This window comes from Marmota monax, unplaced genomic scaffold (assembly GCF_021218885.2).
Source record: "Marmota monax isolate L192 unplaced genomic scaffold, Marmota_monax_Labrador192_F-V1.1 WCK01_AAM20220418_F8-fsc00220, whole genome shotgun sequence".
Classification (NCBI taxonomy): Eukaryota; Metazoa; Chordata; class Mammalia; order Rodentia; family Sciuridae; genus Marmota; species Marmota monax.
Genome location: NW_026693909.1, coordinates 158,919 through 714,491, shown reverse-complemented (window position 1 = coordinate 714,491; position 555,573 = coordinate 158,919). Strand labels below are relative to the sequence as shown.

Below are 555,573 nucleotides of genomic sequence, written 5' to 3'. Positions count from 1 at the left end.
GCTGGGCAGAGGGGCAGAGGACACCCTCTTGGCAGGAACAATGGCAGGGATGCCTGGAGGCCCTCAGCTCCACAGCGCCATGGGGTCTGGGCAGCTCTGGGGGCCAGCACCAGGGGCTGTGGGGCCCATGGGGCCAGGCTGCCCACAGCAGCCTCTCCACACCCGGCACCAGGGGAGGCTGTCGCTGGGCTTCCTTCCTGCAGCTACGCCGCCCAGCCGCCCGCCCTGGCTCCACGTCCCTCCTGAGTCCCACCGACACAGCTGGAGGCCACTGTCCTCTCTCCCCTGAACCTCTCTTCAATGCTGTGCCTCGGTTTCCCCCACCACTCGCAGCACCAGAGCCTGTGGCTCTGTGGAGGGGGCACATTCCGGCTTGTCCATGGGACCTTCAGAGACCAGCCTGTCTGACCGGCCCAGGTCCAGTGGTGCCCAGCTTCCCAGCGTAGACACAGACCGTTCACCGTGCCCTAGATCTGGCTGCCCAGAAAGCCAGGAGCTGTGCTGCGTGTTTGCACGAGGTGCTGCCCGCCAACCTGGCTCCCACCTCCACACGTGTGCACCTGACTGCAAGGCTCCCCGCGGTCTTCTTTAGAAGGACACCAGGGACAAAGTCCTCCTGATGACCAAGGCTGCACTGCTAATTGCAGAGAAGGAGGTCCCTGGCATTACCTCAGGGAAAACAGAAAATCCTACAACCCTGCTGCCCAGACTCAGCCCTGGCTACAACCCTGTTCCTGACATGGGCACTGAGTGTGTCCAGGGAGGGGCGGGAAAGGAGGGGCGGGAAGGCACTTACCTTGGGCAGCCAGGGTCCCAGACAGGGCACTAGCCAGCAGGAGCAGCAGAGCCATGCTGCCTAAGCCCCCTGGCCAATCAGCACTGGGCCTGGCCGAGGCCTCCTCGCTGCTGGGGAGGCCGCACCCGGGGAACCTGGCGCAGGAGGCACCTCGGCTCAGCAGTGGTGACCGGCTGGGGCGCTCAGGGGTGGTTCCTGGGAGGAGGCAGGAGCTGCCACAGAAGGGCGGAGCCTCCCCTCACTCCTCCCACAGCTCCCGGCCAGCCTGGTTGCCGCCTCCCAGAACTTGTGCACCCGGGACACCTGGCGGGGAAAGAGAAGGGCCAGGCTCTGGGGCTGGGAAAGATAGGGCCCCAGGAGGGGCTGGGAGTTGGGAGCTACAGGCATGAGGCACTGGGATCGATCCTCAGCACTACATAGAAATAAATAAAGATGTTGTGTCCATCTACAAATATATATATATATATAAGAAATTCTGCCTTCTGTCCCTATGTTGGAGGAAAACACCAAAACTACTGCTGTGGTTTGGATGGGAGATGCTCCCTGAAGGCACCTGTGCTCACCTCTGTGCGGATCTTCAGAGGTGAAGTGGCTTCCTCAGTCCATCCAGCTGGAACGGGCTGGCTGGTGGTAACTGTGCCAGGTGGGCGTGGAGGCCAGGCCTGGAGGAGTGTGGCTGCAAGGGTGCATCTTCCCGCAATACCTTCTCGCCCCTTCCTCTCTCTGCTTCATGAGCTGAGCAGATTCCCTCTGTCACACCTTTCTGCCATGATGTTCTGCCTCACCTGGGCCCAGAGCAACAGCTTGGCCGGTCATGGACTAAACCTCTGAAACCGTGGGCCCCAAGTGGTTCTCTGTGGGTACTTTGGTCACAGCCATGAAAAACTGACTAACACAGAAACTAGTACTGAGAAGTGGGCTGTGGGTGTGACCAACCGGCACACGTGGTTCAGAAAGACTTTGGAGCTGTTCGGCAGGAGGAGCTTGGGAAAGGTTGGAGATGCAGGCTGGAGAACCTTAGAAAGTCCTAAGTCGAGCTTAATGGGTGACCCTGTGGGAGCTCAGAAGACCATATTTCAAAATGATGTGCTGATTGACCTGGTGGAGGAGATGTCAAGGCAGCACTGTATTCACTCAGTGGCATGGATTTTGCTGTCGGCTTTTAGTCATATTTACTGTGAGAAATCAGGATCAAAAAGCAGAGAAGGAAGATTTTATTCATTTTTATTTTCTTCAGGTGCTGGAAGGAGGATTTCAAAAACTTGCTGTTGGGCCAAAAAAGGGCATGTAAAACTGGGGCCAAAGAAGGTGCGATTGTTGGATCACAGCCACTGAAGAGGTGCTGAGTACTTTGTACACAGACACTGGGAAAGATGGCTTGAGGGCATCTGAGGAGTTTGCAAGAGCCCACCCACTGCAGGGTCAGGGGTGTGAGAGTGAAAGCTGCTTCAAGAGGAAATGGGACCTTCTACTTGCACAGGGGTGCCCGGAAAATCGTTTTCCCATTCACTGTGCTCACTACCCAAGCACTGATAGACCCTGGCGTCTCCCACATGGTGCTGGTTCTGCAGGAAGGCAGGATGCCGGAGTTCAGGGGTCGTGGAGCACTCAAAGGAAGACCTGGGAGGCCAGGCAAAGTGTAGCAGGGTCAGAATCTCCGCGGGCTGCCCGAGTGCGCGACGCATGAAACTGTGAAGGTGGAGCCGAAGCTGGAATGGAAACCCTAGGAATTAAGCGATGCTGGTAATGTGGACTGTCTGCCACAGAACCTGCTGGCTGTGGAGAGAGCCAGGCTAAGGGAGGCCACGAGGGCCACAACCACTAAGGCCAAAGAGGTGGGGCAGCCCCACCCCTGCAGAGCATGTCCTGCAGCCACGTGTCCTAGATGCTGTACCAGGAGTCTGCCCAGACGGGTTCAGTCTTGTTTTGGTCTCATCCCTTCTTTCTGCACCCTTATCACTGTGATTTGGAATGGGAATGTGTACTCTGTGCCACTCCATATTGCACAGACGTAACTTGCTTTTGATAAGTGCTCAAAGCCAAGAATTTATCTTGAGTCTCAGATGAGATTCTGGACTTGGACTTTGGGCAAAGCTGTGCTGGGACTACGGGACTCTTGGAGAAGGGCTAAATGCATTTCGCACTGTGAGATGGACATAAGCTCTTGAGGCCAGAGATGGAATGTTGTGGTTTGGATGTGAGGTGTCTCCTCCAACCTCCTACATGAACACAGAAGTATTCGCAGGTGAAATGATTAGATCACCAGAGCCGTGACCTAACCAGTCCATCCTAGTTTGAATGGACCAAGTGGGAGGTAGCCGTGGGAAGGTGGGATGTGGCTGGAGGAGGTGGGTCCCTGGTGTGCCTGAGGGGTGTGTCTTTTCTGCAGTACTTCTCGCCCCCCTCCTTTCTCCGCTTCCTGGCTGCCACGAGCCGAGCCGCTTCCCTGGTCACATCCTTCCACCATGGTGTTCTGCCGGGGTCCTGCCCTGGTGTCCTGTCCAGGGAGTCCTGAAGGATGAGGGGCGTCGGCGAAAAGATGAGACAGGAGTCGTTCCATTGGAGCCATCTCCAGAGAGAGAGCGCTAATGCAGCTTTCTCTGGGTCATCTTTTATTACAATTTTTCTCATCATTATAGATTCAGAACACGTCATCGATTACACGATTTAAAACTTTGCCAAGACATGACATTTCCTTAACCATGATTGGGGGTACAAAAAATGTAACATTAATTTACATTTTTCCAGGATATGAACTTCAGTTATGTAATTATTAAAAGTACAGAATCATTGATAAAATACGTCACTAATTTACATTTTTCAGGTTTTCCCAAGATTTACTATTTTTCCCAAGATATGTTATTTTCTTATTAACTAATGCCAAACTACGTAACCAGACTCTAAGTCTCCTAACCAATCATTAACCTAAAGTACACTTGTACTTTATTTCTAATCTAAAATACCCATCTACAAAAGTCCCCTTAAATCTTATATTTAAAACATCCTAAAGTTTATGAATCATTCTTAAAACATATCAGAAACCTATACAACTAAAAACTTAAGAATTTCTAAACTTAAGAATCTAAATAAAATAATATTTCTAACATTATTCTAAAACTGTGTCTTATAAAGCTGTTTTAATTAATTCCTAAATTTATTCTCATAAAACTGGTTGAGCTGCTTTCTCAAAGAGTTTCTTTGTTTCTCAGTCAAGGTGCACTAGTTCTCATATCTTTATAATCTTTCTCAAAAGAAAGTAAGTTCTAAACATCAATCCACTTTCCACCAATATTAACTATGCTCGTCATATATGCCTATGTAAAGTAAGAAAGGGTTTATAAAAAGAGAAGAATATATCTTTATATGTTTTAACTTTCCTAAGTGTATAATATAACTTTCCTTAATCAAAAATGAAACTGCATGTGGTGAACTTTGTGAAATAAGCATACTGATTAGGTTTTCTAAGAGGCCGGAAATATGGGCTTGGGTTCTAGTTGATATAATCAATGTGGTGCCTAAAATTCTCATGACCTTTCAAAGGATGATTGTTGTCCGTTATCAGGTTTGTCCACAATGTACTGAGATAGAAGAACAGCCTTCTACTTTGTCCTTGATATGCTGAGGGGTAGTAGAACAGCCTCCAAGGCATGAACTACCTGTTATATTCTAGCCATCTGAAATTTAATTTGTTTGGCATTTAACATACTCATGACTCCTGTCAGGAACATAAGCATGAAAATGAAAAGTCCCAATTACATAAAAAGGGTCTCAAGGTTTCGGTTTCCCACCAACCAGCGTGGCTTTGCCAGCATTCATCCTCACTGTGACCCTGTCAAGACAGTGGGAGAGCGGCTTGGCCAGCACTTTTTCTCACTGTGACCCTGTCAAGACAGTGAGTGGGGGATCGCCTTCACCAGTGTTCTGTCTCGCTTGGGTCTAGAGCCATGGACTTGGCTGACCACAGACTAAACCCCTGAAATTGTGAGCCAGAATGAACTCATCCTCCTTGAAGTGGTTCTTGTCAGGTATTTTGGTCACAGCAAGGCAACCTGACTAACACAGTTACAATTGCAATAAAGAAAACACGTGCACATGTGAGCCCAAGAAGAAAAGTGGGGTGTGGTGGTTGGGATGGGCCTGAGTGGGGAGCCAGGGGGATCCCCCAGGAGAGGTCTGGGGTCTGAGGGGCCTGTCTGTCCTGTCTGGGGAAGCAGCTCCCTCCAGCCAGCACCTGTGATGCTCCCACTTTCTTTCCCTGAGGGCCTCTGCGGCTGGGTTGCGTCACCCCCTGGTGGTGGGCATGGGGTGATGCGTCATTTCAGACCCAGAGCCCCCCATCTTGGTCCCTGGAGCCCTGGCAGCAGGGTCCACAAAACTTGTTTCTGTTCTTGGTCAAGACAGGCGTGTGCCCACGGTCCACTTAAGCCAAGGCTGGAGGTCCCCTGGCTTGCTCTGGGGTCTCTCAGGGAGTGGGGAGCCCCTGGAGCACAGGGGTTTCAGCAGTAGGAGAGGAGCATGGGCCCCCCTTGATAAGCAGCAGAGGCAGGGCAGATCCTGTCAATCAAGGGCTGTGAAGTTTGAGATTTTCCATGTTTGGACAGAGTTGAGGCAGCAGAAAGGAGCTGGAGACCACAGGGGCGGGTCTCCCTGTCCTGGTGTGAGTGATGGACAGAAACCCAGGCAGGATGCTGCCCAGCTTCCAGGGGCTTCCCCAGTGAGCTGCTGCACAGAGCCCAAGAGATCCACCACCTACATCCAGGCACAGGAGCAGGCTCTCCTGTGCCCAGCAAAAGCTCTCAGGATCCTCCTTTGCTCAGCCAAGAAGATGGTGACAGCTCCATGGGCCTTGGGATGCCGGGTGATATGGGCTTGCAAGGGCTGCAGGTGCAGGGAGGGTGGCACCCTGTGTCAGCCTCACTGTGGGAGTGTGGGGTTGGGATCCACGCTCCAGGTAGACTCTGATCCCACTGGACTCTGGTTCACAGGGCTCAGAACCTCTGCAGCTGGGGAGAGAGGCAGAGTGAGGGCCTGGCACAGACCCTGGTGCCATGCAGACACTCAGGCATGGCACAGGCACACTCCAGCCACACAGCGCTGCATCTGCAGGCGTGCATGCCCCTGCACACACGTGCACATGTGTACACACACACCCACACACACCCACACACACACAGCCCAGTCTGGGTTCTGAGTCCAGCAGAGTTGAAGTCACTTCCTGCTGGGCTCAGAGAACAGGTCTGTCCGGGAAACAGATTCCCAGGAGTCTTGAAAGAAGCAGGGAGACCACCCCTATGCTGCTCTCCTGGGGACAAGTGAGGCCTTGGGGACAGAGGGGCCCCTCTGCGCCTGCACAAGTCAGGCCTGTGGTTTGGCTACAGCCAGCTGGGGTCTTAGGAAAATGTGGCCTGGGAGCCCCACTGTGTCCCTGAGCCACTGGGGGTGCAGGACCCAGGGGCCCACTGCCCAGTACAGGACGCAGGGAAACCTCCACCCTGCCCTGGACCACATGGAGGCCTCTTACCTGCACCAACTTCAGAGAACGTCGGTGCCAACACCAGCCAAGGGAGCCCACCACCAGGATCAAGAGAAGGACAGCAACCAGCGCCCCTACCATGGCCTGGGGCGTGGCCTGGGACCTGGCTTGCAGCCTCTCTGAGCCTGGGACCTGGCTTGCAGTGCCTGGGAAGGACAGGTGGGCAGAGTCACCTGCATCGCTGGTCACTCCACGCATCACTCACTGACTCACTGGCCACAGTGGTGTCCCCACCGCCTCCTGCCTGCCCAGCCCACCCTCCTGGGCAGGGACATCACTGGGATGAGGGAGGCTGGTAGGTGGCACAGTGGCCCTGGGGTGGGCCAAGCACTGAGGAGCCAGGGGAGGGGTGGCACCTCAGGGACAGGGATGCAGCACCTACCCCAGGGAGGTGTGGACGGCCTCAGGCCTGCTGCCTCCTCCTGGTCTTGAGACTCTGCTGGGGAGACACTGTCACGTTGGCACAGAGCCCTGGTGTCCCTCTACCTCTGGGGCAGCATGAGCAGGGGTAGGGCTCCCTGGGTCCCCTCCAGGGGCCAGATCACAGACACTGCCAGCTGGGCTCAGGTGACAGGGGTGGATTAGACCAGTGGGGGGCATGGGGACCTTGGATCTTGTAGGGAAGGATGAGGTGGACAGTGGGTTTAGGCTGGGAGGGGCCTGACTGGGCACGGAAGCGATGGCACCCAGGACACCTGCGGGCCCTGTGAGGCCTGGGGGCACAGAGCCGCAGGAGAGGGGGACGTTTGCTGTGGCCCCTTCTATTTGTGGACAACTGGGGGAGCAGGTGGGGGAAGGGAGGAAGGTGGGGGAATGGAGCAGGTGCTGGGCGGGTGTGTCTGGGTGAGGACGGGAGGGCAATGGGGGGGGTGGTCTGAGGAGAAACTGCCCTTGTTATGGGGACGGGGTTCAGGGTGAAGCTGTGCGGCGGGCACGCTGGGCGGGCAGGTCTGGAGAGGGTGGGACAGCGCACGGGAGCTGGGGGCCAGGGACTCTTTTGCTTGCTGTGTCTGGTCAGGACTCAGGCCTGCGCTGTGGGTCTTGCCCTGGACTCTGCCCTCTGCTCTGCTCCTGCTCCTTGGCCGCTGCCCCTCCCAGTGGGGAGCCCCCTGCTGCCCCCAGCCCCTCCCCATGCTCCGCCCCTGGCCCGCCCTCCCGCTTGGCCCTGGCTCTGGCCGCGCCCCGGGCGCGCCTCACCTGAGACGTTCAGATACGTGGCTCTGTTGGTTCTCTGGAGCCCTCGCAGATGCCACACGTATTGTCCCGCGTGGGCGTCCTGGGCGGCTGTGATCACCAGCCGGGCCCGGCCTCCGTGCACCTGGAGCTTCCAGCCACCCCTGGAGAAGCGTCCCGGGGGCCGCTCCTCGAAGATGGTCACGGTCTTTCCGTGGGCGCGCAGCCGGATGGTGATGCGGGAGAAGGTGTTGGAGATGTTGCAGGCCATCGCCGCCGGCTGGCCCCTGGGCACGGACACCACGCCCTCTGTGCAAGAGGGCCTGTCCCAGCCTGTGTGGAGGGGAGGGTCACACTGTGGGCAGGGCGGGGCCTGGGCGGGGCAGGGGTGGTGTCAGCGCCTCCAGGGACTCTACATGTGACTCACGCCAGGATAGGGTCCATCAAAGCCCACAGAGCTGGGGTGGCAGTCAGACACACACCGCAGGGAGGGAGGCCGTGTGCCAGGCGTGTGTGCCACCAGCTGGTCACTGGGCAGGAGGCAGCTGGTCAGCCAGATGTCCCTGCAGCTCCCTGCCCTGTGCCGTGCCACCACATGGGCCCCAGGGAGGTCTTTGTGGTGTTAGGGTCTCCAGTTGCACCTCCTGGGGGATCTGACCCAAATTCTTGCTGTCCCCATTGGCTATCAGAGTGGCCAGGACACTGGTGCCTTGGGTGGCCCTGGGGGCATTTCTCTGCACAGCCAACCTGGATCTGGAGAGCTGCACGGGGACTCACTGGGGACCCTGTGCCTTGCACCTTCCCTTCTAGTGCTCTGAGTGTCTGCTTGTCTAAGGCCCAGTGATGCTGAGGCTGCTGACCAGGGTGGATCAGGGACCTTGCTGGGAGGAACTCGGTCCCGTGGAGCCTCTCGTTCCCTGGCCATGGCACCCGCCCCAACTCTCAGGGATCCTGTTTGCCTTGGAGCCTGGACGTGGTCTTGGGCACCCCCTGATGCTCCGGCAGTGGCCAGCAGGCATTGCTGGGGTGCCTGCCCTGCTGTCCTGGGTACACGGGGCTTGCCCCTTCAAGACCCAGGGTCTCCAGCTGGCTTCTCACCCATGGGCCTGGGTCTGCAGGGTCACAGTCGTCACTTGGGGTGGGTCAGTTCTGGGCCTGACCTTGGTCTGCCCTTCCCACCCCTGTGTCCCCAGCCCTTCTCTGGCAGAGGGGCAGAGTCCCAATACCTACTTGTGTTCTGAGCACTCAGGGAGGCCACCAGGAGCAGGAGGATCCCGAGCATGCTGGGAATGCAGGGCTGGGGGATGCGTCTGGGGGACACAGAGGGCCAGGTCCGCATGGCTGGCTGATGGGGGAGGCCTCAGGGGTCCCTTGTCCTGGATACCGGTTTCTGGGACACTCCCTGTGGAAGGGAGGGAGGGAGACCCGGGGGTCAGAAGTCCCCAGGTGGTCCCAGGCTGCCGGGAGCGGCCTCCACCTGGCCAGGGGCTGGGCAGCCCAGGGGCCAAGCTTCCCCTGGACGAGCTGTGTCCTCCATGCTTGAGCCTCCTCCCAGTGTCTGGGTCCCCAGCAGCCACCCTCCTTCCTGTCCCTGTGCTTCATAATGTGTGAGGCCCCGGCCACAGGAACCAAGGGAATCACAGGAAGACAGGAGAAGGTCTGTCCCCTGGACAGGCGGAACTGGGTGGTCCCCTGCAGCTGGCCTGGAGTTGCACACCACTCAGAGGGACCACCCACCTGCGTGTCCTAGAGGGATGGCCGAGCCACAGCTGCTGGCGGGGGCTGCCCTGAGAGCTCCTCCTGGTCTGTAGGGCGCCCTGAGTCCCCAGGTCCTTCTGCCTCTGCTCCCGGGAGGAGGCAGGGTGCTCCCCGACTGCTGCCCAGTTGGGATTGGGCCCCAGCCAGGGTGTCCTCCAGCTGGCCTGCCGCCCAGCACGGCTCACAGCCCCTGTCCTGGCTATGCCCCGACTTAAGCAGAGCCTGCTTCCTGCCTCGAGGGGGATGTTCCTGGGAGTCTCCTTCAGAGGCACAGCTCGTGTGTGTCCCAGACCCCAGTGAGAGGCCATGAGAAATCACAGCAGAAGGTGCCACCACCATCCACCAGGGCGTCCGCTGTCCCCAGTAGAAAACTGGCCCTGACAGCCCACGACATCGTCCCCAGGAGGCCAGAGTCCTGGCTGGCTGAGGGCACTGGTCAGCGTCCAAGCCACATTGCCCAAGTCAGCAGGGTCCGTGAATCTAGCCCTGGACATCCACAGGCCACCTCTCCTCATGCTCTCCTGTGCTCCGCCTCCATGGAAGCCCCAGAAGGCTTCAGAATCCACATAGGAGGACCCTGAGTGTGCCCCTGCCTTTGCCCCTCAGGCTGCCTCTGCTTTGGGCTGATGTGATGGCCTCTGTCACAGCCCCTGTGTTGCTGACCAGGCACCAGAGAGTCTGTAGGATGACCGAAACTCAGTGTGTTCACAGACCTCTTCTGAAGTCTGCACTTTGACGGGCTCTGGGGCCACCCAGGCCATCAGGTAGGACTGTGGGATCTGGGGGCAGCTTCACAACCAGGGGCCCAGCTGGTGCTGGGCAGGTGTCCCTGGCCTGGAGGTGGGGACTGAGCTGCCCTGGGGACCGGGACTGAGGTCAGCCATGGGAGGGAGGGCGTGCCTCCTGGCTCCCACGCTGGGTGAGTTCTCCCTGTTCAGAGCTGAAGGTACCCTGCGTCCTTCTCCCAGGAGCCCCTGCTTTGCCTCCCTCCAGGCCTCCAGGCCAGCAGCGGGGAGGCCAGGTCTGCCAGAGCACTGGGTCTCCCTTACTGCCCCGCCCGGGGAACCCCTTCTTCTGCAGGAAGCTGGGCTGTGTCTGTGTTGATCTTCCTTCCAGGGACTCTGAACCTTCAGGAGTGAGTCACAGGTCAGCACTCTGGCCACCCAACTAAAGGCCACCATGGATCTTTATGGCTCAGAGCTGGAAATCCCCTAGAACACTCTGCCTACACTTCCCCACCTCCCTGTGGGGTGCTGGTCCTGCCTGGGTTCCATTCTCGTGGAGGGACAGACCTGGTCTGGCCATCTCAGAGAGCTGCACCTGGCTGTGTCCTGAGTGGACCATGGAACCACAGATCTCAGTGGCCAGGTCCTGGAGGCTCTGTGGGCCAGCCACACACACCAGACAGCACCCAGCTCCTCCTGCCTGGGCAGTGGCCGTGTCCACCTTCCTCACCTGACCGACTTGGCACTGGCCCTGTTCTGCCCTGGAGCTCAGGAGAGCCTGGCCTGGCTCCTGCTTCTGCAGAGCACGGGCTCAGCATCTGCCTCCCTCAGCCTCCTGCTTCCAGCCGGGCCGGGGCTGGGGCAGCAGGGAGAGAAGCACTCTCCTCTCTTTGGGGCCTGTGCCTCCTCCAGGGTCCCAGCTCCCAGCCACCTGGACTCCTGGGCTCTGGGAACTTCCCCGCGTCCCTCCAGCCACATGGGTGCTTCCCGCCTCTCACCTGAGGACTCAGTGCCCCTCTGGCCTTCCTTACTCCAACACCTTGACCACTGACCCTCTCGTGGCATCTCCTGCGGCACCTAGGCCCTGACCCTTGTCCAGCAGGGGTGGAGGGTGGCTGGACCAGCACTGGGCTGGAGAGATCCCAGGAGCTGGTTGAATTCCCTGCCTTGAGACTCCTCCCAGGCCACACACCAACACCTGGCAGGTGCAGAGAAAGCCCCGGGACAGGCCAGCCGAGGTCACTCTGGCAGTGGCAAGGACAAGCTTTCTGCTGCATTTTGGAATTTTCCTATGCTAGCAGGAAGCCCCAGGGACAGGCCTGAAAATGACCTTTAGGGACTCAGGGTCGGGGCATAGACACGGGAAGGACCGCGGTGGGTCTCCTTCTTCCCGAGGCTTCACACTGAGAGGCCCAGCTCCTCGGAGCAGTGACACTCAGTGGCGACCTGGAATCTGCAATGTTTCTTTGGGTGGAAACGCGCCTGGTGCCACAGCCCTCCCCACGTTCGGGATGCCCCGTTACGGCTGAGATCAGATAGGCCCTCGTTTTGCAGCAAGTACAATATCTGGGACATACCTGAACTAAGAAGCAACTCTCTACCTGCGTTCAGCCGTGTGGGCGCCACACTGAGGGCCCATCCACCCCACTCCAGAGCCCTCTCGCTTCTCTGACCGGCCACCTCCCTTCCCACGCTCCCTTCCTCCTGCCCGGCTGCCCCTTGCTCTCCATCCCCCGTAGCCCCACTTGGGGGATGCCCTGCACTTGAGGGTGCCTGCCCTGGGAGGGGAAGGTGGCTGGACTCCTGCTGTGGGCCCAGGTGGCCTGGCCAAGTGGGAGGCCAGAAGGTGGGAGGACCCCAGCTCACTGTGGAGGGCAGGGACAGCAGAGCATGCAAACGCCCACCTCTAGTCAGAAGAGGGCGAGAAGCACAGCTCTCTCCAGCACCCACCAGATGCTGGCCACAAGACAGGGGCCAGGCAGCAACCTGACCAAGCATGACACACAGATTTAAGTTCTCGGCCACTCAGCCCACTCCTCGGAGCCCTGCATGCCCTGCCCCCTAGGCGACATCAGTGAGCTGGTTTGTGGGTGCCTGGGAGTCCTGGGGTCTGGGTGCACTGGGGACCAGCGAGGCCCCTGGGGGTCTCCCCTTCCACCACACCTGAGGGAGCCGCACTCATGTCCTGCATGCTGCAGGAGCTCGAGAAAGCCGCATGCTTCCTTGTCTACACAGAGAGGCCTCTGTCAGCATTGACCAGCTGTACTGCTGGCCAGCACTGCAAGGAACTGACCACAATTCTCAGAAAAGAGAAAGTGAAGCCTGCAAAACCACGGCCCGCGGGGCACAGGCAACGGGGGGGCACAGGCAGCCGGGGGCACAGTCAGCCGGGGGCACAGGCAGCCGGGGGCACAGGCAGCCGGGGCACAGTCATCCGGGGCACAGTCAGCCGGGGGGCACAGTCAGCCGGGGCACAGGCAGCGGGGGGCACAGTCAGCCGGGGCACAGGCAGCCGGGGCACAGTCAGCCAGGGCACACTCAGCCAGGGGCACAGGCAGCAGGGGGCACAGTCAGCCAGGGCACAGGCAGCCAGGGCACAGTCAGCCGGGGCTCCTGTCTTGGTTGCTGCTGAGGCAGGCCGGGAGGGGACCCAGGGGCCACAGAGTCCCTGAGCCAGACAGCCCTTCCCGCCTCAGGCTGGTCACTCTGTGTCTCCGCCTGGCTGCCCTGTCCTCCTCCCTCAGGGCTCACTGGCCTCCTCCACACCTGCAGCCAGGCTCATGCTGGGAAGCCCTGAGCCTCCCAGCCAGCTCCGCCTCCAGGCAACCTGGGGTGAAGTGGGCAGGGTGCAGTGTGTCCTGCACAGGTCCTGCTGAGCCCTGGAGCACAGCTCCGCAGTGACATAAGGTGGGAAGTGGGGGACCCACAGAGGACCCCCAGAGCCCACCTGGGGATCCAGGAGAGGCGGGGTCCTGTCCCCCCAGCCTGCCCATCCCCCTGCACCCCTGTGCCCTGCAGACCTGGCCAGACCCCAGCCCTGAGCAACCCAGGCCCATCTGAGCAGGAGGCGGCCAGGGGCTGAGTGTCCTGGAGGGGCTGCAGCCAGGACAGGAGGCCCCATCCCCACAGTCCTGCCCACGGTGCTGCAGATCCCGCAGTGTCCAGGTGCCAGCTGTGGTCCTCTGCCCGCCCACGCCAGCCCCTCACCTGCTGCCTCCTGCTCCTGCGCCTCCTTCTGCTCCCCTGGGGCCTCCCGCCAGGGCTTTCTCTGCTCTGCCCAGAGGGAGGGCCAGGGGAGGAGGCAGGTCTCGTGCGAGCCAGGGGACGTCCTAAGCAGGGAGGAGACCGTTCTGGGAAGCCACCGGGTTCCTGGAACTATGCCGTTTCCTCAGAACGTGCCACCTTCTTGGTAGCGCTCTTGCCAAGGCTGATTGTCAGAGCCGTGCACTGCAAAGCCTGTGGGGGGCAGGGGAGACTCCCTCCAGCAGAGCCGGGCGGGAAGTCCCTTGCCCAGGGCTCAGGGCTGCTCCTCTGGGGAGCCGGTGGGCTCCCTGCTCTGCAGGCATCAGGGCCAGCGGGGTCCCCCAGTGCCCTGGGCGAGCTGTGTGGCTGCTCAGGATCCACCAGGCGCCTCAGGGCTGAGGCTGGGGGAAAGGCAGGCGGGTGGCTGTCAGGCAGTGCTGGGGGGTGGCAGGGCAGGCAGCTGGGTGGACTAGGCGGCAGGAGAGCCCCAGGGTTAACTGACATTTTTTTTTTTTTGTACTGGGGTTGAACCCAGGGGTGTGTTGGAGACCAGCTCCAACAGGGGGTCTCAGGAGACAACAGATGGTGGGCGAAAAGGGGTGGAGAAACAACACAGACACAAAAGTGAAGGTGCGAGTCCCCATCTTTACTTGTGAGGTTTCATATATACTTTTCATTTTGGCAGGCTCACAGTACTTTGTGGTTACAAAACAGGAATCATTATTCAAAGAAACAAAACATTACGTAGCTACAATTAGATAAGAAGAGTGTATCTTGGCTTATACATAGGCAAGCATTTTTACTTTCAGTTTGCGTTTTGCCTTGAGCTGTTTCTGCTGAGTTAACTTTTAATAATAGTCAGAAACGTCCCAGACTATTGGCCTATACCTTGACTATTGTTTCTTGACTTACTGACTAGAATCGTGCCATGGTTACAGCAAGTGGTTAACTTGAAAAGAGAGGCTACTAATTTTAATCAAACAAGAGCAAGAGCACAAACCACTGTGCACAGGAACAAGAACAAGTTGCCAGTGCCAAGCACCAATCTGTCTTCTTAACATGAATTCTTCTTCTCTAGACTTTAATTTAATTTCTCAAAAACTTCCTTGATTGTTTTTCCTACAGGGGGTTTTTCATTAAACATTAACAATTTACGTTCCACAGCTGAATCATTGCATTTAGAGCAAACAGATCTATTCTTTAGAAGTAGTTGCATTAATTGGGAAAGTCATGTTTTTTCCTTCATACTTAATGGTCATATGAGAAGTCGCAACTATACTTACTAAAGGAATACAGAAACAAACCAGCCCATTCCCAGAAACATACTGCGCTCCTCCAGAGGATGGACGCCTTGCGCCATCCACCTCAGTAGGGCCTTGCCGTTGCCTGAGTCAGGGGAGGGGCGCAGCAGGGGTGAGCCACATCCCCAGACTATTTTATATTTTATTTTAAGACAAGGTCTTGCTATTTGATTAGGGCCTTGCTAAATTACGGAGACTGGCTTGAATTCACCATCTTCCTGTCTCAGGCTCTCCAGCCACTGGGATTACAGGCGTGTGCCACCGTACAAGGCATTAATTGCCCTTTTTGACCACAAAATAAAGTGCCTGTTTCAGAAGGAGCCTTGCTTTGTGGACACACCGGCCCCTGCTCTGTGGACACAACCTTGAGAGCCCTGGCCCACCTGGGAGAGGCCCAGGAGGGCCCAGTTCACAGGGATTTGTGACCCACTCCTGCACAAGGGCTCTGGTACCTCTTGGGAGGAGCCGTCACCAAGCAGGGAAGGCAGAGGGAGGCTGGGACGCCTGGAGTTCCTGGCAGGAGCTGGCAGATGCTGGCCCAGGTCCAGCCTCTCAGCCTCAGGCTGCCTCAGCTGCACACCTCAGCGCAAGTCAGGAGTGGCTTCTGGGCCTCGTCCACTCGTCCTTCCTGGTGGTCACACTGCTCAGTCCTCCAAGCCCAGCTTCCCTCTGAGTTGGGGGTATGTGGGTCCAGCCCAGTCCCTGACCCTGAGATGACCCCTGGGGCAGGGAGGGAGGCCTCAGGTGGTCCCAGGAATCACAGGTGAGACCCCGGGATGCAGCTGGGGGCTGGCCTGGCAGGTGGAGGCAGGAAAAGGCTAAGGTGACCTGGAAAAGGAGTCGCCTCCATCCTGAGTGGCCTGGGGGCCACTGGGCAGCAACGTGACCTGCACTTCTAAGAGCCAGGAAAGGGGTGGGGACGGTGTGGAGGGGCAGGTCTCTAGGCCTGCTGGGGACTCTGGGGGTCTGTGGCCTGTCCCTGAGGGCTAAGTGCAGATGGCGTGCTGGGCCGCATGTGGGGTGGGGAACCCTGGAGGTCACCGGGCCTCTGCTCTGTGGACCCTAAGGAGACATGCTGGCAGGGAGGGCCTAGGGTCAGGGATGGCAGGGGACCTTTGGGACAGCAAGGAGGGGCCCCATGGACTGCAGACACATAGGGGTTCTTGCCAAAGAAGGTGACAGAGAGATGTGGTGACCCCATTTTCACGAGGACAGGAGGAAGTAGAAGGAACCCTATTCTGAGAGCCCTCAGCTTCTGGGAGGTGACAGGTCATTCGTCCCAGTCACCTTGCATGCAGAGCTTCGGGGACCTTCCAGGTGACCCGAGTTGGGATGGGCCACTTACCTGGGTCATGGAGCCTGAGAGTTGGCTGGCAGCCTGGAGCCCGAGCTGGGCAGCAGACAGCCAGTCTGTCTGGGTCATTCGAAGCAGCGGCCTGCTCCCAGTGGGCACAGGAAGCCCGCAGTCCACAGCTTCGGAATGAGCACCAGGGTCAGTGAGGAAGCAGCCCCATGCCAGGGCACAGAGGCCAGAGGCTGGTCCACCCAGTGAAGCCCCCTGACAACCAGAATGTCAGCAGGTGCTTGATACCCAGAGACCCCTACAAGACCACCCTGTGTGGGGACTGGAGGGTCACCGACCCCCAGGTCCTGCCCAATGCCAAAGAGAGGGACCAGGCCTCATCACAAGTCAGCAGTGGCTTCTGGGCCTCATCCCCTGGACACTCCCAGGTTAAGAGGCAGGTGTCTCCGTGGTGAGGGGCTTCGGGCTGGGGAGGCAGGTGTCCCCCTGGTGAGGGTCCCAGGGCAGCTCGCCATCTCCCATTTCCCCCTCGGAGATGCCTTTGTAGTCTCTTGCTTGCAAGGTCTTGTGAAGCTTTGCACGTGGTAAAACCAGAACCATTTGTGTGTGTTGAAGAGAAGGGACCAGGACAGCCGTAGCAGCCCTTCTGATGACCCCACCCAGGGTTCCCGGAGGTGGCTTCTGTTTGTTCCTCACTCAGCCTCGGAGACTCCATGTGCCCAGGCACATTCACCCTGCCCAGCACAGGTCCCTTCCCCGTTTGCACAGCCCAGAGATGGCACTGCCCAGTGGACAGCTGCTTAGCTCTTGTCCACCTCTGCCCCAGGCGGTGCTGGAGTCTCAGTGCCTTTCTTTCCCAGGTGTTTGGAGGCTTGGTTATGGTTTCCTAGTTTACCTAGTTCCTCATTCAGCAGGAATGGCCGAGCGCAGTGCCACGGCCCTGTTCCCACTCTGTGGCTCCTGCTCCCGGCTCCTCCTGCGGTTGTGCAGGACTCCACCGTCATTCTCAGGGCCAGCGGTAGGTGTGCCATGGGTCCCTGAGGCCCGGAGTCTTTTCTGGCTGTGAAGCAGAGCTCTGTGGTGTCCCACACATCAGGTGGCCCTGGGTCTGTTACAGTTTCTAGACATGAGTGCTTTGGCCGGCATGGTTGCTTGACGCCAAGCCAGGGAACCTGCCGGGATCCTCTGGCTTCCTCTGGCTACCTGCTCCCTTAACAAACAGGAAAGGTGAGCAGGATGAGCACTGTCTCCGGGGCAAAGCCACTGGACGTGTCCCCCCAGATCCTGCAGGGGAGGACATGCTCCACAGACACAAGGCCGGGGCAGGATGGATCTTGATTTAGCCAAGCTGTGCTAGCGGAGGGCGGTTTCAGCTGGGTCAGTGGATAAAGTTGCAGTTTCCATTCTCAGGAAGTTGGGGATGCCGAGAAGCAGGCACCAGGAAGTGGCCGTTTCAATTCCCCAGTCAGTGTAGCCCTCAGCACGTGGTTCCTGGGGAACCACCTGAAGGCTTGTCTCTGCAGGTGAAGGACTGGGGCGTGGTTTGTAGAAGAGCTCCCTGCAGCTGCTGGGACTGTTTGGGTGGGGTTTGAAAAGTGTCTCCTTTGAAGACTACGTGCTGCAGATTATCTGCCAAGAGGTAATAATTCATAGATATGGGAGCCAGGTGACAGACATGCAGATTTAACCAGGCCAGAGAGCATGCGGGCTCCAGCCTCCTGGGCTCTCAGGGCCTGTGGGGAGTGTTTCTGTCTCCATTCTCAGCAGGAGGAAGTTTGGGATGCAGAAAAAACACTCACCAGGAAGTTGCTTTTAATTTTGAAGCCATTTCAGCTTGAGCTCTCAAAAATGAAGTGAGGTGGGCCAGGGAGGCCTGCAGGCCGGGACCCAAGGAAGGAAGGACAGGACCTCTGGTGGGGGCTGGGGCTGAGCCTGAGCTGGCAGCACCCCAGTCCTCTGGGTCACTTCTGCTGGGACCTGATTTGTGCCATCACCTTTGGAGTGTCACAGGTCACCTGAGCACACCTGGGAGCCTACGTGTGCTCAGGTGACCTGTGACACTCCAAAGGTGATGGCACAAATTGACAGAGTCCACCTGGTGTCACCAGGGCCCCAGTGGAGAGTCCAAGGATCTGGCACCCCTGAAGGCTCCAGGTGCTGCTTCCTGTGGGAGCAGGACAGTCAGCTGAGCCAAAGTTCTGCTTTAGACCCCAGAGCATCCCCATCCCAGGTCCCCACATGCAAGGAAGACCCCTGCCTGGCCCCTGGCCCCCGGGGCAGCCAGGGGGTGTGCTTCTCTATCCTGGGTCTCCTACCCTAACAGACACTGGTGCCCAGGGTCAATGTGTGCAGGCACGCATGGACCTGTGGCTGAGAGCTGTTTCCTTCCTGGGGGTTCCACCCTCAGTGGTGGGCACACTCCCTGTACTTGGGGGTTCTGTTGGAATTACTGGGGTGCTGCAATAAAAAACATGCTCAAGTTACTCAGCAAGGCAAATGACCTGCAGAAGGGCTGCGACACCCTGGCTAGCAAGCACACCTGGGTGGAAATCCACCTGCTTTTATCCCTGATGCAGCCCGGGCTCTTGCCCTGATAGGAGGGGCTTGGGGTCACAGTCCACGAGATTGGCTAATTTTAAAACTGGGGCGGGCAAAGGGAAGGGCTGTAGTTCAAGTGGCTACAATTGGATCTTACATCCCAGTTAAGGCTAAATGCTATATTCTGAAAATGGACCACTGGCTTCTATTTCTCACAAGTCCCCCTTTTTATATCTTTTGGTCTCATTTTCAGTTTTGTTCTCGTATCCTTTGGTACTGACATCTGTCCTGAACGGGTTAACTTTTTGAGGAGGAAACTGCCCATGGTAATGAGTTCTGCCCTCTGGGCAGTTCAGATAGCCGACCAGTGATCAGGAGGCTTGCTGAGGTCCTTCCCAGCTCAGTTAAAGCTTGTCTTCTTTCCAGGTCTTGATTAAAATCAAGCTGCCAGGCTGGAAGTGACGAGTTGCAAACTCCAAAAGAGGACTCCGAGCAGCAGCTCATAATAATCATATCAGCCAACGAAGCACAGATAGGTCTCAAATTGACTCAGAACAAACCGTGACTCTGACAGAGCTTTTGTGATATTCATCAGGCCCTCCTGCATAAAACCCTTCCTTTATAAACTCACAGTTGAACTTACTTTTAGGAGGACTGAAAATGTACCTCTCAAGTAAAGAACCATTGTCTTATCTTTTAAATGTCCATGTGTGTCTGTGCTTTGGTTATACTCTCCTGCCAGTGTCTAAGACCTGGTCAAAATTGGTCAAAATTGACCTCTTTTCTATTGACTGTAAGAGTCAGCTGAGATTTGTCAGGGGTCACTCTTGGGAACTTGTGACAAGCTTCTTGGCTCCTTTGGCTTTTCCTCTACCAGTGGTGCCATCTGCCAGGATGGGTCAGGGTCTTACTGACCGTGTGTGGCTTCCCTTGGAACCATCAGGGACATTTTCCTCTCCTGTGACAATCCTCTTTGCAGAATGTGCACTGGTTGGCTTCCTGTTCTCCAGGGTCCTCTTGATCTCCCTGATCAGGAGGTCAGGTGAGTCACCAGAGTCGTAGGGCCAGCCCTTAGAGGGCTCCTGTCGTTCCCTGGGCCCTGGCTGACCTTAGAGGGCAAGGGCCAAAATATTGGCTACTCTTTCCTTGGTCCTTTTACTGCCTTAACTTTGGTCTCCAGGATTTGGTCTTAACAGGCCAGTTTCACCAATCTTGAAGTGGGAGTACTGGGCTTAACTTCAATGTCTATAGTCTTATGGTTCCATTTAATTGGGGTCAGCATTAGCACTGGAAGTCAGCTTCATATTCTGTCTGTCCTGTAGGTGGTGGCTTATTATCTCAAATTAACTCAGGTTGCTCCATTAGAAGCAGCACTTCTGCAAAACATTAACAGCAACAGTTCTGTAAGGAAAATACAAAACACAAACATTCAGTCCTTGCTATCTGAAGGGGAATGCTTTGATTACGATCAAGGTCTGTAGAGAATCAAATGTAACTGCATTACTATTACTGTCCTTGATGGAATCTACCTGCAAACAGGATATTCTGTCAAGGTATAGATAGGTAACAGCGGACATGCTTGAAAACGAGGTGTCTACTGTCCTTGGGAGGGCCTACTTGCAAACGAGAGGCTCCTTCAAGGTTTAGATAAGGTAACTGCGGACATGCTTGAAAACAAGGTGTCTGCTGTCCCTGGGAGGACTTGCCTGCAAACGGGATGTTCTGCCAAGTGGGCTAGGAGGGCGCTGAGAAAAATTTTATTATCTGTTCTTAACAAAGAGCAGAGCTCAACATACTCCGGGCCAAGAATAGATTAGCCATGAGAAGCGGGTCACTTCTGATCAGAAAGTAAAACTTCTGTGTGCTATGTTTAATTAGCTGAAAGACCTGGTTCATTGCTGTTGGAAGGCTGCCTTCTTTGTTCACAATACTATAAAAAGATGGCTGTATACAATAAAGGGCTTTTTTTCTGCTGCTGCTTAGCTTGCTCTGCTTCTTCCTTCTTTTCCCATGCTGACCTGCAAGTGAATTACTGCAACAAAGGTCTATACCAGAGGTCATAGTAAATCTGAATCAGTACAAAGATTATACCATCTGGGGGATGGACGTCCTATGAGAAAAACAAGAAGACATATGTTGTAGAGACAGACAAGGCCAGACACCAGAGAGATAACAGGAAGCAGGTTTATTGGCTACAGCCAGGTTCAGAGGGAAAACCTTTTGCCATTATCAATACCCCTGAACCCCGAGTTCAGGAAGTTTTAGAACTTTATACGCAGTGTGCAAGGGGAGGGCTCAGAAGTTCACAGTCTGCAGAAGTTCACATAACAGCAGTTTTTTTTTTTTCTCTCTCTCTCTTCTGGGCTCCCAACTCAGGCCATACTTTTACAAAAATAACCTCAAGGATGACCGTGGGGAGCCACTCCAAATGCACACACCTTTAAGTCCTGATGCACCACGGGGACCTCAAAGATCACTGTAGAGTGGCTGGTAGTGCTGTGACTCGGGACTCCGGCTTTTCCCTTGCTTGGATATCAAGGCATGGCCCTAGGAGCAGGGGGCGCTCAGAGGGGTTGAGCTGCACTCACCTGTCCCCTTGTAACCCTAACCCTTGCCTCATTTGAATGGCCTCTCCCCAATAAAAGGGTTCAGTGCGAGCTCCTCTTTGTCTCTTTCCATGGACCCCTAAGGTCAGAGGGGCCATCACAGGACCCAAAGATAAAGGTACTTCTCTGTCTCTGAGTGGTTATTTCATGCAGCCCAGTTCACTGGGGTGACCCTGAGTGTCTAGTCGTGGAATGCAGAGACACTCTCAGTGAAAATCAGTGCTGGGAAAGGGTTCCCCTTCCTCCCACCAGCTGCCTTTCAAGGACCTAACTGAAAGGTCAGGGTTAGTCTTCCCCATCCCACGGTGTTTCTGCAGGCATAGCCCTGCCTGAAAATTCTATTACAGAAATTTTGCTGAGAGTCTAAGAATAATTACGGTGAGGGCTGTGGAGAAGCTTAACTAAGATTTTCTGTGAAGAAGGGGGTGCCACTGCAGCAACTGTCAGGAGAGATGAGTGCCGCACGGAAACCCAGACACTCCAGCAAGTCTGAGAACGGCACCGCAGTGCCCATCGCCGTGGGAGTGCACATCTGTGGGGACCTGGTCACACTGTCAGGGCCCTCAGGAATGTGGGCAGCACAAGCTCTGCTCCGGGCTTGGCGAGGCAACCAGGGCCACTGGGTGCTGTGAGACTCCTTTCTCAGGAGTGCCCCCTGTGCTAGGGAGAGGCACCTTTTGCAATGGCAGTAAGAGCTCCTCGGGTGTAGCTGGCCAGAGGGTCCTTGGGCCTATTACATCCTCTGTCCCCACCTGGGGGACCGACCGGGAAGCTAAATGGCCGTACAGTGTAAATGGATCTCCCTGCCTCTGCTTGAGATTGGGAGGTCTGCAGCAGTCCTGGTTTCTGTGCCCACCGCCCATGGGTACCCTATAGTACATCTTCTCCCCAGCCCGGAGGAAGCCAGGGCCATAAGTCGGTCCCACGTAACCATTATGTCCAGTTGGGTGCTGGCCATCTAATTCCAGGCTCAAAGAACCAGTTAGCCCCAACTGACCATCAACCTTTAAATATCAACCTGTTGACCTTGAGGTCCTAGGGTCCATCCTGTCTCCTGGGTGGGGTTAGGTCATTTATCCTAAGTGTGGTCACACTTTTCCCAACAGTTGGGGGCTCTCTGCTTGCGATGTCCTTGGTGGGTGGAAACCATGTGTATTCATCCCAAGTTTGGTGAGGACCATCCTGTCTCTGACATCCTGGCTGTAGTCGTGGGAGATGAGGGGCAGAGGGGCTCAGTGGGGCTGGTGCCTGCGGAAGCCTGCATTTTGGCTGCTCTGATGAGAAGCTTGACCCTGAACTGGGCATAGCAGGTCTTGTTTCTGGGCTGCAGGTAGCATCAGCAAGAAGAGGTCCCCAAGGAGTGCATCTCCCCTTCTGTTCTCGCATTAAAGACTGGACCTTCATCCAGTCGCTCCCTGGTAAGGGAGACGCCCACCAGGTGGCCGAGCCGTGCTGGAAAGAGGCAATAATTTGCCATCCAGCCGAATTCCTTAGGAAACCCGGCTGGGATCGGGGCGCCCAGTCTGACAGTTGGTCTCAGAGGATTTATGTAAAATAACAGAGAAATGAAGAAAGTCTAGCATCGCTGTTGTCTTCACGGGAGATACTTCAGGTCCTTGAGATGGGGAGCTCCCTGGGAGTCCACTCAGGACACCGAGGTGTCACCAGATGGTGTGTCCAGCTGTAGAGTGAAGGAAGCACTCGGGCAGGTGAGGAGATGCTGGAGGTCCCCGTAACTCTGTATCAGCACTGAGTTCCAGGTCCTCATAAGGGACATGGATTTTGCCCCAAATGTGGTAGAACCTTGAGCCCACACTCCTCGGCTGCCGCTGGTGGACCCATGGCCTTCACAGGCTTCGTAGGATCAGAGCTCTCCTCGCACCGTCAGGTCAGCCGGAAGGAGAGGTGCCCACAGAAAGCCCCGTGGGGCCCAGTCGAGGAAGCAGACCAAGGGAGGGGCTCTTCAGGAAAGGTGCCTCCTGCAACGTGGCTCCGATGATGGGGAGTTGGACTTTCCCCCAAGACCGGGGTCTCCTTGAGAGTGAGGAGACAGCGAAGGCCCGACGCCTCAGCTCATCGTTGGGTGATTTCCAAAATGAAAGTGGGTTGGCGATCCCTTCAGATGGATGATGGGAGACTGAATGTGGAGTGGCTTCCTCTGACCGGGCTTCGGTCACCTCTGCAGCCTCTGTGGGGAGCCACAATGCATGACCGCGCTCTTCCCGTCCTGATGCCTCAGATTCTGACCAACCACTGCAATCGCTCTGGTTAGGGCAGAGTCTAGCTCGGATAGTAAGATGGTCTTCCTGTGGGTTGTGTCCCCAGGGTTGAGTCACAGTCACCTGTCCGTGGTCACCCTGCCCCTCCTGACCTTTTTTGGATGGAACTTTCTAAAGAACAAGAGTCCCCCCAGTAAAAGCCCACTTCCGAACGTGCTCGCTCTCGCCAGCCTCTCGGGACTTTCTCTTGCTCTCCGTCTTGGGGGGCCTGAGGCCGAGAGCGGAGAAGCCGCCCTGAAGCTTGTGTAAAGGTAAAGTGTGTCTCTTTTATTTGGTGTCCCTGCAGATTCACAGAGCGACCTTAAGTTCAGCTGCCCACACTGGTCAGGGCCGGCAGCCTCTTCTGTCCAGTGGCAAGGCCTCGAGCCCTCCTGGTAGGTACCAACAAACAGCAGCAGACGTGTAAAGGCCTGGCAAGCAGGGGGACGAGTACAGCCCGCCTGCCAGTCAGGTGAGGAGACCGCAGGGTGGTGGCCATTTAGCTTCGATTGCCATCGCTAAGGACGCGCGCGCAGTGCGTGTCGTGTTCGGCTGAGCGTGAGAAAGTGCCCATCAGCCCACAGACACTAGCGGGGCTGTCCAGGGCTCTTCCTTTAGACCTCTGCTGGCCTGGGATAGAGATGGAATAGCCACACACTCGGGAGGAGGAGGGTCACCTGCTGAGAAACAAGAGTGGCAGGATTCAGAGGGTCACCACTAGGGGTTTGAGGTCTGGATCTCCGGGAGGAAGGTTTGATATCATGTGGTCCTATTAAGAGGAAACCAGTTCAAGCCCTTCAGTTCTGGGTTTTTTGTTTTTTTGGTTTTTTTTGGTACCAGGCCTTGACCCAAGAATGCTTAACCACTAAGCCGTGTCCTCAGCCCTTTTTATTTTATTTTTTTTATTTTGAGACAGGGTCTTGCTAAGTTGCTGAGGCTGGCCTTGAACGTGCAATCCTCCTGCCTCAGCCTCCTGAGCCTCTGGAATCACAGGCGTGCACCAGCCACACCCAGCTTGCCCTTTAGTTCTGATGGCGGAGCCACTAGAAGGGAAGGGAACCCTTCTAAGGGTGCAAGCACTGTTGGTTTTTTTAGCTTCTGGAACCAGAGGAGATGTGGCAGCCAGTCCCAGCCTCTGGCCCCCAGATGGGTTTGTTTAGAGAAATACCCAGCAGTCCTCTCAGGAGGCCCAAAGGCTGAGTCACTACTCCCAGGGCTGCCCTTGTTCCTCAGTCACATCTAAGGCAACCCCAGTCCAGGGCCTGAAAGAGCGAATCCGTGAGCCCCTGAACACCCCCTTCCCTGTAGTGTCCAAGAGGATCTGATCAGAAGGCCCCGGGCATCCCCATACCCCAATCCAGAGTTGACAAGACCCTGAGAGGTCTAGAAATGCCCTCGGCTGCTTGTTTGTGTTGGGAGTAGACGCTGGTGGTCCAGGTCTTACACATCAGGATCTCCCAGAGCAAGGAGCCCTTCCCTGTGGGCAAGACGCCTCCCAGCTGGGCTGCCTCCTGCTCATGCATCTGAACCTTCCTCCCGGAAGCTTCATGTGTCTCCACAGCTAGGAAGTGTCCAGTCTGCACCTGTGGTTTGTGCCCAGGTCATCTGTGTACTGCAGGACAGTCCCCGACTCTGACTTTAGGGTTCCCAAGCCAGCATCAAAGGCTTGTGCTAAAAGACAAGGAATGTCCTTGAGGCAGCACTGTCCAGGTCAGCTACGGGGACCTTCCCAGAGAGCATGCTGTTCAAAGGTAGACGAGAGGGCATGATGGCTTCGTTGAGCACCCTTGAGTCTTGCACACCAAGTCCCCTGAGGGCTTCCTGAGGGCAGGACGAGGGGTGCTACAGGCTGAGTGCAGGGATTTGCTCAGCCCAAACCTTCATCAACATCCGAGTCCCTCAGTGGCATCTCCCCCAGTGATATGGTCTCTGGTGAGGAAAGTTGGCAGCCTGGAACTTGATCTGTGCTGGCCGGGCCTCTGCTGCTGGACCAGGACTCCTGGCTCCCATGGGGTACAGCTCTGTTGGTGGGACCCACCTTTGGCCTTGGCCAGCTCTTCTGAGTGTTCCACTGCTGAGGACATCAAAGTGAGGACCTCGGTGCCCCGTGTGGAAAAGTGCACGTGTCCTGACTGTGGGAAGACACCATGACCCCGAGATGGAGTTGGGCCTTCAGTCGCCCCCAAAGAAGATGGAGTGAGATCCACCCTGCCAGCGCAGCCCGCGGGAGCGTGAAGGGCTCGTCTGCTGTCCCCCCGACTCCCATCACCAGCAGGACCAGCAGAAAGGTGTCCAGGGAACAAGGCTTTTCCTACCCAGCCACCCGGGTCCAGCCCCACTGATGCCAGCTGACTCCAAAGGCCTCCTCGTTCCTGGGCTACCTGGAGAACGTCTGACCGGAGTCCCTATCGTCCCTGGGGAGGCCAGCTCTCTAGCAGCCTCTCCTGACACTGAGGACGAGGGGTCTTTGGAGGCCTGTCCCTGTTGGACAATCTTCCTTCCTTGTCTTGGTTGTTCACGATGACAGACGTCTTCAGGGGCTTGAGGGTCCTGTGGAGGAGGAAAGGGGAGGCCCCTGGGAGCCACCTGTCTCTTGCCCCTCTTTTCTCCTTTCTCTGGTCCCTAAAGTCCCCTCCTGGGCTCAGTTACAGGAGACCTGGAGGGCACCCAGAGCAGGTCAGCAAGAGCAGTCCCAGGACCCGCAGCCAAGTTTTGTGAGTTTTTTCCAAGTGTCTGTAGTGGATTATAATGAATTTATCTTTTAAAATAAGAGCTCCTCCACCTTCAGGAGACGTAGGATGTGAGGGGGTATGATTCACTAAAGCTCTGGAAAAGCCGGGGGATTTCCCTCAGCCCCTCATCAGCAGTCGCCAACTTCATGTAATTGACTTGTTTTCTGTTTGTTTAGTTGGTTGGTTGGTTTGGGTACGAGGGATTGAACCCAGCAGTGCTCTACCACCGAGCGACATCCCAGCCCTTTTTTATTTTCTGAGACAGGGTCTTGCTAACTTGCTGAGGCTGGCCTCAAATTTGCAATCCTCCTGCCTCGGCTTCCTGAGTCACTGGGGATCCCAGGCAGCGCCAGCGGGGCCTGCGCCTTCTGCTGTGTAAGTCCTGCTATGGAACAAATGACGGTGTGGTCCTGTGCCACCTGCTGGTGGCTGGTCAGAGTTCCATGGAGGACTGGCCTAGGGGACCTCCTGAACTACAAAGGGGCCTCAGAATTCCCCGGAGGACAGCAGGGACAGCTGAAGGACCTCAGAATTCCCCGGAGGACAGCAGGGACAGCTGAAGGACCACAGGTGAAGTGTCAGTGACCTGCACATCATTCCCGAGAGCCTAGCAGCTCCTGCCACCCAGTGTTGCTCTGGGTCAGCTAGGGTGTGACTCAACGCTCCTGGGCTCCCTCCAGGCTGGTCACAAGCCTGGGCTCAGTGCGGGAACCCTCAGTATGTTTACCAGGGCCATCAGAAAACACCCCCGAAGCCTGTTTATTTTAGGTCTCGCACAGAAACAGACACCTGCTCTCCAACTGGCCCGAGTTCTCCTCTGACTCTAGCAAGGGGCGTAAGTGGGCAACAGACCTGGGGAGCTGGCCCCACAACGGCGGGGACATGACAGATGGCTATGAGTTGGGGTCAAAAGACCCTTTTGTGGGGCTATGGCTGGGGCTGAGCGGTAGTGCACTTGCCTGGCATGTGTGGGGCACTGGGTTTGATTCTCAGCACTCCATGTAAATAAATAAAATAAAGTCCAATCAATAACTGAAAACTATTTTAAAAGACCCTTTTGTAGCCAAATTTAAACAATAAAAGAGGTTTACAAATAGTGGTTCTTAAGCTAGGCTTACCTGAGTCCAGGTCACCTTCAATAGGCAGCAGCTCGCAGATTTTCCCTTTGAATTCATCCTCACCTTTTCTGCCCCAGGCCCAGAATAACCCCAGGGCAAGAATCACCCAAGCACCTTGAAAGGGTCATCAGTGCATCAGTGAAGGCCCAGCAATCTTGAACCACCGACATTTCTATTAGCAGAGAAAAAAAAAGTGTGTGGGGGGGTGGTGTCAAAATCTTTTGATCAGACAAAACAAAACATATGTATAATTAAGTGTGTGGACCAAAACGGTGGGTGCACAGAGGGAACCCCTGGGCTCAGGGAGCGGCCAGGGAATCTTGGCCTTGCTTCTGGGAGGGGTTCAGGGCAGCCTGCCAGCTTCCCTGAGGGAGGCTTGTCTGGTGGCTGGAGCAAGGATGGGTGCCCAAGGAGATGGGGTGAAAGGATGTGCTTGTGGGACTCCTTCCCAGAGTGTCACCTGTGGGCCAGGGACCCCGTCCTGTATGTCTGGGACAGTCCCAGACACCCTGGGTGCTGGAGGTGTGGGGCGAGCACAAGTTCACGAGCCCTCCTGGTGTCCTGTGGGGAGTGCTTCTAACAGAAAAGGGTGTTCTTCAGCTGTGGGCCCCCATCCCTACCCTGGCACCTCCTCTAGGTCCCCAGTCACCTCTAGGGTCCCCCAGTCTGGGCCCTCGGGAGCATTTGTCTCTTACCTTTGAAGTCAGGTAAGAGGTAGGGGATATTTTAGACTTCGATACAGTCCTGGTGGCTGTGGCTTGAGGTGGGTGCAGAGGGAAGAAACTCGACATCGTCATGGGTGATTCCTTTGTTGTGGGGCTCAGGAGAGTCACGTTGTAAGTGAAGGAGGAGGTCCTTTGAAGTCAGGATCTCTCAGATGGGGATTTCTTCAGCCTTGTTGAGCCAACTGCCAGGTTGAGGGGGACCCCGGGAAGCAGCTGTCCTGTTTAGGCAGCTTTTCCTGCTGTGACTTCAAGACCCAAACAGAACAATTGTGGAGGAGGAAAAGTGTATTGGAAGATAATGGTTTCAGAGATCTCAATCCATAGACAGTAGGCTCCACTTCTCCAGGCTCAAGTGAGGCTGAACATCATGACAGAGGAGTGCGCCAGAGGGAAGCAGCCTACATGGTGATCAGAAAGCATAGAGAGAGACTCCACTGACTGATATAAAACATATACCATAGCCACGCCCCCAATGCCCACCTCCTCCAGGCACATCCCACCCGTCTCCCGCCACCACCCAGTTAATCCCATCAGGGATTAACTCACTGATTGGGTTAAGGCTATAACCCAATCATTTCTCCTCCCAAACTTGCATTGTTTCACACATGAAATTTTGGGGCATACCACATCTAAACCATAAAATGTGCTAAGCCAGAGTTGGAAGCAAATGAAAGAGCACACAAAAAGAAAAAGAAAGGAGACAGACCTCAACAATCAGCAACGCTTTATTAAGCAATGGAGGGGCACATTTTCAAGCGGAAAATGGTGACAGGCTACAACAAGGCCTGAGTTTTATAAGTTTATAGGGTTATAGTTTTATAGGGTTATAAAGTTTATAGGGTTATAGAGTTTTATAGGTTAGCAAAGCCAGGTAGGAGGAGGGTGGGTAGGGGAACAGCTGTAGAAAAGGAAGTTCTCTGGGGCCTATTGTTCTCCTTTTCTCCCTGGGGGCTGTTATTTTCCATATCCTTTATTCCAGACTCTGAAGGGGGTGTAACGAGTTGGGGTGATCCATATCCTTTATTCCAGACTCTGAAGGGGGTGTAACGAGTTGGGGTGATGTCATCATATCTGGCTATTTTCTCCTGAGAAGGGGCATAGTAGGGGACCCCCTCTCTGAGATCTGGAAGAGAATAAGGAGGTGAGGGATATTTTAGACTTCGATACAGTCCTGGTGGCTATGGCTTGAGGCAGATGGAGAGGGAAGAAACTCAACATCGTCATGGGTGATTCCTTTGTTATGGGGCTCAGGAGAGTCACGTTGTAAATGAAGGAGGAGGATGGCTTTGGCATGTTCTTGGGAGGTGTCTGGGATAGATGGGTCACTTGTCAATAATTTGTTTCTGTATAAAGTTAACAAAGCAGGGGAAAATGTTATTACAAGAAAAATGAGTATTAAAAGTGTTAAGAGAGGGAGAAGCCAGGAAGTCTATCATTTTAGGACTCCCAATAAGGCCCCCCAGAAATTGGCTAGTTCTTGTCTCTGCTGTTCCAATTGGTCCTGTAGTTGTTTAACCTTATCCCTTTCTAGTCCTGATATAGAAGAAACATTCTTCCTAGTGGAAGAGGCAGAGGCCACCTCGTTCATCAGTAAGGACATCTAGGCCAGTGGTTTTGTAAGATGACAGGTGCCAGGGAATACAATTGATTTTGTAAAGTCAGTACTGGATTGGTGACCTGTTGATTATCATCAATAAGCTAAACTGACAATTTTTTACAGTAGTGAATAGATGTTCCTAATCCTACTGCTCCTCTGCCAATCCCAGTGGAATCTCTAGCCCTATGAGTAAGAGAATAAACAGTCCTCTTGTGTCTGGTGTGTGTCATTATCAGGAGATGCAAACTTTGGTTGTTAGGTAAAATATCAATTTGAGGAGTAGGGAAGACTAAGGTACAGAGGCCAGTCCAATTTGGGGTGGGCATGGGTAAATAAGAGCCTTGCAAAAGAAAAAATGTCTCAGAATTTGGGGGCATCCAAATTCTGACACAAGTGTACATCTTAAGTTCCATTAAAAGAATTATTATCTTTTTTTAAATGCCCAAGTATGGTTGGACTTTGGTTTAAATTGTTTTTGCTAGGTGTTCAAGACCAAGATGGTCAAATTGACCATGCTCCTCTCTATTGTTAAGAGTTGGCTGAGTTCCCATAGGGAATCACTCTTGGGAACTTGTGAGCATCCTCTTAGCTCCTTTAGTGCCATCTGCTAGGATGGGTCAGGGTCTCCTTGACCATGTGGCTTCCCCTGGAAGCATCAGGGTTATCTCCTTCTCCAATGACCCTCCTCTCTGCAGCATGTGCACTGGTCAGCTTTCTGTTCTCCAGGGTCTCATTGATCTCCCTGATTGGGATGTCACTTGGCCCAGAGTTTCATAGCCCTTAGAAAAATCCCCTTATTTCCTGGGTTCAAGCTGACTCAGAGGGCAAGAGCCAAATATTGGCTATTTTCTCTTTTTTGGCCCTTGTATTTCCTTAACTTTACTCTCTAAGCTTTGGTCTTAAACATCCACCAAGCCAGTTTCACCAGTTTTAAAGTAAGAGTACTGGGTTTTACCTTTAGTGTCTGTAACTTTACTGTTATTTGTCCCTTTTATTTAATTGGAGTACTGGAAGTTAGCCTTACATCCTGTCTATATTGGACATTATAATTCTGTAAGGCACAAACGGATAAAAGTTTACAAAGTTTACAAGGAAAATACAAAAAAAAATTAACAAGAGTAAAAACATATTGAGTTTGTATATTAGCTATGAAACTAGAAACACTATTTTAAAATCTTAAGGTTTGGGATGATAAACTTATGTTTCTTGATTCATAGCTATTATACAAACTCAGTTTGAAGAGTACCAGCTTGGTAAAATGCTCTTATAAACCTTATACTTTAAAGACTTATATGCTTGGAAGATATGACAAAGAAGCCAGTAACAGTCCTGTGATTACACTGATGTTCTTATATTAACCAAGTTTAACTTTTTAAAGAAAAGTTTAGATTCTGTGTGATAATGTAATACTCTAAAACAACAGTTGTTATTTAACCAGAGTTGTACAAACCCTAATTCCTTCAAGACTAGTTTCTCTAAAAAATAAAACTTAACAGACACGGGAGATTATCTTGATAGATAAGAACAGATTAATGTTTTGAGAAATCTTTGAAACTTCAACCCATAGAGGATTAAACTTTGGCTTATATTAGTACATTAATATTTGACATTAGGAAAAAACCTTGAATAATTTGACTGATTGTGCAACTTATATACAACCAACTTAGTTACACACCAACTTTTTTTAATGGATCTTTTATTTTATTTATTTATATACAATGCTGAAGATCAAACCAAGGGCCTCACACATGCCAGGCAAGTGCTCTACCACTGAGCCACAAGTCCAGCCCCACATACAAACTTTTTGACATTTGACAAACCTTCTGCAACTTTCTTAAACATTGTACAACTTTACTTTACCACAAAGTTTTTCTCATCCAGAAACATTTTTTTCCTTCTACTTTCCACACTAAAATATATTTCCATACTGAGAACCTTCTTATCTCTTTCCTAGCTGTTGAACTCTTTTTAAAATTTACATTCTGAAACAACCTTATAAAATTTCTGAATTTAGAAAAAATTACTCCACTTTAATCAGATGGAATACTTTAATTATTTTTAGTACTTTAATTGAAGCCCAACTGAATATTTTATATTCTGTGCATATAAATTACACCTGATAGGATCTTAACTCTTAGTAACCTTGTTTTAGTGAAGACACAGACACAAAGTAATCTCAAGCCTTTTCATTTACCTGTTTTTGAAAACACACATAATGGTTAAATATATTACCTTATGGAATTTAAGAAGTCAAGAGTACTTGATTTTATATTTAGCAGTTGATGTTTTAGCACTTTAATTTTGTAAATTAATCAGATGTCTCCTTAACAAACACTTTCTTGATTAATTCCATTGATGTTAAATCTATTCATTCATTTTAACTGCAAAAACAAGATATCAGACAAGTATAGTGAATAGTACTAGCCATGTCTTTCTCACTGAAGAAAAATCCTAGAAGCAATAGATATTATATTTTAGACCTTTTATAGAGACCAACACTCTATTAATTATCTGATCACCTAGAGAAACTTGTGTTAGTTTAAAGACATCTTTATTTTCATGTTTTTAAAATTGAACCTCTTTTTAAAGTCATGTGAACTAAATGTATTTGGATCTATTTCTCATTTAAATTTTAATTTATGAGTGCTTGTTTATCTATATGACAAGTTTGATTAATTTTGATAAATGTACATGATATATGGACACATGCACATATATAGACATATCAACACAATACACAGGTGTACACACATACACAAAACAGACATGAAACAGAGATCTTGTAGCTATTTGTTGCAGGACAAAATTTTCCCAATGTATTTGAGAGCTAACCCTTGAAAGTTGACCCCTGAACATAGACAAGTGAAAAACCTCAATAGTTAGATAAAATAATACTGATCAGAAAAAGAGTTTAATTCAAGTGTGCGGGATCAAATGTGAATTCAACATAAAACCATGAGTTCAGAAATATAGAATTTTGAAAAAAAAAAGAGTTCTAAAAAAAGACACAGCCATTAATTACTCTAGTAAAGCAGCATGCAGAACATCGTTATCATGTCAGAGTTTACTTTTTGGCTCAGATTAGAGTCAGTTCAGATATTGAAAGAATGAGAGAGCCCTGAAATCCTTAGGTAAAGATGCTCAAGGTAAAGAAGGCTTGACCATTCCATTTTCCCTCTCTGTGACACAGTGCTTAGGGAGGAACTTGTGAAGAAATCAGGGTGGTCAGATAGCCAGCCACAAGTGACTTGGATTTAAAAGTGACACTTTTTTTTCTTCAGTCCCAAATCAGTTCTCTGCAAGCCCTGCAGGCCTCTGCAGGTTAAACCTCAGTGCAAGCCTGGGCAGGATAAGGATCTGCCAGAAGCTAAGAGAGGGGAGGTGCTGTTCTGAGCTAGACAGGCAAAACCTCATGCATAAGACATTTTGACCATTTTTCCTTTTGTAGAATCATTCTCTTAAGGTGTGGTCCTACCTTTTGCATTTCCTTCGGAGACACTTTTTCATCTCCCCAGTTGGTAATCAGGCCAGGTTGGATGCAGACAATTATTAGGCGTCTCCTTTATCTCAACTGTGAGAAAACTCTTTGGCTAGGGGACAGCTCCCCTCTCCCAGAGCATCTAGGGGTCAGCTGCCGCGTCCGGCCAAGGGAGCCGAGTCCGGCGAGGGACGGCGAGGTTAAAAGACACACAGGACACCAAGGTTCTTCATCCAGGAGTCAATAATCTTTATTGCTAACACATCTTTTTTTATACCCCAAGCAGCAGAAGTGGAAAACTACCCAAAAGCAGGAGGGAGGGGGGAGAAATTTAGTTTCAACATCTATTATTGTCAGGTACCAAAACCTCCCTTAACAATAAGTCCATCAGACCAGAAAAGGTCAAGGCATTCCCGTGGGATACATATGTCTCAGACGGATAAGCAGGAACAGAAAAACCGCAAGTTCGCCATGGCCTTGTGAGCTGGCCACACTGGCATGCAGAACAAACTAGTGGAGGTAGGGCTCCAGGGGCCAAGGTGGACCTGTTGCCAACAAGTCCCCCTCTTTTGTTTTTTGCATGCCAGTGGGAATCAAGTAGCCCCTGTCTTAGGTCGTTCACAGCCCTTGCGATGCTTACCCGTCTCTGGGAAGGCCCCGATTCCCTGGCTTAGGTCGCACAGCAAGCGTGAAAGTTGCCCGTCACTGGGTACTACAAGATCAGCTCAAGGTGTTATGACCTATCAAGACACTATTGCGGTAAACGCTTAATCGTCTCCACCTACGGGACCCATGACCGTCACCGCCGAATGGCAGATGTGATTGGACCGAGAGATTAGACAGCAAAGATCCTAGTACAGGAAAGCAAGAGGGAGAGGTATGCATAGAGAAAAGATATGGCAGGAGTTCTTCTTTTAAGGAGGACACTCATCTTCGGATCGGTCTGAAGTATATCTCAGAGGGGCGATCATCCATCTTTAAGCGTTGATAGTGAACCTGTATTGGCTTAGAGGCTAAGATATTAATTTGATCCTTAATGAATTGTACTATCTTATTTACAATGCAGGGTCCTATTGCCACTACTAGAAGGAGGCCTAACAATGGTCCCAATAAGGGAAGAAGATAAGGCAAAAATCCATTAAGTCCAGTCCAGAGAGGGTTCTCAAATAATTCCCTCCTCCTTTTTTCTAGGTCTTCTTGGAGTTGTTTAATTTTTGTGCGAACTATGCCAGATTTGTTAGCATAAAAACAGCACCTCTCCCCAAGGGCTAAACAAATTCCCCCTTGATTGGCAGTAAGCAAGTCTAAACCCCGCCTGTTCTGAAGAACTACTTCTGCTAGGGAGTCTATCTGGTCTTGTAAGTCTTTAATGGTTCCCGACAGGGTTTGCACATCATCTATAAGCTGTTGAGATAGGCGGCGGTAAGAATGTATAGCCGTACCCAATCCTGCCGTGCCTGTACCCACAGCAGCTGTTATTCCAAGGCCAACAAGGAGTGGTAAGGCCTGCACAGCTCTCTTGTGTCTTCTAACTAAGATGTCTAGGCTAGGAATGGGTAGGGGTTCATCTCCTGAGATAATCGTGATATCAGGAAGCAGTAATGCCAGAACGCAACCACCAGTCCAATTTGTTGGGAGCCTGGGAAAAGCTAAATTTCCACCACACATAAAGACTGTACCATTAGGGGGACAAATGGGTGGAGTAGGTGAGGAGTAATTCTTTATTAATGAGCAGTTTCCAAAGGAAGAGACTCCAACATCAACATCATAGGTATTATTTTGCATCATGCCTAGAAGGCATGACATAAAACCACCTAGAGGCTGCACCTTAAAGGGCAGCCCAGATTGACATGTGTTGTCATCATCAATGGTATAATTGATGGGAACCGCCAATGGCATGACTGCACCTGCCGTCATGCAGAGCCAGCAATCACCAGCAAGGGTAGGGTTGGAACTGTTAAGTAAAGAAAAGGTAGTTTCTAGGATATCTAATGTATTGGCATCTAAATCAGGAAACTGGGATTTGGGCAATATCAAGGGGTGGTATGTAGGCTTAGGGATCTCCGGCTTTAAAAGCTTAATCACCTGAAGGTGTTTGATAGCATCAGTGGGTCCCCCTCCATCAGAGACTCCGATGGGGGCCTGCATGGGCCAGCAGGAAGGTTTACCCACGACGCCCTCACATCCCGCCTCCGTTAACCGAGTCGTGATGCCTTCCCCTCCCCGGTCACCAAGAAAAGGAATATAATTATAAGTGGTCCCCCATTCTCCACGGGTGTTAGTTAGGATGGCCTCAAAATATTGTTTTCCTTGATTATTAACACAAATTGAGGCCGATGTATAACAGGAGATGTGCATTGCCGGGGTGTAATGACAAGTGGCGGGACAGCTTCCAAGAGTCTCGGTCGGATTAGGGACAACAAGTCCGGGCTTATTAACACACACCCATTTTGGTTGCTTAAATCCTCCAATGTTTTCATTGAGTTCAGCCGCCATGTAGGCTACTTTAGTCCCACAATCAATGCTCTGGATATAACCAGAGGGGGCCGAGTGCCGGGGCCCTCCCTTACACTCACAAGGGGCTCCAAAAAGATATTCATGAATATTCCCAGGTGGGGGGTCAAGCCCTCCTTCAGCAAACCTGTCCAGAAGGAATGCCACAAGAGGGGTCCAGCTCATGAGGTGTGTCTGGGCACTCACTTGAAGGGGTGAGAACAACAGCGGCAGGATCAGCCATCTTGGGAACTTCATTTTGTCTTGAATTTTCATTCACTGGTTTGGTGCAGCGCTCCGGGATCCAAATGGGCTTCTCAGTTCCTGGGGGAAAAACACATACAGCTCCCCTCACTCTAGCTAAGAGTGGAGCCGGGGGTTGCCACTTTCCGGTGGATAAATCTTTCCACCTTATTTGAGCATCTTGTACAGTGGGAGGGGAAAAGTGGCGTTGTGCAGCCGTGCGCCCTCCAGTGTCAGTGAGTAAAAAATTTAAAGTAAATAAGGTTATGCTTAGAAGTGCTTGTGGTCCCTGACAATTCCGGTATATCTTCCCCTCTTTTGTTTTTTGTAAATAAGTTTTTAAATGTTGATGGGCTCGTTCCACGATAGCTTGTCCCTGTGGATTATAAGGGATTCCAGTCTTATGATTAATTTCCCATTGGGTGCAAAACCGTTGAACCGCCTGGCTTACATATGCGGGACCATTATCGGTTTTGAGGCATCGTGGGGTGCCCATGGAGGAAAAGGCTTTTAGAAGATGACTGATTACATCCTTAGCCTTTTCTCCAGTATGTAAGGTGGCAAAAATGAAGCCAGAATATGTGTCAGTGGAAACATGTATAAAGGAGAGCTTACCAAAGCTAGGGAAATGTGTAACATCAGTTTGCCAGACATCATTAGGTTGTAGTCCTCTTGGATTAACTCCAAGGGAAGGAGAATGAATAAATGGTGCACAGGTTGGACATAATGAGACAATCTGTAAAGCTTGGTCTCGTGAACATCCTGTGTGGAAGCGTAAAGACTGTGCATTTAAATGAAATTTGTTATGGAATTGTAAGGCCTTATCATATTCGGTGGTCACACAGGAAAGGCCAACAGCATGAGTAGCAGCGTCTGCTTTTGCGTTGCCCTCTGACAAAGGTCCAGGGAGCCCTGAATGGCTTCGGATGTGGCCAATGTATAAAGGATCTCGTCTAGCCCAAATGAGAAGCTGTACTACCTGTAGTTGTTCTGTGATGGTGGATTGCTTTCCAATATATGATGCTGTTTCTATGACTAGAGCCAGATTGGCTACATATAAGCTGTCAGTATATACATTAAGAGGAATAGAGCTATAGACTTTGAGAGCTATGATTAAAGCTTCAACTTCTGCCTTTTGGGCCGACTGACCTGACACAGGTTGTCGGAGAATTTGAGATCCATCAAAAACGACAGCAAATCCATTTTTGGCCCCATCTGTATATACAGTTTGGGCCTTTGGAATAGGTTCCCTTTTCATAATCTTTGGGAAGATAATGGGACACCTTTTAAAGCCCTCCAAAAGTCTATGTTTAGGGAAGTGATTATCAATCTGACCCTTGAAGCTGCACAGGAAAAGACACCAAAGGTCATGTTCTTGTTGTAACTTGTGTATCATATCTTGAGTGTAAGGTTGAATAAGTATGTCAAAGGTTTTTCCAAACAATGCATCACCCAAATATTTAGCCTTCCAAATTAAGTTAATAACTAGCTCATAAAAGGGAGTCAGTACCCGGGGGTTAGAAGCCGGCAAGTGGACCCAATAAATGGGACCCGTTTGCCAGAACACTCCTGTGGGGGTAATTTTAGAAGGTAGAACTATAAATGACAAGGGCAGAGAATAATCTATCTGCGTAATCTGCATGTCCTGCAGAGCCTCTTCTATTAGCCTCAGTGCTCGTAAGGCTTCTGGTGTAGGTACTCTACACGACGTAGGAGAAGGATCTCCTCGCAAGAGGTCATACAGGGGTTTGAGCTCTCCAGTTGGAATATGAAAGGACGGGCGCAGCCACTGTATTTCTCCGAGGAATGTCTGCCACTGATGTAAAGTTTTGAGCTGATTTATTTGGAACTGGGGTCTCTGGGGAAAGATTCCTATGTTATTAATGATGTATCCCAAATAATTGTAAGGGTGTTGAAACTGCACCTTTTCGGGTGCTATGACCAGCCCTGCCCCTTTTAGAAGGGATTGGAGGACTTCATAAGATTGAAGAAGTCTTTCTTTCTTGGGCCCTGCCAGTAAGATGTCATCCATATAATGAATGAGGTAGAGCTGTGGGAACTGCTGTCGAAAGGGTCGCAAAACCTCAGCTACAAAATATTGGCACATTGTAGGACTATTAGTCATCCCTTGAGGTAGGACAGTCCATTCATACCGTTGGTAAGGTTCCCTAAAGTTTGTGGAAGGCAAGGAAAAAGCGAAACGCTTTCGGTCTCGTGGGTCTAAGGGGATAGAGAAGAAACAATCTTTTAAATCTATGACAATAAGATGCCAATCCTTTGGGATTGCAGTAGGAAAGGGTAGCCCTGGCTGTAAGGGTCCCATGGGTTGCATAGTTTTATTAATAGCTCGTAGGTCCTGAAGAAGTCTCCACTTCCCAGACCCCTTTTGTATAACAAAAATAGGGGTATTCCAAGGGGAGGTAGAGGGCACCACATGTCCTAACTTAAGCTGGTCTTGAACTAATAGGGAAGCGGCCTGTAATTTGTCCTTAGTTAGGGGCCACTGTTCTACCCACACAGGGTCATCTGATAACCAAGTAATGGACAGTGGAGGTGGCCGCACTTCAGTGGCCCCTAGGATAAATTTTCCAGTCCTCTCCGGTCTCTTCCCCACCGGGTAACCTGTTTTGCTGGATCCATGGGTGATATTTTGCCCTCATGTCTCTTTCCTAGTCCCCTTCCAGGGATCCATCCCATGTCTAGCATTGCATCATTAACAAAGTCATTATTTCCTTTCAAAGTCTGGGTAGTGAGAATAGCCCCCATTTGATGAAGCAAGTCCCTCCCCCAAAGGTTTGTGGGGAGTCCAGTCACTACATAGGGCTGGAAATGGCCACTATGTCCTTTACCATCTCTCCATTTTAAAAAGGAGGCACTTCTTTTTGGTCGGGTCTGTCCTATCCCCTGTAATATGGCCGAGGGACTCTGGAGGGGCCAGGCAGGTGGCCATTGTTTTTCAGAAATGACAGAGACATCCGCCCCCGTATCTAGTATTCCCTTGAAAGCCTTGTCCTGTATCTCAATGGTCAGGTTGGGACGCGAATCCAAATGAGCTACCCAAAAGGCCTGGGGAGTTCCAGTGAAGCCAAAGCTGCCGTCGCCCCGGGACCCACGGAGGGCATGCCCAGGAATGGAAGCTAAAGGTAGCAGCAGCAATTGAGCTATACGCTCCCCGGGGGGAAGAATAACAATTCCTTGGGTAGCTTCTACTACTATTTTTATTTCTCCCTGATAATCAGCATCAACAACCCCCGTAAGAATCTTCAAGCCCCACTGAGTTGCGCTACCTCGTCCCAACACTAGTCCCACCGTCCTCTCTGGCAGGGGTCCAAAAACCCCAGTAGGCAGCGTCTGAGGTCCCATTTGGGGAGTTAATACCGCTCGGGAGGTGGAACTGAGGTCCAGTCCTGCGCTTCCTGGTGTTCCCCTGGGGAGTTCCCAGATAGAAAGGGGTTGGTCAGTGGGAGGCGGCGGAGACGCCCACTCCCTGGGGCACTGTTCTGTCCCTGCATTGCCCCGTACACTTTGGCTTCCGGGGCCCGGGGCGGGCCCCTGCTCCCGTTTCCCAACGGTATTGGGTTACCCTGGATGTCAAATTTTGACCTGCACTCACTGCTCCAATGATTTCCTTTATGACATCTAGGACAAAGTCCAGGCATCCCTCTGCCAGCACCCTCGCTCCTTTCCGGGCAGTTTCTCTTTATATGTCCCTCTTTCCCACACTTAAAACACCCCTTAGAGCGGGTTCCCCTGTTATCAGCTTTTTGCATTCCAGTCTTAAGGGCAGCAGCCAAAACCTGACCAGTAATATGAGGCCCATCTATATCTTTGCATGCTCGAATCATGTCATCTATACTTTTGGCCCGGGAGGACTTAATAGCATTTTGGCAGTAAGTGTTAGCGTTTTCATATGCCAGTTGTCTAATAAGTGGCATAGCCTGTTCTAGATTAGGGAATATTTTTCCTGCAGCCTGCATTAGGCGGGCTATAAAGTCTGAATAAGGTTCAGAGGGTCCTTGAGAGATCTTGGAAATTTTTGCTTCAGTCTTAGAAATGGGCAGGGCTTTCCAGGCATGAACTGCAGCTGAGGCTATTTGAGCATAAACACCTGGGTCGTAATTAATTTGTTGGCCTATGGTGGCATACTGCCCAGTTCCTGTCAACATTTCAGCATTTCGCCGTTGATGGCCCGCATTCAGGTTAATCTGAGCCAGCTCGCGGCACCTTTCATGATATTCACTTTTCCACAATAAGAAATCCCCTCCAGATAACACAGCCCTGCAAAGTTGCTGCCAATCATTAGGTATTAGTTGACTGGCTGAGAAGGACTCGAAGAGGGTCAATGTGAAAGGGGCATGAGGTCCATAATTAATGACCGCCTCCTTAAGCTGTTTTATGTCCTTGAAGGCTAGGGGGACATGGGCTCTGGCCGGCTGTCCATCAGCATCGGCGTTTTCAATCATTGGAAAAACCTGAGCCGCTCTAGAACCCCAGTGGACCCCCGCCCGTCTAGTAGGGGCGTCCTCATTCCAATCAGGATTATAGGGAGGAGGTGCGGCAACTGAGGGGGCCCTAGGCACCCTCACATTTGCCCTTTTAAGGCGATGTTCTAATTCCTCTATCTCCCTTTCTAATCCCTCCTCTTCCTCAGAGAGAGAACTGAGGTCCTCAGGATCATTTTTGGGCTTAGAAATCTGGAGGCGTTTCCTACCCCCCCCCCCCCCGGCCCGAGTCCTCAAGGGGACCCTCATCCTTTAAGGATTCTGCCATTTGCTCTTCCTGCACCTGATTAAGGGCCTGTTCACATTCAGCAAGCTGATCCTTGATCTTTACTTTATCTGTTAATAAAGCATCCTTTACCAACCTCCATAAGGAAAAGGTGGCAACTGGGACACTGTCCGAGCCCCGGTCCCTCAATAATTTCTGAAGGTCATGCCTCACCAGGTCCCAGTCACTATTATTAAGAAATCCTCCTGTCAGAAACCAAGGACAAGCCTGGGCAATAATTTCAACGAATTCGGTTGCAGTCTTAGTTTTTATTCCTGTTCCTTGTGTATTTAACAGCTCTTTCAGTTCGTTGGCCAGACGAACCTTCGCTGTTGAGTTACCCATGGTACGTACCCTGTCTCTTTAAATTATCTTTAAACCAATCCTCCCCCTTCTTTCTTAGAAGGTGAGCCCCGTCCGCTTACCCCTGCTTTCCGGATCTCGGTGGGAGCCTCCAATTGCCGCGTCCGGCCAAGGGAGCCGAGTCCGGCGAGGGACGGCGAGGTTAAAAGACACACAGGACACCAAGGTTCTTCATCCAGGAGTCAATAATCTTTATTGCTAACACATCTTTTTTTATACCCCAAGCAGCAGAAGTGGCAAACTACCCAAAAGCAGGAGGGAGGGGGGAGAAATTTAGTTTCAACATCTATTATTGTCAGGTACCAAAACCTCCCTTAACAATAAGTCCATCAGACCAGAAAAGGTCAAGGCATTCCCGTGGGATACATATGTCTCAGACGGATAAGCAGGAACAGAAAAACCGCAAGTTCGCCATGGCCTTGTGAGCTGGCCACACTGGCATGCAGAACAAACTAGTGGAGGTAGGGCTCCAGGGGCCAAGGTGGACCTGTTGCCAACAGTCAGCAGTTTCTGCCTTTCCTTCCATGACCTCTGACTGGGACCTCACTCAGAAAGGAGGAGCCTCATAACTTCTTGGTAACTATTTTAATTTAAGGGAGGACATTTGTCAGCTAGTTGTGCACTTAAAATTCCTTACATGTTCCTTTTGTCCTTTGGGGTCCTCACACTCACAGGACCACGATTTCATATTATGCTCCTTAATTTGAAGAGGGAGGCTAGCCTGCTAGTGCCCTGGGTGACATCTCCACTAGAGAAAATAAATAATTTGGATTCCTGAACTAGGAGAGATGAGGGGCAGTTTTACTCTGATTAACTGAGACAGATTTTTCTGCTCTTTTTCCTGCGAGATGAGGGGAGTATAGGAGAAAATGCGTCCCGTGAGAGTCTAGAGAAGGAATTCTAATTTCAAAGCTAGGGGAGCTCTATCTTGAGAATCTCTCGTGATGGGTCCCTGTTTAGGAGGCAGACAGTGTGGGCAGAATGGGGGAGAAGCCTTTCCACCGAGGGAGAGATTGCTTGGCTCATGCTCTGGGGGTTAATGAGTCACCTCTTTTCCAAAGACCTCAGATCAGACAGAGATTTCATCTCAGGATTCAAACTCATTGGGTGAGGGTCTCTCCACCATCAGGCCAAGTCAGTCAGAAACACAGGGACCGATAGTGGTCAATATTCTGTACCCCTGAGGGCTGTCAGGGTCAGACTCGGGACATGAGACTGTCCTGCCACACCAGGGAGTGGCCCCAGCCTGCTGCCCTCATTGGCCCCACACACAACATTCCTCCCACAGATAAGGAACTGAAGCAAGTCAGGACTGACATTCCCAGCCCCTGGTGAAGGAGGATCAACCCACCTCTTGATGTCTGACCACAGGATGACATCAGACTTTCAAGTCCCCACTGTCATGGCAACCCATGATGATGGGTTCTAATTGGATTCCCAACCATATATTGCTGAGAGCCATAGCCAAGTAGGAATGACATGGCATTTTTGGTTAAGGTGACCCTGCTCAGGGATTAGGGTGGCTCCAGGTTTAGGGTGGATCCTGCTGGGAATAGGGTGTATCCTGCTGCCTCAGGCGCCCGCTCCTTGAGTTCCCGTTGAGTTCTCGCGGGGTTCTGAGAGCCCGGTGAAGGGAGGGCATTTTCCCAGAACGTGCGTGTAGAGCCGGTGAGAGTCGGGAATAAAGAGTTGCTGTTTGAATCTACAAGGCGGTGTGGTGGCTCGGTTATTTTGTGCCCAGCCAGACTGCGGCATTACTGTTCTGGTTAGGAGGAGCTATCCTTATCTCCCACAGTTTCAGGATCTGGTCACAAGTCTCCTCCTTCAGGGAAACCTGGGCTCCTCTTATCAACATGATTTTGGGCTGTGTTTCTCCTGTAGTAAAGAGGTGGTTTGCTGAGGAAGGTGACATATCCTGTACAAAGAGACCAGGCAGGGATGCAGGTCAATTGCTTCTTGGAAAAGAAAGCCTGTGGGGGTCAGCATATTGGGCCCATGTGATAGATTTATTGTTTTTGTTTTTTTCGGGGGGGGGGTACCAGGGATGGAATTCAGGGGCACTGGACCACTGAGCCACCACGTCCACAGCCCTATTTTGTATTTTATTAGAGACAGGGTCTCACTGAGTTGCTTAGTGCCTCTCTTTTGCTGAGGCTGGCTTTGAACTCTTGATTCTCCTGCCTCCATCTCCCAAGCCACAGGGACTACAGGCGTGGCCACTGTGCCTGGCTTGATAGTCTTATTATACACAACATTTAGCTTTGATAGTGTCACAGATGTCCTCATGAGCTGTAGTTAAGATGTCTAATACCATTTGATTTTTGTAAAATACCCATCTTCTGGCATCACCTCTGTGTTTAGTAGAGATCCCTTTATCTGTGTCTGTGAGGGCTTTCTTGGTAAAGTTAGTTAGGACTTTTGTGTGCCACAGTACATTTTTTAGCCTGATCAAAGGGATAGATATTGGGGCTAGATAATCATACTTGCAGACACAGATTGCCTATGTAGCAGTTTAGGAAGATTTGCAGGTTTCAAATTGACTCAGAAAAAAAGCTGTGACTCTGAGAGTCTGAATGTTGCAGGCTCTCCTGTGAGACCTTCCTGTACGGCTTCCAGCTTTGTGGACTTCTGGTGGGAGTTCTTCCACTATTTCCGGAGCGATAAATGAAGAAGAGGGATGGGGGTCAGGACCTGGATCTAGGGGGCTTATGGAGCAGGGAGTCATCGAGAATCAACTGTAGAGCAGAACAAGGTTGGCATAATGAGGGCCTTGAGCGAAAGTGGAAGAAAGCTTGGAGATAAGGAACCTCAGGTCATCTGCCATTTCGTTGGAGGAAATCGTCTAAGTCTTGGGTCAAAGTTCCCAATTCCAAATTCAGGCCGTTGACTAGGTTGTCTAATTTAGATGTGGTCAGATCTATGTACCCGGCCTAATAAGGCATTTGCTTTTGAGTTCAGATTGGAGGTGGAGGATTTCGAAATTTTTAAAAATATTTTTAATGTATTTATTTTCATGTGGTGCTGAGGATTGAACCTCACATGTGCAAGGCAAGTGCTCTACCACAGAGCTACGATTCCAGCCCCAATTTTGAAATTTTTAATGAGACAGCCTAGGAGGGAGTCCTGTGGGATGGCTGTAGCCCCCAAGTTGGAGAGGTTTGACCAGGGTGGCGGTTGAGATCCAAGTGTTCCTTGATGTCGCCAGACAGAGTCCACTGGAGAATGAGAGGGTGTCCCCTCCTGCAATCCCAGTGGTGGAAGACCCACGGGGTCTAGATGATTCAAAAGGCAAAGGTCTCAGGCAGGGCATCCTCTGCAAGAGACCAGAAGGTATCTTACCTCTCTGAAGAAGGGGAAGGCCGGTGTTGCCTGCGGGGACAGAATTTCAGAAAGTGGCCTCTGATCCTGAGGCCTGAATACATAGGGGAAGGAAGGGCCTTCAGTAGGTAAGGTGGAAGGAGCATGTTCCCACCAGCAACTAGAGACCCAACACAGGTCCCTGCTCCATCCACGTGGCAGAGACGGAGCAAACATGCAGCCCAGGACCAGGGCTGATTTCAAATCATGTGTGGGTTGCCGTTGCGCTAGAGTGGAGAGTGGGAAGGGGCCTTCCCTGAGTATCAATAAGGTGGAGGGAGGGAGGGAGAGAGGGAGAGAGAGAGAGAGAGAACCATAGAGGGGGGGGGCCAGAGAGAGAGAGAACCATAGAGAGAGAGAGAGAGAGAGAGCCAGAGAGAGAGAGAGAGAGAACCAGAGAGAGAGAACCATAGAGAGAGAGAGAGAGAGAGAGAGAGAGAGAGAGAGAGAGAGAGAGGGGCCAGAGAGAGAGAGAGAACCATAGAGAGAGAGACAGAGGGCCAGAGAGAGAGAGAGAGAGAGAGAGAACCATAGAGAGAGAGAGAGAGAGAGAGAGAGAGAACCATAGAGAGAGAGAGAGAGAGAGGGCCAGAGAGAGAGAGAGAGAGAGAGAACCATAGAGAGAGAGAGAGAACCAGAGAGAGAGAGAGAGAACCATAGAGAGAGAGAGAACCATAGAGAGAGAGAGAGAGAGAACCATAGAGAGAGAGAGAGAGAGAGAGAACCATAGAGAGAGAGAGAGAGAGAACCATAGAGAGAGAGAGAGAGAGAGAACCATAGAGAGAGAGAGAGAGAACCATAGAGAGAGAGAGAGAGAGAGAGAACCATAGAGAGAGAGAGAGAGAGAGAGAGAACCATAGAGAGAGAGAGAGAGAACCATAGAGAGAGAGAGAGAACCATAGAGAGAGAGAGAGAGAGAGAGAGAGGGCCAGAGAGAGAGAGAGAACCAGAGAGAGAGAGAGAGAGAGAACCTGTCACGAGCAGCTTCTCAGCCTTGTCTGGTTTTTGGTGATTGTAAAGCCAAAATTTTATTTATCATTGCATCCGGAACCTTAGGTCCTTCTGTAGTCCATATCACCCCCAGATACTTAACTGACGTGGCTGGACCCTGGATTTTATCAGGATTGATGGACCATCCTTTTGACTTCAATAATGTAATTACCTCGTCCTTTACCTTATTTAACTCGGTCATATCTTTCCCAGCAATTAATATATCATCTACATATGACCATAACTTAGTAGTTCCTTTATCTTGAAAATCCTTTAACGTTTCTTGTAAGGTTACATGTGCTATAATTGGGCTATTTTTATACCCTTGTGGTAACCTCTTAAACCTATATTGTACTGACTCCCAAGTGAATGTAGTCAATTCTCTACTCTTAATATCTAATGGGATAGCGAAAAACATATCACTCAAATCTATAGCACAAAAACAAGTAGGTGAAAAATTTCTAATTTGAGCATAAATGGACTCTACATCTGGGAGAGTACCTGGCATAGAGGGGGTTACTTTATTTATATTCCTATAGTCTACCGTCAATTTCCACTTGCCATTAGGTTTCATAACAGGCCATACTGGACTGTTATATTTAAATGATGATGCCTTTTCTATTATATCTTTTTCCAACATTTCCTTTATTGTGGTGCTAATCTCTTCATGTCCTCCTTTAATAGGATATTGTTTAGTAAATACTGGTGGAGTATGGGGCAATTTTACTGGATCAATCTTTACTTGACTTAAAATTTTTGTTTCAAAACACTTCAATCTCTTCAAAGGTAACCATTCACCATATAATAACCTGAGTTCCTGAATTCCTAATACTCCATGTGGAACTTTGCCTACCAATACTTGTATTGTATAATCCAAATCATATATTTTAAATGTTACCCATTCTTTTCTCATTTCTGCACTATGTCCAGATACTCCTTGTACTATAACTTTTTCCTTAGCTGGTTTATTATTTACAAAATCATCTCTGACTATTGTTACTTCGCTTCCCGTATCTATCAGGAAGGAGTCTGTATATTCTTGATTATCAACTATAAATTTTAATTGTATGAATGGCCGGGTGTCTGGCCGTTTTGCCATCTGGGTGTTTCAAACCTCTGCATTGTTAAACCAAACCTTCTTCTTTGGCCTTGCACCTGACTTCCTCGCGGTACCGGCCTTTGTGGGTTCATTCTCCTTCCTATCTGTCTGTTGTTTACAGCAATATTTCCTTGTGTCCAGGCTTGTCCTGGTCGCACCTTTCTTTAGTCTTTGCCATTTCCCAACATATTTCTGTTTCTTGGGAGGCTCCGCTGGCCAGGCGGGCCTCCCAAACGGAAGTTTTTTGTCTGGTAACATTTAATATTTCCGTTACCATTTGTTGGAAAACAGACTGGGTTTCGGGCTTTAGCTTGAAATGACATTGCAGCTTGAAATGACATTTTGTGCTCTTGTTGTAATTCTCGATGTTGCTTTAAGAACTCAACTACATCCCATAGGGTGTTGGCTCCAGCTAGCATGGTTGCCAACATCATTCTATGCTGTTTTGGTGCCCCTTTTATAATTATTCTCCTAAGCGCGGCTGTTAAGTGAGCACTTAAAGGGGATCCTTGAAACTGATTATAAATTTTGCTAAAAATAGTTAACTTCTTTACTATCTTAATCCCTTCACTGGGATTCTTCCACTGTACCTGGCCTTCAAAGACACCCCAATCTATATGTGGGATGGCCTCTGCCCAGGCTATTGCAATTTAATCCCAAAGTGTGTGTACCCTGTTAGGTTCCTCTTGTATAATCTTTGCTAAAGTGTCCGCAACACTCGGATTGTCTATCTGGATATTAACCATTTGTATCTCCTTGCCTGCGAGTCTTATAGATTTGCCTCCCTTATTATGAATTGTAAATAAAAAGTCTCCGTCGGTTTGACCTTTCTGTGAAAAATCTTGCCTTAACTGAACCATTTTAGGTTTAGTTAAGTTCCTAGTTTCAATAACTTGTTTTAACCCATCTGGGTGTCCCCGTCCGGGTGTGGATGTTTTAATTATTGAAACTGGCATGCTGGCTTTATCAGGAGCTTCCAGTTGGTTCAATATATCTTTCAAAAATGGGTTATTACTTCCATTTTTAAGGGCTTCTTTTATTAACTTTTTGCCTCTTAGCCTGTCATCATCTATATCATCTATAATTTTACATAATATTCCCGGGATCTCTTTCTTGTCAGCCCGTTCCATTATGGGTTTGACGGTCTGAGGATTACTTAATGTTACCTCAACTGTGGTTCCTTTCTGGAATTCAGGCATCTTTGCCTGAATAATTCTTTCAATACCTCGCCATGGCGATTGAGATTTTAATTCCTTTTGCTCGAGCTTTAGTTCTCCTATTCTACATTTCTGCCTAAATCTTTTTATTACTTCCTTGAAGCCCATGTTGCTATTTTTAAGAGGATCCTCAGTTTAGCTATATGAATTTTCCAAGCAATAAACCCGTTTGTTTCTATCTTATAAGGTATCTGACTTATTCCCTGATGCTAGCTATATAGTGTCCAATTTTCTATCCTTTCCTTAAGTCACCCCATGCACAGGGACCATCGTCCTCCTAAGGATTTTGGTGGGGGCACTCCCCTTTCATTCCATCTTCAGCCTAGACGCCGGACTGCCGCAGTCTGGCTGGGCACAAATGCCGCAGTCTGGCTGGGCACACAATCACGAGCCACCACACAGCTTGTAGATTCAAACAGCAACTCTTTATTCCAGAACTCACACCAGCCGTCTACAATCACGTTCTGGGGAAATCCACGTTCTCTGCCCAAATCCACGTTCTCTGCCCAAATCCACCTCCACTGGGCTTCTATCTCCAAAATATACTGTCTGAATCCCGTGAGAACTCAAGGGGAACTCAGGCAGCAGGATACGCCCTATTCCCAGCAGGAATAATCTTAAACCTTAAACCTGGAACCTAAACTGGGAACGCCCTAAACAAGATTATCTTAAAACCGGGAACACCCTAATCTGCCTTGGTCCTTGAGCAAGGTTAAGTACATTCAATGTCACTGCAACATGGGGTACGCTGGCAAGGAAATTGTCATACTTACTTGGCTAATGGCTCCCAGCATCTCCCCCCTTCTGATTAATTAAACAACAAGCAATGTGGCTTAAGGACCGTGCCTGGTAGGTTGTCCAATTCAACATATGGTTCTTACCCGTCATGGGAAAAACTGACCTTTAGGCGTTAGCCTCCTGTCTTAGGTTGATACCACTGCAATTGAATCATACCCGTCACTGACTACCGGTCCAGCATACAGCCATACTTGTGGATAGGTCTATGCACCAGTGGGGGGGTGAGGTTCTTTGCCTCACCTCTGTTGGCCCCCAAATTTTAGACCATCACTAGCAGAAGGGAGGAGGATACAGAAATGCCACGACACCAAGCCAATTGACGGCTCCTTGGGAAAAATTGCATCACTGGTGACACCATCAGCAAAGATATGTCAGCACTACCACAATTAACATGGGGTGCGCTGGCAAGGAAATAAAAATTGCATCACTAGTGACACCATCAGCAAAGATATGCCAGCATTACCACAATTCGCTGCACCAAACGATAGTTACATAGTCCAGGCAAGTTCTGCAAGCAGTTCAAAGCAGAGGAATCTATCAATATGTCCATTTCCTCCCAAAATCCGTTTCCTCCCAAAGTAAGTTGACTCTTTGATTGAGCATTACTTGTTGAGTTCTTCACCGGCACTGAGATGGAGATAGGAATTCTGGCAATGATGCTAAAGAGACATTATCCTGAAAAGAATTATTAAATATAATGAAAAGGAAAGGTGAAAGTAAACAAACAGATCTGTTAACCTACTTTAAAAACAATCCTTAACAGCTTTTTACCTAATTTAAATTAGTAAACAAACATCTGTTAACCACCTTTAAAAACAATCCTTAACAGCTGTTTACATAATTTAAATTAAACGATTTAAATCACGTGAATAAAAAAATAATAATAATTCGGATCCATTTTTTCATGAGCGCTCCTCATATAAGAAATATGGACATACGCACATACAGACATACAACACAAAACACAAGAGTGTACACAAACGTACAACACATAAGAAAATAGTAAAGGCCTTGTAGCTTTACCTAGGTGAAATCTCCATTGCAATGTTTAAAAACTCCACAGTCAAAAAATAAAACTGATCAGAAAAACATTAACCTAGGTTTGTATGAGCTCAAAAAATAAAAATAGAACCTTATGATGTGGAAAAATGCAATAATAAAATAGCTATTGAAAAAAGCATCCTGGTTAATCACTGTCGCAGATGTAAGAATGGCCAAGCTGGAGTTCTGGATATCAGCTGTTATGGATTTGAGTCAAATCATCTTCTTTTCGATCTGTAGAAACTGTTTTAGTTAATCTCTCTGGAATCCAAATGGGCTGCTGTTCTCCCTGTGGAAAAACACAAACAGACCCCCGACTCCAGACAATCACTGGGTCAGGACCTTTCCATTGTCCTGTTAGAATATCTTTCCAAAGTACTTTAGGCTTATGTACATTTTTTGGATACATATGCCTTTCCGCAGCACTAAGTCCTGATGAATCCAAATTTAAAAAGTTTAGAGTAAAAAGCGTTATTTTAAGTTTATCTTTGGGGGATATATACCCCCTTCCAATTCCCTCTTTTTGCTTTAATAAGTATGTTTTAATAGTTTGATGAGCTCTTTCAACTACGCCTTGTCCCTGTGGATTGTATGGGATTCCTGTTATATGAGTAATACCAAATGATGAGCAAAATTGTTTAAAAGAGGTAGAGGTATAGCCAGGACCATTATCGGTTTTTAACTGTTTAGGAACGCCCACAGTGGCAAAATTTTGTAAGCAATGAGCTATAACATCTTTAGTTTTTTCTCCGGCATGAAGGGAGCCCATCAAAAATCCAGAAGAAGTATCGACTGTAACATGTAAATATTTTAATTTTCCAAATTCTGGCAAGTGTGTGACGTCCATCTGCCAAATATGGTTAGGTATCAGTCCTCTAGGATTGACTCCAAGATTAACTTGTGGTAAAAATGTCACACAATTTTGACATTGTTTTATTATATGTCTGGCTTGTTCCTTAGTTATTTTAAAACGCTTTTGTAAAGTATTAGCATTAACATGAAACCTTTTATGAAAATTTGTAGCTTCTTCAAATGTAGAGAAAATATGTATGTCATGTGTAGTTTTATCTGCTAAATCATTGCCTAAACTAAGGGCTCCAGGCAATCCTGTATGTGCCCTAATATGTCCTATAAAGAATGGATCTTTTCTGTCCCAGATTAGACTTTGTATAGTGGAAAACAAAGAGAAAACAGTAGAAGAAGGGGAAATCCTACCAGCATCTTCAAGAGATACTATAGCATTAACTACATACTGACTATCAGAAAATAAATTAAATACAGAATTTTTAAACATCACAAAAGCTTGTAAAACTGCATTAAGCTCTACCTTTTGAGCTGATTGTTTGGGTACTAAAAATGTAAAAGTTTGATCAGGGGTAACTACTGCTGCTGTACCATTATTTGACCCATCAGTGAATATATTTGGAGCATTCATGATAGGTGTTTTTCTTGTCATTTTAGGAAAAACTACAGGATGCTTAGACCAAAAAGACAACAAAGGATTAGATGGTAAATGATTATCAAATGAAACATTAGATTTACACATGATTATTGCCCAAGTATTTAACTCATTAGCTAACTCATCAATTTGATCCATAGTATATGGAGTAATAATTTTATTGGGAGAAATTCCAAACACTCCCTTCGCTGCTTTTATTCCTTTGAGTATTAATTGTCCTACAGCCTCAGGATACCTAGTAAGAATAGTGTTAGGAGAATAAGATAAATGTATCCACAATAATGGACCTTCTTGCCAAAATACTCCTGTAGGAATATTTTTTGTTGGTAGTACAATAAATAATAAAGGCAAACTTATATCAATTCTATCCAAATGTATGTTTTCCATATATGTTTCAATAATTTTTAATGCCTTTCTTGCTTTAGGAGTTAACATGCGGGGTGAATTTGGATCTGATGGACCTTTTAGAATATCAAATAAAGGTCCCAATTCTCCTGTTGGTATACCTAGATAAGGCCTTATCCAATTTATGTCTCCCAATAACTTTTGAAAGTCGTTAAGTGATTTGAGTTGATCTACTCGTATTTGAATTTTTGGTGGACGGACCATGGTTGAGGATAGTAGAACTCCTAAATAATTAATTGGAAAATTTAATTGTACTTTATCTATTGCTATCTCTAGATTATAATTTTTTAATAAGTTTGTAAGTGTGGCATAACATTCCAGCAATATGTTTTTATCTTTATGTGCCAATAATACATCATCCATATAGTGAAATATTTGTAGTTCAGGATTTTGATTTCTAAGTGGCTGGATTGCTTTGTTAACATATATTTGACACATAGTTGGACTGTTAGCCATCCCTTGAGGGAGTACTTTCCATTCATATCTCTGATCAGGACCTTCATGATTTAATGCAGGGATAGTAAATGCAAAACGTGGACTATCCTCGGGATGAATTGGAATTGAAAAAAAACAATCTTTAATATCTATAGCTAAAACATGCCAGGTTTTTGGCAAAGCAGACAATTGAGGAATCCCTGATTGAGCAGGTCCCATAACAACCATCTCATTATTAATTGCTCTTAAATCTTGCAATAATCTCCATTTACCAGATTTCTTTTTGATGACAAAAATGGGAGTATTATGGGGAGATATGGAAGGTTGTATATGTCCTTCCGTTAATTGTTGTTTGACCAGATCATGGGCTACTTGTATCTTTTCTTTAGTCAGGGGCCACTGAGGAACCCACACTGGTCTTTCTGATTTCCAAGTAATTTTGATTGTCTCAGTGGCCCTTTCTGAAAATCCAACCCATGTCTGTCTGTTCCTTGATCTATTTGTACTGGTGCTGTTATACCTTGCCCTTGTTTTCCTAATCTTTTTTCTTTCCTAAAGCCTTGTCTAGCTCTAGTAGTGGGCACATTAGGATTGATATTATTTGTTAACGTCAAACCTAATTGATCTAGGACATCTCGTCCCCACAAATTTATAGGAAGATGATCCAATACATATGGCTGTATAGTTCCTTCACATCCTTCAGGATCCTTCCAATCTAATACCATTGCACTTCTATGGGGATTAGTCGCCACTCCTAGGCCTCGAAGCGTTTGAGTGGCTTGTTGTAATGGCCAATGTTTTGGCCATTCTTGACGAGATATGATGCTAAGGTCAGCTCCTGTGTCCAGTAGCCCATTGAACTCATGACCTTGAATATTTAGTTTTAGCATTGGGCGAGAATCTAAATTTAAAGACAACATAGCCCAATCTACACCTGTGGAGCCTAATCCCCTGGAACCTCTTTCTACACTATGACTAGGAAATTTATTATGTAGGCTGGGTATTATTAACAACTGTGCTATTCTATCTCCAGGTGAAATTACTGATATACCTCTTGGAGAACTAGCTATAATTTTTATTTCACCTACATAATCGGGATCAATTACCCCAGGACTTATCATAAGTCCTTTTAATGTAGATGAACTACGTCCCAATAATAAACCTACTGTTCCTTGGGGAAGAGGTCCTTTTACTCCTGTGGGAATGATTTGAACTCCCATCTCTGGAGTTAATACTGCTCTGGCAGAGGCACAGATGTCCAACCCTGCGCTCCCTCGGGTTTGTCTGATGAGGGATTTAATGGACAATGTGTCCTGGGCACTACCCTGATGGTGTTGCTGGGATCCTCCACTGCCCCGTATATTTGTGGTTGTGGGCCCCGGAGCATTGGGCCCCCCTGTCCGTTTTTTGGCAATGGAGCCTGATGCCTTTCTCCACGATATCTTGGATAAATACCTGGTCTTTGTCCGTTTTTTGATAAGGGAGTACCTTCTATGGTGGTTTGAGAACGGCATTCATTAGCCCAATGTCTCCCTCTACGGCATCGTGGGCAAATACCTGGTATTCTATTCCTTTGATACCTACTTTTGTTAAACCCTCCTCCTATGGGGCAATTCCTTTTAAAATGTCCTGTTTGTTCACAATCATAGCATGTTTTTGGCCTGGCATCTAAAGCCTGTTGTACTGCAGCTGCCAAGACTTGCCCTTGTTCATTAATATCTCTACATAATTTAATATATGTGTTTAAATCTTCATGTCTCCATGGTCTAATAACCTCTCTGCAGCAACGATTTGCTTGGTCATAAGCCAGTTGTTTTATTAATGGCATTGCTTGTTCTGTATCCCCAAAAATTTTGGCAGCCGTTTGAATTAGCCTATCTACAAAGTCAGCGTAAGGTTCATTAGCTCTCTGTATTACCTTAGATAGCTGACCTTGTAAATCTCCATGTCCTTGTAAAGTCTTCCATGCCCTAACTGCGTCTGCAGCAATTTGTGCATATATAGCAGGATCATATTCAATTTGTTGCCGTTGACCCTCATAAGGTCCTTTTCCTAACAACATATCTAGATTTCTTTGAGGATAACCGGCTGCTGCATTTCGCCTAGCTGTCTCCGTGCAAAATTCCTCATTGGCAACCTTCCATAACAAATATTGTCCTCCATTTAGTACAGATTTACACATGCTAGCCCAATCTGCTGGCGTCATGTCCAAGTTAGTAATGGACTCGACCATGCTTACCGTGAAGGGAGCTTGTGGCCCGTAGGTTGTTACAGCCTCCTTTAACTGCTTCACTGTTTTAAAATCTAAAGCACGGTGAATTCGCTGCCCTCCTGCCTGTTCAAGTACAGGGCATGCTAATCTTTGAGGTCCTGTCTCAGGATCCCATTTATCAACTACGGGGTTTGAGGGCCACTCAGCTGTCTCCATCGGTGGGGCTGTTGGTTGAATTATGCCCTCTTGTGATAAAATGGAGTTAGTAACAGCCTCCTGTTGTGGCCTTTTTCCTAACAACCCCTTTTCCTTTAAATTTTCTTCCTCTGTCTGACTAGCTCGAGAGACCTTCTCTTTTGCTTGATCTAAAATGTCTTTCTCCATGGTCTGAACCTCTAACAATTTACTTAACATCTTTTCGGTTTGTTTTTTACTAATTTCTAATCTACTATAAAGATAACGCAACCCAATAAGATAGCACAAAACAAAGCCGAAACTGAATGAAACAAAAACGGAATAAAAAATCGTTGTATCAATTTTCTCTTCCTCAGGGCCGACAAACTTCAAACCTTTAGTCAACCATTTTTTCCAGTTTGCCTGAGAAATTTCTAGGGATAGGCAGCTTGAAACAAAAACAAGATAAATCAAAACAATAACACATTGTTTTTTGAATTGGTCACCCATTCTTTCGCTCTTCCTCAGGGGCAAGCAATTTCACTTACCTCCAAGCTTCAGAAGTTCCCCGCACTGGCCACCAAATGCCGCAGTCTGGCTGGGCACAAATGCCGCAGTCTGGCTGGGCACACAATCACGAGCCACCACACAGCTTGTAGATTCAAACAGCAACTCTTTATTCCAGAACTCACACCAGCCGTCTACAATCACGTTCTGGGGAAATCCACGTTCTCTGCCCAAATCCACGTTCTCTGCCCAAATCCACCTCCACTGGGCTTCTATCTCCAAAATATACTGTCTGAATCCCGTGAGAACTCAAGGGGAACTCAGGCAGCAGGATACGCCCTATTCCCAGCAGGAATAATCTTAAACCTTAAACCTGGAACCTAAACTGGGAACGCCCTAAACAAGATTATCTTAAAACCGGGAACACCCTAATCTGCCTTGGTCCTTGAGCAAGGTTAAGTACATTCAATGTCACTGCAACATGGGGTACGCTGGCAAGGAAATTGTCATACTTACTTGGCTAATGGCTCCCAGCACCGGACGATCACGGTCATTCTAGGTTTTCAGTAGAAGAAATTGTGCATTGTCATGTGGGTTATATTTACCTGCTCCGGAGCTCTTCTTCCGTATCCTGCCGACTACGCCAACTGTCACGAGCAGCTTCTCAGCCTTGTCTGGTTACCAGGAGTTCCCTTCCGGATATCTGCACTGGACCCCGGACCGCGACGTACGCGAACACCAAGCACGAACTCGATTGCCTTTTGAAATGCTGGTTTATTCGCACACCACACAAAGCAATACACGAGGTGACTGGCTCACACTGCACGATCTCACTCTCAGGCGATGAGAGTTGATTGTGAGCAAATACATGGAGTTTCCCTCGCGCTTATATACTCTATATGTTTACAACAAACTTGTTTATGTCTAACTTATCTAACATAAGCACACTACCTAGTTACATCATCAACTTATCTAACATGGGCATACTATCTAGTCATCCTATAACCAAAACATGTTTACAACTAAAAAGTCACTTAGTCACTGCAAAGTCCAAAACAAGTCCAAAACAAGTCCTTTTGCTGATTCATGTTGTTTATTCATCCTTGATGTTTACTCCTGTCAGAACCATAGAGAGAGAGAGAGAGAGAGAGAGAGGGCCAGAGAGAGAGAGAACCATAGAGAGAGAGAGAGAGAGAAAACCAGAGAGAGAGAGAGAGAACCACAGAGAGAGAGAGAGAGAGAGAGAGAACCATAGAGAGAGAGAGGGCCAGAGAGAGAGAAATGGGAGGGAAACGTGAAGCAGTGGGTAGAGGTTGTTAGGACAGGGAGGGGTAGAGCATCCCAAACTCCGTCCTGGGTTTCGCCACCAAATGAAAGACTTTTTTTTTTTACGTACGAGAGATTGAACTCAGGAGCACTCAACCACTGAGCCGCATCCCCAGCCCTATTTAGAGACAGGGTCTCACTGAGTTGCTCAGCATCTCACTTTGAGCTCATTATCCTCCTGCCTCAGCCTCCCAGGTCACTGGGATTACAGGCGTGTGCCACCATGCCCGGCTCAAATGAAAGAAATTAAGGAGAATAAAAAAAGAAGGAGTGGGGAGGCAGAATTGAACGGATCGGGGAAGCTTTATTATGCATCGGAGGGTCACATTTTCTTTTTTTTTTTTTAAATATATTTTTTTAATATTTATTTTTTAGTATTTGGCGGACACAACATCTTTGTTTGTATGTGGTGTTGAGGATCGAACCCGGGCCGCACACATGCCAGGCGAGCGCGCTACGGCTTGAGCCACATCCCCAGCCCAGGAGGGTCACATTTTCAAGGGGAAGTTGGCTAAGGGCTGCAAGGGTCTGAGTTTCATAGGTTTGGCAGGGCCAGGTCACGGGAGGGATGCTGTTGGCAGCTGGTGGCTGGCTCATTTAGGGTGGGGCAGAAGGGCAGGTAGGGGAACTGTAGATAAGGGAAGTTCCCTGGGGCCTGTTCCCCTTTTCTCCCTGGGGATAGTTATTTCCGAATCCTTGAGAGTGCTTGAGAAACACAGGGGACTCCTGTCCCAGAGGCTGTGAATCTGCCCCTCAGGGAGAACGAGGCCCTGTAATGTCAGATCCAGGTTCTCTTTCCTGGTCTGTGTCCCAACATGTAACAAAAACCTATTTCCTATGATCGACTGTGACATCTCACACTGTGTGGTCAGGTGGGGCCGTGCAGCGCCCCCCTCACGTACAGCCCATGTCCGCAGGATGCAGACCCTGGTGCCTGCCGCAACCCCCGCCCAAATCTCCCTTTGTCCTGCATCTTCCAATGACAGGCGCACGGTGTCCCCAGTGAGCCTCTTTACGTTAGCCAGTGGCGCAGACTGTGGCCCGAGCGCCTCTGTCGGAGCCGGAGCAGGGCAGTGCTGTGCTGGGGTAAAAGCAGGACTGCCGTCCAGGTGGGCTTGCTGGCCAGACGCTGGTCGGGGGCAGCCCTTCTGCAGAGGTGGCATTCGCCTTGCCCCGTGACTGCTGAGTGCCCGCCTGATCTCCAGCGTCACCGGTGTTTCAGACAGCAATTCCTGGTTGATTTGGGAGGCAGCCATTTCTTAGTTCTCCCGGTGCCATCCCTAAGAGCACCCTGGACCACCAAGAGAAACACCCCTCACCGAGTCCATGAAAGGAGAGCCCCCAACACTGGACACAGAAGAGCAGCGACCCTGTCACTTGTCACTCCTGGTCACGAGCCTCGCCTGGGAAATCTGGCCTCCTCTGATCCTCTGATCCTGGTTTCTCATACTGGGGTGCATGGCGGCCTCCAAAGTAAACTCAGACTCTGCCAGGCATTTGGGCCCTGGTCTAGAATTAGGGACACAGGCTGTTATCCCAGTGACTCAGGAGGCTGAGGCAGGACGTTGCATTTTTGATTCTAACCCATCTCAAAAAATCAAAAGGGGAGGTGTCTCTGGGGATCCTTGGGTTTGAGATAGGAATTTGGGAATAAAGGGAGAGACACTGAGCCTCGGAGGAAGCACTCACGGGCCACTGAAACGCAGGGAGCACCAGGCACAGCTGGAACTCCTGAGCAAGGGCCTGGCGTGGTGCCCTTGGCCCGTGCCCCATCCACCAAAGTAACACGGGGCAGCGCGGAGGGCAGGGAAGCTCACAGAAGTGGGCCTGGGCCCTGGCTCCAGCGCTGGTCCAGCCCTGCGCCCCTGTCCTCTGCACAGGCAGCACCTACACCAGCCGGCTGCCCTCTCTCCCCCCTGGAGATGCCTGCTCCTCCCTGGAACATGCCTCTACTTCCCTAAATAAACCCTTCTCTGCCTCTGGCTGGTGGAGCTGAGGTTCTCCTGTCACAACAGCCAGGAACCTGGCCTCGGCTTCTGCTCTCTGGGGGCTCCTAAGACCTTCCTTAGAGACACCTCTTTCCCATGACAGTACCTCTTTCCACCCAGTACCACAAAAAATACAGAGATATGGAGAGAAGGAAGATTTCAGAGAGAAGGGGACCTGGTGTCCCTGGAAGCCTGGGGAGACTGTGGAGACTGAGGAGACTGTGGAGACTGAGGAGACTGAGGAGACTGTGGAGACTGTGGAGACTGAGGAGACTGAGGAGACTGTGGAGACTGTGGAGACTGTGGAGACTGAGGAGACTGTGGAGACTGTGGAGACTGAGGAGACTGTGGAGACTGAGGAGACTGAGGAGACTGAGGAGACTGTGGAGACTGAGGAGACTGAGGAGACTGTGGAGACTGTGGAGACTGTGGAGACTGGGGAGACTGGGGAGACTGAGGAGACTGTGGAGACTGAGGAGACTGAGGAGACTGTGGAGACTGTGGAGACTGTGGAGACTGTGGAGACTGAGGAGACTGTGGAGACTGTGGAGACTGAGGAGACTGAGGAGACTGTGGAGACTGAGGAGACTGTGGAGACTGTGGAGACTGTGGAGACTGTGGAGACTGAGGAGACTGTGGAGACTGAGGAGACTGAGGAGACTGTGGAGACTGAGGAGACTGAGGAGACTGAGGAGACTGTGGAGACTGTGGAGACTGTGGAGACTGTGGAGACTGAGGAGACTGTGGAGACTGTGGAGACTGAGGAGACTGAGGAGACTGTGGAGACTGAGGAGACTGGGGAGTCTGGGTTGTCTGGGGAGACTGTGGAGACTGGGGAGTCTGGGTCGTCTGGGGAACCCGGGGAACCTGGGGACCCTTGGGAGACTGGGATCCCCACAGGTGCAGTGTCCTACAGGGCCGGATCCTGGAGCCTGCTGGCTCTGTCCCTCTGTGCCCATGGCTTGCAGCATCAGCCTCCGCCCCTCAGGTTCCCAGTCTCTTGGCTGGCTGGGTGGAGGAGTCTGGAACAGGATGCTGGTGAGCAAACAGATTGTTCTTTGGGCCCAAGAGGACATTCCCCATGATGACTAGTCCAAGGGCAGAAACCTAAATAAGTTCAGAGTTTAGCCCCAAAGACAGGGTCCAGTTTCCCTAGCAGACAAACAGCTGAGAACCCCTAAGAGTCCTAGAAGAACCCTGAATGGCTTCAAGGCCCACAGCCAAGGAAGAGAGGAGCCTGCGGGTGCCCTGCAGAGGATGTGCCAGCGGTGGAACAGACTTTGAGTCCGAGCATCCCCTACAAATTCCTTTTCTGTTTACCAGGAGTGGCAGAGCAGTGGAGACTTGTGTTCAGGGTAGAAGACAAAACACCTGGGCTTGGAGTCTGCAGGGAGGGGGACAGTCCCCCCAGGTCCCTCCATATAGGGTGCACTCGTGAAGACCTGGGCGCCGTGCAGCCAACACACCAGCAGGGGGCACTGGCCCACCAGAATCCTGGTGCTGCTTCCTGTGCAGGTGGAAATGAGAGCCCCCGCCGCCGCCCCCCGCCCCCCAGCGTGTGCTTAGCATGTTCAAGGCCCTGGGTTCCACCCTCAGCACTGGAGAAGAAAATGAAAGAAGAGAGAACGATGTAAAAAGGGAAAATGAATTTAATCACAATTTGGCCCAAACTGGGAAGACAACTCATTTGCTGGCCCTGTCCTAGAGAAATGTCACCATTATAAGAACAGAAAGCCAGCAAATACCCATTTGTAGATGTAGCCGGCTGGGCTGGCCAAGGAGCAGTTGCAATTCCAGTTTTCACTGGGACTGTGGCTGCTGGCTCTGGGGGCCAGGCCCCAGGCAGGGTCCCCCTGAGGACCCTGGGGAGACTGGGAGAGCAAGGCCTGGCCATGACAGCCTTCGCAGCCCAACCACTCCTGGCAGGTCTGTGTGGTTGTCAAGAGAACACCGGGACTTCCCAGTGGGTTGGTGCTTCTCAGTTAGTTTATTATATTTGTTTAAGGATTACCGTGTGGGAGATTTTTAAAAGCAGTAGGTGTGGTAGACTTGAGCCAGGGATGCCCCCAGGCACAACCATCCTCCCCAGGGGGTCAGCGCTGGCCAGCAGACACCTGTCCCACCTCCCACCTCCTTCCCAAGGACTCCTGCAGCAGGTCCAGGTATGGGGCCACATGGCATCTCACATCTGGAGCCCCCCCATCTTGATCCTTGGGCCCCTGGCAGCAGGGTCCACAAAACTTATTTCTGTTCTTGGTCAAGACAGGCGTGTGCCCACGGTCCACTTAGCCAAGGCTGGAGGTCCCCTGGCTTGCTCTGGGGTCTCTCAGGGAGTGGGGAGCCCCTGGAGCACAGGGGCTCAGCAGCAGGAGAGGAGCCAGGGCCCCCCTTGATAAGCAGCAGAGGCAGGGCAGATCCTGTCAATCAAAGGCCGTGCAGTTTGAGATTTCCCATTTATGGACAGAGGTGAGGCAGCAGAGAGGCGCTGGAGACCACAGGGGCGGGTCTCTGTCTGGGTGGGAGGGATGGAGAGGACTGTGCAGGGCATGCTCCTCTCACTGTGCGGCTGGAGGACCTGAGCTCCTGATCTAGGTGAGCTCTGCTGGGCTCCAGCTGGCCCCTCTCATCTGGGGAGAGAGGCAGAGTGAGGTCCGGGCAAGACCCTGGTGCCATGCAGACACTCAGGGATGACACAGGCACACTCCAGCCACACAGCACTGCATCTGCAGGCGTGCATGCCCCTGCACACAGGTGCACACAAGCACACACACACAGGCACACGCATGCATGCACACACAGAGCCCAGGCCGGGTTCTGAGCCCAGCAGAGTTGAACCCACTTCCCCCTGGGCTCAGAGAACAGGTCTGTCCTGGAGTCTTGGGAGGAGCAGGGAGACCACCCCCATGCTGCTTTCCTGGGTGTCCAGAGGACAAGTAAGGGCCTGGGGAAATGTGGCCTGGGAGCCCCACTGTGTCCCTGAGCCACTGGGGGTGCAGGACCCAGGGGCCCACTGCCCAGTACAGGACGCAGGGAAACCTCCACCCTGCCCTGGACCACATGGAGGCCTCTTACCTGCACCAACTTCAGAGAACGTCGGTGCCAACACCAGCCAAGGGAGCCCACCACCAGGATCAAGAGAAGGACAGCAACCGGCGCCCCTACCATGGCCTGGGGCGTGGCCTGGGACCTGGCTTGCAGCCTCTCTGAGCCTGGGACCTGGCTTGCAGTGCCTGGGAAGGACAGGTGGGCAGAGTCACCTGCATCGCTGGTCACTCCACGCATCACTCACTGACTCACTGGCCACAGTGGTGTCCCCACCGCCTCCTGCCTGCCCAGCCCACCCTCCTGGGCAGGGACATCACTGGGATGAGGGAGGCTGGTAGGTGGCACAGTGGCCCTGGGGTGGGCCAAGCACTGAGGAGCCAGGGGAGGGGTGGCACCTCAGGGACAGGGATGCAGCACCTACCCCAGGGAGGTGTGGACGGCCTCAGGCCTGCTGCCTCCTCCTGGTCTTGAGACTCTGCTGGGGAGACACTGTCACGTTGGCACAGAGCCCTGGTGTCCCTCTACCTCTGGGGCAGCATGAGCAGGGGTAGGGCTCCCTGGGTCCCCTCCAGGGGCCAGATCACAGACACTGCCAGCTGGGCTCAGGTGACAGGGGTGGATTAGACCAGTGGGGGGCATGGGGACCTTGGATCTTGTAGGGAAGGATGAGGTGGGCAGTGGGTTTAGGCTGGGAGGGGCCTGACTGGGCACGGAAGCGATGGCACCCAGGACACCTGCGGGCCCTGTGAGGCCTGGGGGCACAGAGCCGCAGGAGAGGGGGACGTTTGCTGTGGCCCCTTCTATTTGTGGACAACTGGGGGAGCAGGTGGGGGAAGGGAGGAAGGTGGGGGAATGGAGCAGGTGCTGGGCGGGTGTGTCTGGGTGAGGACGGGAGGGCAATGGGGGGGGTGGTCTGAGGAGAAACTGCCCTTGTTATGGGGACGGGGTTCAGGGTGAAGCTGTGCGGCGGGCACGCTGGGCGGGCAGGTCTGGAGAGGGTGGGACAGCGCACGGGAGCTGGGGGCCAGGGACTCTTTTGCTTGCTGTGTCTGGTCAGGACTCAGGCCTGCGCTGTGGGTCTTGCCCTGGACTCTGCCCTCTGCTCTGCTCCTGCTCCTTGGCCGCTGCCCCTCCCAGTGGGGAGCCCCCTGCTGCCCCCAGCCCCTCCCCATGCTCCGCCCCTGGCCCGCCCTCCCGCTTGGCCCTGGCTCTGGCCGCGCCCCGGGCGCGCCTCACCTGAGACGTTCAGATACGTGGCTCTGTTGGTTCTCTGGAGCCCTCGCAGATGCCACACGTATTGTCCCGCGTGGGCGTCCTGGGCGGCTGTGATCACCAGCCGGGCCCGGCCTCCGTGCACCTGGAGCTTCCAGCCACCCCTGGAGAAGCGTCCCGGGGGCCGCTCCTCGAAGATGGTCACGGTCTTTCCGTGGGCGCGCAGCCGGATGGTGATGCGGGAGAAGGTGTTGGAGATGTTGCAGGCCATCGCCGCCGGCTGGCCCCTGGGCACGGACACCACGCCCTCTGTGCAAGAGGGCCTGTCCCAGCCTGTGTGGAGGGGAGGGTCACACTGTGGGCAGGGCGGGGCCTGGGCGGGGCAGGGGTGGTGTCAGCGCCTCCAGGGACTCTACATGTGACTCACGCCAGGATAGGGTCCATCAAAGCCCACAGAGCTGGGGTGGCAGTCAGACACACACCGCAGGGAGGGAGGCCGTGTGCCAGGCGTGTGTGCCACCAGCTGGTCACTGGGCAGGAGGCAGCTGGTCAGCCAGATGTCCCTGCAGCTCCCTGCCCTGTGCCGTGCCACCACGTGGGCCCCAGGGAGGTCTTTGTGGTGTTAGGGTCTCCAGTTGCACCTCCTGGGGGATCTGACCCAAATTCTTGCTGTCCCCATTGGCTATCAGAGTGGCCAGGACACTGGTGCCTTGGGTGGCCCTGGGGGCATTTCTCTGCACAGCCAACCTGGATCTGGAGAGCTGCACGGGGACTCACTGGGGACCCTGTGCCTTGCACCTTCCCTTCTAGTGCTCTGAGTGTCTGCTTGTCTAAGGCCCAGTGATGCTGAGGCTGCTGACCAGGGTGGATCAGGGACCTTGCTGGGAGGAACTCGGTCCCGTGGAGCCTCTCGTCCCCTGGCCATGGCACCCGCCCCAACTCTCAGGGATCCTGTTTGCCTTGGAGCCTGGACGTGGTCTTGGGCACCCCCTGATGCTCCAGCAGTGGCCAGCAGGCATTGCTGGGGTGCCTGCCCTGCTGTCCTGGGTGCACGGGGCTTGCCCCTTCAAGACCCAGGGTCTCCAGCTGGCTTCTCACCCATGGGCCTGGGTCTGCAGGGTCACAGTCGTCACTTGGGGTGGGTCAGTTCTGGGCCTGACCTTGGTCTGCCCTTCCCACCCCTGTGTCCCCAGCCCTTCTCTGGCAGAGGGGCAGAGTCCCAATACCTACTTGTGTTCTGAGCACTCAGGGAGGCCACCAGGAGCAGGAGGATCCCGAGCATGCTGGGAACGCAGGGCTGGGGGATGCGTCTGGGGGACACAGAGGGCCAGGTCCGCATGGCTGGCTGATGGGGGAGGCCTCAGGGGTCCCTTGTCCTGGATACCGGTTTCTGGGACACTCCCTGTGGAAGGGAGGGAGGGAGACCCGGGGGTCAGAAGTCCCCAGGTGGTCCCAGGCTGCCGGGAGCGGCCTCCACCTGGCCAGGGGCTGGGCAGCCCAGGGGCCAAGCTTCCCCTGGACGAGCTGTGTCCTCCATGCTTGAGCCTCCTCCCAGTGTCTGGGTCCCCAGCAGCCACCCTCCTTCCTGTCCCTGTGCTTCATAATGTGTGAGGCCCCGGCCACAGGAACCAAGGGAATCACAGGAAGACAGGGGAAGGTCTGTCCCCTGGACAGGCGGAACTGGGTGGTCCCCTGCAGCTGGCCTGGAGTTGCACACCACTCAGAGGGACCACCCACCTGCGTGTCCTAGAGGGGCACAGGGAGCAGCTCACAGCCACTTGACTGATGCTATCCTGAGAGCTCCTGCACACCCAGCCAGTGTCCACAGCTGTGTGATGGGCCAGAGTCTGGACCTCCGTGGACACATGTCCTGCTGGCCAGATTTGTTACTATCAGCACCTTCCAGGGGGGCTCCCTGTATGAACTGGAAAATTGTTTTTATTATTCTTTTTTCTTTATTACTCTTTTTTCTTTGGGTTGAACCCAGGGGCACTTTACCACTGAACTATTTCCACCCCCTTTTTATATGTTTTTAGTTGTAGATGACCACACGTTGTCTTTTCTATCTTATGTGGTGCTGAGGATCAGACCCAGTGCCTCCCACCTGCGAGGCGAGAGCTTTACTCCTGAGACACAGCCCAGTCCACTTCCCCAGCCCTTTTTATTGGTTATTCTGCAACAGGGCCTCTCTACGTTGCTGAGGCTGGCCTGGAACTTGGGATCCTTCTGCCTCAGCCTCCTGAGTTGCTGGGATCACAGGCCTGTGCCATGGCTCCTGAAATGAGACCCACCAACACAACTTGCAGGGTTCAGTGGGGTCAGAGGCCAGTTGGCCTGAGTATGAGTTTGTTCTGATCAGTTTGGAGCAGTGAAAGGTGATTTTCCCCAGTGAAAAGCGCCTTTGTGTGGGCTGGGCTGCAGCTCAGAGGTAGCGCTCTCACCTGGCATGCGCGGGGCACTGGGTTCGATCCTCAACACCACATAAAAATGAAAAATAAATATATTGTGTCCACCTAAAAATACTAAAAAATAAATATTAAAAAAAGAAGAAGAAGAAGAAGGGCAGAGAAGCTGTGTCTTGCCAAACATTCTAATGCACCTGGAAGTCACTCACAAAGGGCAAGTGGCAAGTTCACTCCTGCCCTCTCCCTGAATGTGCTGAGGCTCAGCGGGGGCTTCTGCCAGCGCCTCGTCCCAGCGAGCAGCTTGTCATCTGCCTTAGCCCCTGCAAGCGAGGCCCTGTCCCCTTGGCCTGCCTTAGGTCATCCACACGATCCTGAACCCGTTTTCTCTGAGATCCAGGAGTTTGGCGATGGGCTGCCCGTCCTGAGTGTGAGAGCGCCTGATCCATTTGTGGCTCCCTGTGCCGTCGGTGAGGATGGGCAGGAGCAGCCCACAGTGTCAGTGTTGGGAACCCCACGAGGCTCCAGGAAGGGGCGTGGCAACGCCCCAGCACCTGAGATCAGAGCTGCTGTCCCTGGGATAGTTTCACAAACACTCTCCCCACCTTGGCAGGCTCAGCCAGGACCCAGGTGCCCAGGTGGCGTGCAGACTGGTCAGGGGTTCAGCCCCCACAGCCTCCTTGCTGCCCCGGTGGCTCCTGCTCAGCTGCCGAGTCCTGCTTCAACCAGAACGTGCAGGGGGCCTCCTGGGAGGAGTCTGCAGAGCTGTGCCCTTGCCCAGGGCCTGCCCTCCCCTCCAGCTCTGGAAGGACCTGGGTTGGCCTGATGCCCTTCTTGCCATCTCTGGCTCCTCACCTGGCCCCTCCCCAGACACCTTGGGCTGGAGGTTGATGGTGAGGGAGGAGCCCCTGGGCTCTTGCTGTCCGTGCCACGGCATGATGTGGGTGCTGGGCTCTTCACAAGCCTTGGGCACAGCCTGCCGTCTCCCCTGGGGCCCTGGTGGGTCCTTTGGAAGTCCACCTACTGGGCACCCCAGGGCCACCCCTTATCATGGGGCCGGTCCTCGGGAAGCCTGGGCTTCTTCCAGGTCTTGCCTTCCTTCTGGGTGGACCCTTGGTGACTAGTGGACCTGCACCTCCCCCAGGCCACAGGCCCTGGGCTCTGCCTCCTGCAGGTGCTGCATGGCCTCCTTCTGCTACATGGCCTCCTTCTACACAGCCTCCTTCTGCTGCACGGCCTCCTTCTGCTGCCCGGCTTCCTTCTGGTAACTGCCTCCTTCTGCTGCCCGGCCTCCTTCTACACAGCCTCCTTCTGCTGCACGGCCTCCTTCTGCTGCCTGGCTTCCTTCTGGTAACTGCCTCCTTCTGCTGCACGGCCTCCTTCTTCTACACGGCCTCCTTCTGCTGCACGGCCTCCTTCTGCAGACACCCCTGCACATCAGGGGTAGCCTTCCCCCACTGTCTTCAGGTAAGGGGCAGAGGGCAAGCCAAGGTCCCTGCTGGCCGTGTGAGGAGGACACACTCCTGAGGGCCCAGCCTCAGGCTCTGCCCCACTGCAGGCTGCCTCCACCCCAGGCCCACAGGCTGATTCCAGGACTCAGGGGAGGTGAAGGCCCAGCTGGGTACGTGGGCAGTGTCCTCCAGCACAGTGGAGCACTAGCCCCTCAGAACCAGGCAAGAGGCTGGCTGGGGAGCCGCTTCCTGCAGTGTCCAGTCACTGTCCCGTGCACAGTGGCCCTGGCTCACTGACTCCCGGGGTGGCTGGTGCCTCTTTCCTGCCTCTGGCCCTGTGGTTGTGTCCACTCTAACACCAAGCCCCACAGCCACAGCGGGCATGTGGACCCCGCGCCCAGGGAGCATCTTGTCCACCCGGAGTAGCCAGGAAGGGCGACTGCCTCCGAAAACCCCCACTCTTGTTGGGAGTGTGCCACTTTCACCCCTGGGAACAGCATGGGAGAGTGTGGGATGACCCTGGCCACCTCCGGCCTCCCTTCCTGAGATGCCTGCCCAGCTGCCCTAGAGGAGCGCCAGCCCTGACCCTGATTCCTTGGCAGGGAAGTGATGGGCCCTGGGGGAGTAGGTGGAGAGTGAAGGAAGAGTTGTGGGGAGGGCGGCGGCCCTGCTGGAAACCCCCAGAGTGCCGGTCATGAGTGTGTGTGTGCCACACCATGCGTGTGTCATGAGTGTGTAGGGTGTGTGCAAACACCATGCACCAGTGTGAGTGTGTGTGTGCACATCTGTGCACGAGTGTCAGTGTGTGTGGTGTGTGCACATGCTGAGCACCAGTGGGGTGTGTGTCCTGCACAGGTCCTGCTCAGCCCTGGAGCATAGCTCCGCAGTGACATAAGGTGGGAAGTGGGGGACCCACAGAGGACCCTCAGAGCCCACCTGGGGATCCAGGAGAGGCGGGGTCCTGTCCCCCCAGCCTGCCCATCCCCCTGCACCCCTGTGCCCTGCAGACCTGGCCAGACCCCAGCCCTGAGCGACCCAGGCCCATCTGAGCAGGAGGCGGCCAGGGGCTGAGTGTCCTGGAGGGGCTGCAGCCAGGACAGGAGGCTCCATCCCCACAGTCCTGCCCAGGGTGCTGCAGATCCCGCAGTGTTCAGGTGCCAGCTGTGGTCCTCTGCCCGCCCATGCCAGCCCCTCACCTGCTGCCTGCTGCTCCTTCGCCTCCTTCTGCTCCCCTGGGGCCTCCCGCCAGGGCTTTCTCTGCTCCGCCCAGAGGGAGGGCCAGGGGAGGAGGCAGGTCTCGGGCGAGCCAGGGGACTGTCCTAAGCAGGGAGGAGACCGTTCTGGGAAGCCACCGGGTTCCTGGAACTATGCTGTGTCCTCAGAACGTGCCACCTTCTTGGTAGCGCTCTTGCCAAGGCTGATTGTCAGAGCCGTGCACTGCAAAGCCTGTGGGGGGCAGGGGAGACTCCCTCCAGCAGAGCCGGGCGGGAAGTCCCTTGCCCAGGGCTCAGGGCTGCTCCTCTGGGGAGCCCGTGGGCTCCCTGCTCTGCAGGCATCAGGGCCAGCGGGGTCCCCCAGTGCCCTGGGCGAGCTGTGTGGCTGCTCAGGATCCACCAGGCGCCTCAGGGCTGAGGCTGGGGGAAAGGCAGGCGGGTGGCTGTCAGGCAGTGCTGGGGGGTGGCAGGGCAGGCAGCTGGGTAGACAGCAGGGGTGGTGTGTGGCATGACGGTCACATGATCGAGATTCTCGTCCATAATTGTATTTGTGTGTGAATCACATTTATTGTTCTTTTTTTTTTTATGTTGAACCCACCTTGCATCCCTGGGATGAAGCCCACTTGATCATGGTGTGTTATCTTCTTGAAGTTTTTTTTTTCAGTTGTAGATGGACACAATACCTTGATTTTATTTATTTCTATGCGGTGCTGAGGATGGAACCCAGGGCCTCCCACGTGCTAGGCGAGCGCGTTACCGCTGAGCCACAAGCTGAGCCCAGCCCAGCCCTGACGTGTTTGGAATGCGGCTTGCCAACCTCCGATCCGTGAGCTCATTCACATCTGCCTTCACTGGTCCACTGCAGTTCTGGTTCCTAGGGCCTTTGTCTGGTTCTGCTGTCAGGTGGTACTGGCTCCATAGAATGCTTTGGGAGCGTCCCTTCCTGCCTGTTTCATGGAGTGATTTGAGGACTGGTGTTAGTTCTTTGAAGGTCTGGTAGAACTCAGCTGAGAATCCATCTGGGCCTGGCTTTTCTTTGTTGGAAGGATTTAATTGCCTTTTTAGTTTCATTACTAAATATTAATTCGTTTTTTATATCTTCCTGGTTCAATTTGGGCAGATAATGTGTGTCTAGAAATTTGTCGATATCTTCTACGTTTTCCAGCTTATTGGGGTATGAATTTTCAAAACAGTCTCTAATTCTCTGGATTTCAGAAGTATCTGGTGATATCTCCTTTTCCACCTTTAATTTTGTTGGTTTGGGTCTTTTTTCTCTGTAGGTTAGTTTGGCTAAGAGTTTATCAAACTTGTTTATCCTTTCAAAGAACCAATTCTTTGTTTCTTTGATCCTTTGTGTTTTTTATTCTCAAGTTCTTTCATTTAGATTCTGATCTTTAATTACTTCCTGACGTCTACAGACTTGTTCTTGCTTTGCTAGGACCTTGTTTTATGATGAATACGACAACTAATTTCCAGATAAAAATGAGCCTCTTTAAAACATTACATTATTTATTTGGGAACATTTTTTTATGTAGGCTCTCAATGCTATAAACTTGCCTCTTAACACTGCCTTCCCACTGTCACCAAGGTTTTTATATGTTGTGTCTCTGTTCTCATTGGTTTCTGAGAATTTTTTTTGTGTTGAATCTATTCCTAATTTAAAAGAGTATTGTTCAATCTCCATGTTTTTACATGGTTTCTATAATTTATCTTGCTGTCGATTTCAAGTTTAATCCCATTATGATGAGATGAATGGAATTATATCAGTTTTTTTGCATTGGCTAAAGCTCATGTTGTGACCTAGAATATGGTCTATTTTGGAAAAGTTTCCATGAATTGCTGAGAAGATAGTGAATTCAACTGGCTTTGGGTGAAATATTCTATAGATGTCTATTACATCTATTTGATTTATAGTTTTATTTAGGTCAGAAATATCTTTACTGGTTCTGTGTTTGGATATGACCTGTATCTCTATTGGTGATGCAGGCATGTTGAAATCACCCAGTATCATTGTATTGAGGTCTGTCTGGAATTTAATGTCAATGAGTATTTTTAAATGAAATTAGGCAAACTGACACTTGGTGCATAAATATTTACTATCATTATATCTTCTTGCTGAATGTTCCCTTTACCAATATGGAGTGGCCTGCTTTGTCTCTCCTGATTAATTTTGCTTGAAATCTGCTTTTTCGGATATGAGAATAGCTTCTCCTGCTTGTTTGGGGCTCTGTGTGCATGGAAGGCTTCCCTCCCTTTCACCTGTAGCCTGTTCATGGCTCTCCTATGAGTGCCTTGCAAGTGGCATATTAGTTGGATCTTGTTTTTAATCCACTTTGTCAATCTAGGTATTTTTTTTAAGGAGTGGAGATCATTTACATTCAGTGCTATTATGGACAGGTGTTTGTGGTTACCTGCCACTTCGTTTGGTTGCTGTATCTAATCTAGCCTTGATTTTTCACTTAGTTAATTGCTCTTCTAAAGCACTTCGCCTCCTGGGAGATCTGCAGCTACCCTCCACCTCTGCCCAGGCAGGGCGAGGAGCCACACAGTGAGGGTCTGGGGTCTTCTCTGAGAGCCACTGCTCAGAACAGCAGTCCTCTGGAGGTCAGCGGGCTGGATTTGGGAGCTGGACATGGGCGGGGCCATGAATGCCTCTGGGTCTTTGGGCCCAGACAGTTCCTCCACTGGGCTGCAGAGCATCCCCCAGTCTTTTGATTTAAAAAATGAGAAAAAGAAAAACAACTACTTTTTAAAGATAAGTTTATGGGGTTTTTGTCTTGATTTTCTGGAACCTGGCTTCTGCTCTAGCCAGAAAAGTGAATTGGTGAACTGAACGTGTGAACAGGGTTCTGCCCTGGACCACCCCAGCAGCTTCTCGAGCCCTCGAGTGCAGGGCTTCCCACACCCTGCAGGCCTGGGGCTGGCCCCGGGGCTCTGTGTGCTGTCTCCTGAGAGCTGTGAGCGGGACAGTTTCTCAGCAGTTCTGGAACCTTCATAGTTCTGCCTCCCCGCTGCCCCCTTCCCGTCCTAGGCGCGCACTGGGCCTCTGCAGGCCCATGTGAAGCAGCTTCTCCACCTCCCTGCTCCATCCTGGCTGACATGGCCCCCGGGGTGCTCCTGCTGCCCTCCATGACATCCCTGAGCTCTGCTCAGGAGGGAGCTGTAGGGCCCGCCTCCAAAGGCACTCAGGAGCACAGCTGGGGACCCCACGTGCCCAGGGCTCGCTGGCATCCTGGAGGCCCCTGCTTCTGCCTTGTGGTAGCAGGCCAGAGGCGTGGGGGCCTCACCAGCCCAGCTTCTCCAGGGGTTCCGGGGGACAGGAGCAGGTGAGCGTCTGCAGAGCCTGAGAGAGAAGAGAGGGCACCAGCTGTCACTCCACCCCACCGGGATTTGAGGCTACCAGGTCCATGCTCCGTTTTGGGAGGCCCCAGAGGGGCTCTGTGTTGGGTCCCTGTGGCTGTGGCCCTTGGCTGTGGTGCAGAGCCCCTGCAGGACCGGAGTATGCTGCTGAGTGTCACCTTCCTAAAACACTCAGGGTCACTCCAGGTGAACTGGGTGCACAGAATAACCACACAGAGACAGAGAGACCTCTTCCTGTGATGGCTCCTCTGAACTTAGGGGTCTGTGGGGAGAGAGAGAGAGAGAGAGAGACACGTGCTGAACCCTTTTATTGGGGAGAAGCCATTCAAATGAGGCGGGGGTCAGGTTTTGGGGGGTGAGTCTAGCTTCCTGATGTCTGCTGTCAGCAGGTTGACTGACATCTAGGAAGGCCACACCCAAGGGCAGAGCAAGAGAAGGGGACACACAAAGGGAGTTTCCATGGAACATTCTATCCCAAACAGGGCAAAGGGGTAGGATTACGAAAGAACAGGTGAGTGTAGCTCTACCCCAGGGTGTGTGCCTCCGAGTAGGGGAGAAGACCGAGTCCCCAGTCACGGCACTAATGGCACTACCGCGCCAGACTGTAGTGATCTTTCAGATCCCTGGTGCATCAGGACTGGAAGGTGTGGTCAGTCAGTGTGGCCCCCACAGCTGAGCACTGGCCACTGGACTGAGGCCATCGCTTGGCTCTCACGAAGGACGTTGGAGTTTTTTCCTTTTGTTTTGTCTTTACCAGGATGGCTTTGAGGACCAGCAGAGCGATCCCTGGCCGCAGTCCCCAGTGTGGGTGGGTGTGTCCTGGAGCGCCCGCCCCACCCCACACAGGGATGAGTGGCGGCTGCCAGAGCTGCCGTGGGAAGCCTTCCTGTCTGGTGCCCCTTGGGCTCTTACTGGCCCAGCAGGACCATGGCAGGTAGCCCTGCTCCCCTGGGGACCCCGACTCTGGACCTGCCCTCTACCTACCCCTCACAGTGCCTCCTGACTTTCCCACGCAGGGAGGGAACTCCCAAAGTCCTGGGCCTCAGGGGAAGCCCAGGATGCCTCAAACCCAAGCCGTCGGTGCTGGACGTTCTGAATATTTCAGGGTTCTGGTTTTTTCAAAATGTGTTAAGTGGTTCGGAGACCAAGGGTCTGAATGGCCTCTGTTGGAAGAGGGTGTCTTCCTACCTGCAGTGGCTCCCTTCCTGGGCCCTGCAGACCTTCTGCACGCAAATAAAAGCAAAGAACTACATGTGCTCCGTCCACCGTGCCCCAGCTGCCTGTCCACACCTTCCTCACAGGACCTGCTCTATGGCCACCGGCCCTGTGTTTCCTCTCTGGCTGTGCTGCAGATCCCGTGAGGCCATCCTCCATCCCTAGCCCTCCTGTGCTGGGTTGTTCCGACCTCCACCACGGGATCCTGCAAAGGGCACTCCCAGTGTGGGAGTGCGTCCTTGGGACCTGCCCCAGGAGGGTTGCCGATCTCACTGGGGGACACAGCAGGGGGGCTGTCCATTGCTTGGTCCTGGTGATGCGGCTCTGGCCTGTCTGCTCTTGCTGCTGCTGCAGGGACACGTGTCCAAACCCAGTGCTGTCTCTCCTGCAAGGTGGGTGCCATGGGACAGTGAAGCTGCCTTTTCTGCCTCAGGTTTGGGACCCAGCCCTGAGTCGGACCGAGGCTAAGCACGCCTCTCGGGGACCCCTCTTCACGACTCGGCCTGCTGGGGCCCTTCCTTCACACTGGATCTGTGGAGGCCCCTGGAGCCTCAGACGCGTGGAAGGGACCTACACCTCGCTCTGAATCTCGTGGTAGCACTGCCAAGGAGCTTCCGGGTGCCTGAGCTCCAGCAAGACCCGTCCTGGCTTGTCACTGCGGAGTGACTGGCAGCCAGTACCCTGGGACGCCAAGCTGGGCCGGGCCCTCCTGAGGCTGCCAGCCCAGGTGAGCAGAGTCACCCCACCCTGCTCTGGGACAGAGTTTTATTCCAGAAAAGTCCAGACTCAGCACAACGGAGAAGCAGACCCTAAACCCAGATTCCCCACTGCCTGGACCCAGCCCTTGTCCACACGGCCCCTTCCGTTTCCGCCTCTTCCGCTGCGCCTTTCCAGCAGCGTAATCAGCAGTCAGGCCTTGCCGGGCGCTCACGTTCCGGCCCTGGCTGGCTTCCTGGTGGCACACGCTTGCTTCCTGATCTGCATGCGGCTCAGATTTGTAGATGACACACATCAGATCAATCTTCCTGGAGACTTCCCTGATCACAAAGCTCTCACACTTCAGCTCCGTCTCCCCAAACTCTCAACGCCAGGGAGTCTTGACTTTTCAGCCACATGTGACGGAGCCCGTCCTGCGTCAGCTGGGTGGAGGACGAGCTCTCAGGCCAGGCCCTGGATCCCAGCTCCAACCAGGGGGACACTGGCACACATGCCGCCCCGCCCTCAGAGGCCCACGGGCTGCAGGGACACTTCCCCACATATCACTTGGGCCTTGGGGACTTGCTTCAAGTGGTGCCAGATGACTCTGGGGTCAGCTATTTGAACATGACACAAGCATGATGTCCGTGTCCACAGGCCACTAGCTGCACGGATTGCGTCCCTGGCCTCTCTGTGGGTCCTCGCCACACTGAATACACAGCCAGTTTTCAGGATGAGGAGATGCCCAGGTGGGAGCTAGCTGACCTCGGGGCCCAGCCTGGCTGCACAGAGGGCTCAGCAGGATAAGGTGGCCTCTGGCCAGCCACCGGGGGATGTAGCGGGCTGACACAGCATCCGTGTTCTTCCAGGCCCAGGCTCGGCACAGGGTGAGCCCAGATGTATGTGACCAGGCGTGGACAGGCTTGTTACAAATGTCAGCTGCTGGGACAGGCAGGGCACCTTCCACACCAGCTGGGAGCTTGTGTGGCCACCGCTGCCAGACACTGTCCTGTTTGGGGGAGAGAGTTTCATTTGCCACAGAAAGAGGTAAAGCAGGAAGTAAGCTGGCCAGGGGCTGCTGATGGTGGTGCAGGAGCCAGGAGTGGCTGGGTGGCCTGGGCCTGGCCTGATGACTATGAGATGCCCTGCGTGATGCCCCTCATGGGATGGAGTCTGGGACACACCAGGTGCCACCCACAGGGCCCATGCCTAGCCCTGTTTGTGCATTGGCCACTTTGGGTTGGATGGGCCACCTCCTTGGCCGTCCTCGATGCTCTCGATGGCTGCAAAAAGAATGAGAAGGCGCCCTCGTTGGCTTCTGATTTCCACAGCAATGCAGGTGCAACTTAGAAGCTGTGGAAGTCAAAGTCGAGCAGAAGACATGAACGTCCAGTTTCACCGCCCCCAGCCGTGGACTTGGCCAACAGCTGGCCCTCCTGTCTCTGCATGGCTGGTGGCCACCCTCCCTGCTTGCCTCATGTCACCAAGCACATGGACAGAAGCAGCCACACCAGCTGGGACCCGAGACCAAGGAGCCCCCGAGGTGTGCCTGCCCAAGGTGCACACGCTCACAGGTGCGAGCTGCACACACACCCCTGCACACACACAGGCGCTGTCACAGGAGGCACACGCACAGCTGGCCTCCAGAGCGCGGGCAGGCAGTGGAGAGGGAGGGAACATGCTGGGGTGCCTCAGCCCCCTGCCACGGTCTCTGCCAAGAGGGGGCTCAGGACATGCAGGGATGCAATCAACTTCACCAAAAATGGGGGCAGAGGTTGGGGAGGCGGCGAGTCTCCACAATGTCTTCTGTGGGTGTGGGTGTGCAGTAATGGGGACTGAACCAAGGGCGCTGAACCCCAGAGCCACATCCCCAGCCCTTTTTTTTTTGTTTGTTTTGATACAGGGTCTTGCTAAATTGTAGAAACTGACCTTGAACTTGCGATCCTCCTGCCTGAAACTCCCAAACTTCAGGGATAACAGGTGCACATCGCTGCACCCAGCTGTCGGGGGAATTTTTCAGGAATCAGCATTCATTCCCAGTTTTCCCAGGAACCAGGCAGGGGATGGGGTCTCGGGGGTTGGGGGCCTCTGTCGCAGGTCTGGAAGATTTGGGGTGCACAGGCTGTGCACAGACTGAAACAGCCACTGGAGACAATATGTTGGTGCTGACCCGGCCTGGACATGGGCCCTGGTGCCCTGCACTGCCCAGCCCTGTGCTCAGGATGCCCAGGGCCAGGAGGTGCTTTCCTGGCCACCAAGGCCCCAATCTCCAGAATCGCCTCTCTGCTAGGGATTCGTGGGCTTGGCCCAGTCTTTCCTTCCGGCCCCTGGTTTCCCCAGCTGTGGATCTTCAAGCTCTGGATCACAGCAGGATGCAGGAGAGGGCCCCTGGGCTCAAGGCACGTCTCTGTCTGTACTGAGAAGGGACGCAGCTGGACGGGACCCCAGGCTCCCCACCTCTCCTGGAGCAGGTGTCTGCTAGTGGGTAAGGAAGGGTCTGTGCTGGCCCAGGAGCCCTAGGTGCCCTCATGATGGCCTCCGAGTCCTCAAGTGTCCCCAGGTGGGGTCCATGGCGAAGGCAGCTGGCACATCTGGAACCAGAGATGCGAGGTCTGATTCAGAGCAGCCTAGAGCTGCAGAGGGTCCTTGGGGCGGAGCTGATCGGGCAGCTTTGACCAGCCCACTCCCCCACCCCCAGCACCCTGGGCAGCTTTGGTTTGTTCTCACATCAGAGCAAACACATTAAACTGGAATGAATATTTAACACTGCCTTCAACAACAACAACAAAGTGTGATTCATAGTGTGCAGTTCTCGGTGTGGAGGACTGATGGGCCATGAGCTGGTTCCCACAGGCAGGAGGCCATGGCGGGCCAGGCTGGTGGGCTGTGGGCCCAGAGTGTGTCCTTCTTGGCCCCTGGCTTCCTGTGCTGCTCTCCTCCTTGTCTTAGCTTCTGTCTCTTCCCTTCGCAGTCCTGGGGTTGAACCCAGGGCTTTACCTCTGATCCGCACCCCCAGCCCTTTTTATGTTTCATTCCGAGACAGGGTCTTGCTCCATTGCCCAGGCTGGCCTTGAACTTGCCATCCTCCTGCCTCAGCCTCCTGAGTTGCGGGGAGTACCGGCGTGGGCCCTGCACCCGGCCACCTTTAGTCTTCTTAAGGCCATGCTGCTGGGGGCTGGGATGGGGAAGAAAAGCTTTGTCTTTACACTTGGCTTATAAGCAGGGTCTCCAGCTACCAGGCTCACAGCACGGAGCCCGCCTGTTTCCTAGTTGGGGCCCGGGTGAGGGAGCTCCCGCCAGGTCAGCACAGCTCAGACCCTGAGAGCTGGGCAGCCCCTCAGACTCTGGATCAGCTGCAGAGGCAGGGGCAGGGGGCAGGCCTACAGCTGATGGAGGCCGGGGCAGACCCCCAGGCCCACATCAGCACCTGCTCCTCAGGCTCAGGGGCGTGGGACACATAGAGGCCAGGAGGCCACTGGGAGCATGGAGGCCGGGTCCGCCTCCATCCACCTCCTCGACTTGTATGATTTGGGAAGACAGAGGGAGAGTATGGGGAGGCGTCCAAAGCCCAGGAGCCCTGGAATGTTCCAGAGCCCAATCCCAAGGTACCTGGATTCCCAGGTACTCTGGAAAAGGCCAGCAGCCAGGGGGAAGAGCCTCCTCTCTAGGCTGGGTGGACAGAGGGCTTGCAGGGCCTCAAGGGCAGCATTTCCAAAGGCTGTACTTGTTGCCCCCTTCCCTCCCAGCCACCTGACACCCATCCCCATCCTGCCCCAAGGTGTTGCTCAGAGTTGTGTCCACTGGGTCTCCATGCTGACCTCACCAGGTAGCCACCTTTTGGCCCTTTTTGATGAAGAGAATCCCCCAGGGCTCATGGGGCTCCTTGGGTCTTTCATGGCCCCCGCCAGCCCCTTACGTGGTCCCCAGCGGGCTGGAAGCCGACCCACTGTGGTCCCCAGTTATCTGCAGACGTGTTTGCCAGAAGAGCGAGGACAGGTGCTCGGGTCCTTCCCGACCCTCCCAAGGAAGGGCCCCTGGAGAACCCAGGCCACTTGCCTGCTTCCTGCTCAGGGGTGGTGCTCTGCACGGCCCCCCGGGTCTGTCAGAGGTGAAAGCACCTGCCGCATGGAGAGCCCCCAGAGGGCCGGGCACCAAGCCAGCTGTGGCAGGACATGGTGCCCGGCCCCCGCCTGCTCCTCCTGCAGCCACTTTTCCTAGTAGGAGTGATACACAGAAACTCACCTTTTAAAAATCTCTCTTTTAAAACAAAACATTTTAAATTTGTAAATACCCATAGGAAAAATAGGCAAATGCACATCAAATGCAAGCAGCGGACTCTGGAGAAGTGAGCTGGCCACGCTGGCCTCTCTAGCCCACCTCTCTGGGTTTCTGATGATGAAAATGCAGCTCGTGTTGTTTGTGAAAGGAGGTTCTCTAAGTGTCCGATGACCCATCTTCCAGAGGGGAGGGCAGGGAGGCCTGGGAGCAGCACTGACCACGTGATATCGTCCTGTCCTGGGCAGGTATGATAGGTATCAGCAAATCCCACTGTTATTTATGCTCGACGTAAGGTCTGATTGTCACACAGCGCTAGTGGGAGTCTCGGCCAGGGCACACACATGAGCTACCACACAGTGGCCTCCTGATCCCCTGGACGGACAGAGCCACCTACAGGTTGTGGGTCCCAGAAGGCAGGCACTGCAGGGAGTGAGGGAGGAGGGTGGACCCCCCTGCTTTCCATCGTTCTCCAGATCAGCGCAGAGGGAGCACAGAACAGGCACCACTGCCATGCTGTTCCGGGAACCCTCACCCTCACCCAGGGGCCAAGCCCTGGCCTCCCAAGAACTGATGAAGAAAAGGCCCAGACGTGGCCACCAACCTGGACACTGTACTTTCTTTGGTGCCCTTGTCTTGGGGGCCCAGGGGAGCTGGTGTCTCCAGGACTAATCTGTCCTAAGCAGCAGGGGAGCAGGGGCTACGCCACCAACAGAGCTCTGAGAAAGAGCCGAAAGGCTCTCACAACCTCACTTAATCAACAGCACGTGAAGCAACCAGAACGGAACTTCACAAATGGCCCCCTGAAGCCAGGTCTCCCACTGCAGGCCAGAGCACAGGGTGGCCCCGAGGCCACACCAGCACAGGGGAGCACACGCCAGTGCTGCCCAGATCCGGGCGCTCTGCGGTTTCCCCAGCTGACTCCCCTCTGCATGGCCAGGCCACAGCAGTGATGCTTCTGAGCCTGTTCCCCCTCAACAGCACAGCCTGACATCCAGGTCACATCACCTTCTAGACCACGGGACTCTCAACCGACTTGGACGAAACTGCCACTGTGACCTTTCCATCACCACCACCGTGATCATCAACTTCACGAGCATCCCTATATCTTCATTACCATGACCACCACCATCACCATGACCCTCACCCAAACCCTCACCCTCACCCTCACCCTCACCCTCACCCTCACCATCACCCTCACCCTCACCATAACCATCACCCTCACCCTCACCCTCACCCTCACCCTCACCATCACCATCACCCTCACCATCACCCTCACCCTCACCATCACATAACCCTCACCCTCACCCTCACCATAACCATCACCCTCACCATAACCCTCACCATCACATAACCCTCACCATCACCCTCACCCTCACCATCACCCTCACCATAACCATCACCATCACATAACCCTCACCCTCACCCTCACCATAACCCTCACCATCACCATCACCCTCACCCTCACCATCACCCTCACCATCACCCTCACCTTCACCATCACCATCACCATCACCCTCACCCTCACCCTCACCATCACCCTCACCCTCACATAACCCTCACCTTCACCCTCACCATCACCCTCACCCTCACCATCACCCTCACCTTCACCATCACCATCACCATCACCATCACCCTCACCTTCACCATCACCCTCACCCTCACCCTCACCCTCACCCTCACCATCACCATCACCATCACCCTCACCATCACCCTCACCATCACCCTCACCTTCACCATCACCATCACCATGACCCTCACCATAACCATCACCATCACCCTCACCCTCACCCTCACCATCACCATCACCCTCACCATAACCCTCACCATCACATAACCCTCACCATCACCCTCACCCTCACCATCACCCTCACCATAACCATCACCATCACATAACCCTCACCCTCACCCTCACCATAACCCTCACCATCACCCTCACCCTCACCCTCACCATCACCCTCACCATCACCCTCACCTTCACCATCACCCTCACCATCACCCTCACCCTCACCATCACCCTCACCCTCACCATCACCATCACCATCACATAACCCTCACCTTCACCCTCACCATCACCCTCACCCTCACCATCACCCTCACCTTCACCATCACCATCACCATCACCCTCACCTTCACCATCACCCTCACCCTCACCCTCACCCTCACCTTCACCATCACCATCACCATCACCATCACCCTCACCATCACCCTCACCCTCACCATCACCCTCACCTTCACCATCACCATGACCCTCACCCAAACCCTCACCCTCACCCTCACCCTCACCATCACCCTCACCCTCACCATAACCATCACCCTCACCCTCACCATCACCATCACCCTCACCCTCACCATCACCATCACCCTCACCCTCACCCTCACCCTCACCCTCACCCTCACCCTCACCATCACCCTCACCCTCACCCTCACCCTCACCCTCACCATCACCATCACCCTCACCATCACCATCACCATAACCATCACCCTCACCATCACCCTCACCATAACCCTCACCATCACATAACCCTCACCATCACCCTCACCCTCACCATCACCCTCACCATAACCATCACCATCACATAACCCTCACCCTCACCCTCACCATAACCCTCACCATCACCATCACCCTCACCCTCACCATCACCCTCACCATCACCCCCACCTTCACCACCACCATCACCATCACCCTCACCCTCACCCTCACCATCACCCTCACCCTCACATAACCCTCACCTTCACCCTCACCATCACCCTCACCCTCACCATCACCCTCACCTTCACCATCACCATCACCATCACCATCACCCTCACCTTCACCATCACCCTCACCCTCACCCTCACCCTCACCTTCACCATCACCATCACCATCACCCTCACCATCACCCTCACCATCACCCTCACCTTCACCATCACCATCACCATGACCCTCACCATAACCATCACCATCACCCTCACCCTCACCCTCACCATCACCATCACCCTCACCATAACCCTCACCATCACATAACCCTCACCATCACCCTCACCATAACCATCACCATCACATAACCCTCACCCTCACCCTCACCATAACCCTCACCATCACCCTCACCCTCACCCTCACCATCACCCTCACCCTCACCCTCACCTTCACCATCACCCTCACCATCACCCTCACCCTCACCATCACCCTCACCCTCACCATCACCATCACCATCACATAACCCTCACCTTCACCCTCACCATCACCCTCACCCTCACCATCACCCTCACCTTCACCATCACCATCACCATCACCCTCACCTTCACCATCACCCTCACCCTCACCCTCACCCTCACCTTCACCATCACCATCACCATCACCATCACCCTCACCATCACCCTCACCCTCACCATCACCCTCACCTTCACCATCACCATGACCCTCACCCAAACCCTCACCCTCACCCTCACCCTCACCATCACCCTCACCCTCACCATAACCATCACCCTCACCCTCACCATCACCATCACCCTCACCCTCACCATCACCATCACCCTCACCCTCACCCTCACCCTCACCCTCACCCTCACCCTCACCATCACCCTCACCCTCACCCTCACCCTCACCCTCACCATCACCATCACCCTCACCATCACCATCACCATAACCATCACCCTCACCATCACCCTCACCATAACCCTCACCATCACATAACCCTCACCATCACCCTCACCCTCACCATCACCCTCACCATAACCATCACCATCACATAACCCTCACCCTCACCCTCACCATAACCCTCACCATCACCATCACCCTCACCCTCACCATCACCCTCACCATCACCCTCACCTTCACCCTCACCATCACCATCACCCTCACCCTCACCCTCACCATCACCCTCACCCTCACATAACCCTCACCTTCACCCTCACCATCACCCTCACCCTCACCATCACCCTCACCTTCACCATCACCATCACCATCACCATCACCCTCACCTTCACCATCACCCTCACCCTCACCCTCACCCTCACCTTCACCATCACCATCACCATCACCCTCACCATCACCCTCACCATCACCCTCACCTTCACCATCACCATCACCATGACCCTCACCATAACCATCACCATCACCCTCACCCTCACCCTCACCATCACCATCACCCTCACCATAACCCTCACCATCACATAACCCTCACCATCACCCTCACCCTCACCATCACCCTCACCATAACCATCACCATCACATAACCCTCACCCTCACCCTCACCATAACCCTCACCATCACCCTCACCCTCACCCTCACCATCACCCTCACCATCACCCTCACCTTCACCATCACCCTCACCATCACCCTCACCCTCACCATCACCCTCACCCTCACCATCACCATCACCATCACATAACCCTCACCTTCACCCTCACCATCACCCTCACCCTCACCATCACCCTCACCTTCACCATCACCATCACCATCACCCTCACCTTCACCATCACCCTCACCCTCACCCTCACCTTCACCATCACCATCACCATCACCCTCACCATCACCCTCACCCTCACCATCACCCTCACCTTCACCATCACCATGACCCTCACCCAAACCCTCACCCTCACCCTCACCCTCACCCTCACCATCACCCTCACCCTCACCATAACCATCACCCTCACCCTCACCATCACCATCACCCTCACCCTCACCATCACCATCACCCTCACCCTCACCCTCACCCTCACCCTCACCCTCACACTCACCATCACCCTCACCCTCACCCTCACCCTCACCATCACCATCACCCTCACCATCACCATCACCATAACCATCACCCTCACCATCACCCTCACCATCACCATCACCATCACCATCACCATCACATAACCCTCACCTTCACCCTCACCATCACCCTCACCCTCACCATCACCCTCACCTTCACCATCACCATCACCATCACATAACCCTCACCTTCACCCTCACCCTCACCCTCACCATCACCCTCACCATCACCATCACCATCACCATCACCCTCACCTTCACCATCACCCTCACCCTCACCCTCACCCTCACCTTCACCATCACCATCACCATCACCATCACCCTCACCCTCACCATCACCCTCACCCTCACCCTCACCATCACCCTCACCATCACCATCACCATCACCATCACATAACCCTCACCTTCACCCTCACCATCACCCTCACCCTCACCATCACCCTCACCCTCACCCTCACCTTCACCCTCACCCTCACCCTCACCCTCACCATCACCATCACCATCACATAACCCTCACCTTCACCCTCACCATCACCCTCACCATCACCCTCACCTTCACCATCACCATCACCATCACCCTCACCCTCACCATCACCCTCACCTTCACCATCACCATCACCATCACCATCACATAACCCTCACCTTCACCCTCACCCTCACCCTCACCATCACCCTCACCATCACCATCACCATCACCATCACCCTCACCTTCACCATCACCATCACCCTCACCATCACCCTCACCTTCACCATCACCATCACCATCACCCTCACCCTCACCCTCACCATCACCCTCACCCTCACCATCACCATCACCATCACATAACCCTCACCCTCACCTTCACCCTCACCCTCACCCTCACCCTCACCATCACCATCACCCTCACCCTCACCCTCACCATCACCCTCACCCTCACCCTCACCATCACCCTCACCCTCACCATCACCATCACCATCACATAACCCTCACCCTCACCCTCACCATCACCATCACCCTCACCATAACCATCACCTTCACCATCACCATCACCATCACATAACCCTCACCCTCACCCAAATCCTCACCCTCACCATCACCATCACCACCACCACCATCCTCACCCCCATCATTATCACCACTACACCCACCACAATCACCATCAACTTCATGAGCATCCCCATATCTTCATTACCACAACCATCACAATCACCATGACCCTTACTCTCACCCTCACCATAACCACCACCACCACCACCACCACCATCCTCATCACTAACACTATCCACCACACTCACCATCACCACCATCACCACCACCATCCCTATTCCTATCCCCATCACCACCACCACCACCACATCCACCATCATCTTCATCATCACCACACTACACCACCATCTTCCTCACTACCACCATCACCGTCACCATGATCCACCACCACCACATCACCATCCCCATGGTCTCCACCATCCTCATCATCACCACCATCACTTCAGGACCAGGTCTGAGCACCCCACCTAGATCAGTGACAGTACTTTCCCACAGCTGCCTCAGTTGCCCTATAGAGCACTCGCTGCCCCTTGGCATTGCCGACTTCCTCTTTCTGTCCCCTGCTGCTCTGAGTGCAGAGTGTCAGCTGAGCCTTTGGGTCTGCTTGGGTGACCTGTCCTCTCCAAGGGTGGTTAAAACTCTCCTTTAATTTCTCACACCTGGCACCCTAGACGACCTAGCCTTCTGAACTTTCTCTTTTCTCTCAGCTGATGGACCAGAGCTCATTTGTCCCTCTGAACAGCTCTGCCGTCCTCTGCCGCGCACCCCTGGGAAGTTGACTGAACTCCACCCCTCCCCAGGACTCGTGCAGCCCAGTCAGAGCTCTGGGCTGGACTGCAGCTGCCCAGCGTGGTCTGGGTGCTCACCCCTGTCAGCCCGAGGGGAGCGGCCCCTCCTGGTGCCTCGGTTTCCCCACCTGTGAAATGCAAATGGAAGTAGACCCTGCCTCTGTGGAGGCTGTGAGACTAGTGAGTTCACACTGTTGAGGGCTGGTGGGGGCGGGGAGGCCGTGGCACGTGGCAAGCACGGGCTCTGTGCCCAGGGCCAGCGAGAGCTGTGTCTGTGCAGCCTTGGCTTATGGCCAAGGGAGAGGGAGAGAGGGACATTGCCTCAGATCACAGCTGCTGGGAGGGCATCCAGGGGGACAGGCTACCAGGCTGCGCTGCTGTGGGATGTGGCAGGAAGACATGATTATGCTAGATCTCAAGGGTCCACAGTGTGCCACCGGCCCCAACCAGTTACCTGGACTCTGCCCCTTGCTGCAGTGTCCCAGGAAGGGCAGGGGCAGCTGCAGTAGCTGCAGACGCAAGACCCTGAGACAGCAGGTCCAGCTTCAGAGGGTACCTGAGCCTGCTTGGGGCCTGCAGGACCCTCGTGGGGAAGGTCACAGAAGACTCAGCGTCACTGCCTCGTGTTCTGCCAGTGGCTGCAGCCCGGCCCTCAGTGGGCACTCCATGAACTGTCCCCCAGCAGAGCACCTGCTCCCTGCTGCCACCCTGTGGTGGGGGGATGACCCGGAGCCAGCCACAGAGCTCTCAGGGCAGGACAGGGAGTCTCCCCCAGGTGTACTCCCTGCTGAGGATCCAGGTTCTAAGAACCCAGGAATGTGCAGGTGGCCTGACACTCACTGGGTCCCTCCCCTGAGCAGCAGCCTCCACCAGGTGGCCCCAGCAAAGTGATCCCCCTGTAGGGGAGTGTGTGGGACACTGCACTTCCTTTGGTGCCTCCACCTCCAGGCAGGCAGTCAGTGCACCTGCTGGGCGAGGCCACCAGAGGGTAGCAGCTGCGACCACCTTCTGCAGCCCTGAGCCTGGTTTTGAGGAAGTCACACAGATTCCAGAGATGACTGGAGAGTTGGTGGGGGCAGCTGGAGGAGGGGAGTCCCTGAAGGGAACCAGTGACCAGGGAGCATCCAGGAGGGTGGGCCAGCCAGCTCACTGACCAATATGAGGAGACACCTACTCCTGAGGGCAGTATCTGCTTTCTTTGGGCCAACGGAAGAGAACACCACCCCATGATGGGTGAAGCTAGGATTCTGAGATCAGCAACACCGCAGATCTGGGCTTGCAGGGAGGGCTATGGTGCACAGGCACCAGGGGGCTGGGATGGGGATAATACAGACACAGCAGCCCTCGCCACTCACCCCCCCACACCTGCTCCACATGCTCTGCCTAACACTCAGGGAGATCTGGCCAGTGGGCGTCTCTTCCCTCTTCCAGCTCCATCAGCCCAAGAGATTAGAGCCCACAGGCCCAAGTTCCCCAGGCTTCAGGGTGGGATGGCGGGAGGCCTCCGGACAAAACCATGCCTTGCAAGACATGGAATGGGGACATACCCTCTGATCCCAGGCCTAATACTGAGGACACAAGACCCTGCCCGACAGGCAGGAGCTACTGCTGTAACTGAAGGAGCCACGGTGGGTGAGAGCACACAGAGTCCCGTGGCCTGCAGTGCCCACCTCCGCCTTTCCCAGGGCCAGGAGCTCTCTGTAGATCTTTCTGGAATGGGCCTGGGGATGGACTCTGCACACCCTCGGCATCTCTCATGCTTCTTTGCCCCGCCCCAGCACCCCCCCCCCCCGCCCTGTCTGTCCCTCACTTGTCCAGACCCGGGACCTGGTCCCTTACAGGCCCACTCCAGGTCTGCCTTCACGGGGCGAGCAGCAGCCCCCCTGATGAGACACGGGGCTCCCGGTGGACCTGTGACAAGCTGCAGGGGTTCTAGTGCTATTTAGAGCCTCCCCCTGAGCGGCCTGCCCAGACCGAGATGCAAAGGAGCTTGATCCTCTGTGGCAGCTTCAGAGTGGAGAGCAGGTGGCCCTGCGCTGGGGTGTGGCCGGGTGGCAGTGGCTGCTTTGCCCTGGAGGGGAGGCCCTCCAGCGGGGTCTCAGCGCAGCGCTCTGTGAAGGGAGCCAGGTGTGCCTGCTCTGGGCCCCTGCGCTAGAACCTTTGCAGCTGATTGTTTAAAATTCAGGTGAATTTCAAGTAACAACCATTTGAAGTGAAGTGCAGTGGCACTTAGTGAATCCACAGGCGTGCCACCGAGCTGGCTACCTGGCTTCTGATTGCTTCCTTCACCCAGGAGGGAGGCCCAAGCCCTGTCCAGCCCCCGGGAGCCGCCCCCTGCTCTGGATTTGCCCATTCTGAGTCTTGCACCCCAACGGCTCAGGTACTCCTTCTCTGGTGATGGGCTCCTTGCGGCAGCGTGCCGTGGAGGTGGGTCTGTGTGGCCCGGGCCCTTCTCCCTTCCTCCTGTGGCTGAGTACTCTTCTGAGGCCAGGGCCGCCACGCTGGCCACCCATTCCTGGATGGCAGAGAGCGGCTTCCCCCTCGGGCCGGTCAGCACGGACGGTGCTGCTGTGAGCTCGCCCGTAGTGTCTCCAGCTCTTTAGGGTCTAGGCTTAGGAGTGGGATTGCTGGTCACAGGGCAGTCCTGTCACTTTGGGAAATGCGTTGGATTTGATCTCCCTCACCCTAACTTGTGACGTGGTGTTTAAGAAGAGCTGGGGGCGGCTCAGGGGCAGGGCTGCCCCTCCTGATCCGAGAGCTGCCGCAGCACCACTCGAGCAGAGGCTCCGAGACCCTGCTGAGGCTGCCTGGGAGCAGGACCAGGTGCAGGTGGCCCACGGGCTCCCAGTCACCGAGAGCTCCTAGGGTGGCGGGGCGCCTCAGAGGGAGTGGCGGCCTCTTCTCCAGCACTGGCATCAGAAACCTTCCCGATCCAAGACCCAGACGCTGCCGGAAGGGGCATGAGAGGCGGCCCTGGACGCTGGACGCCAGGCCCCACTGCTGCCTTGACTGACCCGGCAGGAAGCCCTGGGGTCATGCCCCGCTGACCATCCAGCCTGGGACAGCCAGCAGAGGAGCTGGGACGCTCCAGACCGTCCCCTGCAGGAGGAGGCAGCCACACCCCCAAAGTCCCCCGCACCAGGCTCCTGACCCCCGGGCTGCCACCTCACCTGCGCAGAGCCCCCAGGGCGGAAGCGTGTGCCCATCTCACCCCTACACCCTTCACACCTGGTCTGCCCCAAGGTTGGTGTACCTTCTGGGGCACGTAGTTGTGAGACACGCTCACGTCAAACTCAGGGCCTCCTGGTTTAGGTGGCCATCTGCACGTGGGCTTGACTCACAGCATGGCTGAACCCCTGTGGCACGAACTGCCCTCGTGAGGCTGAGCCAGCGCCCTGAGCTGTGTCCCCTCCTGGCCCTGGGCGGGGTGGGGCCTGGCTCGGACACTGGGGACTCCTTGGGCCCGTAAGGACTGCCGAGGGGAGACCACGCAGGGCGCAAAGCAGAGCTCTGTGACTTTATTGAAACCAAACAACACGCAGAGGAACAGGAATCGGCACGCCAAAGGCCCCGGTGCCCAGCATTCACCACCCGATCTCCTCCCACGGCAGACTAGACCCCAGTGCTGCAGTCAGGGCCCCGCAGGACGTCCAGGACCCCTCCCACGCGATCCAAGACATGTCCTGGTCGCCCGCGTCTCTGGGGGTCTCACCCCTGGCGTCCCTCCTCACAGCCAGGCACGGTTCTGGGACCTGCTCCCGCATCAGGGGCAGTTGACCTTTCTCCCGGGAACGACGATGGTCAGCGCGGCGTTCCGAAGGCAGGTGATGGTGACAGTCAACTGACAGGCAGGTAACTGCTGCGATGAGTCCGTGAACGTCCCTGACCTTCCCTTGGGGCCCCCGCGGCCCGGCCCCCCAGGTGAGCAGCCAGGACAAGGGCCCCAGCCCCTCAGTTCTGGGGCCCAGGCCTGAAGGGCTGGAAGCAGGGCAGCTCCCCCAGGACAGAGGCTCCCACCACAGCCAGGCTCTCCCCGGGCCTCTCGGGCACGCCGCTCCAGGGCTCGGCAGGGCTGGCGTCCTGTCCTTGGGGGCAGGACCGTGGCTTCGCGGCCGAGGCCCCCTCCTCCGCCTCCCTCTGGCTGCAGGGTGAGCAGGAGACGATGGTGAAGCCCCTCTTCTGCAGGGCACAGTCTGCGGGCACCAGCTCCGCGCCTGGCCCCGCCCCCTCCAGGACGCTCAGCTCCCAGCGGTGCAGGTCCTGCTGCTGGGACGGGTGCTGGAGCCGCACCACCCACACCTCCCCGGGCTCCAGCAGCAGTTTCCAGCGCTGGCCCGGGGTCTGCAGGGCCCAGCCCGGAACCATCCTCCGAAGGTAGACAGCATCCTGGCAGCCCACCATGGACACAACCTGCAGGCCCAGGAGCCAGGCCTCGGCCGCCTCGGGCTCCACGGGCTCCACGGGCCGGCTGGTACCCAGCTCCAGCACCATGGGCTCCCCGGGGGGCAGGTCTGCACCCAGGAAGTTCTGCCACGGAGAAGGGGGGCGTGGCCAGTGTGAGCATGGGGGCAGCCCCTCGAACCTCCAGGGCAGGGCCTGGGTCCAGTCGGCGTCCTCGGGGCCCAGGCCCAGGGGCACCGCGTTCTGGGGCCCCAGCTCAGTGGGCACAAACAGGGGGTCCAGGCCCACCTCTTCTGACCCCGCTGGTGCTGACGCCAGGGCCCCAGGCCCCCAGGGCTCGGCGCCCCCCTGCCCAGGCTGCCCCGGGAACCCCTCCTGCTCAGGCCCTGCCTCCAGGAGCTCCGCGGTCTCGGGGTCCCAGTCCTCATCTTCCCAGTCTTCCGACTCCAGCATGTCTTTGAGGTCCAGGAAGGCGACCTTGAAGCAGGCAAAGCAGACGCTCAGCTCGTCTCCGTGCTGTATCTGGTACAGCCAGGATGCGTAGAGGCAGGACATGCCCTCCCTCCCTTGGCGCACGCTGACCGGGGGGCACATGGCCACACCGCCCGCCTTCTGCAGGTGGGCAGCAGGGGCCCTCCCTGGGCTCTCGGGGGAGCAGGCCCACAGGCTGGGGGCCAGGGAGGTGCTGGGGCAGGCAGGAGGGGCTGGGGGGAGGGAGGCAGAGCGAGAGGAGGAGTTGGGGGTGTGGCGTGGGTGGAAGATCCGGGTCCCAATTCAGCTGGCAGTTGCAGAGACTGGGGTCAGAACTTCTAGAAGCTTCTGCAGCTGAACCCTGTGTGGTGTCTGGAGCTGGGAAGGCAAGGCAGGTGGGGTCAGGCAACCCTGGGGCAGAAAGCTGGGGCCCGCAGGCCTAGGGGGTGTCGGGGTTCAGGCAGGCCCCCAGACCACCTCCGCTCGGCCTGCCCAACACGGGACTGGGGTCCCTTGGCCACCCCGTCCCCTCAGGGGTCCCTTCGGGGCCCCCCTCAGCCCCATCGGCCTGGCCTACAAAATGGGAGGGAGCCCAGGGGAGGCAGAGGCCCGGACCCTCCGGGATGGTTGCCCCGAGGACCGATGGCCCCGGTGGCCCTCAGCACCCAGCCCCGCCCCGCTCCGCTCCCACCCTGGCTTTGGGACCCACCCTCCCTCCCCGGGGTGCCCTCACCAAGGTGCCTCCCCTGCAGCCAGCCAGGGAAAGGAGGAGCAGGCCGGCCGGGGCCTATAAAGGCCGGGGCTCATCTGCATATCTCCCAGCAGCCCCCGAGCAGGGAAAGTGCTGAGTCGCCCTGGCCCAGGCCAGCCACGTGCAGCCCGGCGCCCCCCGCAGGGCCCGGCCGGCGCTGCTGCCCCACCTGCCCACAGCCAGCCCCGCGCTCCCCGGACTGGCCTGGCGTCGGCGGGGCCTGTGGCTCCGTGCCTGCGGGGGACGCCCAGTCCTGGGCCCACGGCCTCGGGTGGGTGGCGTTTGGAAGCCGCCGATTCCAGTTCCTTGTGGATCTGGGAAAGGCCCCGCGACAGTTGGCTGCAGTCGAGGCGAGTTTCCCCTTCCGGGTCGTCTGTGGCGTTCTCCCACGGGCTCTCTGAACGCATGCCTGGGGTGCAGTGCCCAGGTCAGTGTCGGGGTCACGGCAGACCCGGCCAGCAGTGCGGGGCGTCCACGGGCCGCCTCCTCCCCACGCACAGATGCCCAGATCCAGGCCTCACAGTTACCGTGGAACCCGCCAGACACGCGACCATCGCCCAGGCCTCGGGGTCCTCCTCGGGGTCCACTGTGGTGTGGACGTGATGACGGGGACCCAGCTCCGCGCAGCGCTGGCCCTGGGCGTGCCATCCTCGCGGCCCCGGCCCACCCTTCGGGCCCCTCACCCTTGATGCCTGTGGCACTTCTGCCCTCTCCAGAGAGTCTGGCCGGGCTCGGGCTCGGGCAGGCTGTGGCCTTTGCCGCTCCCTTAATTAGTAACGCCCCTCTGTCTCCTCCAGCCCTGGCGGCTCCAGGCTCCTTTCACGATCAGCCAAGGGACACCTCGGTGACGGGAGGGACCACCCCTCACGTGCACAGACAGCCCCTCTCAGCTGCCCAGGCTGCCCAGGCACCTCAGAGCCGCTGGGCGCAAACTCTGCAGGTGTGTGGACGCGCCTTCCTCTCGGTTGGGCCCACAGCAAGGGCTCCACTGCTGGGTCACCTGCTGAGAGGCCCCTGGTGTCGGCCAGGCGTGGGGTGTGCCGATGCCCCGAGGTTCAGGGGTGCCCAGCTTCTCAGGACGGCTCTCCCTCACCGCAGCACCTGATGCCTGTCGACCTCAGTAGGTGTGCTCGGCTCTGGAGCCAAGGTCAGGCAGGCGGTCGGGCAGACCCTTGCTGGTCAGGCCTGCTCCTCAGATGGTGGTGTGGCCACAACCTCCCAAGGCGGCCAGCCAGGGTGCGGACCCCCAGGGGGCCTCTGTCTAAGGTCGCTGGGTCCGGGCTGCAGCTGGGCGGCTGGGGGCGCGAGCTGTACCTCTCTCGGGTGCGGTGTGCCTTCGGGCCTTCGCTGGTCTCTGCGCTGGGTCATTTGCTTTCCTGTGCTGGGTTTTAAGGGCTCTGTGTGTGTGTTCGTGTGTGTGTGTGTGTGTGTGTGTGTGTGTGAGTGTGAGCAGAGCCCTTCCCTCCCCATCCTCCCCTGCAATGCTTCCTCATCCGTTCTGAGCAGCATCTTTCACAGGGCAGCGATGCTTAGACGGACCCAAGTCCAGCTCATCCAGCACCTCCCTCGGGATCCGGGCCTCGGGTTGCATCTAAGCCCCGTGGCCGCCCCCAGGGCCATGTGGTGTCCTGCCTCCTCTCCTGCCTCCGAGGTCCCAGTCACGTCGCGGACATTTGGAGTGAGGGTCTGCGTCCAGATTTCCCGTTCACAGGTGGATGTCCAGTTGCTCCGGCACCAGGTGGTGAGACCGTCCTCTCTGCCTTGCGCTCCTTTGCCAAAGCTCAGTGGGCTCTGCTCATGGGACCACCGACGCCTTCTAAAACCCGAGTTGGGTCTGCGGCTAAGACCAAACGTGCAACCTCGTCTTTAAAACAAAGCACTTCCGGCGTCTCACCTCACGCCCAGCAGCCTCGTGGCCGCGTCCCTCCCGTGTATCCTGCTTACTCTTGAATAGGCTCTTTGGCTGCTCCTGTCTTCGTCTGCTCGGCCGCTGAGATAAACTGTCACACTGGGTGTCTTGGGCCACGGGGTGCCAGATGGGTCGGGCCTTCCTCCGGCTTGTCCACGGCCATCCTTGCTGAGTCCTCAGGTGCTGGACAGAGAGGGGCAGCTCCCCCTCCCCGTGTTGGACCAGAGTCCACCCTGTGACGTTGAACTCAACCTCCCGAAGACCGTCCGCACTCAGGGTCATCCTGGGAGTCCTGCTCCAAGGCGTTGATGGGGGGGGCAGGGTCCTCCTGCCTGCGGCGCTTCTCTTTGCACCCTACACATCTCGAGGGGCCGCCCGTGTGGCTCTGCTGGGAGAAAGCGGGTGGACAGCTCCTCAGGCACTCAGTCCTCCTCTCCATACTTCTGACCCTGGCCCCTGGGAGGTCAGAAGTATGGAGGTCTCCCCAGCACACCCAAGGTCCAACCTGAGGGAGCAAGTCTGTGTCTGGGCTGCTGGTCATCACTGGCATGGCCTTGATGGTGATTGCAGGAAGAGACTCCCTCGGCTTCTGCATCAGTGACCACAAAGGTTCTGGATCAGTCTCCAGATTTCTGCAGCACCTGGACATCTTCTCGGGAGCTTTTAAAAGCCCCAGTGCGCCAGCCATGGGCCCACATGTTTGGACAAAGAGCTGGGACTGCCACACACAGCCCGGGCACCGTTAGCCATTAGTATCTCTGCAGTGTGGCGTGTTCTCTGCTTCCCCCCGCACCCCCATCCTGTCACCAGGCCCATTAGGTGATCCTGGGGATTGAACTCAAGGGCACTTCACCATGGAGCCACATCCCCAGCCTGTTATTTTTTATTTTGAGACAGGGTCTTGCTACATTGCCCAAACTGACCTTGGACTTGAGATCTTCCTCTGTCAGCCTCCGGAGTCCCCGCAGACCCAACTCGGGTTTTAGAAGGCGTCGGTGGTCCCATGAGCAGAGCCCACTGAGCTTTGGCAAAGGAGCGCAGGTCTCACCACCTGGTGCCGGAGCAACTGGACATCCACCTGTGAACGGGAAATCTGGACGCAGACCCTCACTCCAAATGTCCGCGACGTGACTGGGACCTCGGAGGCAGGAGAGGAGGCAGGACACCACATGGCCCTGGGGGCGGCCACGGGGCTTAGATGCAACCCGAGGCCCGGATCCCGAGGGAGGTGCTGGATGAGCTGGACTTGGGTCCGTCTAAGCATCGCTGCCCTGTGAAAGATGCTGCTCAGAACGGATGAGGAAGCATTGCAGGGGAGGATGGGGAGGGAAGGGCTCTGCTCACACTCACACACACACACACACACACACACACACACGAACACACACACAGAGCCCTTAAAACCCAGCACAGGAAAGCAAATGACCCAGCGCAGAGACCAGCGAAGGCCCGAAGGCACACCGCACCCGAGAGAGGTACAGCTCGCGCCCCCAGCCGCCCAGCTGCAGCCCGGACCCAGCGACCTTAGACAGAGGCCCCCTGGGGGTCCGCACCCTGGCTGGCCGCCTTGGGAGGTTGTGGCCACACCACCATCTGAGGAGCAGGCCTGACCAGCAAGGGTCTGCCCGACCGCCTGCCTGACCTTGGCTCCAGAGCCGAGCACACCTACTGAGGTCGACAGGCATCAGGTGCTGCGGTGAGGGAGAGCCGTCCTGAGAAGCTGGGCACCCCTGAACCTCGGGGCATCGGCACACCCCACGCCTGGCCGACACCAGGGGCCTCTCAGCAGGTGACCCAGCAGTGGAGCCCTTGCTGTGGGCCCAACCGAGAGGAAGGCGCGTCCACACACCTGCAGAGTTTGCGCCCAGCGGCTCTGAGGTGCCTGGGCAGCCTGGGCAGCTGAGAGGGGCTGTCTGTGCACGTGAGGGGTGGTCCCTCCCGTCACCGAGGTGTCCCTTGGCTGATCGTGAAAGGAGCCTGGAGCCGCCAGGGCTGGAGGAGACAGAGGGGCGTTACTAATTAAGGGAGCGGCAAAGGCCACAGCCTGCCCGAGCCCGAGCCCGGCCAGACTCTCTGGAGAGGGCAGAAGTGCCACAGGCATCAAGGGTGAGGGGCCCGAAGGGTGGGCCGGGGCCGCGAGGATGGCACGCCCAGGGCCAGCGCTGCGCGGAGTTGGGTCCCCGTCATCACGTCCACACCACAGTGGACCCCGAGGAGGACCCCGAGGCCTGGGCGATGGTCGCGTGTCTGGCGGGTTCCACGGTAACTGTGAGGCCTGGATCTGGGCATCTGTGCGTGGGGAGGAGGCGGCCCGTGGACGCCCCGCACTGCTGGCCGGGTCTGCCGTGACCCCGACACTGACCTGGGCACTGCACCCCAGGCATGCGTTCAGAGAGCCCGTGGGAGAACGCCACAGACGACCCGGAAGGGGAAACTCGCCTCGACTGCAGCCAACTGTCGCGGGGCCTTTCCCAGATCCACAAGGAACTGGAATCGGCGGCTTCCAAACGCCACCCACCCGAGGCCGTGGGCCCAGGACTGGGCGTCCCCCGCAGGCACGGAGCCACAGGCCCCGCCGACGCCAGGCCAGTCCGGGGAGCGCGGGGCTGGCTGTGGGCAGGTGGGGCAGCAGCGCCGGCCGGGCCCTGCGGGGGGCGCCGGGCTGCACGTGGCTGGCCTGGGCCAGGGCGACTCAGCACTTTCCCTGCTCGGGGGCTGCTGGGAGATATGCAGATGAGCCCCGGCCTTTATAGGCCCCGGCCGGCCTGCTCCTCCTTTCCCTGGCTGGCTGCAGGGGAGGCACCTTGGTGAGGGCACCCCGGGGAGGGAGGGTGGGTCCCAAAGCCAGGGTGGGAGCGGAGCGGGGCGGGGCTGGGTGCTGAGGGCCACCGGGGCCATCGGTCCTCGGGGCAACCATCCCGGAGGGTCCGGGCCTCTGCCTCCCCTGGGCTCCCTCCCATTTTGTAGGCCAGGCCGATGGGGCTGAGGGGGGCCCCGAAGGGACCCCTGAGGGGACGGGGTGGCCAAGGGACCCCAGTCCCGTGTTGGGCAGGCCGAGCGGAGGTGGTCTGGGGGCCTGCCTGAACCCCGACACCCCCTAGGCCTGCGGGCCCCAGCTTTCTGCCCCAGGGTTGCCTGACCCCACCTGCCTTGCCTTCCCAGCTCCAGACACCACACAGGGTTCAGCTGCAGAAGCTTCTAGAAGTTCTGACCCCAGTCTCTGCAACTGCCAGCTGAATTGGGACCCGGATCTTCCACCCACGCCACACCCCCAACTCCTCCTCTCGCTCTGCCTCCCTCCCCCCAGCCCCTCCTGCCTGCCCCAGCACCTCCCTGGCCCCCAGCCTGTGGGCCTGCTCCCCCGAGAGCCCAGGGAGGGCCCCTGCTGCCCACCTGCAGAAGGCGGGCGGTGTGGCCATGTGCCCCCCGGTCAGCGTGCGCCAAGGGAGGGAGGGCATGTCCTGCCTCTACGCATCCTGGCTGTACCAGATACAGCACGGAGACGAGCTGAGCGTCTGCTTTGCCTGCTTCAAGGTCGCCTTCCTGGACCTCAAAGACATGCTGGAGTCGGAAGACTGGGAAGATGAGGACTGGGACCCCGAGACCGCGGAGCTCCTGGAGGCAGGGCCTGAGCAGGAGGGGTTCCCGGGGCAGCCTGGGCAGGGGGGCGCCGAGCCCTGGGGGCCTGGGGCCCTGGCGTCAGCACCAGCGGGGTCAGAAGAGGTGGGCCTGGACCCCCTGTTTGTGCCCACTGAGCTGGGGCCCCAGAACGCGGTGCCCCTGGGCCTGGGCCCCGAGGACGCCGACTGGACCCAGGCCCTGCCCTGGAGGTTCGAGGGGCTGCCCCCATGCTCACACTGGCCACGCCCCCCTTCTCCGTGGCAGAACTTCCTGGGTGCAGACCTGCCCCCCGGGGAGCCCATGGTGCTGGAGCTGGGTACCAGCCGGCCCGTGGAGCCCGTGGAGCCCGAGGCGGCCGAGGCCTGGCTCCTGGGCCTGCAGGTTGTGTCCATGGTGGGCTGCCAGGATGCTGTCTACCTTCGGAGGATGGTTCCGGGCTGGGCCCTGCAGACCCCGGGCCAGCGCTGGAAACTGCTGCTGGAGCCCGGGGAGGTGTGGGTGGTGCGGCTCCAGCACCCGTCCCAGCAGCAGGACCTGCACCGCTGGGAGCTGAGCGTCCTGGAGGGGGCGGGGCCAGGCGCGGAGCTGGTGCCCGCAGACTGTGCCCTGCAGAAGAGGGGCTTCACCATCGTCTCCTGCTCACCCTGCAGCCAGAGGGAGGCGGAGGAGGGGGCCTCGGCCGCGAAGCCACGGTCCTGCCCCCAAGGACAGGACGCCAGCCCTGCCGAGCCCTGGAGCGGCGTGCCCGAGAGGCCCGGGGAGAGCCTGGCTGTGGTGGGAGCCTCTGTCCTGGGGGAGCTGCCCTGCTTCCAGCCCTTCAGGCCTGGGCCCCAGAACTGAGGGGCTGGGGCCCTTGTCCTGGCTGCTCACCTGGGGGGCCGGGCCGCGGGGGCCCCAAGGGAAGGTCAGGGACGTTCACGGACTCATCGCAGCAGTTACCTGCCTGTCAGTTGACTGTCACCATCACCTGCCTTCGGAACGCCGCGCTGACCATCGTCGTTCCCGGGAGAAAGGTCAACTGCCCCTGATGCGGGAGCAGGTCCCAGAACCGTGCCTGGCTGTGAGGAGGGACGCCAGGGGTGAGACCCCCAGAGACGCGGGCGACCAGGACATGTCTTGGATCGCGTGGGAGGGGTCCTGGACGTCCTGCGGGGCCCTGACTGCAGCACTGGGGTCTAGTCTGCCGTGGGAGGAGATCGGGTGGTGAATGCTGGGCACCGGGGCCTTTGGCGTGCCGATTCCTGTTCCTCTGCGTGTTGTTTGGTTTCAATAAAGTCACAGAGCTCTGCTTTGCGCCCTGCGTGGTCTCCCCTCGGCAGTCCTTACGGGCCCAAGGAGTCCCCAGTGTCCGAGCCAGGCCCCACCCCGCCCAGGGCCAGGAGGGGACACAGCTCAGGGCGCTGGCTCAGCCTCACGAGGGCAGTTCGTGCCACAGGGGTTCAGCCATGCTGTGAGTCAAGCCCACGTGCAGATGGCCACCTAAACCAGGAGGCCCTGAGTTTGACGTGAGCGTGTCTCACAACTACGTGCCCCAGAAGGTACACCAACCTTGGGGCAGACCAGGTGTGAAGGGTGTAGGGGTGAGATGGGCACACGCTTCCGCCCTGGGGGCTCTGCGCAGGTGAGGTGGCAGCCCGGGGGTCAGGAGCCTGGTGCGGGGGACTTTGGGGGTGTGGCTGCCTCCTCCTGCAGGGGACGGTCTGGAGCGTCCCAGCTCCTCTGCTGGCTGTCCCAGGCTGGATGGTCAGCGGGGCATGACCCCAGGGCTTCCTGCCGGGTCAGTCAAGGCAGCAGTGGGGCCTGGCGTCCAGCGTCCAGGGCCGCCTCTCATGCCCCTTCCGGCAGCGTCTGGGTCTTGGATCGGGAAGGTTTCTGATGCCAGTGCTGGAGAAGAGGCCGCCACTCCCTCTGAGGCGCCCCGCCACCCTAGGAGCTCTCGGTGACTGGGAGCCCGTGGGCCACCTGCACCTGGTCCTGCTCCCAGGCAGCCTCAGCAGGGTCTCGGAGCCTCTGCTCGAGTGGTGCTGCGGCAGCTCTCGGATCAGGAGGGGCAGCCCTGCCCCTGAGCCGCCCCCAGCTCTTCTTAAACACCACGTCACAAGTTAGGGTGAGGGAGATCAAATCCAACGCATTTCCCAAAGTGACAGGACTGCCCTGTGACCAGCAATCCCACTCCTAAGCCTAGACCCTAAAGAGCTGGAGACACTACGGGCGAGCTCACAGCAGCACCGTCCGTGCTGACCGGCCCGAGGGGGAAGCCGCTCTCTGCCGTCCAGGAATGGGTGGCCAGCGTGGCGGCCCTGGCCTCAGAAGAGTACTCAGCCACAGGAGGAAGGGAGAAGGGCCCGGGCCACACAGACCCACCTCCACGGCACGCTGCCGCAAGGAGCCCATCACCAGAGAAGGAGTACCTGAGCCGTTGGGGTGCAAGACTCAGAATGGGCAAATCCAGAGCAGGGGGCGGCTCCCGGGGGCTGGACAGGGCTTGGGCCTCCCTCCTGGGTGAAGGAAGCAATCAGAAGCCAGGTAGCCAGCTCGGTGGCACGCCTGTGGATTCACTAAGTGCCACTGCACTTCACTTCAAATGGTTGTTACTTGAAATTCACCTGAATTTTAAACAATCAGCTGCAAAGGTTCTAGCGCAGGGGCCCAGAGCAGGCACACCTGGCTCCCTTCACAGAGCGCTGCGCTGAGACCCCGCTGGAGGGCCTCCCCTCCAGGGCAAAGCAGCCACTGCCACCCGGCCACACCCCAGCGCAGGGCCACCTGCTCTCCACTCTGAAGCTGCCACAGAGGATCAAGCTCCTTTGCATCTCGGTCTGGGCAGGCCGCTCAGGGGGAGGCTCTAAATAGCACTAGAACCCCTGCAGCTTGTCACAGGTCCACCGGGAGCCCCGTGTCTCATCAGGGGGGCTGCTGCTCGCCCCGTGAAGGCAGACCTGGAGTGGGCCTGTAAGGGACCAGGTCCCGGGTCTGGACAAGTGAGGGACAGACAGGGCGGGGGGGGGGTGCTGGGGCGGGGCGAAGAAGCATGAGAGATGCCGAGGGTGTGCAGAGTCCATCCCCAGGCCCATTCCAGAAAGATCTACAGAGAGCTCCTGGCCCTGGGAAAGGCGGAGGTGGGCACTGCAGGCCACGGGACTCTGTGTGCTCTCACCCACCGTGGCTCCTTCAGTTGCAGCAGTAGCTCCTGCCTGTCGGGCAGGTTCCTGTGTCCTATGGTCCAGTTGTCTCCGGGAGCCTGGAGGTTGGTCCTGGACACCTCTTTCTTGCTCGAGTGGATCAGAGCCGGTGATCAGCATCAGCCTTGGCTCCCATGTTGCCAGCCACAGTCTGGCCTGATGCTCCTGCTGGCCACAGAGGCCAGCCCTGGCTGTCCTGCTCCAGGAGGACTGCTGAGCTGCAGCCTCCTTCCCAGGGCCTGGGGGATCCTCTGTGGTTGAGCTTTCAGTTCTGCGATGGCACTTGGACTCTGAGACACAGACCCAGGGCACATGGTCACCCTTAGATTCCAGGTCTGACACTTCAAAGGAGGCCAGCCCAGGAGGACTGGGGTCCACACTCAGACCATCTCCCTGGGGCATGGTCACAGCTCAGCTGACCAAGCAGGTGTGAAAGGGTCACTTTTCCACACATCTTTGAACTACGTATCCCAGGTCAGAGTCAGGTGCAGTGACACGTCTGTAATCCCAGCAACTCGGGAGGCTGAAGCAGGAGGATTTCCTAGTACAAGGCCAGCCTCAGCAACTTGAGATGTGAAGTTGTGTGATCCTGAACTGAGGCCTTTTTCTAAGGTCATTCAGCCTTCACGTGACCCGGGTGACTAGGGAGGCTTCAGTGTTGGACTCCTGGCACCTCCCTCCCAGGTTGGAGGCTCCCCGAGGTCCATCTTGAGAGAAGTCTGTAGTCCTGGGTAGTTGTGTCCCCTGCATCTCAGAAGTCCAGAGCTCAGACCTCCTGGGTCGGGAGCACACCGAATCCGTCTGCTCCCGCCAGCTTCAGCGCCTGGCTCCGCTGGGGCCGCCCCGGTGTCTGAGACTGTCCTCTGCTTGATTTCCCCTCCCCATCTGGAAAGCTGTTTGATTGATGTCATTGTCTGTCCAGCTGCCTCTCAGACCTGGGGGCTTTGGGGAACAGGATTGGGGAAGTTCTACAACCTGGACCCAGAGACGGGAACATTCGCCACAGCACCAAGAGCAGCATCTCCTGGAGGAGCAGAGTGGACTTGGCTCTGGCCAGCACGTCCTCCCCACCTCCTTCCCTCAGGCTGTGGGAGGGCCCCCAGGCGGCCGACACCAGTAGGCTGGCCATTTCTGCACAAGGTGGTCCCTGCTCTGCGGTCTGTCGTGGGCAGTGCAGCCGAGCTGTCCCCTCAGTCTTGCTCTCACTGGTCATCTTTCCCAATGTCCACCACAGACCATTCTGTGCACCTGCCCCCGTGCCCAGCAGCTGGGTGGACTCCAGTCTCTGAGCACCAGCAGAGGCAGGTCCTGGACAAGGTGTCCTCTGTGACAAAGCCGAAGGCTGGATGGGCCCCTCCAAAGCCGCCCAGGAACCAGCCTCTACCTGCAGCTCTCTTTAAGGATCCAGTAGCCCAGGTGGAAAGAGTCCTTGGAGACAGCTTATCTTCCCAAACGTGAGGAGTCCGTTAGGCTCAGAGCAGAGCTTCCGGAGCCGCGTTTGTGGAAACGGGCCTCACGGTGATGACTTAGGATTGAGTGGGACACAAGCGGATCAGGTGTGCCAGGTGACTTGTGCAGAGCACAGTGGGTGTGGGGGGTCCTACGGGTACAGTCCAAGCCAACGTTCCCCAGCCAGCCTCTCGGGCACCACTGGCCATGTCTGGGCACACGCAGGTCCAGGCCAAGGTCATCTCATAGGCAAGGCTTCCCAGCTGACCCTCTGCACCAGCACCTTCAGGCCTGAGCTCCTTTGTCCCTCCCTGTCCCTCCCTGTCCCTCCCTTCCCTGCCCTGGCTCTCAGGGCAGCCCACATCCCCCACGGCCATAGGGTCTGTTCAGCATCCACCCTGAATGGATGTCCATCCTTCCTGTGGGATACAAATTGACAGACATGGCCCTGTGGCTGATGGCTCTGTGGGATGTCATGAACAAGGGACAAGGGACCACGGCCACACCAGAAGCACAGGGCATGGCCAGTTGCCTTGGGCCAGTGTTGTCCTGGACCACATGTGTCCAGTCCATGACTCTTTGGGCTCCTGTCAGGCTTGGATGACTAAGTGCTGGCCCTGGGCAGGCCGGGCCCCTGGAGGCTTCTGTGTGTGACCTGAGACTCTCCAGGATAGCAAGCTGAACAGGGAGGTCAGGGAGGGACAGGTCTCTGTGGTGGGTACAGCAGGGCTTCCTGCTGTGCGGGAGACGGACCCTCCTGCACCAAGAGCCCGGGGGGCAGTGGGATCCGGGGGTCTCAGGTTCCCTGTGGCTGGCCCAGACCAGAAGCCCTCTGCTCCCTGCTGACTGAGGGCAGAGTCTAGCTGGGGCCTTGAGGAGTTGTAGGGGGGCATGGATTTCCAGGGTGCTTGGGAGGTCAGATGGCTCCGTGCAGAGGCAGGGGTGGCACAGAGGAGGCAGGGGTGGCACACAGGAGGAGGTGAGAGGTGGGCAGGGAAGCCACTCCGGCCAGGCTAAGTTGGGTGGGGCCTGGGGCTGAGGGTCTGAGCAGAAGGGAGCTCCTGGGTCACCTTCCTGCTCTGAGGCGCAGGGACTGCAGGCCTCTAGGGTGTCAGGAGGGATGGGTCAGCACCTCCCCAAGGTCCTTCCCCTGGACATTGGGATTCCCTTCTCCTGCTCACACCAACCGGGCCATTAGCATGGGCCACGTGGTTCACCTGACCAGGAATCATGCACCTCTAGGCGGGTAGGTGAGACATGGAGGGGCTGAGCCCCACTAAGGTCCCACACATGGTGCAGAACAGCCCAAAGATTGGTCCCCCTCGCCTGTCTCCATGCCTGGCATCCCGCCAAGAGCAGCACCGTGAAGACCAGGAAGGGCCACCAAGGAGACCCAGAGCTGGACACTCTGCTGTCTTTGGCGTTGTACTTCTTCCCTGAACTGTGGGTGGAGCCGCAATGCACCCGGGGTCCTGATAGGGTGGGAGGCTGCCTTACCCAGCAAGAACAATTATTTTTAATTTTCATTTGCTCTTTTTAGACATGCCTGACAATAGAGTGTTTCTCGACATGTTACACGTACGTGCCGTGTGACTCACTCTAGTGGGATCCGTTCTGGCAGTTGTGCGTGACGTGCTGTCTCAGTGGTCATGTATTCACATTCGGGCATGGGAAAGTGAGGTCCGTTCATTCTACTGTCTCTCCTGTTCCCACCCCTCTCCCTTCCCTTCATTCCCCTTTTGTGTAATCAAGGAATGGCTCCATTCCTTGGGGCTGGAGGTGAGGCAGGACATCATGGTGGAAGATTGTGATGGAGGAAACCAGTTGGGAACATGGCACCAAGGAGCTAAACTCAGCTCCAAAACACAAACTCCCCTCTCTGCCTTACTGTGTATTAACATCTGCGCATCAGAACATTCAGCCTCTGATTCTGGGGGGTTGGCTTATTTCACTTAGCATCGATGTAGGACAGGTGAAGTTGGACACCTGAGGAATTAGCAGGAAGCAGGCTTACTGGCTGCATCGGCTTGTCCAGAGTATAGCTTGTGCCGGAAATTCTCCTCTGGATCCTGAATCTAGAAATTCTTTGAACTTTATACTGGGGGGGGGGTTACATTTTTGCAGAACTCTACATAAAAGTAATTTTCCCCCTGAAAACTTGGCATTTGCAAACAAAGAGGAAGCTATAAACCACAATACCCTCTGCAGAAGATTTTGCTGATAGCTTTAAGTATGGTAAGGGTCTTCTGGCAGGGGGGTGGGTCTCTGGTCTGCTTCAGCATGATGGTCTTCAGTTCCACCCATTTACCGGCAAATGCCATAGTTTTATTCTTCCCTATGGCTGAGTAATATTCCATTGTGTACCTGTACCACATTTTCTTTATCCATTTATCTATTAAAGGCCTTTGAGGTTGGTTCCATAGTTTAGCTATGGAATATATGAATTGAGCTGCTATAAACATTGATGTGGCTGCGTCACTGTGGTATGCTGATTTTAAGTCTTTTGGGTATATGCTGAGGAGTGGGATAGCTGGGTCAAATGGTGGTTCCATTTTAAGTTTTCTGAGGAATCTCCATACTGCTTTCCAGAGTAGTTGTACCAATTTGCAGTCCCACCAGCAATGTGTGAGTGTGCCTTCTTCCCCACATCCTCACCAACATTTATTGTTATTTGTATTCTTGATAATTGCCATTCTGACTGGTGTGAGATGAAATCTCAGTATAGTTTTTTTAAAATATTTATTTTTTTAGTTGTAGGTGGAAAATACCTTAATTTCATTTTTTATGAGGTGCTTAGGATCGAACCCAGTGCCCCACATATGATAGGCGAGACTCTACCATGGAGCCACAACCCTAGCCCCCTCAGTGTAGTTTTAATTTGCATTTCTCTAATTGATAGAGATATTTAACATTTTTTCATATATTTGTGGACTGATTGTATTTCTTCTTCTGTGAAGTGTCTGTTTGGATCCTTCGCCCATTTATTGATTTGGTTATTTGGGTTTTTGTTGTTGTTGTTGTGTTTGTGGGTTTGTTTTGCTATTAAGCTTTTTGAGTTCTTTATATATCCTGGAGATCAATGCTCTATCTGAGGTGCAAATAGCAAAGGTTTTTTTTTTTCCATTCTGTGGGCTCTCTTCACATTCTTGTTTCCTTTGCTGTGAAGAAGCTTTTTAGTTTGATTCCATCCCATTTATTGATTCTTGATTTTGCTTCTTGCGCTTTAGGAGTCTTGTTGAGGAAGTCAGTTCCTAAGCCAACACGGTGGAGAGTGGGGCCTACTTTTTGTTCTAGTAGGCACAGGGTCTCTGGCCTAATGCCTGGGTTCTTAATCCACTTTGAACTGAATTTGGGGTGAGAGAGGGGAGTTAAATTTCATTCTGCTATACATGGATCTCCAGTTTTCCCAGCACCATTTGTTGAAGAGGCTATCTTTTCTCCAAGTATGTTTTTGGCGCCTTTGTCTAGTATGAGATAACTGTACTTATGTGGGCTTGTATGTGTGTCTTCTATTCTGTACCATTGGTCTTCACGTCTGTTTTGGTGCCAATACCACGCAGTTTTTGTCACTATAGCTCTGTAGTATGATTTAAGGCCTGGCATTGTGATGCCTCCTGCTTCACTTTCCTCGCTAAGGGTTGCTTTGCTATTCTGGACCTTTTATTTTTCCAAATGAATTTCATAACTGCTTTTTCTCTTTCTACGAAGAATGTCACTGGACTTTTAATAAGAATCACATTAAAATCTGTATAGCACTTTTAGTAGTATGGCCATTGTGACAATATTAATTCTTCCTATTCAAGAACATGGGAGACCTTTTCATCTTCTAAGGACTTCTTCAATTTCTTTCTTTAGTGTTCTGTATTTTTCATTGTAGAGGCCTTTCACCTTTTTTGTTAGATTGATCCCCAAATGTTTATTATTTTTAGGTTATTTTGAAAGGGATGGTTTTTGTAATTTCTCTTTCAGTTGATTCATCACTGACGTAAAGGAATGCAATTGATTTATGGATGTTGATCTTACATCCTGCTAAGGAAAAGTTCATTTGGGAGCTCACAACTTCAGAAGTCTCAGTCCGTAGAAGGCTGGCTCCATTCCTTGGGGCTGGAGGTGAGGCAGGACATCATGGTGGAAGAATGTGATGGAGGAAACCAGTTGGGAACATGGCACCAAGAAGCTAAACTCAGCTCCAACACACAAACTCCAAGGGCCTACCCGAGGAACCCAGCTCCACCAGCCACACCCCTCCTGCCTTCAGTCACCACCCGTCACTCCCCATCAGGGAGTTAATGCACAGAGTGGTCACGGCTCTCTTGACCCAGTCATCTCACCTCTAGACTTTCTTTCATTGTCTCACACATGGGCTTTTGGGGGAGGCCTCACATTCAAACCCTAACAGAGGCCAAGCCGTGACCCTCTCTGCTCCAACCACAGAAGAGGGATGAATACACGGGACAAGGCAGAGTTCATCCCCAGAAGCAGGCCCAGAAATAGCCTGGGGACCGTGGCTGTGCACACGGAGCTCTCCTGGGGCCTGGCAGAGGGGACTTGCAATCTCCTCCCAGGAGAGGACACTGAGCACACACCTGAGCCCAAAGCCCAGTGTCTGGGAGCCACAGCGATAGGCAGAGCCGCTCCCACCCTCACCCCGATCCACGGGAGTGTGGATTCACAAAATGATGGAGAAGGAGTCATGGAGATATCTGATGTCAAGGATGCTTTGGAGTGTTGGGAAAGAGGAAGAAGAACTGCACGCTCACTGGGGATGGAAAACATGAAGCAGAAAGCGGCGTCCCCAGCATGAGTCCCCAATCCAGCCCAGCCCCAGCTGGGCCACCCCCAGCGACGTCCCTCCTGCACGTGCTCTGAGCCAGGTCGGAAGTCCCTGGAGCTCCCCGGAGAGCTGTCGGCCGACCTCTGCAGGTCTCCACGGTTTCTGGAGAGAATCCCGCTGTCGTTGGTTCCTTGTCCCGCTTGTTTAGTTCTGTTTTAACCCGACGGCTTTGCTACCACTTCTGTCTTCAGGTCTCTGCTGAGGAGCAGACGGGTGGTTCTCCTGCCTGCGACTTGCTCAGGTTCTCGACTTGTTCACAGTTCTGAGAAGCTCCCAGCCGCACTTCAGATACTGCTTCTGCCCCCTTTCTCTCCTCTTCTCTGGGGCTCCCCTGCAAGGCAGCCGGACGACGGGGCCCCATCTCCCTGCTTGCCTGTGTCTCTGTTCTTCTCCTTGTCTCTCGGAGCTCGCATCGTTCTATTGACCAACCTTTGAGTCAACTGATTCTTCTGTTCGGTTTCTTAATCTTAGACATTGTGTTTTTAAAGTTATAGAAAGACTCTTGGGCTCTTTTATTAGAAAATCCCGTCCTCTTTGACCCGGTGTGGAGCACCTGCCTCTGAAGAACCAGGGGCTGAAGCCAAGGCCGGGCCTCGGGCCTGCCAGGGGGTCCACCACTGGGCGGCACCCCGCTGGGCCGTGTTCCTTAGGTTGAGCTCGTTTCTGTGAAGGTCCTAGAGATGACATGTCAGGGCAAGGGGCCAGTCCGAGACAGGAGCACAGCCAGGACACCTGAAAAGGGACATTGGAGGGACAGGGCAGGGCACATGACAGTCCCCTTGGGGCCAACACTACTGGCTGCAGAGTGATCATGGCCCCTTGGTGATCCATTTTAGGCCCGAGGAGATGGCGTGAGTCCTAAGAACATGTGGTCTTCTCCCAGGACAGATGGGGACTCTCAGCTCCTTTAGGGCAGGGGAAGGAGTCTGGGACTTGGAGTCTATGCAGATACTCTGTGTCCACTCTCAGAAGCAGGCGCCAGCCTTCTCTAAGTCCAGCGAGGATGACTGCATGGACTTCCCCAGGCCCTCTACATCCAGCTGAGAACAGGAAAGCCAGGTCCACATGCTCCTGTGGGCTGGGACAGTGTGGTGTGGCCCTCCACCCAAATGTTCAGCCATAATGTTCCCCTCCCTTGTCCCTTCAACCCAGCATGAGTACCACCTTGCCTTCCCTCGACCTTGGTCGCAACCCCCCCTTGAGCCCTCCAGGATGCTGCCCCCAGAGGTGCTCTTGGTTTATGGCTCCAGGTGAAGGATGACAAGGCTTGAGGGTCCCACCCTCACCCTCTGCCCCTCCTGCCCCCACCCCACAGTCCACTCCTCAAGCCTCCTCCTGGGCAGTGTGCCACCTGCATATCGATGACACAGAGGGACAGTGGTACCGCTTAGCTCTGCAGGCAGTGGAAGTGACAGCCCCAGAGGAGAGAGCACATTCAGGATGCACCTGGAGAAGAGAGCTAAGAAGAGAGGGAGGGGCTAGGTGGCCAGGGAAGACTGCTGTGGCAGAGAGGCACTGGAGGCCCACAGGCAGCAACTGACCATCGACTGCCCACACCCTGGCAGCCGGCCTGCAGTCAGAGGTGGAGTCCCAGGAGGATAGAGAGTGGGCGCCAGCGGTTGGCCCAGGGCAAAGGGGCCTCATTTCAACGTGACATCCTCCCACTTCCAAGGCCTTGCCGCTTCCCAGTGTGTCACCTTCGTGGGTTCTGCTAAAGTGTGAAAGGCTGTGAACAAAGACCCTAGAGTCAGGAGGGCCAGGTAGAGGACTAGATCAGGTCAGATGCAGGCAGACCCCCTGAATCCCCAGAAGCCCGCAAACCTGACACCTGGGGCTGCACCGGCCCTGCAAGCTCCCCGGGCAGCGCCTGGGCTGGACCACCCCACAATCCCCACCCCACGCCTGCCTCTTTCAAGACCCTGGCTTTCTGGGAAGGGGCTGAGGGTTCCTGGGGTGGCAGGTTGCTTCGCCCCCAGAGCCTGATTGACAGCGGAGAATCCGAGGTCACGAAGACTCAGCGGGAGGCTGCAAGTGGAGGCTGTGAGTGGCTGCTGCGTCCTGGCTTCTCCAACCCGCACAGATCCAGGGCGGCCGGACCTGCCCATGCCCCCGGGTTGAGCCCAGCCACACCCGACCTGGCCGTGACCTTCGCGCACAGGAGCCTCCCGGAACATGGCCCTCCCTGAGGCCTTAGCGCCACCCGCCCGCGGTCCGCGTCTCCGGTCCCCCAGAGTCCCCGCCGACGCGCTGGGTTATTAATACCCGCGAGCTGGCGCTCGGCCACGGCGCATTCCCAGCTGGCGACCGGGCAGGTGGCGGCGGCCAGGGGCCGGGCGCGGCGCCGCTCTCCCCGTGGAGAGGGCGGGCACCTCCCTCCTTTGCCTGGAAGCCCAGGAGGCCGCGGACCCTCCGCCCCTCCGCGCCCCCCAAGGGGACAGCGCAGAAGTTCCCGGAGCCCACTTTTCGGCGAAGTGGTTGGAGACTGTGGGGAGCGACCAGACGCCAGGCGAGGTGGCTGTCCCGAGCGACCGCAGGCTGGGTGGACAGATCTGATGGCTCCGTGACCACCCGAGGGCCGCGGCAGGTGGGTGCAGCGCGGGAGGCCGGGGTGCACGGTGCTCCTGGCGCGCTCCGAGAGCTCCTGCTGCCCTGGGGCTGGATTGGTGGCGCCCAGAGGGACGGCCAGGTCCCTGGAGACGCAGGTCTTGATCCTCAAGGGACCGATGGAAGACCCTGAGCCCGTGCAAGCCCCCGACTTGGTGCGGGCTTCCTGGCGGTCCTGTCCCTGGGCCCTAGGCCCGGGTTCTGCCAGGCCACCGCCCCTCCCAGACCGCCAAAGACCCTCCAGCTGCACCAGTTACTTGGGGACTGTCAGGCTGGGGGTCTTGCTCCCTTCTCGCCTTCTTTTAACAGTCCCAGGGGGGAAGGTGGGCGACCCCCAGAGGGCTTGGGCACTGGCCAAGAGGTGGGGCAGCTGAGCCAGGGGGCCTGGGCGATTTCCGGGGGGTTAGTTGTCCAGCTGTGGGAGAGGACATCGTGGCCAGCTTCACCAGACCAGAGGCAGCTGCGAGAAGGAAGGTGGGAGGGACTTGGACATGTCTGGTCCCCTTCTGCAGCAGGAGCTCAGGGTCGCTCGGAGTAGGACCAGGCAGAATTTATCCTTAATATCATCAGCCTGGACGGGAAGAGGGAAGCCATCTAGAGGCAACACAGGGCTGGATATGGGGGAGGACAGCCTTCAGGGTCTTCTCTCCTTTAAAAAATATGTATATATTTTAGTTGTAGTTGGATACAATACCTTTATTTTATGTAGTGCCGAATATTGAACCCAGAGCCTTGCATTTGCTAGGTGAGCGCTCTACCGCTGAGCCACAACCCCAATCTCCCTCTTAATGTTCTAAATGAATTTTATTTTTTAAAAATCTTTTCTCACCAAAGGTCATGGAGATATTCTCCTATTTTCTTCCAGAAGCCCAACTGATAGATCTATTTAACCTTTTACACATAGATCTGCCATCCAAAGCTGTGCATGTGGTGTGAGGGTCCAGGTTCAGTCTGCCATCCGTGGCTCAGCGTGTGGCGTGAGGGTCCAGGCTCAGTCTGCCATCCATGGCTCAGCATGTGGCTTGAGGGTCCAGGTTCAGTCTGCCATCCGTGGCTCAGCGTGTGGTGTGAGGATCCAGGCTCAGTCTGCCATCCGTGGCTCTGCGTGTGGCGTGAGGGTCCAGGCTCAGTCTGCCATCCGTGGCTCTGCGTGTGGCGTGAGGGTCCAGGCTCAGTCTGCCATCCGTGGCTCTGCGTGTGGCGTGAGGGTCCAGGCTTGTTTTCCGCCTTTGATAAATGGAGATTGCAAAGGTCTTCTCCCTTTACCTCACTTTCAATTTGGACTTTTAAAGTCAGCAGATATTGCTTTTGTAGTTAGAAGAAAACACATTTTTTAAAAATGTACAAGTGAAGTGAAATGAGGGAGAGGTGTCTCAGGCTGGACCCCAGGACCCCCAGCTCCTCCCGCGCTGGCCTTGACCCTGAGGGCTGGACTGCTGTGCTCTGCTTTCAGAAAAGCTCAGTTGGCCCTGGAGGCCTTGGCTGGCATTGAGGCCTGGGCTGGGGTCCTTCTGGGGAATTCCCTGGGGACAGCTGGTCACATAGTTCCCAGGTCCCCCTGGGCAGTGAGACAGATGAAACAGAAGGGCTCTTCTATAGAGTCCCTGTCCCTCTGCGACTGAGTGGCCTGTGGAGGCTGTCCGTCTCGGGCGTGTGGGCGTGGAAGGGAGTGCTGCCTTGCACCTTGACGGGCACTTCTCCCACAGGACGGCGTTTGCCCACAGACACACCCCACCCCGTCCTCAAGGAACAGCCGTCCCAGCCGGAGCCCAGTGTGAAGGCAGAGATGGCGCTGAGCCCAGAGTCCCCAACCACGTTCCTTGCGCTGGCTGTGTCAGGCAGTGCCACGCCCAAGCCACCTGGTGGCCCCAATGTGTCCCTCAACAGCTCCTGGACCAGCCCGACGGAGCCTGGCTCCTTGCAGGACCTGGTGGCCATGGGGGCCCTCGGGGCAGTGCTCTCAGCCATGGGTCTGGTGGGCATGGTGGGCAATGTGTACACGCTGGTGGTCACATGCCGCTTCCTGCGCACCTCGGCCTCCATGTACGCCTACGTGGTGAACCTGGCTCTGGCAGACCTGCTGTACCTGCTCAGCATCCCCTTCATTGTGGCCACCTACATCACCAAGGACTGGCACTTTGGTGATGTGGGCTGCCGCGTCCTCTTCAGCCTGGATTTCCTGACCATGCATGCCAGCATCTTCACCCTGACCGTCATGAGCAGTGAGCGCCATGCTGCAGTGTTGAGGCCCCTGGACACCGCGCAGCGCTCCAAGGGCTACCGCAAGCTGCTGGTGCTGGGCACCTGGCTGCTGGCACTGCTACTGACCCTGCCCATGATGCTCGCCATCCGGCTGGTCCACAGGGGCCCCAAGAGTCTCTGCCTGCCGGCCTGGGGCCCACGTGCACACCGAGCCTACCTGACACTGCTCTTTGGGACCAGCATCGTGGGGCCCGGCCTGGTCATCGGGCTGCTCTACGCCCGCCTGGCCCGGGCCTACTGGCTGTCACAGCTGGCCTCCTGCAGGCAGACACGGCGGCTGCCCAACCCCAGGGTGCTCCGCCTCATCCTCAGCGTTGTCCTGCTCTTCTGGGCCTGCTTCCTGCCCTTCTGGCTGTGGCAGCTGCTCTCCCAGTACCACGAGGCCCTGCCGCTGGCGCCCCGGACAGCGCGCCTCGTCAACTACCTGACCACCTGCCTCACCTACGGCAACAGCTGCCTCAACCCCTTCCTCTACACGCTGCTCACCAAGAACTACCGCGAGCACGTGCGGGGACGCCCACGCTCCAGGGGCAGCAGTGGCCATGGGGGCACCAGCAGCTTCCTGCCCAGTCACGTCCACTTCCAGAGGGACTCAGGACACTCACTGTCCTCCAGCAGCCAACAGGCCACGGAGACCCTCATACTGTCCCCTGTGGCCGCTGGTGGGGCCTGTGTCTGAGTCCCCTGTGTGAGCCTACTGGTCAGGGAGTCCAGGCAGGGAAGGCCCCAGAGCCCAGGTCATGCCCTGCGGCCCTTCCCAAGCGCCCACTCCCAGCTGGCCTCTGCTGCTCTTCCTCCACCTTCTTCTGTTTCTTGCTGCTGCCCTCAGCGAGCTGGCCACGTCCCCACCATGTGCAGATGCTCCTCCCGCACACGTCTCTGGAGCCAGGCCTGCCTCCCAGGCCCACGGGGGTCTGATGCCCAGCCTTGTGGTCCCAGAGCAGCCCTTCTGCCCTCTTGGCTGGGAAGGCCGTGGGCACCTCTTCCCTGTCCCCTGCCCCAGCCCTCCTGGCCTCTGCTCTTCCCTGCTTGGCCCTGGGCACAATAAAGCCGGAGCTCTGCAGCCTCTGCCTCAGCACAATGGCTGAGGAGGGTCAGGGAGGAGGGTCCTGCCCCCGGGACCACGGCACGGGGGGGGGGCAGCTGCCTGGCTGCTGGGGGATGCTTGTCAGGGGCTGGAACACACACATGTGGCTAAAAGGACTGTCCCGCAGTGCCAGGGATGACGTGTACCGGTGGCCTCCCGGGCCGCAGGGAGGGGCAGGACGCGCTCTCCTCTGGCTGGAAGTGGGGGGGGCCGGGCCAGGGAGGCTGGGCCACCTCGTGAACCAGCCCCAGGCGCCACAGCACCACACAACAGTGAACCACGAGGAGGAACCACAGGTGGCAGGAAGACCGCAGGAACACGGCTCTGTGGGCAGGCGGGCCAGGAGGGCCCCTGTTCTGGACCCCACTTCTCTGGGAACCCTCCTGCCCTCCAGAGCCAAGGTGCCCCAGAGGGGGGACTTTCTGGAGCCACGGGGCTGTCCATGGCCCCTGACCCCCTGAGGTGGACATGACCAAAATGTTGGGTCTCTTGGGGGCACGGGTGGCCTCACGGCCCAGGGAGAGAGTCACAGCACCTCAACATGCCTGACCCCACCTGGAAGCTCTTCTGGAGCGGAGAGCAGGGGACCACAGGGATGAGCCTGAGATGTGGCCTGGCCTGGTCCCTCCCAGCCAAGGTCAGGGAAGGGAACGTGCATGGGTCTCTGAGCACCTGAGACGTCCCAGATGTCCCCACAGGCCCGACAGGAGTAGAGTCCTAGAGAAAGACACATGTGCACATGTCTGTGAGTGTGCACACATCCAGGGCTCCCTCGGTGTGGAGAGGGCGGGAGGGAGACCCAGGAGTGGAGAGGGCAGGTGAGCACTAGGCAGCATCCTTGCAGAAACTGAGGTGGCGGCTGGTCAGCTGAGCACCAACGTTCCACCCCAGGGAGAGTCGGGCAGGTGTACAGGGTCCTGCTGAGACAAAGCACTCTGCAGGCCGCAGGGTGCAATGCAGCCCACAGGGGGCACCTGGCCCTCACCTGGCTTCTCTCCTGGCCCTCACCTGGCCTTCACCTGGTCCTCACCTGGCCTTCACCTGGCCCTCACCTGACCTTCACCTGGCCTTCACCTGGCCTCACCTGGCTCCTCTCCTGACCCTCACCTGGCTTCTCTCCTGGTCCTCACCTGACCCTCACCTGGCCCTTCACCTGGCCTTCACCTGGCCCTCACCTGGCTCCTCTCCTGGTCCTCACCTGGCTCCTCACCTGACCCTCACCTGGCCTTTACCTGGCCCTCACCTGGCTCCTCTCCTGGCCCTTCACCTGACCCTTACCTGGCCTTTACCTGGCCCTCACCTGGCTCCTCTCCTGGTCCTCACCTGGCCTTCACCTGGTCCTCACCTGACCCTTACCTGGCCTTTACCTGGCCCTCACCTGGCCTCACCTGGCTCCTCTCCTGGCCCTTTACCTGGCCTTCACCTGACCCTCACCTGGCCCTCACCTGGCCCTCACCTGGCCGTCTTCTCATACCTCCCACAAGGCACACACAGACACACAAAGACCCTACACAACTTGCTGCGGCTCAGTACCCCCTGACCCCACCCTCGGTCACTCCCTTTCCACCTCATTCCTGGCACCCAAGTCCCAGTGAGCTGCCAGAATCCAGCTCCCAGGGGCAGTAGGTGCCATCAAAGCCAGGAAGGTGATCTATGCAGGCTCCTCCAGCTCAGGAGTGTGTGGAGCCCAGCAGGCACTGTGCAGGCCCCTGGCCCCACCTCTGCTCTGAGGCTGCCCAGGGTTCATGGTCTGAGGCAGACAGGAGAGGGTCAGGACGAGGGAGCACGCAGGTCCGTGTGCACAGATGGACTGAGCATCAGGCCTCCTGTCTCCTTGTTGGTCTGAAGCCCACCTCCCCTGTGTGAAGTGTGCTGCAGTGATCAGGCCATCCACAGAGGGGCGCCACTCTCACCACAAACCAGCCCAGGACCCGCGTCTCCTGCAGGATACACACACAGCAAAGGCAGGCTCTGGAGACTGTGGGCTGGCAGCCTCGAGGCAGAATCTTCTCTCCTGTCTGAAGGTCTGGGAGCTAGCGGCTTTCAGACTCGCCCGCGTGGTGTGGCGCAGCTCTGCTACCTAGAGGTGGATGCCTGGTTCTGGTGTGGGGCTGCCTCAGAACCGGCAAATCCCAGCCGTGGGGCTGGGTGGGTGCAGGCTCATGCGTCCTCAGTAGAGACCCACTGTGCCCTGGGCACTCACCCCTGAGGCAGGACCCTTCCTGTCCTGGCCTGCACTCGGACCTCTTGTAATTTGGGTGCATCTAGGGGAAGGGATTTCTCTGCACAGAAGCTACTTGGGAATCCCCTTGTGAGACGCTCAGCTGGGATGGAAAGGGTGGTAGGTTTGGGCTGGAGCCGGGTGAATGGTGGGGATCCTGGCTGTGGGGGGCACACAAGGCTCCCAGGAAGACCTCGAACAGCGGCCAGCATGGGGACTGGCTGGACTGAAGGGAGGTGACATGCTGCCAGGCCATGGGATACAGCCCTCTCTCCACTGACCCCACCCAACTGCCTCAGAGCAGAGCAGAATCAGGAAGGGGAAGGTGCCTGATAGGCTGTGGCCCACAGTGGTGGTGAATGAACAAATGTGTCACTGGGTCCCTTGGCTGGCAGGGGACACCCAGTACATGATCAGTTTTCTGGGTGTGTGGCTTTTCTGGCCAGCCGTCTCCAGGCAGGTCTGCAGGGGCTGGATGACCTCTGCCCTGGCAGAGGGGTGACACCATTCTCCCAGGCTGTCCAGGGGGCCCCATGGAACTTTTTCAAGTACCCTGAGCTCCCAGGGGAGTGGCCCAGCCCAGTCCAAGGGCTACAGAGCCGAGGCTGTGACTGCCCCAGGCCCCACCCTCTCTCCCCAAGAGCAAGCTTTGAGATGTCGCTCAAGTGGGTCCACAGGGGGAGAACAGCAGGTGCCCAGCTGAGTGGGGACACACCAGGCCAAGGAGGTACAGCTCTCACTACCCAGGCACCTGCCCAGGCCTGTGAGTCCTGTCACATAAGTTACCAACAAGAAACACACACACCTAAGTCCCCTGTACTTCTAACTTTTCCAGGAATAAAGCTCTTGGGAAGTACCACCTACGACAAGTAGATACCACTGTTTACTTGTCCACAGAGCTCTCTGCTTTGGGACATTGTCTCCATCAAAAGGAATTTGAGGGGACACCTACTGGATTGTGGGTGACTACGGCAATAGCATTTATGGGTGAGAGGTGGCCCTGGCCTGGGAGGGTGGCAGGGTGGATGACTGTGATTCATTTGCAAAAGCCTGAGCTCCTCCTGCCCAGAGCATACACCTGCCTGCCAGGTGGGTCCTGCCTGGCTACCTGAAGGGCCACCCGGGGAAGGCCCTGGGCTCTGTCATCCTCTGGGCGCGGAGCAGGCACTGGGGAGGTTGTCCCAAGCAGTACAGGCGCCTTCCCCCTCCCCATGTGCCAAGACAGGTTTTTCCATTTACATTCCAGACAGATGATGGTACCAGCAGGAAGGCAGCTTGTGGCCAGTGGGCAGCCCAACTCAGGCCTTTTCCAGGCTAGCTCAGGCCCCAGAGGAGCCCCGTCCCGCAAGCCATCAGGGGCAGGTGCCAGGTTGGCACTGGCCCTGGCTGGACAGTACCGTCCTGTGACTTTGCTCTCCTGGACTCCAAGTCTGGTGGACCGGGTGGTGAGTGCAGTAAGAGTGGGAAGGCAGCCTTGCGTGCCCAGCAGCCTGAGGACTCTGTCCAGCGCTCTGGCCCCTCTGCCTCCCCTGCCAGCCCAGCCAGGACACCTCCCAGTGTCTCAGGCCGCCCAGAGGTCACCGCCTGGGAGGTCCCTCCCCTCTCCATCCTGCCCCCATCTGGCCTCTGCTGCATCTTTCATGGGGCCCATGTGAGCCCCCTTCACTGAGGGACTGGAGGCTTGAGGGGCTGCCAGGCCACGTCAGGACCTGCAGGTGGGGGCCATGGTATGCATGTGACCGGGGAAGTGCTGGACAGACTCCAGTGCCTGGAACTGATGTGTCCTTGCCGGGTATGGGCTGGCAACTGTCCACCCCGACCAGGTGCCAGGAGTGCTGCCCCTCTACTTGGCCACCCTGAGCCCTCCATAGCCTCTGGCTCTCTGTAATGTGATTGACAGTCCAGAGCTGTGTCTCACCCCAGAACTATGCATCAGCATGAAATCCAGAGACGGTGCAGCTGCCCAGGGTGGTGGCCCTATGAGCTGGCGGTCAGTGCCAGCCACCCCGTTCCAGGATTCCTCCTGGGGGCTGGGGGCCTGATGAGGGGGCACACATACAACCTGAAATAAACACTCGGGTCATCCCATGTTGGCTGGGGCCTCCATGAGGGGTCCCAGGGGCCCAACGGGCTGGGTGGGGCCTGGGGGAGGGTGAGCCCTCAGGAGCATCTGCAAAATGCCTCCAAGGTTGTGCCCAGGGATTGGCCTCCTCATCAGACAGAGATGGGAGTGATCACTGGGCTACCCCAGCTCAGCACTGTGTCCCTTGCCCACGAGCCCCAGCTGGGCCCAGGGATTGGGGTTGGGCAGGAGGGGCCCTGGGGAGAGGCAGGAGGTGTTGAGGGGTGGCCACATATCTACCCTGAGAGGTGCCCTGTGGTGCCCCTGCCCTCCCCAAGCACCTCATCTGCCAGCTTTGTCCTTTGTCAACGTCACAGGAGGGGACAGAGGATGGCCGTGACCCCACACTGTGCAGTGACCCTCATCAGCCTCCTCAGGAATGGAAGTCAGCCCCAGCTCAATCTCCCCTCAATCTTCTAGACCTCGAAATGGGTTAAGAGGGAAGGAAAGCAGGCATGGGAGGCACGCCTGTGACCCCAGGAGGGTGCCAAGGTAAGGCCAGCCTGAGCAGCTCAATGAGACCCTGTCAAAGCCAAAAAGAAGAGGGCTGGAGATGTAGCTGGTAGAGCACCCCTGGGTTCAACCCCCAGGACCCCGCCAAGAAAAGGACCTGGAGGTGGAAGAGAAGGTAAGGGGAGGGGGAGGGGAGAGGAGGGGAGGGGAGGGGAGGGGAGGGAACCAGGGACCTGATTCCCTCTGTGGGAGGCTCAGGCATAGACCTCCCCTGCCCTCTGGCAGACAGGGCCAGTGCAGCTGCCACTGGGATCGGGTGCTGCCCTCTGCTGGCGGGGACCTGCCCCAGGGCTGGGATGGGACCAGAAAGAACCCCAGATCCACTGGGACAAAGAGCAAGAGGGAGGTTGGGGAGAGTCCCCTTCCTGTCTCAGTGACAAGCAGAAGTGCCCCCAACCCTGAGCCCCAGAGCCCTGCTGAAGGCGTGGGAAAGAGATGTCTGGTGACTGAGATGTCTCGCCAGAGGCCAGCAGCACCATAGAGATCCTCATGCAGGGTGGCCCCCCAGGCCACGTCCCTGGGTCCCTCAGCTCCTCCTGAACAGCTCTAGGTGTAAAAGCAGAACCTCACACCTGACCCTGCAAGTGCCCATCCTCCCCAGGCTCCTGTCCCCTGGCTTCCGTGTGATGTGTTTGTGGAGACCTTAAAACAAAGCACTCCAGGGTCACACAGGACATCAGACGCTTGGTGTTTACCAGGAATTGGTCTTCTGGGCTGCTAACTGCCCAGTGGTGAAGCCCAAAGAGGAGGGAGCCAGCTGGCAGGGCCTGTGTCCGTCCTGCCCTTCCAGGGAAGCTGGGGGTCTGTGAAGCATGGGTTGGAGCCCTGTCTGATGCGGGGTCACCCAGGTGATGACTGCTCAGATCTAGTCCTCTGACGCCCTCCCCTGGCCACAGGGACACCCTGCAGGCTCAGGTCTGGCCCTCTGACGCCCTCCCCTGGCCACGAGGACATCCTGCAGGCTCCCCCCACAGCCCGAGAGCTCTGCCTGTGGCTGATGCACAGGCCTGGCTTTGGCCCCAGCTATGAGGATAGAGATTCAGGGTCTGCTGTTGGTCAAGTGTCCCTTGAGAAGCCTCTGAGGCCTTGTCCAGCCCCATGGCCTGGCGCCACCCAGATGGCTGGCTTTCTCTCCAGGTCTGGCCCGCCTGAGCCACCACGGAGCTCTCCAGCAGTACGAGGCAGCAGCTTCAAGGACAGAAGTGCCCAGCCCCATGCAGGACCCCGGGGCTGGGACCAGACAGCGCGACCGTGGGGTTCCACAGTAGGGACCTGGCATGTCCCAAGCGCAACCTTGGGAAGCCCAGAGGCATAAATAAAGGAAAGCCCACGCGTGGGGGAGGACGCAGCTTTCTCAGCCAGGCCTGGGAACCGTAGCCTAACTGGACAGGCCCACACAGCTGCCATCCCCGAGAAGCCAGCACACCCAGCAGCAGAGCTGGACCCTCCGCCTTCCCACATCCACCAACTCCCCCTTAACAACATGGCCCTTGCCCCAGTGTCCCCCAGGGTAGGCATGGGAGGGACTGCAGGGGCCCAGTACTTCTGCCCACTGCCCAGGGCTTGCAGCTCTGGCCCCTGCCCGCACCAGAGCTCCTCCCTGTGCCCGGTGGAACCTGCCAGAACAAGCACACTCCAGCTGTCCTGTGTACAGCAGAGAGGCCCACTGCCCAAGCCAGGCATGTGGTGCAGGAGGGCCTGCCAAACCACGGGCAGAGCTGACCTCAGCTCCCAGACTCCTGGGTTCAGGTCCCTTCACTCCCAGGGGGCTAGAAGTGCTCCCCTTGCTTACAAGCCCCAGACAGCCCTGCACCTGGTCTCTTGAGGGCCTGAGGGCCAAGGGTAGCAGCCTCCTCCAGCATCAGGGTGCTGGGTTTCTGTTCTCGCGACTAAAAGGGTCAGGGGTCACTCCAGGTAAACTGGGCTCACTGGGCTGCACAAAATAACCACACAAGAGACACACGTACCTTTTTCATTGGGGTCGCTGTGACGGCTCCTCTGACCTTAAGGATCCACAGAAAGAGAGAGAGAGAGCACAGGTAGGAGAAGCTATTCAAATGAGGCAAGGGGTCAGGTTTCAGGAGGCTGAGTCTATCTTCATGATGTCCACTGTCAGCAGGTTGACTGACACCTGGGTAGGCCACACCCAAGGGCACAGTAAGAGAAGGGGACCCACACAAGGCACTTCCATAGGAGATTCTACCCTAAACAGGGCAAGGGGTTATATTACAAAGGAACAGGTGAGCGTAGCTTCACCCATGGGGCTGTAGCAAGACACACCCATGCCCAAGACACTGACCTTCGAACCCAAGAAGGGTGGGGAAAGCTCTGCCACATTTCTGTGACTGAGCGCCTCAGCACCCGGCCGGGGAGTATGACTAAGTCACGTGTGAGGTTGGTCTCCCACATTGGGGCACCTGCTCCAGGGACACGGGGCCACACAGCCACACTGCTCAGCATACTAGGTAGGGGTGATTGGGAGAGTCTGGCTCCCAGGGGTACTCAGTAAGAGGTCAACCCTTGCCCTGGGGAAGGTGCCCAAGCCCAGGACTAGCCACATGGAACAACATGGGACCACCTGACCCTGGATACACTGATGGGTGTGCTTCTCAGGCACAGGCTCCCTCCACAGCTGAGCTATGTTTTGGTTCCTCTGACCACTGATGCTCTATCAGGAAAGGCCGAGACAGCACTTGGACAAGAAAGGGATGGGACAGGCAGCCTGCCCAGGCAGGAGGCCCTGGGAGAGAGCCTCCTTGGTGGGGACACACTGGGCCTGGTGCTGACAGGCACAAGATCAGGGCCATCTGGATCATCAGACACCCACTCGGGAAGCCGCTGCTCACCAGAACCTTCTGCAAGTTGCCATTTCTGCTTCTGCCTCTGGGGAAACTGCGGACCCTGCAGGTGTTCCCATCAAATCTGCCCACACTTCAGTGGGTCTTCAACGGGCCAACTGGTGTTTAAACTGGACCAGGCCAAGGTGAACAAATCCGCCTGTCCACAGACAGGACTTCCTCCCCAGGCCCCTAACCTCTCCTGAGGAAGGAGGGCCCTTGAGCTCGCTGCAAACACAGCACCACAGCAAACACACAGAGCCTATGAGGCGAAACCTGCTCCTTCATTTACAGACAGATGAAAAATTAAAACAGCGCAAATCAAAATCAAGGATGATCCATAAGGCACTCTGTGCAGAGGGAATGGGCTGGACCCAGAGGGGCAGGGCGCACACTCAGGTGGCCCAGGAGTGCCACCCGCCCGTGGCTGCTTCCCCAGAGGAGGGTGTGTGGACAGGCCCCAGGCATGATCCCAGGGCCCCACCGGCTACGTAAATGCTGGGTCTTCGATGCTGTGGTCGGGGTTGCAGGTGAAGGCGATGGTGATGGCGTACCGGGTGCCCCAGTGGACCTTCTCCACCCGGTGCAGGTTCTCAGACCCCGAGGTGAAGAAGGAGACTCGCCCTGGGAGAAAAGAGGGGAGAGGTGACCAGAGACCACAAGCGTGGCCAGCAGGTTTTTCACACAACACAGCAGCATGACCAGTAAACCTGGCTGGACATGGGACAAGGTGGAGACACCTCCAGCTCCATACAGGGAAGGGGCTACAGGGGCCTCTGTGGCCGGGCAGACTGCAGAAAAGGCTGCGTCCCAGGTGCCCCAGAAGCCAGTCCACCTCCAGGCCCCTACAGCCTGCCCACCTCCAGGTCCCCCTGCAGCCTGCCCACCTCCAGGCCCCTACAGCCTGCCCACCTCCAGGCCCCCCGCAGCCTGCCCACCTCCAGGCCCCTACAGCCTGCCCACCTCCAGGGCCCCCTGCAGCCTGCCCACCTCCAGCCCCCCGCAGCCTGCCCACCTCCAGGCCCCTACAGCCTGCCCACCTCCAGGCCCCTACAGCCTGCCCACCTCCAGGCCCCTACAGCCTGCCCACCTCCAGGCCCCCCGCAGCCTGCCCACCTCCAGGCCCCTACAGCCTGCCCACCTCCAGGCCCCTACAGCCTGCCCACCTCCAGGCCCCTACAGCCTGCCCACCTCCAGGGCCCCCCGCAGCCTGCCCACCTCCAGGCCCCTACAGCCTGCCCACCTCCAGGGCCCCCCGCAGCCTGCCCACCTCCAGGGCCCCCCGCAGCCTGCCCACCTCCAGGGCCCCCCGCAGCCTGCCCACCTCCAGGCCCCTACAGCCTGCCTACCTCCAGGCCCCTACAGCCTGCCCACCTCCAGGGCCCCCCGCAGCCTGCCCACCTCCAGGCCCCTACAGCCTGCCCACCTCCAGGCCCCTACAGCCTGCCCACCTCCAGGGCCCCCCGCAGCCTGCCCACCTCCAGGCCCTCCCGCAGCCTGCCCACCTCCAGGCCCCTACAGCCTGCCCACCTCCAGGCCCCTACAGCCTGCCCACCTCCAGGCCCTCCACAGCCTGCCCACCTCCAGGGCCCCGCAGCCCCCAGCTGGCAGTCCAAGACCTGGTTTCTCATCACATGTGGAGAATAGAGACCAAGTACAGAGGAGAAGCCAGAGAGGCTGCTCACCGCCACCTCCGGCCCCCTTTAGGTGGAGACCCAATGGCAGCCCAGACACAGCCCAGCTGGGTGTCCTCCCAGAGAACCCTGTGCACATCACTTGTGTGCTGAGACGGCCTGCGGCACGCCTTCACAGTAAGCCTGGGCTCTGGTGTCGGGAAGCCCTCAGAGGTTCCCAGACGTGGTCCGCCACGGGCCTGGCTCCAGGCTTCCCTCAGAGGCCACTGCCTCCCGTCTCTTCCTCTCCTGCGTGCGACTTGGCCAAGTCTGAAGAGGGGAGGAAAGTCCCCTGGATGTGCCCCGCACCCTGGTGGCCGATGCAGTCAGACTGCTTAGAACTGCAGACAGAGCTGGAGAAACCCTGTGCAGGGCAGGCCCGGCTCCTGCGGGCTGTTGATCCAGACCCCTTCACCGTGGAGACTGACTGTTCTAATGCCTTGCTGAGTTCCGAGCCTTGCAGTGAGTGGCCTGGAGACCCACGTCCGGCCTCTGGTCCTTGGTCTATAAGGTTTCTCTACACAAACCTGTTTGCACTCATGCAGAGAACTGCTGACATGCTGACCTGTGTGCCCTCGCCCAGGTTTCATAAAATGCAATCACATAAGCCCAGTGGGGGTGGCACACGTCTGTCATCCCAGCATCTCGGGAGGCGGAGGCAGGAGGAGCACAAGTTCAAAGCCAGCCCCAGCAACCTAGTGAGGCCCTAGGCAACTCAGCGAGACTCTGTCTCTAAGTGAAATATAAAAAACGGCTGGGAAACGTGGCTCAGTGGTTAAGTGTACATGAGTTCAATCCCTAAAGAACCCCCCAAAAATTAAAAAACAAGGGCTGGAGATGTAGCTCAGTAATAAAGTACCCTGAATTCAGTCTATGTCTCTCTGTCTTTCTACTCACCCTTCTCATACTGGCGATGGACCCAGGGACACTTGAAAAACTGAGCCACATCCCCAGCCCTTTCTTATTTTTTATTTTGAGACAGGGCCTCACTAAGCTGCCCAGGCTGGCCTGGAACTTGCAGTCCTCCTGCCTCCGGGTCCTGAGTTGTTGAGATTACAGGCGTGACCACTGTACCTACCGGGTTCATGCTTAAAATGTCTAAAAGCAAGACCTGCTGAAGAGCTGCAGTCCACGGTCCTGTGCACCCTACACCCACCCCTTCACCTCAGGGACAGTCGCCCTACACTGCAGGAGTCCTGCGTTTTCCCACAGAAGTGCTGACTGAGCTTCTGGGGGAACAGGCCGGCTGCACTACTGCTGCGCAGCTGGACAGACATCTGGCCAAACTGGTGACAAAAGACCGAGTAAGGCCAGGACGGAGCCAGCTGAACCTCCCAGCTAGAGGGGGAGGCCTGCGAGGGGGACTGCGGCCACAGCACTGTGTCCAAGAGCAGGCCCCAGCCCAAGCCCACTGTGGGTGATGGCAGAAGTGCTCACAGGACCAGGAGCAAAGGCCCATCTACAGCCCCAGCAGCTCAGGAGGCTGAGAAAGGAGGATCGCAAGTTCCAGGACAGACTCACCAAATTACCAAGATCCTGTCTCAAGATAAAACAAAAGGCTGGGGACGTGGCTCAGTGGCAGAGAACCTGGGTTCAATGTTCAGTGCCAAAAAGGGGGAAAGTGCTCCCAGTGGGCCCCTTGGGGGGAGGGGCTTGGCAGGCCCCTGGCTGGGCCAGGCACTGTCCAGGCTGTGGCCAAGGACAGCCCAGGCTGCCCACCAGAGAGTAGGCAAGGGAGGAGGGAGGCAGCAAACGGATCAGGAGAGCAGGTACAGAGAAACGGTCCCTCACAAGGAGGCTGTGCCTGGCACTGAGAACACAGCGGGTACCAGAGAGCAGGATCCCACGGACAGGTGGGCACCCCAGAGGCAAGACACGGCAGGCCAGGATCTGCTCACTTGGCCTGGAAGCTTCCGCCATGACCCCTAGGCTGCAGGAAAAGCAGTGTGTGTCCAAACCCTCTACTCTGTCCCTGCGGTGTGGCCTCCTCATGAGACCTCCAGCACCCCCAGAATGAACCCCAGCACCTCCCGTGGCTTCCCCCCATGGTCGCCCCGATGCAGGCGCATCCCTGGACCTGCCTGCCTCCCACTGTGCTGGTGTCCAACACCCAACAGACCCAGGTGGACAGACCCAGCTGACCTTTCCAGGCTCAGCACAGGGCTGGCTTTAGGACTGGGGCTGCCAGCAGGGGTCCCAGGCACCCCCAGGACAGAGCACCAAGGCCAGCCGGGCCCGGACACCCCTCCGGCGTGCCCACCTGGTGCAGCACAGCAGGCAGGGGCACTGTGGACCAGGTGGCTGCGGGCCATGGACTCAGGGCCTTCGGCAGGTCAGGTGCAGGCCCACTGCAGGACACCTACTGCCTCCCACAAGAGGCCCCTAAGGGCAAAGGAGTCCGCCTGGTGCTCCTTGTCCTTCTCAGACAGCCCTGCCCTGCGTGCCGTGGTCCGCCTCTCTGCACGGGCACCAGGAGCCTCAAGGAGGAAAGAGGCCCCCGGGTCCCGGCTCCTAGAGCCCAAACGGCCTGGGGCCTTCGGGAGAGCAGAGGCGACCCCCCATGGCCTGCTGTCCGCCCCTGCAGGCTGCTTCTCCCCTCTGCACGTCACTCAGTGCCCAGAGCCCCCTCCAGATGGGAGGACCAAGGCAGGCACTGTGCTGCTCACCTCCCAAGGGTCACCCACTGAGCGTGGGTGGCAGCCTGGGGCATTCCAGCCACCCCTCACCCAGGGTTCTGAGGGAGGAGGTGGGTGGGGCCGGGCAGGTGACCGCTGAGGGGCCACGTGTGCCTCACGTCAGGCGGGAAGCCTCGCCGGACGTTTCCACTCACTCTCTTGGTGTTGGAGATGGACACAGAGCCCCACGCAGCCTTCACCTGACCCAGATCTCCATGTCTGAGAAGGGCACTGAGCAGGTTCACACCCCGGGGGGCCTGGGACTCTGTGTGCCACAGTGATGCCACCCGGTGCCCGGCTCTGCCACTGACCTGCAGTGACCTCAAGCCACAGACACTGGCTTCCTGGTGTCACAGCAGCAGGTGGACCTGGACACCCCCAGCATCAAGCCTAAAATACAGCAGGCGCTCTGCGAATGCAGCACTGCCCGAGTGTAGTTGCCCACCCATGGCCCACACACATGCACAGGGGTGAGGTGGTCACTGACTAGGCAAGGCTGACGTCCAGGCCCTGGCCTGCTGGCCAGCCTGTGTGTCCTACCTGCTCTTGGCTCCACTGTCTTGTTGGCCCCTTCCTCCATGAACACGAAGCGCCCTCCGCCGAAGTCCTCCAGGTAGTCGGAGAGATAGAGCAGCGAGGTGTAGTCGAAGGAGCCGTAGGTCACCTGCGGAGGAGGTGGGAAGGAGGCTCAGGAGGGAGCGCCCTTGGTGTCCCCAGTCCTGGCCCCAGGCCAGTTTCTCCGTCCAGCGTGGGAACCTGCAGAGTGCACAGGGTGGTGCCGAGCTGGGGCCTCCCAGGCACCAGGCACCTGAGCAGTGGGTTCCAGCAAAACACAAGCTGAGGCCTATCAAGGAGCTGGTGGGCGGCTCCCGCGGGAGGTGCGACCAAGCAGGAGGGCCGGGTCCAGAGGAGGCCACTTTGCTTCCCTCAGGTGGGGGCAGGCCCAGACTTTTTTCTTTTTTTTTTTGGTACTGGGGATTGAACCCAGGAGCTCTCAACCACTGAGCCACACCCCCAGTAACCCCCACTTTGTGTGTGTGTGTGTGTGTGGTGCTGGGGATCGAACCCAGGGCCTTGTGCATGTGATGCAAGCACTCCACCAACTGAGAGGCCAAGGAGAGACCCAGCCAGGGAGGTGGGCAGGGTGTGAATTCGTGAGCAAGGGGAGCAGGGGAGGTGGCCAGGAGGTAAATGTTGGGGACAGCACATCACCTCTCATCTCTGTCACTGACACCTGGGAAACTGTCCCTCCACTTAGGGTGTGCCCTGACGCCCTGGAGAAAAGGCCCAGAATGTCAGGACATAAACGCTGCAGAGCAGATGCCTGCGGCCGAGCCCAACAGCCACGCAGAAGGAAGCGGGCCAGGCTGGCAGCCCCCCGGGGCCCACCTTGTCCACGTGTGCATGCCAGTACTCATCGTGAGCTGTCCGGGCCTCCGAGCTGTTCATGCGGGAAAAGAAGGTGGGCTTCGTCAGGTACAGCGAGGACACGCTGATGCCAAAAGCCTTGGCGATGGTGAGCTGCACCTTCTGCCGCACGTCCCTGAGAGGACACAAGGTGGCCTTCAGGAACAGCTCGGCCAGTCCACGGGGATTCTCTGTGGCCCCAGAAGTGAGGAGATACCACAACACTGCTGGAGCCCACGGGCCAGTTCCCCCTCTTGCGGTCCCAGAGCAGGCCAGGCCTGGAGGAGGTGGGGTCCCGAAGGCAGGAGGAACCCTGCTGCCAGCCCACCCTGCAGCTGAAGACGCCACAGCAGCATCCAGGGGGACCCCAGGCCCCGAGGTGCATCTGACCAGCAACGAGGCTGCAGGCCGTGCAGACCCCAGGAGCCCAAGCTGGGAGAGCAGATAGGAGTGGGCTGGACAGGCTCACCCGTGACTCCAGTGTCCAGACACACCAGCCTACACCTCCACCTACACACCCACACACACCCTGCCGGCACACCTAGGCACACACACCCCGCCTGCACACCTACACACACACACCCCTGCCTGCACACCTAGGCACACACCACACACCCTGCCTGCACACCTACACACACACACCCTGCCTGCACACCTACACACACACACCCCTGCCTGCACACCTAGGCACACACCACACACCCTGCCTGCACACCTACACACACACACCCTGCCTGCACACCTACGCACACACACCCCGCCTGCACACCTACACACACACACCCCTGCCTGCACACCTAGGCACACACCACACACCCTGCCTGCACACCTACGCACACACACCCTGCCTGCACACCTACACACACACACCCTGCCTGCACACCTACATACCCACACACCCTGCCTGCACACCTACACACACACCCTGCCTGCACACCTACGCACCCACACACACCCTGCCTGCACACCTAGGCACACACACCCCGCCTGCACACCTACACACACACACCCCTGCCTGCACACCTAGGCACACACCACACACCCTGCCTGCACACCTAGGCACACACACCCCGCCTGCACACCTACACACACACACCCCTGCCTGCACACCTAGGCACACACCACACACCCTGCCTGCACACCTACGCACACACACCCTGCCTGCACACCTACGCACACACACCCCGCCTGCACACCTACACACACACACCCCTGCCTGCACACCTAGGCACACACACACACCCCTGCCTGCACACCTACACACACACACCCTGCCTGCACACCTACATACCCACACACACACCCTGCCTGCACACCTAGGCACACACCACACACCCCTGCCTGCACACCTAGGCATACACACACACCCCTGCCTGCACACCTAGGCACACACACACACACCCTGCCTGCACACCTACACACACACACACACCCTGCCTGCACACCTACACACACACACCCCTGCCTGCACACCTAGGCACACACCACACACCCTGCCTGCACACCTAGGCACACACACACACCCTGCCTGCACACCTAGGCACACACCACACACCCCTCCCTGTACACCTAGGCATACACACACACACCACTTTCTGCACACCTAGGCACACACCACACACCCTGCCTGCACACCTAGGCACACACCACACACCCCTCCCTGTACACCTAGGCATACACACACACCACTTTCTGCACACCTAGGCACACACCACACACCCTGCCTGCACACCTACACACACACACACCCCCTGCCTGCACACCTACACACACACACCCCTGCCTGCACACCTAGGCACACACCACACACCCTGCCTGCACACCTACATACACACACACACCCTGCCTGCACACCTAGGCACACACCACACACCCTGCCTGCACACCTAGGCACACACACACACCCTGCCTGCACACCTAGGCACACACCGCACACCCCTCCCTGTACACCTAGGCATACACACACACACCACTCTCTGCACACCTAGGCACACACCACACACCCTGCCTGCACACCTAGGCACACACCGCACACCCCTCCCTGTACACCTAGGCATACACACACACACCACTTTCTGCACACCTAGGCACACACCACACACCCTGCCTGCACACCTAGGCACACACCACACACCCCTCCCTGTACACCTAGGCATACACACACACACACCACTCTCTGCACACCTAGGCACACACCACACACCCTGCCTGCACACCTAGGCACACACACACACACCCCTCCCTGTACACCTAGGTATACACACACACCACTCTCTGCACACCTAGACAGGCACACACACCACTCCCTGCACATCTAGGCAGGCGCACACACACACACACCCCTGTCTGCATACCAGGCACACGCAAACACCCATGCATACATACCTAGGCACACACACACACCCCTGTCCATATACACATCACACACACACACCCCGTCTACATATACACAGCCTTCGTGAATATCACTCCCACCACAGGGATGAACATTTCTTTTCCAAGATGGCAACGTGCATACACACCTGTCTACATACACACCACACACACCCCTGCCTGCACACCTAGGTACACACATGCACAGGCCTACCTGAGCTCACAGTCACACACATATATATCTTTCTACTCACACCTACGCACTTCGTATAAACCTGTGTATAGCACATGCACACACACACGTGCACACCTTTGTGCACAGTACATGCAGAGGTACATGACACACACACCTGTTCTGTGCACACACAGCTGCATGTGCATATGCGGGTGCGCACATATGCATGCCAACCTACACGCCCACATGTGCTGCCCACATGCGCAGTCCTCACGCACACATAAAAGCACCTGCACTGCGTCCTGAACCTGCTCCAGGCATTTAGCCTAAGAGCAGCTGCACACAAGTCCTCGCACATTTCCAGACCCCCATGGCTCCTTCAACGTGGGTGCCACAGGCCAACAGTGCTCCTGGACACAGGCTCCCACCAGGGGGCCGCATCATGCCCCCATTGACTGGTCATCTTGGAAAACGAGTGTTCTTCCCCGAGGCGGGGGTGACATTCAAGGAGGCTGTGTGGACTGCCTGTCACATCAGGAATGCTTCCAGCCTCCATTGGGTGGGCAAGTGTGTACCAACATCTGTCACCAACCACGGCACAAGAAGGACTACAGGAATGTCGTGCTCGGCTGGCTTAACTTTCCTGATTCTTGTTCACCCTCAGGTACCAAAGCTTTGCAAACAGCATTTGACCAAAGTCTGGACTCAATGAAAGACCTAAAAGTCTGTGATATTCTCCAATCCCATCTTCACACCAACGTGTCTCCACGCAGCACTGACCAGCCAGCCGCTCCCCAGGACAGATGCTGCTCTTCCCCAGACGGCAGGTCCTGCTTCTCTCTGCAAGCCCTGGCCCTCTCCCTCTACCCGTCCCGTGGCCTCTGCAGGCACAGGCCATGTCACCCACCCCTTCCGTCTCAGAGCCCTGCTTCTCAGTGTCCATCATGGTGGCTGCTGGCCACACAAGGAGGACCCATGCTTCCGCCCTCAGTCCTCCTGGTTCTGCTCAGGGGACCACAAACCCCCTGATGTCCACCAGAGGAACAGCAGTGAGAAAACACTGGACTAACCTGGGGACCGTGCCCCCCCCGTCCCTGCCTGGCAGCCAGGTAAACTGGAGTACGGCAGGTGCCCTGAGGAGGACGTGTCCCTGGCAGGAACCTTGCCCAGCACCTGGCACAGCAGCCCAGGGGTGCTCTCGGGGACCGTCCTGCAGCTGCTGTCACACAAACAGCTTTCTCCTCTCCGCAGCTGTGCCAGGTTCTGCTTGGGACCCCGAGAACCCCCAGCAGCAGCCACCTTTACAGCTCTCCCTCCCTGCTCTCTGCAGGCCTGAGAGATGCACAGCCAAGGTGCAGCAGAACATGACACTCGGCCTGCTCCCCTCCCTCTGCATACTCATCTGCATACTCTGCATACTCACGTGATTTGAACTCAAGACATCAAAGTGCTACTGTACACTTCCTGTGTAAACAGGTTTATGCACACCAGCAAAAAGCACACTGCACAAAATAAACAAGTGAGGGCCAGTGGCCCAGCTGGTCATCTCAGAACAGTCACAGGCTGGGCCCTGGGTGGACCACACACAGGGCCCTCACACAGGAGCCACGCACCCACTGGTCACCTGAGGACAGCCACGGCCTGGGTCCTGGGTGGACCATGCACAGGGACCTCACACAGGAGCCACGCACCTGCTGGTCACCTGAGGACAGCCATGGCCTGGGCCCTGGGTGGACCATGCACAGGGACCACACACAGGAGCCACGCACCTGCTGGTCACCTGAGGACAGCCACGGCCTGGGTCCTGGGTGGACCATGCACAGGGACCTCACTCAGGAGCCACACACCTGCTGGTCACCTGAGGACTGTCACGGCCTGGGCCCTGGGTGGACCACGCACAGGCCCTCACAGAGGAGCCACACACCTGCTAGTCACCTGAGGACTGTCACGGTCTGGGCCCTGGGTAGACCACGCACAGGGACCTCACTCAGGAGCCACGCACCTGCTGCCCACAGGCTCTGGGATGGTGGGGTCTGCTAGACTGGCGTCTACTAGCTGTGCAGGCAACCAGGCCCTCCTCTTGCACCCTGGACCCCAGCCTGGGTTTCCCTGAGCAACCATTTCCCTGGAGATATGGAAGTGGAGGGTCGGCTGTCTCCAGGCATGGGCTGAAGTTGTAGGTGCCCCGTGTTCAGGGGCTGGAGCCATAAGGGCACAGAAGGGGCCTCACAAAGCCATGCAGGCGCGGGGGCCATACCCAGATCCATTCCAGGGAGCCACACTATGCCCCGTTGTGCCCCGCACACTGTTGGGCTAGCCGTGGAGAGGGCTGTGGGACCTGCCTGCAGCATTTCCTGCAGCCCAACGTGGGTCTTGACAATCCCCACACAAAGGCTCAGGTTTAGAAGCTGCAGGTGGATGAGCTGCCCCAGGATGACACTCAGGGGCGTCTACGGAGGAGGCCTCCCGCAGGACTGGGCCGCAGGGCCTGGGTTTGCTCCTCCCCCCACGCAGCCCACACCTGGGCAGAGTGCTCTCTTGCTCACCCAGCCCTTCCTCCACCTTTGCCCGAGGTCTCTGGGGCCTCCTCCTTACCTGTACAACTGGAAGTCCTCTTCAGAGAAGATATTTTGTATTTTATCTCCAAAGTATCTGTGAAAAAAATAGCAAATGTGACATCTACTAGACTTTTCCTGTGTCCTTTGAATTCAGTCTTCCCTCAAACTCAGTGGCCACTCCCTGGAGGAGAGCCTGGTTATCCTGCAGCGACTCCCATTCCTGAAGTGATAACTGACGTGAGAACTGAAGGGGACAGGAACGGAGCAGGGAAGCCGGCCGTTGGCAGATGGGGCACTGGTCGAGGCCAGGTGAGTCTCCTGGGGGCTCTGGCCTCACCTCAGCCCCCAGGCCCTTCTGCCTTGCCTCTCCCGCTCCCAGCGCCCTGATGGCTCTGATGTCTGCACACACCCATAACAGGATGGACTCAGACTGCTCTGTGGCTCCTGGACCAGGACCCGGACAGACCCCAACTCCCAGGGGCACCAAAGCAGCTCTGGCCCCTGCAGCATCCTGGGTGAACACACCAGGATCACGCCCAGGCACTCACCACCCTCCCTCTGCTTCTCACCTGTACAAGTTCACGAAGTGCTTCCCCACAGACAGGGCTCCTGAGTGCAGGTCCAGGATGGACGCCTAGAAGAGAAGCCATGGGGTGGGGGGCAGTGGCCACTTCCAAAGCTGCCAGACAAACCCACTCCCCGGGCCACCTCCGCGGGCCAGCTTCCTAACCCCGCCTCATGACAGTGCTCCCTGACCAACACATCACTCCCTGCTGCCTGACACTCTGGGGTCAGCCATGGACACGTTTCCCAGAAACCTCTGTGCACGCCTGTGTGGGTCCCAAAGCCACCGGCTCCTGCCCCGCTCCTCCTTCCTTCTCTCCCTCCTTCCGCTCTGCAGGGAAAACTGGGCGCGCATTCAACTGGGTATGTGTGAAACATAAGCACACAGATAAGATCTGACCTGCACACTCCATGGGACCCTCAGGACCAGACAGCAGACATGTCCTTCACCCCAAAGTGCCCTGCAGCCCTGGCGGGCACCTGCAATCAGTCTGAGGGGAGGCAGAGGCTGGGCTCCTGGTCTGTGCTCTTTCTCATCCTGGTACCAGTGGCATACCCTGCTGTTGCCATGCCAACAGCCTGCTCCCTCTTGCTGCTGTGGCGTCCACTGCATGGACGTGCCGTCCTCCCCTCAGTGGCCAGGGACTCTCTGGCCGGGCTGGCACACTGGAGCTCGGCACACACTGGCTTAGGTGCTCACTGCTCCTGGATGAGCACCTCACGGACTTGCTGGGCATGCCCCCGCTGCCTACTTCCGAGTCCTTCCCATTCTGGAGTGGCCACCAGTGCTGACCATTCTTACCTCACCTGTGTGCATCCCTCTCCTCAGGACTACAATGACTGGCCCAGGGTGTAAATGCAATGGGGGCTGAATAAATGCTCGCTGAACCTCCACGCAGCCACCTGACCAACTGGGTGCAAGATGAAGCCCACGGGAGGCCCAGGAAAGAGTAAAGCACCAGTCCACCCATACACGGAATTTAGTAAATCCCCAACTGGACTAAACTAAGGTGCAAGAAGAGAGCTACAGATGTGCCATCACAGAAGTACTCTGAAGTTCTAGAAAAGTCTGACAATTAATCTTCCCAGATGTCTCAGATGTGCCATGACCATAACTCAAGCTGTTACCCAACACACAGGAGGCCTGACCCCAGGACAGGGCCACACGCTGAGCACCAAGCACAGTGCCGAGGGCCAGGAGCTGCCTGTCCACAGGACGTGGCCTCGGGGCTGCAGCTGCAGCTGTGGAACCATGCTGGAGGCAGAGTCTGCACCTGGGAGGTCGCAGGGTGGTGCGTCCTTGGGACACTCGGGGGAAGGTCCTTCCTCGTCCTTCCAGCTCTGGGCCATGCAGCCCTTAGCTCAGTCCAGCTTCAGGCCTTTCTCCTCCTTCCCAGCCTCCCTCTGCCTCCCTCTGGGGAGGACACTATCCTTGGGTTTAGGGCCCACCCTGATAGTTCAGGATGACCTCATCTCCAGGTCCTTCATTACATCTGCAAAGAGCCTCTTTCCAAACCCGGTCACACACTCGGGCTCCAGGTGACACACCTCTGGGGGGTTGACGCCTGCGCAGCAGCTGACAGGCCCCGGGGGTCTACAGAGCCTCAGGCTTGAAGGCGGCAGAGTCCCCTGAGCACCCTCTGCTCATGGGCTCGGCCTCTCTGGGCAGCTCCACAGCTGTCCTGTCTGTGCTGCCTGTCACCAGCCCCGCACACTCCTGACTCTTCCCGTCCGCTCCCTGCCTTCCAACCTCCCCATCCCACCCCAGGATCTACAAGGCCAGTGAGTCCTGAGCCGGCTGTGGCACACCTTGAAAAGGCAGCAGCAAGGCCCAAGGACACTGTCCTCCCCACACATGGTGCCTCCAAGCACCCATCAGGAGCAGCTACCACAGTCAGTGCCAGGGACACTGTGGAGGACCCAGCCAGCCCACCTACTGGTGGTGTCACAGAGGGGTGCCTTCCCCCACCCCAGGGAGAGCAGAGTTAAAGGTCAAGAGAGAAGTGGGCAGGGGCTGCAGCCAACTCACCCCTCCGTCGGATCCTCCCAGGGAGAGGCCCTTCTCGGCTATACTGTGGGGAAAATGATTTAAACCAGAATTGAGTGACTGGAATCCTGTCTGAGGTATCCAGGAACACGAATCAGTGTGATCTGGACCATGTCCCCAGGCTCTGCTGTGATGTGTAAAACCCACGCAGACCAGAGCCCTCAGCCTTCAGAGCAAGTGAGGACACTGTCAGGTCCATGAAAGTGACTTAGGAACAAAGCACCAAGCAGCGACAGAAACATCCATCAGGCACCCACGGAACCGCCTGTCAATCAGCAGGGTCTCCTGGCCAATCCTGGATCTCAGCCAGTTCCCCAGACCAACTTCATTGGGACAAGGGACTCTAAAAATCTCTTTTCCTGTCCCAAGTCCTTCCCTTCCTGCCGTAAGCCCCATAAAATGCCAGTCCGCTCAAGCCCCCTCACGGTTTCTCCTCAGACCTCTTCCTATCTGCTCTGTCGGTCTGAGAGAGTTCCGCCCAGGGTGGGGGGAATCTCAATAAAGCCCTGCTCAGCGGCCCTTTTAAAACCTGCCTCCTTTTGGTTGCTGCCGTGGCCTGACCTTACAGACACTACCACCTCCTGCGCTCAGGACACAGGGCTTGGGCACAGGGGCTTGGCAAGAAGGAGGTCAGAGGGCCTCAGCAGCCTTGGTGGACCCAACTGACCTGCTCCCAGGCAGGTGGGGCTTGGGTGACCACAGCTCAGGAGGGGAAGAGGCCCTGCAGGGTGGGGAGGCAAAGACCTCCTGTCAGCACCTGGACCAGAGAAGACCCCCATCAAGAACCAGCAGCTCTGACAGACATTTCGAGGTCACCGGGGACTCTGACCCCTGAGTAAAACACCGGTCATCCCCACAGAGCAGGAGAACGTAGAAGAGGTGCGCTCCCTCCGGGGACTCGCAGCAGGACACTGCGGGGACCACTCCTCACACTGAGTCTGAACACTGACTGGACATCAAAGCTTCCTTCCAAGGTCTTCTTTAAAAGCAGGCGATTCCGAGAGGGACAGGCTCTGCGGAGATGAAGCCTGGCCAGATGACAGCAGACCCGGAAACAGGATCTGGGGACCTTCCCCAAAGCAGGGGGAGCAGTCTCCAGGCAGGATGGCCTGGGGCTCCCTGGACAGCTGTGGGCAAGCTGCCCTGAAGGGTAGGCTAAGCCTCTGGAATGTTCTGTCAGAAAGGACAGCAGGGCCATGGCTTTCACTTGTGGGAAGCAAGTAACTTGTCGTCTCCCCTTGAAAGCACTTGTCTGAAGTCTGCCACCTCCCACCCGTGGCTCAACCCTGACCGGGGTGCCTGGACAGAGCACTGCAGCATGGGGTACCTGCGAATCCGCTGTGCTTCCTCCCGGGTGATGACAATGTCGGTGACACCCCGGCCACACTTCCTGGGGGTGCAGCCTAGAGGGAAACAGGCAGGGTGAGGAGATGACTGCTAAAGCCACTGTCCCGGGACAATGGCTGGCAAGGCCCCTCTAGAGACCCAGGGGGGCCAGTGTGGCCAACGTTCCGCTTAAAGGGGAACTTCTGATGAGCAACATGCGGCTCAGTGAAGCACACCCTGCCCACAGCCTCAGCTCCGTCCAGGCCCGTCCTGGGCTTCCAGTGGCCCCGTGATGGACAGGTTGACCAGCCCCAGGAGGCCATTTGTGTCCCCAGACTCACACCACCTGCATTCCTGAGCTACGCTGACCACATGTCTGAGCACTCAGGCTCCCTCGGGAGGCCCTCCAAGACACCTGGCAGAACTCCTGATTCTAGCCATGCCCTTCCCCAGGGCCCTGACAATTCCCACCAAGTCCCTCTGCCTCTCCCTGTCCTGGTGACCTGCACTGCTGAGAGGGAGGCGACCGAGAACTCAGGGGAGCCAGGGTGAACAGAGGCAGGTGGTGGAGGGGGCCAGGGTAGACAGGGGCCAGGGAGGTAGGTGGGGCCCAGGTAGATGGCGAGCAGGAAGGTAGATGGGGACAGGGTTGTGGTGGACAGGGCTGGGGTGAACAGGGACGGGGCAGTGGTAGATGGGTCCAGGATGCAGAAGTGCATCAGGTGTGAGCCCAACAGGTGATCAGTCCTGTGTTCTGGCAGCAAAAGGCAGGGCCACGCCCTGGACCAAGGTGAGCAACCTAAGGATATATCAGGCTGGCTACAATTTGCTTTTTTTATCCCTTTTTCCTTCTTCCTACTCAGAAAGTGAACCTAGAACCTGGAAATGGAGCCACCATCCAGGAACCACATAAATAAGTAAAGGCCATACACCCAGCACCAGCACCAGGCTCGGGCCTGTGGGGCCTTCCTCTGCCCTTCACGTAACAAGAGCAGATTCTTATGTGAACCCAGGGGCACTTTACCACACACAGACCCACATCCCCAGCCCTTTTCATTTTTTATTTTGAGGCAGGATCTTGTTGAGTTGCCGAGGGTCTCACTAAATTGCTGAGGCTGGCCTCAGACTTGCAATCTTCCTGTCCTAGCTTCCTGAACAGCTGAGATTATAGACGTGTGCCACTTCTGGCCCCATGAGCTTTTAAAATTCAAAAGTGTGGCCAGGTGCAGTGGTACCAGGTACTTGGGAGGCTGAGGTGGGAGGATCACAAGTTCAAGGCCAGCCTTAGCAACTTAGCAAGACCCTGTCAGAAAATACAGATAACAAGGGTGGGCGTGTGGCTCAGTGGTAGAGCACCCCTGGTTCAACCCCTAGTGCTGGGAGGGGGGTGCCATATACACACATGGTGCTGGGGCACTTGCCTGGCTTGTGACCTGGGTTCAATCCCCAGCACACAAAACAAAATCATTGTTGAAACTGGGATGTCAGAGGGAAGAGTGCTAAGATTCAGAGCAACAGTGACGGGGGACCGTCACCCTACTGACCTCAGTGGTCATTTCACTGACCTTCTTCCAGGGCCACACCTGCCTCCTCTCATCCCACTGGGTGGCAGGAGTTCGGGTTCATGTGCATTTCAATGGACCCCTTTGTAGGAGAACTTGGCAATCTTTTCTTGGTTCAAGTCCAAGGCATTGAATTAAAAAAAACAAAAAAAAAAAACTAGTTTTTCCAGGCACTGTGGCACTGCCTGTAACCCCAGTGACTCAGAAGGCTGAGGCGAGGGGATTGTCAGGAGCTGCCATGGATGCAGCCATCTTTAAGCCCTGAAGTCCCAGGGCACTGACCAATCATTGCTTCAGTCTGGCAATAATTAATAGTGCCTGGTCAATAACTTGGGTGTTACCCCAGCTCGGACAGCAAGGCTTGGCTCCAGGTGTAGGCGTCACCCACAGGGGATGAGCTACACTCACCTGTTCCTTTGTAATCCTACCCCTTTGCCCTTTTTGGGATAGAATGTCCCATGGAACCTCCCTTTGTGTGTCCCCTATATAGGAATAAAGAATTCCGGCGGCTCACTCTTTCCACAGAGCCTCAAGGGCACAGAGCCATTTCTGGATTATTGAAAAAGGCATTTCTGTGTGTTTGCGTGCTTTCTTTGCCATTTTCTTGAGTTATTGGAATAGTCAGATTTTGTGAACCCAGCATTAGGTCCCCAGCTAGGACGGATGGCGACAGAGGATCACAGGTTGGAGGCCAGCCTCAGCAACTCAGTGAGACTTTGTCTCCAAACAGAAAATGAAAGGGCTGGGATGTGGCTCATGGGGGAGTGTGGCTCAGTTCAAAGTGTCCCTGAGTTCAATCTCCAGTACTGCAAAAATATCGTAATAAAAAATATCTAATTCTGTCCTGAAAAGCTAGTCGCGAGTGCTAGGTTTTAAAAACTGAGAACACATCTGGGTGGCAGAGAATGTTCAGGAACGTGCAGCAGTCAGGGAAGTGGCAGGCCCTGGTGTGGGCCAGCCCTGTAAGACGTGTGCTCTCCAGGGTGCTGACTGGCCCGCAGCAGCAGGCCTGGATCTGCTGGGGTTCCTCTGGGCCCCGCGCCTCTCCAGCCTCCCACCTGGGCTGGCTGCCCCTTCGGTGCTGGGTTGGGGCTGGGCGGTGTGCTGGGTGGGCCCTCTGCCAGGGGCCTTCTTGTTACCACAGCTTCTGTGTATTTTCTGGCTCACCTTTATCTTCCCCACCTTGCCACATCTGTGACTTCACCACAGGCACCACTGGAACAACCAGACCAGGGACACTGCCTCCGCTCCCAGGGCAGGCAGTTCCAGTGGACCAGGAGGGACAGTCGCCTGCTGCCTGGCAGCTTATAGCTTGAGCCATTATTGTCCAGCAATGGCCATGAAACAATGCACAGAGGCCTGTGGCTCTCAGAACTGCCGTTGGGCTGGGGGCACCATACCTTCAAACCTCCGGTGGCCATCATAGTCTTCAGAGCAGGGCACCTCGATGAACCTGCCTGCCAGGACCTCGCCACGATGGGCCAGGGCCTCAGTGACACCATCCTCGGTCCCCAGGCTGCTCCAGAGCAGGAAGGCAGCCAGCACGAGGCCAGCCCCCAGGCCCACGATCCTTAGCCACGTTTCCCTTGGCGTCTCCCGCGGTGCACGCTCCTTTTTGTTCCTGGGAACAGAAAACACAATCACTGTTACCGGACCACAGTTGCGTATGCTGAGAGTGCAGACGGGGGCAGCCTCCCACCTGTGCTGGTTGAACACGTCACATGGCTGTGTCCAGGCTAGCCTCTGGTCAAGAAGGGCCCGTCCCAACAAACAGATGGAAAAACGTTCAACAGCTCTTGCAATCAAGGAAATGCAAACCAAAACCAAACTGAGATTCCATCTCACTCCAGTCAGAATGGCAACAACCAAGAATAAAATAATAAATGCTGCACAACAATAAATGCTGGTGAGGTTGTGGGGAGAAGGAACACTCGTGTACTGCCAGTGGGGCTGCAAACTAGCACAACCACTCTGGGGTGGTTGGGACACTCCTCAAAACACTAGGGACAGAACCACCACATGATCCAGTATCCCACTCCTTAGTATCTTTCTAAAAGGTCTAAAACTGGCATACTATAGCGACAGACCCACCCCAATGTTTATGGCAGCACAATTCACAATAGCTAAATTATGGTGTCAACCCGGAGGCCCATCAATAGATGAATGGATTACAAAACTGTGGTATGTATACACAATAGCATTCTATTTGTCATTAAAAAAGGTCAATGTTTTCTCTCGTGTGCAGAAGCAAGAGTAAAATAAAAGGAAAGGGAGAGGGAGGGATAGACTATCATAAATATAAAAGGAAGGTCAGTACTGAAGAAGGAAATCAAGAGGTAGAGAGGAGGGATGGGGTAGGGGAGGCAATGCAGAATGAGTTCTTAAAAACTCATGTCATAGGCTGGGGCTGGGGCTCACTGGTAGAGCGCTCGCCTGGCATGTGTGACTCACTGGGTTCGATTCTTAGCACCACATATAAATAAAATAAAAGTCCACTGACAACTAAAAATTTTTTTAAAAAATACTGTCATGTGCATATGTAAATACATCACAGGAAATTTACCTTTATGCACAGGTGGAAAGCACAGATCAAATATAAATTAGCTGGGCACAGTGGCACATGCATGTAATCCCAGTAGCTCAGGAGGCTGAGGCAGGAGGATCTCAAGTTCAAAGCCAGCCTCAGCAACTTAGAGAGGCCCTAAGCAACTTGGTGAGACCCTGTCTCAAAAATAAATAAATAAAAAGGGCTGTGGATGTGGCTTAGTGGTTAAGTGACCCTGTGTTTAAACTCTGGTAACCTTATATCTATAACTTAACCCTAACCCTATGTACACACACACACACATAAATAGATGAGAGAAAGGAAGTCTTATAGAGCAGAGGAAGGAGAACAGGGGAGGGAGGAAGAATAGGAAGGAAAAGGGGAATCATGAAGTAAAATCAAATTCCATGCATGTATGACTTTGTGGGGATGAACACAATTACTATGTAAAACTATAAAGCTCTAAAAATAAAAAATAAAAAGATGGCCCATCAATCCTGAGCTGCTCTGGGCACTTTCCCAGGGTCAGGGAAGCCAGAGATGGGAATGGGAGGAAGCCCACCATGCCCCACTCCTAAAGAAGCAGCTGGGGCTGGGTATGGCCCCTGACCATCTGACCAGGCAGGACTGACCCTGTTTGGTGATGGGAGAGAAGATGGAGTGACCCCCAGTGGCACCCCTGGCCCACCCACAGAGCCCAGTGTGAGGGAGCACCCTGGAATTCGAGTCTCCAGTCTCCACAGGTGGCCAGGAGCACAGGGCACAGCACAAAGGTCTGCCAACAAGAAGCCTCCCCACAGCCCAGGGCTGACCATGGGGTTCAAGCAGTGCCAAGGTTGTATGCCAAGGTTGTGTGCATGTGTGACAGCCTTCATGGGCCAAGGCCTGGACAGACAGTGGGCAGGAGGGACAGCACTTGCTGCGACAGATACACCTGTTCCTGAAGGGAGGGGCCTCCCGCGTTCCCTCTTCCAGCTCTTCACAGTGTCACGTGAATGACTCGTGGATCCCAGTGAGAAGAGTTCCAAGGTGGAGCAGCAAAGTGAGTTGTGGGTACACATGGTTGTTTTAGAAAGGGCCACAGGTTCCTCCAGGGGTGTCTTCGGGGCTCATGAAGATTCCCCCATCCATGAGAACTGCCTCTGGATACCTGGCCTCTGCTGATTAGACCAGGCTGGACAGCTGACCCCCGCCAGGCCCATATGTCTCTGCCCCTGGAACTCTGTGCCTGGCAGGGAGACAGCCAGGCCATCCAACAGCAGGCAGCTGGATGCTTAGGCTGCAGACTCAGCAGCAGGGACCAAGTCACCCCAGGTGCAAGACAGACAGCTAGGAAGGAAGGGAGAGGCAAGGAAGCTAGGTCTGAATGCGCCACCACCCTGGGGTCTCCTGCTTGGGGTGAGGTGACTCAAGGTGCACCCCAGGGACCCTGCACAACATAGGAGGGAGACAAGCAAACAACACAGAGGGGCTGCTCTCCGGCTCCTGGCACAAGCTCCCCTGGCCCTGGGCTGCACAGCCTCACAAAGACCATCCTAGAGGGACAGGGCTTTGGAAGCCTTGGGCACACTCCCCCGAAGTCATGCAGGGGGACGTCCTCACTCCTTTCATTGGTCTGGCACAGAGCCCAGACCCCGCCGTCCACATGGCCCTGAGCAGAACAGGCAGGAAGAAGTGGGGGCCTGGGGGCCCACGGTCCAGAGCAACAGCCTGCAGCCCATGTAGAGGCTGGGCATGGGGTGGTTTGCAGGCAGGTGCCACAGGAACCCAGGGAAATGCAGCAAGAGACTCCAAGCAAAGGAAGGACCTCTCCTGCAGGGTGTGGAGGGGTGGCTCGGCACTGCTGGGATTAAGTCAAGGGGGCCGTGAGTGCAGGCAGGGGCAGGCACACCACAAACAGGGGGTGCAGCTGCACACCTCAGCCCTTTCCACTTTGGGTCACAACACCCTCACTGTCTCCTGAGTCACAGGTTTTAAGAAACACTGTAATAGAGGCCCACTCACAGGCTTCAGGCAGGGAAAAAGAGAGCAAGCATGCTCCCTAGAAAGGCTGCTTCAGTATGAGACGTTTCACAACACAAGAGGATTTTTAAACAAAGAGTATGGGCCAGGGTGGGGCCAGGGAGACCACCACTCTGGATGGGCTGCATAAGAGGAGGTTACCCAGGGACCTAAAAGACATGGCCAGGCGGGGAGGGCATTTCCAGGGCTAGTGGTGAGCTTTTCCAGAGCCCAGTTACCCTGCCAGACATAGGCCTCCTGACCCAGGAAAAAGGGCCAGGCCCACACCACACTGAGGGAGGAGTTTCAGGACACAGCTTCCTCCCATTCCCAAACTTGAATGTCTCCTTTAGAGTCAGGACATTTTTTTTTCTTTTTCGGGGGTACCAGGGATAGAATCCAAGAGTGCTGAACCACTGAGCCACATCCCCCATTTTTATATTTTATTTAGACAGGGTCTCACTAAGTTGCATTAGGGCCTCGCTAAGTTGCTGAAGCTGGCCTCGAACTTGTGATCCTCTGTTCTCAGCCTCCCAAGCGTTGAGATTACAGGTGTAATGCCACCAAGCCCAGCTGTCTGTTTTTTAATATATAGAGATGTGTTTATTCTTCTGGGAAAACAGTCAACAGTGAATGAGTCTGTTTCCCACTCAGACTTGTGAAATGCCTGTCCGCTTTCGGGGTAACTGGTAAACTGACATGTATGCCTAGCCACCCACATGCACCCTGAAGTCTCAGGGTACCTTTTAACTGGGCAGGGAATCCTTAGGGTGAAGTTCTGAGCAATGGATTAAATTTCAAGGTGCTTTTCTACCTGGGTCAATACAGCATTCTACACTCACCCTTCATTATGAACAGAAGTTGTTACTGTTTTAGACAGTTGACAAGTTAACCGGAATTTTAAAATTTATTAATTGAATAACTTCAATATTATCTCAGAAGGACAAAAACAGATGTATATTTGTACTTGAAATATTCTCTCGAGGAGATTTAATTTGGGGGGGATGGAGGATATGCCTACATAATCTGTATGTTATTCATGCTTAATAAAGTTACAGTTGCCAGCCAGCATGAGGCATTTGAGATCTTACTAGCAAAATCCAAGAGTATCTGAGGCAAAAAAAGAATAAAAATCTTTTCAAGAACAAACGATGGGTTTAAGTTACTGCAACCTAATCTAAGCCTTAGTAATCTTCCTGACGTTTTCTAACTGGTGGTTTCAATGTGCAACTTGTCAAAAGAAAGGAATCAGTTCCCAGAAGAGCAAAAACAAAAACAAACAAAATCGTCTCATGCATGTAAAAGCCCTCTCACCCTCATTACTAACCAGCTATCAACTCTAAGTTTAAGTCCTAAGACCACACCACTCGTTCCTCCATCACTAGGACAACCCTGAACTCCATGGGAAGGTGGACTTTATGGTTTACAGTGAAGATGTACAGACCAAACTTCCAAGGTTGTAAAGATGGTGTTCACCCTGAGAGGACAAAGCAGGTGGCCAACAGCTCAGCTGACAGGATGCTCCTCCTCCCTTTCTCCACCTCTCTAGGGGGTCTGTAATCCATACTGTCTCAATGCTGCTCCCCACTACTTTCTGGCTGCCCCCGCATGGCATCTTCTTGGGGGCCAACATGTGCAGTGCTCCCAGTTTGCCGCACAGGGGAAAGAACCCAGGGTGCGAACCCAGGGTGCTCTACACTGAGCTACAATCCTAGTCCTTTGTAACTTTCATTTTGCGGCAGGATCTTGCTAAGTTGCCCAGGTTGGCCTGGCACTTGAGATACTCCTGCTTCTGCCTCACAAGAGCGGCATGGAGAGCAGGGGTTTTTGTTGTTGTTGTTTGTTTGTTTTGTGGTGCTGGGGATTGAACCCAAGGCCTTGTGCATGTGAGGCAAGCGTTCTACCAACTATATCCCCAGACCTGGGGAGCAGTTTTGAGATGACGAGGACACACTCTCAGGCCTTGATGCCTCTCCCTATGGGATCCATCCCGAGCCAGGGACACAGGAACAAGGTTAAGGTTCTGGCAACCCACAAGCCATTTTTGCTGAAATGGGAATGGCTGGGGCATCAGGGTGAGGAAGCCAGTACCGCCGCCAGGAGGCCTGGCCTGCAAATCAGCGGTCAGTGGGGCTCAGAGACCTTGCTCAGTGAGAGCGAACCTGTTCCTGCGTTGCAGCGCCAACGGCGGTGCTCGGAGCCTCGGGCAGCAAGCGTGCTCGAGCCGGAGCACGCGGGACTGCAGCGGCCGGCCAGCAGGACGTCGCAGGCCACGCCCGGACACGCCCAGATGGGTTCCGCCTGGCTCACGCCCACCTCGCTCGGAGAGGCGCCGAGCTCGCCCTAGCAGGGCCCGCCCCTCGCCCCGTTAGGCCCCGCCCCTTCCCGGCCGGCCCCGCCCCCGTCCGTCAGGCCCCGCCCCTCCGCCCGCGGCCTGCTGCTTTCGCGGTCCGGGTACCTGCTCGGGCGCCGGCGCTCTGCGGCGCCGCTGTCCGCGGCCGCCCTGGGCGCGCTCCTCCGCTGAGGAGCCATCGGGCCAGGCTGCCGCGGAGTCAGGACCGACGAGGAGTCGCCAGCACGGGGCGAGCGCCTGGGCCGGGAGCGGAGCGGCGCGGAGAGGCGGGAGCGACGCGCTCGGCGGTCCTCCGGCTGCGGCCAGGCGCGAGCAATCGGCGGCCGAGCGGCGGGGCGGGGCCGGCTGGTCCGCGGCGCGGCGCACCTGGGGCTGCGGGAGTCCGGCCAGCGGGACGCTAAGTCGGGGCTGCGGGACCGCAGCGCGGTTCTCCAGATGCAGTGACTGCCGGCCCCCCAGGGTGGCCGCAGTGACCTGCCCTCCCCAGGGTCGCCAGGATGGCCTGCCCTGCCCAGGTGGCTGCAGTGACCTGCCCTCCCCTGGCCAGTACCCTCAGAGTGGCCAAGGTAAGTTTTGGGCCCCTCAGAGGGGTCCTCCCAAGCGCACCTGACACATAAGGCTGGTCAGACTCCTGCGTTAACCCCGCAGGGACAGCCCGCACCATCGCCGGGAGCACAGGGTCCTGGAGGCCGGCCTCCTTGGCCTCTGGAAGAACACGCTGGTGGGATCAGCAAACTGAACAGTGACTCCTGTGGAGTTTTCCTCCTTTTACCGTCTCACCCTTTGTGTTTCTATAATAGGCAGGGGAAAAATGAGTCTCTCTGTCTGTTTTCCTTGCTACTTCATTATCATCCAGACTCTTCTATTAGTCTAAACATATGCATGAGTCTCATTCCCCTTTCAAATTACCGTTGCTTCGTTTAAAATCCTAGCTGATTTTCTCAGTAGTAAAATTTGCAGTTTCTTCAGCCCTGCCACCAAGCTGACCTGAGTTCTAGAAATGGGAATTAATTTTAAGGTTATCCAAAATTAAATTGAAGGTAGATTTTCCACAGAAACATTGTATCAGGGACCTGATAAAAAGTGTCCAGAGACCTCTGCCTGACTACTTTCTCCCAGATGGCGTATCTAGAGAGACTTTGGCTAGGGTGCTGCTCAGGGTGGAATGCTTGACTAGCATGCACAAGGTCCTGGGTTTGATCCCCAGCACCAAAAAAAGAAAGAAAGGAAGGAAGAAAAAAGAGAGAGCCTTGAAAACAATTATTTTGCAGTTGTTTGATTTGATATAAATCAAATCACGAGGCAACCAAGCCTCTGCTATTTTAGGGACAAGTCACAATTAAATAGCAGAAGTCTATATTGTGAAGACTTCTCCATTGATTTTCATGTTAGTGCCAGGAGTTTCTTCTAAGGTAATAAAGGCTGATAACAAAAGTGAAACAGTGTGAGGGAAGGGTGGAGAAGCCTCTGCTCCTATTTATATCTCATCTTTCCTTCACCAGGAAGGCGTCCAGACACAAGGTCCTATTGTAGGAGCGCACACACGTTCTGAGATGTCAGGTCCCACACCCTTTAAGATGAGATTAGTGCATCTGGACCTCAAAGGAGCTCCGCCCAGGGTCTCCTACTTCTCAGAGGTAAGCACTCACTTTTACCTCTAGAAATGTTGGGAAAAGAATCCCAACGGTGCAAAAAGATTCAAAGAGACCATAAGGGCTCAGCAAGGCCACGAGGCCCTCAGATATATAATAGAACTTTTTTCAGAAGGACAGAACCACAGAGTAAGAACAAAATTTGGGGGAAAGAATCCCACTATATAGGGCAGCAAGGGTGAAGGAAAGAGAAGGCTCAGATCTGGGGAGGGGCCCAGAGCTGGCAGAGATGGAGTGGAGGAGGGGCCTGGGGATGGCAATCTCCATCCCAGTTGCAAGAACCTGCTCTTAAAACTGAGCAGCAGATGACCTGGGGCTGTGGCTCAGCAGTAGAGCACTCGCCTAGCATGTGCAGGGCCCTGGGTTTGTCCTCAGCACCACATAAAAATAAATAATTAAAACAAAGGTATTGTGTACAACCAAAAAAATAAAAATAAAATATTTTTTAAAAAAAATGAACAGCAGAGAAGGCCCAGTGAGGACATGAAGACTTGTAGAAAGGACAGCTGCCCAAGTAGCGTGACAGCCAATGCAAGACGTGCAGGGACCAGTATGTCTCAAAGCAAGGCAGACAGATTGGTGAGTGGTGGAGTCTGGGAAAGGATGGCGTGAATCAGACAGCCCAGAAATGCCACCGCCAGTCCAAAAGCACTGTGGAGAGTGTGTCTGTTAGGAGTGGATCGTGATGAGAACACGGGAGCACGGGAACAGCTGGGAGCAGAGCCACAGACAGTATGGCGCCTGGGAAAAAATGTCAGAAAAGAGAAAATCCAACACAAGACTGAGAGGCTGTGTGACAAAAGCAACAGGCTCAGGACAGAGGCCAGGAAAGTCAACTTGCTCACCCTTAGAGCTCTGGGGCAGGTCAAGGGCAACAGCCTGTGGCCCCCACATGTCCAAGGCAGCTGGGTGGTTCTGCCAGTCTGACGCTGGGCTTCCTCATGTGTTCGCAGTCCTGTGACAGCTAGAATCACCTGGGGACCTTGCTCACATGTCTGGACGTCTTTCAGCATGATGGTCTCAGGGTAGCGCTGCAAGAAGGCAGGCACAGATGCTGCCAGGCTCCGTTCCCCACCTCCCCACCCAGCATGCTTCCAACTGTCCCGTGCTTTGGGAGAGGAACCTGTCAGCAGTGACACCCCAGGTTGCAGGACACAGCAGCCATGGCCATGGTCCTCACCTGGAGACTGATGGCTGTCTAGACCTTGCAGGGCCCTTGGGGCAGGCTGAGAAGACTAGCTCTGCCCTTGGCTTGGAGACAAAGGTCTTAGAAGGGCCTCACCAGTACCAGGTGCTGACCAGTTCTTCAGAGCCTCAGTTCCTCTTGCTCTGGGTCCCCGGGCTTGGCTCCTCTGCTGCCTCTCTGCATGACATCTGTGCCTGTAGGCCCGAGCCCTGCTCCCCTGCTAAGCCCCCAGATTTAACTGCTGGTGGGTGGCAGCTCAGTCCATAGCACATCACCCTCCCTGTTCAAAATGGATGTGTCCCTAGTTGAGGGTTTCACTTGGCATAAGAACATGTTCCCAATTCAGTGTTTCCAGGAGAAGTGGAAGTATTAGCTACTCCCCCATCTGCAAGGCTGGAAAGGGAAGTGTCCGTGCAGCACTGCATTGAAAGTTGCCTTTCAATCAGATGGTCACTTCATACCCCCATCCCTGTCTCCCCCAGATCTTTCCTCTGTTCCACGCGCTTGGGGCAAATGGCCTCCTCATTGAGTATGAAGACATGTTTCCCTACGAGGGCCGCCTGAGGCTGCTGAGGGCCACGCATGCATACAGGTACCACCAAGCAGCCTGGGGGAAAGCCTGGGCTGGGCGGGATGGTCAAGAGTCCAACTATGTGGGCATGCTTTTTTTCTGTCTTTCTAAATGCATGTCCTTAATTATAAGAACTGATAATAAAATTAGCACATCATAAAAGTAAAACCTGAAGAGAATTTGAGGACATAAGCACCCACCATGGCCCTGGGGGGGGAAGAGCTGCGCTTGCAGATGGGTCCCCACTCTACCATCTGCCACCTGAGTGCTGAGCACCGTAGGCTGGTGGTGGGTCAGCCAGTGCCTTGGCTGGTCTTGGGCTGGGGTTGTAGATTAGGGGGAGAGGATAGAGATCAGTAGGATCAGACATGGTGGGCTTCAATGACAGGTCACAGGAAAACAGGCAAAGGACGTGAGCTGACAGAGTCAAAAGAGGGAAGAGAAGTGGCCAGTGGCATTCAAGGAAGTGTCAGACCCCTCACCAGGATCACAGGACAGCGGGGGAGGAGGAGCAGACCCCCACCCCAGGCAGCTTGGCTCTGGGCGTCTGGTTGTGCCGAGAGCTTCCAGGCTGCGGACGGGAGGCTGCAGAGGTGCGCGCGCCCTGCTGAGGCAGCAGGGTTCTGCGTGTTCTTTGCACTCTCATTTTTTCTTACGGTGAACATATTTTATATTTTCAGTGTTTGTATTTTTGGCACTAGGGACTGAACCCAGGGGTGCTAAGGTACTTCCCCAAGTTGCCTAGGTTGGCCTGAAACTTGCCATCCTCCACCTCAGTCTCCCAGTAGCTGGGGTGACAGGTGTGTCTCCACCCCCAGCTGTGAACATGTTTTCTCCCTTTCCCAGTAGGAAAGCACCAGGGTTTCTTTGACACTTGAAACAGGTGTATTATAGTAAAAACGTTATGTGATTAGTAAACTGCTTAACTCATAAGATGCTCTGAACACTCAAAAACTAGAGATAGCTTTGCCTGGTCTGGCGTGGTGGCACACACCTGTAATCCCAGCAGCTTGGAGGCTGAGGCAGGAGGATTGCAAATTCAAGGCCAGCCTCAGCAAAAGTGAGGCACTAAGCAACTCGGTGAGACTCTGTCTCTACATAAAATACAAAATAGGGCTGGGGATGTGGCTCAGTGGTCAAGTGCCCCTGAATTCAATCCCCAGTACCCCCCCCAAAAAAAAAAAAAAAAAAAAGTCGAGATAGCTTTCTTTCTGAGATCACTCCATAACTGACAACTCATATTGAAGCGGTTAGCGGGCCCTTTCCCGAGTGACCACCACATGCTTAGGTCAGGGGCTGAATATAGTACGATTCTGTGAAAAGCACAAACACCTCACTCTGTGGACTAGGCAGGACTGGCTGGGGGCCAGCTGTTCACTCTCCCATGCCCTGGCAAGCCTCCTTCCCCTGGACCTGGCGCTGTGGAGAGCTGGGACTCACTGTCCTCGAGGAGCCCGAGCCTGAGGAGGGATGAGCGGTGTGACCTCTCACGGTCTTTGTCCCCCCAGTCCCTCTGAAGTCACAGAGATCTTGCACCTGGCCAGGCTCAGCGAGCTGGAGGTGGTCCCCTTGGTGCAGACATTCGGACACATGGAGGTGAGTGCAGGGTGGGGGCTACCTGGGGCTGGGCTTGTCCCCGCGCAGGGACAGCAGCTCAGCACTTACTAAGAGGCCACTGCCTTGGAAGTGCTGGCCCTGTGAGCAGCAGAGAGCACAAACTCAGGCCAGGGCAGGAGGGGACCTTCCACTTTGTTTGTGTGTCTTTCTGCTGGGAAGCAGCCTTGGTCAGGTGGCTCTTGGGTTGTTTACTTCAGTGTCAGCCTTGACTCACACCCCAGGAAGGAGGGGCTCCTGCTCCCTTCCCTCAGGGCTCTGCAGCACTCCCAGGTCCCCCCACAGCTTTCCCAGGAGGTCCTCCTGCCTCCCTGCCCTGGGCTCTGAGCCTGACCTCGCCAGCTGCTGCCACCTGTCCACTGTGTTGCCACCTGAGTGACGGCTCTAGTCCTCTCCTGCTTAGCCCTTCCCTGGCCCTTGGGCATTGCTGACAGCCCCTCTCCTGTACCTGCCCCTTCCTGGCCTCCCTGCTCATGGCTGCTCCCCTGGGCCTCCATTCTGGGGTGCCTCTTCCAGATGGCATCCAGAAAGAATGGGGAGTGGGAAGGGGTGGGGCAGGGTTGACTCACCCTGTCAGTGTGTCCCCTCTGGCAGTAGAGGATCCTGCTGGAGGGTACAGGAAGCAGCCCTCACACAAGTGGCTGTTTGAGCAGCATTGTGCATCTGGGGGCTTGTTTGGGGACTCACCAACCTCTACCATGCCCAGCCAGCAGGTCTCAGCCTTTAGTTGGGAGGTGAGTAGAACCTGTCCCTTCAGTTCTGCCCTCCACTCAGGAGTGGCTGCTAAATAGCTGGAGGCTGGGCACCCAGCTGGGAGCAGGTCCAGAAGCCAGATTTGTGGGTTAGCACCCAAGACCCCCAGCTGGTTCCCGGGCAGATCACAGGAGCTGTCACAAGGCGCAGGGCTGGGAGCCCTTGCCGGGCCGAGGAGGCCTGCAGCAGCTCCCTCCTCGCCACAGTTTGTGCTGAAGCACGCGGCCTTTGCCCACCTCCGGGAAGTGGCGCCCTTCCCCAACACCCTGAACCCCCACGAGGCAGAGTCCCTGGCGCTCGTGGGAGCCATGATCGACCAGGTCCTGGAGCTGCACAGAGGTGCCCGATGGCTCCATGTCGGGTGTGATGAGGTAGGTGCCATCAGCCCCACATCCTTGGCCCTTCTCTCTTTGGGGCCGCCTTCTAGCATGCCATGGTTTCATTTAAATGGGAAAACTGGAGTAGAGACAGAGCTCGCGCAGGGAGATAGGCCCCAGGGGAGGATGAAGGTCGGTACAGGGGCAGTCCTGCAGAGCCTGCCTGGGACACCCCATGTGTCAGATGAGACCAGGACTCACTGGCCTGGGCAGGGGCCAGGATGTGCAGTGTCCCCTACCCCCCAGTAGGGGCACAGTCAGCCCCAGTCATGGGCAAATTCTTGCCCTCAGAACTTTGTTCCAAGCAAAGAAGTGCAGTACAGGGTGGCAGGGGGGTGCTACTTTTGGAGCCAGAAGCACTAGCTGGGAAACCTGGCTCCCGGAAGACCCTGGTGATGTGACCCCTAACTCATGCGGTGGCCGCTCCCTGCCCGTTTCACTGGTGGGACTCCAGATGTGTGGCAGGGCCTGGGGCAGCTCCGAGCCCTGAGGCCTCTGCAGGTCTGCAGCCCAGGAGAATCCTGAGCTAGGCGTACATTTGGGGACATTCAGCACTGAGGTTTCCCAGTTTCAAAGTGAATCTGCTTGCATTGAGTATGTGTGTATGTAAGTGCACACCTCAGCAGCTTGCAGTGCACCCTGGTGTTGTGTCGCCCTCACTCCGCCTCACTGCAGAGCCTGCCCTGACCCCAGAGAGCCTGCACTCCTGTCTCCCAGCCCTGCAGCCTCCAAGGTGCTTGCCTGGTCTGGACATTCCATATAATTGGAAGGAATCACAGGATAGGTGGCCTTCTGTGTCCAGCTTCTCATACTCAGTGTACAGGTCAGGGTGGCCAGGAACATCCTGTTGCAGGGTGTATGTTTAGCCGTTCCTTAACTGGACAGAGCCCCATCGGCTGTCTGCATAGGAGTGCTCTGAACATCCAAGGGGTCCCGAGTGAAGTTGAGTCTGTGCAGAGGCAGGGTTAACCTGCAGAGACCAGCGACTCACCCCTCCCCAGCTGCCTCCCCAAGGTCTGCCCTGAGACCCAGGACGCAGGGAGATAGGCCTCAGGGCAGTGCCAGGGCCAAGCGTGCTTTCTCCCTCAGGTCTACTACCTGGGTGAGGGGGAGGCCTCAAGACGGTGGCTGCAGCAGGAGCAGAACAGCCAGGCAAAACTCTGTCTGTCCCACATGCGGGCGGTGGCCAGCCACGTGCTGGCCCGACACCCCGGCACCACTCCCCTGGTGTGGGACGACATGCTGCGGGACATACCCCAGGACCAGCTCACAGGTGGGCCCCAGAGTCCTGGGATGGGGCTTCTGCAGGCCCCTCCCCCAAGACCTTTGACCTCAAGGTCTCAGAAGTGAGCTTCTGTGTTCCCCTGGGAGTACCAGGCTGAAGTCATTGCCCTGAAGTGGCTGTAGACTCTGCTGGAATGGGCTGCTGGGGGCAGGGGGCGTGGCGGGGGGGACTACAGGGCTTCCCACAGCCTCACAGTCCTCTGGGCAGCCTGTGGTTGCTGTTCCCTCTATCACAGGACTCCTCCAGCTCCTTCAGGGCTCAGGGTCCTGGCTCATCCTACCTGATCTTGGAGATGAGCTAGAGGAGTACCTCCCCAGCCAGGGAGGTGGCATTTAAGCACATCCCCCTGGCCCACCCAGAGCCTGAGGTTCAAGGAGTCCCAGGGCAGAGCAGGGATCCAGGGCTGGTTGCTGCCATGCTTCTGGGGGCTTCCTGGGTCCGGTAGCAGCCACTATCCATGCCTTTTTAGACGCAGATTAATTAGAGCACCTGGGTGTGGTGGTACACACCTTAATCCCAGTCATGTGGGAGGCTGAGGCAGGTGGACTGCAAATTCAAGACCAGCCTCAGCAACTGAGACGTTTCAAAAGTTAAGGGAAAAAAAATAGAAAGGACTACGGATGTGACTCAGTGGTAGAACTCCCGGTTCTATCCCCAATACCCCCCCCAAAAAAAGAAGCAGCACTCCAACTGGAGGTGTGCTGCCAGGGCAGCTGTGGGGCAGCAGCACGCACTCCAGGAAGAGCTCAGGAGCCCCGTTACTGCCAGGCAGGCAGCTTTGAGCAGCGTCATTTACGTCTAGAAACCTAGCACCATCCTGAGCCTGGGAAGATGACCTGGAGAGGTGTATGTTCCCATTTTAATACCAGAAGAGTGTGTCTCAGGAGCTGGAGTGTGGTCTGGGTAGTCCATCTGCCCTCACGGCTTCCCTCTGTCCCCAGCATCCGGGGTGCCGCAGCTGGTGGAGCCTGTACTCTGGGACTACGGGGCTGACCTGGACATCCACAGTAAGGGTCAGTACCAGGTTGCCTGGGATCTGCCCTCCATGGCCATGCAACAAGATGGACTGTTTCCCCATCCCCTGCAACCCCGTAACGTGGCCCGGTCTGAAGGGATGCAGGGCCCTGTCTGCTTGGCTGACTGGTTTGTGATAGAAGGGCCAGGCACTGCCCCTTGCCTGGGAACAGCCCCAGCACACCCAGACCTGTGTCCGTCCTCAGCCCTTCACGTATTCTTTCTCTCTACCCAGTTTTCTGACATCTCTTCCAGTAAACTAGAGTCTCCTCTGCTGAAATGAAAGCCGGGTCAGACCAGCGTGGGGTCTCAGGAAGCATGTCCTGGGCTTTGCGCAGGCTGCTTCTGGGGGAGCTGCTCACACTGTGGCTCTCTCACCCAGTCCTCCTCATGGAGAAGTACCGGGAGTGCGGCTTCCCACGGCTGTGGGCTGCCAGTGCCTTCAAGGGGGCCACAGGGGCCAGCCAGGCCCTGCCCCACATCGAGCACCACCTCAGGAACCATGCGCAGTGGCTGCAGGTGGCAGGCAGTGGGCCAGCGGACATGCTGCAGGGCATCATCCTGACTGGATGGCAGAGGTAAGCTCCAGGGAGGCCATCCTGGGGTGAGAGGTAGCCCTCCTGCCCCCACAGCTATCCCCCAAGCTGGGGCGCTCAAGGCTGGGAGCACAGCCCCCACTCCACACTTAGTAAGTAAGGCCACTTGGTAGGGGCGTGAGGTCACACTGGGGCACTTTGAGGACTTCACACCATTTGAAAAGTATACCTACAGAAAAAACCCTGGTCCTTGGACAGAGCCTAGCTCTGCTCCTGACCTGCAGGTTGAGAGGGCAGGACCATGGGGAGATGTGCTCTGAGTGGCCGGGCCCTCTGGCTGTCCATGTGTGGCTTATGGTCCAGTACCTATCCAGAAGCTGCCCATAGGGGGCCGGTCAGCTCCACAGAGCTGCTAGATGACTCCCACTGAGGCACTGTGAAGATTCCTCAGACACCTGCTGTGCGAATCCCGGGCACCAGGACTGCCCCCACAGAGCAGAGCCCCCTTGCGTGCATGGACAGTGCCAGCAACTCCATGAAATGCAGCATGTAGGTGCAGAGAGCCTGGTGAGAGTGTGAGGTCAACACCAGCAGCTGCCTGGCCCCTCCATCTTCCTCCACCTGGCTCCACCCCCACTACAGCCATGTAGCCACACAGCCTAGGAAATAGGCCTGGGCAGGTGGGGGCCTAGACGGCCACCCTGACCTGCCTGCCTCCTCATGGGGCCTAGGGGTGGAGGACAGGACCAGCTCAAAGGCTGCTGCAGAGGTCTCAGAGAAGGCACTGGGGCACAGCCCTAGGAGGCAGGAGGAAGGGCCTGGACAGCATCTCAGAGGCAGCCCCTACAGGCCCTCCCAGAAAGCAGCATGGCAACAGGTCCTGACAAAGGCTCCCACTGCACAGGAACCACTTAGAAACCCCTGGCCAGTGGTGGGAGGGACCCAGCTGCTCCCAGGGGGCCCTGCCTTGAGCCCTAGAACAAGCAAACGCTCCTCAGGTCAGGGTGGCTGTGGCCAGGTGGACTGGCTGAGGGCATGGGGCTGAGCCCTCATCTGGACATAGGTACGACCACTTCTCCGTGCTGTGCGAGCTGCTGCCTGTGGGGATCCCCTCGCTGGCTGCCTGTCTGCAGTTGCTGCTCCATGGTACGTCCTCTCCAGCAGCCCCAGCTCTGCCACTCCTCATTTGGGCTGGACTGTGGACTTCCATGCAGTGAAGGTTGAACACACAGGGTTGGGGGGCTGGGGAGGGCACTCGTAGCTGCCCTGTGATTGGCTCAGTTCTGCCAGTGCCTGGAAGGCAGGTGGGATGGGGAAGAAGGTCCCACCTTCACTACATAAGTGTCCTGAGGGCCATGAGGTAGGCTGTGCAGGACCCTGCTCTCTACACCTGACCCCTCTGAGGGAGCAGCTGGCCCAGACCACGGCAGGCAAGTGCAGCAACCTATGGAGACCCTGTCCCCAAATAAGGACTGGAGATATAGCTCAGGATGCTGGGTTCAGTCCCCAGTACCAGGAACACAGGCAGAGTCTGGGTAGCATTTTTCAGGTGCCTGGAGCCTGCTCTGGAACACACCACTGTTGAGCAAGCTGCAGGTGCTGGGGCTGCCAGCATCACCCTGCTTGCTGCTCTGTCTTGACCTTTAAAATAGCATCCAGCCAGATGCTGTGGCCATACCTGTAACCTCAGCAACTTAGAAGGCTGAGGCAGGAGAAAAAGGTGGGGCTGGGGCTGTAGCTCAGTGGTAGAGCACCCGTCTCGCACATGTGAGGTACTGGATTTGATCCTCAGCACCACATAAAAATATTGTGCCCATCTACAAAAAAAATAGTAAAAAAAAAAAAAAAAGGTGGGGTGCAGCCCAGTGGTAAAGCATCCCTGGATTCCCCAGTACTGGAATAACAATAATAGTAACAAACACCTCTCTTGTGTTGAATGAGTAACTGCCAGGTTGCCCATCCTGGGGAGACCTGGGTCAGCCTGTGCAGGTGGGGTCTGATGGGTTCCAGCACTGCTGTGCCTGCTATCCAGGGCCCAGGGGCCTGGAGACCCATATGCAGATGGCGAGCCTGGCAGGGAGGAGGCCCCTCTGAGCACTGTGCCTGTGGCTGGTTCCAGGAGGATTCACTGAGCACGTGAGACTGAGGGTGGAGAACCTCCTCGGGCTTCCCAGCCTGGAAGCAGCAGCTATCCCGAGGTACCCCCGCCCCGCCCCGCCCTCCCCTCCCCTCCCCTCCCTGCCCGTCCCTGGGGACCGCTGTCTCAGAGTGGCTCTCTGGCAGTGAGGGGACCGGCTCCTTCCCTGGCAGTGACATTCATGCCCTCGTCACTCAAGTCAGCTTCTACCTGCGCAGTTCTGTGGACGCACTGCTAGAGAGGAACAGGTGAGTGCCTCAGTGAGCAGACCCCACCAGTCTTGTCCCTCATAAAGGCTTTCTGGAAGGAAACATGACTTCCAATTTTCCCTGCCAGATTCTAGAGCTCTCCAGGGGTGTGTGACTGTGCAGCCCCAAGCTTGCCAGTTGGCACCCCTGAGAACACCCCTGTGTGGACTCACCCCAGGTACGTCACTGGCTGGTTCAGCCCCTACCATCGCAGGCGGAAGCTCATCCACCCGGTCATGGTCCAGCACATCCAGCCTGAGGTGCTCAGGTAACCACTGTGTAGCTAGCCAAGTGCCTGGCCCCAGAGCAGCTGTCCCCTATATGTGGCAGTGCCCACAGTAACCAGCGTTGAGCTGAGACAAGCTTTCCAGATGCTGCAGCCCTGGATCTTGGATGACTCACGTGTGCCGTCCTTCCCTAACATCTGGGCAAGGTGGTGCACACCTGTAATCCCAGTGGCTTGGGAAGCTGAGGCAGGATGATCTTCAGTTCAGAGCCAGCCTCAGCAACTTAGCAAGGCCCTGAGCAACTCAGTGAGACCCTGTCTCTAAATAAAGTGTAAAAAGGGTGGGGATGTGGCTCAGTGGTTAAGCATTAAGCATCCCTAGATTCATTCCCTGGTACAAAATAAAGCTAGGTTATCCCTAGCCTAAAAGCCTGGGCAGGACCATAGGTCATCTTTGGAAGTCAGGCCACCTTAGGTCCATCCTGGCCCTGGAGAGGGCCCTTGTGTCCAGAGTCCCCTCTGCCCTCCTGTCCTTCCCTGGCTCAAGGACGTGAGCAGAGCCTAACAGACCCTCCTACACTGCACAAGACGCTACCAGCTACACCACCTGGTCACATGCCATGGGAAAAACCATCAGCCAGCTGAACAGCAGGCTCCAGTTTCAGACGTTAAAATGTGGCCAATCTCTTATTTGTCTCTATGAATAAACAGACACGGGGCAGTGCACCCCTGGGGCGGTTGCAGAGGTCCTTGGCAGGCAAGCTCAGGGTCCGTCTTCCTCAGCCTCCTGGGCAGGTGGAGTGCCCTGGTGCAGCAGCTGGAGACAGCCCTGCAGCTCGCCTTCTACCCAGATGCTGTGGAGGAGTGGTTGGAGGAGAACGTGCGCCCAAGCATGCAGCAACTGCAGGACCTACTACAGGACCTCAGTGAGGCGGCCACCACTGGCCCCTGCCCACCAGCCCTGGCTGGGACGCTGGTGGGGACTGCCGAGGGGCAGGGTCCACGGGAGGGCTGAGGGCCCCTGCCACAGGCTAAGGCACTATGCTGTCACTGTGGCCTCCCTGTTTCCATACCCTGCTGAGCCCTGGGCAGCTGAGCAGACCAAGCACAGCTGTCTTTGGGGAAATCATGGACACCAAGGAAAAGCAGGGGGCTAGGGTAAGCACCCGCTGGAGCCCACCACATGCACGTGGAACTTTACCATTCTGAAATAAAAGGGCAGCAGGGGCCAGAGTCCCCTGACACATCTGAATCCAACTTTTTATCACCACTCTGGTTTACAGCTGGCTTTGTTCCTCCAACACTAAAGACGAGCCCCAGTTCTGGGTGCTTCTCATTTAGAAGCTTCACAAGCTGCCAGAAACATATTGCCGCACTTTGCATATTTCATTTTAGGGAAAATTTAAAACATCTCAGACTCAACCGCTGAAAACACCACCTTTGGCATAAAGGACCAAGACCCCCAGCTGGGGGCTGGTGGGCAGGAGCACCTGCCCTGCTTCCACTGGAGGTACTGGCATGACTGCCCTGTCTGGCCTAGGAGCCTCCGGCCCCAGCACCTGAGTGGTGCTGTGGCTTCCCCAACCTGATCACACCTAGGGGCACAGCCCCGTGGGGCTGACCAGAGCCCTGGAGGCCAAGCTGGGCACTTGGAAGGACCTGGGTCCACTCACAAGGTGGACAAAGCAGGGGCAGGTCAGTGGCAGCTGGCACTTGGCTTCTGTGGGGAACAGCTGATGCCATCCCGCAGGTCTTCAGGGCTTGACTGACTGGGATTTGGTCCCTGTGGAGCAGCTGTCAGTTTCCAAGTGCTGCAGGATGCTGTAAGAGGTGACCTCTGTTCTAGGCACATGGCTTCTGCCCAGGAGGTGAGGGCCCAGAGCGAGGACTGCTGTGATGGCTGACGACACTCTTGAGCCCTGCGAGGCGAAGGCAAGCACCCCACTGGAGCCCGTGCCTGTCCTGCCTCAGCTCTGGCCGCCAGGGCTGTCAGCCTCACTGTCGCTGCTCTGAGACCGTTCCGAAGGGCTCTCCAGGCGGTGCAGCTCCAGGAAGTTGGTGACGAGCCTGGCTACAGCTTCCACGTCACTGGGAGGCAGGTACCAAGAAAAGGCAGGTCACCGTGGCATATGCATCCTCAAGACCCTGCGCTGGCCTCATCCCCTACTATCCAAATACAGCAGCTCCCAAACTGGATCCCTCACCCTCCCCTGCCACATTCTGTGCTTTCCCTGCAGATGCCATGCAGGGCTCCCTTCAAACATGCACAGCCCCCCACAATTGTGCTTCCTCTGAAAACCTGTGTCCCACCCCCTGTGCCCCAAGACACTGGGTGGTAAATGAGAGATCAGTCTTGCCCAAAGCGGGCCCCACCCCGCATACCTGCGACGGCCCATGACTGCACTCTGGGTGAGGGGGTGGGAGAAGCCTGTGGCAAACCGGAGCACCACCACGTAGCCCTTCCCAAAATACCGGACCTTCTCCTCCTCCACATTCACATCCCGGATGTCATTTAGCAAGACCACCACTGGGGAGGTGCAAAGATCAGTGGTCATGTACCCCTCCCTACCCAACTCCACCTGCCTATGCTGTGGGCAAGGTTGCTTTGGAGCCATTAGCTCTGCTGAGAACAGTCACAGTGGCACTGGTGGCAGAAGTACCCTAGGCCTGATTCCAAAGCATCAGCTGCGTAAGAAAGACAAGCTCAAGCCAGGCATGGTGGTACTCGCCTGTAATACCAGCAACTCAGGAGTATGAGGCAAGAGGGTCTCAAGTTTGAGAGCAGCCTCAGCAACTTAGTGAGACCCTGTCTCAAAATAAAAAATAAAAAGGACTGGGAATGTGGCTCAGTGGTGGAGCACCTGGGCTCAATTTCTCGTATTGGGGGGTGGGGGGAGACAAGCTCAACAGACACATGCCATGAGCTACTGGGCCCAGTGTGAAAGCTGGCCTTCCCACAGTCTGACAGCAGAATCCCTAGCTAAGGTTTCAATTTCCCCCAAGGCTGAAAAACTGCTAGCCATCACAGTGCAGTGTCCCACCTGCAAGGAGTGGGACAGCTGTGCAAGGCTCCTAGCCACAATCCACCAAGAAGCCCAACAGCATACCACTACCCCAGCCTGCTAGCCAGGTCTGGTCCTCATCTGTCCAGCTTGGGGGCCACACACAGGCTAAAGTGCCACCCAAATCAGGAGAAGCCAGCAGCACCTAGGGCCTGACCCCTCACAAGGTACTCGCCAGCCAATGAACTCTTTTACATGCAACCACCTATTCATCGGTAGTGGGCAGCAGATGCACAGTGCACAGCACACTTAAGGGAACTCTTCACTAACCCACAATGGGAGCAGCTCCCAGACCCAGAAGTTCAAGGGTAAGCAACTCCCTGACTATCCAGACCCTCAACAGAGGCCTGGCAGAGCCAATGGGGAACTGAAATCAGGAGGCCCTCTGAGAGCAGAAAGGATCGTGTCAGCTGCAGAGCCACCTGCTCACTGGTACAGCTCAGCCTGCCTGCATCATGACCTACCCCCACTGCCCAAACTCACCTGGGAAGAGCCACTAAGGGGTGGCCATCCTCCCCAACAGTTCAAGCCTTGAGAACCCATGAGTCCTCAGAACACAGGGCCTGCCTGGGCCCCACACCCTGTGGGCCAGGGCATGGTTGGAGGACCCCAGCTGCAGAGTGAGGTGTGCTTGGCCCCTCAGGCCTGCGCATGCCCAACTCCCACGCCTCACCTTGGTCATGGCCTGCTCTGAGAAGAGTCAGCAGCTTCCTGTAGAGGCTGAATGTTTTCAGAACCACCTTCCCGGTGCTCTTGTTGAAGATGGCTTCCTGGAAACATATACCTTCACCACACAGACCTTCCGGGAGGGGCCAAATGGGCACTGGGGCACTATCCCACCCATACTGATGTGGATGCTCAAGAGGAGATCCTTGAGCAAAATCCAAACCCCAGATGCCTGAGCCCAGCATCTGTGGTCCACTCTCTGGACTCATGCCATGCAGGAGTCATAGTAGGAAAACAGCGGGGTGGAGCAGGCACCCATTCCAGGACAAGAGGACAGCATAGTAGCAGGGCCATCAAGAAGGCAGAGGTCAAGAGTAGCCTGGGTTGGGGTTTGTGGCTCAAGTGGCAGCGCGCTCGCTTAGCATGCGTGAGGCACTGAGTTCAATTCTCAGCACCACATAGAAACAAAATAAAGATATTGTGTTCACCTAAAACTAAAAAATAAATATTTAAAAAAAAAAGAGCATTCTGGGACCAAGTGGCTTTGAGGACCCCGGAGGGCTAAAGAGCAGGGGGTTCACACCCTCTGTGCCACAGCAACCCCAGAGGTAACGATTGTTTCCTTAGTGGAAACAGTCACTGGGAAGTTTCTAGAGACTTCCTGGCCCAGGGATGGTCACAAGCAACATCCAAGGCCTGTGTCCAGCTAAATGGACACCTTTAGGCCAGTCAAATATGCTCTCTCCAGAGAGGGGCACTCTGCCACCCTCACCCACATCTTACCTCCCAGTCTTCCAAGTTCTGCACAGCCACAAACAGGCAGCCTGTGACATAGAAGAGCTTCCAGCCCAGGCTATCTGTAGGCAGACACAGGACACCCACCATAAGTGATTGGTCAAAGCTACGCAACCAGGTGGGTACAGAGGCACACACCTGTAATCCCAGCAGCTCAGGAGGCAGAGGCAGGAGGATCCTGAGTTCAAAGCCAGCCTTAGCATTTAGCAAGGCGCTAAGCAACTCAGCGAGACCCTGTGTCTAAATAAAATGCAAAACAGGGCTGGAGATGTGGCTCAGTGGTCAAGTGTTCCTGAGTTTAATCCCTGATACCCCACCCCCCCACACAAAAAAGCTATGCAATCACAGGGAGCCCTGCCTGGCACGACCTTTCCCCAGACACTGACTGCCCTGTGAGAACCCAGGCAGCCAGATGTGCTGCTGGTTTTATCTTGGTTACTCGGGACTTGCACATGACAAGCCTTCTCAGCTCTGGGGAAGCATGCAGGGCCCAGCTCCTGTTCATCTTGGCAAACTTCTAAGAGTGGGAAGGTGGGAAACACAGATCCTCAATGAAGCAGCAGCACCTTGGGCAAATGCTAAAGAGCTCTTTGGAAGACTTTCTCTTTTTTTTTTTTGGTGTGTATGGGGGTATCGGGGATTGAACTCAGGGGCACTCGACCACTGAGCCACATCTCCAGTGTATTTTATTTAGGGACAGGGTCTCAATGAGTTGCTGAGTGCCTCACAGTTGCTAAGGCTGGCTTTGAACTTGCGATCCTCCTGCCTCAGCCTCCCGAGCTGCTGGGATTACAGGCGTGGGTCACAGTGCCTAGCTGGAAGACTATTTTATGACACAGGAAAATGCCTGAGGTTTGACATGCAAGATGCAGGCCACATGGGGTGCACACATCAGTGCAGGCAGGTAGCACAAGTAGCACTGCACAGGGTGAGGAGGCAGAGATGCTGGCCATGCCCAAGGCCACACCACAAATGCACACATGAAATTTTTTTCCCTCCTTATTTTCAAAACAGTTGAGGAAGTTACAAGGGATGGTGTACTTTACCTCCACTGTAGTAAGCAGCAGCCAGGCCAGTTGACAAGATTCCTGCAAAGAGGAACAAGGAGTACCTTACAATAGAGCCAGTGAGAGTGTCCCACTCTCTCTCCCAATGCTGCAGCCCCTGCCTGCCCAACCAGTGTGCCCTCTCCACTGCAGGACTGCTGTGCACTGGTACAGCAGGAAGGGTCCACCAAGTACAGAGTGGAGGAACAGCCCAATGTTCATCTAAAAACACAATATAGGCCAGGCACAGTGGCCGCATGCCTGCAATCCCAGCTTCCCAGGAAGGCTGAAGCAGGAGGATGGCAAATTCAAGGCCAGACTAGGCAACTTAGCAAGAATGTCCTAAAATTTTAAAGTGGGAAAGGATGGGGGTGTACTCAGAAGAATAACCCTAGGCTCAATTCCCCACTCCCCCCCCCAAAAAAAGAAGAGAAAAAAAAAAAAAGAAACACGAAAATATGGTGACTTAAGAAAAGCACTACCCAGCTGGGGCTGCAGTGACAGAACACCTGCACGGAAGACACACGGCACTAGGTTCCATCCCCAGCACCACCAAAGAAGACAGGGGACAGGGTAGAATTAGGAAGGAAGAACACAGTGCTAATGAAGCAGACGTGCACCTCCCAAAGGCGTTGTGGGCGGGAAAAACCTAACATGCAAAGACAGCTGGTACTTTTGAGGGCAGAAAAAAAGAGGAAATAGTTTTATATTCACCCTTTTTTTAGTCTTTCTGTTCTGGGGGAATTTATAAAGTCTTACCGACCAAGAGGGACCAGGACCGGATGCCCGGAGCCCTCTTCAGATGGAGGCAGGAGTTGGTGCGAGTCTCTACCTGCATGTACATCCCTGGAACACGGCTCCACGCCACAGGAGCGGGGCTGGGGAAGGGGAGTCATGAGGCTGCAACCGCCACAGCCGGGACCAGGCGGCCCACCAGCAAGGCCAGCTACCGGCCCGTGGGCACCGACCGCCGGATCCCGGGGGCTCCTCCTCCAGGAGCTGGCCTCCCGGCTCAATCCGCTCCAACACCACTGCCTGCCCACGCTGCCCAGGGCCCTGGCCTGGCGCGGGCAAAGCCCTGAGCCGCCGCACTCTCGGGCTCCCGGCAGCCCACCCGGACCCGCCCCGCGCCGGCCTCTGCCAGGAGAGGGAAGCGAGAGCGTGCCCACCGCGAGTCCCGATCCAGGGGCGGGGCGGCTCGGGCCGCAGGCCGACCGCGTCCGGGGAGCCGCCCCGCTGCCTCCCCGCGCGACCCAACCTCACGAAGCCTAGGGCAGCACGCGACGGCCCCCTCGGCCTCCGGGGCTCCACATGCGCCCGCGCCCACGCACCCGCTGGCCGTCTGCTCAGCACGCTGTCCGTCCCGGGTCCCGGTCAGCAGTGCCGGGTCAGGACGCTGCCCACCGCGAGGACCCCAGCTCCGGGAGGACCGCCGAGCACAGAGACACGGCGGGACCGCGCGGGGCGTGCCCACGGCACGGGAGACCAGCGGGCACCGCCTGCGCCTGGCCCCGCACCGGGGAAGGGGGCGAGGTCGGTCGCGCCGCCTTGCGGACCCTGAGGCCGGGCGGCCGGACGCGCGGACTGCGGGGTGGGGGCAGGGCCTCACAAACTTCCGGGGTTGGGGCGGGGGCTCTTCACTTCCGCGTTGGGGCGGGGGCTGCGCGCCTCCGGAGCTGGGGGGCGTGGCCTTGCTGACTTCTAGGAGGAAACGGGGTCTACCGACTCCGCGATGGGGCGGGGCCTGTGGACTTCCGGGTTGGGGAGGGGCCGTGGCTGCCGGGGTTTGGGTGGGGCGTGCTTACTTCCGGGCGAGAGCTGGTCTCGGTGGCCCGGCCGTTGGGAACCCGGCTGACCCGACCCCTCCAGTTGGCCCCAGGCGCGGAGGGACGGACCTCGTGCTGGGGCTGCGACACGGCAGGAAGCAGCGCGTGCGTGCAGCGCGTAGACTGTCCAGCCTGAGGGCAACGGCAGGCGGGCGCCCCCCGGGAAAGCTGCCCTGGAGCCCCTGGAGCTAGTGGCACCAGAGATGTTCAGGCCCAGTGCTGCGGGTTCAGTGGCTTTTGAGTCTAGGTGTCCGTGTGGTGCTGGGTCAACACCGCAGGGCCGGTATTCAGAATGTTCTTAATAGTTTAAGCAAGATATTAACAAGACTGTATGACGAGTTTATGAAAGTACAGGTACAACAGCATCCATGACCCTAGAAATTTTGCCCCTATAGGAATGTAACAGTGGTCCACGGTATGCTTTGAATATAACCCTGACTGCTGTGCTCTCCCTGTGCCTCTCTCATAATCTCAGGAGAAACAGGTTTACCTTTCTTCCCCAACCTAGAAAAATTTATCTGTCCCTGAGTACACAGCCACCATAGGAACAAGTCATCCAGACTTTGGGGATGGTACCAGAAGATCTCAGAAATGACTATCTCCCAAATTAACAAGTGAATTACAGCTCCAACACAGAACACCTGGAATGTAGCCTTTGAACCACCTGTTTAACTCTCCCCCTCGGGTTCATGATAATGGGCAGAATTACAGCTTCTGGGACAGGAGTCCCCAGAAACAAATCAATAAACCTTCATTTTCCTTTTTCTCAAAACCATGTCATTATTGGATTGGCATCAGGAACAAGGAGCAAGCTTTCAGCAACAGGCACATTATAAGAAAATGTGGATGGCTGGGGCATCCGTTGCTACTTGAAAATGGCAAGGTAGAGAAAAGTGTATTGTATTCTATATTTGTAAAAGGGCATGTAAAAGCCAGGCACACCTGCAGCCCAGCTACTTAGGTGACTGAGGCAGGAGGGTGGTGTTTGTTTACTTTCACCACCTTCTTTTTTGTTTACATATTAAAACAATCCTCAACAGTTGTTTACCCAATTTAAATTAAACCATATAAATCACGTGAAAAAAAAAATTTGGATCCATTTTATCATGAGCGCTCATCATATATGATATATGGACATACATATATTCAAACATATAACGCAAAACACAAGTGTGCACACATAATATAATACATACAACACATAACATTATAGTAAAGGCCTTATAACTTTTTATAGGTGAAATCTCCATTGCAATGTTTAAAAACTCTATAGTCAAAAAAAAAATAGAACTGATCAGCAAAACATTAACCTAGGTCTGTATGAGCTCAAAAAACAAAATAGAACTTCATGATGTGGGAAAGGGCAATAATAAAATAGATATTGAAAAAAGCATCCTGGTTCTGTTGCAGATGTAAGAATAGCCAAACTGGAGTTTTGGATATCAGTTGTTATGGATTTGAGCCAAATCATCTTCTTTTTGGTCTGTAGAAATCGCTTTAGTTAATCTTTCTGGAATCCAAATCGGCTGCTGTTCTCCCTGTGGAAACACATAAACAGACCCCCGACTCCAGACAATCACTGGGTCAGGACCTTGGTTAATCTCTCTGGAATCCAAATCGGCTGCTGTTCTCCCTGTGGAAACACACAAACAGACCCCCGATTCCAGACAATTACTGGGTCAGGACCTTTCCATTGTCCTGTTAGAATATCCTTCCAAAGTACCTTGGGCTTATGCACATTTTTTGGACACATATGCCTTTCCGCAGCACTAAGTCCTGATGAATCCAAATTTAAAAAGTTTAGAGTAAAAAGGGTTATTTTAAGTTTATCTTTGGGGAATATATACCCCTTCCCAATTCCTTCTTTTTGCTTTAATAAGTACATTTTAATAGTTTGATGAGCTCTTTCAACTATGCCTTGTCCCTGTGGATTGTATGGGATTCCTGTTATATGAGTAATGCCAAATGTTGAGCAAAATTGTTTAAAAGAGGTAGAAGTATAACCAGGGGCATTATCTGTTTTTAACTGTTTTGGAACACCCACAGTGGCAAAATTTTGTAAGAATGCGCTATAACATCTTTAGTTTTTTCTCCGGCATGAAGGGAGCCCATCAAAAATCCAGAAGAAGTATCAACTGTAACATGCAAATATTTTAATTTTCCAAATTCTGGCAAGTGTGTGACGTCCATCTGCCAAATATGGTTAGGTATCAATCCTTTAGGATTGACTCCAAGATTAACTTGTGGTAAAAAGGTCACACAATTTTGACATTGTTTTAATATTTGTCTAGCTTGTTCCTTAGTTATTTTAAAACGCTTTTGTAAAGTATTAGCATTGACATGGAACTTTTTATGAAAATTTATAGCTTCTTCTAGTGTAGAGAAAATATGTATGTCATGTGTAGTTTTTTTTTTTTTTTTTTTTTTTTTAAAGAGAGAGTGAGAGACAGAGAGAGAGGGGGAGAGAGAGAGAATTTTTAATATTTATTTTTTAGTTTTCGGCGGACACAACATCTTTGTATGTGGTGCTGAGGATCGAACCCGGGCCGCACGCATGCCAGGCAAGCGCGCTACCGCTTGAGCCACATCCCCAGCCCTGTCATGTGTAGTTTTATCTGCTAAATCATTGCCCAAACTAAGGGCTCCAGGCAATCCTGTATGTGCCCTGATATGTCCTATAAAGAATGGATCTTTTCTGTCCCAGATTAGACTTTGTATAGTGGAAAGCAAAGAGAAAACAGTAGAAGAAGGGGAAATCCTACCAGCATCTTCAAGAGATACTATAGCATTAACTACATACTGACTATCAGAAAATAAATTAAATACAGAATCTTTAAACATCACAAAAGCTTGTAAAACTGCATTAAGCTCTACCTTTTGATCTGATTGGTTGGGTACTAAAAATGTAAAAGTTTGGTCAGGGGTAACTACTGCTGCTGTACCATTATTTGACCCATCAGTGAATATATTTGGAGCATTCATGATAGGTGTTTTTCTTGTCATTTTTGGAAAAATTACAGGATGCAATGAACAAAAAGACAATAAAGGATTAGATGGTAAGTGGTTATCAAATGAAACATTAGATTTGCACATGATTATTGCCCAAGTATTTAACTCATTAGCTAACTCATCAATTTGATTCATAGTATATGGAGTAATAATTTTATTGGGAGAAATTCCAAACACTCCCTTTGCTGCTTTTATTCCTTTGAGTATTAATTGTCCTACAGCCTCAGGATACCTAGTAAGAATAGTGTTAGGAGAATAAGATAAATGTATCCATAATAATGGACCTTCTTGCCAAAATACTCCTGTAGGAATATTCTTTGTTGGTAGTACAATAAATAATAAACGCAAACTTATATCAATTCTATCCAAATGCATATTTTCCATATATGTTTCAATGATTTTTAATGCCTTTCTTGCTTCAGGCGTTAACATTCAGGGTGAATTTGGATCTGATGGACCTTTTAGGATATCAAATAAAGGTCCCAACTCTCCTGTTGGTATACCTAAATAAGGCCTTATCCAATTTATGTCTCCTAATAACTTTTGAAAGTCATTAAGTGATTTGAGTTGATCTACTCGTATTTGAATTTTTGGTGGACGGACCATGGTTGAGGATAATAGAACTCCTAAATAATTAATTGGAAAATTTAATTGTACTTTATCTATTGCTATCTCTAGGTTATAATTTTTTAATAAGTTTGTAAGTGTGGCATAACATTCTAGCAATGTGTTTTTATCTTTGTGTGCTAATAATACATCATCCATATAGTGAAATATTTGTAGTTCAGGATTTTGATTTCTAAGTGGTTGGATTACTTTGTTAACATAAATTTGACACATAGTTGGGCTGTTAGCCATCCCTTGAGGGAGTACTTTCCATTCATATCTCTGATCAGGACCTTCATGATTCAGTGCAGGGATAGTAAATGCAAAACGTGGACTATCCTCAGGATGAATTGGAATTGAAAAAAAACAATCTTTAATATCTATAACTAAAACATACCAGGTTTTTGGCAAAGCAGACAACTGAGGAATCCCTGATTGAGCAGGTCCCATAATAACCATCTCATTATTAATGGCTCTTAAATTTTGCAATAATCTCCATTTACCAGATTTCTTTTTGATGACAAAAATGGGAGTATTATGGGGAGATACAGAAGGTTGTATATGTCCTTCCGCTAATTGTTGTTTGACCAGGTCATGGGCTGCTTGTATCTTTTCTTTAGTCAGGGGCCACTGAGGAACCCATACTGGTCTTTCTGATTTCCAAGTAATTTTTATTGTCTCAGTGGCCCTTTCTGAAAATCCAACCCATGTCTGTCTGTTCCTTGATCTATTTGTATTGGTGCTGCTATACCTTGTTCTTGTTTTTCTAATCTTTTTCCTTTCCTAAAACCTTGTCTAGTCATAATAGTGGGTGCATTTTGGTTGATGTTATTTGTTAATGTCAAACCTAATTGATCTAGGACATCTCGTCCCCATAAATTTACGGGAAGATGATCCAATACATATGGCTGTATAGTTCCTTCACATCCTTCAGGATCCTTCCAATCTAATACCATTGCACTTCTATGGGGATTAGTTGCCACTCCTAGGCCTCGAAGCGTTTGAGTGGCTTGTTGTAATGGCCAATGTTTTGGCCATTCTTGACGAGAGATGATGCTAAGGTCTGCACCTGTATCCAGTAGCCCATTAAATTCATGTCCTTGAATATTTAGTTTTAGCATGGGGCAAGAATCTAAATTTAAAGAAAGCATAGCCCAATCTACACCTGTGGAGCCTAATCCCTTGGAACCTCTTTCTACAGTACGACTGGAAAATTTATCATGTAGGCTGGGTATTATTAGTAACTGTGCTATTCTATCTCCTGGTGAAATTACTGATATACCCTTTGGAGAACTGGCTATAATTTTTATTTCACCTTCATAATCGGGATCAATTACCCCAGGACTTATCATAAGTCCTTTTAGAGTAGAAGAGCTGCGTCCCAATAATAAGCCTACTGTTCCTTTGGGAAGAGGTCCTTTCACCCCTGTGGGAATGATTTGAACTCCCATCTCTGGAGTTAGTACTGCTCTGGCGGAGGCGCAGATGTCCAACCCTGCGCTCCCTCTGGTTTGTCTGATGAGGGATCTGATGGACAATGTGTCCTGGGCACTACCCTGATGGGGTTGCTGGGTTCCTCCAGTGCTCCGTATATTTGTGGTTTTGGGCCCCGGAGCATTGGGCCCCCCTGTCCATTTTTTGGCAATGGAGCCCGGTGCCTTTCTCCACGATATCGTGGATAAACACCTGGTCCTTGTTCGTTTTTTGATAATGGAGTACCCTCTATGGTGGTTTGAGAACGGCATTCATTAGCCCAATGTCTCCCTCTACGGCATCGTGGGCAAATACCTGGTATTCTACTCCTTTGATACCTAGTTTTGTTAAACCCTCCTCCAATGGGGCAATTCCTTTTAAAATGTCCTGTTTGTTCACAATTGTTAGATGCCAGGCCAATTGTTCTTGGCCTGGCATCTAAAGCCTGTTTTACTGCAGCTGCCACGACTTGCTCTTGTTCATTAATGTCTCTACATAATTTAATATATGTGTTTAAATCTTCATGTTTCCATGGTCTAATGATATCTCTGCACCGATTCGCTTGCTCATAAGCCAGGTGTTTTAGTAATGGCATTGCTTGTTCTGTATTCCCAAAAACTCTGGTAGCTGTTTGAATAAGCCTATCTACAAATTCAGCATAAGGTTCATTAGCTCCTTGTATTACCTTAGATAATTGACCTTGTAAACCTCCATGTCCTTGTGAAGTCTTCCATGCCTTAATTGCATCTACAGCAATTTGTGCATATACACCAGGATCATATGCAATTTGTTGCTGCTGATCCTCATAAGGTCCCTTTCCTAACAACATATCTAGATTTCTCTGAGGATAACCAGCTGCTGCATTTCGCCTAGCCGTCTCCTTGCAAAATTCCTCATTGGCAACCTTCCATGACAGGTATTGTCCTCCATTTAGCACAGCTTTACACATATTAGCCCAATCCGCTGGCGTCATGTTCAAGTTGTTAATGGATTCGACCATGCTTACAGTGAAGGGTGCTTGAGGACCATAGGTTGTTACAGCCTCTTTTAGCTGCTTCACTGTTTTGAAATTTAAAACTTGGTAAAATCGCTGCCCTCCTGCCTCAAATACAGGGCATGTTAATATTTGAGATCTTGTCTCAGGATCCCAACTATCAACTGCGGGGGTTGGGGGCCTCCCAGCATATGGAGGTGGCGCTGTTGGTTGGACACTTACATCCTCTGGTGATAGAAAGGTGTTAGTAGCAGTCTCCTGTAGAGGTGGTGCTGTTGGTTGGACACTTACGCCCTCTGGTGATAGAAAGGTGTTAGTAGCAGTCTCCTGTAGAGGTGGTGCTGTTGTTTGGACACTTACACCCTCTGGTGATAGAAAGGTGTTAGTAGCAGTCTCCTGTTGTAACTTTCCCCCTGATGGCTTTTTCTGTTTTACACTTTCTTTCTCTGTCTGACTAGCTTGAGAGGCCTTCTCTTTTACTTGAATCTTTTCCTCTGTCTGACTAACTTGAGAGACCTTCTCTTTTACTTGAATCATTATGTCTTCTCCTTCCTCTACCATTGTCTGAACTGAAGGCTTTGGACTAAGCAAACAAGATACGAACGTCCACAATGGCAATGTGCCAACTGGCAGAGTCCCTGGGCTTTTCTTTTCTATTCTTTTTAAATCTTCACCATGATGGTTCCATTGTGATATATTTAACAACTCCTCCTTAAAAAGCCATGGGCTACATTTTTGTATTGTATCAACGTATGCCCTGACTGCTCTTGATTTTACTGGGATGCCTCCTTCCTCTAACAATTTACTTAACACTCTTTCAGTTTGTTTTTTACTAATTTCTGATCCCGTATTTCTACTATAATACAACCCAACAAGATGACGCCAAACAAAACCGAGACAGAATGAAATAAAAAGGGAACAACAAAAAGTCATTATAGCCTTTCTATCCTCCTGACATGTGCATCCGTCCTTTCTCCCTATCTGTTCCTCAGACGTAAATAGTTTTTCCTCAGATGTGAGCGGTTTTTCTTCCGTCTCACTCATCTCCAGGGACAGGCAACTTAAAACAAAAGTGAAGCAAAATAAAAGAGGAATCTTAAAATGGCTACCCATCCTCTCGCCCTGCCCTCAGGGGTGAGCAGTTTCACTTACCCTCAGTCGCTCCCCATGCGAGCCACCAAATGCCGCAGTCTGGCTGGGCACAATCAGGAGCCACTTGTCAAAAGAAACTAACTTTATTTTTAGAACCACACACGCCAAACAAAATAGCCTCTCAGGAAAAACCCTCAGAGCCTCAACTGCCACCACCGGCTTTCCACAAGCCTCTCTCTCCCACCCAAGCTTCTCTCCACCTCCCACAATCCTCCTGCTCTTGAGGCCGATTGGCTGGGTCACGTGGGCGGAGCCAAAAGAGTCCCCCAATGAGCAGCTCCGTGGTCTGAAAGGGCAGGGAAACAGCCCAATGAGCATCACCGCAGAGGAGCCAATCAGCTAGATGTTGCTGGGGCCGCTGTGAGCCAATCATCAGCCGGCAGCTGGAAGTTTGCTGGGGCCCCTTCGGCTGTGGCTCTCAACAGGGTGGCTCCATTCTAGGAGTACCAACCCTGTCTCCAAAAAAAAAAAAAAAAAAAGGACATGAAAATATTGCAAATATGATCCAGGCGCGGTGGCACACACCTGTAATCCCAGCAGCTCCAGAGCGTGACAGGAGGATCATAAGTATAAAGCCAGCCTCAGCAACAGAGAAGCGCTAAGCAACTCAGTGAGACCCTGTTTCTAAGTTTCTAAATAAAAATTACAAAATAGGGCTGAGGATGTGGCTCAGTGCCCCTGAGTTCAATCCCCAGTTCTGGAAAAAAAAAAAAAAAAGGATAGTGTTCTACCACAGGGTTTCTTGTCATTGAAGGGATTAAAATATGCTCTTCTGTCTGAAGGGTACTTAGGCCAAAGTAACTCCATTTTGAAAATCAGCACCTGCCACCCATGCAGGCATGACCTTCTCGTTAAGGCCCACCCTGAAAGAGTCCCTAACTACCAAAACCACAGCAAAGATGCCACATAATAATCACAGGACCAGATGGGTTATTTTTAAACTACTCTGTTGTACTTGACTATGTAGTTGAGAAGTTTTTTCCGGCAGGCTGCTGCGCCTTGCAGAAGGGCAGCCTAGCAGATATTCTCTGTCAACAAACCTTTGCTTGAACTCAGAGATGTGTCCTTCGTGGATATTTGCGCCAGCTACCCTAACATTGGCATGTTGACCATTTGAATTAAAGGCTCTTGAAAAATGACAAAATCCAAATGCACTGTAGCTCAGTCTGTTTCTTTTTTTTTGCAATACAGGGGATGGATTCCATGAGCACTTTACCACTGAGATACATCCTTATCCCTTTTTATTTTGACAGAGCCTTGCTAAATTTTCCTTGAACTTAGGATTCTCCTCCTCAGCCTCTTGAATGGCTCAGATTAAAGGCCTAGGCAACTGGGCCAGGCCCCTTACCGTTTCTTAAAAGAAGGAGACTGGATCCTTCTATCAAAGATTCCTCCCTGCACTAGAAACAAAAGAAGTGTCCTTATCCTCAAGGAGAAGAGGAGAGGCAGGGATACCCTACTGACTGATAAAATAGCTTTTTTTTTTTTTTAAATCTCCCCACATTTCTGCCCCTCTAATGTTCTTCATCCACCCCAGTGTATAAGTAACTGCCTTCTAACTGCTGCCTCAAGGCCTTATTTCTTCACAAGACTCCTGTGCCATTAAAACTTGTAAATATATTTGTATTTTTTCTCAAGCTAATCTGTCTTATTTAATTCTCAGACCCATCTACAAGGATGTAGGTGGGTCTACCCTTCACCATACTAAGATATTTTTTCTCTTTGGTTCACTATGCTTAAAAAGGGAGCGAACATCAGATGATTTGCACAGGAACCCACCCAATAAGTGAAGTTCATTAACAGAATAGTAAGTTCCAAAAGACAAAAAATCTAGTTGCTTAGAATGAAGATCCTGTGTAAGGATGGCCGTAGGCCTTAGCCTAAGCAACTCCATTTTAAAACTCCAGTTTGAGGGCTGGGGATGTGGCTCAAGTGGTAGCATGCATGCCTCAGCACCACATACAAACAAAGATGTTGTGTCCGCCGAAAACTAAAAAATAAATATTAAAAATTCTCTCTCTTAAAAAAAAAAATTAAAAAAAAAAAAAAACCCTCCAGTTTGAAACCTGTAGTTTCACCAGGCACACCCAGGGAGCCCTCGTGTGGTCCTCAGGCACAAACAAGTCACAGTCACTTCTCCCCACCCTGACAAACTCAAGAGTGAAGTCTCTGGCATGCAAGAAAATCAGGGTGGGGACCACCAGACCAGATGCTTTTACCTCAGGACGAATGATGTCACTAAGAAATTAGCAGCTGATAGGGATTGAAGGGACAGTCAGAAGCCTCACGATTTAGCATAAATGATGGAGCAAATGAACAGACATTCAGCCAGCCGACAATGATGCCCACATGCCAGAGAGCCTGATGAGGATCTGGACTGACACCCCAACTCTTTTCATAGTTTCCTGCTCCTCTGCATCGTCCTCACCGCTCTCAAACTCTACAGCCACATCTTGACCCTGGTGACAACAGCAACTTCTCCTCAGGACCCTCTCCTCAGCTGGCCGCCAGCTCCACCCCAGGAGAAGCCTGCCTTGGTTCCTGACCTGATCACTGTGGTCAGAGTGAATGTGCATCTGCTGGACTTAGAGCCCAAGGCTTGAGACTTTTGATCTGATACTTGAACTGGCATGCAGTGGGAATGTCTGTCATTAGCCTGTCATGATTAAGTGTGTTTGCAGTGCTTAGAATTAATCAAGGATCATCATTTTCTTGATTAACCTGTAGAGTGAAATTGTATTGATTTGAGTGAATAAAGCATTGAAAAGGGCAGAAGCACATGGACATTCTTTATTTCTCCTCGACTGCATAAGTCGAACCTTTTGCCCATCACGACAACCTGTAGAAGGTGAAGTCCAATTTAGAGTGGTTCTAGGTGAACTTGGCTTTTTCCAAAAGCTCAGGCCTTGTCCCTAATGCCAACCCAATAACAAGGACGCGGTTTTGAGAAAAAGGAGACGTTTTATTGCTTTGCAAGTGAGAAACTGATGTGACTCCATTTTTAAAAATAAATAATAGCAGCTTCTACCTCAAGACCTATCCTAAGGAAGGAGGCATGACCCTTGTCCTTGGAAAAACCCACAGAGCACTCCTAAGCACATATCCACCCTGCTGAGTTGTCTACAAATAACAGGAGAGATCTGGGGTGCCAGGTATCCCTGACTCAGGCTAGATGAGGACCCATAGCAACCCCCCTAGCAACCTCCAATCAGCATGAGACAGGGAAAATACCTGGAATGCCAGATGACCCCCCAGTAGTTTATGGTGTTTGATCACATGTTGGGACACCATGTAGTTTAGCACGTGAACCCCTCATGGCCTAAACCAATCAGTTCAAAGAAATACCCTTCTTGTACTAACCAATCACCCCTACCCAACTTGTTCCCGCCATTGAATGTGCTAACCAATGTTAAGAGTTGTTTGACTTTCCCGTGGTATGGAATGATTTGCTGTGTGGTTATGACACATAGAGTATCCCCCCAAAACCTATAAAATCTCACTGGACAAAGGACCGGGACTCACTCCCTGGGACTGCTGCATCGGGAACGGTTGTGAGTTCAGGCTCAAGCTTGCAATAAAGACTCTTGTGTGATTGCATCGGATTTGGCTCCTGGAGGTCTTTTGGGGTCCCACGAATCTGGGATAACACTAGCAAGGGAGAAACAGGGGAACTCATATCCCAGATGCTGTAATTCTACCCATCAGGGGAAGCAGGGGCTTTTAAAGACCATAGTCCACTTTTTTTTTTTTTTTCCTGCTGTCTGGAGTTGTAATTCACTTGTTAATTTGGGAGATAGTAATTTCTGAGCTCTTCTGGTACCATCCCCAAGTCTGAATTACTTAGTTCCTGTCATGGATGCATGCTCAAGGACAGATAACTCTGCCCAGGATGGAAAAGGAAGGCAATCCTGTTTTCTGAAGATTAGGGAGGGGGAGAGGTTAGGTAGGAGGAGAATGGGGGCTGTTAGAGAATAAGACAAGTCCCTTTAAAAAATAAGTTGCAGGCTGGGATTGTGGCTCAGTGACAGGAAACTTGCCTCTCAGGTATGAGACATTGGGTCCAATCCTCAGGACCACATAAAAATAAATAAATAAAATAAAGATATTGCGTCCATCTACAACTAAAAAAATATTTAAAAAAAGTTTCTAAGTTGCAGCGGTAGAGTGGCAAGGGCTATATTCAAAGCATAAAGTGTACCATGGTTACAAGACCTGGAAGGAGGGGCCTTCGGAGCTCCAGGGTTTTCCCAGCCTGAGCCTTCAGAATATGCATATGAAAGTCCGGTGTTGGGGTCAGTAACTCGTATATGGCGTACAAGGATAAGGTTTGTTGTAACATTCCTGCCGGGTAGAAGGAGGTCATGAAGTTCTCAGTGGGTCTGAACTGAGGCCACTCTCTCCAAGGGAACAGAGAATGCGCTCCCAATTCTTATTACAGCAAAAATATTCACAAGGTAAACGGTGTGCTTGTACCATTTCAAAGCTACATAACCAACAGTAGAGCTTTGGCTGTTCCTAGGAGGCTTGTGTACCTCATGTGATACCAAGCACTTACCACGTGAAAGGAAGATTTGTGTAAAGCGAGCCCAAGGCGGCTGGCTACACTACTAAGCTACATCCTCAGCCCTTTTTATTTTGATACAGAATTTAGATAAGTTATTGAGGTTGGTCTCGAGCTTGCAATTCTCCGGCTTGCGTGTCACCGTGCCTGACTAGGTTTTTCATTTCTTATTCTGTACCCAGCATGTTTGTTTCCACGTAGCCCTGCACATTATAAGTACAAGTGAGTTTTGCTCCGCAGGAACCAATTTCTTGGAGGAACAAAAACTGTTCTTAGTTACGCGAAGCCTAAGGGCTGGATACCAATACCAATACCCTTGGAAAGGGCTGGTTAGGCACTCCTGGGTTCACTCTCTGATAGCAAAAACAAAACTCCCTGCAGTGACCCGGGGACCAACGGCCTCCTTTGAACACCGACTTTCAGTTTCCAGACCCCGCCCACGTGGTCCAACCCGCGGCGCAGGCGCACCACGCCCTCGCAAGGTCTACGTGACGAACTGCAGGGTGGCCATGGCGGTCCCGTCTCCGCCCAAAAGGAGCGGGGGGGGGGGGGAGCATCCGAAGCTGAGCTGATGGAGCCGGAGGGTCCCGGAACTGCCCAGTCTCGCCTTCCTCCGGACCGCCCTCGCGCTATCCTCTCGCCCTCATAAACGTGGCTTAGTCATTGCCCCACGCCCAGCACGAAACACAAGCTCCAAGGAGACTCGACCAGGGCCCCTGAGGATCGGAAGGGGCGACCATGCCCCTTTCTACACTCTGATTGGCTCTGTGAAAGGGCCCGCCCCTTTCTGCCGCTCTGATTGGCCTAGGCCGCGCAATAGGTGTGGGGCGCCGAACCGTCCTCCTCACGCTCCTAATTGGCCGAGGGGTGTGGCTCTCTCTGTCTCGGTGCTCTCATTGGCCGCACGCAGCCCTTAGGGGTGTGGCCTTGCCAGAGCAAAGACAACAAAGGGCTGCGGGTGGCGGGCGGAGGTGTCTGTGTCGATCGGTGCTACGCTTTGCCTGGGCGCCCAGCCTCTCTCCTGTCAAGCTCCAGATGAAGTGTGAGCACTGCACGCGGAAGGTGGGCGCCGCACCCGGCGTGGTCAAAGCTGGGGTCGGAGGTCCGGGACAGATCTGGGATGTAGGCGGGGTCTGAGGGTCGCGAATTGATGTCGAGGCTGGAGGTCGGAGGTCAAGGCCCGGCAGGGTCCGGCTCGCCGGGTGCGGCTTGCTGACACCTGTCAGCTCTGGTAGTCCGCGGGTGTCTGTGTGGCTGAGCCCGGCGGGTCGCTGGTGGAGGTCGCTGCAGGCGAGCGCATCGCGGGTCTGGCGGTGGTGGCTGAACTGGGGCTCTGAGTCCTTGTGCCAGTCGCGGTTCTGCCCGAGAGCAGTTTGCAATAATCACAAATGCTACGGCTGGCTCATAAACTTTTAAACAGTTCGGAAGTGGGGAGAGAGGGGCTGAAGTCGTAACTCAGTGGTGGAGCACTTGCCTAGCACATGTGAGGCACAGGGTTCGGTCCTCAGCACCACATAAAAATCACTTTAAAATAGATTTTTTTTTTTTTTAAAGTGGAGAGGGAAACAAGGGCGGGCACTCCTCTCTGCTCTGTAATTTGACAGTGGCCCTTGCATCCCCTGTAACAACCACGCAGTGCGTGTGCAAGGGGTTTTTTTTTTTTTTTCTTTTTTTTTTTAATAAATCAGATTTTTTTGATACTTTTATTTTATTTGTTTATTTTTTTATGTGGTGCTGAGGATCGAACCCAGGGCCTCACACATGCAAGGCGAGCGCTCTACCGCTGAGCCATTACCCCAGCCCCGTTGTTTGCTTAAAAATTATATCACATCATAAATACTAGGTATAACTTTCTTTTTAATGCTTTGTGGGAGACATTCTCTCACAGAATTGAGAGAGGTTCTTTGTAATGGTTACATCACATCCTAAGTGCATCTGTTCCAGGTAAGGCAGCCTGGAAGGCCACCTCATTTGTAGTGCCTAGTTATTGCAGACAGTGTTGTTGAAGGACTGAGAGAGTGTGTGTGTGTGTGTGTGGGGGGGCATCCTGAAGAACAGTTGCTTTTCTTCTCTAAAAAAGATTTCTGGATATGAGGTTAGTTGGTCAGGTATGTGTTTTTTTTTTTTTTTTTAATGGAGAGAATCAGGTTAAAAGTTTTTCTTTAACAATATTCTTGGGCTGGGGTTGTAGCACAGTGGTAGAGCACTTGCCTAGCAGGTGTGAGGCACTGGGTTCAATTCTCAGACCACATATAAATAAATAAAGGTCTATTGACAACTAAAAAAAAAAATTAAAAAAAAAAACAAAAAAAAATATTCTTTTGCGTTTTTTTAAGGAATGTAGTAAAAAAACAAAAACAGATGACCAAGAGAATGTGTCAGTTGATGCACCAAGTCCAGCCCGGGAGAATGGAGAAGTAAGTATAGACTTTTTAGTTTTGTATCAGCCTAAAGTAAGTGGCTGGTGCTGTTTTTCTCTGTTTGAGGTTCATATCACCATGCACATCATTTCTCTAAGAAAGACTGAAGTAAAGTTGAAGGTGCTAACAGCCTTGTGCAGGAAAGTCTCTCTTTCCACACAGCCTATCTTCTCAAACATACCAAGCCAAAACACTGCACTAGGAACAAAGAAATAGTGCTCTGATATTTAAATCTCAACTCTTTTTTAACGGAAATTTTCATTAAAATGAGAATTGAGCTGTGGGCACTGAGGTTAAGGTAGGAGGATCTCAAGTTTGAGAACAGCCTCAGCAACTTAGGGAGAACCTTGTCTCAAAATAAAAAGGCCTGGGGGATATAGGTCAGTGGTAAAGTGCCTCTGGGTTAAATCCCCAATGCATACCCCAAGTAAATAAATAAATAAAATGGAGTGGGGATGTGGTTTAGTGGTAGAGCACTCCTGGGTTCAATCCCCAGGATCCTCCCCCACCAAAATTTTTTTTTTAAAAAAACAATAGTTGAGATAGGACATTTATAAGGTAACCCAAATTTCATGATGATTATATAGATTTAATTTTTACATGGTTTCTTTTCTAATTTAGTTCCTAGTTTTTAATTCTCTTTAGTCATGTTTATTTGATACACCCCCTGAGCTGGGCTCTTTTTTTTTCTCCTTCAGTACTGGGATTGAATCCACTTTTACTCTATCACTGAGCTACATCCCCACCTTGCTGGCAGCTGGAAGTTTGCTGGGGCCCCTTTGGCTGTGGCTCTCAACATTTGGTGCTGATAACGCCAAGGTCGCGGGTTCCCCGTACGGGCCACCAAATGCTGCAGTCTGGCTGGGCACAATCAGGAGCCACTTGTCAAAAGAAACTAACTTTATTTTTAGAACCACACACGCCAAACAAAACAGCCTCTCAGGAAAAACCCTCAGAGCCTCAACTGCCACCACCGGCTTTCCACAAGCCTCTCTCTCCCACCCAAGCTTCTCTCCACCTCCCACAATCCTCCTGCTCTTGAGGCCGATTGGCTGGGTCACGTGGGCGGAGCCAAAAAAGTCCCCCAATGAGCAGCTCCGTGGTCTGAAAGGGCAGGGAAACAGCCCAATGAGCATCACCGCAGAGGAGCCAATCAGCTAGATGTTGCTGGGGCCGAGGAGCCAATCAGCTAGATGTTGCTGGGGCCACTGTGAGCCAATCATCAGCCAGCAGCTGGAAGTTTGCTGGCAGCTGGAAGTTTGCTGGGGCCCCTTTGGCTGTGGCTCTCAACACCACCTCTTTTTTTTTGAGACAAGGTCTCAAAATTTTCTGGGCTGGCCTCAAACTTGTGATCCTCCTGCCTCAGCCTCCCAAGTTCGAGGATTATAGGCAAGTGCCATATACCCAGCCTGAGATGAGCTTTATATGTCATTTCATGCTCAGAATGAGCATTTCAAGTAAGTCCTACCAATGTTCCTGGGTCACAGGGAAGGACATGATGCCGGTAGATTAAGGTCATGTCTTTTATAGGAAAATACTGGAACCAATGGGCATGATGGTGCACACCTATAATCCCAGCTACTCTGGAGGCTGGGGCTGGAGTATCACAAATTCAAGGGCCGCCTCTGCAACTTAGCAAAACCCTGTCATGCAATTCAGTGACATAAAGTTCCCCTCAATTCAATCCCAAGTACTGCAAAAAAAAAAAAGAAAAGAAAAGAAAAACCAGAATACTGGAGCCTATTTTGTAAGTGGAGAACTGGCAACATGGGAAGAATGGGAAGAGCAGGTGGAGGATCTTTCTTGTTAGGTTCACTAGTTCTGATATGCTGTTGGTCTGATGGTCATTAATTTGGCTCGCCTGTGTGCTGGTGCTATGCAGTGGAGGCTAGGCATAGGGAGCAGCGGGGCAGAAAACAGGCAGTGAGCACCTGGAGCCTTGGGCCAGTTGGGGCCAGAGCTCGGAACAGCCAGGCCTGGGGCCTTCTCCCAGGCCTGCCCTTCTGTTGCATCACCCTACACAAAAACCTAACCCCCGTGAGGCCCCGTTCTTTATCTAGTTGTGGCGACTTGGGTTACTGGCTTCCCAGGGCTCCGGTGAGGGTGAGATAACACATGTGCCTACCAGCTCAGCAATGGGCACACTGTAGGATGAGAGGAGCTGGTAAGAGTGTTGGGAGCATGAACAGGAGAGGTCTGAGCAGGGGCAGGGGCCCCCCTTGTTCAGGTTGATGGCCGTGAAGAAGCCACTGGGGTTCTTCAAGTAAGGGGGAAGTCTCAGGTTGTTTTTAGGGCAGGTAATGCATGCAGCAGCCACAGGAAATGATGGAAGCCACGTAGGCAGCTTTGCAGGCCTGAGTGAGCCATGCAAAGTGGCAGAGGAACCAGAGGACCCCAATCTAGGCTTGGGAGTGGGTGCCTGCTGGAGGTGAAGTTGCAGCATTGTCCGTGATGAGATAAATGGAAGACGGCTCTTGCAATTCCACAGCTACAGAAGGAGGGGGCAAAGAGGAAGGAAGGTGACGGGCATCTCCTTGGATGACCTGGGGGCAGTGCAGGTAGAACTCAGTGCTCTCCACAGGATCATGTAGGTGCCAGACTCTTGCTGTGAGTCGCAGGCTCCATCTGGTACCTTGTTAAAATACCAGTTCCTGATTCCATTTGACCTCCTGGATCTGCATCTGCAAGAGCAAAACCCCAGGATGAGCAGGCTGCACAGGGACACTTGGCCACCACCTGAGCTCCCTTAGAGGGTGTGCCGTCAAAGGAGGGGTGCAGCACCGAAGCCTGTCAAATCATGTTTTAAGGAAAAAACTTCATAGGACTGGGGCTATAGCTCAGCAGTAGAGCGCTTGCCTAGCATGTGGGACGCACTGGGTTCCATACTCAGCACCACATGAAAATAAATAAAATAAAGACATTCTGTCCATCTACAACAGCAAAAAAAAAAAAAAAAAAGAATGGCTAGATGCCCTCCAGAGCTTTTATTACTGACTAAAATGATTCTGTTGGCTCAGCATTTTCATATATTCACCCACCAAATATTTACTGAGCACCTTCTGTATGCAGTAGAGGTGCAGGGAACAGAAGGATCAAGACAAAGCTACACCTTCACAAAGCTCACCGAGGTGGGATAAACATTAATGCTTGTAGTTGGTGCAAAGAAAACAGGTGTGGGAACACCCTCTCTGTGAGGGGAACTTGTTAGGTGAGCCTGTAGTTCTCCAGGAGCATTTGCATAGGGACACAAGAACAGCCAGGGCCAGCGTGGCAGGGACCAGGGAAAAGGAGGGCTGATGTAGCCTTCCATGTGAGGGTCTATGGTTGGGGGCTCCAAGCAGAGTGAAGACATGCTTTATGTTCTAACAGATCTCTCTGGAGGCTGCAGAGGGCCAGGGGGAGGTATAGAGGCCAGTCAGGAAGGAGAGGACAAAGGGGTCGCATGGGTTGAAGTTCTGTCTACACTCTCTGCATCCAGGTGAGCAGTCACTGGGGAGGTGGGGATGGGGCAGGTCTGCACACCAGCAGCCCAGTCCAGGATGGTTTGAGGACCCAGAGACCCAGAACTAGAAGTGAGTTGTGCAAATTATGAGCCTGGAGATAAGCCAGGGCACCCATGGGAGCCATGGGACAGGTGAACTCAGGAGGCATGGAGCGGGGGAGCCAGGCAGGGAAGCCAGTGGCTGGGACACAGGTGCTGCAGAGGAAGGGTATGGGGGAAGGACCCACTTGGCCAGCTCACAGCACATAGGAGTATCATCTTCTTTCCACATGTGACAGTCCTGGGGTTGGTTCCATCTGTGACTGTCATCGTGGGCTTGCTGCCAATTACTGGCCTTGCCCTGCCATTGTCTCCCTGCCTAGCTTGAGTTCTGGGTATTGTGTTTATGCCATTACCCTCCCTAAATAAGCACATGTTAATGCAAAACTGACGCTTTCCTTCACAGAAGGGAGAGTTCCATAGGTTAGCTGATGCCAAGATATTTCTGAGTGATTGCCTGGCGTGCGACAGCTGCTTGACTGTAGAGGAAGGAGCCCAGCTGTCTCAGCAGAGCACCAAGGAATTCTTCCGCGTTCTGAACCTTAATAAGGTATGATGTTCAGAGCGCATGCTGTCACTGTGCCTGTGGAGCTGACCTGGGGATGGTGGGTCAAGGGGGAGGTGAAGTCTGTTCTCCGTGTACGTGGAACCCTTTGCTGGGACATCGATGCATGTCTCTGCCTTTCCTGGTGTCATGAAGTTCCTGTTCCCTGCTGTAGTCTGCCTTGCCCTAAGCCCTTCCATGGGGAATAAAACCCCTGCCCAGACTCCTCTGCCGACTCTGGGAGAGTGGCTGGCAGCACACATTCATCTCCTGGCTGGAAGGGCGGCCACAGCCTAGTGAGGTCCAGCAGACAGGTCTGAGTTTCCGAGACAGGCTTGGGTGATAATGGTCTTGTGCGACTTGGGCAGGCTGGGACTCCAGGGACGGTGATGGATCCCAAATCCTCCTTCAGCATGTCCCTTGGACCTCCTGTACAGAACTACCAGGCGCCACTATCTTTCAACAAGATGAATAAAAGAGAAAGAGAAATGAGGTGTGGTGGGGTTGTTGGGGTCTTGATTTACAGCACCCAGAGAGTTGGCATACTCTGTCACAGAGGTGTGTGTGTGTCCCACCTTGCCCAGGTATCGTGCCCTGACCCACATGTCAGAGTAGGGTAGGTCTTTTCTCTGATGTAGTCAGTAGTCAGTGTGCTTAAGAGCCTTGAAAATCTTTAGGTTTTTGTTTACTTTTGAGGGGTTCTAGGGATGGAATCCGGGGCCTTTCGCGTGGTAGGCAAGTGATCTGCCACAGAGTGCCCCACCCAGAATGCTGGCTCACGTGAGTGCTCGTGCAGGGCAGCACCAGGATACCTCAGGTGCTCTGCCTCACACTCTGGCATTTTTCTGGACAAGTCATCCACCCTTTTAGGTTCCAGTTTTGGGTGTTGTCAGCATTAGCTGCGCCCTGTGTCCCCTTCCTGGTGTGCAGTCTCCCAGGGGTCCAAGGCAAGCTGCTGGTGCCCAGCTGGGGTGTTCTGAATAGCACCCGCATGCTGCCCACCACACTCTGTAAGCTGATTCCACCTGCTCAGCCTCATCCTGTCAGGGAACAGAGTGGCGTTAGCCATTCCATGGCGCTGAATTAGAGTCAGGGATGCCTGCGTTCTCTCCTGGCACGCTCCACAGTACGGTTAGACTTCTAATTCTGTGGCATCTGTAGTTTTTGCAAATGTCCTTACAAGTGCCTGTATCCCTGGTACTCCCACACATGATGCAGAGGGATAACTGTGGTGTCAAGGGTGCAGTTCACCCTGAGGAGCAGAAGGTGTCCCTGTTTTCTCCTGATTATTCAGCTGGAGATATTTGGAATGTTTATTGGCAAGTCACAGTTGTATTGCTTGTTTATGTTCTATAATACTTCAAAACTGCACCCAGCTGCTGTGACAAATCCTGACATTGGGGTTCCGAAGTCCAGAGGCGAGCCAGTTCCAGGTGCCTGGGGGCTATGTGAAGCGCGTGCGGGCTGGGCTCTGCTGTGCTCGGTGTGTGGCCAGCACTCACACTTGGTGACACGCTGCAGACGCTTCCAGGGCTGTTGCAGGCTGTGCTCAGTCTGATGGCTCTGGTGGTTCCCCAGGGATTTCCCTGAACTGCTTATGCCAATCTGTTTCTTACTATTTTAATTTGCATTTTGAAGAAAGCCATTCTTACTAAGGAATGCACGTATATAGTTAGTTTACTTATTTATTTGGTGCCAGGGTTTGAATCCAGGGGCACTTAACCACTAAGCCCCAGCCCCAGCTTATTTTAACTTTTATTTTGGGACAGTATCTCAATGAGTTGCTTAGGGTCTTACTAAGTTGCTGAGGCTGGCCTTGAGTTCGTGATCCTTCTGCCTCAGCTTCCCGAATCACTGGGATTATTGGTGTGGCCACAAAGCCCAGCTAGTCAAAATTTTCTAGAAGAGTTTGTAAAGGACAATTTGTCAGTTCTTTCCAGACTTAAAATTTTTAGTGGCTAAAGTGTGCCACTGAATGACCTAGCCTGATGGTTTCTAGGAGACTGACCTTTGGACAGTCATTTAAGTTTATATACATTTTTATTGTTACCTGGTGACTTCTGTGACTTAAGGGCCAGTGTTGTGAATTGTCTTGTTTCAGTCCTGATGCCTTTCTCCGAGTCACGCTTGCCAGCGCTTGTCTAGTTTACAGTCTTTGCATGGAACGTGTATTGCATTCTGTTTGTGCTGAGTCTTTCCTTAAGGTGTCTAGCTTGCCCTTCATGGAGGTGACACCACTCTTTTCTCTTGTAGAGATGCGATACCTCAAAGCACAGAGTGCTGGTAGTGTCTGTGTGTCCTCAGTCTTTGCCTTATTTTGCTGCTAAATTCAACCTCAGTGTCACTGATGCATCCAGAAGACTCTGTGGCTTCCTCAAAAGTCTTGGTGAGTCACCTTTGGTAATACTGTGATTTAAAACTGGAGGTCATGAAGGGCCCCTTTATCTCAAGGGCACAGGAGAAATGAGATACTTCCAGGAGCACCTCATGGAATGTAAAGCGACCCTGCCCTGTATGCCAACCTCGACTGATGGCTGGCGGTGCTTCTTAACCCCTAGTCTGCATGGACAGGTGTTTGTTGCAGGAAGGGCTGATCCCTCTGGAGCTAGAGGCGAGTGCCTGCTGGCACTGTGGACAGGGGTGTATGGGAGGCCTCCACCCTTGGCAGCAGCCTCCATGCCGCCAGCTCATGGAAGGCGTTTGGATAGAGAAGCGTCTGAAATGATGAGTGCCCGATTTCCCAAGAAAGGAGTAGGCAGGTGTTCTTTTTTTCTTAGTTGCAGATGGACACAATACCTTTATTGTATTTATTTATGTGGTGCTGAGGGTCGAACCCGGTGCCTCAGACATGCTAGGCTGGCTCTCTACCACTGAGCTACCATCCCACCCCTAGGCAGGTATTCTTTATGTGAGGAGTGATAGGTGGTAGTTTAAGAATATAATCAAGCCAGCTCAGGGGCCATGCTTGCAATCCCAGCTCCTCTGGACGCTGAGGCAGGAGGGTCTCAAGTTCAAGGCCAAACTGGACAACTTAGCCAGCCCATCTCAAAATGAAAAACAGTAAAGAGACTGTGGGTATAAATTTTAAAAAGTGAAAGGTAGCTGGGCATGGTGGCACATGCCTGTAATCCCAGTGGCTTCAGAGGCTGAGCAGGAGAAAAATTGTAAGTTCAAAGTCAGCCTCAGCAACCCCAAGATACTAAGCAACTCAGCAAGACCTGACTCTAAATAAAATACAAAATAGGGCTGGGGATGTGACTCAGTGGTTGAGTGCCCCTGAGTTTAATTCCCGATACCAGAAAAAAAAAATTTAGAAGGGACTGGGAATGTAGCTCATGGTAAAGCAGCCCTCAGTACCAAAAAAGAGAGTACAGTCAAGATGGAGAATGTCAAAAGGGAACTAAGACTGCTGAGACTTGGAGCTGCTCCTGGCACGGCCACAGGGCTCCCGAGTGGTCTGTTTGCCCGGTCCTTGAGTGGTGGTGTCACAGAGCCCTTGAGCATCCTCTTGGCATGGCAGCCAGCAGGCGGGCAGAGAGGACAGAGGAGAGCTGAGTCATTGGCCAGACAGGGCTTTGTAAAGAGTAAGCGTAGTGTGGGACAGTTGTCACAAGACCCTTGGAATAGCATCCGCAGGCAGGCCCGAGGGCTGAGCAGCAGCTTCTGGCCCCATTCCTCCTTGGTGTTCTTGGTGAGTGGTGGTTTCTGCTGGCAGGTGATTTAGGGCCTTAAGAGCTGCAGCCGAGACCCAGCAGCCACGTGTGAACTCATCCAGGTGCTCCTATATCCGGCCAGTCCCCGGGAGCTCAGGCTGGCCTTGCCCACCAGACGAAACAAAAGCAGAGCAGTCGGTGCTCTGGAGTGTGGTGTGGAGGCTTGTCAGTGTGTAATTGTTAGATCTTAACAAAGAAAACTGGTTTCTTCTAAAGTAAAAAATTTGAATTTCATAATATTTATGTATTTTTGGGGTACTGGGGATTGAACTCAGGGGCACTCAACCACTAAGCCACATCCCCAGCCCAATTTTTGTATTTTATTAGACACAGGGTCTCACTGAGTTTCTTAGTGCCTCACCATTGCTGAAACTGGCTTTGAACTCGAGATCTTCCTGCCTCAGCTTCCCGAGCTGCTGGGATTACAGGCATGAGCCACTGTGCCTGGCCAGACTGAAATTTTAATGTGCCACTGAGTTAGAAGAGAATGCTTTACATATCTTATGATGCCCCATTGGCTTACACATGGAGTGCTGTAAGATAGTTCTACTAACATAGACGTACAGAAAGGGAGACGCAGGAGACAGAGTGTATGTATTGTATTGTAAAAGTGATATATGCTTATTTAAAAAAAAAAAAATTAAAATCCTCGGTCCTGAACTGGCCCTTAGTTAGAGTCGAGCCAAGACTTGTGGCCCCTTGGGCTCAGGCAGACCCTGGTCCCCATGGGTGGAGACAGCGCCCCTCTCTCCTACAGGGGTGCACTACGTGTTTGACACCTCGATAGCTGCAGACCTGAGCATCCTGGAGAGCCAGAAAGAGTTTGTGCGTCGGTTCCATCAGCACAACGAGGAACAGCGTGCGCTGCCCATGCTGACCTCTGCCTGCCCAGGTCAGTCCCTGGGCTGGGGTAGGCGTGGGCACTCGGCAGGTGGGTGGGTGGTGGGTTTGGCATTCGTCCCTCGCGGCCTCGCAGAGTGGGGGTGTCCAGCCCAGTGCTGTCTACGTGAGCAACGTTTATCAGCTGGGTAGTTCAGAGGTAGTTCAGGGATAGCCTGTGGCTGTGCTATGTTTTTTTTTTTTTTTTTTTTTTTTAAAGAGAGAGAGAGAGAGAGAGAAAGAGAGAATTTTTAATATTTATTTTTTAGTTCTCGGCGGACACAACATCTTTGTTTGTATGTGGTGCTGAGGATCGAACCCGGGCCGCACGCATGCCAGGCGAGCACACTACCGCTTGAGCCACATCCCCAGCCCCCCTGTGCTATGTTTTTGACTTTTGTTCTACACTGGGGATTGAACCCAGGGCCTGACATGCGCAAGGCAAGTGCTACATCCCAGCCCTTAATTTCATTTCTTTTTTTTCTTTTTTTAAAGAGAGAGAGAGAATATTTTAATATTCATTTTTTAGTTTTCGGCGGACACAACATCTTTGTTTGTATGTGGTGCTGAGGATCGAACCCGGGCCTCACGCATGCCAGGTGAGCGCGCTACCGCTTGAGCCACATCCCCAGCCCCTCCTTAATTTATTTTCATTTATACATTTGTAAGATTTGTGGGGCAAGAATACTGTGATTTATTTATTTTTTTTTTTAGAGAGAGAATTTTTAATATTTATTTTTTGGCGGATACAACATTTTTATTTGTATGTGGTGCTGAGGATCGAACCCGGGCCTCATGCATGCCAGGCGAGCGCGCTACCGCTTGAGCCACATCCCCAGCCCCAATACTGTGTTTTAATAAAAATCAATTATATTCTTAAAATTATTTCAGATAATCTCATTATCAAACAATTACAGATGACATGACATTTATCTTTTCCCAGCTTTAAAGAAGATCGTAGGATAAAACAGTTCCTGACACTGATACTCAGGTTCTGTTGGGGAGCACTTTCAGCTATTGTTCCATTAGTTGAGCGTGGAGTCAACACCTAGGTACTGTCTTGGCCCACTCCCTGCTATAGTCACTGACGCTGGGGCTCAGGAGCAGGCCCTGCATGGGGAGATCTTGCCCTGTCAGGTAGGAGGAGAGGGGCAGCTCCAAGCCCAGGGCCCCCTCCAGACACCAGGTGGACACAGTTGACCTGTCTTGATACCCCATGGTGGGTTGGCTTCAGCCTGATTTTTGATGGGGACATGCAAACCACGGCAGGTAACATTTATCACAGTTTTTCAATTCTGGACAAAATGAGCATTTTCTCCACCCCTTTTAAATTTTCACCATTAGCAGGGATGAAGCCCTGGTAGGAGCAGTGGCCAGCGACCTTCAGGCGAACGTGCTCCACGCCCATGGGTCTGCCAGCATGGCAGCCTGCTGTCTACCTGGGCGTGGGCAGTGCCATTTCAGAAGTGGCCAAGTGTGGGGCCTAGCTGGCCTCTCGTTGTGCGGGGTCTTCTGGCAGTGGGCACCCTCAGGGCTGTGATTTGGTAAAGCAGGTGGGGATGGCCTGGAGTTTGCTCAGAGTGTGGAGGGGCATCTGCCTCTGCTAAAGCCGGGAAGAGGAAGTCCCCCACCCAGGAAGCTGCACTGGAGACTCAGCCGCTGACCACCCATAAACCTGAGGTGCCATGTCTCCTCGGTGTGTGGGTCAGTTCTACCCTAATCAGAGAAGGAGACGCCGGGATGGCCCTTGGTTCCTGTCAGCAGGGCAGACAGCTTCCTGCTCTTTGCCAGCCCCAAGCCAACAGATGCCTCTTGATTCCTTGTGTGGAGGCCTGGGGAAGAGCCTGGGATGACTCCCTGGAAAAGCTCCTGATAGGTGCAGAGGCCACAAGCCCTGTGCGTCCTCAGCTGGCAGTGCTGGATGAGGCACCAGGCTCTCCTCAAGCAGTGTCCTTGAGCCCTTTCTCTGCTTGGGTCACCTGCTGCAGACCAACCCTTGGCTACCCATCTTAGCTTGAGGTTTGCTGTGTTTAATGAATCCGACTGTTGATTTCCTAGTCTGGATTCTGGAATGCTCTTCCTGGTTAATGACGGTTTTTCTCATGTGTCAGAACTGTGACCATCATGGCTAAGGTTTACAGCACCTCCACAGTCCAAGGAGATGATTTGGTGTGCTCTGCTTCAAAACCAGAACTTTTCTGTGATTTGTTGCTGACAGGGAGGCTGAAGCAACGCCAAGATTGCTGGCTTTGCTTCTCCCTAGAATTGGGCCTTGGCTGGCCAAGGGCTGTTCCCGAAATGTTTCCTGACTTAAGTCCCCAGTGGCTAGACCCCCACGTGTGGAGACTCAGGGCCAGAGGTGACGGGTGGGACCCACAGCTTTGCCCTCATGGTGATGGGCAGGGCCTCCATCCGTGGCAGGTGCTCAGCAGCAGTGCTTCACACATGAGGGGTGCCTCTGAGGATCTGCTGCTCCTAACAGCCTGTCTCCCCTGCCACCTCTCGCGTGGTGGTCAGGAAACCTCCTCTGGGGGCCCGACCTCCTGGGGCTTTGCTTGGTCCTGTTTAGTGTCTGAGGCCTGTAAAGCTTCACCCAGCAACACGAGTGCAGGAGTGCTGAGAGCTTGCGTCCTGGGCATGTGCCTCTCTGCTGGGGTCCAGGGGTGGCCCTCGGGCCTGCCAAACACTGCCCTGCAGGTGGTTCTTTTTCAGGACGATTGTTGTATGCACCTGTCGCGGATTGGAGGGCGTCGAGGCTGCGTCGTGGGGGCACCTGAGGTTTGAGTTTGATGGCTCTCGCTCACCTTGGCAGGCCTGCCCAGGGGCCTGCCTGCCCTTTTCTGCATGGGGGCAGTGGATGTCCTGGGCCTCAGTGCCCTCCAGCAGTGCTCATGCTCTTGTGTGCATACTGGGTACGTGTCCATGGGGTCGGGCCCTCTTGCCAGGCTGCACCCAGTGTTGGGGGAGCAAGCCTTGGCTCCTGCAGGCAGAACTGTAGGCCGGGTGGTCAGCTGACCTCCCTGGCCTGTGCCCACTCCTGGAGACCACCACAGCAGCCATGGTCCATGGGGGGGGTAGAAGTTCATTGAACTGAAGAAGAAATGATCACAGTGCCTGCTTTGCTATTGATGATTCATTCAGGGGCTTAAGTTTCTTGTTTTGTTGATTTAAACAGTGGACAGTCTTTGGGCTTATTTCCAGCAGGGTCAGCACAGAGTGCTGGGCTTCTCCCACCTGTGCGTGGCCACTTGCCTCAGGTGCAAGAACTCCACGCCTGGCACGGCAAACCTCGCAGGCTTGGTCCAGTGGCTGTTCTGAGTTGCTCCTCAGAGCGTCTCCTTCTCACTCCTGGCGGGGCCTGCTGCCCCCGCTCTGCCTTCTCCTGACTGTTGCTCTCAGTTTGAGGCCCACAGGGTGCTTCCCACTTCTCAGCACCCTTAAACCTTGAGGACTCCCAGCCCACTGCCTGAGCTGTGGAGGGCAGGTCGTGGTGGGCAGTCTGTGTGAACCCCTGACGAGGCTGCAGCTGACCTTGTGGACTCTCCTCCCCAGGCTGGGTCCGATACGCTGAGCGGGTGCTGGGACACCCTGTTACTCCCCACCTGTGTGCTGCCAAGTCCCCTCAGCAGGTCATGGGCTCCTTGGTGAAGGATTACTTTGCCAAACAGCAGGTAAGCTGATCCTTTCAGAGGGCAGCGTGTTGGTTGGGAGGTGACCCTTATGTCCAGGTGAACTCCTGGGAGCTGTGGCTTCTGGTGAGGATCCCGTGTCACCCTTTCTGCCAATGCCCACCTCTGCCTCTCTCTTGTTATAATCTCTTCCTTTCTTCTTATTCTTTTTCTCCTGGGCCCATTTTGGCCCTCATAGAAACACTTTAGGTGATGCCTCCTTACTTCTGGGCCAGGCTCACCATGGAGGCCTGGTGGGGATTGTGCCTGGAGGCTGAGGACTACTGTCACTCAGGAAACCAGCCTCCTTTCTGTCCTGGCTGCCCCTCAGACCATGGGTGCCACGTGACTCCTTGTGAGATTCAGCCATGGCCTTGACCTTGTCCTCCATGAGGCAGCCCGAGTCCCAGCCTGGGGCTCCTTCACCCCTGCCTCCCCTGGTGTCTGGAGGCAGCCATGGATCACTGTGCTGCGTGCCACTGCTCCTGCTCTGTTGTCCTCCTTGGGGGCACTGTCCCACCGGTGTCATGGCAACTGAAGAGGACAATAACAGGGTCTTCCAGACCCTGGAAGCCAGCTGTGAAAAGCCACTCTCCTGGCAGCCTTGTGGTTTCAGCCACAGGGGACCTTTGCTTCATAAGGTCACCATAGTTGACAGGTGTCAGGGGCACAGAACAGCACACCCTGGGCCATTCTGCCTTGCCCTTGCCCTGCCCCTGTTTGTCTCTCCTGCTGCCAGCCCTGCCCTCCCCTGGCTGGATCCCAAAGCTGTGGATCCCTTGCAGGTCCTGCTGGGGAACCGGCCTGCAGCCACCTCTCCCCTCACCTCTTGGTGAGCTGTGATCAAGGCAGGCTTCCTCTCAGGCTCCGCCCCTGCCTCCAGCAGGGCCTTTGAACTGGGCCTCATCAGCATTGCCCCAGTTCTGGTCCAGCCTTGGGTACCTGCTCCTCACACCAAGGCCCCAGGGGACAGCCTCAGGAGACGGAGCACACGCCTGTTCTTCCTGTCCTGCCCTGTGTGCACAGTGCTGGAGGCAGGCTCTGCCCTCCTGGTTCTGGAGGGCCGCTCCCAGGGCTGCTGGGCCTGCAGGTTCCCTCTGTGAGCCAGCCCCTTTCAGGTGAGGCAGCAGAGGTGCAGGCGCAGTGCTGGAGCAGACCAGGAGGGGGTGAGAGCGAGCTGGAGCCGGGGGTCAGACCCAGAGCCAGCACCCCCGTGCCACACGTGGAGGGGGGCAGTGAGCAGCTTCCGCCAGCCCTCAGCATGAGGCACTCTCCTCCACAGAACCTGGCCCCAGAGAAGATTTTCCACGTAGTTGTGGCCCCTTGCTACGACAAGAAGCTGGAGGCTCTGCGAGAGGGGCTCTCTGCTGCGCACGGTGCCCAGGGTGCTGACTGTGTGCTGACATCAGGTGAGAGGCGGGCAGGGCTGTGCCGGGACACTGGCTGGCTCTTTGATTGGCCAGTGCTGAGGGCCCTCGGGTTGAGAAGGGAGAGCTGGCGCTGGTACAACCTTGCTTCCTCCATGTCTTCAGTACTCGAGTCTCTAGGAGAACCCCGGGGGCAGTGTGGCTGTGGCCTGTGTCACCTGCTGCCCTTTAGGGAGTCCTGCCTGACCACAGGAGGCCTGCTAAGTCTGCCCTAGGCACAGTGGAGCTCTCATGGAGAAAACAGCAGGGCCCTGCCCAGGGGTCCTGCCTGCCCACTAGCCCAGGGGTGCTGCTGTACACACCAGCAGAGCAGGCAGGTACTCAACCTGGGGATAGGAATTATCTCCCAAACCAGTGGACTGCTAGGCCTGCAGGTTCTCTAGGCGAACCAGCTGCTTTCCTTTTTCCCGGCTGGAAGAAAGCCCGCTGAGGTCACTGGGGAAGCTAGAAGAAGGCTGGAATCCCATGCTGGAAACTGATCTCCAGGTGTGAGACCAGTTGTGGTCAGGCAGAGTGGCAGGCTCTTAGGAAAAACTTGGAGTGTAGGTATTCCCCTCTTGGCGTGGCCAGGAAGTCTAGCAAGCCAATCCCTACAGGAAGGTCTCCACCTTTGGGGTGCACCCTGTGGGAGTGACGTGGCAGAAGGGACTCAGGGTCACTGTGGTGCTGTCCTCTACTTCCTTAGCAAATGGCCAGTGGCCATGTGCTCATGCTGGAAAGGTACAGCCTGCACAGAGAACACATCGAGCAATTTTTATTTTGGTGCTGGGATGGAACCCTGGGCCTCAAGCATGAAGGCAGGCAGGCACTCCACCACTAAGCTCTCAGCCCTGTTGGTGTGTGTGTGTGTACAGACGGGGTTGAACCTGGGATGTGCTAGCACTGAGCTACATCCCCAGTCCTTTTGATTTTCTTCCTTTCTTTCTTTCACTTTCTTACTTGCAGGGACCTGTTAAGTTGTCTAGGCTGGCCTTGAACTTGTGGTCCTCCTGCCTCAGCCTCCGAGTACAGCTGGGTTTACTGCACTGCACGCAGCTGCACCACATTTGCGGTCTTCACGCTGCATACTGTGTCCCTGACACCTTGGCAGCCGTTTAAGGGGCTCTGTTTCCACCAGACACCTCGTGAGGAGGTCACATAGAGCGGGGTGTGGTGGCGCACACCTATAATCCCAGCAACTCAGAAGACTGAGGCGAGAGGATTGCAAGTTTGAGGCCAGCCTCACTAACTTAGTGAGGCCCTATCTCAAAACAAAAATAGAAACGGGGCTGGGGATGTGGCTTGGTGGTAAAGCACTCCTTGCTCAATCCCCCCGCACCAAAAAGACAAGAGCGAGTGAGCTGGTTTGAGGTACCTCAGTGCATGCTGGCTGTGCGCAGAAGCATGCCACCTGGAGATGACTTGGAGCCACCCCTAAGCCCTCGGTGCCAAGGCTTAGGGAGGCTCAGACCCTGGCCTGTTGTTTGTGTTTTTCCCCCGAGTCTGCTGCTGCTCTGTGCTGAGGGGTCCAGGGTCACTAGTCCAGACTCCCCCAGAGGAGGAACAGCACAAGGGCCTGGACCCTCTGTCCTCGTAGTATCTCAGGCTTCTTGTTTGTCTGCAGGTGAAGTTGCTCAGATAATGGAGCAAAGTGACCTTTCTGTGAAAGATGCTGCAGTGGATACCCTGTAAGTGGCTTCTGGGGGGGGTCTCTGGGCAGGGCCACCTGCAAACTCTCAAGCCGCCCCTGCTAGCCCCAGGCTTTACTGCTCTGTGACTAGAGCGCCTGAGCCCTGAGATGGGGCTGCCCATGGCCCTGTCAAAACCCACAGCCATCCTCCTGGCTTGAACTGGAGTGGTCAGGACTCTGGGCTGCCAGGGTTGGCGTCTGTGTGGGATGGGCACACCAAGCCCTCAAGGAAGGGGCGGGCTGGATGCAGGGCGGCAAGACCTACCTCTGCATTGCTGCTTCTGCTCCTCAGGGCCATTGGAGCCAAGGACGCAGCAGCTGGTCTCCACCTGGTGGCCAGCCAGGGTCGCAAGGCTGTCTGCTTGCCCTCTTCCCAGCTGTTGTCTGTTATGGGAGATGGGACTGAGGCTCATGGAATTTCACCCTGAGTGCCAGGCAGGGTCTGCACCTAGGCCGGGGATGACCCAGCATTCTCGCTGTGGCTCAGCACAGGCAGATGTGCTCTTGTGTCACTTGGGTGCTTGGTCCTCGTCCCTCCTATTGCTCATGCAACTGGAGAAGGAAGTGAATGAATGGTCCAGCAACAAGCACAGCCCTCCTGCAGCTTCAGACCAGGCGCAGGAGGAGACTTTGTGCCAACTGTTAGCACTCCTTAAGAATGTGACTCCCCAAATCTAAGTTTCCAGAGGCTGTGGTTGGTTTCAGTGGCGCCCTTCGGCCTGGGACCCTGGGGTGTCGGGTTGGCTTGCACTGTGGCTTCCCATCATCATTAAGGAGGACTTCTCTCCCTCTGCCTGGTGAGGTTTGGAGACATGAAGGAGGCCACAGTGAGGCGCCACGAGGGAGCCGGCTCTGACGGGCACCTGGCCCACGTCTTCAGACACGCGGCTAAGGAGCTGTTCAACGAGCACGTGGAGGAGATCACCTACCGTGCCCTGAGGTGCGGGTGGGCTGTCTGCAGCAGGCCTCCTGCGGGCAGCAGGGCAGTTGGGCACAGCATGGGTGGCGTGGGAGAGGCTTTGCCAGTCCACCAAAAGGCCTTTTGTGTGTTGACCCAGACTTCATCTGGCTGACATTCCCAACTCAGATTGGAAAAGGACCCTCAAGTCACAGAAAGACAATTCTGCAGTCAAAATCCATGTCATTTGTTTTATAGAAACAAAGACTTCCAGGAGGTCACCCTGGAAAAGGACGGGGAGGTTCTGTTACGCTTCGCTGCTGCTTACGGCTTTAGGAATATCCAGAACATGATCCTAAAGCTCAAGAAGGGCAAGTTCCCGTACCACTTCGTGGAGGTCCTCGCATGTCCCAGAGGTGAGCTGCGGAGCAGAGCCCGCCCAGACAGCCCCCCAGCCCCCCAGCTCTGTGCTTGCCCCATGATGGCCTTGGCTGTGCTCGCTCTCTCGTCCTCACTCCCTGTCATGTAGGGAAGCTGGGCACGTGGCATACCCAAACCTGTGCTCCCAAGGACTCTGGAACCTGAAGCAGGAGGAGCTCAAGTTCAGGGCCAGCCTGGACAGCTTGGCTGTCTCAACATAAAATAAAAAAGGCTGAGTGTGCGCCTCAGTGGTGCAGTACCCCTGGGTTCAGTCCCCAGTACCAGGGGGAAAGGAGTGGGCAGTTACACATGGCCTTCAGAGCTCCCTGGGGGAGGTGTGTGTACCAGGTCAGAGCAGCTCACGTGGTGGCCTGTGTACTGCCAGGCTCTGGGGACCAAGGCTTCCCGGAGCTGAGGAGAGCCATATCTGAGGGCTCATGAGAGCCCTGTGTTTGAGGAGCTTCCTGACGTGCAGAGGGGTAACACAGGCAGGTGATGACAGGGTCCCAGTGAGGGGACAGAGCAGACCAGAGCCAGATGGACAGGGGTCCCTGATGCAGGTGTGGCTGTCAGGAGGACAAAGAGCCCCTGGCCCATGATGGCCCACCTACTCTGCAGGGTGCTGACTTGGAAACTAGGGATGTCTGTGTCCCCAGGGTGAAGTAACATGGGTGCATGAGAGCAGGGTTCCTAGAGAGACCCAGGGTGAGCCAACGAGGACTACAGACGCTAGGGAAGGCCAGGCAGGAGACAGCGGTGTACTGTTCCGTGACCCGGAGGAGCCAGGAGGGACACCAGCTCGAGTTAGGGGAGGGTGGAGGGTAGAGAGCTGGTGTGGGGGGTCAGGTGCAGAGCTCACAAAGCTTGCCAGGGGCAGGAGTGGGGACAGGTGGCCAGTGAGGCAGGGCCTTTGGGAGTGTGTGTCCACGTGTGCCGACGGTGGAGACCACAAGTTGGGCTGCCTGCTGCCCTGGCTTCATGGAGAGTGAGGTTTAGGCCTGTGGAAGTTTGCTTCTGATTTGCTGTGCTGGAGGTGGTGCTGGGGATGGGCCCAGGGCCTTGTGCACGTGAGGCAAGTGCTCTACCATAGAGCTGCACCCTGGCCACTACTGGTTCTTTTGGGGTGGGTGGGTGGGAAGGGAGTACCAGGGATTGAGTACTTAGCCTCTGAGCCACATCTCCAGCCCTATTTGTATTATATTTAGAGACAGGATCTCACTTTTGCTTAGTGCCTCAATGTTGCTGAAGCTGGCTTTGAACTTGCAATCCTCCTGTTTCAGTCTCCTGAGCTGCTGGCATTACAAGCATGAGCCACTGCTGGTTCATTAAGTGAATTTTGCTACTATTGATGAAGACATCGTATACAGGCTAGAGAGTAAGCAGCACTGATAGCAGGAGCCAGGTGCTTGTGCAGACAGTGTGTGGGTGTGCAGCTGCTCTGCCCCCCGCTCCTCGCCTGCCCCAGACTGTCTCCCAGTGCCTCCCAGAGACTGACTTTCCCATAGGAAGCAGCAGTTGCCTGTGTGTGCCTTTCAGGGTGCTTGAGTGGCAGAGGCCAAGCGCAGACTGAGGACGGGCACTCAGACAAGACCCTGCTGCGGCAGATGGAGAGCATCTACGCTGACATCCCTGTGCAGCCCCCAGAGACCAGTGCACACCTGCAGGAGATGTACCAAGCGTGGCTGGGCTCCCCTGGTGCTCAGGAAGTGCCTCACGCCACACACCTGAGCCCAGTGCGCTGCTTGGGCAGCCTGGACATTAGGTGGTGAAAGAAGCTGGGACAGCCCCTCCACAGGAGGGCTGCTCTGTGCTGGAGGGTGGGTCTCCAAGAAACAGCTTGCTGAGTCTGGCTGGCTGTGAGAGTCCTCTGCTGCCCGACACAGCGTGGGGGGAGGCGGTGTCCTTTTATCCTAAGGTTGTATGAAAAATCCAAAGAGCGAGAACCAAGATGGTGCACTGTCTTTTAGGGTTAAAAAAAAATCTAAGCGGTGTCTTGTGAAGAGTCAAGGCCAGGTATGCAGTCTGCATTCCTTGGCGATGGCCGCTGCAGAAGTGGCAGCAGCAGGGCCACTGGGGCAGGCAGCACAGTCCCAGCCTCCTGGCCTGGTTTGGCTCCTGCTTTCGCTTATAGACATTTCTAACAATGACCGAGAGTTCTGGCACCAGTGGGCCATGTTCCTGGGCCACCAAAGTGCAGCACCACCACCCTGCTGGGGCCACACGTGGCCAGCTGGGGGCCTGTGCACTGGCCCCTCAGACCCGGCCTGACCTTGTGCATTCAGTCTGAGTTGGACTTGCTGCAGGGGGAGAGGCCTGATGAGGGTGATTGTCATCGGGAGCAGAGTTGGGGGGTGGGAGGGAGGACATGGGAGCATCCCCAAAACATCAGTACCATCACAGGGCCAGGGGGAGAGCCAGAGGCCCACCCAGCCCTACAGCAGGTGGGACAGCGAAGCCCTCTGCTTGTTGATGGTCCCTTTCAGCCCTGGCTGAACTGCCCCGTGAGCTCGCCTTAAGGACAAGGAGAAAGCAGTGTCTCCAAATAGGACTGCTCTCAGAATCCCGGATGCTGCGCTGGGCTCATCCTGGAGGTGGAGGTGCTGAGGCCCACAGATGGCCTTATGCAGCACTTGAGTTTCCTTAATGTGTGTGACGCTTCCACACGTTAGGCTGCCTTCATCCTGTGTTGTGTTGTGCCGTGTGCCTGTCTAGGTGGGTGACTGACACATGTTAAACTGTATATTTTTTGCTTTCAATCTCTATACAGTCGAGTGTCCATCCCCTGAAGTAACTGATGTGGAATAAACAGTTGAAAAGGGCCTGAGTGTGGAGCCCCCACTTGGCTGGGCTGCAGCATGGGTCCCCTCCCTTTCCACACCTGAACCTGGGCAGCCTCCTGGTGCAGGTTCAGTGGGGAGTCCTGCCTCCCTCCAGAAGGAGGCTGAGCAGGGAACTTCCTAGTACCATCACAGTGCAGCCAACAGCTGCCACGGAGGGACTGGCCTCTAAGATGGGGGCCTTTCTGGGGATGATGGAGGATTGTGGCTCTATGCATTTTTAAAAGCCTGTTTTCAGAGAGGGATTACATGGTTCCCCCAAGAACTCCCAGAAGTGAGTCACCTGGGGAACAATTTAAGCTTGCACTGGATCTCTGTGTAACAGACAGTGGGATTTGGGTAGCATCTCTGGCACATCCCAAACTTCTCCATCAAACTTCAGTTTGACTGGGAGGGTCAAAGGGAACAGCTGCCTCTAGTTTCATGATTTTCATCTTTACTCATTTCTTGGTGCTGGTTGCTGGAACCCAGGGCCTGGCACACGCCGAGCACCTGCTGTACTTCTGGGCCACAACCCCCAGTCCTTAAGGAGCAGTTCTGTGGGTGAGGTTAAGGACAGCTATGGGGTGGCCAGTTCCCGGCGCAGAGCCACGGCCTGGCAGTATCCTGAGGCCAGAGAGGTAAGGGACCCTTGGAGAGGAAGCAGATGCTTTGCCTCGCAGGGTCCCAGGTGAGGCTTGTGTGGGAGGTTCTGGGCCAACGGGCAGATGGTGGCAGGTGGGCCAGAGATGGCCACCTGCAGGAGTCTGGTGTTGGCAGGGTGTCCCCAGGCTGCTGCACACAGCAACTCCAGGCCTGTTCTCCATCTACACCTTCCTGGGGCTAGTGGGCAGGCAGGACCCCTGTGGGGCAACCTCTGCTGGGGGGCTTCACCAGCTGATGATAGCCAGACCAGACGTGCTCCCCACACGCCCTCCAGTGTGTCCAGCCCCACTCCAGCACTGCCCCAGGAGGGATCTGTGGCGGGGCTCAGACCTTCCTAGGCAGCCTGCCTTGGCGACCCAGCCCTGTCATGTAGGCCAGCACCAGCCTCCACTTGCCCTCCGCAGAGTGAGAGGTGGTCACCGACTTCACAGGGGCTGGGGGAGTGGAGAGTGAGTGAAGTGCGTGGCCAGGTGCCAGGCCCTACATGAGGTTAGAAAGGGTGGCCAGGGGCTGCCGGCTTCCCAGCAGGAGCAGTGAGTCCTAAGTGCTCTTGTAGACTTGGCACAGCCATGGGACATCAGGGCCTGGCCCACGCTCGGGGGGGAGAAGGGCCTCCACTCTCTCACATCTCCAGCTGCCCCCACAAAGCCCCCTGCCCAGACCTGGCATCTTTCTTTGATCCTGAGCATGTGACTGAGAGTCCTTGCTGTCCTGCCTACCATATGCCCATGGAGAGATGACAGGCATCATCAGTCCTTGGAGAAACAATGCCATCTGGCGCCCTACCACAGCCTCACTGGAGTGGCTGCAAGGGACAGGGCTGCAGCTGCCGGTCATGGACTGGGGGACCCAACGAATACATGTGGGCCTGAGGGGCAGACTCAAGAGATGGGAAGAGTGGGGCACCCATGAGCATGGGAGGCTACAGGGTGTCCTGGGTGTGCACAGGCCCCTCTGTATTCACAGCTGAATTCCAGTCTGTCCCATTCCAGGTGTGGGTGTGTTTTTCAAGAATTGAGGGACACCAGCTTTACCCATAGAGCTTCAGAAAGGCAGCCTAGTGGATGAGATGCAGGTGGACCTGGAAGTTCAGTGTGACCAGAGGTGAGCCGCTATGTGACTACAGAAGGTCATCTTGGCCCTGGGATCATGTTTGGAGAACACCCATTGGGACACGCAGACTGCCCTCCTGGCTGCAGGAGGGCCTGCCTTCACTACAGCGTGCGTGCCTCCTGGGGCCAAAGGCTCCTAGGGGAGCTGTGTGGAGAGCCCTACCTGCACCCCTTATTAGACCAGGCCTGGCCTTGAACTAACTTGGGATCAGAGGCATGCTCCACTGCACCCACTAGAGAAGCAGTTTTCATGGAGTAGACCTCAGAATCCCATTCACTTTTTTTAAATTATTATATTTTTAGTTGTAGAGGGACATAATACCTTTATTTATTTTTGCTGAGGATTGAACCCAGTGTCTCACACATGCTAAGCAAGTGCTCTACCACTGAGCCATGACCCCAGTCCCCACATTGATTTTTTTTGGGGGGTGAAGGTGCTACCAGGGATTGAACTCCGGGGACTCTGCCACTGAGCCACATCCCCAGCCCTATTTTGTATTTTATTTAGAGATAGGGTCTCACTGAGTTTCTTAGCGCCTTGCCATTACTGAGGCTGGCTTTGAACTCGTGATCCTCCTGCCTCAGCCTCCGGAGCCACTGGGATTATAGGCGTGTGCCACACTGTGCCTGGCTCCACATTCACTTTTTGTTGTTGTTGTTTTTAGTTGTAGTTGGACACAATACCTTTATCGAACCCAGGGCCTTGCCCGCACCAGGTGAGCACTCTACCACTGAACCACAACTCCAGCCCCTCCACATTTGCTTTTTTTTTTTTTCTTCTTTTTTTTTAAATATTTATATTTTAGTTTTCGGTGGACACAGCATCTTTATTTTATTTGTATGTGGTGCTGAGGATCGAACCCAGCGTCCCGCGCATGCCAGGCGAGCGCGCTACCGCTTGAGCCACATCTCCAGCCCCACATTTGCTTTTAAATCCAGTAAATATCAGTAAAATTAAGCACTTTCTGGGCAAACTTTTTCTGAAAACAAACATCATAAGATTTGTTTCAGAAACCCTCATTTGTTGAGAATAAAATTAAGTTATGAATATATGTATTATTCATCTATAGAACTTTTGTTCCTGAAATCAGATGATGTTATTTTACCAATTTTTTTTCAATTTCAATATTTATTTTTTACTTTTAAGTGGATACAATCTCTTTAGTTTACATTTATGTGGTGCTGAGGATTGAACTCAGTGCCCCAAGCATGCTAGGCGAGCACTCTACCACTGAGCCACAACCCCAACCCCTTACCAATTTTTAATGTCTTTTTGAGACAGGCCCTAAATTGGCTGCCTCCTGCTTCGGCTTCCCCAGAAGCTGGGATTGCAGGTGTATGTATGCCACTGTGCTCAGCTCTCACCCCTTTCATTTTAAAAAAAGAGACATAGTCTGCTCCATGGCTGTACATCAAACATTCAGCTGGCTAAAATGACGGGCACTGAAGTCAGTTGTAGATTTTCTGTATGTTGTGTATGTGTGTGTGTTTGATGCTGGGGGCAAGCCCAGGGCCGTGCATATACTAGGCAAGTAACTACTCTGAATTGTACCCCCACCCCTGATTTCTGTTTTTAAACAATGCATTTGTAAGCACCTGTACAGTTGCATAGCCTCATTTACTTATAAATTTCTAGACCTGGAATTACTGGGTCAAAAGATGTGCACTTTATTTATTTTTTATTTTTTTTTTTTTGAATTTTAATATTTATTTCTTTAAGTTTTTGGCAGACACAATATCTTTGTTTGTATGTGGTGTTGAGGATCGAACCCGGACCGCACGCATGCCAGGCGAGCGTGCTACCGCTTGAGCCACATTCCCAGCTCAAAAGATGTGCACTTTAAATGTCGCTATATTACTATTATCTCACTGAGGCAACTCAAAACACTTTCCACAGAATTCCTGCAGGGAAGCACAAAGAGGTGTGTATGTCAGGACCAGTCCCAGTTGCCTTGGGAGGTGGTCCAGCACCCCATCCCCAGGCTGCTGTGTGACAGTACTGGTCTCTTCACCCACTGGTCTAAGTTCTGCTTTGGCTTGTGTTGTCGAGGCTCCGGTCTGTCCCCAAGACACCACATGATTGTGGATGCACAGGCTGTACACAGCTGCTCGTCCTGTGGCCAGGGAGCAAGGAAGGCAGGGAGAGGAGGAGCCTGGGTTCCACAGTCCCCCAAGGGCACACCCCCGATGACCAACCCCAAGGCCTCACACTAAGTTCACCTCCTAAAGGCCCCAGGACGTCTGAGTAGCAAGCCTTCAGCACATGGGCCTTGGCGGGCACTTAAGACCCAACCACAGCACCCAGGGCACTTCAGTTGGTTGTTAGAAATGAGTTACCATGCACACTTTTTTTTTTAAAACTCTTTTTTTGGGGACACAGTATATTTATTTATTTTTATGTGGTGCTGAGGATTGAACCCAGTGCCTCACGCGTGCAAGGCAAGCTCTCTACTGCTGAGCCACAAACCCATGTCCAGCATTTTTTTGGTACTTGGGATTGAACTCAGGGGCACTGAGCCACATCCCCAGCACTATTTTGTATTTTATTAGAGACAGGGTCTCGCTGAGTTGCTTAGCACCTGCTATTGCTGAGGCTGGCTTTGAACTCAACGATCCTCCTGTCTCAGCGTTCCAAACCGCTGGGATTACAGGCATGTGCCACTGCGCCGGCTCAGCCATTTCTTTTCTTTTCTTTTTTTTAATATTTATTTTTTAGGTTTTTTTTTTTAGGTGAACACATATCTTTATTATTTATTTTTATGTGGTGCTGAGGATCGAACCCAGCACCCCGCGCATGCCAGGTGAGCGTGCTACCGCTTGAACCACATCCCCAGCTCTCAGCCATTTCTTTTCTCTTGATAAATAATGAGTGGGATGGCTGGATCATGCGGTGGGTGTGTGTGTGATGTTATGTCAGAAAGCACTCAGTTGCCCAGTGTAATGGCCAAAGCCCCTCATCCCAGCAGCTGGAGAGGCTGAGGCAGGAGGATGGCAAACTCAAGACCAGTCTCAGAAAATAAGTGAGGCCCTGTCTGAAAATAGAAAATGAGAAGGGCTGTGGATGTGGCTCAGTGGTAAAGCACCCCAGTGTTAAAGCACTGGCCAAAAAGAAAAAAAAAAAAAAAAAAAACAGTCACTGGCCCCAGAGCACCATGCCATGCCATTCCTACATTCCTGTCTCCACCAACCACGTTAGTAGCACCAGTCTAACTCACTCTAGCCACCAGTGGGTGTTGATCATGGCCCAGGGTTAATGTGCATTTGCTGTCAGTTTATAGGTCTAGCTGGTGTTTCCCTCATGATTCATGATATTCTACATTGTCTCGAGTATACACTGGATGTTCATGTATCATCTCTTTTGAAGTAGTTGTGCAAATCTCCGTATGTTGGAAAACTGGCTTATCTTTTCATTATGGAGTTATAGCTGTTCTTTTAGTTAAATTAATATGGTACTGAGTGTGGAACTCCAGAGTGCTTTAGCTGTGAGCTACCTCCCCACACTGGGCACTTGCTAAGTTGCTGAGGCTGGCCTCTAACTTGTGATCCTCCCTTCTCAGCCTCCCGAATTGCTGCAATTACAGCCATGTGCCACTGCACTTGACCAAGAGTGTAACTTTCTTCATACTCTATTATAGTTGTTGTTTCATGGTTGACACCTGGTTCTGAGGTCTCATTCCCCTGTATGTCTCGCCCATCTCTTGGCTCCATCACTTCTCACAGGCAGGCTGCTCTTTGTGCTGTGTACTGTGGGTCCTCCAGCCAGGCTCTAAGCACTCAAGGACTCTGCTTTCTCCTGCACCTGCGTCCAGAACACTGCGGGCTCACTGCTTTCACATGAACAGACACACCCTTCAGAAACCAGGCCTGGTGTGTCTCTTCTGCCCCCCCCCCCACCCCTTGATGGCAAATGGCTGCTGCCTACTGCAAGCATCTCCTGGAACATGGCCACATACCCTGCTCAGTGGCCTGTCCATTCCCAGCTGTGCTGGCGTACAGTGGATACTCACCAAGCACTTAATGGCTGGAAGGCCAGGCAAGCCGCCTTCCCTCTCTGGAGTCCTTTCTGACCATCCACGTGCCACGTACCAGTGCTTTCTCCTCCAGACAGTCTGGTACTGCCCAGGCTAGAGCTCCCCTGGGTTCCTTCCCCGCTGCTGCACAACACCAAAGCAGAGCCCAGAGCTGCCACCAGGCACAGGCCTAGACACAGGCACAGCACTGGAAAGTGGGAGCCCAGGATGCCAACCACCACCAGGGTGCCAGCGGCCACTGGGCCCTCTCTTGCCTGCTCCTGGGCTCTTGCCTTTGCCTGTTTGTCATTTCTCTATCTCAGCACTGCACACAAAATAAAGGAAAAATTCCCCAAATAAATGAATGCATATTCAGTGAAACTATTCTCAGTGTCTAGCGTGTCCAGCTTATGGTTCAGAGGATGGAATCCTTAGGAATTTGTACTCATAACTACATAAGCATACGTGACAAACAAGATATGCAAATGTCACGTTCAGAGGGACACATTAATCTCCATTTCCTCCAATATGAGTGGACTCAGAATGAATAACACGCACAGAATGACCCTATGGCCTCCTGACTGGGGCCTGTGTCAAGCAGCTCTCCCCAGAATTTCCTGCCGGGTTAAATCCAGCTCCTCTCATCCTGCCCTCACACTGAACTCCTCTAATACTTAAATCGCGTCTGTTCCTCTATTGTTCTTCACTAACAATGGGCTGCAAGGCGAGGGCCACCATGGCGTGGCCACAGTACCTCCCAAGCAGCGGCAGCATCCCACCCTCCGATTGTTGTGAAGGTAGGTGCAGCTGAAGCTCTCTCTCCTAGAACTGCTCTAGCTACCCTAACAAGAATCCTGCAGTAGCTTCCGGGTCCCGACCTAAAACATCCCACAAGTGGTCAGGCAAAGCGGCAGGGATGGCTAGTGTTTTGGCAAGGAGTGGGGGTGGTCAGCGTCGGGGGCCCCCTCCCCCCGCGGGGTCAGTATCCCGGGGCCAAGTTGCAGACTGGCAGGTGTCAGGTCCTCTGGCAGGGGTGGGGGTGGCGTGTCCAGGGCCCACGCCCTCTTGTGGTCAATGTTCAGGGCCCCACTTGTAGAGGGCGGGGTGGCCAGTGCCGGAGGGCACCGCGTGGCCTCCTGCTCGCGGTCGCCGGCGTTTGGAGGCTTCGAGACGCCTGCGGCTTTTGTTTTGATGGGAGGGCTTTCACGGGTTAGGAGGCGCCAGCCCGCTGACGGCCTCCGATTCGGGGGACCCTAACCGCCCGGCGGTGGTGAGCACACTGTGCCCGGGGGCGTCGGCGGGCGGCAGCTGACCCCGCAGCTCGGTTCCGCGCCGAGATCGCGGGGGCCGGGGTCGTGTGGACCGGCGGGCGCCGTCTCCGACGCTGCCAGGAAAGGCCCCGGCTCGGGCCGCGGAGAATTGGACCGCGGGGAGGCGCCCACGCCCGCCGTGACCTTGGCCTCTCCCTGCCCGCCGCCCCCGGCCCGATCCCGCGCGTACTCCGCGCTCCATCTCTCCGCCCCAGGTTTTCCCCGCCGCCACGGCCCGGCCTGCGTCGTGCGTCCTGCGTCGTCGCAGGGCGTGCGGGCGCTCAGTACGGCGCGGGCTGCCATTGGTCGGCCGCGGTAGCCCCACTGCTGTGCGCCGCGCCCATTGGCCGGCGCGCCCGTCCGTCGCTAGCGGCGGTGCGCGGCCGCGCGAGCTCCCGCCCTCGCCGCTCTCCTCGCCGGCCGGCGGCCTCGGCGCCCGTCCTCGGCTCGCGCGGCCCACGACCGCGCCCGGGCCTCGGCCCCGCCAGGGCGCCCGCGCGGATCGGGCGGGCCTCGCAGGCGATGGCGGCCGCGGCGGCGCTCTCGGGCGCGGGCGCCCCTCCCGCGGGTGGCGGGGCCGGGGGCGGCGGGTCCCCGCCGGGCGGCTGGGCCGTGGCGCGACTCGAGGGCCGGGAGTTCGAGTACCTCATGAAGAAGCGCTCGGTGACCATCGGGCGCAACTCATCGCAGGGCTCGGTGGACGTGAGCATGGGTCACTCGAGCTTCATCTCGCGGCGCCACCTGGAGATCTTCACGCCCCCGGGCGGCGGCCATGGCGCGGCGGCCCCCGAGCCCGCGCAGCCCCGGCCCGACGCGGGCGGCGACTTCTACCTGCGCTGCCTGGGGAAGAACGGCGTGTTCGTGGACGGCGTGTTCCAGCGGCGCGGGGCGCCGCCGCTGCAGCTGCCGCGCGTGTGAGTGGCGGGCGGCGCGCGGGCGCGCGGGCGGGGGCTGCGGCTGCGGCCTGGGCACAGGCACAGACCCAGACCTGCAAGCCGGGGCCGGGACCTCGACCTGGACCCCGACCCAGCTCAGTCCCAGGAACCCCAGCCAGTACCCACGACCCTGATCCAGCTCAGACTCATGAGCCACAGCCAGCACCTACGACCCCAACCCAGCTCAGACCCACGAGCCATGGCCAGGATCCATGACTGCGACTCAGCTCAGACCCACCAGCCACAGCCAGGGTCCTCGACCCTGGCCCAGGCACAAACGCATAAGGTGGCCTGGACCCAGGCCTACACGCACCAACAGGGTCAGACCCTGACCTGCATCTCCTGTTCACAGTAGGGTAGGACCCTGATCCAAGAACACTCTACCCACAACCAGAACCTGTTCCACATCCTGACCATAGTCAAATGCCAGAGCTAGGATCCACCATCCACCAGGAGGAGCAGACCCCATGACTAGGATGGATCCTGACCCCCCACCCAAGGAACCAGATTACAGTCCCCAACACTCCATCAGGAGGACCTAACAGGCCTTGTCTGTCCTACACACAGCCAGACCCATATTCCCCCACACATGATCCCCTTGGATCTCAACCTTAACTTCTTGCCCAGTCTGACCCAGACCACCAGCCAGGACACAGATCACCATGCCTGCACATGACCCTCTGGTCCCCCTGTTATGCAGGGCTTTCACATGTGCACATGGACTCTGCATCCTGGCAGTTGGTATATATTCAAAATCAGCAGGTCTTCCCCAAGGGAAATGTTAGCTGTATGCAGTGGAAGAACTGCCCCAAACTAAAACCTGTGTCTTCTGACAAGAAGCTGTCTGCTACTTCTTTTTTGTAGTGAAATATTTCCAGAGTGTGGTGTTGTGAGCCACAAGGATTTCTTTTCCTATTGTGTTGGTAGCCTAACAATTGAAAACTGCAACCTTACCATTTTTTAAACTGTATTGAACCCAAGGCCTCACACATATTAAGCATTGAGCTACACCCCCGCCCTTTTTCTTTAATTTTGATTCATGTTTTTTTAATGTGGTGCTGAGAATCAAACCCAGTGCCTCCTGCATGCAAGGCAAGCAGTCAACCACTGAGCTACAACCCCAGCCCTTCTTTAATTTTGAGACAGGGTCCCACTAAGTTGCCCAGGCTGGCCTTGAACTTGCAGTCTCCTGCTCAGCCACTTGAGTAGCTAGGATTACAGGTGTGCGCCACTGCACTCAGTCAAGTATTTAAAAATCTGCTCTGAACTATAAACATTTTGGCAAATTGGGTACTTCAAATATAGCTTTTTAAGTTTTTTAATGGAAAGGTGGTTTTGTTATTTAGAAATTATTACAAGGTCATATAGAGTGTTAAGTGAGCCTTACAGGTAAATGTCAATCATGCTACAAAATAATTCAGCATGGTTTGATAAAGTCATTTGCTCTGCTTGAAAACATGTTTGCTGTCTAGGAAATGTTCATTATCCCGATAGGCTTGTTTCTTGGTCAGTGCAGGTACAGCTTTTGTCGACACTCTGGAATGTTTAACTGCTCTGATCTTTGGAAATGCTGGTAAAAGCATTGCTTCTCTTAAGTCTCTGGTGTGTATGTTTCCATTGCTTAAGTAGCCTTGAAGAGGAGTACCAGTTTCTATTCCTTAATAGTCACTTTATAAAGAATATTTTCTTTTTTTAAAAAAAATTATTGGTGCCTTATAATTTGATGTACTAGTGGGATTCATTGTTACATGTTAAGAATGTTATATTCAAGCCAAAAATGTTTTCCTGTATTTATACCATAGACAGCGTCAAATTAATGGTAGGGGCCTAATGGCCATCTTTTCTTTGGTGCTAAAACATGGAATAGCACTACTAACTGCTGCCCTTCAATCTGGCAGTTTGTTTACAAAAAAATGCATTTTTACCTACTTGAGATTCTGAGGCAGGAAGGTCACCTGGGCAACATAGCAAGAGCATTTCTCAAAAAAAAAAGAAAAAAAAATCCATGTTCAACAAAGGAAATTGTGTGCTTTTTTTTTTTTTTTTTTTGAGAATTTAGGGCTTTTTAAAGAAAATATTTTACTTTTCACCCAAACCCATTTGTGTTGAATTCTACATGTGCCAACGTGCTGAACATGGAAATAAATTGACCTTTCCGTGAGGAAGCGAAATTCAGATTTTATGAAAGGGTAGAGAGCCTTGCCATGGAGATGAGTAGGAAGCAGGTGAGGTGGAGACTGGCTTGGCTCTCTGGCCTTTGCCTCCAGCATGGCCTTGAGCTTCTTTCTGGTGGGCTTGGGAACCAATGCCTATGCTGGTGGGAATGGCCTAGTTCACAGAGTCAGTCTCTACACTGTGTGGGATAGATGGCTAATTTGTAGGGTGTTTCAGCACCTCCCTATTTTTAACACATTATTTGCAAGTTTTTGGTGTAGAGTAGTAACATAGGTTAAGGGAATAAACTGTAGAGACAGTTGGTACCAGTGAAATGTAGGTACATTGTTAAATCTTTTTTTCTTGAATTTAAACTTAGTGTTTAGGTTGATGTTCAAAGTTTTTTTTGTGTGTGTTTCCATACTAGGAAGTAAATGTGGCCTCACAAATGCTAGACAAACTAGACCCCCAGTTCTAATTTATTTATTTTGTGGCACCAGGGACTGAAGCCAGGGGAGCTCTACTGAGCTATATGCCCACTCTTTTTTTTTGGTACCAGGGATTGAACTCAGCGGCACTCAACCACTGAGCCACATCCTCAGCCCTATGTTGTATTTTTTTTTTTTTCTTTTTTTTTTTCCTATGTTGTATTTTATTTAGAGACGGGGTCTCACTGAGTTACTAAATGCCTCGCTGAAGCTGACTTTGAACTCGAGACCCTCCTGTCTCAGCCTTCAGAGCAACTGGGATTACAGGCTGTACTGGATATTTTAAGTGTGAACATGTGCCTTTTGCTAGGTGGTTGGCGAGCTCTATGCCCACTGTGGATGGGTGTGTGAGAGAAGGCCAGCATGCGGGGCTTTCCAAAAGACAGGATTCTGCGAGTCTTTGATTTGACCGTGTGTGAGGACTGTGTAAGAAAACAGTGTTTTCCTTGCTGAGAGCCTGACTCATGGGAAGCACAGGTGTTCCTGGGGTTGGGGTCTGTGGGGTGTCCTGGGCCATCTGGACAGGTCTCTTGGAGATGGACAGGTGGATGGTCCTTACAGGTGTGGCTGGGCAATAGCTTGACACTCCAGAAGGTGGAATTCAGACTGAGAGACTCTGGGGCAGGTTGTGGAGCAGCAGATAGTGAGGTTTGTCTGGACCTGGTGGGGGAGCATTTTCCTTCTGTCCGAGGAGAGTGAAGAATATGTTCTTTTAGAACAGAGTCTGTGTCCAGAGACCAGGTTTGGCACCTGAGACTAGAGAAGTTTTAGGAAGATCAATTGGGTAGGAAAGTTTGGGTTTGTTGGTGTTGCTGTAGCAGCAAACTAAGTATAATGTATAAATAGAAATAAACAAACAAATAAAGCAAAAAAAATTTGTTTTTGTATGATGCTGGGGATTGAACCCAGGGTCTTGTTAATGGGAGGCAAGCACTCTACCAACTGAGCTATATCCCCAGCCCAATAAGCACCTCTTTAACAGTTGTGTATACTTTGAAGATGCCAAACAAATTTGCCACTCTTTTTTTTTTTTGGTACCAGAAATTGAATCCAAAACTGTCTCCAAATAAAAAACTAAAAAGGGGGGCTGGGGATGTGGCTCAAGCAGTAGCGCGCTCGCCTGGCATGCGTGCGGCCCGGGTTTGATCCTCAGCACCACATACAAACAGAGATGTTGTGTCTGCCAAAAACTAAAAAAAAAAAAAAAAAGTTAAAATTCTCTCTCTCTCTCTCTCTCTCTCTCTTTCTCTCTTTAAAAAAAAAAAAAAAAAAAAAAAAACAAAAAAGGGTTGGGATGTAGCTCAGTGGTAAAGGCTCCTAGTTTCAATCCCTAGTATCAACAACAACAAAAAAAAGGCTACAGTATACATTCATTTGGAAATTGATACATTTTTATCTTTTATACTAAAATATCTAGTAGCCAAACATAAATAGGATAAATTGAATTCACCATCTTTGACTTGTAGATGTTGGGAACATAGAGCAGCTATCCTGAGGTCTGTTCTCCTTAGTCCCAACAACAGGCCTAGGTCTCTTTTCTACTCACAGTCTTTGCAGTGGTAAGACTCAGTTCATTAATTTTTTTTTTTTTTTAAACACCTCATTGTTAGACCAGTGTTTTATTTTTATTTTTATGTGGTGCTGAGGATTGAACCCAGTGCCTCACATGTGCTAGGCAAGCGCCCCATCACTGAGCCACAAACTCAGCCCTCAAGTCATTCATTTTAATGTTTAATTAACGAGTAGTTTAATGCATTTTAGATTTAAATAATTTTGATTTCTAACATTTTGAGAAATAAGCCTGTGTGACCCATATATAACATGTAGTAGTCATTTGTGCACCTCCTGAGTTACAGTGAAAATAGGCTTCTGGAGAGACTGGGGCCACATTACAGTTAGCTCCAGTTAACTGAGGCCTTCCAGTTAACTTCTCTGGGCTCTCTATAGTCCCATTGTTCATGACTGGGATAGGTGTCCTCACCATGTGACACAGTTGCACCATGTTTGTGCCCTGCTGGATATCAAGGTCTACATCTGTTTTGTCCATCACCGTTTTCAGCATGGTGCTTGGGGCCCGTTGGAAGAAACCTTGAGGATCCTTTGCACAACTGAGGGTCACCGGTACCTCTGGCAGCCTTCTGCTTTTGTCCAACCCGCCTTCTCAGCCTCAGTAGAGTAGTAGGGAAAGGGGAAAGGAGGAACTGGTTTGAATGTAGTGTCCAGTTTGTGGTCTAAGTTAAGAGCTGCTTCTCATTAATGCTTTACACCTTTTGCACTGTTTTTGATTCTTAAACTGCATTTTTTTCCCCTTTGATACTAAGGATTGAACCCAGGCCTCACAGTCTACCAGTGAGCTACATACCTGGCCCTTTTATTATATTTTTGAGATGATCCCACTTAGTAAGTTGCTGCCTCCTTAATTGCTGAGATTACAGGCTTGTTTTGATATATAATAAACCACAGATACTTTGTTTCTTTCTGGGAGGCCTGAGGCTGAGCCCTTCTGCAGGCCTTGAATGTCACCTGGTGCTTTCTAGGCGATGCAGTGGTTCTGGACCCCTTAGAATGCTTTTAGACTCAAGGAAGCAGGAAGGTAGGGGACTTCTCACTGTTTATAGCACCTTCTAAGGGGTTCCCGTCATCCTCTTGTTCTCATTCATCTCAGGTGACCTTTTTCTCCAGTGGTCTTCCAAGGCAGGGATAAAGGCTGTGTACATGCTGTACCCCCTGAAGTTGGTGCAACGCCATCACCATCACCACTGTTGCCACACACCTGAAGCACAAGGGCTGTTAATAGCAGTTACTATCAAACAAGCAGTTCAGGTGCCGAATATGTGATGAAGGGATCCCAGTCTGATGCACTCCCCTTTTTACCCCGCTAACCCACCCCCTAGTCCAGATGGTTTCTGAAGTGAGGAGTCTTTTAATGAAAGAATTAGCATTTTGAATCATATCTGTTTTACATTTCTATATGGCTTTTGTTTTCTTTTGTTTGGTTTTGGGGCAGTTTATGACATCTTAAGTAAAGACAATATAGTAAGTCAGCTTCCACACTTATGGTCTCACCTCATAATGAGGAATCTTTGAGTTTGCTAATGAAACACAGTTTGCTAGGGCATATTACAGGCACACATTACCATTTCTATCATTGAAGCAGGCTCTGAGTGCCATCATCCCAGGAAGTGGTGGTCCTGGGACACAGAAAGCACCTAGCCTGAGCAGGAGGCACTGTCTTCCCAGGGCATGTCAGTTTGTACGATATGTGGGCTTTGTATGTCTTAGGAAATCCCTCTGCTTAGCATCCCGTGGGGTTTTTAGACAGTATGCATTTTGGGGTGGGGTGGGGACTAGAGCCCTTCACAGAAGCCACACTGTAGTATCCCAATCTCAGGACCCCCGTCTCTTCACATGGACGCTCTTGAATCTGCTTCATGGGTGTAGTGTGGATTGCCTTTGCCTGCCACAGCAGAGTTGCTGGATAGACATTAATAGTTAGTCTTATCTCAAGTATTTGATTGGAGAAATTGATCCATTTACATTTGAATACTCATTGGTAAGGATTTGTGGCATTTTGTTATTTGTTTTCTTATGTTTTAAAGCTTATAGTCCCTTTTCCCTCCCTGTCTTTTATGTTTACTTGATTTTTTTTTTTATTGAACCATTGAATTCTCATTTCTTTCTTTCTTTTTTTTTAGTTGTTGATGGACCTTTATTTTATTTATATGAGGTGCTGAGAATAGAACCCAGTGCCCCACACATGCCAGGCAAGCACTTTTACCACTGAGCCACAACCTCAGCCCCCTCATTTCCTTTTGTGTATATATATTTCTTTATAGTTACCTTGGGATTACACTTAAATTTGTATCTTGGATTGGTGATGTAGCTCAGTGATACATCTAGAATTTGCTCAGTACATTTCAAGGCCCTGGGTTTGATCCCAGCACCATCAAAAACATACACACACACACACACACACACACACACACACACACACACACACACATATATATATATATATATATATATATTTGAAGCTATCTATTTTCAGCTAATATCAACTTCAAAAGTGTACAAAAATTCTGCTCTTGTACATTTCCTTCTTTCTCCCCTTTATATTCTCACATTATGTCTTTATACTTTGTTTGTCAAATAACATTTGTAAGTTTTTTAATGTATTTATCTTTTGAATCCTGTAGGAAATCAGTGTGAGTTCCAAACCAAAATTACAGTCATGCAGTACCAGCTTGTATATTTATCTGCATATTTGCTTTCACTGGAGAGCTATTTCTTTATGTAGCTTTGAGTTAACTGTCTGTTGTCCTTTATTTCAACCTGAAGGACTCTGGTTAGTATCTGTAAGATAAATTTCATTAACATTAGACTTGTCCTACAGATGCTAACCTCTCTCTGCTTTTGCTTGTCAGGAATGTCTTAAGCTGTTGTGTGTGTGTGTGTGTGTGTGTGTGTGTGTGTGTGTGTTTGAGTGTTTGAGGATGGAACCGATGCCATGCACATACGTGTTAGGCCAATATTCTATCCCTTAGCTATATCCCCAACCCATTTTTTTTTTTTAATATTTATTTTTTAGTTTTCGGTGGACACAACATCTTTGTTTGTATGTGGTGTTGAGGATCGAACCCCGGGCGCACGCATGCCAGGCGAGCGCGCTACCGCTTGAGCCACATCCCCAGCCCCCAACCCATTTTTTTTTTCATTTATTTATTTATTGTACCAGGGATTGAACTCGGGGGCACTCAGCTGCTGAGCCACATCCCCACCCTATTTTGTATTTTAACTAGAGACAGGGTCTCACTGAGTTGCTTAGCATCTCTCTCTCTTGCTGAGGCTGGCTTTGGACTCCCAGTCCTCCTTGTTTTAGCCTCCTGAGCTGCTGGGATTACAGGTTTGTGCCACTGTGCCCAGCTCCATTTTTTATTTTGAGTAGGGTCTCCCAAAGTTATGCAGGCTGGGCTTGAACTTGAAATTCTCTGCCTCCACCTCTCAAAAGCTGGATTGTGGGTGTGGCCACAATGATGGGCTCCCCACCATTTTTTTTTTTTTAATGTACCAGGGATTGAACCCAAGAGCACCTTACCGCTGAGCCACATCTCCAGCCCTTTTTATTTTTTATTTTGAGACAGGGTCTCGCTAAATTGCCAAGGCTGGCCGCAATCTTGCAATCCTTTTGCTTCAGCCTCCCGAGTAATTGAGATTACAGACATTTTCCACTGTGCCTGGCCAAATTTGGGAAGTTTTGTTTTGTTTTGTTTTCAACTTGAGTGTGTGTGTGTGTGTGTGTGTGTATTTCAGTTGTAGATGGACACAATACCTTTATTTCATTTATTTATTTTTTTGTGTGGTGTTGAGGATTGAACCCAGTGCCTCACATGTGGTAGGCAGGCGTTCTCATAACTGAGCTACAACCCCAGCCCAAATTTGGGAAGACATTTTTTTCAAATTCCCATATTGTAGTGACATCCCATAGGTTCCACAGGCTGTATTCATTCTTTATCCTTTTCTCATTCTACTTGTCAGGCTGATGATTTCCCTTATTTTACCTGCAGATTTTCTGATTCTCTTCTGCCTGCTCATATATGCTGCTGAACTCCAGGGGAATTTTTCCTTTTGATTGTTGACTTTTTTTTTTTTCTCCCAGTCCTAGGACTTCCCTTTGCTTTATTTTATAATTCCTGTCTGTTGTTGATGGTCCTCTTTTGTTCATATGTTGTTTTCCTTTAACCCTTTGAACACATTTAAGTCTTTGTCTAGGAAGTCCAGTGTCTGGCCTTCTTCTGTGATGATTTCTGGCTTGTTTTGTAGGCGTGTGTGCTGAGTGGGGCTCAAACCCAGGACCTCATTTTGCTGAGCATAGGCTCTACTTCCAGGCCTGTTTTGTTCTTTTGACTGAGTCATGCTTTGCTGTTTCTTTGTGTGCCTCGTATGATTTGCTGTAGTCAGACTGGACATTTGACTTTTGTGTGTGGAAGCTTTGAAAGTCAGATTCTCCTCCTTCCCCAGGGTTTGTGTGTGTGTTGGAGGTTATGAGAACCTTTTGTTTATTGACTTTCTCACACTATTAGTGCAAAGATAATATTCCTTGAAGTCCTCTTCTTTTAGCACTTTTCTTTCTTTCTTTTTTTTTTTTTTTGTATGTGTGTGTGTGAGGAATTGAACCCAGATGTGCTTAACCACTGAGCCACACCCACAGTGCCCCCCCCCCCACCTTTCTGAGACAGGTTCTTGCTAAATTCCTGAGGCTGGCCTTGAATTTATGACCTTCCAGTCTTAGCCACCTGATACAGGTTGGCACCACCAGCCCCAGCCTCAGCTTTTCTTTTGAAGAGGTATCCTGGGAAGCAGGGGATTAATTTCAGAAAAGACAATTCTTTTCACTTGGCTCTGCCTAGGCCCACTTTCAGCTCTTGGCCTCCCTTGTACTTCCCTTAGGGTTCGCCCAAGGTGAGAGAGAGCTCAGGGCCTTCACAGTTTTTGTCTGAACATTATTTTGTCCTTTCTGATCCTGGACTGCATACTGTTACTCCCCAGTGTCCTGATTTCCTGGGGGAGCTTTGCCAGCCTTTTCCTGAGGCTGTCATTGTATGTTTGGACTAGGGTCTTTGTCCCAGCCCTCTGAGGGTTGTTAATGTGCTTTGAAGTATTTTCAAGCTTTTTTGACTGGAGTTCTGAGTCAAAAACTTGAGTTAGGCAAAATAGCAGGCATGCCTTGTGTTGCCAGAGCCTCAGAGATTAGAACAGGTATGTATGTTGAAATTTTTTTCCTAGTTGGGACTGAACCCAGCGGTACTTTACCACTGAGCTACATCCCCAGACCTTTTTTTTTTGAGACAGGGTCTTGCTAAGTTACTGAGGCTGGCCTTGACCTTATGGCCTCAGTCTCCCACATGGCTTAAATTGTAGGCATGCACCACCACGCCCAGCTAGGTGTATTCAGCGAATTTAGAAGAAGGTGTCCAGCAGTTCCTGGTAGTCACTCAAGGTCAAAACAAAGTGAATTTAGTTGTAGAAGATCCTTTGGGCTGGGTCGGGTCAGGTGACTTAAAAGTGGGACCAAAGAAATCTAAGGAAAATTATTGTTTTTTTATTTTTTAGGGAATACTTTATTAGTTTTTCTAATCAAGCACATATAGATAAGACCTTACATATTCAGTACAGTGTGTTACCCCTTTACAAATGAAAAAAAAATTAAGCTTAACATTTCTAGACCAGTATGACTGTTAATTTCCACATAATGCCAACTCAACACAGTAAAATGAGATAGTTTTTCCAAAATTGACAGCACAGCTAAAGTTTCTAAAACTTCAAATTATATACATAAATATATGTTTATTTATGTAAAAAGACCATCATCTGAAAAGAAAATATTATAGAATAACATCATTAAAAAGGAAAATAATTTCTAAGAATTTCAGGTACATGTTGAATTGAATTGGCATGATGCTGATAGTCATCTCTCTCTCTCTCTCTCTTTTGGTACTGGGTAATGAACCCGGGGCGCTTAATCACTAAGCCACATCTCCAGGCCTTTTTTTGTATTTTATTTAGAGATGGTCTTGCTGAGTTGCTTAGGGCCTTGCTAAATTATTGAGGCTGGCTTTGAACTCGCAATCCTCCTGCGTCAGCTTCCTGAGCCAGCTTCCTGAGCTTTGGGATTACAGGCATGTGCTACTGCACTCAGCTGATAGTCTTAATGTTTTTATTGGTGCATTATAATTATACAGAATAGTATATAAAGAATGCATGCACATAACATAACTAGATCACCTCCATTCCCCAGTACCTCCACTTTCCCTTCCTCATCTCCTTCCTCTACCAGTTGTCTTTTTTAAAAAGTCATTTATTTATTTATTTATTTGCAGTGTTGGAGCTTGAACCCAGGGTCTACCTTGTGTTAGGCCTGTTCTACCTGTGAGCTTTACCCCCAACCCTTGCTGATAGTCTTTTAAAATTTATTTTAAAATATTATAAAGTTTGTCTGGGGATATAACTCAGTTGGTAGAGTGCTTGCCTCAGATGTACAAGGCCCTGGGTTTAATCCCCAGCACCACACACACACACACACACACACACACACAAAATATATTATAAAGTTTGACTTTTGTGTGTGTGTGGGGGGGTGTTAAATTTAAAAGAAGTTACATTCCATTAACTTGCAAGGAATCTTCTTTTTTTTTTTTTAATATGATATTTTTGTTTTATCCTCTGTATATATTTCTTTTTTTAAAGAGAGAGAGAAATTTTTAATGTTTATTTTTTAGTTTTCGGTGGACACAACATCTTTGTTTGTATGTGGTGCTGAGGATCGAACCCAGGCCGCACGCATGCCAGGCGAGCATGCTACTGCTTGAGCCACATCCCCAGCCCTGCAAGGAATCTTATGTTAGTTTTTTTCTTGTGTATAGGAGAACAGAACAATGATATTTTAGTAAAATCAAGTTAAATTTGAATCTAGTCCCATTCATCTTAAGAGACCCTGAGGAGGGTTACAGATCTTCACAAAGGCACTTCTGGAAAGCCCATGTTCTCAGCCCTCACTGCTGCCAGCAGGCCTTGCTTGTAGTCATACCACCTTCCAGCCTGTTAGTAGGCTGCAGGGACTGTGCAGTGTGAGCCATTTTGCTTCCTGTGTCCTTCTCTAAGTCATTCCAAAGTTACCAATAATGTCAAATGCAGCTCTCCCCTCCCCAACCTTATGAAGAACTTGAAAGGAGCAGGAGAAAGGCAAAGCCCTTGGAAGGAGAATGTGTTTGGCAGAGTCCCTTCTGAGTTCCTTGCTTTTGGAGGGCGGGGGGCAGGATAGGGTCTCAAACTCCCAGCTCACACGATCCTTAATAGCTAACTCAGCCTTCTGAAAAGCTGGGACAGTGTGTATACACAACAGTGCCTAGCTCCACTTCTGCATTTCTGGCAGACTTCTTAAAATGGTTTATATGATTCAACTGTAAAAGTGAATAGAATTATTTATTTCCAGTAAACAGTGTTTATTCCTGAGAATTTAAAGGGGATAGAACAAAAATTGTTGATATGTTCTTGTTAGAATTTGGGTTTTTAAAAAAAAAAATTATTTTTTTAATTGTTGATGGGCCTTTATTTTATTTGTTGATATGTGGTGCTGAGAATTGAATCCAGTGCCCCACACATGCTAGGCAAGTGTTCTTCCATTGAGCTACAACAAAAATTTATTTGTTTGTTTATTTATTTATTTTTTGGTGATAGGGATTGAACCCAGAGACTTTCACATGATAAGTGTGTCCTCTACCACTGAATTACCTACACAGTTCCTAAGATTTTTATTGATATTTTCTAAATAGTTTTCAGTATTTTATCAATTGTTTATGTATTTATTTATTTTGCATGTTGGGGACCAAATTCAGAGCCTTGTGCATGGTAGGCAAGCACAGTACTACTAGTTACACTCTCAGCCCTTTAAAAATAAAATTTCATTTTACTTTTGCAGTGCTGGGAACTGTACCCAGGGACATTCCATTGAGCCATTTCCTCAGCCTCCCCAGTTGTTGGGAGAGTCTCATGAAATTTCCCAGGCTAACCTTGAACTTGCCTCCCAAGTTGCTGGGATTGCTGGCATGTGCCATCCTACTTAGCTCAAATTTTATTTATTTATTGCTGTACTGGGGATTGGACCCAGGGGTGCTCTACCATTGAGCTACAGCCTCAGCCCTTTTTATTTTGTAATTTAAGACAGGGTCTTGCTAAATTGTTGAGGTTGGTCTTGAACTTGCAATCCTCCTGCCTCAGCCTCTGGAGTTTCTATTTTCTATCCCCAGCCCTTTTTAAAAATGTATTTGGAGACCAGGTCTTGCTAAGTTGCTTAAACCCTCACTAAGTTGCTGAGGCTGGCTTTGAACTCACGATCTTCCTTCCTCGTGGAGGTACTGGGGAATGAAGGTGATCCAATTATGTTATGTGCATGCATTCTCCTAAACCACTGGGATTACAGGCATGTGCCACCACCACCTGGCAGTCATTATCTTTTCATCCATTACCTTAGAATCCTCCAGGATCCTCCAGGGCAAGATTCTAACTCCCTATCCATTTTTTTTTTTTTTTAGTTGTAGAAGGACATAATACCTTTATTTTTTATTTTTATGTGGTGCTGAGGATCGAACCAGTGCCTCACATGTGCGAGGCGAGGTCTTTACCACTGAGCTACAACTCCAGCCCTCCCCATCCATCTTGAAGTAGTTGAGGTTATAGACAAGTTATTTTATAGTCACTTTGCCTCCTTTTCAGTTTGGAGGCGCTTTCACTGTGGCCTGTTGATGGCCATGTGCCCAGTCTGGGCTGCTACTTAGTGGTGTATCCCTGGGACCTGTGTCTAGTGCTCTGGCTGGGGGCATCTCCCCTCTGCTTCCCATGGTTCCCTCGCAGCTCCTTTGCTGCCTGTAGGGGGTGAATATGCCTTGTCTGATTCTGGGAGTGACAAGCTGTCTTGGAGTCAGAAGCCTAGCACATTGCACAGCAGATACACAAAGCATTTATCCATCTATTTATTTAATTGTTTTTCCAAGTTAGAGTTTCTACAAATGTCATAGTACGGTTTCTGAGCAGTCTGTTCTGTGAAAGCCCAGGAGGGTTTCACTGATAGGAATCATCCTTTAAGACTATTCTGATTTTACTATGGATAGTAGTATATAAACCTTACTTTTTATAAGTCATTTGTGGTAAGTAAAACATAAAGCGCTATGTGAACATCTAAACATATTTGTTATTTTAAAAGACAAGACTGATAACTTTTTGGCTTAGGGACCAGGAAAGCATACCAGATAGGCTGCAGCATACCTACAAAAATGTTTCAGAGCTGGGCTCAGTGACATACAGCTGTAATCCTAGCAACTGAGAAGGCAGAGGCAGGAGGATCACAAGTTCAAGGCCAGCCTAAGAAACTTTGCAAGACCCTGTCTCAAGATAAAAAGGGTTGAGTATGTGGCTCAATGTTGGAGCACACCTCGGTTCAGTCCCCAGGATTGTTTAAAAAAGAAAGAAAGGAAAAAAATTTTTTTTTTAAGTTCTACAAAAATGTTCCAGTCCTTGATTGCTCTCCTGGTTTAGTGCAAGCGTTCCTTGAGCTGAGTGCTGCTCTGTCCTGGGGTGAGGTTCTTATTTGGTTGTGTAAGGGCAGAGCAGAGAATCCTTCGGTAGCTGGCATCTATCAACATCATGCTTTTCGTCTGGACCTGGGGAGCAGACCCAGTGACTGGCCCCAGCTCCAAGCACACTGTACTTGCTTCTGAGCATTGTTAGAAAACAAGCTCTTTTGAAAGTGAATTCATTGACACCGTGTGTCCCACATACAGATGAGATTCTTCCAGCTTACTATGCCTGTCACCTGCGAGACAGTGGGAGTGATGGCTCCTCAGAGGCACCTGCAGGACCCAATCCTGCCCAGGACTCTTGTCACCGGCACAGGGTAGGGAAGGGCAGTGTGCTCTGGGCCCCAGAGGTGGAGCAGCTGTGCTGTGCTCTCTCAGCTGAGCAGAGCTTTCACCTTCACCTGATATTCTGGCTATTCCAGGTTTTCCAGTGCAGGTGTCTCCACTTTGCAGATGGCAAGAACTATTTGCCTGGCTGCATTTTAGACCTGCCTGTTGCTTGGTAGAAGATCTGGAATCTCACGTTTGTTTACCTTAGAAGATCACAGCTTGGGCATCAGTGTGTGTTAGCACTTGCGCTGTCTCATCTGATTCCTCTTTTACTGTGTTCTGGAGTGCCTGCCTTTTGAGGCAAGAGGATGATTATGTTTCTTACAAATTTGTCCTGACATGTGGGAGGTGAGGAAGTAGGCTGAGCCAGTATCATCATTTATACACTAGATTACAGCAGTGGATTGAACATGTAATCAACTTGATGTTTTGAATCTATATCCTTTCTTCCTAAAGTAAGAAATAAAGACATTTATTTGTTTATTTATACTTACTTACATACGCACTGGGGATTGAACCAGGGTTGCTCTACCACTGAGCAACACTCCTAGCCTGTTTTATTTGCTATTTAGAGATAGGATCTCACTGAGATGCTTAGTGCCTCACCATTCCTAAGGCCGGCTTTGAACTTGTGACCCTCCTGCCTCAGCCTCCAGAGCTGGTGGGATTACAGGTGTGCCCTGCAAAAGAGCTATTTAAAAAAAAAAAAAGATATCTCCAATGCCAGGCATGGTGGGCCACGCCTATAATCCCAGTGGCTCCAGAGGCTGAGGCAGGAGGGTCACGAGTTCAAAGCTGGCCTTAGCAATGGTGAGGCGCTAAGCAATTCAGTGAGACCCCATCTCTAAATAAAATACAAAATAGGGCTGAGGATGTGGCTCAGTGGTTGAGAGCTGCTGAGTTCTATCCTGGGTACCTAACCACCCGCCCCCCCCCCCCCAAATGTCCAGTGTCTACTTTCTCTCTCTCTTTTTAATTTTTTTAAAATTAGACCTTTATTTTACTCATTTATATGCCGTGCTTATAATCAAACTCAGTGTCTCACCCATGTAGGCAAGTGCTCTACCACAAAGCCACAACCCTAGCCCATCTGCTTTCTTTTTTGAGATAGGTGGGATTCCCTTAAATGGAACAAGTCAACCTAATAAATTTTCAAAAAGCTGGTTTGTGATTGTAGAAATTTTATAAAAATCATTTCCTATGAGATTGTATTTCTCATCAGGATTAGAATTTTGAAAACTGTTTAACACTGTAGGGCACAAATGAGTTAAATATTCATATTTGGAAAAGAATAAAAGCAGCTGGGCATGGTGGCTCACACTTATAATCCAGAGACTCCCAGGCTGAGGCAGGGAGATCACCGACTTGAGGCCAGCTTGGGCAGCTTAGTGAGATCTGGTCTCAAAATTTAAAATGGGATGGGATATGGCTCAGTGGTAGAGCACCTGCCTAGTACACCAAGGGCCCTGGTTTCAGGACCCAGTGTCCCCATATCTATCTATTTATCTATCTCTCTCTCTCTCTCTCACACACACACACACACACACACACACACATAAAAGTGAAAGAGGACCTGCTTGGATTTAAGGTGAACTTATAGATGATTATGGGTTTTTTTTTTTTTTCGGTGGACACAACATCTTTGTTTGTATGTGGTGCTGAGGATCGAACCTGGGCCGCACCCATGCCAGGGGAGCGCGCTACCGCTTGAGCCACATCCCCAGCCCCGATGATTATGTTCTTGCAGTAGGAGATGAGGGAATTTTAGTGTGGACCCCAGACTAGGGCCAGCTTGAGACCCTGGCTCACTATTTCATGTGCCCACTTGCCCTTGGTGCATTTTCTGTAGAGAAGCCTGGCTTTTTCTCTGCATCCATGCTCTCAGCTTTGGGTTTGGTTGATGCAGGCAGGTGCGCTCACTTAGCCAACATGAGCTGGCACCTGGAGGTCCCATGTGGACTGGCCTCACTGGTCTAGTCCTGTGCTGCCTTTGTGCACTCCACTAGGGCAGTAGGTATAAGAGAAGCCACCAGTGGTCAGGATTAGGGCCAGGGGCTGAGAGAGAGAGAGAGAGAAATGGATGCACGCTTTTGCATCTCTGGCTTTTGTTGGGAGGAAGACCCCAGCACTCTTACCTTGGGAACTCCCTTCCACAGGGAAGGTGTTTAGATGATTCTCAGGCAGCTGATAGTGTGTAAAGGGGAGGGGCTGATTAGACTGTAGGATCTATCCAGGAGTCCGAATATGACATATGGCAGAAGGGTGGAATCTTGGAAGATACAACCAAGGAAATAATGAAGTACCATCTTAAGTTATCTAGTTAATATATAAATTGATAAATGAAAAGTTCTGTCTTAGAATGGGCTTGATCACTGGAAGTAAGAGATTGTGGTATGATGGCTTTAACTTCCTGGTCTTCTCCATCCCTTCATTGGTTCTTGTCATCCCCCTCATTGTTCTGGTGCCGGTGTGTAGGTGTGTGTCCGTCTGCAGCTGATCCACTGAAAGTGTCTCTGCTGATCCCCTCTTCATCCCCCATTTTATCCACACAGTGACCTTGATGCATGTGGATTATTCCTGCAGCCATGTCCTGAGATTATACTCCTGGATGGTGCCCTTTGGTCCAGCACTTGCCCTGGGACCTTACCTAACTTCTCTTCCACTCGCTCTGTGTACCCTCTATTTGCCCCTCTGCTGGCCACTACTCCTGTGGGACCAGCTGTGAGGGTTCTAGCCAGAACCCATCATCTCTCCATGCTACCTTAGAGAGGGAGTCAGCCTTTTAGCAAGTAACAAGTTAGCACTTCCTCCTGTGTTGGGTTCCCTGATTGTTTTGTGCCCACTAACAAGTGTGTGACAGCAGGGGTCATGTCACTGAGCCTTTATTTGTTTTCCCAGCCCATGGCACCTGACCTTCTGAGTGGACAGGGTTTTTTAGTCAGTGTGTATCAGCTTGAAATGCAGTGCCCTTTCTGAAAGGACTGGCAGTGGTGCAGCTGTGAGTGTGATCTTTCTGGGACAGGTGGGTCATGGTGGGTGCTTGTGGCCTGCGTAGTGCACATGGCTGCTTCTTTGATGCCCTGGGTGCGGCCTTTCCCAGCTTCCCAGCATGTTTGAGCCTGAGTGTGATCCTGTGTGCAGCTCCATAGCTTCCTGGGCTCCCTTTTGGCAAACTCCACAGAGCACAAAGGGGATAAAGGCAGTACTGAAGAACCATATACACAGAAAGTCCCAAATAGGCAACTGACACATCAGGTTTCTGAATGGCTAAATTTTTTAATTTGTTATTTTGAATCTGAATATTACAAACAGACACTTGTATGACAATCATGCCTGACTCCATTAAACTTCTAGAACAGATTAAAAGAGGGAGTGTAGCCTGGAGCCATGGTGCATGCCTGTCATCCCAGCGACTTAAGAGGCTGAGGCAAGAGTTATCACAAGTTTGAAGCCAGCCTCAGCAACTTAGCAAGACCCTCAACAACTTAGTAAGACCCTATGTCAAAATTTAAAAAGGGGACTGTGGGTGTTATCTTAGTTGTAGAGCACCCCTTAGTTCAGTTCCCAGAACCACACACTTGCGTGCACAAGCCCCCCCCCCCCCACACACACACAGAGGGTATGAAAAGATGGTAGTGTAATGTTAGAGGTGTAGATTTAGCCCTTGGCCCTCAAACCTGTAGTCTAACTGCATGTGACCAGAGGGCCCCTGGCCATCTCCCATGTGGGTTCCCTTGATACTTGTTGTCTTATCAGTACCTTCTAGATTCATTCTCCAATTATTTGGAAAACCCAGGGCCTTGCATATGCTGGGCAAATGCTTTAGCACTGAGCTACATCTCCAGACCCTAGACATTGTGTTTTAGAGCAGTTTTAGTTCATGGCAAAGTCATGGGGGGAGATACAGAGATTTCCTGTACATGTTCACATAGTGAGTTAGGGTTGGATGAAACTCATTGTTGAGGTTCTGCTTACCAGGAAGGCAGTAGCAGTAGACAAGAACTTTGTCCAGTGCTGTGTTAGCACCTTCTTCCTGCCTGGTGTCCAGTGCTGTGCATCTCAGGCCACTTGTCTGCTTGTGTCTGAGGAGTTCCAGAGAGTTCTGGGGCTGCTGTGGAACAGAAAGAAGAGCACTAGAGGGCATTGTGCTTGGTTTTTTCCTAATTGTGTGACTTTTGAACTTACCTTGATCACCTGTTAGCAACAGGGAAAACACTGGTTGATGTTTTACTCTGGGCAGCAGTTTAGTGGGTTTACCCCACTCTGTGTGAGTACCTGATTTGCCTTGCAGAAAGGATGGTTCTTGAGGTACTCTGTTGGCTGCAGTACACGCCCAGATCCCACCTGAAGCCCAGCAGGATTAGAAGCTGGTGGAGTTTAGAAAAGTGGGCAGCGTGTACACCCGTGAGACCCGCATGCTTTTTGGAATGTGGACTAGGGACTCTGGACCTGTTTAAGGCATGGAGGCTTCTTCACATGGGAAGGTGGGAAAAATAAAAAGCTGAAGGTGGCATTCACTGCATTGCTGTGTGCTTCTTCATCTCTATGTGCAGTGTCCTCTCCCTGCAGTCTGCTGTGGTCCTCCTTTCCAGGGCCGTGAGTGCACCCTCTGCCAGGCATCTTGCCTGTTGCTCTAGTAAGCACTAGTAAGCAGATGTCTGTCTCTGCTTGTGTCACTCTTGTTTGTGCTGGTGCTTCAGTGTAATCTACACACAGAAGTGCACAGAGCCCAGGTAAAGCCTGAGGAGAGCCCTCTCATGTGGCCTGTCCCACTGAGGACACCCTGGAGCACCTACTCCGATCTCCCTGCTGCCTCCCAGCCAACTCTGGAGTCCTGTTTGGAATTCTAAACACAGATTACTTTGCTTTGATTTTGAGCTTTGTGTACATGGAATCATACAGAATGGGCCTTTGGGAGAGGGTGTTTGTTTTCCACTGAATGGTATGTTTGTGAGACTGCTCCATACTTTTCACATAGCTATGGATCATTTTATTTATTTATATATTTATTTTTGGTACCAGAGATTGGACCTAGGGGCCCTCAACCACTAAGCCACATCCCCCACCTTTTTTGTATTGAATTTAGAGACAGGCTCTTGCTAAGATGCTTAGGGCCTTGCTAAATTGCTGAGGCTGACCTTGAATTTGCGTTCCTCCTGTCTCAGCCTCCCAAGCAGCTGGGATTACACATGTGCACCATGGCACCCGACTGAATCATTCATTCTTATTGCTCTAAGTATTCAGAATGTATATATAACATAACTTTGATATTCTGCTATAAATGGACATGAAATGTAGTTTTGTTGGAGCTGTTAAGAATAATACTGCTAGGAATAAATATTCTTGTAGATTTTTTAGGTTGCATGGCTTTTTTTTTTGGTATTGGGGATTGAACTCAGGGGTACTCAACCACTGAGCCACATCTTCCAGCCGTGTTTTGCATTTTATTTAGAGGAAGTCTCACTGAGTTGCTTAGCACCTTGCTTTTTTGCTGAGACTGGCTTTGAACTCATAATCCTCCTGCCTCAGCCTCCAGAGCCACTGGGATTACAGGTGTGTGCCACCACACCCGACTTGTATGTTTTTTTTTTTTTTTTTTTTTTTAGTTATTAGTTCTAATCAGTTATACATGACAGTAGAAAGCTCTTTGATTCATTGTACATAAATGGAGCAGAATTTTTTACTTCTCTGGTTGTGCATGAAGTAGAGTCACACCATTCATGCAATCATACATGTACTTAGGGTAATGATGTCCATCTCATTTCACTGTTTTTCCTACCCCTTTGCTTCCTCCCCCTTGTATGGCTTTTTTAAAAAAAATTTAAATGTATATATAAGTTGTGGATGAACCTTTATTTTTATGTGATCCTGAGAATCAAACCCAGTGTCTCACACATGCCAGGCAAGTGCTCTATCCCTGAGCCACAACCCTAGCTCCTGTATGGCTTTTTCATTGAAAACATTATTGAAATTCCTGTGGATGATTTTGGTGAATACATGCACACCTCTTTGGGTATGCACCTGGGCTCTGTGGTGCCCGGTTGAAAGGCTGTGCCTCCATCCAGCCTCCATAGTTGTGGCACTAACAACTGCGAAGGTGCTGGGTGCTCAGTTGTGGCACTTGGCATTCCCTCTTCTTTCCATCCTGGAGTATAGTGGGTTGGTTGTGGTTTAACCTGCGTTTCCCTGAGGCCTCATGAGGTTGAGTATCTTCAGTGTATGGCCATTCAGCATGTCACTTGAGGACACTCCTGCAAATTCAGCACATGGCCACCTGTGGCGTGCAGCTCACCAAGCAGGTGTTGTGGGGCAGTGAGAAGCGGACACAGGAGTGGCATTCTTTTCTGCAGGTGTCTGCATGGGACTGAGGGTGGTCTTGTTGCCCAGTGCCCCACCTGAAGCAGATTTAAGAACTCACCTTTTAACCAGGAGCTTAATACTATTGCCTCTTATTGCTTGGGTTGGAAAGCACGATCTTTTTTTTTGATACTGGGGATTAAATTTAGGGGCACTCAGCCACTGAGCCCCATCCCCAGCCCAATTTTGTATCTTATTAGAGACTGGGTTTCAATGAGTTGCTTAGCACTTGGACGTAGCTGAGGCTGGCTTTGAACTTGAGATCCTCTTGCCTCAGCCTCCCGAGCCACTGGGATTACAGGTATGTGCCACCGCCTCCGGCAAAAAGCACAATCTTAAACATCATATTCCTTTGGCTCAGACTTTACAGGAAGAACAGCACCCAGACGGTGGGCAGGATGATCTTGGGACTTTAGGAAGAAAACATGCTTCTTGTCTTGTTCTCCGACTAAAACACTCAGGGTCATTCCAGGTGAACTGGGATGCATGAAATAACCACACAAGGGACATAGATACCTTTTTCTTTGGGTCCTCTGACAGCTCCTCTGACCCTAGGGGTCCATGGAAAGAGTGAGAAAGCATGTGCTGAACTCTTTTATTGAAGAGAAGCCATTCAAATGAGGCAAGGGGTTAGGTTGGGGGGTGGGGGGTGAGTCTAGCTTCCTAATGTCTGCTGTCAGCAGGTTGACTGACATCTAGGAAGGCCACACCCAAAGGCAAGCAAGAGAAGGGGACACACAAAGGGAATTTCCATGGAACATTCTATCCCAAACAGGGCAAAGGGGTAGGATTACGAAAGAACAGGTGAGTGTAGCTCTACCCCAGGGTGTGCCTACTCAGACAACTGGCCTTGCTGTCCAAGTGGGGAAAAAGACCGAGTCCCCAGTCACTACCACGCCAGACTGCAGTGATCTTTCAGATCCCTGTGATGTATCAGGACTGGAAGGCGTGGTTACTTAATGGCTCCCCACAGCTTCTGACTAGTTTTCTGATCCTGTGTGATTGCTATTTTGTTTTAGGTAAACTCTTAAAAACAAACAAACAAAAAAACAGCTATATTTTGCCTCTTATACATTCAGGTAAACTCCCTTTTTTGGGGGGAAGGGAATTGGGATTATAACCCAGGGCAGTTTACCACTGAGTTACATCCCCAGCCCTTTTTAATTTATTTTTTATTTTGACACAAGGTCTCATAAGTTGCTTAGGGCCTCACTAAGTTACTGAGGCTGGCTTTGAACTTGTGATCCTCCTATCTCTGCCTGTCTCCCAAGCTGCTGGGATTTCAGGTGTATGCCACTACATCCAGCTTTGGGTAAATGTTTTTTTTTTGGTACCGGGGATTGAACTCAGGGACACTCAACCACTGAGCCATCTACTCAGCCCTATTTCATATTTTATTTAGACACAGGTCTCACTGAGTTGCTTAGCACCTCACTTTTGCTGAGGCTGCTGAGGCTGTCTTTGAACTCGCCATCATCCTGCCTCAGCCTCCCCAGCTGCTGGGATTTCAGGCATGTACCACCACCACACCCGGCTCAGGTAAACTTTTTGAGGTATGCTTTACACAGAGCAAAACAAAACCTTTAAAAAAAAAAAAAATCTATTATTTATTTATTTGGTACTGGGGTTGAACCCAGGGTCATTTAACCACAGAGTCACATCCCTAACTTTTTAAATTTTGAGACAGGGTCTCACTAAGTTGCTTAGGGCCTTGCTAAGTTGCTGAGGCTGGCTTTGAACTTAGAATCTTCCTGCCTCACCTTCCTGAGATGTTGGGATTACAGGTGTGTGCCCCCATCATGTCCCAAACCTTTTTAAATTTTTTCCTTTATTTTTGCTGGGGTGGGGTATGCTTTATTTTCACTTAGTGCAAGGCTTGGGAGGGGCCCCAGGGTGATTAAAAAACTGGCTTGGGGCTTGAGGGAGAGATTTAGACCAAAGCCCAATGCCAGGATATGCAAAGAAACCCCATCATAGTTCACTGGGCTCCTGGTCCTTCTGGTTGTGCTTGAGGGTCAGTCCTTCCAAGAGGTACTTGCCCAAGCCAGCTTGGGGTCCCACCAGATGGCAGAGGTTAATCAGGTGGTCCCCTATCTTCTTGGTGAGTTTCATCTCATGGAAGAAGTGGTTCTCCAGGAAGTCACAGATATGTGGGTCTGTGTGGACAAAACCCAGGGTATGAAGTCCAAAAGAGCTTCGTTCAGGTTCTTTTTATTTTTGGATGTTGATGGATCTTTATTTTTTATTCATTATTCATATGTGGTGCTGAGATTTGAACCAGTTTCTCACAGTTAAGCAAGTGCTCTATCACTCAGCCCCAGCCCAGGTTCTTATCCTGGGTCATGTGGCAGCTTTCATGTTGTCAAGGGTGTTGTCCCACTCATCTTTTTTTTAAGAGAGAGAGAGAATTTTTTTTTTAATATTTATTTTTTAGTTTTCGGCGGACACGACATCTTTGTTTGTATGTGGTGCTGAGGATCGAACCCAGGCCGCACGCATGCCAGGCCAGCGTGCTGCTTCTTGAGCCACATCCCCAGCCCGCCCCACTCATCTTGAGAATGCTTTTGCACATCCTAGAAGAGGGTGTGGCCATTGCACTGATTTTGCAACTTCAGGAGACCCATAATGGCCTCAAGTTACTCCTCTGCCAGTTCTCAAAGAAATGCCCCAGGCCCTCCAGAGCCTCATCCTCACAGTCAGAGCAGTAGCCCAGAGGGAGGTAGGTGTGAAGGCTCCCTGACTAGGCAGTTAGCAGTAGTCTCCACCTAGGTGGAAGAATCTGGGAGGTTGTGGTTGATTGGCAGTGAGGAGCTAACCACAAAAAGCAACACCGGCTGGTTCTGGAAACAGGAGGTAGGTGAGAAGATTGTCCTGGAGGTCGCAAATGGAGATCAGAGTAAAAAGTAGAAGAGGGGCTGGGGATGTGGCTCAGGCGGTAGCGCGCTCGCCTGGCATGCGTGCAGCCCGGGTTCGATCCTCAGCTCCACATACCAACAAAGATGTTGTGTCCGCCGAGAACTGAAAAATAAACGTTGAAAAATTCTCTCTCTCTCTTTCTCTCGCTCACTCTCTCACTCTCTGTTTAAAAAAAAAGTAGAAGAAAGGGGTTCCCTGGGTCCATCTGTCCAAGTACTGTTGAAACAAGAGATAGGTTCGTGGAACCTTTGAGCATAATGGTCTTCCTATTTTGCTTTTCTTTTTTTTTTTAATAGTTGTTTTTATTTTAGTTGAATATGGACACAATTCCTTCCTCCCTTCCTCCCTTCCTTCGTGGTGCTGAGGATTGAACCCAGTGCCTCACACATGCGGGACAAGTGCTCCACCACTGGGCTCCAGCTCCAGCCCCCTGCCTCTTTTTATGAGAGGGGGTTGGTACCAAGGACTGAACTCGGAGGCACTTGCCCACTGAGCCACATCCCAGCCCTATTTTGTATTTTATTTAGAGACAGGGTCTCACTGAGTTGCTAAGTGACTCACTTTTGCTAAGGCTGGCTTTGAACTCGTGATCCTCCTGCCTCAGCCTATGAAACCACTAGGATTATAGGTGGGCCATGGGGCCCAGCCCCACCCCTATTTTTTTAATTGGTGCATTATAGTTGTAATTTGTTGCTACACATTCATACATGCACACAATGTAACAGTGTAATTTGGCCAATATCATTCCCCAGTATTTCCCCTTTCCATTCCCTCCTCCCTCTCCCTGCTTGCTTTCCTCTACTGACCTCCCTTTCATCTTCAAGAGACCCTCCTGCCTCAACTTTATTTTCCTTTTTCTCTTTAGCTTCCAAATGTGAAAGAAAACATAATGACCCTTGACTGCACTTAACCTAATACTTTCCAGTTCCACCCATTTTCCTGCAAATGATGTACTTTCATTTTTGTTTATGGCTGAATAAAACTCCATAGTGTGTGTATATACCACATTTTATTTATTCCTCTGTTGGCTGACACCTAGGCTAGTCCATAGTTTAAACATGGGTATGTGTGTATCTGTATGGTAGGGTGACTTTAATTCTTCAGGATAAATATCGAGGAGTGGTATAAACTGGGTTATGTGGTGGTTCGAAGTCTAGTCCTTTGAGGAACCCCCATGCGATTTACATAGTGGTTGTACTTACTAACTTAAAATCCCACCAAATTGTGAAAGTGTTCCCACATACTCTCCAGCACTTATTAATGTATTCTTGACAACTGCTGTTCTGATTGGAGTGAGATGAAATCTTAGTGTAGTTTTGATTTGCATTTCCCTAATTGCTAATAATGATGAACATTTTTTCATATCTGTTGTCCATTTATATTTCTTCTTTTAAGATGTGTCTCTTTAGTTCATTTACCCATTTATTAATTGGGTTATTTGTTGTTTTTTGGCTTTTTTGGGGGGAGGGGTACTAGGGATTGAACTCAGAGGCACTCAACCACTGAGCCACATCCCCAGTCCTATTTTGTATTTTATTTAGCGGCAGGGTCTCACTGAGTTGCTCAGTGCCTCACCATTGCTGAAGCTGGCTTTGAACTGGGGATCCTCCTGTCTCAGTCTCCCAAGCTGCTGGGAGGATTATAGGTGTGTGCCACTGTGCCTGGCTTGGTATTAAGTTTTTTGGGTGTTAATCTTCTGTCAGAAGAGCAGTAAGCAAAGATCTTTTTTTCCCATTCTGTAGATTCTATTTTTATATTCCTAATCATTTCCTTTATTATGCAGAAGATTTTTAATTTGATGTCATCCCATCTATTAACTCACTCTTGGCATTATTTCCTGAGCTTTAGGGGTCCTAGTGAGAGTCCTGTGCCTATATGCTAGAGTGTTGACACCCTGTTTTCTTCTAGGACTTACAAAATTTCTGGTCTAATTTTGAGGTCTTTGATCCATTTTGAGTTGGCTTTTGTGTAGGGTGAGAGGTAAGAAAAGTCTAGTCTCATTCTTCTACATATGGATAACCAGTTGTCCCAGCACCCTTTGTTAAAAGGCTGTCTTTTTTCCAATGCATGTTTTTGGCAGCATTGTCAAGGATCTGATGACGGTAGCTCTGTGGGTTTGTCTCTGTGCCTTCTATTCTGTACCATTGGTCTATGTGTTTGCTTTTATGCCAGTGAAGCCAAGCTTTTATCCTGGAGTGGCCATGCAGGCAGTTTTGAATGTTAAGTAGTTGGCACAGGCCATGCAGAGCCTGTCTTGCTGGTGTACATGGCAGGCCTGAAGTATGGCAAACCACAGCACACCAACTGGTAGTACCATCGCAGCCCAGCCTGGGTTTTGTGTGGGTGCCTTACTCCACATGGCGCAGCATTTCTGAGCCCCTGAGTATCCATGATCTGCTAATCTGAATCTCCCAATTCCCCAAGAGTTTACACAAGTCCCCATGAGCTTCAGGAAAAGGGAGGTAAGATAGACATGAAAGGAGGTTAGCATAAATTTGAACCAGTAGTGTGGTACTTTTACAAACTCGAATTAGCATAAATTTCAACCTGTAATGTTGACCCAGGTGCTACAAAAACCCCTAGACTAGCACACTCAATCAGCTAGCTACCTGCTATCAGGTCCCCTCTCATCCTAAGAGAGTTCTGTCTCTTCTCACTTGAATAAATCCTTCTCCTTTCACTTTGCCTTCCATTATTATCTGTGTGTTTCATTCTTCAAACTCACAGGAAAAGAACCCAGAAAGAAAGTGGTGGTGAGCTGCTGGGGTCTGCTGCAACAATGGAGGGCACAGTTTGCCCTTAACAGAGCTGCGAAGTGCCACTCCCTGTCTTTGCCAACTCTGACCCTGGGAGCTAATGCTGACAGGCATTTCCTGCTGTGGTTAGCTGCTAACAGGCTTTCTTAACTGCAGAGGCCTGTGTCTTGTTCAGATCACCCACCAGCAGAAGCCGAGTTTCAAACTCCAAACTCTGGCCTTACCAGTACCAAGCAACTCTTGATACTATAGTTCTGTAGTACAACTTGAAGCCAGCTATTGTGATGCCACCAGATTTACTTTTTTGGCTTAGAATTGCTTTGGCTATTCTAGATCTTTTATTCTTCCAAATGAATTTTAGGATTTTTTTTTTCTTCTGTGAAGAATATCATTGGTATATTGCTGGGGGTTTAATTGAATCTCTATACTGATTTTAGTAGCATGACCATTTTGACACTATTCTGCCTATCCATTAACATGGGAGGACTCAACATCTTCTAAGATCTTCTTTTTCAGCAGATTAATTATTGGTATATAGGAAAGCTGTTGATTTTTGTATATTGATTTTGTTACCTGCTATTTTGCTGCATTTATTTGTTAGCTCTAGCAGTCTTTTGGTGGAGCTTTTATGATCTTCTAAGTGTAAGATCATATCTGTAAACAGTGATAATTTGACTTCTTCCTCTCCCAGTTTTATTTATTTCCTTCTCTTGCCTAATTGCTCTGGCTAGACTTTCTAGTACTATATTAAATAGGTGATGAGTGTCCTTGTCTTCTTTTTTTAAATATTTTTTTAGTTGTAGCTGGACACAATACCTTTATTTTATTTATTTATTTGTATGTGGTACTGAGGATTGAACCCAGAGTCTTGCACATGCTAGGCGAGCACTCTACCACTGAGCCATAACCCCAGGCGCCCCTGACGTCCTTGTCTTGTTCAAGATTTTGAAGAAAATGCTTTCAGTTTTTCCCCATTTACTATGAAGTTGACTTTGGGTTTTTCATATATAGCCTTTATGATGACGAGGTAGGTTCCTTCTGGGGTTTGGGTTATATGAATGCACATGGCAGTCAAACATTGTTATGGTTTGAGAATTGGCCAAACCTATTTTGTGTGTGGGAGCTCTCAAAGTGTTTTTTTAGTCACCTTTTTTGCCACTTCTCAAATTTGAGGTCCTCTGCCCAAGCCTCCCGAGCCCCTAGGACCTCAGGCTTGTGCCATTGTTCTTGGTCTGACATGTTGATTTTGAGGTTCATCCGTGTTACTTATGTGGGCTGTTTTCTCTTTGTGGTTATTGAGGGGCATTTGCACAGAATTCTCTTGTGTGGATGAGCCACCATTTGTAGGTTCATTCATCTCTTGCTGGCTATTGGGCCATTCTGAGTCATGTTACAATGAACTTGTTTATGTGAGCTTTTGTGAATGGTTGCTCTCGTGACTCCTGGAAGATAATCCTGGAGTAAAGCAGCAGGGTCAGTGGCCAGTATCCGTTTGCTTTACAAAGAAACTGACAAAGCTGGGCACAGTGACACATAGCTGCTCCAGGCCTGCCTGGGCAAGTTGGTAAGAGAGCACCCCTGGGGCTGGGGATGTGGCTCAAGTGATAGCATGCTCGCCTGGCATACATGAGACACTGTATTCGATCCTCAGCACCATATAAAAATAAAATAAAGATATCGTGTCCACCTAAAAAAAAAGAAAAAGGCACCCCTGGATTCAATCCTCAGTGCTACATGTGCGTGTGCACATGTGAACACACAAATAAAAGCTGATGGGCTTTCGCACACCAACAGTGTGAGAGATACAGGTCTGTTCCTGGTACTTGGTTTCTCTACTTTTTCTTTTTTGTGGTACTGGGGATGCATCCCAGGGCCTCATGCATGCTAGGCATACCTCTGAGCCACTCCTCTAACTCTGGTGTGTTGATTTAAGACCTCTTTTGTGCAGACTCAGGAACCAGGAAAAGACACTTGGCGTGAATGTGTCATGGTGCTGCCTGTGGTCCTACACCCCTGCCTCAGTGGAGGCTGACTCCCAGGACCAGAATTGCAGCCAGGTGTCGACTGTGGAGTTTGACTGATTGATGTGATTGAACATCACAGGCTGCACAGGCCTAAGGGTGATGAAGGGCTGTATTGCAGGCAGGTCTTCTCTGGCTGTGAAGCACTGATGGTTGTGTGCTGGGCCAAGTCCAGCACCCAGTCTGGTTTGGACCTAGACATGTGAGGTTTTGCCTCAGAAGTTATGAAAGCTTGACGTTTTTTCCTTTGAAAAATTCCTACTTTCCCAGAGTCCCCAAGTATTTGTGTTTTACCACTCTTGTCTACTCCTTCCTCCCCCGTGCAACACCTGTGGGGAAGTTGTGCCCCTGATGCCTTTTCAACCCAAATATTTCCACAGGTGTTTTCTCAGAATCATTCTCAGAAACCACAGCCCATGTGCAGCATGCTTGGCGCTGACTTCCACTCCTTGCTGACCTTTCTTAGATGCCTTTCAGCCTGACCCCATGTCGCATGACTGCTCCCTTCTCTTCAGTCTGCTTTTATTTGTTACTGTCCCTCCACCTTCATCTTCCTGATACTGATATTTTTGGAGTGGAAAGTCAGTTATTTTGTAGGCTGCCCTACAAATGTTTGCTGTCTCCTCTGCTCAGACCCAGGTCAGTTGTGTCCTGTAAGCACACCTGTGAGGACCCTGGGGTCACTTTGTGCTGTGGCTAGTGATGACACTGGGCTCTTGGCAGAGGTGGTATCTGCAGGCCTTCTGCTGCTCCTCTGCTTTGACCCTGACTGCATCTGCAAGACACCATGCCTCCTAGGCTGCTGCTTCCTTGTGCAGAAGGACACAATGTAAGGAGTTGTGAGGCTTTCTGCCGTGCCCTCAAACTGAGTGGCTCCAGACCTATCCTCATAACGTTCTGGTTTGTGTTTGGGCATGTCTTATGTCAACAGAGAGGAGCTTGCTGAGTGGGGGTTTTCTGGTCAGCATCTGCTATCTGTGTCACAGCAGGAAAGAATGTTGGGACTAAGGGAGCAGTGGCTGTGCCACCGGCAGGCAAGAGCCAAGGCTGAAGGCAGCTTTCCTGTGCTGCTCTTCAGAGTGGCTCTGCCTGGGCCTTCAGCCTTTTCTTCTCTGCATGCAGAAGACACAGCAGCCAACTTCTTCCTGGGGTCAGCTGCACTCTGATGTGGTGTGGCACCAGGGTGGGTCCTGTACCAGTGGCAGCACTGCTCCTCAGAACCACAGACATAGGTTTGCAGGGTTTGGGGGTATTCTAGAGGATCTGATTCTAGCTCTGCCTTTATGAGGTGCCAGTTCATGGTTGTGGATATGAAGAAGTGAGATCCCTTTTCGTCTAACCTTGTAATGTGCTGTAAGAAATGCAGAAGCTGCCGGGGCCATGTCAGGAAACTCCAGGATGGGGGAAGTGTCTCCCAGAAGGATGTCTGTCTCTGCACAGTGAGCATGAGGGACACGTGGGTTGTTGCAGGGAACCCCTTTGAAGTGCTGTTTTGAAAGCCATTTGTAGGGAACAGTTTGACAAGTGAGCTGAACTTGCTTTGCATAAAGAGACTGTAGATTTGCTGGGCGTGTTGGTGCACACCTGTAATCCCAGTGGCTCAGGAGGCTGAGACAGGAGGATCTCGAGCTCAAAGCCAGTCTCAGCAATTTAGCGAGGCCCTAAGCAGCTCAGTGAGACCCTGTCTCTAAATAAAATACAAAATAGGGCTGGGATGTGACTCGGTGGTCGAGTGCCCCAAGTTCAATTTCTAGTCATACTCCGCCCCCCCCCCTCCCAGAAAACAGACTTTTCCAGTTAGAGATCTGTTTAAATATGACTTATTTCTGTGGGATCCTATGATGTTAGTTAAAAGATCAGGTGTTGGAAGCCTTAGAGTTTGTAACTTAGGACTCTAGGATGCTTCTCCTTTATATTAATTTCCATTTCAACACGAAGACACCTTGGACCAGAATAGGAGGAGAATGGGCAGGCTGGGAGAAGGTCGCTCTGTTCCAGTATGTCACAGCTGCTGGTGTTCAGTGTATCCCTTCAGGTACAGGAGACGTGGCTTATGTGGGACTGCCAGGTGGGTCTGCTCTGCCTGGTGTAGCGCTGCCAGTGTCTGCATGGTTTGAGATGTACAGCTCCTCCAGGTGCTCAACAGTCCACTCTCTGCTGGGGTGCTGCTCCTGGTCAGTTCAGGGATGTGCCATCCTGCCCACTGCTATTGGGCTTTCTTTTCACTTTGTGCTCGTTCGTTCTTTCTTTCTTTCTTTCTTTCATTTTTCATTTGGTCTGGTTTGATACTGCAGGTTGAACTAGGGGTGCTTTACCACTGAGTTACACCACCAACCCTTTTTGTTTTATTTCAAGACAGAGTCTCATTCAGTCTGGCCTTGAACCCAAGATCCTCCTGTGTCTCTGTGATTACAGGCATGCACCTGGCCAAATTGTGCATCTCTTGACCTGTCCCTTTTCTCCCATTGTTTTTATCATATTTCTCAAGCTTACAAACAGATTCATATTCTATACTGAACTCTGTTACAAACCTTGGGGAATCGATCAATAATGTATATTTGAAGAACATGGCATGTTAGAAATTGACAAGAACTGAGACAGGCCACGTGCCATGATCTCTGTCCGCCTAACATCCTCCAGGCACTGCAGCCCCAACACTGACCCTGAGTGCAACAGTGGCGAAAGCTACTGTACTTGGGGAGACACATCAGGCTTTGGAAAAGTCAGGCCAGAAACCTGGGCTGCGCTGTCCCCATCGCCAGTGTCCAGGAGCAGGAGGGCCCACAAGGATCTGTTCCTGTGGTTGCTACTCTGCCAGGTATTTCTGTTCCCTTGTTCTGTTGTATTTTGTGGGTCTTTTTAGATTTATGAGGCAAGCAGTTGTGTTAGTTTTTTGTCACTATGACTGAAATACCTGACAAGAACAACTTAGGAGGAAGAATTTATTTTGGCTTACTGATGCAGAGGTTTAGTCCATGTTCTACTTTGGAACTGAGGCAAGGCCGAATATCATGGTGGAGGAAAGCTGCTCAGCTCATGGCGACTGGGAAGTGGAAAGAGAGACCAGGGACAAGGTACAGTTCCCAAGGGCTGCTTTCTGTTGTGTATTTCTTCCAACCATACCCCAGTTGCATGGAGTTTTCACTGCCTCCCAGTAGACCTTTCAGAATATTAATACACCAAAATCCACTAATGATGTACTGATGTCAGAGCCTCAAGATCCAGTCACTTCCCCAAAGCCACACCTCTGGCCTTGGCTGCATTGGGGACCAAGCTTTTAAATCTTTGGGACAGTGCAGATCTAAACTATACTGCTAATCCCTTATTATTTTACAATTTTTTATTTAAAAGGGGATCAGAGATTTCATAGGTAACTGAGAGAACTCAAAAACAATTTTAGTGTATTTTGTTTGAATACATTGATATGGAGAAATAAGCTGAGCATGTTGGTGCACATCTGTAATCCCAGCAGCTCAGGAGGCTGAGATGGGAGGCTTTCGAGCTCAAAGTCAGCCTCAGCAACTCAGTGAGGCCTTGTCTCTAATAAAATACAAAAAGGCCCTGGGGATGTGGCTCAGCGATTATTTGCTCCTGGGTTCAATTCCCGGTACAGGGGGGAAAATACATGAGTACCTACATAATCACAATCCAAATAAATAGGTCATTGTTGACATACAAGTACAGGAAATGGCACCATTAACCCAGGTGTGCCTGTCACATTATCATACTTTGTTGATTTTGCATCTGCATGGAAACTTGCCAAAGTATACTCTGTAAAGAAAAGCGTGCCTGTCATTCATATATATATATATATATATATATTCATATATATATATATATATATATAAGAGAGAGAGAGAGAGTGAGTGTTAGTAGTGGCATCCCCTTTCTCCACAGAAAAGTCTTAACTGGGCTTTTCCAGAAATCTTCACCATGGTTGATTTTAAGACTATCAGCAAAAGAGTCTCTACAAAAGAGTTCAGTGTAGAGAAACTTTCTATTTTTGTGTTGCCCTGTTTTACTTGGCCATTGGCCGGGAAGAAATCAGCACTCCAGGTGCTGGACACCCTCTTACTAGTTTTTCACAAACATGTATCCAGTATAGTAGTTTATAGAAATGTGTAAACAAGTCCTCTGGCCTTGAGCTGGGCTTCACAGAGATGTCCACATTTCTAAGATAAGAGAAGTTACCAATTGGGCTCCATGGTAACAGCTGGTAGGGGGGAGGAAAGAGAGGGGAGAAGAGGCTCTCCCCTTCTCAGGTGTTGTCCTTGAAGGGCGAACTTGCCCAGAATAGTGAAAGAAAAAGCTGCTTTTATGTGAACTTCTACAGACTGTAAACTTCTGAGCCCCTCCCCTTAGATGCTGTGTATAAAATTCTGAAACTACCCGAACTCAGGGTTCAGGGGACTGATTGATTATGGTAAAAGCTGTGCCCCCTGAACCTGGCTGCAGCCAAATAAAACTGTTTCCTGATCTCTTCGGTGCCTTGCCTTGTCTGTTCCTATAACAATATAGCTGGTGAGGGGTGTTTTGTTTTGTCTTTGTAGTGCTGGGGATGGAACCTAGGGCCTTGCACATGCTAGGCAAGTGCTCTACCACTGAGCTGCACTCCAGCCCTGTGAATTTTTATAGACAGGAGTGGTTACTCATGCAATCAGAAACCAGATCAAGAAATAGATAACTACAAGGATTATGGATAGCTTTTAAATGTATTTCATGGCTTATAAATGTAGAAGGTCACTTTTTTTAAAAAAAGATAGAACTTTTTAATATTTATTTTTTAGTTTTCGGTGGACACAACATCTTTATTTTTTTAATTTTATGTGGTGCTGAGGATCGAACCTAGCGCCTCACGCATGGCGTTACCGCTTGAGCCATATCCCCAGCCCAGAAGGTCACTCTTAGATTATGACACAGAGATACTGCTGTCACTTTTGGGATAGGGCTGGGCATCAGTGTCTAGTGATGGCCAGCACAGAGGAGAGCAAACATTCTGTGGGCAGGTGTCCTGACCACACCAGCCCTCATTTGAAATCCCATAGTGTGTCCCTGGATCCTGTGCTTTGGAGATAGCTACTCCTCGGTGTCAGTCCTCCTGTTCTTAATTGGAAACACTGGGCTCAGTGCAAACAAGAACGTCCTCCCATGGTCTGTGAACGTTGTGCTGAGTAGCATGGAGGGGGAGATCCTGTTGGGAAAAGCTAAAGTGAGCAGCAGTAGACCACATAGGCCACCTGAGGACCCATGGCTGTCCACACAGAGCTGGCAGCTTGGCCTTTCCCTCTTGTCACTGTGCACAGTGCAGAGGCCTCTGTCCAGTGTAGACAGGTAAGGAGTGTGTGTTCTGCTGGTCAAGGGTGGCTCTCTGCAAAATTTCAGGATGGACAAGGAATAAACAATACAGTAGACAGCATTTGCCCATCTGGAGAAAAGAACCGACGTACGTACGTGTGTGTGTGTGGGGTGGGGGAGAGACATACACACACAGGGGACTGAACCCAGGGCCTAGGGCATGCTAGAAAGCACTTTACCACTGAACTACATCCCCGTTTAAAAATTATTAATTTTAGCTGAGGATGGTGGCACTCCTCTGTAATCCTAGTGACTTTGGAGGCTGAAGCCAGGCTCAGCAAATTAGTGATACCCTCTCTCTTACTGATCAAGCATGGCTATGACAAAGATGACCAAACCCAGACTGTCTTCTGCTCTGCTGTTCTCACAGCCATCCAGTTTGTTTTGCTAAACATTCAGTGATGAGTGAGATCTTGCTCTCCCACGTTTTTAGGCCTGGGGGTGATGGTTCAAATCTTCTGCTGGGGATTAAGAGGCTGTGACAGCTGGGCACACTGGCACATGCCTGTAATCCCAGCAGCTTGGGATGCTAAGGCAGGAGCATCACCAGTTCACGTCAACCTGGACAATTTAGTGAGATCCTGTTTCAAAATCAAATAAAAAGACTGGGCATGTGACTCAGTGGACAGAGTGTGGCTAGCATGTTCAAGGCCCTGGGTTCAGTCTTCAACACCACAGAGAAGAAGAATCAGTATTAAGGTACTCAGTTGTGGCTTTCCTGATGTTTTGGTCATATCATTTGCATATTCTTTTTTTTTTAATTTGTTTCTTAGTTGTACTTGGATACAATACCTTTATTTTATTTATTTATTTATATGTGGTGCTGAGGATCGAACCCAGGGCCTTGCATGTGCTAGGCAAGTGCTCTACAGCTGAGCCACAACCCCAGCTCCCTGATTTGTGTATTCTAATTACCGTTTTAATATATAATATTGGGCACGTTTTCATTGAATGAATGGCTACTGAGGGCCTGCTTTATATGTGGCAGTGAGTTTTCTAGGCCAGGACTTTGCCCTAATGGAGCTTACATCCTGTTGGGGGACAGCCCACCTATCTATCCACCCATAGAAACAGGCTGACAGGGCCAGGGAATGTGCTGGGCTGTCAAGGAGTTGAGGAACAAGGGGAGTAGAGGTGAGTCACAAGGGCTGACCCAGAGTAGTAGTAGCCCCTGGGGACTTGGGGGGAGGGAGTACTGCCGAGGTTGGTAGAAGAGGCTGGTTTCCCTCTGGGCCCTCTGTGTCTGTGAATCCTTACCATGTGTACTTACATTACTGGTTGAGAGACTGGTTACTGGGTGCACAGAGACCTCAAGGCCTGAGCACAGGGCAGGCGCTGGTTGGGGATGCCCAGGCCCTGGGATGCTAGACAGATCACTCTCTCTGGTGGGACCTGTCCCGTGGCTGCACTGTGGGTGTCAGCAGCATCCCTGCCTGGCCTTATGCAGCATCACTGGGAGTGAACTCACCTCCTGAGAATCTCCTAGCAGGTGATCTGGGTGGAGGTGTGGCAGCTGGTGAGTTTAGGTGAACACAGGCTCCCCCCCCCCACCACCCTCTTTTTTTTGTTTGTCCCACACCCATGGTACTAGGGAAGGAACTGGGGTCTTTGTATTTTATTTAGAGACAGGGTTTCACATGCTAGGCGAGTACTCTACCGCTGAACCACAACCCCAGCCCTGCATAGGGCCTTCTTAAGTTGCTGAGGCTGACCTCAAACTTGGGATCCTCCTACCTCAGCCTCCCGAGCCACTAGGATTAAGGTGTGAGCCACCATGCCTGGCTGCATGAGTTCTTTTTTGATGTGTCTCCCATTCTGTCTGTCATCCTGTCACATGTCCCACACGCAGGTATATGAGCTGTTTCTGCGATCCCAGTACAGTAGTAGGCTCTGCCACACAGTGGCCTTCCTGGTGCTGCCCCTCTGAGTCACATGCCCTACCCTCTGATGCCTGTGCTTTTGTGCTTGTGTCTGTGATTTTATCGTATTGAGTATGTCATGTGAGCCATGGAAATTGGCTTTTTCCACTGAGCAAATGCCCTCAAGATCCACGTGAATTTCACTGAGCTCCTCTCCTGTTGAAGGACATTTGGGTGGTTTTCATGTTTTGGTTATTACAAACAAACATGCCATGCGTGTTTGTAGGTTTCTGTGTGAACATGTTATCTTTTCAGGGTAGATGCCCAAGAGCGCAGTTGCCTGGTTTTATTATACTGTATGTTTAAACTCACTTTCAGAGTGGCTGTACCATTTTATGTGCCTCCAGCAACATAGGAGAGGTATTTCTCTACATCTTCATCCATGAGCGGTGCTGTCAGACTTCTTAGCTTTACCTGTTCTCACAGGTGTATGGTGGTGTCTTGAGTTTATTACCTTATCATTGTTGTTGATATTATTATTGTATGTAGTATTAAGGATTGAACCCAGGGTTGCTCTACCACTGTGCTTTTTTTGGGGGGGGGATTGAGGATTGAACTCAGGGGCACTCACTTACTGAGCCACATCCCCAGCCTTATTTTGCATTTTATTTAAAGACAGGGTCTCACTGAGTTGCTTAGTGCCTCACTTTTGCTGAGGCTGGCTTTGAACTCGTGATCTTCCTGTCTCAGCCTCCTGAGCCACTGGGATTATAGTTATGTGTCACCGTTCCTAGCTGCCCTTTTTGTTTTTTATTTTAAGATAGGGTCTCACTAAGTTTCCAGGGTTGTCTTTGAACTTGTGATCCCCCTGGCTCAGCCTCCCTAGTCTCGGAGATCACGGTGTGGCCATCAAACCTGGCTGCTCTAGGATCGTGGTTTGCATTGGCTCCAGTGGCTCATGATGTTGAACATCCTTTTCTGTTTATTTCCACTTTTATGTTAGCTTAGCTTATGTGTCTGGTGAAGTCTTTTGCTTCTGTTGTAGCTGGGGTTTTGTTTTCTTTTGTCAACTTCAGAGAGCTTTTTATATCATCTGGACAAGAGTCCTTGTTGAACTATGATTTGGGAGCATCTTCTGGAAGGCAGGAGGGAGCATGTTCTTCTGTTTTCACAGGGGCTTTGGCAGAGCAGCTGCGTGTAATTGCACCCTAGATGGTGGGTGTGTTTTATAGTGGGAGCAGACAGCGTTAGTTGGTGGGTCGCGCTGGCTTCTGCTCTGTGGCCTGAGCATATGAGGGTGCTATTCATGGCTGAGGGAGCCCTGTTTAAGTCCCAGTGTTGGTGTAGGTGGAGGCTTTGGGACGGTGGAGGAGATGTGGAGGCTGGAAAGGGGGCTTGGAGGCATTTGGTTGTGTGTGGATGGAGCTCAAGATCTGAGGCCTTGGATGAGCTCCCCAGAAGTGAGCACAGAGAATGTGGAATCCAGTGTAAGCCTGGGCATTGGACTTGGGGGCCTATGAAGAAGGAAGGTCCAGTAAGAAGTGAGAAGCCCTTAGAAGGCAGGAATCTGACAGTGTGGTGTCCTGGAGCCCAAGAAGGGGCTGCTGCTTCATCAGGTTCTGCTCTGTCCTGGTGCACCTCCCAAGGGAAAGAAAGGGAAAAGACCCCTTGGTCAGTTGAGAGGAGGGAGGGTCACCCAGTCTCTTAGGCTTCCACAGCAGAATACCAAATTGTGTAATTTTTAAGGAACAGAAATGGATTTGGCTGATTCTGCAGGGGGAGAGTACAGGAGTGCGTGCTGGCATTGGGTGAGCACCTTTCTGTTGTCATGACCTAGCAGTAGGGACTCTTGAGTACATCAGAGACAAGACAGAAATCTGGCCAGACCCCTCCTTCCCGTGGTGACAGCATTAAGTCGTCTGAAGGGCAGAGCTCATGTCCTGGTCACCTTTTAGCAATGCTCCATGGAAGTTATGCCTCACCATGAGCCTGGAGGGCACCTTTGAATCCTGGTGGGAGAAAAGTGAGTACTGCCCTTCTTAATCCAAGCAGAGATGTCACCTTGAAGATGTCATTGGGAGTAGAAGGGACCTGTGACCTCTGCTGGACCTTTCTGGTCAGTCACCCAGTAGGACGAGTGGTAGGCAAAGCTGGGCTCCACACTGGGGTGGATACTCAGAAGCTGAGCCAAGCTCCACATTTGTAGACGTACAGTAGGGTGCTGTGTAACTGGCTCAGAGCTGAGACTCAAGGGCTGTGAGAGTCTGTAGGACTGTTTTGAATCTTATTCTTGGGAGGGATCTGGCTTGCACCACTTGTCACAGGTAGGAAACTGAATTGGAGTGGAGCAGAGGGCTCAGTTGCAAGCCTGTCCCGCAATTCAAGGTCTCTAGCTCTTGTTTATTCAGTAAAGAAATAATAGGATTTTTTTTCTTTCTTTTTGGTGGTACCAGGGGATACAACACCTAGGGCATGGCAAATGCTAGGTAAGCACTTTACCGCTCTCAGCCCTTTATACATTTTTGTTCTGTGGTAGGGTCTTGCTAAGTTTCCCAGGCTGGCCCTGAACTTGCATTCCCTTCCCTCAGCCTCCTGAGCATCCGGGATTACAGGTGTGGCTACCACAGCTGGTTGGTTTGTCTTTGTTTGGCTGGGCTGGGGGCATGGGGGATGTCTGTAAATTGGGGGTTGAACCCTGGAACGTGTAACCACTGAGCAACATCCCCAGCCCTTTTTTTTTTTTTGTATGTGTGTTTTTATTTGAGACAGGGTCTCACTAAGTTGCTTAAGGTCTTGCTAAATTGCTGAGGCTAGCCTTGAACTTGCCTAAGCCTTGTGAGCCACGGGATTATAGGCATGTACTACACCATGCTTGGCTGGTTTTTCTTTCTTAAATAAAATCATCACACAATTATTGATGACTTAGTGACCCAGATATACTTGTATGTACTTGTATGCTTATTTTAGTTTTTTTGTTATATCCACTGGTTAATTAATTTGTTTATTTGTTCATTTATTCTTTCATTCATTTATTTATTTTTTGCTGTTTTGTTATTGTTACTTACAGTGCTGGGATAGAACCCAGGGCCTTATTCATGCTAGGTAAATGTTCTACCATTGAGTTGTTTCCTCAGATCCAAGTTTTTATTTTAAATCTGCTATAAGATCTAAAACATATTTGCATACTTTTTTTTTAAAGAGAGAGAGAATTTTTTAATATTTATTTTTTAGTTTTCGGGGGGCATAACATCTTTATTTATATGTGGTGCTGATGATTGAACCCAGCGCAGCGCGCATGACAGGTGAGCGCACTACCGCTTGAGCCACATCCCTAGCCCTTGCATACTCTTTTTAAAAATATTTTTAGTTGTAGATGGACCCAATACCTTTATTTTATTTATTTATTTTTATGTGGCCCTGGAGGATTGAATCCAGTCCCTCAAATGTGTTAGGCAAGTCCTCTACCCCTGAGCTCCTGAGCTGTAACCCAGCCCTGCACACTTTTTTTTTTTTGGTACTAGGGATTGAACCCAGGGGCACTCAACCACCAAGCCACATCTCCAGCGCTTTTTTATATTCTATTTAGAGACAGGGTCTCACTGAGTTGCTTAATGCCTCAGTAAATTGCTGAGGCTGGCTTTGAACTCTCAATCCTCTTGCCTCAGCCTCCCAAGCAGCTGGGATTACAAGCATGCACCACCACATCTGGCTGCACACTTATTTTTAAAGAGCAGTGCAATCTAAGTTTTTCAGGCCTACACTTTTAATTGTCCCATTTGGCTGATACCACTGGTGTCTCAAGAAATACCTCACTTGCTTAAGAGATGCGTAAACATGGTGAGCTTCAAAGTGGGGAGGTGTGTGTCCTTGCCTGCAGTGTTTTTGGGATGCTCATGGACTCTGGTGGGAGCAGACAGGCACTGACCATTGACCTTTCTTTTCCAGGTGCACATTCAGGTTTCCGAGCACAAACATCAAGATAACGTTCACAGCCCTGTCCAGCGAAAAAAGGGAGAAGCAGGAGGCTCCCGAGTCCCCGGTGAAGCCTGTGCAGCCACATATCTCGCCCCTGACCATCAACATTCCAGACACCATGGCCCACCTCATCAGCCCCCTCCCTTCCCCCACGGGCACCATCAGGTAGGGCAGGGACTGGTGGGTGGGTGCTTGTGGGTCCCAGCATGACATCTCCCTTCCCTGCAGGTGACTTAAGCAGAGAAGGATATTCTGAGGGTTTTTAAAATAGTTGAGTTTTAGGACAGTGCTTTCAGTTTCTGCATTATAAAAATGCAATTCCCACATGTCCCTTATTTTTACTTATGGATTCTTTTTTTTTTTTAAATTTTTTAGTTGTTGATAGAAGTTTTTTAATTTTTTTAATTTTTAGTTGGATTTGTGGTATTGGTGTAAAGTTCAGGGTTTAATCTGAATGTTTAGTTTCCTAGTTTGTTACGGTTTCATATATTCTGAAAGCTTGTACTTTGATTTTGGCCATGTTGAGGTAACCAGGTGTTCATTGTGAAGTTCTGAGAGACTGGGCCCCCTCAGCTGCAGAGGATAGCGCTCTTAAGCACGGCCATGCTGGCTTTCACAGGCAGAACCTGTGACTAGTGCAATGCTGTTAGCTTCATGCAGAGCGTGCAGAGGGGACTGACTGAGGACTGTCTTTGTGCTGCTCTTGGAGCGTGTTAGGTTGTAGCGCATCGTGTGCGTGAGACTGGGCCAGCCTGCTACATTCTGCTGGTTCTCAAGTGGAGTGGAAGCCAGGCAGCTCAGGAGGCTGAGGCAGGAGGATCAAAGTTCAAGGCCAGCTTCAGTAGCTTAGAGAGACCCTGTCTCAAAATAAAATTAAAAGCACGTCTAGGTTCAGTCCCCAGGAGGGGAAGGAAAGAAGGGAACAGAAAAGGCGATCTACAGAATGGGAGAAATACATGCAAATTATATCTGATAAGAGGTTAATAGCCATAATAATATAAAGAACCCTGTTGAAAAGTTGACCAAAGGATTTCTCAAGAAGACACACTGATGTCAGTGAGTGCACTGGAAGACAGTCAGTACCACTCATCAGCAGATGTGCAAGTCACAGCTGCGGCCAGACCCTTATGCCCAGGCCACTGTCCAGGGGCAGCACTGTGGCCTGAAGGCACTGCCTTCTCTTTCCACCTTGTGGGACCTGTTCATGACCAAATGAACTAATTGGAACTGTGTGGCAGGTAGGCCGAAGCCCCCGAGCCTGCTGCTGAGCACTGTGGTGGGAACAGTGGTTCTGAAGGCCGCAGGCCGCAGGTTATGGCAAGCTGGACGGCAGCCTTGGATCTGAAGTCAGTCCTGACTCGGCTCTCTCAGTCCCTCCCATCGTCATTGTGTCCCTTGCTTGTCCTGGCACATCCTGCACATTTGCGCTTCCTCAGCTAAGCCCTTGGTGGCTCTTCAGCTCCTGCACCTGCACTCCTAAAGGGGCCTGGTCTTGAGACTGTAGTGTACGTACCAGGGGAACAGGCTTCCTCTTCCTGCTCCCTTGTCAGACTTCCTGACAGGGTAGGCACATGTGCTGGGCACCCACAGAACTTTGAGGTGCCACCAAAGTGTGGCAACAAGACCCTCCCTGTTCCTTCTCCCTTTTTTCTGCCTTTTCTGGATCTTCTTTTCCAGTGTTTCTCAAAGTGAGTGTTAGGTTTCTTGGTTAATTTTTTCCCAGAAATCTAAATGGTTGCAATGTTTGTCTTTTTCCCCAAACACCTCTGTAACTGAAGGGTTTTGGGGAGAGCCATCTTGGCATCATGCCATTTCAGCAGCTCATTCTTTTCACATAATTTAAGTGGTAACTGCAGAATGAGCATGGCCCAAAGGCACTGCTGCTTCTCGACTGTCCCAGCGCACACAGCCTGTGGTCAGCATGGAGCCCAGGCGTGGGTCCCACTACCCACCTTGTGGGGAAAGTGCCATGTGCTCTTGCTGGTCAGCCCATATTCTGGACTAGCTGGGCTGTGGCCCTGCCCTTAACAGTGTTATCTGTTGTGCCCTACTTCAATTCACCATGTACTCTGTGTCCCTAGACCCACCGTGTGTCATTTGGGTTCTTGGTAAGTTCTAGAAGAGCCTCAGTTTCTTCACTGGTGAAGATTGGGCCACTGCCCCCAGAGAATTTGTCTTAGAGCTTCACAGGATGACAACACAGAATATCCATGTTGCTTCTTGAGTGATCTAAGTTGCACAAAGAATTGTTGATTCTGATACAGAGGTTTCTCTCAATTCTCAAAAGTTTTTGTGTTTTTCTTTCCCTGACCTCAGAGCCAGCTATTTATTTATTTATTTATTTATTTATTGGGTACTGGGGATTCAAATCAAGGGCACTCAACCACTGAGCCACATCCCCAGACCTATTTTGTATTTTATTCACAGACAGGGTCTCACTGAGTTGCTTAGTGCTAGCCTCCCAAGCCACTGGGATTGTAGGCGTGCACCACTGTGCCCAGCTTAGAGCCACTTATTGAAGCATAGCATATGTACTCTTTCGTAGGCTAAAGGAACCTTTTCTCTTCCACAGTGCTGCAAACTCCTGCCCATCTAGTCCTCGGGGAGCCGGGTCTTCAGGGTACAAAATGGGCCGTGTGATACCATCTGACCTCAGCTTAATGGCTGACAACTCACAGCCAGAAAATGAAAAGGAAGCCTCAGGTGGAGACAGTCCAAAGGTAAGTGTCTTGTAGCCCGTCTTGCAGCTGGGCCGGGGGGTGGAGTGGGTGGGGGGGCATTGTGTACCACTGTCCTGAGCGTGGCTCATGGTGCAGTGATGCGGGCTGATTCTGTGAGCGATTCTCAGTGTTGGCTGAGGCTCTGTCATTGGCATCTGAGGTCCTGGTGCTCACAGCTCATAGCGCAGTGCTTTAAGAGGCGGGTGGCATTCTAGCTGAGGCAGGCTCACAGACAGCCTGGGAGGGTGCATCTGTCCCTATGTGGACAACGCAGTTGATGACCACACTGTGACCCTGCGTGTTTTTATCCTTCAAAGATTTGTCTAAAGGAAAGAGACAGAAGTTGGTATAAAACAGAAAATTGAAACCACAATGAATGCCCTAGGGGAACAGTGACTAAGATCTGGTGGCCCAGTCAGAGGCATGTGAAATATTTATCAATGGGGACGTGCTTTTGATGTAGAGCTAGGTGAAGAATACAGTACAGACTGCATGGTGATGCTTCACGTACGCATCTGTACCATGTGCTGTGTTTGTGTGGAGGGACGTGGCACAGCCCTGGGCGTGAGTGAACCACAGCTGTGTACAAAGTGCACACAACAGCCTTCTCTGGTTCGGAACTCTGCCAGCCACAGCAGAAGTGGGGTGCCAAGGAAGCCAGCTGAGTCCAGGCTTTTCCACCTCACGTGGCTATACTGGTGCTCACCCTACAAAATCTGTTTAGCCAACGTGTGTGTTGTGAACAGCATTTTCAATAAAAATGTTGACAAATGTGTCTAAGAAGCTGTCAAGGAAACACGGCAGCATAAGCAGTGACAGGTTTTGCCTTGTGTCCACACCCAGTGCTGCGAGGACTCCAACTGAGCCACTTCTCAGCTAAGGGTCCTCACTGCACCTGGCCCTCTCCAGTGTGCTCCTGTAGGAGGTCAGGCAGAGCCAGGCGAGGCCTGAGTGCTCAGGCGATGTTAGCCAGCACAAGTAAGACATGGGGGCTTTTGGATGCTGGGGTTTTGGATGGTTTTTCTGTTTGGAGAAAGGCAGCAAGAACCCTGGTGCCCACTACCAGCTCCAGGATGCAGCCTGCCCCTTCTGAGACACCAAGTCCTGGTTTAGGTTTATCCTGAAACAGTGTCAGCTATAAACTTGGTATGAGTACTGTCATCTTGAATGTATTCTTTTGCAAACTGTTTTTTTTTTTTTTAATATATATATATATATATATATATGTATTTTTTTTTAATATTTATTTTTTGGTGTAGATGGACACAACACATGCCTTTATTTTTATGTGGTGCTGAGGATCGAACCTGGGTCCCACCCATGCTAGGCGAGCGCTCTACTGCTGAGCCACAATCCCAGCCCATATCTATCTATCTATCTATCTATCTATCTGTTTATCTATCTATCTATCTATATATATATTTAGTTATAGATGGACACAATATCTTTATTTTATTTATTTATTTTTATGTGGTGCTGAGAATCGACCCCAGTGCCCCATGCATGCAAGGCAAGAGCTCTACCACTGAGCCACAACCCCAGCCCCTACAAACTGGTTTTTTATTTGCCTGCTTTGCTGTTTACTGTGCTGGTGTGTACGTTTTCCAGAAGTTCAGACAAAGCCTGGGAACTTTCCCTTCAACTTGTGCTGTTGCAAGTGGATGTGATTTTGGTCCTGGGCATTGAACTCAGGCACACAACCACTGAGCCACATCCTCAGCCCTGTGTTGTATTTTATTTAGAGACAGGGTCTCACTGAGTTGTTTTAGCGCCTCACTTTTTGCTGAGGCTGGCTTTGAATTTGTGATCCTCCTGTTTCAGCCTCCCTGAGCTGCTGGGATTGCAGGTGAGTGCCACCGCGCCTGGCCGCAAGTGGAATTTTGAGTTGTCACAGTGATAAGGGCCACCAGGGCCCTGAGAGACCCAGGACCATGGATGCAGTCTCTGCCTGAGCTGCCTCAGACCTGGAGTTGGAAACCTGCCTCTGGGTCCTTCATACTCACGTCCTGTGCAACTGGCTGACGTGTGCTGGGCAGTTCTTCCCTGAGAGCTTGGCACTTCCTGTTGGGATGGGCACCTGGGGCTCCCCTTAGATCTGCCCCTCCCACTCCCACTGGCTTGCTCTTTACCACAGGGCAAAGGTTCAGGTCACATGTCACTGAGCTTGAGCAGCTTTGCCCTGTTTTACTGGTTTTCCTTTGTTTTTGCCACTTGGAAAGAGAGAGTGTGTGTCTGTGTGAGAGAGATTTTAATCTTTTCATGCCACTCTATACTTTTGTATTTCTTTCCTACATGTTTTTCAAATTTTATTACTTTTTAATATCAAAAACTGAGAATTGTCAAAGGAACACTTACATCCTGAATTTTAGTTCTAAAAAAGTTATGCTTATTTTAATACTCTGTTGTTTTTTTTTTTAATACAGGATGATTCAAAGCCACCTTACTCCTATGCACAATTAATTGTACAGGCGATTACAATGGCTCCTGATAAACAACTCACCCTAAATGGAATTTATACACACATCACTAAAAATTATCCATACTACAGGACTGCGGACAAGGGCTGGCAGGTAAATCACTTCAGCCTGTCAGTGAGGTGTCTGTGCCACGTCTGCAGGTGCTGGTTGATGGGGGGTGGGAGTTAGCTGGTGCCCAGGCTGGTGCAGGTGCAGGTCTAGAGTGCAGGGCTGAAGCAACAGCGGTCCTGGAAAGTCAGGCCTTCGGCTATTACTGGCTTGGAAACTCCTGTGTCTCGATGGGATGCCTGAGGCCTGTTTCCTTTGGGTCTGTGCGGTTTACCTTGGATATCTTAAACTGGACTTGGAAATCTTGCCCATTCTTTGCTTTGGCAGTCTTCTGCTTTCCTCCCTACTTGTGCTGAAATACAGCAACTGTAAAGTGCACAAACTGTTTAACCTGAGAATCTTTTCTTCTAAAAATGTCTCTAGTCGGCTGGTACATAAAACAGATGAAAGTAGCTGAGCACAGCAGCCACATCTGTGATGCCAGTGACTTGGGAGGCTGAAGCAGGACAGTCGCAAGTTCAAGTTCAGCCTCAGCAACTTAGTGAGACCTTGTTTCAAAAATTAGAAAGGAATGGAGTTGTGTCTCAGTGGTCGAGCACTCCTGGTTTCAATCCCCTATGCTGAAAAAAATAAAATAAAAAAGAGAAGAAATGTATGCTTGTGATTTTTAAATTCATCAAATAACCAGGAATGGCTATAGAATTCCTTTGAGGCTTTGGCTTGCTGAGTGAATGTCTGTTAACAAAAGTGCTGTTGAACCCTAATCCCAGTTTAGTGAGTGGGTAGGGGAGAGGGTGCCTGCTGTCAGTTGAAGGATGGAGGTATGTAAACATGTCATAATTTAAAAGATAATAATCTACAAACCATATCCTGGATGTTTCCCTCTTCAGAGGGCTCAGGGTCTTTGGTCATGGGTGGTACCTAGTGAGTCTCCCTGTTCATGCAAGACAGGGTTTCTCAATGGACAGGAAACATTGGATTTGGAGAATAGTTTCATGTGGGTCTCTTAACATTGCATAATAAATTCCAGCCATGTTTGTCATATTTTAATCTATGAGGAAATTTGTATTTAAAACAAAACATAATAAAAAGAACAAAATAATTTAGATGCATGTTCTGGTGACCATGGCTTTGTCAAGGAGGGAGACTCCCCATGGAATGCAGCTCACTCACAGTGCTGGGCATTTGAAGTGCCCTTAGGGCTACATGCAGATTTTTTTTTTTTAAACATTTATTTTTTTAGAAGTAGTTGAACATAATACCTTTACTTTGTTTATTTTTATTTGGTGCTGAGGATCAAACCCAGCATTCTAACTGTTGATCCATAACCCCAGCCCCCAGGTGTTTTTTTTTTTTTTTTTTTAATAGTTATAGTTGGACACAATACCATTATTTTATTTATTTATTTGTATGTGGTACTGAGGATTGAACCCAGGGTCTCGCATGTGGTAGGCGAACACTCTACCACTGAGCCACAACCCCTGCCCAGGGTTACATGCAAATTTTACATGCAAAATGCTGATGATTTGAAATACTGGTTCTTGGGGCTTTGTGGAAACGAATATTTCTGAAAAGCTTGAGGAGACTTTCATGTGTCTGGTTCTGTTTCTGTGTGTTTTCCTAACATGCATGGATTTGCGAACTCCTGAGCATTGTAAGTTTTTCTTGTTAATGGGGAAAGGGTGGCACCACATGCGAGTCAGGAGGGGCCTTTTGGGGAGCAGTCTCTTGGGGACAGCAGCCTGGACCACAGGCATCTCAGCATGACCTGGATGTGCACACCCCTCTGCTGAACTGCTGTTAGCATAGGTTTTTATGGAGATTTTGTTTGTTTGTTTTTTTGCCTAGACCACAGTCTGAGAGGGTGGCTGTGTCTCTCACCTGAGTGAGGCTGTGCTGGCCGTGTCCTGCCTCCTGTCTCAGGCTGATGACTGAGAGAGGGACTGCCTGCTGCAGACCCCTGAGTTTTGGGAGTCTGACCTTGTGTGCTGTTTGTCCTGAGATCGCAGACAGTCGAACTCACTGTCTCGTAGGTGTCAGACCTTGTTCTCACTTCTTCCCTCCTGGCTTAAATCAGAAAGCCTTCCTGTTTTTCCAGCTTTGTTTTCCTTGTCTTTCTGAGAAGGATTTTCACTAAGTTTCCCGGCTGGCTTCTGACTTGCCATTCTCCTGCTCCAGTCTGCTGAATGGCCAGGGTTACAGTTGTGTGATACTGTGCCCTTTTGAGAAAAAAAATAAAAACTGTTAGCATTAAAGTCCATTTTAAAAATGCACATTTCCTCCTTGTATCCTGCTTTCTGTGGTGGGAACAGGGGCCACCATGGGGTGCTTCTCTGAGCTTTAGTCCAGGTAGCTATGCCTGGCACCTGTCCCTAAGAGGATGTGTTTGGATGCTCCCCATGTCCATCTCAAGCCCTCAGTGGGGTCCATGACTGCCTCTTAGACTTAGTTTTAGGATTTCATGGGTCTGCCCTTGGTTAATCTGCAGAGGAAATTCCTGGGTAAAGTGAGATGGTCTAAGTAGCTCCATCTGGAAAGGTGGTATATTTATCATGGTCTTTCTGTGAAAATGACGTCTTACAATTTTATCAATATAAAAAGTTTGAAGAGAAGCTGGGTCAGTGGCGCACACCTGTAATCCCAACGGCTTGGGAGGCTGAGACAGGAGGATCGGGAGTTCAAAGCCAGCCTCAGCAATTTAGTGAGGCCCTAAGCAACTCAGTGAGACCCTGTCTCTAAATAAACTACAAAATAGGGCTGGGGATGTGGCACAGTGGTCAAGTGCCCCCGGAGTTCAATCCCTGGACCAAAAAATAAAAAGGTTTGAAGAGACTGGAGTCTCACCTTCTGAAGAGATCAGAACTAATGGGGTAGGGGGTGTGCTGTGTGCTCACCTCAGCCCTGATCTGGAAACATTCCCACACCACAGCAGGGTGTGAACACTGTGTACGCCTTCACAGGGTGCACGTTGCCGAGTGCCCCGTGCTGCATGGGACTTGAACCGGCAGACCAAGCTGTTCTGGTCAGGAAGGCTGGACATACCCAGGGAAGCACAGTGTGGACCACCCACTGAGGACTGGGAGCTGGAGTTTGGGAGTGGGTCTTTGCTAGCAGCCCCATCAGGAACGGCTCTGGACAAGAAGAACTTTTTCAGTGTCACAGGTCTTCTCTTCATATTCAGCATTTAAAAATAACAAGCCACTTTTTCTCAGAAAACTGATTTCTAGATCATTAGAGTTGAGCATTTGGGCTTGAACACAGAGCAATGGAAAGGAAGAACTCTCATCCTGGGTCGAACCAAGTGGCACAGGCCGTGAGTTACCCTGGGAGTGGGCACTCTTCTGTTTGTGTCTACCTTCAGTGTCTATCGTGTCCTCCTGTTTACTTCCTCCTATTTTCCAGAGCCTCCGCGGCTGGGAAATCACAGGTGACCCTTTATAAACTGGCATCTTTTGCCTATGGATTGTCACTAAGGGGGCAATTAGAGAGGAGGCTAGGACCTCTTATGGTGGTGTTGGTTTGGTTCTGTTAAAGTGGTCAGAAGAGAAGTCACAGCTCCTGGCCCCAGGAGCTTGCTGTGCCCCCACAAGTGCTGTTGGTGGTAGCAGAGCTGCCTTGCCTCTGCCATTTCCTGTCCCTGCTCCCCTGCGTAAAGAACCTGACCCTGAAGCCACATTCCCGCTGTGCTTCCGTGTTCCTCCCGGGTCACTGCCTGGGCGGTGGGTGAGGAGCTGTGAACCTGCAAGGCACTTGTAAGGCTTCTCCTTTGCACAGGTCTCATCCAGAATGCTTGGGGCCAGGGAGTTTCATGTTTTAGGCTTTTTCAGTTTGGGGACATGTGAATACACACTGCAAGATCTCCTGGGGGAAGGAGATCACAGTTCATCCTATCCCTACACACCTGCGCACAGCCCCAAAGCGAAGCTGTGTAGTACTTGGGGAGCTCCTGTTTGGCCACGGCGCAGCCCCTGGCCCAGAGTGGGGTCTTGCTCGTGGGGTGTCATGCTGATGCTCAACAGTCTCACGTTCTGGAGCATTTTGGGTTCTGGATTTTGGTACTGGGGTGCCTGAGCCTGGGCTAGCTGTGGCTTTTGCTGGTGTTGCTTCTCTTGTCCACAGTCTTGGAATGTCTGTCTCCTGCTGGTGTAAGAGGGCTGACGTGGTGGGCAGACGTTGGCTTCTCTGTCTTTGGATGTTGAGAACAGATGTTTGACTTTCAGAGGAGTTGAGAGGAAGATTGGTTATCAGCTATACCTGGTGACAAACACCATGGCAAGTTTTCTTTGGTTGTTAAAATGTACTGAGTTAGCGGGGCACCATGGCCCACGCCTGTGATCCCAGCAGTTCCAGAGTGTGAGGCAGGTGGATCGTGAGTTCAAAGCCAGCCTCAGCAACTCAGCAAGTCCCTGTCTCAAAAAATAAAAAGGGCTGGGGATGTGGCTCAGTGGTTGAGTGCCCCTAGGTTCAGTCCCTTCTACCCTGTCCCCCAAATAAATGTACTGATTCTCAACAAATACGTGTATTTATACACAATCACACCAAACACAGCCAACCTTGCCCCTTTGTGCTTCCCATGAGAAAACTCAGATCCACAGGGGCCAGAGGCCTTAATTCCATCCTGTGACTAGTTAGAATTTTGAATGGTCCCTGAGATTGTTTGTGCAGTAATATTTGATATGTGTCTGCTTTCCTAGCTGTCTTTGACAAATCAGAATTTCAGGCCATGGGTAGCAGTTCTAACTGTAAGATTAATTGGGGGGATTTAGGAATGAACTTTGAATAGCCCCCAATTTTATTTTGAGTTATTACCACCTTGAAAATTTGTAGAAGTTTAAAAGTGTAAATGCATGGAATGTTTATTGATCAGTGACTTTGGTCCCGTTTGGCTTCTGGTGTTCCTGGGTCAGGCCACAGTGGGGAGCTTCCCTTGGAGTCTCCTGTGGTAGGCCTAGAGCTGGGACCTTCTGAAGTAGAAGGATGGACTCAGGTTGAGGGGGGGTTTTTCCTGTGCGTCTGTGTCATGACTGTGCTTGTGGACATACTTTACAAACAACGCAAGTGTCTGTTAATAGAAAAGTGGCAGTAGTGATGGTGCCAAGCTTTTGCCAGTTTGTTGAATACTCTGTACCAGATCAGTGCACTTCAGATGGCATGGCAGATTCTATAAGCTAACTCTGGCAACATGGTATTGTGAAGGGGTGACTCAGGTCTGTGTCTCTGAACAGGGAAAACTATCAGTGAGGTCTTGGCTCTGCCTGGGAGAGGCTGGGTGGTGGCAGCAGTGGGCCTCGGTTTCCTACCCTGGGAGTTGGAGGTGGGGAATGGCATCTCTCTGTGCTGCAGGCCTCACCCTGACCCAGTGCCTGCCTGCATGGAGCTCAGGAGCTTCATGAGCTGTGCCCCCCACTCCGTCTGAGAGGTCGAACCCAGGGCCAAGTCTGTGCTGAGCCGTGCTTACAGGGAGGGCTGCTCCCCCAGCACAGGACTCTTGCTCTGCAGGAGCTGCTCCCCCAGGTTTCTGCTTTGCAGGGCCAAAAACTAGGGCACATTTTTGTTTCTCAGCAAAGAATTATATGAATTCTACGTATTTTTTTATGTTTCATAGAATTCAATTCGCCACAATCTCTCTCTGAACCGTTATTTCATCAAAGTCCCGCGTTCCCAGGAAGAACCAGGCAAAGGCTCCTTCTGGAGGATAGACCCAGCCTCTGAGAGCAAACTGATAGAGCAGGCTTTTAGGAAAAGACGGCCTAGGGGCGTGCCTTGCTTTAGAACCCCTCTGGGACCGCTCTCGTCTAGGTAAGGAAAAGGGACCTCAGACCTCACCTGTGGTCCTAAACTCCTTCAGTGGACTGGGAACGTCCTCTTCTGAACACAAAGGGACTGCCAGGTGCATTTTGATTAAATGCTGGGATGGGGATTTGGAAAAGTGTTGGATGCTCTGCCCTGCCGTTCCTCAGGCTCCTGCACCTCGGCAGCGAGGCAGCGGGCTTGCGAGGCCTTGCTTTCCTTTGGCATGTGGACAGTTCTCTAAAACTACCCTTTAGCTGCTTAAACTCAAGATTGTTTATTGGCCTGATTTTAAACCACCCATTTTTAGCTTCATTAATAATCTTGTTTTTAAGCCTCCCCCCCCCCCCCAAGAAAAACACACATGAAGTGTAAGTCTTGAAGCTCCCAGCTTGCCCACTGTCTGACTGCACAGGAGCTGCTTCAGAGCAGCAGCCCCAGGCCCAGGGTGGTGCTGCCCCAGGTGCCCGAGCCTCCCTGAGCACCCAGCTCAGCTCACCAGGTCAGACTCATGGAACTGCAGTTAGTGGGCAGAAGACAAGGGACACTGTTTTGCAAAGTGAACTCATTGAGACAACAGTCCCTGTCCATGAGGGAGGGATCACTGTAAAGGATGTTATCTTGTTTTGGTGACTCAGGAGTGCCCCAGCCTCTCCCAACCATGCGGGAGTGCTATCTGCTCACTCCAGTGGTGCCCAGACCCCTGAGAGCCTGTCACGTGAAGGTTCGCCAGCCCCCCTGGAGCCTGAGCCCAGCACCTCACAGCCCAAACTCGCCGTCATCCAGGAGGCCCGGTTTGCCCAGAGCGCACCAGGTGAGTGCACTGGGGGGAGGGTAGTCAAATGTCCAGGCCAGCAGAGAGGATGCTGCCAAACTCACCGTAGAGGCCACTCTGCCTTGTGCGTTCTGCTAGGTACCTGAGTGTTAGGTTGAAGGCTTTGAAAATTCTAATAACAGTGGGAGTGTTTAAGAAAGCCAGCGGAGGTTCTTTAAATTGTACTGTATGTAGGTTCATGAACTAATTTAGAATTCACCTGTTTCTCAGAGTGTTGCTTTGTCATTCAGAACTCCGTAAAATGATTCCACCCCCACCAAAAGCACCATGTAGGTTGAACATACTAGAGGCTGATTGGAAGCAGAAACGTGTCCACTTAGTAGGTGAGCACTGTACAGTTTATTTACAATGTCATGTGTGCCCTGGTGAATTAAAAAAGAATACATATAAACAGTGTGAAAATGTCCAATCAAAACTGCAGTGGTGGGGAGACATGCGGTTCCCCCAGTTGGGGTTCCGGCCACAGTCGCCTAGAGAACACTCTTCCCTTCCCACCCATCTGTAGCACCCATCGTCTGTGTTTCTTTAGTCCAAGCCCTCCAACCAAAAAGGGCAGAGGGTTGGGGCAGAGGCTCTGTGACAGCCCAAGTCAGCTGCAGTGTGTCCTGCTTCCTGCCAGGTGAGCTGCTAGACTAGGCAAGAGTGGCACCTGTGGCCTGGCCCTCACTGTTTATCAGTATTCTCAGGGGAAAGACCTGGGGAAAGCTGTTATCAGGAGTCGTAATAGAGTCAGTTGCATTTTTAGCAACTGGATGTGGGAATTAAATATCCCTCTTAAGACACTACACCTTTCTTACAAGGCAGAGCGGGGTCACATCCGATGCTTAAAGGTAACATCTGTGCTGTGTGTGAGTGCTGAGTGTGGGAAGGTGTGCGGAGCAGGACCTGCTAGCCTCAGCCCTGCCTCTGCCTGCTGTCCACAGGCTCGCCCCTATCCGGCCAGCCTGTCTTGATCACCGTCCAGCGGCAGCTGCCCCCTGCAGTCAAGCCTGTCACCTACACTGTTGCAACTCCGGTGACGACCTCCACCTCTCAGCCGCCTGTCGTACAGACAGTCCATGTAGTCCACCAGATACCAGCAGTGTCGGTCACCAGCGTGGCTGGGCTAGCCCCAGCAAACACATACACAGCTGCTGGCCCAGCCGTGGTCACTCAGGCGGCGGTGCTGGCCCCTCCTAAGGCAGAACCACAGGAGAATGGAGACCACAGGGAAGTCAAAGGTGAGCACCGGAAAAGCAGCTGCGATGTCCATGGGGGCTCAATGCGCAGCCTGGTTTGAAAGAGGTTTCTGATTTCTTGATTTAAACTGGTAAGATTTTTATCAGCAGTTCAATAATATTAGTGGGTGTTATTTTTGCTTTTTCTTTTATTTTAGTGAAAGTGGAGCCCGTTCCTGCAATTAGCCACACTACGCTGGGTGCTGCCAGCCGGATCATCCAGACACCACAGGCCACCCCAGTCCAGACAGTCACCATAGTGCAGCAAGCCCCTCTTGGTCAGCATCAGCTTCCGATAAAAACTGTAACGCAGAACGGAACCCACGTGGTGCCCATGCCGGCTGCCGTGCATGGCCAGGTGAACAATGGTAAGAAGTGCCATTTGCTGTGTCCTTTGCTGGGCTCTGGGGCTGGGAGCCCAGGCCCTTCTGGGAGGAGGCAGTCTGTATCGTGGTGCTGTTTTGGCACTGGTTGTCTGCGGATGCAGCTGCATTTCTGTGTTGTTGGAAATGCAGCCGCACAGAGAAGCAGGAGCTAGTGAGGGCCGGGCTACTGTGGGACTCCTTTGCAAAGCCCATCTGAGAAAGGAGCTGCTCAGCCCTCCAGACAGAAGGGCTCCTAGGTGCTGCCTAGGAGTGACCTGAAACTTGGGTAGTTGCTAAGAGCCACAGCCAAGTAATATGATGCATGGCATTTTTGGTTGAAAGGTGATGCCAGCAAGCCATTGAGATGATATGATTGTGTTAAGATCTGCATTCATATGGTTATTGGACTCCTGCTGTCCACCTCGGCCTGCTACGGGACTCCTGGAGAGTTCCCATTGGTTGGGGAAGTGCGGTAGGAGGGAATTTCAGAGGAGGGACTTCCTGTTGGGGTCTGGGAGAACGCCGCGTGGCTTGGTCGGCAATCTTCCCGGGAGCCATACGGGGCATTGGCGGCAGTTTCAAAAATGAAGTTTGTTCCTGCTTGAGTGGCTCGTGATTTGTGCCCAGCCAGACTGCGGCAAGTAGTGGAACTAGTGTCTTGAATATCGTTCTGCCTTGCTGTGGTTCATCTGCTGAGTGGCGGCTTACGCACTGTGTTGCTTGAAAATGGTGGAAGTAGAGAATGCTGCTTTTGTGACCTCTTTGCTCTGAAAGCCCTTAGGAGGCCCACACGTGGGGTGCACTCCAGCGTGTTCTGACAGGTGTAGAGGCCTCAGAACCCTCAGGAACACCAAGCTGCCATCCCTGTCCTGCCCTGTGGAGCTGTTAGGGAAGGAGCCCTGGCCTACTGGTGAGGCCACTCAGAAGTAGGGTCCTTAGGGCTGGTACTTTGCAGAGGCATTTCAGGGCTGGAGTGCGGCTGAGTGGCACAGTGCTTGCTTAGCATGCCTGTGACCCTGGATTTCATCACTAACTCCACACACCAAACCAAAGGCATTTCAGCAGTGGGGAGCACTTGCTCTCTTACATGGGCACACGTGGCACCATGGTGCCGTGGTAGCACATGCCAGCACCCCACACCTGAAGCAGTAGTCCTGGGTCAGAAACGGGGCACCTGCACTTGCCTCTCTGTGATTCAGAATGCTGCCTGACCCTCCCAAGCCTGCAGAGCATGTGGATAATGCCTTTTCTGGGGAAATTGACAGCCTGCGCATTCTCAGGTCAGTGGGCACTGCCTGCTCCCTTGGCCCGCATCTCCTGCTCTGGCCACGTGCTTCCTTCTGAATAGCTGAGGTCACTGTGGCTTGATGTAGCAGACCTGGTGGCCCTCTCTGCAGGCAGCCAGAAGTGGAATGAAGTGAAGGGGGTCAGTCTGTCCTGGGTTTTGTTGTCCTTCCCAGCTGTGGGCTCTGTGCAGCCCAGGGCTTGACCAGGCAGAACAACTGTGCCCAGGAACATGCATTTCCCAGATGCCAGGTCCACCCAGTGGCAGGGAACAGCTCCAAAAGCCTTCTGTGTCTGCCTCGAGTGCAACTGACACCTGTGTCTCTCAGTGCATTTAAGTTGATAACTAATGTTTTTCATTTTAAATTTAAGCAAGGGATTTAATTTTCCACTATTAAATACTGATGTTTTAAAGCTGAAGTCCTGCATCCTCATCGGCACCCACTATAGCACCCTGGGTGTGGCTGTGGTGTGCCGCCTCTGGTCCTGCTCCTTCCCCTCCTGCCTGTGAGTTTGCTGCTCAGAGCCTCTGCCCGTCTTTTCTCTCTCAGCAACAAAATGTAGACCTAAACCCTAAAAATGGAGTGGGAATAGAAGGATTGACAACAGTACTGCAGAGCTTATCAAAACCAAAAATCATTTTTTTTAGGCAAAAACTATTTTTTAAGGAAAGTATGTTGTTTCATTTTTTTTTGTTCTTAGCATAGTTTTACTTTGTGGAACCAAAACTTCTGAATATCCGTGGTGTCATTCGGAACCTGAAAACATCTGTTCACAAATGAGCTGTGCAGTTTGATCACGTTTGGTTTTTGCAGTGCTGACACATGCTAGGCAAGAGCTGTACACTGAGCCACACACCCATCTCTCTTTTTTTTAGACAGGGTCTTGCTAAGTTCCGCAGGCTAGCCTCCTGCTTCAGCTCCCACAGTCGCTAGGGTTACGGGTCTGTGCCCGTGCACCTGCTCATAATTACCTTTTGACATCAGACTTTTCTTTGCCTGAATTACACAGTGTCCACATCTCTTCTCTCTTCCACTCTGACCTCCGCTGCTCATCTGTGAAGCAGGGCATAGAGCCCTCTTACAGAGCCTTGGGGGAAGAGCTCTTGAATGTCTGCCCTGAGCAAAGCACTTCCACTTCCTCCATGGCCAGCAGCACTGTAAGGGGCATGGCCAGGCTGCTCCTAATCTCTGCAGGCAGTGGGTAGCCCCGTGCCTTCCTGGTGCCTTCCTGCTGTCAACACCGAGAGCCCTGGTCCTACCTGGAGAGGAGGGGGTAGAAAATGCCGAGTTCTTTTGCGCTTGCAAGCCCACAGTCAGCTGCTGCTGCACACGCCATCACAGCATGCGGTGCTCCTCACAGCATGAGGTGCTCCGTCAGGGAAACCCTGGACGGGAGTGGAGGAGAGGCAGCACTCTCTGGGAGCCTGGTTCAGGTTCACACAGTGTGGGCACTCTGTTCTAACACGCTTGCCCCAGAGGTGGGGGCCAGGAGAGGGACTGGAGCAGTGACAGATGTCACACAGGCGCTGAATGTCTGGTTGAAGGCCAAGGCACAGGGAACACCTCGTTGGCCCTCTCTTGCCCTTGAAATTCGCTCCTGGGAAAACAAAGCAGCATCTGTTAACTCCTTGTTGTTGTTGTCGTCGTCGTCGTTTTTGTTGTTATTATTTTGGGTGCTGAAGATTGAACAGAGGGGCGCTATCACTGGGCTGCATTCCCAGCACTTTTTAATTTTGAGACAGGGTCTTGATCGCCCAGGCTGGCCTGGAACTGCAGTGCTCCTGCCTAGGCCTCCTGCTTCTCTGGGATTGCAGGAGTGACCGCTGTGCCCAGCCTGTTTTGTCTTTTAAACGTCATATTGGTGTGAAGTGGCCCCAAGACAGTGACTCTAACTTTGCTTCTCTCGTGGCTGGGAATGTTGAGCACTCTCCCAGGCGTCTGCTGGGTGCTGTCTGTTGGCACCTCTGCCTATGCTTCAGTTGGGTTGTCGTTTTGCTGCTGAGCTGTGTGTCCCTTCATGTGTTCTGGGAGCTGCGTAGACCCTCCTCAGATACAAAATTAAGTAATCTTCTCTCCTTCTGTGGGCTTTTCACTTCCTAATATCTCCTAACAGCTTTTGATTCTGATGAAGTCCAGTTTACTTTATTTTTTCTCTCATTTCTTGTGCTTGGTGTCATATCTATGAAACCACTGCCAGATTTGGGGACATGAAGACTTTCTCCTAGCCAGGCATGGCGGTGCAGCGCAAGGTGCGGAAGCAGGTGGGAGGAGGAGAGGGGCAGGCCGGGTCTGTGGTGGGTGCCCTTCCCAGTGACTTGGGGGCTGAGACAGGAAGAACTCACATTCCAGGTCAGCCTGGGCAATGGAGCAGCAGCAGCCTGTCTCCAAACGAAAATTTAAAGCACAAGCTGGGATGTGACTTGGTGGTAGAGCACCCCTGGGGTCAATCCCACCACACACCCCCGTCACCATTGCCTCCGTGTCTTCTCCTGGAAGTGGGTGTTCTGCTTCCTTTGGGCCTGGGCTGCCCTGTGTGCTGGCCTGGGCCCCACTGTGCCTGTGCCCCTCCCTCGTGTTGGAAACAGCCACAGACACATGCTCTGTTCTGCCTGTTTCCTTGATCTTTATGTCATCTTCATGCTGATACCACAGTTTTAATTACTGTAGCTTTGTAGCAAGTTTTAAAATTGGGAAGTGAGAATCCTCCAACTTTGCCCTCTTTTTTCCAAGACCAAATAGGCTATTCTGGGTCCTTTGCAATTCCATGTAACTTTTTAGGATCATAATTTCACTTCAAAAATGCTGTCAGGGGCTGGGGATGTGACTTAGTGGTAGTGTGCTTGCCTAGCATGCGTGAGGCACTGGGTTCAATTCTCAGCACCACATTAAAAAATAAATAAATAAAATAAAATAAAGATATTGTGCCCACCTAAAACTAATATATATATATATATATATATTTTTTTTTTTAAATGCTGTCAGGCCGCACAATGATAGGCCCAGTACCCTTCTATTGTCAACACTTGTGCATTATATGTCTATTATCCCAGCCACTCCGGAGGCTGAGTCAGGAGGCTTGCAAGTTCAAGGACAGCCTCAGTAATCTTAGGCCTCATTTCAAAATTTAGATTTTAAAAAAAGTACGGGAATGCAGAGATGAGTGAGCCCAGATGTGTTCCACCACTGAGCTACATGCTTAGCCTTTTTTATTTTGAGACAGCGTCTCACTAAGTTGCTGAAACTGGCTTCAAACTTGTGATCTTCCTGCCTCAGCCTCACAAGTTGCTGGGATTATAGGCATGCTCCATTGTGCCTGGCTTCAAAATAATTAAAAGGTGGGAGCCTGGGGATGTAGCTCCCCCCAAAAACAAAACAAAACAAAACTTTGGGGTTCTGAAAAGGTTGTGATAATGCAGTCTTGTTGAGAATGTCATTACCTGGCAGTGTTAACGTGTCTCTGAGCATAGCCATGAGCTGTCTCTGGTTATTTCAGCAAAGTATTTTGTTTTTCCCATTTTTCTATTTGGAAGTGTTTTTATCTCCCTTTTCGGTTGTTCATTGCTGTCGTATAGAAAACCAGCTGATGTTTGTGTGTGATCTTGGACCCTGCGACTTCACTGAACCCATTCACAAGCTGTAGTGGTTTGGTTTGTGTGGATGTTTGTTTATGTTCATTCACATTTTCTAAGATATAAGATTGCATCATCTTCCAAAAGAGACAGTGTACTTCCCCTCGCGTCTGTTTGGGATTTGGTTTGTGAGCCTGTCCCCCTTGAGCTGGCCTGTAGCCACCTCCTGCCTCAGCTCCCTGTTGCTGCCCTGCTCCTTGCCAGGGTCTTCCTCCACCTCCCCCAGGCTCTGGCCGGAATGCAGCAGCAGGAGCAGGCGTGGGAACATGCGGACCGCCCTGTCCCTGTGTGGACCTGCCTTTCTTCTGCTTGGCCCAGGCCACGGCACTTGCAAACGCCTCCACCTGTGGGACAGCAGTCTGCGCAGGGGGACCCCATGGAGGTCCTGCCCAGCAGCTCTTCCTGATCAGGGTTCCCCCTTCCCACCCACCCACCCCCACCTCGCTGCGCTGCTCCTGGCAGTTTGGAGCCCACCGTGTAGGCCTGCACACCCAGGGCCTGTGTTCAGGCGCACAGCCCAGGCCCAGCTCCCAGGCCTGTGCAGACCTGAGCCTTCCAGCTCTCTGCAGAGGTCTGTTGGGACCCTGGCCCTTTGGCCTCTGCCTGAGGGGAAAGGGGTGGGAGAAGGCTGTCAACCTGCTGCAAGCCCCAGGGATCTTGCAGGTGGCTCCAGCCTTGTCCTGGAGTTATTGTGGCACAGTGGTCTCTTCTTGAGCTGAAACATCCTGTCCCTTTTCAGCCCCAGGGGAAAGGTGTGGTCCTGCTCCCTCTGCCCACACCCCTGCCCCTTGTGGTGGGCTGGGGCTGGTGCTACACCCAAGCTGCATTATGAGACCCACCAGCTCTTGTGCCCACGCCCCAGGAGGAGAGCCCTGCATGACCAGCATGGCAGTCAGCCTGGGTGTCTGTGGCTGCTGCCCAGGTAGGGGCACCTCCACCAGGTGGCGGGAGAGGCAGGTCTGTGGCCAGGCCACCCCCGCCCTGCCCCTCGATGTCCTATTCCTGGCTGCCTGGATTGTTCATGGTGCTGGTTCCATCTTTGAAGATAGACCTACACGCTGGCATTTATTTGCTATCCAAAATCGGTATTCAAAGTGCTGCTTGGGTCGTGTTGTGAGGGGTCCATGAGTTCACGTTTGCATGTGGTAGATCAGTGGCTAGCATGCCTTTACCTTTTTGTACTTTGGTTGATGGTTTTGCTGAGCTGGTGTCACGTCATCCTAGGTGCAGATGGCTATTGTGTTCCTCAGAGCATGAGTTCTGGCCAGGTGTGAGCCACAGTCTATTGGCCAGGTCAACACCAGGCTTGCCACTGCGTTGGACAAGGTGTCTTCAAACAGATGGGTGCAAAACTAGAGAACCTGTTAATTGATATGATGAACCCTGTGGCTAGAGGTGCCACAGCAGGTGTGTGCATCTGCCCTGAAGCTGTCACGGCTGCAGTGGACTCTGTCCTGCAGACTGTTATGGGACTGTCCAGGGTGCCTTTTCTGCCCTGGGGGCAGTGAGTTAGACCACTAGTCCAACTCAGATGGGAAGGTGGACCTCGTGAGCCTGTGCTGCTCCTCTGGGCACAGCACAGCCCTGCCCCTGGTGACTTGGTGGAATGTCCCAGCCACAGCACTGTTCCTGAGCCCGACAGCAGTGCTGACGGACAGGTGGAGCTCCTGAGAAAACCTGCACGTGCTGCAGCGGAGGCCTATAGGCAGGCACAGGCCAGCGGGAGGCAGTGTTTCTCCTGCTTTGGGTCTGCCCTTGGGTGTCCTTGGCATGGGGGGGCAGTGTCTGGGGAGGGGGCTCCGGGCTGGGTCCTGGGCGGGGCCGGGCTCTGACGCGCTGCTCCTTTCAGCCTCAGCGAGCCCTCTGCACATGCTGGCGACCCACGCGTCGGCCTCCGCGTCCCTGCCCACGAAGCGCCAGAATGGGGACCAGGCGGAGCGGCCGGAGCTGAAGCGGATCAAGACGGAAGACGGCGAGGGCTTCGTCATCGCCCTGAGTGTGGATGCGCCACCAGCAGCCGTGAGGGAAAAGGGCGTCCAGAACTAGCGGCGGGAGCCGTCCTCGCCCCGCAGCTCCCCGCAGCTCCGCGGTGCCAAAGGAGGCGCCGCCCCGGGCCGGCGGCCTTAACACTCCCGGGCTGCGCGGCAGCCCCCGGTGAGGACCAGCGGACTTGGCGGCCTCCGTCTGCTGTGGCCGCCCGCGCGGAGCCCAGCGGTGAACTGGACCCGCCGCCCCGGCCCCCGCCTGCGCCGCCCGTGTGTCCCTCCCGCCGACTCTGTCCCTGCGTCACTGTCCCGCCTCCGTGAAGAGAGCAGGCGGGGGGAGGCCAGCGGGAGGCCAGCGGGAGGCCGCCGCCGCCCGAGAACGTCCAGTGTCATCACCATAACATTATTTATTTAAATGTAGTTATTTTGGTATTTAATTTTTTTTTAAAGAGGAAGAGAACCTGTATTTTCCTGGTGGAATGAAATGGCAGAAGGTGTTTCCAGGCGACTCGACGTCATCCACACGAAGACCAAACCAGCGGCGCCCCGCTGCGGGGGACGGTCCCCTCCCAAGGCCCACCTCGCACCGGGACCGGCCGCCGGGTCGCCGGCGGTTGGGTTGTGAAGGTGGACAGCCGGCCGCCGGGCCTTCGGGAGGTGGCGCCGCCTCTGCTCCAGAACTGAGGAAGGGCCCGTGCATGGCCGCCCTCGGCCTCCCGCCCACTGCCCCCCGCTGCCCAGCAGCTCCGCAGCGTCCCGCTCTGCAGAAGTCTCTGGCCTCTGCCAACCTCCAGCTCCCTCAGGGACTGCCGCCTGCAGCAGCTCTGCCCTGAGCCAGACCGGCGCAGGCGAGCCCCGGCCCCAGCCGCCGGCCTTGGTCCTCGCAGGATCACAGCCAGTGAAGGCAGCAGTGTCCCGTGGGCCTGCTGTGCTGGGCGCCCCGGAGGAGAGGGACAGTCTCTTAAGTAAGTCCAGACTTCTGTCCTAGGAAGTAGAGTGGTGATCTGTGTGCAAAGATTGAAATTTTTAAACAGTACCAAGTTCCTAAAATTCAATAAAATATTTTTATTAATTTTAGTTGAATGGTGCATGGTCTTCTTGTGAAAGCACCAGAGGTGCGGCTGGCAGGGTGGGGGCTTGCAGACTCCTGGTGTTACCGCTGTTGACTGGTGACGAGTTCTTGCTTCCCCAATGTTGAAGAATAACACCAAAGAAGCACGCCGAGGCAAGGTCAGAGTAGAAATTAGAAGTTTATTAAAGGACAGCAGAAAAGACTTCTCCCGGAGGAAGAAGGGGACCCAAGAGGTGGAATCCGTGGAAGTGAGGTTGTTTCCCCTTTTTATAGTTTTGGTGATGGAATGTAGGTTGGAAGGCCCGAGGGGTGGGACACAGGTGGGGCAGAGAAGTAATCTGGTCAGGAAGGACTTCTGAGTCAGCACCTTTTTGCTGGGGGCTGTTCATTAACATTTCTTTGAGGTGGACTTTGGCCTAGGGCCTTTTCGGGACTTCCATGAGTTGTCCTGTGTTTTCCCTGAGTCATTCTCCGCATGGTCTCCATTTTAGATTTCACTAGATATTAGACCCGATTTATCTAACTACACTGACTACCTAACTTTAAATCTGGCTTCACTGGCCCTGGGGTGGCAGCTGTGCTGCTGTGGCTTCTGCAGGCAGCCCTCATCCTGGGGAAGGCCGGCACTGGTCTGCAGCCCGTTGAGCAGGTCAGCCTTCCTGAAGGTGCTGGTGCTGCCCACCTGCCACGTGCTGTCCTTCACTGGAGCCTGGGCACACATCACACTCTGGGCTCCTCTGGAACAGGGTTCCTGGAAGGTGCAAGGTTCATGTTGGTACAGTTCCACCAGGGAAATAGGACAGTCCGTCGTGCTGCCCAGGGGTCCTGTGCTTACTATGGGGCAGCCCCCACTTTCAGGACACTAGGACCGGTGAATGCTGCCCTCCCAGCAGTTGCCTGGCCTCTGGGGCCGTGCTGTTCAGGGACCCGGAACACAAGGCGGGAGTAGGCCTTGGGACAGTGCCACTGCAGCTGCGGGGCCTGTGGAGATGGCAGGGGAGCCCAGCAGATAGGAAGACTGGGCCAGACATTAAAGCCAGGAGCAGCAGTGGAGGGGTGAAGTGCTGGGACCAGGAGTGGGAAAGTGGGGCACAGGGCCCGAGGAGCAGAGCTCCGCCACGCTCCCCATCTTCCCCTTCTATCTACTCTGGCCCCAAGCAGGACCCAGGCACAGGAGTGGGAAGACACGGGGAGGTCAAGACCTGAGCCTCTGGCCTGGAAGACTGATTGCGGCCAGGGTGAAGGCTAGTCAGAACGATGCCAGGAGCCACCACAGCAAAACACCCAGGGCCCGGGCAGGTGGGCCCAGGAAGAACCACAGCAGGACTCCATGGAGTGGAGCTGCCTGCCAAAGACCACGTCTCCAGGCTGCACGCAGGGCCTCCAGGGTGCCAGACGCAGCCAGAATCTCAGTTCCACAGGGAAAACAGGACAGCTGCAGCTCGACCCAGACGTTGCAAGGCCAGAAAACACAGCAGACAAACTGATCACACTCCATTGAGCCAGTGCTCTAGAAGTGGGTCAGAAGCCACAGAACTTGAGAACAACAATTGGATGAAAAGCATTTGGAAACAGGGCTGGGGAAATAGCTCAGTTGGTAGAGTGCTGGCCTCACATGCACAAGGCCCTGGGTTCAATCCCCAGCACCAACAAAGAAGAAAAAAAAGTGGAAATAGAAGTGATCATGCTGCAGGGACCTGGGTGTCTGTCATTTGCCATAGATCCCAAGCAAAAGGAGAAGGATGTGGCCGCACCTGTCATCCCTGCAGCTGAGGAGGCTGAGGCAGGAGGATACAAGTTCAAGGCCAGCCTCAGAAACTTAGTGATACCCTGTTTCAAAATTGAGAAAGGGCTGGGGATGTTGCTCAGTGGTTTAAGCACCTCTGGGTTCAATCCCAGTACCCTCTACACAAAGTAAAAACAATTTTTAAAAGACACCAAAATTCACGAAACTCAGTGAACCCCAGAGAGGATAAACCCAAAGCCTTGAAAGCAGCCAGAAAACTTTCTCAGGCCCCGGGGCAAAGGTTCCCGAGACCAGGGCGACCAGGGCGACCAGGGCGACCAGGGCGAGGGAAGCTGCCCAAGGATTGAACTTGGGACGCAGGACACAGGTGGAGCAAAGGCACTTGAAGGAGAGTCACCAGCAGGGAGCTGTGCTACCAGGGGTGCCACTAGAGTCCTGCAGAGGCCCCAAGCCCAACTGGAACCTGAGGAGAAGCGAGGACACAGGAGGTGACTGGGCAAATAGGACAGCCGAGTTTTTCCTCTTAATTTCTTCAGAGCATGTGACCTTCAGAGCAGGCCTAGCAGTCCTCCAGGGTTCCTGGTCTTTGCTGCAGTGTGTCTTTGCACAGTGCCTTCAGAGACCAGACCCCGGGTGGAGACCTCATGGGCGTCTTCAGTCCTCTGGGGTCTGGCGCCAGGCAGCACCTCAGCATGACCTGTCATCGCACAGGAGCAGCACCCGCAGCCAGGCGCGAGCCACCTGGGAGAGCGGCCTCGATCCTGCCAGCCTGTCTGCTTGGTGAGTCCTGTCTTGAGGTGAAGAGGGCAGGGAGGCAGTGCTCGTAATGTCTGAGGGTCAGTGTCCAGCGTGGCCCAGCATGTCTCAGTACCATTCACTGCAGAGCCAAAGCTGCAGGCCACAGCCATGCGCCACCAGAGGAGGGCAAATGTGGTCACCATATTCAGGGGTGCTGTTCAGCACAGGAGGAACGAGGCCATGGCACCCCACGCAAAGACCCTCAGCACCATGACGCGTGGACGCAATGTGCGGGTGGTCTCACTGGGGCATTCACAGCAGTAGGGGCCCTGAGCCAGCTAGGAAGGCCCAGGAGGAGGCTGCTGGGGGCCAAGTCTGGAGGGGCCAAGGCTCACTCAGGGTTTTGAAGCAACCAGGCAGCTCTTTCTGAACATGCATGTTGGGGTAGTCTCTGTGTCCCCTTAAGCAACTGGGGAGATGCTCTAGGTGCTCTGGGATACAGGGTCATTTAGGAAAGCAACAGGTCCAGAAGTGAAGGTACCTCTCATGTCACTCTCATGCTCACACAGCAGACCTCAGGACCTTGGGACAAGCAATGGCTACACGGGATGGCACCCAGCGCAGAGCCAGCCGAGGGCAAGGGAAGAGCAGCCGGATGTGAGAGGTGCCTGCCAGGCTGGTGGGCTGGACCATTCCCAGAGATGCTCTGACCAGACCCTGGGACCTGTGAAATGGACCTATAGCTGTCACCAGGTTGGGCTGAGGTCACAGGAAGAAGGGAGGCCCCGATCATGTGTCTTCCTAAGAGGACCTTTAAGTCAGCACCCCTCTGGACACTGGATAGGCCTACAGCAGACTTCTAGCAGGCAGGGCCCACCTGCCGTCTGTAAAGGGAGACCTAGAAGCTGGGCGTGGCAGCACATGCCTGTGGTCCCAGGGCCCAGGAGGCCATTGCCCACAACCTCACCCACCAACATCCACCTCACCCACCATCATCCGCCTTCCACCCACCAACATCCACCTCAGCCACCATCATCCGCCTTCCACCCACCATCACCCACCTCACCCACCATCATCCGCCTTCCACCCACTGTCGATTCCTACCCCTGCTCAATTGCTGAACTACATCTCCAGCTCTTTTTATTTTTTTATTGTGAATCAGGGTCTCACTAAGTTGCCCAAGCTGACCTCAAATTTGTGATTCCCCCTGTCTCAGGCTTCTGGTTTATAGGTGTGCCCCAGTGTGCCTGGCTCAAAATAAGCATTTTAAGATTGAGATGATTCCTTCTTTGAAGATAGAAAAGCCCTTTTTTTTTTTTTTTTTGGCCTTGCTGGGGATTAGACCGAGGACCTGTGCATGGGAGGCAAGCACTCTACCTACTGAGCTGTACCCCCAGCCCCTGAAGTTAGAAGAGTAATTTGCTCTTGGTCTTAAACTTTTAAAATAAAAACTAAATTCTGTTCAAATCAGTGATCTGACCTGATCAACCGTCCACCTGTCATCCAATGAGCTGGCCTAACCACAAAGCTGACCTCATCAGGGCTCTCTCTCCTGCCTGCTGGGCCAGGGCTTCTGTGGTCACAAGCTCTGATAGGAACAAACAGCCAGCTCAGTGGAGCCTCTCATGGTGACACTGGTGTGTACTCCGAGCAGGGGGCCGGAAATGGCAGCGAGAATCTGAGCCTTTGTGCAGACTGGGAAATAGAAGCCCAAGATCACTGGCTCTTCAGGGGTCACACCCACTGGGGAGGTGACTAGGACGTCCGCTTCCCAGTGTCTGGCAGACCCTCCCCTTCACCTGCCCCACAGGCTCAGGTTCTGCCAGAGCCCAGCTCAGCAGGGGGATGCAGGTCAGGCACCTACTGGTGACCCCACAAGCTTCTGCGGTCCACAGGTGGCATCTCCCTTGGCACTGCCAGGCACCTGTACCAAGCACACCTCTGCCCCTACGATGCAGCGCATGTCTGCATCTGGAGGAGGCTGCATGCAGCAGACGTCCTTGAACCAATGCCCACAGCACAGAAGCTCCAGTGCCCAGCATGAACCACATCCATGTGCAGGCGCCCAGAGCCCCAAAGCCAGGTAGTGCCCACACCCACAGAACATGGGAAACAGGCCATCGCCACCCAGCCTGGGCCCAACAGGCTGCCCCGGCGTCCTCTGCGCCAGCCCTGCCCTCCATTCCCAGGCCACTGCCCAGCCATGCACATTCCTCAGCAGCTCACAAGGCAGCCAGGCCAAGGAAACATCTGCTGTGTCCACGCCACAGCTGGAGTCACAGAGACAGGCACAAGTGGCCGTCGGAGTAGACGAATACGAGAGAACGCTCAAGATCAAGCATCCCCGAGCACCAGGACCAGTGTAAGCCACACGTGGCTGTGAGAGGCAGGGCACAGGCTTTGCGGGTGATGAACCTACACCAGGGTACCACCAACAGCAGGTGGCGTGTGTCGCAGTGCTCTGTAGCCAGAGTGTGGAGCCTGCCTTTCCTGGGGCAGCTGGGGTAGGAACATGAATCGTCCAGGGGGCTTCCAGTCTGATGAAGCCCCCACAATCGAGGCGGAGCCAGCCACATACCCCAGGTCCCTCCTGTCCAGCAGAACACAGGAAATGGGAGAGGAGGTGTGGCTTCTTCCCACCTCAAAGCAGCTGCGTGTCAGAAGGGTGCAGCGTGGACAGGCCCTGCCAGCCTCTGGACTGACCCCAGGGGCGAGCTCAGCCCCCAAGGCACCTGACAGCTGACCATCCCCACATTTCCAGTGTTTTGAGCTGCTATTCTAGATGAAAGGCCACCTGACAGCAACAGCTGCCCTCTGGTCCCACCAAGGCTTCTGGAGCAGCCAGTGTTCCCCAGGCAGCCCCACCCACTGCCACTGGCTCTCGGTTCTTTCACAGAAAACGGCTCCAGGATGGGTCAGGGCTCCAGGTGAGGAGGTGGCAAATGCATACTGAACTCAAAGCCCTCAGGCCCAGCAATTCCAGTCCCTTTGCTCCAAAGACATAACCAGACTGGCCTGGGAGCCTGTCTGTGTGGCCTCCGTTTCTACATCGTCTGGTGCAGCACAAGGCTCCAACACGCACATGGCTCACAGTCTGAGACATAAGGAAGTAGGACCCGGTGCTGCCTGGGATTTGGCAGCGGTGCAACGTCCTCTGCTCCATCTGCTCTTCTCTGCTCCACGGGGATCTTGGTCGTTCAGTTGTAGTTCTTTCCGATCCATTGAAGAGATTTGGGTACAAGCTCCAAGATGTGGCAATCAAATGCCTCTTGCAGGGAGCTGCAGAATGGGGAGGGCCATCCTGTACCGGAGCTTGGTTTGGCTACAGAAAGGAAACACCAGTGACAACCTGTGGCCACGGGAGGCTGCAAGAGCCCACGCCATGGCCAAAGTAGAGGGAGGTGGGAGGCAGAGGCCAGGGTCCACAAGGCTGCCACACACAGCAGGGTGCTCTGCAGGTACCCTTGCACAGCATGGGGGCCCTGGGTTTCTGGGAAGGGCTGAGGACCAGGGAGGCTGGAGGATGCCGGGTAAGTGTCCTCCACGCCACAGGCCTGCAGAGCCTGGAGGACAGCCACACCTGCAAGAAGGAAGAGGGAGCACAGGCTTTTGGAATCCCTGAGGACTGTATCTTGGTCGGGGCCCAGTACAGGAGATGCTTGATGGAGGCTGGAGGTGGCCCAACAGTGTGCAGACCTCTGCTGCTCTGAGCAAATCCATGGAGCTTCAACAGACCAAGGTGCAGGGACACTAACTCCTAGAGGTCAAGCACATGTAGTACTGAACCCTTCCAGGCCTTGCCTGCTATCCAGGGAGACGGTGGAAAGGGACGAAGTGCCAGGACACACCTGAGCCCCTTGTGAGGGCTGAGCCGACACCATCTCATGCTGAGGGAGCAACTGGGACTGCAGGAGACCAGCCCAGCAACCACAGCCTCAGCGGTCAGGGCCTTCAGGGCCAGCCAGCCACGTCCTCAACGCCAGTAGCACCTGCTGTGTCCCCACCACACAGCACAGCCTGTGCGCCAATAGCAGGTCTGCAGCCCACCCCGCTCCCACCCAGTGAGAAAAGCCTGTAAGCACATCTGCTTTAACTTCAGCACCCTAGACTGCATTTGGGGAAGTGGCCACCACAACTCCTCCTGCCTTGCCCAGTAAAACAGGCTCCACACTTTGCACCAGCATGGCCCTGGACAGCAGCCTTGGTGCCTCTGAAAGGGAGGCCACAGCAGGCCCCATGGGGATAGAGGTGCAGAAGAATGGGCATTACTGTCCCCGCCTCTGCTCTCCAAGGTAGGACTGATGATGCTCCTGTAGCACTTGGCCTCTGCCCATGAACTGTTAGGGGCCATGCACACAGTGCAGGTGAGCAGGGTGGCCCAGAGACACCCCCCTCCTCGGAGACGTCCCTAACCCTAACCAAAGAGGATGTAGGACTCCCCAGCGCACTGCTCCATGCTGTAGAGGTGGAGTACGACAAAATTAGTCACTTTTATTTAATGAAACAGTACAAATATGTGTGCAAAATTAAAGTTCATGATTAAATACACACAGGTAACATGCATACTTGACATGGAACTCACAGACAGCAGACCACACAACAGCAAAGGAAACGGCAAAACTGAGAACTTGCCACTACACAGATTTTAAAAGTTTGCAACCTGAAATGAAAATCACAGAAGAAAGCTTCTCTAACAGGAATTTACGAAAATTAAACACGTAGCTCAACAGCATGGACAATGTGGAGCCCATGACCTGGCGCAGTCACCAAGTGTTAAAAATGGCAAGAGCCTTCGGCTCCCAGAAGGTTAGTGTGCAGCTACTCACAAGTGCTGGGGAGGGAGGGTGGTGGAGAGGGAAGTGGGCAGGAGAGGCAGAGGCAACTCCCTCCACGCCGGGCAGGACCGGCAGGGCTGCTGCCCACAGCAGTGGCGCTCTCCTCCATGACCAACCTTCAGACACTGTGCTCGCTGCTCTGTACCCACAGATGGTGGGGAAGCGCCACAGCACCCCCATAAGGACAGGGCTCTGGTGGGTGGACACAGCTCTGTGCTGGAGGGTAGTGTTAGCCTCGTCCTAATGGCTCCAACAGGGTGGGGACAGCCACTTGAGGCCCAGAGCAGGCTGTGCTCCCAAGAGACACGTGTCCAGGTGCCAGGACTGCAGGTGCGGGCTCCAGGTGGTGTTGCACTGCTGACTTATTCACTTGTCTGCTTCTCCGAAAAACAGTGGGTTTGTGGCAGGAACAAACGTCCTTGTGCCCATTCTTGGCAGCCCTGTCCCTAGGCTGGGATGGAGCCCACCAGTGGAGGATGTGCTGGAGCTACTAGCTAAGGTGGCAGCTGAGCTAAAGGGCAGTGGCTGGCAGGCCAGCATGGGCTGCCCAGAGCCACCGAGTGTCCAGGTGTGGTGATGAGCACTCTCTTTAAGTCGGGTAATGGGAGACCTTTCTCAGGAAGGCAGAGAACCACATATGGCTTCGAGACTGAGGTCCTGGGCAATCCCTCCAGCCCCGTTCCCATGAGGCTCTGGGGCACTGGCACCAGCCCCAGGAGACCGGGGGCGCTGGGCGGCAAGCACAGCCTGCTCACGGTGAAGTCACAGTTTGTCATCGGTCATTTCCAGGAACTGCGCATACACGTCCCGGATGCACTCGCCCTTGGGGTTGAACAGGAACTTGTAGTAGCTGCCGTCGGCACAGATTGCTGGGACAGAAGGAGACCCTTTCACTCACAGCCCCTCCCAGGAGTGGAGAGCAGCAGCAGGCCGAGCCCTGGCTGTTCTGGACACATGCCTGTCCCCTGCTGCTGCAGGACAAGGGCTGTGAGTGAGCTCCTGGGAAAACCCCGGGCAACCCCGCAGAAGGAGAAGGGGCTCCAGGCCCTGGAGCTGCCTCCCCCAGGAAGGGCCACTTACCAATGACCGCATTCGGCTCTGTTCCAAAGGCACAAATGCATGGAGAGCCTGAGGGGACCTGAAACTTGGAGAAACTCCATTTGGAACTGAAGTATTTGGGGAGGAAACTGGCTGATGCCAAACTGCGAGGACAAGAAGACAGAGGGGCGGTCGCATTACTAGGTGAAGTGATGCAGAAGGGCTGCCAGCTTTCCCAGAAGGCTGCCAACAATACCCAGACCTTCTCCCTGGCACGGTTTTGGACCTACACTTCTTTAAATTCTATTTTCTTTAACAAAATCTCTGAGTCCTTAGAAATGGTCTTATAATAAAACTAGATGCTCTTGATATGAAAGGCACAGACTCTGTTGCGGTCAAATTAACCCAAAGAGTGCCATCACAATGCTCAGGACGAGGGCCTAAGCCAGCGCCAGGCTGGCACAGGGCCAAGGGCAGCTTTGGACATGGCCTCATAAACCCCAAGGAGATGATGAGGTGATTTCCCCCAGCTCTGTGCGCACTCCAGCCCTTAACTCCAGGCCCCCCTGCAGCCTTCCCCTAACCCACCTGGACTGTTTATTCCGCTTTGGGTCTTCAGCTGCAAAAATGTGCACTGTGCCATGGTCACTGGACACACAGATGAGAGAAGCATCCTGATTGAAGTTGATGCTACGAAGGAAAACAGAAAAGCTGGGTTTCTGAAGATGCAGGAAAGACCAGAGACCCAACCTGCACAGCATGCTTGCTGGCCTGCACCCCGGAGACCTCAACATCCCTACACCTGAGGTGCAATGTTAAGAAGCACCCTGCCTGTTTGTAGGCCAATGGCTTTTACCATGGAACCTGATCTAGAGGGTCAAAGCCCCAGTGCCAGGGAGGGCAAGGGCTGCCTGAGGTGCCCCAGTGCTGGCTCCACTGGCATGGCATGGAGACAGTCTGCCCCTGGGGGACAGTGTCAGGCACCAGGCAGGCACTGGCCACATGGCCTCTGTCCTGAGAGCAGGCAGACAGGAGAGGCTCCTACACCCAGCACCAGAACCCGTGGTGCCGGGGGCAGCCCAGGGTCAGGCTAACAGGCTGCAGTGATCCGAGCCCCTGCTGGGAAACACACAGGAACAACTGGAGCAGAGGCGAGGGTTCCATTTTTGTGCACACTTCCCACAATAAAAAGCTGAAAGATCTGGAACCCAACACCCTCAAAGCCTACACCTCTGCCCAGGCATGCCCAGCCTAGCTCTCCTGCAGGCGAGGAGCCAGTGTCCTCACCAGTAGATGTTAGCTGCTTGGGATCCTCTTCGCAGCTCCTGGATCAGGTGCCCTGATGAAGTATCAAATATTCTTATAAGGGTCCCCTTTGAAAAACAGCGAAGTGTTTCATTATCAACAATTCACAGGTCCAGTTAGTTTCTGAAATGATAGTTCACAAGCCCACACACCCCTCTCCCAAATCCTCCCATGAGGCCCACAACTGTCTGTCCCTCTACCTGTGGCTCGCTGAGAACAGACTGGTGGTGCTGGGTCCCACAGCAGCAGGGCAGAGCTCAGGACAAGGCTGTGGAGATTGGCCCACACACCCCTTTCCCTGGCCAATCCCACACAAACACCAGCCAGGGTGTCCCCACTGCTCCCAGACCCACACAGTCACTCCCACAGGCAACAGAAAAGTGGCTACTTGACCCACTGAGGATGAGCCACAGAAGGGAAGGCCCTTCCCCAGAGAGACAACACCCAGACCTGGGCGACAAGAAAAGACGGGCCACAAAGGAGGAGGACGGTGTTCGTGCATTCATGCCATGTCATGTGCTACTGATGTAACATTTGGAAGAGTGACATGTGAAATCGACAGGGCCTATCCTGGCGCATGTGCTCTTACCCCAGGCTCCAGCCATGGCAGCATTTGCCACGTGGCCAGGGTGGAACAGAGCCATGCACTGACCCGCAGATGGACAGTCACTGGTTCATGCTCTCACCCATTAACAGCTTCCAACTCCCAAAGGTGAACCTACACTTGCAGTTTTAGATGAAAACTGGAATAAAAAGGTATGGATCTTCTCTTCAAAAACTCTGAATTAACAAGCTAAAGGAAGTGTAAGAACCCAGATTTTAAACTATTTAAAAAATTAAGTACCTGTTCATCATAGGCAAGCTGAGGAATCACACAGTCAACACTCTAAAATGGTGGTGGTGGTATTCACTAAGGACACCTTCTCAGGCAGGTGGGAAAAGGGGTCCCAGGCAGTCACCAGGTTGCCAAGGCCTCGGCACAGAAACTGAGTGGCTCTGGGAGGCTGTGCCACTGACACGGACACTGTGCCCAATAATAAGAAATAGGGTGGGTGTGGCTGTTTTATTGTGTGGGGGTGGTGCAACTACTATTGAGTAGAATCCCCAGGCCTCTTTAAGATGGGGTCCCACTAATTGCCCCAGGCTGGCCTGGAACTTGTGATCCCCCTTGTCTCAGCCTCCAGAGTTGCTGGGATTGGTGTCGTGGCCACCATGCCTGGCAGGATTGTTGTTTAAGTATTTTTATTGTGTTTTCAACATTTGGAGGATGTGTGAAATCACAGCCTCAGCCCCGTCACATGACAAGACCAGTCCGTGGAAGGGCCACTTGGGCAGCTGGCAAAGGAGGGTTCTGCAGAGGCTGCCCTTCCATAAGCACCACCAACAAGGAGACCCACACACTTACTTTTTCAGATGCAGTTGCAATTCTTGTGCCCTGCAGGTTGAGAGCAATGCAACTCAGGACACCCTCATGTGCGGGGATGTCCACAGGTGGCTTCTCAGTGCTGGCCAGGTCCACGAGCTGCACATGGCCAGTGTGGGTGCCAGGGAAGGCCAGGAGGGAGTTATTACTGTTGGGACACAGGACACAGAGGCCTAATGGAGACAGAAAAAAACATCAAGGGATGACAACCAGCCAAAGCCTGACTTCTCACAGCCAAAACCTACTTTCCAAAACCTTGGGGAAAAACAAGAGCTCTGCACGGGTTCTTCAAGGGCACACTCCTACAGATGGCTGGCTAATGGGCATCAGGGCCAAAAGCACCCCCATAAGGTAACCATGTGCTCCACAGTTCGTTAAGGCACGCATCCTGCCCGCTGGTCTCTTGCAGGGCCACCTCGTGAGAATGCAAGACAAAGGCACAAGAGGAGGCATGAACAATGGCAGGGGAGCCCCACACACAGCAGAGGCTTCAGACCCCGTGGGTGATCCATATCATCAGCCCCTGGCCCCAACTAAGGGCCCATGCCAGCACCACACAGCGAAGCCTCCGCAGACATGCTGACATGGACAGCTGTGAGGAAACTTGCTGCCTAGAGAGCAGCCAGACCTTCTTTTCCTCAGACAGCACTGAGGCCAGAGGCCTGCTACCTATGTCAAGACTTGCTTTAAAGCTCAGGAAATGGAGGAAGAGCGGTACTGGCACAGGACAGAAGCACAGGCTGCTGGAAGGAGAAAGCACCCACTGCTGGGGAGCCCAGGGCATCAGGCCTGCCTGCGCAGCACAGCAAGACCCCACACCAAAAAACACCCAGGGGGAAAGCTTGAGCATTGTAAAGATGTGAGGATGATACCATGAATAATCTAGTCTGTACAATGACCTCTGATGCAGAAGAAAAGGAAGGAAACGCTGAGGCCAGCATTCCAAGGACAGGATAGAAGTCGGCTCTGGCTGAGAGCTGATGCCAGCAGAGGGGCTGCAGGGCACGTCCCAGCTGTGGCACATAACCACTCCCCACTCACCTCGCACGTAGAGCCTCACCTTTAGGGTTATAGCAGGTTTCAAAGACGTGCAGCTGGTGGGGATTGTGCGTGAAGGTGAACACCTTAATCATGGAGTCCAGGACCACCACGATCCTGCAAGATACACGCACTCAGATCCTCTCCTCAGAAAGGGAGATGGGCATCTTGTGATTTCTGAAACTCAAACACTGGATGTGCCACGGGAGAGGCCTGGGCTGCAGCCCCCTACGTGGTGCCCAGAAGTCAGCAATAAAGGCCACACTCCACTGAGCAGCCCCTTCACCTGGCAGAGGCTGGCCTCCGAGGTGTCCTGACCCACACCTCACCCAGGGCAAGAGTCTCTCGCCCATCTTGACAATCAGGAAAATCTCGCAAGGGGAAAGGTCTTTGAGCCAATCAAGCATTTCGTTGTGAAGGGCTTTTAAATAGTGACCTTACTAGAAATAACCAGCCCAAATGGAATGCAGGTCACCACCCCTGTCCTGCCCCTACAGGTGGAATGGAAACCGCGCAGTGCGCTGGTCACATGGAACCAAGACAAGTGCAAGGGAAGCTCCATAGCACCTGGGCGGAGGGCAGGCCCTCTGCAGCCCAGCAAGTGAGAGTCCAACCCCAGAGCTCCCAGGGCTCCTCCCCCTCTACCAGGAACATACTTTAGAGGCACCCTGTGAGGCTGCAGCTCTGACTGCCCAGGGGGGCAGGTCCTAAAGGTCACCGTCCCCAAGGCCAGAAGCCAGTCCATTCCCCACCTTCCCCCAGGAACACAAGTGACTCTTCTGGTACACTTGCTGGGCACCAACAGCAGCTATCGCTTCTTCACTGCATCCTTCCCTAAACATTTCCCTCCCTGGACAGAAAAGCACCTTAGCCACCTGCTTGAAGGTGTTTGGGAACCCACCGGTCTCGCCGCAGCTTGACAGCCTTGACTTCGGTGGAGAACTCTATCTCAATGACAGTCTTCTTCTTCAGGTCGTCCCAGATCATCACTGAAACCAGAAGGACAAGGGCCCCTGGTGGGCAGCCCCCCCCACCTGCCCTCCCCCCAGCCAGCACTTGGCCCTGGGACTTGCCCCAGACCCTGCTGCTCCCCACCCCTTCCTCTTGCAGGACACACTCTGCCAGCCCTTCCTGCCTGGTCACCTCAGGCAGACACCACCTCCCTGGCTCCACTGCCTGAGCCAAAAAGCACACCTGATCACAGCAGCTGAGTGCAAAAGTGCTGAGGAAGAGTAGGGGGCAGGAGAGGGAAAGAGGACACTGAATGCTACAGTGCTGAGACAGCCCCTGAGAGGGAGGGAGAGAAGGGCGCAGGAGAGGGAAAGAGGACACCGAGTGCTATAGTGCTGAGATAGCCTGCATCCAAAGAAAGAGGGGCTTCTATAATCCCAGCAACTTGGGAGGCTGAGGCAGGAGGATCACAAGTTCAAGGCAACACAGCAAGACCTTGTCTCAAAATAAAAAGGGTTGGGGGAGATATTTGCCTAGCATGGGTAAGGCCCTGGATTTGATCCCTCTTAGAAAGTGAGGAGGAAGGAACAAGAGAGGAAGGAGGGAGAGGTGGGGGAGAAAGGGGAAGGGAATGTTTCTGTTTCATAGAGAGAGCAAGACTGTTCATCCTTTGGGGTGCCCTGCTCTTCTCCAGGGCAGAACTTCTCGGGACTGAGCCTGCTCACACGTACCTGCTGCTGGCAGCCACTCTGCACGGGGCTTCAGCCCAACAGAGCACCACCTTAAACTGGGGAGTCCTTCCAACAGCCTTTGGGCCAAGACTCATTCTTTCACTCTTTTTCCTACCAGCAACCCCTTTCCACTTTATTTCTCTGTTCCTAATTCCCAAACAAAAGCAAAAGGCTCAGGGCTAACCTCCGCAGTGCAGGTTCCACTCCTGCTGAGGACAGAGAGCCTGTGCGGGAGATGATGGCAGTCACTAAGGACCCCACCCTGTCCACACAGCCCTTCTTTTGTGTTTCTTCCTTTTGGTGCTGGGGCTGGAACCCATGGCCTTGCTAACATCAAGCATATATTCTACCCCTGAGCTGCACGCCAGCCCCAACATCCCTCTCTCTGCTCTTCCAACAGGACTGGGCTACTCCCAGTGTCAGGGTCACAGCCAGACCCCAGCTCACCCACTCCTTGGTGGGGCACCTATGCTCTGTCCCTCCCAACTGCTCCTCTTTCCTGCCTCCCTCTGGAAGAGGTCACCACTGGTTCCACCCCACAGTCCCGTGATGCCACCACTGGACCTTCCTGCTACCAGATAAGTGGCCTTCCCTGGCCCACGCTCCCTGCTCTGCTGACACTGGTCAGAGTTGCACCTGCTTCCCTCTCCCCACCTGCTGTGAAGGGTGGCCCCTGGCCTGCAGTGTCTCCCCAGCCCACTTCCCACACTGCTTCTAGACGAGGTCTTCCTCCACACAGACTGTGTGGTGCCTCTTCCTGGGTACACCTCAACTGGCATTCCAGGCCCTGAGGCCCATCCTCTCTACCTGTACCTCAACCTCCTGTCGGGGTCTCATTCTTCTTAAGACCTCTTTTTCAACCCAGAGCAAGAAGAGTTGGCTTACGGGCAGTGTCCACAGTGGTGGAGGGCAAAGTTCTCCACGCCTCCATCAAAAAAGGGCCAGACCTCCCCATGCAGCCTCTTCCTCAGTGCTGCAAACATGCCCACAACCACATACATGCCCAGGCGTACATGCCTCATGCTTCTCTGTGGCTGTGGAAGGGGAGTGCTGCTCACACTCTGGTTCACGATGAACCCATGACACTCCTGGCACCAACTCAGGATGCAACACACCTCCACCTGCCCCAGCACTGAGGGCAGTCCTCCACACCACCATTCCTCCTAGAGGCTCTTCCAGCCTCACAGGACCACCAGGGAAGGCCAAACAGGCCCCGGACCACAGACTGCAGCGCTGTGCACAAAGCGAGCTCTTAAGAGGCTAACGACCTTACCTTTGTTGGGAGGGTATTTTGGCTTTTTTCCACCACCAACTAAAGCTAAATAGTTGCAGCGAAATAACATTTCCACATGGCCAACTCCTCCTTCTAAAAATTCTGAAATGACAATTTCAAGAAGACAATTGTAGTAAATTAATGTGTGTTTCACAATTAAAACAGTTCAAGTCAAGCCTTATAAAGCTCAGCATTTCATTTTCAGGTGGCAGTTCACACCCAAACATGTCACACACAAGAAAGGTGATGGCGAGGAGCCAGAGTAGGTATCTGGCTCTGTCCAGCCCGTGGCACACCCACAATCACACCTCAAGATGCCATAGAGCTCTCAGGGAGTAGCCTCCACCTGTCCACCCCACTAGGCCCCAAGTTCTCAACTGCTCATGAATTACATCGAACACTTGACTTCCGGGTGTCCCTGAAAACCCACGGCAGGTGCCCAAGGCTCTCAGGGAAGCAACTTGGGAGCACAGGTGAGGACTGCCCGCCCGACTCTCAGGTCTATGCCATGACCTGGAGCTCAAGACAGCACGGACAAGCCGAGAAAACGGGAAACCAAAACATGGGAAGTCAGGGTGTCAACCTACTCAGACTTCCCTCTCCAGTCTCAGGTACACAGGGAGTTGAGAGCACTCTGCTCACTCCAGGAGATTTACACCTCAGGCCGGGCAGCATCCTAAGCAGAAGCAAACAGCGCTGCCCATGGTGCAGACAACTTTCCACACAGACAAGTGACCAGTCATCTGACATGTTAGACAACCTCAGAGTAACTCTGGCTTTAACAGGAAGTGGCCACGGTGCCCACCCAAGTGGTTACAGCAGCTCTTCCTCCTCTGGGCCAGGAGTGGTTCTGACCTGTGAAAGCCTGCAGCTCCTTCCCTGCAGGAGGGACACAACCCTCCTCCTTAAGTTAGCTCACCACACAACAGGAAACGGGCTGCCAGCTGGTGTGCAGTTCCACCTGTGCACGCCTATAGGGATGCCCAATGGCTATTGCCAGAACTAAGGAAGGGCTCCTGATGCCCTCTGCAGCTCAGAGGCTGTACACACAAAGGGGAGGACAACCTGGACTTTCCCCCACACTACACATACACGTGCACTAAAAAACGCACTGAAGACCTACAAGAAAGACCCCAAGCTATAATTCTCCTGTAGAAGAGAATTTGGCAATGATTTCCTGGCTATGACATCAGAAATAAGACAGATGGGACAATATCCATCTTAGTATTTGAAATCATTTATCTATAAGAGGTTAATACTCAGAATACATGAAGAACTCTTACAACAAAAATCAAGTAACTCAATCATTTTCCAAAATCATTGTGCAAACTACCCAGAAGGGGCTGGGCTGGGGCTCCGTGCAGAGCGCTTGCCTGGCATGTGTGAAGCACTGGGTTCCGTTCTCAGCATGGCATAAAAGTAGTGAAATAAAGGTCCACTGACAACCAAAAAATATCAACAAAAAACATGCCAACAAGCACATGAAGACACGCAACCATGAGGCATCAGAAGCACGCACATGGCACCTAGGAAATTCTCACCTCCTGCCCACCAGCATGGTAGCCATCAGAAAAAACCGGCAGCGCCAAGGGCTGGGGAGCACCCGCAGACCCTGGCACCTTGTGTGTTGGTAGTGCAGCTGCTCTGGGGAACCTCCAAAACTAAAAATGGAACCATCCCAAGATCCAGCAGTCCCACTCCTGGGTATATATCCAAAAAACCACCACCACCACCAAATCTGAGAGCAGGGTCTCACAGAGACTCGTATACCCATGTTCAAGTGTCCACTGACCAATGCAGTGTAGACACACGACAACATCACTCACCTTGAAATGGAAGGCAGCTGTGGCACCTGCTGCCACACAGACAAGCACTGAGGGCCCCCTGCGGAGCCAGGCCACAGGCACAAAATGCCTGACTAGTGCTGCAGACGGCCCTTACATTAAGCTTCCACAATTGTCCAAGTCAGTGGGACACAAAGAAGAGGGTGGTCAGCAGTGGCTACAGAGGTGGTGGGCAACTGATTAAAAGTACAGAGTTGCAGTTGCAGTTTTGCAATCACCTTGCGGAAAATTCTAGTGGTGTGTTGAACACAATGTAAATGTAGCAACACTGATCTCGGTACACTGAAGAAGGGTTAAGATGGGGGCTGGGGCTGTAGTTCAGCGGAAGAGCGCTTGCCTAGCATGTGTGAGGCACTGGGTTCAATTCTCAGCACCACATATAATAAATAAAGATCCATCAACAACTGAAAAATATTTTAAAAAAGAATGGTTAATATGGTAAATTGTATGATTTAACCACAGTCCAAAAAGTAACATGCAGTATGCAAGAACTCCTGTGCCCGGGGTCTCAGAGGCGAAACTGCATCCCCATGCAGGCCCCTGGGCTTCAGAAAGCCATGTGAGCAGCCCAGGTGTAGCCAGGCACTCCTCAGATGCACCCAGTGTCTGCACTATGCCCACAGAACCTCACCACCGCTCCCCTTAGCAGGACACGACTCCAGCCCTCAGCAAAGCAAAGCTCCCTCTGGAAGCGTGACCCTGGCACTATCAGACTACGACTTGCAGACAGCACTGAGGTGCCCCGTGAAGGAGGGAGATTTCTGCCACAGGCACATTAAATCCTACACAAAAGCAATTTCAAAGTTTTAAACAATTTTCTCTAAGCCTTTAACAACAACAAAAGTCTATGTATTTTATTACCTATTAAAATACACAAGGGCTAGGCTGTAGCTCAATGGAAGAGCACTTGCCTAGCACATGTGAGTCCCTGGGTTTGACCCTCAGCAGCATATAGAAATAAAAAATAAATAGAACAAAGGTATTGTGAAAAAAAAAATGTTTAAAAAAATACACAAATATTTTGTTTACCTGTATGCTTGTTGCTAGCAGATTAAAGCAATCTAGAAAAATATCATGAAGTCATAAAGCCTTAGGAGCTAAATGCGAGACCTGGGAAGGTACAGGGGACACACCTGTGGTCACAGCTACCGGGGGATGTGGGAGACCTCGAGTTCAAAGCCATCTGGGCCACTGAGCAAGACCCATCTCAAAAAAAAAAAAAAAAAAGGAGGCAGACTCCACATCCAGAAGAGTCAGAGAAGCCTTCCAGCCAGTCCCTCCTGCAGCCCATGCAGAGTGAGAGGGTCCCATAAGGAAGTGTGGGCTTGGCGTGGGCACTCTTGTATGCCCATGCAACTGCTGGGTGAAATACTTTGTCCAAATGTACCGTTCTCAAACACTACCAACTCAAGCAGCCCCTCCCTGGGCCCCCGAGGCCACAGGCGAGAAGCAGTGCTGCTGGCAGCTGAGCTGCCTCCAGAGCAGACTTACTGCAGGTGTGCAGGAGACCTGGCAGGGCCTCTCAGAACTTCCCAACTGCAAGACCAAGAAACCCAAGGGGCTTCCCTCACTATTAGCTTCCTGTTCCTGCCAAGTGGCAATTTCATGGCTTCCTCACCCATAACCAGACGGAGGACAGACTGCTGCAACAGGGTGAGGAGAGCTTCCTTCCTCACCATCCTGGAGCAAACCACAGGAACAAAGCAGGAACTGGGCAAACCTGCTCTTCTTTGAAGTTGCCAAAATGTCACAGCAAAACAGCCCACAAGTGTCAAGGGGACCTTCCTGGGACGCCCTCTGGGGTCTCTCTCAGCAGCTGGAGGGTAAGCATGCCCCCGCCCCACCCCCACAGGTGCTGATCCTCCAAGCCTGCCTAGCCACAGGGGAGGGCGGGCACTGTGCAAGGTCATGACCATGGTAGAACTGACTGGAACTGGTGAGTCTCAGATTCTTCTTGTCTAATGTACAAGAAATTCTGGTTTACTGTAAACAGTCCATCAGTTAGGAAGCAATTGTTAACCGCTTGACTGAATCGCTAACAGTTTGATAACAATGTGCACAACTCATCTTTAAGCTTGGGGTCAACTTGGTAAAGAGCACCTGACATTTGCAGGTACAGCTGCTCTATAAGGTTTCACAGTGACTCCTTCCTCTGCAGGAGCAAAGCTGCCAACTCACTATACCACCCACAGAGAGCAGATACAGGGGCACCAGCAGGTGAGTACTATCAGTGGCAGCCCTCGTTGGTCCACTGACCCACCGAGCAGCAGCACCCTAACCTATGGCTTTGCTTTTCCTGGTTTCTGTTACCTGTGACCAACTGAAGTCTAAAACCATCAAATGAAAAATTCCAGAAATAAACAATTCCTAAGTTTCAAGCTGCTCTGAGAAGTGTGACCAAACCTCACACCATCCTGGCCCACCCCGGACCAATCACCCCTAGTCCAGCATAGCCACAGGGCACAACCTCCCGCCCCCTACTCACTGGACAGCACCCAGACAGCAGAGCTCTTCTGCTCCAGGAACCCCTGGTTCTCTTACAGACCCAAAGTCAAGAGTGGGGAGGCCAGCAATCCAATATGCCAAAGGGGCCACAACACTCCTCCTTAAGTGAAAGGCAAACATTTTAACCTCAAAGAAAGAAAAAATTGCATGCCAAGATCGCTGAGTTCTGCAACAGCTCACAGTTGTCAACCCCTCCTGGGCCTGATTTATAAACTTAATCTTCCTGTTGTGTGAAAAGGGAAAAAATCTCCATCTGCACAGCATTCATCATCCCTTCAGTTTTCAGGTGTCTGCCTCTGGGTCAGGGACTGCAGCAATGGTTAAGCTGCTGCCAGTCTGATAACACCAGCACATTCAGCCTCTTCATTTAGCCTGCAGACCAGGACTGACATATGTTCACATGTTCCAATCCACCATTTTTACAGTAACCCTAAAAGGTAGGCATCACTACTATCCTCCCTTTACATATGGAGAAACCGAGGCCCAAAGAAGTTGCAAAATTTGTCCAAGATCACACAGCAACTGGGAAGGCAGCAAAACCAAGATTAGAATCTGCTAGTATGACAGATTCAGCCTGAGTCCGACACTACATGTCATGCTACTTTTTCACAGTGAATTATGATTATGAACTTCAGCTTAAAAATTAAACTCCAAGATGTATAGGACTACCTGGATGGTGCATGTGCCAGATACATGCCTGTAATCCCAGCAGCTCAGGAGACTGAGACAGGAGGATCACAAATTCAAAGCCAGCCTTGCAATGTCAAGGTGCTAAGCAACTAAGTGAGACCCTGTCTCTAAATACAAGAGAGGGCTGGGGATGTGGCTCAGTGGTTGAGTACCCCCGAGTTCAACCCCTGGTACCCCAAAAAATAAAAAAATAAATGGATGGTGTATGAGATTTCATTTGAAAACGGGCTCTGTGGCTTTGGGAGCTCTAAAAACCCTGACGCAGGATGCTGTTGAATGGACACTAGCACCTTAGTGTTCCTCTTGAGAATTCTCGAGGCCAGTTCTGGAAGAATTCTATCCTACTCCTGCAGGAAGAGGCTGCTGCTTGATCCAGTAGCTATCTAAGATCTGTCCAGCAGCAAGGACAGTCTCCCAGCAGGTACAGACCAGGGAACACCACGTATTTGAGAAACGTGCAGGAAGGGAAACCAATCTGAAGAAGCCCTACCCGCAGAGCTGACCTCCCTGCCTGACGATGGGAAGAGCACCACTATATTTCACCAGCACAATTCCTGACTCCAGCTCTGGAAAACTCCTGTTTCATGAAAGCAGAGTAAGACACTGAAACAGGTGAACAGCAGCAACCACAACTCATTACAAGTAACACTGGGCGCTAAGTCCCTCACCCTGTGAGTTCCCTACAGCATCATCTCCAGCATGAAGAAAGTGAAAGTGACCTGCCCAAATATACCTTGCTCTTCCAAAGAGCTCACACCTTGATAATCTAACACAGTAGGTAGCAGAGCTCACAGAAGAAAGACTGTCCCAGTTTACAAAGGGCCCAAACCCTTCTGACCTGTCAGAAACCACTGCCCTATAGCCATGGCATCTCTCCCAGGTGTGAGACAAGGTAGACACTGAGTATGGCTAGGGAAGCCCAGAAGTGTCTGCTACTCTCTTACCTTGTTTCTCTTTCTCTTTCAGTGGATCAGTGTTATAGACTCGGAATCCGTTTTCCATCCCACATGCAAAGCATCCTAAAGCAGGAAAGGTAAAAGGGACATATTAATCCTGAGGCCTATCATGGGTAAAAGCCAGGGCTTGGAGAAACTGGCATCCTCAACCAGCAACCTGCCACAGGCCACGCCAGTCTCCCTGGCCTCCCCTCCATGAACACATCATGCTGTGTCAGGCATTGTGCTGGGTCCCAGAGGGGCAGCAGCCAACAAAAATGTTCACCTCTGGAGGAAGACAGGCACAAAGCGCGCTATCCGAGCCGGTGTGAAGGCACTGGGTTAGGGGAAGAGCAGGTGCTGGGCAGAGGACAGTCTTACATGGCTGGGATGGGGACAGAACGAGGGTTGCTCCCCGCCACCTACAGAATGACCTCCTGGAGGAAAGTCTGGAAGTCCCCCACACAATCTCTTAAGTTACACCCAAGTGCTTAATGGCCAAATAAAAGGTGCTGCCATAAACTGGACAGGCACTCAGACCTCCAAAGGACACTGTGCTGGCTCCTGTGGCCCGAGGCAATACCCTGGCAGGGTCTTGAGGAAGGAAGGGTCTCAGCGCAGGGTTGGGCAACATCCAACTGGTTGAAGCAAAACTTAAGCCAGGAGAGAAAAAAAACAACCTTCCAAATTTTTTTCACAAGAGCTGCTGCAAAGTCTAGTTCCTGCACCAGTGGTTTGAAAGCCAGGGCAAAGGCCTCTCCAATCCACCTCTCCAGCTCTAGAACCACACAGCTGTTCTGCCAGCCACCCTTCCAAATGGGAAAAGCACACCAAGTCACTGACAAATCCAAGGAACCATGACAGCTACCTGAGCAGCTGCAGAGCACACCTGCACTGAACTCATGCTCTGAACTATAGTTTCCTTGGGCTAGATCTGAAACTCACTTGGAAGTGCTATGATATTGCCTCAAACTCTGCCAGGTCACAACACCCTTTTTATGCTACTGGAATCACCTAATCCAGATAGAGGAAGCAGAGCTCTCCTTGCTGGAAAATACAGAAAACAAAAGTTGAAATTTCTTATTTTTTTCCTTTCTCACTATTACTTTTTTTTTTTTGGAGGGGGGGGGGTACCAGAGATTGAACTCAGGGGCACTCAACTACTGAAGCCACATCCCCAGCTCTATTTTCTATTTTACTTAGAGACAGGGTCTCACTAAGGTGCTTTGTTCTTCAGATTGCTGAGGCTGGCTTTGAACACGTGATCCTCTTGCCTCAGCCTCCTAAGCCGCTGAGACTACAGGCTTGTGCCGCTGCATCCAGCTTCATTATTTCTTCTTTTTCAAGTTTTAAACCTGTGATTTCTCTTCATGAGAACACATATAATTCTGAACGAAGCCTTATATAAAAATATATAAGCCAGGTCTGGGGCTGTGTTTAAGTGGTAGAGTGTGTTTAGCACATGGGAGGGACTGGGTTCAATCCTCAGCACCTCATAAAAAAAATAAATAAAGTTAAAAAAAAAAAAAAATCTCAGGACCTGAGCATGGTGGTGCATGCCTGTAATCCCAGTGGCTTGTGAGGCTAAGGCAGAAGGATCATGAGTTCAAAGCCAGCCTCAAAAGTGAGGCTGTAGCTCAGTGGTAGAGCACTTGCCTGACACATGTGAGGTACTGGGTTTGCTCTTCAGCACCACATAAAAATAAACAAATAAAATAAAGGCATGCTGTCCATCTATAACTACAAAAAAAAATTAAAAGCAAAAAATGTAAGGCAACTCAGTGAGACCCTGTCTCTAAATAAAATAGAAAAATAGGGCTAGGGATGTGACTCAGTGGTTGAGTGCCCCTAAGTTCAATCCCCCATATCCCCTCCCCTCCAAAAAAGCTCTGAAAACAATGTGTGTGTGTGTGTGTGTGTGTATCACCCTGATAAATCCACAAGCAAAAGGTAGACAAACAAAAACACCAAAGAGGATATTCACAGGGTAAAAAGATATAAAAAAATCAGGAAAATGCAGATAAGACTGCAAAACTGGATCTACTGCACACCAGCCAGAATGGTGGAAAACACCCAGTGTGAGCCAGCTGAGACCTGCTAGTAGAGGAAAACTGTTGGCGCTATGATAGCAGAGCATTCTGTGCATGGGAATATGGGAGTATACCCCCTGTAGCAATATGAACATACGCTCACTAAAAGACACATATTTTAGAATAATCACAGTGGCACTTTATACTTCTGGAGACCAAATGCCTGCTGATGACAAAATGGATAAATGTGATCTATTCCCACAGAGGACCACTACATATCAAAGAGAAGCATCCACAACTACACTCAACTCAATGTGAAGATTTTAAAAAAGCCTTTATAAACGATGTTGGATAAAAGTCAGAAACAGCAATAGCATTTACCTAGCAGGTACAAGGCCCTGGGTTCCATCCCCAACACCACAAAACAACAACAACAAAAAAAATAGAAACAAGTTTGGCAGCAGGCAAAACTGACCTATGCTGCCAGAAGTCAGGTGGGCACCTGGGCAGCTGTGGCAAGGAGCACTGACAGGTGTACTCAGCCTTGTAACCTATGCTGGCCACAGGTGGGCTTGGCTTGGAAAATGCCAGGCCCAACACCTGACTTGCACTCTGCATGCATAATATATTTCAATAAAAAGAAGGTACTACAAAGGTACTCAAAAGTTGGAAACCACTCTCTAATGAGGCCGTCCACAGTGCTCTCTTGAAACACTTTTTTACAGGGAAACTCTCCACCCAAAGGCTGGGGCCAGGACACACCTCTGCCACTGCTGCCAGAGCCAAGAAGCCTAACTGGGCAAGAGCATTGGAAACACTGCAAGGGCCTCTTCCAGCCGCGTCCAAAACGTCTATTCTAAACAGCTTCCCCATGATAACATTTAGGAGGTGAGGCAGAGAAAACCATCCCAGAGACCCCTGCTGCATGGGCGGGTGCTGGGGGCCACCTTCCCTGGGACTGCAGTTGCACCGAGACCAGCTGTAGAGTTCCTCCCAACCCACCAACCAAAGGGAAAACTAGTGGGGTCAGCATTTTCTGGATGGACCCACATCAGGTGAGAACACACACCCAGCAGAGATCATGGCCTCACAGGAATCATCCATCAAGCAGTGTCCCCCCCCCAACAATCTGCACGGTGCCTAAGATCCTGTTGGGCCCAGGAAGCCTCAGCCACCTGCCCAAGTCCTCAGAGGCCCAGGAGAAGGGCACTGATGGGGTCTCCAAATGGGCAGGGATCCAGTTGGGAGTCTCAGGGTCAGGCTAGTGGAGATCAGACCGGCAGAGGATGAGGGAGCCGTCTCAGGCAGGAAGGGAAAGGTCCTGGGCAGGCTGAGGGTCTCGGGCAGGAAGGGTCCGGGGCAGGCCGGGGTCTCGGGCAGGAAGGGTCCGGGGCAGGCCGGGGTCTCGGGCAGGAAGGGTCCGAGGCAGGCCGGGGTCTCGGGCAGGAAGGGTCCGGGGCAGGCCGGGGTCTCGAGGAACGAAGGGTCCGGGGCAGGCCGGGGGTCTCGGGCAGGAAGGGTCCGGGGCAGGCCGGGGTCTCAGGCAGGAAGGGTCCGGGGCAGGCCGGGGTCTCGGGCAGGAAGGGTCCGGGGCAGGCCGGGGTCTCGAGGAACGAAGGGTCCGGGGCAGGCCGGGGGTCCAGGGCAGGAAGGGTCCGGGGCAGGCCGGGGTCTCAGGCAGGAAGGAAAAGGTCCGGGGCAGGCTGAGGGTCTCGGGCAGGAAGGGTCCGGGGCAGGCTGAGGGTCTCGGGCAGGAAGGGTCCGGGGCAGGCCGGGGTCTCGGGCAGGAAGGATCCGGGGCAGGCCGGGGTCTCGAGCAGGAAGGGTCCGGGGCAGGCCGGGGTCTCGGGCAGGAAGGGTCCGGGGCAGGCCGGGGGTCTCGGGCAGGAAGGGTCCGGGGCAGGCCGGGGTCTCGGGCAGGAAGGGTTGGGACAGGCCGGGGATCTCGGGCAGGAAGGGTTTGAGGCAGGCCGGGGTCTCGAGGAACGAAGGGTCCGGGACAGGCCGGGGTCTCGGGCAGGAAGGGTCCGGGGCAGGCCGGGGTCTCGGGTAGGAAGGGTCTGAGGCAGGCCGGGGTCTCAAGGAACGAAGGGTGCGGGGCAGGGGCAGGGCCAAGGGCAGAGACAGAGGCAGAAGCAGCAACAGAGGTGGGGCCCGGGCGCGAGGCGGGGGCAGCGCCGGCCGCGCGCCTCACCGTGGTCCTGGTTGAAACCGGCGTACAGTAGCCCGTTGCCATGCGGGTTACACGGCAGGAGGTTCATGGCGCCGCCGCAAGGTCCACCGCTCCTCAGCGCCGCATGCCCCGCAGACGCCCGACGATCGGTCTTGACCGGCGGCACGGAGGCCGCCGCGACCGGAAGCGAGAGGCAGAGGCGTAGGGCGACCGCGCCAGCGAGCGTGCCAGCGTGCGTGCGTGCGTGTGCGTGCGCAAACAGGCAGATCTCCGAGCGTCGAGGGAGTCCAACCTAGGAGAGACTAGGCAGGGAGTGTGGAGTGCATCCGACCGCGGCAGGCTGGAAAAGGAGCGCCGAGCGCGTTCAACCACGACCAGGCGGGGTGGAGCGCCGAGCTAATCCACTCGCAGGTGACCGGCGGGGAAAAGGGTGAAGCTATTGGGCCTAGAGCGTCCGACTGTGACGAGACAGGAAGGCGACTCTGGGACACGGCCACCCCAGTTCTGCCTCTGGGGAACAAGCTGTTGGCCTACTGGACACAGAGGTGACTGGCTGTGCTCAACGGAGCGCGACCCCCGCCCTCCTCGCTGCTGGTCCCCTCCAGCTCTCTAGCTGCCGCGTCCTCGGTGAGTCAGTCCCCGCCCTCCTCGCTGCCCATCACCTCCCACCCCCTGCTCCCCTCCCGCAGCGTCCTCGGTGAGCGGGTCCCCCCTGCTCCCCTCCCGCAGCGTCCTCGGTGAGCGGGTCCCCCCTGCTCCCCTCCCGCAGCGTCCTCGGTGAGCGGGTCCCCCCTGCTCCCCTCCCGCAGTGTCCTCGGTGAGCGGGTCCCCCCTGCTCCCCTCCCGCAGTGTCCTCGGTGAGCGGGTCCCCCCTGCTCCCCTCCCGCGGCGTCCTCGGTGAGCGGGTCCCCCCTGCTCCCCTCCCGCGGCGTCCTCGGTGAGCGGGTCCCCCCTGCTCCCCTCCCGCGGTGTCCTCGGTGAGCGGGTCCCCCCTGCTCTCTTCCCGCGGTGTCCTCGGAGAGTAGGTCCCCCCTGCTCCCCTCCTGCAGTGTCCTCGGTGAGCGGGTCCCCCCTGCTCCCCTCCTGCAGTGTCCTCTGTGAGCGGGTCCCCCCTGCTCCCCTCCCGCAGTGTCCTCGGTGAGCGGGTCCCCCCCTGCTCCCCTCCCGCGGCGTCCTCGGTGAGCGGGTCCCCCCTGCTCCCCTCCCGCGGTGTCCTCGGTGAGCGGGTCCCCCCTGCTCCCCTCCCGCGGTGTCCTCGGTGAGCGGGTCCCCCCTGCTCCCCTCCTGCAGTGTCCTCGGTGAGCGGGTCCCCCCTGCTCCCCTCCTGCAGTGTCCTCGGTGAGCTGGTTCCCCCAGTTCCCTTCCTGCAGCGACCTCAGTGAGCAGGTGCCCCCTGCTCCCCTCCTACAGCATCCTCAGTGAGTGGGTCTCCCCCTGCTCCCCTCCTACAGCATCCTCAGTGAGTGGGTCTCCCCCTGCTCCCCTCCTGCAGCGTCCTCAGTGAGCGGGTCCCCCCTGCTCCCCTCCTGCAGCGTCCTCAGTGAGTGGGTCCCCCCCTGCTCCCCTCCTGCAGCGTTTTCGGTGAGTTTTTCGGTGAGTTCCCCCTACTCCTTTCCGGCAGCGTTCCCCCCCCCTTCCCTCCTATGGCATCCTCCTCCCCAGTGGGTGAGTTCCGCCCTCCTCTATCTCCTCCCTTCCTGCATTTGCCCCATCTCTGAGGAGTTTCTACAGATCTGGTCTACTTGCTTCTCAACATGTTCCTCCTGCACTTAAGTGTTTCTTTCTTTCTCCTGCAGCTGAAGCTGTGAGTGGATGTCCACTCTCCAGGTTAGGTGCCTGTCCCCTGTAGTTGGTTGAGTGGTGGCCACAGAGGATACATGCTACCAGACTCTTTGAATGTGATTTATTTATTTATTTGGTATCATGGATTGAACTTAGGGGCATTCAACCATTGAGAAAAAAAATTATTTGCAGATGTATTCAAACATCTCAAAAGGAGATAGTCCTAGATTAGAGGGTGAACCTTAAATCCTATGGCCAGTGTCCTTAGAAGAGAAGAGAGAGGGAGAAGACACTGGGCCAGACCACAGGAAGCAGGCAGAGATTGGGGTGCCTGGGTCACAGGGAGCATCAGGAGTTCCTGGCCACCACCAGAAGCTGGGAGAGGCTTTCAGTGGATTCTGCCTCTGAGCCTCCAGGACTGAGAGTACATGTCTGCTATTTAAGCCACCCAGCCTGTGGTACATATATGTCTATCCAGAATTCCTGGGAAAAAGTCATTTCAGCTTTCCGCCATCTGCCGTGGGACCGCCGCCGAGATGCAGATTTTCTTAAAAACCCTTATGGGGAAGACTATTACTCTCGAGGCTGAACCCTCCAACACTATAGAAAATGTAAAAGCCAAGATCCAGAATAAGGAAGGAATTCCTCCTGATCAGTAAAGTCTGATCTTTGCTGGTAAGCAACTAGAAGATGGACGTACCTTGTCTGACTACGACATTTAGAAGGAGTCCACCCTTCATCTTGTTCTGAGGCTTCATGGTGGTGCTAAGAAAAGGAAGAACAAGTCTTACACCACTCCCAAGAAGAATAAGCATAAGAGAAAGAAGATTAAGTTGGCTGTTCTGAAATATTATAAGGTGGATGAAAATGGCAAAATTAGCTGCCTTCTCTGTGAGTGCCCTTCAGATGAATGTGGTGTGGAGTTTTATGGCCAGCCACTTTGACAGACACTATTGTGACAAGTGTTGTCTGACTTACTGCTTCAACAAACCAGAAGGCATGTAATGTATTTGAGATAATAAAAGACATGAACTAAAAAAAAAAGAAGAAGTATTTCATGTTTATGATTCTTTTGTGTTTTGAAATATATATATACACACACATGAGATATCTTGGGGATGGAACCCAAGTCTAAATACAAAATTTATTTGTTTCATATAGACCCTGTACCTAAAGTCAAAAGGTAGTTTTATGTAATGTGTTCAGTCCACTTGCCTTTTGACTGGGCCCTGTCACATGGGGTCAGGTGAGGAATCTTCCGCCTGCAGTGTCATATCATCCTTGGAAAGTTTCAGATCCTGGAGCTGTTGGGTTCCATTTCAGGGAAGGAGAGAGGAGGGCTCTCCCTGAAGGAGGAAGGAGGGACCTACTGTGGGAGGGAAAGAGGGAGGAAAGAAGAGGGAGCTACTGTGGGAGAGGAGAGGGGAACAGGGATCTCAGTGGTCTTGTCACCACAGTGGGTTACACAGTTCAAGTCACCAGAGGTGCCCTTTTCTGGGTCAGGTGCACCCTCTCTCCCCAGGGAAGCACTCTTTGCAGCTCCTGCTGGCCTGTAGGGCCTGCCTTGCTGTTGTCCAGCACAGGGAACCCCGGTGGCGCCAGCTCTTTACAGAGAAACACCATCATCTGTAAGTGCCTTTTTTTCCTTCCAGATTCCTTGTTTGTCAAAATAGTTTCTCTTCAAAGTAGCAGACCTGTCAGGAAGGTCCCCACACAGTTGATTCCCTGAGGCAACCAAAGATGGGATCATGCTAGCAGATTCTGAATCTGAAGGTTTGGAAGCAGCTGATGCACACCTGAACGTACAGGGCACTCAAGGTCATACTCTGGATGGAATTTGTCCACAGAAAGTCTCAGCAAAAAATGACAAAGGATACCCTTTCTCTAGGGTTTGGCCTATGATTTAATTATGTTATCTGTGAGTCTAGCACCTAAATTCACACCCTCCTTACTGTGATCCATGTTAGCATTTGTTTTTATTTCACATAAATGCTTCTTGGATCCTCTACAGTACTCCCTGCTGTGGAGTACAACTTATTTCCTTGTTGTATTAGTTTTTTGGGGCTGCCGTTGGCCTTAGAGAAGGACTTGAAGTGGCCCCTCAAGGCCAAGGGCAGCAGGAGCTTTTCCATGGGGTGCACTGGCTGTAGGACACCAAAGCCCAACAGCAGAGGTCTTGCAAGCTCTGCAGTTTAGTTTGTGCTGTCCCTGCCTGGGGCTGGCCAGCAGAGGGCGGCCCCGACCTGGCCTCCGCCCCTCCCCCCAGCCCCCACCGGAATCTGGGGACACTTATGCCTGTGGTACTCAGGCATGCAGCAAAGCTCTTGTGACTCCTCCACCTCTGCCGAAGAAGTACAGACTGCAAAAATTATTCACCTGAGCCTTCATCCAAAGCCATGATAATTGTTTCCTCTCTAATTACATTTACTTTTTGAGAATAGATCAGTGACCTTGAGCTGAGTCCACGGGGCTGTGGAGCAGCTTTCACGCCTGGAGTGGCCCTCCTGGCCTACCCTTGCTTGGCCTCCAGAGCAGGTCCATCCCATACCGCACCAGCACCATCCGTCCAGCTCTGTGAAGGACTTTGTGATGTTGAAATTGCACAGAGGATTGACCTCAAAGAGGGTCACATCCAGGCACACAGTCTAGGCCTGAGCCTGCTTAGTGAGCATGAGCCACTTGAATGCCAGGTGCAGACGGTTCCCCACCAGGATCTTGGGGACACCGGGAGTGTGCCAGAGGTGGAGGGGTGAGGAAAGCAAGGCCCTTGGATGAGCTTTGCTGTCCGTAGCACCATAAGTGACCTGGGGGCTGAGTGCTCCTACCACAAATTCATGTCCACCTAGAACCTCAGAATGGGACTTCTGTGGAAATAGGGTCTTTGCAGATGTAACTAATAAACATGGGGTCACACTGACTAGGGTGGGCCCTACTCTAATGACACGGTCCCCATAGAGGAAGGAAAGACACTGTGACACAGAGGAGAAGCCACCTAAATCAGAGGCTGGGATTGGAATGAGGAAGCCACAAGCCAAGGGATGCCCACACTGGTTGCAGTCACCAGGAGTTGGAAGGGCAGGAAGGAGCTTTCCACAGCCCTGCCTACACTGAAATCCTGGATTTCTGCCCTCCAGAACTGTGAGAAAACAAGCATCTTGGTCTTGTTGTTCTTCTTTTATTTGTGTTTTGTTTTGCTCTTGCAGTGCTAGCAATGGAACCCAGGGCCTCACGCAGGCTAGGCAAGCACTCTGGGTCTGAATGCACCCTAGCCCCATATGTTTCCTTAAGACACTAGGTACTAGTCATGTGTTAGGGCAGCCTCAGCACCCCAAGACAGGAGGCGCAGCACTGGCCACTAGTGTCCCCACTGGCAGTTGGGCTGGTCAGAGTGCCAGCCAGCAGCAGCCTGCTCACTGCTCACCCACCTGCCTGACCCCAGCAGGAAGGACCTGGGACCTGACCCAGATTCCTAGGGGCTGGATATTCTCTGTGGCAACAGTGGGGCACTGCCCTGTCCAGGGCCTTGTTGTGAAGCTGTGCCTGCTTCCTGCTATGCATGCCTCTGCCCTCAGCTCAGGTGGGCCTGGCCTATCCCTGGCCCAATATCCTCCAAGCCCATGTGGAACCATGTGGTACCTCATCAATCTCCTGGATCCATCAGTTGACACCTCCAAAAGACCAGGGGCTGTAGCTCAGTGGTAGAGCGCCTGCCTTGCACGTGTGAGGCACTGGGTTCGATCCTCAGCACCACATAAACAAAATGTAGGCATGCTGTCTATATACAACTACAAAAAAAATTAAATTAAAATTTAAAAAGACCGGCGTTTCCAATGTCGTAGACCAGGACAATACCTGGGGCAGAGGACACAGGCTTAACAGAGAACCCAGCTGTAGGTGACTGAGCTACACAGGCCTGACCCAGCTCCGTGGCTGGTCTACCACTTTCAGTCCAAGACACACAGCTAACCAGATGGCCGTCTGCTTATCTTAACACAAAGTACATACTTCTGACTCATCTGCTAAAGGTGGCAGTTACATTGTCCTCTCTAAGGACATTGCACATGCTCCTTTATAAGTCCTCAAATGTCAAGGTGATTTGAGGACCAGTGCTCAAAAGTGTGAGCTTGCCCGGGACATGGAATGCAGGGACATTGCAATAATCACTGCCTGTGAGGAGCAAGGCCACTGCCTACATGGAGTGAGTGCTCAAGTATGCTCAGACACGCCCACGTGCACACGCAGCTCACACGCATGCATGTACACAGACACCAGCACATACATGAGCACATCTGTGGATGATAGGCTCACATTGAGCACAGGTGAGCCATCGAAGGGTGGCAGGCACTTGCAATGTCCACATCCAGAGCAAGCTTGGTCTCTAGACTCCAGGGGAGTGGAAGACAGCAAGAGTCATCCATGCCCCAAGGTGACCCTGGAGAAGAGGTTGGAGACTACTATGTGGGAACCACTGCTCCCTGACCACCAGGTTCTGAGAGTTGTCAGTTCCCATCACACAGGCAGTCCAGGACCCCAACAAAATCACTCCATGTCTCCTAGGGCCATTTGGATGTTGGCATGTCCTGGGCTCAGTCTCTTTCCTAATTGTCACTTAAAAAGTCAAACTAGAAAAAAATAGTGATGATTTTTTTTAAAAAAATATTTATTTGGTTGAGATGAACATACAATATCTTTATTTATTTATTTTTATGTGGTGCTGAGGATCGAACCCAGTGCTTCACTCTTTCGAGGCAAGCACTTTACCACAGAGCCACAGCCACAGCCCCAGTGATGAGTTTTAACATGATTCTCAAACATTTAAATAAATCTAATGTTGGTTTTTAAATTTTCATTAACAAGGAACCTGAGTCTCCACTGGGGAGAAATGGGCTGAAGATTGGGCAGGACCTTCAACCTCTGGATATACTGTGGGAGGCTGACTAGCACGTGACTGGGTCTGACTCCCCTGCTAAGAAAAAGGTATTTCTGTCTCTTGTGTGGTTATTATTTTTTTTTAATAAATTTTAATATTTATTTTTTAGTTATTGGCGGACACAACATCTTTGTTTGTATGTGGTGCTGAGGATCGAACCCGGGCCTCACGCATGCCAGGCGAGCGCGCTACCGCTTGAGCCACATCCCCAGCCCTTGTGTGGTTATTTTGCGCAGCCCAATTAGCCCAGTTCCCCTGGAGTGACCCCTGAGTGTTTTAGTCTTGAGCAACCTGGCAATTGGCATCCCTGGGTGGGCAAAAGATCTGAGTGTTTAAGTCACCGGGAACGCAGCAAATGGTGGCCCGTATAGGGACTCCAAGATAAATATTAAAAATTTGGGGGCTGGGGATGTGGCTCAAGCGGTAGCACGCTCGCCTGGCATGCATGGGGCGCTGGGTTTGATCCTCAGCACCACATAAAAATAAAATAAAGATGTTGTGTTCACCGAAAACTAAAATATTAAAAAAAAAAAAAAAAAACTAGTGAGTTTGGTATTTCTCTCCAGAAGTTAAGCATGCTTAGGATTGCAGAGTATTGTGGGCTGAATTGTAGAAAGTAAGTGAATTAGACAGAAGGAAAATCTGTGACGTTAAACTTTTTAATATTGGGGAATAATTTGTCTTTAGAAAGAAAATAATAATAATTTTTATAATTCTAGAGACTCCAAATAAATGTAAAAATTATTAAGGTGATTAATGGGCTATGTTGTTGAGTCCTCTACCATGGAGAGAGCGCTTTTTTGGACTTTTTTTTAATTTTTTTTTTTAAGTTTTAGGTGGACACAATATCTTTATTTTATTTTATTTTAATTTTTAGAGAGAGAGAGGGAGAATTTTTTTAATATTTGTTTTTCAGTTTTCGGTGGACACAACACCTTTATTTTATTTTATGTGGTGCTGAGGACCGAACCCAGCGCCCTGCGCATGCCAGGAGAGCACATTACCGCTTGAGCCACATCCCCAGCCCTTTTGTGGACTTTTTTAGATTGTTTTTGTGAATCTTTATAAAAGGTTTTTTGGGTTTATGTTCTAGAAGTCTGCACTAGGAGAGTGAGAAAAAGGGGGAAAATGTTGTAATGAGACATAATACAAGGATTTTTTAACCTGGAGTGAAGTAAATTTTAAATTTCTATTGTTTCTGTGAATACTTAGAAAGTTCGTACTAAACCTCTCTGCTACATTCTTGTCCTACAGATCAGGATGTCTGTAACTCAGCCATGGGGACAAAAGACTTAGCTGCTGCTGGCTATGGGGTCTATAACTAGACCTGTGGTCAGCAGTGCTTTTAACCCTTAAGTGACTTGACCTAAATGCCAAATGCAGACTGCCTTAAGATCTGATAGTAACACTGGTGTCTGCCGCTAAAACTCAACTTTTAAAGCACCCACATGCTACAAGGAAAAGCACAGAATATGGGAGGACACGAGCTGCAACCACAGGTCACAGAGACAAAGCAAGCTGCTACCCGCCATAGGATAGCAGACAAAATCAAACAAAATACAACAGCCAGGAAAACTCAGGGGACTTTTGCCCTGGACAATGGGCAACAGGCTCTAGGCTGTTTCCTTCACCATGGTAACCGGATGCCTTTCCGGAGAAGCGGCTTCCTGGTCCTGCCTCCTGCATTTTCGCGGGCTTCCCATTGGTTGTTCCACTGTCACTCAGACAGGACTTCTAGTCCCGCCTTCCAGCCGCTAATCTGTACTTCCTATTAAGAATGCTCACCTGTAAATGCTAACAAAAGATATCTTTTTTCAGCCAAAATCTTAATTCCACAGGTTTCTACTTTGCAGCCCTAAATTTAAATTACTTTAGAGTTAAATAGCCTGACTTTTCTCTATAGTTGTGTTACTAAATAATGTTCTATTGATGAGAGATACTAAACATGCTTCTTTATATTTTGCTTTTAATTTTGGAGATTATAAGGATACTTTTGCTCACCACAGGATCCTTGCAGGCTTTTGTTCCTGTGATGAACAACAACAACAAAAAGAAAATCCTTATTCTCACTCCTGGCTATATAATTACAAAAAAAAATAAAAATGCATACACAAGGATCTTATTTCAGTTACAACACGTGACATCACATATAAGAGTGCATTCCTAATTAAAAATAAATTGAAATGGATCCAAATATCTAAGAACCACATGGTTACATAAAGTTAATACAATTATAAGTTATGCCTTTATTCTTTTTTTTTTTTTAAAGAGAGTGAGAGAGAGAGAGAATTTTTTAATGTTTTATTTTTTAGTTTTCAGCAGACACAACATCTTTGTTTGTCTGTGGTGCTGAGGATCGAACCTGGGCTGCTCACATGCCAGGCGAGCGCACTACTGCTTGGGCCAAATCTCCAGCCCCCTTTATTCTTTTTTTAAAGAGAAAGAGAGAGGGAGAGGGAGAGAGAGAGAGAGAGAATTTTAATATTTATTTATTTTTTTAGTTTTCGTCAGACACAACATCTTTGTTTGTATGTGGTGCTGAGGATCGAACCCGGGCCGCACGCATGCCAGGCGAGCGTGCTACCGCTTGAGCCACATCCCCAGCCCCCCCCCCCTTTATTCTTGATATATATTTTTCTAGGTATTTAGATAACCTATAGTTGTTAATCCAAAAAATAATTAACATATGTTAAGAAACTGATGTGACTCCATTTTTGAGAAACCAGCTTCTACCTCAAGGCCTGTCCTAAGGAAGGGGGCATGACCCTTGTCATGGGAAAAACCCACAGAGCACTCCTAAGCACATACCCACCCTGCTGATTTGTTTGTCTGCAAATAACAGGAGAGATGTGCTGCGCCTGGTGTCACTCAGTCAGGCTAGGTGAGGACCCATAGCAACCCCCTAGCAACCACCAATCAGCATGAGACAGGAAAAATACCTGGGATGCCAGATGACCCCCCAGTAGTTTATGGTGGTTGATAACATGTTGGGAAACCATGTAGTTTAGCACATACACCCCTCGTGGCCTAAACCAATCAGTTCAAAGGAATCCCCCTCTTGTACTAATCATCCCTACCCAACTTGTTCCCGCCATTGAATGTGCTAATCAATGTTAAGAGTTGTTGTTTGACTTTCCCGTGGTATGGAATGATTTGCTGTGTGGTCATGACGCATAGAGTATCCCCCAAAACCTATAAAATCTCACTGGACAAAGGACCAGGACTCACTCCCTGGGATCGCTGCGTTGGGAACGGTTGTGAGTCCAGGCTCCAGCTTGCAATAAAGACTCCTGTGTGATTGCATGGGATTCGGCTCCTGGAGGTCTATTGGGGTCCCACGAATCTGGCATTACAATGTCTAATTGTTTAGTTAAGATATATTTGTCTTAATTGTTTTTCTTCAACAGAAAACCCATAATTTATACGTTTTATACATACATTTATCTAATGTTCTGCCTTTTAATTACAGATATTTTAGATAAATGTATTTTGCTATAAATTTGCTTTTAAGAGAAAATACAACCTTCAAGTAATTTTTTTTTAAAGAGAGAGTGAGAGACAGACAGAGAGAGAGAGAGAGAGAGAGAGAGAGAGAGAATTTTTTAATATTTATTTATTTATTTTTTTAGTTTTCGGCAGGCACAACATCTTTGTTTGTATGTGGTGCTGAGGATCGAACCCGGGCCGCACGCATGCCAGGCGAGTGTGCTACCGCTTGAGCCACATCCCCAGCCCCTTCAAGTAATTTCTAATTCTCAAAGTTATTGTACAAACCTTTATAAGATGATAAACAAATATAATTCTATCTACAAAAATATCCAAGAACTTTAACTATATTTTCATGGACATTTCTTCTTATCAAAGTACAATAATTTGTTTAGACTCAAAGGTTTTCAAAAATTGTTCCAAAGTATAACCAGGAAAAATTCTAGAAGAAATTCTAGAAGAAAAAGATGCTTCAACAGAGAGGAAGCACACATTGGAGGTCCTAAGAAGAAATAATCTTTGGGTAAAACAAGGTCTTTATATTCTAGATTTTAATGATAAAACTATTTTCCTAAATAAAAAGATCTTATATCATTATCTAAACATATGATATAAAAAGTTAAAATAGGGCTGGGGATGTGGCTCAAGCAGTAGTGCGCTCGCCTGGCATGCTTGCGGCCCGGGTTCGATCCTCAGCACCACATACAAACAAAGATGTTGTGTCCGCCGAAAACTGAAAAATAAATATGAAAAACTTAAAAAAAGGTTAAAACAATTTTTAAAAGAGATTTATATGTACTGGACTGACCATAAAAATTTTAAATGATTAATTCAAGGATATTTTAGGCTATTTTCCTAATTTTACTAACTGATGTGAGCTAAAATTTTGTCCATATTTTGACATGATAAAAACCTATTAAAATGTTAAGTTTATTTCCTTTAAGGAAGGTCTTTATTGCCTAATAATTCTTACTGTTTAAGCCAAAGATTAAATTTGGCGAATAAATTCACATCCTCAATTAAACACTACACATATTGAACTATTGACTTAGATCCCAATTTGCTGGGAGCCATTAGCCAAGTAGGTATGACAATTTCCTTGCCAGCGTACCCCATGTTGCTTAGTGGAAGGACTCGTGGAAATAGGACATTTTGCAGTGACATTGCATGTATGTGACCTTGCTCAAGGACCAAGGCGCATCCAGGTTTAGGGTTCCCGTTAGGATGATCCGAGTTTAGGCGTTCCCGGTTTAGGACTATCCGGGTTTAGGGTGGTTCCAGGTTTAAGATTATTCCTGCTGGTAGAAAACCAACCCTGGGGTTCAGTCCCGAGTATCAAAGGAGAAAGGAAGGAGAGAAAGAAGGGAGAAAGGAGGGAAAGAGAGATGAAGAGTCAAAGACAGTCCGGGCTGTGGGGGGGGTCGCCCCCAGACTTTTTCTCAAGTTCCTCTCTTCCTCCCCCATTGTACTGCAGCTCCCCAGCTAGCACTTGTACAGAGAAATGAGCACTGAGATTGTCCAAAGCCTCAGGGAAAATGGAAAATTCACTGTCTCCATCGCCAGAAAGAATGATTTATGGGTTTGTTCTTAAACTCCCAGTTTGGCTTCATACTTTATCTTATGTGGGCTTTGATTCCTGAATCTTGGCTAAACTCCTTAGGCCTAATTACTGGCCTCAAAAATATTGGGCAGTTGCACTACCTGTCTACCTCCTTATTACCTTAGGAATCAGTCATGTCCTCTCACTTGGAATCAGCATGATGAGTACTTCTCCACTCAGCTCCATTCGTATAATCACAGATAACTATGCTAAAAATCAACAGCAGAAGAAATACCAAGCAGAGGCCATCCCACCATTAAGAGAGAGTCCTATTAGTGAAGTAAACCAAATGGTCATTCTTTTTTTTTTTTTTTTTGGTTGTTGATGGACCTTTATTTTATTTTAAAGATAGATGAGAGAGAGAGAGAGAGAGAGAGAGAGAGAGAGAGAGAGAGAGAGAATTTCAATATTTATTTTTCAGTTTTTGGCAGACACAACATCTTTGTTTGTATGTGGTGCTGAGGATCGAACCCAGGCCGCATGCATGCCAGGCGAGCACGCTACCACTTGAGCCACATCCTCAGCCATGGACCTTTATTTAATTTATTTTATTTTATATGTGGTGCTGAGAATCTAATCCAGTGCCTCAACATGCTAGGCAAGTGCTCTACCACTGAGCCATAGCCACAGCCCAAAATGTTCTTTCTTGCAGCCAAAGAACTTTACACCAAAACTGAGTTGCATGTAAAGATGCTAATATCAAGCATTATGTTTTGACAGAATAATTTTGACCATAATTATCTATTTTCTCTTATTATTGCTCAATATTTAAACGTAAAAAATGAAAGTTGTTCTTAAGTAAATTTTAATTAACATTGTAAATGTTTTCAAATATCCATAATTAATAGAATAAATAAAACACTGCATTTCCCTAAAAAAAAGGTTTGCGTCCAACTGGGGCAACTAGGGGACATGGGGGCATTTATGAAGATGGATAGCACAGGCCAGAAGCAGACCTGGAGAGCCATGAGCGGCTCTGGGAGGTCCTGCTGATGCCGCCTCTGAGGCAGGGGTCAGTTGAGGCTTTAGCTTGCAACCCTCAGATGATAGGCATCCATCTCACAGGCCCGAGGTGGTCAGCATCCTTGGAAGACCCGTGAGGACACTGTGAATGAAGAAAAGCTCCTTGGCTGGCGGAGGCGCCCCCTGCTGTTGGAGTTGTGTGGCTTAGGAGTGGGCAGGGCAGTCCCATAGGAAGGAGGGTGGAAGGCTTGGAGAGGGTTTACCTGGGAAAGCTGGGACTGGGGCGGTAGGAAACACGCAGCCCCATGGCTGGAGGGGGGTGACCACAACCTCAGAGCCTGCGCCACCTCAGGGGCCAAGGAGAAGACCGGTCCAGAGCCCAGCAGGAGGGAGGTCTGAGGGTGTAAACTGGTAGAAAACCAACCCTGGGGTTCAGTCCCGAGTATCAAAGAAGAAAGGAAGGAGAGAAAGAAGGGAGAAAGGAGGGAAAGAGAGCTGAAGAGTCAAAGACAGTCCGGGCTGTGTGTGTGGGGGGGTCAGCAATGTCAGGTCAGCAAGCCCCCGGCCTCCAGCACCTTGCTGGCCTCTCAGAAGTGGTGTGGGAGGCCCAGAACCTGGCTGTCTTGATCATGCCCCTAAAGCCCATGGAGGGGAAGGCCAAGGCCCAGGCAGCGCAGAGCCTTCTCATCAGAAGGCATCTTCCCTCAACACGCGCCCTGCCCAGTGCTGCGCTCAGGCTTGAGACCTGGGGGAGCTGTTAGCTCAGGCTGGGGTGCAGTGCGAGCCCATGTCCGTCTCTGGGGCTGAGGGGCCACACTCACCAGAGCTGCAGCTTCACCCTCTGGCCTAGTCATCCAGCAGGATGGTGGATCCCTGTGAAAGTGTGGGCAGGGCTTAGGAGTGGGCCGGCTGCAGAGGGCTTCTCCAGCTGCCTCTCAGGAAACCAGACCTCCTGGGAGAGAGAGGGTTTACAGGGAGATGGAGACCGGTTTGCCCCACCTACCTGCCCGCACCCCGAGCGGCCACCAACTGTCCCCTCCTCCCTCAGCATCACTGCCCGCCTCCCTGAGGACCCACCCACCCACTGGGCAGCCATCAGCCCTGCTCTCTGACTGGGCCCCCGAGTCCCCAGGGGGTGGGGACACAAGCCAGGAGAGTTAGGTTTGCCCTGTGGCCTGGGCTTGGACCTTCTGCCCCCATGAGCTGTTCTCAGGCTACAGGGAGCCCACATGTGACGTGGTGGCCAGCGAGTTTCCTGTGGGGCTGTGGCCGGGTGGGTGCTGTGCCCTGTCCTGGCTGCCCCTCCTTCCTTCCCACCACCTCTGTCCCTCACTCTGAAGGCCTCACACTGCACACAAGGCTTCAGCACAGGCTGACTTCCTAGGGGCCAGGGTGAGGGGCCATTCTGTGGCCGAGTCCTAAGGTCCACACTAGGGACCTGAAACAGGAGTGCAGAGGTAGGGTGAGATGGGAAGCGAAACTGTTGCACAGGCTGCACTCTATCCCAGGAGGAAAGAGCTCAGGTCTCTGGCTGCAGGGGGCTCTGAGCTGCAGCTGTGGTAGTGGTCACCCTTCTCTCCCCAAGCTTTTCTTGTCATCAGTATACATTTCTTCTGAAAGAAAAGAAACGCTGGTGACAGAACTCAGGGCCTTGTGCATGCTAGGCAAGCTCTCTGCCACTAAGTTACACCCTGGTACTAAAAACATTAATGAATATCTGGTTCCAGGGGTTGAACATGGGGACACTTAATTACTGAGTCACAGCCCTAGTCCGTTTAGTTTTTTATTTAGAGACAGGGTCTCACTAAGTTGCTTAGGGCCTTGCTGCGTTTCGAGGCTGGCTTTGAACTTGTACCTGCCTCAGCCTCTGAGTCACTGGATTACAGGCATGCGTCCCTGCACTGGGCTCCAATAAAAAAAGAAGAAGAAAAAAAATATATATATATGTATATATGTATTTAGTTGTAGTTGGACACAATACCTCTATTTTATTTATCTATTTTTATGTGGTGCTGAGGATCAAACCCAAGGCCTTGCAGGTGCTAGGTGAGCACTCTACCCCTATACCACAACCCCAATAAATATTTTTAAGAAAAATATCCTTCCTCACTCCAGCAGAGCCCATTCTTCCGCTTTCCTGAGAAACCACCGCCTGCGGCCACTTCTGGTGTACTGGGGGCTGCCGCTGTGTGGTTGGAACACAGGTGTGGAGGCCAGAGGAAAGGAGGACACAGCAGCTGAAGGAAGCCTGGAGAGCGCCGAGCAGCCCCCCCAGAAGAGGTACCAGAAAACTCAGCCACAAGACCCCAAGCCTGGGGCAGCGAGGCCCACAGGGCTTTGTGGTCCTTGGTCTGTTGCAGGCGGGACTCTCGTGGAAGGTGTCACTAAGCACTGGGATCCAGAGACTCGCCTGGGAAACTTGATGGGCATGTCCCACCCTGTCGTTTTGAGGGCTGGGTCCCCAGCACTCTGGGACCCGCTCGCTGCCTGTGTGCGCAGCCAGCGGCGGGGCTTGGGGAAGGGGACGCCAGGCCGGACAATGAGCGCCCTGGGAACCCCGCCCGGTCCTGCTCAAGTTCCTGCTCCGAGGAGACCACGGGGTGGCAAAGCCACGAGAGCCCGGACGGCGCCTGGCCACCGGGTAAGGCCAGCGCAGTGTGCGCGAGGCCGGGGAGGGTTCCGGGAGCGCGCGCGGGTGCCAGGCACAGTGTTGGGGAGCGCTGGGGACCAGGAGGGACCCAGCAGCAGTGGTGGGATGCGGGGCGGGGCAGTGCGGGGCTGGGAGGGAGGGGAGGTGCGGCCGGAGAGGCGGTGGGAGAGTGGGGGGCCGGGGGAGCCCTTGTGGGGTGAATGCGCAATGAAGCCACCGGCCCCAGGGTCTCCCGGGTCCACGTCCAGACGCACATGTAGTTCACCTTCTTGTTGAGAGGGTGGCCCTTGAGGTGTTCTTTCTTAGGAGACTCCCTCTTCCTAAGGCAAAGAGCTCTTGTCCTTAAGGCAAGGGTAGTATTAGACCTTCCCTTGACAAAGGGGTCCCAACACCCAGAATTGGGGCTGATTTTCCTTGCTATCTTCTCTATTCTCGGATGTTCTTTAGATGTATTTAACTATTTTTAATCAGCATTTCTAATCATTTTTAGCAGAAAGTTTGGTTAAGCAATCTGTAAGGCTTCATTTATTCACTCATTATTTTAGTGTATTCCTATTGAAAACCCACAACACACTGGCACTGGGGGTAATCCTGGGTACTGGAGAACAAGAGGACTATGATGATTACATTTATTTTTATTTTTTGTGGTACTAGGGACTGCTCTACCACTACTGTTCCACAGGGGTGTTCTACCACTCAGCTATGGCCCCAGATCTTTTTACTGAGACCAGGACTCACTAAAGGGCTGAGGCTGGACTTGAACTTGCTTACTATCCTCCTGCTTCAGATCCCTGAGTCTGGGATTACAGGTGTGCACCACCAAACTCAACCCCAGGTTGTTAATTTTGTGTCAACTTGAATGGGTAATGGTGCTCAGTTATTTGGTCAAACATCATACTGTGTATTTCTGTGAAGTTGTCTTTTTGTCTTGAAATTAACATTTAAATCAACGGATAGAAGTAAAGTAGATTGCCCTCTGTCTTATGGGTGGGCCTCACCTAATCATTTGAAGGCCTTAACAGAACTCAACTTCCTGAGAAGCAAAGAATTCTGTCAGCAGATAACCTTTGGACTCCGACTACAACTCTTCCTTGGGTTTCCAAGGAAGCCACCACTGCAGATGCACTTCTACAGCTCCTCAAATTTCCTATACACATGGCTTGTTGTTTTGGTGTCTCTGCAGAATCCTGACCATTACAAGGAACAAGAGACTATCCTACCCTCAAGGAACTGAGGTCTGGACACACATGCTAATCAGACCATCTCGGGCCAAACAAAAAACACAACCTGCAAATTTACGAAAACCTCTCAGGACGTTTCAGATATTTCCCTTGGTGGAGGCCACTTTGTCACCCATCTGGAATTGCTAGTGCAGGGGCCAACAGGGTGGGGCAGCATCAGTGAGCAGAAGGAAGGAAGGTCCAGCCAGTGGCAGGGTCAAGGCTAGGTCAAGGCAAGGGCAAAGTCAAGAGCAGGTGGAGGTGGGGCCGCGCAGCACTCAAGGAGGGAGAGGCACAACCAAGACCCGGGTCCTTTGAGAGCCCGGCCTTCCTAGCACCGTTCGGCAGCTGCAGTAGTGCCTGTGGGACCGAGGCGGCTCCCTTTCCACCCTCTCTGACCATCCTATTCCGGCGCCAGTTCGGACCGCGCCGAGGGGTGTAGCAGGCCCAGCGCCGTGGGCGCCGAGCGCGGCGGGGGTGCGTCCAGGTGCGTAGCGGGCCGCGCTGGGCCGACCGCCCTCCCGGCCCCGCCCCCGTGCTCTCACCCAATCCCCGTGCGCCCACCTGCTCCCGGCCCCGCCCCGGACCTGCCCTCGCCCGGCCCTCGCCGGGTTCTGCGCGGTGCCGTCCCGCCCCCTGCCCTCTGCCACCCAATCCCCGCGAGGGCCGGGTGGGCTCCGCGCAGCCGCCGTGCGCGCGTGGCAGTCGGGCGAGAGCCGGGCGGCGCGGGCGGGACATGGAGGAGCTGCTGCAGCGGGAGCTGGGCTGCCGCTCGGTCCAGGCCGCGGGTCACTCCGGAGGCGGGTGCATCAGCCAGGGCCAGAGTTACGACACGGACATTGGACGGGTGTTTGTGAAAGTGAACCCCAAGTCCGAGGTAGGGCGCCCCTGCGGGCGGGCCGGCGCGGGATCGCAGAGCGGGTTCGGGCCGCGGTCGGGGATCCCGGGCCGGGCTCGCGTCCGGGTCCGGGTCGCTCGGGGAGCTGGGGCGGGGACCGGGTGATGGCGGCCCGGGCGGTTTCCCCGCCGTGGTGTGTCCTGCCTTCAGGAGACGCGGTGTGCCCGCGGGTTCTGGAGGAGCTGGCAGGGAGGGGCGGCCCTGGGTGGTCGCGAGCGCGACTCCGCCCTCCTGCAGATGGGCGTCCGGCCTTAAGCTGCCGCCGAGTCGCCCAGTCCTTTAGGGAGTGAGCAGGACTGGGCCTGGCCTTTTCAAGTGGGACGAAGGTGTTACCCATTTAAGCCCCACAGACCACACATCCTCTCTGTGCTTCTCAGCTGTCTCCTAGAATTCATTCTGAGCTGGGCCTAGTGGCGCAAGCCCGCAACCCCAGAGACTCCTGGAAGCTGAGACCGAAGAACTGCAAGTTCGAGGCCAGCCTCAACAACTTAGTGAGGCCCTAAGCAACTTAGTGAGACCTTTCTCAAAATAAAAAAGGGCTGGGGGTGTGGCTCAGTGGTTAAGCATCCTTGGGTTCAATCCCTGGTACCAAAAGAAAATAAAAGAATTTATTCTGGAAGTTATTTCCATTTTCTTCTCAGAAAGGAGTTCTCCTTTCCAGGATGCAAGATCATCTCGACTCTGAAATCTTTCTGTTCTCACACCTCAGCCTCCAGACCAGCCTGCCCTCCAGTCTCACATAGTCTTACATAGGTCTGTCCCAAGCATGGGTGCTCATGCAGCAGTGTCCTGCCTCCTCATGTTCTGCAGCAGGTGTCTCTGTTCAGTTTTCTGCGGTATCCATCCTTTCACATCTCCATTCCCCCTTCTCCTGGCATTTGCAGTCAGAACTGATTACAAGGCAAGTGAATGTTTTCCGTTGATTAAAATGGAAACACTTAGTGCTTTTATTTCATCTAATTAATTTATTTATTTAGTGGTGCTGGGGATTGAACCCAGGGCCTTGGGCATGTTCTTTACCACTCACTGAGCCTCGCCCCCAGCCCCAGGGATGCTTTTTGAACACTGTTCTGTGGCTGCTTGTTTAGGTTCTTTACTTGCTACATCAGTGAAGTCCATTTTCTTTTTGCTGATCTTCCTTCTAGATTTTTGGTAGATAGTTCTAATATGTGATTTTCTAGCTTGCACTGGAGCATACAGTGTGTGTAATGCAAATATACTGCTCATTGAACGACATTTGCTGTGGTGTTGGAAACGTGACTTCTTTATGCTTTCCCTTCCAGGAAGTAAGACAGTCTTCCAGACTACCTCCTGCTCTTCTCTTTTCTTTCTGGCCCCGTGTTGGAGTTCATTTGGTCACAGTTGTTTTCCCTTTTGATTGTTCTTATCTGCCCCTTGCACACCTGTATAATAGGTTTTCTGTCATACTCCTCCCTGGGATCTTTTGTAGATCCACTTAAAACAATCTCACATGGATCATTTCCATCCTAGTTCCCTAGACCAGGATGCCTGATTTTACCTTTGATCTGCTCATGAGTAGCAGTTTTCTTTAGTTGGGAACTTGAGGCATGTAGCCGTCAGTGTGTCTGTGAAGGAGCTGGGTTTCTAGGCCCTCTTTCATCAGTCCCTGCATCTGTTTTTTTTTGAATCCATGGACACTTAATCACTGAGCCCCTTCCCCAGTCCCTTTCTTAAACAAAACAAAACAAAAAAAGTATTTTATGTAGAGACAGGGTCTCACTGAGTTGCTAAGTGCCTCACTAAGTTGCTGAGGTTGGCTTTGAACTTGCAATCCTCCTGTTTTAGCCTCCCGAGTGGCTGGGATTACAGGCACACCACCACTCCCAGCTCTCCCTGAATCTTTTGAAATCTGTCTATTACTTAGTCTCCATAACCAGTATCACTGGGCAGCCATCACACTGGAGAATCTGTCAGACACTCCTTTTTTTTCTTAATATTTACTTTTTAGTTGTAGTTGGACACAGTACCTTTATTTTATTTATTTATTTTTATGTGGTGCTGAGGAATGAACCCAGGGCCTTGTACCTGTGAGACAAGTGCTCTACCACTGAGCTACAACCCCAGCCTCTCAGTTTCCTGCTCAGGAGTTGGTAAGCCACCTGAGAAAATGAAATATTTAGTAAAGAAATACGAGACAGAGCCAGAATTAGGTTCAAAGAGGAGTGTCTGAGAGGCTGGGGCTGTGGCTCAGTGGTAGAGCGCTTGCCTCACAGGTACAAGGCCAGTTTACATTGGAGCTGGAACAGAACTGCTAGAAAATGGCTCCTGGCTTTTATTTATGGGAGAGTATATCAAAGGCAGAGAAAAAGTTTCATCAGGAGGAGGCTTGCTTCTTGGTGTGGCAGGGGACTTGCAGCAAACAGGTTGATTAGCATCTTCGCAAGCCACACCCCACTCTGAGTGGCTGGCTATATGGCTCCAGCAGGTCACCCATCTCTGGTGCTATGCGGAACCGGTGGCAGAGTTAGATAGGATGTCACATGTCCTGGGTGATCTCAAACTAGCAGGAGTGCCACTGTGAGTTCTCAGCAGACTTTCCTACCCAATGGTTTCCATGCCGATTGGGTTCACGCACATTTCACAGATGGCTCCTGGCATCAACCAATATCTAGTAAGTGTAGACAGGGCCTGGTTGTTCCCCTTTATCTCCTAAAGAGAATGTTGTAAAAGTTCCATCTAGGATACAGCTCTTCCTGCTCAGTGACTTTGGCTCTCTAAGGTGATGAAGTATTGAGAATGGACTATGTCGGTGTTAGCTGCTAACTCAGTTAATTATGGCAGCAAGCCTGTGCAGTTTAGTATTAACCCCACTTTTCAGATAAGGAAACTGGGCCATAGAAAGCTTAAATAACTTGCCCAAGGTCACAGAGTTAGCAACTATGGGAATAAGTAGACTATGGCAGCACTGTTCCTAATAGCCCTGGTATGGAAGCTTGGTTGTCCATTACCAGTAGAATGGGTGACTACAAGTTGGAGTAGTCACAGCAGTGGAGCCCTGTACGCAGTAAGCATGAGCTCCGACTGATGTTGCACCCACACAGGGGTGCAGTGTGGAGTAAAGGGGCCAGATCCCAGAGACCATGTGACTATAAGATGACCAAGCAGGCAAAATAAGTCTTGGTGCAAGTTCAGGCAGAGGCTGCTTCTGGTGGGTGGGTGGGTAGCACTGGATGGTGGGAGAGGGGTTTCTGGATCATGGAGGTATCTGGACTCTTGTTTTGGGCGGTGGTTTTGTTGTGGGAATTGATTGAGTTGGGCACTGATGAACCACACACCTTCCTGTATATATTTCTTTTTTTTTTTCCTAAAGAGAGAGAGAGAGAGAGAGAGAGAGATTTTTTTTTTTTTTTTTTTAGTTTTCGGCGAACATAACATCTTTGTATGTGGTGCTGAGGATTGAACCCGGGCCGCACATATGCCAGGCGAGCGCACTACCGCTTGAGCCACATCCCCAGCCCCCCTGTATTATTTCAGTGACAATTTTCCTTAAAGGGCTGGGTAGGTGGGTACAGTGGCCATGCCTGTACTCCATCAGTTTGAGGCAGGAGGGTCGCAAGTTTGAAGCTAGCCTCAGCAACTTAGTGAGACACTTTCTCAAAATTCAAATAAATAGAGTGTTTTACAAGGGAGGAATTTGGGGTGGGGTTTTAACTTAGTGGTAGAGTGCTTGCCTTGTACGTGTGAGGCCCTCAGCACCACATAAAAATAAAGAAATAAAAATAATGTGTCCATCTACAACTAAAAAAATATTTTATAAAAACCAAAGAAGAATCACCTAGAATGGGAAGTTAGGGAACATTTCTTTGGCCCACTGAAACAAATGTCAAGTTGGAATCTGAAAGTGACTAGGAAGAAACTGATATGGCAAAAGAGGTGGGGATAGTGTGCTACACGAGGTGGCATTACTGTGGGGCTTTCAGGCTGCAGAAGGCAAGGAACTGAAAGAATCCCAGAGCTTCAAGGGGTATGTGTGGGTGCACATGCCCCAGAAAAAGGTGGAAAGTGGGCAGGAAGCCAGAGGGTTGCAGGCTTCTGTTATCCAGGGTCCGATTTGCCTTAAAGAGGAATCATGCTGTGTTGTGAGCGGGGAGACCCAGTGGAGGGTGGTCCTTGTAGTCCCGAGACTGAGGTGGGAGTGGTGGAGATGAGCCGTTTGCAGTGCCTGGTAGCAGGTGGCATAGAACTTGGTGGTCCATTTAATGAAAGCGGCCCCAGGTTCCTGGCCACCTGCCTCCTCCCTGTGGAACAGGACTGTGGCTGAGATGCTATTTGAGGGTAATGAAAGAACCCATGTATGCGGGGACACGTGACTAAATCAGGGTAACGCCAAGTGAATTTGGGCTGACTGAATAAAGACACAGACACAGAAAGCACTTTTTTCTTTGGGTTCAGTGACGACTCCTCGGCCACAGCTCCCACGGGGAGACAAGGCAGGCAAGAAGGAAGAGGGGGCACCTGGGTTTTATTAACTGGAGCTAATCCATGGACCATTCTATCCAAGAAAGGGCAAAAGGGTAGGATTACAACAAACAGGTGGGCGGCATTCAACACCATCTTGTGACACCCACTCCCAGAGCTGCACCTTTCTTATCCAGTTGCATTGCAGGGTGCAGTACCAGTCCAGTACCTCTTTACTCAGGACTTACAGGTGTGTGCACAGCTCCTGTCAGGATGGCCTCCGCCACAGGTGCACAGTCCAGCTCTGTGACCAGTGCTCAGGGAAAGGAGCAGCCTTCCACTCTCCTCTCTCTAGTCCTTTTGGTTTCAGTCACAGAATAAATCTGTGGTCCAATTCTGGAAAGTTCAAGCCCTTTCTTTCCTGTACAACTTGAGCATTCATACCACTGTTGACACGTGCTTTGGAAAAGCCTTCCATGTGTATAGTCCTTGGTCCAGCACTGGGAATGCCAGAAGAAAACCTGTCTACCTGGAACCTTTCCAGGGTAACCTCTGCCTCTTTTCTCTCCTCTTCCCGTCCTCCATTGTCTTTCTGACAGGCCAAAAGAATGTTTGAAGGTGAGATGTCAAGTTTAACTGCCATTCTGAAAACGGACACCGTGAAAGTGCCCAAGCCCATCAAGGTGCTCGGTGCCCCTGGAGGTGGGAGCATGCTGGTGATGGAGCATCTGGACATGCGGTATTTAAGCAGGTCTGTCTGGACACCATCCCTTCTCCTTAAAAGTAGAGGCTTGAGTTGAGTCCCAGAGACTCAGGAGGCTGAGGCAAGTTTGAGGTCAGCCTTAGCAAGTCCCTAAGCAAATCAGTAAGACCCTGTGCCTAAATAAATGATAGAAAGAGCTAGGGATATAGTTAGTGGTAGAGTACCCCTGGGTTCAATCCCCAGTGCCGTTGCCAAAAGAAGGAAAGGAAAGGCTCTGTGGTTCTTTAATCCTCTAGTTTGTACTTGGGGACACTGTTTGAGGAATGTGACTAAGAATCCATGACTCCACCACATGACGGTTCTGCAGTATGAGTGGTAGTACTCTTTGAAAGTCAAAGGCCAAGGAGAGGACTCTCCAAGTGAGGGGCTGGCAGTGGACCCAGTGCCATATCAGATGAGGCTGGGAGAGTCCATCAGGTGCAGCCCTTCATCTCCCTTGGTTTTGACAGAAATGGGCTTTCTGTCCTCAAATGTTTGACCTACTTTATGTGCCCTAGGCCTTTCAGACAGGCATGTCTCCTGTTTGTCATCTGTTTTCCTTCTTTTGGTTTCACAGTCAGGCTGCAAAGCTTGGAGCCCAGCTCGCAGATTTACACCTTGATAACAAGAAACTTGGGGAGACGTTCCTGAAGGAGGCTGGCACAGTGGGTAAGGCTGAGGGGCCCTGAGGAACCCTGCCCAGAGGAGCACATTCAGCCCATACAGGCTTGGGGACAGGCTGTGCTATAGCGTGAGCTGATGCCACAGCCCTGAGGCTACATGAGTGCAGTGTGTGAGCACTGGGAGGGTACTTAGTGTGCTATGTCATGTGGTCACCGAAGACACCAAGTGCTGGCTGGACTTCACCTCCCACTCCCCCGCAGACAGACTTGCAGTCTCTCTGCCTTTCTGCAGAGTGAGTCCTTCGGGCACAGTGTCTTTTCTCACAAGTGCACTCACTCCTGAGTGTCAGAGTGAGAACACTTCCATTTGCCCTGTCCAGAGCTTGGTGCCCTGTTAGCACTGAGGGGATTTTTCCAACTTCTGCCTGTTGGTAATCCACGATTAGCCGTGTTGACTCTGTTAGACAGTAGCTGACAGTAAGAAAGCAGATAACCCGCAACACGCTGTATGAGCATCCCCGACAGGTCCCCTCCGCCCGCCCCCCAGCATCCACTGGGGAGCCCTGTGAGACTGCGTTTCGTGTTTCCCTCAAGTACAGAGTTCAGTCCATTGGGATTTTCTTTGAATTTAGGGAGCTGCACAGGGTTGAGGCCATTTTAAAGCACAGTAGTTTGTCAAAAGTGGCACTATGTTGGCCACTGAAAATATGCTTTCCTGATGGATTATGAGGTAGCTTTTTACTAAGGAGCATCACCTTTTTTTTGGATTCTGTTGTCCCCCTTTCCATGTATCCTGTGGTCCAGCTTCTGGACACAGTCTGTGTCTTTGGTCATTAAATCCGTGGAAATAGTCTCTGTTCTGAGTGACCTGAGGGTTGGCAGCCGTAAGACCCCTGTTTGTTGGGTGAAGACACAAGGCGGGAAGGGCATGCTGAGGTCATTCACAGGTCAGCTCTGAGCAGAGCCTGGGGTCTCTCGGAACAAGGGAACTAACCAGTCATCTTTCTTTCTTTCCTCTTCTTGCAAGGGAAAGGAGGTGGGCAGGCGGAACGGCCCTTCGTGGGCAAGTTTGGGTTTGATGTGGTGACCTGCTGTGGATACCTTCCCCAGGTGAGCACACAGTCAGATTGGGCACAGTGGGGGAGCACCTTTGCCCTTTCTTTTCTTTCTTTTTTTTTTAATATTTATTTTTTAGTTTTCGGTGGACACAGCATCTTTATTTTATTTGTATGTGGTGCTGAGGATCGAACCCAGCGCCCCGCGCATGCCAGGCCAGTGCGCTACTGCTTGAGCCACGTCCCCAGCCCCACTTTGCCCTTTCTTATGAGGTTTTACAAGCCTCACCCCTGTTTTCTTGGCTGATTCCTAGGAAGTTGACATGGGTTCACCCACCTTACATGCTAGGTAAGCACAGAGAAGCAGAGAAGAACCAGGAAGTTAGGATGCTGGATTTCAACTGGGTAAAAATCAGAAAAATTATAAATGTTTTATTTTAAATAAATATTCAGCCATCCATATCCACAGGTTCTGCATCCAGGTATTCAACCCACTGCAGATTGAAATGTTAAAACATATATATATCTGTCTGTACTAAATGCATACAGGTTTTTCTTGCCATTATTCCCTAAGTAATGCAGTATGGCAATCATTTCCATAGATTCACATTGTTCAATGTGTACAAGTAGTTTGGAGATGATTTAAAGTACTTGGAGGGTATGTACGTCAGTTATGCAAACACTGCAGCATTCTATGTAAGGATTTTGTATGGGGTTCCCGGATCCAGTTTCTGTGGATGCCAGGGACTGTACCCTTCAGTGTTGGACTAAGGTTGGTTCCCTGGGACTTTCAGCCTGGGGCGTTCTACTGATGCCCAGCAGATGTGGGTTAGAAAGGATGGCGGCTCTGCTTTCAGAGAATAGGCAGAGTGGCTCTTTGGGGGGGAGGGGGGCACTGAAGAAGCTGGAAACTTCCAGGGGTTTCCTGGGGGGCTGTAGGCTTTGGAATGTCCTAGGAGGTTGTCTGGACAGCTGCCTCAGAGCCTTGAGCAGTGCTTTCTGGCGCCTCAATTTCAGGGCGTGAGTTAGCCGGCTCTGCCCCTTCCTTTCTTCCTGTGATTCTCCATGCACCCGTGCTCAGTGCTTCTGTGTGCCTGTGCCTGCCTTGTGCTTGTGCGTGTGGTGCTCTGCCCTGGGTGCACGTGCCCATCTGCGTTCTCGGGTGTGGTGCTCTCTCCTCAGCATGTCCTGCTTTGTGTGGTGCTGTACTACTGTGTGTCTGTCTCTCTTCCCCCACAGGGGCAAGCACCTGTGGCCTGGACATCCTCTCTTGGGGATCCTCTTCTTGCACAGGGCTCTACATGACTTTTCTCATTATCACTCTCTGGAGAGGGGTCATCTATGGCTTGGCAGATGGTTAGAATTAAGCAATGGGGTCAGGGAAGGTCAGCTGGCTCTGGCCTCTGTGTTTAGTTAAGTATAATCAAAAGAAAATGTTCCTGTGCTCTTCAGTCTTGGAAGGCTACAGAGTGGCCCCTACTGCATTCCCTGCTTCCTGCTGCTCCTAGGAAAGGACCTGAGGTCTCAGCCTGTCTCTGAGACCTCATGCTGCCCAGCCACCCTTAGCTCTTCAGCTCCAGGTGGTGACCCTCTTCTCATGCCACGTGTGCAGCCTTTCCCACTTTACGGTACTTCTGGGCATTCAAGCTTCCTTATTTGTGGCATTGTCCAAAGAACTATGCTTTCTCCTTTGCTTTCACATGTGCAGGTGAATGACTGGCAGGAGGACTGGGTCATGTTCTATGCCCAGCAGCGCATTCAGCCTCAGATGGACATGGTGGAGAAGAAGTCTGGGGACCGGGAGGCACTTGAGCTCTGGTCTGCTCTGCAGGTGAGCAGGGCCCTTGCTGCACAACCAAACACATCCCATAGCAATATGCCCCACTTGGCTCCAATGTCAGAAGTGCCAAGGCAGGTGCAGCCCCCCTGAGTCTGGTTCTGGACAGGAGGCAGGTGCCTGTCAGTGTCCTGTCCGCCCCCTGAATCCAGGCACTGTTGAGTGGTGCTGCTGTTGGGGGATGTGCTACAGCCCTTAGGAAACATCTGCACCCCTCTGCATGTAGCTGAGGCTCTGTCTCCCTGCAGCTGAAGATCCCTGACCTGTTCCGCAACCTGGAGATTGTCCCTGCCTTGCTCCACGGAGACCTCTGGGGAGGGAACGTAGCAGAAGATTCCTCGGGGCCCATTATTTTCGACCCAGCTTCTTTCTATGGCCACTCTGAGTATGAGCTGGCAATAGCCGGCATGTTTGGGGGCTTCAGTGGCTCCTTTTACTCTGCCTACCACAGCAAGATTCCCAAGGTCCCTGGATTCGAGCAGCGCCTGCAGTTGTACCAACTCTTCCACTACCTGAACCACTGGAACCATTTTGGATCAGGGTACAGAGGGTCCTCCCTGAACATCATGCGGAATCTGGTCAAGTGAGCTGGCTTTCCCTCTGAGGAGCCATTTCTTTCTCCATGGCCACTTACTCGTGCAACTTCCTGTTTTCCATGTGGCCTGTGTCCAAGCCTTGAATAGTATGTGATGTCAGGAAAGGGTTGCCTTCCAGCTGTACGTGGCCAGACATCATGACTGATGAGGCCACGCTAGCAACCGGAACAGGGACCTCTGAAGCTGAGGGCACTGGGCCAATGGCAGGGAACCGTGCGTGACCATGTGAGCATGCAGGGACAGAACCAGAGTGTCCACCCATCTGCTTTCCTGTTCAGGAACACCTCTGAGCTGGTGGTGCTTCATGATGGGTAAGACCTGAGTCCAGACACGAAGCCAGCTTCCTAGAACCTTATAGTGGCAATCAATTCCCAAATCAAGCACATTTCCTTTTCTTTATGCATTTCCTCTGGACCTAACTGCAGGCTGAGCAGGTCTGGGAACTAGTTCTTGGAGGGCCCAAGTTGCCAGCCATAGGGTGAAACGGGTAAGTTTAGGAGTCATGAATCCCTCGCTCCTGTTATTACCTATCTGTGTCATTTTCTACAGTCTTGCCAAGTTGTCATTCTTTGCTAAACTTATAAAATGAGCATTGAACTAATATTTTTCCCACTTCAGTATCATAGTGATGAAGTATTTCATGAATGTCAGTGACACTAACAAACCCTTTGCCTGAAAGTCTAAATAAACTCCAGTGGTCTCACTGGTTCATGAGACTACATACTTGCCACTGTTGTGGTTCAGCCTCTGTCCTGTGGTTTGCACTATGTTTTGACCATAGATGGGAACACCTATTGTTTCTTAAAAGAATCGTTTTTATTATTTATTTATTTATTTAAAAACATTTTTTATTTGTTGATGGACCTTTATTTTATTTGCTTATTTATATGGGGTGCTGGGAATTGAACCCAGTGCCTCACATGTAGGAGGCAAGCTCTCTACAGTTGAGCTACAACTTCAGCCCAGTTTTTATTTTTTTGTTCAAGTAAAGAACAGCACAGAGCTTGATACAGGAAGGAACAGCCTGAGAACTGCCCATGGCACCTGACAGGTGGTGCCACCTGTCCACTGTTCTCCACCTGTGAGACCTGGAAAACAGGAGGACGAAAGTAGTCATGTGGTTGGGTCGGGGAGAAGCTGCTGGTGGCCACAGGAAGAGAGGACTGTGACCTTGGGGCATTCGTGGTGGTCAGTTTCTAACCTGGTGATTCCTGGATCACCATGTGCCACGACCCAGCTTGATTACTATGAGCCTGGGGAAGCTGACTACTGTGTCCAGAGACATTGGTGCCTGAGCAGGACGATACCCAGACCCCTCCCTCCAAGAGCATCCCCTTGGTGGCTGTGCAGGGGCCTCTGGGTATCCACGATGCTTGTGGCCTGGATATCATTCCTGTGTCAAACAGCGAGCCCAGCACTTCCCTAGCCATGAGCAGAAAGGACACCTGGGCCCTCCAGAGGAGATGGCCTTTGCTCCTTGGACAGTGGCAGTGCTGCCTTCAGGAGAGGCCATCAGTGGGTGTGGGGAGGACACCTTCGGGTGTGTGGTGGGCTGATAAGAGTAGAGTGGTGTTTTCGATTCTGTGATGGTGTCAGCTTTTTAAACTGCCATTTGTGGCAATTACTTCTCCTAAAACGTCTGCTTTTGTACCTAATTTTGTATTCACTATTGTATGTGTAATGCACATAGTGCACACACATACCACTTTTTCTTTTCCTAAAAGGTTGCCGAAGTCATAAAGACTTTAGGTCCAGAGCTCCCGGGTCCGCCTCGAGTTGCTTCTTGAGTATTATTCCATTCCATGAAAGACGGATGCACTTCTGGGACAGGCTTCCCCAAGTGAAGTACTGCTGGGTTCTGGGCTGGGGAGAGATGGCATATGATGTCCTGTCAGCTGCCTCCTCTGGTCCTTGCAAAGCAGAGTGTCAACACTCGCAGTTTTGAGAGAGCTGGCTCTAGACACTAACACCTAGGCTCCTCGGTGAGACTGGACCTGGGAGGGGTTTATCTCTAAAGCAGCCACAAGCATCACTGGGGTAAGGTGTCCAGGGGAGGGTTGCTGCCCCAAGTGCCTGCCCTGGACCCTCAGGTCTCCTCTCTGGGTGCTGGTATTTCCTACTGAGAGTGGGAGTGTTTCATCAAGAAGCACAACCTTGCTGGGCGCGGTGGCACATGCCTATAAACCCACCGGCTCAGGAGACAGAGGCAGGATGATCGCAAGTTCAAAGCCAGCCTCAGCAAAAAGCAAAGATGCTAAGCAACTCAGTAAGACTCTGTCTCTAAATAAAATACAAAATAGGGCTCGAGGTGTGGCTCAGTGGTTAAATGCCCCTGAGTTCGATCCCCGGTACCAAAAAAAAGAAGCCCAGCCCTGTGTGACACTGCCAGAGTACCAGACTCCACAGAGGGAAGTGAGAAGCTGAAGCTGACCTTGCACCCTGAAGCTTACTTGCATCTTTTGATGAGTTGCCCTCTGACACATTCCCTGCTCCAGCAGTGGCACCCTCCATCCCTTGCACAGGCTGTCTGGATGCCTTGGCACACGGCCTGGCCAGGCTGGCCAGGCCCCCAGGTTGGACTCACCCAAAGAGGGCTTGACAGAGGTCGGGGGGTGAAGACAGCAAGTGCAGCACCCAGCTCTCAGGGCGAGCCCGGGACCTTGTTGGCAGGAGGTGGGGGGCAGGCCCTCACCTCACCCTCCTTTCCATCTTCTGGGATCCCATTGGCCAGACCTACCAGAAGGGCAGCCTCTAAAACAGGTCAGCCCAGGCTACGTGGAGGCTGGTGTGGGGTAGAAGCAGATTCTGTGGAACAGATCTGTCGTGTAACACCCCTATTCTGCCACCTCCTTGGCTTGGGATCTGCCCTGCCCGCCATCTTGCTCATCTGTCCACGGGAAGCCTGCAGCCCTCCGAGCCTCCTGATCCCTGCCGCCCAGCTTACTCTGCATCGTCTTTCTAAGACATGGTCTTTAAATAGCATTATAACTCACACACACAAAGCTCTGCTGCCACTTTCCTGCCTCTGAATTTTCAGTAGGCCTTGTTGGTCCCAAAACAAAGGCCTAGGCTGGCTGTGACTGTGGCTCAGTGACAGAGCACTTGCCTAGCACATGTGAGGCACTGCGTTCAAGCCTTTCAGCACCACATAAAAATAAATACAATAAAGGTATTGTGTTCGTCTACAACTAAGAATAACAATAAATTAAACAAACAAAGACCTGATGCCTGTGGACCAGGCTACCATGTTCTTGCTGCAGGCCTGAGGGCCCAAATGGCTCTCTGCAGGCCCTTGGTGTGTGATTCCAGGTGTCATGACCTGTTTGCAGGGCAGGTTTCCATCCTGAAGTGACCTGACCAGGGGTGACGGCAGACTCATCCCAAACACCTACCTCAGTAACTTTGAGAGCCTACAACAGAGAAGACCCTAGGAGCCTCCAGGGAGAACGGTTCCTACCAGAGTAAGAGTCCATGTGGCTCAAGCTTTGCAGCACACAGCACAGCCTTCTAAGCCTGAAAGGATGTGGCCTTGCCTATCTGGAACTCCATATAGCCCAACTGTCAGCCAGAGCACAGACATTTGCAAGGTGCAGGGCTCTGCCGTAGCTGTCTTCAATGCCTGGTCAGGGCAGGCTTGGACAGAGAGAACCACTGGGCAGAGTAAGATATGGGCAGCTGCCCTCCCTTAGGTGGCTGTCCCTATAACTTCCTTGGTGACCTTGCCGTGGCTTGTCCATCTTCCTTGGTGGTGATCTTGGAGACTTATAACCAGTGGGAGGAAGAGGAAACAATGGCATTGGCTTCTAAGCTGGATCAGAACAGGCCTTTGCTCTTGCTAGTTCTGGAACCATGGCTTCTTGATGCTCAAAGAGTCTCAAGCCACACCAAGAGGCCACATGGACATATCCTGCTTGGCAGTGACCGCCATGCCAGGTTCCAGTTAGAGACTCCAGTGGACCCACTCCCAGTTTTGATTGGGGCAGCAGCAAGAAGGACTTCAGGGCATCCAGCCCCCACAGTGCCCCTCTGAGGCTTCCCTCAACCATTGGGACTCCAGGATGTCAGATTTCTTCATGAAAACCTCAGATGTTGATCTGACCATATGCTTTGCCTCTAACCGGGTGGGCATCTGCTGCAGGTTCAGCTGGAAGGCAGGAGAGAACTGGGTGGCAGGGTAGGGGTGGGCTTCCTGGGAGGAATCCTGGGAATGCAGAATCCTGGCCCCTCTGAGGACCTTCTGAGACCACTGTTGATAGTTGGTGGGGCCTGAGCCAGAAAGATTCACTCTCAAATTCCCTCTGCCACCTTCTAGCACTGGGACCCTTGGCAAGTTGCTCAATCTCTCTGTGCCTCAGTTTCTTCGTCTGAAAGGTGGGAGCTAATGGCAGGATCCTTCACAGATCAGCTGACTGACATTTCACTTGGGCCCTAGCACGTGACGAAGGCTCAGCCAGTGTTTATTAGCTCCAAATCTCTCTTCCAGGGTTCTTTTCGATTTTCATTTATTTATTTCATTTTTTATTTGTTTTTCCCCTCTGAGACAGGGTCTCACTACGTGCCTGGGCCGGTGCCAAACTGCCCAAGCCACACTCCTGCATCAGCTTGCCTAGTGAAGAGGTGCCACTCCAGCTTCCCTTATCTGAGGAAGGAAGCACGGTTAATAAGGAGCCTGCACTGGGTGGGGAGGGCTTGGGGGTTCCCGAGGAGGTTAGGAGGGATGGCCAGGCAGCCCCTGGACCTGGTCCTGAGTCCCACTTTAGACTCCCTTGGCCCTGACTGTGCACAGTGTGCATGCCAGCTTGTGAGTGTTCTCAGGTGTGTGGGTCTGTGCAGGCTCCCTTCTCAGGGTGGCTGCCTCTGGTCAGGAGTCATATCCTGAGGGGTCACTGCTGTTAACAGACCACAGAGCAGCCCATCCCTGAGGGGCAGAGCTCCAGATCAGTAATAGTGCCAGGGGGTCTGGCTAAGACCCTCTGAGACTCCTGCCTTGTCTGGATGGTGTGACAACCCATCCAGGACTGTGACCTGCCTTTGAGGGACAACAAGTTCCTGTCTGTCCCATGCTCCCTGAGTGGGAGGGAGTCCTGACACAGGCCTTCCCTGGAGGGCTTCCAGCCTCCCCCTGTGCAGGGCGCTCTGCCCCAGGGTGTGCCGTGTCCACAAAAGGGGAGGACCCTCCTTTTACCCCTACTCATTCCAGAGCAGCCAGGACCAGGGCAGGGGTCTCCCTCCACTGGGATGGGTGGAGCTGGGGCCCATCTGGAGTGGGCCCAGCCAAGGGGCCAAGCGCTGCTAGCCGCCTCCGCTCGGTCGCCCTAGGAGCGCTGGCATGGAGACTGTCACCCCCTGGGCAGCTGATCAGAGCGGGAGCGCGCAGCGAGAGCGCGCACCGAGGGGCTGCTCTCAGTTGCTGCGGCAGGGGTGCTGCGCTGGCCGCGCCCAGTGTCCCCGCCCAGCCCCTGTCTGCGCCATCCAGGCATTGCAGGCCCAGCGAACCCATGGAGCAGCTGCTGCGCGCTGAGCTGCGCACCGCGACCCTGCGCGCCTTCGGGATTCCGGGGGCCGGCTGCATCAGCGAGGGCCGTGCCTACGAAACAGACGCTGGCCGGGTGTTCGTCAAGGTCAACCGCAGGACGCAGGTGCGCTGTGCGGAAAGGGCTGGCGTGGGGGAAGCGGCGGTTTTCGGGAGCTGGGCCTAGTGGCCTGCCTGCTACCCGCTGCCCTGGTCAGACAGCGGCCCTGGGGCTGGCACCTGCAGCGTGAATCTTGAGGGCTTTAAGTTGTCTTTGCTGCATATAGATATCCTTCCTTTTGGTGGCTTTCTAGGTGTTTTGATTCTGTATCCAGGGAGTATGAGGGAGGCAGGCTCGTAGCCCAGGACCTTCTGGTCCTGACTGGCCTCAGCCCTGGGCCCTGCTCCTCTCAGACCTGTGCCCTCTCCAGCAGGTGAGGAGAGAAAGGACTCCAGGGTTCCTTATAGGCCATGGCGTGTTCAAATAGACCTGAGTCTCTATGGTCTGCTTAAAATATCTCTGGCCCTGCAGTGGCCCATGCCTGTGATCCCAGAGACTTGGGACCCGGGACCTGGGACCTGGTGAGTTCAAGGCCAGACTCAGCAACTTAGTGAGGCCCTGAGTAACTCAATGAACACGGAGAAAGTTAGCCATAGGCCCTGAGAGCGGGCAAGCTGTTGACCGGCAGACCCAAGCAGCAAGAGGCCCTGCACTCCTGATGGGCAGTGGTCCTGGCAGTGTTGGAGAGTCTCAGAGCTCTTTCTCCCAGTGCCCTGGCAGCACCACACCTGGGGATGCTTAGCACAGTTGGCACAGGGAAGGAGACTCCCTCAAGGTGAGGAATCCCCCTTTCCCCCTTGAGACTCTCAGGCCCACACAGTTGGTGCTCAGACCATGCTCCAGAGAAGGTGTCAGTTAGAGCCCTTGGGATAAAAGCAGGCTGTGTCCCCGATGTTCTCTGCCTGAAGTTTGGGGCTCAGACTGGGTGTTAAGTGCAGTTTGTGAATGCCCTGCCACCTAGGTATGCTCAGGAGTCAGGGACCAGGCTGGCACCTTGAAGGGCAATCCCTGGTTTCCCCCTGAGGTTTCCTCCTGCATGGCAGTGGGTGTTTTGGTCTCATTTACAAGGTTTGCTTTAAACCTGAAATTCTACGGGCAGAAGTATTGACAAACCTCATTCATAAGCACGTTTTTCACTGAAGTGTAGTGTTCATAGGAGAGAGCTCATCTGATGTCAAATTGGGATAATTATAGGAGTGTTCTAGAAATAGAAAGACCCCTGAGTCCCAGCAGAGGCTTTGGGAACAAGTTAGTTGTATGGCTCCTTTCCACTCTCCAGGCCCTAATGGACTTGAGCCAGGCCCAGCTGCCCTCCCAGCCCCACCCTCCCCGACACATCACCTCCACCATGCCCTGGCCCTCTTTGCTGTGGTTGCCCAAGGCTGCCCCCTGCTAAGGGGACCCAGGGCAGCCAAGACCTGGTTAGCTCTCACTACCCTGCACCCCATACCTGCACCTCTTGTGGCCCATGTCTCCTCACTGCTTCAGCAAGAGCTGGCTGTTGGGTGGCAGCATCCTGCCCGTCCCCAGGCTCCTCGAACACCCAGGCAGCCTCGTGCTTGCTAAAGCCAGCTTCTGTGCACCCTGCTGCTGATGGATGAGGGATGGATGGCTTGCTGGTTTTCGGTCATGGGGGGCCGAGGCTTCTGAGCCCACGTTATGACTTCATTCTGGTGTTATGGTCTACCAGTCCCTCAGCCTGACTGGCAGGGGCCCCTGCTGGAGCTGGACCTTGTGTTGCTGAAGGGGCTCATGGTGGTGTTCTGGTGTTTTGGACACAGGCCCGGCAGATGTTTGAGGGGGAGATGGCAAGCCTGGAGGCCCTACGTAGCACAGGCTTGGTACGGGCGCCTCGGCCCTTGAAGGTGATAGACCTGCCGGCAGGTGGGGCTGTCTTTGTGATGGAGTACTTGAAGATGAAGAGCTTGAGTAGGTGAGTGTATCTGTGTGTAAGAGGGACACACACAAGCACACCCAGACACAGAGACACACAGAGGGACAGAGAGACGGACAGACACAGAGAGAGACAGTGACAGGGATGGAGAGAAGAGAAAGAGAGACAGATAGAGGGGCTTGCGGAGCTGCCCACATAACTGCCCTGCCAGCACAGGCCCTTCTTGCCTGAGACAGAGTTTGGGCTTTCTGTGTGCGGCTGGTGCTGGTTTGGGGTCAGTCTGGCTGTGACATGGCTGCAGACAGCATGCATTTGAACTTGTGCCTTGCTTTGTGCTTTTGGTGTGTGCTCATGCCAGCTCAGTTTGGGCTGAACAAGGATGATCTACTAATTGTCTGGAGTCTTACATCGCTTTTCACCTTGTAAAGTCAGGGCTGGGGATGCAGCTCAGGGGTAGGGCCCTTGCCTAGCATGCTCGAGGCCCTGGGTTCAGTCCCCAGCACTGAAGAAGAGGAAGAAGCCAAACATGTTCACTGTGTAAAATGTGAGAAATGCTCTGGTGCAGAAGAGGCCAAGCCACCCCTGCTCCCAGGCAGGCGGGGCCCCCTGCTTGTCTTCCTGTGTCCCCTGTGGCTGCAGTGTTCTGCAGGGGCTGGTGCTGTGTCCCCGCGGAGCCCTTTCAGACTAGAGATCAGTGCTCTGTTCCTGCCAGCACATCTGCAGAGCTCGCTGGTCCCTCTTGGCGCTGCATGCTCAGGGCCACCCTGCACGAGTGGGGCGGGTTGTAAGGCCTCTAAAGCACCTGGGTGAGGTCGTCTTGATAGCTGTGTTTCTTCTTCCCTCAGTCAGGCTTCCAAGCTTGGAGACCAGATGGCAGACTTGCACCTGTACAACCAGAAGCTCAGGGAGAAAGTGAAGGCGGAGGAGAACACAGTGGGTATGTCCAGTCAGCTTTCCTTACCCAGCGGCAGGGCTATCCCAGAACAGTGCCCAGGATGCTTCCTGGTGGCATGTCAATAGCAGGGTGAATGGTATGCCGTCTCCCTCCATGCTGCATCTACAGAATGAGATGATTAAATATGAATCTCAGTGGAGTGGACAAGCTGGTGGGATTGGCTGACGGCCCCTTTCATGACCAGCCCTGCTGTCCAGTTGGTCGGGGTGGCTCTTCTGTCAGGTGTGTTTGTTTGCAGCCCAGGATCTCTGTTGACAGGCCGGAGGGCTGAGGGTGCAGAGCCCCTGTATGTGACCAAGTTTGGCTTCCACACGGTGACGTGCTGTGGCTTCATTCCACAGGTGAGTGTCAGGTGGGGATGTCCCTGCATAGCTGATGTCCATCCTCCACACCCCAGTGCTGGTCACTGGACCCCTCGTGTGTGGCAGCATGCCCCCCCCTCAGCAAGATGTGTCTCTGAATTCCAAAGACAGTGCGGGCTGGGGTCCCAGGAGGGGAGGGCAGGGGGGCAGCACGCAGGCTCAGGGACCAAGCCTTTGGCACTCAGCGTTTCTTCTAGGTCCTTTAACAAATTATCATCCCTCATGGAGATGCAATGGAGTTGCAGTTGACATCGCACAAAGCCCAGCTCTTTACCGCCGGGATGACTCAGTGGTGTTTGGTTTGCTTTGCTTTGCTTGTTGGCACTGGGTATTGAACCCAGGGCACTTTACTACTGAGCTACGTTCCCGGTTCTTTTTATTTTTAATTTCATTCTTTCTTTTTTTTTTTTTTTAGAGAGAGAGAGAGAGAGAGAGAGAGAGAAGAGAGAGAATTTTTTAATATTTATTTTTCAGGGCTGGGGATGTGGCTCAAGCGGTAGCGCGCTCGCCTGGCATGCGTGCGGCCCGGGTTCGATCCTCAGCGCCACATACAAACAAAGATGTTGTGTCCACCGAAAACTAAAAAATAAATAAATATTAAAATTCTCTCTCTCTCTCTCTCTCTCTCTAAAACAAAAATTTTAGGGCTGGGGATGTGGCTCAAGCGGTAGCGCGCTCGCCTGGCTTGCGTGCGGCCCGGGTTCGATCCTCAGCACCACATACAAACAAAGATGTTGTGTCCGCCGAGAACTAAAAAATAAATATTAAAAAATTCAAAAAAAAAAAAATTTTATTTTTCAGTTTTCGGTGGACACAACTCTGCCGTGCGACCAGCATGCGAGCTTCATAAAAGAGGTTCGAGGCATAGAAACTAACTATGAGTTTAAAATTAAAGAGACACACTCTCCTTACCCTTTAATACCCAGCTCTGGGACGGCTTCTCCTAGCTCCCGCCTCCAGCCACCTAATGGGGTGGCGAAGTTTATACAAGAGACTAGTGAGAGAGAGAGAGAGCATGCCAGGGAGTGAGCTTTTATTGGGGAACAAAATATTCAAGGTAAAATCCCATCCAATGAAGGTCGAGGGGGGCAGCATTCCAAGGTCAGGGTCAGTGATTGGTCTTCGGGTCAGTGGCCAGGCACACCTCCACACGGACAAGCCCTCGCACCTGGGACAGGGTGGGGAAGGCTCTGACACAGTTGTCTAAGCGCCTCTCACCCAGCCAGGGAGGTAACTCAAATCACGTGCGAGAATGGCTTCCCACACACAACATCTTTATTTTTTATTTTTATGTGGTGCTGAGGATTAAACCCAGTGCCCCGCGCATGCCAGGCAAGCGCGTTACTGCTTGAGCCACATCCCCAGCCCCTTATTTTTTATTTCAAGATGGGGTCTCACTGAGTCGTTTAGGGCCTCCCTAAATTTCTGAGGCTAGCCTTAAACTTTCAATCCTCCTGTCTCAGCCTCCTGAGTTTCTGGGATTATAGGTGTGCACCACTGCAAATAGCTAATTCAGTGATTTTTAGTATATTCACAATGTCATTGTCACCACCTAATGCCAGAATATCTTCATCCACAAACGTGGCATTGGCAGTCAGTCAACTGTACTGCAACCAAGAACCTGGTGTCTCTGAGCATCCACCTATTCCAGACAGTCCTATCAATGGGGCCAAGGTGCGCAGCCTCTTGTGTCCAGTCCCTTTTACCTAGCCGTGTTTTCAAGGTCCACCACACTGTAGCATGTTGAGCTGTGTTCTTTCTGTGGCTGGGGCCACTTGTACTGCCATCTCTGAAGCCCATGCAGATCTGAAGGAGGCTTATCTCTCTCCCCAGGCCACCTAGAAGAAGCTGGGGCAGGCATGTTCTGCCTTGTTAGAGAGAGTCCTATCTCATAAGAGCCTGTCCTGGTTAGACTTATTGCTTTTGAAAGTCATGCTCTCAAATCCTCCCCCTCCTTGGACCTTCCCTGACCTGTTGGGCCCCTGTGGACAATGACCAACTCTCTCTCTGGGGAGGGAGGGTGAGTCTTCCAGTCCAAGGTCACTTTGGCGAGATCCTTCTGAAGCCTGGGTGGACTTACGGACCCAGGCAACAGGCAGGCCTCCCATCGGGGTCCTAGAACTGCATGTGACTCACCAGGCTTGTCAAGATGCTCAGACCTCAACTACACGGGCTCCTCTGGGGTTATACATCTGTCTGGAGCCGGTGACCAGCATGGCTCCGTCACCCGAGGCAAGATGGCTTGTCATCTCGCGTTAGATGTTAAGGCTGCCAGTGGTGGGGGTCTTTAAGACTTGGATGGCCAGGTGCAATGTTTTTTAAATATGCAGAAATTGAGAAATGAAGTCTTGCACAGAACCCCACTGTGTGAAGCACAGGAAAGTGGGACTGGTCTGAAACACAGGTGGCCCCTGAGATCCCTTTAGACTGCAGTCTACCAGGAGGGACTGGGGACCTGGGGGCACCTGCTCCACCTCCTTTGAGCTATGGCACGATTGTCCCACATGTAGTGCCTCAGACTGGCTGCAGGTTCTGAGGCCTCCCACTCCTTGGGAGGGCTGAGTGGGTCCTTGGGGGAGGCAGCAGCCCTTCGTGGGCAATGTGGGTGGGCGGGCTTCTTAGACACTGGAGCCCTGAGCCCCATTGGGACCACCAGCCCTGTCGGCAGTGGCAGCTGGCTCATTTTGTGCCCTGCTGAGTGCTAGTGTCTGGCCCTCAGTCCAGCTGTGCTAGGACTGTGGGACAGGTGGCCGAGAAGGCCAAAGAATGCATCCCAGATGGTGTGAGAGACACTGGGTCTACTGAACAGTGCTTACTGGGAAGAGCCACTGGCCACAGGCTTGACAGGGCACCTCTATTTCACAGGAGCCTCTGTGGCTGTGCCAGAAAATGCCACCTGCATCCCTCTGAGTGCTTGGTCCAGGCTGGGACAGCTGGACAAGCACTTCCTTCTCCAGGTGCTGGATCTGCACCAGTTATTGCAGGGAGGGGTTTGAAGGTCAGGCTTCAGGGGCAGTACCACCACTCTGTCACTTAGATTGTCCTGCCTGAGGGCAAGAAAGCAGCTTCCTGCAGATCCTGCGATTTCACCTCAGTCCCAGCATGCCTGAGGATGACACCAGTGCAGGCATTCCTGGCTGGTGGCTCTGAAGGGTGCTTCAGGGCTGCGGTCCTCAAGTTGTCTGGCTCAACTCACACATGCCATGGTGGGCAACGAGGCATCGGCCAGTGATGCCGCTGACCTGCCGAATTAGCAAATAAGGAGACACATGTGCAAGGACCAAGTGACCTCCCAAGGCGTGGCAGCCAGTGAGTGCAGGAGCAGGGTGTGACCTGGGCCCTGGCCATCACCCCTCCTTGCCTCTCTGTCAGGGGAGCCAGTCTCAAAACCAGCTGAGCACCAGGTGGCACCTGCCCTGAGCAGTCTAGGGGAAGGCCCCTTCTGTCTGTGGGTTTGACAATCATGGCCCCAGTCCAGGGTGGGACTGGACTTGCCAATGCTGACTTCCCGTCCCCATCATGAAATCCGTGTCTTTTGTGATCTGGCCATCTTCCAGCAGGAGGGTGGATCTGGGGCATGGGGAGCCTGAGCAGGTAAATAGGGAGTCATGAGTGCAGCATGGTGCCCCTCAGTGCTGGGGTCTGACAGGCTGTGGGGAGGGGCACCTCGTCCTGCTCTTGAGGTACACCCAGCAGCAGGGGTGAACCCCAAGCCAAGTCACCACAGCATCCAAGCCTGTGGGCATTCTCCACTGGGAGGACCACAGATCAGGGCTGTCCAGCTGCCCCACAGTGGAATGGGAGCTTTCTGAGACCTCCTGTGGAAGGCTGTCCCAGAGAAACCAGGTGTAGTTGACAGGAACTGCACCCATTTGAAGCTGGCAGTCGGGTGAGTTTTGGCACACACAGGTACTCTCAGGACCCACTTAGCACAGCCAAGGTAAGAAGCACCCAGACCTTCGGTACCTTCCTCCTGCCCTTGCCTCCTCCGGGTGGGCACTGGCCCGACTTCCTGCAGTAAGCTGTTCTGTGAAGTTTAATGCAATACAATCAGGGGGTTTGTCCTGTTTTGTCTGGTGTCTCCCTCAGCCGAATCATTCTGATGCTCATCCATTTTTTTTTTTTTTTTGGTGGTACTGGGTATTGAATCCAGGGTCACTATACTACTAAGCTAATGAGTTATTAAGTATATTAATGAGACCATCATGGTATCCTGTAGAAGGATTTTTCTTCAACAAGAAAGAGATGCTAGTTCTGTTTACTACATTTGTCTAAGATCTTGGTTTTTACAGACATCTGATTAATTTACAAAGCTAAAGTGTTAAAATATCAGCCACTAAATATGAAATCAAGTACTCTTTACTTATTAAGTTCCATAAGGTAATATATTTAAACATTATGTGTGTTTTCATAAATTGGTAAATGGAAAAATGTTTAATATTGCTTTGTGTCTGTGTCTTTGCTAAAACAAGGTTACTAAGTGTTAAGATTCTATCATGTGTAATTTATATACAAAGAGTAGAAAAATTTTCAGTTGGGTTTCAATTATAGTATTATAGTATCATAAAAAACATGAAAGTCTTTCATCTTATTAAAGTGGAGTAATTTGTCTAAATCAGAAATTTTATAAGAGTTGTTTCAAAATGTGAATTTATAAAAAGGGTTAATGGTTAAAAAAGAGATAAAAAGATTCAAGATGTGGAAATATATTTTAATATAAAAGGTTAAAGGAAAAAGAAATGATTCTAGATGATATAATCTGTGTGGTAAAGTAAAAAGTTGTAAAATGCCATTTAAAAAGAATTTGAGAGGGCTGGGGATGTGGCTCAAGTGGTAGCGCGCTCGCCTGTCATGCGTGCGGCCCGGGTTCGATCCTCAGCACCACATACAAACAAAGATGTTGTGTCCGCCAATAACTAACTAAATAAATAAATATTTAAAAAAAAAAAAAAATAAAAATAAAAAGAATTTGAGGAAACTAGACTTAATTTAAAAGCTTGAGAAAGGAAGAAAGAAGAAAAAGATATTTGTACATGGCAGATTGAGACAAAGCTTCTCAATGGAGTTAAAAAAAAAAGCCTTTGGTTGAAAGGCAGCCATGTAAACTAACATTGAAGCGATTTAAACAATCTAAGCCTCGTTTAAAAGAGTGAAGTTGTAGGTGGTGAAAAAGTACATTTAAAAGTACAGTATAGATGATAATTGGAAGGCTTTAAAAGGTTAAATTGAAGGTGGTTAAAATGCCTTCATGACGAGGAAAGATTGCGTCATTCGAAGCCTAGTTAATCATAAAGGCATTACTTAAAAAAAATGGGAAGATAATAGGATAAAAGATATTTAGATAAAGAAGATTAAAAATTTAAAGTGAAAAACTTTAAAGACAAAAGTACAGAAAGGTAAAAAAAGAGAGAAGATGTAGAAAGATAAAAAAAGATAGGAAGATAAAAAATGTAGGAAGACAAGAATTTTAAACCCACAAAATAGGAAGAAAAAAAAAAAAAACTAGAAGGAAAATAAGCAACTAAGGGTAAAAATACAAACCTTAGGGGGGAAAAAAAAAACTAGAAGATAGAAATAAGATAAAAATGGTTGAAAATGTCAAGTAAGGTATTACACAGATAGAAAATGCAAAAAGCTAAGACAACTATTAGATACAGACATACTTATTAAAGCAAAAAGAGGGAATTGGAAGGGGGTATATATCCCCCAAAGATAAACTTAAAATAACGCTTTTTACTCTAAACTTTTTAAATTTGGATTCATCAGGACTTAGTGCTGCGGAAAGGCATATGTATCCAAAAAATGTACATAAGCCTAAAGTACTTTGGAAAGATATTCTAACAGGACAATGGAAAGGTCCTGACCCAGTGATTGTCTGGAGTCGGGGTTTTGTTTGTGTTTTTCCACAGGGAGAACAGCAGCCCATTTGGATTCCATAGAGATTAACTAAAACAGTTTCTACAGATCGAAAAGAAGATGATTTGACTCAAATCCATAACAGCAGATATCCAGAACTCCAGCTTGGCCATTCTTACATCTGCGACAGTGATTAACCAGTGATGCAAATTTTATTTCCTTGCCAGTGCACCCCATGTTAGTTGTGGTAGTGCTGGCATATCTTTGCTGATGGTGTCACCAGTGATGCAATTTTTCCCAAGGAGCCGTCAATTGGCTTGGTGTCGTGGCATTTCTGTATCCTCCTCCCTTCTGCTAGTGATGGTCTAAAATTTGGGGGCCAATGGCTTATGCTGGACCGGTAGTCAGTGACGGGTATGATCCAATTGCAGTGGTATCAACCTAAGACAGGAGGCTGACGCCTAAAGGTCAGTTTTCCGATGACGGGTAAGAACCATATGTTGAATTGGACAACCTACCAGGCACGGTCCATAAGCCACATTAACCTCACTCCCCCACTGGCACCAAGGCCAAATTTGGGGGCCAACAGAGGTGAGGCAAAGAACCTCACCCCCCCACTGGTGCATAGACCTATCCACAAGTATGGCTGTATGCTGGACCGGTAGTCAGTGACGGGTATGATTCAATTGCAGTGGTATCAACCTAAGACAGGAGGCTGACGCCTAAAGGTCAGTTTTCCGATGACGGGTAAGAACCATATGTTGAATTGGACAACCTACCAGGCACGGTCCTTAAGCCACATTGCTTGTTGTTTAATTAATCAGAAGGGGGGAGATGCTGGGAGCCATTAGCCAAGTAAGTATGACAATTTCCTTGCCAGCGTACCCCATGTTGCAGTGACATTGAATGTACTTAACCTTGCTCAAGGACCAAGGCAGATTAGGGTGTTCCCGGTTTTAAGATAATCTTGTTTAGGGCGTTCCCAGTTTAGGTTCCAGGTTTAAGGTTTAAGATTATTCCTGCTGGGAATAGGGCGTATCCTGCTGCCTGAGTTCCCCTTGAGTTCTCACGGGATTCAGACAGTATATTTTGGAGATAGAAGCCCAGTGGAGGTGAATTTGGGAGAGAAGGAGGATTTGGGAAGAGAACGTGGATTTCCCCAGAACGTGATTGTAGACGGCTGGTGTGAGTTCGGGAATAAAGAGTTGCTGTTTGAATCTACAAGCTGTGTGGTGGCTCGTGATTGTGTGCCCAGCCAGACTGCGGCATTTGTGCCCAGCCAGACTGCGGCAAGCTACACCACATCCTGGTTCTCTTATTATTTTTATTTTATAGGTCAGATTTTCTACATAGACATCATGTTTACTGTGAAGTGTTTTACTTCTTTCATCCCAATGTGTAGGGCTTTACTTTATTTTCTCTTTTTTTGGTGTTCCATCAAAGTGGTGAGAGAGCATGTGATACTTTTTCTTGGTCTTGGGGAGCACTGGGTCTTCCCTGTGATGTGTGAACTTCACAGTAGGTTTCTCTTTATCAGGCTGAAGAACCTCACTTCTGTTCCTAGTTTTCTGGGAGTTCTCATCAGGAATGGACGCTAGATTTTATCAAATGCTTTTCCTGCATCTTTTGCAATGATCAAGTGGATTTTCTTTTTCCTTTTATTAATATGGTGAATTGCATTGATTATTTTTGAGTATTTTCCTAGTTGAGATGCAATTTTCTTCTTATATTGCTGTTGGGTTCTATTTGCTAAAATTCTGCTTAGGATGTTTGCATTTGTGTTCAGGGAAATTCATCTGTAGTTTTCTTTTCTTATAATATCTTTTATATGGTATAAGAGAAATAGGTTGGGATGTATTCCATGTCTTTCTGGAAAAGTTGCTGTGAAATGGGTATTACTTTCTTCTTAAATATTTTCTAGAATTAACCAGTGGTGGCATATGGGTCTGTAACCGTCTATAAGACTTTAGTTATAGCTGCTTCCTTTTTTATTTTTTAAAATATTTTTAGTTGTAGATGGACACAATAGCTTTATTTATTTATTTTTATGTGGTGCCGAGATTCAAACCCAGTGCCTCACATGTGCTAGGCAAGTGCTCCACCACTGAGCTACAATCCAGCCCTAGCTACAGCTTCATTAATAGAAGGCTGCTTGGTTTCTCTTTTTGACTGAGATTTGCTAGTGTCTTTCAAGGAGTTTATCAATTTGATCTAGGCTCTGAATTTCTCTGCACAGGTCTTAAAACATTTCCTGGTTGTCCTTTGCTGTCTGGAGGCTGTGCATTGTGACTCTTTTTCATTCTCCTGTGGCTTTCCTCTTTTCAGCCTGACCCATTTGGCTAGAGGTTTATCGCGATTACTGTTCTTCCCATAAAGCCTGCATCTTGTAAGTTGCTTTTCTTTACTGTTGCTTTTCTATTTCTTTAATATCTGATAAGATCTTTAAAATTTTACTTTTCCTGCTTATGTTAGGTTTAACGTGCTCTTCTTTTTCTAGGTGAGGTCACCGATTCAAGCTCTTCTTTTAACGCAGGGGTCTAGTGCTATAAATTTCCCTGAGTACTGCTTTAGCAGTGCCCCACAAATTGTGCCATATTTTCACTTTTTTTTCAATTCAAAATACTTTTTTTTTTTATTTCCTTTTCGATTCCTGCCATAACTGTAGACTTTGGAAGCATGTCATTTATTTCAAACATTTGGGGATTTCCCCGAGGCCTACTGATTTCTCGTTTATTTCCATTGTGGTTAGCTGGTATATACTGTAGGACTGAGGCTCCTTTCAAGTTATGGAGATTTATTTTATGGCCCAGAAAATGACTCTCTTGGTGAATGCTCCTTGTGCACTTGGAAAGACAGTGTGTAAGCCGTTGCTGGTGGAGTGTTGACTCGTTAGATGATAGAATTGTTGAAATTGACTCATCTTCTGCTTTTCTGCCTACTTCTCTATCAATTACTAAGAGGCTGAAATCTCCAGTGGTGTCTTGGTCTGTGAGGGCTGCCACACAGAAGCCACAGCTGGGTGACTGAACATCAGACACTTCTCTCCATCCATAGGCTGATGTCCAGGATCAAGGGCTGGCCCCTAGGGCCTCAGAGGTGGCCATGGGCTGGTGAGATGACCCCCTACCTGCTGTGTCTCTTAGGGTTTCCTCACACATGTGCCTGTGGGGAGTGAGGCAAATCCCCCTCCCTCTTTGGCAGGGCCTGTTTTCCCACCAGATTAGGAGTGCACACTCAGGATCTCAACCCTGCTGGCCTCTCCGCATGTGGGTGTGAGGACGGCATACACTTCTGCACTCAGCAGAGTCTCACTGCAGACCTCTGTTTCTGTTTGCAGTTACATTTGTTTTATTTTCCTGTATTTTGGAGCTCTTTATTGGAGGCATACACATATAGAATTTTTATGTCCTCCTCGTCACTCACCCTCCACCTTGTGAAATGACTTTCTTCATACTCGGTGACAGTATATATCTGATATATCCGTTTTTTTTTTTTTATATTAATAGAGCTACTCCAGCTTTATTTGACTAGTGATAGCAATTTTCCTTTAAAACTATTTCTGTTTTTGCTTATAAAGTGTATTTTTGCACTGAGAGTTGGTTCTTGCTTTATTTTCCCAAACTTCAAGTCTGTTATTTAACTAGAATATTTATTTTTTATTTTTGCAGTACTGGGGATAGAATCCTGTTTACTTATTTATTTATCTATTTATTTATTTATTTTTGTGGTACCAGGTATTGAACCCAGGACCTTGTGCATGCAAGGCAAGCACTCTACCAACTGAGCTATATCCCCAGCACTAGAATCCTGTTTTTAATTTTTTTTTTGTTATTTAGATAGATACAATACCTTTATTTTATTTATTTATCTTTATATGGTGCTGAGGATCAAACTCAGGGCCTTACATGTGCTAGGCAAGTGCTCTACCACTGAGCTACAACCCCAGCCCAGAATCCTGTTTTTATTTTATTTTTTTTTAAATTTTGTTACAGGGGGGATTCTACCCAGGGGCACTTTACCACTGAGATACATCCTCATCCCTTTTTTAATTTCTTTATTTTGAGACAGCTCACCCTAAGTTCCCCCAAAACTGGTCCTGAACCTTTAGTTCTCCTGTCTCAGCCTCCTGGGCAGCAGGGACACAGGAGTGTCCATTATGCCTGGACCTTGGCATTTTATGTGCTTATTGATGTGTTTGGGTTTGAGTCTGGTTTCATTTGTGCCATTGCTCTTCCCTTTTCCCTGCATACCTTTTGGGTTAACTGCTTTAAGACTCCATCTCATCTCTTCTGTTGGCTTGCTAGCTCACCCTGCTGTGCTTGGTGGTGACTGCTCCAGGGCGTAGCAGACTCCACGTGCAGGGGTCCTGTGGCTCTGAGTTGCAGTCCTGGCCTCTTCCCCTGTTGCCCAGGTGAACGAGTGGCAGGATGACTGGGCGACCTTTTTCACCCGGCACCGGCTCCAATCACAGCTGGACCTCATCGAGAAGGACTATGCTGACCGGGAGGCACGAGAACTCTGGTCAAGGCTGCAGGTGGGTGCAGCAGTCACTTTTCAGGGAAGTAGGCTGTCCTCTCAGTAGCCCACCCCATTCATTCGGGTTTCCCTGGGAGGACATAGTCCTGGAGCAGACGCTTGGCTGAGCCATAGGGTATGTAAGCTGAGGCTTTCCTCAGGAGGAGCAGCTACCTGGCTCTGAGTGGTGATTTTGCTATTACTCCTATTATGGTTGATGACACTTATGTGCTCTTGCTTTTGGTCCTCTGTCAAAGCACAAATATCTCTCCATTAGTGAAGACACGGTTACCAGTGCAATGGACTACCAACCAATGTTAGAATTATTCATCAGTCGAGGGTGGGCTTGCATCGATGAAATTCCATTTCACTCATTAATGAGGTAATCAGCAGGATAAGAAAGAGATGCAGATATTTAAAAATTAAAAAAAAAATAGTGGTATATGGACACAATACCTTTATTTTACTTATTTTTATGGGGTGTGGATTGAATCCAGTTCCTCACACATGCTAGGCAAGTGGTCTACCACTGAACTACAACCCCAGCCCAGAGATGCAGATATTATATGTGCAGCTAAAATAGACCAGAATGTTTGCTAAGTCAGGAACAAAACTGGCTTAGTCTTCAGGATGATAAAAAAGCACTCTGGGAGTCTGAACAGTGCAGAGATGATTAGCTCTGCAAACCTCTGGACATAATTTACTACTAGTCAACAGGAGGCAAAGCTGCACTCCCCTGGGGTCAGATGACCCTAACCTCTGGTAGACAGTGCATGGTTAGACCTTGAACCAACATGTGGCTGTCTTTGTCTTATTTCCGAGAACTGGATGCTGTCCCTTAACTGTCTAACGGTTGCTTTCCTAGGTGAAGATCCCTGATCTGTTTTGTGGCCTAGAGATTGTCCCTGCCCTGCTGCATGGGGATCTCTGGTCAGGAAATGTGGCTGAGGATGATGAAGGGCCCATTATTTATGACCCAGCTTCCTTCTACGGCCATTCTGAGTTTGAACTGGCAATTGCCTTGATGTTTGGGGGGTTTCCCAGATCCTTCTTCACAGCCTACCACCGGAAGATCCCCAAGGCCCCGGGGTTTGACAGAAGGCTGCTGCTGTACCAGCTCTTTAACTACCTAAACCACTGGAATCACTTTGGGCGGGAGTACAGAAGCCCATCCCTGGGCACCATGAGGAAGCTGCTCAAGTAGCAGAAGGCTCCAGCAAAGGGCAGGGAGCACCTGAATAAAGTCGGAGCAGGCTCTTGGGTCCCAACTGGGTGCTGGTTTCATCTGCGTCCACCCTGCATGCAGCTGGTCTGGAGTCCTAGGGCCCAGTCATTGGGATAGCCTCCAGGTGTCTTAACTGGTTGCCATGAGGGCAAAAGATGGATTCCTGGAAGCCCTGCAGAGGTCCACACACACCGTGATTGGCTCAAGCTGATCCCGATGCCTGAGGTGCGGAGCCCGCACCACACGGAGGGTGGACGGGCAAGTGAGGCCTGTGGTGCTGTGTCTCCCGGGCCTGGGGCTGCTTCCATCAGCGTGTCCGCGGGCTCAGGGGCCTGGACTTGAGCAGCTGGAGTATCGGGGTGCCCCGGGGCCGGGCGTCTGCGTTGTAGGAGGGCTAGTTTCCTGAACGCCAGGCTGTCACAACTGAAGGGCCGCTGGGGACGAGACCGGTCGGGGTCCTCCGGGAGCTCAAGCCGTGCGGGGCCCCGGGCTCCGCCCCGCCGCGCCGCCAAACCCCCGCTCCGTCACCTTCGCCTCTAGATCCCGCCCCGCGCGTCCAAACCCGCCTCCGGCCTCGCCCCACTTCGCGGGTCTCCGCATCCAGACCCCGCCCTGGATCCCCTGGGCCCGGCTTCGAATCTAGAGGCCGCCCTCGCTCCCCGCCCACCCCGCTCGGCCACGCCTCACACCCGCCCTGGCCTCCCGCACCGCTCCGCTCGGCCCCACATCCAGGCCCCGCCCTGGCCCCCCGCACCGCTCTGCCTCGGCCCCACATCTAGGTCCCACCCCGGCTCCCTCCCGCGGCCCCCGTGAACTCAGTCTCCACATGCGCAGTCCCCCAGTTCCCCGTCCCCGCCCCGGCTCACAGACCCCGCCCCCTACTCCTCCCCTGAGCTCAGATCCCTCCCCGTCGGGGGTCAGTCCGCACTGGGGCTCCGCCCTCCCGGGCCTGCTGACTTCTAGCGCATGCGCATCATCGGGCACCGCCCCCTCCACGCGCTCCCATTTGGCGGCTGGCGCGCCTCGTAGCGGGGTCGGAGGTCGCGGGGCGGAGCCAGCAGCTGCCGGGCTGCAGCCTTGGGGCCGGTGCTGGTCCTCTGCCGGTGCCGGGATGGCCTTAAGCGACTTGCCTGTGGCGGGTGCAGCGGAGGAGGAGGCAGAGGACGAGGCGCTGGCCCGTGGCGCCGCCCTGGAAGCGTTCGGCGAGAGCGTGGAGATCCGCGCGCTGCTCGGCCGCCTGCGGGTGGTGCATGGCGAGCGCGCAGCCCGGGAGGTGGCGGAGGAGCGGTTCCGCGGTGCGGGCCGGACCGGGAGGGCAGGCGAGGGGGGCAGCCCGACCCCGACCCCGACCCCGGCCTCGCCTCGCGTGTCGCTGCGGCGCGCACCCGGGAGCGTGGGCACCTGCCCCGCCCTGCAGGAGCGGGACAAAGCGCCGCTTTGTGGGGCCTCGGTGCCCCGGGAGGGAGCGGGAGCAGCGGCCCGCGCTGAAGCGGGGAGGACCCGCGCAGAGCGAGGGCGCGTGGCGAGCAGCGCTGGAGCTAGGTTCCTTGTTAGCCTGAGTCCTCCACGGCCTGCCAGATGAGCCTGCGTCCTTCAGTCAGGGTTTTGCACTTGAGTGAAACCATTTCTTTCTTTTTTTTTTGCGGACCCTTTTAGCTAAAGAGGTCTCTGCTGATCCTGTGCTCTTGTCTTCCTTGTTTTGGAATGACGGCAGAGGCAGGTGGTGGATCCCGTGGAAAGAGTGTGGGTTTTGATGACGCAGGCCCTGGGTTCGAGCCTTGTCTCTGTCTCTTGGTCTGGTTAGGTCTAGAGTAGCAGTTCTGCTGCTCTAAACTTGCCTTAATGATAAGGCAGACAGGTACAGAACTGTCGTGAGAGTGAGATGAATCCAGGGACCCGTGAAGGCCCACCTTCCCATTCCTGGGAAGTGGGCGTTATGGTCAGGCTGCCCTGTTAAGAGAAGTCAATGGATTGGGAAAAAGTGGTTTTAGCAGCTGGGGGTGGGGTGAACAGCAGGTGTTCTGGGGATAAGGAGCCAGTGGGGTCCTGGGTTGAAGAGCTGGCAGGGATGGGAGAGCACATTGCATGATGTGCTCGGCAGGGGAGCAGGGAATGCTTGGAAGGGGTGAGTCTCAGAAGTGGGAAGGGGGGCCCTGGAGGGTGAGTGGGGGGCGGAGTGGGGAGAGACCTGGTTAGGGAGGGTGCATTCAGTGGTGCCAGAAGAGGACCCAAGAGGAGGGTGTGCTGAGCCAGTGACCAGCAGACCATGCCACAGTGGCCTGCTGGAGCATGGTGGATTGCTCACCCCAGGGCCCTGTGTGGCACCTGTCAGAAGTTAAGTGTGCTGGGAGCTGCAAGGGCTTACATGCACGTTTGGTGTGTGTGAAAGGGGGAGCTGCCCCAGGGCTCACATGCATGTTTAGTGGGTGGATGGTCAATATTCGTGTTATTTTCTTTTTAGTAATAATGGACAAGTATCAGGAGCAGCCTCATCTGTTGGACCCACACCTTGGTAAGCACTGAAATTGATGATCACAAAGTCCTGTGAATGGTGATGGCTCCTGTGTGTGCTACTCCCAGAAGATACCAGGTGACGTGTCCATGGTACAGGTCTCATTTGCTGGAAGGCCTGGTAGCTACTTCTAGTGCACCTTTGGTGTGACTTGAAGTCCAGGTCTTACTTTAGATCGTGCACAGATGTGTCTGAGCTGCTTTCTCCTGCTGCTCTTTGGGAACACATCTTTTCTTCTTGCGTGTGTCTTAGTTTGTTAAGTCTGGGCACAGGGTGTCCTGCTGGTAATCATCACACGGGTCCCCATTCCACACCCATAGCAGCTAAGGAGAGTGTCTGCCATCTCCATTTTTATAGATGGAGACACTGATCCGGACCTGCAGTGGATGTCTTTAAATATTTGACCATTTCATACAGATTAATTTTTTTCCTTTTTGTCCTGGTCCTGAACCTGGGAAGGAGAAGATAGCCCTGGTGACTAGGTTGGAGAGGCAGCAGGGGCAGGTGCATAGGCTCACATGGGGCTCTGTCACTCAGGGGTTGGTCTGTGGCTGGAGGATGGGGTGTGCAGACCTGTGTGAGAGACGCCCTGTGGTGTGCACATGCTCATGTTGAATTTCTCTTCTCCCAGTGATGGGATTTTCAGGTGGGCCTTGTGAACTCACCTGTTTCAGCCCCTGTGTCCCGACCTGCCGTTCCCTGAGGATTGACATGCTCTGGGTCTTTCTTCCTAGGTGGAATGTTTGTAGACAGATGGCTGAAGACATTCTCCTACAGTACAGGGACATCACTCTGTGGTGTTGTGGTCACTGCTGTGCTCCTCCTTCTTTTGTGCCGAGTTAGATGTTGGCTGTCTGTAGCGATCCTTGGGGTCTTAGCTTCTCTCTGAGTCCTCTACTTTTGGTCTCTTGCATGACGATGAAGTTCTTTACCTTGTTATTTATTTTTTAAAAATTTTTTTTCAGTTGTAGATGAACACACAGTATCTTTGTTTATTTTTATGTGGAGCTGAGGATTGAACCTAGTGCCTCGCACATGTGAGGCAAGCGCTCTGCCACTGAGCTACAGCCTCAGCCCTCCACCTTGTTTTGACTGTTGTGTTACCTTCTTGAGAGCCCGACTGGGAGCCCGCAGTGCTTGGTGACTTGCTTTTCTGCCTGAGGGGCACTGTGCAGCCCCTCTGGCCCTCTCCAGGCCTGCTGAGCCGTTGTTATCAGGGCTGGCTCCCAGTTCAGCTTCTAGCTTCCCCTCTCCAGAGAGGGTTGTCCAGTAGGACTTCGTTCACTGACAGAATGGTCTAGATCTGTGCTCTCCCCCAGGCTGGCACTAGCTACATGTGGCCTTGAGCACCTGTGTGTGTCTAGTGTGAATGAGAAGCTGAATTTTTTTCTAAAAGTTTTTTTTTTTTTTTAAAGATGGACACAATATCTTTATTTATTCATTCATTTATTTATTTATTTATTTAACGTGGTGCTGAGGATCGAACGCAGTACCTCACAAGTGCGAGGCAAGCACTCTTCCGCTGAGCTATAACCACAGCCCTGAGAAACTGGATTTTTAATCTGACTTAAATTGAAAATACCAATGTGGCTAGGTCTGTAGGGTTGACTGCTGCAGCGTAAACACCGGGTCTTGCCAGGGCAACGTGCTGCGCTTCACCCCCTGCTGGACCACCAGTTGTGCCTGCCTTCCAGCTTCTGGGCAGTTTTCTTCCCTTCACTTATGCGTTTACATATTTAGTTCTTTTTTTTTGGGGGGGGGTGCACCAGGGATTGAACCTAGGGGTGCCTAACTCCTGAGCCACAACCCCAGTCCTTTTCATTTTTTATTTTGAGTCAGGGTCTTGCTAGTTGCTTAGAGCCTCTAAGTTGTTGAGGCTGGCTTTGGATTCATGGTCCTGCTGCCTTAGCATCTTGAGCCTCAGGGGTTACAGGTGTGTGTAACCAAGACCTGCTGTATGTCTTTAGTGTTTTTTTTTTTTTAATATAGTTTTAGTTGTTGATGGACCTTTATTTATTCATTTATTTATATGTGGCGCTAAGAATCGAACCCAGTGTCTCACATATGGTAGGCAAGCACTCTGCCACTAAGCTAAAACCCCAGACCTATCTTTAGTTCTTTAGAACTGCAGGTTTTTTTCTTTTTTTCTTTTTGTGGTGCTAAGGAGTCAAACCCAGGGCCTAAGCACTATACCAGCTGAGCTATGTCGCCAGCCCCGTTATCTTTATTTATTTATTTTTTTAAATATTTATTCTTAAGTTTTAGGTGGACACAATATCTTTATTTTACATTTATGTGGTGCTGAGGATCGAACCCAGTGCCTCGTTCATGCTAGGTGAGCGCTCTACCACTGAGCCAAAACCCAAGCCCATCTTTAGTTCTTGATGACTCTCTTACTGGGCTTCTGGGGCAGCAGAGAGAAACTGTGCCTTCTGTATGGGTCATTGGCTCTCTGGGCCCCCAGTGATTGTGCAGGGGTTGTGAGATCTGTCCTAAACTTTCTGAGCCAGGGAGTTGCTTGCGCTCTGCTGATCCCTGAATTCTCTTTCCTTTGGGACAGTGTTGCAGTGAAGGGCTGGTCCTTTCCTTATTTACGACAGACATGGAAGGGCTGTTCGCTGCTTCTGTGAGTGTAGTTTCCAGTGTGTTGTAGCAGCAGTGTGAGGGTGGACGGGCAGATGTCCTGTGAGGTGGTAGGTGGTGGAGATGCGGCAGTGTGAGGGTGGACGGGCAGATGTCCTGTGAGGTGGTAGGTGGTGGAGATGCAGTAGTGTGAGGGTGGACGGGCAGATGACCTGTGAGGTGGTAGGTGGTGGAGAGGTGGCAGTGTGAGGGTGGACGGGCAGATGTCCTGTGAGGTGGTAGGTGGTGGAGGGGTGGCAGTGTGAGGGTGGATGGGCAGATGTCCTGTGAGGTGGTAGGTGGTGGAGAGGTGGCAGTGTGAGGGTGGATGGGCAGATGTCCTGTGAGGTGGTAGGTGGTGGAGATGCAGCAGTGTGAGGGTGGATGGGCAGATGTCCTGTGAGGTGGTAGGTGGTGGAGATGCAGCAGTGTGAGGGTGGAGGGGCAGATGTCCTGTGAGGTGGTAGGTGGTGGAGATGCAGTAGTGTGAGGGTGGATGGGCAGATGTCCTGTGAGGTGGTAGGTGGTGGAGATGCAGTAGTGTGAGGGTGGAGGGGCAGATGTCCTGTGAGGTGGTAGGTGGTGGAGATGCGGCAGTGTGAGGGTGGACGGGCAGATGTCCTGTGAGGTGGTAGGTGGTGGAGGGGTGGCAGTGTGAGGGTGGATGGGCAGATGTCCTGTGAGGTGGTAGGTGGTGGAGAGGTGGCAGTGTGAGGGTGGACGGGCAGATGTCCTGTGAGGTGGTAGGTGGTGGAGGGGTGGCAGTGTGAGGGTGGATGGGCAGATGTCCTGTGAGGTGGTAGGTGGTGGAGATGCAGCAGTGTGAGGGTGGATGGGCAGATGTCCTGTGAGGTGGTAGGTGGTGGAGGGGTGGCAGTGTGAGGGTGGATGGGCAGATGTCCTGTGAGGTGGTAGGTGGTGGAGATGCAGCAGTGTGAGGGTGGATGGGCAGATGTCCTGTGAGGTGGTAGGTGGTGGAGGGGTGGCAGTGTGAGGGTGGATGGGCAGATGTCCTGTGAGGTGGTAGGTGGTGGAGATGCAGCAGTGTGAGGGTGGATGGGCAGATGTCCTGTGAGGTGGTAGGTGGTGGAGATGCAGTAGTGTGAGGGTGGATGGGCAGATGTCCTGTGAGGTGGTAGGTGGTGGAGATGCAGTAGTGTGAGGGTGGATGGGCAGATGTCCTGTGAGGTGGTAGGTGGTGGAGAGGTGGCAGTGTGAGGGTGGATGGGCAGATGTCCTGTGAGGTGGTAGGTGGTGGAGATGCAGTAGTGTGAGGGTGGGTGGGCAGATGTCCTGTGAGGTGGTAGGTGGTGGAGGGGTGGCAGTGTGAGGGTGGATGGGCAGATGTCCTGTGAGGTGGTAGGTGGTGGAGGGGTGGCAGTGTGAGGGTGGATGGGCAGATGTCCTGTGAGGTGGTAGGTGGTGGAGATGCAGCAGTGTGAGGGTAGATGGGCAGATGTCCTGTGAGGTGGTAGGTGGTGGAGAGGTGGCAGTGTGAGGGTGGATGGGCAGATGTCCTGTGAGGTGGTAGGTGGTGGAGATGCAGTAGTGTGAGGGTGGATGGGCAGATGTCCTGTGAGGTGGTAGGTGGTGGAGAGGTGGCAGTGTGAGGGTGGATGGGCAGATGTCCTGTGAGGTGGTAGGTGGTGGAGAGGTGGCAGTGTGAGGGTGGACGGGCAGATGTCCTGTGAGGTGGTAGGTGGTGGAGAGGTGGCAGTGTGAGGGTGGATGGGCAGATGTCCTGTGAGGTGGTAGGTGGTGGAGAGGTGGCAGTGTGAGGGTGGATGGGCAGATGTCCTGTGAGGTGGTAGGTGGTGGAGATGCAGTAGTGTGAGGGTGGATGGGCAGATGTCCTGTGAGGTGGTAGGTGGTGGAGGGGTGGCAGTGTGAGGGTGGACGGGCAGATGTCCTGTGAGGTGGTAGGTGGTGGAGATGCAGTAGTGTGAGGGTGGACGGGCAGATGTCCTGTGAGGTGGTAGGTGGTGGAGAGGTGGCAGTGTGAGGGTGGATGGGCAGATGACCTGTGAGGTGGTAGGTGGTGGAGATGCAGTAGTGTGAGGGTGGATGGGCAGATGTCCTGTGAGGTGGTAGGTGGTGGAGGGGTGGCAGTGTGAGGGTGGATGGGCAGATGTCCTGTGAGGTGGTAGGTGGTGGAGATGCAGCAGTGTGAGGGTGGATGGGCAGATGTCCTGTGAGGTGGTAGGTGGTGGAGGGGTGGCAGTGTGAGGGTGGATGGGCAGATGTCCTGTGAGGTGGTAGGTGGTGGAGAGGTGGCAGTGTGAGGGTGGATGGGCAGATGTCCTGTGAGGTGGTAGGTGGTGGAGAGGTGGCAGTGTGAGGGTGGACGGGCAGATGTCCTGTGAGGTGGTAGGTGGTGGAGATGCGGCAGTGTGAGGGTGGATGGGCAGATGTCCTGTGAGGTGGTAGGTGGTGGAGATGCAGTAGTGTGAGGGTGGATGGGCAGATGTCCTGTGAGGTGGTAGGTGGTGGAGATGCAGTAGTGTGAGGGTGGATGGGCAGATGTCCTGTGAGGTGGTAGGTGGTGGAGAGGTGGCAGTGTGAGGGTGGACGGGCAGATGTCCTGTGAGGTGGTAGGTGGTGGAGAGGTGGCAGTGTGAGGGTGGACGGGCAGATGTCCTGTGAGGTGGTAGGTGGTGGAGATGCAGCAGTGTGAGGGTGGACGGGCAGATGTCCTGTGAGGTGGTAGGTGGTGGAGATGCAGCAGTGTGAGGGTGGACGGGCAGATGTCCTGTGAGGTGGTAGGTGGTGGAGGGGTGGCAGTGTGAGGGTGGATGGGCAGATGTCCTGTGAGGTGGTAGGTGGTGGAGATGCAGTAGTGTGAGGGTGGACGGGCAGATGTCCTGTGAGGTGGTAGGTGGTGGAGGGGTGGCAGTGTGAGGGTGGAGGGGCAGATGTCCTGTGAGGTGGTAGGTGGTGGAGATGCAGTAGTGTGAGGGTGGATGGGCAGATGACCTGTGAGGTGGTAGGTGGTGGAGATGCAGCCGTGTGAGGGTGGATGGGCAGATGACCTGTGAGGTGGTAGGTGGTGGAGATGCAGCAGTGTGAGGGTGGATGGGCAGATGACCTGTGAGGTGGTAGGTGGTGGAGATGCAGTAGTGTGTGGGTGGATGGGCAGATGTCCTGTGAGGTGGTAGGTGGTGGAGAGGTGGCAGTGTGAGGGTGGACGGGCAGATGACCTGTGAGGTGGTAGGTGGTGGAGATGCAGTAGTGTGAGGGTGGACATTCAGATGTCCTGTGAGGTGGTAGGTGGTGGAGAGGTGGCAGTGTGAGGGTGGATGGGCAGATGTCCTGTGAGGTGGTAGGTGGTGGAGATGGAGTAGTGTGAGGGTGGACATTCAGATGTCCTGTGAGCTGGTAGGTGGTGGGGTGCAGCAGTGTCAGGGTGGACGGGTCAGTGCCCTCCGAGGGGTGAGGTGGTGGCCTACCGTCTTCCCAAAGCAGGGTTCTGACAGACTTCCCTGTGCTTGTTGCTCCCTCCAGTGAATGCCTCCGCCCTCTTCCTGTGTGTTTGCTGGTGTCCTGAGGTGGGTGTGGTCTTGCCTTCCCTGCTTTGGGCTGTGCCTGCTGGTGTGAGCCTGGAGCCTTTGGGCACAGTGCTGGCGCTGTCACTGTGGGCCATGCTGCCTCTCTGCCCCAACCTGTGTGATGGATCAGGGAAGGACATGTTGGAGGAGCTGCCTAAGGCTGTGTGTGTTCTGGGAGGACAGTGATGCTGGTTCTTTCATGGCCCACGTTTCCTTGCTCTGCTATTGCCTATTTTTTTCAGTGCTGGGGATTGAGCCCTGGTTGCTCCACCATTGAGCCAGGCCCCCAGCCCTTTTTATTTTTTATTCTGTGACACAGTGTCCAGTTGCTTTTGCTTTTTTAAAGACATGTGCTGCAAGGAACTGAAGTGTTAAAAACTTTGGGTTGTCAAACTACCCCTCCTTTGTGCCTGGCCTGTGCTGGTACCTTTAGGAAGTTTGTTTGTTGAGTGATTCAGCAGACCCTCCCCTGCTGGAAGGCCCACTTCAGTCTGTGCAGCACCCAGCCCGGCCCGCAGAGGGCTGTTTCTGAGGCCGCGCTGTGCTCAGGCTCCCGTCCTGGGCTCCAGCAGCTGCTGTGTTTCTTCCAGCATCCGCCTTCTTGTGTTCCAGCCCTTTTGTTCATGCAGAGAAGCTTCAGAGTGACTTTGCTACCCATACCTGGAATTGTCAGGTGTGCAGATTTATGCAGGGCAGATGTCTGTATGGGGCTAGGTTTCCTGGGAACAGTGTTGTCTTCCTGATTATTCCAGTCCTTTATTTCGCTCAGTAAAGTTTGGTAATTTTCTTTAAAATTTTAGAAATTTTTTTAGATTTATTTCTAGATTTTTTTTTTTAATCTTTCATTGTTCTTGTGAAACAGTTTTTTGGGGGTACTGGGGATTGAACCTAGGGTGCTTTACCGCTGAGCCACATCCGCAGTCCTTTTTATTTTTTATTTTGAGATAGGGTCTTGCTATGGTGATGAGGGTGGTCTCAAACTTGCCATCCTCCCCCAATCAGCCTCCAGAGTTGCTGGGGTGTTTATGGCGGATTATACCTGGCATTCAGCAAAGATACATTTTGTTTTCTTGCTTTTTTAACTGGCAACATTATAACAGAATATATGTAGCAATACTTTTTCCTGAAAAACAACACCATCTTTGCCTCAGAGTTCAACTTTGAAGTGTACTTGCTGGGTGGTCCCCCATGTCTCTGTCCCTGCCACCACTGCTGGATCTTTGCAAGTCCTCAGCATTTCAGAGTAGAACCACGTAGCATGAGGTCTGTTGTGGTGGCTGATTTCCCAAGCATTGCGTTGGTAAGTCTCACTGTGAAAGGAAATATTTACTTTGGAGGTGTTGTGTTTTGGTTGTTTCTTTTAGGTTTTCTAAGCAGGTAAATAGTTATCTAATTTGTGAATAATTCCAACTTGATCTTTTATCCCTGGCTATACATTTTAATCTTTTAAAAATTTTCGGATTAACATCATTGAGCTATAACTCAATGTACAATAAAATGCGTCTCTTTTGAGAGTGCCTTTTGAGTTTTAGCCCGTGCATGCCCCACCCTTGTCTAGGTATAGAGCATTTCTGTTATCCCAAAGTGTGCCTGGGTCCTCTGAGGCCAGCTTCTCCCCTGGCCTGGACCCCACCTGTGGGCTTGCTCTCTGCAGACCACTTGACCTTTATACTTCCTGGAGGCTTCCTTGAAGGAATGTCCCCGAGGGTTGTCAGTCTGCCTCAGCAGTCTGCTTCTGCCTCTGCTTGAGAAACTGTTGGTTTGTTCTGCTGCCCACTGGTGGATGTTGGTCAGTCAGGCTTGACATCACCTTGAGTGCTACCTTGGACCTTCATGGGCCATCTTTGGGTGCATGTGTGTTCTCTTTTTCTTGGCTGACCATGTCAGGCGCCCCTTGTTCTTGTAGACACCACTCTGTGCTGTCGCCAGCGGCACGATCCTGCTGCTCTGCATGCTGTCCGGCTCTTGGTATTGTCTTTCTGACCAGGCCTGTGCGGGTTGTCTCCTTTGGGTTCTGGGGATTGAACTCGGGGCCTCATACGTGCTAGGCCAGTACTCTGTCAGTGCTGGCTGTTGTTCTTCATCTATTAAGATTCATGAAGTTCTAGGTGTGGGCCAGGCACGGCGGTGCACGCCTGTCATCCCAGCGACTTGGGAAGGAGAGGCAGGAGGACTGCAAGTTCAAAGCCAGCCTCAGCAACCTCATGAGACTCTGTCTCAAGATAAAAAGGGCTGGGTTGTGGCTCAGAGCACCCCAGTTTCCATTCCAGTACTGTAAGGGGGTGGGAGCAGGAATGCACGTTGTCCCAAGGTGCCGGCCCTTCTGGCGATGGCCTAGGTGAACACACGTTTCTGCTGCTCTGCTTATGCTGGGTCACGTGGGTTGTTAACCTTGAACCATCCTTTTGTTCTCCATCCTGTTTTGATGTCATATTGATGTTTAATTTTATAGCAAATGTCTGCTGTCTCTTTCTCTAGAGTGGATGATGAACTTGTTGTTGGACATGGTGCGAGATAAGACGTCCCCAACTGCCCTTGTACATCTGGCTTTTAAATTTCTCTACATCATCACCAAGGTAATATTTGCATAGACTGAGAGTTGACGGAAGCTTTCTTAACATACTGGTCAAAAGTTGCTCTCCAGAGTGTCCTGCTGAGGACTGTGGTCTCAGACAGCTGCAGGTCTCCACCTGGGAGCTCAGGTCTCAGTGACCTGGGGCATCCTTTGTCCCAGACACAAACTTTCTTATGAGGAAAAAGCAGAAAAACTTGGTGGAAATGGAAGTGCTGCTTGTACTTTACTGCAGGGATGAGCGTGGTGGGAATCTGGCCTGCAGACCCATGTCCTACTTCCTTGCAGGCTCCTGGTGGTGCCCACCTGGTGGCCCACACAAGGGGAGTCTGCAGGTCCCACCCTGGGAGTGAACTTGGAGCTGGCTCTGCAGGGGGCTTATGGTTGCTGAGGCCGCACATTGCAGTATTCCTGCAGAGGTCCTCGCTGGCAAGAGAAACTGTAGATGTTTATGGAAGCGTTAGTGAGTATGAGGATTTTTGATGCTTGTGGGGACCTACTCCTCAGGACTGTTGGGACAATCATGTGAACAAGGTAGAAGTGGCTTTTTTGTATTGTGTGTATTTCTGACGAGCTACAGAGCTTTGTTGGCTGATCTGGGTCAGAACACATTTAATGAGTGGGCTGAACTGGGAGGCAGAGCGCTCCTGAACTGTTCCTTGGATTTTGCTAAGTGGTGTCACTGGGGTGTGACAATTCCCCTACATCACTGGGGGCACTGAATGCACAGTGGGTAGGCTAGGAGCCCACAGGCAGCCCTGTGCCTCAGGAGGGCCAGTGGCAAGGCTGGCCCTTTCTGGCCTCTGGGAACATGGAGTCCAGCGGGGCTATGTGTCAGCTGCAGAGCTGGGGGAGGCGTGAGCCTGCGCAGGCTCCACTCTGTACCCACAGGCACCCTTGAGCACTGGGCCAGGGAGCCCTCCTGGAGTGATTTTTGATGAGAGGAGGAAGACCATGTTGTCACTGTGTATGTCATTCAGTGTCTTTTTATTTGGTAGGTTCGAGGCTACAAGGTATTTCTTCGTTTATTTCCTCACGAAGTAGCTGACGTGCAGCCTGTGCTGGACATGTTCTCGGGTCAGAACCCTACAGACCACGAGGTGCGCACTGCCCCCTGCCTGCTGCTCTCCGTGGGGCCGCCCCTCCTGCCCCCCTCATTCTGCCTGGTTTCCTATCATTCCCCCTCTTCTTTTGACGTTCCCTTTAGTTTCTACTTGTGGTGCTTTCACTTATTCTCCTATGAAGTGTGTCCTTTACAAAGAAAAGATACACTTTTAGCTTGAGTGTGACTGTGCTGGGTCCCCGAGGCCCCAGGGACTGACTGCTGGGGAGGACTGGAGGACCAGGACTCAGTGGAGTCATTCCTGGGGGTGGTGGTTGCAGCCAAGCACACCAAGCCAGTCAGCAAGGGGAGGGGTGCGGGGCAAAGCCAGGTTGCTGCTGCCTGGAGGGCACAGCGCATGGGCCACCCCCAACAGCACGGCATGGCCACACAGGTGGGGCATGGTCCCAGCCGAGCGCATGGGTGTTCACTGGGGCTGGTCGTGTAGGCACTGGTCTGGCTGGTGCCAACTGCAGAGCTGGGGGAGGCGGGTGCCTGTGCCAGCTCCGCTGTGTGCACCTCAGGCACCCTTGAGCACTGGGCCCAGGGAGCCCCGCTGGAGTCCATGTTCCCAGAGGCCAGAAAGGGCCAGCCTTGCCACTGGCCCTCCTGAGGCCACAGGGCTGCCCACTGTGCATTCAGGTGACTGTGCCTGCTGGAGACTTGCTGCTGTCTTCTCCGCCAGGGCCTCTCTCCTTGCTGCGGCTGGTACCTGTGGAAGGCCTGCACAGCTGGTGCGGACTCTTGTTTTTTAATTACTGAAATATAAGCCTTCCTTTCCTTTGTTTTGTGCTTTGCTGAGTGTTGGGGTGGAACCCAGAGCCCATGGGCACTGGGCAAGGGCTCCACCAGGGAGCTGCACCCTGGCTCCCGGGCATCCCTTTGTAGTGCCAGTCGAGAGTCTTTTGTTTACTTTTAAGTCTTTTCATCTGTCTCTCCTTTTCTCAAAAGGCCCGTTTGCACCAGGTACAGTGGCACATGCCTCTAATTCCATCAGCAGCTCAGGAGGGCTGAGGCAGGCGGATTGTGAGTTCAAAGCCAGCCTCAGCAACTTAGTGAAGCCCTAAGCATCTCAGCAAGACCCTGTCTCTCAAGAAAATACAAAAAAGGGCTGGGGATGTGGCTCAGTGGTTGAGTGCCTCTGGGTTCAATGCCCGATACCAAAATAAAGGCCCATTTACATTTTGGATAGGATTCTTCTGTGTTCATTCTGTCTCCTGTCTGTGCGTGTGGTGGGGACATGGGAGGATGTGGCTGAGGATGTGTGTGCCCCAGGCTCTGGCCAGTGGGAGAAGGCCTGGACCAGCACCTGGAGGAGCGCAGGCCCGCTGTCTCTGACAGGGCCTCTGTGGCTTGACTTCCTAGACCTGGGAAACGCGCTACATGCTGCTCCTGTGGCTCTCCATGACCTGCCTCATCCCTTTTGATTTTTCACGTTTTGATGGGAACCTCCTCACCCAACCTGAGGAGACACGAGTGTCCACGATGGACCGCATCCTGCGCATAGCTCAGGTGAGTGTGGCTGTGCCCTTGACCTGCTGCCCGCACCCTTCTCCGGCTTGTGCTGCCTTGAGGTTGTGTTCATTCAGTGGACTTTGGGTACTTTTGTGTTTTCTTGAACTCTGTTTTCCAGTGAGGTAAGATTCGCTCGCCCTATTTTGAATTTGGGATGATTGGGTAGAGCCCAGGGTGACAGGGCAGCAGATGTCTGTCCTCACTGGCGGTGCGGAGACTTGGGCTAGGCCCAGCCGTGATGCAGCAGCGGTATTATGTTCCACCTCATATTGGGTTTTCAACATTGTACAAGTAACAACGTTCAGCTATTTTCTAGGGAAACCTAGAAGATGAAGAGAAGCAAGAATGTTAAGTTGACATCTGTCAAATTCTTGCAGGCCTACCTGGCTGTCAGTGACAAGGCCCGAGACGCGGCTGCTGTCCTTGTGTCTAGGTAAGTCCTGGAGATTGCTGGCTGTGTTTGTTGATGGGCGGTTTGCGTGATGTTGGTTGCATGTGTCTGTCAGTCCATACAGAAGGACATCTGCACCTGCAGTGGTCATGCGAGGCTGGCCTGGGCTTGCAGAGTCACCCGATAGGTCTTGCCCAGGAGGCAGCCCAGAGTGTGCAGGGAGTCCCCAGGCGTGGCTGCCTCCTCTGGGTGGTAGCAGCCTCTGCCTTTGAGGGTCCCTTCAGGAGCAGCTCATGCCAGGGTCAGAGATCTGAGTGCACAGGTATGTGGCTTGTGGTGGAAGTCCCCAGATATCCCGAGAGACGGTCTCTAGTCAGCTGGGTTGGCCACCAGGACGGGATCCAGTGTGAAGGCGAGGAAGCTGGCGTGTGGCATTGAGGATGTCAGTGTCTCCTCTGATGGGATCTGAACATGTGGTAGTTACACAAGTTGAACAGTTTGGGTTTTTTCTCCTGGTTGGTGTTGTGAATCCTGTTGGTGGTTTCTGCGGGGCAACGACTGGCACCTCTGCCTTGTGGGTCCTCCACATGGTGGCAGACGCTGGCTTTGTCGAGTGTTGGGGGCCAGGAGATGTCTGACTGCTGTGCTCAGGAGTGGACCTGAGGAGGGGAGGACGAGCCTCGGCAGGGCGCCCAGCTGTAGCGAGGGCTGAGAGAGGGCAGGGTTCTTTCTGTTTACACGAGTGAGCGCTGTGGCCTGCTGCCCTGGAGCCGTGTGTCCACCCACACGTGGTCACTGTGCTCATGTGCTGCTTCCAGTCTGTCCCCAGGACCAGCACTTGCTCTGGACACTCTGCATACAGCCCCCACCCTAAGCCACATCCCGGGATGAGTTCTGACAGTGGAGTGAGAGTTCAGCGGTCTGAGCTGGAAGTACCGTGAAGGTCAAGGTGGAAAGTCAGGACGAGCCAAGAGCCCTCTGTTTGCCATGGGTGGGATCCTGCCGATGTTGCTGACCTCCTTAGTGAAGGGTGGTATCTGTTGTGTGATTCTTATGGTTCCTCTTATGGTAGATCCATGCTGAGCTGGGCCAGGGAAGGGCAAAACCTGAATCTGGCTCACTCCTGGGTTCCTGCGGGAGCAGCCAGCCAAGCCCGGGCACCTGGAGTGGGGCTGCAGTGCCACCTGGTGCCCAGCAGCTAGTGCGCTGTGCTGGAGCCCGTGCCTGTGGATCAGGACCCTCCAGGGTGGGCCCCAGGGTTGGTTGGGCAGGGGCAGCACCTGCCAGAGGCCTTGGGACTCCTTCTGACGAGCCTGTAGCTGCCTATGGGCGGGGAGAGTGGCCCTGTTGAGGCTCAAGATCACTCCCTGCTGTGCCTGCTTCCTGTTGGCTGAGCTCCTGCTCTCCAGCGTTCTCGGAGGCTCCTGATGCTGCCACCCCTGTGCTGCCACCCCTGTGCTGCCACCCCTGTGCTGCGGTGCTTCGGCAGGAAACCCTGTAGCAGGGAAAACACACCTTTTGTCTTGATGGCCTCAATCTGGAGAGTTAGATAGTTAACTAAAAGCAAAGGTGTGTTGGGCACACTGGCACATGAGGCCAGGAGTTCAAGGGCAACCTGGGCAACGTGGCGAGACCTGTCCCCCCCCCCCCCAATAAAACCAAGGTGTGCTCCGTAGAAAAGGTGGAAATTCTGGAATGTTGGGAAACACCTCGTGTGCAACTCTGGCTCGTGGTGGGGTCTGTCTTTGTTACTGAACCCACAGGGCGGCACTCACAGTGTGCCCTCCCGCCTTTCCCTGGCTTCCACGTGAGTGCTGAGGGGGCTCTGGACTCATGTGCCAGCGGCCCGCCCGCCGCATCAGCTCCCCCTCATGGCAGTGTCAAGGCTGACTTGGTGTTCGCTGCCTGGCAGGGCCTGGGCAGCGCCGCTCCACGCGGGGTCTGGCGTGTCTTGTGGGTGTCTGGCTGCTGGCTGTGAGCCTGGCGGGTGCCCTGCATCCTGATCCTGACTCGGGCCTCTGAGGTCAGGAGAGTCGTCCTTCCCTTCCCTTTAGTTATTTTGACTCTGAAGCCCAGCATCTCCGCGTGTGAGAGGTTTGTTCTCCCCTCGTAGGTCGAGCTGCAGCCTGTGTGACAGGTCCTGGAGGCTGCCTAGGTGTTTCAGCACCAGTCTGAATATTGCACTTTCCCGTTAATTTGTGTTGCTCTGTAACACGTGTGCACACGTGTGACGTTGAGCAGGGCTTGCCACCTGTATGTGCTGTGCTTTGCTGAGGCGGAGTCAGTGCACCCACAGCATTGGGCTGGCGGTGCTGTTGGATCCTGAGTGACCATGTCCCAGGAGATGGCATTTCTTGAGACTGGAGCCCAACCGGGTCCCCCGGCCACTCTGAGAGAGGCCTGGCCCTGTGGCCAGGGTTCTTTTGGCCATTGGTAGAGCTCACAGGGCCCTTGCAGGTGATAGTGGAGACCGCTGTTGAAGCGGCTGTGGCCTGTGGTGTTGTGTTCTTTGAAAGAGCAGGGAGCTTAGGGCTCAGACTCTTCCCAGAGAGTGGACAGCCCTGCTGGTGTGAGGCTTCATATATGTGTCTGTGCGAGAGAGACTTTTTAAATTTTCATTTGTATTTTGGGCTTTCTGATGTGAACATGTGCTTCTGTGCTTTTTACAAACAAGAAAAACAAAGATAGTGACTTGCTTCAATCTGTCCAGCAGCCTTAGGTTTCTACCTGTAGATTCGTGTGATCTCACTTGAGAAGGGACTAAAGTTAGACTCAGGTGTGGAGGGGGACCAGACCAAGCTGGGTCTTGTGGGTCTTCCAGAGGGGAACCCGAGCAGGCTCCAGGCTGGGGCTGTGTGTGGTCCAGCCTTCACCACTGAGTGGCTCTGGGCCTCACCCTGCACTTCTTCTGTACCCTGGGTGTGGCATCTGCTCAGAATGCCTGTATCTTCATCCTTTGGGGCTGAGTCAGAGGGCAGACTGAGGATGCAGCCGGTACTTCCTGGTGACAGCAGAGCCAGTGCCCAGGAAAAGAGTGCATGAATCTCAGGCCTTGCCCTAGAGCGAGGGTGTCAGGGGTCTCAGGGCCCCTTTCTGGATCCACCACATAGAATTCCCTGGACGAGGCCCTGGAGTCTTTTTATTTATTTATTTTTTTGGTACCAGGGATTGAACTCAGGGGCACTTAACCACTGAGCCACATCCCCAGCCCTTTTTATTTTTTATTTAGAGGCAGGGTCTCACTACGTTGCTTAGGGCCTCACTAAGTTGCTGAGGCTGGCTTTGAACTCGCGATCCTCCTGCCGCAGCCTCCCAAGCCACTGGGATTTTAGGCATGCGCCTCAGCGTCCTGCGGGAGTATGTCTTTCTGACTGCACACTGAAGTCAACCACCAGGCTTGCTGACCAGTGGGGGTCTCCAGGAGTGCACCGTGAACTGCGGACACCAGGACAGCAGTAGAACCTGGGTTTTCTTCCTGACTTGGGAGAGGTCACGCTCTCCCACGCTCAGTCATAGCATTAGTGGTTGATGCTGCTGTCTTCCCTCACATGGCGTGGGAGGGGGTCTGCACACAGCAGCCTCACCTGGGCACCCTCCAGGGCACACCCCCTCACTGGCAACCTGGCATGAATGTCAGGACCAGGAGGTCCCACAAGAATTGGACCCAGATGTTTGGACAGAGGGTGCCAAGCACCCAGGCATGTCCTGTGGGAAGGGCTGCCCAGAGGAGGTGGGGTCCTACCGTTGGTGGGAAGTTCAGGGTGCCAGCTGTCCCCCTGCCAGTGGGTTCTGTAAGGGGCACGATCCATGAGGGTCCAGTGCTGTGCTGTGCTGTGCTGTGTATGCTTGGTCTGAGCATCCTGGATGTTGGAGGTGCCCCGAAAGGGTCTGTCACCAAGAAAGCATGCAGCCAACTCTGACAAGGACTAGCTGGACAGCTGGACGATGGATGGGGAGGCAGGGACAGGCAGCATCGAGGCCGTTTTGCCATTGCCTGGCGGCTCTAGCTCACTCCTCCCTGAGCCACTGCTCGGGGCTCCACACGGCCCCACATCTTGGGAGGTGGCCCTACACTGGAGAAGAGCTCAGACCACCTCTGACTCCTCAAGCCCCACCCCGTCTACCTGAGGTCTTGGATACCAGGGCCGGGCCCCCTCCACTTTGCTTCCCATTCCCCTGCCCCAGCCACTCTTGCTGCTGGCACAGCAGAGCTACGTAGGGACTCAGCGCCCCCCTCTCAGGTTTCCTGGTGGTCGCTCTGTGCCCACTTTCTGGGGAGGTGGCCCCTCCTCTCCTTTCCTTGCTGGTCCTTCCTGACGTCCCCTGTTGGTGGTTTGCTGTCTCTTTGGGTGTCAGCCCTGGAAAGGCAGGACTTTGTGCTGTGGCAGGGCCAGTCTTGAGCCAGAGTCAGAGAGCTGGGCACTGGCCTGAGAGCTATGGAGGAGAAAGGGTTCTGGGGCTCTGGGTTCCTGGGAGAAGGAGGGTGGCACTCTGCACTCTGTTAGCCTGGGGTTGGGGTGGAAGGTGGCCATGGTAGGTACTGTGGACAGGTCCTTGGCTGAGTTGGCTTCTGGGTTGGGCTGTTGAGGATGTGGTGTTCTGAGGTCGAGGGCTGTGGTTGGGAAGAGGGTGGGTGGGCATGCCTGGTCCTGGTGGGGCAGAATGCCCAGTGGCCTCTGAGGCTTTGAGCTGAGTTGGGGCTCAGGAGGCAGGAGGTGGGGACTGTGAGGACCCTGTGGGGCTACGACTGGGCAGTGACTTGGTACCCTGGAGAGAGGGGCTGACAAAGGGGCCACTGTGGGTTGCAAGCCTAGTATAAGGACAGGGGGATTGGGAGGTCGCCCTGAGGGCCTCGTGTGCAAGGGTGGCTGGTGGGAAGCAGGGAGCTCTTGGTGTGTTGGAGCCTTATCACACGTCTGTGCCCTGTTCCCTCGCAGGTTCATCACCCGTCCTGATGTCAGGCAGAGGAAGATGGCTGGCTTTCTGGACTGGAGCCTCTGCACCTTGGCCCGCTCTTCCTTCCAGACCATGGAGGGGGTCATAGCCATGGACGGGACTCTGCAGGCCTTGGTGAGCACTCCCACGCGGTGGCCCTGCGCTGTGCAGCAGCCGGGAGGCGGGCTTGCTGGGGTTCCAGCCGCAGAGACTGGACGGTGGCCTGCCTCAGTTCAGAAAAGTGCTGTGGGGCCCCATCGCCACCAGGGGGCGGTGGTGCACGCAGAGTGCAGCTGGGGCCCTTCAGGGCATGTTGCCCTTGCTTAGTTTTGTCACAGAGAACAATTATTGGAGCCAGCGCCCCCAAATGAGAGGTGGCTGGAAATCAGATTTTGTTCATGTCTGCATTTTAATAGACCCTGGTGCCCTTTACTGTTCTGCTCTGCCAGTCTCGTGTGCTGTCTGTGGTGCTGACGAGGCAAGGCCTTAGTGGGGATGTTCTGGAGGGGTGGCGGCCCTCCTTGACCTTGGGCTCTGCTCCTCCTGCTCTTTGCTCTTTCTGCCACCGCCACAGGTGAAGAGCGGGTCTTCCTCCCTGGAGCTGAGCAGGCTGGCGGCCCACTGAGGACAGCAGGCCTTGGGAGCTGCTCGTGGAGGGTGTTTGCTTCCTGCCTGTGGGTCCCTGGGGGACTTGCTGCGGGGAGTGGGAGCGTTGCTGTGTCTGGCTGGACTTGGGGAGGGTGTCCAGCTCAGCATCTGTTTCTCTTCATGGTGTTGCTGTGGTCCTCACGAGGTTCTCATCACAGTGTGTGGGAAAGAAAGCCGACAGAATAGAGCATTCCCGTGTCCTAGCTCCAGTGGTCTCCACAGCAGTGTGCTGTGACAGCAGCTCAAAGTCAGCACGTAGCGGGCGCAGGGCACGCCTGTGATCCCAGACACTGGGCGGGCTGAGGGAGGCTGGAGGGTCACAAGTTCCAGGCCAGTCTCAGCAACTCAGTGAGACCTTGTCTCTAAATAAAAAGGGCTGGAAGTGTAGCTCAGTGGTAGGGCATCCCTGGGTTTCAGTACCCCTTACCACAGAAAAATAAAACAAAACATGAAGAAAAGCTCCAAGTGTGACCTGCATACCACCAGCATAGGCAAGCGAACAGTAGTACGTCAGGGCTGGAACAGCCCCTGCCTGCTCTGTCACCACGTGGCTCTGTTGTCGGGCATGCGTCTCACTGAGCGGCTTCCTCGAGCCCTTCTGCTTGGAGCGGCCTCAGAGCTTCACTCCTTCTGTGGCTGTGAGGGCGGTCTGTTGTGAGCTGGCGGCCATGCACTTCCCTGGTCGAGCTTGTGCTGGACCTCCTGTGTCCAGCTCCCTCGGCTGTCCAACAGTAGTCCTTTCTGTGATGCTGGGAGGGAACCTGGTTTTCTGCACACGTTGGGCAAATGCTGTGCCCCTGGATTATACCCCAGCCCCTGGGCAGACGCTCTGCCACTGGATCATACCCCAACGCTGAGAGTGGATTAAAACTTAGCAATATTTTGTTTCTAATGTGTTTTTTAAACTTGCGCATGTACACCATCAGGTTGATGAAATGTGGGGTGTCCTGCTTTTGGGGTTTGCAAGTACAGTGGGTATCCTGCAGCCTGGAGGTGCTCATTCCAGCTGTGTGTGGGGTGGTGGCCAAAGAGGGTGTTATTCCCGTTTTCAGTCGAATTGTACAGTGGAGGTCAGTGCAGGCTAAGGTTGACCCTGAAGGTGCTGGGGGTGGGGTCCCCACTATGTACCCACTGTGCCTTTCTCCAAGGGACCTATGGGATGTCCTGTTATTTTAGTTTTTGGTACTGGGGATTGAACTCAGTGTGCTCTGCCACAAAGCTACATTCCTGGCCCTTTTTTCTACTTTTTAAATCAGAGACAGGTTTCTTAAGCTGCCCAGGCTGACTTGGAATTTGGGATCCTCCTGCCCCAGCCTCCCGAGTAACTGGGAAAACGGGGTGCCACCCTGCTCAGCAGCATTCCTGACGGGCTCTCGGGGGTCTCCTGCAGCCAGTTCCTTGCCATGGCCTAGGGGAGGTCACCTTGATGTGATCGTCCAGGGACCCTCAGGCAGGTGAGGCTTAGGTGGCCCCTGCCCAGGTGGGAGAACGGCTCCTGTGGGGGAGTCATGGCCTGTTGTCTTGGGGCCACTTCAGGCGACCCTGGGCTCCTCCCTGAGGGGTGGGCAGTCCTCTAGCTTGAGGTGGCCGTGGTGCCTCTCGTCCACATGGGCTTTGCCCACAGCTGCTAACCCTTTTTTTATTATTTTTCTTTCTCAATTTTTTAAATATTTTTTGTTATCAACGGGTCTTCGTTTTTTTTATATGCTGTGCTGAGAATCACACCCAGTGCCTCACCCGTGTTAGGCAAGCGCTCCACCACCGAGCCCAGCCCAGCCTGCTTTTCCCTTTTGATGGTCTTCTGCACTAGTGTTCCCTTCCCACTGCAGGTGGCTCATGGTGGCTGAGGCAGCAGCCTCGCTGCCTGGTCCCTGCCCTCTGCTGGACTTGTCTTTGCAGAATCAAGCAGCGTGGGGCTGCCTTTTATTTGGATGTCTCCAGGTTCCGAGTTTGCAGGAGGGAGGCTTGCTTTTTCTCTGGCCTCCTGAGGTCTAAGGTCTCCAAGGGCTTGGAAATGCTGAGTCTCTGAACCTTTGCTGCCCAGCTGGGCGTGTGTTGGCAAGGGATGAGGAAGACGCGGCTCTCCCTCTGGTTGGGGCAAAGCGCTTCTGCTCTATCTAGAGAGTTTTGCCCCGAGCGCTGATGAGCAATTGTCTGACGTAGCCAGCTGAAATCCTAAGGAGCAAATGAAGGGAGATGCTGTCAAGCAACAGCCCTGGGCCTGTCCACCTGTGGCTCCCGTGCCAGGCTTGTCCCCGCTGCCCCTGCAGAGCCTGGTCTGCCCGGAGTCACGGTTTTCTTTTTCTCCTCTGAGGGGCCCTTGGGGTCTAGCACAGCTCCTGGGCAGGAGGAAGTTGGGCTGAGCAGGCGGAGTGGTTTCGCCCAGGCTCCTCAGACCTGCAGGCAGAGGGCGGGGTGTCCAGTGCGTGATGAAACTTGCAGGTGATTGTGCTTTGGGGTTGCAGTTTCCTTTGATGCACTTGGCTTCCTTTTCATGCACCTGTTCATTAGTGTGGGTTAGGCGAAACAGGTGAACCTCGGAACAAGTCCCGTCGAAACTAGGGCTGGTTTTATTTCCCTTGAAGCACAGTCCTCTCTCAGCGATGGCTTTTAACTCTTGAGGGAGGGAGATGAGTGCTCACCTCGTTTCCCTGGAAGGCTCCTTCCCGCGCACTTTGTTGAGCACCTATGCTGTAGACCCACTTTGAGCATGAGGTTAATGCCAATTGAGGAGATTTGAGGAAAGAAAACACTATTGAAAAGAGAAAAACGGTGTCATTTGAATGTGTAGTGTCTGCTTGCTTATTGACAGCTGTGCCCTGTGGGTTTACCACTCCGACTGCACGATTCTGCTGGTTTCAGGTGGGTTTCCCCTTTGCACCACCGCAGTGGCTGGGAGAGGGGTGGAACTTGGTGGTAAAGGGCAAGGTGTGGCTCCTGTGCCTGTGCTGTTAGGGTGGCGTCTACTCTTTGCAGGGGGGTCCGTTGATTTCTCTCGATCATCACAGAAGCAGAAGCTTGTTAGAGGGGAACACAGCAGCATTAAGACCCAGGAGGGCCAAGGAGCGGTGCTGTAGCCCTGAGCCTGTTGCTGGGCACTGCTGGGGGACATGCCAAAACTGGTCAAGTTCCTGGTATGGGGCCTAGCCCCACTGTCCTGGCCTGACCTGCCAGACCTCCACTGGCCCACGGAGGCCGATAGGGTCTGGGCCTCAAGCTCACAATGCACTTTGGCCACCCCTGGATCTGCCTCCCCCAGTGACTGGAGGCACAGTTTGATTCACTGTGTGCACCTCCTAGAAGGACAGGGAGAAGCCTCTCTGGCCCCCGAGGCCTGTCAGGCTGATGTGTGCTCTTTAAGACAGGGTTGGGAGGGTCTGGGATTTGGTGGCTCTCCCGGGCTCACACCCAGTGTCTGGTGCAGGCTCTGTGTGGCCTAGTTCTAGTGTGAGGCAGGGTTTTGGGTGGGGAGAGGGCAAGAGCTGTGGGGAACCTGTGCACTCAGTTCTGTGTCTTTAGGTTCTGGAAGGCCGTTCCTGGGCCGGGCTTCAAGAGACACTGGACAGCCAGCTCTGGCTGTCTGAATTTCCCGTAGCCAGCATCTTGGGTGTGAGTCCTGCAGAATGCAGGGTCCTGTACACGAAGGGAGGATCTGTGGGCCCCTGCCCCGGCTCCCCTGGACCTTTGTTTCTCGCTTGCCATTCTTGCCTCTAGGTAGAGAATCCATTCCTGACAGCACTTTTAACAGTCTTTGCACCCAAACCGTCAAGATGACCATGTGCAGTACCTGGCTCTGCTCGACGCCCAAAGCGCCCATGCATGCTTGCCCCCTGGCCCCCGACTCCTCGCACGGTCTACGCGCACTCCACCCATACACGCACGCTTGCCGCCGCTTCACTCATACGCCCTCTGCCTCCAGACACACATGCGTCCATTCCCTTTCCTGCCTGGCGCAGGCGCTCCCAGGCCACTCCCTCGCAGGTTGTTTCCCCACCCTGTTCCTGCACGCCTTCCATTGGGCCGCCACTCCAACACCCGCACGCCTCCCACAGGACTGCCACAGCTGCCACCACCCCACCACGTCTCCCATAGGACCACCCGCACCGCCTCCCACGTGGACCGCCAACCCCCCACATCCTCCCACAGCCTCCCACGGGGACCGCCACCCCCCCACATCCACATGGCCTCCCATGGAGACCGCCACCTCCCCACGTACTCGCACGTCTCCCACGGGACCACCCGCCTCACACCCCTGTAAGCCTCCAACGGGACCCTCACCCCCCAACCCTCCCACGGCCTCCCTCGGGGACTGCCACCCTCACACACACACCTGCATGGCCTCCCATGGAGACTGCCACCCCCCACACACCTGCATGCCTCCCACAGGGACTACTAGTCCCCTCCCCAGAATGCCTCCCCAGGCCCCCACCCCCTGTCTGACCAGTGGCACTGGCCCGGCCCAGGAGCGTGGCCCGGGGAGGCCAACCCTGCTGGGTCCCAGGTGGATGTGGTCCAGGTGCCACAGGTGTGTGTCGTCGGTGGTGGGGAAGCGGTCACCCTTCTTCACGCACTCGTGGCTCTGGCCTGCTCCTGGTGTTGTTGGGTCTCATCCCCAGGTCTTGTGGCCATCAGGCTCTGGCCTGACCCTGTGTGGTCTCTGGGCTCCCTCGCTTTGACTTCTGGGTGGACCTGGCCCCAGAGGGCAGGAGGACTAGCATCCTTAGGGGCAGGCTACTTGGACTGCCCTTGTGTGTGCTGATTCCACGTGCCACCTCCATGTCCTTGCATTCTGTGGCCCGCATGCTACCACCACATCGTCTTGCCCTGTTGTGCACCACCATGCTGCTTCCCACTGTCGCAGTGTGTCACCTCCATGTCCTTGGTCTGTCACCAAGTGGCCCCTCCATGCCCCCGTGCTCTGTTGCACCAGCTTGGCTGGTGGGCTGCGTGCACTGACCCCTGGAAGGTGGACATCCATGTGATTGAGAGGGCTCTGGAGTCTCTGGGTGAGGTTGGTTCTATTTCTGTCTCGCACACTTGCAGTCCCTTGTGATTTATTTGCTGCCGGTTCGTAAGAGTGTGTTCTTGTTCTGGGTCTGAGCTGATTCTGACCAGCTGTGTGCTCCAGCTGTTGACAGCTTGGTTTCCGCAGTTGAGGTGTTAATTTCTGGGTACTCCTTTCTTCCAGAGGAGAGTGGGTGCCGCGCTCCTGGGGCAGGCCGTTCCTCTGGCCCTGATGTCTGTGGCAGCTGTGTTGGGTGAGGATGGGGCTCCCTGCTTGATGTTGTCTGGCATCTGAGCCTGCTGCTTGGCTCCTGCTGTTCCCGGGAGGTGGCCCTTCCAGGTGCTGCAGCCTTTGTTTTCTCAGGCCAGTGAGTAGCTGGAAGCTACTGCTTGTGTTTCTCGGCTCTGTGCTGGGGTGCCAGGTTCTTTCCCACAGTGCTGCCGGACGGGCTGAGGACCAGGGTCCCTCTGCGGAGGGCCTTTGCTGGTTCTGAATGAGGCTGCAAAGGCACAGCTCACTGGCCAGGCAAGGCACCAGCCATGTGTAGTGGGGTTCAGGCTGGAGTGACTGTTGGGCGTTGAAGGTCCTTTCTGCTTGTGTTGCGTCCAGCGTGTGGTATGTCCAGAAGTACTTGTGTTCAGTCACTGTGAGTGCAGAGCCTGTGGAGATGGGGGCTGCTTCCTTGGGCTGAGAATGCCAAGGAGGAGTCTGTGCTCCCTCCCTTTGCGGGTGGAGCAGGTGTGCCTTCCTGGGAGCACAGCAGGGTCGCAGCCAGGTGCCCTCAGGTGACCGTGGGTTCAGAGGGCTTGGGCTTGGGGTCTGCCCCAGAGCCGCTGGTGCTCACAAGCTCCTCAGAGGCCTGAGCTGCACTGAGCTGGGGTGTGGGGCCTTTCTCCTAGAGCCTGGGTGGGGTTGCTTTTCTTGGTCTCAATCAGGAAGTGCCTCCAGGGAGCCTCAAACTAGCACCTCCTGCTTGGCAGTGGGCAGACTTGCCTTCAGAGCCACCTGCGTCCACAGGGCTTGGAGGACATGCCCTGGAGAGGGGAAGCTGTTGTGCTGGGCAGAAGAGCCAGCTTGGGTGGGGAGCTCTTGGGCCTGTGCTGTGGGGTGTGACTCAGCTCCTGGTGGCTGGCTCTGCTGGTTTTCAGAGCAGCACGCAGAGCCTAGCTGCGCCGGCTGCGGTGCTGTCCCAGCTCCGGGTCACCTGTGCTTACCAGCAGGTGGCTCTGGTTAGTTCCTGTGTTCTGCTTTGTGGAAGTGGGTGCACCTCTCACCTGGCCGCTCAGCATGTGGGTCTTGAGGTGTGTGATGATGAGTGCCCTCTGGCTGTTGTGCCCCTGAGGTTCACCACCCTTCCACACACTCTGGGGAACTGTCCACCACTGCCCTTTCTCAGGCCAGTGTTGTGAAGAACTGGAATCCACCAAGCCCTGTCCGCATCGCCAGTGTGTGCTGGACGGGAACGTGCAGAGCCCACCGTGCGAAGGATGGGAATGGGTAGAGACCCGCTCTGTTACCAGCGTGTGCAGGCTGGGGAGGCGCAGAGCCCGGCTGCGTGGATGTTTGTGCCCTTTCCGACTCCCTTAGTGAGGGTGGCTCATCTCCTGTGTGCTGCTGAGAGCTGGGCATCTTCTGGGGGGTCCTGCTGGAAGCTCCCAGAGTAGTTCTCTGTCCAGATTGAGAACAGAGTGGAGATGGAGAATTGGAGGGGCTGGGGTTGTGGCTCAGTGGTAGAGTGCTCGCCTAACATGTGAGGCCCCGGGATCGATCCTCAGCACCACATAAAAATAAATAAGATAAAGGTGTTGTGTCAACTACAACTAAATAATAAATACAAAAAAAAAAGAAAAGAGAGATGGAGAATTGGTGTTCCTCCCCAGCAGACAGGGGTGTGGCTCTTGACTCTGGGTGGCCAGTGGCTGCATCCTGTGCATGGGGCGGATGGGGATGGCTGGGGTTCACAGGTGTCATGGCTGTGTGTCTGAAAACGTGCACTTGCTTTCCTGAGGACTCCTGTTGCTTGTCACAGGCTTAGGCTGAGTCTCACTGTGCTTATCAGGAGTTGGTGAGTAAAGAAGGCTCGTGTCTGTCTGGCATTGGCATTCCACAGTGTCCTCAGTCTTACTAGTGACAAGCCAGGTGCCTGGGCCTCCTGCACATCTCCTCCTGTTTGTTCGGGGTCCCCTCAGGTGGACGTTGCAGTGGACTCCTGCAGGTCAGTCTGCACCCCTTCTCATGCCCTCCACACGCTGCCAGGGCGGTGTTTATTTTGGGGACTTTTTAGGCATGTTGCTGCCACGCAGCCTGAATTCTGGTGCCCCTTGACCACAGGACTCCTTGCCCTCCGCTGCCTCCTGAGGAGGCATTTGTCCTCTGCGATGGGCTGCCCACCCCAAACCCATACCATAAACGACAGCCACTCTGTGGTCTTCACAGAGCTGGGAGCCAGGATGCTTCCTTCTGCCTCTCCATGTGCCCATGTGGGAGGGCACAGCTGGGGCCTTCCCTGGCTGGCTGCTGCTGCAGGGGAGTGGCTTCCTCCAGGGGCAGCTCTGGAGAGCAAGTGGCCGTGGGACCTGGCAAAGGACACATGCAGCCTGGCATGGAAGTCACTGGGCTCCTTGGCACTGCTCTTGCCATCTCTCAGTTTGGGGGCATGGTGTGGCCCGGTGCGCCTGGAGTGCAGTCCTGCCAGGCGCGGCTGGGTTTGTGTTGGGCCAGGGTCTGGTTGGTTGTGCTGTACTTTCTCACCTCCGTCTTCATTGTGCTCAGGGTGGTCTGCATCCGACCCACTGTTTACTGCTCAGCTTCCTTCTTTTGGAAGCTTCTGTCCCTCCACCTAGGTCTTGCACCAGGAGACCCTCTCACGGCTCCACCAGCCTCTGCTGGACACTCTCCCTCTTCCAAACATTGTCAGCCTCTTCCTGGGGACTTTGGGTGTAGGCATGGTCTTCACGCAGCGGTGAGCCCAGGGCATCGGGACCCTGTCTGGAGGAAGCGCCCTCTTTCCAGGGTTATTGAGGGTGCATATCCTGGAAGGCCCTTGTGTCATGGTCTCTCTGCTCTTGCTCTGTGACAGCACGTTTTTTGTTCCTTATTCCTTGACCTGGGCACGTCATGGTATTAATTTTTGGATCTTGCAAGCCTTGAGTTCCTTGCACTGGATGAACCCATCTGGTTGTGGTGGGAACTGTGTTCGTGGTTTGTTGAATTCTGAGAGCTGCTTCTCCCCAGAGTTTTTTGCCTCTGCTTTCTTGAGAGATGGGTTCTTGTGGCCCACAGAGGTCAGCTAGCATGTCCACCAGGGTTCCACTGGCCCTGTGGCCGGCTGGGGAGTGTCTCTCCTCTCTCTCTTGGGGTTTGTGTGGTGTGGCATTGCCTTCCCACTAGTGACGCTCCATTAAATAATCCGTCTCTTTATCTTATGCAGATCTCTTTCCTTGGGAATCATCTTTCTTGGGATTTGTCATTACCTTCAGGTTTTCTGGCTGGTGGCCATCACGATCACGAAGCACCTTTATCATCCCGTAACTTCCGTGGCCGGTGAAGGCCCTGCAGCGCCAATTTCCACAGCAGGCGCTTGTGTCGCAGTGGTGACCTCTCAGGCCGAGCATTGCCTCTGTGTCCTGGAGGGCAGCCTGCCAAGTCACTGTGCCCTTCTGACCAATTATTTCTAAGACGAGAAGCTGTTGTTCCCTTGCACAGCAGTTCTGACTGTGACGCTGCAGGACTGCCACAGGTGCGCTGAGTTTGTGACATGCAGGGCTTCGTTTCCTCAGTGCCCGCTGACCTGCTGTCTTGTGGCTCGTAGCCCTGTGCTCCTGGCTGGCCCTGGCCTGCCCAGACCTTGGCACAGGGAGCATGGCAGTGTGGTGCTGGTGGCATCAGGAGGACATTACTGTCACCCAGAGCACGTGGGGTATACCTTTCCATGGTTTTGGAAGCTTTGGCAAAATCTTTCAAACTCAGCATCCATTCATGTGCAAAACAATTGAAAAACCAGGGTGGCAGGAACACACCCCAACATTGTGGAACTTAAGTTAGAGTCTGTTTGATCTCACTTTAATCTGGAGTGGGTGTGTGTTAGGAATGTGATGTCGTGAACGTCCACTGAGGATGGATGGAGACCTGATGTCTCTGCAGCTGTCAGTCCTGCAGCTCCTCTGAGCAGTCAACATGTCATGAGTTGTCACTGTTCAAGGTGGCCCCGGCAGTGGCCAGCCAGTGTCCCGCAGAGGCTGTGGGGCCCTACTGTCCATGGGTTCCTGATGTGCAGTGTTTACTCACATTTCCCAGGTGGAGCTGATGGGAGGAGGAGGAGGGGGAAGGGCAAAGGAGGTGACTTCTGGGGACCGTGTGGACCATGACTGCAGGCCCCGGAAGGGAGTGCATGTGGCTGGCTGCCACTCGTACCAGTGGGTCTGGGGCAGAGCAGGATCCCTTTCTGAGAGATGTCAGTGCTGACAGTGTGACACCCAGGCTGTGGTTGGCCATTTCCCCGAGCCGCATCTTTCTTGATGCCGCAAGTGGAGCGTGGGCAGCTGCTCTGGGCCTCCCAGTGGCTCTGAGTAGCTCCCGAGAAGCTATGTGTGTGTTTATGAGTGTCTGTGTCTGTGTGCATGTGTATGCATGTGTGTGCTTATATGTGTATTTATGCATGTGTGTTTACACAGGTGTACTGCCTGTTTGTGCTTGGGTTTATGTTTGCCATTTTTGTATGTACACATTTGTATTTGTGTATGATTATGCATGTGCTTGTGTTTGCATTTATGCATGTCTGTGTGTTTGTGTGCTTAGGCATTTATGTTTATGTGTACATGTTCTTGTGTGTGCATTCATGGGTGTTTGTTATTTATGTGCTTGTGCATGTGTGCATATGTTCATGTGATGTGTTTGTGCCTGTTTACATGTTTGTGTTTGGTTACATTTTTGCATATTTGGTGTGTGTGCACATCTGTTTTTACATGTTTGCATGTTTATGATCTCTGGGTTTATGTGTCTGTACATCTCTTCATGTTTGTGATGTTCATATGAGTGCAAGTGATGTTCTTACATGTGTTCATGAATGCATATTAGTGTCTACACATCTGGATTTATGTGTTTGCACGTTCATGCAAGTGTGTGCCGGTGTGTTTGCTGTGTGTTCACATGGGTGCATGTCAGTGTTTGCACATTATGTGTGCTTGCTTGGGTGTTCATACGAGTGCATGTTAATTTGTGTTTACAAGCATGTGTGTGCATGTCTCTGGGTTTACATGTTTGTGCATGTTCATGCATCTCAACTGCTTTTAAGTCTGGAAGATGAACTCAGTAACTCACGAGCAAGGGGGCCCTTCAGCAGAGCTGTAGAGCTGAGCACTTCCAGGATGTGCTTAATAAGTATGTTAATAATGCTCACTCACGTGTTCATGCAAGCAAATGGTACTGTGTGTTACATGTGTGTGTGCATATCTGGGTCTACATGCTTGTGCATGTTTATAGGAGTGTATGTCAATGTGTGCTTACACATGTTTATGCAAGCGCATGTTAAGGTGTTTATATGTGTGTATCTCTCTGGATTCACATGCTCATGCATGTTATATGTACTTACATGTTTGTGTGTTCACGCGAGTACATGTCAATGTGCGGCCACATGGTTGCATGTTTACATTTTTGTTAATGTTCATGTGTCAGCATGTTTGCATGTGTGTTCATGTGTGCACTCAGTGTGTTTGCATGTATGTGTGCCTACATACTTGTGTTGTTCACATGAGTGCATGTTACTGTGTTTACATGCATGTGCATGTCTCTGTACATTGGTGCATGTTCATGGGAGTGCATGCCAATGTGTTTGCATGTGTGTTTGTTTGAGTACATGCCTGTGCATGTTTATGTGTTTGCGTAGGTGTTCTGCGAGTACATGCTGGTGTGTGGGTGGCAGGGAGGGTCTGCGCCCTGCTGAGGCTGTGGGATTGCCTCACCTGGAAGGAGGGCTCACGTGGCCTGCAGGCATTGTGCCTGAAGGGAGGGTACATATCAACCAGGCCCTGGAAGTGCTCAGCTCTACAGCTCTGCAGAAGGGCCCCCTTGCTTGTGCGTTACTGAGTTCATCTTCCAGACTTGGAAGTGGTTGAGAATTCAGGGGCTAGAGCCACTGCATCTGTGACAGCCAGGTGCTCCTCCTTGGCTGACAGACTCTGGATCCGTCAGCGCACCTACTGGGGGCTGCTCGTGTGGGCTGGAGGCAGCTAGGGCTGTTGTGGGTGGAAGTCAGTCCTGTGTGGGACAGGGGTATCACCCTGTGTTGACCGAGAGGAGAGAGTGAGGCTGAGCTCTTGGCTTTTCTTCTGTGTGCAGGGAGTTGGCCTGTCACTTTTTTTGGGGGGGGAGGGGTACTAGGGATTGAGCTCAGGGGCACTCAACCACGGAGCCACATCCCCAGCCCTGTTTTGTATTTTACTTAGAGACAGGGTCTCGCTGAGTTGCTTAGCGCCTTGCTTTGAACTTGCGATCTTCCTGCCTCAGCCCCTGGAGCCACTGGGCCTACAGGTGTGCGCCACTGCCTGGCTTGGCCTGTCACTTTTATTCTTTAACGTCTTTATCAGAGCTAACTTAAAGCCCCCGCGGCTCCATTCAGTCTGCACTCACTGCTGGCCCTGCCCAGGTTGGCAGCCTGGGTGCCCATGCAGGCCTTTTCTCCGGGGTCTGCCAGTCTTCCCTTCTCCTGCTGTCAGGTGGGGCGTGTTGAGGGAAGGGATTCTGGAAGGCCAGGGGGCTGGTCTGCTAACTGCACGCCATAAGCTTGTGGATGTATTTACAACGTTGGTTTCTTTTTTTTCCAGGCCCAAATATTTAAACACGGGAAGCGTGAGGACTGTCTGCCCTATGGTAAGGCGTGTTTAAGACAAGGTCATTGTCAGTGTCTGCCCCACGCAGTCCACACGCCTCCTGTGGAAAGGCGTGTTTAAGACAAGGTCGAGGGGTGCTTCCTGCATGTCCCCCTCGGGTATCAAGCTGTCCCCTGGTGCCTGAACACTGTGGTAGCTTTCTGCCTGTTTGCTTGGTGTGTTGGCACGGTGTGGCTTTGGTCAGCTGTCTGCATTTGAAGCGCAGGAGACTGCATGGGGCCTGTACCTGAAGCCGGGCTGCCTGATGCCCGACTTGCTCCCGTGGGATCTGATCCCAGCAGATGTGGCCCACAGTGGCTGCCGACATCCTGGCTTCCTGTAGCAGCCTTGCTCCTCCTGTCACCACCTGAAACCTCATCCCCCTGCTTGCCACCTTGTCCCTCCTGCCATGTCACTTCATCTCCCTCCACATCACCTTGTCCCCAACCCTCCCTGCCTCCTTCCCCCTTCCCCTCACCTCCCCCCTCCCCCCTCACCTCCCCCTCCCCCCCTCACCTCCCCCCTTCCCCCTCTCCCTCCCCCCCCCCCTTCCCCCTCCCCCTCCCCCCCCCCTCCCCCCCCCCCCCTCTCCCTCACCTCCCCCCTCCCCCTCACCTCCCCCCTCCCCCCTCTCCCTCACTTCCCCCCTCCTCCCCCACCTTACCTCCCCCTTCCCCCTCTCCCTCACCTCCCCCTACCTCCCCCCTTCCCCCTCTCCTCACCTCCCCCTTCCCCATCTCCCTCCCCTTCCCCTCCCCTCCCCCCCTTCCCCCTCTCCCTCACCTCCCCCCTTCCCCATCTCCCTCCCCTTCCCCTCCCCTCCCCCTCTCCCTCCCCTCCCCCCTCCCCCCTCTCCCTCACCTCCCCCCTCCCCCTCTCCCTCACCTCCCCCTCCCCCTCTCCCTCCCCTCCCCTCCCCCCTCTCCCTCACCTCCCCCTCCCCCCCTCCCCTCACCTCCCCCTCCCCCCTCTCCCTCACCTCCCCCCTCCCCCTCTCCCTCACCTCCCCCTCCCCCTCTCCCTCACCTCCCCCTCCCCCCTCCCTCACCTCCCCCTCCCCCCTCTCCCTCACCCCCCCCTCCCCCCTCTCCCTCACCTCCCCCTTCCCCATCTCCCTCCCCTTCCCCTCCCCTCCCCCTCTCCCTCACCTCCCCCTTCCCCCTCTCCCTCACCTCCCCCTTCCCCCTCTCCCTCACCTCCCCCTCCCCCCTCCTCCCTCACCTCCCCCTCCCCCCTCTCCCTCCCCTCCCCCCTTCCCCCTCTCCCTCCCCTCCCCCTCCCCCCTCTCCCTCACCTCCCCCCTTCCCCCTCTCCCTCACCTCCCCCACCTTGCCCACCTTGTCCCCCCTCCCCGTCACCTCCTCTGTCCTAGTGCTGGGCTCCATCCCCCTCCCTTCTTCCCTCCTCCCCCACACACCGTGGCTCAGTCTGGTCCACTTCCTTTCAGTCTCTGAATTCCAGCACTGGGCCCACGTCTCCTCGTCTCCATGGTTGCTGTCCTTGTGCTGTCCTGGCTTTAGCTGCTCCCGGGTCCCCCTCATCCCAAATGACCCCTGTGGCACAGGGTCCCGCCATGCCTCCTCCTGTGCTGGCCTCCCTGCACGTTGTCCCTGGGCTCAGACTCTGGTCCTGCCCTCAGCATTCCTGCTGTGATGCCACACTCACCCTAGGGCCCCGGGCCCCTTGGCGCGCATGGCTGCTCCTTGGTAGGACGGCTCCACACTGTGCGGGGCCCTCCTTGGCCATGCCGAGCAAGTGGGCCCGCTCCTCCAGCTGCTCTCTAGAACCTGGGGATGGGTTCTTGGGTCCAGGCCCAGGTAGTCAGGGGCCCGCTGGTGTCGGGGCTGTGGCACCTGGTTGGACGAGGGCTTCAGTGTTGACTTGCTGCTCTCGTCCACAGCCAGCACCGTGCTCCGGAGCCTCGACGGCTGCAGACTCTCTGAGAGCAACCAGACCCTGCTGCGGAAGCTGGGGGTGAAGCTGGTGCAGCGGCTGGGGCTGACCTTCCTACGGCCAAAGGTGGCCACGTGGAGGTGGGTAGGCGCCGGTCTCAGGTGGCCATGGCTGCGCAGGCTGACGTATAGAGTCTTCTGTGCTCCTGTGCTTGTGGTCTCTGAGCGTGTCTGTCTTATGAGGAATGATTTTCCTCCAGGCTACTTTGACGCGGTCTTCCAGGTAAGCAGCGGAGGCTGGAGGGATGGCCAGGGAAGCTGCCTCGGCCCCTGGCACTCCTCAGAGTGCTGGCGGATGATGTGCTTGGATGCAGCCCTGGGCTGCTGGTGCAGGCTGCTGTGAGGAGCAGTGGTCAGTGCTCAGTCATCAGTCTGAGTCCCAGGCTTTCTCAGGGAAGGCCAGGCTCGCTTCTGCAGGTTTGCTGGGGAAGGGAAGCGTCTCGGCTTGGCGGTGGCCCACGAGTGCCCGCGGTAGGTAGCAGGCTGACTGAGCCCTGGCTCCCATGAGGACAGGTTTGCTCAGGTTCTTGGCTCCATGTTCTTAATGACCTTCAGTTTCTTTTTTTTTTTTTTTTTCAATAAATATTTTTTACTCGTAGATGGACACAATATTTTTGTTTTTATTTATTTTTCTATGTGGTGCTGAGGATCAAACCCAGTGCCTTACGCATGCAAGGCAAGCCCTCGACCACTCAGCTACAACCCCAGCCTGATGACCTTCAGTTTTATCTTAAGTGTTAATGGCATTTTGGGAAGGGATTATTTTGAAGTTCAGCCGAACCTTTGTTCCAAATTGTAGCAGATGCCCGAGAAGTGTGCCGGGGGTTTGGCGATGTTTTCCTGAGTGCCTTTTGGTGAGATGTGGTTGCATCACAGGACATTAGTGCCTGGTTTCCAAGAGGCTTTGGGAATGGTTTAGCCCCACAAGGGGCCGGTGGCTTGCTGCAGGTCCTCTGAGAAGGGCTGTGGTGTTAGTAGGCCTCTTTCTGCACCAGATGTCCGTGCGGCCCCTCCCCTGTTCTCACAGTAGCTCTCTGCAGAGCCGTGTCCCTGCTTTACGGAGAGGAAACTGAGGCACAGAGCAGTTCTGGAGTGCAGAGTTGTGTGGCTAAGTAGGTGTGTCAGCCAGACCTGGTCCCCTCCGGGGTCCGGGGGAGGTGGTGCTGACCCTGCGTCGTGGAGAACAGGACCTGGGCGTGTGGCAACTTTAAAGCAGCATTTGGGGGGTGAAACCTGGGGGAGCCCCTGAGGGCTCTATGGCCTGGGCAGTCAGGCCTTCACCGCAGCATAGTTCTCTGCACGTGTGGGAATTGGCACAGGCAGCCTCCAGGGCTCCTGGTGGTGCTGAGCTGACTCCAGTCAGCGAAGAGCGTCTTCAGCTGCGTCCAGCCGCTGAGCCAAGCGTGCTCTGCTCTGTGCAGGTACCAGCGGGGCTGCCGATCTTTGGCTGCTAACCTGCAGCTCTCTGCCCAGGATCAGAGTGAGCAGAAACCACTCGAGGTACCGCCTGACAGTGATGAGGACTATGACATTCCAGACGGGGTGGAGAGTGTGATAGGTAGGTGGCCCCAGCACATGCCCTGCCCCTGGGCTTTGGTGTTGTCCCCGATGACTCTCCTTCCCCACTCCTATGGGCTGCTGCAGCCACTCCTTCCTACTGCCCTCACTTCTTCCCTTCCTTCTTGGGTGGCATAGTCTGACCATCTGTCACCTCCACTGAGCATGTAGCCACTGACCTGCCCTCCTGTGGACACTCCCTGCCCAGCAGCCCTCTGTCTCCACACGCTGCCGTCTTGCACGCCTGAACTGCATGCTCCTTGCTCCCCAGGGCCCAGGCCTCTGGTTCCTCACAGCCTGCTGTGTCTCCCTGCTTTCTCAAGGTCACCTCAAGTCCCTTTGCTCTTGGCCTTGCAAGGGTCTGCACCAGTGCCTGCCCTCAGCCTAGTGGCTCCCCCACAGTCACACCATTGGCCAGGCCTCTTACTGTGACCAGCCTCAGGAGGCTGTATGGCCTCCCTCCCTGTAGGGACCTCTCCTGCCCACTGGCTGGGAGGCTGGGCCTGGCCGGGTGGTCTGCGCACTAGCGTCAGCGCCAGCATCTGCTCCTTGGGGCTGGTTTCCCCTGGGAGGTCAGATCTGCATCACACCCCTCCCCTGGCACAGAGCTCGCCGCTAACTCCCAGGAGCACTCGCTCCTCCCTGACTCCTGACGCTTCTCAAGTTCCCCTTCTGGGCTGCCCTGGCCACTCAAAGCCCCCTGAGCTCCTCATCCCAGGCTGAGCCCCTGTGCATCTGCCCTGTCAATGCCAACTGCCCCGACACGTTCTCGTCCACTCTGTGCCTCCTCATGTCCCGTCTGCTCATTGGTTCTTCAGATACCCTAGTGCCTGTGACTGTTTCTCCAAGTCAGACCTTCCTGGGGCTGCCCACTGCCTTTGGCCAAAGGTTAGACTCTGTCAGGCTAGCAGGACACTTACATATGCCTTAGACTACCTCCTTGCTGGCCTGGGTCTGTTCTGAGGCTAGCCCCAGGCTTCATCCTCTGGGATTTTTCTGGATAGCCCCCAGTCTGCTTCAGTCCCCTGACCTCCCTCATGGCCTGGGAGACCCTGGCCCTCGGCTTTCAGCTGGAGAGATGGCTGCTGCCTATTGAGGTCTAGGTGGGAACAGCCATGGGCTCTCTGGTTACTGCCAGGCAGGACGGGGAACTGCTCTGTGCTGTGACCACTGCAGTTGTCTCCAGGGTATTGTTTGGCTGCGGGTCACCTTGAGCTGTCTGGACTGGCGATGTGTGTGCTTATTCTTGCAGAGCAGCTGCTGGTTGGGCTGAAGGACAAAGATACCGTGGTGCGGTGGTCTGCAGCCAAGGGGTAAGTAGGCCGCCAAGGGGTACGTAGGCAGGCCACCCAGGGCTGGCAGTGGGGGCAGGTGGGACTGCTCTGTCTGTGGTCTCCTGGGGTTGTGCGTGTGCTGGAAGCTCCCTGAGGGCTGCAGGGCTCCCTGGGCTTCTGTGGTAGATGGGTAGGAGGCCATGTTAGGCAGCCCATGCCTCACCAGCAGCCAGTGGGACAGCAGGTCTTGTGTGGAAGTGTGGCCTCAGTGTGTGCCTGTGCTGGGTGCCATTGGCTACCAGCGAGGGCCTCCACTGTCCAGTCTATATGATGAGAGGTGGCCCCTGCCCTGCCCCAGGGCTCAGGCATCCCTTCCCTGGGCGCAGGATACGGTTGTTAAGCTCGGTGTGTGCTGAGTTTGCACTGCTGCTGTGCTTAGAGAAAAGAGCTGCTTGGGACCGTGCTGTGGGTCACACGTCCCTTGAGCTGCAGTGCTGACAGCTGTCACTTCTCTTTCAGAATCGGCAGGATGGCTGGACGGCTCCCCAGAGTGCTGGCGGATGATGTGGTTGGGTCTGTGTTGGACTGCTTCAGGTAGGGCACTGTGCTCAGGATGGGCAGTGGCCTTCTCTCCTCACGCCCTGAGCAGCTGCCTGGGCCCCAGCGCCCTGGCCCCTCTGGGGCTCAGCTGGAGAGCTCTAGTTATTTCTGGTGTTTCCTTTATCAACACTGTATATCTGAGACCCTGAGGCCCACGTGGAGCCCGCTCTGAGCCTGTGCACACCAGATGTGCGTGAGTGTGGGCAGGCCGGTGCCTCCCAGGGATTCCTGGGGTGAGGGAAGATGTTGGGTCGTCCCTACTGGGGTTACTTGCCAGGTGGCTGCTGTGACCACAGCCTGAATCTGAGGTTGAGTTGAGTTAATCAACCTTTCAGTGAGTTCTGATTGAAGGGTGTGTGACCTGTAGATGAGGGTGCTGGGTGGGGACTGCAGACCAGTGTGGAGGGCCCTGGTGGGGTTCTTTGCTTTGCTGTTGGAAGGCTCTGGGTTCAGGAGGGAGAGGGCGTAGGGTGGCCTTGGTCTGGTTGGGGAACCCCTTCCCAGTGGCCCTTGCTGGCCGTCACTGTTCCTGGGGACCTGTCCCCCTGCCTGATAGTGACTGTCTGCAGATCCTGTGCTGTCAGTGTTGGGAGCCACTGCGTGCTGGTGGTCAGTTGGCAAGGACAGCTCCGCAGGCTCCAGGGTTGCCTTCCCTGGAGCAGGCTCCTCCTTGCACTTGGCCTTGGGGCTGCTCAGTGGCAGTTGACCAAATGCAGGAAACATGTCAAAGACTGGTCGTCTTTTTTGAAATAACCGTGCACGTAGTAGAAGAGCTCCTACAGAAAGCACACGCTGCCCGTGCAGGCCGGGATGGGTGAGCGTGCAGCCTCTGCTGGTGTGCCAGTGCTGTGCACTTCCCCTGCAGTGGCCCAGGTTGCTGGGGCTTCCTTCCTTGGGGGAGAGGGAGCACCAAGGAGCCGCCTGCAGGAGGGCGGGCATCGGTTTCGTGCTTCCCTCCTGGCCCCTCTCTCCTCGTGGTGTTGCTGCACCTCCCTCTGGTTGCTCACCCGGGCCCTCCTGGAGCTTCCTCTGCCTCTTCCTCCTCCCTGGGGGCCCTGAGGGGCCTGGCGTGTGCTGCTCTCAACTGCCCTGTCTCCCCGCGCCTGATCTTGGCCTGGGGCCTCTGTGTGGCTAGTTGAACCTCCAGTGTGCACCAGTTTGGAGGTTCGAAGTAGTCTTAGCACCCTTGATTCTTCACCCCAGGCTTGCTGACAGAAGGACCAGCACCCTGGCTCCGAGCACAGGCCCGAGTCCCCGACCTGCCAGTGGGTGCTCCCTTGCTGTGCACTGCCACTTCTCTGGGTCCCTTCAACTGCTTGGCTGATGTTTGCATCCCCTTGGTGTCCAGTGACTGGTGCTCTCCCCAGCCAGCCTGGAGGGACCACGGAGCACACCCCTTCACTGAGAGAGGGATGGCTTGTCTGAGTTCCCCGTGAGGCAGGGCGACAAGGTTCTGTGCGTTCATGCTGCCCTCCTGTCTGCACAAGCCGTGTGACGAGCCTCTTCTGAAAACAGGGTGGTGGTGCTTAGGTTTGGAGAGCCGCCTGGCCAGCTGGGGCCTCAGACATCATGGCTGTGCCCGAGTTTGGGCAGCTTTCCTCCAGGAGGCTGCCTCCGGAGGCCTGGCTCACGCCCACTCGTGGGCAGGAGGTCCGGTGACCAAGTGTGCCGGTGTGCTGCAGTCAGTGTGGACGGCTTCCCTCACGGTCCTTGCTGTGGAGTCATTTGATCAGAGCTGGCTAAAGCCTTATAGTGTTTCTCTTTTTGGGGACGTGTGTCTCCACGCTCATGTGGAAGCAAGTGTGAATCCCCAAGCACAGCCCCCATCTATCTGAAAGGCAGTTGTTCACAGTAAAGGTAATGGCAGGCCACACCTGCAGGTTCACGGGCCCCCAAAGGGACATTTTAATTGAATGTGAAATACGACCTTTGACCTGATGAGGGTTATGGCAGGCCTTCATTACAAGTCCACGCTTTGGCTGTGCACGTGGCACATCTGAAGCCCAGCTATTTGGGAGGCTGAGGCAGGAGGGACGCTGGAGCCTGGACGTGGGATCCCTGCTGAGCCCGACTCCCTGACGTGTATCGCTGCTTGTTGCTGAGTGAGGTTGTGCCTGGGTGTGCAGAAGAGCTGGGGTGTTGTGGCTGTGGTAGAGCACGTGGGGCGGGCCTGCCTGTGGCTGGCAGGCGGTCTGGGTCTGGGCTGGGCCCTCTGCTGTTGGGGACCCAAGGAGGGGTATGGCGCAGTAGTCTTGTTTGTGGTAAACTGGAGCATCTTGTTTCTTGGGTCAGCCGTGGGGCTCATGGGCTCAGAGCATGGGCTTGGCCTGTGTTCCTTGCGGAACTGGGCTTTGAGCTTAGAGCTGACCCCGGAATTCTGCTCTCAGTTTTCAGGAGACGGACAAGGCATGGCACGGCGGATGTCTGGCACTGGCGGAACTGGGCAGACGAGGCCTGCTGCTCCCGTCGCGACTCAAGGAGGGTGAGTAGCTGAAGCCCGTGGGCCTGCAGCCTCAGGTTTCTTGCTGAGTTGCCTCCCAGGGTGGCTGGCTGTGGAGCACATTAGACACGTGGTGCCGGGGCTCTTCCACAGCGTCCATGTGAGTCCCCCTTGCCTCTCCGCCTGCTGTGGCCCTTCTGTTCTGGGTGCTGTGTGCTGCGGTTGGAGGGCCATGGGCCCTGTGATGTCTGAGTTTCTTGCCCCTTGAGGGCACCTCAGTGTTCCTCAGCATCCTGGGTCACCTGCAGGGACAGTGTCCCTAGTGATGAAGTTTGTCCCAGCTGGGAGTTGGGCTGGGGGAGCTCTGCAGTGGTGGCAGTGGAACTGAGCCTGGGGCCTACAAGGGATGCAGGTGGGGGTGCTGTGGCCCTGAGCCATTTGGGGTCTTCAGGGCAGGAGTGGGGCCTGCAGAGATCGGAAAGGACCTTGCCTGCATGTGTCACAGAAGCCACACACAGAAGTACTTCCTGAAGCCGGTGGCCTCAGCGATGCTACCTGCGTCCAGCCAGTGCCCAGCTGCCCTGGCACTGAGATGCCTGGGAGATCTTCCAGAGCCTGCCAGTTGTTTCATCTTTCTGCTTTCTTAAAAAACAGCTCCACTGAGATGGCTGCGTGGTTCAAGTTCACCCACGCGAAGCCTAAAGCCAGATGCCCTGGTGTGCTAGAGCTGTGCAGCGCCGTGATTGAACTTGGGAGGGTTTCGGTGATCCAGGCAGAGTCCTGGGCCCAGGGCAGCCACGGGCCTGCCTCCTGCAGCACCCCTCCTGAGCCTGGGCTCCCAGGTGCTGTGATGTTGTCCTGCTGAGGAGCGAAGGCTTTGTGTGGGCCAGCCACGGGAGGCTGCCCTGGGCACCAGGTGCAGCTTTCCCTGAAGTGCTCGTGCCCGTCCTCTGCTGTGGACTGTGTGGGGACGGCGTGTCGTGGGGAAGCGGTGCTTTTGCTCGTGCCCGTCCTCTGCTGTGGACTCTGTGGGGACGGCGTGTCGTGGGGAAGCGGTGCTTTTGCTCCTGTCTGTCCTCTGCTGTGGACTCTGTGGGGACGGCGTGTCGTGGGGAAGCGGTGCTTTTGCTCCTGTCCGTCCTCTGCTGTGGACTCTGTGGGGACGGCGTGTCGTGGGGAAGCGGTGCTTTTCCACCTGCTTTTGCCCTTGGCTGTCCCACGGCCACGTGTGGGGGTTCCCACGGCCTCACTTTCTCACTCAGCGTTTCTTTGGTGACGGCCTCTTAGTGTGAGAGGACACCTCGTCACAGTTTCATTTTCATGCCCCAGTGACCAGTGAGCATCCTTGAAGATGTGGTCCAGGGGTCTCTAGATGGCAGGTGTTTTACAGGCTAAACTGGAGATGATGCGAAGGTCACACCGTCAGATAAGAAGGAATGGGGGTGGGGGTGGGCGTGGGGGTGTGGGGGGCCTGGGGTCTGGCTCAGTGGTAGAACACTTGCCTAGCGTATGTGAGGCACTGGATTTGATTTTCTACACTGTGTATAAGTAAATGAATAAAATAAGGGTCTGTCAACATCTAAAAAATATTTAAAAAAAAGAAAGAACAGGGCCCGCTCGGTCTTAGGAAGCAGGGGCGCGGTTTCACAGGTGCCAAGAAGTGGACCTTTTTCCTTCTGGAAGTTCACGAGCTCAGCGATGGCCCGGTGGCTCTGTGCAGACTCCTTGGTGCGCACTTGCGCTCTGGGCTGCTGCAGTCCCTGGCTTATCAAGGCTCTGGGTGAAGGCTTGCCAGTCGTGGTCTAGGGGGACAGATGTGAGGGGTGGGTTATTAGAGCCACACGGAGAGACCCGGGCTCCTGCAGGGCAGGGTCTGTAGACCTGTAGAGAGGGGTCCTGGAGAGTGCTGGGGGCCAGGGTGTGTGTGCGTCTTCAGGGTCAGGGGAGCTGGCCCCCAGCCCAGCCCTGCTAAGGCCCTCAGTGTCCACCTGCCTGCCCGCGCTCTCTGGTCCAGTCAGGTCGCCATGCCCCCTTTTGACTCCTGGGGGTCGGCCTGAGCTTGGTGAGGCCTGGCTCAAGTCTAGTTTCCAGCCCTGCTGCACAGAGACGTGCCCTGGGGGCCCAGCTTCCTGCCTGCCCACTCCAGCCCTGTCTCCCACCTTGGGTGCCCGTGAGCACTTCCATGAGCAGTGCTGCTGTCGGTGTGCTCAGGACCTGGTGAGCTTCATGGGCGTGTGCCCAGGGGTCAGATGGAAGGCAGAGGCTGCTGCCAACATCTGCTTTGGGGATGGCTGGGGCCCGTGCCTCCGAGGAGGCCGACTGCCCACTGCACAGAGGTGCAGCAGAGGGGCCTTTGCTGGCTTTGTGGTAGCCTTTCAGGGAGTGCTGGCAGCCACTGTCCCTGCATGTGACGCGAGCTGCTGCCTGTCCTGGTCTCAGCACAGGGAGCCCAGTGCTCTCTCACCCAAGGCCACCGCTAAAGGGCTCTGTTCTGTGTTTCTGGGGATCTGAACACCAGGACTTCCTTTCATTTAGCTTTACTATTTTGTTAAAATGCGCATACCTGCTCCCACTTTTGCATTTTATGGGTTTGTTTGGCATTTTGCTTTTGGAAGGTTAGCGTTCTGATCTCATTGGGCTTTTGGTGTGATTCCTTTTGCTCCCTTGCTGTCATTACTCAATGGAGAATTTTTTGTTGATTTGAGTAATGACTGTCACTCCTGTTGGTGGAGCATCTTGGGCATGTGGATTTACATCTTTCACCAAACTTAGGATGTTTTCAGCCATTACTTCTCCAGTCTTCCCACGCTGTTCTCCCTCTCCTTCTGGGCTCCAGTCGTGTGTGTATCAGAATGCCCGAGGCTCCCTCAGATCTGGTGGGTTCTGCGCATTTTCCTTTACCCCTCCTTTTTGTCCTTCTCAGACTGGGTGACTTCTGGGGCCTGATCCTCACGTTCACTGCTCGCTCCTCAGCCAGTGTCCACCTAGCTATGATGCTCCTCTAGGGGTCCTTCACTGCAGCTGACCTTTCAATTGTGAGGTTCTGTTGGTCTCTTTTTGTAACTCTCATCCTTATCAGTCTTCCATGCTTGTTTTGGGTTCTTTGGTTTCTGTTAGTGCTTGGAGACATTTAAGGCATTGGTTGAAAGTCTTAGGGTAGTCCAAAGTCTGGCCGTCCTCACGGATTCTTTGTGAGTTTTTTTTTTTTTTTTTCCTGTAAACAAATGGGCATACTCTTCTGTTTCTGTGGATGCCTTATGGTATCTCCGTTTTAGTTGAAAACAGATTTGAGTATTGTGATACAGTCACACTCGAGTCCTGAGACTCCTCTTCCTGAGATGATTGCTTGTGACGTACTGCGGCTGCAGTTGTCTGTCGGCTTGGTGGCTTTCAAGACTGTTGTTGCAGTGACATTGTGTTGTGCTGTTTGGTTACTGAAATCTGTTCTGTGTCTCAAGAACAGACATCGGAGAGCTGCCCTTCAGCTGAAATGTGATGGCCTAATTCTTTCTTTATTTCTTTTTTTGGTGGTGGGGGGCCCCAGGGATTGAACTCAGGGACACTCAATCACTGAGCCACATCCCAGCCCGATTTTGTATTTTTTAATTTAGAGACAGGGTCTCATTGAGTTGCTTAGTGCCTCTCTTTTGCTGAGGCTGGCTTTGAACTCGCTCACAATCCTCCTGCCTCAGTCTCCCAAGCCACTGGGATTACAGGCGTGCACAACCACGCCTGGCCTACTTATTTCTTAATATGTCCTAAAATCTGAGAAGTAGAAATACCAAGAGGACTCATGCCTCTACCCAGACGGGCTCAGAGGGCTCCCAGCTCTCCCCGGGACTAGGAGGGCTCCTGGCCCTCCCCAGGGCTTGGAGGCCTTGGTGCATCGCCTAGTGATGGTCTTCAGCAGTCGTCTTTTTTTCCATAAGTAATTCTAGAAGTTGGTATATCCAATTCTCTATGATTTTATTCAGTTACAAGCCCCGTTTTGCTCTCCACACCCCGTTGTTTAAGGTAAAGCACTGTGCCACTCCTAAGTACATGCAGGGCAGCTAGTTCTTCAGCTTCATGTCTGTCGCCTGCATTAAAACCCAGGGCAGTTTTCTCTCACGGAGTTTCCTCCTTTTTTTCTGTGAATTCATTTTCACTACTTTCCTGGAGAATTTTTTCCTGATACAGAAAACTCTACTCAGGAATATTTAATTGACTCTCAAAATTTTTAGTGAAGATTTTGAGATTTTTTATCGCAAAGGAAGAGTTTTTCTAGACTGAGTCTTTAAAAAATTATCAGTATGGAACTTCACGTGAAACTCCATTATCACACCCGACTTTTGTGTCTTTTTAAAAAATAAGTGAAAACAATTGGAAAAATTGTTGATTCAAATCAAGCTGAAAGAGTACTTTGCTAATGTGCAGCTATGGGCCAGTGATTTTAGTTCAGGGTGTCCTTGGCAAGTCGTGTTCCTGCAGAATCGGGCAGGGTTTTGCATGAGCCCTACTTTCCTCTGTCTGAGCTGGCAGTGTCAGGAGGCCTCGTTCCCTCAGGCGATAGCTGGGAGCATCGGCAGTTTTAAGAGCTGCAGTGCTCCTGGTGTGGTCTTTTCCCCATGTGCCACAGGCGCCCACACTCGCCCCCAGCAGTGTTGTGGGCCTCGGTGCTCTCGTGGCCATGAACTGAGAGTCGCCTCCCCAAGGGAGGGCCCCTGGTACCCACGCCTGGGTTCAGGAGCAGGCCAGCATGAGGGGGGCCGTGTGGTGTGGGGACAGGGCAGGGAGGGAGCCCTGGCCCAGCTCCAGCCTCGGGGGCCCAGGACTCGGGATGGTCCTCGAGGAGCCCCCAGGGCAGGCAGTGGCCACTGGTTTATTCACAAGCACACGCCACGCACACCCCCACTCGCTGCCTTCTCGGGCTCACTGCTGCCTCAGCCATCAACTCTTTCTTCACCATCATTGCAAAATACTCCAAAAGATGCCACAGAATTTCAGACGTCCCCATTTTATGTACCCTTAAGGTTCACATGAATTTATTGGAGAGTTAGCAACATACATGTCATTTTAGGGTTAGGGAGTGAGACTGAGAGGTCAGGAGGTTGGCATGAGTCGGTCTTGCCCTCACCAAGAGAAGGCTTAGTGGGCATTTGCTTAGTAAAAGGAGCACAAAACATTTAATCAGTGTGCGTTTTCCCTTGTGGATCAGGTGACTTCTATAGGTAGCCTCATGTTGGTGAGCCAGCCAGTGGGCGTGTTCTGTAGTGACTGCTGTTTACTTTAAAACATGAGGCTAAGTGTCAGACAATCAGAGCAGTCTGTCCCGGACCAAAATGGCCGTCAGAACCTGGGGCACCGTTCCACTTGCAGAGAAGCAGGCCAAACCTTAGTCTCAGACATTCCTACAACCAGAGACGGGAGTGCCCTGCAGCGTCCTGAAGGGTGGAAAAGAGAGAGCTGCATCTGTGGCAGCTGACTGGGGAGTGATGGCTCGGCTGGTGGAGAGGGCCCTGGGCCTGGCGGGCCTCAGGACACCCGGGTCCTCTTGCGCAGTGTGAACACTCGCGCGGCCGTGTCACTTGGCTTTGTCTTCTTACTTCCTTGCTGTGATTTTCCTGTGTCTCTTTGACTTGCCCTCTTTTGTCCTTTGGGTCTGAGGTCACACTGAGTCCCCTGGTTCTCTGTGGAGCTAGGAGTAGGTGCATCTTGGCAGCCTGACTCCTGGGTGGTGGGCTCCCCCTCACCCACCCTCACATTTCCCGGGCTGTAGGCTGCCAGCTGACAGAGGGCCACAGCTGCCGTCTGCTTCTGCTCGTCACTGCTGTCCACTACGCGGGAGGCCGGGGCCTTCCCACCTGAGCCCTCCTCCTGCTGGGCCTCAGCACAACTTGAGCCATCTTGGGGACTTCCTCTCCCAGTCCTGGGAGCAGCAGCGGGTTCTGCACTTTGCAGTGGGCTGGGGACGGCAGGCCTGGGAGCCCGGGCATTGCAGGGGTCCTTAACAGAGAGATTGAGGGGCAAGTCCTGCAGCTCTGTGAAACCTGGGGCCTCTGCCTTGGCACTTCCTGTGTACACGGCTCCACCAGCAGCTGCAGGTCTTGGCTCTGACTTCTTGGAGAGGTTGAGGGGGCCTGTCCTGGAGCCATCCTCGGGGATGGCGTGTGCGGCCTCGGTGATGGGAAGAGCGCTTGCTGTCTGAGCTGGAGGGTCTCCATTCTCGGCCTCGAGGCTAGAAGAAGCCAAGAGAAGGCTTAGTGGGCATTTGCTTAGTAAAAGGAGCACAAAACATTTAATCAGGTTGCACTTGGCTGGCTGAGCACAACCAAGAAGCCTATGTCAAAGTTGTGGAAGTAAATCTTTTTTTTTTTTTTTTTAATTTTTTTAGTTGTGCATGAACACAATACCGTTCATCTACTTATTTATTTTTTACGTGGTGGTGCTGAGGATCTAACCCGGGGCCCCACACATGCCAGGCAAGTGCTCTACCACTGAGCCACGACCCCAGCCCAGAAGTGAAGCTTTCTTACCTGTTGGGAGACTCTGTGCTGTTTGCAGGAACCTGGGAGTGAGAGCAGTCTGTGTTCTTTGGGACGGGTCTGAAGGCTGTGGGGCTCTGTTCGGGCTGCGGGCGCCATCCCAGGGTACTTGGGGACCCTTTGTTGGAGAGGTCACACAGGCCTTCGCAGGCCTGGCTTGTCTGCGTGAAGTTGGTGGGGCTTGGCCTTCCCGGGGAGCCTGTGGCTGCACTGCCTGCCCGGGGGCTCATTTTGGCTCCTTCCATGTCCCGCTGCCCATCTTTGGAAGGGTCTTTAGCTTCAGGAATTGGGCTTTCTTTCTCGAATTCTGTGTGTTTTTTGTGGGAGTTTGAAGGGCTTAACTCGGAGGGACTCGAGGCTGGGTAGGCCAGGGTGGCTTCTTCAAGGAGGCGGGAACTCTGCTCCCGAGTGACGCCAGCGAGGGGCGGGAGCCTGAGGCTGTAGGAGGAGAACGCAGACTCTGGTCTGTAAAATCCATAAGGAATTGGCAGACTGGAGTGAAACTGTTGGAGGAATCTGTAGTGATCATACGTTGATGGAGATGGGGTCAGGTGCTTGGGGATTGGCCCCGGGGGAGGCAGGAAGTGTCTCTGGTCTGGGGCCCCATAGACAGACAGCAGAGTGGTGTCGCACTCGGGGGCGCTCCCGGCCAGCAGGTAGGGGGAGTAGATGGCGGCCAGCCCGTGTTCTGTGTAGAAGGGCGGGGGGTACTCTGGGATCGTGGGATGCACGTAAGGGGAGATGGCACCGAACCCCTTTGTAGGTGGGATTTTATGTGGAAACTCGGGTGGGAGGAACGGGGAGCCCGCTTTCCAGGGGTAGCCAGGAGTGTGGAACGCAGACTTGGTGTGGAAGGCTGTGGCTTTGGTGGTAGGGTTGGTTGATGACAGCGTTTCGGGCCCCTCCGTGTTTTCGGGCCCCTTAAGTCTGTGCTCCCCAACTGGAATGAACGCCGAAGGCCGGGCCATGTCCAAAGCAGGCTGCGTTCCCAGGGCTGCCTCTGGGGCTTCCTCCTTCTGGAGGCCTGGCTTCTGCGGGAGTGCGTGGGTCCTCCGAGCCTGCAGCTTCAGGCTCTCCTCCACGTCTTCCTTGCCAGAGCCCTGCTGGGGCTGGGGGTCAAAGCCTGGGAGGCCATCAGTGAGGGGCTGGGGAGAGGCTAGCTGTGCCGTGGGCGCCTGCTGCCGGGGTGGCCTGGGGTCGGGTGCGTGGGCCCGGGGGCACCGGGGGCCGCGGTCCTGCTCTGACACGAGTGTGATGGAGTTCTTGCAGAGGCCGTACTTCATATGGTTGAAGAGGTGGGACTTTTCGTTGCAGGTGAATGGGCACTGGAAGCACTTGTACTTGAAGGGCTTCCCTGGGGGCCGCGGGATGTAGTGTGGCTTCTTGGGCTTCCTCTCCTTGAGGAGGCTCATGGTGTCTGTCAGACTGAGGGCTGCCACGTGGCGTGCTCACTGCCCGCTCCTCGCTAGTCCAGACACGGGGTCCAGGGAGGCGAGCCCCCGTCTCGCCTTGTGGCCGTGTGTTCGTGACCGAGCCAGCTCCACGTGCCGAGGGCCTGGCGAGGAAGGTCTCGCACCCGCTGCCCGGAGCTGCAAAGCAGAGCAGAGGCTGGAGTCAGGGGAGGCTGTGGTTGGAAGGTGTCCCCATTCAGGCACTGGGGAGGGTTGGAGCAGAGGCACTCCAGGGAGCGGCAGCACGTCCGCTGCACCTGCAGCCTCTTGTCCTCCACTAGCTCCTGACTGAGAGAGTTGGCTGGGGGTCAGGTGGCAGGCGTGGAGGGTTAGTGTCAGTTCAGAGCACTGCATTTCTCTGGGAGCCTCTATCCCATGATGGGACCTTCCCTGGAGCGTGCTCTGCAGGGGCCAAGCCCCAGCCCCTTTGGTTGTCCCCAGGCGTTGTCACAGGGCCATTTGGCTGCCTGCTTTGCAGTGACCTGTGCCCATGCTCCCGAAACCTGGTGCTTAACCAGGGAAGTGCAGCCGGTGCCCTTGTGTTACCAGCGCACTGTCACCCGCTCCAGCCTGGCCCTCGTGAGTCGCACTGGGGTTGTCTTACTGCAGACTTAAATGCCATATTAGGTCCACTCAGGTGGCTTGCAGTGCTGTCAGGGCAAGTCAGCCAGTCTTAGTGACTGCATGTGTCCACTGCCTGCCTTGTCGGCACTCACATTCACGCTGTTCTTCCCTGGCTGTGCCTGCAAACACCAGCACCAAAGCCACTTATCCCGCACGGTCACGAGGAGGCTGGAGCACGTGGCCTGGATCGTGGAGGAGGCTGCTTGCCTTCAGCCCCTAGGAAGTGGGCCTGGCCTCAGCCATGTGGCTCATGCCTGCCCCTTTGCTTCCCCTAGGGTCTTGCTGCATGTCCCAGCCCTAGGTGTCCTCTAGAGCCACCCTGCACTGGGTGTATGTGCCCCCAGTCCAGAGCTGAGGACAGGGCAGTGCCGGCCTGGGAGGCCTGGAGAAGTGTGTGAGGGACAAGGAACCCAGACCAGGCACCTCCATCTGTACAGGAAGTGTGCAAAGGAAGGGTCTCCTCCAGCACCCAGATGCTCCAGTCAGCTTACAGAGGAGGTTCAGTGGGAATGGTGTGAGAAGTACGTTTTCAGCTGTGAAGTGGAGTCAGTGAGACTCGGCCACAAAGCAGTACAGTGGCCAGATCCTCAGGGAGCAGCTCTCGGAACAGCAGCCACTGGGATCTGCATTTGGGAGTCGGGATGGGCTTCGTTTGGGCACCTGAGGTTCCGAGAGAGCTGTCTCTTAACTTACTCATAGTTCCTGGAAGCATAAAGAACTGCCCAGGTGACCCCCACACCTGTTCACACAGCTGAGCTTTGAGGATGTTTCCTGTTGAGAAGTGGCTGGGTAGGAAAGTGGGCCCTGCTCGTTGGTGGGACCCTCCCTGGGGGAAAGCAGGGGGTGCTAGTGGAGCACAGCCGCGGGACGAGTGCGGAGTGGTGGGGCCTGCCCAGTGCTGCTGCAGAAGCCACGCGCGGGCTGTGCCAGAGCCGAGCAGGGAGTGCGTGATGGCGGCTCTATGGCTTCTCTTTTTCCTTCTTTAGTAAAAGAAGAATCATGAAGGAATCCTTATGGGTTCAGCCTGTACTTTGGGGGGCAGGTCTGGCCTGGGTAACAGAGCAGGGTTTCCTTGCCTCCCAACGGGTGAGGGAGCCTGGGGCCCAATTCCAGCCCTGCGGGCCAGGGAGATAACTCAGCGGGCCTGTGCGGGCACGCTCCGTGCGCTCCCGATTCCGGAGGCGTGAGAACCTCTGCAGGCCCGGTTCCCATGGCTGCCTGGGATGTGTCATGCCCAGCCCTGGGAGCTGATTTCATCACTTGCAGCATCGTGACCAAGGTGATGACAGTTGCAGGCACTTATCAAGTGTGATCCATGTCCTGCGATACCAAGGGCGGACGTGGACACCCAACTGTGCACTGGGAAGGATGGGAAGTCCCTCAGGATATCAGCAAGCGACAGCAGCGCTTCCAAGCAGTTTGGCTCAGTGCTGCAGAGCTTTGGGGCAGCAGAGAAGCACATTGCTGTGGTGGGCTGCCCTCGGGGGTCCCAGGTCCCTCCGTAAGTGAGATTTTGGTCTGAACCATTTGCCTCTCCTTCTCCAGGTACTGGGGACTGCACCCAGCTGCTCATCCCTGAGCCGCATCCCCAGCACTTTTTGTTTTTTATTTTGAGACAGGGCCTCACTAAGCTGCTCAGGCTGGCCTGGAACTTGCCATCCTCCTGCCGCTTCTCCTGAGCAGCTGCGAGTACAACCCCCAGCCCCCAGTTGCCTCTGTTCTCTGGCCACTTAGCTTTCAGGATGGCAGGTGGGCTGGGTGAGCCCTGTGTCCATCCGGGGCTTACTGTTGGTGGGGACCAGCCCAGAGAGGGAGACCCAGCTGGCACTTGGGACTTGGATAAACTAACCTTTTGGTTGCACAATTGCTAATTAAAGCAGGGGCGCTTGGCTGCAGGTGTAAGACAGGCACAGCTACTCGCCTATAAACTGCAGCCGTGCTGGGGAGGTAAGTGGGATAAAATTGAAGCTTTTGTAAGCTTTCGGGCGATGATGTCAGCCCGGGAGCGCTCTCTCCTACTCAGGGGTTTATGGGGATGAAGAAGCTAACCTACAGCCGTGACCACTGTCTGCCTCCAGGTCTGTGGCAGAGGTTTGAAGTAGTCCCGCCTGGGCAGTTTATGCCTATTGGAGTTCATACTCTCTGGCAGCTGCTGGTGTTAATATTCAAAAAGAGCACATTGTTGCCCAAATAGCAAAATCCAGAGCCTCACTGTCTACAGTAATGGGGATTTGCATACCAAGGCAGAGTTTCTAAAGGTGAGGAGCCTGGGACTGCCTGCTGCTGGGCGGTGTCTGTGCCCTGTGCATACTGCCTTTGCTGCTCTGCCTCTTTGCCGTTGGGGGGGGGTGGGCAGGAGGGCGTCTCGCAGCCTCCTGGCCTGGGTGCCCTCCCTCTTCTGCCTGCCCCAGTACCTCCCTTTCCAGATTACTTTGGCCATAGTGCAGACGGTGTCCACGGAGGACAGTGGGCACAGTTACTGGAAAACACACTTGAGGTGCAACAAGTGCTTGCACTGAGGGTCGGTCCTGCTGATCACACAGAGGCCACCTGTGACCTCAGCACTAAATGTCCCGGTGTCCAGCTCTCGGCTCTGCCGCAGAAGGCTGGTCTTGCCTTTAAAGTACTTGACTTGGGCAGGCTCCTGAGTGTGGACATTTAGGGTGGCGCTGGTCCTAGGCCGTGGCAAGCGGCTGGCTTGTTCACAGAGGTTCTGAGGAGTCTGAACGTGGGCGGCAGACCAGGAGCGCTTTTAAGGACTTTGTAGGACACACGGGTAATTACAGCCTGGCTTTGTGGGGCAGCCCTGGGCAGGCTGGGCAGCTCTGCCTGACCTGCTGTTGGCCTGCGTGCCGAGCAGGGCCGTCAGGCTCCTCCTGCTGGTGTCCGGCTGCCTGGCACAGAGCCCCGCAGGTGCACCGTCCTGAAGGGCACGCTGTAATCACAGTGCTGTGATGTGGCAGGATTGCGCCACTCCGGGACACGCCAGTGTCGGCTACCCACCGGGTGTCGCAAGAACGGGATCTGTGAGTCCAGTGGCACTTTTGCAGCGACTGGCCACCACTCCCTCCCAGACTTTCTGTGCCCTGAAATGAAGGGCCTTTAGGACAGCCATCACCCGGGGAGAGGGCAGTCTCTGGGGTCTCTGGAAGAAAGGGGCAGAGCAGCCAGGGGCTGGTGCCAGCACAGTGCCCACGCAGGTTGCCCCGAGCTCGGCTCTCCTCGGCCATCCTCGGCCACCCCACTAGGATTCTGTAGGGTCTTCGCTACAGGAGGCAGGTGCTGGGCTAGCCTCGCAGACAGACCTGCAGAAGCCACGTCTGACTTTGCTCAGACTTGGCCAGAGATTTGGTCAATAATTTTCTTTCCTTTTTTTGATTAGTGATTGTTTTCATATAGATTCATGACAAATTTCATAGAAGGAAAAACAGCTTGTGTGTGTGTGTGTGTGTGAGAGAGAGAGAGAGAGAGAGAGAGAGAGAGAGAGAGACCTTAACAAGCAAACAAAAACATATCTCCTTGGCTAAGTTTTGTTTTTGAAAGGTTGTGTCAAAACAGAACTTATTTTAAAATTGAAAAGTTGTAAGAAATCTGCTCAGGAGGCTGAGGCCAGCCTGGGCAACTTAGCAAGACCCTGTCTCAAAAAGGGCTGGGGATGTGGCTCAGTGGGTAAGCACCCGTGGGTTTAATCCCCAGTATACCTGGCCCGAGAAAAAGTTTTAAAAAATAAACTAAAACTAAGACCAGCGACTAGTCAACCTTTATGCCCACACACACGTTTCTTGCCTTTTTCAGGTAGAAACCAGAGTTCAGCTCACACTTGGTTCCCATCCCCAGTTCCGCGGCAGAAGGAGGGAGCGCCGGGTTCCCAGCGGGCGGCCCTGGCCACACTCTTAAGTGAAGTGCCAGCCCCAGCGGAGCCTCAGCCCTGCCTGCTTCCCGCTGTGCACCTGCTGGGTTCTGAGTAATCCCGGCTGGGAGGGAGGCAGAGCCGACCGCCAGCAGCTCCTCAGCCAGGTGAAAGACGCAGGGGCTAGTTCTGAGAGGAGAGAGATGCACGTACCTGCTGCCTGCGGAGGGACCTGCGGTGGCCTGAGGATGTGTCTCTGCTGAGCTGAGGAGCAGGTTCTGTTCTCACGCTGGCTTGGTGAAACTGGAGCCGGCTGTTCCAGTGGGAGGGATTTAAGTGTAGGAGTCTAGCCCTCAGGGCGTAGAGATGCACCTGATATTCCTCCGCCCGCAGCTAGGATTCGTGGGTTTGCTCCGACTGAGCTCCCCACAGCCTCACTGGGCATGGTCCCGACCAGCCAGGTGCCACCCCCAGCCCCCTGGGGCACCCCTGCTTGGCCCTTAAGGGCCAGCGCAGTGCTGTCTGGATGCCAGCGGGGCAGGGGGTTAGGGTTGGCGTGTTGTGGGCCAGGACGCAGGTCACTGGGAGAGGGCGGCTGCTCTGCGATAGACTTTGAGGGTCCGGCAGACACCGCGCGTGACTCCCTTCAGAACTGGGCATGTGTGTGCGGCAGCAGAACACTTGGGCTCTCCCGAAAGGTGGCTGCCTGGCTACGAGGCCTTTGGCCTTCCTTGGCTCTGTCCCCAAGGGCTTGGTGGTGGCTCCCCCAGAGCTGGGCAGCTGGGAAGGAGCTCCCTTCCCGCTTGCTGTGGGGACCTGCTGGAGCATGCCCGGGACGGCACCCGGCGCCGGGAGCCTTCGTGGGAGCCGCGCTGCACTCCCTCTGGCCCTCACCAGTGAGGCAGACGTGCGACTGGGGAGCCGGTTGGCTCGTGAGGTCTGGCGTGTGGTGTTGACTCGGGGACAGGAAAGGAGGCCGTGGGTGCTGTTGGCCCTGGTCACGCCTGGCCGCTGGCAGAGGCTGGGGCACCACAGGCCCTGAGACACCCGAGGGCACACTGTCACTGCTCTCCCCGATGTGAGCCTTGTGCTCCCACTTGCTTATCTCCGTACCCAGTTCTTGGACACTTCCTGCAGTTGCCTGGCCCTAGAATTCAGTCACAGCAGTCCACAGCCCTGCCATGAGAGAGCAGCTCCCTGCTGTCCTCTTGTCTCCTGGCGTGGGCAGGCCCTGGAGCTCGCTGGCTTGAGACACGCACTGCTTCCTGATGTCTCCTGCTCTTGTGGTCTGGGGCTTGGGCAGGGCTCTGCTGGACAGCTGGGCACTGGCTAAGGTCACAGGGTGGGACTGAGGACCCAGCTGCCCTGGAGGGTCCAGCAGTGTTCCAGCAGGGCCTCCTTGGGAGGACTCTGGGAGGGTGGGCAACCTCCAGAGAGCCAGGCAGAAAGGTCCTCTGCCTGAGGCTACAGGCTCTGTGCTGGCCAGACCTGCGAGGAGGCGGGGGGTGCCGGGTCTGGGCCTGTGCCCCTGCCTGGCACCCTTGGACCTTCCCTTGGTGAGCTCTGTGCTGGAGTCTGCTGCCAGTGCTCCCTCCTCTGCTCCAGTGCCGTGTTCCTGGCCTCCCCCAGGGCAGGCGAGGCTTGGCTGCCCGCTCCTCCTGCTGCCCACCTCCCGCCTCCTGGGGAGTCTCCCTCTGCCCTGCTGGGTGCTGCTCCTGGGGCCCACACAGCCTCTCCTGCATCCGACCACCCTACACACTTCCTGATGCTCAGGTGGGCTGCTCTTGACTCTCAGTTCACAGTTCTCCTCTCAGGGTGGGGTCTGCACTCAGTGGGGTGGAGGTGCAGAGCCGGCCAGCGTTCAGGACCCCCTGGGCCTGCCTGCATCCCTTCCTACATCCCCCCGTGCGGGGGTGTCCTTGAGCCCAGCCTGCAGCTCACTGTCCCCTCTGTGTCCTTAGCTCTGGGGCTGCTGTGGCTTTCCCAGCATTCTGGGTGCTCCTTTTATTTGGGGGGGGGTACCAGGGATTGAACTCAGGGGCACTCGACCACTGAGCTACACCCCAGCCCTGTTTTGTATATTATTAGAGACAGGTCTCACTGAGCTGCTTAGCGCCTCGTTTTTGCTGAGGCTGGCTTTGAACTTGCGATCCTCCTGCCTCTGCCTCCCAAGCATTGGAATCACAGGCGTGTGCCACCACACCCCCTGGATGCTGCTGCCGCTGCTGCTTTTTTTTTAAAATTCTTTTAGTTGCATTTGGACACAACACCTTTGTTTTATCCATATATTTTTATGAGGTGCTGAGGATGGAACCCAGCGTCTCGCATGTCTAGGTGAACGCTCTACCGCTGAGCCACACCCCAGCCCCTGGGTGCTCCTTTTTGATTCCTAAGTTTTTCAGCAGGAGTGGGTGGGTGCCGAGCCTGTGCAGTTCCCATCCCCGTGAGCTTTTCCTTGTTCAGTGTGCTCTGTCTGCTGCTGCAGGCCCTCCCTCCGTGACCGTGTCCAGGGGTCCATCTGTCTCGTGTCGGGGTGGGTGTTCAGGAGGCCTGAGCTTGCCGTGTCGCGGGCCTTGGACTCACGTGGCCTGGGGGTATTGGGACCTATGTGTGCCCAGCCTCCTAAACCTTGTTGCTACCTCTCCTGTCCTCTCTGACCCTGAAGCTTGTGCCTTGGGGAAAAAGTCCTGTTCTGCTGTTTTTCCTGAGGGCCAGCCCGCTGTGTGTGTGCTTGACTCTCTGCGTCTTGCTGTGAGGTCTCTGACCAAGGTGGTCACATCTTAGGGTAGGGAGTGGGTAGCATAGCAGCTGACCATCATCACTGAGCATGGTCCAGGTGTAGGTGCCTTGGAGTGCGGGACGTCGGTTGTCCAGTCAGTTGTGCCACATGAGCCTGCTTTCCAGGGCTGAGCTGTGCTCTGGAGGTGGCCCAGACTGGGCACAGTGTGGTGGCCTTGCAGTTTGCTCGCTGTGCTGGGGCGAGAGCCCTTAATGCCCCTCGGCAGTATCGTCCTTCTGTGTGAGGGTCCATGGGCCTCCTCCAGGTCTGATGAGCCACTTTCCACACCTGCCTCCTGGATGGAACTTCCTGGAAGAAGGAAGGAGTCACTTAGGCTTTGGACCTTCAAGTGAGTCCCCGAGGTGTTTTTCACTTGTTTTCTCTCCTTCTGGGGCACTGCATCCAGAGGAAGGTTGGTTCTGCTCACCTCTGCCTCCTGCAGTGTGGGAAGCGAGGGTCACTCAGGAACACCCTGTCCTCTGTGGCCCCGGCCAGTACTGCGTACTGGGTGTATCTCAGGACCCCTGAAACACAGGCTTGAGCTGGTTCTGCACGTGACAGCTCCCATTCCCCAGGGACCCCTCCTTGGGTTTGGGACTTCTGTGGTCCCTCTTTTCCTTCCCTGGTTTTCTTCCCCTTTTGCCAAGTTTTGGGACTGAGGCTGGATTGAGGGAGGGCCCTGACCCTAGGCACTGTCCTGGGATTACTCAAAGCCACCAGCCAGGCCTACCTCCTCTTCTCTCATTTCTTGGAGCAGGAGCCCAGGGGTAAGTCCTGTGTCTTGCAGATGCTGGGGCCCCGAGGGACGCTGGCCCTGACGGACAAGAGCTGTGTTTCACTTCAGCTGCTGTCTCTGCCTGGAACCAGGGTGTGGCCTTGGCCTCTGCTGCTGAGTGAGGCCTGCACCCTGCAGCTCTGGGAGGGCTCACCTGCTGGGGGGCTGGAGGTACCCGCACCAGGGCCCTCCTCAGGGTGCAGCTGGCTGTCTAGAGGTGGGGGTGACAAGAGGGCCCGCAGCAGTGGGGAGTGTGGCCTGTGGGCAGCTCCTCCCTCCTGAGCAGGGGAATTCTGGAATCCGCGTGAACCTTCTGGCGAGTGAGGGGAGCCTCTCCCTGTTGGTGGCCAGCCTTGGTCCTGGGTGCTTGGCTGCCTTTGTCTAAGGGGAAGCCTGAGTCCGGTCTTGGGCTGGGAAACTTGGCTGAGGCCTCAAGGATCCCACCGTCCTCACTGCCTGGCCCCCTCCTCGCCAAGCAGGACATGGATCTCAGCCTGCGTGGAGCCCACTAAGAACTCAGTTAAGTTGAACAGGGACACGTAAAACAAGTTGGCATCCAGCCTTCCTTTTTTTCCCCGCCTGCTACAAGTAACTCCGTGGAGAAGCATGACAACAGGAATCGGAAGGCCTTGGTGAGCCAGCCCCGCCGCTGGCCTGGCCTCCCGCTGCCCCGACCCCACTTCCCTTCCCTGGGACAGCCACCCTTTCTCTCGGCTACCTCCGGAGTGATCTGGTCCGTCCTTTGCAGTGGTGGCTTTTGTTTCTGTCTCAGGCAGTCGTTCGACCTCTCTTCCCTCGTCTTCTGCTGTGCTTTACACTCTTTTTATCTTTTTTTTCAATAGTGTCTTTCTAGATGGTTCTGTTCTCTCAAACTCACTTTACGTTCTGCAGGTAAGAATTAGGAGTTGCTCTGCTAAATGTGTGCTGTGTGCTGGGACGGCTCAGCGCAGGGTGGCCGTGAGTCCTCTGCACGTGACGCACGGCGTCCTTCCACCGCACACACCACAGGGTTCTGCCAGGGCCTTGCAGCCTGCCTGGCTGGCAGGCAGGTGCCTTCTCGCGGTTCCAAGAGAAGGTTGCGCTGGGTAGGAGGTCATCGCCCTGGGAGAAGTTGGCCACCTCCCCTGGCTGGCATCGTGCATAGACTGGTCATTTGTCCTAGGCTTTATCAGCTCCAATCCCAGCATTAAATGTGTGGTGCTGGTGGCAACTCTGACACAGGTGACTAAATTATGGCTTAAGAGCACACACATAAAAAGATACCTGTCTTTCTCACTGCCGAGCCAGTGCGACCACAGAATAGCGAGAGGTGTACATACACACGTGCTTGTGACGTGCACCTCCCAGAGTGTCTGTGTCGCATGTGGATCCAGAGCACGTGGTGCATCTGCACATCTGTGGAGGGTCCACGTAGCTGGTGAAGCCTGGGCATGGTTACCCTGCAGTAGGGGGAGGTACATGCCCACTGCCCGTTCGCAGGCAGCAGAGAACCTCAGCCTCAGAGCTGCGGGGTCCTAGGCCACAAGCCACCAAGGCCCCACTGTCCAGCTGAAAACCACTGGCTGGAAAGGGTGGTGTGCCGGTTGGAGACCACACTCGGCGTCTCTCCCAGGCGACCCTTGTGCTGTGTGTGGATGCTTGACGTCAGAGGTGACCTCTGCCCACCCTGGATCGCGGTGCCCCCCTCACCGGGTGGGCCGCATTTGTCAAGTTCTGGTTCTTTTTACTGAACACTAGACACGGTTATTTTTAAAGACACTGTTTGTTTAGTGTGTTCTCCACAGATGCAGGATTTCTTTTGTCCGTGGTGTCCTTTTGCATCTCAGAGCTCTCCTCTGGGACAGTCTCACCTCTTCTGGCTTTTTGGAGCCCCTGTGACTCAGGTGTGTTGGTGGCCGCCGCGGCAGTTCCCTGACCGTCTCTCCTCATACAGCCTGGGGCAGGTGCCGTCCGCCCTCCCTCCGTGCTGGGCTTCCTGCTCTGCTCGGAGCTTTGCAGCCCACTCTGAGTTCAGATGCAGGTTCTCTGTTGGCCTTGGGTTATGTGCTTAGGTTTTCTGTGTCTGACTCACAGCTGTCCTTGTTTCTGGAAAGTTCTCCATCACTCATTCTTTGGGATCCCTGTGTTTCTGTTTTCTCCTTGTGGGACCTATGCAGGTCCTTACTCTGACTTCTGGTCCCTTTTCTTCATGTTTTCTTTCTCTTCTTTCCACCTTGTATTTTCTGCAGTTCCTTCTGCTCATTCTTTATCTTCACCAGGTTCTTGTATCTGCTGGGTCTTTTCCTTTGTCAACGCCGAACATTGCATTTTTAATGTCAGTAGCATTTTCTGTATCTACACGTGTGTACGTGTGCTGTTATACTGTAAGGTGTTAGATCGTGTGGGATGTGATGCGTAGGTTATGGGTATGTCAACATATCCAAATTGACTGGTCATTGCTGGCTTCTTAATTGTGGCTCATTTTTAATTTCATCTTTTATTAAAATACTTCATGTGCAGTTTAACAAACTTATTTGAAGGGTCTGATGAGGGTGCCTCCCTAACTTGTGCGGAGCCAGCAAGGTGTTGGGGCCTTGCCCTGTTCAGGATCCTATTGACCGGGCAGCCCAAGTTCTGGGGGCACCAGCACGTGCAGTGTGTAGAAACCCCTTTGCGATCACAGAGCTTCCTTCTCACTGTCCCCTCGGGTGGCAGGGAGGCCCAGCTCCTTGGGTCTCTCTGGGCATCACTACTGGGCATGGTTCCTCCCTGAGCCCATGGGCAGCTCTGTTGCACGTACAGGCCCCTCAGCCTCCCGGCCCTCCTCAGTCCCAGCAGGCGCTGCGCCCTGTGCCAGGCCCCTGCTCGCCCTGCCTGCTCAGCACCCTGGAGAAGTCCGCCTTGGGCCCGTCTCAGAGCACGTTGAAGGCCACTGCTCCTCTTTAGAGTCAGTGTGGAATTCTACATGCAGTCACCTCAGGCCACCTTGTAGGGGCAGCTCAGGATGTCAGCACCTGCAAGGCCACACTGCTACTGCTTCGCTGGGCCCTGGGGCACTCTCATCACCTGTGGGGAACCTGGAGACTGTCCAGTTCTTTCTAGAAGCTTCCCCAGAGTCAGGTCTTCAGCGGTGACTTTGGGTTCAGCTCTCTCAGGCAGGATGCTGCTGGGGTCCCCCAGCCTCAGGGCTCCCAGGCTGGGCCTCTCCCGCTGTGGAGGGCCCATTCCGCCTGCGCCCTTGGGCTTTTGGCTCGCTGAGACTGGTGGGCTCCTGTGTTCTCTCGGGGGTGTGGGATTGCTGGAGAGCCTCTCAAGGTCCGCCTGGCCTGCCAGCGTCCCACAGTGGTGCTGGCAGCGGTAGGACACAGGGCACCTTGTTGCAGCCTCGACTCACATGACCCCTGGTGACTTGTGGTGTCCAGCGCCTTCTCAGTGCTCCTGGTCCGTCTGTGCATGTGTGCTGGCCTCTCAGGGTCCTTTACGTACCTGGCCCTGTTCTTTGACTGCTGTGAGTCAGGGCAGAGCTGGCCCCCACTTCCGGGAGGAGCCTTTAATCCTCCTGGACGCTTTGCTCCTTTCAAGCTGTTGCACTCGGCCCTCTGTCATTAGCTGGGGTGTTTCTGGGCCAGTGGCCTGTGAGCGCTGAGGAGTGCACCCAGGCTCCCGGAGGGCGCCTCCTGCCCGTGGGCACGCCTAGCTCACCGAGCTTCCCCTCTGGTGGAGTGGTGGTGGCTGGGGGCAGGAACCCACAGGCTCTTGCCTTGGGGTAGCTGAGAGTCAGCGGGACATGGCGGGAGAGGTGGGAGGAGCTGGCCGTGTCTCCTGGGGGCGTTGACTTGGTGAGGAGCATCTGGGGTTGCTGAGGAGAGGTAGCCAGACCAACCTGAGCCCAGGGTGCTGGCCGTGTCCCTCAGTGGGAGGCAGCCACGTGGCCAAGGCCAGTGGTGCTCTGGCCGTGAGCGCAGGGAAGTGGCAGCGGCCTTCCGCGGGCATTCGCAGGGCGCGGGTGGGCAGAGCTGACCCCAGGAGGGCCTGTGCCCTGTGCTCCGGGCAGTTGTGCGGGGCTTGATCCTTTTCCTCCTTGAGGGCTTTGTGATCTGCTCCCCTGGATGCCTTGCTGACCTTGGCCAGCCGCCAGGGGACAGAGCCCGTGGGGCTGTGGTACGCCCACCGTGGATATCAGGGTCCGTTTGTCTGTGACTGTGCGTGGAGGAGAAGCAGCCAGGTCTTGGGGGTTCTTTGGTTTGGCCCATGGCCTGCTGCTGAGGTGGGCCTGGTGGCAGCCAGCTGGGGGCCTGTGATGCCCTGGCCTGCCTCAGGTCAGTTATTGTTAGGTCTGCTGTGGGATGTCCTCTTATTCTGAGGTGACACCTGGCTGAAAGGCCCTTGTGGTGTCCCCGGGGTGAGGGCCGGCAGGGCTGGTGTGTGGGTAGCATCTTCAGTTAACGTAAGAGGCATTGCTCCCCCTGGGGAGGGTGGTGCCCTCCTTCCTGGGCTCTCAACCCTGTGCCCTTCTTCGTCTGTTCAAACCTTTGCACTGTGGACAGGACTTTGAGCATGAGTCTCTGCTCCCCATCATCAGGTGCCTTTCACTGCCTTTTGTCCCTGACCGTCTTTAAGGAAAAAGTGTGGGTGGTCCTGAGCCGGTCCTCTGTGGAGGCAGCTACTGCTTGGCACGGATGTGGGCATTGCTGTCCATGGGTCGGTCCATCACTGTGTGAAAGGTCTTGCTGGTATAGACCCCATGGCCCCTTGCCAGAGGCCTAGGGGTGAGAGGCCCAGATTCCAGGAGACCTCTGGTCATGCTGCGAGTGTTCTGAGCACCTTGGTAGGTGTGGGCCATGCCACAGTGGGGACGCTGATTGTCTGCTCAGAACGCATGCTGAGTCCGCAGAAGGACTCTCGGTCGGGGGTATAAACAGCCCTGGTGTCATACAGTCAGGTTTTGCTGCCAGAAGTTTTCAAACCCACTTCTCAGAACCTTTAGACTTGGTCATTACGGGGATTCTGAGCCTGTCAGGTGAAGAGTAGAAGGGTGGGGGACGGGGAGCCAGAAGCCCACAAGTGAGTGCCTTTGACCCCGTGGCTCATGCTATGAGAGCACAGTGCACCACGGGACCCAGGGCCCTGCTCAAAATCAGCAGGCTGGGCCTAGTGTCCGCAGGGGACCCTGGAGGGACACACACGTCGTGACTGCAGGACGCCATTCCCCACACGTCTGTGCTCTGCAGGGCTGCCCAGTGCAGCAGTCCAGGGCACACGTGCTGCATGCCCATCTGAGCCCAAGTCGTCAGTTTTCTGCATCCTTGGTGAGCAGTCAGTCTTCTCATGGGGGTCTGTCCTCACTTCAGCTTCTGTTGGTCATGTTGTTGTTAAACACCTTGCACACTTGTAGCTGCACAGGAGGTTGTGGAGACGTGTGCAGGAGGCCTTCTGCCCTCCTCCCATGACGTCGCGTGGAACCGACCGTGTCCGGGCTGGGGCAGAAGCTTCCAGTTATGCGCACGTGTATATGTGCATGGGCTCTGCTGTCCACTCGGGGGTAGATCGCGAGCTCCTGCCAGGCCCTTGTGCATGCTCTGAGCCTCATTGCGCCCTTTTAACTTCTCTCTCAGAGCCTTGCACAGGTGCCAGGCTGGCCTAGAGCTTCCATCCTCCTCCCTCGGCCTGCCGTGTCGCTGGGACGAGAGACGCCTGGCCTTTTCAGAGACAATAGTTTCTCTTACTGTTTTGAATGCAATTTTGGAAGTCCCCGTCTCGCTGCTTGAGGAGCAGCTCTGAGGTTGGGGGGTCTGAGTGCAGAGGCCCCCTGAGGTCTGGAGGGCGCCTGGCTGCCGGGTTTTCCGCTGCCCTCATGCAGGACAGCAGGCCTGTGTGTGTGTGTCCCTGGTGTGTCCTCACCACTTCCTGGGAGTTGGCTGAGCCACTGGGAGCTGGTGCCGACTTGGCTTATGCTGTGGCTGGCGAGTGGGGTGTGGTGTGGCAGGAGCTGCCCTGTCCCTGGGGGACATGGCGGAGGCACGCACAGGCTGCTCCTTGTCATCACCCAGGCTCGCTCTGCAAGTTGCAGGTGTTCCTGAGGGCCTGTCCTCAGGCTAGACCTCACCTCCGGTGTTGCGCTTCTCTAGGGCAGGCCTTCGCTGAGGCTTACAGGTGCCATGTCTGGCCGTGGCAGAGGCAGCCCCGACCCTGTGGGGTACTCATGGGGTCCTTGGGTCGTGTGGCTGGGAGGGGCCTTGTCTCTCAACTCCTGGTCAGTGGGCTGAGCACCTGGCATGGGGCAAGAGTGTGCTTGGGGCTTTGGGGGTGACTGCACCATGCCCACAGTGTCTGAGGCCCCTGGGGAGGGCAGAGCCAGGTGACGCCTGTGGGGAGCACACTTGGCAGTCCAGGTGTGCTGGGCAGGTGCCCTGGGTGCCAGGTGGGGTTGCTGGCCCTCTGAAGGCAGAGCACACAGGTTTGCACCTCCTGCATGGTGACGGGTGGCCGTGCCACTGGCAGCTGGGGCCTCTGGGGCAGTTCTGCAGTGGGGCCTGGGGGCCCAGAGGCCTGTGGGCAGGCGTTCTGTCTGTCATTTCCTCTTGCCCCCAGCAAACTCTAGTGTGGGCATTTTTTTCTGTGCAAGTTGGACTGCATTCTTGAGGACGGTATGATGGCTGTTGGTACAAGAGGCAGGTGGCAGTGGCAGTGGCCACACCTGCTCTGGGAAGCTGGTGCTCTCCGGGCTCAGGCTCTGCATGGGCTCCTGGACCTGAGTGTGGCCCACATGCAGCCCCGTTGTGGGATGAAGTGGGTCAGGGTCTGGGAGGTGAAGTCCCCAAGGTTGACATGGCCAGCACCCCTGCCCAGTGCCTGTGCACCATCACTTCCCTTGCTGTGAGGGCTGTCCATGCTACCATGCTTTCCTCTGCTGTCTGCTGCTGGGCTCTGCACATGCCTCGCTGTCCAGTTGAAGGTGGATTTGCACGAGCTCTGTGCGCGCGAGCCCACACAGCACACTCGCCCTGGGGCTTGACTTGTTTTAGGATTGGCGCAGCTCGTTGGCTCGGAAGATGTCACTGTGGTGTGGTCTTGAGGACAGGCTGTTTCCGCCTCTGAGGAGGAGCCTTGTGCTCTTCTGAGCCTGCAGGCTCTGCAGACCCTGATGTAGGCATGCGGGGATCTGGGGGTTAAGCTTCTCGCCCCTGGAGGCTGCTTTTCCTTGGGCAGTTGGCAGTGAACACATGACATGCTGTCTGGAGGGGAGGGTGCTTAAATTACATTGCTGGGCTCCCTTGCCAAAAGGAAGCCCCTGGGGTGCGTGGTACAGTTGACAGGCATTCGCAGTGTGTAACTGGAGCCAGGAGGAAGGTCTGTTCAAAGCTTTCGAACGGTTTCCTTATTTTAAACCTGTTGAATCTGGAAGGAGTTGTGTGCTTTTGAACTTCTGTGACGAGGACTTCATATAAAACCTTGGGGCCGAGGTTTCCCGGCCAGCTGTGAGCCCACCTTGCGAGTGCCATGTCCACCTCCCCTGCATGGCCCAGTCTGGACACAGCCAGGTCAGGTGGTGGCAGGGCCCACTGAGGAGTGGGGATGCAGGCCTGACCCCTGCTTCGCCGGGCTGCGGCTGCCACCTTGAGGTGCACCAGAGCCCGAGTGGGGTCTCTTCTTCCCATTGAGGATTACTCATTGCTGTCAGTCTTTAGCTTTCCAGCAGCCATGGGCAGAGCTTCCGCCTTCACCCGCCTTCACGGGCCGCACTGCGTGGAGGCTGGCAGGCCCGGGGCACTGCTGATCGGACCCTGGAGCTGGCTGTGGTGTTACTGAGGCCCTGGGTTTCTCAGCAGGGCGGCAGCATGGGTTTGTGCAGACTCCTTGGACTGGGGTACAGGAGACCAGCTGGGGTTCTGCTAGGTAGCACTGACAGTGGACACACTGGGCTCAGAAGCGGCTGTCACCTGATGTGGCTGGCGGAGGTGGACCTTCCTCAGTGCCCCTCACTAGCCAGAGATGAGGGCACCACTCCCTGCACCTGGGGACAGAGCTGGGGTGGAGAGCCCGGGAAGGGGGCCGCGCCTGCCGGGGCGGATGGTGCTCCCAGGTGTGCGGGTGTGAGTGTGGATCTGCCCCTCCGCCTGCTGGGGGCCCAGCTTCATCCTGCGGAGCCCGAGCTGACACTCGAGGCCGTCTGAGGCCCTGAGCCATGCCCCTGGTCTGCACCCCACGAGGTGCCCTCCGCAGTGCCTCGGCTCGTCAGGCTCCACAGTCCTTGTTCCCTTGACGCCTGCCCTGCAGCACAGAAGTGGGTCAGCATGGTACAGAGGCTGGGTCCTCCAGGTGGACCGGGTCTGGTCCCGTCGGGTTGGAGTGGTGCGCCTCCCCAGCCACGGCAGCAGTGGTCGCTCGCTGGGCTGTGCTCCCTGGGAGGCGGGTGTGGCTCCTGGTGGCCACGGCAGCCCTCAGGACTAGAGCTCATTCCACTGGCTGCTCGGCGCGTCTGCCTGGTGCTGCCTCCTAGGGTGGAGGTCCATGGGGCCTGGAGGCTGTGGCTGATGGTGGGGCTGCAAGGCTGGTGGGCAGCCGGTGGGGGTCGAGTGCCCTCGAGAGGGAGATGGGAGGGGCAGCCTGTGTGGCCCCATGGCCCCTTCTAGAGCGGTTGGGTTTGGCAGAGCAGGACGAGTGGAGCGGGAGTGGCTGCTGTCGGTGGGCAGGCTCTGGGAGGGGATGTGGAACAGCCCAGAGTGGCTGGCCTGGGTGACTGCCCAGCCCTGCACGAGGCTTGAGAGAGGATGGTGTGGCCACTGGCAAGAGCAGCCCCTGGGGGCTCCATCTCAGGTGAGGGGCCGTGACCCGCCCCATGTGGGTGTCTTGCTGCCGTTCGTTGAAGAAGCGAGTCTGTGGAGGGGTGACCTTGACGTTGTGGTGAGGGGCCTCCTGTAGCCTGTAGGCCCTGCCCACTGCCTGTCCTGTGGCAGGCTTGCTCTGGGGCTCTCATGCCTGGTGGAAGCAGATATAACCAAAGTGAATTTATTTTGAAATAAACTGATTTTATGTAGTTTTAGGTGAGTTTATGAATCTCACTATTTTATTGGTATAAAAATGTGCACAAAAAATATGAAATCACGTTCGTCTTGTATTGTGATTTAAGTAGAATAAAAAATTCTTAGGAGCAGAAAGGCAGAGGGGACTCTGAAGGTCACCCTGCGGCTTGCTGCGTGACCTGCCTCCGGGTGCCGTCCTGGATGCGTCCGTGCCGTGGCGGGCCGTGGTAAGGTGCTGCTGCAGGTGGCTCGTGCCCCTGTCGTGGCCTCCTGCCCTGCCTTGCCCTGGACCTCAGGCCAGCTCACATGTGGGGACCAGGGCCATCTGCCCCAGAGAGGGCTGCCTGTGGGTGCCAGGTGGTCTGGAAGCTGCTGGCTTCCCTCCTGCCATGTCATGGAGATGCGGCTGTGGAGGCTGCTGGGCCGCATCCTGCCAGAGCGCGTGCACTTGCTGGGTGTCCCGTCGAGGGTGTGGCCGTCTCGGTGGCCCTGCACACCTGTCATGCAGGGCCGTGACTGGCTCCTCCCCCTCTGGCATGGTGGTCATGTGCTTCTGGTTTTTTAGTTTCCCAAACAACGAGCGAGCTGTTTGTCACTCTTTGTGGCAGCGTGGTTGTCCATTTTGGGTCAATGGGACTTTTAGCATGGTCTTTCAGAAAATCTCATGTGACATGACTTTGAAAAAAAATTGATATTCTTTGAATTACCAGAGTTTTTTGAGGTTCTTTTTTGTTGTTGCATTTCCCTAATGTTACTCTCAGAAGGTTTTAAAAAATTGACAGCTGGTTTAATTATAAAGTAAGGGTGTTAAACGTTTAAATAAACGTATTTTAATTAACGTATGTGTCTCTCACATACCCTTTCCAAGTGCTGAAATACATGAGCCTCGTACGGAAGAGGCAGGTAGGTAAAGTTCTAAACGCGGCATGCAGTGCCCCCAGTGCCCTGGATCCTCCCAGGGGTACTTGTGCAGCTGCGTGTGTGACGGCGGGCCCCTTGGCCGGGCGAGACTGCCTGCCCGCCTCCCGACCCCCTGCTCTTGGAGGCCCGGGAGGGGCTGTCTCCTGAGGCCTGGGCCTTTCCAGCACGGGCTGTGGGTCTGTGCTCCCCTGCAGCCCCGTCCTGTCCAGGCCGTAACTGCGGCAGGCCGTGCACTGTCCTCTTCCCACGTAGCCGTGCTGACTGTCTGTCTCCTGCCCAGTTGTCGCCGTGATCCTGAAGGCGCTGACCTACGAGGAGAAGCGGGGCGCCTGCAGCGTGGGTGCCAATGTCAGGGACGCTGCCTGCTACGTGTGCTGGGCCTTCGCGCGAGCCTACGAGCCGCAGGAGCTGAGGCCCTTCGTGACCTCCATTGCAAGGTAAAGACTGCTGCGTGGGTGTGGTGGGCCCCGGGATGCCACACGGACGGTGCTGCACGGACGGTGCCCGTTGGTGAGCAGGGAGGTGGTTTTAGAAGACCAGAAAGCCGCAGCTGCTCCAAGTACTGGAGTTCAGCTCAGCAGGCCCAGGTGGCTGCCGGGCCTGGGTGTGCTGCTGAGGCGTGTGGTGGCACCGGGCAGGGAGGCCCCGCAGCCTGGGGGCGTAGTGCCTGTAGCCCACACCCCCGGGTGCCTGGAGCTGCAGGACGGCGGGAGCATTCCAGAGCGTGGGCTCCTCTGAGCCCAGGCTCCGTCTGGCCCTCATTTCCTGGGCTGATATGTGCACTGACAGGGAGGGGCTGGTGTGGTGCCAGGAGGGCCAGCACCCCTACAGGTGTCCTAGGTGGGGGTGGGTCCTGGGTATGGCAGGTGTCCTGGGTGGTGGTGGGTCCCGGACAGGGGTGTGGGTGTCCTGGGTAGGTGCCCAGGTAGGTCTCCTGGTGGGAGTGTAGGTATCCCAGGTGGTGATGGGTATTCCAGGTGTGGGTGTGGGTGTAGGTGTCTGGGTGGTGGTAGGTGTACCAGCGGAGGGGTATCCGTGGTGCTGGTGCATGTCGCGGATCGGAGTGAGTATCTAGACGGTGGTGGGTGTCCTGGGTGGGGATGTGGGTGTGCCAGGTGGTGGTGGGTGTCCCTGGTAGGGGTGTGGGTATTTCTGGTGGTGGCACATGTCCTGGGGTTGGGGGGGTGGTCTCTGGATGGGGTAGGTGTCCTGGGTGTGGGTGTGGGGAGATGGCTGGGTAGTGTCTCCCAGCCTTTGTGTGCTGTGGTCTGAGCTCAGGGCCACTGGGTTCTGAGGCCCGTGGCCTGGCTGTGTTCTCAGGCCCCAGCTGCCTCAGTGCTCTGCAGCTGAGCCGGGTGAGGAGTTCCCACTCTGCAGAGGGAATGGGCAGCTTTGACTCCAGGGCTGCCCCTCTGTTACTCAGAAGGGCCAGGTTTGACCTCTGAGCTGGCCCTGTGCAGGCTCTCTGAGATCGGGGTTCTGTGGTGACTGCAGTGCGTGGTCTGCACAGAGTGTGGCGGATCGAGCCTGTGCTGGGGTGTCCTGGGGGACGTGTGGGGCTCTCAGGAAGGTGTGGCCTGGAGTGTGGCTGCTACTGGGGCCTGGAAGTGGCTTTCAGGGCTGATCTCTCGGCTGGGCCGACACTAGACAGCCCAGGCACAAGGCTGGGGAAGACTTGGATCTCCAGACGGGAGTGGCTGGTGTGCAGCGTGTCCAGCCTGGTCTGTGGCTCCCCGGGTCCTCCTGTTCTCTGTAGTGGAGGCTGGTTTGCCGACTTCCAGGCCAAGCTGAAGGAGTGCTGATGAGCCGGTGCCTGCCTGTCACATAGGGAGCCGCAGTCCTGGCCACCGCCCCCATGGCCTCGGTGCCAATGCGGGCTGCCCCTGGAGGTCCTGCTGGGAAGGGCCCTGACCCCCTTGCCTGCACCTGCCCTGGCCGGGTCAGCGGCGCTCTTGGGAGGTGCGCCCTGCAGGTTTCAGGCTGGTTCAGCAGGTTTGAGGGAGCTGCCTTGCCCGCCCTGGCCTATCGAGACTCAGGCATCCGGCGGGGGAGGCTGTGAGTCAGGGTGTGCCAGGTGAGCTGCAGCCTGCCACCAGCCGCCCTGCCCAGGAGCCTGTGCCTGCCCGAGTATCGGTCGGGGTGCACCCCTCCAGGCCTCCTCGCTCCGTTCCTCACTAGTGACCACGTTTTAATTACCAGCTTTTAAACCCATTAATTCTGGCACATGATAGAATCTCCACATCTCTACTTTCACACCCTTTGGTGGATCCTGCAGAAATTGACAGTGGGATGAGCACCCGGTCCTCTGAGGGAACAGAAGTCCTGTTGGGGCCAGGTCTGAGTGCGAGGGGCCCTGCCCATGCGTATCCTCCAGGGAGTTGGCAGGAGCCGTGACTCATTTTCCCCGAGTGCTGCACAGACTTGGGTTAGCCGCTTCTTGCCTTCCTGTGTGAGCTCACGTTGCCTGTTTTGGGAAGGTGGGCGGGTTCGTGTTTTCAGGCCGCGTCGGCTGCCTTGGGACCCTTTCCTCACCTGAGCAGGGTCAGCTAGAGATGACGGGTACTGTGTGGGATGAATGGGGCTCCCTCTTAGCCAGGCAAAGCGGAGCCCGAGAGGCACAGTGGGGATCCCGAGGATCGCTGTGCACTGTCTAGAAATCCCTCCTGACCAGTGATCAGAGGCAGCTTGCAGAAGGAAAGAAAGCGGGTGCCACACTTGCCAGGTTGCTCTGATTGTCACCGCCCAGCGATTTCCTCACCTGAAACTCTTTTGCAAGCCTCCTGTTGACGTTAGCTCCCGCCCAGGCGCAGGACTGCGCCCATGCCAGGGGCAGCTCCTGACTCTTGCCTCCACCACGGCAAACCGGCTGGGCAGCGTGGGCTGCGAGGGGCTGGTGGTTGGCTCAGCAGGATCTCTTCCTTGAGGGCAAGATTGTCCTGGAAAATCAGGAAATGGCAAGCGTCGCTCAAAGCTACGTCTTGTTCTCACTCATCCTGCCAGTGGCCCGACTCTCAGAGGGCAGAGCACTGCCATCCGGGCAAAGGCTGGCAGCGCTGACCAGAGGCCAGCCCACGTGCGGCTGCACCCCTCTCTGGCTGGGTGTGGCCGGCAGGCTGCACCTGTGGCTGTATCACCAGGGAGCGCGTGGGTTCTGTCGTGGCCTGGGGGAAGGCCGACAAGTGAGGAAGAAGTAGCTCCAGCCTGAAGAAGTGGGAACAGGCCCTGATTTATCAGTCTGAGTGCTGGACTCCCCGTTACCTAGGGGAATGGCATGTCTCCCTCTCCTGTGGGAGTCCTCGCTGGCCGTGCTGAAACGAGGTGCTGAGGCGAGCAGCGGGTCCTCCTGCCTGACACAGACTGCCCTGCAGTGGCAGGCCTGGGGAGGGCCTCAGGCCCAGCACAAGTGGGCTGCAGAGGACAGTGGGCAAGTCTCCCAGGAGCAGGCTTCCCTGGGGGCACATTGTACCTGTGCCTGGAAGCACAGGGAGGCACCGCTGAGGAGCTGAGGCCACCCCCCGAGGATGACCGATGCCCGTTGGCCTGGAAAGGACTGGGCAGGCCTGCTGGGGTGACCGGCGCTTGGAGGCTCCTCTCTTCCTGCCCTCCTCTCCTCACTGGTCCCTAGGTCCCATGGTTCACAGAGGCGCTCCGTACCGTGGTCGGACAGGGAGGCCCAAGAATGCCGTGAGGAGTGTGGCCCTGAGGCTGGGGCCGCAGCCTGTTTCTCGGTGGCAGTTGCTAGTGAAGAACAGAAGTTCTTGCTCAATTTTTTTTTTTTCCTAGAAAACATGATTTTATGGATTTTAAAATGCAGAGCTCCTGTTGGGATGTAAGGTGGTAAATCTCCCTGCTCCTGAGAATGTGCTTGGAGTGAAATCCCCAGCACGTGGTGTCCACGGCAGCGGATGTGTGGCCTCGAGGCTTTAGAGGATCACGCTGGTGCAGCCCTCCGTTTAGCGAGAGCTCCATTTAGTGAGTGGCCGCTCCCAAGGCCAGAAGGCCTGTTGACGTGGAAGCCGCCTCCCGATGTCCAGCTGCTGATCACTGTAGATGGAGTTCTCATCCTGAGCACCAAGGCCGGTCCTCAGAGCCACAGCTGCTCTTCAGGTCCTGATTCCCGGGTCCTGGGGACCTAGGAGTGCCAGGGGCACAGGCCTTCCCCAAGGCCCCCTCTGAGCAGCCCTCTGCACGTGCGCCTCTGGCTCCTCTGCCCCTTAGCTCTGAGACTGCCATCTTTCCTCGCCCTTGGGTCACTTTCATCAGTGCGGGACACGTGCCATGAAACTCCTCTTAGAGGTCCTGCCGAGTAGCTTTCAGTGTGCAGAGCTGTGCCACCATCGGCCACGGCCCAGTTCCAGGACATTCCACCACCCCAAGCAGACCCCTGCTTCCTGGCCGTGCTGCCTGCTTTCTGTCCCCATGACCCGTGTGTGGGGTGGCTGGGGCGGGCTGCAGGCACCTCGCGCCGAGGGCCTCAAGCACCCGCCACCATGGGTCTGCGGTGTCTGCTGGAAGGGGGTGGTCCTTCCTTCACAAATGGTGCCGGTGGGGGTCCCGGGACGCTCCTGCCTGCTCTCCTGCCCTGGGCATGCTCGTCGGCTCCATCCCTGCGACAGCCTGCCTGAGGTGAGCCTTCTCCAGGGACGGGGCTGTGACCCTGCTATGCTGCTGGGCTCAGGCCAGGGCCGTGAGATGCCAGGCGGAGCCCACCCTGGCCCTGGCTCTCTCTCCGCTGCTTCGTCTGGTGGCAGTGGGAGGAGGTGGCAGGTCCTTCCAGGGCCGCTCCCACCATTGGCCCGCCTCCCAAAGACCCACCCCAGTGTTGGCAGTCCTGGGCCCAGGGGCGCCCCTCAGGTCCTGGCGCAGCGCTGGGGTCCTCGGGGGTCCTACCCTGGCAGCCTCTTCTCTGACGCTCACGGGGTGCAGGCCCTCTGTGGGAAAGCTGTCCTCGCCTCCTTTGTTGGACCCTACCTGTGCACCGTGGGGCCGCTCTGTTGTCCTGTCGCAGTCCCTCCTGGCTGGGCTCTGTCCCCTTTGCAGGAGACCGACTCCCTCCTGATTCTTTTCTGTTCTAGCCCCAGGGGGTGCTCTGGGTGGCCCTGTGTCCCCATTCTCCATGTTGCTGGTTGCTCGCTTCTGGCCTATGGCTCCCTCTAGCAAGGTGCTGCTGAGGTCAGAACAGCTGGTTCTCGCTGCTGCCAGGCCCACTTTGCTGCCCATTTCAGGCCCTGACCTGACCATGGGTGCTGACGGTCCCCGCCCCAGACACCTGAGGGAGGCGTCCCAGATGTGGAAGCCAGAGGGTAGCCGCACAGCTGTCACAAGGCCTGGGAGGGGGCCACGCACAACCAGGCAACATGGAGAATGGGGCCCCTGAGACCACAGATGGGTTGTGAGGGGACAAGGGGCCAGCAGAGGAAGGCCAGGTGGCCGGTGCCAGACCTGCGGCACTGCCCTCGCGGAGGTTCGGTGTGAAGACCCGGTGGGAGCTGTGGAGTGGGGGGGCGTGGAGTGGGGGGAGCCGCGCAGCCCCCTGGTGGCTCTCATCAGTCGCCTCTTCTCCCCAGCGCCCTGGTCATCTCCGCTGTGTTTGATCGAGACGTCAACTGCAGGAGAGCGGCCTCGGTGAGTCCCTGTTTTGACACGTTCTCCCTGGCAGCCCAGCAGGCTGCACAGGGCCTCCTGTCTGACACCCCGGACCCCAGCTGCTCCTGCTGGGAGGGAGGTGGGGCTGCAGGGAGCAGGGGACCTCTTCACTGGCTTCCTGGGCGGCCCTGAGCCCACCGGGTGGGTGTCACTCGGCCAACGCTGACTGGGCTGGGATGGCCAGGTCCTGTGAACTTGGCCTGCGGGGACCGCAGGGCCCTCACTGGGGGCCTCCTGGCCTCCGGCAGCTGCTCGAGGGGCCTCACTACTCAGGCCTCGCAGCCCAAGGGGAGCTTGGGTTCTGAACTCAGATGCTTGGTCCCCCCCTCCCGACTCATGCTGCCCCCCCGCCCCACTCCTCTGCCCGTGGGCTGGGTCGCAGCGAGCCCCAGGCTCTCCAGAGGCTCCCGGGGCTGCCAAGGGGGGACGTTCTCTGGACACCTGTGTGGAGAGCCTGCTGAGCTGTGTCAGTGCCCTGTAGATGCCATCAGTGGTGAGAGTGGCTGGTGGCAGGTGGGGGAAGCTGGGACTGGGAGGACTGCACTTGGTGCCTCACAGGCTGGGGTGAGGGTGCAGTCACCTCCCACACTGACCGGTCCAGGCGCCCACCGAGAGGCTGTGCCTCGCAGAGGTGCAGGCTGTGAGGCTGCTGTGGGCAAAGGGGCCCGGAGCCAGAGCTCCCCACGTGTGCACCTGGCTTCAGCCTGGTCGAGGCAGTGAGAGACACTTGTGCTCCCTGCCACGGCTGCCAGCATGGGTTGCTCCATGAGGGGGGCACTTAGCTCTGGGGGCCTGTGGAGAAGTGGCCGCCTCTCTCAGGTCTGGGGTGGAGGAGTACACGATGCAGCTGACCTCCCAGAGACCGAGAACCAGATTGTGTGCAAGGGCGGCACCTGTAACATGCTCTCCTGGGGTTTTCAACAGATTAGTGGAAGGGTGCTTGTGCCCCCACAAGGGGCACTGAGGGCGAGATGTGAAGCAGGGCGTGAAGGGCTACTTCCTGCCTGGCTGGGTTGCAAAGAGACCTGAACAAGGGCAGTTCTTCCAGCTGAGAAGGACTGCAGGGTCCCCCGCACCACAGGAGACAGCCAGGGCAACGCAGCACGTGGTGGGATCATTAGTGTCATGTTGCACACAAGGCCGCCCAGCCTAGCGGGGGGGGGGGGGGGGGGGGGGGGGAGGGGGAAGGAGAGCGGGGAGGGGGCAGCTGGGGAAGTCAGAGAAGCCCAGGAAGATGGGGAAAGCAGAGGTAGAGAGATGGAAGGTCAGGAAGGTGGGGGAGTGGGGAGCCAGGAAGATGGGCATAGGGCAGTGGTGGAGCACTACTTAGCTCTGGAACTGACACTGGCACCAAAATCCACAGCAGAGTTGCTTAAGCAGCTTGTAGGGCAGCACTGTGATCAGTCTCTTCCCGCTCTGCCATGCATGGGCAGTGGCCTCTTCTCAGGATGGGGGCTGTGGCCATGAAAGGAGAGTGGATGGCAGTGGCACCCCCAGCTAGGCCACCCCGTGGCTCCCCAGCGCTCAGCACCACACTCGGTGTGCCCAGGGCCCTGCTGTGGGTGCCGGGCTGCTGCCTGATGGGTGGTGGCTGTGGCTGTGGTGCACTCTGGTGGCTCGCTCCCAGGGAGGAGGCAGTGCACACATATGAACACATGTGGAGGGACAGACAAGCACCTGTGCACACGCGCTGGCCGTGGGGCAGGCTGGCCCAAGCCTGGGCGCCCTGCTGGCCTGCACTGGGCTGTGGCCCGGGTCTCGACCCTTCTCCACCAGAGGCCACTGAACACCAGGAAGCTCCTTTGCCTCCCTAACCCCTGGGCTCCTGTGGCCGGCCTCTGGCGCTGGGGGCTGACCAGCACTGCAAGGCCCTGCCGCCCTGAGGGCCCCAGGTCCACTCTGCCGGGAGGCTTTAACGTCTCCAGTGTGTTTTGAAGTGACGCTCCCTGAAGGAGGTGCACAGTGGGGTGATGTTTCAGGCTTCAACCAGCACGTGCACCTAGGCCGGGCCATGGTGGCCTCCAGGCTCCTTCCCAGCCTGCTTAGGTGCCGGGTTTAGAGGGTGAGAAGGCTGTGGAGCTGGCTCCCTGAGTGAGGCCGGGACCTGAGGCCCTGATGGCCGGCCAGCCGTGCCGTTGTGGCCTTGACCATCAGGCCCTCGCTGCCCTGGCTGGACCACGGCCACACCACTGGGTTCCTCGGTGGTCTGTTGGTCCAGTACTGTCGCTTCTCTCCTGAGCAGGGAGGGGAGCAGCGTGTGGCCCTGGTCCTGCTGTGCACCTCAGGGCCCCTGTCCCCTCTAGTCATGGGGTTCCTCGTCTCCTGAGCAGGGAGGGGAGCAGCGTGTGGCCCCTGGCCCTTCTCTGTGTCTCCGGGCTCTAGTGAAGAGGCACCACAAGCCACAGCCAGGAGTCAGAGCTCCCGCATGGAGTCCTGTGAACAGCCAGGCCTGGGCTTTTACGTGAGAGTGTGCTTCTTGTTTCTCGGCAAGTGCCGAGCGAGCGAGCGTGCAGCTGGGGGTCACCCCCGCAGGATGTGTCTGTTCTGCGTGTGTCCTCCTGCCTGCCCGTCCTCTCTGAGCGTGGACACCAGAGGCGAGCCTCTTTGCAGGTCTTGTTGGTCACAGAGGCGCCTCTGGTCAGTGATGCCTGCCCAGGTCCGTTGCCAGTTCTGACTGGACTGTGTTCTCCTGAGTTTCACGTTCTCAGTGTCGCCTGTGCTCATCCAGGTGTTTGGATGGCGGTTACGGCTGTGACTGTGCTCCGTCTTCTCATCCTCATCTTGGAGTCCTCTGGGGCCCGCCACCCCGTACTGCTCATTACTGTTTTCTTTGCTTCTGCTTCTGGCCGGGGTTCTGAGCCGTCTGTCCTGTCACGTGCCATCAGCCATGTGTGCAGCCTCTCACTGCACGCTGTCCTGATTGCTGCGCTGTGGTCAGCTCACCTAGGGGGCTGAGACCCCAGGCTCTCCTTCAAGACTGGCTTACTACCTGGGGCCTGTGCTTTTCCACGGAACCTCCTTTCAATGATGTCACCAGGATGCTGAAAGTTTGAAACCTCACATTGTGTGGAAGTGGAGTTGTGTCTGTTTGCACTGCCTCTTGGTTGTTTCTGTCCTTTTCTTTAATGCACTTAGTGAAACCCTTGCAGAACGGGCCCAAGAGTGCTTGTGGCCTCCAGTTTGGAAGGTGTTTGAACACTGCCCCAAGGCTCCCGGTGTCACTGCTCAAGACTGCTCTGAGCTGCCTACGTGTCCCATCACTCGCCCTGCTGGGGCTGGGGCTGCGCCCTGGGGTGCCCTGTGGTGGCACTCTGGGGGCGCCCGCCCAGGCAGGGCGTTTCTTCCGGCCCTCCTGCGTCGCCCTCTGGCTGCACCTGTTGCTGAAGGCCGAGGGCAGTGCTGCTCCAGCTCCCGTGGGGCCCACGTCTCTGCCAGTCTCCAGCTGATTAGAGAGGACTCTGCCCCAGATGCTTTGGCAAGAGTCTCAGGCCCACTGGTGACAAAGAAGAGCTGAGGTGTCCTTGTCACTGGGCCGTGCCTGGGAGGGCAGGATGAAAGGAACCTCCCAGGGACCCACCTGGAGGCATTGGACTTCAAGTTCACCTGGGACCTCCTCAGACCCACTGTGTGGCCTGCGGGATTCAGGTGCCCAGCCAGAGTGACCACAGGTGGCGTTGGGGCAGGTGCCCTCTAAGAGGCAGCCCCAAATGCCGGTGACTGATGGGCTGTGGCCTTGAGAGTCCCAAGAAGGTGTTTTGGGGGCTGGGCCCACAGCTCAGTGGCAGAGTGCTTGCCTTGCACTGGGTTCCATCCTCAGAAACACATAAAATAAATAAATAAATAAATAAATAAATAAATAAATAAATAAATAAATAACAGTATGCTATCCGTCTACAACTAAAAAAATAGAAAAATTTTAAAAAAGAAAGTGTTTGGGGCCTGCTGGCTCCTTCTGTGTTGAACTCTGGGTCGTAAACCTGGGCTCCGACCTGAAGCCGTTGGCTGGGAAGGCCGCTCTTAGGACGCGTCTGATTTTATGCACTGGATGCCTGAGTTGTGGTTTTGAAGCACTCCAGGACAGAAACGGTGACAAGCCACCTGGGAGCTGTTGTCCAGGGTGGGACTGGGCCCAGCAGTCGCGGGGCTGGTCCAGCGGATGTGGCTGTGCGCGGCTGGGCCTCTCACCGCTGATTCTTCTTTCTGCCCCACAGGCTGCCTTTCAGGAGAATGTGGGTCGACAGGTAAGACCGCTTCATGTCTTCGTTCCCGAAACGTCTTGTGGGCTCGGAGGTGGGGACCTTGGATGCCATGCACTTCTGTTGTTGGATGTGGAAGAAGAACCCACCTGGGGGCTGAGGGGTGAAGGGCCTGTCCCCAGACCTGCTCCTGTCTCATGGGCCCCAGGGGCAGCTGCAGGGGTGGTGGTGGCGCACTTGGAGCACACGGCGTCTGCTGGCCTCACTGCCTGGGGTCCTGCACCCACTGCCCCCCTTGGTGCTTATGGTGTTGCATCTGCCCTGGGGACACATGCACTGTGCCCTCTGTCCTCTGGTCCTGACCCCTGCCACAGGTCAGCCTCACCAGGAAAGTGGGAGAGATGCTGAGGCTCTGGGTCCTGTGGCCAGGCGTCTCAGGAGAATGGGACAGAGGCCAGAGCGGGGCCGGGGCCGGGGCCGCCGCAGGGACGAACCTGAACGGGAACAGGGTCCCTGCGAGAAGTCACCTGAGGAAAGCTGGTGGACAGGTGCATCTGGCTCTGGGGCTCACCACAGCAGGTGCTTCAGGTGTTGGCGAGGCTTCAGGTGGGGCACAGTGCAGGGTGCCCGAGCCAGGCCCTGCACGGCCATGAGCACGCTGTGTGGGGAGCGGGGGTGGTCTCGGTTGAGAGGCACGAGTTCTGGGTGAGGAGATCGGCAGATGACCTTGAGGAGACCGAAAGGTGAGGGTGTCCCTGGGCAGGCATCTGCATCTCAGGAAGAAGCAGGAGGCGAGGGCGGCCCCAGAGGTGGGGCACTGGCACCAGCCTGTGGTGATACGTGGCCCTGGATGGCGGAGCCTTAGTTAAGCTGGCATTGCTGAGAGAGGTGGCCTGCCGAGGTCTCCGTCCCTCCCTGGTCAGTCAGTAGCACTGCCTTAGCTGGCAGCAGCGAGGAGTGGCTCTTCCTTCTGACCTCCTCTGGGCCTCCTGCCATGGTCAGCACTTGAAGGCGTGGCTGGTCTGCCTCTTGGCCCTCTCGTGACCCTCAGTGGTGCTGATGTCTCTCCCTAGAGGTGGCGCCCTAGCCCAGTGGGGCCCAGACCTGAGTGACCACAGGGCCACTGAGTTTGCGGTGCTCTGGGCTGGGGCCAAATAATAGGGTCCCCTGCCAGAGCCCCGCATGGGAGCTCCCCCCGGGAGCTGCACCTTGCAGCTGGTCACTCTGCCCTCACCTGTGCTGTCCGGCCTTCTCTGGTTCTGCAGGCTGAGGCAGAAGGGAGGGGCCTAGGCCCAGCACCTGCTCCAGTGCCCTGGCTGCGAGCTGACCCCTGGCTGCAGAGGATCGAGGGTTCTGCACGGGTGTCCTGAGCCATGCAGGGAGATGCTTGTTGCCCTGGGGTGGTGTTGCCTGCCGTACTCTGCAGGCCTTGGGCTGGGAGTGGGGCTGCAGCTGGACGGCAGGGTCAGAGGTGTGATGGGCAGCATGGGGTGGACGTGGAGGTTTAGGGTGCTCCTGGAGCTGTGGGAAACTCCTGGGCCAGGCGTGCAGCGAGTCCAGACCAGACGCCGACAGTCCCGGGAGATGGCGAAGCCATGCATCTCTGAGGCTGCGTCCCTCATGTTGAGGGGACATTTGGGTGTGGCTGAGACCTTGCTAAGTGGCAAGGCGGCTGATGTGGGGACACTGAGATCTGGAGCAGCCAGCTTAGTCCCTGGCGTGGAGTGAGGCTGTGGGAATGGGAGGGTGCCGAGTGGACGAGAGAAGCAGGCCCCGTGGCATTTGGACTTCCCCCTAGGGTGGACCCCTGAGCGGGGAGGCCTTTGCCCCTCTGCCCTGGGGTCCTGGGCAGGTTGTGCTGAGCAGGCTCTGCGCCGTGGTACATGCTCCTAGTCAGGGCCCCGGGCTACGGCTCACCGCACGCAGCCCCTGCTGCCCCACGCCGGCGAGGAAGCCCGGAGAGGGGACCTGCCTGGTAGGACAGGGACTCTGCCCCCAGCCGGCCCTGTCCCCATCACATGATGTGCTCTTGGTAGGACCTGGCCCTGGACCATTGTGGACACTACCCTGGGCGCTGCCAGTGGCCCTGCTGTCTTCTGCAGAGTGAGCTGTAGGCCTCCCCTGGGCAGTGGCCTTCTCTCCCTCTCCGTGGTGTTGGCCCGTGGAGCATGTGCTGTGGCCAGACCAGCGTCCTGGGTGATGAGGAGGCCCTGGTGATGGCACCAGCCCCAGCTGCTGGCCCAGCCTTGGGCGGAGTTTGCCGAGCTCAGGTTGCCGGCCTGCCTGCTCCCCGCAGGGAGGCTGGCTGGGCTGTTGTTCAAGCCTGTTTGCCCAGTTCTCAGAGACGTGGGCTTTGAGGACCAGGTGCCAGGCAGCAGTGATGGTGTGGAAGGTAGTGCAGGGTCTTGACGGTGGCCGTGTGGAGGAGCAGCTGTTCCTGTGGGCCAGATGCCCTCCCTGTCCCTGGGACTGCGGATGGCCGATGTCTGGTGTCCTTGCCCTGTGGCCTCCCTGGAGCCTGAGAAGCAGGGCACTGCTGTAGGGGGTTTCCATAGTGATAAATAGCCCGTATTCATGGCGCCTCACATCTCAGATCGCATTCCTCAGTGTCCAGTGCCTGGCGCTGGCTGCAGGTGCATCCCTGTGGCATGTGTCCTGAGGAGCTTGGATGCAGGTGGTGATCAGTGACCCTCTGTCTCCCTAAAGTGCGGAGCAGGTGGCTGGGGTGTGGATCCTTGACGCCTGCTGTCTTAGGCTATGCTTGCCTCGGGCTCCTCTGTGGCGGGTCAAGACCCCTGTTGGGCCAGGACCTGCTGGGCATGAGAAGGGAGCCTTGTGGTGCCGCCTGGCCGGCACGTGCTTGGAGGCCTCCCTGCTGCTCTCTGTGGTCAACGGTGCCAGGCTGTCTACGTTCGGTCGAGGCTTCATCATTTGTGTTGTTTCCAGACATTGGAATGTTTCCCCAGAGAGGTCACCTGCATCAGAGGTGACCTGCAGACTGCGGGGCTGTGCCAGAGGGCGCAGGGCGTGGGGAGGTGCCACCTCTCCATCTGGCCTCAGGGCTCATGCTGCCTTCCTTGCTGCTGGGGTGGTCCAGGTGGTGGCTCCCTGGTCACCGTCCTACCATTGGAGGCCATGTGAGGTTGGGCTCTGGTCTGGGTGCAGAGGCAGGAGCACCTGCCTCGCCATGGGTGCCACCGTGCTGGCCGGGGTGGGTCAGTCGTACCAGCATTGTGGAGACTTGGCGTCTTTCTAAGGGAAAGGCTTTCGGTAGGATTCAGAGTTGAATGTCGGCGCTGCTTGGAGGCCAGCCTGGGTGGTGGTCAGGTGGCTGCAGTGGGCAGGTGGGCAGTGTGGATGTGGTCCCACCTGGAGGTCATTGTTTCCCCAGAGAGCAGCATCAGAGGTGACCTGAGAACTGTTCTTCTTCCCGCTCACTCTCCGTAGGGCACTTTTCCTCATGGGATCGATATTGTGACCACGGCCGACTACTTTGCAGTTGGGAACAGAGCAAATTGCTTCCTGGTCATAAGGTGAGTCCTGAAGGCCTATCCCAGAAGTGCAGCTTTCTGTGGTGTGGACGTGAAATCGGGGGCTCTGCTGCCCATTCCTGTCCTGGGAGGGTCTGGGAGGGGGTGGGGGGAGTCATGGGTGGCTCTAGAGCAACTGCACCCCTTCACGAGGTTGCAGGTGCCAGCTGACCCTGGGCCTCTGGGCCCCCTGGCCCCTGTGATGGTAGCCCCTGTGTCCTGCAGCTGGTCGTTTCTGTCTCAATAATCTCTCCAGATTGTTGGTCAGATGAGTGGGAAGGTGGCCCTGGAGAGTCCTGGTCAAGGAACGTGCGGTGCACAGAACCTGTGTGACCCGAGTTGGTTAGCCGGGCCGTCTGCGTCCGTGCATCTGACCTGTCACTCCCACCTGTGCACGGAGGCCTTGTCCCCTCCTGTTGGTCAGCCAGGCCGTTACTGACGTGAAGAACAGTGTGATCTTGTGAAGCAGTTTGTTTCCTGAAGTTAGGAGAAACGTGAGAGAGGTGGACCCTGACAGCCCTGCTATCCCACGCACAGAGTGTTGATTTGCAGCCCTGTAGATCTGCAGCGGTGACTGCTGGCCTCAGCCTTTGCAGGGGCATCTGGGCCGAGCACTCTCCGTCTCTCCAGTGCTAGCATGTCCTGTTTCCCTTCTGGTCACCTCTTGGACATGGAGTGGCTGCCCACTGTCCCCTGATTTTCTTGGGTCGAGGAACAGACACTTAAATCCAGCCTGGGCACATGCTACTTGTCACTCAGGTTTCCACGTCAAACCTAGAAGTGACGGGTGCTTGGCCACGTGCATTCTGGGAAAACGACCTGGGTCCCGCGTGCCTCCTCGACCAGTTTTCACCTGGTGATACCTGGACCTGGTTGCTGGACCAGAGCCTCTGTGGGGACACACCTGTGCACTAGGAGCAGGCTCCACCCATACCCAGGCACCTGGGGCGCTTGACCAGGATGCCCTCCCCAGCCAGGTCCCGCTGTCAGCCTGAACTGGGGCGAGGGCGGCAGGTGGGCACTCAGCTCACGCAGGGTGTCCACCAGGAAGCAGAGCAGGGGGCCTGCACCCCACGGGGAGGTCAGAGCTGCGTTCTGGGGCTGGGCCTAGAGGGGCCCACCGGGGCAGGGAGCATGGTTGGGGTGCGGGGAGGTGCAGGGTAAGAGGTGAGAGATGGTGCCTGTGGATGCTGGGGAAGGCGGGCACTCAGCTCTGGCCGCAATGATGCAGGACCTGGTGGCTACGTTCTCAGGTCTTCTACTACCTGGGACAGAATTGGAGCTAACCGAAGACCCTAGGAGGGGCAGATGAGGTTCTGCGAATGCATTGCAGTGTCCTCGTCCTCCCCCGTCAGCACTCGTGACACAGCTGAGGTGTGCACTCTGACCTGTGCACAGAGGGACATTCGTCCTCTCCTGTTAGCACTGGTGACACATCTCAGGTGTGCATGCTCAGTTTGTGCACTGTGATGTGTTTTTTTTTTTTTTTGACAAAAAGTAATCTTTAGGGGCTGGGACTGTGGCTCAGTGGTAGAGCACTCGCCTGGCATGGGCGGGACCCGGGTTCGATCCTCAGCACCACATGAAAGTAAAGGCATTGTATTGTGTCCATCTACACCTAAAAAGTAAATAAATAAATAATTTTTTTTAAAAGTAATCTTTAATGGAAGGAGAAAGTGAAAATCCACAATTTCAATATGTATCGTATTTTCCAAAGAAGCAGTGTGTTTATTTGTATGTTTAAACAGTACATTTTTTAGTATTTAAAATCTGTTCTGATCATCTGTACTTGACAGAATGCACTTTGACACGTCATACACAGATGGAATGTAACTTCTCCTCCTTCCAGTTGTACGTGACGTAGAATCCACCAGTCGTGTCGTTATATGCCCACGTAGGGTAATGGTGTCTGAGTCATTCTGCTATCCTTCCTACCCCTCTGTGATAAGTTCTGGTGGGGGAAAATCTGTCACCGCAGGCCAGGCGTTAAGGCCCCTGTCCCCTGCCCCCAGCAGGCAGCCCTGCCCTGTTTCATCACGCAGGGGAGCAGCCGCAGAGCTCTGCACAAGTGGCAGCTCGTCTCTGCACTTGCCTGGCCTCTGCTCAGTCCCTCAGTGCAGTCCACATGGTGGTGCTGGCAGGTGCTCTACCCCTTTCTTTTGAGGCATGTTCCCTTGGGAGGACACGTGTGGTCTGTGTGTGTACTTACTGCCAAGGGACACCTGGTTTGGGGCTGTTGCAGGTGAGGCTGCAGCCGGGCTTCCTGGTGCCCGCCTGTGTGGACGTCGGGTCCACTTGTCTGGGATAAGTGTCTGGGAGCAGGGTCTGGACCGGGCTTCACTGTGTGCACTGTGTTGTGTTCTGGCAGTGGTGGCTGAGGGTGTGGGGCCACCTCCTAGCATCTGTGTGGCCAGCCTTTAGTGTGGCCACGCTGGGGATGAGTGGGAGCAGCCCCGGACTTGTTTTCCCAATGACTTCTCCTTGCAGGCTTATTCAGCCGTCGCTTGTCTGTGCACTCACTGGGTGAGCTGCTCTCTCCAGTCTGTGGTGTCTTTTCAGTGTCCTGCACACTTCAGTGTCCTAGCCCTTTAAAAAAACAAAAGCCTTGTGTTGGTAGTTGCTTCAGCACACGTAGTTTCGTCCCGTGAGACTGCAGTGCCACATGTGCACAGGAGTGGAGGGTGGGCGAGGGAGGAGGCTGCGCACTGCTGCTTCCTGGGGTGGCCTGCCTGCAGCACCCGGCCGGGCCGTGTGCATCTGCCTTCTCGGCCTTGGCCGCCTACTCCGGCTTCTCCGTCCTGAGCTCACAGGATCCAGTGGCTCGTCACTGAGCCATGGTCCTCCTCCGCCAGGGTTGAGGGACTTGGGTGAGCACAGCTGCGTGTCCGAGTGCTGCTGCTCTTCTGCAGCCAAGTCATGGCCTGCTCTGGGGTGACCTCCTGCTCTTGGGAGTCTCCTCGACTTCCGCATCTGCAGCCTTGAACAGCGTCAGATCTCGTCCTGGTCGGTTTTCAGTCGCCTGCCTTCTAGTTTCTCATGGATCAAGGTGGCCTCCAAGTGGACTGTCTCCTAGCTCACTAATGTCACCTGTGCCTCTTCCAGACCTGCCATGGCCACTCACCCTTGCTCCTTGCTAGCCCCATACTGATCAGACCGGACTCACCACTTCCGCATCCCTTCGAGGCCAGATGTGCCTGTTCTGCTTGCCTCTCCACCGAGCTGACCGCAGCCTTATCCTGGACGTCTGCAGCAGCCTTCTGCCTTCTCCCCTGCAGGCCTGACCCTTCTGCTTGGCCCTCCTTTACCACCTGCTGCCTGCTGCGTCCCCCTGCTACACCTGCCTGGACCCACTGCTTCCTTTTCCCACCCGTCTCCCGTCCCATCCTCCACACCTGCGTCCTCACCTCCTGCTCTGTCTGCGGTGTCCTCACCTCCTCCTGTGTGTGTCCCTGCCCCTCCTTTGGCATTCTGCAACACTTTCCTTGGTTCCCCTGGACTCGGGTGGCCATGGTCAGAGGACTCCCTGGCTTTGGTGCTGGGACTAGAACCAGGCCATCTGGTTCCACCTTCTTCCTCTGACGGGTGATGGTCATTGGCCTGCCTCTCTGGAATGTGTGTGGACCCAGGTGCTGTCTGCCCTGCCCTGCGTGCCTGTGGCCTCTTGGAGCACCCTGGGGACAGTTCGCGGGATTGTCCACAGGTTCCCCTGGGGTCCTGTTGGGTTCCTGTGTGTTCTGGGAAGGTTGTGAGCGGAGGCAGCTTGGGCTCTGTTGGGCGCTGGCGGGCCCTAACCTGACCAGATCTGGTCCCTGTCTGCGCGAGCTGGACCAGGTGTGGCTCTGCGGGCCCGGGTTGTGTCTTGTCCTTTGGTCGTATGCATTGTGCAGTGGCTGCCTGGTGGGGACCACGTCTGAAATCACTGCTGAGTGGAGCTGCCTGCCAGGGGCTGTTGGTGCCTCAGAGTTCCCTGCCTGCTGGACCCTGGATGGCACCGAGGTGGCTTCGTTGACTGCCCTGTTGGCCCTCGGGTCTCCCCTTGCCAGCATGTGTCCTTTTCTGTTTCCAGTGCGTCTCTGGCGGTGCCACCTGCGGGGTCTTTCTGGTCTGCTGTGTGTCTCAGCTGTTTTTGGTGTGCTTTTCCTAGCAGCAGTTTTTCTTGGAGGTTCTGTTTGCGTCAGTTTTTCCTTTATCTTTCTCCTCTTGCTTCTCCTCCTCCAGTCCTGGGGTGCTGCACCACTGAGCTATGTCCTCCTTAGACTTTTAATCACTTACCTTGAGACAGGACCTCAGCTTCCTGCCTCAGCCTCCTGGGTCGCTGGTGCGCCACTGCGCCGGCCTTCCACCTTCCTCCTGTGTGACTCTGGGGTCTGAGAAGTGATTGAAGGGCCTGCCCCACTTGGGGTTGTTCTGCAGTTGCCCCGTGTTGTTGCCGAGCGGTGCAGCTTCATGTTGTTCTCTTCCGTTGGTTGCTTTCTTGGTGATGCTGGGGCTGGAGCCGGGGCTCGAGCACGCCAGGCAAGCGCCCTACCGCCAAGCCGCACCCGGCCTGGAGCTCTTGTGAGGACACAATGTGTGTGCAGGGCGCAGATCAGCACGTGTGCGCGCTGTGCTCACCAGAGACTTGCACCTGTGCGGCAGCAGCGCATCCTGCCAGCCCAGACTCTGCCGCTGGGTCAGCCACACCTGTGTGGAATGTGCTAGAAGTGCAGTCAGAAGGAGCATGATCGGGGCTGGGGATGTGGCTCAAGCGGTAGCGCGCTCGCCTGGCATGTGTGCGGCCCGGGTTCGATCCTCAGCGCCACATACCAACAAAGATGTTGTGTCTGCCGAAAACTAACTAAATAAATAAATATTAAAAAAAAAAAAAAAGATAAGCCAGGTACATTCCAGCCAAATAAAGAAATTAAAAAAAAAAAAAAAAGAAGGAGCATGATTGTTAGTGTGCAGGTTCTTCTGCTTAGCACAGTGGCCAGGTCTCTGCATGGCCAGGGTCCTGCGGTGCCGTGACTGCCCTCGGTGAGGAGGAGGTGGTGCCGTGATTTGAAGTTTTGGCACTGTTCCATGCAGCTCCCAACAGTGACCCTGGGGTTCTTTCCCAGCAGGGCCATCTGCAGGTCTGTTCTCTGCTGACTCTTGGGGTCTCTCCATCTTTGGAGGGTCCCTATCTGGTGGGTGGGGGCTGCCTCTGCTCCCCACCTTCTCTGCCTTGTTGGCCTCTCTGGGGAGGGACGTTCCTGTGCAGATGGAGGCCAGCTCCTTACTCGGTCTCGCTTCCTCTTTGTCTCTGACACAACCCTTTGTCTCTTCACCTGCCCGTGGCTCGCCCTTTGCCCTTCGCGACACACTCCGCAGCTTTCCTGAAGGGTGACGGACAGGCATCACCTGCCGCACACAGCTTGTGGTGTGATGTAGGCGGGCACCCTGGGCCGTCAGTGGGCACATGGTGCGCACACTGCAGCCCGGGAGGCCCGTGTCACGTGGTGTGCTGTGGGCAGACTGGAGTCACAGGACTCGCGGTGCCGGCCTCTTCCTGGCTCAGCTCTCAGGGTCCTGTGTCCTGTCGAAGCTCCTGCTGCCTGCTGACGGGCCGCGCTGCCCGGGGCGGCTTCAGTCCTCCTGGTCCCTTGTGGTCCTGCGCGGTCTGTGGATGGATGCTCTTCTTTCTCGGCGGCTGCTAGGCAGGGGCTGCTGGGCTCTGAAAGCCGGTGGCCGGTTTGCATCCCCGTGAGCCGTGGGTGAGGCTCAGGATCCTGCGCCCTGCTCACCCTCCTCTTGTCTCTTTCAGCGTGTTTATTGCTGGCTTCCCCGAGTACACACGGCCGATGATAGACCACCTGGTTGCCATGAAGATCTGCCACTGGGACGGGTATGTTCCGGCCTGTCGCTGTGAGAGTGTGGGTCGCGCGTGGGTGGAGCGTGGGGCGAGCGTGGGGCGAGCGTGGGGCGAGCGTGGGGCGAGCGTGGGGCGAGCGTGGGGCGAGCGTGGGGCGAGCGTGGGTCGAGCGTGGGTGGCTTGAGCCCCTGCTCTCACAGATGTCCTGATTTAAAGCAGGCTGGGAAGGGGTGCAGACTGCAGTCCCCATGCCTGGTGCAGGGTCACTGCTCTGTCCTGGGGAGCTGCTTCCTGTGGCTGCTGAGCAGCCTCATCTCCTGCACCCCACGTGCTCTGCCTCTCTGGGCGGCCCCTGCTGCTCTCGGGAAAGCCCAGCAGGTGCGGGCGGCTGTTCTGTAGTTACAGTAGCTGCCGTGCCCGTCGTGGTCTTCCCGGGCGAGAGGTGAGCACCAGTGCTGCGGCCACCAGCTTGGGCTTCTCGGGGGAGATGCAGACCTGGGCCTGAAGCACAGCACTGCCCAGGTCGTGAGCGGCTTCTTCAGGGGTCAGTTGGCAGCCCCGTTTCAGGATGGGCCAGTCTTCAGCCCCTCCAGGGACCTCAAATTCTTCACTGCTGCCTGATGCTGGTGGACACAGTCATGCTGTGTGGCTCTGCCCGGCCTGGGTAGGCTCCACAGTGGGGCACCTTCGTCCAGCGTGAAGTCTCTGTTGACCGTCCCTCCCCCTCGGGCTCTGATGTGAGAGCCTGTAGCCGGGTTGCAGGGATTCCAGTGTCCCTGCTCGCTGTGGGGTGCTGCTCGCTGTGGGGTGGAGCCTGGGTGGATTCTCCAGGCGCAAGCGTGGAGCAGCGTGAGCATGTGGGACCAGAGTCCTGGTGGAGCCACTGAGACATTGTTCCTTGTTTCCAGCTTTGGTGCTCACTGTTGGTCCTGCTGGGGGGGGGGTCTACTCGTAAGACACCCACACTCCTGCTATTCTTTGTCACCCTGGGTCATGATGTCCCTCATTTTTGGAGTGTGCTTGGACGCCTAGCCTCTGGGCACAGGCCGGTGGCTGTGTGAAGGGCAGAGGATGGGAGCTTAGTCCCTCTCCTACATACCTGCTGTTGTTGGTGCCACCCTTCCAGTGTGAGAGACCGCGGGAGAAGCACGGCTGGGCGGGGCTGTGGGCTGTAGGGGTGTCTCTGTAGCAGGTGCAGCCCCTGCCCCGTGGGCCTGCCGGAGTCTGGGCTCTCCCAGACCTGGGGCACTCCCACCCCTGGGCTGCCGCGGGTGGTGGGTGCAGGCACCTCTGGTGATGGGACGTTTCTCCCTCCCTGCCCAGGGACGTCAGAGAGCTGTCGGCAAAGGCGCTGCACAACCTGGCCCAGCTAGCGCCCGAGTACAGTGCCGCTCAGGGTGCGTGTGCTCCGGCCGTCGGAAGACCCCGTCCTGAGCCTCCCTTGCAGAGAGATGTCTGGAGAACATGTGGGCTTGATGGGGCAGGAGAGCGGGGACGGCAGCTGGGCGTGTCTGCCGGGAGCTGTGGCTGGGCCCGCTGAATTGGGCTCCCTGTGGGGTCGGGCCTGGCCCTGGGAGCTGGAGCTGCCCAGCCGGAGGCCCTGGGAGGCACGTTGGCGGCACTTCCTGGGCAGAGTTCCTGGGGTTTTCCCTGCTCCCCCGGCACTTGTCCCGGTGACTGTGTTGGAAGTCAGGGTGACACTCGACCGGGAGTTACCTATTTCACAAGGGCTGAGCGCGGCAGGTCCTGAAGGTCGGTGCTGGGTGGCTCCTCAGGGACATGCGGTGTCACGATCTGGTAGTTACACCTGGGTGTCAGAGTTCAGTGTGGGCCTGCCCATCCCCACCCCCACCCTGAACAAGCAGGGGCTCAGCCCTTCTCCCGTGGGGTGCACTGGCCTCCAGCAAAGCCAGCTGCTCCCAGCGCCAGCTGAGTGCCATGGGCCTCTTCTCTGATCCTGATGCTGTTGCAGGCTGGTGACGTCCCAGCGGTACACATGGGGTCACTGAGCTAAGGTGGGGCAACTCGCGGGTGTGGTCAGGGTACGAGAAGCCCTGCCTTCTCCCTGGGCCACCGTGGAGCTGAGAAAACACGAGCAGCGCTGCCTGGTGCCCTCCGAGCCCCTAGGCCTCGCCCGCTGGCCCCGCCGGCCCCGCCGGCCCCTGGCAACCCTGCGGCGTCCTGGCCAGCCGGGAGCGGACCGGGAGCGCCGCAGCAGGGCCTGCCTGTCCTGCTCCTTCCTTCCCCTCCTCCCATGTCAGCTGCTGTGCTGTGGGTGGGACGCCTGTGCCAAGGCCCCCTCGTGAGCCCGGGAGGGTCCCCTGCCTAGAGGTTGCACCTACTGTGTGGCCTGTGCTGTCCTGTCACATAGCTGCCATGGGAGGGACTCGAGGGGACGGGCCTCCTCTGACGCGCTGTCTGCTGCCCGTCCCCCAGTGCTCCCAGGCCTGTTGTCGATGGCGCTGAGCTCAGACCTGCACACGCGGCACGGAGCCATTCTCGCCTGCGCGGAGGTCACCTATGCCCTGTTCAAGCTGGCGGTGCAGAGGGACAGGTAGGATGCCACCCATGTGTGCCGTGGTCGCGGTGGCCTGGGCAGGGAGCAGCACTTTGGCTTTCCTTGGGACAGTTGAGGTCATCAGATTCCCACGTTCTGTTTTGGGGGCTGTCAGTGGTTGGGACCACCCACCCTCCTGACCAGGGCTTAGCAGCCACCAGGGTCCTGGAGCCAGCCAGGTGGGTGATGGGGATATTCACCTCTCCAAGGAGCATTGCTCAGTCCTGCACTTTGTTTTTCCTGTGGGTACTGCAGGTTAAACCCAGGGGGTGGCTGACCACTCAACCACACCCACAGCCTCTTTTTAATTTTTTTTCTAAGTCTATTTTTTACTTGTCAATAGACCTGGATTTAATTTATTTATATGTGGTGCTGAGAATCAAACCCAGAGCCTCACACGTGCTAGGCAAGCGCTCTACCATTGAGCCCCAACCCCAGCCGCCCTTTTTTATTTTGAGGTAGAGCTTCACTAAGTTCCTGAGGCTGGCCTTGCACTTGGGATCCTCCTGCCTCAGCCTCCCGAGGTGCAGGGATTCCAGGTGTGCACCACAGTGCCTGGCCCCTGTTCATTTTCTTATTTGTTTCACTTTTAGTGATCCCTTTTAATAATCTGGTTCTCGAGAATATGCTCTGAAAGCTCTCCCGGTCACGTTTGTGGGAATGACAGCAGTGGGAAAAGTAGGGAGGTGAGGGGCGCGCGGACATGAGCCCCGGGAGTTGCTCTTCTCAGAAGTGAAGCCTGGGCGCACGCGATGCCTGTCTCTGACCTGGCTCGCGCTCTGCTTGGAGAAAGCTGCCTGCAGCCGCTTCACATGGATGAGACGATTCCTTGGCAGGCCGGGAGTGGATGCAGACGTGGACCCCGCTCCTGTCCCACTGGCCTGGAGGGAGCTGTGGATATCTGCTCGAGGGCATGGGCTCCCGGCCCTGGGGTCTGAGTGCTGAGGTGGCAGCGGGTGTGGGAACAGGCACAGGGCAAAGCCAGGTTGCTGCTGCCTGGAGGGCACAGGGCACAGGCCACCTGTAGCAGCACGTTGTGGCCACACAGGTGGGGCGTAGTCCCAGCAAAGCACATGGGTGTTCACTGGGGCCAGCCGGTGCCCAGTGCAGAGCCTGGGGGAGGTGGGTGCCTGTGCAGGCCCCGCTGTGTGCACCCACAGGCACCCTCACACATGGGGCCCAGGGAGCCCTGTTGGAGTCCCTGTTCCCAGAAGCCAGCAAGGGCCAGCCTTGCCGCCGGCCCTCCTGAGGCCACAGGGCTGCCTGTGAGCTCTTCTCAGCTCTACCCGGCCTCCTGCTTCTAGGGTGGTCATGTGGCGGTGGGGCCTGGCTCTCAGCATGCTCTTTCTGTCCTAACGCAGGACACAATGTCCTCGGCTAACTGTACCTTAGAGAGCGAGGGGAGCCTGCCATGCCCTCTGCTTGGTGTGACAGGAGGGCTGCTGGGGCCTGAGCAGGGGCGCCGGCTCTCGGCTGGGTCCTTGTGGCCTCAGCACTGCGTCTGACCTTTTGCAGGCCCGTCACAGACTATCTGGAGGAGAACGTGGTGCAAGGCCTGAGGCAGATTCACCAGCAGGTTTGTGTGGCCCCTAAGTGTGCCCTTGGCTGAGCCTGTGCGGTGGGGGTGGGTGACCGTGGTGGGCTCTCTTCCTCTGGGAAAGGATGTGGGTGCCAGGACCCTGCTTGTGTGGCCAGAGGTTTTCAGGGGTTGTGTGGCACACTTAGGTGGGTAGAACTGGGCCGGTTTCCGCCACTGCCCCACTGTGGAGTCCCTCTGTCCTGGGCCAGGTGGGGCCACCTGTGGCTCAGAGACCTTGGTTTCCACCTGTGCGTTTCAGACAGCTGAAACTGAACCCAAGGTTGTGGCCACATGTTTTTCTGGGGAGCAGTGTGTTTCTCTGGGCAAAGAAGAGCTGCAGACCTGGTGCTTCCAGACTGCACGTTGCTCCCAAGGGCCGGAGTCGTGGGCCGTTTCTGTTCCATGTGGCGTTTTCCGCACTTGTGGAACAGGGGCCTTGGGTTCCGGATCCTTCCTGTTTGTGCCCCTGGCTTGCGTTTCTCACCTAAGGGAAGCCTGGCACGCATGTCCCGCGTTGGTCACACCAGAACTGGCCCAGCACGGTGGCTGAGGAACAGTTCCTGTGGCCTCTGAGCCGGTTCTGTGTCCTGTGGATCGTAAGTCCTCACAGGACTTCCAGTTTTTGCGAGGATTCGGGCTTTTGGAGAGCCGAGTGGAGCTCCTTCCACATTGGGACGCTGGGTCAGGTTTGGCCAAGGGTGACCGGTGTTCTGAAGTCTCTCAGGCTTCTTGGCAGAGGAGCGGCAGAGTCCCATGGGCATGAGTTCCTTCCTGAGCGGCTCCCAGGGGGTGTCAGTTCTCACCCGAGACAGGACACCGCTGCCTGGCTCTCTCGATGGGTGGCCTTCCTCTTTGGCCTTCAGTTTTCCTTCTGTGACAGCCCCCAAAGAGCAGCGTGGGGCCGGCAGACAGCAAGGTGGGCCCTGAGCTGGCGCCCGCCCTGCCGGCTCTGCACCGTGAGGCCCTGGTGTCGCTGGTCACCGCACAGTGCTGCTTCTGAGAACTGACTTCCCTCTCTCTCTGCAGCTCTGGGAGCGGCAGCTGTACAGGTGAGCTCACGTGGCGCCTCTGCACTCTGGGCACTTCCTGGTCCCAGGGAGGCGGGGGGGCTCCTGGCTGCAGAGGCCAGCAGCTTGCCGGCACCTTTCCTGAGTCCCTGGGCTCTGGCCTTCTGATCTCGTTCAGATGGGCTCGCGTGGTTCTGAGCTTCAGCTGAGCTGCGTGTGCTGCCCTGGGTTCCCCCTGGCTGCCAAGAGCCTCTGCTGTGCGCCTGCGCTGTGGCTTCAGCCCTCTCCAGGCGGGGCTTGTCTTGGGGTGCCTGGGTGGCTACCAGGAGTGGCCTTGCTGGGCCATGGGCTTGGGTGTGCCTCCAGGACTCACGCAGCTTTCTGCAGAGGCCACCCGCACCCAGAGACTTAGGTGCTGAGCCCACGCTCTCAGCCCCTCTGTTCAGACTTCGGTTCAGGCCGTGGTTTCTGTCCCTGTCTCCTTGAGCTGTCGGCTCGGGTCGTGTTCTGGACCTGAGCTGGGGGCAGGCACAGCACCTGGCCGCTGATGCCCCTCGGGTGGGTGGTGAGCACCGTGCTGCTCTCCTGTGCTCTGCAGGCTGGGCCTCCCTTCCTGCCTTCAGGGAGTGGAAAGGGAGGTTGTGGGTGCCCACCCTCCAGGGACCCAGGTCCGCCCACGTTCCACCCTGGGAGCCCTCAGAACCGGCTCCTGTCATGTCTCACAGTTCTCTCTGCTTCCGGCCTTTCTTCCTGGCGAGGTCTTGGAAGGCCCTGTCAGCCCTGCCAGGTCCTGCCTGCCCCAGCCCTGCCAGGTCCTGGGCCTGGGCACACTGCAGTCCCAGTGCTGCTCTTCCTGGGGTGCTGGGGACAGAACTCCAGCGCACCCCTTCTCTGAGCTACGTGACAGTGTTAGGCCTGCTTGTGACCGAGAGTCGACAGTGCTCGGCCTGCCCTGTGTGGCCATGTGACGTGGTGGCCCAGGAAGGACCGAGTGTCCAGTGGAAGCTCAGTCAGAACAGCCCGGCCCTGAGGGGAGGCCATGGAAGATGGTCTTGGCCTTTTCGTTTCCTTCCTGTCGGGGGGCCCTTCCTCAGTACCGTGCTGACTGGTCAGCGTCTGAGTGTGCTGAGCGCCTGAGTCGGTGGCGCCTGGTGAGGGCCCTGGGTGTGCGGGAAGGGCCTAACTGAGTGTTCTCTTGACTTCCAGGGGTCTGGGAGGAGAGCTCATGAGGCAAGCAGGTAGGTGTGAGGGCGGAGGCTGCAGCCCTTGGCCGTGGAGGGGACATGTTCATGGCCTTCACCTCGCTCCCTGGGCAGCAGCATCCCACTAGGCCTTCGGTGGCCCAGGTGCTGGGTGGTCCCAGGCGCTTGCTGGGTGGCACGTTGGTGACAGGTGCTGCCTAGCTCCCCTGAGCTGCCCCCGGGCGCAGCTTGCTCCTAGCCTGAGTGGTGGTGGCCAGTGGTGGTAGCCAGGGGGAGGACGTGGGGAGCTGAGGGCTGATCTCAGGTTTGTGGCCGGCATTCTTTTCTTCGGTACAGTATTCATTTAAATGTGGCTGTAGAGCAGAGGGTGAGTTTTAGACCAGTTTGCATGTCTGCAGGGAGCTCATAGAACACAGTACAGGACCATCTGTTTCCTGAAGCCCAGCTGCTTACTAGCTGACCTGGGCATGCTCCTGGTACTGATCCCCAGTGCCCTGTCCATCCTGGTCACCGAGGTGTGTGGGGAGCCACCGGGTGGGGCTGGTGAGCAGGTGCAGGTGTCCCAGATGTGGCCCATGTTGGATTGCCACTCTCAGCATTGGATGGGTCTGAACCCTCAGCGCCATCTTTAAGCTGCCTGCAGGCCTGGACGGTGGCCCAGGGTCGGCTATGGCTGCCCTGGCCAAGAGGTTGCCCCCTGTAGCCTATGGTGGCCCCTCAGAGGCTATACGGAAGGATGTGGGTTCTGTAGGCAGAAGGTGGGCTGGTCCCCTAGGCAGGCTGCGTTCCCAGGCAGGGCTGCTGTCGGTCCTGGGTATCATCTGGTGGGCAGTGGCAGGTTGTGCTTGCAGTCCGGTTGTAGGAGGGGACGGACATGGTGCTGTTGGCTGAATAGCTAAGGTCCCAGGAGCAGTTTGAAAAGCGGTGCCTTCATCGGGCACAGTGACCCACGCCATGCCTTGTGCTGACTGCTGCTGCCCATGGGAGCTTCTGGCTTCTTGGTCTCCAAGTGAAATCACACTTGGAGGGTCTGTGGGGTGATGTGCATGTCCACTGCCCTGCGCCGAGTGCAGGGTGGAGAACCAGTCGCACCCAGGTGCCTCATACCAAAATTCCCCCAGGGAGGCCGAGGGGAGCTGGTGTGGAGCACAGTAAGGAGGCTGGCTCAGCGACTCCTTACGGCCCGGCCTGCCCTGGGGAGCCGTGAGGGCACAGACCAAAACCCATTTTGGGGTGGGAGGAGCTCAGGCGGTGGCAGGAGAGAAGACCAGCGAGACATAGCTTCCTGAAACCAGAGTCTGTGTTCTGAGCTGCTTCTGTCCAGGTGAGGCGGCTCTGCCTGCCAGAGTCAGTGCAGTTGGGCAGTGAGCTGTTCTGTCCTTGGCGCAGACGTGTTTTAGGTGGAGAGTTGAGTAGCAGCCCCATACTGTGCCCATCCAGCACCTCAGCTGTTTCCCACAGGTCAGTGCCCAGCCTGCTGTGAGTGAGCTGGACCTGCTCTGCTCTTGCAGCCCCGCCACAGTACTCAGGTGTTGGTCCTTGAGGTGGTGCCTCACCTTTGACTCTTGAAACAGGCGTCCTGGCATGGCACTCCATTTGTGCTCCTGGCCTCGACCTCGCTGTGTCTCTGCAGAGATACAGTGGGGGTGCTCGCCCCGACTCCCCGCGCCCCTGGTGCTCACCACCCGCCCTGCGTGCCCAGGTGTTTTCCCTTGCCTCTCTGCCGGGGAGTGTGCACCCCTGCAGGAGCACATCTTCTGTCTTGGAGATGGTTCTAGCTCAGGAGTGTCAGGTGCCTGGCACTGCTCCAGTCCCTGCTGATGGCCTTTCCCACTGGAGTCCTCTGAACTGTGTGTCCACCCTAGGTTGTGCCCTGGGGGCCCGTGTTGGGGTGCAGAATAGCTGCCTCCTGCTTGGGGAGCGCGCTGGTGCGGCTGGGTTCCCAGCGCACACATCCCTCCCCTGGGAACCCCGAGCTTATGTGCCCAGCCACCCAGCTGCAGAGGTCACTATGGCCTCCTGGGGGCTGCCCAGTGGGTGGGGAGCTCTGTGCACTAAGTGACCAGGTAGAGGACAGTCAGGCTGGGGGGTTGGGCAGGTGACGCAGCTCTGTGCTCCTTTCTAGTGTGTGTTTTGGTGGAGAAGCTGTCGCTTTCCAGAATGCCCTTCAGAGGTGACTCCGTGGTCGGTGAGTGCATTTCTTCCCAACGGGAGGCATGAGAACGTTTTCTCCCGTGGCTGCTTCAGGTCACCGTGAGGAGGGGCTGGGACAGATGTCAAAGGGCCGCAGTGGGAAGGTTCTGATTCTGGAGTCCCTGTCTCGAACTCGTGCCACCTCTGCCACCCCCATAGACTGGGGGCCGCCGCCAGGTGCCTCCTGGGGCTCCTGGCCTGGCCCTGGCTGGCAGGCCTGGCAGTCCTGGTTTCCGCTGTTTTTCTGGCTGAATAGAAAAGCGTTTGTTGCCCCAGCTCCCTGGGTGTAGCTGGGCTGAGTGCTTAGGTTTGTGTGGGTGGCGGTTCCTTGAGGAAGAGACACAAGGCACCTGCAGCCTCGCTGGCAAGGGCAGGGTTCCCAGGTAGAGTCCCCTGTTCTACAGCCTTGGGCGGGGGCCTCTGCAGCCTGCAGGTCACTGCAGGTGGCTTGGGCTCCTCCCAGACCCTACCTCCCAAGGACTTGGCTTGTGGGTGCTGCTGCTCACAGGTCATCGGTGTCTGTGGCCTCAACAGGTGGCTGGCAGTGGCTGATCGATGACACCCTGAGAAGTCTTCACCTCATTTCCAGCCAGGCCAGACAGCAGATCAAGGTACGCTGGCCAGGCCCGTCACCCTGCGGGGAAGGCAGCGCGAGTCATTGCCTGGAGGTGTTCTGGTGTGAGGGGGACTCACCTGTCGCCAGGCTTGGGGTTCCAGTGCTCTCTGTGTCACTTATGACAAGACGTGGAATGTGGCTGTTAGCTACCAGAACGTCATCTTTTTCTTGGTGTTTCTGTCCCTGCTGATGACACTTGCCTTCAAAAATTGTCCTGAGCCTGACAGTAACTGCTCGGGTGGATCCTGCCTTCTGGTGGGCTGTGTCGTTCAGGTGTGGAGACTGCTTAGGGTGCCCGTGTGCAGACCAGGAGGCTGGTGCAGACCTGCCAGAGGGTTTTGTGGAGAGTATCTGCGTCCCAGCCGTGTCCTAGGGCTGGGCCGTGGGTGTGTGGCTGGCGAGCTCTTGTTACTGAGGATGGGAGTGGGCTGTGTCGCTGTCCCTTGTGACCTGCAGCCTCCCCGTGTCCAACATTGCTAGCAGGATGCACCTGTTTTCTCTTGTTCCTTAAATTCTGCAGGGCCGAGCGGTCTTGCTGGTGGGGCTTGAGTGCTGCAGCTCACTGTGCCTCAGTGTTGTCTGACCTGGCCCACCCAGCAGCAGTCAGGTGCTGGTGGACTCTGGTGGACGCTCCGTGGCCACCCGCCCAGCCTGTGTTCTGGGTGGCTTGACTGTCCTACATGGCAGCCCCTGGTGGCCCTGGCGCTGGTTTCTGAGGGGCTTGTGCAGCACAGCTGTGTCCCCTTGCCCAGCACCCCTCCTGTTCTGACGTACTGCTCTGGCTCTCCTGGAAAGGAGTCCACGCCTGCATCACTGCGGCTGGGAGGGAAGACGACTGGGTGAGCCGTGGGAGACGGCGGACTGGCTTGTGTGCAGGAAGCAGCTGCGTCTTCCACCAGCCGGAGAATCACTGGCCATCGAGCAGCAGGCCGCAGCAGCCAGGGGCTCTGTGGGCTTTGCACAGCCCTGTGCCTGGACACTGTGGTGAGGGCTGCTCAGGTGGGGCCCTGTCTGTTCTAGGATGCCGCCGTCACAGCCCTGGCCGCGCTCTGCTGTGAATACTACGTGAAGGAGCCAGGCGAGGCCTGTCCCGAAGCTCAGGGTAAGTGGCCGGATGCCCCAGGCAGAGCTCTCTCCCCTCCCCCGCCGGCAGCCCGCTCGCGGAGCATCTCTGGGACGGTGCCTCAGCCCTGGGTGTGCTGCGGGCTCTGAAGGAACCCTCGCGCCTGTGAGGGACGTCCTTCCCACAGTGCATCTCTATTCCTGGCAAATAAAAACGGAGGGTCATGGCTCCTGGGCCGTGCTCACAGCCCTCCTGACGGCCTTCCTACCTGCCTCACGGGCCTCGGGCGCTCTCAAGCCTTGAGGCCACCTGTGGGGCGCCGGCCTGTGGAAGGGTGGAGCTCGCGAGCGTCCTCACGCTCGTTCCTCCTGCAGAGGCGCTGATCCCGCAGTACCTGGCGGAGCTGCGCGGCCCCGAGGAGATGGCCCGCTGTGGCTTCTCCTCGGCCCTCGGCGCCCTCCCAGCCTTCCTCCTGAGAGGCCAGCTGCAGCAGGTGAGACCGCCAAGTAGGAGTGGGAGGGCGGCCATCGCGCAGGGCATGCTGCCAGGGGCAGGCGCTGCGTGTGTGGTCCCTGCAGGATGGGCCTGGGGCCTGGGCCTTGCCTGTGCCCCGCCCCCTCTGGCCATGGCAGGGCTGGGTGGGGGCAGAAGCTGCCCTGCCTCTGGGAAGCGCAGGTGGCTCGTGGGGGCTCTGCTTCCTTTGGGGATCTCACCACACCTCAAGGTGGTGGCAGCCTGTGTGGGGTGCAGCCGCGCTCTGCCCTGTTAGGGTGCTGGGCTCGCTGGCACCCCGTCGAGCTCCCACGATCTCGAAGGCCGAGAGCCTCTTGTGCCTCAGTTACCTGCGTGAGCCTCAGGCAGAAAGGCCCAGGTGCATCCGATGCCTGCCCCTGGGGCTGTTGCCAGACCCTTGCCCCAGCCTCCGGTGCTGGCCATCCCCCTCAGTGTCCTCTTCCCTCGTGTGGTCACGTTGCCCCTCCCAACACCCTGCCTAGTCCTCTCCCTGGGAGGGTCCGAGCATGGCTGCAGGTTCCGCCTGCCCCAGCGGCCTCAGCCCACGCAACTCGTGCACTTCCTCCCCAGGTGACACACCTGCTGGCTCCTGTGTCCCATCCCCACACCCCCCAGGGCCATGTGTCCGTGCCCACCTGCCGTGCTCCCTCCTGCGTGCCCTGGGGCCCAAGCTTCAGGCGGCCTCTCTACCTGCAGGACAGGCCCTGTCACTGCCACATGGCTAGACCCTCATCCTGGGGTTTATCTGACCTAGAGACGGAAGCAGTTGTTAGGCTTGAATTGGCACCATGGTGGGTGAGGTTCAGCCGGCAGGAGCCAGCAGCTGCACCATCTCAGTCCCAGGCTGGAGCAGCAGAGACCGTGCCAGGCTGTGGAGGCCATGTGGTTGCCAGGGTCAGGGCTTGGCAGCTGGGAGAGCTGGGGGCGCCCCCGCGTTCTTCCTAAGCTGAGCTGAGAGGGTCGAGTCTCCCAGCTGCGCGGGAGGCGGTCCTGCTGCAGCCACCCCTCCGCTGGCCGGCCGTTGGCCTTGGAGGCCATGCGTTGTGGCTGAGGCTTCTGTTGCCCTCAGGTGCTCACAGGCCTGATGGCAGTCACCCGCTCCTCTCCCAAGGACGTGAGCTTTGCCGAGGCCAGGAGGGACGCTCTGAAGGCCATTGCGAGGTGAGCCGCAGACCAGCAGCCAGGCGGACATGCTGGGGACCTCGGTCTGCTCAGGGCCTCACTCTGGCATTCTGAGTTCTTCCCCTGCAGAGCACATTTCCAGTTCTGGGGGCCAGGGACAGCTGCCGCGGTGATTGCTGGGCCATCCTGCGGTCAGCCTCCATCTGGGATCTGGGGAGTGAGGCCCAGGCCAGTGTCTGTGACCAGATCGTGGCCCCTCTGGGCTGTGGGGCAGTTGCCCGGCATGTGCCGGGCCTGGGATCACCCCCAGCACAGAGCACCTGGGGAAGGCGGGGAGTGGGAATGGCTCTGCTCAAGGCCCACAGCTTGAGGCTGCAGTGCCTGCCTTCCCTCTGTCCTCCACAGCTGTGGACCCATGGCCCCTCCGATGCTGAGCCAGGGTGGACAGTGGGAGGACGGTGGTCCAGCCTCACGGCTGAGCACTGTGCTTCCCCTCACGAGGCTGAGGCCTCTCTGCGCTGCCTGCTCAGGAAGGCTCATCAGGCCATTGTGACGGGAAGGACTGGGCCACAGCTCTTGTGGGCACATGGCTGGTCTTCATTTCAGAATTTGCCAGACCGTCGGTGTGAAAGCAGAGGGGCCCCCGGATGAAGCTGTGTGCAGAGAGAACGTCACCCAGGTGTACAGCACACTCCTGGACTGCATGAGCGACTACACCACGGACAGCCGGGGCGACGTGGGGTCCTGGTAAGGGGGGCCTGCCTTGTGGTCTCTTGCTGCTGAGAGAGCTTAGCCTCTACTTTTGGGGGTCTCCTGCTCCTGGTGATGTTCGTCTCCAGCCTAGCTCCTAGCTGGAGGTGCAGAAACAGGAGTGTCACCATCCTGTTGAGAAAGGACCCCATGTGGCCTCAGGAGGAGCCCTGTCCTTGGCTCCTGGCCGTGGCAGGACGTGGAGTTACAGGTGTCCCATCTGGGAGAAGCTCCCACAGGGCGTCGCTGACCGGAGAAACCCTCGGCCGTTCACGAACCTGCGCCCTCATTCTGCTGGCCCTGCCGTGTCCGTGGCTGTGTGAATCGGCTGAAGGGCGTCTGCTCTTGGTGAGCCGAGCGCTGTCTCGCCGCTGTGCTCGGAGCCAGTGAGCTGTGCTGGTCTGTTGGATGCCAGGCGCCGCAGCTGGCTGGGGTGCCAGCCTGGCACCGTGAGGGCCGTGGCCTTGTCTTTGGCCCGTTGCCGCCCCTGCTCACTCGGCTCTGCTCACTGACAGGTGTCCCCTCGGCCACGTGGGTGCAGCTGGGAGCCTGACCCTGGTGTGCGTCGTGCCGCACCCTCACTGCTCAGATCCTAGTTTGGGTCTCCCCCTTTTGTGCTGGTTCTGCCTGCCGCCTCGAGCACATCTCCCACCTGGTGACCTGCTGGGCACTGCCGTTGGGCCCTTCCCCCGCAGGGTTTTCGGAAGGGCCTTGCGTGAGCCCTCTTGGATGTGGGCAGGCCTCCACAGGATCTGGGTCCTCCCAGACGTGGGAGGCTGGCAAGGGACCTCTGGGTATGGCTGCAGTGTGGCAGTTCCTGGGCAGCAGGGTAGATCGGCACTTTTGCAAATGTGGTGTGCCCTGGCACTCTGACCCCTGAGCGGGACCTTCTCCTGTGAGGTGGGGTCTGCCCCTGCTGGCTCTCCTGGGGCAGTGTCAGGCCTCCCGGAGGCCAGGTGTGCTGCGGGGACCTGGCTGCATGCTGAGGCGTGGACTCTGCCATCCATAGTGGATGGCCCTGGCAGAGACAAGGCAGCTTCCTGCACAGAGCTGGGCCCTTCTCTGAGGCCCCTCCAGGTCTTACTCGGGGTGACTGGGCTCCTCCCTGCAGTGTGAACCAGAAGAAGGACCACTTCTACCTGGTCCCCCCAGGATCAGACCCCTGCTTCTTGAGAGTCTGCCCTGTTTGACAGCAGCTTTGAGGGCTGAGAAGAAGGGGGGGTCTTGTGTTCTCTGGGGGCCGCTGTGGCTGCTTTCCAGCAAAGCAGAAGGGACAAAGGCTTCCCCTTCCCTGGGCCTTCCCTGGCGGTTGTGGCGTGGCCTCCCCCAGAGGTGGCCTCCAGGGCCCACTCCTGCAGCCACACCTGCTGCTCTGGGCCTCTCACAGCTGCGAGCCCCTCCCTCCTTGTCCCCGTTGCGCACTGCTGCAGCGAGCGCCCCAGCCCTCCTCAGTGGTCTGTCTGTAACCCGCCTCCGCCTTCCTCGTTTTGGCGCCGCATTTTCAAGTGTTTCTCAGAGTTTTTAACTGAATCCGTAGGCCCAGAGCCACATTGCCAGGGCTTTCTCCAGGCAGGCCACGTGGAGTGCGCGGGCTCCGTGACAAAGGCTCACTTGTGCCCTGGCTCCCAGGTGCAGCCTGGGATGCCCTGCGCGTCACCAGGTCCCTGCCTGGGCCCGTGGGCTGTGGGGCACTGCCCAGCAGACAGGTCCTCCTGGCCTCACCTGGGCCTCGCAGCTCAGGGGTAGGGTGGGGTGGAGGAGGCACAAAGGTCGCCCTCCCAGTGTCCCCAGCACACCTCGCATCCCCCGCACCTCCAGCAAACATGGGCCAACGGGAGCCACTCTGCTCAGGGGACGGGAGGTCCGATGTTGGGAAGGAGGGGCCGTGGCTCGGTGCCTGCCACAGGCCCTGCTGGGCGAGTCCTGTCTGTCCTCACATGTGAGAGGCAGACCCCATCTTGTGGTGCCGTGTGCCCCTGAAGCGGGTGTCGCGGGGCTGGCGGGCCTCGTGGTTTCCCTGTGTCTCAGGACCTTCCTTCCGGAAGAGCCTCGGGGGCTGCGAGAGGCCTGGTGGGTGCAGCTGGTGCAGCGGGGCTGGAGCCCAGTTGTGCCTCACCTTCCTGGGTCTCTGTGTCCTGCAGGGTCCGCGAGGCTGCCATGACCAGCCTGATGGAACTAACGCTTCTCCTAGCGCGAACTCAGCCTTCGCTGATTGACGCCCACGTGTGAGTGGCAGGGGGCCACTGGGGCCGCCCGTGGGGCAGGCACCCCTCTCCTCAGATCCCATCTTGGTCCCTGTCCCGACCTCTACAGCCTGTGGCTCTTGTCCAGGGCCACTTCTACCTGGTCCCCCCAGGATAGACCCTGCCTCTTGAGAGTCTGGCCTGTTTGACAGCAGCTTTGAGGGCTGAGGCAGGTGCCTCTGGCTTAGGGGCCCTGCAGTTGTTGCCCCCCCTGCCAGGACAGGCCCCGTCAACTCAGCCCCCTGGCCCCGGGGATTCCTGGTGGGGGGCTGTGCTGCCCCCCATCCTGCCCTCTCCCCACCCTTCTCGCCCACGGCCCACCCTGTAGTCCCCTTTTGTTCCCTCTACCCAGTAGCTCCTGTGGCATTCAGGGCAGGGCGTGGTCTGTCCTGTGCGGCTGTGCTGACGGGGCCCTCGGTTGGCAGGTGCGAGCGCCTCATGTGCTGCGTGGCCCAGCAGGCCAGCGAGAAGATTGACCGGTTCCGCGCCCACGCCTGCAGCGTGTTCATGACGCTCCTGCACTTCGACAGCCCTCCCGTGCCCCATGTGCCTCACAGACAGGACCTGGAAAGGCTGCTTCCCAGGTACTGGAGGGCGCGGGCCCCCGGGGCCCCCGTGAGCCTGGCCTCAAGGAGCTGCCCTCCTGCAGGTCCGACCTGGCCTCCGTGAACTGGAACGCACCTTCCCAGGCCTTCCCCCACATCACCCAGCTGCTGGCGCTGCCCACCTACCGCTACCACGTCCTGCTGGGGCTGGCCGTGTCGGTGGGAGGCCTGACAGAGTCTACGGTGAGCGGCGGGAGACAGCTCCTCTGGGACCCGGGCCGGTGCTGCCTTCTCTGCTGTGGCTCTGGGGATTGTGTGCTCCGGAGCAGGCGACCAGCTCTGTGCTGAGCCCGGGGCTGGTGGCCTTGGCCACCAGGGCAGATTCCGGAGAACCACCCCCACCTGGTGAAGGGGGAGTGGCGTCACGTGGAAGTGGCCAGGCTGTCACCACCTCTGGTGTAGCCCGGGCCCCGCTGTCATGTGGCTCTGCCACGGGCGCCCGGATGCCTTAGTGGCCTCTGGTGGCCTTGGCTGGCCTAGTGTGCTTCCGTAAAACGCAGGAGTGGTTTACAGCTTGGCGCTGGTGTGTAGCTGGGTGTCTTTCCCACGGCAGGGGTGGCTGGTCTCGACCCTCCCTGGGAAATGTGGCATGAGCCTAGTTCAGAGGACGTGGAAGGGCCTCTGGCTGACCTGGCTGCCGCAGGCCCGCCCCTCCCGCTCCTGACATGCCCACACGCAGCCGCCACTCAAGGGGAGACCTTAAAACCAGTTGCAGAAACTTGTTCGCTGCAGGAGACCTCTTGTATGTCCCAGGGCCCACATGGCCCTGTCACCACACTGTGGTCACACTTCAGACAGCCTGGCCAGCACCCCCAGGGTCCATACTCCCCAAGTTGGTCGGGGACACTGCGCTTGGCGGGTCACACATGCTGCTGCTCATCCTGTGGTGTGTTCCCCTCCTGGGCCCGGCTGATGCCTCGCCACCCTAGGGGTCGCGTCCCACTCGCTGTCCACCTCCACCATGCCCCAAGGCTCGGCTGGCAGCCCGGGGCCTCCTCACTCACCTGCCTTCTCCGCGGCCTTGGAGCTGAGCTGCAAACAGGCCCTGCCCTCGCTGTCCTCTGCTCCACTCGGGGACAGTCCCCTTGGCCCTGGGTCTGCCTCTGGGACCTGTATCTGATCTGCCCACGCGGTGACCTGGGCTCCCGGGGTCTGTGGCTGATCTGTGGACTCATGCCGCAGGTGCTGAAAGCCTTAGCACCTCAGGGTGGCCGACCGGTGCTGTCCACAGGGCCTGTCCTGGACGTGTGACGTGGCCCACGCCCAAGGCCACCGTCAGCCTCTACAGGACCCTCACGTCTCTGGTGGAGTTGCCTCGATGGTTGGCAACGTCTGCCCTCACTGCTGCACGGCCAGCCTGGGTGGCAGGTGGACCTGGCCGTGCTGCCTGACACCCTCTCCATCTGGCAGGTCAGATATTCCACGCAGAGCCTCTTGGAGCACATGAAGGGGATTCAGAATGATCCGGAGGCTTTGGGGAGCTTCAGTAAAACCCTCCTGCAGGTCTTCGAGAATAACCTCCTGAATGACCGGTGAGTGGCGCCCTGTCCACCCTGCTTCCACAGGGCCGGGGCCTCCTGGGCCCATCTGGTCTCCAAGCCCGAACCCCACAGTTTGGGCAGGGAAATGACCATTTTTGTGTGCACTGAAGTAAAGGTAACTTAAGCAAGTGCGGGGTGACATGGAACAGGCCCAGGGTGCTCCCGTGACAGCTCCCTACCATGGGGAGTCCCGGCAAGGCTTCTTCCTGCAAGCAGCTGGTCCTAGCTTTCCGGCAGTGGCCTTTGCATAGGCAAGGGGAGGCCCCGTACCCCTTGACCTCAGGGTGGAAATGCTCTGTGGCTGGGGAAGCCTCCAGGCCTCGCCCGCAGATTCAGCAGTTGGCCTCCCTGCCTCCTGTTTGTGGACGGCCCTGTAGAGGTGCAAGGTGCAAGAGGCAACCAGCCTGTGGCTGCAGAGCCCCCTCCTCAGGTTTCTCTGCCCGGCTGCCCGGCTGCCTCAGAGTCCGCCGGCACAGAAGCTGAGCTTGAGCTTTGTGATTTGTTGGAATGGAACCGGGAGGGCCTGCCTTCTTCGGTCAGGGTAGTTACCGAGGGGCCCCCGCTCCTTGACTCTAGGGTTCCATGGGCATCGTGGCTGGCTTGAAGGTAGCCGCTGCGAGCACACAGGGACGGGGTGGCTTGCGGCCCCCTCCTGGGCAGAAGCAGTGTCGGGCTGGTTGTGTGTGGTGCGTGCTGCCGGCGGTGTTCCAGGGCGGTGTGCAGCAGCGTCCTGGGCCTCTGAGGCCCTGTTGCTCCCTGCCCCGCGGGACCTGGACCTGGGCAGCACTCCCACCACTCTCCAGGGACCTGGCGGGCAGCTGCCAGCACAGGTGCGGTCAGCCTGCGTGGGAAGCCTGCGTCTGTCTGGTGTTCTCTTTGCTGTGGCTTCTTGACAGTCCTCTGGTTGCAGAAGCCTCCAGCTCCTTCTGTCATCTCAGCCTCGGGCCAGCACCTGAGGCCTGCTCCCAGGTCCCAGACTGGTGTTCCCTTCCAGAAGCTTCTGCGGAGGGGTCACGTTTGCCTGTGATCCATTTTGAGTCAGTTTTGCACCTGGGCAGTGTGTGGACGGTGCTTGTCTTGCCCTAGATGTCTGGTTGCCCGCCCGCTCTGCTGCGTCGCTCTGCCCCTGGCTGGGACCCCAGCCTGGGTCCCTTCTGGCTGGAGCCAGGCGCCTCGGTCCTTGAGAGTGTGGTCTGCTGGCTTGGCTGCCAGTTGTTCAAGAGGAGCAGTCATTCAGCTCCGTCCGTCCTCTGCGCCTGGCACCTGCATCTCCCCGTGAATTCTCTCGTGCCCTCTGGGGTTCTGGGGTGTGGCACCAGAATTTTGACCAGTGGTTCCACCTCCCAACAGGGCACCTTGCCTGCAGCCCCTGCCTGGGCCTCGGCAGCCATCCCTGACAGCCATCCTCTCCCCACAGGGTGTCGGTGGCACTGCTGAAGATGCTGGACCAGGTGCTGGCCAACGGGTGCTTCGACATCTTCACCACGGAGGAGAAGTGAGTGCGCTGGCTCGTGGCCTCCTGGCCAAGCCACTCACCAGCCTTCTGCCCTGGCCTTGCATGTGTGGCCTTCCTGCCTCAGCCTCACGAGCAGCGGGGTCACAGGCTGCCACTGCCCCTGGGTGGCTCAGGGTGATGGGGGTCAGCTCTGTACAGACTGGACATGGTCAGCAAGCATGAGGAGGGTGTGGCTGGCGTTGGTTTCGCCTCACCGCACAGCGGGTTGCTAGGTGGCACGTGAGTGGAGACTTCAGGGTGACAGCAGCCTCTCGCCCTCCACTGCCCTGCCCAGGCCAGAAAAGTGCGCAGACGGGCGGCCCAGGACAGAGATGCGGGCCGAGGGGCTCCTCAGACCCACCCAGACAAGGGGACTCAGGAGGCAGAGCCCCAGTGGGAAATCCTTAGGGCACCAGGAGCTTGTGAGCCCCTGGGGTTGCCAGAGATGACCCCAGCTGGCCATAGACCAGGACAGCCCTGATGGAGGACGTGGAGTGCCTGTGGTTGGAGGTTTTGCACAGGGACACAGCAGAGCCCCAGGAGAGGTGGGGTCAGGGGAGGTATCCCAGAGGGACTTGCTCCCAGCATGACAGCTCTCAGTTCCCAGGGGGGCACTTCGGTGGGCTGAGGCCGTGTTGGAAGGAGTGGTCAGGGCGGTGGGCAGTGCTGTTCACAGGGCCAGCAGTATTCCTGGACCAGGCTGGCCCTGAAGGGCAGTGGCCTGGAGCTGGGCTCACTGGGCAGCATTCGGGCCTCCCTCTGCTGGGGACACGCTGAGGGCCTTGCTCTGTGCTGGTGCCTGGGCAGGATCTGCCACTGCAGTGGTCACTGGGGTCAGTGGCCACATCCTGATCATGTACAGGAGCACCATGGCAGCAGCAGTTTGCTGGGGCAGGTGGGCGTCCTCGTCCCTGCACCTGGGAGTGAGAGCCAGCTCTGCTGCCTGGCTCCAAGGCTGCCTTGGCAGGCGGCTCGTGCCCCGGGTCCCTCCAGAGTGCCCTGTTTTCTTGCAGCCACCCCTTCTGCGTGAAGTTGCTCGCCCTGTGTAAGGAAGAGATCAAGAAGTCGAAGGACATCCAGAAGCTTCTGTCGAGCATCGCGGTGTGAGTCCTGAGACCTGGCCAGGGATGGCTGCGGGAGAGCGTGGTGGCTGCAGGTGGCCTGGGCGTCCACTCTCAGGCGCGTTTGTCTGAAGCAGTCGGAAGGCAGGCTGCCTGTGCTGGTCGGCAGGGTCGTCGCGGGGTCCTGGCGGAGTGGGTGATCCTCAGCCGCTCTCTGGCTCTCACAGGCTCTGCGGGATGGTGCAGTTCTGTGGTGACGTGAGGAAGAAGGTCCTCCTGCAGCTGGCCCTCCTGCTGTGCCACCCGTTCCCCGTGGTGAGTGTCGGCCTCCTCCCGTTCTCTGCCTGTGGACCCAGACCTGCGTCTGGGGGATGAGCGCTGGCTCTGACTTCAGAGGGAGGGCTCAGAAGGGAGGCACCGCCGGTGCCACCGTGAGCCCAGTGACTCGGGGCCAAGGGACGAGGTGCTCCAGTTAAGGCCAGCTTGGGCTGTGAGCAGGACCCTGTCTCAAAAGCGGGCTGGAGATGTAGCCCAGTGGTGAGCGTTTGCCTACCACATGCAGGGCCCCGGGCCCATCCCCAGCACCAAAGGAAGAAGGAATGCAAAACAGAGGAAAGGTCAGTGGAGTGGACCAAGGGGAGGGAGGAGGGACGGGAAAGGGAAGAACAGGAATGAGTCCCACTGGACCTTCGCACATACGCAAGAACATGAGAGTCCCACACCAGGTGTGTCTGGGGGATGCTAATTAAAAAACTCGTATATAAAAATACGCACGTGAATACATCGGAGACGTCAGCAGAGGAGGGGAAGTGCGGGGACTGGGTCAGTGTGAATCATCTTCCCTACTTTTGTGATTCTGTCAAAATGTGGCTCAGTGGTAGAGCACTTGCCCAGCACATGCGAGGCCCTGGGTTCAGTCCTAGCACCACATAAAAAAAATCAATAAATGTCCAGCTACAACTAAAAAAGACAGGTGGGTCATGCCAGAGCTCTGCTGGAGGAGACGGCGGGCAGGCTGCCCTGCGCTGGGCTCCAGCCTGCGCTGGGCGGCCGGGGTCTGTGTGCACCAGGCTCCCTGGCAGCGTGGTGCCTTCTCCCTCTGACCTGCACCCTCCCCACCCAGATCCGGAAGGCCACGGCGAGCCGGGTCTACGAGATGGTGCTCACCTACAGTGACGTGGTGGCTGCAGACGTCCTGGACGAGGTCATGGCCGTGCTCAGTGACACAGCCTGGTGAGTGCCTCCTCCCTCCTGCCCCGCGTCCCCCCGCCTCCCTCCAACCTCGACGGGACACTCCTGGGACTTAGGTGGCAGAGGGTCTCTGTGAGCTGGTTCCTCCCAGCTGCACTTCCCCGTGGGGTTGGGGGTCGCTGAGGCCTTGCTGGTGGGCGTCTGGCTGTCTCTCTGCCTGTCCCTGGGCCTGCTGGGCACTGCGCTGCACCTCCCGTGTGCCTGTGTTGAGGACTCTGGGCACTGATGGTGCCTGCCCCCCCCCCCCCACGCTGGGAGTTGGGAACAAGGGGGGTGCCACTGCTGGCCACATGGCCGTCAGGTGGCCTCAGCACCCACCGTGGCTCCTGCAGGGGGCCCACAGACTGCTTCAGGTTTGACAGGACAGACCCCTAAGGACATGCCCCAGGTCAGAGGGGCAGGGCCTGGGTGCCACTCCACAGTGGGCTCTTGCTATTCAAGGCACGTTTGGGTCAGGATCTAAGCAGCTTGAGGAAGGGCAGTGAAGAGGAGTGGCTAAGGCTGCGCCCATCCCGGCCCAGGGAGAGCTTATGAAATGTTCCAGAGGATTTGAAATAACTCACTTCATCATAGAAGAGCACCCCGACGCTCCTGCACAGTGTTGCTGAACGTCATGTGCACTCTCAGTTAAAGCAGTAAACAGCTGGATTCAGACACAGCTTACCCGTCCTGGGGACAGACCTGTGTCCTCACCCGCCTCCGCGTGACCCTGGTCTGGGCGGGAGGTGGCCTGGGGCTGAGCAGAGCCTGCTGGTGTGGGCGCCTTTTCTGCCTCCTACTGCAGCCACGATTCCCCTGGGTGGCTGTTTCAGGGTGGGTGTCTTTTCCTGATCTCCACTTGGCCCAAGGTGGACAGGTCTGCTGAGACCTGAGGCTGGTGTGGACCTGTATTCGCGTGGTCAGGGCTCAGGGCTGCCTCTCCTCTGCAGGGACGCAGCCCTCCCGGTCGTGAGAGAGCAGCGGAATCGCCTCTGTGACCTCCTCGGTGTGCCCAGACCCCAGCTCGTCTCCAAGGTCAGCCTCTCTCACCTCCCACCACCCGGGGGACGCAGCACTGTGCTGCCCGCCACCCGGAGCCCTCAATTCCGGGGTGTTCAAGTCTTCCAGTCAGGGTCAGCTTGCCTTGGGTGGCGTGTCCACATGGCCCACCCCGCCTGGTCCTACTGACGTGCTGCAGTGGCCTGCTCCTCTCCCACAGGCAGGTCCTGTGTCCTCGTCCAGTCTGAGCCCCACAGGCCTGCTGTGGTGGTGCCAGGTCTCACGACTCGCAGGGATGGCTCCCTTCTTCTCACAGAGCCTTCTGTGGGGGCCGCCTCCCTGGACGTCTGCCCTTCTGGGGTTTCTCGGGCCCCTCCTGCCTCTGCAGTGCTCCCTGGGGCAGCGGGGCCATGGGCGATTCCAGGAGGCCCCAGGATCATAAGTTCAAGACCAGCCTGGGAACTTAGTGAGACCCTGTCCTGGAATAAACCCTAAAAACGGCTGAGGATGCGGCTGGTGGTGAAGCAGCCCAGGGCTCAGTCCCAGGCCTCAGAAAGCCCAGACCTCTTCGATGCCCCTTCCCAGCCGCGAGGCTGTCTGGCTGGGGGTCTGGGGGGCTGGGGTGAGGTCGGCCCTGGCCTGCAGCCTGCGTCTCGCTGTTGCTGGGCGCGGCTCGGCTCGGCTGCTGTGTCCCCTGCTCTGGGATCTCTGCGTGGACGGTCCTTCCCACTGCCTCACCCAGGTGTGGCTTTCACCCTGGCATCTTCTGCTTCTAGTTCCCTTGGCCCGCTGCCTGCTCTCCCCCCCAGCCTGACCACCGTGTCCCTGGCGTCCCGCTGTGCACACTCTGCCATGCCTGTGGGTCTCCTGAGCAGGCCACGCCACTCTGCAGCTGGCGCTGTCCTGTGTGTTTCCATTCCTGACTTGGGCTACACGTGCTCCCGGGGGCCCTTGGTCTCTGTGGACTCTCCCTCCCCTGCCAGAGCCGGGGGGCAGCTCCTCCAGACCTCCATGCTGCCGACCTGGCAGCTCCCATGAAGAGCAGGGGTGGGACCCCCAGGCTGAGACCGATCCCCACCCCAGCGCACGCCTAGCCTCAGCAGTGGGTGCAGGCGCAGAGCTGGTGTCGGCCAGGGCTCTGTGCACCCCCCCAGCAGCTCCAGGCAGGCACCTCAGGTCGCTGACGGCCAAGCACAGCGACGTGCTTTCACCCGAGCAGGAGTGAGCCTGTGAGCCGGGCGCCTCCACGTGCTGTCTCAGGCCTTCGCTGTCGAGTGTTGTGAGAGCTCCGTGGCCCTGCCACTCCTTACTTTGTCAGCCTGTGTGACCAGGCGTGTCCTTACGGAACCTTGACTTGTGAGGTCCACTACCCCTCGTTGTGCAGCCTCCATATTCTTCATCTGAACAGACAGTACACGCTCTTCCTCTTCCAGTCCAGCTTAGGCGTACCAGCTCAGTCCCGCTGTCCGCCCGCCATCTTGGTTTTCCGTTGGACCCTCTGATCTGATGTCTCTCCTCTTGTCTGCGGACCCCCGTGCCAACCTGCACGGCCTCCAGCTCTTCTGTCTGTGCTCAGCCTGGAGACTGGACTCTCCCGACGCGTTGCAGGCTGAAGGGTCACCTGGGTTGTGGCCTTGGCATGCTGCCACCTGACCTGTCTTGTGGCCTCTCTGGACTCGGGTCTCCAGCTGCACAGGACCCTGCCTGGTGTTGGCCGCCCTGGCCGCCAGGCCCTCTCAGCCTCCCTGCTTCCTTCTCAGTGGCCTGTCTCTCCCACCACACTGGTGTTCTCTGTGTTCCTTGTGGGCACTTGTCCCCCATAAGATCGTCTTCCTCCCCTTCCTTCCCCGCTCGGGGCCCAAGCGGGAGCACTCTCAGGCACGTAGTGCCACGCAGCCTGGCCTCCAAGTGGGCCTCGCAGGTACACAGGCCGTGCTGTGGCTGGGGCCTCCTGCCTTCTCGTGTGCCAGGGCTGAGCCCAGTGCCAGCCTTCTGTGTCGAATGTGCCCTGCCGTTCCCTTCATGCACACGTCAGCCTGGCAGCTGCCTCGCTGTGGTGGCAAGGCCATAGCAGCTGTCCTCCAGGGCTCAGGCTCCGGGTCTGGGGAAGTGGCACAGAGAATCTTCCGGTGGGAACCCAGCACAGGAAGTGTCTCCTGCCACCTGTTTTTGTCCTCCAGAGGCCCAGGGTGCACAGGGAGAGGGGGCTGGACAGCCTGACACGGTGTCTCTCTCCTGCAGCCCGGTGCCTGTTGAACCAGTCCTGAGAGCCCTTGGGGCTGTGCAGTGGGGAGGAGCTGCCCATGGCACGTTGCTGCCCATCCACCGAGGGACGGCACCTGGGTCGCTGAAGCCGTCACCAGGTGTGCTGTTCACGTGCGGCTGTGCCGGTGGCCTGGCTGCCTGCTTCTGCCTCCATGGAACAAGCCTGCTTCCCTCCCATAAAATCATGTACCAAGCCACTCCCTGTCTGTCTGTCTGTCTCTGGAAACGGGGGTTGTGGCTCCACCCACAGGAGCTCCCGTGCACTCTGGAGACGGGGCTGCGGCTGCACCCCAGAGGCTCCCGTGCACTCTGGAGACGGGGGCTGTGGCTGCGGCTGCACCCCAGAGGCTCCCGTGCACTCTGGAGACGGGGGCTGTGGCTGCGCCTGCACCCCAGAGGCTCCCGTGCACTCTGGAGACGGGGGCTGTGGCTGCGGCTGCACCCCAGAGGCTCCCCTGCACTCTGGAGACGGGGCTGTGGCTGCGGCTGCACCCCAGAGGCTCCCCTGCACTCTGGAGACGGGGCTGTGGCTGCGGCTGCACCCCAGAGGCTCCCGTGCACTCTGGAGACAGGGCTGTGGCTGTGGCTGCGGCTGCACCCCAGAGGCTCCCGTGCACTCTGGAGACGGGGCTGTGGCTGCGGCTGCACCCCAGAGGCTCCCGTGCACTCTGGAGACGGGGCTGTGGCTGCGGCTGCACCCCAGAGGCTCCCGTGCACTCTGGAGACGGGGCAGTGGTTGTGGCTGCACCCCAGAGGCTCCCCTGCACTCTGGAGATGGGGCAGTGGTTGTGGCTGCACCCCAGAGGCTCCCCTGCACTCTGGAGACGGGGCTGCGGCTGCACCCTAGAGGCTCCCATGCTCAGATGCTCGGGTGCAAGTGGCTGGCGAGTGGGGCCAACACTGCAGGCGGCAGGAGGCTGAGACTGGATGGGGTGGTGGGAGCAGAGTTGGAGGCACCCCACGTCAGGGTTGAGGCCTCCAGGAGCCCAGATGCACCAGGCCACCTGTGTTGGTGTTGCTGTTTGCCACCGGACCTGTGGGTGGGGAGCTCCATGTCCTTACGCTCTAGCCAGTGGGCCACCTGCTGCCCGCTGGGCTCCGGCTTTTACTCCTTCCCCACCTGACAGGTGCCTCCCTCCTGCTCTGGGGATTTCCGTCCTGGACAAGGCCAGTCAAGGTCCCAGGAGGGCCCTATGACCAGGCCCAGCTGCACCCGTAAGGCCCTGCCATCCCGCCAGACAGAGCAGGGGTGCCCAAGGGGACAGTGACACACTGAAGCCCAGAGACAGTCACTTGCCCTTGGACCCATCAAAGACACGGCAGTTCCTTCTAGTCTGACTCTGCCACCCAAGGAAAGGCCATCACCCTGGCCAGCCAGCTCTGCTGTCCCAGACCCCAAGGCCCAGGCACTTATCCTCACCAGAGGCCTGGGGTCCCCTCCCCTGTGCAGCAGCAGTTTCTGGAGCCTTCCTGGGTCCAGGACACCCTCCTGTCATCCTCATGACAGCCATGTGGCCAGTGTCCAGTGGAGTGGGCAGTGGGCAGCATGCTGGTGTCTCAGGGAAGGGGATCAGGAGGGCCTCTCCACAGGGCATAGGTGAGCAGGAGTCACACGGACAGGTGCAGAGAGCAGCTCGTGCCTGACTCAGGTGGAGCCAGCACGTTGGGCAGGAGGGCGGGGCCAGCGGCACCCGCCTGTTCCAGCCAGAGAGCAACCGGATGCCAGGGCTCCTGCCAAGGTGTCCACTGTGAGGTTTGGTTTTGACAGGTGAGGGGACGGATTTGAGGCCCTGGGCCAGACAAGCCCCGTCCCCAGCTGTAGGTGGACACAGCGGGGTCTTCAGAGGAGCGCCGTGCCTGTGGTGGAGGGTGCACCCTCCCTGTGGGGCCCTGCCCACCCGAGCTCCTCGCTGGACTGGGAAGCCGGCCGACCTCCTAAGCAGTGCTCCTGGGGCAGAGGGTGCACGCAGACCTCCCGAGCAGGCCGAGGGCCACAGAGAAGGGTGGGCAGGAGACCAGGGGTCACTGGCTGCTCTCGCAGGGTAGAGGCAGAAGCCTGGTGCGGCTGCCAGGCCGAGGCTGAGCGGGCCTCTGGAGAAGTCAGGCAGGGATCGAGGCCAGCGATGGAGACAGGCCTCGGGAAGGGCTCTGAGAAGTGAAGGCCAGCACTCTCGGGCGGGTTAAGCAACCAGTTGGATGCAGCTGGGAGACCTGCCCAGCTGGGACTGGGATGCGTGTCCATCTGTGTGACGGGGTCTCAGGAGGCAATGCAGGGTTTCATCCTCCGAGGGATGGAGTCAGATGTGGTGCATGGAGCTGAGACGCTGTGGGGAGACCATGAGGCCACCCCGGTTCTGAGCAGTGACACTACACCTGTGGAACAGGGGTCTGCAGCAAGCCAAGGGCACGGTGCGGCTTGTTCACGGAGATAGGAGGGCTGTGCAGGGTACACCAGGGGTGGTGTTTTCTAAATTTGAAGAATGAAATCCACAGACTCAGGTGAGGGCAAAGTAACAGGGTTTATTAGAGCCACACGGAGAAAGCACGGGTCCTGGAGAGTGCTGGGGGCTAGGGGTGTGTGTGCGTCTTCAGGGTCAGGGGAGCTGGCCCCCAGCCCAGGCCTGCTAAGGCCCTCAGTGTCCACCTGCCTGCCCGCGCTCTCTGGCCTGGTCAGGTCGCCATGCCCCCTTTTGACTCCTGGGGGTCGGCCTGAGCTTGGTGAGGCCTGGCTCAAGTCTAGTTTCCAGCCCTGCTGCACAGAGACGTGCCCTGGGGGCCCAGCTTCCTGCCTGCCCACTCCAGCCCTGTCTCCCACCTCAGCAGTGTGCTGGAGGCCCCTGGTGACATGGCTCTGCCTCCTGGTACCTGCCCCCCAGCTGCAGGTCAGCTCAAGGCATGGAATCATCTCAGGTGCACAGAGCACCCTGTGCCGACGCAGGGCGCAGTGTGAGTGAGCACTGGGCCAATGTGGACGCACAGCAGCGGAGCGCCAGGCTGGCTGCCAGGAGAGGCCGTGGGGAGGTGGCCAGTGTGCTGCAGCGGAGGGAGCAGGCACAGGACACACAGCACCAGCGCAGGGAAGGCCGGGGTGGTGACATGCTGGTGGGAGCCCAGGCCTGCCCTTGAGGGTGCAGGAAAGGCAGGCAGAGCCCCGGGGGGGGGGGCACAGAGAGCCAGGCCAGTGCTGCTGACCCGTGCCCCTGATGGGCCACAGTCCAGTGTCCACTTGTGTCCTGGAGTGCATGGCTGCAGTGAAGGTGAGGATGAGCTTGTGGGGGCATGGGAGTGAGCAGAGGCTGGCCTGGTGGACATGCGAGGGCTCCGGCCTCAGACACAGGATGGCGCAGGCACAACGGAGACTCGCTCAGTGACGCCCGACACATCAGCCAGTGCTGGACGGGTTCCCCGGTGTCCCTGAGGGCCTCTGAGGCCTGGAGTCCATCAGAAGGCAGGCTGGACGTCAGCAGCCAGGGGCAATGGGGCAACGTGCCAAGGAGGCCGTGACCTGGTCCTGGAGCCTGAGTGGTGCTCCACTCAGACCCCACCAGGGCAGCGGCCACAGCCCTCAGCTGAAATGCACAAAGTCCCGGCCCTCCTGCAGCTGCAGCGACCGGAGGTTCTCTTCAAACTCACCCCCGGTGAGGTCCTGTGGGGGAGCAGCAGGGGTGGCTCAGTCAGGCCCCCCCCCTGCTTCTTATAGACCCACCCACTGGGTCTGTGTTGCCTGGACCTGCCTGACAGGTGGTCCACTGTGAACTTCTGCTCCTCTGCTAACGGGTGGGGCTCAAGGGAACCAAGGGCCAGGGAGGGAACCGCGGCTCTGCAGTGTGCTGGTCTTGCCCATCACCATTAGGGTGAGATTCTCTGGGGTGTCCTTGCCATCTGGTCTGGCCTCGGCCCCTCTACACAAGGCCCCTCTCTCTAGTTGCCCCCCAGGGGACTCAGCTGACAGGTGTCCTCCCTGCCCCTAGTCATCCAGACCTGCCTTCACACGTGACCCCCATCCCAGGAGCGTCACACCCCGAGCCCTTCCTGCTCATGTCCTCTGCCCCAGCCCATCCCAACAACAGGGCAGGGGCCACAACCCCGGGTCCCCCCTCGATGCCTCCCGTTTCAGGCATGGGAGCCCCCACAAGGGCAGCTTGCTGAAGAACCTGTTCCTGTCCTCGGCCTGGTGACCTGCAGTGAGCCAGGGGACCCAATGCCCAGCCTGGTTTCAGAGCCTTCCCCAAGCTGCCTGTGTCTGGCCTGCGGGTCCTCTGCCTGCCACCACTGGGTGTCACCCAGAGAAGCCACCCCACGACCTGGGAGGAACAGCGGGTGCAGCCACTCGCGCAGACCAGTGGGGAGGACCCGGAGTGTCCCGGCTGTTGGTCTGAGGCCAGTGGCAAGCAGACATGGTTCAGGAAGGACACTAGAGTCTGCAAGGCGCCAGGCACGGGCTCCCTGGCTCGGCCTCCGCCAACACTGAGAGGGCGGGCAGAACCCAGGCGGGCAGCAGCAACCTGATGGGCCTCCGCCCTACCGTGAGGCCTGCTCTGCGGGGGTGACCATGCAGTTGTACATGGGAGAGGACTTCCTGCGCAGGACGCTCGGCTCCTGAGGTGGGCGAGCGCTGGGAAGACTTGCCGCCAGTGGGACGGGGCCTGCCACACCTTAGTGTCCCAGTGGCCTGTCTCAGCCCCAGCAGGAAGCTGATACCACTGTGGCACGGCGGGGGGGGGGGGGGGGGGGGGTAGGGGACTGCTGGGGACCTGCCTGGGCCAGGAAATGAGCCCATGTCCCAGACAGGTGTGGGGCCGTGCTTAGCTCTGCTGAGCCGACCTTGGACCCAAGAGCAGAGCACATCCTGTGCCCACACCACAGAGACCCAGATGGCCGGAGCTCTGGCTCTGCTGCAGGGAGGGGGCAGCACAGCAGCTCTGTGGGCTCGAGGGCCAGGGTGGCACCCAGCAGGGACTGGCGGCTCCTCAGGCGGCCCCCCTGGAGCTGCCCCCAGCCCCAGGGTAGTGACCACAGCCTCCGCCCAGCCTAGAGGTTCAAGACTGCTGGGCAGGCTGGGCTTAAGACGAGGACAGCAGCCCAGCACTCACCAGCTTCACACAGAGGACGAAGGGTGGCTGGGCAGCTCTGAAGTGCAGGACAGGAACACGTGGCTTGGGCCTTTCCTGGAAGGAGACCACAGTCATGCTGGGCACTCAAGGGCAGGGCCCCTGCGGCCTGTGCCAGCCGTGGCCCTCTGCCCAGAGCCACAGCTGGCTCAGCTGACAGATGTGCACCTCGGGCCCTGGGGCAGGACACAGGCTGGGGGCACCCTGGTCCTCGGGGCCCAGTGGAGTCCCTGGAGGAGGGCCCTGGGCCGTCCCTGGGCCCAGGGTGGAGTGGGCTGCCCCTGCCGGCCACGCGACACACACCTGAGCCTCCTCGTAGCGGTAGAAGCCTTTCCTGATCTTGTTCTCGTCCACGTCGCAGAAGGCCACCACCTGAGGATGAGCATTCTGGGTGGCTCAGGCAGAGCAGGGAGGAGCCGGGGCTGGGGACAAGGGGCTGGGGAGGCAGCGCCCACCTTGCAGCGGCTGGCAGCCGTGAGGCTGCGGTACAGTCTGCGTCCCTGCTTGCCCGCGTTCCAGATGGTGAAGGACGCCCACTGGGGCAGGGCCCACTCCTCCAGGAAGCAGACACGGTGGGTCCAGATGGTCGTCCTGGGAAGCAGGGGTGGCCAGGGCTGGCTGGGTGCCCTGGGGATGAGCACCTCCTGGCCTGCCCGCCTCCCACAGCCAGAGGCCCTTGGAGCCACCTCGGGCTCACCGCCCTATGGAAGGCTGGGGGCCACCCAGGCCGGCCCGGCCTCTGGGTAGCTCAGCCCACCCCTGTGGTGGCTTCAGGAACTTCAGGACAGTGGACCCCCTGACCTGATCCCATTTCCCAGAAAAGCCGCTGTGCAGAAGGAAACCGTGGCCACACCTGCAAGCTACCTGTGCCTTAGGCCACTTGCCTAGAGAGCAGGAATCTGGGGTTTCCCCGCCTGAATCAGAGTCCCTCCATGGACGCGCAGACCGGGCCGCCAGGCAGAGGCTGCACCCTCAGCCACGTCTCCCCACCTCCCTGGTCCCCGAGCACCTTGGGCCCAGACAGCACACTGGCGCTCAGGGCCACCTCAGGACAGCTGTCTGCGGTCACGCCCTGCCCTGGCCCTCGGGCCACTTCCCTGCTGTCGGCTCTCACCCCAGTCAGATCCTTGGGCTGCTCCTCATCTGCTCTGGGCACCTGCCACCCTTTGCCACGTGCTCTCTGGCCTGGCTCCCAGTGCAGCCCCCTCACCCTGTGGCCTCCTCGGCCTTCTCTCAGCCTTTGCGGAACACATACCCGCGACGTTCACGCGCGTGAAGGGTGATGTGTGCATAGCCTCTTAACACCCACAAGAAGATGGGAGCACGAGGACCTGCGACTGCCTGGCTCGAGGCTACCAGGCACTTGGTGACTGGCAGGTGACAAAAGTAAGGAGGCTGTGCAGCCTCTGCTGTTCAAGGAAGACACAGCTCACTCACGGCAGCCGCCTCAGGGGAGGGGGTGACCTGTCAGCACCACCTGCACCAGCAAGCATAGGTGCAGCCCCCAGAGGACACAGGTGACGGGACCCCAGGCCTTGGTCTTCCCTGGTCTGTGTATGCAGCAGTAGCATGATGCCTGACTCTAGCATCATACAAAGAAACTTGTCCAGCTCTGGAGGCTGGACGCCAACAGTCAGGCAGGCCCATGCCCAGCATCACGTGATCGAGGAGGGCCTGGTGCAGGCCTGAGCTAGCTCCCAGGCACCATGATGAGGCCTGGCCCATCTCAATGCCGTGGCCAACAGGAGAGACCCACGAGGATGAGCATCGGCTCAGGGCAGCACTGGTTCCCGAGTCGGCACACACTTGATTCCTGACCACGACTCCCGCTGGTCACGGGTGCTGAGTGGCGTGTGTGGAGACCGTTGCTAGTGCAATGCAGGGAGGCTCCAGGAAGCTTTGCGGAGCAGACTCTTCAGCAAGCCCAGGTAGTAATTAAACCCGTGCCCCATGAGCTGCTGCTCACACTCAAAGACTTTAATCCCGCACAGAAACCTGCATTAGGTCACTTATTTTGTGTTGTGGGTGGCCAAGCCTTACGTGGCAAAAACCAGAGTCTTGCACACCAAGGCCTTGCCCTGGGCACAGGATGAGGCCTGGGCAGCCCTGCCCGATGGCGCCTGCGGCTGGGCGTGCAGGCCCCCACCCACGTGTGGGGCCTCACAGACCCACCTCCAAGGCAGCACCACCACCGCCCGTGGCTGTGGGCCCTGTGTGACCGCGTGGTCACACGGGAGTGCTCAGAACCGCCCTGGCTACCCCCATGCGCTGTGGAAGGCACATTCTCCACTCAGATGGGCTCCTGTGTGGACAGGAGGGCTCTTTGCTGGAGCAGCTGCTCTCGGGTGGACAGCGCGTGGTTTCTGAGCAACACGTGTGCACATTCCCCAGCCACCGAGAGGGACTGCAGCCCTGCCCCTCTTTTTGGTGGAGGGTGGGTAGGCCCAGGAGGTCTGCTGGGGCCCAGCGTCTCCCCAGCAGACCCTGCCATCCTCCCGAAGGCACACGTAGGGACAGTCCCAAAGTGTTCTTGGCTTTTTCTTTCTTTTTTTTGCAGTGAGGGACCCCAGGGCCTGGTAAATGAGGCGGGCACTCCACCCCCAGCCGCATCCCAGTTCAAGTGTTGACAGCAATGTGCTGGGGAGGGTCCACATCTCCAAGTGGGCCACCACAGGAAGGCACCGATGCGGTCAGTTATGTAGCATCCAGCAGCCCTCCCAAGAGGACACGCCTCCTTACTGCTGAGTGTCCTGGCCAACGCTTGGGGTGGCAGGTGCCAACTCCAGCCTGTCCACAGCCCACCCAGCAGTGCATGTGGTCTGGAGTCTGAGGCCGTGAGCACTCGGATTGTGCCTGTGGGCTGCCGTGTCTACCGCGTACTTGGCTTGTGGGGTTCTCTGCTGGGTGCGTGGACTGGGGGTCTCCTTGCAAGCTTTAGTGTGCCCGTTTATTTTCTTAGTGGTGTCTTGTACTTTTCCATCTCAAAGAGAGAGACGTGACTCACTGTGCTGCGCAGGCTGCTCTCGAACTTCTGGACTCAAGTGACCGTCCCACCTGTGCCTCCCAAGAAGCTGGGACTGTAGCTGTGCAGGCTGGCACGCCTAGCGGGTGGCGCTGAGGGTCTCTGTGCACTGGGCACCTGCTCTGCACTGAATGGCACATCAGCTTCTCGGGTCTGTGTGACCAAGAGTGACTTTGATTGTGACGGTGTCCAGCTTGCCCGTTCTTAGACAGTCAGCCGCCCCGCCGTCTTGTGGTGCAGGTCCGCAGCTCCTCCAGCACTGTCTCGATGGCCTGTGATTCCAGGGGTGGGTTCCTCCCTCACAGGGGCACCACGCGCCCCGTGAGCAGACCCCCGTGGGGGGCTGGGTGCCTCCTCGTGGTGGCCGGGCCCACCTGCACCTTGCTGACTGCTGCAGCTTCGCCAGGAGCCCTGGCTCTTCTTCTCGAGACTTGGTCAGCCATCCTGGGTCCTGTGCCTTTCCACATGAAGTTCAGAACCCGCCTGGTTCCCCGGAGTGCTGGGCTGCACATCTGCCGGTCCCCGTCGCTCCCAGCCCTCCCCAGGTGCCTGCGCTGGCCGCTCCCTTCTCGGTGCAGAGGAGGTATGGGCTTCGCGTGTCGCCTTTGAGCCCCGTGCACGGCACAGCCTCACTGTCCACCAGTCTGGGCAGACGGGGGCTGGCCTGCCTCCTGAAGCTCTGGTCCTGACGTCCCCGGGGGTGCTAGTCCTACCCACGTGCTAACCTGGCCTCTGTCCTCGGACTGTCCTGCCCTGCAGGCTGAGGTGGTAGCCAGGCCAAATAGCCTTGGCTGCTCGCAGCTCAGCAGGTGAGGGCTCAGACCTGGCCACAGGTGGTCTTGCTGGTTTTATTTCCAGTGGTGACTCTCGGTCGTGCTGCCCTGCTCTGGGCTCCTGCTCCACTTGCTGGTGGCTTTGTGCTGTCCCTCGGTGACTCCCTGTTCAGGGGCACTTGCAGCTCACTTCCCTCCTCCGTGAATCAGCCTTTGAGGCCAAGGTGGCGCTGCGTGCAGGACTCATTGCTTTTAGTTTTTTCTAATTTCCTTTTCATTTTTTCCCTTGGCTGCTTAATTTCCAAATATCTTGGGTTTTCACGAAGTCACAGTGATTGCTAACTGGATTCTGTGTGGTTGCTGGAGACCCAAGTCTGTGTCTTGTCAAAACCTCGTGTTGAAACCCTCTCCAGGTGGCATGAGGACATGGGGCCTCTGGTGGCACTAGGAGCACGTGTCCTCATGACAGTTCCCTAGGAACTGCGGGGAGCCCTCTCCAGACCATGCCTGCCCAGCCATGGAGCCAGAGCAGTGCCAGGCCAACAGCCCCTAGCCCGTGGTGTCCTGCTTCCAGGGCAGGCCGGGGCAGAGGGTGTCCGCAGGACACCCACCACCCAGCCCTTTGAGACCCAAGCCTGTGACTTTGCCCCGTAGCTCTCCTTACGGGGGCCCACTTAGGCCCGGTGGTCAGCAGGTCTTCAGAGGGTCACATGTGAACCCCACCTCTGTAGAGCAGAGGGACACTGGGCTCCTCTGGGTGCCTCCCAGGCCCTGGAGAGGCCCCTGTGACCGCTGCGGGGGTTTTCCTAGCCACCTTGCCCTCTGTGCCCCACCCACCACTTTTTGTGGGGACTCCCTTCCTATCAGGTGAATCTCAGGGAAGAGCCCTGGGGCCAGCCGCCTGTGTCCACCTCACTAACCCGGCCCAGTGGTGCCCGCGCCCGTCCTGGGCCTCACGAGGTGCTTCTGGAGCCCAAGGTGATCTACTTACTCAAGCACGGAGAGCGTGGCCGCATGGGGGTGGTAGCGGTACAGGAGCAGGGTCTGGTCCACCCGGAGGACCCTGCCCCCCTTCCTGAGGTGCTGGTAGAAGAACAGCAGGTCCTCCGGCACGCCCTGTGGGGAGAGGACCGGCAGCCCAGCCAGGCATGTGCTGAGCGGGAGTCGGGCGCTGCTGACAGCCTGCAGCCGGGGCTGGGCAATGGCGGTGGCCCAGGGAGGCCAGGAGCTGGGGGGCGGGGGGGCAGCGTGAACACCCCCAGCTGGGCAGAGGGCCTGAGACACGGCCTCGAGGCCAGGTGGCTGGGACGCCCAAGGCTGTTGCAGCGAGGGGCCTGGGAACAGGACCGCAGGCCCTGGGGACACTCGGCTTCCCCACAGTCGCAGACCCAGAGCCTGGAGCAGAGGTGGCTGAGGGTCCCCGAGCCCAGCCATGCTCCCTCAGCACACAGTGGGGAAGGGGGTTCGGATCAGAACCGACCCACATGGAGGGTGGGTGTCAGAGCAGAGAGAAGGTGGCAGGTGGGGCTGGCCCGGCTCCTGTCTGGGGTGGTGTCCAGGCAGAGGGAGGCCATGATGGGCAGCAGGGCCCCTCCCGGCTCTGTGCAGCCCTGCACTTCCATGCAGGGCTCTCAACTGGAGCCGGAAGCTGCGAGACTTCAGGGGCTGTGGACGCTGCTCATAGGAGACTTGTGAAGGCCACTTCCCAACCCTGCCCCAGGCCTCGCTTTCCACACTCACCTGCCCACCCTCGTCAAATGGACCCACGTGGGAAAACCAGGCTCGTGAGCAGAACCAAGTGGGCATGATCACTGTGGGGCCGTTGGCGGTAAACACCTAGTGTTGGTGGGAGACAGCAGGTGGTCACAACAGAGAGCAACAGGGACACTTGTCCGTCCCCTGGGTGGCAGCACGGAGGGCAGAGAGGAAGACGAGCCCCCCCCCCCCCGCAGCTTCCCTGCCAACTCTGCCAGAGGCTTACAGAACTAGCCCCAGATTCAGGAAGAGGAGGGGGACACCCGAGGCCAAGAGGTCCCACGGCACAGGAGGAAAGGCCCCTAAGTCACACCCACAAGGACCGATGGCCAGGCCGATGGCAGCGGCCTTCTGTAGCAGAGCCCAACCCGAAGCAGCCAGAATGCAGCACGGCGGCCCCTGTAGGACTCTCCCAGGAACAGCGTGGACCAATGTCACTAGAGCAGCACTCCCAGCCACCAGGTGCTTACAGGACAACCGGACACCAGGCCCAGCTGGCCGAGTCCTACCCCGTGAGCATTCAGAGGGCACCCCCAGCTCTGTGTGCCCACGCTGGGCCTTGGCATTGCGACATCGGGGCCGTGTTGTGGCAGGGAAGCACCCTGCTCAGCCTCGTGGCCCCTGCTGCCCACACTTCACGGCAGCAGAAAACAACAGCTCTCACAACCCGCCACTTTATCCCATTGGCCATCACCAAAAAAACGGCCTAACGCTGACATTTGGAAACCATTCCAAAGCAAAAATTAAGCTTCCCGTTTTCAACTTTGATTCACTGAAAAGCCCTGTGGCCCTCGGGGACAGGTGTGCTCTGCAGCTGGCACCTGCTGTTTAGGACTTGCCCAGGGAGTGGGCAGCCCACTCAGCACCACTGGACCCACCCACCCATGGGTGGCAGTGGCCACGGGAACTGAGGCAGGTCCCCACCAGGTCACGTGTGGATCAGTGTCAGACCACGTGTTGGATCTGTTTGTCACACTGAGTAATGTGTAATTCATCTGCTGCGTTCACCTCTTAAATTCTGCTTCTGAGTCTTATTTAAAACTTTTTTTTGGTGTGTCATGCTAGGGACTGAACCCAGGGTGCGTGGCTTCTGAGCCACATCTCCAACCAATGCGATGTTCTGAGGCAGGGTTTCACCAAGCTGCTCAGGCTGGCCTTGAACTTGTGCTCCTCCTGCCTCAGCTCCTGAGTAGCTGGGGTGCAAAGTGGCCACCGTGTCGGGCTCTGTTAAAAACCTCGAGACTGCATTTTGATGTGCACATATTTCTACCAGGTAGAGTCCCATCTCTGCAAAGCAACTTGGTCTGTTCTTCAGGGACGTGACCGTGAGTGTGGGGAAAGATGGGGTAGCCTTGCAAGGAAGGGGGTGCAGTGAGCAGAGAAGCAGGGCTTCCAGGGGCTAAGGGCTGGGCCTGTGGCCAGCACGGAGCCTCCCGAGCTGGTGTGTGGGGGGCAACTGCTGCTCCGGCCTTCCACGGAGAAGTGGGCCTCGGAGGAAGCCGGGAGGGAGACCATGCCATGGGGCCCGGCAGGGCTGGGCCTGGGGAGGCTGGGGGTTCCCGAACCATCACGGGGCACAGTGGCTTTGTGCCCTGGAGAGGCCCCCAGGGCTCTGAGCCTGCATGGGAACACCCTGGGGAGAAGGTAGCTGTGCTCACAGCTTGGAGAACAGTAGAACCGGAACCCACGGGAGGCAGACAACGTCACCACTGCACTGAGCCACCAGCGGGACTATCCTGGCAGGGGAGCAGAACTACGGTCTAATCCGCCAGTGACCATGCATCGCGATGCAGTGGCCAGAACAGAAGTGACCGAGTCAGCCCCCACGGCCCACTCACCACAGCAGACCAGTGGAAGGTCAGTCAGAGTGAAACAGTGTCCACTTGATGCCTTGAATGTAGCCCTTGCTGCTTGGCATTGAAACTCATTTTTTTTTTTATTTGTTCGAATCAGTCGTACCTGACGCTGCGGGCACAGGAGCCCACGTCCAGAACCCTCCCACTCCACGTCTTCTGGGTGCCATTGCCCTCCCACCTCCTGCTCCTCTCGGGTGTGGCTGCAGCCTGGGCCTCACTACGCGGGGACTCTGGCCCTCACTTCCTGTGCTGGATGTCGCAGGGCCTTTGGACGTGCCGCACGCTCTCACCTGGCCTTCTGGGAGTGTCTCTGCATCATTCCAGCTGATTCACTTCTCCACCAAACCCGCCAGGCTAGACTGTCAGATCAGCCACGCTGGGCAGCAGGGTCCCTGGTGCCCCATCCTCGGCATGGACCAGAGGTGGCCTCCAGGAGCACCAGGCACTGAGCGGAAGCACACCCCAGGCCCACGCAGGCCAAGCAGCTGCTCAGGGTTCGTGGCACCGTGTCCACTTCAGAGAGGAGGCCCAGCTGCCACCTCCCCGCAGCACAGCCAGAGACGCCCAACGCACCAGAGAGGAAACCACGCAGCAGCCGCACAGCCGCTCTCAGGGAGAGAGGGTCACGGCAGGCAGCAGGTGGCACCGCCCAACACCGCTTGGCCCCGAGATGACGCGAGCAATTCCTCGGAAGCCAGCGGCTACCAAAACAGCTTCACCACGGTCAGCGAGCCACAGAACCTGGACAGTCCCGTGATCTTTAGGGATTCTTCTCACATGTTAGCAGTAAGTAGTGGAAACCAAGATCAAAACGCAATGCTCCAAAGTGCTGAATAACTGCAGGATGCTGAAGAAAGAAGCCCAAGGAGGGCTCGGCACTGTGACACTGTCCGTCCCCAAGCCAACTGACGGGGCCTGAACGTGACACAGCTGACCAGCTGGATCCATGTAGGTAGAGGAAAGCTGGAGCAAAAGACACTGGAATAGTCGGAAGCCACCTTGAGAGGACAGTAGTGGGAGCCCACGAACCAAGGGGGGGGTGGAGCCCAGGCAGGCAGCAGGGAGGGGCAGACCACGGTGGCCAGCCCTCGCAGCGCGGCCGCTCAGGATGTTGGCGACACAACTCCAGCCAAAAGTGAACCGCAGCACAGGTCAAAGCCCAGGACACAAGTCCTTTAGAGGGACACCTAGGGTCAGGCAGAGCAGACCAAGAGGCTACGCCCAGGCACGATCCATTTTAAAAAATCAACAAAACAGACTTCTTCAAAACCACAGACTTTATCCTTTGGAAAACTGTTAGGTGGATGAAAAGAAGCCACAGATTTATGAGTAGAAAGTACTGCAAATTCCATGTTCAACAAGGGGTTGATGTCAAAAAGGAAACTCTAAAACTCAACTGTAAGAAGACAAAAAAAAAAAATCAGTTAAAACATGGGCAAGGGGCTGGGGCTGTGGCTCAGTGGTAGAGCACTTGCCTGGCATGTGTGAGGCGCTGAGTTCGATCCTCAGCATCGCATACAAATAAAAAATAAAATAAAAGTATTGTGTCCATGTAAAACTAACAAAAATACTTTTTAAAAAATGGGCAAGACTTGTACATACACATGATCAAAGGGGACTATGAATGGCGAGTAGGCCCCTGCAGAGATGCTGGAGGGGAGAGCAGGAGGCCCGTGGGACAGGATGCTGCCACCCTGGAAACCAAGATGGTGGCTGTCACAAAGTGGTGCAGGCGCTGGCCAGTGACCCAGCACCTAAACCCCAGGGCATCTGCCTCGACTTGGACCCATGCTCACACACCACTATCCAAGGCTTGAGCCCCATCTGCCACAGCCCGTGTGCAGGCAGGGTGCATGGGTCTCCCACACCGTAGATGCTTGGCATGCACACCGGGTATGGTGGACCCCAGGCCATGCTGACCCTGGGTGCACCGCCTTCCAAAGCACAAAACCAGGGGAAGGGAGCAGATGGTCCAACAGGGGCTAGGGTGGCTGACATCCGAGTGCCGTGTCCCCCAAACTCATGCTGGAGTCCCATGCCGACATCTGACCCCAGGTGATGGGGGTGGAGCCCTGGTGGATGGGGCCTCATGTGCAGGCGCCAGGGCTCTTTGCCCCTCACTGTGTGTGGACCAGAATGCAATGGGGTTGGCCAGACACGGAGTCTGCCAGTCTCCACCCGGGGCTGCCCCTCCAGAGCTGTGCGAGACAAAGGTGGTTGTTCCTAAGCCACCAGTCTGCAGTGGTTTTCACTCAAGCAGTACAACAGGACGGCTGGGAGGACCAGGGGCCAATGGTAGGGGCTTGGGCAACCTTCACTCTGGTGTCCTACACCTGCCACAGTGGAAGTCCCTGCTGCCGCGAGGTCTGGGGCTGTTGGCGTGGTGCAGCGTGGTGTTCTGGGTTTGGTCACTGTGCTGTGGTCACTTGGAAGAGCACCCAGGAACTCTACTATTTTTGCACCTGCTACCAGGGCTACAGAAGTGCAGGGGCACACAGCAGGGCGGAGTCCCAGGGCTGTGGAGTTCATAGGCTGAAGCTCTCTGCAGTGGGACCGTGTCTGCAGGCGAGGCCTTTCATGAGGTGATGATGGCTCAATGAGGTCACAGGAAGGAACCCTGATCCCACCGGAGGAGAGAAGAGGCGTCCTTACAAGGAAAGGAAGAGGCCACAGAGTGTGCCCAGGAAGGCCAGGTGAGGCACAGAGAGATGGCGCCATCTGCACGCAGAGCGGGCAGCCTCAGGAGAAGCAGTACCCCTCTCAGAGGTCCAGCTCAGGACTGAGAAGTGTCTGTCCACTGCGTCCTGTAACTATGGCTGCCTGAGCCAGAGTCAAGGAGGCAGGGACCCTCTGGGGGCAGCAGGAGCAAGTGTGGAGGGGGGGAGGGCAGGCTGAGAGGCACCTCACAACCACTCATGCCACCTGCCATTGTAGCTCATGCAGCCCAAGGGAGCCAGACTCAACCCTGGTAGGCACTGGCTAGCCCACCACGCACAAGCTGCTGGGACCCTGGCCCCCTCCCTGTGGCAGGGACCCCCAGCCCCAGGTGCAGAGTGGGGGTTCTGACCTGGGCCCCACTTGGATCCCTCCAGATTCTGGATGACAGGCCCTGGGGAAAGGCACTCAGCAGTGTGAACAGGGTCTGAGGGTCAGGGTCTGGATAGCAGGTGTGGGCCACGGGACCCAGGACTCCGACCTGAGTTCGCTGGGGTCAGGGTCTGGATAGCAGGTGTGGGCCACGGGACCCAGTACTCCGACCTGAGTTCGCTGGGGACCAGCAGGTGACTTGACTTGCAGCTCGCGGCAGGAGCGTGACTCAACTCTGAACACGGGGCTACTGGGCCATGCTTCCCAGGATGCAGTGCTCATGGAAACCCGCCCATCTCCACACAGCCACGCACTCAGACTGTGAGCATATTGTCTGGGGAACCAACCCAGACTTGCCACGGCCAGCCCTGTTTGAGGACCACCACTGCTCATGATCCTCGACGGACGTCTTGCTGCCGTCATTCAGAGACGTGTTTCTGTGGAAGCCCTGCTCAGATTAAATGTCACCCTTGGTGCTCTGTGCAGTTTGGATGTGACTCCCCTGCCACAGGAAATCAGTGAACAGAGAAGCCCTGACTCAGCGCCGCCCGTGAGGCAGGCCAGGCTGGCTCTCCGCCTCCGGCCCAGGAGCCCGACGGTCAGTGAAACCTCTGGCTGCAGGAAGCCCCTCTGAATGTTGAACCTGGCTCCAGGCCCCTGCCCCACGCGTCAGCCACGGTTCATTTTTAAAAGTTGATGTGTGCTGTCAGAGGTGCCTGTGAAGAGTGGCACGTCCCAGAAGCCCTCTCGCTCCAGGCCACGGCCCTTCCTCCTGGGACCACGGCTCAGGGGTGGCTGCCTGCTGTGGCAGGGAGCCCCCAGCATGGCGCTGCGGCAGGAAGGCTCGCTGTGCACGCCTTCAGACGCAGAGGGGCTCTCCCTGCCCCAGCCAAGCTGAACCAAACCTCACAAAGGTGACTGTCCACAGACTGGGCTGCAGGCCAGGATCTGGGCTCTGGCCCCGTGCCCACAGGAAGTCGCTGTGCTCTGCAGCTCGACTGGCGGCCTCAGAGCGGCCTCTGTTCCTGGAGACGGTTGATACCTGGCTGCACCTCTGCCCCCCCTGTACTCCCCACCTGATCCTAAGGCCCATGCGCCCAGCTCCACCTTCTGCTCTGGCGGGAGGGAGGAAACCGCCCTGGAGCAGCTGAAAGCAAATCCGCTCTTCCAGGAGGTGGCTGCCCTACGTGGAAAAAGCCCAGTGGACATTCTGCTCCTCGAAATGCAGATACTGAACCTGAATGGAAAAGGGCTCTCCTCCCCGCTGCCTGGGGAACAGTGCTATGGAGCAGACCTTCAAAGCTAGTGTGCAGATCTGGTAACAGCGCTGGCAGGGGCGCTCACCAGACCAACGCGACGGGGAGCATGGACGACCCGTGTCACGCCAGGACCACGTGGATGGCACACCAAAGGGGACTCCTCTGCCAGCTGAGGAGCTCATGATCATGCCCAGGTCCCAATCTCACTGCAGATCAAAGCATTTTCAAAAGTCGGTGCTTTAAAATTAGAGAAGCATGTAGCTGTGTGGCAGAGTCACAGGACCCCAACGCTGTGCCCTGGAAGCATGGCTCCCACCCCCAGTGGTCTCTCCTCCTCTGATGCCCTCAGCCCTGGGTCTGGTGCTACCCGGTGCTGCCTTCAACCCTGAGTCTGATCCTCAGCCCTGAGTCTGGTGCTACCCGGTGCTGCCCTCAGCCCTGAGTCTGGTGCTGGGTGCTGCCCTCAGCTCTGAGTCTGCTGCTACTTGGTGCTGCCCTCAGCCCTGAGTCTGGTGCTGGGTGCTGCCCTCAGCTCTGAGTCTGCTGCTACTTGGTGCTGCCCTCAACCCTGAGTCTGGTGCCCAGTGCTGCCCTCAGCCCTGGGTCTGGTGCTACCCGGTGCTGCCCTCAACCCTGAGTCTGATCCTCAGCCCTGGGTCTGGTGCCCGGTGCTGCCCTCAGCCCTGAATCTGCACCACACTCAGCTCAGGAGTCACCTGTGGATGCAGCAGGGGTGTCTTTTCTGCCTGGCAGTGTCCTGGGGCTCCCACATGTGGGAGCATGTCACAGTACTTCTTTCATGTCACAGGATCTGGGGTCTTGGCTGGGAGTTTGGCCAGTGTGGCGCTGGGAGGCAGTGGACCTTACGGGTGCCAAACGGGCAGCATCCAGCTTCCCAGGGTGCGGTCCTGGGCCAGGGCTGGGGCCTTCTCCTGGGACCCAGGCCCGACCCTCCTGCTCTCAGGCCTTCTGTCTGGACATGTGCCCTCCACCAGAGGCAGCGCCAGCCGCTCCGCACGTCGGCCTCAGGAACGTGGACTCGACACACCTCTCTTCTGAGATGCCAGCCACGTGCATCAGCGGTGGTAATGCAGAGGGATGGTGCCAGGCACGGACGGCAGTCTGCTCACCCCTCCACCTGCCACGGCCGGTGCTCCTCCACCTCTGGCTGCTGTGAACCAGGGACGTGAGTGCCCCTTGCCAGTCCCTGTGTTTCTGGAGGGCGTTCGCCCAGGAGGGAGACTGCTGGGTCACGTGGTGATTCTAGTTTTGACTTCTGGGGAAACAATGCACTGTTTCCTGTACAGCTGTGCCGCTGACACCCCACGACAGTGTTCGGCGTGTGGTTCTTCACACCTCGCCAATGGTTGCCACACACTGGCCAGCTGGCTGCTGGCAGTAGCTGTCCCCGAGGGTGCAGTGGGCCTCGTCTGGCCGACTTCCTCATGCTCAAGTGAGTGACGCCGAGCGCCCTCTGTGTGCTCAGCTAGCAGTCTTCTCTGGAGCACCCAGAGGCTTCACCTGGTCTCAAAGCTGTGGGTCCCTCACATACCCCGGGCATGAGCCCCTCCCAGAGACACAGCTGACCAGTATTTCCCTGAGGCCTCCTCCTCTGTTGAGTGTCCTGCACATGGTCTGCATGTGCTCTAACTCATCTTCTTTTTTTGCCTGTGCTTTGTGGCCACGCCCAGGGAATCAGGGCCCAACGCTCTGGAGTTCCGCTGTGCACCTTCTTCTGCAGAGGTCATTGCAGCTGTCAAGTTTGGTCTCTGATCCTCTTTGAGTCGATCCTCACGGGTGGTATGAATCAGGATCCAGCTGGGTGTTTCTTTGTTGTTGCTGTTTGTAGAAAACGTGCTGATTTAGAATTCTGTATGTAAATGCCGACCACCTAGATGGGCCAAAGAACCACGAGGAGGATGAAGTCTCTTCAGGAATCATCCCAGAGCCACGTGCAAAGGGACCAGGTCACAGGGAGCACACAAGTCTAGAGAAACCACACACCCACGAGCAGCCCAGGCTGCCTTGGGCTCTGCACGTAGAGCATGAGGTCCAGCCACCTGCACGGACTGAACCGTGTCCTCCAGGGTCCTTGCTGAGCCCTGATCCCAGCTGGCCAATGTCTGGAGAGGGAGCTCAGCAGACGTGAGGGTCATGGTGGTGTGGCTCTTAGCACAGGGTCCCTGCCCACTCTCCCTCTGCCAGGCCTGGACACAGCGAGGAGGCTGTCGCATGGCGGGAAGAACCCCGGCAGACCCTCAGGCTGTGGGCACACACTGATGCCTACCACTCGGGAGTGAAGAAGACAGCAACACAACCACGTGCCAAAAGTGACCAAGGAAAGAACAGAGACCTACACATAAAGCCTGAAGTTACACAACTGTAAAAGGAAAACACAAGAGAAACCTTTACTAGCAGGGCTAGTGAACTTTACTAGCCAAAGGTTTCTTAAGTATGATATCGAAAGCAAAATCCATAAAGGAATATCGGTAACTCAGATTTCATGCAAATTGGGAACTTCTCTTTGAAATACAGTGTTAAAAGAATGAAAGCCAGGGGCTGGGGATGTGGCTCAAGCGGTAGCGCGCTCGCCTGGCATGCGTGCGGCCCGGGTTCGATCCTCAGCACCACATACAGAGATATTGTGCCTGCCGATAACTAAAAAATAAACATTAAAATTCTCTCTCTCTCTTTCTCTCTACAAAAAAAAAAAAAAGAATGAAAGACAAGTCACAGACTCAGAAAAAACATGCAGAGTTTTTGTCTGATACAGGAGTTGCATCCTAAATATATAAACAACTCTCGAAATTCAATACTAAACATGCAAACAACTCAATAAAATAATGGGCAAAGGTTTGAATGCTTTAGCAAAAAAAAAAAAAAAAATATTGGAATCAAAAAGCCCATGAAAAGATGGTCAAGGTCATTAGTCATTGCAGACATGAAAATTACAGCCAGTGAGAGGCCACCACCTGCCCATCAGACTCAGGGAACTGGAAACAACGGACCTCACCGAGGGTGGCAGGGTGTGGGGGAGCCAGCAGCACCTTGAAGGCACCTGGGTGAAGCCTGTGCCTCCCGTGAACTAACAGCCCCGTGCCTGAGCTTTTCCCAGGAGGGCCACGCACGCCTGCACCCCTTGGACTGCACAGGTGCACTGCCACATTGTCTTGACAAGCTGAGAGCCGAGTGGCTCACGTGTCCTCCCACAGCAGGACAGGCAAGCTACGGCCAAGCCACACAGGGAAGCAGAGAAGCAGCCCTGCCAGCAATGGCGAGGGCTCCCCTCACGGTAGGTGTGCAGCCTGGGGACCATTCGTGTGCAGTCCTGCAGATGCGGGCTCATAGCCACAAAGTGGATCTGCGCATGATCAGTGCTGAAGGGGTGCTGTGTAGACCTGGGAAAAAGGGGTGGTGGACAGATTGCTAGATGCCAGTATATACAATCACAGCCAGTCAGACTCTTCATGTGAAATATTAGACACCAGGTACACATCAAAAACCTGTCTTAGAACAGGCAAAAGAGAAAACTCTCTAGATTCTGTTCAATCCACAGGAAGCCCAAGGACAGAGGAGTCTGTTAAATGAGACCAGGGAGGTGTGACCAGCAACTCCCACTGTCAGCAGCTCTGGTGGCAAATTATCAACACCTTCAACACAGTTCAAGGAGAACAGCAAGAGCAATATGCAGACTTTTGGATCCCATCAAGCTAGCAGATTACAAAGAAAAAGAAAAAGAGGAAGAGGAAGGAGATGAGGAAAGAAAAACTTCACAAAAGAACAGGAGAAGCACTGTGTGGGTACCAGGTGACACCGCAGTCACCTAGATCTCTCAGGTGTTCAAGTCCTTGTCCATCATAGGCAAGAAGGAGATGACCCGGAGCCGGGTGCAGACAACAGAGGCCTCCAGCATAGCAAGGGCTGCAACAGGTGGGATGGTGTTTTCGAAACTCTCTTCTTTGGTATCATTTTACAAATTTCTATAATAATAAATAATGAAAACCCCAAGAAGAAGCATGACCCGCAGACGGGGAGAGAGCCAGAAGACGCCAGGCAATCGCAGCCTCTTCTTCGGTGAGCCGTGGGCCACGTCTCCCAGGTGCACGGTGTGGATCTGGGCTTGTGCTGTGCAGCCCAGCAAGGCAGAGCAGGGAGGGGGCGCAGCTCGGAAGCCAGGACTAGGTGGGGTGTGAGGACTGGTGGGTGGGTGCTGCATGTTCTCCTTCCTTTGATGAGATCTAAGATGCTCAGCAACACTAGGAAACATTAGAGGCTGTGTCCCCGAGACTGCCTGTCCCCCGCCCCACTGGCCAGCAGCCAGGTGTCTGCTGAGGCCACCTGGAGCCGCACGGGCAGCCTCTCCGTCCAGCCTGTGCCCAGGCAGGCCAGTCGCTGTAGCTGACGGTGCCACCGTCCTCGTTGCCAGCCAGCACCAGGAAGGTGGCCCTCCAGGGCGGGGCCCTGTTCTTCCACGTGGGAGTAGCCCCGCCTGCAGTGTTCTGGCTGCTCACGAGCAGATGTCACTCCACACAGTCCAGGGACACACACTGCAGCCAGGACCCTGACGCAGATGCCGGCCCTTGCCTTCTGCCTTGTCCTGACAAGGCAGCCTGCCATGGGCGGGTAGCCAAGGGGTCCCATAGAGAATGGCCACAAGCACGGATCCAACAATGCCCACCACTGCTGTGGTGCTGCTCAAACCCAGGACATGAGTTGATGAACCTCCTGCGGGTCCCAGACCACACATCCACTATCACCCACACTGTGTGCTGCAACTCCATGCACCTCCATCCAGCCACGTCCACCCCCCCTGGCCACCACGTCCACCCCCCACCTGGTACCACGTCTGCCCCGTCCACTGCTGAAGCCACCCTGCCATCTGTGAGGTGTGCCCTTGCTGTGCACACTGCATGTCCATCTAATTCCAGTGACATCGGGGACACTGGAGATTCTGAAACAGCCCGTGGTCAGTGTCCTAGGTGGGAACCTGCCTTGTTTGAGCTGTCAGGTCTCCATGGGGTTAGTGTGTGTCCAGTCAGCACACACTGTCCAGTTTGCATTTGGACAGAGTGAAGACAAAACCACACCCCAATGACAGGCCAGTAGGCCCTGAGCAGGACATGGCCCTGGGGCTCCAAGAGGCTGCCCCTGTAGGGACAGCCTGGACCAGGACAAGCAAGCCGTCACCTGTGTCAGAAGCTGCTCGGGCGCCAGCTGGTTGATCCAGCGTGTGTACCGCTCAGTGGAACCCGGGGGGTCTCTCCTCACACGGCACCCGATGATCTGAAAGAAGAGCAGGCAGAACTCAGCCAGGTGTGGGCAGGCGACCTCCCTGAGCATGGCTCACACCGACAGAACGTCTGCCAGGCAGACCCTTCCACAGCCAAGGACAGGTGGAGGCGGGCATGTCCCAGGGCCAGGGGAGGGCAGGGCCTGCTCTCCCCCAGGGATGGCAGGCTCTTGGCCAACACTGCCCTTGGCTGGCAGCCGGGCCTTAATGGCTCAGATTAAGATGACCAACTATGATCATTTCCAGTGTGGCCACAGCCTCAGAAGTGTGCAGTGCTCAGCCTCAGGACAGCAGCCCCATGACCACAGCACCCAGGAGTCTTCCCCCTCAGCTGGACTGCCATCTCAGAGCACCTGGCACAGCCCTGAAGTGCCCTCCTCTCCGTCTCCTGCCACATTCGCAGACTTGGTCTCCCTCAGCCCCGCCCTGTGCCTCCTGGCCTCAGATCTGACTCCCGCGCACACCCTGTGCTTTGGCTTCTTGCCTCGCCCCAGCCCACACCTTCGATCTACACGACTGTCGAGGGTCCACCGTAGTGGAGGGAGAGGCCGTCCAGTCGGCACAGACAAATGCCTGCACAGAACCTTCACCCAGGGACACTAGGGTCACACTCAGACACGCGTTTCAAGGCAGAGGACTGGCAGTTTCCAGGGGCCCCACGGCAGGAGCAGCGTGTTTCTCCTGCCTCTGGCGGCAGAGAAAGTAGGCATGTTAGGGGCAGCAGAGCCCAGCCCTCGAGCTGACGCTGTACTGGGGAGGCACAGGGGTTAAACCCGGGGTCCTCTACTACTGAGCTACACTCCCAGCCCTTTTAATTTGATGCAGGGTCTCCTAAGCTGCCCAGGCTGGCCTGGAACTTGATATCCCCCTGCCTCTGCCTCCAAGTGGCTGGGATCACAGGGCCACTGTGCCCCTCCAAATGCTGTACTTTTGATACTGATGTCACCTTGCCTGAACTGCAGGTGTAAAGCAAAGGACTTTCTGCCCTTTCCTTAGGGGAGCTGCCTGGTGAGAGGGCATGGCAGTACTGCAGGGTTTCTGTGCCGGCCTTGGGAGTACCTGCAAGTTTGCTTGGGTCCTTTGTGCCTTCCTCACCTGTCACCCAGAAGAGCCCAACCCCACGGGTCCCTCGCTGCACCCTTGGACACGTGAACACACCCACCCAGGCATCAGGAGTGCACTGTGAAAATGTGGGGCTCCAGGTAAGCCTGCTGCTGACACGTGGCCTGGTCAAGAGCGGGGCCAGCACCCGTGGCCCAGGCAAGTGGGGCCACAGAGTCCCTGGTGCGGCCTGAGTGGACCAGCAGGGGCCAAGCAGGGTGATCTTGCACGGCTCACAGAAGCCCGGCATGCGTCCAGCATGTGTATGACCATTCCACCAGAGGCCGGCTCTGCACCACACAGGGGCGCCTCAGCCGTCAACAGCCCCCCAGGCACCGAGGACCCTCAGGAGGCGGCTTCTCCATCCGTGCTCCACTTTTCACTCCGGGTCAGGAGGAGTGGCAGGGGAACTGGTGCGGCCTTGTGGGAGAAGGCCTGGCCTTCTGCAGATGCACAGGGAAGCAGTAGAGGCCTCTGTGCTCCTCATGTGAACGGCCCCAAGACCCGCCCAGGCCTGGCTCCCACAGGCTCCTCTTCCCCATGGAGCAGCTGACCCCAACATGGCGTGTGCCTGAGAAGCCCGAAACTCTTCTGCAGACCGTGTGGCGATCCCAAAGACACATGGCACAGCCCAAGGTCAGCAAGCCCCGGGGCAGGTGTGGATGGTGTGTGCCCACGGCCTGAGCTGTCGGACACTCTCTGCTGGAGAGGAAGGAATGACAGGTTCCACGCTGGACTGTCGAGAAAGCAGCACTGCAGCCTGGCCAGTGACTGCGTGGACACAAGCACTCACACACACTGTGGTTCTGAGCTCTGACAGCCCACGACCCTTTGCAGAGCTTGGTCAGATGTGCCCGAAGAAGACCCTGGCCTCATCCCAGGGCCTCAACCCCAAGCCTGGGACCCTGCATGCCAGGACAGGGGTAGCCATATGGCAACTCTGCTCCTGAAAGCATGACCTATACTCAGCCTGTCTTCCTGTCTGCCTTCACACCCCCCACCAGCTGCCTGTGTGCCTCGGGAGCTCCCCTACAACCCTGGTGCAGAGGGCCAGAGGCAGCAGCCAAGAAGGGCAGGGTGAGGTGGGTTGTCTGAGGGCTGTGGGCTGGCCTGGTTCGGGCCCCAGTCGGACAGTCTGCCCTTGAGAGCCAGAGAGCTGCTCATGGCCACCTGTGGGACCCCGAGGGGCCTCTCCAGGCACAGCCTGGGCATCTCCTGCCTTCCTACTGGCACAGCCAAGCACATGCTTATGGGACTGATGTCCAAGTTTAAGTAACGTGAGCAATTTCAGTGCAGGGAGGAAGCATCCTTGGCATCCAGCTCGGGGTCCAGGGTTAAACCACTGGTTCCACGGCAGGAGACCCCAAGGCCGGTGTCCACACAGCCAGCTACCACTGCCCAGCGGGCACCGAGACCCATGGGTCTGGGACAAGGAAGGCGACAGAAGTAAAAGATGCCAAATTCCTCCAAAGCAGCAAAGCAAGCTCCCCCAAGGGTGCCAGCTGGAGGGGCAGGAATCGTGCTGGACACAGAGGGCTGCCAGGCTGAGCAGTTCCACCTCAGAGAGGCCCTTCTGTGAGCCTCTGACAGCCCACAAGACGACCCTCCACGTGGGTGCGCCCTGGGGGGACCAGACTGGAGGGGACAGTGTGGCGCACATGGGAGAGCAGGGCAGACGCCGGGATGCACACGTTGACCTGAGGCACATGGACACGGAGTCCAACGCTGCCCTCCCCCTCCCCCAGGGAGGCAGCAGTCTGTCCTGGGGAAGAAGGCTGCACTGTGTCATAAAGCAGGAGGTCGCGGCCACGGTCAATCTGGGTTTCCTGGGGCAGTGCCCCCTGCCTCCCTCTGTGCCGCAGGGAAGGTGAGCTGGGGCCCAGGGCCTAAGGCAACTGTGCATCTGCTAGAGACAGGCTGGATGAGACACAGCTGGCTCTGTCCCCAGCAGGACGGCTTGGGTGGGCTCCCAGGGAGGACTGGAGCTGCGGATGCTCAGGGCTCGCGTGCTCTTTAGTGAGAGCTTGGCTTCTCACATGCATGGGAGCAACAGGAGATCCACAGTTTGTTTTCAGAATGTAGCGTTTAGTCTTACGTGGAAAACTGGGGATTAAGATCCGGTGGTGGCCATTCTGAGCTTTTCAGCCTGAATCCAATGGCAGCAGGTTTAACTAGGGCCCTTCCCTCTGCTGGCCCTCTTTACGTTAGCCAGTGGCGCAGACTGTGGCCCGAGCACCTCTGTCGGAGCCGGAGCAGGGTAGTGCTGTGGCTTGCTGGCCAGATGCTGGTTGGTGGCAGCCCTTCTGCAGAGGTGGCGTTCGCCTTGCCCCGTGACTGCTGAGTGCCCGCCTGACCTCTGGTGGCCTCTACATTTCTAACTTGCAGCTAAGAACCACCACCTGGCTGGGGCCTCAGCTCTGCACTGCAAAACCCTCTTGTTTGTTTGATTGATTGATTGAGCTATCTATCTATCTATCTTTGATCTATCTATCTATCTATCTATCTATCTTTGATCTATCTATCTATCTTTGATCTATCTATCTATCTATCTATCTGTCTATCTTTGATTGATCTATCTTTGATCTATCTATCTATCTATCTTTGATCTATCTATGTATCTTTGATCGATCTATCTTTGATCTATCTATCTATCTTTGATCTATCTATCTATCTATCTTTGATCTATCTTTGATCTATCTATCTATCTTTGATCTATCTATCTATCTATCTATCTTTGATCTATCTATCTATCTATGTATCTGTCTATCTTTGATTGATCTATCTATCTTTGATCGATCTATCTATCTATCTATCTATCTATCTATCTATCTATCTATCTTTGATCTATCTATCTATCTATCTATGGTGCTGGGGATCAAACCCTGACCCTCACACGTGCTAGGCAAGTGCCCCACCACTGAGCTACAACCCCAGCCCCCCTTTTGGTCAGTTTTAAAGCACCCAGAGCTCCCCACACAAGGCGCGGCTCCTCACGCCCTCTGCGGGGAGGGTGCCTCAGTGTGGGGCTGCCTGTGGGGGGCAGTACTCACACTGGTGGGGTGCTGAACGGCAGCCTCGTGTTGCAGCCTCACCCTCTCAGGCATCATCACGTCATCCTGGGGGAAGAGCACATTCTGAGTTCAAGATCACCACCACCTGCAACAAGCAGTAAGAAAAGGGAGACGCACCAGGAGTCAGGGAAGGGGCAGCCACACACAACCCACAGGAAGACCAAAGTCCTGACCATTCCAAGAGTGGCCGGAGGCTGAGCAGAGGAACTCTGTGCCTGTGGGAAGTGGCGTGGTCACTGGAACAGGGAGTGTGGCACTGTCTCGCTGGGGGGCCCAGCTCACCACGTGCTTAGAGGAGATCAAGGAAGACGCTTGGGCCGTCCACAGTGCTCTGCTCAACACAGCCACCACCACCCAGAGCCAACTCTCTACAGCCACCCACATCAACTCAGACCCAGGGTGCGTGGAGGAGGCGGGACGAGGATGGCCACACATCCCTCCCTGAACCCAGTGCAAATCCCGCCAGCCAGCAGGCTGGTGTGGGTGGAGAGTGGCCTCCTGCTGCAGCGGCTCTCCCACCTGCGGTCGCAGGTCCAGATGTGGTCACGCAGGCACAGTTAAAGGCACAGACAGGTCCACTAAGAAAACCAAAAATAACATCCTTGGGAGGATATTCATTTTAAATGGAGGAAGGTGAATTAAAGGACCCCTAGGGAGGCAAGGGCTGCCCAGCAGGAGCCAAGAGCTGGGCCTTCAGCCTCCAGGGCTCTCGCCAGCAGGCCAACACTGCCTCCTCTCCCTCGTGAGCTAAGCCAACCCCAACCCCGGTTTGCCCTGCTGGGGACACGACTCCCACCGCAACGGTGGGAAACGGCGCCGTGTTAGGAAAGCGCAGACTCAGAGGGGCCACCAGTGGGCAGCACTAGTCAGAGCTGCAGGCCCCAGGACCCAGCTGCCAGCCAGGCTCTCCCTGTAGGAAGCCTGGGGGTCCATGGGCGGTGAACAGCGAGGCTCAGCTTCACACACACACAAGGCCCAGCTGGGAATCACCTGGCCAGGGGTCCTCGGAGGATGCAGGCTCAGAACCACCCATCCAGAGCCCGAGGCAGAGCACACACCAGGTGGCACACGTGCTCCCACACCAGTGTGCTGGTCCCCTCCCTCACCAACCCCGCAGTCCGGTGCTGACTGCTGTGAGCCCTGGGAGACCTGGGGAGGTCCTGGATGCCCCCTCCTCCCCGTTGTGGGAGAGACCTTGGCAAAGCCTGTCAGGTCCCGCCATGGGCTTCCAAGAATGAGGCTCATGTCACAGAGACTGCCAGGAGGCCACCCAGGCTTCCGTCTCGCCACTGTCCTCCACGTGAGCCCCTCTCATGCTCCACCGACAGCCTGCTCCCCAAACCCACCAGCACCCTGAAACTTCAGGGTTCCTCCCTCTTGAGCTCTGGGCCCAGGAGGCCTGAAGGCGTGGGGCTGGAGGTGACCACGCTCCCTCATGCTGAGGCTCCCTTTACCCACTGTGGTCCTGCTCTACCCCCGGGTTCCTGCAGCAGAGCACAGGGGCGGGGAGGCCACCCACAGCCCGAAAGGCAGCTCCAGACCCCAGCATGCTGCCTTCCCACCGAGCAGCCTGCAGACCCTGGTGAAGGGCTCAGGCTCATGAACACAGGCTCAGAGGCCACCACAGGCTCAGAGGCCACCACAGCTCTGGCCCAGGGTCCCCACACTTCAGTCTGCCTCGGCTACAACTGGTCTCACAACCCCTTGGGCTCGAGGAGGAGGCTCACAGACCTGGGGAAACAGACCTCTTCACTCTGAAGAACACCCTGAGGGATGTGGGTACCAAGGGGACACCTGCTGTGCTGCGGGGGCCGGGGGGCTCAAGGGGAGGACACGGGCCATGGCTCAGTGCTGGTGGAGGCTATCAGGTGGGTACCACAGTTATCAGCTCAATTTCCAGCCTGACCCTCCCTGGAGGATGGGAGGTGCCACCTCTGCATGGCTTCCAGTGACCAGTCCCAGCCCAAAAAGCTGCCTCAGCAGAGCACAAGTTGTACCGAGCCCATGGGATTCAGGAGATCTGTGGAACCAGGGCAGAGACCAAAGGCTACTTACCAAACCACAGACTTCCAGGCCACAGCACACAAGACCAACACACAAGACCATAGAAACCCCAGGAAACCTCAGAACCTTCCAGAACGGGACCTCCAGGCCACAGCACACAAGACCAACACACAAGACCATAGAAACCCCAGGAAACCTCAGAACCTTCCAGAACGGGACCTCCAGGCCACAGCACACAAGACCAACACACACAACTGCACAGAATCCCCACGAAGCTCACAGAACCTTCTAGAAACATGGGACCTCAAGGCCACACCATGGAACTGTAAGACCAACACACACACATATGACTATTTCATTATTATGAAAGTGAGATGCAGTTATACATTCAATGATAAGTCTATTTCTGATCATCAGCACTGTTTCCTAAACATGTTTTAGTCAGCTTTTTACCTGCTGTTTCTAAAGCAGAGAAGGAGGTCTCTATCCGTGGACAGCAGGCTCCACTCCTTGGGGCTCAAGGTGAGGCTGAGCATCATGGCAGAGTGTGGGTGGCGGGGAGGAAAGTAGCTCACTGGGTGGTCAGGAAGCAGAGCCCAATCTCCACTTGCCATATTCAGATATATACCCCAAAGCCACGCCCCCAGAGCCCCACCTCCTCTAGCCACACCCCACCTGTTTCAGCCACCACTCAATGAATTCCAGCAGGTGATTAAGTCACTGATTAAGTTAAGACTTTTAGAACCCAATGGTTTCTTCTCTGAACATTCTTGCATTGTCTCACATATGAGCGTTGGGGGGACACCTGACATCCAAACCAAAGAGATTTAAAGTTATATTTTGATTTTTATACTTTGTTGTACTTTGCTAACATATGTAGATTTGTGATTATAGTTACTCTATACTATGGATTCTAAATTTTTTTTTAAAAAAGTTAAATTTAGTTAATATAAGGACATTGATGTAACTGTAATACTATATTACAACCGGTTTTTTAAAAAACATTAGATGTATTCATGTTCTCCAAGCATACAAGTCTTTTAAAATGGTTAAGAGTATGCTCCTTACAGAACTTTATAACTTTCATTATTATGAAAGTGAGATGCAGAATTGACTTTATAACTGTTGCTGTTAATGTTTTGCAGAAGTGCTGCTTCTAATGGAGCAACCTGAGTTAATTTGAGATAATAAGCCACCACCTACAGGACAGACAGAATATGAAGCTGACTTCCAGTGCTAATGCTGACCCCAATTAAATGGAACCATAAGACTATAGACATTGAAGTTAAGCCCAGTACTCCCACTTCAAGATTGGTGAAACTGGCCTGTTAAGACCAAATCCTGGAGACCAAAGTTAAGGAAGTAAAAGGACCAAGGAAAAAGTAGAGCCAATATTTTGGCCCTTGCCCTCTAAGGTCAGCCAGGGCCCAGGGAACGACAGGAGCCCTCTAAGGGCTGGCCCTACGACTCTGGTGACTCACCTGACCTCCTGATCAGGGAGATCAAGAGGACCCTGGAGAACAGGAAGCCAACCAGTGCACATTCTGCAAAGAGGATTGTCACAGGAGAGGAAAATGTCCCTGATGGTTCCAAGGGAAGCCACACACGGTCAGTAAGACCCTGACCCATCCTGGCAGATGGCACCACTGGTAGAGGAAAAGCCAAAGGAGCCAAGAAGCTTGTCACAAGTTCCCAAGAGTGACCCCTGACAAATCTCAGCTGACTCTTACAGTCAATAGAAAAGAGGTCAATTTTGACCAGGTCTTAGACACTGGCAGGAGAGTATAACCAAAGCACAGACACACATGGACATTTAAAAGATAAGACAATGGTTCTTTACTTGAGAGGTACATTTTCAGTCCTCCTAAAAGTAAGTTCAACTGTGAGTTTATAAAGGAAGGGTTTTATGCAGGAGGGCCTGATGAATATCACAAAAGCTCTGTCAGAGTCACGGTTTGTTCTGAGTCAATTTGAGACCTATCTGTGCTTCGTTGGCTGATATGATTATTATGAGCTGCTGCTCGGAGTCCTCTTTTGGAGTTTGCAACTCGTCACTTCCAGCCTGGCAGCTTGATTTTAATCAAGACCTGGAAAGAAGACAAGCTTTAACTGAGCTGGGAAGGACCTCAGCAAGCCTCCTGATCACTGGTCGGCTATCTGAACTGCCCAGAGGGCAGAACTCATTACCATGGGCAGTTTCCTCCTCAAAAAGTTAACCCGTTCAGGACAGATGGCAGTACCAAAGGGTACGAGAACAAAACTGAAAATGAGACCAAAAGATATAAAAAGGGGGACTTGTGAGAAATAGAAGCCAGTGGTCCATTTTCAGAATATAGCATTTAGCCTTAACTGGGATGTAAGATCCAATTGTAGCCACTTGAACTACAGCCCTTCCCTTTGCCCGCCCCAGTTTTAAAATTAGCCAATCTCGTGGACTGTGACCCCAAGCCCCTCCTATCAGGGCAAGAGCCAGGGCTGCATCAGGGATAAAAGCAGGTGGACTGCCACCCAGGTGTGCTTGCTAGCCAGGGTGTCGCAGCCCTTCTGCAGGTCATTTGCCTTGCTGAGTAACGTTTGAGGATGTTCCTGATTCCTTGCAGCACATGGAAGGGCATGGGAGAGATCCGAGGCATTGGGATCTGAGATAAGAGAAGAGCAAGAGATCCAGAGCTGAGGCTGGGGGCTATGAGCCCAGAGCAGGGGAGACCCAGCCTCTGCTTTTGGGAGCACTGCCGTGGAGCACGCAGTTTCACCTGGCCTCTCACAGGCGTGCCATGTCCCCAAACTCCACGTGCACCACCACTGGTACCGAGGTGAGTGTGAAGGGCAGAGCCCAGGCAACACAAGACGCGATGTTCCTTTGTGAGTTAGTTCAGCTGGGCCAGAGCAGACCCTGGGCACCAGGAGCCTCATCCGCCCTGCAGGAGCCTGGTGGCAGGGAAGAGCAAGGGTAAAACTTCACGCTGCTGTGCCTAAAAGCAGATCCAAATCCAAATGTGCCCTGGCACAATCTGCTCACCCATACCATCACCAGGCTGCAGTCCGGAGTGCTCCCAACAGGCAACAGTCTCATGCTGTCTCCGGTTTTCTACCACTGCGTATTTGCTTCTTTCTAATTTTTGGTTGTACACAGCCTCATGTGCCTTAGTGCAGAGATCCTTTTCTGGGATACGAGCAGCAAGCTCCAGGAGCCCCATGCCTAAGCATCTTCTCAAGTCCTTGGACAGAATGCCCAGGCGCACTATCAGCAAGCCCCAGGAGCCCTGCCTGAGCATCTCCTCAAGTCCCTGGACAGAATGCCCAGGCGCACTATCACCACTGACACCTGCCTGTTTAAAACACATTGCTAATTTAGTTTTCAAAAGCATCTCGCTAACTTCAATTGTACGTGATTAAACATTTATGTGTTTTTAATTTAATTTGTCTGACCTGGACCTCTGCAGGCCACCCATCGCTGTGCGTCTACATCCATGTTTCTGCCAACCTGCCCACTCTCATTTTCTCACCCACGTCCATGGGCTCTTCCCATTCAGCTGTGATCTCAAGTATCCCATCTACCAGCATTGTGCCACTTTATCTCCACTGGGTTTATACTCTCTCTGTGGTGCAGTTTTACACTTTTATTTCATCTATCATGGTTGATTCACTACATGCTCTGGCAATTAAGTAGCAACAACCCATCAACTCACCTTTAAGTGTGATCTTAACAGAGAAAAATGGTTTTCCAGAACCAAGCCAAGGGCTGGGGTTGTGGCTCAGTGGTAGAGCGCTTGCCTAGCATGTGTGAGGCACTGGGTTCGATCCTCAGCACCACAGAGAAATAAAATGAATAAAATAAAGGTCCATCAATGTCTTAAAAAAATTAAAAAAAATAATAATCAAGCCAAAATGTACAATCACTACTCAACCAACACGTACACACTCATTATAAACACCACCAAAGAGGTACTTACTGAATCCAAGAAGCAAAGGTAAGACCCTGAGCTCTGTGCAATTGCTTGATTTTTAGAATATCCAACTGTTGGAAGAAAGAGAAAAAGTTCTAATAATTCAGTTTCCAACTGCATGAAGCTTAGTGTACTTTACACTCCAAGGAACCTAGGGACAGTCTGCATTCCCCAATCGGGTCGGCGTTGGAAACCCACAGTGAGGACATCAGTGGAGAATGCCACACACAGTGATGGACATCTTCCATGGACCCACCGGGCCCAGGAGGAGCTGAAACAAAGGGAGAGCGCCTGGGAGGAGTCCAGGGGTCTGCTGTGGGGGCCGCTGTGCACGCCCAGCCTAACCGCCTGACAGCTCCTAGAGCTGCCACTGCAGCAACCAAGGCCGCTGCCAGTGCCTGCCACCCGGCGCACACCCGCTCCGACGGCAGAGTGTGCAGTCCTAAGACTCCCGAGCTGGAGCCGCCCAAGTGCGGACAGGGAAACCAGAGATGCTCAAGAGTGAGCATGCGCAGCCCAGGTGGCGCCCAGCAGCATGGACAGTGCTCTCCAACACTGAGCACAGGGCGCCAGGCCAGCGGCAGAGGTGGGACACGCACAGCCCGGCCTCAGAAACAGTGGCCAGTGGGAGGGAGAGCCCAGGGCCTCAGGGCCAGTGGCCTGGCTCCCGGTCAGTTGCAGGGTATGAGAAGCCAGGGAGCACGGGAGGAGTAGGGTGTGGGGCTGGGCAGGGGTCACCACAAGGCCTTCTGAAGAGAGGTGACATGCAGACTCCACATTCAGCAAGCTCTGCCTGGACGCCACAGGCAGGGCAGGGCAGGGGAGCCACTTCTCCTGGAAGAAGGGCGCCCACATCCCCAGCAGAGCGTGCTAACAAGATGGTTTCAGTCTCCATGCCACCCAGAAGTGATACAGCCAAACAGGTGTGTGCAGGCTGAAAGAATAAACCTGGTTTCAAAGTTCAGACAAGTAATGGTCCCCGGGGGACACCCCAGTGTGTGACTGGGCCAGCCCTGGGCACTCCTGTCTTCTGCCATGAGGAGGGAAGCACCGGGCTGCCACATGGTCCTGTCCTGATCCTGGTGGCACTCGGCCAACTCCAGCACCACAGGGAACGTGCTGGTGCTCGCTCATTCTCGGAACATCCAACCAGAGAGGACCTTCTGCAGGGTTTCCACATGGCTGCAGTCTGTTTCCAGCATTCAACCCTAGTGCCTGGCCAGCGAATGACCTGCCACAGAAAGGAGCAAAGGAAATGACCAGGTGGCCACCTGCCGTGCTCCCAGCCAGGGGCTCATACCCTCAGGACACGCTGTGGCCAAATCCCAGCCACCCGAGCAGAGCAAAACACAGCAGAGCAAGGTGGAGTGCCTAGACCAAAGCTGCTCGAGACAGGGAGGAGCAGGAAGGGGTCTGCACAGCACACCTGAGAGAGACAGCCGCCCTCGAGCTTGGCAGACAGGGAACCCGCCTGAACAGTACCACCTCAAGAAAGCCAGATGTTTGCATGTCGCGCGCTCACAAGGAGGGTCTGACCTCCTCCGCAGGAGAAGAGCATGGGTCCCGCTTCAGGGGGACCTCAGCGGCTGGCATGCAGTGAGAGGTGTGTGCCTGTACTGACCTGAATCTTCACCTGTGTAATCCACAGCACTCCTGAGCACAGACCCCGGCCCACCCAGCCTTCCCTGCGTGGAACACATTCAGGGAAGTGCTTCTGTGAGAAGCTAGCAGGCACACTGCACTAACAGTGCACAGGGCTCCCACGCACGGTCTCCACCCCCAGCCTGCCTGGGAGGGGTCTTTCGTGAAGGCCAAATGAGCCTGGTGACCAGACAGCCAGTGTCATGGTCTGCCACCACCTTTGCTGTCATTCGCAAGGGAAGATGCACAGCCTCTCAGCCAAGGGTATCGAGGACCTGTGACCAGTTTCAGAAGCAGTTGGCTCTGCGTGCTTTGGTCCACAGCCAGGGTTTGTAGAGTTCTTTACTTCAAACCAAGTGAAGATGATGAAGACAGAAGTGAGTTTCAGAAAACATTAATGTCTTCCAGACACACAAGATGATGAAGACAGTGACGATGACAACGGCAGAAACATCACTGACCATTGTGGGTGCCCCCGGTGCTGACCAATCCTGGCCAAGGGCTGAACTTTAGAGCAGTAGCTCTCGACCCTGTTGTCCCTCAGAATCCCCTGGGACGCTTCTAAAATCTCAATGCCAGGACTGCACCCCAAAGGGGACAGCACTCGGCCCTGGTTCCTAAAGCCCCAGGTGATTCCAACATGCAGCCAGCACTGAGGACCATTACTGCCAAAAAAGACGTGGCTCTGACCCAGGGAACCTGTCCACCATGACAGACCTCACCGGCCCCCTGCCCCTGTTCAACCCCAAGCAGCGAGGTCTTTGGGAAACTGTAGGTACTCTGATCTACTCGTGCTAAGAATACAAGGCTAACCATGAAAATAAAAACAAGAACGAAGACACAGACACACCTGGACCCAACAGCACGAAACCTCAGAATTCAAGAGCATCAAAGGAAAGGGTACCTTTAAGACAACCAGAGTCAGACTGGCATAAGATTTCTTATCAGAACATGGGACTAGAAGATAATGAGGCAATTCCTTAAAATTCTAAGGGAAGAGATTTTGCCCTAGAACTCTAGACCTGGCCAAACTGTCAACTCAAAAGGCTGCCACAGCCAGGTGGTATCTCAAGTGTCAAACCAGCCACATTCCAGACACGGGATAGACATTATTAGACATTATCCGAGGCATTGGCTCCTGCAGAGTAACAAAGAAACATAAAAATAAAACCTAAAAAGAGAAACAAACAACAGCACGTGAGTAGATACTGCAGGAAGAGGAGAACCAAGACCTGCTGAAGGGACGAGGTATAGACCGCTGCCAGTGGACGCCCACGAAGATGCGGTGCTGAGTACGGGCCAGGAGGGGCTGTGTGTGGGTGGACGCCTACCCTGATCCCCACCACGAGCACTAAGAGAAGGACTCACAAACACACAGAAAGGAAACGGACGGGAATCAAATGGCACACCCGAAACAACAAATGCCCCCAGAGGAGGTGGCGACGCAGGCTGGAGGGACGAGCGCTGTGAGACCCCAGTAGGCACAGGGCCGACGGCAGTGCCTTCCTTTCACAAGCACGTGGCGCCCCGCCAAGAGCAAGTGACTGCAGCTCCACCACCAAAGGCAAGGGTGGTCAGGAAGGGCGTCTGACACAGCAGGTAACAAAGGAGAGCTGGAGTGGCTGAGCTGGCTCGGACAGCACATGCACCAGGTCATAGTCACTGTTAGACAGAAGGACATCACGCACTGACAGGTCCGTCGAGGAGATATAGATCATAAACCACCCTCCAACAGGAGGGCCACCAAGCACAAGGAATGGGGGGAAGAGGACCAGGGAGAAGGACAGTTTCCCCCAGCAGCTGCAGCCCCCAGTGCCTCTTAATTTAGGAGGGACAGACAACCAGAGAGGTCCCAGAGAGAGCACCGCAGACCAGCAGCAGTACATGCTGTGCCCCAGAGCAGGAGCACACCCCCTCGGTGCACGGGGGCACCCTCCTGGATGCCTCGCGCCAGGACACAAAACAATCAACCAAAAACGTAAGAACGTCTCTCTGACCACGGAAAAGTGAAACTCCAGATCAGTAACAGAAGGAAGACAAAATGCCGTAAGTGAACACTAAGCACCCCACTCTTACAACCCACAGGTGGAAGAGGAAAGCGCTTGGGAAATCAGAGGTGCCCGAGGCCAGGGGTCTTGGCCCCCTGACCTTGGACCTCCAGGAACCAAGAAAAGGGGAGCATGTGAAACAGATAGCAGGGCGAAAACAGTAAAGACCGGAGTAAAGACACAAAGCGAGACCAGCTGGACAAGGCTGGCTCCTGGGGGAGAAGGACACAGTGACAACCCGGAGGAGAAAGCAAGAGAAGAGTCAGGCGCCTGACGTCAGAGGTGGTGGGCCATGTTCAGAGATTTCTGATTTCTCGGCCCAGAGACACAGACACCTGAGTAGACTATCAAAGACAGAGCCTCAGGGGCCAAGTCCTCCTGAAGAGGAGCCTGGGACAGCAGCTTCCAGTGAGCTTCCCAGAGGGGGAGCACTGAGCCGTCCCAGGACTGAGAGAAAGGCCAGGAGAGAGCTCCTCTTCCCAGCTCCTCCTCCAGGCTGGGTGTGCCCTGATACGCTGCACGCCGCACACCGCACACCGCACACGGCAGGAAGGGGAATGGCAGTGTATGCCCAAGTCCCCGACAAGTACCAGCAGACTGAGTCCAGCCACCTAGCTCCACGCACAGGGCGTCTCGACATCTAGAGGCTTGGCACAGGAGGCCCAGCCAGGCCAGGTGTCATCAGCAGAGCCGGAGGCCACCTGGTCACCACAAACACAGCGGAAGAAGCCGCTGGCAGATCCAATCCTATTTCATGATTTTAAAAAAACCTGGCGAAAATAGAAAAAAGAACTTCCCCTTCCTCATTTATAAAACCCACAGGGAACATCACACTTGATAGTGGAAGACAGGGCCAGCGTGGAGCACAGGCGCAGATGTGAGGCCTGGGTTTGACGGCCCCCAACCTGGGAAAGGATGAAAGGCTTTCTCTAAGATCAGGATGATAACAAGGGTGCCCACTTCCTTTTACATATTTATTTATTTATTAGGTTTAGGTGGACACAACATCTTTATTTTTATTTTTATGTGGTGCTGAGGATGGAACCCAGCGGCCGCAGGCGAGCACGCTACCACTTGAGCCACATCCCCAGCCCAAGGGTGCCCACGTTCACCACTGCTATTCAACATTCTCTAGAAGCTTTAACTAAAGTAATTAAATAAGAAAAAGAAATAAAAAATCCAAATCAGAAAGGAAGAAGTAAAACTCCAAACAGGAAACTCTAAAAGCCCACAAGAAGAAGGAGGAGGAGGAGGAGGAGGAGAAAACTATTAGCTAATAAGTTTAGAAAAATTTTAGGATACAAGATCAACACACACACACACACACAAAAATCCTGGTTTTTCTATCTACTAAAAACAAATAGTCCAAATGGGAAATTCAGAAACGATTTACAAAAAAGTATCCCAAAGCTCTGGTAATTCAAACTGTGGTACAGCAGAAGAGTAGACACACAGACCAGTGGAGTAAAATTCACAGTCCAGAGAGGAACCCATACCTCTGTGATTGATTGGTTTGTGTGTGTGTGTGTGTGTGTGTGTAGTGCGAGGATTGAACCCAGGGCCTTGTGCACGCAAGCAAGCACTCTACCAACTGAGCTATGTCCCTAGCCCTGACTGATTTGTTCTTGAAAAGCAAGAGGACAGTCCAATTCTTAATCAAACGGTGTGGGAACAACTAACTACAGACAAAAGAGGAATTTAGACCCTCATCTTCTACCATTTATTATTATTTTTAAAAATTTGTACTAACTAGTTATACCCAACAGTGAATGCACTTAGACCCATCATACATAGATGGAGTATGATTTCTCATTCTTCTGGTTGTACATGATGGAGAATCCCACCAGCGCTCTCTCTGAGGTGCATGTGATAAAGATGCCTTCCCATTCTGTAGGCTTTCTCTTCATGTTATTGACTGTTTCCTTTGCTGAGAAGCAGTTTTTTAGTTTAATTCCATCCTACTTATTGAGTCTTGATTTTGCTTCTTGTACTTTAGGTGTCTTGAAGTCAGGTCCTAAGCTGACAGGATGAAGATTTGGGCCTACTTTTTCTTTTTTTTAAATAAAGGAAGTACCTTTTTTAAAAAAAAAAAAAAAAATATATATATATATATATATATATATATATATATATATATATATTTTTAAGTTTTTTAGGTGGACACAATAACTTTATTTTATTTTTATGTGGTGCTAAGAATCGAACCCAGTGCCTCATGCATGCTAGGCGAGCACGCTACCGCTTGAGCCACATCCCCAGCCCCTCCTTTTTCTTATATCAGGCGCAGGGTCTCTGTTCTAGTCCCTAAGTCTTTTTTGAAAAAAAACTTTTTTAGTTGTTGATGGACCTTTAATTCATTCATTCATTCATTTATTTATTTATTTGTGGTGCTGAGATTTGAACCCAGTCCCTCACACATGCCAGGCAAGTGCTCTACCACTGAGCCACAATCCCAGCCCCATAGTTCCCAAGTCTCTGGTCCACTCTGACTTGAGTTTTGTGCAAGGTGAGAGAGATAGGGGTTTAATGTCATTTTGTTACATGTGGTTTCCAATATTCCCAGCATCATTTGTTGAATAGGCTATCTCTTCTCCAATGAATGATTTTGGCACCTTTGTCTGGTATGAGATAACTGTATTTATGTGGTTTGTTTCTGTTGTCTTATATTCTGTACCACTGGTCTATGTGTCTGTTTTGGTGCCAATACCATGCCATTTTTTTTTTTTTTACTATGGCTCTGTAGTATAGTTTAATAAGGTCTGGTATTGTGATGCCTCCTGATTCACTCTTCTTGCTAAGGATTGCTTTGGCTATACCTCCTACCATTTGTAAAATTCAAAATAGATCAAAGACCTATAAAAGAGCTAGAAATAGGGGCTGGGGATGTGGCTCAAGCGGTAGTGTGCTCGCCTGGCATGTGTGCGGCCCGGGTTCGATCCTCAGCACCACATACAAAGATGTTGTGTCTGCCAAAAACTAAAAAATAAAAAATATTAAAAAAAAAGAGCTAGAAATATAAAGCTCTTCGAAGAAAATAGGGTAAATCTTCATGACTTTTATTTGACAATGAATGTTTTTTTAGATATAACTCCAAAAGCACATGCCACAAAAGAAAAAACAGATACACTGGATTTCATGAAAAGTAGGAATTTTTATATATCAAAAGATAATTATCAAGGGGCTGGAGTTGTGGCTCAGTGATAGACCACTTGCCTGGCTGTGTGAGGTACTGAGTTCGATCCTCAGCACCACACAAAAATAAGTAAATAAAAATAAAGGTATTGTGTTCATTTACAACTAAAAAAAATTTAAAAAAAAGATAATTATCACAAAAAGTAAAAAAAATAAGAGTGGGAGAAAATGTGTGCAAATTACATATCTAATAAAGCTTTAGTATCTAAAACATATAAAAAGCTCCTACCATCAAACAATAAAAGTCAAACAACCCAATTTAAAAATGGGCAAGGACTTAAAAGACATTTCTTTAAAGAAATACAAATGGTCAACAGGGACATGAAAAGATGCTCAGTCACTGGGCAAATGCAAATCAAAACCACGAGAAGCTCTGCACCCACCAGGACGACGACTGTGATGACGATGACGACAACAACCACAGACAAGGGGACTTGGCGCCCCTGGGAGGTGAACAGTTCAGCTGCTGCAGGAACAGCATGGTGGCCTGTGAATCATGCCACTGGCAGTTCTACTCGAAGGCATACGCCCAAAGGACTTAAAAACCAGTGCTCAAGTAAAAACTTGCACCTGAATGTTCATACTAGCCCACTCCCAGGAGCCAGTGCCTCCATCAACGGATGGGATAAGCAAATGTGGCCTATCTACAACTTCCAAGAAAAGGGGGAGCGCCAACACTCAGTGGCATGCACTGGACAAAGGGGCCAGGAGTAGGAGCTCCATGCCATTTTGACTGGCTTGGTGCAAGGCCGGTGCATGGGCAGTCTGTGGGGACAGAGGGGGCTGCAGGCAGAGCACCACGTGCCAAGTGGCCCACAGAGTTTACTTCCCAGAGTCCCTGAGGCACTGGCGGAGGCAGTGTTGGTCAGGGCTGCCTCCCTGCGTTCTGGGGTGCTCCTGAGAGGCAAAGGACTCTCTGGCCTCCATCACAAGGCTCTTGAGACTCCACCCCCATGCCTCAGTGCCTCTGAATGGCCCCATCTCCTAACACATCACAAGGGGAGAGTCTGGGGTGCACTGACTGGGGAGTGGACACCAACACTCAGACCACAGCAAATAAAAACTGAGGTCCAGCTGGCCCTGAACAGGCAGCAGACCTAACCACCACCAGGATGCTTTCACCAGCATCTGAACAACATGAAACTAATTGCACTCTGGAGGTGACAAGGGATCATGAATTACTTACTCACCTCCTCGGGGAGAAGGAGACTCGTGGCCTCCAATGACCACCAGGATGCCTGAGTCCTCCAGCTTCGGTCTCCACTTTTCAATTATAGTCATAGACTTATCCTGGAAGTGGGACATTGGTAGGTCAGGAAACCTCCCTGGAAACATTCCAGCATGAAATGTACGGGGCTGTCACCCACGAGAATGCCCATAGGTACCTTACTGGCATCATTAAACACAGAGAGCTCCAGGGTGCCTGGGAAGTCCTGCTGCAGCACAGACTCCAAACACTCATCCAGCCACAGCTCCGCATTGTGGACGGGGAGGATGACAGACTGGAATTCAAAGGAATGGGTGAGCAGGGTGGGAGAGCCCAGAGGCCACCCGAATCACAGTGCCAGTCCTGACCTGCAGAGCCAAGAGCAAGACTCCTGGCATGGCTACGCGACACCAAAAGGAATCGGCTAGGAGCCAAGCCTAGTGTTCTTTCCCTGAACAGTCCTGCCAGCTCTCCCTGGACTCGCAGATGCTGGCAGAGGGGGAGAATCAAAGGATACCAGGGGACTCCCCAACTGGTGGTCATCTCAGGTTTTCAGTCTTGGTCAGAAACCACTGTTCTGGTTAAACAGGGATCCGGGTACAACTGGCTGGCCCCTTGCTGGGTGGGGCACCTCCGCCAAACTGAGGTCAGAGACTGCAACAAAGGGAGCCCTGAACACCCCCTGTAGGAGCAGTGTGTGCTACCAGGCTGGTTGGCACTGGCACGTCCTTTCCTCAGGGAGCACCACAAGGAAAACAACTTGTAAGAACCTACCTCCTAACAACTACCACAGGAGACTGCCTTAGTTCTACACATTATCATAGTGAGTGATACACAAGAGGACCCCTCCTGAATGAGAAAGCCAACAGGAGCAAGGCCAGGCCAAGTCTGGACACATGGACGTCCATGCCTATGCTGCTTAGCTACACATTAGATAACTCCACACAGACATGACTTTAAATCACTAAATCCAAACATAGTTAGGAACAGCTCACAGATGTGTATTGAAAATACATTTCACAAAGTTTTTTACAAACGAAATACCACTTGAGGATCTGATCCCAGTGACATCTCCTCTTGCTTATGTTTCCATCCATGAGTTCCATAATTTATTTCCAGATTAACTTTACTTAGGATTATCCTTTTTAAAGGAACAGGATATTTTTACTTTTTCAAGATCTATAAGATATGTGGATTCCTGTCAGTGATGCACCTTGATTAATCTGCCCCCAATTTCCGTAGCACTGGCATGAAAGATACAAGCTCTACATGGACCACAGCAAAGCTGTATCCACGTGTTCAATGCCTGGGTACCTGACTCCACGTCTGTTGTACTTCCCACACTGCAGCAGATGTGGGAAGCAGATCAGGGGTAGCCGCCTGGTGTGCAGGACAGGAGCTATGGGCAGAAGCACCAGGCAAGAGATCCCGACCAGGGGCTGGGGATGTGGCTCAAGCAGTAGCGCGCAGCGCGCTCGCCTGGCATGCGCGGGGCACTGGGTTCGATCCTCAGCACCACACAAAAATAAAGATGTTGTGTCCACCGAAAACTAAAAAATAAATATTTTAAAAAATTCTCTCTCTCTCTCTCTCAAAAAAAAAAAAAAAAAAAAAAAAGATCCTGACCACAGTACAGTGCAGGCAGAAGCCTGGGACTGCAGTGCGCTCAGGGCTAGTGTGCAGGGCAGAACTGTCAGAAGTGGGTTTAGAGCCTAGCGCTCAGGGTAGTGTTCAGGGAAGGAACTCAGACTTGGGGCTTGGGGTAGTGAGCAGAGCAGAGCTCAGGCCTGCAGCTCGGGGTAGCGTGCAGGGCAGGAGCCGGGGCCTGGGCTGGAGGTGGGGCACCGGGCAGGAGCCGGGGCCTAGAGCTCAGGGTGTGTGCAGGGCAGGGTCGTCCAGTGGGTGCGCGGGGCAGGAGCTCTGGTAGATGCGCCCGCGCGCACAAGAGCGGTCGCCACCGGGCAAGGGGCAGTCCCTCCGCACAGGAGGTTCCCAGACTCGGGAAAGGAAGGGCCGCGGGGGCGCGAGCAGCCTAAGGGGACAGACCCCGCGCCACCACGCGCCCGCCTGTGAGACCGCGGAGGGCAGGCAGAGTGGGTAGTGGGGGCCGCCATCCCCGCGCCCCGGCTGGCACCTACCACCAGGGGCAGCTGGCCTGGCCCGACCGGGTCCCCCGGGCGCTGCATGGCCACCCCGCCGCCACCGCCCACGCCTCTAGGCTGCAATCGCGCTTTGGCCGCCGGCGCGTGCGCGAGCTGCTCGGGCAGGCGGAGCCGAGGCTGGGCCGCGTACGATTGGCGGAGAGACGTGTCGATCTTGCGGGGGGCTAGCGGTCCGGCACCGCCGGGAGGAACCGGGCTCCGGCGCAGCGCCGGGTGGGCGGGGCTTCGGGCGCGCCTCGGCTTTGCAGGGCCGGTGGCCGGCGGCTGGGTTGCAGGGCCCCGCAGCAGGTGCGGCCCGCTGGCTGTTCTGTCCTCTTGGTGGGTCGAAGCCCTGCGCCCTCACCTGAGGGAGGTAATCGCGAACGGAAGTCTGCAGCTAGTACCACGCGGTGAAGCACCTGGTGCGGGTCCCGCGCTGCGCCGGAAGGTGGTGCTGGAAATCCAAACCAGAGCCCTTCTGAGGTGGATGCGTGCACACTTAAAAGAAGGGGCTTCCAAGTGCTGCGGGACCTGCGGGTCTGCGCTGAGCCCGGCCGGCGGCGCCTGGCGCTGCAGGAGGAGGTGGTGCACCCTCCAGGCGTGCAGCTCCAACCAGCCCGGTGGCAGGCTTCCTGCCCAGCGAAATTGAGGGCCTGGGCCCTGGGGGTGGCCCGGAGACGCGCAGCGCGCGGTGGCTGTCCCCCTGGTGGAGAAGGCCCTGGAGGGCCGGGTGTCCTGAGCACCTCCGAGTGTGGGAGGAGCGGTGGGCAACTAGACGGGCCCAAACAGGGCTGGGGCCTCTGACTACTCCCATGAGTGACCTACTTGCGTTCCTTTTGCAAAACAGCAGATTTTTCAGACTTATACTTGTGTCTCCAGTTTCTCCGAATGGTCATCTCAATGTATGCCTAGAAGTGTATTTTAGGGTGGCACATTTTGTTCTCCCACACCCATGGCTGGAGAACTGAGTGTGCCCACTAAGCAATGGCCCCTCTTGTGCCCTCAGGAGCGACCACACTTAAAAATAAATAGCAGAAGGTGGCCAGCGCTTTAGGGGACTGCAGTGCTTACCCACTGAAACACCTCCGGGCAGGGAAGGCAGGCCTATTTTCCCAGGGAGCAGCTATCCCTCGCAGTTCAGTGGAGAGCTGGAACCTTTAGTCCATCTGTTGGCTTGAGTGGAGGGAGCACATGGTGGCACCGAATCCAGTTCCCACAGGTGGACTCCAGGCATGCCCACACCTTTTCCTGCCCTGTGAACCAGGAAGTCCTGCGCCCCTGCATGGAACAGAGGATAAAATCTCTGTAGGTGGCTGAAGGGCCATAGAGCCACTCACACGGAGAGCCCCATATTTTGTAAGATTTACTGTGATCAGCACCATGCCACCTCCTGGGTAGGCTGGCCTCATGCAAGGTTATGCTATGTGCACTAAACCTACTGAGTAAGCCACAGTTAATGAGCATGCCTGTAAGCATCACTTCCATGAAAGTCCTTTTCTTTTAGGATCATGGCTGGCACGATAGCTCAGCAACAGAGTACTTGTCTAGCATGCATGAAGCCCTGGATTAGATCGCCATATGGCCAAAAATAAAAATAAATGAAAATTAAGGTCAAATACAAGCATTTTGCAAATTATTATAACAAAGCCAAACACATTTGAGCATCACTTCAGATTTTATGTCCCCCACCAAATTGCACCTTATTTGCAAAGCTTGTTCTGCAATTGAAATGCTTGTCAGATAAGTAAAACTGCAACCTTATTTTCACACTTACAGACTGAGAATTTATGTTCAAGGATCTAATGGTCTCTTGGATTTGGCATTTTAGGAGTAGATTCATGGCTTAGTAGAAACCAGCATTCTAGCTACCAGAATGCACCCTGGGTTCTAGATAAGGGGTCAGAGATAAGGAGTTGCAGATGGTTCGTGATGTTCAGAATTGAGCTTGGTTGCCTGAGACTTCTTCCTGTGCCTCTCTTGCAGCCAGAAACTTGCTTCCTACTGCCTCTGCCAGCACAAATTCGCCTAGACCAGCACAAATTCTCCTAACCCTTTTTTTTAACCTTTATTTTATTTATTTATTTTTATGAGGTGCTAAGAATCAAATCCAGTGCCTTGCATGTGCTAGGTGAGTGCTCTACCACTGAGCCACAACCCCAGCCCCATGGGCCCTCCTTTTTGCAAATATTCAGTGCCCAGAGACATTGCAGAAATGCAAGGTGGTAGGGCTGGGGTTGTAGCTCTGTGGTTGAGCAATTGCCTAGCACAGGTGAGGCCCTGGGTTTGGTCCTCAGCATCACATAAAAATAAATAAGAATACAGTGGCTCTGGAGGCAGAGACAGGAGGCGAGTTCAAAGCCAGCCTCAGCAAGGACAAGGTGCTAAGCAACTCAGTGAGACCCTGTCTCTAAAATAAAATACAAAATAGGGCTGGGGATATGGTTCAGTGGTTGAGTGCTCCTGAGTTCAATCCCTGGTTCAATCCCTAAAAAAACAAAACAAATGAAAATAAAGGCTAGATTCTTAAAAAAAAAGAAAAGAAAAAGAAAGAAAGAAAAAGAAATGCAAGGTGGTAGCAGTGCTGTCCTTGGGACCGTGGGGTTGTTGGGCCTGAGATCATGCCCCTCACGATAGGGAGAGTCTCAGCAAGAGGACCAGGCATGGGGACTGACACTGACCCTGGGGAGCACAAGAAGGGGGACGTGAGGCATTGGCCTTTGCTTGATGGAGGTTGTATGGTCTTAAGTCAGAGGGAAGGAGGGCAGTGCTGAGGTTAGGCAAAGCCACATGGGCACCAGAGGGGAAGTGACTCAAGCTCCTGCAGCCGTCTCCCTGAGAGCTCTTTGTCTTAATTGCTGCTGGTGTAAAAGGTTGGTAAAAACTGGCTGCACTAGAGGACTAGGTGCCCTGCCTGGGGCCTCCTAGGGAAGACCAGCTTGCGTAGTCTGAACTTTGTGTCCCCCAGACCCATACCTCGAACCCTGTTGGCCCCACCCAGGGTGTCCCCATCAGTGCTAGACCAGGCTGAGCAGGGAGGCAAGAAGCCTAGGGTCTGTAGCCTGGTCGCCCCCAGGATTAGGGTCAGGTCACAGAGGGTGGGCCAGGCTGAGGCTGATGCAGGACTGGAGCAAGGTTTGTGGCAGGGAACCACAGCTGTACACCCAGCAGAGAATTCCACACACAGGAGTCACTGTGTGGTGTAGATTTTAGCATGGCTCTGAAGCGATAGGAGCTGACTGTGCTTCCAATTCTAGGTACCCCAGAAGGCTGGCAGCCCCCTTCATGGCTGCATTTGTGTGTGGCATGCCTGCATGGAGCTGTGGGCATCCCGTACTGCACGGTCCCTTCTGTGCTCAGCAAAATGGTTCCTTCCTAAACATGAACAGGAAAGTGTCTCACCTGGGTTACAATGGCAGACTCATGGAACTCCTCAGCACGAGATGATGAACCTTCTATGTGGGAGATAGGGTCAGGACCTCTGCGTGTCAGAGGAAGAGGAGGCCAGAGGACCCAGGCACCGTGGGGAGGGAAGAAAGGGCCTGCTGTGCTAGAGCAGGCCCCAGTTTCCACCCCTGCCATGACTCCCAAGGAGCCACCCCCTGGCCCTCCCAGCTCACCCTGGCAGCTCACTAGAGAACAGGATTTGCTGAGGCTTTGGCTGGGTCCATTCATGCTCCCTGAAGAGGCAGCCAGCTGCCCAGTGGGCACAGCCTCTGGACAGCTGGGACACTACCAGGGGTGAGTCTGTTGCAGGGTTCCTTGGGCCAGGGCACTGCCCATAAGAGAGGGCCCCTCTGAGCTGGAGTTGTGGACATGAAGTAAGCCTCTGGCTCAGGGCCACATTGGAACCTACCTTGTCCTGGCCAAGTGGCCCTGACTTGGGCAGCCACTGTGTCCAAGTGAATGTGCCTCCATCTTTGTAATGTGGAGACCTGGCTAATTGTATGGACAGAAGATCAGTCAGGAATGAAGGTGAGACAGCTTCCCCATGGTGTCTGGCTCTCATCTCCTGGACCAGGCTGCTGAGCACTGAGTGTCAGCCTCTGCAGCCTCTACCCTGCCCCTCCACTATCCTTTGTGGGCCTCTAGTCCCTTTGCTTCTGTAGGGCCCTTCATCCCTGTGCTAGGAGCCTGCAGCTTAGGGCAGTTTCCAGACAGCAGCCCACTTAGGGTCATGGGCTTATGTAGTGGCTGCAACCAGCAATTCCTAGATTTAAAACCTGGGTCCCTCCCGTGTAGGAGGCGCTGGGCTGTCAAGCTTCTGGTTGGGTTTGCACCTCTGCAGGCACGCTGTACTGAGGCACCCTTGTGCAGGTGCGCCGCACAGGATCATGGGCATGCTCTAGCGTGACTGGGTGGGTTCATGAGCAAGCTGCACAGTGATTTGGGATGTCCACGTGCCCATGTGCAGGTATGCTGTATCGTGATATAAAGCATGTTTCTTCCAGTGGGCACTGCCACAGTCTCGAGGGAACGGGACGATGGTTATGGCATTTGGGTGATAGGTGCTGGGTCTTGCAAGCACAGAGACCTCACCATGGTGGGGAGCCCAGGCCAGGCCTTGAAGACCAAAGCCAGCTTATCCAGCCACAGAAGGTACAAGGGGGACTTGAGGGCTCACCTGGAAGTCCACAGAGGAGCTGCGCGACTCAGTGGGCAACTGCAGTGGGGCTTATACTGCTGTGAAATGACGGGGGCCACCAGGCTGTGCCGTCATCAGGAAGGGCCTGTGCTGTACGTGAACCACCCTTCAGAACCTGTGTGGCTCCGTGGTCAGTGCAGCCGGTCACATTCCAGCACGTGCAGGGACACCCCCGCTGGCCACCTGTATTGTGCCTGGGGAGGAACAGACCTCTGGGTCTATCCATGCTCCCTGAAGAGGCAGCCAGCTGCCCCATGTGTTCACTGGTTTTCGCAGGTGCTCAGAGGCTATTAGGGCCCTTTGTGGAAACTCGCATTTTGGGTTTTGAAAACCCAAGTAAACCCACGGAACAGGACATGTCTTATCCCAGTGGACCTTGGGTTTCTCTGATGCCCTCTGAATTTTCAGGCTCCATATCTGGGGGCTTGGCCTAGGCATCCAGGTGAGACACACAATCCTGGACCCCCCTCAGGTTCAAGCCTCCAATGGGGCCAGAACCAGTCCTGCACCTGAAGCACCTGCTGCACACCTGGGGCATCTGCACCCCACACCTGTTTCACCTGGTTACATGCCTGTAATACCTGCCACGTACCCCTGAAGCTCCTGAGCACACACTTGGGGCACCATCTGTGCCTGAGGTGCCTGCCCCATGCATGTGCAGCACCTGTCCTGCACACCTGAGCCTCTTCCTGGTCAAACCAGTGACTGCCAGGCAACCCCTGGAGCCCACCTGTAGCTGAACACATCCTCCTCTGTGTCTTCCTCCCCCTTCCTCCCCCACACCCACAGTGCACAGGGACACCAAATCCACTAGAGGACAGCGCTGTGACCCCCCCCACACACACCCTGTTGTGACAGTGACTGCCCCTGTGCTGGCTGTCCCGCTTTGTGAGCTGGTTCAGGGAGCCCTGACTCCTCCCCTCTGGCCCCTGCTGCCAGCTAGTCCTCCTGCAGGAAGTCCCTCTGTTAAGTGCCCTCCAACACTGTCTCTAAGCTTCTGGCTCCGTGGGGGCAGGGACAGGGTCTTTTTTGTCTACTGCCAATTCCCTGTGGCTGGCAGAGACCAGCAGTCACATGAGCTGGCTGCCGATGCTGGGGCCGGGAAACATCACAGACAGCAGGTTGGGGAGGGGGTGGCGCCTCAAGACAGGGTGGTGGGGTGTCTGGGCTGAGCTCTGTGAGCAGCAGGCCAGGGACTCCATGCCCGCCAGGTCTGTCAGGGGCACTAACTCCAGGGCAGCTCCCCGTCCAGGCAGTCCTGGCCCCACAGCAGAGTTCCCCCACACAGGAGGCCTCCTCACGCTACCCCCCACCAGGGTACCTAAGTCCATGTGTGTCTGCTGGCGTTGGACTACTGGCTCATGAGGACTGTGGTTGTACATGACACTGGAACCGTGGCCAGCCCAGGGAAGGTGCTGAGGATGAGCCAGCACGCAGATGACACCAGGTGATCTGTCCCTGCAGCCACGTGGAGACTCATGTCTAGCCAGAGATGGAAAGTATCTGGGAGATCTCAGTCCCCAAAGTGCTTTCAACTTGCCTTCACAGCGTGGGCCTGGAAACCACCCAGCTGTGCCCTGGTGTGGGTCACCTAGTTATTCTGACTGGCAGGGATGGCAAAGTCAGGAAATAGCAGAGCCCTCCCAGATTTACTCTGTCCAGTTCTGGGGTCCTGGGGGCTACAGGCCAGGGCATGAGCCTCATGGGGATGTGCTAGGCAGCAGAGCCCGGGATGTCAGGAGTGAGTGGGTTTCTGTTCTGTCTGGGCTCACACCATGGCCTCCCGGGTACTGTGCTGGGGCTGTTCTCTCCCTGGACAAATGAGTGGAGGGACCCCTTAGAGGCCAGATTGCCCCTGCCCTTATAGAGCCCTACAGAGGGCCCTTCAGCTGCCTCCACAAGGAGGTCTGGCTCGCCGGCCTTCCTTGTGTCAGAGTTGGGTCTGTTGTAGCAGATGGACCCCTGAGCTGTAGGGAAGAGCTGGTCTTTCAAGCAGGCACCAGGACGCTGGGCATCTTAGGAAGTCTGCAGAGGACAGCGAGTGCCTGGCCACCACCATGGTGCCTGTCAGCGGTACTGTGTGCTTTGTGAACTGGGGCACAGAAGAGGAAAAGTAACAATCCATTGCAGACGAAGAAAGGAGCCGTGTCCCTAAGTGTGCGGCTCGGCCAGTGTGTCCTGGTCTGAAGGCTTGTCTCCCCCCGGGCGGTTAGGCAAGTCTGTTTGTCACCAGCCACCAGCAGATTACAGCTCACCTGGCATAGGCTGCTTTCTGTGGTCAGACCTGAGGCCCACAGTCCAGGAGATCTACAAGGAAGGGACATTCATTTGCCCAGGAGTCGGGTACCAGCGTCTGGCAAGGTCCTGCTGCTGTTGCACGGTGAGGGCATCAGGCCAGAGGCTGCGAGCTGCCGGCCTGGGGTCTCTGCTTCCTTTTTGTTTTTGACAGGTCTCATTATGTAGTCTGGGCTAGACTTGAACCCTGGGCTCAGGCAACCCTCCTGCCTTGGCCTTGCAGGAGCTGGAACTGCAGGCTGCACCCTACGCCCAGCTCCTGCTGCTTCTTATAGAGCCACCGGTGCCCTTGCGAGGGGCCCATCTCATGACCTCATCTAACCCTGAAGGCTCCTCCTCCAAATCCATCAACATGTGACTTGGGGATTAAGTTTCCAGCACTCACATTTTGGGAGCACCCAAACCACAACAGCACCATAGCAGACCAGCTGCAGGAGAAGCCAGTTTTCTCTGGACTCGCAAACCCAGAGGGCTGTTTCCTGGTACTGGGGCCTGAGTCTAGGCTGTGCCAGGAAGTCTAAGGGATCGGCAGAGGCTGTGGAGGAGGTTGCATGGCAGAGCTGGGCAGAGCTGGGCAGGATCAAGAATGGAGCCCGCAGACAGACAAAAGGCATCATGGGCAGCTTGGCTGGGCCCTCCCTCTGCTGCTGCTGAGACAGGTGCCCACCCTGGTACGCTTGGACTGCCGTCCTCCCCACACTTGCCTCAGACCTTGCTTCCCATCAGGGAGGAAGTGGGAGTGCACCAAGGTGCCCGTGGTCAGGAGGCCCTGGGTCTCTTGCAGGCCGGTGAGACCCTGGCCACTTGTCAGCCTGTGGGTCCTTAGCCACTCTCCCCTCGTTTAGTATCTGCACCCCGAGTAGTGCAGACACCAGAGAGAGGGGCCAGAGGCATCCAGAACCCTGGGGGAGAGCGATCACCTGCAGCCGCCTGGGTGGGTACCCAGCTCCACGGAGTCCTCACCAAGCCACCAGGGCAGGGGCAGGCTGCAGGAGGTTTGCACACGGGGCTGCGTGCTAGTCAAGCTGTTTCTTGAATCACGTGGCACTCACCCCGCCCATGCTGATTTTGGCACACCCAGCAGGATCAGACGCAGGCTCATGGACACCTCCCGGGAGAATCTGTTCGGATGGAGCCTCAAGAACACTCTCCTGGACCAGACCTGGAGCTGGACTTGCGCGTGTCACTCTGGGTCCTCCACTTGCCTAACACAGAGGTCTGCAGGGAGTGTCCACCAGGGCTCCCAGTGGAGCGGGTTTGAACTGCAGACAACTGGAGCTGGCTAGTCCTCTGGTCCCCAGGTCATGGGAAGGTGACAGGACATTGGTGTGGACTTTTCAGGGACAGACCCTCTCTGGGTCTGGGGTCTGTTTCCCAGAGACCCGATGCTGACTTCCTGCCAGCCTGAGAAAAGCAAAGACCAGAGGCTGCGCTCCCTCAGCTTTCATGGAACCTGTGTCCCCGGTTGGCCGGGAAGGTTCTTGATCTTAGCACAGAACACCCTGAACCCCAGAATCCCTTCAGGCAGCCAGCAACTCAGGTTGGTCCCTGAACCCCAGCAGCGGAGTCCACTCTGAAGGACGTCAAGAGGAACCCATGATGGGGAGGTGTGTGCCACAAGACCCCGTGAGGCCTCTGTCCCTGGCAGGCTGGCACATGCCACCCCCCCCCCCCCCCGGCATCCCAAGCTGAAAGCGTCCAAGCTCCATCATGCCGAGGTGTCCTCACTAGGCAAAGGACGCTACTCTCAACCAGGAAATGCCAAGAGGTCCAGGGGTTCTGTGTCAGGAACTGAACAGAGACCTAATGTGTGTTTCTTGTGAGGTCAGGCTAGTGTCTGGGACCCGGCCACCCTGGGACCCTGTTCTGCCCAGGCGTGAGCCATGAGACTCAAGCCGTGCTGTTGGTCATGGATGCCAACAACTCCCTGGGGAGTCCTTGGCTATGGACGCTTCTTGACCGGCTGTGCCCTCTCGACAGACCTTATCTGGGCTCTGAGGAACACCAGAACACCACGTCCAGCCCCACGCCCCTGGCCCTGGAAGCCTCATTCTCTCTTCCCATGGGCAGTCTCAGGGTTCTCTTTTGTCCCCTCTGTTAGTCTGCATTTTCTATAGTGAAGGTACATTTCTTTGGTAACAAGAAATTTGTTCAGTCTCCAGTCTCGTGGGCACAGCAGGTAGCCTCACGCAGGTCCTAGTCCTGTCCCCCCAGAAGACACACGTGTGCTCATCGGGGCATGTGAGATTCTACAAGGAAAGGTTGTGAGAGGGACAGATACAGCCCCAGATCCCCCCGGGGCCCCAGGGCTCTGTCCAGGAGTGAGCGACTCAGCCTGCTTTCCAGCTCAGGGAGGTGACAGTGCAGACATCTGTGGGTTGCCAGGGTAGGCGGTGTGGTGTGCTGGGGCATGTGGGATGGCCACCTGTTGCCGCCACTGGCCCGCCCACTGGACCCTGGCATGACTGAGGTGTACAAACTGGTGGTGTGCCCAGTGGTGTGGGTGTCCACACCTGGGACCTGCCTCTTCTCCAGGCCTGTTTCCTTGCCATAGGTGCTATGTCCTGCTGGCCTTGCTGGCCACCAGGGTGCTTGGGCCCAGGTGTGAGCTTGGGGGTCCTGGGAGCCCCCTCACAGCTCATGACTGGCTCCACCCCTGCCCCAACTGGGCCCTCCACACTTCTGGGACAGCAGCCACAGACAGGCACCCCGGCCCAGCTAGCTTCAGTCCTTTGGGGAAGGCTGAGGGCGTGGGCCGCGTTGGGTCAGCTGATTTAAAATGACAAGACAAGGTCAACCCAGCAGTGAGGCGTTTGGGAGCACAGCTGCTCTGCGGCCGGGGGCGGTGGCAAGGGGGATGTGGCTATTTTTGCCTTCTGAGGTTGAGTGCTTCCTGCCCGGGCATTTTTGGAAGCACAGGAAACACATGAGGTTTGGCTGAGGGAAAGTGCTTCCCGAAACCGGAGCCTCCCGCGGGGAGATGCAGAGAGAGACTTCCCACTTCACCTTCCGCAGAGTTCACCTGAAATCAGAGAATGGATCGCTCACGCTCTCGTGGCCGGAGCTCTATGTGCACAATGGAGAGCCAACCCGGAGAGAAGCCCGTAAGGCTGATTCCACAGGAGCCTGCCCCTCGCCACATGTGGCCAGGGTGGGGCTCCGGTGGTCCTGCCACCTCACGGGCACTGGGGTGAGGTCCTGCCCAGGTCAGCAAGCTGGGCTGGGGCAGCAGGGCCGGGCTGTTCCCAAACAGGTCTTTCCTGGTCTTTGCTCACGCTCACATGCCCCCACACGCCTACACACGCTTGCCCACGCCCACCATCCTAGCTGGTCTGGCAGCTTCTTGCCACTCCTCCCTTCATGGGTGGGAGACTTCAGGGCTGGAGCTGCTCTTGGGACGAGTCTGGCTAGTGTCTGTACCCTCAGGGTGACGGCCAGGAGGATATAGCTTTATGGTCTAAGAGGGGGACCTGGGGTTCAGATGTGCAGCGCAAGGGTGGCACCATGGGGACGCCTCCCCAAGGTGTCTTGAGCACCAGCTGCCTTCAGGCATGGGCCTTTCAGGCCAAAGCCTCCTCGAGCCCCTCTGTATGCGTGGTGGGGAGGGCGTGCTGGACCTCATGACCGGGACGTGCTGGGTCTCTGGGTGCTGCCATCAGGGCAGAGTGCCGTGCTGGCTGTGGAGCCTTCTGGGGTACAGCAGAGGGTGGACAAGGATGGTCCAGCTCCCAGCCAGCCCAGCCGGTCAGCACCACTCTGCCCACCTCCCAGAGGACCACAGCTTGGACTTTGGTCTCTCAGCTCACCAGCTGAGCTCAATAACAACAAAAACACCTATTTCAGAGTGAAGGTTGTAGGGACCCAAAGCCCTGGAGAGGGTCAGTAGGACACATGGGGTGGGTAGCGCTGAGGGGAAGCTGGGTCACCCAGGGAGATGGCAGCCACAATGCCTGCCCCTTCCAGAACCGGAAGAGGGTGAGGACAGGTTCACAGATGCCCACAGAAGGCTTCTTGTTGGCACCACCTCCTTCACCTCCTCCTCCACCCCAGCTGGTGCCTCACGGGCTCCACGTTCCCTGGGTGACAACCAGACCTTGAGCCGTGAAGCCTGGCCACCCAGCCTGACTCTGCTGTTGGTATCCAGGAAACCAGATCCTGTCCCCTACATGGGTGCCAGTACTGCTGCCCACCCGAACTCTATAGGGCCCTGTTGAAGGCGAGAGGAGTGCCTTGGGCCACACCCTCAGAGAAGCTCACACACACACACACACACACACAGGACCAGCAACACACACAGGACCAGTAACACACACAGCACCAGCCACAGCGAGCTACAATCCACAGGGAACCCTGAGAACAGTCCAGCCCCATCGAGAGGCACATTCGCACCTGTAGTTTAAAGGTGTGCTTGGAGGCACTCACCTGGCTCCCTGGACTAGGAATAGCGTTTCCACCTCCTTTTCTCCACAACACACTAAGGCCACAGGTGAGGTGGCCGTGCCATTGTTACTGCTGTTGACCGGTGATGAGTCCTTGCTTCCCCAATGTTGAAGAATAACACCAGAGAAGCACGCCGAGGCAAGGTCAGAGTAGAAATTAGAAGTTTATTAAAGGACAGCAGAAAAGACTTCTCCCGGAGGAAGAAGGGGACCCAAGAGGTGGAATCCGTTGAAGGGCGAATGTGTTCCCCTTTTTATAGTTTTGGTGATGGAATGTAAGGGGGAAGGGTTGGGACACAGGTGGGCCAAACAAGTAATCTGGGCAGGAAGGACTTCATTATCACTTCTCTGGGATGGGCTACCTCCAAATCTGTTGGGGGCTGTTTCCTGGGTTCCATTAACATTTCTTTGGGGTGGACCTAGGGCCTTTCTGGGACTTCATTAACATTCCATGAGTTGTCCTGCGTGTCCCGGAATCATTATCAGCATGGCCTCCATTTTAGATTTCACTCGATATGATATTAGACCCGATTTACCTAACTACACTGACTACCTAATTTTAAATCTGGCTTCACCATCTGCAGGGTTCCAGGGGAACCAGCCTGGCCTCCTCCCCAAGTGACTGTGTCAGTGGTGCACGCTCCTTGGCCACCCCAAAGCCCCCTGGGCCACTCTCTCTCTCAGCAGCACCCCAGCAGGGACCCTGGGCTGTGGTTATCTTTTGGGTCAAGGTGTCCTCCAGATTCTGGAATAATCTACCTCCCTTCCTGTTTCCTTCCTTCCTTAATACTGTGCTTTCAGCAAAACCTAACCATTGTGGGAAAATTGGGGAAGTGTTAAGAATGTCATGCTCAGGCTCCACCCAGGAGACCTAGGCCTTGGTCCTGTGCTTGAGGCCATGGCTCATGCCATGTCAGGTGCCATGTCAGGGCATGTGGCGACCAGCACCTCACCAGGGTAATTTCTCCTGCTCAGAGGGGGATAAACCACCTGAGAAAATAAAGTCTGAAATAATTGGTGAAGAAATAAGAGACAAAGTCAGAAAACTAATTTTAAGGGCGCGCCTGATAGATTCTTCCAGTCCCGGTAGGAGTTGGAAGAGAATAGTCACAAAATGGCTCTGGTTGTTTATTTAAGGGGATCCATTAAAGGCAGGGATAAGGTTTCAGGGGTGGAGTCTTGCTTCATGGTGTCCTGTAATCAACAGATTGATTGGCATCTTGACAAGCCACACCCATCTCTGGGAGGCTGTGTGTCTAGGTGGCGGCAGCAGGTCACCCATCTCCGGTGCTGTGTGCAACCTGGCAGAGATGGATAGGAGCTCCTGTGTATCTGGGCGGTCCCACCAGCAGGAGTGCCATGGGAGTCCCCAAACACCAGATGTTCCTGTTCAATGGTCACCATGCTGATCTGGTCCATGCACATTTCACGGGTGACTTCTGACACCTGGGGGCCTTGGTCCTGTGCTTGAGGCCTTGCCATGTCATGGGCCCATGCCATGTCAGGGAATGTGGCCACTGTGGCCTCCCGGCTGTCCTCCTCACTCTCAGGCAGACCCCAGCGGGTCTGCCTGCTGCCGTTGCTGTCCCTGGCCTGGCAGGGCCTCCTCACACCCCTCCCCTGCTCAAGACACTCCAGAAAACAGGGGCCTAAGCGTGGGAGGGCCCCAGGAGTGGACCCATTAGCAGGCCACCCCAGGCAGGTCAAGGCCACCGGAGGCCTCTGTGGACAGCTCCTCCACGGCTGGGCCAGGGCAGTGTCTGAGAGGAGCTGGCCTGGTGAGGGAGGGGCTGCGTGTGGAGGTGAGGGCTTTGCTGACTTGTCCCCATTGTCTTTCCTAATCCTAACTCACTTACCATCCCTGGCTCCACCTCTTTCTGGGCTCAGGGCGGAACTGTCCATCCGCTGGAACCTGGGGCAGGTGGACTCTGTCCTGCTTTCCCCCTGGCTTGGATGCACCTACTGGGCCCTGCCCTCAGGATGTCCCCAAGATGGCTCACATCTATCCAGGCCCCAGGCCTGGCTCTCAGCCCCTCCAGCTGGGGGCAGTCTTGAGCTGCCTGTTCCCTGCCTGGCCCTCTCCAGGAGCAGGATGGGATGGGCTGAGGACGGGGATGGTGGTGGGCCCCACCGACAGGCACCTGGTGGAGGGTGTTTACAGCTACACCCACCCACTGGGCTGAGTCACCAGGGCTGGGGCAGCCACGGTCGGGCGGGCCCAGAACTGACTGCCCTGGGCCCTCAGCTGGGACCTTGCCCATGGCCTGCAGGTGGGAGGTCATGCCCCGTTCAGCTGGACAGCTCCTGGGTGATGACTGAACCATCCAAGCCTCCTTCCCACCTGCCATCCTGGCAGTGACATGCCCAACATCTAGACAGCCCAGTCTCTCAACAGCACCTGTCCACTGGACCTGGTTCTGTCTAGCATGGGCACTGCAGCCCATTAGAGCCTTGGCAGGACCTGAGTCCTGGTTTATGATGTTGTCCAGGCCCTGCTTCAGGCAGGTTGGCACCAGGCACAGGGCACGGCTCCCCACTGTCCCAGCTGCCCAGTCTGCTGGGGAGGGTTTCCTCTGGCAGGAATCCAAAGGCCACCAGCACAGGGAGTATGAGTTCTCCTCTCTGCAGAATTGCAGGAAAACAGGAGCCCGGGTCTCCCAAGTGTGTCTGCACCCACAGCTGCTCTTAGTTGGTTCTGCAGGGCGGCCGCAGGTGGGCCCACAGAGAAGTGCCCTCTGGGCTCAGATGCCCACAGGGGCTGCCAAGACCTCTGCAGGGAAACACTCTTAGGACCACCCTCAATCAGTTCATGAAGCCAGCAGTGAACCCTCAGGGGACTGCCGATCAGTGGGGACCCATCTGAGCACAGAGGCTCCCAGGCGGCCACAATTGCTGGCTCAGAAACAGGTATGGGGCCAATGAGAACATACTTGCTCATGTCACATGTGGCACACAGCTCCGTTGACAGTTCCTTGGTTGTGCTGGAGCTCCGTGACCGCCCAGTACATCAGTACCGTGACGGCTCAGCCTTGTAGACGGGCTCCTGCCCCTCATTTCCAGGTCAGGAGTGCCCTAAACTCTGCAGCTCCCAGATGACACACAAGAGACGCAGAGCCTTCCTAGGGCGAGTGGGCGGCTACACCTGCCCCCTGCACAGCCTGACTTGAGAGGCTCAGGTCTGGGGCTGCAGGTGCTGCCATGGTGTGGGACACTCCTCCTGCCTGAGGCAGGGGGGCTGATCCTTCCAGGCTTTCTGCCGGATGTTTCCTCTGAAGTGAGCGGGCTGGCTGGAGAGGAAGAGCCACATCTCTGACCCATGTCGTGAGTGGCCACAGACCTGGCGGGTGACTGGACCTCGGATTGCGGCCACTGTCCTCAGGTGGCCTACTCGCACTCCACCTCTTTTCTCTTCATCTTCTGCAGTGTCATCTTCCTTTGCAGAGATCTGTGGCTTCTTCAGGGATTGACCACCTGGGCACACTTGTGCGTGGAGGAGTGTCCTTGCCCCTCAATGCCAGCCCGATGCTGGGCTGTTCCTCTCTACACCTCCCAGTCAGGGAAAAATTACCTGGCCCCCACCTTCACCAACAGCACCTAAGGTCTGTCAGCTGCTCAAGGAAGCCCAGCCTGGGCCAGTGCATTGTCACTCAGCCCAGTCACTGTGCTCACAGTCCTGGCCTCAGCACACACCTAGGGTCCACTTGCAAATTCGACTGTCACCTTCAAATGTGAATCCACCTTCCACATGGTCAGACCCCTCCTGAAACTGGGCCTTCCCTGTGGAGAACTGCCTTGGGGGAGTCCGGCACTGAGGGGGTCATACAGCTCACTGCTCCTGGGTCCTGGTCTGCCAACAGCTGGGCAGGGTGAGAGCAAGCCCCAGATGTCAGGAGCAGCTGCTACAGACAGTGGTGATAGCAGTGGGGGTGATACCAGCACACAGAGCACCCCACTGCTGGGCTGCTGTGGCAGGGCTCCACCCAAGGCCAGACGCCCAGCCCCATGGCTTGCCCACCAATCCAGGCCTGCCAGGCACAACCCCTCGGGTCCAGCCAAGCTGGCTGGACTCTCCCTTCCGCTTTTCTATGATGCACAGACAGCACAACCTGCCAACAAATTAGGTTAGGGAAGGGTTAGGTACAGAATTACATGGTGAGGGTGACTGGGCTGAGGCCGGCTGGGCCTCTGTGTCTGTGTTTCATGTCTTAATTACACATTACCTGCTGCAGTTGCTGAATGTCAAATTACCAGTGTTGGCTCGGGATGCCTCACGGACCACAATTGTGATGATTATGTCTCTATGGGAAGGTCAGCAAAAGTGGCCTCACAGGGGGAAGCTGGGTGACAGGGTGGCTCTGGAGGGCTGTGGGGTGGGTGTTCTTCTCGGAACACCAAGGGGCCACGATTGTCAACCTTCTCAAGATGTTTTCAAACGTGAAGAGAAGATTCCTGAGCATGTGTGTGGGAAGTTCCATGTCCACTGGGCGTGTCCAGTTTCTGGGGAAGGACGGTGATTCTCCAGGGATGGTTTCAGGTGGTGGCCACTTTGTAGAACAGACCAGCTAGCTGACGGTGCTCACTGGGAAACCTCAGTCTGAGCAAGCGTTCAGTTTGCTGTTTGTTAGCTTTGGGAACCCCAGCTGTGAAGAGACCCTCAGCTATCAGCTACCACCCAGGGATGAGCGCTGTGCCCTGGTGTCAGGAACCTCCATCACCTGAGAACTGCCCCTCTGCAGGTGGCTGAGACTCAAACAGCCACAGTCCTCGCAGCCCTGGGAACCAGACAGGTGCTAAGCCATGTCCACCCACCACCCATAAGGGCCACATGCATCCAACGTTCAGAAAGGCTGAGAAGTTTCTGGTCCCACTAAGCTGCCTTTCCCAGGCATATCTTTCCCCAGTGACAGGTCCCATGAAATGTGGGAGTCTGGAGTTTATGCTGTAAGACTCCTGGGTCAGGCACACACAGCCGAGCCTTTGGTGTCATCCAGGCCCTGCTTCTTTGGGTCTCGGACCTGGTTAAGCCGAGAGGATGCTCAGAGCAGCAAGGGGTACTCATCACACATGTGCTCAGGAGAGGTTCAGTGGAATCTTAAAGAGATGAGGACTGAGGCTGAAAGCAACCAACTCTTGTGTGGGCCACGGACCCTAAACTCTAGGGTGGAAGGTGTACCCTGAGTACCAGTCCCAGCCTCTTCCTCTGGCTAGGGGAGGACTGAGAGAGTTCATGGGAAACCTCAACAAGGAGGTGACTCAAGCCTTTCAGTTACTCTCATCTGGGGTGGGGAAGTGTACTCCAGGGTCCCCTATCCCCATTCTCCCTGATGCAGGGATAGGCAAGTGTGATTCTAGTGGGTTCTGGAACTCTCCAGTTCTGCAGCTCAGCCTCAGTGCATGTGTGTGGATGCAGAGGGAGCTTCCGTGCCCTCACAGACACCGTAGGGAGTATGTGAAGCTGCCCCTTCCCCTGTGGGGTGGGAGGGGTGCTACTGCAGGCTCTTATTGTACTTAGCCACGAGGTGCTTCTGGGAAGTGGTACCTTCCCAGCACCCTGGAGTAACAGGTCAGGACCATTCCCCACAGAGTCTCCTGGAGAGATGGCCCTGGAGAGCTCAGAGGCTGGCCAGGACCCTTAGGACCCAGGGGTGAAAGGGGATGGTGGCTGGTGAGCAGCCACTCCATCTTCCTGCCCCCAGGAGCCTGACATCACTGACCACCAGGAGTCCCAACTCCAGGGCATTTGATTTGATGGGCCAGGGCAGAGGTCAGCAAAGGAGTCCAGGAAGCCCATGGGGTTCTGGGGTACAAGACTCCCCAGAAGCCAACAGGGCACAGGCTCCTGTAACAGCTTGGGACCAGTTCTGCTGCCGTGGCACCCACCCAGGGTCAGAAAGATGGGAATCTGGAAATTCCTGCTTTAGAGATCCTTTAGGAGGGAGCTGAGTCCTGGGGGCCAGTCCCTCTCCCAATATCCTATGGGATTCTCCCAAGAATCCCATAGGCAGTCATTCATTCTTACCCTCGTTTTCTGCTTGTTTTTGAATGAGTAGACTTTATTCTTTAGATTTACAGAAAAATTGAGCAGATTGCAGAGAGAATTCCTTCCCTTCCCCCCACCGAGATTTCCTTCCTGCATTAGAGTGTGCAAGTGTTAGCATCAACGAACCAATATGGATATTATTAACTAAACACCACGGTCTACATTCCAGTTTGCTCTCAGGCTATACATTCACGGGCTTTGACAAATTAACTTGGCCATGCTGCAATTCCAGGGTCAGGGCAGCCCAGTGGGCACAGGTGGCTGGGCAGCCCTTCAGGTGGCAGGGTTCTGCCTTGGGATGAAACCAGCATCAGCCCTGGTCGCCTTGGGCAGGGCACTGAAAGCTGCTAGCTCTCAGTGTGTTCCTTGGATGCTGCCTGCCCCTCCCACAATGTGATGGGGGGACTCTGACAAGCCTTATGGCCCTTACAGGATGTACAGGGCCTGCTGGGCTGTGTGCCCCCGGGTAAGAAGTGCTGAGGTGTGGGAGGTGGCTTGCTTCAGACATGCCAGTGGGCCAGTGCTTTTGTACCTGGATACCTGCAGCAGTGCATTCCAGGGGATGTGGGGCTGGTGGAGCAGGCCTCTAAGCTCTGAGGTGCACATGTGTGACAGAGTCTCAAACCTGGCCAGCAAAGGAGTCCAGGAAGCCCATGGGTTTCTGGGGCACAAGACTCCTGGCCAGGAGTCTCGGGTGATATCAGTTCAGGTGCTGGGCAGTGCTGGCTCCAGGCTGCGTAGGCCTGCTCTGTTCCAGGGTCCTAAACAGGTCTGGCCATGCTGCAATCCCAGTGTCAGGGCAGCCTGGTGAGCACAGGAGGCTGGGCAGCTGGTCTCCCCAGCTCCTTAGGCCCCTGGCCCTTCCCCAGCACTGAGCTGCTGCTGATACACACTCGGAGCCAGGTATTTCTCAGTCCAGCAGACTCATAATTCCACCCTTTCCCACCCCTTTGTATAGTCACCATCCAATGAACTAGACTCCCAGATTCTCATCTGGCTCTCAACCTAGGAATTTTTTGGAGGGGTGGGTAATGTCTGGAGACAGTTTGGATGGCCCAACTGGGGCAGAAAGAAGGAGTGCTATTGACATCTAGAATAGGGGCCAGTTTGTTAAAATCCTGCAATGTACAGGATGGTCTCCTTTGTAAAGACAAACCTCACCTTCCAGGTTGATGAAGCAGTACCGGAGGTGGGCAGGTGTTGGGTGTGGGCAGCAGCGCACAGCGCCAGGCGCAAGCAGTGGCTACAGGTCCTCAGGGAGCCTTGGAAAGACACGGGGATACACACAAACCCTTTCTGGGGACTGGACGCTTCAGAGTCCAGCACGCTGTACAGTGGAGTCAGGCCTGAAGCTGGGCCTCCCCGCCGGGTGGGCTGTAGGCCGGGACAGACTCGGAACCTCCTCCAAGCACAAATTCTGCGGAGGGTGAGGTGCCAAGAACTTGCCAGAGAGCCACCGGCTGGTGAGGAGAGAGGATGGGCCACAGCGCTTCCACCGTGGGGGCTTAGGGGAGAGCGTTCGATCTCGGGTTCTCCCCGAACCCGCCTGGTGCAGGCGCAGACGCCCGCTGCGCCGTCCCATCCGGCAGGGCCTCCGTGCTCCGGCCTCGGCTCTTCTCCAAGACCTTCTCTGCGTCCCTCGCTCATCCCACCACCGACTGTGAGAACCAAGATAACTGCGCACTCAGAGGTCCGCAGCGTCCAGTGGGGCGCGCGGGACGTTGAGCTCCGAGCGCGCGCTCGGGGCGAGGTTCCGGCGCAGGCGGCGGCGCGGGTCGGGGACGCGGAGGTTGGGCAGGGGCGGGGCGGGGTTCTGCGCGGAGGCGGGGCGGGGCGGGGCGCGGGATAGGCCCACCCCCCAGCTGAGCCGGGGCCGCGGGCTGCGGACTCGCCAACTCAGACGATCTGGCGGCGGCGGCGGGCGCGCTTCTTAGCGCGAGGCTGCAGCGGCTCCTGCGGCGCGGCGGCCCAGGCGGGCCGGGATGGGCGGGCGGCCGAACAGGGGGCGCTGGAGGCGCGCGACGTGACCCTCCTGCACACGGAGCCCGCCCCGCCGGCCGCGCCCAGTCGAGGGTCTGCTGGGTGGGCGCGGACACGAAATCAGCGCCCACCCCGCCGGAGCATGCGGGGCGCGGCGCGGGTAACCGGGGGGCGCGCGGGGCATCTGTGGCCGCGGCCCCCCGTCCCGGGCGCGGGCCCGCCCCCTCCGCTTCTGCTGCTTCTGGCGGTGCTGCTGGGCGGCGCGGGCGCGCAGTATTCCAGCGACCTATGCAGCTGGAAGGGGAGGTGAGTCTCGCGGAGCGACCCCGGCCCAACCCGCCCGGATCTAAGTCCTCCGGTACCGTTGGCTCTGCTCCCGAGCTGGGACCAGCGCGGCGGGATCGGGGGCCGCTCTTCAGGCCGAGTTCGATGTCCCCATCCCCGTCCCCGGTTCCAGAACAAAAGAGCCCGAGGCGTCCAGGTCCCTGCCCCGAGGACGCCTGGGGAGTCACCTCCGCAACACCGCGGAGTCTGCCCAGGCCGGCCGCCCACTCGTCCCGGGCGCAGCGCTGGTCCCGAGTCCAGAGCTCAGCTCAGTGGGAGCCGGAGCGGGCGGGGTCCATGGTCGCGCCCTCCGGGTTCCTGCCCGTGGCGGGAGCTGTGCGCCCCAGGCCGGGAGGAGTCGGGCAAAGCGAGAAGGGATGGCCGGGTGCGGCGGTTTCGGGGACCGAACGAGACCCACGTTGACTGTAGTACGTCCGCTGGGAGACCAGCCGCAGGCGGACACCTGTGCGCCGGGCCGAGTATAGCGGGACAGAGCCCCCCACCCCGCCCTGTGAAGGTCAGGCCGCCCTTGGCAGCCGCGCGCCGGGCTCCGCGACCCCCCCCCCCCCTTTCCCCCGTTCGCGGTGGCAGCCGAGGACTTTTTAGAAACCAAAGTGTGACATGCAGAAAGGGGTGCAGGTCACAACTGTGCGCGGGCGCGGTGCCTGGGAGCCGCAGCTACTCGGGAAGGACCCAGGGACGTGCCGGGCACCTAGGAGGTTCCTCGGGTTTAGCAGAGCTGGTTTTGTGCGGTGGAAGTTGACAATTCAGCAGTTTGTGAAGCGCGCTGCGCTAATGCGCGTCTACTCTGCAGGCGCTGTGGGTTGGGGCTACCCTTAGGTCTGGTGTCGAGACCGGGCGCGCGCCCACCCAAGCCTGTAGTCCTTGGGCTGAAAGACAGACTCGAGCGGCAGACAGCTCATTCTGGGTGGGGGCGGTCACGGGTGATTTTTGTGAAGCCGTTTTTCCGAGAAGGCTGGGTGTTGAGCTGGTGCGCCAGGTTCTGCGTCAGCAGGGCATGGCTGGTCATCTTGGACATTCACGGCATTTAGTTTTCTGAGGAAACCACAATGACCACAATCAACTCCCCCTCCCGATGGGAAAGACTCCTGCCAAGGGGTTGGACTTGAAGATCAGCCCCTGGCTCCTGAGACCTCTGGGCACTGCCTACCTCACTGGGAGTTTTCTGCCTCCCTTTCAGTAGAAATCCCCCTGCCTGCAGGAGCTGAGATTGGGGCTGAGGGTGGCTGGAGCTTGGGGGGAGGGCTGGCCTCGGGAATGCTGGCGCCAGCACAGAGCTGGCCGGGAGCCTCTGATGCTGACTCTCTGGGACTGCCCTTGCTCTAGCCATAATATCAAAATCCCTGCTCTCAGCTTCTTCCCGTGGATCAGTACACCCCAGCTCAAGGCTTTGGGGTGTCCTGCTCCAGCAGATCAAAACCAGAAAACCCAGTCCCTGTCCCTGAGCTTGGGTTCCAGTTGAAGCCAACTTCCTTCCCAGGTCCTCAGAGGACTGCATGTCTAGGGCTACAATTCCAAGCCTAGGATGCCCAGAACTCCAGAGATTTAGGTGTTTGCAGAAGGGGTAGGTGTGCTGTCCAGTACCTGTGTGCTGTCTATGTGCAGAAGCATGAACACTGCCTGGGCCCCTTGCCTTGTCTGCCAACATCCTCCTTGGACTCCCTTGATGGCACCTCTCCCAAAGTCTGAACCTAGCGAAGGACAGCTGAGGGACCCTTGGAGCTGCCGGAGAGGAGGCAGGGCCTGGAGCATAAACCAAGCTCCCTTGCCTTATAGCTGCTACCCCATTTATCAATACACTTCACACATCAGCTGACTCCTGTTGAAACCCAGGAGTCTGTTGGCTTTCTTGCTAACTCCATGGTTTATGACCCTTTAGGAGCTGTGGGAACACAGCACAGGGCGGAGCAAGCAGGTGGATTCTGACCCCTGCTAGGAAGGGACACTGGCCACTCACATTGATGTGCTGGTGCTTCTGGGTATTTCTAAGCAATCAAATTGGAGATTTTGAAATCCTTCTTCCTGTGTAGGAGGCAGGACCAGTGCCCCAATCTTTATCACCCAGGGACCATAAAGGTGAACCATGAACTTTCCCACTGGTGTCATGGGGTACAGCAGGTGCAGCCACACCTGGGCTCTCTGGCAAGATGGGGAAGTGGAAGGCAGCCTTGGGGGCAGAACCTCTGACTTTGCCCATGATCCAGGACCAATCTCACTCCAGCAACCACAACTGTCTTGTCCTGGTGACTTGAGGTTCGCCAGCTGTAGGTGTGAGTAGTTTGGGGCTGGCTCAGGTTGCTTCAACAGGTCCTCAGAAGTCTGCTGGATTTACCATCTTTTCCATAAAGGTGCCCACAGGCATGTCTACCTGGGTGATGCTTGCTGATTTTTTTAAATAAAAGCATTAATTCAGCTTAACTAATCTGTAAATACCCTTGCCAGTGTCACGATGTGGACTTGATCCAATTCTGTGCTCACCCTGTGGCTTCATCACAGCAGTGCGGTGGAGTTTGCAGTTTTGCTTAGTGTGGCAACTGCATCTCTTGAAGATGGTAAAATGCCATCATCAATGACCATTAATAATGTATTCACTTCTGCAATTGTAGCAACCTTACATAGACCTTTTTTTTTTTTTCCCATTTGCTGGGTGCTTGATATTTGGTTGTATGGCAGGAACCAACACAGTTGTTGGTCTACATGGGGGTCTTGCTGGATGTTTGGTTGTGGGGTAGGAACCAGGATAGTTGTTTGTCTATGTGGGGGTCTTGAGCAATACCTGCTACTGGTTCCATGCTGAGCATCTACTTGGATTCCTGTTGACCTGATGTTTTAGAGAATGGAGAAGACACAGTCACTGGCCCTGGGATGGGTATAGATATGGCTAAGGGTGAGGAAATGGGCCCCTCATTTCCTGTGGGTCCATCTCTGTTTTACTTCCTTCTCATTACATGGAGCCAGATGGACATCATGGGAAGCTCTTGCTTCAAGTGTAGGTTGGGTCAACAGCCTCCAAACTCAGGTCCTTCTGCCTTGGTACTGTGGTTGGACACTATCACCTTGAGGGTTCCCTCTGCTCTGCCTGAGTTGGGGTGGAAGGCAGGCTTCCCTCTTTCCCCCTGTGCAGAAGAGTACAGTGCTTCAGAGATTGGTGCTGGGCCTCTGCCCTCCCAACCCTCAGGGCCCTGAGATGGAAGCAGAGACGTAGACTGGGCAGTTTATTGGGGAAAGAGAGTTGAGGATTGTGCCTGGACCCAGGGTAAGTGTCAGTGTCTTGATGCCAGAAACTGGAGACTGCACTAGGACAGCACTGACTGTGGCCAGGTGTGTCTGCCTTGCACCACTTGGTACAGTTTCCACACAGCTCTGTGACTATGCCCATCTCTCCATAGGTGTCAGAGGAGGTTGTGTGAGTTTTAGTTTGCTCTGCGTGTGTGACCCAGGCAGGCTGCTCATGACCCAGGGCCTTGTGGGGGTGGGCAGTGGGCCAGAGGTTTCACCCTTGATGCTTCCTTCTGATGTGGTCTGCAGAGTGACTCTGTGGCCTCAGCCTGCAGCCAGCCATCATAGCAAAAGCGAGGTTCAGGGGCCCCATGCCTGAGTCACCCGGCAGTAAATAGGAACTGTGTGGTGCCCTCTCTCCTCTGCAGAGTGTTCATGACCTGCTGGGGCCAGGGCTCTGGAGTTAGCACTGCTCATTTCACATAAAAATCCTAAGAATGTAGGCAGACCTGTCTGAGATCTGATCAGAACCAAACTTCAAGTAATAAGACACTTATCTGAAGTCATTGGCTCAGTTCCAGGTCTGCCGGTGCCCATGACGTCACCGTCAGCGAGGAGCTGGCATTTACATTAAAGTTCTGGGCTGCTGAACCATGTTTTGGTTGTTTTGATTTCTCAGGGCCTGCCTGATGAGAGCAGCACCTTCACTCATCTTCCTGTTGAGCCCTGGGGGTGTGCGGCCTGGTTACCTTCGGGCCTTTCACCTCCCTCTCCACCCCCAGGTTATTCCCTTGTTCTTGTAGTGGGTATTGCTTTAGTGACAACTGAACTTGCTTTTAGAAATGATTGGCCATGCAGGTACCCCAGGCTGCCCAGGGAGTGAAAGGAGAGTGGACTGTCACCTTGGAGGAAGTACAGCAAGGCTGCCCAGTGCAGCAGAGCCTGCGCGGCAGAGGTGGAGCTCATCCCATTGTCAACACTCCTAGCTGGCTGAGAGCCGACCTCTGGAGCATGTCGTCATAGGTGCTGCCACCTCTGTACCTGTGTGAGGCTCACTTTTCACCCAGTGGGGCTCTGCCTTGTCTTTCCACTGAGGTCCAGGCCCTCCTGGGGTGATTGGAACTCTGGTTGGTGACAGTGTTTCCTGGATGTTTCGGAACCACCACGCCCTCTGCAGTTCTCACTTCCCAGGGGCCCGGTCTCCCTGTCTTAGGGACCTGGCTGAGACTCCATCTGAAGGCTACAGATGCTGAGCCTGGAGGGCGGGGCCAGGGTCTGGGCACCTGGATGCCTGTGCTCCTCAGTGCTACGTAAACCTGCCTTGACTCTTGGAGCGGGCCCTCTGGAGGCAGCCTGTGGGGAGGCTAGTAGAGGTGGCTTGCTGGGTTCTGCCGCTCCCTGAAGGGGAGGTGGGCACTGAGGCAGGCAGTGGGCTGTATGTCAGCAGTTGTGGAGGGGTTGTGGTTGTGGAGGGCTATCTCACACACTCTTCCGGGACGTGCAGGGGTGGAGCCTCCTGATAGGTGTGCAAGGGTGGGGCTTACACTCTCCTGACAGGTGTGCAGGGGCAGTGCCTGCACTTCTGGGTGGGTGGGGTGTGTGGACAGGGTGGGGCCTCACAGGCTCTCCTGGGCAGGGGTGCGGCCTCCCCCTGGCTCTGACTGATTCTATTCATCTTCTGCAGCGGGCTGACCCATGAGGCTCACAGGAAGGAAGTGGAGCAGGTATATCTGCGCTGCGCAGCCGGCTCCGTGGAGTGGATGTACCCAACTGGGGCACTGATTGTCAACCTGCGGCCCAACACCTTTTCGCCCTCCCGAGGGCTGACTGTGTGCATCAAGCCCTTCAGTGGCTCCTCTGGGGCCAACATCTATCTGGAGAGAACTGGAGAACTGAGGCTGCTGGTGCAGGATGGGAGCAGTCATGCCGGACAGGTGCAGTGCTTCAGCCTGGAGCAGGGTGGCCTGTTTGTGGAGGCCACACCCCAGCAGGACATCAGCAGGAGGACCACGGGTTTCCAGTATGAGCTGACAAGCGGGCGCAGGCGGCTGGGCCACACACTCTCTGGTGAGTAGACCAGGGGATGGGGGTTGGCGGCGGGGGTGGGGGGTGCTTACTGTGTTGCCAGACGTCCGATATTCTCCATGGCTCCCCTGTGAAGACACTAAGGGTCATGACCTGAAGTGGCACACCTGCCAGGCCATGTTGGTCTGGAGAGCCCTTTGAGTCCCCTGTACACAGGCCCTCATTGGGGAGCAAGGCGGGTGTTGGACCTCAAAACCAAACTACCTTTGAAATGCAGCCTTCCACCCACAACCCCTTGAGATGCCGCAGCCGGGGACCTTGGTGTTCCTGACCTGGTGGAGCAGTGCGTGTTTGACCAGGGTGGCTTGGGGTGCAGATTCCAAATCCACTGGGTCTGAGGCATTTGAAGAGGGGCCATGCTTTTGCACGGCCCCGTGAGCTGGTCCTGGTCTTGATGTCTGCAGCAGGAGCAGGTGTTGGGCTTGGGTGAGGACTTGGGTGGTGACTCATGGCCCGGAGGAGGGGTGGTCCTGCATCCACCAGTTCTGGGGCAGTGGCTGCTCTGCTCTGCAGGACAGATGCAGAATTCTGAAGGGGCTCTGGCTGGCTGTGAGACCCCATCACCCATGGGAGTGCCTGAGGGGCCTCAAGAGGCACGCCTAGGGAGGACTCCTCCCTGGATGGCGTGGCAGCCTCAGGCACCAGTGCAGTGTCCCCTTTGGACAGTGTCTGACAGCATGAGAACCTGGAGAGGTCCTGACAGAAAGTCTCTCTGAGGCCAGTTGGGCCCAGCATGGCCCCAGCAGACTGTGTGTGCTGTGTGAGGGCCATGGGCTCTGCCTTGGGGTTTTTCCCGTCTTGAGGTATGCAGACTTTCCTGACATGGGGGTTGTGGACAGTGCTGGTCTCTAGACATCCCTGCAAGTGGGCACAGAGGAGATGTCCTCAGATCCTGCAGCTGCAGGACAGGTTCCAGCCCGTGGGCTGTGAGCAGGCAGTTCCCCTTTCCTGGGCCAGTGATTATGGAGGATGGGAGGGCCAGGGGAGGGGATGCCACACTCTGGGGCCCTGGAGGTAAACTCGCCATGAAAATAACACCTGGGGCACTCTGAACACGGGTACACGCTTTCTGACTCAAGTGTGGTCCAGGTAGGAAGACCTGTGAGTGTCCCTTGTGTGATGAAAATGTGGGCTGGCCTCAAGGACATTCTGCTGGGCTCATGTTTCCTGTGGCCGAGCTCTGCCCTGGTACAGGATGTGTCTCAGCAGCTTCGGGTGTGCGCTGCCGTCTGTGCACACCTGACCACTCACATTTGCACACACAGCACACACAGTCTGCCGGTGCCATGCTGGGCCCAACTGGTAAGCTGGGATGGTGGCAGAGCCTGGGAGCTGCCGCCTACTCTCCTGTTGTTGCCCCATCCTTCCCTCTGCCCATGCGTTCAGGCTAGGGCTTATGGCCTGTGGGGTTGGTTGCACTGCCTGGGTTCCCACGGGGTCACTGGGGGGCAGTGGCTCTGGCACAGGCACCTGCTCTCAGGCCTGAGCTTGGCCTCCAGGCATCTCCTGGATGGTGGGGTCCCAGGCAGGACAGTGGCTCCATGCCCAGGGCTTTGCTCTGTCTTGAGAGTCAGGTGCTTGGGGTTCCCTTGCTATCCTGTAGCGTACACTCTTCTGGCCCTGGGATATCTGTCGAGGTCGGGCCTGCAGTGACTTGAGTGCCCTGTGGATGGCAAGAAGCTGGTCAGAGGCAGCACCTCCATGCAGCTGCCACCAGGACTTGCAATGAGGCCCCAGGCTCTGCTGCACTGGGGCCCTAGGGGCTGGAACCCAATCCTGGCATTCCCAGAAATGGTCAGAGTGGCACACTCCAGTGTGATGGGCTCCGGCAGGGGGTACAAGGCAGCTGATGGACTCTTCTCCTGGAGTGTTTGGCTTGTATCAGGGGAGGGGGCTGCTCAGCGGTCAATGCTGGGGGAATGGGTACGTAATGTGGAATGTTGGTGTCAGCCATCTGGCAGCAGTGTTGTCCTCCCCAGAGGGCCAGCTCCGAGCTTTCTCTGGCCAGCACCAGCATCTTCTGCTCTGGCTGTTGCTGCGGCCACGGGAGACTGCTAGAAGCTGGGGCCCGGGCAGCGGCTGAGCACACAGGGCCAGCCCAGGTGGTTGTGCTGGAGGCAGAGGAACTCACAGTGAATTGGAGTTCTGGTTTGTACTGGGAGCAGAGGTGCTGTGCGCCAGAACCTGCTCAAGTGTGTGTGCACCTGTGTGAGTCTCACTCCATCCCGCCAGTCCATCCATGTTGCAAAATCAGCTTCTGAGACGCTAGGAGTTAAGAAGACCAGAGCCGAGGTGCAGGCTGCTCCTCCAGGGTTACAAAAAGGGGGTCAGGCAGTGGATGACCCCAGCCCTAGGGAACACTCCTCCAAGGGTACAGGAAGTGGGTCAGGCAGTGGATGACCTCAGCCCTGGGGCACACTCCTCCAGTGGTGCAGGACAGAGATCAGGCAGCGGATGACCTCAGCCCTGGGGCACACTCCTCCAGGGGTGCAGGACAGAGATGAGGCAGCAGATGACTCCAGCCCTGGGGGACACTCCTCCAGGGGTGCAGGACAGAGATCAGGCAGCGGATGACCTCAGCCCTGGGGCACACTCCTCCAGGGGTGCAGGACAGAGATCAGGCAGCGGATGACCTCAGCCCTGGGGCACACTCCTCCAGGGGTGCAGGACAGAGATCAGGCAGCGGATGACCTCAGCCCTGGGGCACACTCCTCCAGGGGTGCAGGACAGAGATCAGGCAGCAGATGACCCCAGCCCTGGGGGACACTCCTCCAGGGGTGCAGGACAGAGATCAGGCAGCGGATGACCTCAGCCCTGGGGCACACTCCTCCAGGGGTGCAGGACAGAGATCAGGCAGCGGATGACCTCAGCCCTGGGGCACACTCCTCCAGGGGTGCAGGACAGAGATCAGGCAGCGGATGACCTCAGCCCTGGGGCACACTCCTCCAGGGGTGCAGGACAGAGATCAGGCAGCGGATGACCTCAGCCCTGGGGCACACTCCTCCAGGGGTGCAGGACAGAGATCAGGCAGCAGATGACTCCAGCCCTGGGGGACACTCCTCCAGGGGTGTAGGATAGGGTCAGGCAGCAGGTGAACCCAGCCCCAGCACCTGCTCACCCCGTGCCCTCCACCTTCATGGGGTTTGCCAGAAGCTTGAGTACCAGCACCGCCTCTGACACAGGGAATCGGAGAGGATACAGAGGTGTAGATGGCCACAGGGCTGTTTTCCAGTATACCTCCAGGCCAAGGGATGGGCAGGAGCTGTCTGGGGCTGCCCTCCAGGGCCCAGCCGCCTGGGGAAACAGACATCACTCTGGATGGGGCCGAGGGGTTGGCTGGTGAGGGTTGGGGTGCCATCTGGTTCCAAGGAATAGGTGCAGTGGGTGACATATCTCAAATTGATGGATCTCAAGGTAACAGATCTCCAGGTGACATATCTGGTGCTTGCAGGCTCCACCAGCCTGTGCTCTGGGAGCTGGGGCTCTGGAGAGGCCCAGGGCAGGTGTCCAGGAAGGAGGTGCAGGACACTGATGCTGGTCTTGGGTGTGGAAGTCACTGCCCAGGCAGTTCAGGGGTTGGGGCTATAGCCTTTGGGTCAGTTTCCCACCCCCTTGAAAACCTGTCCTGCTTGCTAAGCTTGAGTAACCAGCTGACTTGCCTGAACCTCCACTGCTGAGGCTCCCCCAGGAGCTTTAGAGTCTGGGGGTGCCTTGATGTCTGTGTGCATTGCCAGCAAAGTCTGGAGGTGAAAAAGATATCTCACTGCTTCCTGGAAACAGAAGAGGTGGCTCATTTTTTTCTGAAGCTCCTGTCTCTCTGGCCTCAGTGGCTTCCTCGGGCCACTGACGACCCCGAGGTCACTTTTCATCTTAACTGGTTGCTGGCCTGGGGGCAGGGGCATGGCCTCCACCTGCTTCTTCACCAGGAAGAGAAGGGAAGGAGGGACAGGAGCTGGAGGGACAGGTGAGGCCTCCACCCCAGGACCCTCCTTGTGTCCTAGAGGTGCTGGCTGATCTTGACCTCAGCCTCAGTCCTCCGGGTCCTCCCCATACCCTGTCCACACCCTGTGCACACCTTGTTCACTTGGTTGAAGGCCATGCTCACTGTCATCGGCTGTCCTGGATCCCCCAGTGTTTTCTCCTGAGGGCTCCCTCTGGACCTGTACCTGCACGGCAGCTGTCCTGGGGAGCAGTCCTGCCTGCTAGCTGCCAGCTCCACTTGTCCAGGACTCTCCCCTGAGCCAGCTGCTCCTGCCCTCACCCTCTGCTGTCCCCACAGCACCTGCCGGCCTGCTGGACCCACGCTGCTCCCCAGGTGTCCCTGTCCTGCCTGATGCTATTCCCTCCTCCTCTGGTTCATTCGATGGTTCATTTCCTGAGCATCCACACCCATGTTCTCTCAGAAGCTTGTGCTGGGTCCATGAGCACATTTCAGGACCTTCCTGAGCCCGACTCTGACTGATAGCTGTTTCCAGATCTCTGTCCTCAGAGTCCACACTGCATTTTCCATGAAGTTGAACTGCACTCTGCCAAGCTCAGAGTGAGAAGCAGATGCTTCCAGGGTGGGGTTTGTGACCTCAGCCGACAATGGCTCTGGATGGGTCTGGGGACCATGACTGCCCTGGGGTCCCTACACCTTCTGCTGGAGGCTGGGTGTGAGTCAGGGCAGCTGCAGTGAGGGAGGGTCTCCATGCTTTTTCCCTAGCTGTTGGTGGAGGTCACAGGTGTGTGACTCACGGGGAGAGGGATGTGTGTAGACTTGGTGACACTGAAGGCACAGGTCTGAGGTCCTGGGTCCGTGTGTGGCCAGGGCCTGTCAGCTCCTCTGCCGCACCAGGTGTTCATTTCGTCAGGGGCTGCTTAGGCTGAGCCCCAGGGGGCAGCAGTGAGGGCCGAGGGAATGTCACAGGTGCCCTCGGCTGGCTGGGAATGGGGTGGACATCTGAGGGGTGAGCATCACAGGCGTCTGGAGCTCCGGCAGCCGCCACTCCCTGCCAGCAGAAGGCTCTGGAGTTCGGAGGTGTGGTGGGAAGATGCCCATCCTTTGAAGGGCTGGGCAGTGTGGAGGCACCAGCGGGTGGTTCTGGTTTGTGGTTCCGCTTTTCCTGATAACTCAGTAGAAGCCAAGGTGCTACAGGTGCTGGGTGGGCTGGCCAGTTAGTGGCTGCTGACATTGGAGGTGCCCAGCCCATGCTGTGGGCACAGGGCAGGGAGGCCAGTGCTCCAGACTCACCTCTCCATGCCCGCCAGCCTTGCCTCCCATCTGATGACATGAGTGACTCCAAGGATCCAGGTGCCTTCTGGTTCCAGAAGGCCCCTCTGCACTCTTGCTGGCCTGAGAGTGCTTGGCCAGTAGTCAAGAGCTGACGTTTGCTGCCCATCCCTGGGAGACACTGGCTTGAGGGGGTCAGTGCAGCCTCTAGTCAGGTGATGGCTCAGCCTGGTTCAGCTCCAGGCTGACAGGGTGGTACCCGGTGTGCATGGACCTTAGCTGCCCCAGGGCCCAGGATTCCCAAGCCTCATAGTGCAGACTGGTGGAGGGGAATCCTCTTGCTGAGGTCTCACACCTCCGCACTGGAGTGTGTGTGTGGACGCCCAGGATTGCTGGGGCCGGCCCCGAGTTTCTGTTTGACGTTTGGGGAACTGGGGCAAAGGGCAGGGTGCAGGCCACCCTGGAAGTGTGTTGCGTAAGTTGTTTGGCCAGGGAGGCTTAGCCTGAGGAGGCTGTAGCCTCTAGGTTCTTGGAGGGAGCTAGGCCCCAGGATTCTGGGGCCATGGGGGTCCTGTGGGCTTGGCTCAGTTTAAAAGGCGTTTGCACCTTTGTCCCAGGGACCAGGTGGGGTCTGGTGAAGGGGCTGAGCTGATGGCCCCCACCCCAGGCCTTGTGCCTGCACCGGTGCTGCCTCCTGCCCTGCCTCCCTCGTCACCTTGGTGGATCTTTGGCCTCGTCAGTCTTTCTAGCCAGCATCTGGGTCCTGTGGGACTGGCCCTGCCCTTTGGGCTGTGGCTGGAGATTGGTCTAGGGAAGGGGTATCTCCATGCTGCAAGGAGGTGCCTGCTCGTGAGGCACCCTGGTGTTTTGGGGTATGCTGTGGAGGCTGGGGTGGGTGTGGATGCCCAGGGGCAGGGGCTCAGCTTGGCTTGGGTCAGCTTTGCATTCGTGGTGGGTGCATAAGAGTGGTCACCATGGAGTCCTTGCTCCTCTGGCACAACAGTGCCAGCAAGGCACATGGCAGTTGGCACACACCCTGGTCCTACACAAGATTGACATGTCTTGCGTGGTGAGTCTGATGGCAACGTGTGCCATCATGCACAGCCGGGCATCTGCCTCTGACGTGTTGGAGCTGGGGAGGGCTTGTGGCTCACCAGAATTTCTGACCACAGAGGGCATGCGCCAGGGCCTGCCAGGCTGCATGCTGATCTGTTCTCTCCCCTCAGCCCCGTGCCGCCCATGCAGTGACACCGAAGTGCTCCTGGCTGTCTGCACTAGTGACTTTGGTGAGTGTCTCCTCTCAGGTCTCTTACGCTTGGTCCCTCTGGCATGGGTCCCCTGGGCCCAGGATCAAGAGCCTTTCAAAGTGGGCAGTGCTCCCTCTTGGATCTGCAGAAGCGGCTGGATATGGTTTCCCCGGGGGTCATGGAATAGGTGCTCTTCTGTGCCCACAGCATGAAGACTTCACACACGTGTGCAAACTTTCACCCTCACATGTACACACATGCACACCCACACTGAGAGCTGGGGTGGACGTTCTGGGTGGCTGTCGATCATCGTCCTGTTTTGTACATGAGCTCACTGCTCCCTGGGGACTCTGAAGTCCTGCAGTTCCCAGGGGCTCTTGCAGTGTTCTCTGAATACCATGCAATGGGCAGCCTGACCCTGTGATGGCCACCACCTCCAAGCCCCATCTGTTCTTCATCCAAGTTCCCCTGGAGGGCCCAGGGCTGTGGTCTGAGGGATGCAGGCCCCTTGCATGTGGTGCTTGCTGGCCGGCTGCTGTGGTGGTAGGCACGTGAAGCCAGCCCAGCTGGCCCTGTCCCCGGGCTCCCTCCCTGAGCTCTGATCATGTCACTGTCCTGCTCTCCAGGACCAGGATTGGGGCTGGGCAGGCTGACAGGGGCCCATACTGCCCTGATGTGCCCCCTTGCAGAGCAGGTAGGTGTGCTTGTCAGGCCCACAGCAGAAAGAGCACCTTTGTCTCACAGTGCCAGCATCAGGGACAGCCCCTGGCAACTTTCTACCACTACACTTGAGCTTTTGAAGGGCATTTCTAAATGGCAGGGTTCAGGTAGAGCTCTGGTTCTGATGCCCATCACAGTCAGGGGCATGGGTGGGGTAGCGCATGCTGTGTGCTGGTCCTCAGCTACAGTGCTACTGGACTCGCTGACCTGTGTCTCCTTCCTCCACAGTCGTCCGAGGGTCCATCCAGGACGTCACCCACGTGCCAGAGCGGCAGGAGTCAGTCATCCATCTGCGGGTGAGCAGGCTCTATCGGCAGAAGAGCAGGGTCTTTCAGCCAGCACCTGAGGGCCATGGCCACTGGCAGGGCCGCATCCTGACGCTGCTGGAGTGTGGGGTGCGGCCAGGGCATGGGGACTTCCTCTTTACTGGCCACATGCACTTTGGGGAGGCCCAGCTGGGCTGTGCCCCACGCTTCAGTGACTTCCGAAGGACGTATAGGGATGCAGAAGAGAGGGGGCTGAACCCCTGTGAGATCGGCATGGAGTGACTGTGGGTGCTGCTACCTGTCCTGTGTCCTGCTCCTGGGGCTGTGTGTGCTCCAGCCTTGGGGTAGGCCATGCTGTGGAGTGCAGGCCGCGGGCACAGGTCCCAGCCAAGGACACCCTGACCTGGAAATGCTGTAAAATGCAAACTAAGTTATTATATATATTTTTTTTAAAAGAAATGTTCATGAGAAACAAACTCCCATGTTTAGAAATGCCTTGGTGTGTGGTTTAATGCTGTTTTCACGTCAGCTGAAGCCGTCGCAGCCCAGGATGGTCAGCGAGACTTCACGGGAACCCGCGGACACCAGAGGTGGCGTTCTTGCCACAAATGCATGGGGCCAGATGTGAACATCTGGTCTTCTCTGCCTCTTGTTTGGCTTTCTGAAGACTGAGCTTTGCGGCCTGACCCTTCTTGGGTTGCAGACTGTATCTGTGCCAGAGAATGAAGACTAGGCTCTGACGTCACGAGGGCTGCTCGCGTCTGAGGGTGCTCTTTGGCAACTCGTTACCGCTCCTTGCCGGCGCACCAACCTCAGCACCTGCCCATGCCCTTCCAAGCCTTGGTCTTTGACCCCATCTTCCCCCAGATGCCTGAGCCCATAGCCAGTCTCCACACACTGAGGGCTGCCCTGTATAGGCTTGGTGGCCCATGATTCAGAGCATGAGAGTTTCTGTGACTCCATAATAATGGGGGCTCATTCTCAGTGCAGGGGGTGGGCAGGGCTACATTCCCTTGGGAGGCTCTCCCTGGCTTTGCAGCCACAGGTGTCCCCTGGCTGCTTCCCTGAAACATAGCCTCTCCCCTTCCATGGAGAGTGACACTGTTTGGATTAGGGCCATCAGGTGACCTCATCTTACGTGATACATCTACAAAGATCCTATTTTCAACCCAGGTCACATTCAGAGGTTACTGACGGACGTGGAGCTTGTTAGGGAGAACATTCACTCCACCAGGGGACACAGTGGTGACAAGTAACGAGGCCCCACCTCACATTCTCCTTCATGCATCATGTGGTCCTCAGGTGTGAGCTGGCCCAGGTCACAAGCAGCAGCAGGTACCCAGGGGCAAGGACATGGAGCAACAGTGCTTGTGCCAGCCCTGGCCTACTGTGGTAGTGACTGGCGTTTGGCCAGCAGGACAGGTCACAGCACAGAAGTGCTGGCCCAGCAAGAGGGCTGAACCCTGCTGGCTGCTGCTTCCAGGATCCTGGGACTGGAGAAGCTGAGGAGCAGGAATGGCGGGTCTGGTGGCCTCCTGTCACTGTAGGAGGATGGGGTCAGGCCTGGGAGGCTGTGCCAGGGCAGTTCTTACAAGATCTAGGGCCGTGCAGAGCTTTGAACAGGCAGGGAAGCATCCTCCTGGGGTAGGACTGGCCCATGGGAGGTGTCAGCCCCCCATGGCCGAGCGCCCAGTTCCTGCAGATGGGAGTAGGTGGGGCCTGGTGCCTGTGCCTGGGAGACCTCCATGGCCTGGGCAGCTTCGTGAAGGAGGAGCCAGCTGGTCCATGTTCCTGGAGAGACACCCCCACTTCTGACCTGAGGCCCTGTGCACACTGTCCCGACAACAGAGGCTGCCCTCCTCCCACGCCTGTCCTGGGAGAGGAGACTAGGCACCACAGGGTCTCCAGAGGGGCCTCCAGGTGGACCCAGGGTGGCCTCCCTCTATCGTCTCCTTACCCCAGGGTGGGCTGCCTCTCTGGGGACACACGAAGCCCTTGCAGCCATGTCACATGGGAAGGAGGGTGGAAGCAGCTCCAAGGCTCTGACCAGGGGTTGAAGGGAGCCCTGAGGGAGGCCCCTGTGTGCTGGCCACTGGTGCCCCAAGCCCTACCTTCCCTCTTGCCAAGCTGCAAATCCCTCCCTCCCCCAAACCCATCACTCCTGCACTGTCCCCTCCCCACAGCCCTGTCACCCCTGCACTGTCCCCTTTCTGCTGTCCCCTCCCACATGCCCCTGTCACCCCTGCACTGTCCCCTTTCTGTGCTATTCCCCCACACCCATGTCACCCCTGCATGGTTCCCTCCCTGTGCTGTCCCCTCCCTGTGCTGTCCCCTCCCTACGCTGTCCCCTTCCCACACTGTCCCCTCCCTGCCCTGGCCCCTCCCTGCCCTGGCCCCTCCCTCCACTGTCCTCTGCTCTCCCCTCCCGCCTTAGCAGGGTCTTGCTCTGGGAACCCGCCCAGCCCACCTGTCTCTTCCTGCAGAGCTGTTGAGGCTGAGCCTCCCTTGCTGTCTGCATCTCCTGGCCGTGTGGTCCCTGCACACAGGCCAGATTCTCAGTGAGAGTCCTGGTCAGGGCCTGAGGCTGTGGACACCTTTCTTCTTTCCACATCCTTGGAGGAGCTAGTGGATTCATCTAGGAAGACAGCTGTGCCTGGACATCTATGGGTGGCTCTCCTGTGTTGGGCAGTCCACCTCTTCCCACCAGGCTGCCAGTGAGGGCGATACGGAGGCTTAGGTGCACCCCCACTTGCTGAATGCAGGGAGGGGCTCAGGCCCTGGGGGCCATGTGGCTTTGTGGCCATCCACTTCCCCTTGGCAGCCCGTGGACCCTGTGCCTCCAGCAAGCCCTGTATTATGCCCTGGCCTCACTTCCTGCCTTGTGGTACCTGCCTAGAAGTCCTGGGTGGGATGGGCCACAGAAGTGGACCACCTGCCCACACCTGCTGTGTGGTCCTTGGGAATCAGGGTGCTTGCAGTTGCTTGTGAGGGCGTCCCTGTGCCAGCCTTCAGGTGTCCCTGTCCCAGTCTTCAGGTGTCCCTGCGCTAGCCTCATGAGCCAGAATGGTCAGCTGCACAGGCCCCATCAGCACTGCCCCCACCTGCTCAGCAGGAGACCCTCAGGGCGAACCTGATGTCACATGGAGGGCGACTTGGCAAACTCTGACCCCAGACCTTTCCCCCTAGGAGGGGGAAAGGAGGGCAGCAGAAGGGTGGTGGGTGTGGGTGAGGTGATGGCCAGGGGCACCTCAGAAGTGTGGGGTTGAGCCAGTCCTGGAGGAGGGGTTAGCTGACAGTTTGCCCAGCAGAGGCCCAGTGAGGGTAGGGGCACAGGCCTTGCTGGACGCCATCTCCCAGGGCCTGCTGAGGCCCAGGGCAGCCTTGTGGCCACTGCAGAGGCAGTGAGCTTCAGCCAGCATGGTGATAGCCTTCCCAAGAAAAGACATGAGGCTGTGTCCCTGAAGCCCCCCGCTTGTCCTCCGGACAAGCTCAGCCTGCCCTGTTATTGCTGGTCTCCATGCTGGCCACACCAGTGTTTCTTGCCTGGGCCCCGCTGACCTGGCCACTGGCTAGGCCAGGCTGGAGCTTTGAATGTGCCTCTAGTGGCTGCCACTGTACCATTCCCCACCCCAGGGCCACGATCACTGGCTTTCTGGAACGTCCACAGCCCACTGGGGGCTGCAGGACCAAGGAGGGCAGCCAGGCCTCTGTTGTCACCTGCCTCTGGACCTGGTTTAAATCCTGTTGTTTGAGGTGTCAGGCTGCCACCACTGGGGGGTAAGGGATGGTGCTTGGGTTGCCCCTGAGGCACGGTGGCCAGATCTGCTTCCTGGGTCAGAGCAGAGACTGAGTGTGTGGAGGACAGAGCCCCAGAGTCTCCAGGATGAGGGGCAGCATGGCTGGAGCTCCCAACACTGCCTTTTAAGGACCTTCATCCAGATTTTGAGAGTGACTCTTCATGAGAGCGTTTTGCACACACAGAAGTGCAAAGGAGGAGAGAGACTTCTCCCTTAGAGGTGAGTGTGTGCGTTCACCCTGCTGGCTCAGCTTTCCGCACCTTGCCCGGGGCTCCCTGCAGCTTGCCTGGGAGAGCTGGGGCCACTTGGGCCATGTGGCTGCCTTTGCCATCCCCAACCCTCTGCTTTTGAGGATGAAGCACATGACCCTTCCTGGACAGGTAGGGTTCCCCTCCTTCTGCTCTCTGTAGCTGTGAGAAGACCCTCTGCTGGGGCGAGGAAGGGAGCCTCTTGTTGGCCAGGCTGAGTTTCCATGCCTGTGGTTGGACTTGTCCACCACCGGCTCAGTCCTGGTGTCTTCTGATCCCTGGAGCCTGTGCAGGCCTCACACAGCAGAGGGGGCAGCAGTTGCTCATCTGATGGGTGCAGAGTCATGGGGTTCTGCAAAGTGGAAGCGAGGGGCAGAACTCAGAGGCAACGTTAGAAGGGACCGTGATCCCAGGAGTGCAGGTGCCCCAGAAACCCAAAAGGCAAGAAGATGGGAGGCGACTTGGCAAACTCTGACCCCAGACCCTGGGACTCGGGTCAGGCTCTGCCTTCCAGGACTGTGCAACGGGGAGCTCGTGCTGTCGGGTCGCTGAGCTTTATCGGCCCTGAAGTGCGTGGGCACGGCTGAGTGCATTTCAGAGGGTTTACAGGGCTGGCTTACGCTGAGGGCAGGGAGCACCCTGGATCACTCCCCCCCCCCCCGGGGCCTGGCTCCTCAGAACACTGGGTTCTACCCACAAAACGAGGCCCTCATCCTACTGGCAGTCCTGAGGGCTGGACCTCCTTGGGAGGAGGGCCTTGTCTGGAGGGAATGGAAGGAGGGGCCATGTGCTCACCTGGGCCACCAGGCCAGGTGGCGACTTTTGGGCAGCACCCAGTGACCAGGACCTAGACACGGCCATGGGTCCCCTGGGTTGGGGGAGCCCCACATTAGGGCTGCAGCCGACTCTGAGGCCCATCTGCTGAGTGACGGAACCACCTCATGCAGGCCCATAGCCAGACCCAGCCGCCAGGCTTTGCTGACCTCCTGCCAGTAGGATGGGCAGCTCGCCGCACTGAGGGTGGAGTTAACCCACGTGCATTGGCGTGGGGTCGTCCTGGCCTGGGGGTGTCCGCCCTGGGCCACCTCTTCTCAGCTGCCCTGTGCTTGTGATCAGGGGAAGAGCTTGTGGGACCAGGGATCCTGTCCGCACTGAAGGTTCACCGGGGTAGCGCCTATACAAGGCCTCCCATGCCTGGCACTGGTAGGACCTGCTCCCCGGGAGAGGCCCCTCTGCGCAGCACACAGGTCATCATCAAAGGTGGCAGGGCGGGGCTCAGGGTGGGGCTCAGGGCCATCATCTGGGCTGCCATTCTGTGTAGGCCGTGGGCTGTGAGCAGAGGCCCAGGGAGGCAATCCTGTGAAGGGATACTTGTGCATGGACCTGGGCACTGTCCACAGACCAGTGAGACCACTTGCAGCTTTCCTAGGGTTTTCTGCCCCTTGGACCCCAGTCTCTTCCTCTGTCATGGGAAGGTCTCCCCACTACACCTTCCCCCAGGGCTTTCTGCCCACATGTCAGCCTGTGATGTGGGTGTGTCTTCAGGGCTTCTGGTCTTGGGAGGAGGGTGGAGCCTCTGTTCCCAGCAAGGTGTGTGGGACTGGTGCACAGTGGGTGCCTGTGGCATGTGCAGCCTGGCATATAGTGGGAGCTCATGCAACCTGGAATGCACTGGGTGCTCATGCAGCCTGGCACGCAGTGGGTGGTCATGCAGCCTGGCACACAGTGAGAGCTCATGCAGCCTGGCATGCAGTGGGTGCTCATGCAGCCTGGCACCCAGGAGGAGGGCCTTGTCTGGATGGCCTGAGTGGGTGCTCAAGCAGTCTGGTACACAGTGGTTGTTTGAATCCTGTCCCTCCTGAGGAGAAGCTGTGGGCTTGATCAGGACTGTGGGGGATTCTGTCCATCTACACTCAGTCTCAGGTGGGTGTTCACTCAAGCAGAAGGGGGAAGATAAGTCTCCAGAGATCTGAACAGACAAGTAATAACAGGAGATTGGGATAGGGAGCCAGAGCAGGGGTTTTGAGGATTAAAAACCAGGGCCAGGACATGGGATGTAGACTCAAATGGAGGTTGTGGCCCTGGGGAAGATGTGGCCCTGGAGAGAACGTGATCCTGGGGAATTCGTGGACCTAGGGAGGACGTGGACCTGGAGAGGTTGTGGCCCTGGGGAGGTCTGTCCTTGGATAGGATATGGTCCTGGGGAGGACATGTCCCTGGTGAGGATGTGACCCTGGGGAGGTCATAGCCCTGGGGAGGACGTAGCCCTGGTGAGGATGTGACCCTGGGGAGGACGTGGACCGGGGAGATTACGGTCCTGGGGAAAACAGGGCCCTGGAAGGCTTCTGGGAATGTGTGGCCCAGTCCAGAGAGGAATGACCCTTTCTGAGGCCTGGGCCTCTTCACCCTGCTGGTGCCCATGCAGGGGCCACATGGGGGCTGCAAGAGAACGTGAAGAATCCGGTGTCAACACTGGGCCATTGTGCGCTGCTGCCCAGGAGGCCGTGATTCACAGAACAGCGGAGGTCTGGTTGGTATCGGGTGTGAGGGCACAGGGCTGGGGCTCTGGAATTCGCCCTCAGAAGAATCCTGCTCACTGAGCCACATACTTCCCTAGTCGTCAGTTTGATGGGGGCAAGAGGCCTAAATGGCTGAAATAAAAACAGAAACAGAAAAACAAACAAAAGAGGGCTCGTGAGGTGGGGAGTGGGGCTGTGGGCTTGCGGAGCGGGAAGGGAGGGCAGAGGACAACGGGCCCTGAGCACACGGTGTGTCCAGGTTCGTGTGTGTTCTTTCTCAGTGTGTCTGTGGGTCTCTGTGCATTTGTGTTTGGTCTGTATGTGGGTCTCTGTGTTTGCCTATATGCCTGTGTGTGTCTGTGTGTTTATGTGTGTTTGTTCTCTGTGTCTCTGTGCCTGTGTGTTTGGTCTCTGTGTCTGTAAGTCTCTGTGCTTTCCTATGTGTTTGTGTGTGTTTGATTTCTGTGTGTCTGTGTGTGTGTCTCTATGTCTGTGTGTGTCTGTGTGTTTGGTCTGTGTGTCTGTGTGTGTCTGTGTGTTGGTCTCTGTGTGTGTCTCTATGTCTGTGTGTGTCTGTGTTTGTCTGTTGTATGTGTGTGCCTATGTCTCTGTGTATGTGTTTGTGCACACGCTTGCCTGTGCATGTCTGTCTGTCTCCATGGCATCCGTGTGGGGTGCACAGAATCTTTTTCTGAATCAGAAGTCCACAGGGCCTGCCCAGGCTCTCCCCAGTGGGCAAAGTCGGAGTCCAGGTCTCTGGGCCCTCTGGCTGTGCTGCCAGCCATCCCCCTACCTGGGCTCAGCCTCCTGGCCATGGGCATCTGCTGCTCCTGGGAGGAGTGTCCACTTGAGGTCCCCCATCTCTGCTGCAGTGGTGATATACCTTCACAGGCACTGAGGTTGTCCTCAAGGCCCCCGTCTGGATGAAGCGATCCCTCCCACCTCCTCGTCTGCTGGGGTGGAGGAGGTGGCACCCTGTGTGCTGTGGGCAGGCAGGGGCCAAGGGGTAGGGGCTGGGCCACCTGGCAGGGAAGGCCTTGCAGGCATATGAGGAGCCACGATTCAGAGGAGGCCCCTGTGATCCCCGTCAGGTGACGGGCCACCAGGAAGGTGGAGACCCCCGTGGCTGGACGGGGCCTGGGAGACAAGAGGGCAATCTGGGCTGTTCTGGGAGGTGCTGGGAACCCAGAGAACTGTCCTCAGGATGTTCTTGGGGGGATGCGGGGATGGGGGACCCTTCATTGCACTGGCCCTGCCCACTCCTGGAGCCTGGGAAGCAGACTGCGGGAGTCAGCTGGACAGCGGGGTTGTGGTCACTCCTGAGTAGATTCCAGAGAAGCCCGGGTGTCTAACGGCCACACGATGCATGGCCTTTGGCCAGTGACCACAAGATCACCCTGAAAGGGGTCAAGGTGGGCAGACTTGCTTCTTCCAGCCTGTTTTGACCTCAGTCTCCCATCCAGAGTCCAGGTGTGGGGTGGGGCAGGAGTCTCAGGGCACCGACTGTGAGGAAGCCCTGGGCACGAGGCGGAGGGCTGCTGTGCAGGAGCCTCTGCTCCCCAGCCCGAGGGGGTCTGCGGCTTCTTCCCTCTCAGCACAGCTGAGCCAAGTAAAAATGTCCCCAAAGAAGCTTGGCTAAACCCTGCGGAAAGAAAAGGACCCTGGTGGCATGAAAGCAGACGCTGCCCTGGCCACAGGCAGCCTGGTAGGGCAGCCCCACGCTGGGCTGGCGAGGGGCTGTGGGGTCTAGAAGGCCACCCAGGGGGGCTCCAAGAGGCAGTGGGCCGTGCGCACAGCAGCTGTGCTGCCAGTGGGGGCGGGGGGGCCGGGGGCAGGTTGGGTGCGGTCACATCTGGCTGCAGCCCAAGCCTCTGCCCGCCCCCATCTGACCAGTGGCCTCCTCTGTCCTGCTCACACCTGGCTCCAGGGACCCAGGGTGCAGGGGCTGGACCTGGGTTAGACCGGCTCCTTCCCCGGCTGGTTCCACCTCACGTGGGTGGCACTGCGAGGCGCCACACTGCTGACCCCTCAGCCTCCAGAGACTCAGCTGGATGGTCTGGGCTTCACTTCTCCCCCGTGGGGTTGGGCCATGCTCCCTCCCATCCCAGTGCCACTTCTGTTCAGGCACAGAGACCTGGAAGCCCAGGCCAGGGCAAGGGGGTGGGAGGAGGGAGCCCCTGGACACCTCAGACCCTCTGGTCATCCCTCATCTGGTCAGTGAGGGTCCAGTGCAAGGTCACTGAAGGATCTGCTCACACAGGGAGGGCCAGGCCACAGGGCCTAGGAGTGTGGCTTGACCCAGAGGAGCCCTAGCGCAGAGCACCTGCAGCCTGGGGAGCTGCCCGCTGTCCCTTGCCCCTGGGAAGGAGGCCACTCGTCTCATCTGTCAGAGGGATGGACAGGAACTACTGTGACGAGTGCTGAGCCCCAGGCCGGGCCCTCTTGTGGGACCGTGAAAGCCACAGTCAGATAGAGACCTTGGCTCCTGGCTTCCGGCTTCTTTCTTCCTCCCGGACACACCCTCCTGCCTCTTCCAGCCGCCCTGCTGGATGACCTTGGTGATCCTCGGCTGGGATCCTCTCTGTCGTGCGTGGCACGCAGCCAGAACACCCCTGCAGGACCCTGTAGGATCCAGGACCAAGGGATTCCTTCTCAGGGCTCCCAGGACCTGAGTGGGTCTGTAGCCGACTGGGGGTCATGGGGGTGCTATGGGCATGGGCTGTGGAAGAGGGCATCTGGGAGCAGACCCTGGGGTCCCTCTCTGTGCACAGAGGGCTGCCAGGGACACAGAGCTACTGACCAGGCGCCCCTGCTGCTCTTCCAGCCAGCCGTGGTCCTGGGTCACACGTGAAGGAGACAGGGTGTGACTGTCTTACCCGCGTCGTCACCTTTGCCCTCAGGGAGCCCCGTGGAGAAGGTGGAATGTTCCAGGTGGGCTCAGCTGTGCCTGCACAGAGGCGAGTCTGAGAGGGTTGGATGGGAGGTGGCAGCACAGCAGGGGCCGCGGGGCAGCCACAGCAGAGGAGGACCTGCTAAGGACAGAGGCTCTTGAAGGACTTTAAAAATAGGCTTTATAACTTTCAAACAAGACATTTGAAGTGTGCCATGAAAGAAGAGGGCAAAAAAGTCAGAGAAGGGAGATTCGCTGCCAACCTGTCACAGAGCAGACTCTGGGGACTTTCTGGAGTCATCCCCGGGTCAGGGCTGCTGTTTCGTGGCAAAGCAGTGTCTCAAGAGGTCATGGTCTCTTGAGACCCTGAGGGGTCTTCCAGGGCTAAGAAGAAGCCCAGGTGGAGCACACTGAGATGGACAGATCCACCCTCTGCCAGGCAAGCAACCACACAGGTGTGCCGTCTGGCTCTGAGTGCCTGGGTTAGACCGACTCTACCACTCTCTGCTACTGTCATCCTCACTTAACAAGTGAGCCAAGTCTGCCCAGAAGCGACAAGCCACGGGCCCAGGGCCACACAGCTGATCTGAGAGCAGCACAGAATTCTCATCCAGTCAGTAATTGTCTGGGCACTATGTGTGGCCAACCCTGAAGGACTCCTCTCAGTGGCTATAGGTGAGTGGCCTCTGCTCTCCACCAGCCTGGCAGCAGGGACCGGCAGGCAGTGGGCCTGGGCCGGCTGCTCCAGGGGTGACCTCCCTTGGGGGCCTGGCCTGGGCGTGCTCCGTGTGCTCACCAGGTTGAGCTCCCTTCCCTGAGCTGGCCTGTCAGGGGCCCTGGGAGAGGACCCTTGAGGCCCAGCGGGAGTCGGCCCTGCCAGTGGCCACTCACAGAGCCCTGTGTGGTTTCGTACTGTGCTCGGTGGGGAAGGGCCTCCTCAGCCTACCAGCCCCTCACCAGGCATCGCTGGGGATCCTCAGACCTCAGGCTTTGTGGGACAGCACCTTCACGATGCGGGAGACAGGATCACCTTGGCCATGGGGCCTGCCTGGGGTGGGTCCAGGTCACCTCTGGGTCCGGGACTCTGCCTGTCCTGATGCTGTGCGGCTGCTGCAAAGGCCCATCTGTGAGCGAATCCAGCCAGGGCTGGAGTCACGGCCCAGGAATGCAGGAAGAGGCCTGGGATCTGGCACGAGGCGTGGCACAGCCCCAGGAATGTGCCTCGCAGAGAGATAATCATGCGTTTGGGGAAGACGGGAGCAATAAATGCCACGGATGCCCTGATGCTGTTTATCTTGCTGAGGGCCCAGGCGGCAGCCCGGAGCCACAGGCTGGGGCACCTCAGGTCGCTGAGGACGGATGGTGCCTGGTGGCTGTGATGCCGGTGCCCACTGAAGCCCTAAGGAGGGGAGGCCAGATCGAGGGGAAGTCCAGCAGGCAGAGCTCGGAGCACAGAGCCCACAGAGTGCTGGGGAGTGGGCGTGTGGGCTCCACAGCCCCCTCATGAGGCCCGAGGTCCAGAGGCCAGAGTGCCCAGCCAGGAGCTTGCTCTGAAGCCCCTGCCCCCCTGCAGCCCTGCAGCCTCTTCCTAGAGCCTGCAGACCCACCTGGGCCCAACAGAGTAGGAGCACCCTTTCCTGATGACCCCACTGGCGAGGGACCTTTCGGGGCATTGCTTTCCAAACCATCTGAAGCCATGTGTGCCCATGTGCTCACACAAGTGGGGTCTTGTTGCACACATTTAAACATTTTTTACTTTAACGTGTATTTTACACAATTGAATGTAAAATACACAGAATCTACCGTCTTCGCCATTTCTCAGAGCGCAGCTCATGGGGTGCAGCTGCCTTCTGCCATCACCTCTGGGCCCCTGAGCCGGCTCCCCTCCCGCTGCACATGTATGAGCACATTGGCCATGGCTCTGGGGCTTGCTGAGGGGACTCTGCGGCCTGTACTCTGGATGTCAGGAATCCCTGCTCCTCAGGTGAATCGTGTGGACCTGCCTCACCTCCCCCACCCCATGTGCCATACCCCACCCCACCCTGTGGACTGTGTCTCACCTCCCCTGCTGAGTGCCACCAGCCAGTTCTAACATTTGGCTCCTACGGACACTGTTGCTGAGGACACTCATGAACCGCATAGGTGGCTGCTTTGAGGGCAACAGAGAACATGGGGACAGTACCAATGCCCTTTCCTGTGGGCTCAGGACTGGAGGAGGTCACCGAACTCTTTCTGGGACCGAGCTAGGGCCAGCTTCACCTGTGTCCTGGCCTGGTGCTCCCACTGTGGTTGGCCTCAGGCTGGCAGCACTGACCTGTGGGAGAATGACCTCTTTGGGGAGTGGCTAAGGTGGAGGCTTCTCTGGGCCCAGAGTCATGGCCCTACCCTGATCCTGCTGTGGGCAGCTCAGAGGGGTCACCACCTGGAGAAGCAGCTCCCACAGGCTAGCTGGTCCACGGTGCTCATTTAGGGCTGCCAGTTCAGAGATTCATGTGCCTTTGTGTCTCATCAAGGGGGCTGTGGCCAGGCAGGAGTTTGAGGTCCCACTAGTGGGGCAGTAGCCTGTTTCCCAGGTCAAACTCAACAGAACTCTAAGCTGGATGGAGAAGCTGTGCAAGAGTTTACAGAGGATGGGGAGAGACTCTGAGCCGCACTGAGGGCCAAGTGGGCTTAGTAGGGTAAGAGGGTGTGCAGCTGAAGAGCCTCCTGGAACTCCCCCAACCCCCGCCTGGCCTACCCAAGAGATGCTGAACCCTGACCCTGGGGCTGCACACATGTGCCCCCGTGGGCATGTGCAGGGGGGTGTGGCAGGGTGATGTGCTCATGTGTAGGTGTCTGGATTTCCAACAGTGAGAATTTTCAGTCCAGAGAGCCTGATGCGTCCCAGGAGGGCTGTGGCTGGCTGGTCTGGGTGGCCATGTGGGACCTCTACCCTGCCCCTGAGGAAAGGAGCCTGAGACCTCATAATACAGTGTCACGGGTGAAGGACATTCTGGGGATGCATCCTCTACATGGGACCTCTTACAGTGTTTTCAAGCCTTTAGAACTCAGACTGCAGCCATGAGGGTTGTCGTCTCACTTGGCTTTAAGAGCTGGGTGTCTGCGAACAGTCCTGAGACCACACTGGGGATAGCCTGAGGCTGTGGGTGCGTGGTTCTGCATTGTGGGTGGTCCGTGGAGATTCAGGACTCGGGTGCTGGGCGGACACCTGTGTGCTCCTTTCAATCTTTCCTTGTGCCCTGCATTCACCCAGCTGGTTGAGAAGCAGCCTGGCCTTGGCTCCCGCCAGCAAGACCTGTGGAGGCCTTGTGGCCTGAGCTCTGGGGGTTTCAGGCTGCAGGGCAACCAGCTCTGAGCTCTTAGTAACACTTTCCAGTCACAAAGCCCTGCCCAGGCCTGGGAGAAGACCTGGGAAGACTAGAGAGGACTCAGTTGGCCCACCCTGCAGGCCAGAGGTGTGGGTGCTTGGGCCCTGTGCAGACCCTCCCCCTCACTACCCACCCAGGCCAGGTGCCAGGGATTGGCTTGCCCCGAGGGCCTCTTTCCTCTCTGCTGCCGAAGTCCCCTCCATGTTGGACAGCCCTGCTGTCCTCAGAGCTGGAACCAGCTCCCTCCATGGGTGCCTGCATGGAGCATGTGCCTGGCCCCAGCACGTGCAGTTCATAGAAAGAAAATTGGTCAGGGGCATTGGGGAGCCCCAGGGAGCTGATGGCTGTGACCTCAGGATTGGGTGGGCGCTTGTGACAAGCCAGGATGGAGGCCTGGGGCTATTGCTCCGGCCACTCCCAAGGGCCCCCACACTGACTTGGCCTGGCCCAGCCAGCTTTGCACTGGGGCTGCTTCTCCCCACTCCTGGCCACCCAGCCCTGGGCGTCTGAGCTGCTGTAGGCCTGTCTGCCACTTCACATTCGCCGTCCACGTCCTCCACCCTTTTTATTTTTTATTTTGATTCAGGCTTTCACTGAGTTGCTTAGGGCCTTGATAAGTTGCTAAGGCTGGCTTTGAACTTGTGATCCTCCTGCCTCATTCTCTTGAGATGCTGGGCTTACATGTGTACCACACCACATCCAGCAAGGTGTTCACTTTAAAACCATTAATTTTTATTTAAAATTTCACCTACATTTAAAAAAAATGCTGTTTGCAGAGTTATCTGAGCATGCTGCCCACCACCCATTGCTTACTGAGTGAGGGGACCTGGGCCCCTGGTGTTGTCACTGAGGCTGTTGTTCCTTGGTTCCTGTCTGTGACCCCTATGGAAGGGGCCTCTTCTGAAGCAGGTGGCAGGTCCAGATTGACCCTGCTAGAAACCTGGCACCCGCCAAGCTGCCATAGCGTTGGCTTCCCTAGCGGTGGCTGCTTTGAACCTGGACAGGCTTGGTGCAGACTTGGTCGAGCGGCATCAGAGGCAGGCGGGAACTCCACTGGTCCTGACAGTTTGCGCACTGCAGTGTGGTTTGACGGATACGTGACCCTCTTCTGTGCTTTGCAGCCGATGCCCTATGCGTCCCAGAGCTAAGCAGCCGAACCTTCTGCTGACACATGGGACTTTATTTCCCCTCCAGTGCCGCTGTGCCAAGCCCTGGGGTCTCTGGACCTCAGCTGTGGGAGCAGAATTCCTTCTGGGGAGTTGGTGAGGGTGCGGGTCTTGGCACCACAGTGTCTGGGTGGTGCTTGTGGGCAGTGTGTGGAACGAGGATCCTGGCAGCTACCACGGCTACCCCTCCCCTGTCCTGACGATAGCCCCAGCACCTGGGAAGCTGCGCAGAACAGCCTGGGAGCCGACCCAACAGTGCATGAATTCTGCCCTGAAAAGAATTCGTGTCCCTCTCGTCTCTTGACACTCAGCAGGGGCTTAAGGCAGGGGAGGACAGTAAGAAAGAACCCAGCCCCAAACCCTCGCTGGGGCCATGTCTAGGATTTTCACCCCTTCCCTCCAGGAAGGAGATAGGGCATGCTTACCCAGAGTGGCCCGCTGGGGCCAGGGCGCAGGGACCTGTCTTGTCTGGATTGGAGCCAGGGCTACCTCTGGGGGGGCCCTAGGTCTGGCAGGGTGGTCTGCTTGCTGAGCCATAGGAGATCTGGGCAGGAAGGAGCAGCCTGTTTAACAGGTGCCTGGGTTGAAGTGCCAACCCTGGGGTGTGCTTTCTGGAGCTGGGTGGGACAGGTGCCTGTCCAGCTTCCACACGATGTCATCAGGAGCACAAGAGATGTGGAGGACTTCTCAGCTTGGGAGGCTTTAGTCACAGTGGTAGGGAAGCCCCGGGGTCCAGCCACGCCCTACTGGGCAGCAGTTCACAGAGCTGTGGCCTGGCTGGCACCTGCGCTCTGCCCAGAGATGGGAGCTGGGCATAGCTCTGATGGGAAGCTCAGCACCCAGGGCCCCTGTCCAATGGGGCGGCCTCTAAAATGCAGCCTCTGATCTAACTGGGGTCAGGCCCAAAGCTGGGTCCCAGAGGGTGCTCAGCCTGCCCAGGGCTGGGGCAACTAGCTGCCATGCTGCACAGCTGCAGGATGGCTGGGGTCCTTGCAGAGTTAGACTGTGGCCTGAGCTCAAAGGAGGCCGGACACTTGGCAGGCCAGCGAGGCTGTGTCCCCTGGGCTGACTGACTGACCTCTGACCCCTGTGGCCTAAGCGTCTTGAAAAGCTGTCCAGCCCTGGGCTGCTCACGCTGACCATGTTGATTGATCTTGGTGGTGGCAGGCACCTGGCCTAGGCAGCAGGGGGTCTCAGTGGTGGGGTCTGAGGAGGGGTGGTGTCCTGAGCGAGCTGTGCCATGAATACGGACTAAACATGCTGGTGGCTTTCCACAATTCCAAGTATTGAATAATAATAAATTCACTGGCAACACCACTTTGATCAGTGTCAGTTCACTGAATTCTTGTGGGTACCCTGGCATTGAGAGGCCCGGCTATCATAGGTTCTTTTATTCCAATCTTTCTTTAAAAGATTTTTTATTTGCAAGTGAACACAATACCTACCTTCTTTTCTTTTCTTTCTTTCTTTCTTTCTTTCTTTCTTTCTTTCTTTCTTTCTATTTGTTCTAGTTAATTGTTCATGACAATAGAAAGCATTTTGATACATTGTACACAAATGGAACGCGATTCTTCACTCCCCTGTATGCATTTATTTTTATGTGGTGCTGAGGATTGAATCCAGTGCCTCACATGGCTAGGCAGGGGCTCCACCACTGAGCTATAGCCCAGCCCCTTATTCCAGTCTTAATTGCTCATATCTGTAAAACTCAATCACACATCCCACTTCACACAGAGACATATATGCAGGTCACAGAAAGGCTGAGAAAGGGTTAAGGTGGCCACAGAGGGTCAGGAGGCTGACCTGAGAGTAAAGCAGAGAGCAGACATGGATGCAGAGTCAGGAGGTGGTCAGATAAGGTGAGGAACCAGCAGACAACTTGCTCAGGGCGCAGAACGGTCAAAGCATGGGACTTATCTCGGCCAAGACCCATTTGGAGGAAGCTTCACAGTGTCAGTTTGGATGTCAGTGTGAGATGTCAGCTGAGATGTCGGTGGGGTGGTACTTGCAGGGCCTCCACAGGTTGGAGGACACAGCCTGAGAGTTGCTGGTCTACACACCATGGAGCCATTCATAGGCAGGTTCTTGTGGAGGCAGGGGGAGGGAGGGGGATAAGATGAGGGGTGTGACGGCCAAGGGACACTCTGGGCTCAGTTCTTCCTCTAGCCGATCCTGACCTGGGAATTGGGGTGCCCCTGCCCTGATCCCTTCTCTCCTAGGATCTGTGGAGAGATTGTTCTGTGCAGGAACGCCTGCTCGTTGAAGGGCTGGGTGGTGGATCATCCAGTCTGGTGGCCATGGAGACAGGCACGGTCTGTTTCAGCTCCTGTGTGCAGTGGGACCACAGTTAGGACGCATGGTGTTTGGGGATGAAGCCTCCGGTGGCCTACTCAGTCCTGTCTGGGTGCCGTGGCAACGGGGACCACGCTGTCTCCAGGGCTGTGATGCTCCCCGCTCTCCAGCCTTTTCCTGGGCTGTCGGGTTGCCCTGGAGCTAGGCCTGTGGGGCGAGGAGGCTGGCGGCTCTGGGCTCCGGGTGTCAGAAGTAAATTAAAGGCAGTGAAGAATGAGCATGGGGCCTCCTGCCACTTACGGCTGCCCTGGTCGGCAAACATGAGAAGACCGTGGTGGGCAGAGGACTGTTGACAAAGATGTAAGCACAGAGGCACCCAGCCTGGGAAAGCTGAGGGGCAAACACAGCCGGAGCCCCGGCCCCTTGCGAGCCGCTGCCCCAGCCCCTGGAAAGCCAGCCAGTGTCTTTCTTCCTGTGCCAGGGGGGGCCTCGCCCCACACTGGCCACCCAGCAGCCTCCCTGAGACACGCGGGTTGTCTGCCTGGTCTCAAGGCCACATCTCCCACACGGCAGGAGGACTGGGCAGGCGCTTTCTCTGGGGTGTCTTGCTCCCTCTGGGGTTAGTTCTAGGGTGCTAGGTCAATGTTTGTCTCCCTGGGCAGGAGTGAGGGCTTGTCCCAGAGGGCCAGAAGTCAGGCTGAGAATGTGTCCCTGGAGTTAACAATCAAGGCTCTGACAAGGCCCTCAATACATGGAGTGCTGTCTGGAAAAGGCTGAGCCTGGTGGGAGGGTCCTCTGGGATGAAGGCCTGGGCCTAGAAGATGAAGGCCAAAGAATGGAGGCCATAGGGTACATGAAGGGCTGCAGAGACAGCCCAGGAGATGACTTGAAAATAGGGGTCTGATTATGTAAGTCACACAGCTGATTGTTTTACAGCCTGACATGCCTGTGTGACATCTCTTCATGTCTCCTGAGCCATAGAGAGGAGGGATCTGAAGGCCCTGGAGCATCAGGAGGCTCTTGAGAGGACCACATGACCCCTAGGAGTCACATCTGTAAGAAGGACACTGTTCTCAGGCTAACATTGGCCAAAGCTTCCTCGGGCTTCCTACTTGGCCTCAGTTGCCATTCGATGGGGGCAGGAGCCCGTGGCCTGTGACCTGTCCCACAGACCCTCCTGTAGTAGCCTCCACTTTGGTGACAAAGGTATCACTTACTTGCCATGGTCAAGAGCCTGTGGGTCGCAGCACTGTTGGCAGGAGGTGCTACGGATCATTGCCTCGCACCACATGAGTGCTGGCCAGTTGCTCTGCCTGGCCACTGTTCCTGGAGCCCAGGCCTTGGACATGGTGCTGTGCACAGAAACTTGAACAACAGAGGACGGTTCCTGCCTGCAGGACTCCCCAGAGCTATAACATGCAACGTTCAACGTGTGTCTCCCTAGGCCACAGGATGGTCAGGGCAGCTGGGAGGGGCTCTGGCCTGGCATGATAGTCTTACCTCCTGCTCCTCAAGCACCGGCTACATGCTGCACCTGGGAAGTGGGATGCAGTGGGAGCCAGGCCCGGTCCCACTGGCCGCTGGGGAGGGCAACCTCCAAGGGCAATCTCAGCCTGGTGCTCCCACAGATCAGACAGGCTGTTCCAGGCTCCCTGGCCTTGAGGGAGCCACCACACACTGGCCTCCTGCATGGCTGGGCTCTCAGAAGCTGCAGCCCTGTGGCCATCCTGTCTGCAGTTCCTGGGAGACCACTACACAGTGCTGCCACCGAGCCCTCATACATAAGAGACTAGGGCCAGTGTGTCGACTGCTTCTGCAAGTTAGTAAGTCTTGCTCTGCACCAGTGGTTGGCTGGTTAAATGGCATATCCTGGTAGAAATCAGAGGCCTGGGAGGTCGTGGAGCAGGGAGCTGACCTACTGGCAGACAGAGGAGCATCCTGGAGCCCCTGGACAGCAAGGGCGTGAAGCCCAGGGACATGGGCAAGGTCATAGAGAGGTTCACAGGCACCACCTCATCACACTTGTGCTGCGACCTGTCACTATACATTTAACAAGAAAGTGTGCTTTTAATTTTATGTTTAATTATTGTAATATTTTAATTAAAAGTCTGAAAACTTGTTATGCACAAGTGAAGCCACAGGAGGAGCCGGAGGAAAGGCAGAGGGAGGCACCAGTGTCAGTGGTGGGTGGAAATTCTGCAGGAAGGTTGAGCATTGGTGGAGGGAAAGCAGAGTGCAAGGGTCCACACCACTGGGGTGACTGAACCAGAGCCACAGCCATTGCAGAGATCCCAGACCATGCAGCTCCGAGGAACACAGCTGACTGTTCCTCCAGTGACTGAGCACGGAGTCACCAGGTGACCCTGCAGTTCCACTTCCGGGTGTGAAATGAAAACACAAGGACTCAGTATTCACAGCAGCCCAGATGTGGAGCAACCAGGAGCCCCTCAGTGGACAAACTTCACTAAACATGGTCATCCACATGCAGCTGCTCTGCAAAAGTGACCAGGAGTCAAGCACTGACACACTGCAGCACGGCAGACTACGGGAGCACATGCTCCTGGGAGAGTGGTAACCAGAGGCATGGTACAACAGAGACCCCTCCTGTGGTTTTTCCCCAGCCAGATCCTCTACACATACAGCTCAGCACACCTGCACCTGAGCCTGATCCTCCACACACACAGCTCAGCACACCTGCACCTGAGCCTGATCCTCCACACACACAGCTCAGCGCACCTGCACCTGAGCCTGATCCTCCACACACACAGCTCAGCACACCTGCACCTGAGCCTGATCCTCCATACACACAGCTCAGCACACCTGCACCTGAGCCTGATCCTCCACACACACAGCTCAGCACACCTGCACCTGAGCCTGATCCTCCACACACACAGCTCAGCGCACCTGCACCTGAGCCTGATCCTCCACACACACAGCTCAGCACACCTGCACCTGAGCCTGATCCTCCATACACACAGCTCAGCACACCTGCACCTGAGCCTGATCCTCCACACACACATCAGCACACCTGCACCTGAGCCTGATCTTCCACACACACAGCTCAGCGCACCTGCACCTGAGCCTGATCCTCCACACACACAGCTCAGCACACCTGCACCTGAGCCTGAACTTCCACACACACAGCTCAGCACACCTAAGCCTGATCCTCCACACACACAGCTCAGCACACCTGCACCTGAGCCTGATCCTCCACACACACAACTCCTGAGCCTGACCCTCCACACACACAGCTCAGCACACCTGCACCTGAGCCTGAACTTCCACACACACAGCTCAGCGCACCTGCACCTGAGCCTGATCCTACACACACACAACTCCTGAGCCTGATCCTCCACACACACAGCTCAGCACACCTGCACCTGAGCCTGATCCTACACACACACAGCTCAGCACACCTGCACCTGAGCCTGATCCTCCACACATAGCTCAGCACACCTGCACCTGAGCCTGATCCTCCACACACACAGCTCAGCACACCTGCACCTGAGCCTGATCCTCCACACATAGCTCAGCACACCTGCACCTGAGCCTGATCCTCCACACACACAGCTCAGCACACCTGCACCTGAGCCTGATCCTCCACACATAGCTCAGCACACCTGCACCTGAGCCTGATCCTCCACACACACAGCTCAGCACACCTGCACCTGAGCCTGATCCTCCACACATAGCTCAGCACACCTGCACCTGAGCCTGATCCTCCACACACACAGCTCAGCACACTTGCACCTGAGCCTGATCCTCCACACATAGCTCAGCACACCTGCACCCCTAGCCTGATCCTCCAGACACAAAGCTCAGCACACCCCTCCCCAGCCTTTACAAATCATAGCATATACATTATTTTTCACATTTAAACTTAAGTGTTACTTTTAAGCTTAAGTTTCTAAGACAGAGTCTGTACACACTGGCAGTCCCCTATTGTTCACATCTAGCAGAGTGGGTACAATGTTACCACTAATGAGCCAGCACTGATACATTATCGGTAACTAAAGCCTGCGTCCTTAGTTTCCCCTTCTCTCTCTGTGCAGGACTGCATCCTGAATCAGTGCCACCAGTCCCCCAGCTCCCCTGTGCTGAGACTGTTTCTCAGGTTCTGTGCCCCTGGCTTTGGGGGGCCTTGGCACTTGTGTTGACACTGGCCAGGTGTTCTGTAGGTAGGGTCTGGGGAGGGGTGCTGGGGTGTGTCAAGGACAGCAGGTTAGGGTTAGGAGGCTTGTAGCTTGTGGTGGTAGGGCGGCCTTGAGGACCCAGCTAGGCCATGCATGTTTGCTTTTGACCTAATGTTTTCTGGAGGGCTTGGAGTTCCTGTCAGACCTGGGAGGTACTCCACTGTGTGTCAGTGACCTAGTTTGACCTCCCCTCTCCTCAAGGTGTGCATAGGCCTGAACACCTGGGACACATGTTCCTGTTGCTCTGATGCTTCCTAGAAGCAGAGCTCCCAGTCAGAGCCAGATGCAGGTGCACTTCTTTGTAAGGTCCCTGGTGAAGCTGGCAGATTCCTGTCCTGCTCACCGGCAGGTGTGCTGTCAGATGGTGTGTTCCAGCTGTTCCTGCCATGCTCCAGGACACCCTCAGTGCTCTGCTGCAATTCCTGATGTGAGGGCAGGTGCCATCTGTGACGTTGATGGCCTGGGTAGTCTCGTGGCTTGTCCTCCAGCTTTATGGCTTATTTGTTTTGGCTGTGAGGACAGTCCTCTTGGGTAAGACCTCCCGTCTCTTCTCTCATGGCTTCTTGGTTCTGTGTCACAGTTGTGGCTCCTTCTACCTTTTTTTCTAATGCCCTGCCTGATCTCAACCTTTTCTCCTTAGGACTGTGGGGGAATCCACTGTTCACCCACTCCCCTGGGGCTGCCTGGGCTGTTTGCTGGTTGCCACTTGCTCTTTGCTGCTTTGAGGGGCACTTGACGTGCTGGCACTTCTCATGTGTTTGGGTTTCTCTGAGCTGTATTCTGTTCCAAGAGCCTGGCCAGGCATATGCCACGGAGAAGTTTCTGTTCTGTGCCCAATTTGGGAGCTCTGAGACAGAGTGTCGACCTCATCCTGAGCGAGGCCTGAGGGATGACAGGGTAGTCCCATCTCACCCCCTCTGCCTGCACACCATGTGCTCATCAGTGTCCCCTCTTCTTCCCAGGATGTAGTTAGTTAGGAACACTGTCTGGTGCTGCATTATGGGGCCCAGGAGGTGGCACATGTGGTGGCACTGATTGGGGTACAGGCTTTCTGCTCAAGAGATACACGAGGTGCTTCTGCTTGAGGCTCAAATTCAGGGTCGGCCTCCTCGGCAGCTCAGGCTCTTCCCTGGGTCCAGTGCTTTGCATGGGGGTGCTGTCTGCCCACAGTGTCCTGCTGTCACAGAGAAGCACACTCTGCTTCGGCTGTACCTCTCTGAGACCCCTGGTCCACAGGCCAGCCAGAGCCTCCTCTGGGGAAGACCCCTGGCCTTCACAGTGGCTCTTGCTGGACTTGCAGCAGCATGCATACACCTGAGCTGGGCTATGGCACCAGTTGAAGGGGGCCTAGTTCCTCTTCAAGAAGTGCATTGGATGGGCTTCCTGGCTGTCAGAGCTGTGGTTTCCAGGTTCCGTTTTGGCTCAGGACAAGCTGTCTGCAAGTTCTGAGGCAGGTGACACCCCACCCTACTCCCTCTGTGCATCTTGCTTCTGTCAGAGCCTGACGGAAGATGGGTGGGACCTCCCAAGCACCCCCACCCCACCAGGGCCTGGCAAAATCACAAAGCAGGTGCCGTTGGCTATTCTTCCCAAAGCTCCTGGTCCTCCTTACTCCTCACCCCGTCTCCTGCCCCTGGTCAGCCAGGCCTGGAGTGGTGGTGATCCATAGTTTAGGGGCTTTATCTTCCTGGGATGTTTCTGGTAGGAGACCACAGAATATCAGGAAGACCCCCTACTGCCCCGTTTCCCAGCCAGCCAAGGTCTGGGTCAAAAATGAGGGCCTGAGCACATGTCAATCAGCACTTTCCCCAGAGAGAGAGACACTAGCCTCAAATAAACCTGGGGTGGACTGGACCCAGGAGAGGGTGGAGCATGGGGACAGGTGGCCCAGGGAAACAGAGCATGGGATGGGGACGGCCCAGGAGAGGAGTGGGCATGGGCTGGAGGGAAGTTTCGGGCCAAGGCTGGAGCAATGCTCCTCACTTTCTTGAGCTGGCCCACTTGTCTGATCCATAGCAGAAGCAGCAGGGGAGACAGTTGAACAGTCAGGAAGGTGTCTGGGATCTGTGGGAGACATGTCCACCTCCACCCCCTGCAGAAAGTCCATCTCCTTCTGGGATGGCCCCCATGGATGGGAGCTTGGCTTCTCAGGCTGCAGGTCTGGGCCTATGGGTGAGTGGGTGTGTGCTGGGTGGACAATTCACAGAGCCTCATGGGAAGCCCTGACGTCCCTAGGTCACCACAGAGGGAACAGGCCACAGGAGGCACAGCCCCAATCTGTGGCCACAAGCTGTGACTGACCTCAGTGTGCCGTGTGGGGAGGGCCCTGCCCAGTCCCATTCCTGTGAAACTTTGTCTGAGTCCCATTTGTCTCCCTGTGCGCTAGGCCGCCAAGTGGCCGTGTGCACAGCAGTGTTGTGAAGCCGAGTACGCGCTGAGTCCTTATTGCTGGGTATGTGCCAGTCACATTCAGGACCCCACGTGGCGTGGTAACGAGCACGCTTCCCCTCAGAAGGAAAACCCCAGTTCTTCAGAACTCGGAAGCTTCCTCCGCGCGCTGTGGCTGTGGGCCACATTGGTCCTCGGCGGGTGTGACGTGTGCAGCTGCCCTGGCCTTGGGTGGGGGTCCCGGGGGCCCAGCAGCCACCCTGCCTCTCCCTCACTCTCACTTCTTGTTCTGCTATTTGCATGACTCAAGTGTCAGGGAATTGAAAGGGGAATCAAGGGTAGATGTAGTTAAACAGGAAGGAGGGTGCACTCTTCCTGTGGATGGTGCTTTGCTGGATGACTGACACCCTAAGAATGTCTGAATTGGAGCCAGACAAATGGAAGGAATTAGTCTGGGATATTAGGAGGCCTGTGGCACCTCATCCCTGCAGATGCACATGGAGCTCATTCTGGAAATCACTTTCTCCTTCCTGCCCTGGTGACTTAGGAGTGTCACGTCTCCCACATGGGCCTGCAGGCCTCCTGTGAAGCCCCAAGAAAAAATGAGGGTCGGAGCACATGTTAATCAGCATGTTCCCCAGAAAGAGACACTAGCCTCAAATAAACCTGGGGTGGACTGGACCCAGGAGAGGGTGGAGCATGGGGACAGGTGGCCCAGGGAAACAGAGCATGGGATGGGGACTGCCCAGGAGAGGAGTGGGCATGGGCTGGAGGGAAGTTTCCGGCCGAGGCTGGAGCAATGCTCCTCATTCTCTTGAGCTGGCCCACTTGTCTGATCATAGCAGAAGCAGCAGGGGAGACACTGAGATGCTCTTCCTGGGGGTGCAAAGCCAGCTTTCCTACTGGCTGAGCATGGTCAGGGCTACACTCCTTCTGCTCCACGGCCCTCAGGAACCTGCCTTCTTCCAGGCCAGAGGCAGCAGCAGGAGCAGGGGATGCAGTGGGTGCTGAGCCCTGTGTGAACCAGTGGGGTAGTGTGCTCAAGTGAGCTTGGTGGTCTCCTCTTTGGGATGCCCTAGTAGCCATGGGCATGAGAGGCAGCTGCACTCTGGACCCAGTGTCAGCACCCCAGGACAGGCCTGACCGCTGGGCTGAGGGGGGATATTGGTGTGCATGGATGCAGGTCTGTGGAGGGCTCCTGAGCTGGGCTCTGGGGAGGGCCGTGTCCTCTTTCTTGGCCAGCCTGTGGATCAGTTCCACTTGCCTCACCCTCGGGCCCACAGCCCCAACTGCTGCCACCCAAGCTACCCTGTGATTTTTTTTTTTAAATATTTATTTATTTATTTTAATTCTCGGCGGACACAACATCTTTGTTTGTATGTGGTGCTGAGGATCGAACCCCGGGCCGCACGCATGCCAGGCGAGCGCGCTACCGCTTGAGCCACACCCCCAGCCCCTACCCTGTGATTTAGAGACAAACGTGTGTGCTGCTCTTGGCTCAGCTGGACCTGGATGGAGGAGGCCTTCCTCATTCTGGTGCAGATGAGGAAAATGATCCTTCTTAGCAGTGAAGCATTCCTGCCCCATGGACCTGGGTCAGACCCTGGCAGGGAGGAGATGGGACTGGGGGTGGGGTGTGAGGGCCTCTGTGACAGCACTGGGCCAGATGGTTGTCACTTCTATCAACAGCTCTGGGGTGCTTGCTGAACTGGGACTGCAGTCTGTGACCAGCAAGGCACTGTTGGAGCACATCCTCCAGCTCCCGGGGCATCTCACAAGCCGTCTGGACCTCTGGTCTCCACACTACTGTCTATCCAAGGCTTTATCTGGCTTTTCTGTTATTCTTGTAAATTAATATAATAAATTAAAAACAAGTTAAAAGCCTTTACGATCTATAGCTCCAGTTTCAAACTGTGGCGCCTGTGAAATTCTATTGCCTGATTCTTAGGAACCACCTCATTCAATCCAGAGAGAAAGTTTACAGGTAGGGATGGCCACACCTGACTTCCAGAGAGACGGACGCCCGGGTACTTGTTCTTAACCTTGCTAAGATGAACTTTATCTCAACGAATCTGATGGCATTCAGGCCCATGATGGTGGGGTATGTCACTCTGCAAATTTTCACTGATAACCCAGGGAGTCCTAAGGAACTGACTGGGTGATAGAGTAGAATGAGGGGCCTGGAGAGGGTCAGAGGCTAGAGCAGGAGGTCCAGATCCCAAAAGGAAGTCCTGAGGTCCCTGATGGAAGTTTTCCTGTTAATCTGCTCATGAATTTGGCACCAGGGTAGGCACAGAAGTGTACTGAACATGGCCCATAGGCTATGGGCAGGAAGGACAAAGTGGTGGCAGATTGTGGCCCCAGTGTCTCCTGAACTTCCTGTCCAGCTATTTCTCAAATGGGAAGCTCAGCCTTTCTTTTCAGGCCAGCCTGAATATGACACGCACTCTCCTGGGCTGGATGGGTGTCTCCCAAGGGAGAGTAAGGGGATATTCCATTTGGTTCAGTCAGGGAAGGGAAGAATATCCATCTCAGCCTGGAACAGACTCTGCAAGGTGCATCCCTGTGTAGCTCAGAGGTGTTTAAGATTAAAAAGGTGGAAAGAGGGATCACCTAAAACAGTGGAAAGGAAACACAGCAAGTGGGGGGCAGAGGTCCTCAAAGTGCAAAGGTGCCACAGAAAGTAGGGTTCTGTGGTGGGCCTCAAAGCTCCAGGCAGCCCAGGTCTTGCCCTAGAGAGTTGGAGTAGGAAAGACACCAAGGCACTGCCCAGAGAGAGCCACAAATGGAGGCAAGGCCACAGAGACCTGGGAGACATGCTCCTTCAGCAGTCCATCATCCCACCTGGTGGGACTTCAAACAGCGTCCACCTGAGCTGCTCCAACATCCTCTGAGAGGACCACTGGATGGCACCTATGGATGTGTCCACCCCAGCTGCCCCAGCGTCCACTGAGAGCTCATTGAGGTAATACCTCATATGTATGAATTGACTAGGGTGTGACCTCAGAAAAGTTTTGAGAGATCTTCATCCTCCCTGGGATTCACTTTTGATGAGGCTCTGAAAAGACTGTATTGTACTTTTTTGGAGGTTTCCACTCCCAAAATATCAGTCCCACTGTCAGGGGACCAACCTCTGATCTAAGAGCACCTGCATTCAGAGGATAGATGGTTTGCAACTCTGATGTGCCCTTGATCCTTGGCCATCCTGCACTGTGGTGAGCAGGGCGATCCTCGAAGGTGGGCCTGGTGGTGGCGTTGGGGTGTTAGTCCTGGAGGGAGGCCTGATCGCTGCCTTTCGTCTTAGTCCTAGGTCTTGAGTCACTACCCTTCCCACACACCCACTGCAGGCTCCCATCTCCATCCCCAGGTCCTGGTGCAACAGGGCTCATGCTCCAGCAACCCAGTGGGCATGGTGCCGTCCCAAGCATCAGAGGAAGGTTTGTGGCAGGAGAAAGAGCACATTCACACGACTTGATCCATTTGTTATCGCTACTGTTAATCTCACTGTGCCTAATTTATAAATCTAACTTCATCATAAGTCTCTTTATAGGGGAAAAAGTATGGTATTTACTGGTTTTGGTACAACACACAACTTCAGACTCCACTGGGCACCTGGCACGCATCTTCCGTGGGTAAGGAGGAACGACTGTACACATGGAAAAGAAAATGGTCACGAAGAGGTAGGCAAGTGCAGAAGGAAGCAAAGCAGTCCAGAGCAGCAGTGGTGTACCTGGGCGTGGCTGGGGAGGGACCTGCACCCAGGCCCAGGACTGGAGCAGGATGCTCTCGCTCAGGTGACCATACAGGTAGCGACCTGAGTGGTGGCTTTTCCAGATGAGTTGGAGTCCCCAAGTGTCACCCTCCAGGTGCCTGAGGAGGGCCATCCCACTGAGACAACTTAAACTTATGAGCTCCAGAGCAGAGAGGCCCAGGCCTTCCATGGCTCAGAGACTCTAGCCTCCTACATCAGTCTCTCTTGCTGGCCTTGAAAAAGTGAAGGGCCTCTGATTTCACAGCCTCAAGAAGTGGATCATGTCCTTGGCCCATTTGTTGATTGGGTTATTTGTTCTCTTATTGTCTAATTTTTTGAGTTCTTTGTATACTCTAGATATTAGGGCTCTATCTGAAGTGTGAGGAGTAAATATTTGTTCCCAGGATGTAGGCTCCCTATTTACCTCTCTTATTGTTTCTTTTGCTGAGAAAAAAACTTTTTAGTTTGAGTAAGAAGGACCTGAACAGACACTTCTCAGAGAGGGACATACAATCAATCAACAAGTACATGAAAAAATGCTCACCATCTCTAGCAGTCAGAGAAATGCAAATCAAAACCACCCTAAGATACCATCTCACTCCAGTAAGATTGGCAGCCATTATGAAGTCAAACAACAACAAGTGCTGGCGAGGATGTGGGGAAAAGGGTACACTTGTACATTGCTGGTGGGACTGGAAATTGGTGCAGCCAATTTGGAAAGCAGTATGGAGATTTCTTGGAAAGCTGGGAATGGAACCACCATTTGACCCAGCTATTCCCCTTCTAGGTCTATTCCCTAAAGACCTAAAAAGAGCATGCTACAGGGACACTGCTACATCGATGTTCATAGCAGCACAATTCACAATAGCAAGACTGTGGAACCAACCTAGATGCCCTTCAATAGATGAATGGATAAAAAAATGTGGCATTTATACACAATGGAGTATTACTCTGCATTAAAAAATGACAAAATCATAGAATTTGCAGGGAAATGGATGGCATTAGAGCAGATTATGCTAAGTGAAGCTAGCCAATCCCTAAAAAACAAATGCCAAATGTCTTCTTTGATATAAGGAGAGTAACTAAGAACAGAGTAGGGACGAAGAGCATGAGAAGAAGATTAACATTAAACTGGGATGAGAGGTGGGAGGGAAAGGGAGAGAGAAGGGAAATTGCATGGAAATGGAAGGAGACCCTCAGGGTTATACAAAATTTCATACAAGAGGAAGTGAGGGGAAAGGGGAAAATAATACAAGGGGGAGAAATGAATGACAGTAGAGGGGGTAGAGAGAGAAGAGGGGAGGGGAGGGGAGGGGAGGGGGGATAGTAGAGGATAGGAAAGGCAGCAGAACACAACAGACACTACTATGGCAATATGTAAATCAATGGATGTGTAACTGATGTGATTCTGCAATGTGTATATGGGGTAAAAAAGGGACCATAAGAGGTTTGTATACAGAGGGACCATAAGTTCATAACCCACTTGAATCAAAGTGTGAAATACGATATATCAAGAACTATGTAATGTTTTGAACAACCAACAATAAAAAATTAAAAAAAAAAAAAAAAGAAGTGGATCATGCAGAAGTCTAAAGGTGCCTGGGGGGAAGAGCCTTTGCTATCGGAGCCTCGAGAGGAGAGGGCTCCCAGCCAAACCCTGCTTGCTGTCAGCCACACCCAGCAAAAAGCAACCAAGCTGCACATGGATTTCTGACCTGCAAAACTGAGATGAACCATGGGTCTCATTCTAAGATGTTAGTTAAAGAATTTGTTACACAACAGAGAGCAAGAAAGAAACAAGAAACTCATGGAAAGAAGATTTGCATCACTAATAGGGAAGTCAAAGTAACAGACAAGTTTCCCTCTATTGACAGAAATTTAGAAAACTGAATATTGATTGCAGGGGGACAGTTGGTTGAGGCCCTGTGAGATGTTGCAGTCTTTGGGACGGAGTCTGATGTGTGCTTGGTATGAGGTGGGGGTCTACTTATCAGGTATAAAGTGCCCTGACTGTCTGCATGCACCGTGCACCAACTATGCTACAGTCCACAGACATTCATTGTCCCATGACAGAGACACAACCTTGTTCCTATTGGACAGCATTAGAAAAGGCATGAGGATCAACAACCCCAAAGTCTGAGCTGGCAAAAGAGAAGGAACCAGAATGACCTAGGATCAAGGATTGACAGGTCAGGAATGAAGAGATCGATTACAAAAATGAGAAGGACTCATACTGGAGGACCCACAGCTCTGACTGAGGAGAGTAGGAGGGGGACAGAGGGACCAGGCTGGGGGACACACAGCTCTGACTGAGGAGAGCAGGAGGGGGACAGAGGGACCAGGCTGGGGGACCCACAGCTCTGACTGAGGAGAGCAGGAGGGGGACAGAGGGACCAGGCTGGGGGACACACAGCTCTGACTGAGGAGAGCAGGAGGGACACAGAGGGACCAGGCTGGGGGACCCACAGCTCTGACTGAGGAGAGCAGGAGGGACACAGAGGGACCAGGCTGGGGGACCCACAGCTCTGACTGTGGAGAGCAGGAGGGGGACAGAGGGACCAGGCTGGGGGACCCAGAGCTCTGACTGAGGAGAGCAGGAGGGGGACAGAGGGACCAGGCTGGGGGACACACAGCTCTGACTGAGGAGAGCAGGAGGGACACAGAGGGACCAGGCTGGGGGACACACAGCTCTGACTGAGGAGAGCAGGAGGGACACAGAGGGACCAGGCTGGGGGACCCACAGCTCTGACTGAGGAGAACAGGAGGGGGACAGAGGGACCAGGCTGGGGGACCCACAGCTCTGGTTGGTGGGAGGGGCAGGGAAATAGAGACCCAGGCTGGAAGTACCCCCCCTTCTTGGTGTGGGAGGGAACTGGAGGATTCATGTTTGAGAAAGGGGCGCATCTTGCTATTTTTGTATTTGTGTGGTTTTGCCTACCTAATACCCTGATATTCCAAAGAACACTTTGTTGACTTCTTGACTTAGTGACTTGAGCCCTGGAATCAGGATCATCATGGGAGCTGAAAAGGGAGGCAATACATTCTGGGGCCTGCCTGTGACCTCCTGACCTTCCGCTGACTCCTGAGTCTGTCAGGACAGGCATACACCTGTGATTGCTGATCATATGTCACTGCCTGACTTAGCTCAGTACCTGTTTTCTGGTCAAGCACTTTCTGGATGCTTCTGATTAACCTTTCATCCAGTTGGACTATGAATGGAGTTGAAAACTCTCTGTCATATAAATGGGCCTCATCCAATCAGGTGAAAGTCTTAAGAAAAAGACTGACTTCCCCCAAAGAAGTGGGAGTTCTGCCCACAGGTGGCCTCCAGACTCAAGCTGCAGTCTCAGCTGTCCAGTCTGCAGAGTTGTGAGCCAGACTCTCCCAGAGGTAGCCCTGCATAGATGGTGAGACAGATGGGTAGGGATAGCCCATGTGCTCCTTCAGGAAGCCCTAACTGATACTCAATTTGACACAGGATCAGATATTGGAGCTGCTGCTATCTTTTACCAGAGGGAAGATAGAGTCTGGCATGTGCATTAGCTAGGGTAACTGCCAGGTAAAAACAGAATAACATATCAGAATCCAGAGTGTCTATCATAGGTCATTTATTTATTTATTTTTCTGTATTCATGGTATTCATTTTACTTTTTAAAAATTTTTAATTTGTTCTTTTTAGTTACAGATTATAGGTCGATTATCATATTCCGTCTACAACCCCAAATTACTAACCATGGAAGAAACAAAATGATATAACTCAAACTAAGAAAGAAAAATCCACTAGAAGAATCATACCTGGTGCTGGACTTAGCAGGCAAGAAATTCAGGGCAGCTATTTTAACCATGCTCAAGGGAACAAAGAAAAATATCTTGATGAAGGCACAGATAGGACATTTCAGCAGAAAAATAGAAGTTATAAAAAGAGATTCTAATGGAAATTCTAGGGCTGAGTGAGAAAACACAGTATCTGAGACCAAAAAATGTCACTAGATGAGTTTAACAACAAACTGAAAAGGACAGAAGAAAGTCACTGAACTTGAGAATAGATTTTAAAAATAGAAGAGAAGAAAGTCTCCACGACCAGTTCCAGAACCTAAGAATGTTGAACATGCCTATGAGGAGGGTGTCAGAGGGGAAGGGAGGGGAGGAATCTGAAGAAAACCGGCTGAAAATCCTAAAGTCTGGTAAAAACATAGCTTTGCAGATAAAGAAGTCTATTGTGCTCTAAGCAGGATAATTACCAAAAAAGTCACACCTAGTACCCCCTAGTCGAACTGGTGAAGACAAATTGTCAAGAGGACATCTCGAAATCAGCTAGGAAAACCAGCACATCTCAGACACTAGCTAACTTTTCAGAAACGGACATGCTGTGTTCCAGGTGCTAAAGAAACATCGTCGACCCAGTGTGTGTATCCAGGGAACACATTCTACAGACATGAAGACAGAAAAGACTCGAGCTATGAGAATCCTATAGTGGTCGAAAAACAAGAGAACTTCCACTACATGCGCCAAGATGCATCTGTTAATAAGCCCGCATCAGAACCATGCAGTGGACCTAGATAAGAAAGTTATACTATGGGATGCCAAGATCTGGTGTCCATCTGCAGGTGCGCGTGGTTGTGTTTTTCGTGGTTTGCCAAGGGGGAGAGGGACAGTCTGTCTAGATGTAGGCCACAGTTACCTGATGGTCTGCAGCAGATGTAAACACATGGTGAGACTGGCCAGGGGTAGTGTGCTTTTGCTATTCCGCACCTCCTCTGCTGGTCTGTGGGTACCCTGTGGTACTTGTGGTTTATGCAGCAGGGTCACCTGGGCAGGCCTGGGTTGGTGATGGAGGGGAACAGGGGTTGGCCAAGCAGGAGAGGAGAAGCCAGGACTGCACCAAGGACCTCAGTAGCATCACACTAGACGCCACACTTGGCTGAAGACCACACCAGGTGTGTGCAAGAATGTGAGAAGGGATTTGAAGCCTGTGGTCTCAGAGCTCCCCATGCTCTTCCCTGTGGCCTTGAACCCAGGAGGCCAAATGCAGGACCTGCCGTTGCCTGGGCTTCTCTGCCTGCAGCTGAGCTCTTGTAGTGCTGAGCAGCTGAGAGCCCTCTACCAAGTTCTGTCTGTCCCTAATCCAAGGAGGAGGCTTCCTCGCCTGCTGCCACCTCACAGGGTGCTTCAGGCCTGGAGCTCCATGTATTTCCCACGGGCGGCTCTGCTTCAGGCCCTGGCCAGCTGTGCTCCTGGTTAGGGCCGGCACTAAGAGCCAGATTGCCCCTCACCTCCCTGAGGCAGGACCTCAAGGCCCCCAGCTGGACTTGGAGAGCTGTTCACACTTCCTGAAAGCTGCCGGGCGAGCTGCAGCCTCGACCGGGTGATGTGGGCGCCCAGTGAGTGCTTGGGGCCCTGTGAATGATGGAGGAGCCCATGGGTTGGGCAGGGGTGGGCATGGTGCCCAGCTGGGCCCCAGCCCTCTGCTCCTGCATCCCCCTCGCTGCTTCCCTTCTTGCCGCCTGCCTATTTTCTCTTTTTCCCTCCATTCTTTTTCCCTCATCCTCACTGTTCCTAAGTGTGGTCATATGGACTTTAAGTTTTCTCTTCTCTGGTTTTAATTAAAAGGAGTTTCATCCTGTCTCTGAAACCTCCCACCAGACCCTGGGCGTGATGGTGATGGTGCTGTGGTTCTGGATGCAAATGTGTCCTTCCTTCCCTGTGTCACCCTGTGCCAGAGAGTTCATTTCCTGGGGCTCCCCAGAACTGTCCTGGCCTCACCGTTTTGAGGCCCCATTGTGGCAGAATGGTTCAGGAACTCCTGTGTCCTCCTGCCAGCGAGCTGGGGCGGCTCCATGGCTCTGGGTGGACCTCCTGGCCCTGCGGGGGCAGAGGGCCTGGTGAGTCAGGCCCTGCAGAGAGGCGTCTGGATGTCAGTCTCCCTTCCCAGCTCAGAGAGACCTGGGAGCCCCAACGGGTGCCTCTGACTTCCGACTTCAGCTGCCAGCAAACTGTTTGGGAGCTGTGCCCCACCCACACCCACACGAGTGGTGAGAGCAGGATCTGCCATGTGACGAGCCTGTGTTCCCCCGGGGTGGCCTGGTGATTCCCATTGACCGACCCAGCAGCACTGAGCCCAGACACGAGGCTGCCTGAGGGAGGCTGCCAAGAGTGCTGGCCGTGCAGGGCTCAGTGATCAGGCTGGCAGTCAGTCCTGAAGTCTTGCTTGTGCTCACGGGCTGGAGAAATGCAAGGAGCGCAGCGGGTCCTAGGGAGGACATTCGAGTGGGGACACCAACTGGCCAGAGACAGATGGTTCTGGCCAGCTTAGGTGTAAGTCCACCCAGAGGACACAGGGACAAGCCAACTCGTGGACATGGGTCACAGTGCTCCCACAGGAGTGTAGAAATGAAGTTATGGAGGCTGCAAGTGTGAGCCGTCTGCTTGTCCAGGCCATGAGGCTGTGCTCGGAGGGGCTCCTCCAAGTTGCCGCGCTGTGCCTTGCCTGAAGCAAGACACACAGATGGCTGGTGCGGGTCTACATGGCCTCACAGGAGGAGCCCCAGGGGCCACATCTGCTTCTGCCTCTCTAGCATTGCTCAGGCTGGGGGCTTCTTTGACGCTGATCGTGTGATTCTGAGCCGTGTGGGAGGTACTTCCATGTGCTGGAGGTGGCTGCCTTCAGATTTTCTGCATTCACGATGCTGTTAGTGTCCCTGTGCCCTTTGCTCTGGCACTTGACCTGGTAACTTTCAGGTCGTGACGTTGCTTCCTTTGAATGCTGAATGAAGCAACATTGAGGGGCAGAAGAGCAGTAAACTGATGTGTTGGCAGTTTGGTCTGTGCATCAGTCTCTGGGAACATGGTTATCGTGAGTCAGCTGGAAAGAGATCCACTCCTGGCATCTTTGTGCACCTTCTTCAGACTTTGGCAACATGGGTCTTTAATGTTTCTGGTGTGGATTTTTTTTTTATGGCAAGATGGCTTTATTGAAGTGGAATTCACCAATTTGAAGTGCAAAATTCAGCAAATTTTAGTAAATTTATAAATCATGTCACCATATCACCATCATGAAAGCTTTAGAAACATTTCATGACCCACAAAGTTCCCTCATGCCCATTTGCAGCCAAGCTCCCATCCCGCCTTGACCCCCCGAGGTCACAGATGTGCTTGGTCTGCAGACCCAGGCTCAGGACACTTGAGGGCATGCAGTCCCACAACCCGAGACCCTCTATGTGGGGTTGCCCTGTGCCGGCCAGCTTCCTTCCATCACTCATGCAACCGAGGACTCTCTAGCTGGGGGTGTCTGCGCTGCGCCCTGGTGGGCACTGTGGCCCAAACTCCAGCTGAGAGCATGCTGACTGAGGGCAGGGTCAGACGTTGCACTGGGAAGAGTGATTTGGCACTGAGGGCCTCCCAGGCTGGCCCTTGGATCTCAGCCTCTCCATTTCCTGAGAGGACACCTCAATGCAAATGTGTGTGTGTGTGTGTGTGTGTGTGTGTGGCTGGCTTTCCTGCTCCTGGCTAATGTCACCAGGCAGGGTGGTGAGAGCCCTGGGCACAGGAGAAGCTTGGTGCCTGTGGGACAGCTCCTTTGAGCACCCTCACACAAGCAGAGAGTCTTCGATGTGAAACAGGGAACGTGGGTCTTGTCCAGGTGCTGTTTCAGGTGCCGAGTTTCAGGTGCTGAGCCTGTGGGCGGTCTCACTGCTCTGTGGTGATCCCTCCAGAGTCCAGCTGCCCAAGGCAGCCACCTCACCCACCTGTCCACAGAGACTGTCGCCTTCCTGGCCCCAGGTCCTGCTCTGCCCTGGGGGCTCAGAAGCACAGCCAGCTGGTCCTCCCTGGGTGGCCACTCTCCTGGCTTTGGAGCTGGGCCAGCTTCCCACAGGAGTGTGAGGGACCACCCTGGCCATTGGGCCTCTCTTCTCTGCTCCTTCCTTCCCCTCTGGCAGGGCAGCGTCTCAGCCAGACGATCTGGCTCCTTCCCAGGACATCTCTCTCCTCACAGGTGGCCTAGCTCCTGCGACCCAGAGGATTTCAGTCAGGGGTGCAGGTGTCTCCCAGGTCCCTGCCCAGCAGAGCCCGCTGGACTACAATCAGGTCCTGGCCTCCTCCCTGTGGGACAGAGAGGGCCCTCGGTGTTGCTCTCTGGATGGCGGCAAAGGCTGAGCCTGTGGGACTCCGCTCCTCTCCTGGAGCCCTGGTGCAGACATCATCTCTTTTCTGGAACCCACTTCCCCCCTTTCTTCTTCAGACTTAATCCTGAGGTTGGTGATGGTGTCCTCAGAGGCCCCGGACCCAGGCTCCCGAGAGCAGGGCTCCCTCGGCCTGCCGTGGAGGGACGTCCACTGCTGTGGCTGCACAGGAGGCCGGGTCACTCGTGGGCTGGGGCAGCGTTAGCTGTTTGCTCTCACACAGGCAAGCCCTTCCCGCAGGGCCTTGCTTCTTTGGGTTTCTGAGTTTTTCCTGTAAGTAGCATGGGATTCTGTGAATTCAAGGGGAGGAGAGCTCAGCCTGTCCTTCCTCCCAGCTGCCAGTGTCACTGGGCACAGGCTTCCAACAGAGCTGCTGTTTCTGTGTGGTGCCCCGAGGTCTCTACTCCCTGAGTCCTGGCCCTGGGCATCTCTGACCTCCACCTCCCCCGCAGCCTTTGCAGATGTGCCTTGAGTTGCCGCCTGCCCTCTGCCCCCCTCCAGGACAGACACAGGGTGGCCTGGGCACAGGAAGTCCCTGCGTGCCGTTGACCCTCACGGCAGCGGCGTGGCCAGGCCAAGCCCTGTCAGCCTTGCCCCCGAGGCAGTAAGGGAAAGCTGCTGTGGGAAAGAAGAAGCAACTCTTCTAGAATCGGAGGCTGTGGGCTCTGTGCGTATGGAAGCTGAGCGTGTGCTTTTATGATGGCTAAGCCCTGTGTGGCTGCGGCTCAGCATGAGGGTCAAGTCCCTGGGAGGCCATGAAGTCCTGGGAGCTGTGACGATGTACTTCCATAAGGGACTTCTGGTGCTCATTGAAGTGCTGGTGTGCGCCGTCTGCTTGTCCAGGAACTGGGCAGGAGATGAGGGTAGGGTTCAAAACCATCCCTGCTCCCCCAGCCAGCGATCCAGAGATGTCGGGACAAAGGAGCTGGCAGTAGGGGTGGGTTGGGGGCCCTGGCAGGCCGGGAGGTAGAATCAGCCACCCTCAGATTACCCATGGACAGCCCAGGTGGGCAGCACCTACCCGCATGGGGGAAAGCAGGGCCTGGTGAGGTCAGACACACTTCTGTCTCCTACCTCCCTCTGGGCCTGGGGTGTGTCCCCTGCCTGCCGGTGGACACGGGCAACTCTGCAGGTCAGGAGCCTGAGACAGAGGATGTGCACTGAAGAGCCCAGGAGCTGAGTGAGGGCAAAGGCTGAGGACAAACACAACGTCTGAGGTGAGGAAAGGATGGGGAGTGATGTGGGGGTCACGGAGGGGACAGAGACGTCTTATGGAGCTGGAAGGAGGGTCCAGGCATAGGCCTCTGCAGTGGAGAAGGAGCAAGGGTGTTTGGCTTCCGTCCCAGGGGTCCTGACCTGATCGTTTACCTCAGCTCCTTGCAGGGCCCTGGGAGCCAGGAGCTGGGCCCTGAGACAGGAGATCTGCGCACCACAGGCGGGGATGGCCTGAGGGAAATGGGTCCAAGCTTGGAGCTGGGTGGCCAGGCCCTGCCTCACAATGCAGGTGACAAGGACAGACAGGGATAGAGTCAGAGGGAGAAGTACTTCTGCCACGGCAGGTGTGGTTTAGGAGCCTGGAAGCTCCACCTTGGGGAAGAGTTTGGTGTTTGGGGTGGTGGATCGGGAAGCGTCCCCAGCAGGATGTGTAGGGTCCAGGCAACTCCATAGCAGAGCTTATGCCCAATAAGGAGACCCCAGTGCCTGGCATGGGGAAGACATTGGCAGCTTGCCTTCCCACAGGACGGCCAAGAAGTAGGGAGGACTCCTGGAGGCCTGTCCTGGGCTCTGACAGACCACCTCTGCCTGAGCAAGGTGCTGTGAGGGCTGTGTCCAGAGACCCCTCACTGGAAGGCTGCAGGGTCTCCAGTCAGAATGGCTTCACAGGGCTGACTGCTCATGGAAGGCTGAGACCTGGTCCAGGACTAGGCTGTGCCTGGGTCAGGGAGGCAGTGCCTGGGCGGGGAGGCAGTGCCTGGGTCAGGGAGGCAGTGCCAGGGTGGGGAGGCAGTGCCTGGGCGGGGAGGCAGTGCCTGGGTCAGGGAGGCAGTGCCTGGGTGGGGAGGCAGTGCCTGGGCGGGGAGGCAGTGCCTGGGTCAGGGAGGCAGTGCCTGGGTGGGGAGGCAGTGCCTGGGTCAGGGAGGCAGTGCCTGGGTCAGGGAGGCAGTGCCTGGGTGGGGAGGCAGGTGCCTGGGTCAGGGAGGCAGTGCCTGGGTGGGGAGGCAGTGCCTGGGCGGGGAGGCAGTGCCTGGGCGGGGAGGCAGTGCCTGGGTCAGGGAGGCAGTGCCTGGGTCAGGGAGGCAGTGCCTGGGTGGGGAGGCAGTGCCTGGGTGGGGAGGCAGTGCCTGGGTCAGGG

The 555,573-nt window shown here is 54.8% G+C and overlaps 18 protein-coding genes, 2 long non-coding RNA genes and 2 pseudogenes across 41 annotated transcripts in view; 13 read left to right on the top strand and 9 right to left on the bottom strand.

The window, feature by feature from the left end:
• Cd7 (CD7 molecule) overlaps positions 1-1,003 on the bottom strand; it is a 2,360-nt gene extending 1,357 nt beyond the window's left edge. The window contains exons 1-2 of one of the 2 annotated variants that reach the window (XM_046463295.2): positions 797-1,003; position 1 (exon numbers count right to left, since the gene is read on the bottom strand). The exon at position 1 is cut by the window's left edge and continues 356 nt beyond it. In XM_046463295.2, the coding sequence (XP_046319251.1) occupies position 1; positions 797-851 (56 nt within the window). In that variant the 5' untranslated portion in view covers positions 852-1,003. The remainder of the gene's footprint in view (positions 2-796) is intronic. The other variant, XM_046463296.2, reaches the window with a different exon arrangement.
• Positions 1,004-3,355: 2,352 nt separating this feature from the next.
• LOC124105882 (secreted and transmembrane protein 1A-like) lies at positions 3,356-13,426 on the bottom strand. 5 transcript variants are annotated; one of them, XM_046463297.2, is made up of 6 exons: positions 13,193-13,418; positions 8,733-8,904; positions 7,527-7,835; positions 6,712-6,768; positions 6,318-6,475; positions 3,356-5,799 (listed from the first exon to the last, which is right to left on the bottom strand). In XM_046463297.2, the coding sequence occupies exons 2-6, from the start codon at positions 8,839-8,841 to the stop codon at positions 5,785-5,787; spliced, it is 648 nt and encodes a 215-aa protein (XP_046319253.1). In that variant the 5' UTR covers positions 8,842-8,904; positions 13,193-13,418; the 3' UTR covers positions 3,356-5,784. The 5 variants fall into 5 exon arrangements, with proteins under 5 accessions (XP_046319253.1, XP_046319255.1, XP_046319256.1 ...); XM_046463299.2 differs by having other exon boundaries at positions 6,712-6,765; positions 13,193-13,417; XM_046463300.2 differs by lacking the exon at positions 6,318-6,475 and having other exon boundaries at positions 13,193-13,422.
• A 3,915-nt stretch (positions 13,427-17,341) lies between these two features.
• Positions 17,342-19,062, top strand: LOC124105897 (uncharacterized). The gene is made up of 2 exons (XR_006855907.2): positions 17,342-17,471; positions 18,797-19,062. It is a non-coding gene; the product is annotated as an uncharacterized LOC124105897 (long non-coding RNA).
• Positions 19,063-59,389: 40,327 nt separating this feature from the next.
• On the bottom strand, positions 59,390-67,217 carry Sectm1 (secreted and transmembrane 1). 2 transcript variants are annotated; one of them, XM_046463292.2, is made up of 6 exons: positions 67,065-67,217; positions 63,246-63,417; positions 62,040-62,348; positions 61,225-61,281; positions 60,831-60,988; positions 59,390-60,385 (listed from the first exon to the last, which is right to left on the bottom strand). In XM_046463292.2, the coding sequence occupies exons 2-6, from the start codon at positions 63,352-63,354 to the stop codon at positions 60,347-60,349; spliced, it is 672 nt and encodes a 223-aa protein (XP_046319248.1). In that variant the 5' UTR covers positions 63,355-63,417; positions 67,065-67,217; the 3' UTR covers positions 59,390-60,346. The 2 variants fall into 2 exon arrangements, with proteins under 2 accessions (XP_046319248.1, XP_046319249.1); XM_046463293.2 differs by having other exon boundaries at positions 61,225-61,278; positions 67,065-67,216.
• A 19,918-nt stretch (positions 67,218-87,135) lies between these two features.
• Positions 87,136-88,179, bottom strand: LOC124105836 (testis-expressed protein 19.2-like). Its single transcript, XM_046463183.1, has one exon. The coding sequence runs from the start codon at positions 88,177-88,179 to the stop codon at positions 87,136-87,138; it is 1,044 nt and encodes a 347-aa protein (XP_046319139.1).
• Positions 88,180-94,133: 5,954 nt separating this feature from the next.
• Positions 94,134-95,177, top strand: LOC124105835 (testis-expressed protein 19.2-like). The gene has a single exon (XM_046463182.1). The coding sequence runs from the start codon at positions 94,134-94,136 to the stop codon at positions 95,175-95,177; it is 1,044 nt and encodes a 347-aa protein (XP_046319138.1).
• An 11,005-nt stretch (positions 95,178-106,182) lies between these two features.
• Positions 106,183-109,713, top strand: Uts2r (urotensin 2 receptor). Its single transcript, XM_046463337.2, has 2 exons — positions 106,183-106,386; positions 108,113-109,713. The coding sequence occupies exon 2, from the start codon at positions 108,193-108,195 to the stop codon at positions 109,345-109,347; it is 1,155 nt and encodes a 384-aa protein (XP_046319293.1). The 5' UTR covers positions 106,183-106,386; positions 108,113-108,192; the 3' UTR covers positions 109,348-109,713.
• An 8,000-nt stretch (positions 109,714-117,713) lies between these two features.
• On the bottom strand, positions 117,714-140,985 carry Ogfod3 (2-oxoglutarate and iron dependent oxygenase domain containing 3). 2 transcript variants are annotated; one of them, XM_046463152.2, is made up of 10 exons: positions 140,813-140,985; positions 135,209-135,429; positions 132,248-132,323; positions 130,903-130,945; positions 128,879-128,943; positions 128,347-128,403; positions 123,186-123,339; positions 122,337-122,460; positions 122,108-122,186; positions 117,939-118,072 (listed from the first exon to the last, which is right to left on the bottom strand). In XM_046463152.2, exons 1-9 carry the CDS (start codon positions 140,884-140,886, stop codon positions 122,119-122,121), a joined length of 882 nt encoding a protein of 293 aa, XP_046319108.1. In that variant the 5' UTR covers positions 140,887-140,985; the 3' UTR covers positions 117,939-118,072; positions 122,108-122,118. The 2 variants fall into 2 exon arrangements, with proteins under 2 accessions (XP_046319107.1, XP_046319108.1); XM_046463151.2 differs by lacking the exon at positions 122,108-122,186 and having other exon boundaries at positions 117,714-118,072; positions 140,813-140,981.
• Positions 140,986-140,987: 2 nt separating this feature from the next.
• Positions 140,988-153,563, top strand: Hexd (hexosaminidase D). The gene is given in 14 exon segments (XM_058585229.1): positions 140,988-141,273; positions 142,210-142,344; positions 144,028-144,137; positions 145,625-145,712; positions 146,690-146,854; positions 147,950-148,133; positions 149,087-149,158; positions 149,542-149,737; positions 150,759-150,841; positions 151,815-151,893; positions 151,979-152,080; positions 152,259-152,348; positions 153,090-153,253; positions 153,256-153,563. Coding segments are annotated over 14 exon segments (1,623 nt in total). The 5' UTR covers positions 140,988-141,204; the 3' UTR covers positions 153,342-153,563.
• On the bottom strand, positions 153,553-159,339 carry LOC124105823 (cytochrome b-245 chaperone 1). Its single transcript, XM_046463154.2, has 7 exons — positions 159,207-159,339; positions 158,635-158,753; positions 157,876-157,917; positions 156,818-156,891; positions 156,042-156,138; positions 154,689-154,833; positions 153,553-154,394 (listed from the first exon to the last, which is right to left on the bottom strand). Exons 2-7 carry the CDS (start codon positions 158,717-158,719, stop codon positions 154,274-154,276), a joined length of 564 nt encoding a protein of 187 aa, XP_046319110.1. The 5' UTR covers positions 158,720-158,753; positions 159,207-159,339; the 3' UTR covers positions 153,553-154,273.
• Positions 159,340-172,426: 13,087 nt separating this feature from the next.
• Narf (nuclear prelamin A recognition factor) lies at positions 172,427-193,494 on the top strand. 3 transcript variants are annotated; one of them, XM_046463147.2, is made up of 11 exons: positions 172,427-172,558; positions 173,833-173,913; positions 177,864-178,007; positions 180,255-180,387; positions 182,472-182,606; positions 186,146-186,264; positions 187,544-187,670; positions 189,292-189,355; positions 190,160-190,297; positions 190,514-190,671; positions 192,212-193,494. In XM_046463147.2, exons 1-11 carry the CDS (start codon positions 172,532-172,534, stop codon positions 192,442-192,444), a joined length of 1,359 nt encoding a protein of 452 aa, XP_046319103.1. In that variant the 5' UTR covers positions 172,427-172,531; the 3' UTR covers positions 192,445-193,494. The 3 variants fall into 3 exon arrangements, with proteins under 3 accessions (XP_046319103.1, XP_046319104.1, XP_046319105.1); XM_046463148.2 differs by lacking the exon at positions 173,833-173,913; XM_046463149.2 differs by lacking the exon at positions 177,864-178,007.
• Positions 193,495-201,111: 7,617 nt separating this feature from the next.
• Foxk2 (forkhead box K2) lies at positions 201,112-262,293 on the top strand. Of its 2 annotated transcripts, XM_058585227.1 has the most exons (10): positions 223,365-223,521; positions 240,835-241,029; positions 243,437-243,584; positions 246,008-246,154; positions 251,715-251,908; positions 252,538-252,713; positions 252,965-253,057; positions 253,658-253,954; positions 254,110-254,319; positions 261,081-262,293. In XM_058585227.1, exons 1-10 carry the CDS (start codon positions 223,496-223,498, stop codon positions 261,275-261,277), a joined length of 1,683 nt encoding a protein of 560 aa, XP_058441210.1. In that variant the 5' UTR covers positions 223,365-223,495; the 3' UTR covers positions 261,278-262,293. The 2 variants fall into 2 exon arrangements, with proteins under 2 accessions (XP_046319102.1, XP_058441210.1); XM_046463146.1 differs by lacking the exons at positions 223,365-223,521; positions 252,965-253,057 and adding an exon at positions 201,112-201,503.
• Positions 262,294-269,244: 6,951 nt separating this feature from the next.
• On the bottom strand, positions 269,245-287,764 carry Wdr45b (WD repeat domain 45B). Of its 3 annotated transcripts, none has more exons than XM_046463156.2 (10): positions 287,566-287,761; positions 283,351-283,425; positions 277,368-277,469; positions 275,314-275,401; positions 274,435-274,529; positions 273,357-273,547; positions 271,934-272,019; positions 271,235-271,336; positions 270,689-270,810; positions 269,245-270,477 (listed from the first exon to the last, which is right to left on the bottom strand). In XM_046463156.2, the coding sequence occupies exons 1-10, from the start codon at positions 287,630-287,632 to the stop codon at positions 270,371-270,373; spliced, it is 1,035 nt and encodes a 344-aa protein (XP_046319112.1). In that variant the 5' UTR covers positions 287,633-287,761; the 3' UTR covers positions 269,245-270,370. The 3 variants fall into 3 exon arrangements, with proteins under 3 accessions (XP_046319112.1, XP_046319114.1, XP_046319113.1); XM_046463157.2 differs by having other exon boundaries at positions 270,447-270,579; positions 287,566-287,764; XM_046463158.2 differs by lacking the exon at positions 277,368-277,469 and having other exon boundaries at positions 287,566-287,762.
• Positions 287,765-287,807: 43 nt separating this feature from the next.
• On the top strand, positions 287,808-290,379 carry LOC124105826 (ubiquitin-ribosomal protein eS31 fusion protein-like; annotated as a pseudogene).
• Positions 290,380-292,364: 1,985 nt separating this feature from the next.
• LOC124105834 (phosphatidylinositol N-acetylglucosaminyltransferase subunit P-like) lies at positions 292,365-300,059 on the top strand (annotated as a pseudogene).
• Positions 300,060-304,874: 4,815 nt separating this feature from the next.
• On the top strand, positions 304,875-315,066 carry Fn3krp (fructosamine 3 kinase related protein). Its single transcript, XM_046463180.2, has 6 exons — positions 304,875-305,052; positions 310,092-310,243; positions 310,812-310,903; positions 311,885-311,967; positions 313,621-313,743; positions 313,998-315,066. Exons 1-6 carry the CDS (start codon positions 304,912-304,914, stop codon positions 314,334-314,336), a joined length of 930 nt encoding a protein of 309 aa, XP_046319136.1. The 5' UTR covers positions 304,875-304,911; the 3' UTR covers positions 314,337-315,066.
• A 4,721-nt stretch (positions 315,067-319,787) lies between these two features.
• Positions 319,788-334,768, top strand: Fn3k (fructosamine 3 kinase). 2 transcript variants are annotated; one of them, XM_046463176.2, is made up of 6 exons: positions 319,788-319,984; positions 321,700-321,851; positions 322,658-322,749; positions 323,026-323,108; positions 333,397-333,519; positions 334,366-334,768. In XM_046463176.2, exons 1-6 carry the CDS (start codon positions 319,844-319,846, stop codon positions 334,702-334,704), a joined length of 930 nt encoding a protein of 309 aa, XP_046319132.1. In that variant the 5' UTR covers positions 319,788-319,843; the 3' UTR covers positions 334,705-334,768. The 2 variants fall into 2 exon arrangements, with proteins under 2 accessions (XP_046319132.1, XP_046319134.1); XM_046463178.2 differs by having other exon boundaries at positions 319,981-320,104.
• A 993-nt stretch (positions 334,769-335,761) lies between these two features.
• On the top strand, positions 335,762-443,630 carry Tbcd (tubulin folding cofactor D). The gene is made up of 39 exons (XM_046463143.2): positions 335,762-336,020; positions 337,187-337,237; positions 345,883-345,980; positions 346,975-347,076; positions 348,444-348,590; positions 348,971-349,026; positions 353,922-354,054; positions 366,394-366,439; positions 368,339-368,471; positions 369,812-369,948; positions 371,200-371,260; positions 371,741-371,815; positions 374,209-374,303; positions 400,468-400,624; positions 405,755-405,812; positions 410,045-410,074; positions 413,477-413,562; positions 419,345-419,425; positions 420,716-420,789; positions 421,829-421,946; positions 423,465-423,525; positions 424,555-424,577; positions 425,742-425,773; positions 427,863-427,925; positions 428,465-428,541; positions 429,567-429,648; positions 429,984-430,102; positions 431,192-431,283; positions 431,851-431,991; positions 434,136-434,219; positions 434,663-434,821; positions 434,887-435,025; positions 436,253-436,374; positions 437,801-437,878; positions 438,892-438,981; positions 439,167-439,254; positions 440,063-440,172; positions 441,120-441,204; positions 443,410-443,630. Exons 1-39 carry the CDS (start codon positions 335,837-335,839, stop codon positions 443,422-443,424), a joined length of 3,582 nt encoding a protein of 1,193 aa, XP_046319099.1. The 5' UTR covers positions 335,762-335,836; the 3' UTR covers positions 443,425-443,630.
• LOC131424897 (uncharacterized) lies at positions 347,474-348,265 on the top strand. Its single transcript, XR_009228514.1, has 2 exons — positions 347,474-347,812; positions 348,030-348,265. It is a non-coding gene; the product is annotated as an uncharacterized LOC131424897 (long non-coding RNA).
• Znf750 (zinc finger protein 750) lies at positions 378,673-387,111 on the bottom strand. 2 transcript variants are annotated; one of them, XM_046463144.2, is made up of 3 exons: positions 386,924-387,111; positions 380,777-382,374; positions 378,673-380,478 (listed from the first exon to the last, which is right to left on the bottom strand). In XM_046463144.2, the coding sequence occupies exons 2-3, from the start codon at positions 382,195-382,197 to the stop codon at positions 379,776-379,778; spliced, it is 2,124 nt and encodes a 707-aa protein (XP_046319100.1). In that variant the 5' UTR covers positions 382,198-382,374; positions 386,924-387,111; the 3' UTR covers positions 378,673-379,775. The 2 variants fall into 2 exon arrangements, with proteins under 2 accessions (XP_046319100.1, XP_058441209.1); XM_058585226.1 differs by lacking the exon at positions 386,924-387,111 and having other exon boundaries at positions 380,777-382,789.
• A 2,303-nt stretch (positions 443,631-445,933) lies between the features above and the next one.
• On the bottom strand, positions 445,934-486,030 carry B3gntl1 (UDP-GlcNAc:betaGal beta-1,3-N-acetylglucosaminyltransferase like 1). 8 transcript variants are annotated; one of them, XM_046463160.2, is made up of 12 exons: positions 485,936-486,030; positions 483,976-484,092; positions 483,781-483,880; positions 475,716-475,780; positions 469,738-469,803; positions 465,484-465,579; positions 454,080-454,175; positions 453,331-453,455; positions 449,000-449,135; positions 448,848-448,916; positions 448,527-448,601; positions 445,934-447,079 (listed from the first exon to the last, which is right to left on the bottom strand). In XM_046463160.2, the coding sequence occupies exons 1-12, from the start codon at positions 485,981-485,983 to the stop codon at positions 446,999-447,001; spliced, it is 1,074 nt and encodes a 357-aa protein (XP_046319116.1). In that variant the 5' UTR covers positions 485,984-486,030; the 3' UTR covers positions 445,934-446,998. The 8 variants fall into 8 exon arrangements, with proteins under 8 accessions (XP_046319116.1, XP_046319117.1, XP_046319124.1 ...); XM_046463161.2 differs by having other exon boundaries at positions 483,981-484,092; XM_046463168.1 differs by lacking the exons at positions 483,781-483,880; positions 483,976-484,092 and having other exon boundaries at positions 485,936-485,989.
• Positions 486,031-505,291: 19,261 nt separating this feature from the next.
• Positions 505,292-518,923, top strand: Metrnl (meteorin like, glial cell differentiation regulator). Its single transcript, XM_046463338.2, has 4 exons — positions 505,292-505,640; positions 510,583-510,965; positions 517,422-517,481; positions 518,391-518,923. The coding sequence occupies exons 1-4, from the start codon at positions 505,477-505,479 to the stop codon at positions 518,708-518,710; spliced, it is 927 nt and encodes a 308-aa protein (XP_046319294.1). The 5' UTR covers positions 505,292-505,476; the 3' UTR covers positions 518,711-518,923.
• The last annotated feature ends 36,650 nt before the right edge of the window (positions 518,924-555,573 follow it).

Excerpts from the sequence above, each read along its gene's own strand:
- LOC124105882 (XM_046463297.2), bottom strand. The coding sequence starts at position 8,841 with ATGCGGACCTGGCCCTCTGTGTCCCCCAGACGCATCCCCCAGCCCTGC. Across the intron at positions 7,836-8,732 it reads CCTGAGTGCTCAGAACACAA|GCTGGGACAGGCCCTCTTGC; the intron begins GTAGGTATTGGG and ends CCCTCCACACAG. Across the intron at positions 6,769-7,526 it reads CACGTATCTGAACGTCTCAG|CAGAGTCTCAAGACCAGGAG; the intron begins GTGAGGCGCGCC and ends GTGTCTCCCCAG.
- Sectm1 (XM_046463292.2), bottom strand. The coding sequence starts at position 63,354 with ATGCGGACCTGGCCCTCTGTGTCCCCCAGACGCATCCCCCAGCCCTGC. Across the intron at positions 62,349-63,245 it reads CCTGAGTGCTCAGAACACAA|GCTGGGACAGGCCCTCTTGC; the intron begins GTAGGTATTGGG and ends CCCTCCACACAG. Across the intron at positions 60,989-61,224 it reads GCCGTCCACACCTCCCTGGG|GCACTGCAAGCCAGGTCCCA; the intron begins GTAGGTGCTGCA and ends TGTCCTTCCCAG.
- LOC124105836 (XM_046463183.1), bottom strand. The coding sequence starts at position 88,179 with ATGTGCCCCCCGGTCAGCGTGCGCCAAGGGAGGGAGGGCATGTCCTGC.
- LOC124105835 (XM_046463182.1), top strand. The coding sequence starts at position 94,134 with ATGTGCCCCCCGGTCAGCGTGCGCCAAGGGAGGGAGGGCATGTCCTGC.
- Uts2r (XM_046463337.2), top strand. The coding sequence starts at position 108,193 with ATGGCGCTGAGCCCAGAGTCCCCAACCACGTTCCTTGCGCTGGCTGTG.
- Ogfod3 (XM_046463151.2), bottom strand. The coding sequence starts at position 140,886 with ATGGCTCCTCAGCGGAGGAGCGCGCCCAGGGCGGCCGCGGACAGCGGC. Across the intron at positions 128,944-130,902 it reads TGGGAGGATCCGACGGAGGG|GCGTCCATCCTGGACCTGCA; the intron begins GTGAGTTGGCTG and ends CTTCTCTTCTAG. Across the intron at positions 123,340-128,346 it reads GAGGACTTCCAGTTGTACAG|GGACGTGCGGCAGAAGGTGC; the intron begins GTAAGGAGGAGG and ends GTGTCCTCTCAG.
- LOC124105823 (XM_046463154.2), bottom strand. The coding sequence starts at position 158,719 with ATGTACATGCAGGTAGAGACTCGCACCAACTCCTGCCTCCATCTGAAG. Across the intron at positions 157,918-158,634 it reads GTCCTGGTCCCTCTTGGTCG|GAATCTTGTCAACTGGCCTG; the intron begins GTAAGACTTTAT and ends TCCTCTTTGCAG. Across the intron at positions 156,892-157,875 it reads TGCTGCTTACTACAGTGGAG|ATAGCCTGGGCTGGAAGCTC; the intron begins GTAAAGTACACC and ends GTCTGCCTACAG.
- Narf (XM_046463147.2), top strand. The coding sequence starts at position 172,532 with ATGAAGTGTGAGCACTGCACGCGGAAG. Across the intron at positions 186,265-187,543 it reads ATTACTTTGCCAAACAGCAG|AACCTGGCCCCAGAGAAGAT; the intron begins GTAAGCTGATCC and ends TCTCCTCCACAG. Across the intron at positions 187,671-189,291 it reads TGACTGTGTGCTGACATCAG|GTGAAGTTGCTCAGATAATG; the intron begins GTGAGAGGCGGG and ends GTTTGTCTGCAG.
- Foxk2 (XM_046463146.1), top strand. The coding sequence starts at position 201,112 with ATGGCGGCCGCGGCGGCGCTCTCGGGCGCGGGCGCCCCTCCCGCGGGT. Across the intron at positions 241,030-243,436 it reads TCCCCCACGGGCACCATCAG|TGCTGCAAACTCCTGCCCAT; the intron begins GTAGGGCAGGGA and ends TCTCTTCCACAG. Across the intron at positions 243,585-246,007 it reads CAGGTGGAGACAGTCCAAAG|GATGATTCAAAGCCACCTTA; the intron begins GTAAGTGTCTTG and ends TTTTTAATACAG.
- Wdr45b (XM_046463156.2), bottom strand. The coding sequence starts at position 287,632 with ATGAACCTCCTGCCGTGTAACCCGCATGGCAACGGGCTACTGTACGCC. Across the intron at positions 273,548-274,434 it reads AACCTGCTATAACCCTAAAG|GCCTCTGTGTCCTGTGTCCC; the intron begins GTGAGGCTCTAC and ends TGTCTCCATTAG. Across the intron at positions 271,337-271,933 it reads CAAGCAGCTAACATCTACTG|CATCAACTTCAATCAGGATG; the intron begins GTGAGGACACTG and ends TTTCCTTCGTAG.
- Fn3krp (XM_046463180.2), top strand. The coding sequence starts at position 304,912 with ATGGAGGAGCTGCTGCAGCGGGAGCTGGGCTGCCGCTCGGTCCAGGCC. Across the intron at positions 305,053-310,091 it reads AAGTGAACCCCAAGTCCGAG|GCCAAAAGAATGTTTGAAGG; the intron begins GTAGGGCGCCCC and ends TCTTTCTGACAG. Across the intron at positions 313,744-313,997 it reads AGCTCTGGTCTGCTCTGCAG|CTGAAGATCCCTGACCTGTT; the intron begins GTGAGCAGGGCC and ends GTCTCCCTGCAG.
- Fn3k (XM_046463176.2), top strand. The coding sequence starts at position 319,844 with ATGGAGCAGCTGCTGCGCGCTGAGCTGCGCACCGCGACCCTGCGCGCC. Across the intron at positions 321,852-322,657 it reads AAGATGAAGAGCTTGAGTAG|TCAGGCTTCCAAGCTTGGAG; the intron begins GTGAGTGTATCT and ends TTCTTCCCTCAG. Across the intron at positions 322,750-323,025 it reads GGCGGAGGAGAACACAGTGG|GCCGGAGGGCTGAGGGTGCA; the intron begins GTATGTCCAGTC and ends CTCTGTTGACAG.
- Tbcd (XM_046463143.2), top strand. The coding sequence starts at position 335,837 with ATGGCCTTAAGCGACTTGCCTGTGGCGGGTGCAGCGGAGGAGGAGGCA. Across the intron at positions 431,992-434,135 it reads CGGGGCGACGTGGGGTCCTG|GGTCCGCGAGGCTGCCATGA; the intron begins GTAAGGGGGGCC and ends TGTGTCCTGCAG. Across the intron at positions 434,220-434,662 it reads TCGCTGATTGACGCCCACGT|GTGCGAGCGCCTCATGTGCT; the intron begins GTGAGTGGCAGG and ends CTCGGTTGGCAG.
- Znf750 (XM_046463144.2), bottom strand. The coding sequence starts at position 382,197 with ATGAGCCTCCTCAAGGAGAGGAAGCCCAAGAAGCCACACTACATCCCG. Across the intron at positions 380,479-380,776 it reads AGCACAGAGTCTCCCAACAG|CCTCGAGGCCGAGAATGGAG; the intron begins GTAAGAAAGCTT and ends GGCTTCTTCTAG.
- B3gntl1 (XM_046463160.2), bottom strand. The coding sequence starts at position 485,983 with ATGCAGCGCCCGGGGGACCCGGTCGGGCCAGGCCAGCTGCCCCTGGTG. Across the intron at positions 484,093-485,935 it reads CAGGCCAGCTGCCCCTGGTG|TCTGTCATCCTCCCCGTCCA; the intron begins GTAGGTGCCAGC and ends TTTGAATTCCAG. Across the intron at positions 448,602-448,847 it reads ACCGCTACGAGGAGGCTCAG|GAAAGGCCCAAGCCACGTGT; the intron begins GTGTGTGTCGCG and ends GTCTCCTTCCAG.
- Metrnl (XM_046463338.2), top strand. The coding sequence starts at position 505,477 with ATGCGGGGCGCGGCGCGGGTAACCGGGGGGCGCGCGGGGCATCTGTGG. Across the intron at positions 505,641-510,582 it reads CTATGCAGCTGGAAGGGGAG|CGGGCTGACCCATGAGGCTC; the intron begins GTGAGTCTCGCG and ends CATCTTCTGCAG. Across the intron at positions 517,482-518,390 it reads TGTCTGCACTAGTGACTTTG|TCGTCCGAGGGTCCATCCAG; the intron begins GTGAGTGTCTCC and ends CTTCCTCCACAG.